The sequence below is a fragment of the Ambystoma mexicanum genome, chromosome 13 (genome assembly GCF_040938575.1).
Source record: "Ambystoma mexicanum isolate Mex_15411 chromosome 13, UKY_AmexF1_1, whole genome shotgun sequence".
Taxonomy (NCBI): domain Eukaryota; kingdom Metazoa; phylum Chordata; class Amphibia; order Caudata; family Ambystomatidae; genus Ambystoma; species Ambystoma mexicanum.
The window spans coordinates 679,755,829-680,332,544 of NC_090938.1; the positions used below are offsets into that span (position 1 = coordinate 679,755,829).

The 576,716-nt window shown below is 47.6% G+C and overlaps 1 protein-coding gene and 1 long non-coding RNA gene across 5 annotated transcripts; one reads left to right on the forward strand and one right to left on the reverse strand.

Annotated features, from left to right (window-relative positions):
* Positions 1–55,962: 55,962 nt before the first annotated feature.
* On the reverse strand, positions 55,963–367,397 carry STAC2 (SH3 and cysteine rich domain 2). Of its 4 annotated transcripts, none has more exons than XM_069634714.1 (12): positions 365,338–367,397; positions 254,666–254,764; positions 145,305–145,608; positions 139,224–139,321; positions 134,073–134,157; positions 133,532–133,644; positions 133,343–133,415; positions 107,750–107,793; positions 107,542–107,651; positions 100,664–100,715; positions 99,359–99,496; positions 55,963–61,467 (listed from the first exon to the last, which is right to left on the reverse strand). In XM_069634714.1, exons 1-12 carry the CDS (start codon positions 365,425–365,427, stop codon positions 61,366–61,368), a joined length of 1,308 nt encoding a protein of 435 aa, XP_069490815.1. In that variant the 5' UTR covers positions 365,428–367,397; the 3' UTR covers positions 55,963–61,365. The 4 variants fall into 4 exon arrangements, with proteins under 4 accessions (XP_069490815.1, XP_069490814.1, XP_069490816.1 ...); XM_069634713.1 differs by having other exon boundaries at positions 107,738–107,793; XM_069634715.1 differs by lacking the exon at positions 254,666–254,764 and having other exon boundaries at positions 107,738–107,793.
* On the forward strand, positions 352,595–425,330 carry LOC138521700 (uncharacterized). The gene is made up of 3 exons (XR_011283100.1): positions 352,595–352,718; positions 424,326–424,457; positions 424,621–425,330. It is a non-coding gene; the product is annotated as an uncharacterized lncRNA (long non-coding RNA).
* The last annotated feature ends 151,386 nt before the right edge of the window (positions 425,331–576,716 follow it).

Consider the following 576,716-nt stretch of genomic DNA (forward strand, 5'->3'; position numbering starts at 1 on the left):
ATGACTGCATTCAAACAAACCTCTGGGTGTTTTCAGCATCAGCAACTTCGTACCATTCAAACATTTGTTGGTGCGCTTGTCGGTATGCCCCTGGGTCCCTGCTGCTTTGGGCAGATTCACTGTCTGTTTCCATTCAGTCTCTCTGACTCTGCTCGCGCCTCTGCGGCATGGTTCATTCACCTGCTTTACACTTTGGAGTGTGCAGATGTTCTTCCACCATTCTGCGCGGCTCCGCAGCTACTCGCTGGCTTTCCTTTCTGGCTCAGACCTGAGAATGCGGTTTCGTCAAGTGTCCCAACATCCAGGAGCTCCTGAGTGGCGCCCAGCATCTCCTTAACCCTTCTTGCTCATACACAGCATTTCGCCTCCTGTACCGGGCGGTCTCCTCCATTCTGCCAGACCTGTCCATGTACCTTGCATTCGTGAGCTTCGGCACGGGGTTCAACATCTTCTCCTGCACTGCTCGATGCAATAGTGCGGTTGCCATCTTTAAATGTCCCGCGCACTGAAGACTTGCAAAAACAACTAGCCTGCACATTGTACTTCGAGCTCCTGTCCCTTTGCACAAACTCCCTCATCCTCCGCCTCGTCTCAGTACCTGAGTGGTTATGGGAGTTGGAGTCCATGGATGGTTTTGGACTTTTAACTCTTAGATGGTTTTTCTCAGAGATTTCACAAAAAGGCGCATAAGAAACAAAAGGTGTTGTGTGTTTGGGTCCAAGGTGGGGGCCTGACCAGAGTGACAATAGGCCATTAAGAACTGGGGTATTCGAGGGTCTTCCCCATGGGAAAAGGGAGGAATACCCCATCTTGTCCAATGAAGTCAAAACATCTCCCAGTTAGTTGCCTCCTCCCATGTGATCCTCCCTCATAGAACCACCCACAGGGTTAGGATCAGGTAGCGGCTGCCGTCCCCTGGCTAAATGGGAGGTCATCACCACCGGGGAATCTGTGACGACCCCATTGGATTCATCACAATTATCTGCAAAGGAAGTGCCAAAATGACAATGTTCTAATTAAGGTTTATACACTTGTACCAAGGGCAATACTGGCCTAAAGGCCAAGATATAGGTCAGAGGGCAACAAGGCCATTTAACAAGATTTAAAGGCCCATGATGCCCTTTGCAGCTCTACGTCCGGGTCTACAAAGTAATTATAACCCACTTTTGGTCAAATTAACATGGGTATTTACAGGCCTGTGCATAGTATATGGAATTAACCAATTCCCTCGTCTCACCTTTTGACCTAATAATTGCAGTTTTGCAGTTTGTGCAACTATTTAATCACTTAATAGGCGCGTTAGCGCCTTGTGCACTTGAGCGACCGGTTAGTGCCAGTATAAACAGTAAGCTAATCCCTCACTCTAGTTTCCTCACCTGCACTAGGCACTTGATGTCTACTCTGCTGCTTCTGCATTTCCTGTGTTCATTTTATTTGTAATCTTATTTGCGACCGCTTTATTTTAACATTTTAAATGTGTGCATTTGATTGTAATTGACACTGTAACACTGTTGATTGTTTCAGTTTGATCTACTAATTAGCTTTTCCTTTGTTTGCAGTCAGACTGGAGGGCCACCTATTGGCCCGAATGACATTGCGTTGGGAACTACAATCACCTGCAGTTTTGTAGTTTGTGCAATTATTTTTACCACTGAACAAGCGCATTAGCGCTTGCGCGTTTGAGTCTCTGGTTAGAGCCGGTTTGTGCAGGGAGTGTGCTGGGTGTGCCAGGAGCTCTGCTGCTATCAGGTTTGGGTAAGCATAGCACTATTGCTTATTCTGTTGTCAACAGACCTTGCATTACATTTAGCCATGCTTACTCGTTATCAGGTAAAGCATGCTGCTATACTTAGCAAATATCTGTCATTGGGACTTGATCAGCCTCCTATTGAACAGGAGCACCCTATTATAGTATCGCCCCCTAGTACTGGAGTTGTACAAACAGTTGCCCAGCTATTGCCTTGCCCTGTTTCCATTAAAGAGGGAGATAGCCAACCTATACCACTAGGAAGCCTGTCTCTCCTGGTCCCATTATCACTCTCCCCATTAAACCCACTATGACACCTATGGCTAAATATGGTCCTAAATACCCTATGCTATCCATCTCTCTTCTCAATACTCGCTCTGCCTGTTTACACAGCCCAGAAATAGCTGATTACATTGATGAGCACAAAGTTGATATCTTTGTAGTTACTGAAACTTGGCTGCAAGAAACAGCACAGATTTCAGCTGACAATTCCACCCCAGCAGGGTATAAACTGTTATGGGTAGACCACATTGAGAAAAAGAGGAGGTGGTGTAGCCTTCTGTGTCAAGGAGTCCCTCAACTGTCATGTGGTTCAGGCACGTTATATGGATGGTTCTGAGAATCTTATTCTTAAGCTGAAAGTTAATAGTAACATGTCTATTACTATGCTCTTAGTTTATAGACCGTCTCAGACTCTTCAGCTGTTTGAACAACAATCTTGTAAAACCCAACTCCCCGGTCATATTATTGGGCGATTTTAACCAGTGGGCTTCTGATCCCACTGATGCTATGGTGGGTTGATTGTTGTCGGCTTTCGAAGTCCTTGGGTTTTCCCAGCTGGTCATAACCCCTACGCATCTGGGTGGATGGACCTTACACTGGATTTTGACCCGTAACATTCATAATATCAATACTTATTCCCACCCCCTGTCCATGGTCGGATCATTTCTTTGTGAACTCTGAGTTCACATTGCCCGCTGCCCCGCTCAGGATGAACAGCAATCGCAGGAGCAAGGTAACTTGCCGGGATGTGAAAATATACTGGCCGAAGATTTCTCTGCTCTGGTGTCAGACAAACTCGAGACTAAGGGAATCTTTCACAATACTTCAGATTTAGAAGATCACATCACCAGCTCTATCAAGGCCTCCATCGATACGTTGGCCTCAGAAAAAGTAAAAACTGTGAAATTAGAAACCATCAGAAAATCCTGGTTTACTGACAATATACAAGCCAGGAACACTATAAGGGCCTTGGAACGTGAGTGGCGCAAGAATCCTAACATTCTCACCTTGAAAAAATATAAAGGTGGCGCTCATGTCTGTAATAAAGCTATTATTAAAGCCAAAGGAGATAACTATAATCTGTGTATCGACAAAGCCTCTCCTAATGAATGGTTCAACATACTTAAGGAATTTGAAAATAATACCTCACCTTTTCTGCCGATTCTTAAAGACTCCACTTTGTGTCAAAATATTCAAGAGGAATTCTGGGCTAAATCATCCAGCCACCAGGCTAATATTGTGAACCAATGTCTTCTTTTAGCTAACAGTATAAAAACACACACACCTAATACCAGCTTTAAACCCACTTTTCTGCCGTCTATTTCGACCTTCGACTTCTAAGATTGTTCGGAATCTGAGATCTGTGACATTATTAGGGGTCTTAATCTTGTGAGAAGCCCTGGATATTATCACTCCATGGATCACCAGGATGATTAACATGTCTTTCTCAGAAGGTATGGTGCCAGCTTCAATGATGAATGCATGGATTACTCCTTTACTGAAAAAAACCTCCTTGGACCCTGCTAATGGTAACAACTATCGGCCCATTACTAATGTTCGCTGTCTGACTAAAATTCTTGATACAGCTGCATACTTGCAATTACAAAAATGTGTAGAGGCTAATAATCTCTTGGGCACTCAGCAGTCTGGCTTCAGGGCTCAACACAGGACTGAAACCGCCCTATTGAACCCTAAGTCTAACGTTTCCGCAATCGCTGAAGGAGGCCATCCTGCATTACTTAGGTTGCTGGTCCTCTCTGCAGCTTTTGACTTGATCGACCATGATCTGTTACATGAGAGACTACTTAACATCTTGAACTGCTCAGAGGGGGCAGCTAACTGGATCACATCTTTCCTAGGTCAGAGAACATTGAGGGTGCCAGCTGCAAAGTTCCAAGCCCTTCCATTTCTTTCCTCCTGCTCTGTGCCACAGGGGTCATGCTTGTCTCCCATTTTGGTCTACATTTATATCAAACCACTTCTGGATCTTCTAGACGGCCTGGGTGTCCAGCATGCTAATTATGCTGATGACACACAGGTCCTTTTCGAATTGACTGGTATCTATGACAATGATACTAGTACTGTGAACAATCTCCACCAAGAAATCCAGAACTGGATGGCCTACAATTCCTTGGCCCTAAAAAACTGTCAAACTGAGCTGAAAATATTTGACTCAGGGCCGCGTCTTAAGAAAATTGATGCGAAATTCTCTCCACTTATCGTCATGCACAATATTATTCCTGTCTCCAAAAACCTTGGGTGTCACTCTTGACTCTGAGTTATCTATGACATGATGTTAATATCTCCAACATATGCTCCTCTTGTGGACTTGTTATCAAACTCCTCCATCAGATGCGTCCCTATCTTAACATTAAAAACTGCTTCATTCTTGCTACACTGCTAATCAATTCCCGCCTGGATTATTGTAACAGTCTACTTATTGGCACCTCTAAAGCTAATAGTAAGCATCTACAGACAACACAGAATGGCGCCGTTAGTTCGGTCTTTGGTCTCGCTAAGGGTGACCATGGGCCTCATTACGAGTCCGGCGGTAACCTGCCGGTTTTTCTGGCTCGGTTACCGCCGGACTCGTATTACCATTCCGCCTCCGTGATTCCTGGAATTACCGGGGCATTACAACCCCAGTAACCCGGGAATTCTGCAGGCAGAATTCGGTAAATCCCCATTCCCATTGAGTCCCATAGGACTCAATGGGAATAGGGACCTTGGAAACACCGGCACCATCTTGTGATGGTGCTGGTGTTTCCACGTCCGCCTGCATGTGGGCGGTGTTAAACCCGCCAGGTCAGACATGGCGGGAATGACACCTCCACCTGCAGGACTCGAGATCACCCGGTATGGAAACAACGGTGGCGGCGGGTTTACCGCCACCGCTATTTCCATACCGGGTGACTCATAATGAGGGCCCCATGTCTCCGACCTTAGAAGAAAACTTCACTGGCTGCCGGTCAAAGAGAGGGTTAGATATAAGACTCTGTCCCTTGTTTTAAAATGTTTACACTCAGTTGCACCTTGCTACTTGGAAAAAAGAATCTCTCATGTTAAGCCTTCGAGAACAATGCACTCCAGCTACTCATATCTCCTAACCCAACTTCGTTACCGCCTGGAGAAGTTTGGAGGTACTTGTTTCAAAGTCAGGGCCCCCTACAATGGAACTCCTTCCCCCTGCTTATTAAGTCGTCTCCTTCATTGACCGTTCTCAAGAAAGCAATCAAGACTCTTCTTTTTAATTCCCTGGATTAAACCCCTTTTATTTAGCTCCTTCATGTTTCACCACTTTGTTTGTCCTTTTGTGTGCGCGCTGAGGCCTATGGCCGTGTAGCGTTCTTCAAGAGCTAAAAATAAATAATATACATAAATAATTGATGTGCGTTTTTTACCTTCTTCCCATTTGACCTACTTACCTGAACATGAGGAGCTGGTGTTGCGGGGGTGTCCCCCGCATTCTTAACAATGTAGACAGGGGACAAAAATTGCTCAGGCCCCCGTTTTCAAGGAACGGTCAAAACGGGGGCCAGAGCAGTTTTATTACAGGCAGTCTGCCTGCGAACAAAACGTTTGCGGGCAGATAGTATACATCCTAGTATATGAAACCACCTGTGTGGGTACAGTGAATTGGCTGCACCTATCATTCGCATTGCTGCTAGTGGTCTTGCAATGCGACATGCAGGACAATATGCGGGCTATACAAGTCTGAGGACTACCCCAAATTTAAAACCCTCTGCATTGACCACAAGGCTTTCTGGGGCCTGGGTCCAAAATACCTTCAACTATCCCTCCATAAAAACCTCCCCTTTCGAGCCCTTCGCTCCTCCACCTCTAACTCCCTCAGGGTCCGTTGTGTTTCAAAGAAACGTGCTGGGGGTAGATCTCGGTCTTCAGCTGGTGCCTCCCTTTGGAACAGCCTCCCTGCCACCTTGACACTTGAAGAGAACCACCTCTGGTTCCGGAAGCACCTCAAGACCTCCCTCTTCACGTCTGCCTTTTCCACTCTTCTCTCGGCACCGTTCACCTGCCCACCCTCTGTCCTTTGGACACAGGCACCTGCTCACCCTGCCACCCTCCTGTACTGCCTCCTGGCCACCCCAGCACTGGGGTCTGTATCTGTACCCATACAGTCCTCCACCCACTTCTCTTCTGCACTCATCAGATACACCCTATCTGCTTAAACCAGCACTTGCCACTTGCTGGCTGCACTACCACCTTTAATTATTTATTTTTATTTATTTTTTCTGCTCTCTCCTCTGTTCTGCACTTTCCTCTTTCCCTTCCATGCACTTTACCCCTTTTCCCCTTCCATGCACTTGCGCGTTCCCAATGTCACTGGGCCTAGTAAGATCGTTGTTTTTGTCCTCCCCTGTTCCCCTCCCTTTGCCTGGTCGCGCTCTGAAACACTTGTGTACGAGCGCGATACAAATAAAATATTATTTCATTTCATTTCAAGTTGTATAGTCTAGAGATTGTCCACAGACAGGACTTCATAAACCAATGCAAGATCTTGCGGGCGCTCAGAGAAGCCTCTGCCTACCGCATGACTGCCAGTGGCCATCTTCTCTGTTGACATTTTAAAAACTATTTTAAATGGCCGCCATGAAAAGGGAGAACAGACTTCCTTTCCCATGCCATGGCGGTCGTTTTTTTTTCCGGTTGCAAAACACCAGAGCATCTCGCAACTGAAAAAACACACTATTGGTATCCCAGTCTGATGGGCTGGGGTACTAATACTGATAAGCTCCTTGCCGGGTGGGCATTACTGTGTCTGGTAATGTCCCAGGGCCTTCGTTAAGGGCCTGTAACTATGCGCCCCTGGGCACAATGCCTCCCAACCCCTTTCCAGTGGCTCAGGGCTTATTGCTTGATTATTGTTCTTTTCTCTCTGTATATCCATGTCGTGTGTCAATAACTGGCTCCACATTCCATAATGCTACATCACACCATTCATAACATCATGATTACTACAGTATTATCCTGGAAGGTGAAGGGCTTCTTGAGTCTGTGCAAACGGCCTAGAATTCTTCATTATCTACATAACTGATGAGAAGCCTCAGTTTTCCTTCAAGGAACATATGAACTGAGCGGTGGCCTGAAGATAGGCCGGCTCTAGGAGTGTTTGAGAAGGTGTCTTTCAAAGCCGGGGGCTGAATTGGACCCCTACAAGAGGTTTGTGTCAATTTCATAGCAATTATAATTTTTGTAATTGTTCTTTTATAACACGCTTCATACCGGAAACCAGTTTCTAAGCGGGACACTGGGATTCTAACCTGTGTTGCTCTGCGTTGTCTTGCTTCCTAGACAAACGCCTTGCCCCTGAGCTATCCTCCCGTACTCCTGTACTGCTTAAATCGTGGTGTGTGGACAGATATTACACTTCCCGCTTCTTTATTGTAGCACTTTGCATGCCTCTGCATCATACCTCTGGATTATAGAGAAGGAAGGGATATGCTTGGAGGGAGTAGTGGTCTTTTTATGAGGGAAAGAGTCATTTTGTTTTTTGGGTGAATAAACATCATTAAATCCAAAAACTGTAAAGCATCAGCTGGCCTCCTACGATCATGCATCGAAGGTAGCCTGCATTCGAGAAAATAAATGAAGCCGACACTCTGCTCAGACTAGAGAGGTGAACATCCTGAAAAACAATCTGGAAAGTGTCATGTCCACTAAAGACAAACAGCAACGATGGATTATCTAGCGTACGTCTCAGAAGCGAGAATGCTATAAGGACGATAGACTTGGCCCAGCCCTGGCAGAGAGCAATCCCATCACTTGGTTTTGTGATTAAACTTTCAGATCCATTATTTGTATCAGTGGGGTGTGGTAGGGACAAGCAGAAGTGCTTAAGATCCTTGCTCTAGCTGGGCTTCTACAACATAGTGTCCAGGGATTTGCCAACCGAGGTTCGACAGTAGGCCGCATTGACTTGTTCTTTAGCCCATCCTTGATAGCGTGATCCGAATTCCAAGGCTTGAGGGCGGTCAGAGGTTTCTCGGGGTAGTTGCCTTAATCACTTCCAAATGCAATACACTCAAGAGTTAAATAGGTTTATGTCCAAAACCAGAGCATTGTATATATTGAGTGCCAAAACGTTTGTTGAGAGAGTTAAGGGGATCAGATGTATCGCAACAAAACCCTTGAATTCATCTGGTGTGTGAAATGGGAAGCAAAGGCCATCATGACTCGGCGTCCCCCCATTGATGTCTCCATGATGGCATTTTATATGACATTGTGAATACCTTCAGTGATGTCTATATCCTCATGAGCTTTGCAAAAGAGGGTGGGTTAAGATGGCCATCCTTTCCCACACCAGCTAAATTTCGAAGTTTAAGGTTTTGTTGCGATAAATCTGATGACCTTAACTCTGTCTTAAATTAGGCTTTTTCACTGAATTTCAAGGCTTTTGTTATACTATAGCTTCTTCTGAGCCCACTATCCATGGCTGTGGCCACTTTCCATGTTACACCAATTATTTTAAAAGTTCACCCATTTCTATTGATCCACTAGCCATGGGCGATGGCCTCAGAGTCCACTGGCTATGGCTGTTTCCATTGTATTCCATTGGCCACGGCTGTGTCCATTGTACATGTTGCCCCAATTATTCCCAAAGACCCATTGCCCCCTCCCTAGTAAATGTGATCTGTGCAGGCATAAAATGCTGTCCCAGCACCCCCGAACCCCATCTTCCTATTGCCATGATAATTTCCCAGTAACCATTGCCAGCTATGCCAATTCCATCAGTAACATAAAGTTTGCCAATTTCTGTGGCAACATGAAAGTGCTTGAAAATGAAAAAGTCTTCCCCGTCCTCACTGGCACTCACCATGTGTACCCCTCCCCTTTTCTTGGTCCCCAAACTTTCCTCCATTGTGTTTTTCTACTCATGCCTTCTCCTATTAACACCTTTCACTCTTCATTGGTGTGATGCATTTTACTTTTCTGAGGCATCTTGTGGACATCTCGCGAGATTCTCCTGAGAAGCTGAAAAGGTGTACTGAGAGCGGTCTCCCTAGCCTATCCCCAAATCCTCCACTTCACATGTTGTACTCTTCCCGCTGCCCCACCTCTAGCATGATGTGAATACACCCCTTTTCCTCCTCCAAATTGCATTGTGAGCACCTTCCCTTTTATGGCTTCCCTTGGTGGTACCATGGGAATAGCTTACATTGAGCAAAAAAATAAAATCGTAGCTTTTAATTTCTGAAAAGCCTCTGAGACTCTTTGCCGCAAAGCACCATGGGAGATACATACATGTTTTTCAGGAGCAGGGGGCACCTCCTTCTCTGTCGAATATTTTAAAAACTACTGGATGGATTTACCCCAAATCCAGCAAAAGAAATATTTGCGACTCTTCGTTCCCAATTTGTTACTTATTTGGTCCAAATCCATCCAGTGGTTTTCACCATATTCAAACGGTATTAGCAATAGAATTTCAGGAAAAGTCTTTGTACACAGGTTACACCTCAACAATAGGGTGGTGGTGGCCGCCCTATAATATATATATATATATATATATATGCTGAATTTTCAGATGCCACTGCTTGGGGAAACTCCAGATGCTTATGGATTTTAAACTGTTCATGATGCACGATTAAATGCTATTTGCTAACTTTTCGGACACTGATTCCTGGTTTGAACACACCGTGGTGACGCTGAAAAGTCACCTCATTCTTTGTTGTTCAAGCAGCAGAATTATGACATATATATATATATATATTTTATTTGCATTAATGTATTGCTATAAAAAATATTTCTGAGTCAGTTCAAATGAAGTCTCTCTTCTAGTCAGGGAAAGAGCTTCCCTTGTCATAATCACGAATTAGAAATAACGACACAATATAAATAAAGACTTGTCCGTAGTATGTACAACTAAAGTCTGATATATAAACTCTCTGGCGTTCATTTATTTTATTTATTTATTGGGTATTTATAATGCGCCTATACAGCAAATGGTCTTTCATGGCGCAAGTTTAGATAAGGGTCAACAACAAATTGCCTTAAATTCCTGCATGAGAACCCCAATCACAGGCTGGTGCAGACCTGAAGTTCCACCCACTCATCCTGTAAAACTTATGTTTTAAATAGTGGGTTGGCAATATGCCTCTGGTACCGCACAGGCCTATGGTTCAGTACACACACCTCCAGGCAGGCAAAAGCATCTGCTGGTCAACAAATCACTTAGGAAGGCTCTACGTCTTCAAGGAACCTTCCCCTCGACCCTCAAGACCGGACAAATCCCCCCACTTCTCAAGAAACCAACACTGAACACTGACAACCTCAGCAACTACCTCCCCATCACCCATCCTAGGTAAGATCCTTGAGAGAGCAGTAGCTACAGAACTCCTCCAACACTTCGAAGCCAACAACTTCCTTCAGTCCTGATCCAGCATCAGACCCGGATGAAGCATAGAAATCACTACCATCAAGGTGATCAGCGAGGCCCTTAAAATCCTTGATGATGGCCATCCTTGCCTCCTGGTTCTACTTGACCTCTAAGCAGCATTTGACACAGTAGACCACCAGACACTCACTGACAATCTACAATCTACCTAACCGCATGGGGAGCAGTGAGATCATCCTCAGCTGGTTCAAATCGTACCTTGCTAATCAATACCAGTTTGTACAAATGATTCCCCCAGATCAGCAACTCTACCCATCACCTGTGAAGTCTCGCAAGGGTCCATCCTCTCCCCCATGATTGTCAATCTTTACATTGAACCACTTGGAACCCTCCTCGCTCAACACAACATCCACATTCACCAATACGCAGATGACACACAGTTGTACCTCAAGATATCCTTCATCGAAGAAATCCAGAGGCTAAAGGCCTGCCTCTCATTGATCCAGTTGTGAATGTCCAGTGCTACCGGAGGCTCAACCCCGCCAAGACTGAATTCCTACTGCTGGCCAACTACACCGAACACCTGGACATCCAGACCTCCCTCTCTGATATGCACCTCACAGGCTTCACACCACAGCTGGCCACCTGTGCTAAGTTGGTTGGGTTTGACATCAAAGGACAACTATCCTTCAAAGAGCACATAGCAAGGAAGACACAAATGGCTAGGCACCAACTTTCTCTCTTGCAGAAAATCAAGCCCTTCATCCCTGGAAAACAACTTCAGATCTGCTAGCCAAGCCTTGGTCCTCTCCCACCTGGATGGTGGCAATGCCCTTTTGTAACATCTTCTGTTGACTACCCTGACTCTCCTGAGATGTGTTCTGAATGCTGCAGCACGACTCCTCAAAGGACTCTGCAAATTCAACCACATCACCCGACCCTCAATGAACTGCATTGGCTCCTGCTGCAGGCCTGTAGATCTTTAAACCCTGCTGCAACATCTACAAAGTAATCACCCAGATGTCCCCAAGCTTCTTCACTGAGAAACTCAGCACCTCAATCTATCAGAATTGAGGACATGTGCAGACTTAAACTCAGTCGGTGCAGCAAGTAAAAAACAGAAGACAAGTGATTCTGTCTACCCCCTCAAGACTCTGGAACCACCTCCCCATCAACATCTGAGTTGCCCCCTCGCGTCTAAAATTCAGGAAGGAGCACAAGACCATCCTCTTCAAGGAATGGTTCGTCTATAACACCTAAGTCCTGTGATGAATCAGAAATGATTCCCCCAGAAAGCCTGTCCTGGGACCCTTTTCATGTGGCCAGGGAAGGCAGACGGTTCCTGATCCTGACCCTGGGGGTGGTGTTCTGCAGGAGGATCACATGGGGGGGGTCAGGTCAGGAGGAATGGGAAGCCCCATTTAATAACTTTACCAGAGACCCTACAATGTTAATGGCCTATTGTAAAGTTGTGACTGGAGAAGAAAAAGGTAATTTGAACATTGGGGACTTCAAATCCCACAATGCCCAAAGTACTGGGAACTGGAAGAGGAATTTGGAGGCACTAAACTGCAAGGTGCAGTCTAGTGATTCTAGTGACCCACACCTGAGAGGGACTGGTGAGTATAAAGAGCCCCCTCAGGTGCAGGCCATAAGGAGAAGCAGATGGTGGAGTAATTGTTGAGACTCCACGTTGAAGTTGCAGTAGAAGTTGAAGAGAAGCAGCGATGCCGGAGTCCCTGCCATTTGTGAAGCAGATGCCAGTTTTGCAAGGGTCTCTACCCATAATGACCCTGTATGCAGAGGTTGCGCAGCAGGAAGCGTTGTTCCAGAAAGTCTTCCCCATGGTTGGCTTGTATGCAGAAGTTGCACAGCGGGAAGTGTTACCCTGAAAAGCTTACCCCAAAGTAACTTGTGCTCCAGTGGTAGGCGAGCAAAGGAGTGCCAGTGGAGCGAGGAATGCTCCTCTCCAGGCCGGCGTGGGCTGTGGGAAGCAGAACGAAGCAGCTTACCGTGCAGTGGAAAGTGGAGGAAACAGAAGTGGCAATGGCAGCGGAGCGAGCAGACATGTATGCAGCACCTGCAGAGTTCACTAATATTGTGTGACCCCGGAACGCTCCGTAATCACCCGCTGGCCACTATTGGGAATATTGAATACCAAACTAATATAAAGAAACTAAGGTGGCAGACTAAGAATAACTTTGCATACCAATCTGTTACAAAGCAGCTTAAGTGGCAGAATACGAACCTTGGGACCAGACAAGAAGGATATAATTGTAATTATAAAGGTCAAGTAAATGCCAAAACCCAAAGAGGGCAATATTAAAAGAAGGTCACAAAAACTAACATTGCCAAAGTCAAGAGAGAGCAATATTAAAAGAAATTCACAAGAATCAACATTGCCAAAACCAAGAGTGGGAAAAGCTAAAGCAAGTTAATAAGAATTAATATTGCCAAGGTCAAGAGAGGGCAATTGAGAAGAAAGCCAATGGTAACCCCTATTGCCAAAAAGAGGAAGAGGCAATAGTTGATAAAGACCCAAACAAGCATTGTCTAGGCCAAAGAAGGACAAGTGTGATAAAAAGCCATTATCAGCATTTGGTTGATGTAAGAGTGAAGAAACGAGTGGCAGAAGAGCTGCCTCCTGATAGAAAGCATTCAGGAGGAGAAGAGTATAATCTGCATTGCATGTGGCAATCACAAGGGTGGAACAAACAGCACAAATGTGTTTCATGGTTTCCCAGAAGAAGTAGCCCATACTGATGTTGTGGATACTGATGTTGTTAGAAGTCCAAAGATTTAATAAGCTTTTTGAAGTGAACTTTAGCACACAAGTACTTCTAGGAGCTTTTAGTCCTGGCAGGCGAGTATACCAGGGCAAGGGACTTTGTAGTGGCAGCCCTGGCTATTAGTGGACCAGGAAGAAGTTGTTGAAGTACTGTGTTGTGGTTAAAGACTGTGAAGAAGAAGAAGTGGCAAGTCCAGTACAATATCTTTTGAACTATTGTGAAATCATCCTGACAAAACATTGCTGTGGCTATACATGAACTGTTGAAGTCTTTTTGTTTCCCAAGAAGAAGTTGTGTTGAACACTTTGCTACAAGTGGAGAGACACAGAGTTTTTCTTTCTTTTGTACTGTTGGAAAGTACAAGTGAGAGACTTTTGGCGCAAGAAGAACCTTATTACCAGAACTTTGCTGTAGAATAGAACTTTTCTATTTTGAACTGTTGATACAAATTCCTGCTTTGTATCTGGGGAAGGCACCATTACCCAGGTCACAAGGAGAACCCGCTATTAGGTTTATGTTGGACATAACTGTGATTTCTGTTATAGTTGAATTGCCATATATTCCCTTCATATGTTTGTTGTATGTATATGTGTGAGGGACATATTCCTTTTGTTACAGTGTATACTTTAGATTATTTTGAGAGGCAGGGAAAACCTCTTCAGGGTAGGGATAGTGAGGCGTTTATCAAACCCTTTTAATTAATAAAATGGCATCTTATGAAAAACCTTTACAAAGTTGTCCGCCTCGCATTTCTGACCCCTCGCAGTCCATACACTCCCCACCATATCCGAGACTGGGTGATCTGATCCCCACTTTTTCCTCCCCTGGGTGCTTGTAGATCCATTGCTGACCATTGCCTTCTCTCCCCATTGTTAGATCCCCACTCCCTTGTTTCTCAGTGGCCTGACCTTGCTCTTCCCCCTACGATTGAAGTTTGGTCCATGGTCAATTAATACCCTACTAATAAAAGTCTTCTTCTGCCCTTCAGAGCTCCCGGGAACTCTTAAGCAAACACTGTGAGGGTCAAGGGTACACAGCAAACAAAAGGACAAGGCTGACAGAGAGGCTCCATCCCCTGTCCCTATCATATCTAGGAGGAAGCTGGCAAAGCAATTCCAGTGAACAGGTTGCAGTGTGGGCAATGGGTGGGCAGCATTTGGAGTCGACTGGTAGCGAGGCAGTTACCCGAGGCGGTTACATCCAGGATGCTAGACCTTTTGCGGTGACCAGCTTCACCTTATGTATGCAGTTCTGTTATAGGGTTGGTAGGCTCAGGCCTCCCGCATCCACGAAGCCCTTAACTGGGGTCAACCCCGTTTCCAGCAGTTTAGCGAGCCACTACTATTGTGAGTTCAGATCATTGACATCTTGTGACAAGGTTCTTTTGTAATCCAACATGTTATGTTATATTACCGGGATTTATTTCAGCTAATGCTGCAATTTTCATGGTCTCCGGGCATTGTGGCGGATCTGAGTGAGGGGGGCGGGCTAGGTTAGTGGGGAAGGTCCGCTTCGCTGTTGTGTTCATGCATGAAGTTCTGAAGTACTTGTCTACTGTGTGGTGGTCTGTGTCAGGTCCATAGAGCAGTGGTCCCCAGATGCACAGCCCCACAACTCCCAGAATTCCCCAGCATTCACTATGCTGGATAGGGCTGATGGGAGCCACAAGCCAAAACATCCAGAGGGCTGCAGGTCGCCCACCACTGGCATAGAAGCATTTGTGTCCAGATGGAAGCCTTGTGTGCCCATGTGATGTGCACATACTTGCTGTCCTTAGTCCTTGGCCCTATTCCTTTACTTCCAAGTCTGCTTGTTTAGTGCAGGCATACACAGTCCCCACCGAGCATAACGGCAAGAGTACATGCGCAGTAACTGGGAATCTATCACACAAGCACCTCGTCAAGGTTAATGGCGAGCCAGCCAGAGAGAGCTTGCATCTCATTAGGCCACTTGCATTAGTATGTAAATGGTAGCGGCTGATAAAAGAAGCAGTCTTTGTAAATCCAGAATAGCTTTAGTTAAAAAAAAAAGATAAAAAGAAAAATGTATCATTTAAAGGTCTTCCGCATCAGGCAACGTATGTTTTGAGATCTTGGCGTGTTGCCACCATAATGACTGTAGGGTTTGCGCATAGTGGGGTGTTTTTTTATCAGAAAAGAAGGGATACATTTCTGCCCTTATGTTTTTTTTTTGTTTACCTCGTGCAGCATTCAGACAATTCTGCATGTGGTAAATACGGCATTATCGGGGGTTGGAAAAATCACAGACCCCATTATTTGACCACCCCTTCTAAATGTAATGTAACTGGGTCTTGTATAGAGTGACTTCTGCCACTTCGGCAGGCTCTTGGTGCTTGGCTTCTGCAAGGGAGGAGGGTAGCAGCGGTAAAGAGTAGTGGGAGGAGAGGGAGAGGCCAGGTGCAAATCTTGACGAGCTGATGAGTGTAGATTTTGAAGGAACCACTCTTGAGGTGCCGGTGCGATTTTAGGTCAGTTTGACCACTGGGGCTTGTCTTGCCGTATGCACACCCCAGTTGTTACGCTCTATTGTGTAGTAACGGGTTGCGCCCTACGAGAACGGGTAGATGTGGGGATTCTTTTCCACTCTCTGATTGGCCCTCTGTGATGCTGCTGGCTGTGGATTTTTCACTGGTCAACGTTTTTATCTAGATGTTTTGCCCATCTCTCTCTCTCTGCAGGCCCATGGCTCTCAGAAGTAATAAAAGGACTGGCGGCCCTATAATATCTAATGCAAGCCCTGCCTACTCACCATTTCTTTTTATTTGTGGCCACAAAGAGAACTACATTGCCATTGCAAATCGCAAATCAATAATTCGACAATATGCATTATGTGTTTTCTACATAATTTCAATATTACAGAGATTCTTTGTCATCAGAAATCATGTTGCACAAATATCCCCTGAACGGGCCCCATATGTCTTTTGGCCTACATGCCGCCGGTTGTGTCAGGTACATATTGTTCTTCTGTTTCGTTAACATATGTTAGTTCTCAAAGAAATTGTTCCATGCTGGGTGGACCCTTGTCTTTCCATTTCAGTAATGTGCACTTTTTGGCCACCGCACATGAGATACTGAACAGTCTTCCAATCTTCTCTGAGCACTTGCCAATATCACCAAACAAGTACTTCTGAGGAGTCAACTCCCGGGGGACCTGCGCTATCTCTTCCAGCATTGCAGCCACACTACTCCAAAATGCTGCCACCACCAGGCATTCCCAGTACATGTGGGGGGCTCCGGCTCGGGGTGCATTGCACTTAGGGCAGGCATCCAAGCTTTCTGCTGCAAATTTTGCTATTTTTGCCGGTGTGTAATGTAACCTATTTAGGATTTTAAATTGGATTAGCCGTAGCCCAGCGTTGAGAGAAATGTTCTTGGTAAGTGAACAGTACCTGGCCCATTTTCCGTCTTCTATGGGCTGTAGGTCCCTTTCCCATTTTTCTTTTATACGATTTACAGTGGGGGTGTGAGCCTGCACGGCCGCATACAGCCTGGAGATCCCTAGGCCTCCCTCAGAGGTTATCAACTGTATGCATGGGTGTGGGGGGGTTCCCTACTCACCATTTCTAAGTGGGCCTACTGCAAGCTCCAGACTTGTCACTGCAAGCCCTATCTGCTTCCACTGAGCTCCGTCACCACTCATCTCAGGTCTTTGCAGACGCACAGTCTGAGGAATAGTCCTGGTATGTTCCCGCAGGGTTACCTGTGTGAATAATCTGCATCTCCTTTCTTCGCACTGGTGCCTGCTTACAGCAGGTTTTATTGGTTCTATGTGAAAATACCTCATTTTAAAGGTCTCAAGAGAAAAAGCCTGATTTACAATGGCCGATTTTCTTTTGATCGTAAAAACAGCATTGTAAAGGTCTTTTTCTCATAAAATACGCTTAAAATATATATACACTTCTATATTTGGGGGGTTTCATTGTCCACCACCCCAGACTCACCTCCCCAAACCCTTGCAAACAAAAATACAACACACACACCGCAGCACACATGCACCCACGCACTTAACCGTTCTCCTCGTCCTGGGCTTCCGGCTCCTGACGTGCCTGTCAGCCCCTGCGCGCTTTCGTGTGTGGCAGGGGCGTGACAGTTCAATTTAGAAAGACTGCTCCCTAAAAATATCTTTTCACTTAAAACGGTTTTATTTCATCCCAATGGGACTTTCTCTGGCATAGGTGGTGCCATGGGCTCTTGCCTTCAGGCACAAAGCTTTCAAGGGATGAACAAATCCTCTTGAGCTATGTCATTCTTTGATCCTCAACATTACAAGTTTTATCATCAGATGACCCTCTGGGTGTCTGCGAAACCAACATTGTCAAAGCCCAGAGCTTGTTGTTGGGGGCCTGTACCTCCCTGAATCTGCATATAAGCATGAGGAATGGGTACTTGCTTATACAACAAAGGTATAGCTCTCCCTTCAGAGTCGGAGACCACATCACTTAAATCATGCCATGACCCTGAAGATGAGGGCTCTCGGTGGCTCCCACCCCATACCAGATTCAGGTTACTCATGGATCATGCTAGATTTCCTTGATAGGTTGGCCTCCACAGGGCTGCCGAGATCCCTCCGGGCCATGGTACAAAGTTAGAAATAGGACTTCACCACACCAGGCACTAAAATTCTATCCACTCACGGGCAGACAATAAGAAGTAACCCTTTAGATACATTTATGCATTTTTAATTTGAAAAAATATTTTTTTGAATAATGTAATTATTATTTCATCTATCTTATTTTGTTTTTATTTTTTTTAAACTTGTTTATTGGCAGAAGGTCAAGACAGGTACAGCACAGATAGCATGTAAGCAAGAAAACAACATAACAGCATCTATATGCATTGCATCACAGCTAAGATCAACTTCACATCTTAGAGGGAGTGAACATTGTGGAATAGTACGCATGGGTCGTACATCAAGATGAGTCCGGTTGGGCCGGTGAGGGGGCAGAGGTCCACTCGACCCCATCTTTGTTGTTCAGATAACTACACAATTCGGACCACACATTTATGGGGCGGGAAGGCATAGCCAAGGATCCGATGTACTCCGCCTCGCATGTTTGTACCCACGTGAGGGCCCTCAACCACATGCTGAGGGTGGGGGTGGGGGTGCGGCGCTTCCAGCATTGTAATATACATCTCTTGGCAACAATAGCACTTACATTCAAGAATTTTGACATTTTCCTTACATTTTCTCCTGTCCAAATACCAAACATCAAGGCTAATGGGTCCATCTCTACCGGGGAGCCAATCATCTCCGAGAGCGCCTCTGTCACCGCCACCCAAAACTTGTGCAGTGCAGCGCAGCACAGGACCAAAACATATGAACATGATCTGCCTCGTTTGATTTGCATTTCGGGCATGTATGTGTCGGTGTGAGCGTGAATTTTGCAACTCTGTACGGCATATAGTAGAGCCTATTGAGAAGTTTGTATTGTATGAAGCGAAACCTGGCACTCAGTGATACCTTGCGCGTATGTGCACACATTTTGCCCCACATTTCGTCAGTGATCTCTGTTTCGAGCTCCCTGGCCCATGCCTCCCGTGGTTCCGGGGAGATATTCTCTAGTTTGCCCATCTGTATTTTATACAGGAAGGATATTATGCCCCTACAGCCTGTGGAGTTTCCTATGTACTGGAGTTCAGGTGAGTCTGGAGGCTCCTCTTGGAAGGAGGGCCACATTGTCCGTACCGCTGCTCTCATCCTGTAGTACTGCAACAAGTCAAGCGCAGAGCTGGGGTGCCCGGGGCGCAATGTTCGGGGGGTAATAAATGAACAATCAGGATAAAGGTCAGTCAGGGCGCGATATCCCAGGCTTTCCCAACATTGGGAGAGGTGTTAATCATGTGTAGGGGTGAGGCCGGGAAATTGCCATAAGGGGAGCCACTTATAGTATGGGCGCTGGAGGGAAGGATATTGTTCCATGCCCTAATCGTGGTAGCCACCGGGTCCAATGGGGCATCCACACGAAATCCATAGTGTAATAGTAAGGTCATGATGTGGGTACCATCTATCTTATTTTTTTAAATAATTTTGAACATTCTATACTTTCTGTCATGTTTGAAATATTTTCATTTGAAAAATATTGTTTTACGTTTTTCCTGTTTATTTTAGATTTTGTGATCTATTTAATGTTCAGTAATTTTTGGGGGATGGACACTCCACTGAAGTACCTCCTCCAATTCCTCACCGCCCTCTGTAACTCTTGCTTTCCAATCCTTGAAGGGTTTCAGCTGCCATGTGGGTTCACTGCTGCTGGAGCTTTTCTATTCAATGTGTACCGAAACCAGTGCACCAGAGACCTGACAGAATGCCACCTTTGCATCTTCTTAAAAGTGGGCATGCGACAGACCCATATCTCAAAATACAGATTAAGTCCGATAAGGCCAGGGTAGTCGGGGCTGAGACCAGGACAGATAGCGTATCTACTCGGTCATGGCCTTAACCATAATTCGGGGAGTCATCATCTGAATGTGGCAAGGTGCACCGCAACCCGGGATCTACCCAGGGATCTGTGCCTTTGACTGCAAAGCTACAGGGAAAACTGGTTAATCTCTTTGCATGCAGGCACACAGGCGAAGTCTACAACGGCGTAGGAAGAATCCATGTAAATTAAGCCATTCCACTGCAATCTGAATGGCGATCCCGATCGCCGTGCATAAAGCGCATGGGACCTCCAGTGAGGTGTTCTCACACAGTGTTTACAAGAATGGGCAGATGCAGGGGAAAAGAATGGAAGTCAAACTTCATGAAAACCAGTGCGTTATCTCAAAACGCTTAACTTGAATGACTGCAGATAGGGTAATCTCCACACTGATCATCCGAGTACAACCGATCCACCCAGTACAATTTTTTGTCTGTGATCGACAGTGATCAAGAACACTAGCAGAGATTTAGCACAGGAATGTTTAATGTGGAAAAAACATTCGATCATGTCCATTGGGGTTTTGTTGTGGTGACAATGGAGAGAATGGCTCCATAGTATTATTGCTGCCATGTTAGTTTCAGGCCAAGCCATAAAGTGTATTTTGGAGACTGAGCTAGAACTGATTGGGGGTGTGCTAAATGCTGGAAGCACTGTTAGAACAAATGTGCACTGTGCAGGAAAATGCATTGATCCCTGGTTCAAAGACCTTGCAAAAAGCACTCACCTCGCAAGTAATGGCATGTAAGGTGTCTATGGGTTTTTGGCCACAGTCTTGTCACGGTGCAGCCCATGTCTGAATCACAAATGTTTGAGATGGGAGCTCATTCCCTCTTTTGCCATACCTGGCACAGGTAAGATGGGTGTTGATCATAAAACAAAAAGTGTCTAAACTTAAAGACACTCCCGTCCCCTGCACACCTTACAAGCTGAAATAAATCAGTCAAATTTCATAACATTTGCACTTTTATATATAGAAAGAATTGTCAATTTAGAACATAGGTAACAAAATATCTTCATAAAAGTACAGAAAAAAGCTATCAACTGACTTCCAATATGGCCAGCATGAAAAACAAATCAAACCAGACAAAGAAATAAGCTCCCAATTTTGAACTGCAGCTTCAAGCTCTACGCGTTTCGGGGACTATCCCCTTCTTCAGGAGCAAAAATATCTCACAGTGGGAATGTTGTCAAAGAAAATAGAGTCTCTGTCTGTGCATCTGTCTGTGCACGACGTACACATAACCAGGATCCCTGCGAATACTCCTGCCGTCCTCAACAAGTGAAATGTGATTGCCGAACTCTAAGGCAAATCAATAGCCAATCCCAGATCTGTTACGTGTAAATTGGAGAGGAGCCGTTGAATCTGAGGTGAAGAGGTGCGCTTCTGGAATTGCATTATACATATCTATAATCAGCAGGATGCTTTACATTGGATGCGGAGTACTGGAGTAAACGTAGTTTACGCCATGGTGGTAAAGTCACGGCCCAGGCGGTAACTTACCGCCTGGGTCGTAATGAGGTCCATAGACCTTATAGAAACTGATGACGAAGTAAAGAATCGAGTAACCTTTCATATGGGGAATAAAGATTACACCTGTGAAAAGCACTGAAGAAAATGCAAGTCGTTTTATAAATGTACAGATGTTGTAATGCAAGTGGACTAAGTAATCATGAAGGCTGGCTATACGTAGTGAATAGATTGCAGGCAGTGCCGCCATTATATAGGATATGGATATTCGATGTCGCAGCTTTAGCAAGCCAGGACTCGTGAAGAGAAAGGCTAAAGGTGTGGTGCAGCAGAAGAAAAACAGCTGACGATCGTGGAAGAATCGAGAAGGCTGTCTGGCCCAGGGTCAAGGGTTGCTGCAGCTGAGAACTGGTTATCTATCATGGAAAGATACAGAGAATGTGAGGAGCAAGGCGAGCCCCTGTTAAAGTGCAAAGAAAAGACATCATAAGTGGCAAGTTCTATTCATTTAATACAGTTAAATGTGAAAAGGGAGCTCAAATGCGGTCTCCTGTCACATGGGGTGGATGAAAATAGAAAATGGGCAAGCTGCATCGAGACTTGAAGATAAGCGCATGCTCACACTCCCTTCTATTCTGAGGAGCAGCGATACTTTGCAAGGCCAAGTTCACAGACAATTCAATTGGCAGAAGTCATGAGTGATGATGGATGATGGGCTAATTGGGTGGGAAGACATGGTCAAGTCCACCCACTGACACCTGGGGTACCAGCTTGTATGCTGCTAGCGAGTGGAATATTCCATAAGGGTACAAGCGTGACAACTAATTATAGAAGGCCACATAGCAAATAGTTCTACAGTTTGAGAGCCAATGAGACGTTGTGTATTTGATGACAATAAAGATGACCTGCCCTAGGGGTGGGCATAGCTGTCCACCTGACTATAGAGACCCAATCACAATCCAATCCCTCAGAGAAAGTATACCCAGATGTTCCCCTTAAGAAAACCACAATCCCAAGTAGGTTTTCTTAGGTTTCCATGTAGTATGATGTCACATATGACGAACTTTTGCTATTTAAGTATGTTTTTTATGAAATGCTTTGAGATTATGCTGTGCGACGTCCATTGATGTCCGTTCTACTCCCTGTTTTAGACAATTGAGATTAAAACAGACGTGTTTTGCCAACTTCCTGAGTCAGTACTTTTATTTGGTTTAAGAGTAAATTCTGCATCCCCATCCATCTAATAAAGCGCAATCTCAATTAAAGGGTCTTAAGGGTTCACAGCACATGTGTCCGACAGACAAGTCTAGAGTCTAGTGCCTGGCATGCAGATTGCCTTTATGCTGTAACTAGCAGGTGTGAAGGTGGGTCTTGTCCCCAACGGTTGTGATTTGGCTCAGTAGTATCTAGTCAAGCTCTGGCAATACTATTTCAGGCTAATACCATTAATATGAAAGCCAGGTTGAAGAGCCAGGCTAGCCCTCTAGCATCCAATCACTCGTTTCCGACTCTCCATTCATCAGAACATAATAGAACACACATGTACGTGTGGGAATCAGTTTCGTAGACTTGGAAATAATCTCAACTACCTTGATCCAGAATGTATGGATGAAAGGTGAGTTGCTAGCATGTGAATGATGGCATTGCTAGAAGGTGAGTTGCTAGCCTGTGGATGATGTCATTGCTAGAAGGTGAGTTGCTAGCATGTGGATGATGTCATTGCTAGAAGGTGAGTTGCTAGCCTGTAGATGATGTCATTGCTAGAAGGTGAGTTGCTAGCATGTGGATGATGTCATTGCTAGAAGGTGAGTTGCTAGCATGTGGATGATGTCATTGCTTGGTGAGTTGCTAGCATGTGAATGATGTCATTGCTAGAAGGTGAGTTGCTAGCCTGTGGATGATGCCATTGCTAGAAGGTGAGTTGCTAGCATGTGGATGATGTCATTGCTAGAAGGTGAGTTGCTAGCATGTGGATGATGTCATTGCTAGAAGGTGAGTTGCTAGCATGTGAATGATGTCATTGCTAGGTGAGTTGCTAGCATGTGAATGATGTCATTGCTAGAAGGTGAGTTGCTAGCATGTGGATGATGTCATTGCTTGGTGAGTTGCTAGCATGTGAATGATGTCATTGCTAGAAGGTGTGTTGCTAGCATGTGGATGATATCATTGCTAGAAGGTGAGTTGCTAGCCTGTGGATGATGTCATTGCTAGAAGGTGAGTTGCTAGCATGTGGATGATGTCATTGCTAGAAGGTGAGTTGCTAGCCTGTGGATGATGTCATTGCTAGAAGGTGAGTTGCTAGCATGTGGGTGATGTCATTGCTAGAAGGTGAGTTGCTAGCATATGGATGATGTCATTGCTTGGTGAGTTGCTAGCATGTGAATGATGTCATTGCTAGAAGGTGAGTTGCTAGCCTGTGGGTGATGTCATTTCTAGAAGGTGAGTTGCTAGCATGTGGATGATGTCATTGCTAGAAGGTGAGTTGCTAGCATGTGGATGATGTCATTGCTAGAAGGTGAGTTGCTAGCCTGTGAATTATGTCATTGCTAGGTGAGTTGCTAGCATGTGAATGATGTCATTGCTAGAAGGTGAGTTGCTAGCATGTGGATGATGTCATTGCTTGGTGAGTTGCTAGCATGTGAATGATGTCATTGCTAGAAGGTGAGTTGCTAGCCTGTGGATGATGTCATTGCTAGAAGGTGAGTTGCTAGCATGTGGATGATGTCATTGCTAGAAGGTGAGTTGCTAGCATGTGGATGATGTCATTGCTAGAAGGTGAGTTGCTAGCATGTGAATGATGTCATTGCTAGGTGAGTTGCTAGCATGTGAATGGTGTCATTGCTAGAAGGTGAGTTGCTAGCCTGTGGATGATGTCATTGCTAGAAGGTGAGTTGCTAGCATGTGGATGATGTCATTGCTAGAAGGTGAGTTGCTAGCATGTGGATGATGTCATTGCTAGAAGGTGAGTTGCTAGCATGTGAATGATGTCATTGCTAGATGAGTTGCTAGCATGTGAATGATGTCATTGCTAGAAGGTGAGTTGCTAGCATGTGGATGATGTCATTGCTTGGTGAGTTGCTAGCATGTGAATGATGTCATTGCTAGAAGGTGAGTTGCTAGCATGTGGATGAAGTCATTGCTAGAAGGTGAGTTGCTAGCATGTGAATGATGTCATTGCTAGGTGAGTTGCTAGCATGTGAATGATGTCATTGCTAGAAGGTGAGTTGCTAGCATGTGGATGATGTCATTGCTTGGTGAGTTGCTAGCATGTGAATGATGTCATTGCTAGAAGGTGAGTTGCTAGCATGTGGATGATATCATTGCTAGAAGGTGAGTTGCTAGCATGTGGATGATGTCATTGCTTGGTGAGTTGCTAGCATGTGAATGAAGTCATTGCTAGAAGGTGAGTTGCTAGCATGTGAATGATGTCATTGCTAGAAGGTGAGTTGCTAGCATGTGAATGATGTCATTGCTAGAAGGTGAGTTGCTAGCATGTGGATGATGTCATTGCTAGAAGGTGAGTTGCTAGCATGTGAATGATGTCATTGCTAGAAGGTGAGTTGCTAGCATGTGGATGATATCATTGCTAGAAGGTGAGTTGCTAGGATGTGGATGATGTCATTGCTTGGTGAGTTGCTAGCATGTGGATGATATCATTGCTAGAAGGTGAGTTGCTAGCATGTGGATAATGTCATTGCTAGAAGGTGAGTTGCTAGCATGTGGATGATGTCATTGCTAGAAGGTGAGTTGCTAGCATGTGAATGATGTCATTGCTAGAAGGTGAGTTGCTAGCATGTGAATGATGTCATTGCTAGAAGGTGAGTTGCTAGCATGTGAATGATGTCATTGCTAGAAGGTGAGTTGCTAGCATGTGAATGATGTCATTGCTAGAAGGTGAGTTGCTAGCATGTGAATGATGTCATTGCTAGAAGGTGAGTTGCTAGCATGTGAATGATGTCATTGCTAAAAGGTGAGTTGCTAGCCTGTGGATGATGTCATTGCTAGAAGGTGAGTTGCTAGCCTGTGGATGATGTCATTGCTAGAAGGTGAGTTGCTAGCCTGTGGATGATGTCATTGCTAGAAGGTGAGTTGCTAGCATGTGGATGATGTCATTGCTAGAAGGTGAGTTGCTAGCATGTGGATGATGTCATTGCTAGAAGGTGAGTTGCTAGCATGTGGATGATGTCATTGCTAGAAGGTGAGTTGCTAGCATGTGGATGATGTCATTGCTAGAAGGTGAGTTGCTAGCATGTGAATGATGTCATTGCTAGAAGGTGAGTTGCTAGCATGTGAATGATGTCATTGCTAGAAGGTGAGTTGCTAGCATGTGGATGATGTCATTGCTAGAAGGTGAGTTGCTAGCATGTGGATGATGTCATTGCTAGAAGGTGAGTTGCTAGCATGTGGATGATGTCATTGCTAGAAGGTGAGTTTCTAGCATGTGGATGATGTCATTGCTAGAAGGTGAGTTGCTAGCATGTGGATGATGTCATTGCTAGAAGGTGAGTTGCTAGCATGTGAATGATGTCATTGCTAGAAGGTGAGTTGCTAGCATGTGGATGATGTCATTGCTAGAAGGTGAGTTGCTAGCATGTGAATGATGTCATTGCTAGAAGGTGAGTTGCTAGCATGTGAATGATGTCATTGCTAGAAGGTGAGTTGCTAGCATGTGAATGATGTCATTGCTAGAAGGTGAGTTGCTAGCATGTGGATGATATGATTGCTAGAAGGTGAGTTGCTAGCATGTGAATGAAGTCATTGCTAGAAGGTGAGTTGCTAGCATGTGGATGATGTCATTGCTAGAAGGTGAGTTGCTAGCATGTGAATGATGCCATTGCTAGAAGGTGAGTTGCTAGCATGTGAATGATGCCATTGCTAGAAGGTGAGTTGCTAGCATGTGAATGATGTCATTGCTAGAAGGTGAGTTGCTAGCATGTGGATGATGTCATTGCTAGAAGGTGAGTTGCTAGCATGTGGATGATGTCATTGCTAGAAGGTGAGTTGCTAGCATGTGAATGATGTCATTGCTAGAAGGTGAGTTGCTAGCATGTGGATGATGTCATTGCTAGAAGGTGAGTTGCTAGCATGTGAATGATGTCATTGCTAGAAGGTGAGTTGCTAGCATGTGAATGATGTCATTGCTAGAAGGTGAGTTGCTAGCATGTGAATGATGTCATTGCTAGAAGGTGAGTTGCTAGCATGTGGATGATGTCATTGCTAGAAGGTGAGTTGCTAGCATGTGAATGATGTCATTGCTAGAAGGTGAGTTGCTAGCATGTGGATGATGTCATTGCTAGAAGGTGAGTTGCTAGCATGTGGATGATGTCATTGCTAGAAGGTGAGTTGCTAGCATGTGGATGATGTCATTGCTAGTTCGGTGTTTCAGGGATGCTGAGCATCCACGTTTACTCCAGCTTTGCAATATGGCCAGTGAATCATAATAACCCATAAAAGTTTTAAAATGCAGAATATGTTTTGTCTTTACTTATTAGCTTAGATAGTTTTTTCAGTAAGACCAGTATACAAACCTACTGACTTTGACCAATTCTCAGCCTTTTTTCCAAGATAGGCTGCCTTTGCCTTAATGGGCCATTACAGGGTAATTACATTGCTATATTCGTTGCATCAGTCACTTTGCTTAGAAGCATGTATGGATTATGCATAATAACACCCACAAATAAATGTCAAAAGTGATCACATATCAGGAAATATTTTAAAAATGTGTTTGGAAAATGTGCTTTGCGAGATCCCTCATATAACCCTCACTTGAGCGTTGATCACTATTTGGGCTCTTCCCATTAACTCAAGTGCATACTTGTATACTGCAGAACCCGGGTTCTGCGGTATGCATCTGTATTTACAAAGGGTTAAACATAAAGACAGAGAGCACCTTACAATGGCCCTCATTACAACACCGGCGCTAAACCATGGCGCTATTAGCACCATGGTTGGTGCCGGTGTTGTAACGGGTCCGCCATGGTTCAATGGGGAATTACCACCCCATTCCAAGGTTGGGGGGTGGTAATTCCCCATTGAACCATGGCCCTTCCCCATTCCCATTTTTTCGCCCCATAGGGCTCTATGGGAATGGGGAAGGCGCCAAGTACGGTACCGGAAATTGTGGTACCGTATTTAGCACCAAGGTCCCTACGCGGGTCCCTACTTTAACGGCTGGTCTAGACCAGCCGTTTAGGTCGGGTCCCGCAAAGGGACCTCGTAATAAGGCGCTAATGGGTTAACGGTGCTGCAGCCTTTTCCGGCGCCGTTAACCCATTAGCACCAGGGTCGTAATGAGGCTCAATGTCTGGCGATGTCCCATTCTGTGTGTTGAGAGTTTTATAATTAATCTTATATTTGTAGCTACGCTACAGTCTCAATCTTCTGCGTGTTCGACTTCAGCGTAATAATAGTGGACATTGTGAAGTGATAAGCCGTATTTCCTAAATGCAGTAATTCCAAATGAACCTCAACATCAAGAACTGTAACCAATGACAGATAGAGTTGGGTACAGTTGAGGAAGGGACCTGAAAGAAATGACATCACTACTTACAAATACATGCAAATTCAAATTTCAAAAGGCCGAATGATAATTTTGTCCATGTTACACCGCCAATCACTACTAACAAGGGATAGTTACTTCATTTCTTGAGTCTAGAAGTACTTTGCATCAAAAGTGCTTTGAATCTTAATGTGAACATGGTGCTTATGTCAATAGCGAGAGGCACCCCCAAATATTTCAGACTGGTGTGGCAGTAGGATGGCTTTTAAAACTCAGAGATAATTAGAATAATAATTTCAGCCATGGAAGCGTCCAGCCTGAGTAGCATCTACATTTTGATAAAAATGATAGTGATCTTAGGCTTAGCTAAATTGGCGTCATCAGTGACTCTATGCAATGTCATCAGTATACAGTAACACCCTTAATTACTTACCCCTTGTTTCCACTGGCCATGTATTTGGGCATTGTAATATTTTATATAGAAAGGGTTCTAGGTATAGGACGAACAGTAATGGAGACAGCAGACACACTTGTGAGCAGAGTGCCATTCACACAAACCCTGGCTGTAGGGTTTGAATAAAAGTAATTTACACGTTGGAGAAAGCACATGGCCAATCAGGTGACCGAGAATGCGGACAGAACCCACCAGTTAAAGCACTCACATTCTCTCAGCCATCTCTGCGTCCTCCCCGTTTATCCACCAGTTTCTTGCATTCAGCACCCCCAAACCTTTCCCTTCCCTTCCACCGAGTTCCATAAACCACGCCCCCATAGTCCAGTGAAAAGTCTGCTGCCCCACCCCACACTTATTATTATTATAATTGTTCTTTTATAACACTCTTACTACTGGGGACCAGTTTCTAAGCGTGAGCCCAGGATTCGAACCTGTGTTGCTATGCGTTGTCTTGCTTCCAAGAAGAACGCATTGCCCCTGAGCTATCCTCCCGGCCTACCTGGCTACTTTGTCTCTGTCTGCTGCTTCTAGAAGCACCATCAACATAATAAAGGGACTTAGCCTCTTTGATATTTCCAATGGAGCCCACTTATTTTTTATGGGAAATTGGGCACACATGTTCATCGTAGCTACAATTTCCTATTTAAAAAAAAAAACAACTATTAGCACCCTGAAAGAAAGCCCTAGGGTGCTAAACGTGATAAATCCTGTGTTCTGGGACAAAGAGAGCCTGTAATGGTGTTGAGCTCTTATGAAGCGATTGGGCTAGTGGGACATTACTGGACATGCCCGCCCCAAAATCTGGGGCTTAGCACTATATTTACTTTTTTACAATTTTCTCCCATACCAAATTCCCCCCAAAAGTCCCCTAAAAAGTCCCATGATACCCAGTCGAAAACCTTTTCAACTTCCAGGAAGATGATGGCCACATATTTTCTCCATTAGTGGCATGCAAACAGTGTGCCTACCACAATGCCATCCATAGTAAAGAATGTAATCCATTCGCTGTAATTGTAGTCTGAGGATTCGCTGCAACTATGTCCAGAATGAAAGCTGCTAACACCTGACAGCCCTATAGATTTTTGCTAATATGACATCACTATAGTTCCAGTGTGCTGAGTGAAAATATTTAAAATGAACCACCAATATTTAGTTGAATAAAGTATAGTACTATTTTCATGGAAAATTAATACAAGCTTAATACACAGCACCAACGGATCTACGTTAAAACATCGAATCCATCCCTGCGTATCGCATTTTCAACTATTTTTTAAAATCACATTTTAACATATTTTATTGAAATAAAATTGCGGGGGGAGCTCCATGCCGCCCCACCCCACATCCCCACACCTTAATTAATACCTCAACCCAACAACCCATCTATTTATTCAATGAAACGTGCTAAAATTAGATGGAACCCCCCCCCATGTTATGGGATTCGCAGTGGTTGCATTTTATGTTTTCAACCTATACCGCACCAACTAGAAGCCATTAGTCTAAAACCAATACATGAGACCTGTTACAAGCCAACACAAACTAATTGGTGCACGTGCAAGTGTTTCACCTCAACCAGTTTTGTCAAGGTCATTTCCCAACATGTATAAGTCCTTAACTTTTGATTACTCATATATAATTTTTGTTCTATAGATTTCCACAGGGGGGCGGGGGTGGAGGGGGAGAAAGAAGAAATAAGGAAGAAAGTTGAAGACAAACATAAAAAATATAATAACAAATATTAGCAAACCATTATCATTTGTAATCCTTCTAATAGATCCTCATACATTTTATAATTTTACCTTACCAGTTCTATGAGTTTTAAGATCATATGAGGTACTGTGAAATATTCTTTCCATTAATTGGTCGCCCTGTGAATCTTAAAGCAGTAGTGCGCTCAAAAATGTTATTGTCCCGAGCGTTCGGGCATGTGGTTTTAAGCAAACTGTGATCGATCGTAAAAACATTTCCTATGCACCTTAGCTTAGTTTTTCTGCACTTTTACACAAGCAAAATCAATGAGTGGGGCACGGCCATCTTGTGCTAATCTTATCCGTGGATCGATCTCCTAAGTTCAAGTGACCCTGCGGTACTAAATCATATCACCCGCCCCTGGTGCTGACATCACTAGACGTTTACGGCCCATTTCACAACGCGAATGCACGTCTCATGTCAACGTTCTCTGTGCGCCAGCTAATGATGTGTCTCCATGGAAATGGAAGGATGCCTCTTTCCTCAATAAGTATAAACAGACTGTTTCTCATCAGACAACATCAAAGTTGCTTTTTCAATTGTTTCACTATTTATTTTTTGTATAGCCAGTGACTCGTTTCTGCTGTGTTCAGCTATCTTCGTTGCACGGAGCCTCTGCAAACAAATACTTATACTAGCATTACTATTGATTTCAATTTTGTTGTGTACGGGCCAGAGTATTCCCAGGCAGAATTACTTGATAGAGAAAGATGCAGAAAGGATGGGGCATCGGACAACAGTTGGGAAGAGGAATTGCATGGAAGACGTTTCCACATGGTGTACCTGCAATCGGTGTGAGGTCATGCGAACGAGGAGAACTACTGCTGCCGAGAAAACTCTGGATTCTTGGCCTACATATCGGAGGAAGACCAACCGCCGCTATGCGTTATCGAGCTGCATGACTTCAGAGCAGCCTGCCTGACAAGGTCCATGTTGAGGATTATGATGGTGCTTATGCACGAACTTCGTGCAACAGGTCACCCTCACAATCCAAGTAACGAGTAAGTATACTCTAGGTGTGATGGCATTTTGACCACTGAGACAAATAATATTTCATGTTTGTCTCCTATATTGTCATAACCTTGATCTATCACTGGCAAATGAAAGTAGTCTGCCAAATGAATACTTTTCTCGCGATTTGGGGAAATCAGAGTGTTCATCTTATGTGTCTTTCACGTTGAACTAAAGAACCAAGATTACTCTGTGCCCCAAACGTTATGGATTGCATGGGTGTTCACTTTTGTCATGTGTCTACACTTCAAAGCCCAAGTTGATTGATCCATGAAGTAACATTTGTACGGGCAACTATGCCATAGGATACATGGAGAATTTTCAAGTAAGGTTTGTACACTCATCCGGTTCATTTAAATACAGTGTGTGTGTTTCTCTTCCACAGGTGGTACAGGCTGGTGGCCTACCGTTCATTTACATGGTGGCTTTATGGGAGGCTTTGATTCTGCATTCGATGAGTAATACCCGCCTGTGTCGTTGGAGCCATTTGCACCAAATTCCCCAGTGACTGCGGACAGTACAGGGGATTTTCCCACATTGTTCTGCAACCCGAAGTATACAATTTGTAGTATATTTGTGCCATCAACATCATCAACAAAATAAAATACAAAAGAGCTTTCATGAATAATTGTTTCAATTTTTCAGTGAATCAAGGACACGCTCACTTGTCTATGAGGGACATGAAAGAATGGTTGGTGCCCTTTTACACTCACCTCCTCTGCAACAATCCATCCCCCCTCCATTATAGAAGGCCAAGGTGCCAAACACCATGTACACTTCAAAAGGTACCTTCCGCACAGGGACCATTGTTCACATGACCTCCCCAGACCCAGTGTCTCCAGGCTCCCCTGAAGCAGACCGTGCCCCTGCAATCCACATAAGTGTGTCTCCCTTCAGCAGTGTTCCGACCCTTTTCTGCAAGCCTCTTGCCCATCCATCCCCCCTCCACTATCAATGGCAGTTTGCACCTGTGGCCTTGCATTCCCAAGAAAGCTGGAAGGTTGGGAAAGGCCAAGGTCCCAAACACCATGTACACTTCAAAGGTGTCTTCTGCAAAGGAGCCATTGTTCACATGGCCTCCCCCGACCAAGTGTCTCCAGGCTCCCCTCTAGCAGACCCCGCCAGAAACATGTCAATCATTCACATATACACCCACTTTTCAAATCCTTTATAAACCCCTTGATATTTATCCAGAGAACTTCTCTGAACACTGGAAGTCAACTCTTGATTGTGCTACCTGTTCTCCTGCTACCAACTCCCTTGCTTGCTGAATCTAATTGTTTGTTAGTCAAGGTAAGGGCAGGTCACCTATTAACTTCAGAACTTCACTATATTCATCTCTTTCTGATCTCAAAGGTTCTATCTATTTCGACCGTATGTACCCAGTAGTGTAATGTTCATTCATTTTGATGACTTTACCATTGTCTAATGTTTCAAGTGTTCTGATCTCGATATATAGCACATTTCATCAGTGTCCATTGTAATAGAATCACATCTTTTTCGGACCATGTCTATAAGGATGTTTCCTTTTGATGCATGAAAGTACATTCAACGACGAGTAACACGTTACGATTTGCATCATATCAATCAATTCTGTATGAAAGTTATCCCAGTGCATATTGGACTACGCTACACAGGTTTTGATTCTTTGACCAAAGCAAACATTGCATAGAAAGCTGTGATATTTCATCAATCTTGTGCATACAGTACAATTTTCTTGTACTTATTTATACTTTTTTTATACAGCTCTTATAGATTTTTCAGAGTGCCTGTTTGTATGATTTTGGGTTGCCGTTCTAGGAGCCATGTCAAAAGTCAGGGCACAATGCTGCATGCATTCCTGAACGATATTGATTTAATAAGAAGATGGGTTGCATATTGTGGTTTTGCGGTGGACGAGATTGAAAGTAGAGCCCAGTCTGTATTGGGAGACTTGAGGGCCAATCGATTCTGCCTCTGCAGCCTGCACTTTACCGCAGATATGTACGACCAATCGAAGTACACAAAAACACGTTGAGCCAGAATGTTTTTTAAATTGCTTCCAAATGCAATTCCAACTCTATTGATGCACACGCTGCCTCAGGTGAGTCCCGGATGATGAATTAGCTGTAGGCGGTGGGGTACTGAAAAGGTAACTTCATGAATGGATTGGTGCTTTCGGTGTAAATGTGTCATACTGAAGTTTGCATATTTACCAGATTGTATTACATTTTAACTATACCACATTTACTATACATCTGTCCCTGGGTTATGGAGCCTCAAATGAAGTAATTATGACAGTGGAAAACAATGCCATAGTGCCCTTTAAAAGAAGCATAAGGTTTTCGGAATCAGTTGCTTCACATGTAAATTTATTTAGGAGAGCATACTGGCCGAAGCACAGACCCTCGCAAGTGACGAAACCACTGACACGTCCAGTATACCAATGGTGAGCCCTACAGACATGCAGGAGTTTATATTCTCGACAGTTGGATCTTTCCACATATCTAATGGAAATGTAATTTTCCCTTTCACCACTTCATGACAATGCACTGAAAATGAAGGAGCAAGATTCTGCATCCATTTCTTTTCTGGAGTCATTAACAACAACAAGCGCCTATCAGGTAATTGTATTTCACTTTTCAATTAAAGAGAGAGCATTATGCTTGGAAATTCTAATAATAGGAAATCGTTTATGTATCCTGTCGGCTGTTTACACTAAGTGCCATTTTATGGGTTTCACTTTATTGTTTGTTTGTTTATTTTACTTGTAAAGCACACCTGACCTAGGGGTATCTGGGCGCTAGTGAGTAAGAAGACGATTGCATGTTACAGTTGTATACATAGTACATGTGATACATCATAAAGGCAAGAATACAGCTAATACATACTACAGGCCTGAATACAATCAGACACAAAGTATACATCTTACATAGTATAATGCAGGAATTCAGATAATACCTATTACAAGCGTGAGTTCAGACTAGAACACAAAGTAGCCATGGATGGGAGGGTCCCTTCGTACCTTCGCAGAGTAGTCAAGGATGCAAAAGTAAGAGACAGAGTAAGGTTAATGATTATTGAGTAGCCAAGTGATAACACTACTTCTGAATTTAGCAAATACTTGGATAGATTTGATATCGGGTGGGAGTGTGTTCCATAGTTGGGAGGCAATGACCGGGAAGCTGGAACCACCTGCTCATTTGAGGTTGTACCTGGGTACTGAGAGGCAGGAAGTATTGGTGGATCGAGTGGTGCGAGTAGAGGGTCTCAGTATGAATTTGTCAGTGAGATAGGATGGGGTTAGGTGGTTAAGCGCTTTGTAAGTGAGACAGAGGGTCTTCAAGTTGATCTTTTCTAGAATGGAGAGCCATTTGCAGTGTTTTCTGGTTGCTGAGATGTGCTATCTTCTGGGAATGTTTAGGGCAGCTCTGAGTGTGTTATTCTGTAATATCTGTAGTTTGTTGAGTATAGCCTTGTTAGCACCTAGGTAGAGACAATTACAGTACTCCAGTTTGGACTGAATGAGTGCTCTGCCTAATATAAGACAGCTGTTAGATGACAATAGAGGTATCCATGCCCTGATCGGCTTGCCTGTGTAGGCAGTGGCAGCGGCAGTCATGTTCACTTGTTTAGTTAGGTTGGAGTTGGCGTCGAAGTAAACACCTAAGGTTTTTACATCTTTGGCGATGGGAATGTTGTTCCCATCTACGCTAATGCTAGTGTAGTTAGGGCTGAGTTTGGTTAAGTTAGTAGGTGAGCCAAACAGTAGGATTTCAGTCTTATCATCATTCAGGCAGAGGCCGTGGATGGTCATCCATGCCTTCCATGCCTGAATGATGGTGTAGATTATGTTTATCCGGGATGCATCTGTGTCATAGTTACCTGATAGGGGTAGGAGTATCTGGGTGTCATCTGCATAATTAGTGTAGATGACACCCAGATGGTCCAGTTTATCAAACAATGGCTTTGTAAAGATATTATACAAAGTAGGGGAGACACAAGAGCCTTGGGGCATGCCGCAGGTAATGGGTATAGGGTCTGCTGCTGCTAAGGGTGAGAAGACACGCATGGTCCTGTTGTTGAGGAACGACTGAATCCAGGTGACGGCGGTACTTGAGAAATGAGCTGCAGTGGCGAGGTGATCACAGAGTACCTTGTGGTCTACCAGGTCGAACGGCGCCGACAAGTCTAGAAGTAGTATGATGGCCACTTTTCCTTTGTCTTTTAGTTCGTCAATCTGGCTTTTGAGGTCATCAAGGGCCGTTTCAATTCCATGTTGAGGTCTGAAGCCAGATTGTCGTGTTCCTAGTATGTTTGACTCTAGATAGTCTTGTATTCGCAAATATGCAACCCTGTCTAGGATTTTTAACAGGAAGCGGACCGTTGTGATTGATCTGTAATTTGTGAGTATTGATGGGACTAGCGTTTGCTTTTTGAGTACCCATGATTCCTTCAGGTTGCAAGGTACGGAGTTACTAGAGAATGAGGAGTTAATTAATTTGGTAATGAATGAAGCCAGGTCTCTGGTCGCATCTTTTATGATCTGCACTGGACAGCTGTCCCCCTGGCAGATTGATAGTTTCAGTGAAGCTATAATATTTTGTACCACTGGTACAGATACATTGGTGAATTTAAAGCCTGAAAGTTTATGAGGGAACGGAGTAGTTCAGCCTCGGACGGTTAGTTGATGCCGTTTGTTGGCAATTTTAGTCTGAAGGCCTGCGATTTTGTTGGAGAGAGCGTTTTGGATGCTAGTGCACCAGGGCTTTTCTTTTAGACAGGTGTCCTCAGGTGGGTTGGGATTTTCCAATTCTCTCAGAATGTTGAACAATTCTTTGGTGCTCGAACCTGCTTGGTTTATATCTATCATTTATATGTACCATTGTCTGCATCCCATTGTCTCTGTTCCATTTTGCTGTTTTCATCCGTACAAAACAAGTACTCTGTTACAGAGCGATTCTGGTACTTCGACTACAATTACATCGACCTTTGCAGCTGGTCGAGAGTATGAGGTATGCATACGTAAAGTTCCCTTGAATGATTGAAAGTAAATCCTACATAGGATACTATTAGTGACATTCATATAAACGTGCAGTGTTCCAAACTTTTATGATTTCAGTTCTAATGTTACACTTCCTCCCTACTGCAGAATACATTGAAAAATGTTTGAGGGCAACATTACAATCAGTATGTTTTGCATTTTCTATTCAAGGAATGTACACAAGGTGTGGAATTAGAAGTGGAGGCACATGGGTCAGGGGTGGTGGATCTGCTTGCTGGTGCGGTCGTTACAGAGAAGGCCACGGTTTCACAGAAAATTAAGAAAACAAGAGGAACTAACACAAATTTTTGTTTTGTAGAAGTGTTTTGGGCTGGTGTTTTCTTCATAACATGTTTTTGTATTTATAGTGCTATCTGCTGTATGTGTGCTATACATTTCAACACAAAAGAGAAAAATATTGCTGCTAAACAGTGATACCATGCATGCTCTAGTCATGTATTATTAGGGTATCAAATTCTGGGTCTGGACTCCTCCTAGTGCCAATCACATGGTTATGTATACAAGTGTTCATTGTCCAAAGAGAACACACACATCATGACACTTTGTAGAAGATTGGTAATTGGTTCTTATCTTTCTCTGTGGTTCAAAAGCAATAGTGTACATACAACTTGTACATGAAGTTAACTATAAGCTTGATGAATTCAGTGCATCTAGAAATGACCAATTAACTAACCGGCACTCCATTTCTACTGCAATTCCCAAATTAGTGAATAAATATTTGAAGTTAAAAAAGAAAAACTACATTTTTCTTAAATTTTAGAAAGGTAAGACCCTACCAAAGTATTAGGAAAGGAAGGTGTGGATTCAGAAGTGTCCATAGAGACCCAGTGTGCAGATAGACTCTGTGACTTCAAAGCTAGTCACGTGTAATGGAAAGGAAGAAAGATAGGCACTGGAATAAATAAATGATATACAGCCTTTGTGTAACTAATGTGTCAAATGATAAAATAGAGCTAATGCTCAACACTTATGCTCGTTTAACATGAATACTGCAATTTCCATATTGAACATCATCAATAGTTTACTTTCCAATTTTCCTGTGTGCCAATAAGGGGTTCCCAGTCACTGTGTTATTTTTCACACATTGGTTAATACTGAAAAGGTGTAGGGCTCAATTCTAAACAGTGATTGTACGGTTTTTAACTTCAAACCAGCAAATCCTATGCTCAAGGGTTTAAAATACGTTTTGGGGTCATCGGTCTGTATTGGTCTCAGACCAGTGGCCTGTTTCTCGGCTAAATGAAAAAGAAAAAAGAGAAAAAAAATGAAAAGGGGGGAAACTCCTATGTTGGAGTTTTTTTTCCTTCCTTGATAATTTGATTCAGCAAAACCAGGGGGGAGAGCCCTCATTGGGTCTGCCTACGCGTGCAGGGGGTGGACTTCAGACTGTGAAAGTACAGATGCTTTAATTATTCAAGTGACGAGAAAAGGGTTTGATAGTCCACATAAGCCAGTGGTTGTGTTCCAAGGCAGGGACCACTGGAATCCCCTTACTGTAGACCGCGTTTCGGTGGTTGATGTTATTCCAATATGGCCACCTTCATCAGGGCAGAGTTAAAGGACCCTAGGGGAAAGAAATATATGTTATGAATAAAATGATTAGACAGAAGTGGTGTGTGTGATAAGTACATGAAAACGCTAATGTTATTTGCATATTTTGGTTTCGGGCAATGGTGCAATTGAAAACAATGCAATTGAAGAAATGGGTTCACTACCCAGGAAGAAGACATGTTTTACCATAAGGTGAAGAGAACCCAAGCCTTCAAATATAAGGCTGCTGTTGCATGCTTATTCCCACGGTGCAGTCAAAGACCGAAAAAAACTGGTGCACCCGGCACTTGTGGTATCAATTAGGTGGGCTGTTCCATGATTCCCAATATGACGGGATTGCGAATAAACCCCTGAAAAACATCACACAAATGGGTATAATAAATAAGTGGTGCCCCTGCGTCATTGCTAAAAATGCAAATCGATTGCTATGACGATGACTATGTCTCAGGCGTATCCAAACTTAATTGTTGCCTACCGTGTCCATATTGCTTTTGGGATTATTTTTTATTATTTTATTCGCTGGATGGGAGGATATGTTGTTGCATTCACTGTTCCTTCCCTTTGTGCATTCGTATTTTCATTTGTTCTCTTGCCTCATACAGACATAGTGTATCTGTAGAGGAAATGGCAGAACAGATCTGAATAAAGCTTTTGTCCCGGATTCAGGCAGACTGCCCCGGCGTTGTTTTCTAAATTTATTTTTTTAAGGATCCCTGTGTGCCTGTGGTCATGATGTCTTCTTATCTTTGTACTTTTTTGTCTCCGAGTCAGCACAATCAGCGTGTCCCTCGGTGGTCGGAGACTCGCCGAGTTTACTGTAAGTTTCTGGGCCTCAGGGTATTAAGCATGTTATAAATAACTCATCATTTTATATACCAAGGGTATTTATTTAATGGGGGCAGTGCATTGGCTTTCAGGGACCCCCTGGGTATATCTGATTTGGCCCGTGGGGATGAAGGTTCATGAGGTGCCCGGGTCAGTTACTGATCTGTCGAGGTGGATCTGCAAGAGGGGATCACCCACAAGGCAGGTTGGCCAGGTTTGGGACATGGTGGGGTACCGCATCACTGCGAGGTCTGGTAGTTGTAAGGGCACTGAAGCAGGGGAGAGGGCCCGGGCTACCCATTGAGCTGCAGAAGGGAACAGGAAGGATATGAATACATGCTCAACTTGTTAGAGATTGGGCACTCGGGCCAATCAGTTACAAACCCCAGGGGCGCCAGGCGTATTAACATAGCGCATGGGTACAAATGAGATGGAGGAGATGTTTAGAGATTTATTGGGGCCTGGGCTGGAGCAGTTTAGCAGGAAAGAAAGGAAAGACGGAGCTAGAAAGGCACAGAAGCTCGCAATATGCTGGGAAAAGTGGTCTGCAAGGTGGCCATCTGGTGATGTCACAGGGGTTAGCAACACCATCCACTGGGTGTTGATCATTACCCGCCGGCCTCCAACCACTGTGTGTTTATTACAGAAGAGGTGCAGAAGCTAAAAGGATAGGATGGAAGGACTCAACCGGTTTGAAGAGGACCAAGCTTTTTTGAGCAAAGGACTGCACCTAGTGCACTGGGGTTGAATTATGGAAGGTCTTCACGGTTTGTAGGCATACATACTGGCCGGAACGGCTATTGGGAAGCAGAGATATTCACAGTGGTAAGCGCATTCTGCATGGGTGGCTATGCCCGGGGGGAAAAACTTTACCACATTACAATTGCAGTACTGGGTCACAGGTTTTCGCAGGATGCTGGTTACCCTGTAGAACTGCGGAGTAAGCGCTCGCTTTTGACATCGGTGCAGAACCTGCACACAGGTTCACATCCAGGCAGGGCCAAACACAGCCTTTCGGGAATAATGAGCAGTACCCAGAGGCAGGAGGGTTCCTAGCCCTGTAAAAAGGATGAATTATTATCTCACTTGGAGAGCAAGAGGGCACGAAGCAGCTCAGGGTCAACCGCCGGGACGGCTCGGTGAAACTTCTGGGTATTAAGCAGTTATAAGTAACCCAGCACAGCATATACCAGGATATTCAATTACCCTGCAGTAGATTAGGGTAGGGAGAGGGGCCGTACATGATAAGTAAACTGGAAAAGGGGAGCCTCTCTTTTAAAAAAATTCAGAAGGTGGTGCATACAGGACAAGTAAAAATTCGGCGGACAAAGGGGCAAGAATGCAGAGGTAAAATGCAAACAAAGGACGAAAAAACCGGCTTCACCCGTCAAGAACGGCACTCCCCAGTCAGTAACTCCTGCAAGGGCAGGCAGAGCAAGGTTAAGTTGGGGGGGAGCATTACTCTAATAAATGGGAGAAGAATTTCTATGGGTGGAGTATGTCAGGAAAAGTGACCACAGAGGGGGTAAACTAGGAGCCGGTGGTTTGAGTTCATGCAAGGAAAGGTGGTAGGGGCTGAAGGTTCCCCAGTCCAGGTACAACGTTGTCGTAAGTGAAGCACCTGGTTGAATATGCAATAGAGCTGCTGCATTGGTCAAGCAGGGGGCATAGAACATTTTACAAAAGTTGGGCGCAAAGTGCACTAAGCTCCTGGAGAGGTGTTTCGCAGAGCAGGCAGGGGCTGAGGTAGGGGCTGAAGGTTCCCCAGTCCAGGTACAACGTTGTCATAAGTGAAGCACCTGGTTGATTATGCAATAGAGCTGGTGCATTGGTCAAGCAGGGGGTATGGAACATTTTACAAAAATTGGGCGCAAAGTGCACTAAGCTCCTGGAGAGGTGTTTCGCAGAGCAGGCAGGGGCTGAGGTAGGGGCTGAAGGTTCCCCAGTCCAGGTACAACGTTGTCGTAAGTGAAGCACCTGGTTGAATATGCAATAGAGCTGGTGCATTGGTCAAGCAGGGGGCATAGAACATTTTACAAAAATTGGGCGCAAAGTGCACTAAGCTCCTGGAGAGGTGTTTCGCAGAGCAGGCAGGGGCTGAGGTAGGGGCTGAAGGTTCCCCAGTCCAGGTACAACGTTGTCGTAAGTGAAGCACCTGGTTGATTATGCAATAGAGCTGGTGCATTGGTCAAGCAGGGGGTATGGAACATTTTTACAAAAATTGGGCGCAAAGTGCACTAAGCTCCTGGAGAGGTGTTTCGCAGAGCAGGCAGGGGCTGAGGTAGGGGCTGAAGGTTCCCCAGAAGAGGCACAACATGGTCAAAGTGAAGCCCCTGGTTGAAGTTACAAAAGAGTGAGTGCACCGGCCAACAGGGGGCATGGTAAAGTTTACAAAAATGGGGCAAAATGTGCACTAAGCTCCTGGAGAGTTGTTTCACAGAGCGGGCATGGGCTGATTAACGTAAACTCCCCAGAGTACGAACTAGGGGAAGGCAGACAGTTGTCAGCATAGGGGTTGGAGCTCCTTGGTTGGAAGTAAGTACAAAACTCTTGGAAAGGTAAAATGAGGAAAGGGGGTAGCCACGGTGGATGGTAACCCACCTGTGGCGTGGCAGTGTTTGGACGACCAAGCACAAAAGACAGACTCCGAATGAGCCAGGAGAAAGCCGGAAGGGTTTTCGCTCTTTTCGGACCAGCGCCTCCTGGGAGCCTAAACGGCAGGTGAGTCTGGTGGTAACAATAAGGGCTCAGCTTCCCCCAAAGAAACGGCGCTCTGCCCACCCAAGAACACCTGCAAGGGCAGGCGTGGCACAGACCCGAAGGGTTGGGAGAGTTGTGCCTACGGAGGACTTTGTGGAAAGAAAGGGGGAAGCAGGTTGTTGGATATGGAGCAGTCGCTGCATCTTCAGAACTATTTTCACTAATGTGTACAGTGTTTTTTTATGATGTTGTGAAAATAAATCTGTGGTCTTTTTATGCCAAAAAGAAGACAAGTCTCATTCTGCACATTACTTGGGGGACAAAGAATGGGCATGTACAATGTTATTGGTGCAAAATGGACAGATCTTTCCTTTGTCTCCGGCGGGCGTCTATTGGCAGGGGCTGGAACTGCCTGCTGACGGGCGGCCGCCTGTTATATGGTGCATCGCCCGCCCCTTTCATTTGTTTGCCCTTCGCGGGCTTTTGCCTGACTTGCCGCGCTTTGGCGGGCACCCTCCCCCTTACCCAGAGAGGGGGTGGGGGAGGGAGGAGGAGGAGGACCTCACACAGGTTATTGGGGTGCCTCCTCCATTTACTTCATCCTTCCGTCATCACTTTTAGTAAGTTAACTACGTTGCCAGGCAATCATAGCCTGAGGCTTTGGCTCGAGGTGTTGCCAGGCAACATAGTCCCGTGCAGTTGCCGGCTGTCACGTGTCAGACCAATGTCTGACTTACCCAACCATTACGGTGGGTGTGGTTTCTTCCTGGCCTATCCGCTGATCGTATCTGGAGGGTGTGTGCAGGTACGTGCCTGCAAATGGCTCCTGTGTACGCGTTGTTAAGTACGCCGTGAAACGAGATGCTTTCTGAGTCCTGAACCCTTGAATCCACTCACTATGTGAGTGATCAGCATAAAGGATCATTTTCCTGTTTCTAAAGTGGTAAAATGTATGCTGCTTTGATGCAGTATTTGTTCTTAATTAGAGGTCCTTTTTTTTTTTTTTTGCCGACTCCATGTCCCAATGCTGCCATGTGCAATTCCAGAGTTTATTTTTACTGTGAACATAAATCAGAGTATGTGGAATCTCTGGGGCATGCGCCTGCGTATTGCATTCCTAGGGTGAAAAATCATGCACGTAAATAGTTTGTGCCTCACTCTGTGTCCCAATTGGAACATGTGCACTGTGCAGCCCTGACACGCATGGATCAGAGTAATGTGCAATGTAACTGCATGTTTCATTCCCAGGGTGAGAAATAATGCAAGTAAACAGTTTGTGCCTCACTGTGTGGCCAAATTAATGTATGTACACTGCGCAGCCCTGGGGGCATGCAAACGTATTTGGGACCTGTTCCTTCCCGAATATTGTGCCAAATGTGGCATTGAGTGAATATCTAATGTGTCCACACTTCAGTGTGTGTGGAGAAACAACCGCTAGATACCTCATAATTGCTGCCTGGTGGGATTAGTGCTCACCCTGGCTGGGTGGTCTCTTATGTGGAATTTTACAATCACCAAAGGGTAAACATTCTCATATGCTTAGTGGGATGTATTGCTCATTTAGACCTTTGTCCATACTGTGCAGTCTATGGATCCATTTGCTCTCTAATTTTAGTAGACGTTGTTGGGACCCTGTGCCTGCCTTAACCTTTTCCAGGATCCACCATACAAGGTCATCGGCTGTGTGTCGCAATTGTAAATAGTGCTCCACCAGAGGTGAGGATACACTTCTGCATCTAATTCTCGATCGATGTTCAGATTTGCGTGTATGGGCACTGTGCATAGTTTGGCCTACATATCACAACCCGCATGAACATTCAATGCAGTACACACTACTTGTGCTGATTTGCAATTAGTGAAGTGTTTAAGAAACCAGATCTTGGTTCCAAGCTTAAAACTCTGCATTTTTTTTATGTATTTGCAGGCCACACATGATCCACATGGAAAATGTCCTGTTATCGTTCTTAAGTTCCGTGGGCCTGCCCAAGGAGTTTCTCTACTGAATAGGGAATGCAACCGTTGTTGTCGAATGTTACGGGATCTTTTGAAAGCAAACCTAGGGCTCAATTCCTCAGGCAGATTTTGTTTGGCCAGAGGCCAATACTTGCAAATGCTGTTCTTCACTCCAAATGTGTGTGGTCCGTGTGTGATCACACATGTGAGTCTTGTCTCCTTATCCTTTTCCCTTGGTTGCTGGGTATCTAGGATTGTATCCCTGCACGTGAACCTGGCACGTTTTATGGAGGTCGTGATTAGCTTTTTGGAGTACCCTCTATTTCTCAGCCTGTCCTCTAATGCTGCTGTGTTTTTGTAATAATCTTCAAGCTGCGTGCAATTTCTATGTAAACGTAGAAATTGCCCATAGGGCAGGTTCTCCTTCATGTGTAAAGGATGGCCGCTTGAAAAATGTAGCAGGGTGTTCCGATCTGTAGTTTTCCTGAATAGATTACACATGAGTTTGCCATGAGAGTGGCTGATTTTAAGATCCAGGAAGTGTTTACTTTACCTACTAGATTCCATCGTGAACTGAATATCTGCATCACAGTTGTTTAACCATGTAACGAAATGTTCCAGTTCAACATCATTTCCCTCCCATATGAAAATGATGTTGTCTATGAATCGATGGCACCTTTTGATATTCAATTTCCACAGGTTGCATATATTGGAAATGTTTTCCTTCTCAAAAGAAGCCATATACAGGATTGCCATACTTGGTGCAAAGGTAGTGCCCATGGCAGTTCCTTTTGTCTGCAGATAAATTGATTGTTAAAAATGGAGAAATGAGTGCACAAAGCCAGTGTCATGAGTTCAATGGTAAATGCTGGAGGAACTCTGGATTTCCGTCAGATATTCATAGATGCAATCCAAGACTGCTAATTGGGGGATGCTGGTATAGAGTGCCTTAATGTACATTGTAACCAATATCTGGCAGGCAAGGTTGAAGTCCAAATTTTCTAAAACCTGTATGGTGTGTGTGGTATCACAGAGATAGGAATCTGTAGTTCCAATCATAGGTTTAAGAAATTCCTCTATAAACCTACATAGCGGCTCCAAAATTGACCCACATCCTGAAACAATCGTCTGCCCGGGGGATCAGTTGTGTCTTTATGCATTTTTGGTAGTGCATAGAGGCATGGTGTTCTGCCCTCTGAGGTGGTAAGGAAAGTTGACTCCTTGTCTGCTATCTACCCTCTTTGGAGTGCAAAAGCTACTATCTCTGAGAGTTCAGTTTCCAATTCTTTTGTGAGATCTTTTCAGAGGGGTGATAGCTCTCCATGTCATTTAAGAGTGACATCACCATAGTTTTATATTGTTCAGTTGACATAATGACAATGCCTCCCCCCTTATCTGCTGGCTTTATAATGATCTCTCGATTTTCCGCTAGTTGTTTCAAAGCCTCTTTTTCTGTCTTGGTGCAGTTGTGTCTAATGGTCACCTTTTTATTGGATAGTTTTTTTAAATCCTTCATAACACACTTTTCTAATGTCAAAACGTCACTAGGTATTTGATTATCTGACGGGCAAAAAAATGATTTGGGGTGCAGACCTATATCTTATATAGGTTCAGGTGTATCCCTCTCTGAAAAGAAAGTTCAAAGTCTCACAGTTCGCAGAAAACGTCTTACTTCTAGCTCTGCTTTGTACCAGTCCGTGCCTGCCGTGGGTACAAAGGAGAGTCCCTTGCTCAAGACTGAAATTTGTGCCGGTGTTAAATTGATTTTAGCTAAATTTATACATTTAGCATGTTTTTACAACACATCTCCCAGAGGCCCAGAATGAAAATAAGTATAAAGACACAGACAACAAATGAACCAAAGATGTTGCTTGCCAAACAGATTTTGCCATGGAGCAACTACTATTTGAGGCTCAGAGTGGTCCAGTCAATAAGCAGGCTTGTGATGCTTATGCCCAATGGCCTGAAACTGAATTGAATGTGACCGGCAAAGCCAGCAGAGTGTTCTTGGACCATTGCTACAATGTGAGAACTCGACAAGATGAAATTGAATATAATGAAGATGCATTGGAATTCCTGGAAGACCACTTGACACAATCTACACCCGCAAAAAAAGGTCCACCCTATAAACATTCGAAATTGATGGTTTCTCCAATTCATGTGCAAATAACACAAGCTGAACTAACAGAGACTGAAGCTTCAACGCAATTGACTGATGAACTTGCCAAAGATCTCAACTTCAGATTGGCTAGTTTGGGCGATTTGTCCACCACAGTTGAGTCACAAACCATATTCATGCAGTACGATTGGCTAATAAAGGAGCAAAAATACATTGTATTCGACAGCTGCCTGGTAGACATTATACTGATGCTGAAATGTATCCATACATTGAGGGGGAAAATATGCAGGCATCCATTGGTGCATGTGTCTCGTCTATTACAAGGCACTAACCTGAAAATCCAAGCCAGCTGTGTCAGCCTCCATCATACATTTTCATGGTCCGCCCAACCGATGCTGGGAAAAGTGCCAGCTGGAAATCTACTTTGTTCAGAAGCTTTACTTTTCAGTGGCTCGACTTTCACTAAGATGTCCATTTCCTGTCAATTTGCGGGAGTTAAGTTCCTTGCTAAAACCCAGTACTACAAATATCCAGGGAATTCTTATTCCCCACTATTAGTCAAACCCGGAAAATTGAACAGATGTCTATTGAAAGCACATTCCCTGGCAAACGGTATTGGCTAGCTGGCGACGCACAGTGTGACAGCCCCGGATTCTCATCAAAGTACTGCACATACCACTTTCAAGACATGGAAACTAAACAAATTGTGAGTTCAGAGATTGTGCAGGTGTCCCAATGTAAATCCTCAGTGGCCATGGAAAAACATGGTTTCATAAAATTCCTCGAACATCTTCAATCGAGGGGAATGCAAATAAACATCATAGCCACTGACGGACATGTTTCAATAACCAAGGCCATGCGAGAGCAGTTTCCAAACATTCATCATCAATTTGATTTATGGCACGTTGCCAAATAAGTGAGTAAATAAATCACAGCTGCTGGTAAAAAAAAGGGATCGCAAATTATTTTACAGTGGTGTCAATCTTTCAGCAACCATCTTTGGTGGAGCTCCAAAACTTGTGATGGGTCTGTGGAAATTCTACCTTGAAAAAATGGCACTCATTGATGCATCACTGTTCCAACGTTCACGCATGGACAGAAAACCAACATTTTCATGAATGTGCACACGGACCGTTATCAGGGGGGCATGAACGCAACAAGAAGTGGTTGGTGCCATGTTCACCTCCACACAAAGCTCTTGAGAAGATCGTGTATGACAAAACTCTTTCAAGAGCCATAAAGGGACTCACAGAATTCTGTCACACCAGAGTTTTGGAGGTGTTCCACAATATGTGCCTAAAGTACAGGCCCAAAAGGTTGCATTTCGGCATAGACGGTATGCAAGCCCGAACATTACTAGCCGTATTTAACGCATAATGAGAACTTGGGTAGAGAACAATCGAGAACTGCAGGAAACTTTGGGATGCTTCATTACACATTTGCCTTTGCAAAACAAAGCAAAAAATGGGTGGCAAAGCCAATATACCAGGAAATGGAATTCGATTTTGTGAAAGATCTCACTTTGACTGTGTTGGCCATGCATACTCATGGAATGGATTCTGATATTGTTCCTAGGACACATACAATGCCACAAAACATTGCAAACGAGCCCTGTCCACCTAAAGCTGAACTTGTTGAACAGTTGAATTCCCAGTATAGATGATTTGCAGCAGTCTTCTTAATGTGCTCACTATAACTTTTGGGATATGTTCCCCAATGTTTGTACATTGTACACCAACAATGGAATGCTATTAAAGTCTAATTTCAATGCTATAAAAGTATTAAGAAGTGGTTAATTATGCAGGTTTTATCTGGTTTATGATTGATTAATTTATATCTTTTGCATTCCCTTCATTTATATTACTGGTCCTCGAACGATAACATACATGTCTGTGGTTGCTAGGTGCCTGTAAATCAAATATCATATGATATCTATTTGCAAATTTTTAGCAAAACCTTGATAATGCTTACCTCAGATATTATTAAAAAAATTCTTTTAAAAAAGCAGCGTTCTGCGTGTCTCCTTGCAGTCGCTACTATCAAGTGTTATTTACAATGATTACATCATCCCCAATGGAAGGTGTGTTGTCTTTGCGTGGTCTCTAAACAAATGTTGCTGATGATATTAAATCATTCTCCAATGCCTCATGGTCAAATGGTTTTATTAAACAAATGTTCATGTTTATGTACCAAAATTATTATGAAGTACCACATGAAGAACCACATAATTCAAATAGTTCACTTTTACTTTTATGATGTACTCACTAGGCGTATGATAGCAACACCCAAAATCGAGGTATATCTTCAAGGTTAAAAATGAGCTGGTGATCCTCCATCCTATTTCTAGTTTGACGCATTTTACTTGATATTCAGTATACCCCTTAGGGAATTCAGTGTTTTGTATTCACGTCCCATTCAACCAATTTAAGATGGTTCATTAACCCATATGTACTTGTTTCAATTCTCAACTCGTTTTGCCCAAAATGTGCTATCTGTATTTGTTTCCATGTTGTACATAATATTTTTAAGGGGTTATTGATACCATTAATTAGTCAATATTAATATGCAATCCTTGAAATAGTGTACCATAACTTAATGAGCAAGAGCTTTCTAAAGTGACATGATATTTTATTGCATGTTACCTTTATCCAAGCATAGGTTTATCAATCTCTGAATGTTGTTGAGATTTTACAATATCTATACCAAGAAAACCATTTCCACCCTGATCACAGTATGCTACGTCCGTTTTGATATTACTGCATTAAGTGTGTGTTACTGCCGATATGCTTCTAGTTATTTAGTTATTTCATTAAAAATCCTACATCTCATGATCGCTGTTCAGTGCATAAATGCTACTGCTCCGTGCGCAAATAAGTTGTGCCCCCTGGTGTCTGAAAACCTTTTCTCAGTCACCCCATCATTGGTCCATTGGTATATGCTTGATTCCAATAAATTTGATTTAGAGAGAGAAGTGCCTGCTACCTTTTATGAAATATTTTCAAGGAACATGGGGTTGGTCACCCTGAGTTACCTGGGGGCAACCAGATGTGGACCTCTTGCTCACGTTGCTCAGAGAGGCAGAGCTTCACCTCACTGATGAGGCCCAACTAGGCTGAAACACGTGTATGGGGTTGCTGTTGGTACTCTTGTTCAGAGAGGAATTGCCATAGCATTTCGGTGCTGGACTGCCCATATGGGCGGGACAAAGACTGATATGCAAATGGATATTTCTCATCTGTGAAAGGTACAGTGAGCATAAAGCGTGTGCTGCAGCGTGTGCTGCAAACTCTCATCTCAGAACAGGTTATCATGCCATGTTCTTTCTGGAGAGGAGCGCCTGCTACCTTTTTTTGAAATACTGATATGCTGATCCAGGGCTAAGGCTTCCAACACCTCCGGCAGGGTATTCTTCCTTAGCCACAACAACATGTTTTGAATTCTAGCTCCCAACTCCTCTGGTGTCTCACCTGGGTTTAATTTAATCTCCCTAAATGTATTTTTGTAAAAGATTTCAGTTTGTCCCACCTTGAGTAACAAGCCATGTTTGATCTCATCGAAATGAAGTAAGTGACAGGGGTTGAGGGATTGATAGGATGACTGTAGATCTCCCTTCAACAGGGGTGCCAGATAGCAGGTTTTTAATTCATCCCCCCCAATGAAATAATTGTGCTTGATGATCAAAGTTTTGAAAGATCCCTATATGGTTGTAGGATCCCATGTGGGAGAATGGGTCTTTGCTGGACAGCTACCACCGTGGCAATACCATCTAGGAACCTGGCCTCTGCGTCCACCTGGTGGGTTGCAAGAGATTCCAGTAGTGCCTCTAGGGTACTCATAGTGTGGATTGGGAGAGGTCTCTGGGAGAGCTTTAGGTTTATTGATAAAGTAGATTTAATGAGATTCTTTAGGGGAAGTAAGCTTGAAGATGAAAATTTAGGGTTTTTTTTATTAAAAAATGTCCATTACAACAACCATAACGTCCAAAGAGATCCCATATCACCCTCACCCATCCCTCCCTTATTCGTGTATACAGGTTACTATATCGGGCCCCCTTTTTCTGTCCCATGGTAGACGGTAGGTGGCCATTTATGTTATGCATTTCCACTGTGGTTGGGCTGATTCTGCAATGACTCTCCTTGTATGTATGTACCACCCCTTGCTCCTCTCATCGCCCCCCCCCTCCCTTATCCATCGGTTAATCCTTCATGGCGGTTTTAGGTCGTTGGCTTTCGACAAGTCATTCAACAACTGGGTCCAGTATATTGTCACTCCCTCCCCTTCCGTCTCCATTTCTGCATCCCGCAGTACTTCCCGTTCCGACATCCCCCACCTACAGACATCCACCTGCCACATAGCAATTGTCGGACCTTGTGGGCTCTTCTACGCTATAGCTACCTGGTGTTTGGCCAGTAACAATAAAAATTGGATCATTCTGTTTCGCATTTTATGTTTTTCCCCCCTGTGAGAGTTCCCTAAATGCACATTCCCGGTCTCCATTCCAGCTTGGTCTCCAACAAGTCATTCACCCCCTTAATCACCTTATCCCAATATTCCATTATTACACCACACTCCCAAATTATATGCCAAAATCCCGCCGGGCCTCTGCCGCATCTGGGGCACTCCTCCGACAAATCTTTATTCATTGCCCGCAAGCTAACTGGGGTTACATATGTCCTGTGTATGATGTTGAACTGGACCTGCTGGAACCGGGCATTGTGTAAAACTTTCCGTGCCATTTCCCATATCTGTGCCCACTCCTTTTCTGATATCTGGTACCCCATATCCGCCTCCCATTTTTCTTTCACTTTCAATTCCTCTTCGGGTTCCCTTTCCCAGAGGGCTTTATAGATCTGTGAGACCCATGCTCTGCCCCCCATTTGGTCTAGCAGTACCTGCAACAATGGTCTCGTCCCCGGCTCCTCTGGGATTCCTTCCTAAATGTCCACCAGTCTTTTGACCACTGCCCCATACACCAGAAACAGGCCCTGTGGCAACCCAAACTTCACACACCATTCCTCACAGGGGAGCAGCCACCCTCCCTCAAATAGATCTCCCACCCTCTTTCTCTAAGCCTTTGTATCCCTGCCCTTCCGAAAGCTTGGCAGAGTTACTGATCTATGCCCCATGGAAGTTTACTCTCATATAGCCCCCCCGGACCCTCTCATGGCAACATATTTCTTCCACATATCCCTTATCGCCTCAAATACAATGGACCTCCCCTTATTACCCATCGGACACCACAACAGTACAACACCTCTCCGATGTGGTGGCAGGTCCCCTAGCAGCCCTTTCAGGTTCTCCCCCCGGGTTGGTCTGATAACAGCACCGACTGCAACTGCTCTGCCACAAAGTATTTCCCATAATCTGATAGGCCCAGTCCACCCTCCACCCTAGACCTCTGTAATACCGCTAGAGATACCCTCTTCCTCCCCGCATTCCACAGTAATTCCCTCACCTTGCTGTCCAGCATTTTGAAAAAAACTTTTTTCACCACACATGGTATATTAGAGAATAAGTAAAGTAATCGTGGTACAATCACCATTTTGCATAGTGCCACTCAACCCATCAGGGAGAGAGGCAAGTTCTTCCAGAATTCAACCGAGTCTCCCACTTTTGATAGCGCCCTCCCTGTGTTGTGGACGAACATCTCGTCCATTTCATGGACTATCTGTATGCCTAGATATTTAAACGACTCCTTCTCCCACTTTATCCCCAACCTCGGTAAGTCCTCTAGTTGACAATCCCGTAGCCCTCCCAATGGGAATAACACTGATTTGTCTGCGTTAATACGAAAGCCTGACATGACCCGGAAGTTCTTCAGAATTTCCAGCAACTCTGGGAGGTATACTCACAGATTTGTTACATACAGCCAGGCTTCCAGATAAGGTGGGTACCAGGCTTTTTTACGCATGAAAATCTTGCAAATACGACAGCTTTATTATTTTCCTTGGTACATTTACACACAGGTTTAGAGCAGAGGGCAGTACACCCTATCAGTTACCTGATAGAAACTAGGACGTTTCTTTAGATTTTTATCTACATGGATGTAATTGCAAGCCATCTCTGAAACAGAATGTATTTCTCTGAAGCCTTTCAAAAAAATATACTGCACACTGTGATAAAAGGAATGGTTTCTTTCCATTCAGCTTTAGAAGCACTGTGCATAATTTCCTACAATTTCAGGATTGTATAATTAATAAGATGGAAAACCAAGTTGCAATTGAGAAATATTTTGTAACAAATTATGTTTTTTTTTTCCAGTGAAAGCAAACTAGTATTGCACAATTGTATTTTTCAGAGTTCTGGTGCTGTGTGCATAATCATGAGGAGGCAGATAATTTTTACACTTATAATTTAGTTTACACTCTAATTATAAGTGTATAAAATGATGACTATGCACAGTGTAGTTTACATCCATTCTGCCTTGCAGTCAATCGGGTACATTACTATAAATGGTCAGTGGCAGCAGAGTCTTTGCTCAAGGGTGAGTGAATATCATTACACCAATCACAGGTGTTCTCGCCTCTCAAATCTTCAAGAATACAATTAAAACATCCAAAACCTGACTCACCAGGAAGTGCAAGCACTGTTCAAAAACAAATGAAAGTTACATTTGTAATTGAAATAGAAACTCAACAAAACCTGTCCCTGTGATAATCTAGATACGTATTTAACTTCATGTAGTGCTTCATAAATGATTTGTCCAACATCTAGGTACTGTGATTATCATACCTCATTGCTGCAATCTTTGTGTGATCTGTAGGTTGCAGCCTCGAATCCCGGCAAGTCCAACTCAGCCTTTCTTCCTTTAGAGGTCCATAAAGGAGTACCGACTTTGGATTGGTGATAATTGTGATAAATTTGTTCTATGTACAGCGATTAGCCAAAAGCGCTATATAAATAACCATTTGACCATTAGATTAGATGTAGAATTTAGCGTGGAGTCCTTGCCTCCCTGCACTGTTGGATAATAACATTGGCATACCATTAGGTAGTAATAGCTCCTGAAAATGAGGACTCATTAAACATCAAATGACAACTCTGCTATCGAACCTCAAAACACACAATAAAATTCATGTTTGTTTTACTATGTAATTGGCTAGGTTTTTGTGATTTCAACATTTAAATATATACAGAAGAGATCAAATGGCCAGACTTTAGAGAAATAATGAAAGGTGTATTCTGTCACAATGCAGAAAGCTGCTGTATGGTAATGATTTCCATACAGTTTGTGCATGCGTCGCTGGATGTCACATACATTTTACTCACTTGCAAAATCACATTTACTCTCAAAGTTTTAAAAACAGGGAGTAAAATACTCCGACCTCAAAATCTTATCTGGAGCACTGAATACAGCAGCAGGTCATCCGCATAGAGTGAAACTACGTGTCTCGGACCACCCACTTCAATCCATGGCTCCAGGGCCAGAGCAAACAGAATCAGGGAAGCTGAACACCCCTTGCGTGTCCCCCTAACTTAGGTGTTTTGAAGAAGAAAGTGTCCTCTTCAAACTTACAAGTGAACTCTTCAACTTCTAAGTGTCTACAAGACTCTGTATGAATGGTCTCCTTGGTTCCTAGGGAGCTTTCTTGAAAATCTGGGCACAAATCATCGGACAAGGTAGGAATTAGCACCAAAGCCCTAGAAATTGCCTGTGGGGACTTCTTTAAGTTTGGTTTTATCGCCAGGCACTCTAGTAGGGGAAGGTTCTTAGTCATTTTAACAAGATTCAACTTCTGGTTGAGACCGATCGAATAATCGGATAGACGAGCTCCATCAGCTAATGGCCTTCCTTTAAAAGGGAGTTTCTGCTGGAATATGGGGATTTTTAATTTTCCAATGAGTAATTGTTTCAGTGTATATATGGGTTCCATTGCGGATCCTTTTAATTGAATCTCTTCCCCTTGAGATCCCCTAACTATTATTAGCATTGGGGGTGGAGATGGGGGAGGGGGGAAAGAGTAGGAAAATAAACTGTAGCTGTGTCAGGGTTCACTACAAATTATCAAGTGGATCAGCATCCCACTCTGACACCATATGTAAGGGTGCAGAAGTACTAGTCTGTCACAATGGTGGCATACTTGTTAGCAAATACTTTGATTAAGAAAAACCAAGAAAAAAAACAGTTCTTGCCCCATCTATACGAGGGGTTGCCCTGACTCAACCAAAAATGCTCAGGACTCTGTCAGGATGTTTTTGGCAAATAAAATGCCCACCGTCCTGTGTCCAAACCTATTTCCGTCCCTTACACTAAAACGAACAAAAGAAATGTGCGCGTTTTCTTGATTCAAAAGGAGACCTCTCTCATTCTGGATTCTGATGTTAATGTTCAGTTCTTCATTTCAATATACGATGCACAACTTTCAAATACAGTTCTCAAATGTCTCGGGGGAGTCCTTTCCCCTTTGGTCCTTTCCTCCGCTCACAAACTTGCAATCTCAAGTCTGGTGCTCCACCCAGGCAGGCTTATTTATTGAACTTGGTATTCCAAAAAGTAGTTCTTCTATTTATTATGTTTAAGTATTCCTGAAATACGCTCTTGGTCAATTGACAACTTAGAAGCTTGTAATCAGGTAAATTACTAAATAACTATTGTATGGGAGCGCCATATGATTTCATTGAAATGTACATGAGTATGGATACAATATCATCTCTTTTATATTGTTACAGGTAAGCAAATGATACTTAAGATCCACAGGGCAACCAATAAATGGAAAGGTTATTTCACAGTACCTCAGGTGATCTTAAAATCCATAGAATTGGTAATGTACATTATATCATTAATGGGGATTTATTATGAGGATTACAAATAATGATGGTTTGCTAATATGTGTTATTCTTTTTTTATTTTTTATGTTTGTCTTCAACGTTCTTCGTTATTTCTCCCCCTGTGGAAATCTGTAGAACGTAAATTACATATGACTAATCAAAGTTAAGTTAAGGACGTATACATGTTGGGAAAATATTGATCAAACTTTTTAATTTCTAATTGGCCTTGAAAAAAAGCCTGTTGAGGTGAAACACGTGTAAGTGCACCAATTGGTTTGTGTTGGCTTGTAGCAGCTCTTATGTATTGGTTTTTGACTAATTGTTATAGTTGGTGCTATGTATTAAGCGTGCATTAATTTGCCATTAAAATAGTACTATAATTTATTCAACTAAATATTGGCGGATCATTTTAATTATTTTCTCTCAATGTCCTGGAACTAGAATGATGACACATCGGATTCTTTCTCCATTTCTGCTGCTTCTAGGAGCGCTAGAAGGGAGCTACCATGTCTGATGGTACTCTCACCAGCGATGAAGGCATGTTGTTGTGGTTCGACTGGTTGGGTAATTCCACTTTTAAGTCTCTTAGCGAGTCACTTAGAAAAGATTTTACAGTCCATCCTGAATAGGTAAATGGGTCGACATACAGTGATCTATCGGGTCTGTGTTGATCTTTATTGGAAAGTCAGAAGTAATCGCTATGTTGCAAGAAGGGACTCCTTGCGTGCAGCCATAACACCTTTGAACAAGGCCAGCATGCGATGCAATAGAAGACGCAAACTCCTTGTAGAATTCGGAGGGAACACCTCTCAGGCCAGCAGCTTTGTTGTTGGGAAGTGTTTTGATTGGTTCTACAATTTCCTTAGAGTATCGCTGCCGTTCATGGCATTAACTGATGTGTGTCCAGCCTGGCAAGCGGCATGGCCTATGTACATTTCTTCTGTGTACAGGTTGGAAGAAAGTATGTTGGGGTCATTTTAAAGTATGTGCACATTGCATGAAGGAGACCGCCAATTTAAGCACTTATGAGGGGGGATAGCTCAGGGGCAACGCGTCTGTCTTGGAAGCAAGACAACCCGATCCCGCGCTTAGAAACCAATCTCTGGTATTAAGCGCTTAGAATTAGAATTATGTGATGTTGGTCCCAGGCATGCATTTTTTAACATTTGCAAGGTAAAGTGTAACAGTGAAGAGTAAAACAAGGGAAATTCGCTTTTACTCTTCACTTTTATGCTCCATTTTGCAAGAAATAAGACAGCCTGCAAATTGCGCTTTGCAGGCAGCATTTAGCAAAGGGTTCCTATGAAATCCACCTGATCCTAAGCAAGGGCAAATGTGAGCCGTATTCCATAGGAATCTATTGGTTTTACGCCCGCATGAAAACCTCGCGCAAGCCTAAAACGCGGTGCCATTCGACGACAGAGGAGGAAAGCAAAGGGGAGATGCAAACTCCGCTCTGTGTCCCTCCTACTCCTAGCAAGGGCATGCAAATGAGTTGCAGTGCAAAATGAAAGCATACAAGCATTGCAAATCGCTTTCATGCTTTCATATTGCACTCTGCATGCTGATGTCCCATACCCACACACCGACCTGCCAAGCCGCCAACCCTCTCTGCTCACAACACCAGCACACCCAAGACTTGTAAGGACCATGCCACGCCGCCAACCAATCCAGCACCCCAACAAGGTGGCACCTCCAATACGAGCCCTCTCGTGACTGAAAACATGCTCTGCCAGCACCCAACCAACCCAGTGCCACAAGTTCACAGGCACACAAACTAACCTGCCCATCCCACCAAAGTGTTTGGAGGATAGCTCAGGGGCAACGTGCTCGCTTTGGAAGCAAGATGGCACGGAGCACCACAGGTTCGAACCCCTGGTCCGTGCTTAGAAACCTCTGGGTATGAAGCGCGTTATAAATAACCTATCATATCATATCAAAGACACATCACCAACCTAGATTCCCATGTCCGCACCACTAAACCACTCACCCACTTGAAAAGGGATATCCACACACCACTGAACAAATGAGCCTCGTACAAGCTCATTGCCCACACCACTTACATGCCCAGCCCTCCAAAAAGACATGCTCTCATCACTTACCTGCATAGCAACGAAAGGGATGCTCGACACACTTAGTCTACGAGCACCTGCACAGGGCTTTGCATCCATATTACCGAAAACGACCCAGGAAAGAGACACAGACGTAGATTGTGGGTACAAGTAGGTAAGGTTTATTCAGGAGGCTGGTGTCCCGCAGCCAGAACAACTTCATGCAAAACCTGGCACACAGGGCACCGGGCATTAACTATACAATACCACATACCTCCCGGAAGGCCATGTGCAATTATTGCTCATTTAAGAATTCCAAATACTAGTTTTCAGGCGGCCTTGTGGGGTCGCTTTTGCAGCACGTGAAAGACTAGCTGTCCGCAGCAGACAAACTAATGACACAAGGGGACATGTTGAGAATGGCAGGAAGGAAGACAGTCAGTAGCGGCCCTTAGGACCCAGGGAATATGGTGCTCCCAGCCAACCAATGAGCAGTCAGAGTTGCCTGCTGTGTCCCTTCCCCCATGTAAAGCAACCTGGCAATGAGTGTAGAGTTCCGGGAGCAAGTCCAACTGTGTACTGTACCTCAATTACCGCCCACCGATGAGTGTAGAGTGGGCAGAGGGATGCAGGGGTGCGCACAACCCCCAACGTACCTGTCGGCCTCAATGTTATGTGTGCATGCCTTGCCATGCCAACCACGCCTTTGAGTGCATTGGGCTGGCAGCGTGGGACAGGTATATGACACATGCTCCCCATATGTAGCTCTCCGCCACCCCAGAGTCATAGGGATGCGCCTCCCGCCCCACCACCACCACTTTGATCTGCTCTGTATAGAAGAGAACCACTCTGGAAGGGGCGCGGTGTTTGTCCGCTTCTGTGATGCATTCTACCCGCCAATGAGTACCAGCTGCTGGCAAAGTGGCAGAGGTGTGTGTCCTGCTCTGTGAGGCTGTCCATCCCACCAACAAGTGCCATGCCCTGGTAAAGGGGCAGCTGTGTTTGAGCCCACCCTCTTCCGTGAAGACCTCCCCATCCCACCAATGACACAATGTAATCTTTCCACTGCATTTCCTAATATTAAACTTTTTTGGTGGGCACTTCTAGGCAATTAGTGCTGACCCCAGGGTGGTAAAGTCTTTATTTTGTTGTGGACCGAGCAAACGGCTGGACTGCAAAGAGGGGAGACTCTTCACCTTACCCCGGAACCCCAATACACAGAGGGGCACGTCCACAGTAATCAGAGAGAAATCTCTGTTGTGCCCTAAGGAACCTGGGAGCTAGCTTGCGTGCCCACAAATCACTACAAAAGTGTGTCCTGACAGCTAGCTTTGCTGCACACAATGATAATATTCACATACCACAATGTTGTACTAGGGTTTGATAATATGTCTCGGGAGTATAGTGCAGCGGCAACGTGCTCACCTTGAAATCAAGACGACACGGAGCAACACAGGTTGGATCCCTGGGTCCGCGCTTAGAAACCCCTGGGTATTAGGTGCGTTATAAATATCCTATCATATCATACACTGGGTGGTGCAAATTAAGATTGTTGTGTTAAATTTCAGATCTGTGTTGTTTTGTTCCAGCTGTGCTAACGTGCATAGGGAGACTATGTTGCATGGTGGTAATGAATTGTGCTGGGTGACATGTTCCACATCACATGAGCATTTATTCTATTTCTATGGTTGAGTGCTTAGAAGCTGGAGGAATCGGGCATGAAGCGCTACACAAATCACTAATAATAATAATATGAAATGTACCACCTCCTAACATTGTATTTTATTGTATTGTAGTCGTCATTTATATAGCATCTTTTCCAATTCATACAGCCTCAAAGCACTTTGTGGTAGAAACGCCCTCAGGGACCAAAGTCCAGGTATGGGAAAGATGTTAGGGGAGGTTTAAGATGCGTGTGTGCATTTATCCAAGATTAGAATTTAGGAGGGCTGGCTAGGCTCCAGTAAGCAACCCAAGAGGACAGGCACGTGGGCGGGTGCTGAGGGCGGACAAGACAGGGCGCTAGTGCAGGGGAGTCGATATGTACACAGCTAGACCGACATTTTTCATAGGATGTCGCTGTATTCTAATGGCAGAGGTGTTGAGGCACGATACCGTAGATTTCATCGAATCCAATTTCACCGACTCGGAAATCACCAAACTTTTTTTTCTTCTTCGAATTGGTTAGGTACGTAGGTAAATTTAAAAACATAGATGGGGTGGGGTAACGGGATAGGATAAGGTAGGGGCAAGTGGGGGTCTCCCACTGCATAACGAAAAAAATCGAAGAAACATATTTTCGATGATTTCTCCTTTAGGTGAAGTGCATTCGGTGAAATCATAGATATCCGTTTATGCAAGCCTGGTGTTTCAGTGAAAAGCGGTCATGTGACCAACAAGACCGAATTTGTCATAGTTGTAGCTGCGCACATCTTTAATGTACTTTCTAAAAATGCCTTTCAGGAAGAAATATGCTTGAAGAAAACCTTTCTGAAAGACATCTTTCCCAAAAACACCTCCTTTCACTAAATTCATTATTATTATTTATTACGCGCAGCATTACGCGCAGCTCGAGCATAGGCCTCTGTGCGCACAATGACTTCATGACTTGAATTCAAAACCTTTGGCGAAACCTTTTGGCGAAGGAGGGGTTGAAGGCTCCCAGAGGCAGGAATAACAAAAGATATGAAAACTACACAGCATGAAATAGACCCCGCCCAAAACAAATACAGGAAGGGAGGCATATATTAAAGAGTGAAAAACAGAACTAAAACAAAATGTAATTATGCAAAAGAAATGATTCCAAAAGCACCACATTAAAAATAAAAGGAAATTATTCAGGAAGAAGGGATTTTGAAGTAAAAATCGAGAAAGACACTTTTTACAACATGAACGATCACACAGACTGTGTGGAATATCCTCCTTTGCATTTAAGCACCTCCTGCACAAAACAACACAGCCATGTATTTTAACACAAGCATAATAATGTGCACCAACCCATGTAGCTACTGTGATCCACCTTGCATGCGATCTGAGTGATAGCTCTGCCTTCTAAATCTTGAGCCTCTGTGCTTAGCAAACGTGAGGTCACAAGATCAAACCATAAGGTCCGCAGGGCCTTACAAGACAAAAGGGGGTCGGGGGTGGTCCTCTTGCCAAGAAAAGACTCGGGGGGGGGGGGGGCTAATTGGCTAATTCACAGAGCGTTTTTCAATGGGATTGCGCCACAATAAAAGTCTTCTGTGATCAGGCCCTCGGTGTCGGGATGGTGCTTGGCGATGCAGTGTGGGGGTGACATGCTCGAGTATACATGTGTGAAATGCTTATATTTTACAGTGCATGGGCTGCTACGAGCCCCGAAAAATAACTTATTGCTGCAAAGTGTTGGCTTTGGCTGCTCCTAATGCGTCATTTCCTGCTTCTCACCGCTAGGTGTCCTTTCAATAAATGAGAAATGCGCATGTTCAGTTTCAATTAAACAGCCACTTAAGATGGAGCTATGAAATTCAGTCCTCGTTTGCCAAATTCTGGAATTTAATTTATCATTGAACACCCACTTCACCCTTGCAATAGCGTCCCTATATCATTCAGCCCAGAATGCCCCCTCATTCTCAAAGTGCTAATACATGTTTAGGAAAAGCGGGTACTTTCCCCCATTATGAAAAGATTTGGCATCAATGTTAAGGTGCGGAAACTCGGCAAACAATTTGGGAGATTCCCGCCAGGTCTGGAGTCATGGCCAGGTTGTGAATGTTCCGTCCCGCAGTTGATGACGTCAACATTTTGGATTTGACAATGTCATTGCCAGTGGTGTTATGATGTCATCACTGGCGGACAGTACATTTTTGTCCCCCTGACTGAGGGGCAGTTTCACAATCCTTTCAAGCAAAAACAAAACCTCATTTTAAAAACTTACGTCGGGGAACGTGAGCAGAAAATGCAGCCTCGCCAAAAACGAATAACTTTTGTTCTGGAGACGGGCAAGTCAAGTGCTCCTGGAAGACAGGGTGTGTTTACAACTTCCGCATGTGCACGTAAGCACGTCGACGTCACGCTCCTGCGCGCTCATCCACGTGTGCAGAGACCATGCAAAACAAATAAGAAAGCAGCATGGCACAATCAACGGGGTTGCCTAGTGACGATTAAGACATGTACAGCACACAAGTGTTCCGATTGAAAAGTTAACCTGGCAGGGCACCCTATGATGTCATCAACCCGCGCCATAATGGGTTTTCAGTTGGTCAGAGGGTTATGCTTCTTTTATGCGGTAAAGGAATTTGCGGCATGCCACATGCCTGAATTTGACCTGCGACATCACGTTTCTCATGTCTTATTTTCTACAGGATAAAATATTGATTACCAAGAGTGCAGCATATGCAGAGGGCCACTGCCCTGAGAGGGTTTTCTGTGGCTGAACAGCCGGCGCCTCTGACATCTAGTAGAGACCCGTCGCCAACGCAGAGTGGTTTTGGAAGTGATCTGAATGTGTAATGCACAAAGATCCAGGGGCAAAGACATGACAGAGGCCTAATTCAACATATACAGCAACTGTGCCACCAGAGGGCTTCCTCGGGGAAGTTTGGGCATGTGCCAGTAAAAAAGGGAGTCACAGCACCAGTCCCACTGTATCACACATTACTGCGCCCCTTGCTGGAAAGCATAATTCCAATAAGAGAGGGTTGGGCAAGGGTCCAGTCCGACCGCTTCACACGCTAGGGCAACCTTTGCCATGGTAGATATCTTGATGCCAGTCCAACCTTGTAATACACTGAGGGAACTCGCTCTGTACTATATGAAGACGTCACACCTCTCTTGTCTTAGTCCGGATGGTGCCGGGAGGAATTAGCCAGCCTCTACTGCCGATACCAGACGCTTCTGCACACCAGGGAAGACCCCATTGGCCTGACTTTAAATGTTCTTGCTGTTGCTGGCCGAACCAAGTCCCTTGATCCCATAAACAGGGTGGAAGAGCTTGTCCGCACATGCAGCGGTTCTGTTGCCCAAGGATCAAAAGATGCTGTGTGTCCAGAGCAAGAACTAGCAGCTTTGTGCTGGTGGATGGAGGCCACTTCCACTTCCCCATCATGTGGTGTGGAGAGGACCAGCCCCTGAAGGAGACACCTTTCAAACGAGTTTCTGCTCCTCATAGCCCTTCTGCAGCATGGCTGAATGGGGGTCTTCCTCAGACTCCTGCGGTGCCACAGCGCAGATCCATTCTAACCCAGAGGTCCATGCCTCTCTATTTCCAACAGAGGTGACATCCCACTGACAAAAGCTGCCAACGAAGCATCAGCTTAGACTGGCACCATATCATGAGGGGGGAGCGCCAAATCTCACCAGCCCTCGCAATCGCCAATGTCCTCTTGGCCTCTCAACCTTTCCCCAAAGAACACTCCTGGCGCAGTGCAGAGTGCAGCTGGTGTTCCTAGCACAGGGTAGCAGGTCACAGATTATGTTGTGCAGGTAAAATTAAAACGACAGACTTCGGTCCCCTTTTGGCGCGTGAGGCGAGGGGACGAAAGGGGCGGTTCTTCATTTCCAATCGTTGTCTCAAGTTTCCCTTCAAATCTCGGTCAAGGCATCTGTGGGGACCAGGCCCTTCTTCTTACCGCTTGCCACCCTGATGAAGGTCTCCGTCTCTGCTTTGCTGACTCCCACGCAGATCTGAAAAAGAGAGAGAGTAAGCCAGTGAGTGAGAAAGCAGAAGACAGACAAAGGTCAAGAACATGGCCACCTACAATAATGACAACACAAACCAATGATTGACGCTGTCACCCAAGGAAGGCTCAGTCACAGGCTCAAAAATGCTAGTGTCGCCAAAGGTGTCGCTCGGCCAATTCCGAATGGCTCAGTTACTTATAAATGGCTCTGCTATCAGACGATGGCTCAGTCACTGAAGGGTTGCCCAGGGTCTAAACGAGGGCTCCTTCACTCAATGCAGTGAGGGCTCTGACTCGCATAGGTAGCCTTGGCAACGATGGCTGCGTTTGGCTCTGTCACACATGGATCCTCAGTTGCTCAATGATAGCTTGGTCAATGATGGGAGTTACTCAGCAATGAGTCACACAAGGAAGGTTCTGTTGCCTAAATATGGCTCAGTCAAGTGATGTGAGGGCCCAGACAAAAAGGAAAAGTTGGAAGAAAATTCTGTTCCTTTTACTGTACTTTTCCATTCTCTGTGTCCATGATAATTCCTAGATCAAAGAGTTTGTTTTCCCTCACCGGAAGCCCTGCTGCTCTTGCTTTGCATTAGAGCTGGGTTGTCCAACTCCAGGCCTCGAGGACCGGTAACTAGACGGGTTTTCAGGATATCCCTCATTAATATTCATGAGCAGACATTGAGTATCATTGTATGCAAATTTATCTCATGAATATTAAGTAGGGGTAGCCTGAAAATCCGACATGGATCCGGCCCTCGAGGCCTGGAGAGGCCTTCATCCCAGATGTATTTGGAAATGAGAATTAATTGTTTTTACATTTGTCACGAAATGAAACTCCAGTATGATTCCCTAATCTTTTTTTTTAACTTCACACGTCATCCTTGCAAAACACCACAAGTGTAGGCGAAAGCAGTGCTTCTCCCATAAGAGTTGTCTCACCCTGATCTGATGCGTTTCGGGTTTAAGTTTGACCAGGAGTGAACAGGAGAACATGCAAACAGCTGCGAAAGATGCCTGCAGCCAGTATATATATATATATTTTTTTTTTTGTATTTTTTTTCCTGTTCCGTGTTTTATTTCCAAATAAACCATTTTTTAACTACTGCTGTGATCACAGGACATCTTCACATTTGATGCAAATATGAGAGATCAATTACAAAGTCATTTAGTAGCACTGTCTTTGACAAAAAACAAGTCAATATTGATCATCAGTATTGGCCTGCAAAGGGTACTTTTGGCATTTGTTGATTTTGCACTAGTAAATAGCTTGCAAATACATCTGCAAAAACCAAAAGTCGTGCAACCTTCAACAACAAAAAGATCTGTTAAGTTTACCTCGGCGGTGAATAACGTACAGTTACCCAAGGTGGATAATGTCATCTATGTAGGCTTCCCTATTTTGAGAAAGCCAGTGAGATATTGCATTTGGGATTTTTTGCAAAATAAAGCCATGGCCTTGGCAGGTCAATTGAGCAAAATCACAAACAAATAGAGAACATTCTCTGTGGCCCCTTTGATACATGTGTATGAAGGCAGAATAATGCCTAAACCTCTATAAGTTGTGGAAATAATGCAATACTGGGTAGTTGAGTGAAATTGGAAGCCCTAATTTGGAGGCAGCATTTGGATTACCAAACTCTATGCCTATGGTCCTTACACGGTTTGAATTGGGCCTAAAATCATTATCTGAAAAAAGGAATTGGAAACTGCTCCTGTTGTTCCAGAAATTGGTTGTGCCGCCGGATACATCTATGTATGGGGGGTCTAACTGTTTTAATAAAGAGGGGAGCAATGATACAGTGAATCATCTTACAGTGTACTCTACAGAGCTGTTGCATGGTTCGGGTTTCTCTGAGAGTGACCTAAGTACTAGACCTGGCTGTGTGAACGCCGCCTTATATCAGGATGACCACGGGATAGGGAGGTTTTGCCATGGGCAATGACATCCAATCTCAATTCATCACATTTTTTTCAATACATTTTGGCCCTAATATACGTGGGCATAGGCAAATAACTAATGTGGGACTGTTCTGGGAGGGGTGCTGCGGGCGGGGGGTCTCCCTCCACATATATTTGCGGCAAAATCTACCACAACATTTTTGTTCTTGATTAAATCGAATTTGATGTAATATTTTCGACAAAATCACATAGAACCATTAACACCATGGAAGATTTGCATGAGTATAGCTCACTAGCTCATCTTTCTCGAGAACACAAAAGGGTTCCATGTGTTAAAATTGCAGCAAAAATGGCAGTTTACACAAAAAATTGTGGCAAAAAGGCAGTGGTTTTGCCGCCGCAATCCATGTAAAGGATGCGGGGGACACCCCTGCAGCCCCCAGACACATTATACCATTTATGGGGAGCAGGGGACACCCCCGCAACTCCTGCTCCCTTTAAATGGTATAATGGGGTACGTCTTTACCAGGTCAAACCACAGCATTTTTGCAGCGATTTTTTGTAAAGGCGACATTTTTGCTGTGATTTTATTACTGCATACCCACAAAAGTATGGGCTCTGCAGCACCTTGCTTCCCTAATGCCAAGGTGTGGAATATCTTATTACGGAGTCACTTTAATCTATTACCCTCCAGAGCACTGTTAGTTAAAAGAGGCCTGGTTTCCCCTGATCGTGGTTATTGTCGTCACTGTAAGAATATTACTGAAACAGAAACATGGAAACATCTGTTTTTATTTTGTCCAGCATTAATTTTCTTCTGCATGCTATGTTTTACACAATTTGTACACAATATTTAATATGTGGACAACAAATCTTTGTGGCAAAAGTTGCTGAGTCTTATGCCTGTGCCTTAGCAATTGTAGTATGGGGTTTTATTAAAAATGTGAACGCTCATAAGCTTTGGGGTAACAGGTAGGTTTGGCTTTCTCCTGTTTTTTCTTTTCATGATAATAATACTGACAAAATGTAGTAATATGACAGTATGCATAATTAAGTGTGAAATACATTAAGGAATTGGAGTTATGCTTGTTATGGTGATTAGTTGATGTATTGAGAAATAATGTATTCTCTCTGTATTTTAAGGAATTGTATACGTTTTTTTAAAATGTAATGCATTTAGTTTATCATAAACCTTTCGCATACTATCAAACATAATCATCATTACACATCTTAAAAGAATTCACATCTATTCATCGTTACACATCTTAAAACAATTCATATTATACAATTCCCATTACAGCACTAATTTAAAAGGAATACCTTTAATCTTATCCCCTTAATCTTTCAAAACCTTGTTTTAAAAAACTGTTATTAAGGAATGTATATTTTCCGTGTGGTTTAAATTGTACATTTTAATAGTGATTCTTGATACTGTATACATTCTGATTTTGTAAAGGTTGAATTCATTTAGCCAAATGCAATTAAAAAAAGAAAAATACAAACAATACTGCTAATAAAATAGCTAACTACATTGCAAAGCACCACACGTGTAGTCAGAAGCTGTGGTTCTCCCATAAGAGTTGTCTCACCCTTATCTGATGTGTTTAGTGTTTAAGTATGACTGGGAGCGAACAGGAGTGCATGCAAATAGTTGACTAACGCGCCTGCAGCCAATATATTGTTCATCAGAGGTAAATTGTCCTCAGTGCCCTTAAATGTCAAGCCCAAAATGATAAATAAATGTTTATTGCCATCCTTTACTCCACAAAATTGTTTTCTAATAAGAATGTAATGGAAATACCTTCCCAAAAGTCTCTAGTAGCAGCTCTTTACCTTTCCGACCACCCAAGAACAAGTACATAATGTGTGCCAATGAGTTGGATGTGGGGTGTAACCTAGTATTATCTCTGCTGGTCTCCAAACATTTCAGCTATTGGTCACTTGCTGCAGTAACAGCATAAGGAGGTACCCCCAATCCTCTCAAAAGTGTACAAAATAAAGAATGGTTGTATGCTGACAGACAGCCGCTATGACCATGGACATTAGTCCATTAAAAAAAGTCTCCTGGGACCTATAAACCAATCAAGAGTGGATTATTCTAATTCGCCAACACCGTATTTAAGAAGAATGATTGGGAACCAGTATATCTGATACAATTTGAACCAAAGGATGAACCACACAGGATTGAAATTTTCTTTTGCCTATTGGGGGAATCTTAGATCTATGCGACGAAAATAGATTTGAATTTGGTTTGGTGACCGCAGAGAATTGTGGTGACTCTCTAGTTATTAAGGAAGAGCACTCGGCAGACATTATCACCAGGGAAACCACTCAATGGAACAAGTTGCCTTGAGGACGACCATAGGCGAAACACGTGTCGGCTGTGTTCTTCGTATTAAAAACCTACAGTGCACACCTGAAACTTTTTTTGAAGACGCATCATTCAGAAAGACTTTTTTAATGGACTAATGTCCATGTTCATAGCGCTGTCTGTCAGCATACAACCATTCTTTATCTTATACACATAATTTATGCCTCCTGATGGGAGGGATTATCACAAGAGAAGGAATAATAAGCCATCGCCTCTTTTGCTTGTGGACGTTCTTTCTGTTTATAAGCAAACCAAGTTATACATAAGGTATTTTATGGTCTTAAACCAGCAAAGCAAAGTGATTTTACATTTGTAAGAGGAGGGCTCAAAAAAGAAGTATTTTTTCATGAATGCAACATTTTGGGAAATGTTGCACCCCTAGCTCTTTCACTCAAGGACAGCTCTGTTAGCCAAGTTTGGATCAGCCACTCAAGCATGGCTCTGTTATCCAATGATGGCTCAGACACCCAAGGAAGACTTTTCTCTTTATGCAGCAATGGCTCAGCCGATCAGGGACAGCTCTGTTTCCCACTGGTGGCTGAGTCGCTTAAGGACAGCTGTGTTACCCCTGGATGTCACAGTCACCCAGTTATAGGACTTTGTGTGTGTGGTGGAACTAGATTTCTCAACATAGGGTAATGGTCAATTAAATGCATGTTTTGTCCAGTCGCTCCCTCGCTAAAAAGAAGCAGTGCCCCTGGTTACACTTTAAACAAGGCGGTCAGCTTTGTTAATATTATAGGTTTGCAAAGGGAGTGCCCCTGATGTTAGAGATTCCATTGAATGATTCCAGAGGTCCCCTGTCTTGTTTGTGTGCCTTACAATGTTTGGATAGTGTCTTTAGTTCTTTTGTATACACCTCTTAGTAGCATTTTATTATGCAAAAAGGGTGCACAGTACTCGATATGCTTGGTGACCCCCAAACGTTTATTACTCAAGAATGGCACTGTAACTCAAAGATGATACATGTGAGAAACCTGAAGGTGTCTCCCTGACTAGTCCCTGGGGATTTGTTATCCAGGTGGCCAGGACACGGCCATCGCTGTTGGATCCAGTTCCTGGGGATGGACCAGGGCGGCAGGATCACCTGGATGGGGGGTCCACAGGGGGTGGAAGTGGGACACCGACGGGTGAGACGTGGTATCCCCCTTCTTATAACACCTTTTCTCTATCCTACCCCGTAGGATACTCAAACACTCTACCCCTCACCCCAAACCTTTTTCCGACACAAACACTTTTGCACACCACGAATGACGACGGACAAACACCAGAGACGTTTTCCTGACTTGTCCCACCACAAGGGTCAGGCAAAGTCAGGCAATTGACCAGAATCACACACACCTGATTGCCCTTTCCCTTCCTCACAGGGATAAAAGGTGGAGCACAAGAGCACAATATGAGCAAGGCACACCGCACGACATGAGAGCTAACTCAGCATGGCAGTTCAAGAGGAGGAGAAAAATGGCGCGAACGAGAGGGTGACAATGAGAGAAGCGACCTTGTCCTTTCCGAGCCAGGCCCGTGAAACCTCCATCGAAGGAATCCTAAGACCGCAAACAATAGCCAGCGTATGTTGCAGCAGATTTCAACGGTACACGCGGCCCTCCTCCGCTGATAACCAAGCTGGGGAGAGATGCTTGCCACTGTGGTACCGGCCCTGACTCCAGAGACAAGCAAAGCCAGGTGGTTCATCACAGCTGGTGAGTCGAGGGGAGAACCGATAAGAAACCGAACTGTGTTGAACAAAAGTAGCAAGCGGCTAATTGAAGAAAGTACAAAGAACGGTTGAGATGAAAGGGGAAAACTAGCTGTAGAGGAGCCAGGCACCACGTAGGTGCTCACTCGGGAAACTCTGGGCAATTACTCTATTATTGAACCTACAGTTATCAAAAGGACTTTTGAAAGGCGAGAAAGGGGTCAAAGTGTTCATACAGGGGTCTAGTAAAATTCTCTATACAGTTGAAAGACTTTGACCGGCAGATGTTCGTGACGCTAAGCGAAGTGAATTCTGCATCATAAGAACTGTTCAAGGAATTGTGTGAATGACAAATTTGGCAAGAGTTTACCCAACGGAAGGATGCCGATAAAGAGGGTGAAAAGCCAAAAGTCCAGATAAATAGTGTGTTGACAAGAGTGAACCCCGGCAGAGGCATGTCCACAGTGAACTGTTTAAAAAGACATTAAGATTTGTGAATGTCGCAGATGAGATTGTGTTGAAAGCCATAGTGAACCCAACAGAGGGAGGCAAACATTCGAGAAGGGTCTCTGCCCAGAAGAGGGGAATCCAGGGGTAAAAAGGCATCACCCAACGTGCAAACAGAAAGGAACTTTTGTTTATTATTTTGGAACACATCAGACCCTCAGAGGCAAGAGACTTTTTGAAGAAAAGAGACTTAACCACCAAAGGCCCTGATAGCTAAGAGCGAAACTGTTAGCTCATGCTGGGAAAGCTTGAGCGTATGCTGTGCTCCGGAATCCCACCTTGTTCCGTGCTCAAAACAAAGGGGGAAGGGAGACCCCGACTACCACATCCCGACTTATTATTTATGAACACTTCTTTCGTTCTTATGAACATTATCCCACACTCTTTTTTTGTATTTAGCGTAAGGATTGGCAATAGGTTTTTCTTAGTATAGGCCCTTTTATTTGACAAGACTCCACTAGGACTGCTTTATTATTATTTGATGGTTGTAGCTTGCTCCCATCTTGGTTTTAGGTTTAGATTAGGCATTTTTCCAACCCGCATATACAGTTTAACAAACACCCTTGAACTGTTATCATTTGTGTCTGTCTTTACTGTTGCCAGAATGAGTTCCTTACACACGTTAGTCCATATTTCCTCTGTTGCTTAATGATGGTTCTGCCACTCGACGTTGATTCAGCCACTTAAGCAAGGCTCATTCAAGGAGGGTTGTTTCCGTCGCTCAATGATGGTTCTGTCACTCAATGATGGTTAAGCCACCTAATGCAAGGCTCATTCAAAGAGTGCTGTTCCCGTCACTTAAAGATGGTTCTGCAACCCAACGATGATTCAGCCACCTAAGCAAGGCTCATTCAATGACGGTTCCTCCCGTCACTTAATGATGGTTCTGTCACTCAATGACGGTTAAGCCACCTTAGCAAGGTTCATTCAAAGAGGGATGTTCCTGTCCCTTAATGATGGTTCTGTCACTCAATAGAGGTTCAGCCATTTAAGCAAGGCTCATTCAAGGAGAGTTGTTCCGATCACTTAATGATGGTTCTTCCATTCAATGCCGGTCCAACCACTCGGCAAGGCTCATTCAGTGATGGCTGTCCCTGTCACTTAATGATGGTTCGGTCACTGAACAACAGCTCAGCTACTTAAGAAAGTCCCATTCAAAGAGGGTTGTACCCGTCACTCAATGATGGTTCTGTCACTCAGCAATGGTTCTGTCAGCTAAGCAAGGCTCATTCTAGGAGGGTTGTTCCCATTACGTAATCATGGCAATGTCATCCAACGACAGTTCAGTTGGGTTGTTCCCATCACTTTATGATGGTTCCACCTCTCAACAAAGGTTGACCTATCGAAGAAAGACTCATTCAGTGGTGGTTCCTTCCATCCCTTAATGATAGTTCTGCCACTCAACAATGGTTAAGCCACCTAAGGCACGGCTCATTCAAGGAGGGTTGTACCTGTCACTTAAAGATGGTTCTGTCACCTAAAGATGGTTCAGCCATATAAGCAAGCCTCATACAATGAAGGTTCCTCCCTTCACTTAATGATGGCTCGGTCACTCAATGTCGGTTAAAAAACCTTAGCAAGGCTCCTTGTTCCCGTCACTTAATGATGTTCTGTCACTCAGCGACAGTTCAACCATCTAAGCAAGGCTCATTCAAGAAGTATTGTTCCTATCACATAATGATGGTTCTGTCTCTCAGTGATGGTTCTGTCAACTAAGCAAGGCTTATTCAAGGAGAGTTTTTACTGCCACTTAATAATGGTTCTTCCATTCAACGACGGTCCAGCCACTCAGAAAGGATCATTAAATTAAGGTTGTTCATGTCTCTTAATGGTGGGTCTGTCCCTCAACAATAGTTTAGCCACCTAAGCAAGGCTCTTTCAAGGAGGCTTGTTCCTGTCTGTTAATGGTGGTTCTGCCACTCAATGACGGTTAATCCACCTAAGCAAGGCTCATTCTAGGAGGGTTGTTCCTGTTACTTAATGATGGTTCTGTCACTCAATGATGGTCCAGCCACCTAAGCAAGACTCGTTCATTGAGGGTTGCTCCTGTCTCTTAATGGTGGTTCTGTCACTCAACAGTGGTTCTGTCAGCTAAGCAAGGCTCATTCTTGGAGGGTTGTTCCTGTCTCTTAATGATGGTTCTGTCACGCACTGAACAATGGTAAATCCACCTAAGCAAGGCTCGTTAAATGTGGGTTGTTGCTGTCACTTAATGATGGTTTGGTCACTCAACAACAGTCCAGCCACCTAAGCAAGACTTATTCAAGGAGGGTTCCTCCTGTCTCTTAATGATGGTCCTGCCACTCAATGACGGTTAATCCACCTAAGCAACACTTAGTCTAGGAGGGTTGTTCCCGTTAATTAATGATGGTTCTGTCACTCAACGATGGCGCAGCCACCTAAGCAAGATTAATTCAAGGAGGGTTGCTCCTTTCTCTTAATGGTGGTTCTGCCACTCAACGACGGTCGGCCACCGAAGCAAGACTCATTCAAGGAAGGTTGCTTCTATCTCTTAATGGTGGTTCTACCACTGAACGACGGTCCAGCCACCTAAGCAAGGCTCATTCTGGGAGGGTTGTTCCCAGAACTTAATGATGCATCTGCCACCTAAGCAGACTCATTCACTGATGGTTGCTCCTGTCTCTTAATGATGGTTCTGTCACTCACTGAACAACGGTTAATCTACCAAGCAAGGCTCATTAAATGCGAGTTGTTGCTGTCACTTAATGATGGTTCGGTCACTCAACAATAGTTCAGCTACCCAAGCAAGACTCATTCAAGGAGGGTTGCTCCTGTCTCTTAATGGTGGTTCTGCCACTCAATGACAGATAGGTCACCTAAGCAAGACTCATTCAAGGAGGGCTGCTCCTGTCTCTTGATGATTGTTCTGCCACTCAATGATGGTCCAGCCACCTAAGCAAGGCTCATTCAAGTAGGGTTGCTCCTGTCTCTTAATGGTGGTTCTGTCACTCAACAGAGGTTCTGTCAGCTAAGCAAGGCTCATTCTGGAAGGGTTGTTCCTGTCTCTTAATGATGGTTCTGTCACTCACTGAACAACAGTAAATCCACCTAAACAAGGCTCGTTAAATGCGGGTTGTTGCTGTCACTTAATGATGGTTCGGTCACTCAACAACAGTTCAGCTACGTAAGCAAGACTTATTCAAGGAGGGTTGCTCATGTCTCTAAATGGTGGTTCTGCCACTCAATGACTGTTAATCCACCTAAGCAAGACTCATTCTAGGAGGGTTGTTCCCGTTACTTAATGATGGTTCTCTTACTCAACGATGGTCCAGCCACCTAAGAAAGACTCATTCACGGAGGGTTGCTCGTGTCTCTTAATGGTGGTTCTGCCAATGAACGACGGGTCAGTCACCCAAGCAAGACTCAATCAAGGAGGGTTGCTCCTTTCTCTTAATTATGGTTCTGCCACTCAATGACGGTCCAGCCACCTAAGCAAGACTCATTCATGGAGGATTGCTTCTTTCGCTTAATGGTGGTTCTGCCACTCAACGACGGTCCAGCCACCGAAGCAAGACTCATTCAAGGAAGGTTGCTTCTATCTCTTAATGGTGGTTCTACCACTGAACGACGGTCCAGCCACTAACCAAGACTCATTCATGGAGGGTTGCTCCTGTCTCTTAATGGTGTTTCTGTACCTCAATAGCGGTTCTGTAAGTTAAGCAAGGCTCATTCTGGGAGGGTTTTTCCCAGAACTTAATGATGGTTCTGTCACTCACTGAACAACGGTTAATCCACCAAGCAAGGCTCATAAATGCGAGTGTTGCTGTCACTTAATGATGGTTCGGACACTCAACAACAGTTCAGCTACCCAAGCAAGACTCATTCAAGGATGGTTGCTCCTGTCTCTTAATGGTGGTTCTGCCACTTAACAATGGTCCAGCCACCCAAGCAAGACTCATTCAAGGTGGGCTGCTCCTGTCTCTTAATGATTGACACTCAATGACGGGTAGGCCTCCTAATCAAAACTCATTGAACGAGGGCTGTTCCTGTCTCTTAATTGTGGTTTTGCCACTCAATGACGGGTAGGTCACCTAAGCAAGGCTCATTTAAGGAGGGTTGCTCCTGTCTCTTAATGGTGGTTCTGCCACTCAACAACGGTCCAGCCACCCAAGCAAGACTCATTCAAGGAGGGTTGCTCCTGTCTCTTAATGGTGGTTCTGCCACTCAACTACAGTCCAGCCAGCTAAGCAAGACTAATTCAAGGAGGGTTGCTCCTGTCTCTTAATTATGGTTCTGCCACTCAATGACGTTCCAGCCACCTAATCAAGACTTATTCAAGGAGGGCTGTTCCTGTCTCGTAATTGTGGTTTTGCCACTCAATGATGGGTAGGTCACCTAAGCAACGCTCATTTAAGGAGGGTTGCTCCTGTCTCTTAATGGTGGTGCTGCCACTCAACGACAGTCCAGCCACCCAAGCAATACTCATTCAAAGAGGGCTGCTCCTGTCTCTTAATGATTGTTCTGCCACTCAATGACGGCTAGGCCACCTAATCAAGACTCATTCAAGGAGGGCTGTTCCGGTCTCGTAATTGTGGTTTTGCCACTCAATAACAGGTAGGCCACCTAAGCAAGGCTCATTTAAGGAGGGTTGCTCCTGTCTCTTAATGGTGGTTCTGCCACTCAATGACTATCCAGCCACCTAAGCAAGACTAATTCAAGGAGGGTTGCTCCTGTCTCTTAATTATGGTTCTGCCACTCAATGACGGTCCAGCCACCTAAGCAAGATTCATTCATGGAGGGTTGCTCCTTTCTCTTAATGGTGTTTCTGCCACTCAACGACGGTCCAGCCACCGAAGCAAGACTCATTCAAGGAAGTTTGCTTCTATGTCTTAATAGTGGTTCTACCACTCAACGATAGTCCAGCCACCAAAGCAATACTCATTCAAAGAGGGCTGCTCCTGTATCTTAATGATTGTTCTGCCACTCAATGACGGCTAGGCCACCTAATCAAGACTCATTCAAGGAGGGCTGTTCCTGTCTCGTAATTGTGGTTTTGTAACTCAATGACAGGTAGGCCACCCAAGCAAGGCTCATTTAAAGAGGGTTGCCCCTGTCTCTTAATGGTGGTTCTGCCACTCAATGACTATCCAGCCACCTAAGCAAGACTAATTCAAGGAGGGTTGCTCCTGTCTCTTAATTATGGTCCTGCCACTCAATGACGGTCCAGCCACCTAAGCAAGATTCATTCATGGAGGGTTGCTCCTTTTTCTTAATGGTGGTTCTGCCACTCAACGACGGTCCAGCCACCGAAGCAAGACTCATTCAAGGAAGTTTGCTTCTATGTCTTAATGGCGGTTCTACCACTGAACGAGGGTCCAGCCACTAAGCAAGACTCATTCAAGGAGGGTTGCTCCTGTCTCTTAATGGTGGTTCTGCCACTCAACAATGGTCCAGCCACCCAAGCAAGACTCATTCAAGGAGGGTTGCTCCTGTCTCTTAATGGTGGTTCTGCCACTCAATGACTATCCAGCCACCTAAGCAAGATTCATTCATGGAGGGTTGCTCCTTTCTCTTAATGTTGTTTCTGCCACTCAACGACGGTCCAGCCACCGAAGCAAGACTCATTCAAGGAAGTTTGCTTCTATGTCTTAATAGTGGTTCTACCACTCAACGATAGTCCAGCCACCCAAGCAATACTCATTCAAAGAGGGCTGCTCCTGTATCTTAATGATTGTTCTGCCACTCAATGACGGCTAGGCCACCTAATCAAGACTCATTCAAGGAGGGCTGTTCCTGTCTCGTAATTGTGGTTTTGTAACTCAATGACAGGTAGGTCACCTAAGCAAGGCTCATTTAAAGAGGGTTGCCCCTGTCTCTTAATGGTGGTTCTGCCACTCAACGACGGTCCAGCCACCCAAGCAAGAATCATTCAAGGAGGGTTGCTCTTGTCTCTTAATGGCGGTTCTGCCACTCAATGACTATCCAGCCACCTAAGCAAGACTAATTCAAGGAGGGTTGCTCCTGTCTCTTAATTATGGTTCTACCACTCAATGACGGTCCAGCCACCTAAGCAAGATTCATTCATGGAGGGTTGCTCCTTTCTCTTAATGGTGGTTCTGCCACTCAACGACGGTCCAGCCACCGAAGCAAGACTCATTCAAGGAAGTTTGCTTCTATGTCTTAATGGTGGTTCTACCACTGAACGACGGTCCAGCCACTAAGCAAGACTCATTCAAGGACAGTTGCTCCTGTCTCTTAATGGTGGTTCTGCCACTCAACAATGGTCCAGCCACCCAAGCAAGACTCATTCAAGGAGGGTTGCTCCTGTCTCTTAATGGTGGTTCTGCCACTCAATGACTATCCAGCCACCTAAGCAAGACTAATTCAAAGAGGGCTGCTCCTGTCTCTTAATGATTGTTCTGCCACTCAATGACGGCTAGGCCACCTAATCAAGACTCATTCAAGGAGGGCTGTTCCTGTCTCGTAATTGTGGTTTTGCCACTCAATGACAGGTAGGTCACCTAAGCAAGGCTCATTTAAGGAGGGTTGCTCCTGTCTCTTAATGGTGGTTCTGCCACTCAATGACTATCCAGCCACCTAAGCAAGACTAATTCAAGGAGGGTTGCTCCTGTCTCTTAATTATGGTTCTGCCACTCAATGACGGCCCAGCCACCTAAGCAAGATTCATTCATGGAGGGTTGCTCCTTTCTCTTAATGGTGGTTCTGCCACTCAACGACGGTCCAGCCACCGAAGCAAGACTCATTCAAGGAAGTTTGCTTCTATGTCTTAATGGTGGTTCTACCACTCAACGATAGTCCAGCCACCCAAGCAATACTCATTCAAAGAGGGCTGCTCCTGTATCTTTTTTTGAAAATCAATTTTATTAAGTTTCCTTGGTGCATAACGAGGTTACATTCTTGCATTGCATTTATTAATGTGAGTTAACATAAAGAGAAAACCAGACGAAACACACCCCATGCCCCCCCCCTCCCTCTCCCTCCCCCCACCCCCCTTCAGTTCGCGCTTACATAGCCTTGATAAACACTTGCACAACGGGCTCTCTTAATGATGGAGGCGTCAATACAATATGCGTGTGGCACGCCAAAGTCATATGGGCCAAACGAGTTCAGTTCTCAGCCGGGTCCTTGGCCCATGGTCCCACATCCGTGGGGAGGAGGGGAATCCCTCAGCTCAGTCTTCAGGACCTAGACCACTCGGCCGTACTTATCAAAGAAGGGGAGCCAAATTTCCTCGATACTGGACTTAGACTCATCGAGCAGGTGTGTGAGGAACTCCATGTCGTAGATGGCCCTTACTTTGGTCACCCAGGTTTTTTCCCCTGGCATTCTCGGGTGTTTCCATTTCTGCGCTAGACAGCATCTAGCTGCTACCAGCATCACCTGGAGCATGTGATCATGAGTGTTACCCCGGTCCTCTTCGTTACTAATCCCGAAGAGGAAGAGCCACGGGCAGGATACTCGTTCTATCCCATCTACCCCTTTGATCCAGGTCCGCACCTTGTCCCAGTATTTCTGGACCACTGGGCATCCCCACCACATGTGGATATAGTCACCTCTCTCTGTCCTACATTTCCAACAGTGTGGGTCATATCCTGGACGCATTTTGGCTATTCTTTGCGGGGGGTAGTGCCATCTATGTAATATCTTGAGGGCCTGATGGCGATATTGGAGGGAGGATGTGGATCGATTGGCCCGTCTACACATCTCTGTCCATCTCTCGTCATCAATTTCCTCGCCCAGGTCCCTACCCCATTGTATGCGTGCTGGTGGCGGGTCTCGGGGGATGGAGAACAGAAAGAGCTTGTATAGGCGGGAGATTATCCCCTTGGAGCCCCTTGCGGTCAGAAGGAGTTTTTCAAAGTCTGTGAGTTCCCTCCTGAGGGTATCACCCCAAGATGGTTCCGTGAGGGCACCCTTAAGCTGAAGATATCGGAACGGGGAAAGCGTGCCTATTCCCAGGGCTTCCTCAAGGTCCTTCAAGGGGAGGAAGGAGCCCCCCACCCACAACTGGCCGGTCCTACTAAGGCCCGCCTCGAACCATGTCTGGTAGGCTGCTGGTTCCGCTATTTTGGCCAGGAAAGGAGGGGCCCAGATGCAGCTCAAGGGGGAGGGCCATGTCGTGAGCCATCTATAGTAACCTCCCTCTCTCCACAGGGACCACAGTACTCTTAGAATCGGGTGGTTCAAGACTGATCTGGGGATCGTTCTCCTTGGGACCCAGAGCCATTCCTCTAGTGTGACGGGCGCCAGGGGCCTATTGTCCATGGCTACCCACTGTTTTTTCGGTCCCGGTGAGAAGTGATCGACCAGGATCCTCAACTGGGAAGCCCTATAATACGTCTCGAGATCAGGGTAGCCCACCCCTCCATCTTCCTTGGTCCTAGTCAGAACCTCGTATGAAATCCTGTGTTTTTTGCCCTGCCAGAGGAATCTAAGGAGGATGCGTTTTGTCTCGTCAAAAAAGGCCTTGGGGACTTGGACCGGGAGCATTTGAAAGAGAAACAGAAATTTTGGGAGGATAACCATTTTTATAAGGTTAAGGCGTGCCATCCATGAGAGACCCGTTCCCGCCCACCTTTCTATGTCTCTCCTGATTGCTGACCAGAGGGGGGGGAAGTTGGCCCCATACAGGTCCTCAAGGTTACGTGTGATTTGGACTCCCAAGTAACGGAACCCCTCATCGCTCCGCTTGAAGGGGAGACCCTCCACAAAGGTCACCTCCGTGTCTGGCAGGTTCCCACCCATGAATGCGACCGATTTGTCCAAATTAACCTTATACCCCGATAGTTCTCCATATCTTGCGAGGCCCTGCAGAACCCGAGGGATTGTTTGGGACGGTCTGGTGACATAGAGCAGGGCGTCATCCGCAAAGAGGCAGATCTTGCAGTGCATATCCCCCATCTGTACACCACTGATGTCCGCATCATTGCGGATCGAGATTGCCCACGGTTCCATCACCAATGCGTAGATTAACGGAGACAGGGGGCATCCCTGCCTCGTGCCACGTTCAAGGGGGAATTCCCTAGACTCAATCCCGTTAGCCACCACTCTGGCCGAGGGGGAGGAGTAGAGCGCGGATATCCATCCCAACCACCTTGGACCCATCCCCACTGACAAGAGAACCTCCCTCATGAAAGCCCAGCTGACCCTGTCAAAGGCCTTCTCCGCGTCAAGAGCCAGTAGGAGAGCGCCTTCATTCCTGGCCTCGGTCGTGGCCAATACATGGAGGGTCTTCCTTAAATTATCGGAACCCTGTCTATTGAGGACGAATCCCGCCTGATCAGGATGTATCAGGCGTGGGAGGGAGTTTTCCAATCTGGAGGCCAGGATCCTAGCAAAGATCTTGGCATCTAAGTTGAGAAGTGAAATGGGTCTGTAAGACCCACAAGCTGCCCGGTCTTTACCAGGTTTAGGTATGACGGTGATGAGGGCCTGTAGGAAAGTCGGGGGGATCGTGTCGTTGCCTCTAATTTGGTTGAACAATTTGGTCAGGGGCTTCACTAAGGTGGACTGGGTCTGTTTATAGAAATCCGCTGTGTAGCCGTCAAGGCCAGGAGCCTTTCCGGCCTTCAGTCTCTTGATGGCTCCCTCCACCTCCTCTTCTGAAATTTCCCCCTCGAGGGCCTCCAAGTCCTGGTCGGTCAGTTTGGGGAGGGGGTGTTCTGCCAGGTAGGAGGCAATGTCCTCCCGAGATTCGCCCGCTTGCCTAGAATAGAGTTTGCTGTAGTACTCAGCAAAGCATTCCGTCACTTCATGCCGGTTCCCATGAACCCTGCCCTCTTCGTCGGTCAACCGGGTAATCCCTCTCTCCACTCTACACCCCCTCGACCTCTGAGCCAGCAGAGTGCCTACCCTGTCGCCCTGTTCGTAGTATCTCTGTTTGGTATATCGCATCCTCTTAACCACCTCCCCTATGAGAACCGTATGGAGCTCCTGTCTTTTGCCCTGCATCTCGTCCAATAGTGCCCTCCGGTCCACTCCCGGGACTCCCAGTCTGGCCCGCAAGATCTGCAGCTCCCCTCGGAGTCTGCTCTCGATCAGGCCCCTCTCTCTTTTACGCCTCGAGCCCTCCGCTATGAGGAGGCCTCTGAAGGTGGCCTTCCCCGCTTCCCATACCATGGACATGTCCGTCTCCCCCGTGTCATTTGTCTCGAAGTAGGCCAGCATTTCCTGCTTCATGAACTCACGGAATACTGGATCCCTAAGGAGCGTGTCGTTGCACCGCCATCGAGCCGATCTCGGGGCGATGGGCAGGGACCAGTTAGCTATAAGTAGTTCATGGTCCGACCACGTTATGGTCTCGACTTTTGGTTGGGTCATCGCCCCATCTCCCTCCTCTGAGGCCAACAGAAGGTCGATTCTGGTGTAGGTGCAGTGCGGGGGAGAAAAGAATGTGTAACCACCCTGGGCCGGGTACGCCTTGCGCCAAACATCTACCCAGTAGTGATCCTTCAAGAGGTTCTGCAAGGCCAGGTTATCCCTCGTGATCCCCTTGGGTACCCCACCTCTGGCGGACCACCAGTCCAGTTGGGGGTCGGCTATGAGATTAAAATCACTCCCGAGAATCATGGCCCCCTCGGCCCATTCATCCATGACACCAAAGATCCGTGTGAGGAACTCCACCTGGCCCGTGTTGGGCGCGTATACGGTGGCGAGAGTAACTCGCTGCCCCTCGCAAAGCCCCTTGACACCCAGAAATCGACCCCCAAACCCCCTCTTGGTTTCCACCCCCGTTAGTTGGAGAGCCCTTCCCAGGAGAATGCCCACCCCCTCCTTCTTCGAGGTCGGGTGTGAAGCCCAATAGTTGCTACCGATGTCTTTCCCCTTGATTCTGGATTCCCTCCCGCGCTTATAATGTGTTTCCTGTAGAAATAGGACCGTCAGGTGTTGTTTTCGGAACATGTTGCCCGTGAGGGATCTTTTATTTTGAGAGTTTAGACCCTTGACATTTAACGTGCCCACCTTCCCTTCAATCGTTGTCATCATACCGTGTGCGTATTCTGAACCCCTCGTGGTGATTGAATTTTAGTGCCCCTTGCCAAGCGTATTCTTGCGGTCTGAACTGAATTTCCCCCTGAGTCCCCCAAACTACCCCGTTATCCCCCCCATCCCCTCCCCCCTTGCAACTGACCCCCCTCCCCGTGTCTTCCCTCCCCCCTCCCCACCCTTGTACCTTGAGGCGTCCGTCCACTCTCCCCAACATGTGTTGGGGCCGGTCAACGAACCACCAAGGACTCCAACCCCAGCCCCGGGGTTTTCGTGTGTCTGGAGAGTCCCAGATCGCAAGTCCGATTCAGGTCGGCCCCTGCAGGCCTTCGGTGCACTTAACCGAGACAAAAACCAGAGACCCCGCCCGGGCCCTCAACCCACAACCAGAAACCCAAACGCGGGGCAACACAAATAAACAGTTAACTTTTTAACATAATGGTCTGCCGACCCAAGGTCCGGTGGGCCAAACGCGACACCGCCGCGGTGTCCGTTCAAGGCAGTTCGTGGGCCCGGGGCCTCCTGCGTCCGTACCCTGAATCGTCTCTCACCTCATGATTTTCTCTCCTTCCAATCGAACGTCATTTTCATGAGTCAGTGTGATTTTCCGGGTTCATCGACGGGTGTCTGGTTTTCCGAAACTTTCGGGCCCCCTTGACCTTAGATTTCCCACTGTGATTTCCTGGGCCGTCGGGACCCCTAGGGGGGTCCCGTGGTCCTCCCTCCTGGGCGCCCGAATGGCCCGCCTGGTCGTTCACCAGATCGTCCGTGGCTCTTCGTATGTCCTCCTCCGACACCAGGTGGTGTTTCTCACCTAGCCACTCAAACTCCAAATAGAAGGGGTGACCCCACCGATATCGGACTCCTTTTCCCTGCAACCATCTTGTGAGTGTGCCGCATTTCCTCCTCATTGACAGGGTTAGGGCCGAGAGGTCTTGGAAGATGGATACCTTTGAATCACCGTACTGTATGGTGCCAAGATGTCTCGCCTTTTCCAGGATTCTGATCTTGTCCCTGTAGTAGTGCAGCCGAACCAGAACCGAGCGTGGGCCTCTGCCTCCCCCCCCCGCTCGGTGCACCCTGTCGAAGTTGGTCGCCCCCACGTCTTCCGTTCCCAGGGCGATCCTCACGATATCGTGCACTTTGCCTTCAAGTCCTTGTACGGATTCGCCCTCAGATTCCATCAGGCCAAAGATTCGAAGGTTGTTCCTCCTCTCCCTATTTTCCATGTCGTCAACCTTGAACCGAAGCTCTTCCTCGCGCCTTTCCATGTCTCGGAGTCTCATGTCCATTTGGGTTTCGAGGAGTGTCGCCGAAAGTTGGTTATTCTCGACGCCCTCCACGCGGTCTTCTAGGGTGGCGACCTTGGTGGTGAGGTCGGCCAGTTTGGCCCCCATGTCTGTCCTCATACCTCGTATCTCCTCCAGAATCGTTTGGATGTTGTTCTGGATAGCCCCCAGATCCGGGGGTGGGACGGTGGGGCTACCGGCGGCCATGGTCCTTTCTTTGGGAACAAACTGATATTTCAGCAAGTTCTCTCTCCAGTTCATGAGGGGTTCGTGTCGGCCAGTTTACGACGGACGCCGCCTTTCTCCGGGTCAGGCCGGGCCTCGGGCACCAGAGGCGCCGGGCGTGCGTTCCCTGTGTGGGTGGACGGTTTTCTTCAAGTCGGAGGATGCCCAGGGGAGGAGGCGCCGCGGGCTCACCCTCTCGGGCCTATTCGTGGGCGGCGCGGCTCGTGCTGTCTCCTGCGCCACTCCGCGCCAGGTCGTGGGGGAGGGGCAGCCGATATCGCCTTGGTCCGTGTAACTCCGCACAGGAGCGTCGGATCGGAACCAAAGTTGGACCCAGGTGGGGGCCACAGGCTTCCACGTCTTTTGGGGGGGGTCGCGTAGTATATGGGACCCTCGTTTCGCCGATAAATCGTGATTCACCCGGGGCTGGGTGCGGAGCTCGACGTTCAGGCGTCCATCCTGCCCGCGCCCCCTGGTGGCCTCGCTCCTGTATCTTAATGATTGTTCTGCCACTCAATGACGGCTAGGCCACCTAATCAAGACTCATTCAAGGAGGGCTGTTCCTGTCTCGTAATTGTGGTTTTGTAACTCAATGACAGGTAGGTCACCTAAGCAAGGCTCATTTAAAGAGGGTTGCCCCTGTCTCTTAATGGTGGTTCTGCCACTCAACGACGATCCAGCCACCCAAGCAAGAATCATTCAAGGAGGGTTGCTCTTGTCTCTTAATGGTGGTTCTGCCACTCAATGACTATCCAGCCACCTAAGCAAGACTAATTCAAGGAGGGTTGCTCCTGTCTCTTAATTATGGTTCTGCCACTCAATGACGGTCCAGCCACCTAAGCAAGATTCATTCATGGAGGGTTGCTCCTTTCTCTTAATGGTGGTTCTGCCACTCAACGACGGTCCAGCCACCGAAGCAAGACTCATTCAAGGAAGTTTGCTTCTATGTCTTAATGGTGGATCTACCACTGACCGACGGTCCAGCCACTAAGCAAGACTCATTCAAGGACGGTTGCTACTGTCTCTTAATGGTGGTTCTGCCACTCAACAATGGTCCAGCCACCCAAGCAAGACTCATTCAAGGAGGGTTGCTCCTGTCTCTTAATGGTGGTTCTGCCACTCAATGACTATCCAGCCACCTAAGCAAGACTAATTCAAGGAGGGTTGCTCCTGTCTCTTAATTATGGTCCTGCCACTCAATGACGTTCCAGCCACCTAAGCAAGATTCATTCATGGAGGGTTGCTCCTTTCTCTTAATGGTGGTTCTGCCACTCAACGACGGTCCAGCCACCGAAGCAAGACTCATTCAAGGAAGTTTGCTTCTATGTCTTAATGGCGGTTCTACCACTGAACGAGGGTCCAGCCACTAAGCAAGACTCATTCAAGGAGGGTTGCTCCTGTCTCTTAATGGTGGTTCTGCCACTCAACAATGGTCCAGCCACCCAAGCAAGACTCATTCAAGGAGGGTTGTTCCTGTCTCTTAATGGTGGTTCTGCCACTCAACGACAGTCCAGCCACCTAAGCAAGACTCATTCAAGGAGGGTTGCTCCTGTCTCTTAATGGTGGTTCTGCTACTCAACGACAGTCCAGCCACCTAAGAAAGACTTATTCAAGAAGGGTTGCTCCTGTCTCTTAATGGTGGTTCTGCCACTCAACGACAGTCCAGCCACCCAAGCAAGACTCATTCAAGAAAGGCTGCTCCGTCTCTTAATGATTGTTCTGCCACTCAATGACGGGTTGGTCACCTAAGCAAGACTCATTCAAGGAGGGTTGCTCCTGTCTCTTAATGGTGGTTCTGCTACTCAACGACGGTCCAGCCACCTAAGCAAGGCTCATTTAAGGAGAGTTGATCCTGTCACTTAATGATGCTTTTGTCACTCCACCTAAGCAAGGCTCATTCCAGAGGGTGATCCCTGCTGGGGGAGATATAGATTTGGGAGCCCACACTCGGTGCTCTCCTGGAGGACGCCAAGGCCAGAAGGGCTCAGGACACGCGGCCACCTGATCTCTGTGTCTGGGCCCCCCCATCTGGCCTGAGCTGCCCTGGGCTGGTATTTGGGTGGAAGGCTCCTTTCATCCGGCTTAGGTGTTGCCTACGCAGATGGCATTAGTGAATATTTCCACCTACATGTTCCTCATCAGGTATTGTTATTTTAAGCCCAGTTGCACGTTATTTACATGTTCTGCCTGGCTTGTTCCTAGTATTAAAGACGACCGTATTGAAACGGCTTGGATGCTCGACCTGTTTGTTTGTTCACTATGAAGCTACCTTGACTCTTACACCAAGGCGAGCACCTGATGTGTGTGTGTGTGTGTGCCTATGAGTGCCCCCTAAGGCGCGTGCCATTGACGCGCACTACCCTCTATTTGCCTGGACAGGGAGCAGACACGAGACCCGTGGCGGCCAGAGGTGCAACCGAGGGTCTGCGAGGAGCGCTCTATCCCACACGAGGAAATTCCCTGCTCCCGTGTGTGTGTGTGCAGGGGCGCTGGCGTGTGTGTCTGTGTGGACCTGTCAGTTGTGGGTGTTGAGACTGTGTGTGTGTGCGCGTGTAGGTAGTGTGTGTTTGTGTTCACATGTAGGTAGTGTGGTGTTGTGTGAGTGTGTTTGTATCGTGTCAGTGTGTGTGTGTGGTGTGTGCACATTGGCGCGTGTGTCTGCATGGACATGTGGGCAATGTGTGTGTGTGTGTATGCTCGTGTAGGTAGAGCGTGTGCACTTGTGGGTAGTGTTAGCTATGTTTGTGTATGTGTGTTTTGTGTGTATGTGCCTTTTTCTTAGACAAACGCGTATATTCAAAATGTAAAAGTGCAGAAACATTTAGTTTGAGCTGATTCAGTTAACTTTCCCTAATATCCAAGGGCGCGTGGGGTGGGAATATTAAAAATATCAAACACACACGATTCAATTGCCAATCCGCATAAAGACACCTGTGTGTGGCACACAAAGAGGACAGGACGTGCCAGCACCCTGGCTGACTTCACCCAAGATGTACCGTGTCCTGTCTTCCTACACACACTGCACACACACACACACACACACACATACCCCTATAGTTCCACTCTGTCCCAAAATACACTCGCTGGAGCGGTGTGGGCCTGCACAATTCCTGCCTGACATTGCCCGTATCCAGGGATATTGGCCTGTGGCCATGAGTGACAGGGCTAAGAATAGAATAGCTCTCAGCGTGCCCGGGGCTTGTTGCAATGCAATCATGTTTTTAGGAATCAGAAACGCCTCTGCCACGTTCCAGAAGCTACCACACAACATTCCCCTGGAGGTGGAGGTTTCGGGATAGGTACATTTGGACAGTATAGCTTTGTGCAGTGAAGCAAACCTGAGGAAGTTCACAACCGGACACAGTCAGGTGGCGGATTGGACATTGAAAGCAGAGAAATGACAATGTTGCCAGAAGTTCACCTGGCTTGCGCTAGGCGGTAGTGCCAGATACTTCCTTATTGCAACAAGGATTTAGGGTTTGTATCGCTCGACAAGGGCAGACTAAACTGCACCTAGGAGTAGATTGTAGGTTTCCAGGTAACCTTATCAGCATCATTTAACTAGAAAAAATGAGAGTCAAATGTACGTAGAACATCCAGGAAGAAAATTCCAAAGACAGGGACCGGGCACAGAGAAGTCCTACTGCTCTCTGGCCAAGCTCCTCTAAAACCTAGAAATGTGGGCCATCTCACAGGCGCTGGCAAGCAAGCCTTCCAGGAGCTTCGTTGGCTCACCTTTAGTAGCGGGATCAAGCATCAAGGCTGATACTCTGACGACAGTGGTTGGATGGTGCCAGGTGCAGTGTAACATACAGGAGCTCATCGCCAAATAAAGCAATACCTCAGCATGAGAAACGACTCCATGTGTAAATATATAAATGCATATGCGCATATTACAGAGGGCCTTATGCATGAATTCTCTCTGTAGCGTAATTCATTTCCAAAAAGCAGTTCGAGTCCCAGCTAAAGTTTTGTATTTTATCGATTGACCATTTGGTGGTTACGTTTCAATTCCCTCATTTTCTCTGTTCTTCTTCCGTTGGAGGAAAATTTATAAAGTAGGCGGCATAGAGGCTTTGATGGTTTTAACACTGAAACACTATGTCATCAAGTTGCTTACATGGGTCGAAAAAATGACGATCTAAGTAGCCAAGTTGTATTTTGTTTGTATAGCAGACAACAGAGAGCCACCGCGTGTTTCGCATATCTTGCTTCCTCGGGGCTCGTTAACTATCGGAAATATTATCACACTATTGTGTCACAATTCTTTGCCCTTTCAATATACACCTTGTAGTGAAATCCTTTTAGGCTGTATAAATAACATGCAGCATGATTGCAGAAGGCTTGCTTGTGAAGATACAGCGGTCTGTACCATGCAGACTAAATGCGACTTTGTCGCGTACGGTTTGATAGTGAAAAACAGCACGGGCGCCCTGCCAGCTGCGCTGTAATTATTCCTCCATCAGAAAATGAATACATTGAAGCCTAACCGCAAAATTGGTAATCAATAAAATAAGAAACTATATGTAAGAGTTGAGTCCCTTTTTGAAAGCAATTACACTGCAACAAGAATCAGTGCCTGACACACAAGCAAACAATAATTTATAATTATGTCATAACAAGCCAGAAGCAGCCTGACTAATGAGCGAAGGAGCAACAAATTCTCAGCTCCTGTAAGAATCAGTCGTGCACGTGGCTCGTGGCGCGCAACAACGAACGTTGCATCGTCTTTACATCTTCATATTGATATAAATATATATACATATGTTTAGTTTAGTTTATTATTTACATGGCGCATCCTAACCCTGAGGTATCTGGCCGCTTTTACATTGATCATATGTTGCAGATACAGTACAGTAGATAGAAGGCGTATGAATATGAAGACCGGGGTATAAAGACGTCGGCCTAACAAGTGAATATATGCAGCACAAGGAATTATGAGGACCAGGTTACAAAAATGGTCATAGCAGTAGGCATCACAAAGATGCAGTTGCAGTCAACGAGGCAAACAAGAAGTTCTTGGTCTAGCTACGGGAGGAAGCAAACTAATGAGTAGCGAGCTAAGGTTGCTGGGTGAAGAGCAGGTCCTTCACTTTGGATCTAAATGACCAGAAGGCGGGTTCAGCTCTGATGTCTGTGGTGAGCGCGTTCCAGCACTTTGCAGCTAGCACCGGGAAGCTCGATCCACCTGCTGTTTTCAGGTTATACTTGGATATATTAAGGCGGTGTAGATAGGGTGCTTTTGTGGGACTGATGGAGCTATGACTTGAGAATTTATCAGTCAGGTATTGGGGTGCTGTCGAGGACAAGCATTTATGAGTGATGACGAGTGTGCGTAATTTGATTCTTTCACGTACTGGTAGCCATTGTTCCTCTCGCCTGATAGTGGAGATGTGATTAGCACGAGGAATGTTGAGGGCACGTCGCAGGGCGTTGGTCTGGAGAACTTGTAATCTATTCAAGTTATGATTGGTAGAGCCAAGAAATAACGTATTACAGTAATCCAGTTTGGACGGAATGAATGCCCTAGCGAGGGTGAGGTAGCTTTTAGTGGACAGATGAGTTTGTTAGTGTAGGCTGTCGTGGAGGCTGTAGAATTTATTTGCTTTTTGAGAGAGTGTGTGGAATCAAGGTAGACCCCAAGAGTTTTGACCTCTTTAACGACCTTAATGATATTACCGTCAATAGTGAATGATTGGTAGTGGGGGTCAAGTTTGTTAAGACGGGCTTGGGTGTCGACGAGCAGTAGTTCTGTCTTGTCATTTAAGCAGAGGCTGTGTGTGGCCATCCAGGCCTGTATTTCTAGGTAGATTTCATTTAGTTTTATAGTATCTTTTTCATAGCAACCAGTGAGGGTAATGAGGACCTGGGTGCCATCCGCATAGTTTGTGTATGTGACACGCAGGTCATCAAGACGATCAAAGAGGAGCTCAGTAAAGATATTATAAAGTGTAGGGGACACACAGGACCCTTGGGGGACTCCGCACTGGATAGGGACTGGGTCGGCTGGAGCCAAAGGTGCAAAGACCCTAGTTGTCCTGTTGGAGAGGAATGATTGGATCTAGTTAGTGGCATTCTGTGAAAATGCTGCAGCCATGGAGAGGTGTTTAGTCAAGATTTGATGGTCGACCAGGTCGAAGGCTGCAGATAAATCCAACAAGAGCAGTATGGCTAAATTGCCCTTGTCTTTAGCTACATCCATCTGGATTTTTAGGTCCAGGAGGGCTGTTTCCGTCCCAGGCCTGGGTCTAAAGCTGGATTGTTGCAGGACCAGAAGGTTGCTGTCTTGCAAATGTTGTTGAATTTGGAGATAGGCCACTCTATCTAGGATCTTCAGGAGAAATGGGACTGTCATAATGGTTGTTGGTTGTGGGTATGTTGAGGTCTAAGTTGGGTTTTTTGAGTAGAGGCATGACCCAAGCTTCTTTGAGGTTGTTGGTGACTGAGGAATTCTTGAAGGAGGAGTTAATCAAGGTGGAGATGAAGGGTGGCAATTCTTTAGCACTGTCCTTGATGACTGTCGTCAGGCAGGAGTCTCCCTGGAAGTTAGATGGTTTAAGGCGCGCAATTATGTTTGCCACTTCATCCTCTGTTACTGGTGAGAAGTGGAAAGGAGTGCAAGAGGGCGGGTGAGGGCTAGATGCGTTGCAATCGTATGCTTTAAGAGCAAGGCTATTCATTTTGGTTTCTATCTTGGCTTGAAGAAGTGCTATATTTTCATACCCACAATGCATTGCCCATCTGGCTCTGAACTGGAGGTGAACTTCCAGCGATAGCTACTGGGTGGTGCTGTGCTGCTTGCTGCTTAACTCACAAGGCTTAATCTACTTTAACATTTCAGGCAGAAGGATTTTTGTTTCAAGCCTTTTTAAACTAACCAAAAATGTGCTGGTGTATGATTATCTATCTATCTATCTATCTATCTATCTATCTATCTATCTATCTATCTATCTATCTATCTATCTATCTATCTATCTATCTATCTATCTATCTATCTATCCATCCATCCATCCATCCATCCATCTATCTATCTATCCATCTATCTATGTATGTGAATGGTTTCCAAACCAGACAAGAATAATGCTAAAGTGTTCGGACATTGGGGCTCATTACGAGTATGGCGGTGGGGTAAAAAAGTGGCAGTAACAGAGTTATTGCCAGCAGTAAATGCTCCAAATCACCAGCGGAGGATTCCATGAATGGAGATTAACACCAGCAACCGTAATCGGGCAGATTTGCTGCTGACACTTGTGTCAGTAAAGGTAACTGAGCACGGCGCTATTTCCCTGGGAAATACCGCCATATCTGTAATGAAGCTCATTATCCCATAGGAGCTTTCTTGTAGGAAACAGCCTTGAATCATCCTCGCCGGGATGCTGACGTAGGAAAGAGTAGGGCCCACTACATCCAATGTGGTTAGTACGAAATGACGAACGTTTCAAGGTCTGAGCATAGAAGGCCCATTGGGAGTAGGAGCAGAACCGGAGCCTGGTGTTCGGGTAGCTCATTGGCACCCGAGGGTGAGTGTTTTTACCCCGGGTGGGAGCGCTATACGCCTCAGACATGGATTTGGTACTTTGAAACTATTACGGTGGTGATTTGGCGCAGTTCAAAAGCATAGCATCATAACCTAATATAACATAACATATACTCTAAGTGGCAGGGAGGATATGCCCAACCCTCCCTTCGCGCCTCTACTGTATGTATGCAGGTTCCCATGTGGAGGGCTGGGCCAGAGGTAGTCTGCTTGGTGCGTGTGGATAAATAACAGACTGTAAATGTGCGGCGGGCGTGGGGTGGGTTATGCCAGCTGCCTCAGGTGTGCAGGAAGGTATTTTCTGTGCTATACCTTGGTGGTCTCATTGGGTAATTGGACCCCACTAACCATGTCAGTCTAATACAGATGTTGCCAAAACCATACCCTTGCACGGGCCTTTGCACTCCTTTGTCAAACGCACACACACCCATGCACACCGGGCCGCCCCTCGATTTCTCTTCGAGCATCAACCCTCCTCTTCTCGCTTTTCCCCTCTCTCCTACTTCCCCCTTCCATCGCATCCCTTCAAGTCACTGTTCCCGGACATCAATTTCAAAGCGGTTTGACGCCAATCATTAAGCGCTACACAAGAAACCTACATGGATAAGTGAATCCCCATGAGTTATGTGGAGAATGAAGGAAGGAAGCCTGTCTCGATACATTGTAACAAGTAGGGCTCTCAATGTAAGTGTTGCGCTGCTCAGGGAGTTATAAGACACCTTTGTGTAACACATATTGATTCCATAGTCCCAGCTGCTTCAAGCCTGTGTACTATAAACAACTCGATAGACTTATCTTTCCCGAGACATGAGGTCATTTGTTCACATGTGTCTGCACATAATCAAGTTAATCTGTTAGTCTCGGGAGGATAGCTCAAGGGCAACATGCTCGCCTTGGAAGCAAGACGACACAGAGCAACACAGGTTCGATCCCCGGGTCCGCACTTAGAAGCCTCTAGGTATGAAGCGCGTTATAAATAACCTATCATATCATATCAAAGCCAAAAGAGTTTGGGAACATCAGCATTGGACTATTCCAACAAAAAGAACTGCCCTTAGGCCTTGCCCTGAGGTCAGACGAGGGAGCCGATAATCCACAGACGAGGGAGCCGATAATCCACCGAGACGAGGGAGCCGATAATCCACCGACGAGGGAGCCGATAATCCACCGAGACGAGGGAGCCGATAATCCACCGAGACGAGGGAGCCGATAATCCACAGACGAGGGAGCGATAATCCACTGAGAGGAATGTTGAAATGAGTATGGCGTGGCCCCTACCAGGAATGATCACCCACACAAGGAGCGACATGTCTGCACACTGTGGTGGTGTTATGGATGATGTGTGCCCCGGCACAGTTTTTTACATGCATTGCTGTCTGCTCTCACAATGAGAGACAGACCTATGCACGTTGCGTTGACCTTTCTAGTGCCAATAGCTTTTTGAGAATGTAAATACATGTTTGTGCCGCGGGCTATTGCCGTCAGGACACGGTGTCAGTTTACCGCTATCCTGCGAGAATTTAAGGGTGCAGGGCATCAGATTGTTCCGCTTTCTAGCAAAAGCGCCTTGTAAGCCAATGAAGGGCCCTAATGCAGCTCCAGAGAAAGAATGATTAGCCATGGTTTGGGCTCTGTGGAAACTCTGGCCTCCCCTGGGAACATTTGAAACTGAATACAGATCCCTCAGATCGCTTATGGTCATGGGTCAGGCAACTAACAAACTCCTGATGTTGCTTGAATTCCCCTAGAGGTTTTATCTATCAGGTTCTAAAGGACATTATCAATGTACATGCCTATCTAAAGGCGTTTAGGATCGGAAGGTCTCTTCTTCATGTTTGAGAGATGACAGCCAATCACAGAGAGTGGAACTGCTGAGGGAAGGCTGCAGAGGCCAACAAGCCATTTGTGCATTGGCTGCTGCAAGGCACCCCAGCAAAGGTGGCACTTGAGCAATCAATAAACAAATAGCTTACTGGCTGCTACAGCCTTCTCCCGGCAGTATTGTGCTTGCCTTGTTTCTAATAGATAGGGTTTTTTCCATTGCTGTTTGGTTGATTTCTTGAGGAGATCAGAGCTGGCCAATCAGGACATATCACTCATCTCAATGTTTTCTTGATAACTTTCCAATATTCACCATTGAGGAACCCTGCAGTTTCCTACTCTAGAGAAAATCCTAAACCTAAGAAAGAACATAACTGGTTCATCCTAGAGCTATCGAGTTGCAGAAAATCAGGAAGACAACTGGAAAGGAAATAGTGCCAATCGTTTGCCCATAATGGCAATCTCACCTGCCAGATCCACACCAGAGGACACCAACTAGCCCTTCAGTGCAGAAAGCAAGAACATATCTCTCCTTCTTCTACTAATCCTTCATCTTCCTCTCCTCTTTCCGCAACTGATTTGGCTACTTATTTTACTTCAAAAATGTCCTTACTTCGTTCTTCTATTTATTTATTTATTTATTTATTTATTTATTTATGACCTTTTTGTAACACCCAGACCCTGGGGTATCACAGCATCTGTACAGTATATGCAGGAAAAAAATCAGACATTGGAAGCAGCCAATGGAGACAGGCGGGAAGTGGAAAAGGTGGGGGAAGGTAAAGAGAGTCATTATTCATAGTGATTGAAAAGCCAGGTATAGTCAGTTTCTTGAAGATGGAGTAGGATGTCCGTTTCTGATGCGTGGGGGTATCGAGTTGCAAAGTGCAGGGCAGTGACAAAATAACACCTCCCACTCTGGGCTTTTTAAATCTTGGGATAGCAAACACTGTACTATAAGAAGAGCAGAGAGCACGTGAGGGAAGTTTCAGGGAGATGCTCTTGTTTAAATAGTTGGGGGCCACACTGTAGATGCAACGATGCGCACGTGTCAAAGTTTTGAACTCGATGCAAGCTTTGATGCGTAGCCAGCGGTCTTCACATCTGGAGGCTGCAATGTGGTCAGAACAGCACAGCCACAGGGCTGCATGAAGAGCTTGGTTCCGGAGGGGTGCCCATGCGTAGGACGTTACAATAGTCAAGTTTGCAGATGATAATGGCTCTTGCAAGCATGAGGCTGTTGAATGGGGACAGGAATCGTCTGCTCAAGGATATACGTTTTGCCATGTAAGCTGTATATAATGGCAGGGTGTTGATGTGCTTTGTCATGTTAAGTTGAGCATCCAAGAAGACCACCGAGTTTTAACTTGTCTGATAAATGGGATGCAGTTGCCATCAATAGAGATAGCAGAGTACTCAGAGACCAGCTTGCTGAGGCAGGAAGGGAGCCCACAATTAGAAGTTCAGTTTTGTCATCATTCAAACAAACATTGTGAGGGGCCATCCAGTTTTGAATGGTCGAGTAAATCTTGTTAATGTGGTGTCTTCTGAGTGGTTGCCGGTGATGGGAATTAGTATTTGAGTATCACCAGCAAAGTTAGTGTACGTGATGTTAAGAGAGTCGAGGATGTCGAGGAGTTGCTTGCTATAGGTATTATAGAGGGTGGGAGGCAGGCAAGATGCTTCGGGGACAACCAATGGTGATGGGATGGGATCTGCAGCCGAAGTCCCAATGCACATTCTTGATGTGCGATCTCCAAGCAAGGATTTCATCCAGGCAATGGCATCAGGGGAAAAACGGAAGTGTGAACCCAGATGTTGGCCGAGAGTGTCATGGTCAACCAAGTCAAAACGAAAAGGTCCAGGAGGATGTCAAGGTTCCCTGCATCCCGAATGCTGTCCAACTGTATTTTAAGGTCAAGAAGGCAGTTTCGGTGCTGTGCTTTGGTCGGAACTCAAATTGTCTTGTGCCTAGACGCTGTTGGGATTCTAGAAAGTGTTGGACTTGAGAATAGGTGATACGGTCCAGAATTGAGAGATGGTTTTTTAAGGAGTGGAATAATACAAGCAGATTTAATGCAGTTGGGAACAGTGCAGGTCTTAACGGAGGCATTCACAAAGTCTATACTGATAGGTGAGACTGTGGGTGCACACAATTTTACAATGTGTGGCGGACAGGAGTCACCCTTGCAGATTGAAGGTTTCATGGCCAAGATGGTCTCCAGAACGTGCTCTTCAGGGACTTGGGAGAAGGAGAATGGAGAAATATCAGCAAGGTACTGGGTTTGGAGTAGGGAGTGGTGGCAGGGACTGGGGTTTTGGCAGTGAGTTGAGTTTTTTGGCATTCATTTTGTTGCAAAGTAGAACAATTGTGTTAGCAATGGCATCCTGGGTGGTGGTACACTATTATTTGCCAGTCTTGGTGACGTTGTTGGACCTGCTAGGGTTCTCTAGTTCTTGTAGAATGGAGAACAGTTCTTTAGAATCAGAGCTGGCATTTGCGATCCTGGTATTGTAATAGTTGGCCTTGTGGGAGAAGACCGCTTTTTGTAAGTCTTGTCAGCAGTAGTAAAGTTGCCATGATTGGCTTGGGAGGGATTTTCTTTTTTTTGTCAGTCTTCCATCGTACCTTATTTATCTTTGAATGATTCTAATTCTTCTCTTCCTGTATTATCTACGTTACACCCTCAGATTACTCTCTTCCCTCTTCCTTAATTCCTTTGGTTTATTCGGTCACTTCTACCTCATCTCACATCTCCTTCCAATTCTTCACTTCCATCTGCTTTAGTTCCTTCTCATTTTAACCATGCCTCTATACTTCCTATTTTGAAAAAACCTTCCCTCGATTCTTCCTTGCCCTCAAACATTTGTCCTATATCTCTTCTTCCTTTTCTTTCTAAGCTTCTAGAGTGTATTGTTTACCTCCAAGTCTCTTCCTTTATTAATACACATTCTCTGTTACCTTCTTTTCAGTCTGGCATTAGGCCCCATCGTCCACAGAAACTGCACTCTTATTTGTCACTAACTCATTTCTTTCTTCTCGATACTCTAAACTCTCTTCTTGCCCTGTTCTTCGTGATCTTCTGATATGGCCGATCACTCTATTATTCTTTCCTCTCTTTCATATTTGGGCTTTCGGGGTCAGTGCTAAATTGTTTTTTCTCCTTCCTCACAGGGCGTACCTTCACTGTCTCCTGGGCTAGTCATTCTTCTCCCACTCTTCTACATGGTGTTCCTCAGGATTTGATTCTCGGTCTTCTTCTTTTTTCTCTCTTTACCTCTCCTCTTGGTTCTATTATTTCATCTTTTGGTTTCTCCTACCATTTATGTGCTGATGATTCACAAATCTTTTTTATCTTATCCTTCTTTTACTGATTCTATTCCCTCTTCTTTGCCTGCCTGTCTTCTTTCTATCCAAGCCTGGATGTCTTCTCATTGTCTTCACCGTAATACCTCAAAACCTCAGTGTTCTGTTCTTTCCTGCAATGACTTCCTTCTCCCTCCTTTTTTTCCCCTCCTTCTTCTCTTCTTATTTCTGCTTCTGACTGTAATATTGGCGTTATTCTTGACCGTTCATTATCCTTTTCTTCTCATATCCCTTCTATTTCTCGCTCCTGTCAATATCAAGTTTTTAATATTCAGAAACCTTGTTGGTTTCTCACCTTTCCCTCTGCAAAACTTTTCATCAGTCTTCTCTCGCCTGTTTTATTGTTCTTCTCTTCTACTTGGTCTTCCTGCATGTTATCTTGCCCCACTTTGTTCTATTTATCATTTTTCATTTTGCTTTCTTTGTACCCTTGCCCATTGTGAATCTATTACTTCTGCTCTACAATCTTTGCAATGGCTTTCCTTTGAAAATCATTTGCTTTTTAATTTTCGCTGTACTGTTTTTAAGTGCCTCTATGGCCTTGCTCCTTCTTATCTTTCTTCTCTAGTCTCTTTTTACTCTCCTGCTCGTTCACTTCGTTCTGAATCTATCTTTCATCTAACTGTTCCTCGTGCCCCTTGTGCCTGCTTGTGGTACCGTTCTTTTGGCACCTAAGTACTGGAATTCTTTTCCTCCTTCACTTCGCTCTATTTCTTCCTTTTCTTCTTTTAAGACTCGTCTACAAATTCCTCTTCTTACTCATTGATCTGTGGCTTTTGATTGTTTGCTCATATGATTTGTACTGCCAGTTGTATTGTACAGTGTCTAGGCATCAAGCGCTATAGAAATCCAAGACAAAAAAATACAAATACAAATATTGCTCTTAAGCAATATTGAAAGTACATAACAAGAAGATAGAACTGTTCCGAATGTCCAAGGAATGCTCTAACCCTGCTTAAGGAAGCAATTTCTGAGGTTTTGTACGATCGGACCGAAAAAAAGATCTTACCGTACAAAACGACCGAAAAATGCTACCACCAAAGGTTCGAACACCAAAGGTTCGAACCTTTGGTGGTAGCTTTGCAGGTAAGTAAAAAAAAAAAGACTGCGGGGGCCGTCGCGGGGTGTCCCCCACAACACCCCGCTCACTATACTGTTTGGCATAGTGAGCGGGGTGTTGCGGGGGACACCCCCGCAGCACACCCGCAAATTCTTTTTTAAAAATAAATAAATACGGGGGCTGCAGGGATGTCCCCCACAACACCCCGCTCACTATACTTTAAAGTATAGTGAGCGAGGGTTGCGGGGGAAACCCCTGCAACCCCCGTAGTATGGAAGTGTGTTCCCATGAGAAAGGTGCAAACATTTGGTAGTTCGCACTTTTCTCATGCAAACATTCCATCCGTAGCAAATTCGGCCACGGTCGGATCACTTGGAATCATTTCTGACACGATTTCACAGAAAAACCTGAGAAAATAGCGTCCTGCTTTAGAGAAAATAATCACACTATGCAAAGGTTGGTTAATGTCCGTCCCCAGAAACAATAGCCACCATCCACCAAGTCTTTCCTGTATATCCTTCACACCAATATAGAAATGTCCCTCATCTAGTCGGTAAAGCTGTGGACAGTGGCTACATCTCTTTGCCACCCAGGCACTGATTCTATAATCAGATCAACTATTGAGATAGTAGCTCACGCTTTTACTGGCATCTCTAATGCTTTACTTCTCTCAGGGATAGTTTGTGGCCAACTTAAGCAAGCAAATATTAGCCCCACCCCCCCTTAAAACAGTCAAACTGGGACCCAACTGATCTCTCAAATCTACATCCAACCTGAATTTCCCCAACAGCCTGCAAAAATGGTCAGATGGCAATTGCAAAAATTACTGCGAAGCACGCAAGCTTCCACACGACAGACAATCAGGTTTTAGAGCACAGAGGTAACTCTACTGGATAGAAAGGAAGCCACCCACATCCGACTAGGCATTAACCAAAGAGGACTTCTGGTTCTCCTCATCCTGTCTGCTGTCTATTACACAGTGGACCGTCAGAGACTCCTCAAAAGGCCTGCGTGGCTCTTTCGAACCCTGTGGCACCACTCTGAAATCGAGAGAGTCTTTCCTACTAGGGCGTATCTACCATGTGAACCTGGAAAATCCATATCATCTTCCACGCTTATCATATGCAGGGTCCCACAGGGCTGCACATTATCTTCATGACTTTGCGAGGTGTGTATGCAACCACTGGCCCTTTTGTTGTAACCCTGTGCAGACTAATTTCATCTCTATGCAGATGACATGCATGTACTTTTTAAGGTACACAAACTCCAGTCATCAAATTACCAGATCCTGCAGTACCGGGCAAAGATACAGGACTGAATGGCCTCAAACACGCTCCGTCTCAATCCTGGAAAATGTGAAATAGTCACCCTGCGTCAAACACTAGATCCTCACTTTCCAGTGAAATGGCCACCCCTCTTAGGTTCCCCACCCAATGCGACCAACAACGTAAAGAATCTGGGGGTCCTCTTTGATTTGTCAATCTTAGTCTCCCCCAAAATCAATTCCCTGATCAAAACAGCCCACCTTCAACTCCACATCCTGAATAAACTCCTTCACGTCCTAGGTAGATACCACAAGGTGGAACTAACCCAAGAAGACATCCTAAGTAAGCCATGCTATTGCAACATCATTTACCGGGGAATGCCAAAAAAACGGTGAATCCATGCCCCCGTGTGTAGTGTGAAGCATCAAGGCTGGCGGAGGTGCATTAACCTACTGAGCTAACTGAGCTAATTATGCTGTGCTTTAGGCCAAGGCTTATTACACATACCCAGAGCTTAGTCGAAGAGTGTAACAAAATGCTGCTAAGCAGAGCTTCATAGATGGTTTGGTAACACTATAGCATAGTAGAACAAATCCTTCTCTGCTTGCAAGAGGTTAACTATAAAAAAAACATGTTTTTGCGCAAAGAGGGTTTTGCCGAGAAGCTTCTAGAAAGTCCAGTGCATCACACTGATTGACAGGAAGGCCCTTATAAGAAGCCCTTACCTGCTCTAGGGTGGGGAGACTCATCCCGGGCTGTTTAAGAGAGACGTGCACGCAAAAAACTGCACCCGGAAACCCGCCAGCACTGAAGGGCAGAGGCTCTTGGCTGACGCATCCCACCTTCGTGCAGTCTGCAGAGTGGGGATAGGCCAGTCCCAGGGGAGAGAGGCGCCAGGCGTGTGGGTGGCGTGGGTCCTAGATGTGACAAGATCATGCCAAAATCAACGATACCCAGGAGCGTAAGATGATATTGTATTTCACTTGCAACTAATTACTTGTATTGCTTAACAGATGCCTTCTACATTTTGCTAGTAGGAGAAGGTTCAGGTACTGCAGTATTGTGAGTACTTTTTAGAAGAATATGTTTTGTAAATGCTAAATAAAATATATATTTTTGCATATAATTGTTGTTATGTAATGTTGTTTGGAGTATCACAAATGAAAGTGGTTGAGTAAGAGAATCCATCGGTATCAGGCTGCAATTTGGGACCACAAGCCTTGTGTTTTGTTGTATTAAGGGTTGATCCCTTTGGTTTAAGGGGACGCTTATGGTTGAGACCCCTAAAATCTCTTTATGTTGAATTATATTGCTTAACTTGCACTTTATCCCATTTCTGGTGAAAACTACTGCATATATATGCATATATATATATATATATATATGTTTGGCTTATTACTAAGTAAATGCAAGTATAAAACAGTCGTGTGAGAGGGTTTCTTCCAGATTGCGTACATTGTGCCTTGCATAGTTATGAACCTGTAAGGGGGTCGTAGGGTGTAATAGTGCTATCAGGGCTGGTCCCGGGGGGGGGGGGGGCAAATACCCTTCACACACACGTGATCATGAACAGGGCTCATCTTGGGGTAGAGAAGTTCCGCTGTGAATCGTCAGCCCTCAAATGAACCAAAGACACTCACCTAAAAGTCTTGAGTCGGATCTAGAAGATTTTCTGGTGAAAGTGCCCGACTTCTTACGGAACCACATTCGGCACTACCAACCCCCACCCCCCCCCCCTTTTCTTACTCAGATCTGCGTCCACCAGAGGATTACAAGTCAAAGAAGACCAAATAATGGTAAAGACACTCTTCTGCCCAAGGTTCAAGTATCTGGAATAATCTCCCAATAGCTCCCAAAAACAAGTAAAACCTCAGAAAAATACAGCGCTTCAGGAAGGACCTCATCAATGCTATGCTCAATGTAGAATACCAGGGGAAATTACCCATTGTGACACAGACAGGTTCGCTCCTCTTGGATATCAACCCATCACTCCCAGGAAGAAGCTCTACGGCTCTCGGCTTTGAGCGAAGATTCCCACTTTCCCTCCTTTGCTTTTCTCTTCTGCTCCTTCTCGTTCCTGATTCTATCTCCTCGGTGTGCCGTGAAGCTAATGAATGTCTGCACAGCTTAAATAAATATAGATGAGTAACTAATGACCAGTCGGAAGATGGAAGGGGATAACAGGAGCAAATCTGGAGTCTGACGCGTGCAGTGAGGAGAGGAGACTTTGTGCTTTCATCCTAATCTGAATTGTGTGTCTGAGGAAGGGAAGAGGTCCAGTCTGAATTAGCTAATAGATACTGTTTCCTCTAGAGTTAGAGCCCCTAACCAGCCAGGAAGCCTCTCTGTTTTTCTCCAAAATGGTATGTGTCTCACTCAGCATGGCGCCCCAGGGCTTTGGGGGTAGCCTGGCAGCATGGGGTGTCCTGTCCGTGGTTAGGGCGCGAGGATTGGGTCCAGCATGGTGGCCCAGGATATCAAGGGCAGCTTGGCAGCATGCCACGCGGTATTTGCCACAATATTTCGGAGTAGCAGGGTCAGTGTTTCTAAATGGATCTTATTCCTGGTTGCATCGTTAGTGTTGATTGGTAATTGAGAGCAAACCATTCCAAAATGTCGGCCACTATCTAACTACTCTTCCCTCTTAGGTGTTAACAGTGACACCTTCCCGATCAAAGATGGCAGTGGCAATGTCCTTACTGCCTCATGGTACAGGTGAAGCGTGAAGATAGCCAGTGACAAAAAAAAGACGCACAAAATCTCCTTGCTGCTGCGGGCGCTCCCAATTTCCTCACCACTTGGTAATGGTCGAATTACGTCACGTCAAGATACTTTGAAAGCACCACAAGACATTTGGCAACTATTCCTGACACGGAAATTGAACTAGTGTGTCAGTATTGTTAATGAGTACATGTATATCTCATCTGCCAATAGTAATGCTTTGTGTGATCTTTGAAATAAAAATAGGTTTGGTTAGATACTTACCTGACCCCCACGGTGACTATATGTTCAAATCTCCATACAGTACCATCAAATACCTTGTGTTTTGCAAAGAGCACAGTTATGTAATCCTTGAGAAAATTAATAATATGAACCCTGTGCCAGTCACAAGAAACCTTTTTTCAAACTGAAAAGGTTCGGTCAGCCGCCGACCTTCAGAACTGTGTTGAACCAGATAGCTAGTAATTGTGTCTCTGCAGACGTGTTGGACCACAACTCCCATGATCCCTAACAGTAACTATGCTGATGGGAGTTGGCGAGTTATAGTCAAAAAAATCTGGGGAGCCTAAGGTTCCCAACCCCTGCACTGGGGTGTAGGTAAGCGGTCCAACATGGCAGAGTCTACCCAGAAGTGGCGACATGTAGCAGCCAGGCCACCTCTGAATCTGCTCCCCGGTAGCCTGGGGTGCTCTGAGCTGGTTCCCCTTTAGGCTGCTCTTCCGGTAGGCTGTGGCTACGCTGGCGGTCTCCCCTTGTTATCTTCCAGGTAGACCAGGCTGCTCTGCGCTGGTTCTCTGTTAGGCTGACCGGACACTGAATCTGCTCCCCCGGTAGCCTGCGGTGCTCTGAGCTGGTTCCCCTTTAGGCTGCTCTTCCGGTAGGCTGTGGCTACGCTGGCGGTCTCCCTTTGTTATCTTCCAGGTAGACCAGGCTGCCCTGCGCTGGTTCTCTGTTAGGCTGACCGGACGCTGAATCTGCTCCCCCGGTAGCCTGCAGTGCTCTGAGCTGGTTCCCCTTTAGGCTGCTCTTCCGGTAGGCTGTGGCTACGCTGGCGGTCTCCCCTTGTTATCTTCGAGGTAGACCAGGCTGCCCTGCGCTGGTTCTCTGTTAGGCTGACCGGACACTGATTCTGCTCTTGCAGTCCCATGGGGATGGGATGGTGGTCCTACCTGGTTCTCCTTCAGGCTGAGTTGGCCCTGCTCCTTGCTCCCCTGGTAGAGTCTCACGCACTTCCAGACCTTCTCTCCCGGGCGTACCCTCTGCACGAAGTTGGCAGGGAAGAAGCCCACTCTGTCGGCACACTTGCCCTGGGGAGACAAAGAGCACATTGTGTGTGAGGAAGGCCAGGGCAAGAACAGGGCACTGTTGGTTGAGCCCATCCTTCCCTTCTTCTCATGCCCATCCGCGTCATCCACCTTCTGTCTTGTGGTGTACCCTTCAATCATCCATCTTTTCCTGTTGCACCCCTCTGCGCCTGTCTGCTTCTCCCCCTTTTTTACTCCAACCCACTTTATCCTTCTAATTTGTGCTAAGGTCCCTCCCTCTCCTCTTTTCTCTCTGCCGCCTATCCTTTCCTTTTCACCAACCCCTCCCTTTTGACCCCTCTGACATCTCACCCATCTCTCTCATTTATCTCCATGTATTTTTAATCCAAGTAGTGCCCTTTTTCTCTTCCCCTTTCTTCCACCCTGCCCTCCCCTCTCTCATTGCCCCACCTCTCCTGCTTCTTCCTCTTCCTCAATTCTCCCTCCCCTCCCTGTACCCCTCTCTTGTCTTCTTTATCATTGTTCCTCTGAAACCCATGTCGCTCCCACACTCTCCTTCTTCTTCCCACCTCTTGTTTCTCTCCCGCTCCCTAGTCCTCTTTCCCCTCTCCCTCTTGCTCATGTTCTGTCTTCCATTCACCCCTTAGCCTGGCTTCATCCCTCTCCCACTCTCATCCCTTCTTCGCTATGTGTTATCTCCTCTCCCCCACATTACCCACCCCCTTCTATGCACCTGCTCCTCTTCTCTCCATTTTCTCTTTGACTTGCTCGCTTTTGCTCCATCCCTCCCCTGGCCTTCTTCCCCTCTGCTGCCATATTGCGCACCCCTCCTCTTCTCTTACCCCGCTCCTCTTCTCTCCATTTTCTTCTTTGAGCTTCTCCTTTTCACTGCCCTGCTACGCTTCCCCTCTTCCACCATATTCCCCTCTCTGCTCTTCTCTTGCCCTGCTCCTCTTCTCTCCATTTTCCTGTGACTTGCACCTTTCACTCGCCTCCTCCCGACATGCTTCCGCTCTCCGCATATTCTCCACATCAACATCTCCTCTTCCTCTGCTCATCTTCTCTCAGTTTTCCTCTTGGCCTGCTCCCTTTCTCTCCCCTCCTCCCCTGGCACCTCCTCCCCTTCCCCCCACAATCCCCCGTGTTAGATATGGTGGGTGATTTATGTTTCATGTTTGTTGGCAGAGGCAGTGGGCAGCCATCACTCACCTTCCACCAGTCCTCGTTGGAGTCATCCATCACCATAACCCTGTCTCCCGGCCTGAGAGGGAAACAGAAAACTCCATTAGGGGAGGTGAGAAGCACAATGGGTCAGACCATCCAGCCAGGAAGGGGGGGGGGGTTCTCTCCACACTCACAACAACCACAGACAGGACCACTAGCCCATTAGTAATGGCCCAAGCAAGGGACACAGGCAACGCCCCACTCACGAACCACTGTAAGAACTAAACAAACATTGTAAAATTGTGGGGGGAGGCATTTTTTATTTTTTACTTTTTTTGCTTAAAGCGCGACCCTAGCCAGCATTTGTACTGGTATCTTTTAACAGTAGCACATTACTGTAAGGTCTGTGAGTCGGTATGAGTGTTGATGTTGTGAAATTGGAGAATTGTGGGGGCATTCCGAGCCGACACCGGGATAGAGTGCGTGCATGACAAGAGAAGGATTGTTTGCGGGTCATCTCTTTGTGGACAGGTTGTGATTCAAGCCGGTTGGTCGATTTGCTGCACGATGAGCGTGTGCCACCAGTTATGTGGAGTTTAGCCGTCAGGTACACTGGTGTGCTACTTGTGACTGCTTTCTAGATGATACATGAACAGTATCCTGGCTTGGAATGGAAGCCAATGTAGTTTGCGTAGGACGGGGTTGATTCGGTCAAATTTCCATGCTCCCATAATGAAACGTACTGCAGCGTGGCAGACTACTTTTAGGAGAGCCAAGGGAACAGCTGAGAGCCCTGTCAGGAAAGCATTCCCCCCATCGATGGGCAAGACCTGACATACGCAATGTAAAGTGACGTCACAGGTTGTGAACATATCCTAAAGTGAAATATGCAAATTTCATTCAATTTCGCTTTCCTAATTGAATAAAATTCACAGGGAAATCAGTATTTGCCAAGAGAACAGAATTTCCTATAACATTACTAAGTTTAAAAGGTGTGCAGCTTTTATGTTTAAGAATGTAGCAAAGCATGCCCTGTGTAGCAGTATTTCAATAGGATTCATTGTGCAGCTGTATGGGGAGAGATTCGTGTGTTCTTGTGGCTAAGTGTCTCACAGTTGTGTGACTCCGAATGCTGCCCAGGACTGTTACTTGAGTTAGGGCCAGTAAAATATATATTTATTTAATACCTTGAAAACGCACAAGTGGGAAAAAGTGGGTGGATGCTACCTGCATTATTCCTCGACTTGTGCTGTAAACCACAGGCAGTTCTTCCCACCAAAGTCAAATGCAGGGCACCCAGAATCACAGGCAGGGCCCTTGAACCCCACCTGCTTAGGTCTCCCCCACAGAGCCACAGGCAGCCGCTTCAGAGCCAGAAGCACGTGTACCTCTCTGCTACCATAAGAGCCAGAGCCAGTGCTCCACCGTCCAGAGCCAAACCCCCACGAAACCATATGTGGTGCTCTCACATAGAGCCACACTCAGCACTTCACCACCAGTGCCACGGGTCTTGACCCCACTCACAAGGCCATCACACAAATGCCACACACACACACAGCCACAGGTGTGTGCAAAAAACACACCCGCAGGTGTGTGTGTCTTAAAGGAACCAAAGGTTGTACCCTCAACCGCAAGTTGCACACTCAAGGTGTGCTTGAGTGTAGATAGCGAGAATTGGGCACAGAGTTGTGTATAGGTGGTTTTGTCGCTGCAGAGTACGGGCAGGAGCGCGGGGCAGGGACGTCACCTACTCATGTTGGCGTTTGTGTGCGTGCAAGTGAGTGACTTCCCAGCTCGGGCATGAGTTGGCCATCATTAGAGTGGAACATAATACCACACAAACGAACCAAAGGCAAATGCAAAACTGTCTGCCCACCAGGGGCGGCGCATTCATAATGGACGATGAGGCATGGACCCACCCTTTTTGGAGAACCCCCCCATGCCAGCACAGTGTTAACACTAAGCACTCCCTGAGCTTCAACAAACAGCCGAGGAAGTGCTCCTTGGCTAGGTTGAACTGTCAAAGGGAAACACAGTGACAGTTCATACGCCAGCGTGCATACCCAATAGGCTATGCAAGGCTGGGAGCGTTTTGCTTTCTCTGCTTTGCATGGTGCATTAGAGATGCAGGCTGGGGTCCTGCAGCTCTGAATGTGCATAGGGGCGCTCCTGTGCCTCCCTGTACATTAAGAGTGGCTGGGCCGGGAGTCTGGAAACTCTCCCTGCTTCCAGTTTATGGCGTACAGGAGCCGAATAGCCATTGGGGGAACCTGTCCTCCTAATGCTGGCAGAGCGGATTCTGGACTGGGACTTCAGGTAAGAAACACAAATGTGTATGGGATTGTTTGCATGACACCTTGTAAATGAACCCCACAGGAAGCTCCCCAGTGCACTGCCTACTTTTGATGAAGGAACCAGCATCTACTCCACAGGAAGCTCTCCGGTGCATGGCTTACTTTAGGGAAGGACCCAGCAACCACTCTACAGGAAGCTCTCCAGTGCATGGCTTACATTAGGGGAAGGACCCAGCAGCCACTCAGGAGGAAGGTCTCCAGTACATGACTTACTTTAGGGGAAGGCACCAACATCCACTTCACATGATGGTCTCCAGTGCATGGCTTACTTTAGGGAAGGACCCTGCAGCCACTCTACAGGAAGGTCTCCAGTGTATGGCCTACATTAGGGGAAGGGCCCAGCAGCCACTCCAGAGGAAGGTCTCCAGTGCATGGCTTACTTTAGTGGAAGGACCCAGCAGCCACCCCAAAGGAAGCTCTCCAGTGCATGGCTTACATTAGGGGAAGGACCCCGCTGCCACTCGAGAGGAAGGTCTCCAGTGCATGGCCTACATTGGGGGAAGGACCCAGCAGCCACTCCACAGGAAGGTATGCAGTAAATGGCTTACTTTAGGGGAAGGCACCAACATCCACTTCACAGGATGGTCTCCAGTTCATGGCTTACTTTACGGGAAGGACCCAGCAGCTACTCCAGAGGAAGGTATCCGGTGCATGGCTTACTTTAGGGTAAGGACCCAGCAGCCACTTCATAGGAAGCTCTCCAGAGCATGGCTTACTTTAGGGGAAGGACCTAGCGGCCACTACACAGGAAGCTCTCCAGTGCATGGCCTACTCCAGGGAAAGGACCCAGCAGCCACTCCACAGAAGCTCTCCAGTGCATGGCTTACTTTAGGGGAAGGACCCAGCAGCCACTCCACAGGAAGGCCTCCAGTGCATGGCTTACTGCAGGGAAAGGACCGAGCAGTCGTTCCACAGGAAGGTCTCCAGTGCATGGCATACATCAGTGTAAGGAGCCAACAGCCACTGCACAGGAAGGTCTCCAGTGCATTGCTTACTGCAGTGGAAGGACGCTGTAGCCACTCCACAGGAAGGTGGCCAGTGCATGGCCTACTTTAGGGTAAGGAGCCAGCAGCCACTCCACAGGAAGGTCTCCAGTGCCTGGCTTACTTTAGGGAAAGGACCCAGCATCCACTCCACAGGAAGGCCTCCAGTGCATGGCTTACTGCAGGGAAAGGACCCAGCAGTCACTCCACAGGAAGGTGTCCAGTGCATGGCTTACTGCAGGGAAAGGACCCAGCAGCTACTCCACAGGAAGGTCTCCAGTGCATGGTTTACTGCATGGAAAGGACCCAGCAGCCACTCCCCAGGAAGCTCTCCAGTGCATGGCTTACTTTAGGGTAAGGACCCAGCAGCCAGTCCACAGGAAGCTCTCCAGTGCATGGCTTACTTTAGGGGAAGAACCCAGCAGCCACTCCACAGGAAGCTCTTCAATACATGGCTTACTTTAGGGGAAGGACCCAGCAGCCACTCCACAGAAGGTCTCCAGTGCATGGCTTACTGCAGGGAATGGACCCAGCAGCCACTCCACAGAAGGTCTCCAGTGCATGGCTTACTGCAGGGAAAGGACTCAGCAGCCACTCCACAGATGTTCTCCAGTGCATGGCTAACTGCAGGGAAAGGACCCAGCAGCCACTCCACAGAAGGTCTCCAGTGCATGGCCTACTAGAGGGGAAGAACCCAGCAGCCACTGCACAGGAAGGTCTCCAGTGCATGGCTTACTTCAGGGGAAGGACCAAGCAGCTACTCCACAGGAAGCTCTCCAGTGCCTGGCTTACTTTAGGGGAAGAGCCCAGCATTCACTCCACAGGAAGCTCTCCAGTGCATGTCTTACTTTAGAGAAAGGACCCAGCAGCCACTGTACAGGAAGCTCCCCAGTGCACGGCTTACTTTAGGGGAACGACCCAGCAGCCACTCCACAGGAAACTCTCCAGTGCATGGCCTACTTTAGGGGAAGGACCCATCAGCCACTCCACAGGAAGCTCTCCAGTGCATGGCTTACTTTAGGGGAAGAACCCAGCAGCCACTCCACAGGAAGCTCTCCAGTGCATGTCTTACTTTAGAGAAAGGACCCAGCAGCCACTGCACAGGAAGCTCCCAGGTGCACGGCTTACTTTAGGGGAAGGACCCAGCAGCCACTCCACAGGAAACTCGTCAGTGCATGGCTTACTTTAGGGAAAGGACCCAGCAGCCACTCCACAGGAAGCTCTCCAGTGCATGGCTTAATTTAGGGGAAGGACCCAGCAGCCACTCCACGGGAAGCTCTCCAGTGCACGGCTTACTTTATGGGAAGAACCCAGCAGCCACTCCACAGGAAGGTCTCCAGTGCATGGCTTACTGCAGGAAATGGACCCAGCAGCCACTTCACAGGAAGGTTTCCAGTACATGGCTTACTTTAGGGGAGGGACCCATCAGCCACTCTGCAGGAAGCTCTCCAGTGCATGGCTTACTTTAGGGGAAGGACCTAGTGACCACTACACAGGAAGCTCTCCAGTGCATGGCCTACTCCAGGGAAAGGACCCAGCAGCCACTCCACAGAAGCTCTCCAGTGCATGGCTTACTTTAGGGGAATGACCCAGCAGCCACTCCACAGGAAGGTCTCCAGTGCATGGCTTACTTTAGGGGAACGACCCAGCAGCCACTCCACAGGAAACTCTCCAGTGCATGGCGTACTTTAGGGGAAGGACCCAGCAGCCACTCCAAAGGAAGCTCTCCAGTGCATGGCTTACTTTAGGGGAAGAACCCAGCAGCCACTCCACAGGAAGCTCTCCAGTGCATGTCTTACTTTAGAGAAATGACCCAGCAGCCACTGCACAGGAAGCTCCCAGGTGCAGGGCTTACTTTAGGGGAAGGACCCAGCAGCCACTCCACAGGAAACTCTCCAGTGCATGGCTTACTTTAGGGGAAGGACCCAGCAGCCACTCCACAGGAAGCTCTCCAGTGCATGGCTTAATTTAGGGGAAGGACCCAGCAGCCACTCCACGGGAAGCTCTCCAGTGCATGACTTACTGCAGGGAATTGACCCAGCAGCCACTCCACAGAGGTTCCCGAGTGCATGGCTTACTTTAGGGGAAGGACCCAGCAGCCACTCCACAGGAAACACTCCAGTGCATAGCTTACTTTAGGGGAAGGACCCAGCAGCCACTCCAGAGGAAGGTCTCCAGTGCATGGCTTACTTTAGGGTAAGGACCCAGCAGCCACTCCACAGGAAGGTTTCCAGTACATGGCTTACTTTAGGGGAAGGACCTAGCGACCACTACACAGGAAGCTCTCCAGTGCATGGCCTACTCCAGGGAAAGGACCCAGCAGCCACTCCACAGAAGCTCTCCAGTGCAAGGCTTACTTTATGGGAAGGACCCAGCAGCCACTCCACAGGAAGGTCTCCAGTGCATGGCATACATCATTGTAAGGCGCCAACAGCCACTGCACAGGAATGTCTCCAGTGCATTGCTTACTGCAGGGGAAGGACGCAGTAGCCACTCCACAGGAAGGTCGCCAGTGCATGGCCTACTTTAGGGCAAGGAGCCAGCAGCCACTCCACAGGAAGGTCTCCAGTGCACAGCTTACTTTAGGGGAAGAATCCCGCAGCCACTCCACAGGAAGCTCTCCAGTGCATGGCTTACTTTAGGGAAAGGACCCAGCATCCACTCCACAGGAAGGCCTCCAGTGCATGGCTTACTGCAGGGAAAGGACCCAGCAGCCACTCCACAGGAAGGTCTCCAGTGCATGGCTTACTTTAGGGGACGGACCCAGCAGCCACTCCACAGGAAGCTCTCCAGTGCATGGCTTACTTTAGGGGAAGGACCCAGCAGCCACTCCACAGAAGGTCTCCAGTACATGGCTTACTGCAGGGAATGGACCCAGTAGCCACTCCACCGACGTTTTCCAGTGCATGGCTTACTGCAGGGAAAGGACCCAGCAGCCACTCCACAGAAGATATCCAGTGCACGGCCTACTAGAGGGGAAGAACCCAGCAGCCACTCCACATGAAGCTCTCCAGTGCATGGCTTACTTTAGGGGAAAAACCCAGCAGCCACTCCACAGGAAGCTCTTCAGTGCATGTCTTACTTTAGAGAAAGGACCCAGCAGCCACTGCACAGGAAGCTCTCCAGTGCACGGCTTACTTTAGGGGAAGGACCCAGCAGCCACTCCACAGGAAACTCTCCAGTGCATGGCTTACTATAGGGGAAGGACCCAGCAGCCACGGCACAGGAAGCTCTCCAGTGCACGGCTTACTTTAGGGGAATAACACAGCAGCCACTCCACAGAAAGGTCTCCATTGCATGGCTTACTGCAGGGAATGGACCCAGAATCCACTACACAGGAAGCTCTCCAGTGCATGGTTTACTGCATGGAAAGGACCCAGCAGCCACTCCACAGGAAGCTCTCCAGTGCACGGCTTACTTTAGGGGAAGGACCCTGCAGCCACTCCACAGGAAGCTCTCCATTGCATGGCTTACTTTAGGGGAAGGACCCAGCAGCCACTCCGCCGGAAGCTCTCCAGTGCATGGCTTACTTCAGATGAAGGACCCAGCACCTACTCCACAGGATGGTCTCCACGGCTTAACTTACTGTAGGGGAAGGTCATTGCTCTCCTGCGGCAGGAACTTGTAGAGGGCCACATAGCAGTACATGGGGGAGATCTCCTTTCTCGTAGCAGTCCTGGAGCCCGGCAGCGAGATCTGCAAGGAGAGATCTCACATGTTAGAACTTGCCAATATGAACCTTCACAAGAAAGTGTAAACTGCTCCAGAGCCCCCCACAGTACCTGCTCACTGACCTTCTCCTCTGTAACGGGGGCGTCGTTCTCCACAGGTGCAAAAACTGGACAAAAAGGGAGAGAGAGAAACGGTGAGACAGTGAGGAGCGGGAACAGCACGGATACTGGTTAACAACAAAGAAAGCTATAAAGTGAGGGGGGCAATAGAAAGAGCAAGAGATGGGGAGAACTAAACTGGGCCGAACAGTGAATAGATAGATGACGTGAGAGGGACTCAAATGGTGCGGGAATGATGGAAAGAGAAGAAGGACGAGGAGAACAATAGAGATGGTGGAAGAATGAAGAGAGAGATGTTGTGAGGAGGGAAATAATGAGGGAGGCGAGTATTGTAAAGGAAGAGGGGCGAGGGAGGAGAAGAACACAAAGAGGAATTTTGAAAAGACAGGCAGATGGAGACAGAACAATGGAACGAAAGGAGGAAAAGAAAGAGAGATTTGGGGGAAGACAGGTGAGGAGGGGTCAGGGAGAAGTGTATTCTTCTGAACCCAACCCATGACCCTAGCTCAGTGCTTGGGCGCTGTTAGGAAGTTCAATTCTGGGCCTTTGGCTAATGTTATTGAATCCAACTCTGAGCCCTGGGGTTCTGTTAATGGACATGTCTCTCAGCCCCAGGGGGAGATTGCAGGAGGGGGACGTGAGCCCTGCATTGGGTCTTTTGGTAGAATTCTAAGCCTGTGGGTGCTGCTAACGAGCGTTAATAAGAGAACGTGTGCGATGTTACATGGCAAATATCCGAGTTCCTCTGTGGTTATCCTGTCGCTGCCGCAATTCAAGCCCTTGGGGACGCCACTGCTGGGTAGAAAGGTTAGTCATTGTGTGATGTTACTTAGTTGGTGCATCAGTGCCTGGGTGATTTTACAGGACATATGTTTGATCCCTGTGGGTTCATTGGGTGATTTTACAGGGCATACCTTTGCTAATGTAGGATTCCTCAGGCGATGTTACATGTCATACCTACCTTTGACCTTTAGAATTCTTTGGGTTATGCCATCGGCCACAACTTTGACTCCCTTGGGATTCATTGGGTGATGTTGGAGGACATACATGCAATCCCACGGAGGACATACATGCGATCCCTCGCGATTCCTTGAGTTATGTTACATTTCCTAAATGTTATCCTACAAGGTTCCTCTGGTGATGTTTCAGGCCATTACTTTGATCTTTTTGGGATTCCTTGGGTGATGTTATAGAACATACATCTGAACCCTCAGGATTCCTGGAGTTCTATTACAGTTCATAACTTTGATCCTACAAAGTTCCTCGGATGATGATTCAGGCATTCATTTGATCCCTTATGATTGCCACAGTGATGCTACATACCATGACTTTGATCCCATAAGATTCCCTGATAATGTCACAGGTCCTAACTTTGATCCCCAAGGATTCCTAAAGTGATGTCAAAGGACATAACATTTGATCCCTTAGATTCACAGAGAGCTGTAAAATGACACTTTTGATCCCTTGTGATTCCTTGGATGATGACTTTGATCCCCGAGGATTCCTAAAGTGATGTCAAAGGACATACATTTGATCCCTTAGGATTCCTAGGGAGCTGTAAAAGGACACTTTTGATCCCTTGTGATCCCTTGGATGATGCAGACGATAAGCAGAAGAATGTGCCCTGGACTCTTAGCATGCAGTTTCGGGGAAGATATCTGAGCCCTTTAATTTCAGTTTCATGGACAAAATCTGAGTCCTTTGGTGCAGTTTCAGAGGAGAATCCTGAGTTCTTTGATTAGTTTCTGGGAACTATCGGGAGCTCGTGGATGCCATTTCGGGTGGAAGCCTGAGCTGTTAGGTGCAGTTTCAGGACAGAGTTCTGAGCTCTTCGGGCAGATTGGTAGGCAGAAATCTGGGTTGTTTGGTGCAGTCACTGAACATGAATTCCGGCACTAGCTGCTGTCACTGGACAGACATCAGAGGTCAGTGCTGGAAATGGAAAACATTTGCTCTGGGAACCCTCTCACCCTTGTGGGGGAGAGGACCGAGGGTCATGGCCCCCGGCCCAGTCACGGAACACAGTATCTCTTCATGGAACCCAAGCCTGGCGATTTGCATAAAAGAACATTTTGTGAACATGAAAATGGCCACATTTTTAAATCTGACACATGTCTGTGATGGCGATTTAGTAAGAAACCCTTTTGAGTGAGTAATAGAAGTTGGACTTTGCTCTTTTCATTGGTCACTACTCACCCTAACAAAAAGAAGTTGTGTAAACTGCAAGTCAGACATGCCAATTCGGGCAGCTTTTGTACAGAAAGTGATGCTTTGGTTCTTTCTGCGTTCAGTCTTGCGGGCCACGTCTTCTGAAGCATGGGCTGATTGTGAACAGATCTGGGAATTTCCTATACCTCGGGATGGAGCAAGGCTCTAGCAAGCCACACGTTGCCTGAGCTCCAGCCGTATTGATCTGGCCCATTTCCTACCCTCTAAGGGGTAAAAGTCTGGACTGCCAGCTTTGCTAAGAGGTCTCTGTTCTCTGATGAGCGACTGAGGGTGCAGTTTGCCCTCCGTTATTCTGACTTAAGAGCTAAGCTACACCTCACTGATGATGCCCACTGAGGCCGAAACATGTCTGAGGTTGCTTGCAGTCTTGCGCAGAAAGGATGTGCCCGAGCAGTTTGGGCTGGACTGCCCTGTTTTGGGTTGGGACCAGGTCTTTCCTATTCTTCTGTAATGGCTTGCCGGGCGAAGAACGATGGTCTGGAGGGTTGCCCAGAGCTGTGCCTTTGGTTATGATTGATTCAAAACCTTCCAGCCACCACCTTTTGGCTTTGCTTATGGTCTCACTTCAGTGCACCCCATATATTTGCAGCCGCTCACCAATGTAGACTATGTGGCTCCCCCTTTTCCAAGTCCCTGGACCATGAAATGCAGAATAGAAATCATGCATAATACTTTCACGCATGCGTGTACTCATATTTCACTGGTTTAGGAGATGTTGGAGTTTCTGACAGGTGGAGCAGATGCACGGAGCAAAATGTATGGGTCCGCCACCCCCATCTTCTCCGCCTGTCAAAAATAAATGCTTTTCCACCTGCATCTGATTGGCGGCAGAAAAGCATCACATTCCTACAGACCGGCACCAGTGGGGGTGGACGAACATGACTAATTTCTCTATTCAGGAAAATGTGCAGATTCCTAGCAAATTTTCCCCATTCTGCCAATTTCAACCGCAGTGCGGAATTGGCAGTTCGTGACCTTTTTCTGCCTCAAAATTTCACTTTTTGTAAACGACATTTTTTATGTGAAAGGGGTGTTCGCCCCTTTAAATGTAGGTTTTTGCCGACATTTCGGTTGTGTGTGTGTTTCGGACCACACAAAAAACGAAATTTAGTCAAAAAAGGCCATTTCCGCCACAAAAAACAGTGGGGAATCCCCCAGCCGGCTGAACGGAATTGCTGGCGATTTTTTTGCACATTCCGTTTCACCAAAAGAATTTTCGCCCACCCCTAAGCACCGCCTAAAATCTGGTGGATTCCATAGGAATCCATTGCATGGGCCCTTCACCGTGCACGCAGCGCAAGGAGGCATTTACACTTCTTTGCACACCAAAGTGCAAATAGTGAATGTAAACCTGGGTCCGCCAGGAATTGCGTTCATTCTAGTACGTAGGTGCACACAATGGTGGTCGCCACTGTGGGGTTCGAACGTTCTACAAAACAAGCCCCCGAGTGTTTAAAATGCACAAATGTGCCAAATTCCACAGCTTCATCACTGTGCCTACAAGGGGACAGCTGCTGTGTTCTCTCTAGATTAACCAATAGGATGTCTGCATCTACTGACCTAGCGCCTTGATGCCTCCTGGTTTTTGTTTGCGCTTTATAAATCCCATTGGATTACATACACTACACATGGGCTAAGCAAATCCTTGTGCAAGCATTCTCAACTATGTTATGAAGCACCACGATTATTCCGCTATTTATTGCGCGCAAACCTAGCTTTGGAAAGACCATCTGCCATTGGTCAATTCGGACCTGTCCAAAGTTGTCAACTATCAACACAAACAACCAGGAGAAATCCGGTTCCATTAGGGTCTACGTGCACCTAGCATAAAAGGCGATGTGGTCTAGGGGCTTCTTCAATGACCTTGGAACCTGGATACATGGGTTCTAACCATGGCATGGGCACTTCACCCAAGACCTGTGAGGTTCTGCACAAAATTGCTTTCATTTTGGGCCGGTGGTGCTTTATAAGAATTAAATAATAATAATAATTTTACTGTGGCTCAAATGGCAAAAATGAACAGAAAGGGTGTAATAAAATGTAATTAGTTAAAAAAAAACTGTGCAACAGTGTGCTGTCCTGTGGTTTCCCAATTACACATTTCACTCCCCAACATAGCCTGGCGTCAGGGGACAACGTGCTTGCCTTGGAAGCAGGAGGACACTGAGCAGCACAGGTTCGATCCCCGGGTCCGCGCTTAGAAACCTCTGGGTATTAAGCGCGATATAAATACCCAATCATATCATGTCAGTCCGGTTTCAACTGGACTTCACGCACCAGACAATTCTGTGTACAACCTATCAGGTTCCAGGCCCTCCTATTGCCATCACAGGGTGTGTCTTAGCTTCCCACTGGAGCTACCTCCGTGCCATATCACAGAAGCATTGAGAACACAATTGATCAACGTTGAGCAACTGAAAGCCACTAACGTGTTCCCCAAGCTGGACTTCATGGTCGAGTACCACCAGCTGGGCCTAGAGCCATTCTCTCGATACATTGCAACATTTGCCACCCATGTTGGATTTCACTCTAGCAAGGCCTTCTGGGTGTACTCGGCAGTGGAAGTCTCCCCTAGCAAGATCTGATCTCTGGACTGCTTAAAGGCCTTCAAGAGTTCGTAATGTCGGTAAAGAGATCCCGGTCTACACCGCTGGGGCCCACGCTACGACCATTGTTTCAAAGTCTCAGCGAAACTCGTTTTATGCTACAAGTGTCAGATTTTGCTCCATATTATCCGGTTGTTTGGCTTTCAGCTATCCTTCAACCAGAATTTTGCTGAAAAACGATGGTCTGGCGGGGTGCCAAGAGCTGTGCCCGTGGTTATGATTTATTCAAAACAATCCAGCCGTCAGCTTTTGGTTTTGCTTTAGTCATCCGAGTCGAAACATGTTTGGGGATGCTTCTGGTCTCGTGCAGAAGGGATATGACCTAGCAATTCAGACTGGACTGCCCCTTTTGGGGTGGGACCAAGCCTGATTTGCATATGGTCTTTCCCCTTCCCACAGGCTGAAAAACAAAGGCCTGTAAGATTGCCCAGAGCTGTGCCCGTGGTTATGATTTATTCAAAACCTTCCAGCCATCAACTTTTTGTTTTGGCTCATTATAGCAGAACACCTAGTATTTTAACACAGGTGGGTCACGCTTGACTACCCCATGCCCATGGAGAGCTGCGGCGATTCATGCACGCAAGGAGGAAAGCATTTTGTGGTGAATATGGTAATAAGCAGACTTCGGTGGAGGCCATCACTCAAATCCTGCGAGCATACAATGCAACCCCTCGTTGCATGACTGCACAAGCACCAGACGTCCTTGGTTTCGGTCGACGGACCCGCTTAAAGCTCCCTCATATGTCAGACTACAGAGAAGACAGGACTGTCAGCAAGAGGGATGAGCAGAGAGAACAGTCAGCGCGGCAGCGCAAGACGAACATCAGTCTAGGATCGCAGTATAAGGGGAAGGACCCTGTTATGCGATTCACGCTGCACCCAAGCGCATGCCCAACACCAGGCCCGGTCCTGGAATTTGCGGGGCCAAGTGCAGCAAATTAAGTGCGGGCCCCTTCATTTGCATTTGATAACATCACAGGAAGTGACATCACAGGAAGTGACATCACAAGATAATGACCACTACCTATGTAGGCAGCAGCGAAACATGGTAAAAAATAAATATATATAAATAAATAATCTGAGAGGAGAATTTCCAATAACTACCCTAGCAACGTATAAAAGGTGCCCACCTTTTAAGCCCAACAATTTATAATGAAATATTCCAAAGAATATGAAATCCAAACATGATACATGCACTTTGATGTGTTCTTGTGGTTAAGCGTCTGCATTGGAAACATGACAACCTGGTGTGAAATCCTACTAGGTGAACACTTGAGCAAGCAAACTTAATGCTAGTCTCAAAAACACAGAACCCGGGTTGCGTCTACCCATTGAAAAAGGTGGGCAGACGCTGTCCACCCACATGTATTGACTTTTGCCCTGAAAATCAGTGCAGGGCCAGAACCAGCAAACTATCCCCTCGAGTCTCCAGGATGACGACCTCTCTTGTCACATTCTTGGTAAATATCCATGGCTCACTTGCAGGCTTCATATATAATGTGAGGAAAATGTTCCATTCTACTTAATTGCTTTTTGGCTGGGTAAATATAAACATATGGAAATAGGGCAAATAGCTAAAACGATTTTGTGCAATATGTTTAATTCTGCTGTAGGAAGGCACAGATTGTAGGCAGCTAACTGCTGCTTTGCATGTGCTTTCAAAATAAAAATGCCCCTTTGCAGTTCTTAACACAACAATGGTCTCTTAAATAATAAATTGTACCCAATTTAAACTCTCTGCTTTAAGAAAGAAAGTGATCAGCAGTGCTTCTGAGGCCCCCCTGCGCCTATTGGGCCAAATAGGGGTCGGGGGGGGGGGGGTGTTTGTCTCTACAGAGTCGCAGCAGGATGTTGATAGATGACAAGTTGCCTCAAACGAGATACAAAGGAACAGGGAGCCAAACCTGAGAACAGCCGCTTTTGAAAGATATTCCGGCCAGCTTCATCATGCAGGCTGCAGTGTGTGCCGCCTGTGAGTTCAGGTACTCTGAGCACACGGCCCACGCTGCCGCCTGCAAGAGGGAGTCAACGGTCCCCTCAGTGCAGGGCCCTACCATGCGCGGGGCCAAGTGCAGCCGCACATGCAGCACACGCCTCGTACGTTTGAAATACAAATAAAGACCGGCACACCTAAACATGTATTCTTTTTCCATGTGTTTAATAAAAATTGAGGGTTGAAAAATACTCCTGCCACTCCCCCGCCTACCGCGCCCACATTTACTTTTCGGCCCACTATAGGCAGCATGTAGGGTACATTCGGCCCTTTGGCAAAATCAGTTGTGCACCCCTGGCTTACAGTATCTTAGCTCCTCCAAGGGCCTCTTGTTCGTCACCACGCATGCGCGGATGGCAGTGGCCCAGAAGTCTTATCCGCACTGAGCGGATGTTGGAACGGGAACTCAGGAAAGGCACCGGTTCCCATGACAACCCTGTTGAACTGACGCCGAAGGACGAAATACAGGACCCCAGCTGCATAATCAGATACAGCGGGGGTCCGCTCCAACAGATTCTCTGAGGGGGGCAAATAAGCCTGTAAACGTTCATACCCAGAATTAATCAAAGCAGTTGAGAGCTGTTTTAAGTGCGAGCGTGGCAGCGTACTGAGGCCCTGGGTGCCCTGACCTTAATTCATAGGAATCTAAGACGTCTCGTCGGGCAGTACTCGAGGAGTTATTGTTGGGTATAAATTTCATCAGCAATAGGCGACTTCGGGTTGCATTCCAGCTGGACTGCGAACACAGGATCTCACAACAACCGGGAACATACCTCTCAACTTACACGCTTTTGGCAGTTTTTCACCCGCCAACATGGGGTGTTGCTAGGTCTAGAAAAGATCAGGGGCTACGCTGATGTCGGGACTGGCGGGACTCAGGGCTAGCTAAGCCTTTTGGTTGTAGCACCTGAGCTTCTATCCTGGGCTAAAACCAAAAGATACGGGGCTATAGCCCCCTTAGCCCCCCCTCTAGCAAAGCCTCTGCCCGTCAAGCTACTGACCCTTCCATGTAAATGAAAGGGCTTTCACCCACCAAAAGCAAAATCGGGTGTTTTCACCCGCCATGGAGTGACAAAACGTTGAGAGCTATGCAGGAACAGCAATCAGGCCTTGCCGGGTTAGGTCATATTGGGTATAAGGTGGCAGCTGTGTGTCTAAAATGCTTCAGACTACTGTCGGAGCAGAGCGGCAGACCCTCGTATTGCACGCCGACAATGGCCCCAAGCTGTGCCTGCCACCCCTATGATGTTGGGATCAACAGGACCAGAGAGAAATTGAAGTTAAGTGGCTGCTACAATCAAAATGGCCGACACCTTCTTTATTTAATGCAAGCTCCAGTACTTCTGTAAAGTAACAGGGCAGACATGTGTCTATGCTATTATAAAAACGTGTCCCCGCTGCTTGCCTCCCATTTGTTCATAGCAGGTATTCCCTTTCCTTCTTTTCAATCCTCTTATCTTCCCCTGCTAACTAGTTCCTTCCACAGGCTGCCTTAATACCCCTGGCTGGGGCACAATACGCCATGCTACGGACAAGCCCAGATGCCCTAAAACCTCTACAGTAGTGATTTGGCACAGTAAAAAAAACAATGAACAGAACTAACAATGCACTCTTGCAGGATAGTCACAGAACTGCCATAACCCAGCCTTCCTCTAACTCGGAAGAAAATCCTGCCTCCTTTAACCCTGCCCAGAGGCTTTGCTAGGGGGGGGGGCTGACGGGGCTATAGCCCCGGGTCTTTTGTTTGTAGCCCCGCATAGAACCCGAGGGGCCAAAACCATAAGGCTAGCTAGCCCAGAGTCCCAACATTATCGTAGACCCAGATCCTTTCCGGACCAAGCAAAACCATTGCAGCCCTTCCATAAAGCCACCTTCCTCTTTCTCGAACACAAATCGTTCTCTCCTGTCCCCTGCCATTCTGCAGCCGTCTGCTCTTTTGTCTTCTGCTGTAAAAGTTTGTCAGGAATTGGCTGGGCGGTGGTTCCCATTTCTCTCTCTTTATTTATTTATTTATATATATAGCCCTTTAGGATGTCACCCCTCGGAACACCAAAGGACTAACTGAAAGATAGTCATGATAGGAAACTAACGACTGAATACACAGGCTGACGGAGACGGAAGTACTAGGACGCCTCATCAACAGCGCACGGACCCTGAACCATTCCAAGCCCTAATGGACCCCTGTCACAATAGATAGCAAGAGAATAGGTAGCACCAACCTCTGTTCCACACCCAAAGGAAAGGTTCAGACTTACCTATCGCTAGATATAACACTCACTAGGCTACAGCGGGGACAGTGCCGCACCATTACACACCACAGCGAGACGGCCTATAGGGAATTAGCAACCACCCCACCCACAGGGATACAGCTCAAGCAGAACCAGAAGTATCAGAATCCGGATACAGTATCAGAATACAGACCCCACTAACCCAGCCTTCAAATCTTTGCATACTCAACCCACATAAAACTCACACAACCATCTCTCTCCCAGAAATCCGCACACACTTTACCACACTGTATCAACAACACAAACAGCACCTACAGCACACGAGGTCTCGACCGATCCAATACTTGCACCAAAGCCCAGCACCCGGTGAATACCGAGCTGAAGCCGCCAACAGCACACCACCTCTCCCACTCTCCTACTCCCGCTCCACCCCACTAACCTTACCCGTCCTCCTTATTGTTTTCAGATCCACCAGAGCGCCTGCGGAACCAACTTTATTGGTGACGGTGTGCCTTATAATTACCTTTAACATAACATAACATAACATAACATAACATAACATAACATATATCTGTAAAGCGGCTTAACCCCCTAAGGTAAACGGGCGTTAGCAGCGTACACAGGAAAAACAACACAAGTTAAAACCAATAGGCAAGTACAACTAGATAAAACAAGGGAGAGAGGACATGGAAATAAAATCACATAAAATACAGACAGAAATAAAAAAAAACAATAAAACAACAGGGGCACACGCCATGGCAGCAGAAGCAGCACCAATCACTGAGACTATGTAAAAAAAGGTTTTCAATTGTTTCTTAAAAGCATCAATGGTGGTCTTAAGCCTCAGAGAAAGAGGCAGGCCATGCCACAATTTAGGGGCAAGGTAATCAAAGGAGCATTCTCCTGCTCGCTCCAAGTTGACGAGCGGAGCCTCAGAGAATGAGGCACGGCATTCCACAATTTAGGGGCAAGGTAATCAAAGGAGCATTCTTCTGCTCGCTCCAGGTTGACGTGCGGAGCCTCAGAGGATGAATCACTGCATTCCACAATTTAGGGGCAAGGTAATCAAAGAAGCATTCTTCTGCTCGCTCCAGGTTGACGTGCGGAGCCTCAGAGGACGAGTCACGGCATTCCACAATTTAGGGGCAAGGTAATCAAAGGAGCATTCTCCTGCTCGCTCCAAGTTGACGTGCGGAGCCTCAGAGAATGAGGCACGGCATTCCACAATTTAGGGGCAAGGTAATCAAAGGAGCATTCTTCTGCTCGCTCCAGGTTGACGTGCGGAGCCTCAGAGGATGAGTCACGGCATTCCACAATTTAGGGGCAAGGTAATCAAAGGAGCATTCTTCTGCTCGCTCCAGGTTGACGTGCGGAGCCTCAGAGGACGAGTCACGGCATTCCACAATTTAGGGGCAAGGTAATCAAAGGAGCATTCTTCTGCTCGCTCCAGGTTGACGTGCGGAGCCTCAGAGGACGAGTCACGGCATTCCACAATTTAGGGGCAAGGTAATCAAAGGAGCATCCTCCTGCTCGCTCCAAGTTGACGTGCGGTATCAATAGCAAGTTGCAATGGTTTGATCGGAGCACCCGCCCTTTCCGATACATATTCAGTCTTGGTTTCAGATAGGCGGGAGACTCGACAAACAGACAGTTCTGAACAATAGAGAGCCGCCTAAATTGTGTGCAATCCAGAGCCAATGGTGCGGCAGTTTCATGATTACCGCCTTTGAAGACCTGGCACTATCCGGACCGCATGATTTGGAATTGTTTTTAACTTGGAGTGGTTGCATTGTGCAATACCTGCCAAAAGGCTGCCACAATAGTCTATTCTTGCCCCAAGTGTGGCCCTGGCCAGTGAGGCACAGTTTTGGACAGAGATAAGTGGGCAGATCTTGCTCTAGGGTCTAAGACTTTAAGCAGATAGTCTATCCGAGATCCATGCAAGCCATGTACCCAGAAGGGTTTGAGAGGTTAAGAAGACTCCCGGTAGCCTCTGTTGAGTGTCGAATCCTACGTTCTGCAGGCAGTGGTAGGGGGGATGCGAAATACAATGAAAGATGGATTGCAGCTTGTCAAGTTAGTTTAGTGTCCAAGTATGAGATTAACTAAACTGTTTTATTACTGCAACTAGCTAGCAGAGTAAAAAGACGATCCCACCTGGGTTTAAATAATCCCGCTTTAGAAATTACATTTTTAGAAGGTTCATCAGGGCCCTCGAGCAGGGGTGTTGCTAGGTGTGGAAATGATCCTGGGCTACACTAATGTCAGGGCTGTCGGGACTCGGGGCTAGCTAGCCTTTTGGTTGTAGCCCCTGAGATTCTATCCAGGGCTACAACCAAAAGACCCGGGGCTATAGCCCCCCCTAAACCCGCCCCCCTAGCAACGCCTCTGCCCTTGAGCATCCTTCCTGGGATGCATGGATCCCTCTCCACCAATCGGCTCGAAGGAATGCTGCCAATGGGCTCAATAATTCAATGTTATGCTGCAGTTGCTTGTTTGGCAGACAGTGTGCCCGGCTGGTTTAGGAGCTAGGTTGGGACCAGGCAGGTGGGCTACCTTGCCCACCTATATGGACTGTACTTCCGGTACTATGATTGGAAAAGCGCTTCTCACACTGTAGTATAAGTGCCTGATTCTGAGCCTGGAAGAAAGGTACTGTCGAAACCAGGCATTCTACCCTCCAGTTTCCAGAAACACCATTCTTAGGTGGGTGGAAGAATTGGCGGGAAGTTGTCATCCTCCAAGAAAGGTTTAGCTTATACAGGAAAAACTTGTGAAAGAAGATGTTACCTACACCTCACAGCTGCTGTATTTTAACTCCTTTTTATGCAAAAGTAGGGCTCTGCAAGGAGAATGCTCTTGCAGTGTATGGTCAACACAGCAGTTGTCAGTTGCTACATTCGGCACAGGCATGGGTCGAGGCTTTTAAGTCACTAAGTCACATTCTTTCTTTCACAGAATGCGATACTTTTAACCAAAGTGTTGCTCCTCCACAGAACAACACTTTTCTTTTTGCACCTGGACTTCAGAATTCCCTTGCCTGTCCTGTACATCGCTTTCTTGAGGGTTTTGACATTCAGAAGGCCTGAGTTTGCAGTAATTGCTGTCCATGGTGCTGATTCTTCTGGGCTCAGTACCAGTGCTTCTCACAAGCCCGATTCACAGGCCAATACTCACAAAACCCTACTTCTGTGGTCAGCACCTCATGACTATATTCATCTGCAGGAGCTAAACCAGTCCCTGGATGTCTCAAACACTCTGGCGCCTGGTGATGCTTGGTTTAAGCTTCCTGTCAGAGGGATCTGCTGCGTGTTCTCATGCCAGACCCTGAAACCACTTTTTAGTCTAGTGTTGCACTTCTACAACAAGCGGTATTAGTTTATTTGACCTAAAACAATTGACCTAATGACTTTTTGATGGAATTCTGCATAGGTGATTTGGCCTTTGGGGCAATTTTGTTGTATATATTGCAAAATACCAACCCTGGAGAGCAGGGGTTGCGGGGGGTGTCCCTCGTGTTGGATATTTAGCAATTTCAGGGGTGCAGTGATGTCCCCCGCTTCCTTAAAACTGGAGGAGGGGGGCCAACAAAGAAAATGCATGTGTGTTTAAATTGGACCCCGAGCAGATAAATTGCGGTCAGTTTGCTGCGATCAACAAAAATGCGGTCAAACACACCGAAACCCTACAAGCCGGACACAACAGGCATTCTGGGCAAGCTTCTGGATGCCAACCTTAGTTGCTTGACTTCCAAAGCAACGCCAGCATTCGTCTCAATGCATTACAGGCAGGAACGGTGCCCGGCTGGGTGCAGGATACCAAGTAGATATTTGGTGCCACGCAGGATGACTGGAATCATGTTGTTCTTAGTAGCCTCCCCATCGGAGTCAGGATGAACACAGTTTGTTGGTTGCCCCCCTGCCCCCATCAATTCAGCACTAGCCTATCCTGGCCCTGGAAGTCATATTCTGGAAGAGAGAGATTTGCTACTGGCTTGAACCCAGGTGTGTTAAAAGTGCGAGTCTGGCTCAGCACAATATATATGGGCAAGCGGGCTTGTTTCAAATTCAAAAATAATAATTTAGAGTGCGGTGCATCTCTCTTGCAAGCAGCAAATGCGAGCCTTTAAAGTGGGTGTTAATGCATGGAGCGAGAAATGCAAGCAGGGGTTTGTTTCCCTGTGCAATGCATTGCCATCTACCTGTTGGGAGCTTGGTCTCTGGGTGCAGAGGAATGGCAGGATATAGAAGCAGGGCAGGCAATTTGGCTCTGCAACAGAAAGGCTGTCTCAGGTGTGCAGGAAGGGCATTGTGCTACATCTCTGCTCTCCATATGGAAACCTCTACTCTTTTCATCCTGATTAGCCCAATACAAATGTCTTTAACCCAACCCCATTCTGCGAGCCTCTTAGCCAGCTTGCTGGAGGCACTTGCACTCAGACATCAGTGGGACCACTTTGTCGTTGCAAGGCCCTGCTGGATTTTAGATTGCGGTGTTTTATTCCTTAGGGAGGACCTGAGGACTTACGAAATGCACAGGGCCTGCTCAGGGGTTTTCCTGACTCCTGGCTGCAAAGTTAAAGGTCGCTAGGCGGAGTTGTGCGGAGTTAAGGCACTCAGCGCAGTACTGTGGAGAGTGTTTCTTTGCTTTCTATCCAAAGTGAGAACGCGAGGAGGTGTTGGATACTTAAACCCTTTGGAACCGCGGAGCAGAGTTGTACAGAGTTGAGGCAGTCAGCGCAATCCGCACTGGCCGTCCTGGTTTTTCTGGTCATCCGGATCACGGGTGAGTCTGATTGATTGACTGAACTTGGTCCGCTCGCTTCTCCCCTCCTATTTGATTGTAGCCTGATTGCCCGCCCCTGGGGATTTCACAGGCGGCTCTCTGTGCTGCTCGCTTACAGTTGGCGAGTGTAATCCCACAATTAAGAGGGCGTATTTCTGCTTCAGCTCATGTAGGACCTAAGAAGTGGTAATACAATGATGCCAACCAATCACGCCCAGATTTCGGATGCCAAAATGTTAGCAGCTATGAATTTACCCCGGCCTCCCTCCCCTAGTGCGGGTGGTTTATTCCCAATGAAAGGAAGATCATCTGACCTTCTAGTGCCCATTGTTGGCCAGGAGACACAAAGATCCCAACTTCTTTCACGATTGTTTCAGCAGCAGGGTCACAGGCATCCTGTTCTATCGCTCCTCCCCTTGTGGATGACTTGGTAACTGTGGATACCCCCATACCTCTTGCTCTAGCACCTACTGATGTCGGGGGTGGTATTTTGGTCCGTGAGTCCCTGCCTCTTGCCCCCATCCCTCACATGGCTCCAATCGATCTGAGCCCAATGGAGACTCCCTCGGACTTGAATTTTGTGTCTTGTCTGATCGGGATCAGTACTATCCTCTTGGCTCGACTCTTCTGCATCATCATCGACTCCATGCCGCCTCCCTTAGCCCCTATAAGGCTCCCTGCAGCCTGGAGAAGAATTGAGGATCGTAGTGGGGACAGCCAAGATGAACCTTTGGCTAAAATCAACCAAGTAGTTTGCATTTTGGATTCTCTTCATGAAGGTTTTCAGCGGGAAACTAAATCTAATCCCATTCTCTTGGAATCTCTGCTGTTCAAATTCGACAATATAAACTTGCATCTTGCTGCTAAAGAATTTTCGTTCGAACATAAGAAAGCTCCGTCACAATTTTCAAATTCTATGCGGCCCGTTTCGTGTGATACGGTAATCGTCTCACAGGATCAGGCTAGCTCAGTGGAGCCTGAGCAGGGTTCTTGTGCCGGGCTAACTTTGCAATATGGTGACGCACACTTAGAAGTGGATAATCAACTCCTCGTTCCTGCTGACTTGCAATCCACCAATGCCAGTACCTCTTGCAACCAAAAAGCCCCCCGCCCCATAATATTGAACCATTTAGTCACATCAACGGAAACACAGTCCTTGCAAAGTCGGGGTTCCGCATCAAATGCAGAGGTTATCTGTGTAGATGATTTGATTAATCGAGGCGCATTCAATCAACCCTTGGTTACTGGTGTTTCTGTCCTCCTTAACCCACCCCTGAGACACAGGATCTGTGCTACACAAGCAAAGAAGCTCAAAAATTGACATCTCAATCAGTCTAATAAACAGACTTCACGCAAATTCTTGCGCTCACTCTTTGCCCAGCCTGCGGTGAAAGCCGCTTTGTTTAATGTCCCCAAAATCACATCATCCTCTGATTCATGCGTTATCAACTAACTACCCACGCCCTGTACCAGCAGTGCGTCTCGGGCTCACGAGGTATCCTTTCCGTTGCTGACACTGGATTGTTTGAATGGGGCTGTAACTCCTCCTGAAGCATTAAAAGCTATTTCCGTTCCTGGTGGCTCTTTGCTGAGTAGTGCCTCGGAAGGTAGCCCCGCTCCTATTTGTGTACCAAGACAAGGCTTGAGTTTCTCTCTTAACAACGGTGGTCTCCCTACGAGCCTGTCGTTGGGTCCACAACCACCGACCCACGGCAACGAGCCGAAGGTAGTTAGCATGGGGCATCAATCAAACCTACTTGATGCCTTATATGGCCCTTCACGGATAAGTACTCATGAGGGTGGCTTATTCGATCGTTTGCCCATTGGCCCAAGGGGTCCCCAGGTACTTGGCCACCAGAAGATTGGTCAGAGCTCTGAGGAATATGCATCGAGCCATCCCTTCGGAATTCTAATGGAAAGTCTTATTTTAGACACTGGATCTCTGTTGTTGAACCGAAAGAACATTCTTCGCCTTCTGAGTGAGATTCCAGCCTTGTCTGTCATTTCTTCTAAGGACTTGGAAAGTATTGATTTTATCGATCTTTATAGAATGGACCGATCAGTTATTTTTGTGAAGTCCAAAATTGTGTTTGACATTATCCTTAGGGACCATGAAAATCTCAGAGTGCTGGGTTTTGATTTGTTACCTTTTTACGGAAAAAAGGTTTGCAGGGGATGGTCCATTCGTGGATAGGAGGCGTGTGACCTCTGTTGATTCCATGGGATGTTGTGATGTTTTTGAGGAGGAAGATTTATCACTGAAATGGAAAATTAAAGTTTCAGAGGAAAGCAGGGATTGTCCTCGTTGCTGGGTGTGTCAAATTGAGAGCTCTCTACTACTTCCGGTATCAGGTAATAAAATCGTAGCAAAAATGTCGCTGGTAAAAAAAATTGTGGCAAAAATGCAGTGGTTTGACCCGGTAAAGGTGTACTCCATTATATCATTTAAGGGGAGCGGGGGTTGCAAGGGTTTTCCCCTGTCCCATTAAATGGTATAATGGGTACAGGGGTTACGGGGGTTGTCCCCCGTATCCTTTAAATGATTGTGGCGGCAAAACCAAGGCATTTTTGCAGTGATATTTTGTATACACTGCCATTTTTGCAGCAATTTTAAGACATGGAACCCTACTTCCTCCTTCTCCACTCCACATCAGCATAGTTTTCTTTCCTTTCTATCATTCAATACGCGTTGTCATCAGGACCACTTTAACAGTCCCGAGTTGGATCTTTGGCTGAGGAACTATACTGTCATTACCCTCCAAGAAACATGGCTCAAACTTCCCCCGCTCTGGACGGTTATGCTGTTTACTTCCAAGAGGCTCGGCAGGGGGACCTTGGGCATCCCTACAGTGGTCTTTTAACCATGGTGAGATTTTGTATTGAAATAAGGGAGGTTGATAACTATGACATCAGCTTTGGTACTATGGCCACACACGTCACAATCCGTGGAGAGAGCTATTTCCAACTGCTAATTCTCAATGTGTATTGGCATTCCAGTCTAATTCCACTGTCCGACGAATTAGATCTTATCATCCAGTTTGTGAACGAGTGGGTTAATAACTTCCCTGGTGGACATATTATACTTTTGGGTGACCTAAACTCGGATTGTATCCATTGCCACCCTTTGTGTGATGGTGAGGATTCGAGGGGTCATCAAAATCTCAAACTCATTAATGGGATTAAGTGGCTTGAAGGTCTAACCGGTCTGGGTCTGTCTCCTTTGAATGGGACTGTTGTTGGAGACATTGCACCCAACTCTACTTGGGTTAATGGGCTTGCTATCTCCATAATTTACCACATCTTTGTAGGCACCTGGGTACTGGAGAAATGTGCCTTGTTGAAAATTAATCCAACCGATTTTAGCGACCAATCCATGCTTATGGCTCATTTTGATGCTCTTGTGTTGCGTTCCAACTGACAACGTATTGAACAACGGTGGTAGTCGAGTCTTGTGGAACCCCGCCTTGGCTTCTTGAGTCAATGAAACGATTGGAAGCTTTACACCTTTCCGGTGGATCATTTTGAATGCTTTGAATGCTTTGTACACAAGCTTGTTGTGGCTAATTTATCTTGGAAGAACCAGAATGGGTCAAAATCTAAGAGGCAAACACATGCTCATAATGAAGAACTTGTTCTTAGGAAAAGAGAAACGAGAAGGGCTGTGAGACAGGTACAGAACAATATGACCCTTCCTTTAACTGAGACAGGTGTCCTGGTCAGAAAAGCCTGTAACTCCTATAGAAATTGGCTGCACGGAAGTCATGCCCTTGGGTGCCAAGCCGATGCTGAGGCCCCTCCCACTTCCTGGTCCTCCTCTCCCTTCCCGCCTCCCTGCCCGCCCACCCCCCCCTCTGATTGGCTGACTGGCTGGTTCCCTTCTGGGCTACTCAACGGCTGCTCCCCCCGCTCGCTTCTTTGTTCAGCGGAGCTGGAGAGAGCAGTCGCCGGTAGCCCGGAGGGAACTGCAGGCCAAGGGAAGCCCTGCCTGTGAGTGAATTTGTGAAATTATTTTTGTTAATTTGCTTCTTGCGCTCTGAGCGCGTTGTTGTGCCTGCACCCCCCTCCCACTTCCTGGTCCGCCTCTCCCTTCCCGCCTCCCTGCCCGTCCACACCCCCCTCCACTTTCTCTTCTCCCTCTGCCTATAACTACTCCCTCCTGGGCAGCCCCCTGCCCGGCAGCCCCCCTCGGCTAAGGGCCACTTAGGCAAAGGGCGGCTCCTATGGCTGCGGCTCCCATTGTGTCTGCAGGTGTCCGCAGGGGACGCCAGGCGCCATTCCACCGCTCCATCTTGTGAACTCCACCTGCTCGCCCGCCCCACCCCTCCCCCCCACCTGTTCACTCCTTCGCAGGGTGTCTATACTCTACACTTCATTGTGTTCTGAAATTGTGGTAAACTAGGGTTTTTTCTCCCCTTGCAGGATTCTCAAACTTAGGTGGCCTCTCCACTGGTACCTTACACGCATTACTGTGTTCTGAAATTGTGGTAAACTAGGGTTTTTCTCCCCTTGCAGGATTCTCAAACTTAGGTGGCCTCTCCACTGGTACCTTATATGCATCACTGTGTTCACTGTGTTCTTAAATTGTGGTTAACTAGGGCTGCCGCTCTCTTCCTGTCCTCTTGCGCTCATCCTGTCTCCCCCCCCACTCCCTCCTAGTCCATGGTGCTCTCTGTTTCTCCTATCTTTTCTAACTGCTTCTCCATTGACTATCCTGCTCTTCTCACTAAATCTGGTAGGAAAAAGTTTAAAAAGGACTTCCTGGTCTCCAACCCAGGCCTCTCTATCGCTGACACCTGCACTAATGCCTCCTCCAAGGAAACTCTCACTGACATCCTCTTTTTCGTGCCTTCACCTGACCTATGGACCCTTCACATGGTCTCTGTGCTCTCTCCTTTTTCCTCTTCTCCCATTAATGGTGGCACCCGTTGGGACGTCCTCTTGGCCTCCTTCCACTCCTCTAAGGCCATCATTAATGTCTATGCTAATAGGACTGTCTTGGTTCAGGGACCTCAGGCCAACCTTCACCTCTTTGATAGACGCTTCCCGCGCCTCATCAACTTCCTTTCCTCTCCTGCTGTCCCCCCTCCTCTGTCCTCTACTACCTTGCCTCTACCCTCCCTCGCTGCCCCCTCACATGCTCCTTCTTCACCTCCGCAGGGCGTACCCCTGATCTGTACCCCCCCCGGAAGTCCTTCAAAGATGGCAACCTTCTCCACATTGCTACTCTTAACTCTCGCTCTGCCGTCAAACATTCCTCTGATATCTGCCGCCTTCTTGAGGAACTGGACCTTGATGTCCTCGGTCTCACTGAGACATGGTTCACGGCCAGCTCCGTCACGAGCTTTGACACACTCCTACCTGACGGCTACAAGATCCTCTCCGTGCCCAGGCCCAACCGTGCTGGAGGGGGTGTGGCCCTTATCTTCCCTGAGTGGATTCCTGCCACTGTTACTCCCACGCAGACCTACTCCTCTTTTGAATGTCTTGTCTGCCGACTCTCTCTCTCTCCTAGCCATTCCCTTACCGTGGACACTATCTATCGGCCATCTGGTCAAATTTCCTCCTTCCTCTCCGAGTGGGCGGACCTCTCCTCCTCACTCCTGTCCTCAACCACTCAACTCCTCCTTCTTGGAGACTTCAACATCCACCTGGATGCCTCCTGTGGACCCTCTGGACTCTTTCGTGACCTCTGCGACTCTCTCTCACTCTCTATTCTCTCGTCTGGGCCGACCCATTCTGCAGGGCACACTCTCGATGCTCTGATCTCTCCTGACCTTCCCCTCTCTGTCCCTCTCTCCACTCCTCTCTCCTGGAGTGATCACTTTCTCCTCTCCTCCCACCTCACCCTCCCTACCCCACAGGCAAAGCCACCCTCATCACTGCCACCTTCCTTCTCGGTCATCCGACCCATGAAGCGCGTGTCAGTTGAGGCTTTCGCTGCCACCTTCTCGCCCCCTCCTCCCCCTTCGGCTGACTCCCACCCTGACACAGCCCTCTCTACTCTCCACTCTGCTATATCTGATACTCTTGATATCCTTGCCCCTGTCATGAGAATCCGCCTGAAGCCCAAAGCCAAATGTAACTCCTGGTATGACTCAGATCTTGTCACCCTTAAACGCAAGTGCAGGGTGGCAGAGAGGAAATGGCGTGCTTCATGTGCATTCTCTGACAAACTGGCCTGCCGCCTGCTCCAAAGGCAATACCGGCTCTCCGTTCTCACTAAGAAGAGAGCCCTTATCCAAGCCCGCATCTCTGCGGCATCTAATAATTCGGCTGAACTCTTTAAAATCTGCAAGGAGCTGGCCAGCCCTGCTGCAGTCTCTACCTCTCCTGTCCCCTCCCAGGCCCTCTGCACGCCAATGGCCTCTCACTTCATCTCAAAAACTCAGAACATCCTGTCCTCACTCTCCTCCAATCACCTCCCACCCCTCTATTCCCTGCTCTACCTCTGGCCCTTTTGCAGCCACACCTCCTCTCTCCTTCTCTGCCTTTCCCCTGTTTTCTGCTGACGAGGTTTCGAGACAAGTCCGATCTATGAAAGTCTCGTCAAAACAGGTCCACCCCTATTCCTCCAAAACTATCAAGGACCACATCGACTCCTTGGCTCCTGCCCTTGCTGACTCCTGCAATCACTCCTTCGCCTCTGGAGTCTTCCCATCCCCTCTCAAGCACTCCCTTGTGCACCCCCTTCTTAAGAAACCTTCTTCCGACCCCTCCTGCCCTGCTATCGCCCAATCTCTATCATTCCCTTCCTGGGCAAACTCCTGGAGAAACTGGCCATCTCCCAGCTTAATCTCCACGCTGAATCTGTTGGTAGTCTTCATGACCATCAGTCTGGCTTCAGAGCTGCCAGAAGCTCGGAAACTGCTCTCCTGAACATCCGTGAAGACCTGCTCTTGAATCTTGACTCTAACACCCCATGTGTTCTCATTTTTCTTGATCTCTCTTCTGCCTTTGACACCGTCAACCATACCATCCTGCTCAACCGTCTCCGTGATAACCTGGGTATCAGTGGTCAGGCTCTGGCGTGGCTGTCCTGTTTCCTCTCCAATCGACCCTCCCAGGTCCAACTGGGTCCTTTCCTCTCTGTCATCTTTTTCTCTACCTGTGGTGTCCCCCAGGGATCTAACCTCTCTCCTTGGCTGTTTAACCAGTATCTGGCACTCCTCGCCCACCGCATCGCCGCTCTCTGCCCCAACTTTCAGTGCTATGCGGATGATACCCAGCTCATTTTCAGGCTACCCTCGGCCTCTCCTTCCCTCATCTCTGACTGTCTTTCGGCTATCCAGGAATGGTGTGCCGCCAACGACCTCTGCCTTAATGCCAGTAAGACTGAGATTCTACTCATCAGCACACCCACTCCCTCCTTCCCTGCAGTTCTCTGGCCGGCCTCTCTTGGCCCTTTTCCTGCTCCTACCTGCAAGGCAAAAAACCTCGGGGTCATCTTCGACTCCACACTCTCCTTCTCCCCTCACATATCCGATGTCTCTAAGAAGTCACACTACCAGCTCCACCTCCTCCGAGGTATCCTTCCTTTCCTCTCCTTCCCCCAGAAGCTCACTGTCTCTAGAGCCCTGGTTCTCTCGAAGCTGGACTACTGTAACAGCCTCTATCTAATTCTGCCTGCCTCTACTCTCCGCCCTTTGCAACTCATCCAGAACAGGACTGCGAGACTTGTCCTTGGCCTCAAGCCCAGGGACCGTATCTCTCCAGGACTGAAATCACTACACTGGCTCCCAGTGACTGCGAGGATCAAGTTACTCTGCATTGTCCACAAGGCCTCCTGGGGCCTTGGGCCAAAATACCTTCAACTCTCTTCCTAAATATCTTCCTTCTCGACTCTTCCCTCATCCGCCTCCAACTCCCTCAGGGTCAGCCGCTTCTCCAAACAACGAGTTCGGGGCAGATCTCTCTCCGCTGCAGGGGCCGCCCTCTGGAACAGCCTTCCTGCCTCCCTGAAACTTGAGGAGAACCATCTCCGGTTCCGGAAGCACCTCAAAACCTTCCTCTTTGCCTCCGCTTTCTCTCCCCCTCTCCCCTGCTAAACTTCTGAACCTGCACTGAATCTGCAACTGGGCCACTCACCGATCCCGGTCCTTGGCCCAGCCACTCTCCCCTGCACTGCCTCCCTGGCTACCCCCTGCACTGCAGGACTGTGTCTGACTGTGTCTGTATCCCTACAGCCCCCCTTCCCAGCACTTGTCTGCACTTATCTCGCACTTGCCACTAGCTGGCCCTTGTTATTTATCCTGTATGCTATTAACCATGTACTGCACTCTCCACTCTCCACTTCCCCCTTGCACTTTCCCTTCCCCTCTACCCTTGCACTTGCGCGATCTGAATGACACCTGGCCTAGTAGGATCGTTGTCTGTCTCCCCTTGTCCCCCCCCGCCTCGTCGCGCCTTGAAACACTTGTGTATAGGCGCGTTACAAATGCCATATCATATCATGTTGACTGTCCTGAGTAACAAAAATTCACAGGCCTTTTGGATGCTTATTAATGACCTGTATTCTATGCAATCAGGTCAATTGGTAAATGCAGTTTCAGAGAAAGACTGGGTATCCCATTTTAAGTCACTCTATGCACAGTCTGATCAGACTGTGCTCAGTCAGTGCGAGTGAAGCCTCCGTCACTAGTGACAATGCATATAACATCGACATAAACTATGAGCTAGTTCTGAAGATAATTAATGGGAATAGTTCCTCATGGGCCCTTGGCCCGAACAAGCTTTCGAACTTCTTATTTAAATTTCACCCAGTAACTTGGGAGACTATTTTGACCATTTTGTTTACCAATATGGTCAACGCCGAACTTTTTCTATTGTCTTGGTCCCAGGCGCAAATCATCCCAATTTACAAAAGGGTGGTAGATCGGACCCCTGCAATTATTAACCGATTGCGATCCTTGATGCTGAGCGCAAGGGTTTTACCACCATCCTGTTTCAGCACTTGGAATCATGAGCATATAAATCTGGGCGTATTGAGAAATGGCAGACATGCTTCCGAAGAAATATGGGTACATCATTAAATGGTCTTATGGTTAACTGCATCCAACATTTTTCATGGAGAAAGAATAATGACTCTGTTTATCTTGCATCCATCAATCTTACAGCAGCCTTCGATGCCGTTGACCGCAGTTTATTGTGGTATAAATTGAATGTGTGAGTTATTCCTAATGGTCTATTCAGATTCATGACTGGCCTAAATGACAATTCTAGCATTCAAGTCCTTTTGAATAATTATGGTTTTTTGCACCGTTCGATCTCTACCTCTCCGGGGTCAGGCAGGTCTGCGTCCTGGCCCCCTGTTTGTTCAACTTGTACATGGATGATGTTGGCGAATATCTGAAACCTGAAGGTTTTATTTCTCCCAAGCTGCATAACATAAGACCGATATGGTTGGTTTACACCGACGATTTTCTTCTCTTTGACTGTACCTCCGTAGGCCAGCAGCGTTTACTCAATGGCTTTTCTAATTTTGTTGATACACACTCCCTAAAGATCAACTCTACGAAGTCAAAGTTTATGCAAATTACTAATCGGAAAAAGAAAGCTCCCTTTAGTTGCCGGATTCGGTCTGAGCCTGTTGATATGACTGACACCCTTCTTTATCTGGGCTTCTTTGTAACCTCAAAAATAAACCAAATGAAATTGCGGTCCTGGCTGAGAATTCGTGCCACTGCCATGGCAAATCAGCTGTGCAGGGTGGACTCGCACTTCAGTACATTTTCCATGTTGCCTTACATTCATTTTTACAAAGGGAAAATTGTACCATTGATCCTATATGGAATATAAATGTACAATCTTACTATCTTGGAGTACCTACGTGTACTTGATGCCCTGATTTGGAGGAAAGTCTTTCGTGTCCCTGTCTCCGTCCCTCTCCTCGCAATGCTATATGAACTGGGCAAAGTTTCCTTGAAAGCTAGAGCTCAGTGGAAGTGGCTTTTACTCCATAGGAACATGTTGTTGCCCAGCGAGGGATCTTTGTTTGTGGATCTGAAAGACATTTTGTTGGAAAATGGATGTGGAGTATTGCCAGATTTCGATGAGTTGTGTACAGCCTTAATTATTGAATGTGGTTGTACTACGAGTGAGGTGATGGGGAATCCAACCAAAGCAAAACATGCTTTCTATAAACCCGATTGGATACACACTGTTGGAGCTTTCCACCAGGGTGTTTCACTGTGTCACCTGCAGGAGAACCACAAGAGGTTGGGGACATTATCCCCCTTTCTGGTAATCTATCCTGGCACCAGTACTAGGCACTTATTTCTTAGGCTCCAATGGCACCTTGTGTTCACTAACAGAGTTTTAGTCCGATTTGGGCTGATGCAGGAAGAGTGGGCATCCTATAGGTTAGGTTCTGTCAGGATAAAGAGCAATACGAAGGCCTTAAGCATCTGTTGGTCTATTGCTCTGCGGTTCATGGATTAAGGTGGAATTTTTTTTAGAAGGTTCAATGGTTTGTTAGATCAGGGAGAAAATTAATTCATCTGGAAACATTGTCTAGCTGGATTTACTACTTCTGTTGTTGCGTTGGCCACTTGAGAATTGGATCTTGAATCAGTGTATCAAAATTAATCTCGATTCTTTTATGTTTTCATTTCCTTTTTTCCTTTACACCACTATTTTACACCACGTGTAACCATTATTTCTAATGTGACAGTTTATTTTAATGTTGACAGTTTTAAACGTTTTCTTTTTTTTAAGGTTATTTTTTTTATAACCATATAAACATTTTAATAAAAGTTAAAAAAGAAAGGTAGCTATGGACGAAAACTGTAAAGGTTCAAGGATTCTTCATAATACATGTACTGGTATCCTTCTGTGTGTTATTACATTGTTTATAACTCCATGTTGTTCGTTTTGGATCAAGTTGTTACTTATTTGGTTGTGTGCTTTGTATAGAGTGTCTTTGAGAGCATCCTGATCCCAACCCATCGTGGTGATCCGGGGTAATGTTCCGGGCAACCATCCTGTAAGGCTTGTCTAGTGACCTGACTCGATAATCAAGCTACTTATGTTTGTGCAGCTACTGGAGAAAGAGAATGCAGCCGGTGCCTTTATTCTGCAGCCCCCTGCATCTACGTACACCTTCAACTTAAAGGGCAATGCACCACTGGGCCTGACATTTGGCTGAAAACAAAAAAGAGGACAACATGATTACATTCTAGGGATCATAGAATCGGTCTTCTACCCCAAACTCCAATTAACCCTTTGTATTTGTATTTGGGGTTTTATATAGCGCCAGAGGCGTAGCCAGGATTGTCTAACAGGTGGGGCCTGAAGATAATGTAGTGGGGCCCACTGCAGTGACATTAACATCTGTAAATGCCTACACAGCACTACTTGCCCACTCAGCCCCTACCCTGTGTAGGCCTCTATATAGCGCAAACCTAGCCAGGAAGCAGTGCAGCGCTTTACATGTTGTTGGGGGTATCAAGGAGGGGGGTGACAATATGTGACAGGATGCTCTGGGCATGGTGGTGGGATGTGATGCGAGAATGCAATGAACCTAGGTGGCACCAAGGTATTGACTGAAGAATAAAGTCTTGGGTTCCTTCCTGAACTGCAAGAGCGTTGGCACGGTCCAGAGTTCCAGTGGCATGGTGTTCCAGTAGGCAGGGGCATCGCCCTGCTGTGTTACCTGCCGGAACACAGCCTGCGCTTCTCTGAACAGGCAGTCCATTTCTCAAGTCCCTGACCACACCCCCGCCCATCTCTTCCTCCGCAGCACCATTCATCCTCTTACCGTTATCGCTGTGGCACTCCTCTGAGCTTCTGAGGCTGCCCTCGGGATCCTCCACACCTTCATCCTTCTCACTCTGCAGCGGGAGGAAGTGGAAACAGGGGGCATGAGCAGAGTAGCCCCCGAAGAATAACTCCTCTACTTCCACCAACCTGTCCCATCCTCTGTCGCCTCCCCACCCCCCAGACCTACCAGGCTCCTGGTGGGTGATTCCGACACACTGCTGAAGCTCGAGCGATTCATGTATGCCAGGGAGGTGCCATAGCGGAGGGTCTCGTAAACTGGGTCCACCTTTCCACTAGAACCTGAAGGTCAGCAGAGAGAGAAAAGAGCACACGGTCAGTGCATGGCCACCCCTCACCCGAGACAGCTGCCTTCCAGAGGGACACACCTCACACTATCACAGGAGGAGGTCAGCGGGGGGCTCACCTGAGCCCACAATGAAAGATCACACTAGACAATCACCAGAGGAAGGGGGGATTCCCAGTGTGGGCTTCCTGGAACGAGAACATCTCACAGATGAGCCACAGCCCCCCACCCACCAGGAGAGAAACTAATGCACAGTCACAAGGACTTACCACAGCATCAAATAAGGGACTTCCCTCACCTGAGCCCCCGAGGGAGACAACCCACCGCCCAGTCACAGGGTGGGATTGGCTAGGGTGGTCATTGAACTGTGCAGCTTTACCCTCCACCTCCACACACTAGCTAAGAGGTAAGGGGGTGCACTCACCTGCTGCCGGGGGTGTCTCCTTTGGGCTGCCTTGGGGTTCATGGAGCAGGAGGGGTGAACTGAAATTACGCCGGAAGGAAGTGGACTGCAATTAAAAAAATGGAAATCAAGGGAAAAAAGAAATACGAGAGTTATTACATAAAAGCAAAAAAGGACTGTGGTCACCCTATATTCTGTCAATTGTACAACCTACAGACTTTATTTAGACTCAAGCTTTGTCTTTGCCCTCCGTTTATGCCCATGTGTATGCCCCTGTGTATGCCCATGTGTATGTCCCTATGCCCCTGTGTATGCCCCTGTGTATGCCCCTGTGTATGCCCCTGTGTATGCCCATGTGTATGCCCCTGTGTATGCCCCTGTGTATGCCCCTGTGTATGCCCATGTGTATGCCCCTGTGTATGCCCCTGTGTATGCCCATGTGTATGCCCCTATGCCCCTGTGTATGCCCCTGTGTATGCCCATGTGTATGCCCCTGTGTATGCCCCTGTGTATGCCCCTGTGTATGCCCATGTGTATGCCCCTGTGTATGCCCATGTGTATGCCCCTGTGTATGCCCATGTGTATGCCCATGTGTATGCCCCTGTGTATGCCCCTGTGTATGCCCATGTGTATGCCCCTGTGTATGCCCCTGTGTATGCCCATGTGTATGCCCCTGTGTATGCCCCTGTGTATGCCCCTGTGTATGCCCATGTGTATGCCCCTGTGTATGCCCCTGTGTATGCCCATGTGTATGCCCCTGTGTATGCCCCTGTGTATGCCCCTGTGTATGCCCATGTGTATGCCCCTGTGTATGCCCCTGTGTATGCCCCTGTGTATGCCGCACAACTGCTTGAAATGTCTTATTTCATTTTGCCTCTGTTTGGTATTCATGCCCCCATCACCTCTCAATAGTTATAGGTTTGTCTTTATTAAAGTGCTTTCAATGTTCCCTTCCCTTCTCCATTCTGGTCCACAACTCTGATGTAGCATTCATAACAGGACACAATGGCCCAAATGTGCCCTACATGACTGGGATGCATATGGCAGGTGTAGTCTTCAGGACTGTACACCATACCCGGCATGTGCTATTCGGAGCTGCACAGCAAATAGTCTCCAGATCTGAGCACCATACTCCAGATGGGGACTTCCTAGTTGGACATTATACTTCAAATGTGTCCTCCAGATGCTAGACGATGTTCTCCAGATGTAGTCTCCAGAACTGTGGACCATATCCTTGAAGTGGTTTCTAGAACTGACCACCATACCTAGTGGAGACTTCATAACTGGATGCCATACTTAGAAGTGGACTCCAGAGCTAGACAAAGTCCTCCAGATGTACTTACCGGTATTGACACTATAATCCAAATCTAGTCTCTAGAACTGAGCACCATACTCTTGATGTAGTCTCCAGAACTGAGCACCATACTCGAGATGCAGCCTCTAGAACAGAACACCATACTCTAGATGCAATCTCCAGAACTGAGTACCATACTCTAGATGTAGAAGTTACCAGAACTGAGCACCATACTCTAGATGCAGTCTCCGGAACTGAGCACCATAGTCTAGATGCAATCTCCAGAACTGTGCACCATACTCTAGATGTAGTCTCTAGAACTGAGCACCATACTCTAGATGTGGTCTCCATAACTGAGCACCATACTCGAGATGCAGCCTCTAGAACAGAACACCATACTCTAGATGCAATCTCCAGAACTGAGTACCATACTCTAGATGTAGAAGTCACCAGAACTGAGCACCATACTCTAGATGCAGTCTCCGGAACTGAGCACCATAGTCTAGATGCAATCTCCAGAACTGTGCACCATACTCTAGATGTAGTCTCTAGAACTGAGCACCATACTCTAGATGTGGTCTCCATAACTGAGCACCATACTACATATGGGAAATTCAAAACTGGACAACCTACTCCAGATGTGGCTTGCAGATCAGGAAAACGCACTCCAGATGTAGTCTCCAGATCGGAGAACTATATATATATATATATATATATATATATATATATATATATATATATATATATATATCTTACTAAGCACAGCTAGGCCATCAATAAAAGCCGACAGGCTCTGTGCAAGACTATTTGCATTACATTACTCCAGATGTCTCTAGAAGTGAACACCATACTCCAGAGGTACTCTCAAGACTTAGCACACAACTCCTGATGGGGGAATTCATAATTGGATACCATACCTGAGATGTAACCTCTAGAGCTGGACAATGGGCCTCATTAGGAGTTTGGAGGTAGCCATGCCGTTTTTAGCGGCATGGCTACCTCCAAACCGGGTACCGGGTCCCAAAAATAGGGAATTACCGGCCCATGCCGACTTTTGCGGGCCCGGTAATTCCCATTCTAGGGACCCGGTACATCCCCATTCCCATTTGAGTCCCCATAAAGCTCAATGGGAATTGGTAGGATGCTAACAACAGGCCCATTAATGACGGGGCCGTTGTTAGCATCCTGGACTGCTAGCGGGTCCCGCTCTACACGTCTGGTCTGGCCAGGCGTCCAGAGCAGGACCCGCTGCAGACCTCGTAATGTGGCGGCCCGGAATGAAAGGTGCCGGTCCCTTATCGGCACCATTCATTCCACGGCCGCCCTCGTAGTAATGAGGCCCAATGACTCTTTATGTAGTCTGCAGAATTGAGCACTATAATACAATCCGGGGCAGGTGTGTCAGCCAATCAAACAATGTCAAATACACAGTGTTCTCCTATTATGGGTGAAATCACGTAATCTAAGCTTGGTTCGGTGCTAGGTGTGTGCTTCTCACAACTGCCGTCCATCCACCCCCCGGGTTCCCACTCATCTGTTGTGTTTTTCCCCACCACTCCTTGGATCCATCTTCCATTTCTATGGGGGCCATCTTGGGTGAGTCCACCACCCGTTTTTTCAAACAAATATATTGCTATAAATCCCCCATCTGTATCAGTACCAATAGCAATAATCACCCAGCCTGCGGGCTTCACGGGCTGGCAAAAGCGCTGTGGCCCGGTGTTAGGAAGCCATTTCTGGGCCACTGGGCTGGGTACTACAGCCTAGATATAATCTCTAGATCTGGATAGGACACTCCAGATGTGGGCTGAATGCTTGTCTAGGAAATGCCAGTCTTAGAGGTACCCTCGGGTATGATTTGTCAAACTTGGTTCCCCTAAGGTCCCAGATGACCTTTGACTTCACAGTTGACACTGCCAAGTGCCGTCAAGATGTGAGAATGCTTCTAGAGAATTTCTGAACCTGAATTACTTACCTGCATCAACACATCTACTTACCTTGAACCTATATGTTCATAATACCTCTGTGTGCCCATTCTTTCAGCAACACTGTGTTACCCTCTATCCTTGGGTACCGGCTCCGCTCCTAAGAGTTGGCCTTGATCGCGTGACCGCAGCCCCCACTAGGAAAGCCATAGAATGCTGGTGGAAGGCCTGCTTGGCTAGATTTAGGATCCAGAAACACAGACTGGCAGATTGCACCTCTTGCCCCCCAGGCAAACACTGTACTCCATTCACCGGCACACACTGTATGCCGTCATGCTAAAAGACGTATTAGTACAGTGCTATCAGGTGGCAGCAATACGTCCTGGCGTGTAATGTTAGCCTAACAATTATGCAGCCAGTCCTTGACCCAGGCCATTTCTCAGGTAGCACTTTGAGGTGGCTTAGATAAACTATGGCTCTCCTGTTTAAAGCCATGTCAAAGACCTTGCTGAAGTCAAAGTAGACAACATCAATTACTCGTTATTGATCTAAGTCTTGAGTCGAACAGTTCAATACATCAATGTGATTGGTCTGCCAGGATGCTCCAATGGGCACTAGTGATCCAATGGCTTCCAGATAGATTAGAAATCTTGCTATCTGGAGTTTTTACATGAACATCTCTCTATATATGCCCTAATTTCCCTAGGAAAGCATTTGAGGCCCAACAGTGAGGGTCTTAACAAGGCCGGGCTGGCAGGTGTTTACAGGCCAGAGTCCTCTCCCTGCTGTGGGATTCCATCTGCTCTACTCGGTCCTCTGGCACCTCACCTGTCCCCACTGAGTGGTCAACGAAGCCCTGCTACGCCTGCAACCTCAGTGGGTGTTTCCCATGAAACTCCTCTTACTAGTCTGCCTTAGACTTGATAGTTGCGTCAGAGCTTTTTCTTCCATAGATGGGCGTCTACATGCCCCTCCCCCTCTCCTGCGCACTTTGTACACCTGTGCACCCACATGACTGTTTTGCATTGCGGACCCTTCAAACACGTGACCAGTAACTTGGCGTGGTCCCTCCCAGGCCTCCGTTCGGTTTTGTCCCTGCCCTTCCTTCAGTCCTACACTTCTCCCTGCATGAAGCCATCTGACAGTGTTTGGGCTCCCGCTTGCCTGACTGACCGCGCCTGTCTCAGCCTGTGCACTTTTTCAGACCGTCCTTTAAACGGTATCCGCAGAAATGACCTAATGAGAACATTTCGAAGGAGAAATGACCGGATTTATTTGGTCGAATTTTTACGAAATGTTGGTACATTTTAAAGTATAAATAGATGGGGGTGCGGTAAGAGTTTAACATAAGGTGGGCGAAGTGTTCGGGGGCTGCTGGGGGTCCCCCGCATTATTAAAAAAAAACCAAAACCCCCAATGTAATTTTGTTTTTTCAACCAAAAAAAATAGGTAATTTCTCCATTCAAAATGTTATTTTCGAATTTTCCACGGATATCCCTTTAAACATTATGAAGGAACGTTAAGTGCAGGTGGAAGGGAATACGGCGGATCTCCGTGTTCAGACCTCGATAACCCCAACCACACCCGCTTATCTGGATAATCACCGGCTATGTAAATAGCTCTCATTTACATTGCCTATATGCAAATGTGTGTTTTGTGTGGCTATGTTGAAAACATGGAGTGGATTTGGCTCTTGAGGACTGGACTTGGAGACTGCGGAGGGACAGAGGTTGGTCCACCATGAAACGCAAGAGTGGATCAGTGGAGAGCAATAGCAGAAGCTGCATTATTGGGTACAGCAGTGCGGGTTCCCCACACACAGAGCAGGCGCAGCAGCACGAGAGGAGTCCCTCACACGCCCTTACTAGGTACAGGCACACATGACGCATGGTCAGCTTGCTGAGGCTTGAGCCCGTGGCAGCACCGGCTGCGGCCACCACACTCCATGCTCACCGTCTTGCCCAGGCACTGCTGGTGGGACACCTCCTCTGAACACCACAGATGAACGCTGGTCTTGCACGTCTTGCATCTCAGGCCCTGCTTAGAATTTCCTGAAAGAGAAAGGGACAGCATGTTGTGAAAAGCAGGAGGATCATTATACCAGCCTATAATCCCAGTGAACTTCCCAGATGCTGGCGTGGAGGTGGATGCCACCAATGGCCCAGGGAAGGGCGGGCGAGGGATGTTGGCGCTCAGGGTACTTGGTATTGATATGATATGATAGGTTAGGTTATTCATAATGCGCTTAATAACCAGAGGTTTCTAAGCGCGGCCCCGGGGATCGAACCTGTGTTGCTCCGTGTCGTCTTGCTTCTAAGGCGAGCACGTTGTCCCTGAGCTATCCTCCCGAGACAGAGATTAGCAATCAGAACATTTTCCCATGCAGGGGAAATGTGCAGCAGTACTGCTGGCTGCATTGCCTCCATGCTTGCTGGCTGTACTGCCTCCATGTTTGCTGGCTGCACTGCTTCCATGCCGGCTGGCTGCACTGCCCCCCTGCTTTGCGGCTGCACTGCCTCTGTCCTCGCTGGCTGAACTGCCCCCGTGCTTGCTGGCTGCACTGCCGCCATGCTTGCTAGCTGCACTGCTCTCTGGCTGCACTGCCTCCATGATTGCTGGCTGCACTGCCCCACTGCTTTCTGGCTGCACTGCCTCCATGCTTGCTGACTGCACTGCTTCCATGCTTGCTGGCTGCACTGCCCCACTGATTGATGGCTGCACTGCATCCAGGCTTACTGGCTGCACTGCCCCCTGCTTGTTGTTTGCACTGACTCCATGCTTGCATGGCTGCACTGCTCCACTGCTTGCTGGCTGCACTGCTTCCATGCTTGCTGGCTGCACTGCCCCCCTGCTTTGCGGCTGCACTACCTCCATGCTTGCTGGCTGTACTGCCCCACTGATTGCTGGCTGCACTGCATCCAGGCTTACTGGCTGCACTGCCCCCCTGCTTGTTGGTTGCACTGACTCCATGCTTGCAAGGTCTGCACTGCCCCACTGCTTGCTGGCTGCACTGCCTCCATGCTTGCAACTAATGTGCATGTGAGTGGTCCCCCTTTTGTAATGGCACAGACAAGCTAGAAAGCGGACTAATGCAAGACTACCTGGAAGAATTTCCAGGGGTGAACCCTTCGTTCAAGCATCACATTGATGGGTTTCCCCAGTAAGTCCCACATAAGTGGGCGTGTGGCCAGATTTGGGTACCAAGCGGACCGTACGAAGGGACTCGAATTGCCCTTCACTGATGAGGCCCAGTAAAGGTGAAGCAAGTCTGCAGTTGCTTATGTTCTGGTGCAATGGGGCCACGGCCTGGTAGTTGGAGCTGGATGGCTGTTTTGGGGCAGGATCCAGGCTGATTTGCTTGTGGTTGGCACCTACTATATCTAATGCTAGTATTCTTTCCTGGTTAAAGGGGAAAGCCCTCGACTCAGAGGTGGCAACTTCTAAATCCTTCCCGTCATTGGCCTGGTATTCTGATCTGAACATGTTTGAGTTGGGTCCAGGCCCCAATACTAAAATAAACTCTCCAGCAGACAGAAGGCTGCTGATTCTGGCACGTTTAAATCTATTGCCTGTGTACAAAAGGATGAGCTGGATGAAGGGTTCTGGCCAATGGGGCTGTGAGACAGGGCTTCATGAGTCCAAAAGGATGAGCTGGATGAAGGGTTCTGGCAAATGTGTATGTGAGACAGGGCGCGATGAGTCCAAAAGGATGAGCTGGATGAAGGGTTCTGGCAAATGTGGCTGTGAGACAGGGCTCAATGAGTCCAAAAGGATGAGCTGGATGAAGGGTTCTGGCAAATGGGGCTGTGAGACAGGGCTTGATGAGTCCAAAAGGATGAGCTGGATGAAGGGTCCTGGCCAATGGGGCTGTGAGACAGGGCTTGATGAGTCCAAAAGGATGAGCTGGATGAAGGGTTCTGGCAAATGTGGCTGTGAGACAGGGCTAGGTGAGTCCAAAAGGATGAGCTAGAGGAAGGGTTCTGGCAAATGTGGCTGTGAGACAGGGCTAGATGGGAAGGGTTCTGGCCAATGTGGCTGTGAGACAGGGCTAGATGAGTCAAAAGGATGAGCTGGATGAAGGGTTCTGGCAAATGTCGCTGTGAGACAGGGCTAGATGAGTCAAAAGGATGAGCTGGATGAAGGGTTCTGGCAAATGTGTATGTGAGACAGGGTGCGATGAGTCCAAAAGGATGAGCTGGATGAAGGATTCTGGCAAATGTGGCTGTGAGACAGGGCTAGATGAGTCAAAAGGATGAGCTGGATGAAGGGTTCTGGCAAATGTGTATGTGAGACAGGGCTAGATGAGTCAAAAGGATGAGCTGGATGAAGGGTTCTGGCAAATGTCGCTGTGAGACAGGGCTAGATGAGTCAAAAGGATGAGCTGGATGAAGGGTTCTGGCAAATGTGTATGTGAGACAGGGCTCGATGAGTCCAAAAGGATGAGCTGGATGAAGGGTTCTGGCAAATGGGGCTGTGAGACAGGGCTTGATGAGTCCAAAAGGATGAGCTGGATGAAGGGTTCTGGCAAATGTGGCTATGAGACAGGGCTAGGTGAGTCCAAAAGGATGAGCTAGAGGAAGGGTTCTGGCAAATGTGGCTGTGAGACAGGGCTAGATGGGAAGGGTTCTGGCCAATGTGGCTGTGAGACAGGGCTAGATGAGTCAAAGGGATGAGCTGGATGAAGGGTTATGGCCAATGTGACTGTGAGACAGGGCTAGATGAGTCCCAAAGGATGAGCTGGATGAAGGGTTCTGGCTGTGAGACAGGGCTCGATGAGTCCAAAAGGATGCGCTGGATGAAGGGTTCTGGCAAATGTGGCTGTGAGACAGGGCTAGATGAGTCAAAAGGATGAGCTAGAGGAAGGGTTCTGGCCAATGTGGCTGTGAGACAGGGCTAGATGGGAAGGGTTCTGGCCAATGTGGCTGTGAGAGAGGGCTCGATGAGGATCTGGTTCACTGTCTTCTCATAGGTCCACATTATCAAGGTTTCAGGAAGGAATGGTCCAAGCCGCATTTTAGGATCACGCAGATTCGGGTTATTAAGGAAGCCATGTCTTTTGTCCTACATTCAGAGGATGCTTCTTTTCCGCCTGACCTGCTCGCATTTCTAAAAAGAGCTTTAGACCTGAGAATGCCTATTTTGGGCGAATAGATTTATGTTTTACCCACTTTGAAGTTCATCAGACTGTCTGTCTTAAACATCGATGTCTGGAGCTGGAAGATTTTAGATGGGCTCTTATGATGTTGTATTTATCGTGTTGATCTGATTATGTGTTTTTGTGTATTTCTGATGGAGGAATCCGAAATAACATCTGGATTGATTGATACTACAGTGGGACAGATGAGTTAAACAATCTTTGAATGAATGCAGAATTCCCCATGGTTAAAAAAAGCACTGACCCAAGAATTTACTCCATCGTTGTTAGCTACTAGCCTGCAATCAGCTGGGCACAGACCTCCCTGGGTTCACCAGTAGTCATCTAGAATCAGCTGGGGGCAGCTGGGTGGCATACCTCCCTGGGCGGCACTTGTGTGTACCAGTACCCACCTAGAATCAGCTGGGGGCAGTACTCACCCACAATCAGCTGGTGGCAGAGCTTGCAGGGGCAGAACCTGGGTTCACCAGTACTCACCTAGAATCAGCTGGGGGCAGTGCTCACCTAGAATCAGCTGGGGGCACTGCTCACCGAGAATCAGCTTGGGGCAGTACTCACCCACAATCAGCTGGTGGCAGAGCTTGCAGGGGCAGAACCTGTGTTCACCAGTAGTCACCTAGAATTGCTGGGGCAGTATTCACCCACAATCAGCTGGGCACAGACCTCCCTGGGTTCACCAGTAGTCATCTAGAATCAGCTGGGTGGCATACCTCCCTGGGCAGCACTTGTGTGTACCAGTACCCACCTAGAATCAGCTGGGGACAGTGTTCACCTAGAATCAGCTGGGGCAGTACTCACCCCCAATCAGCTGGTGGCATTGCTCACAGAATTAAGAATTCACCCGTCCTGATGAAGGCCTACTTAACCACAGCTCTTCACATCTAGCTGAATGGTCGAAACACAGTTGTGTTGACTTGTTTTTGTGTTGTCTTTCAACCCTTAATTGTAGCACATACATGTGCATCTAATCTGCTATTACATTATTCATGTCTCATGCGCCCTCATTAGGATGCATAGAGAATGTAATTACTCAAAGTGTTTTACCGAATATTATTGATTTGGATTGTGTTACCCATGTACTACACCATGTATAGTTTATGTTGTATATCCTATGTTTTAATACTCATGTGTATTATCACACCCACTGCAGAGAAATTAAATAAGAATTGCAGTTATTTTCAATCAAATCAAAGTTGACTTTATTGAAATTCAGGAGCTATAGGGTCCAATCTCTAGTTGGATTCATATTTCCTTGTTCAAATTGTGTTGATATATGGGCATTGCTCACAGGGGCAGAACCTGGGTTCCCCAGTAGTCACCTAGAATCAGCTGGGGGCTGAGATCACCTAGAATCAGCTGGGGGCAGTACTCACCTAGAATCAGCTGGGGGGGTACTCACCTAGGATCAGGTGGGGGCAGTACTCACCTAGGATTAGCTGGGGCAGTGCTCACCTAGAATCAGCTGAGGGCATTGCTCACAGGGGCAGAACCTGGGTTCCCCAGTAGTCACCTAGAATCAGCTGGGGGCTGAGATCACCTAGAATCAGCTGGGGGCAGTACTCACCTAGAATCAGCTGGGGGGTACTCACCTAGGATCAGGTGGGGGCAGTACTCACCTAGGATTAGCTAGGTCAGTGCTCACCTAGAATCAGCTGAGGGCATTGCTCACAGGGGCAGAACCTGGGTTCCCCAGTAGTCACCTAGAATCAGCTGGGGGCTGAGATCACCTAGAATCAGCTGGGGGCAGTACTCACCTAGAATCAGCTGGGGGGGTACTCACCTAGGATCAGGTGGGGGCAGTACTCACCTAGGATTAGCTGGGGCAGTGCTCACCTAGAATCAGCTGAGGGCAGAGCTTGCAGGGGCAGGACCTGGGTTCCCCAGTAGTCACCTAGAATCAGCTGGGGCAGTACTCACCTAGAATCAGCTGGGGGAAGTGCTCAGCTTGGATCAGCTGGGGGCAGTGCTCATCTAGAATCAGGTGGGGGCAGAGCTCTCAGGGGCAGCACCTGGGTTCCCCAGTAGTCACCTAGAATCAGCTGGGGCAGTACTCATCTAGAATCAGCTGGGGGAAGTGCTCACCTAGGATCAGCAGGGGGCAGTGCTCACCTAGAATCCGCTGGGGGAAGTGCTCACCTAAAATCAGCTGGGGCAATGCTCACCTAGAATCAGCTGGGGGCAGTGCTCACCAAGATCGTCCGGGGTGCAGTACTCACCATGATCAGCTGGTGGCAGAGCTCGCAGGGGCAGAACCTGGGTTTCCCACTAGTCATCTAAAATCAGCTGGGGGATGTGCTCACCTAGGATCAGCTGGGGGCAGTGCTCACCTAGAATCAGCTGGGGGCAGTACTCACCCACAATCAGCTGGTGGCAGTGCTCACCTTGGCTCAGCTGGGGGCAGTGCTCACCTAGAATCAGCTGGGGGCAGAGCTCGCAGGGGAAGAACCTGGGTTCCCCACTAGTCACCTAGAATCAGCTGGGTTATGTGCTCACCTAGGATCAGCTGGGGGCAGTGCTCACCTAGAATCAGCTGGGGGCAGTACTCACCCACGATCAGCTGGTGGCAGTGCTCACCTTGGATCAGCTGGGGGATGTGCTCACCTAGGATCAGCTGGGGGCCGTGCTCACCTAGAATCAGCTGGTGGCAGTACTCACCCACGATCAGCTGGTGGCAGAGCTCGCAGGGGCAGCACCTGGGTTCCCCAGTAGTCACCTAGAATCAGCTGGGGGATGTGCTCACTTAGGATCGGCTGGGGGCAGTGCTCACCTAGGATCAGCTGGGGGCAGTGCTCCCCCACGATCAGCTCGTAGCAGAGCTCGCAGGAGCAGCACCTGGGTTCACCAGTACTCGCCTAGAATCAGCTTGTGGCAGTACTCACCCACGATCAGCTGGTGGCAGAGCTCGCAGGGGCAGTGCTTCTTGAACATGTGCTCCTGGAAGCTGTGCGTCCTCATGGGCTTCAGGAGGGCCAGCGGTTTCCGAGAGGTGCTCGGGGAGTGCTCGGCGGGCGGCAGGGTCTCTGCAGGAGCTGGAGGTGGGGACGCAGGAGGGGGCGCCACTGGGGGGCTGAGCAGGACCTCGGAGGGCAACTTGAGGTCACTGTTGGAGCGCAGGAAGAAGTTCTCCACACTCTTACTCCGCAGGATGGTCTTGAGGGAGAGGGAGCGCTTGAACCGCTGGAGCTGAAAGAGAGAGAATTGAGAGGAGTTAGAGGGGTGCAACACCAAACTTGCATGGGAACAGAGGCCTGATCCCCAAAGCACTGTACTTTCTTCTGCGTGTTTGATCAAATAAAACTTCTAAAATTAATAAACAATACAGCGCCATCGGAGAAAGTTAAGCCTCTCAGCACTATACCATCCAATTGAGAACTTAAATAAAATATACTTATTCTAAAAAACACATATGAAGGTAAAGTGGGTACAAAATATACTTATAAACAAGGGTAGTTTGGCAGACTTGATGACACAAAAGTAGATACATTAATTCATGCAAATGTCGCAAAATGTTTTTAAGAAGACAATCTGTTCGCTTAGGGCTGCTGTCACTGGTGTAATGCAAGTGTCACAGGTGCTCGTGGGGTTTGGGAATCAGTTCCCCCAGTCCAACCCCAGTCCATGTGAAAGGACGTCTCTCCGTACGTTGGCAAATGTTGACTCGCTTTGCCAGCAGGCAACAGTTCCTCGATAGGAATGTTTTTTAATTCGCTATGGGCCTTGTGACTCATGTCCCAACATGCAACGTTTCTTTAGGCCGAGGGATGTCTCATTTTATTAGGGGAAACGTGGTTCAGTTTCCCAACATGCAAAGTTTCTTTAGGCAGAGCAGAGGATCTCTTAGTTCATCATGGAGAGAGGGTGACCAGATTTAAAAAGTAAAAAACCAGGTGAGGGCAACCAACATAAAAGTAGGACTAGCCCTTGAAAGTGGCTCTCAAGGCACTACACTTCAGTAGCGGTTGGAGGTGAAGTTGGTTTAAGTGTGACCAGTCGAATAAACACATTGTAATTAATTTATCACAAACACTATCTTAAGTTGTAAAATGCAGAATTTCTTCTGTGTGAGATTGTGCCTTCGTGCCTGCCAGCTATGAAGACCTACTACCAAAAACCGAATCACTGCAGTTTCCAATGGGAACATAATCTCGAGAGAGGGGGGTAGATCACCCAATTCTGGGACATAGGGTCAACCTAATTATGGAGCACGTGGCTCAGCTGTTCCACATGCAGCATCTTTTAGACAGAGAATGGCCCTCATTATGAGTGTGGTGGAAAGGCAACAACGGCGCTGGTAGTGCTACCGGCGCCGTTGTTACCTCTCCACCACACTACGAGTTCTGCTCGCGGGTGCCAGACTGCATGCCTGGTCTGACCAGGCGTGCAGACCAGCACCCGCGAGCAGAACTCATGATTGCACCGTCATTAACGGACCCTATGGGGCAGAATGGGGATCGGGAGCCTGGCCATAACGGCACCCGCGAATGGGCAATTACCGGGTCCGCCAAACTAATAAGTGCACGGCTACCGCCAGAGTTATAGTGTGGGCCAATGTCTCAGTGCATTATGGGAACCGTGGCTTAGTTTCCCAACATGCAAAGTTTCTTTAGACGAGCAACTTCTCGATTGGCGGTCGGACTGTATGAATGCATGGGGTTTATGAAGCACAAAACTAGCTGGCAAGGAACAGAGCGCTGTCGATGGGCCTTGCGCACGGGGGTTATGAGTAATGGCGCAGGAGTAGCAGAGGAGCTTGGATTCCTTGGGAGAAGGGGAGCAAGGAGCCCCCGAGGGGCGAGAATTTGGGCTGAGTGGAGCGATCAGCGATTGCCAGGATATTCTTTGAAGAGTGGGGTCTTCAGGCCCTGCCTGAAGTGTAGCATGAAGGGGGGCAGAGTGGGTGACTTGTTCTAGAGACAGGGTACGTAGCAGGAAAAGGGCTCTTCCTGCTTTCTCTCTCTTTGGCACTTCCTTGGGTCCAGCTAGGCCATGCTGTGGCTTCAGACGATGAGCTGTTATGCAGGGACTGTCCCGCTCCATTGGTCTGTTGCGCCAACTGCCCTGCTTCCGATCGAGAGCCGAATCAGCTTTAAGATATTGGGCGGTAAGGGGTTAACGGCACCAGTAAAGGTGCCAGAGCCGTTAAGCCCTTACCGCCCTATTACGACGTCTGCTCGCGGGACCCGCGAGCAGCCCAGCATGCTAACAACAGGCCCTTTATTAACGGGCCCGTTGTTAGCATGCTCCCCTTTCCCATTGAGCCCTATGGGGACTCGAATGGGAATGGGGATGTACCGAGTCCGGGTTACTTGAATGAGGAATTACCGGGCCCTCCAAGGTTGGAATGGCCCGGTAATTCCTCATTTAAGGATCCCGGACCCAGACCCGGTACCCAGTAAGAGGGTGGCCATGCCGCTAATAGCAGCATGGCTACCTCCTAACTCATAATGACCCCCATTGTGTATTTCTACACTGCGCCGTCCATGATACTGCTGCTGAATTCCTCCGTCCTAAACGTATTCTTTATAGGCCTGCTAGATCTCTTGGATCGTCCTCTCGGGATCTGCTGAGAGTCCCTCTATTCTGCAGGGACTGGGCCAGGGGGCGCTCTTTTTCAGTTCTGGCCCCTATTTTGTGGAATTCTCTGCCAGCGTCCCTTCGAGATATTGGTGACTATCTGCTATTTCGAAGAACTTTAAAAACGTATCTTTTCTTTTTCTAAATATGTGGGTTCTCTGATCAATTCCCTCACTTCTATCTGTGCCCTTTCAGCGCCTAGATGACTTCTGGCCATAGCTAGCCCTCTACAAATCCAACTACAATACAATACAAAACAATAGAGCTAGTCAGGGTCTCTCTGCCCCGGAAGAGTGGTGATGTGGCTCAGTTTCCCCCCATCCAGTGTTACCTTAGAGAATCTCTCAATTTGCTGTAAGACTTGCAATTCAGTTTCCCAACATACAGTATTACTTTTGTGCTATAGCTCAAAACTCTACCCGCCAAGGTGCTTAGGCCTGAGCTCCTCTGGCCGTAACTGTGAGCGTTACTCCTCGGAACACTGGTACTCCTTTCTTCTCGCTCGCCGCTGTTCTCTCTCCTTCCTCCTCAAGATGTTTGCAGGTCTACGGGCGTACCCATCCGGCCCACATCTGACTTCCACCTGCTCCTGGTGTCCCGTTCCTGCATCTTAGGAGAAGTTCTCAGGACTCTCTGACTCAGCTCTTGCGAGACAACTCTTCTTCTGCTGCTCCGCTTTAGGATACCGGGAGCTTTTGTTGGGTCTTCTTGATGCGGGTGGCATTACCGTTCGCCTCGATCTAGATGCAGCTGCTTCAGTATCCAACATATCCCAGCACTTCCGTCCGAAATCAAGAATCCTTGGTCTCTCATCCTCCCACCAGCAGGATCGGTTTGTTGGCGTCCGTCAGCGTTTCTCGGGATCCTGTCATTTTGCCAACATGGTGTGTTCCAGAACAGCCTTTGGGGTTCAGTCATCCGCTGGTTATACTCTTGAACAGTTCAAGTGTCCACCTGACACCAATTCACAAAGCCCTAAAATAAATTCTGAAATAGACACTACTCCAGAATCCAGTTCCAGATCTTGCAGAGCTCAATGGTGCATTGTGGTTCTTGCCTTTGTGAAATCTTGCAACATCAACATGTGCAAGGGCTGTGCTTGATTCGGGTTTCGTTCTATCATGACACTGCATGGCACAGGACTACTGGTACTTCTCAGCATGCTTCCTTGATAAAGTGCAGAATCAAACCCCCGTCCATAATCCGTTTCTGTCTTTGCGGCCTTGCCTTTCCTCAAACCATGCAACTGCCATGGTCAGCAGGGGGGGTCTTAAGTGTTTGCAGTTTGGTCAACGGCCAATTGCTTTCACCTGTGAGCAGCATGTCTTTAAATGTCCTCTAATTTGGCAGTTCACGGTTCCAGCAACTGCTGTCTCTCACAGAACTTTGTATCTCTGAACTAGATTTGGACTCTACTGGTTTGCTTGTTCGTCATTGTTTCCAGATTAAGAGCCCCACCTGCACCCATTTGTACCCTAAGGCCTGATTTGCAAACTCCTTGTTTTTCAGTTTAAAGCATAGCTCGCAGGGTTTGTCCCCAGCCTGAAGCATAGCTTGCAAGCTGTGTTCCAAGCTTGAAGCATTCACTTGGAAGCTCTGTACCCAACTTGAAGCATTGGCTTTCAGGCTCTGTTTCCAGCTTGAAACGTTGGCTTTCAAACTCCTGTTCCCAGCTTGAAACATGACCTGCAAGCTATGTTCCCAGATGGAAGCATTGACTTGCAAGCTCATTTCTCAGCTTGCAAAAATTGGTTTGAAAGCTCCCTGTACCCAGCTTGAAGCCTGGTTTGCAAGCTCTGTTCCCAGCCTGAAGCATAGCTTGCAAGCGGTGTTCTGAGCTTGAAGCATTCACTTGCAAGCTCCGTACCCAGCTTGAAGCTTTGGCTTTCAAGCTCTCTTCCCAGCTTCAAGCATTGGCTTGCAAGCTCTGTTCTCCGCTTGTAACGTTGGCTTGCAAGCTCCTGTTCCCAGCTTGAAGCATGACCTGCAAGCTCAGTTCCCAGCTTGCAAACATTGGTTTGGTTTGCAAGCTCCTTGTACCCAGCCGGAAGCTTGGCTTGCAAGCTCTGTTCCCAGCTTGAAACATTGGCATGCAAATTCCTTGCTCCCAGCTTGAAACATGGCTTGCAAGCTCTGTTCTCAGCTTGTAACGTTGGCTTGCAAGCTCCTGTTCCCAGCTTGACGCATGACCTGCAAGCTCAGTTCCCAGCTTGCAAACATTGGTTTGCAAGCTCCGTACCCAGCTTGAAGCATTGGCTTTCAAGCTCTGTTCCCAGCTTGAAACATTGGCATGCAAATTCCTTGCTCCCAGCTTGAAGCATGGCTTGCATGCTCTGTTCCCAGCTTCAAGCATTGGCTTGCAAGCTCCTTGTTCCCAGTCTGAAGATTGTGCTAGCAGATTCCTGATGTGGTGCTGATTTCTGTGTGTTTCCCATTCTCCCATGCCGCACAACTTTCATGTTCAGTTTGTAGGTAATGAAACATAATTCTCTGTACCCTGTTGATATTGGAAATACCCACGCTCGGTCTACAGGGACAGTAAGAGCATTCTGGATCCCCTTGGCTGTTACAAATCCCCCTGCTCCTTCAATCGTTGCTGTCAGTTTCATGTCATTCCATGTTTCTGTGTTAGTCCTAAAGTCTAGTATGAGAGTTCCCTTTTATTAGTGTTAATTACAGGGCGAGAGATAGCCCTTCTGTCTAAACCAGTTTCCTGTTTGTTCTTTTCATTCCTTCTCTGTATGAGCCTTCGTTTTTCCTGCATTTCCCATCTCGGACTGACATTCCATTGACTCAGTTACTGGCTGCAAGTCCCATCCCAGCATTTCCTTAGAACTCTGTCTAATATTCCCTTTCGCTCTTCCCCTACTTAATGAGACCTTCTCAATCCACATGTTCTTGTAATTTCTATCTGTTTCTTGGTGCTCCCTATTTTTTTTTACCAAGGGGGACATTGAGTAGGTACTTTTTAGCACCTTGCTCACACACTTAGCTCGCTTTCCCCTTAGAAATGCTGGGTATTTGTATTTTGTATTTGTATTTTATTGAATTTATAAAGTGCCTTTCGCCAAAGGCACTGAACAATAAAAAGAACCAAGAAACATTACAGTCAAAATGATGCAAATGAGCAAAAAAGTTATATCAGTAGAGAAAAACAGAGAACTTTAAGAGACTAAAGTCGAAAGTAGAGTTTGAGATTAGTCTGGAGAATGCGAAGAGATGAGGAGGAACGAAGTGAAAGAGGAAGAGCGTGCCAGTGTTTGGGAGCGAAAGGAGAAAACGAGTGGAAACGAGATGAGGCACAAGTGGGCTTAGGAACAGTCAGGAGAAGTAGAAGCTGAGATCACAAGGGGCGTAAGGGAGCATAAAACAAGATTAGAGGGGAAAGATAAGGAGGGCCCAGACCATGAGTGCATTTGAGGACAATTGAAAGAAAGTGATACAGAAGACGGGATTCAAAAGGAAGTAGTGAAATTGAAAGTAGTGGGGGATGTAATAGAGGCCCGAGGGAGTAGAGAAAAAAGAAGACGAACAGAGGAGTTATAGATAGAACAAAGAGGAAACAGATAACAGGCAGGAAGACCGAGCAATAAGGACGAACAGTAGTCGATACGGGAAAAGACAAGGGAAAAGAGAAGAAGTTTAGTAGCATGAAAAGAAAGATAGGCGCGAGCATGGCAAATGTTAAACAAAGCACATCGACAAGAGTGAGCAAAAGAGGAAATATGAAGGGAGAAGGAGAGGGAAGGATCAAAGATAACGCCCAGGTTGCGCACTGAGAGTGAAAATGAAATAGTGGATGGAGGAAAGGAAAGCGAGGGGGGGTGGAGTGGAAGAGATAGTAGAAGAGGGAAAGAACAGAACCTGATTTTTAGAGGGATGGAGATGTTGAAAATGAGAAAGCATCAAGTTCAGGAGAGCCAAAAGACAATTAGAGACACTGGAATGCAAGACAGAATCCAAGGAAGAGAAAGAGAGAAAGATCTGGGTGTCAGTGGAAAAGTGAAAAGAGAGATGGAAGGAAGAGATAAGAGCAGAGAGAGGAGCGGTAGAGAGAGAAGAATGAGACGCCATTGGGTCACTGGGTGAGAGCAACGACTGTAATCAATATGATTTGGTGATCTCTTGGTAAGCACAAGGTGGCCACATTCTTGCAGCCAGCAAACCATCATTTCTTCCATGGTGGTTTGTCTTGTGTGCTCTTCATCATTCCGCCTTCCATCTGTCCCATTGTCTGTTGCTAATGCTCGAATAAGTGTGCGTGTGTCTCTTTTTCCTGTGCCATTTACACTGCAGGTTGCAAATAAAAAAGAATGAGATTCAGTGCCCGAGGCAGCTTCCTGGTATTGCCTTGATCTCGAGCGAGGGCTGTTGCAGCCGATTCGCGAGTTGGAGCTACTGCTTCTTGTCTGCCTGGAGCTCTGACCTTTGGTTAACAGCTTCCAAGCAAAGGAGCACCTCTCCCTGACTGCTAAATGTGTGACCTTCAGCTCCGTTAATGCAGGGCTTCACTCTGCCTCCGCTGAGCCCCGTTCTGTCCTCCGTTTGTACGGTCCCTCGACCTCCGGGGGAACATAATGGTAACAGGAGTTTTGGCCGCAACAGATTCCATCAAACTAGAATTAATCACATTTTTTTCATTGGATCTTGCCGCACATTTATGTGGGGGGTGGGCTTAGGCCAATAATTAATGTAGGGCTCTTAAGGGGGATTCTGCAGGTGGGTCTCACACCGCATATATTTGCGGCAAAACCAACCAATAAAAAAAAGAATTTGATGGTTGGTACTTCGATAAAATCTTTTCGGCCAAATCACATGCCACCAACAGAATCTAATGTCTTATCCACCCTGTTATGGCATCAGGCTGGCGGCATAAGCAACTCTTTCTTTCTGAATGCTGTATCCTCCTATTGTGATGTCATAGCAGAGGGTTATCAAACTCATAATCAAGTCATGTCTGTGTCCTTATTCAAAGCGCGCTGAACTAGTCACTGGCTCTCATTATTAGTGAGCGCACCTCACGGTGCTGATATAGTTTACCTGTATTATCTACTCAGATATTTAATTAACAGAAGTTTGAAACGGGTCCTTTTACTGTGTTGCTTATATTGCACTCTTAGATTATTTGGCTTAGCCGTTTTTATTAACAAAGTCGTTCAAAATTGTGTCTTTTAAAAATTGTAGATATTATTGCACCTAAGAGCCCGTCTAGATTTCAATTTCAGACTGTGCCCAACTTTCCGAGCTAATTAGAACGTGCAGCTTTCTCACCGCACACGCTCCACCAGCAAGGAACTACAATTTCCAAGGGAAGTGTAGTTGTTGCCGGTACTTCTTTGCACAACAGGCGCGACAGCGCCGGCGCGACAACGTCAAGCCGGTCTGTGGCGGTCCGTAGCGTACGGGTGTACACAAAACACTCTGCCAAGAGCGATTTCACTGGATAAGCCACTGTTCGCATCTCCGAATTCTCTCTACAGTATAACACTGAAAACACGTTATAGAAGTACAACCTTTTCGGTCGCTAAACGCAGGGATATAAATAGAGATCACTATGTTCAAATATTATTCCCGGAATATATAAATGTCCTTTAGGGACTCACAGCAAGACACTCTGTCACTGCGTGCCTGGAACAAAATTACATTTCTAGAGATCTCTAATGCTCAACCTGTCATTACTGCAGATTCCACGACTGCAACCAAAATACCAATGGCCTTCATCAATTCCAGATCAGCCATTAAGAATGCTACCACCATAACTGATTTTATCAGACCACTGACTTAGATGTCCTTTTTACAACCAAGTCTTGGTTTACCTCTACTTGTACAACTTCCTTTCACCTTCTGGTGCCCGATAATCACCAGATTAAGTGGCCTAATAGGGAAAATGATAAAGGAGGTGGAGTTGCTACGCTGTATAAAAACACTTGAATAACAGAACTTCCATACACTAAACTGGGATACCACATCCCAGGCACTGTCCTCAACCTGTCTGTTTTCTCCCAATAACTCATGTCAATTACCTTTATGCTATAGACCCCCAGGTTCAGGCAGTCTCTCTTTAGACACCCTGGATGTTTATCTGGGGACAGAAGCACTTTGCCATTCAAAGTTAATTATCTTAGGTGATTTAAGCATATGGGACCTGAGGAAGCTGATTGCAGGTATTTGAGAGACATTCTTGAGTCTCATAATTGAGCATCTTATCTATGTTACCAACACATAGAAGTGGGTATTGTCTAGATCCCATATTGTCTAGAGGCCTAAGTCTATGTCAGAATGAGAATATGCCGGTTAATTGGTCAGACCATTTTTTGGTGCACGTTATCATTTCCACTAACCGACAGAAGTTAATCATAATCGCAGAACTACGTTGCTGATGACTGTATCTCGGACGATGAGTTAATGGGCAATATAACAACTGGATAAACTGACATTACCTGTGCAGCGTTATATACAAATCTGATTCTACAGCTGCAGGTCAACCGTGACACGACTGCCCCTTTGAAAAGGTTTAAAGTAGCGCCCAAGAAAAATAACCAGTGGTAGGATGGAAAACTGAAAATCCTAAAAGGATTATACCGGAAAGGTGAGAATAAATGGCTCAACACTAGAGCTGATATCGATCACGTTAAGGTCAAGCTTGCATAGAAGACATACAAGGAAGAGATCTTATTAGCTAAATCCCAAGGTCTTTAAAAAGAGATTGACCTTGCGGACATGGGGACATCTGCATGCTTGTCATGCTTGATTTTTCAGCAGCCTGCGATACAGTTGATCTCGGCATACTTAAATCCAGATTATCATCACTGGCACATGTATCTGATAAGGCCATTCAGTGGTTTACCTCATTTACCTAATTTCCGACCAAACCGCTTTCAGCAGGTAAAGGCAGGCTCATGCCGGTCTGAAGCTTTGCCAGTAAATTGTGGAGTTCCGCAGGGTTCATCCTTGTCGTCATTATTGTTCAATATGTATGTCCACCCACTACTCAACATCTTTGCCCAATTTGATCTGCGTTACCACTCATGTGCGATAGATATGCAGATATGTGTTCATTTAAAGCAACCATTGGAGGCAGTGAAGCAGATATTAAGATGTGCAGAAAAAATTCAATCTTCGATGCTGGACAAAAAACTACAATTAAACCCTTCTAAAACTGAGACTTTTGTTCTTGGTCCAAAAAAGAAACTGATTAATGTGTTAGAATTGGTTCCCTGTCCAACCCTGTTTGGAATGGCCACTAAATGCACATAGACAGTAAAAAATATGGGCTGCGTTTGGCAGTCCAGTATGAGTTGCAACCTATAGGTTAACCAAATTATCAAGGATTGTTACTTCCAGATGAAACTCCTAAAACCTCGACTCCTGCTAATTTCTGAAAAAGATCATCCAACTGTGGTAGGAGGTCTTACAAACACCAACATGGACTACTGTAATGCCCTTTTTGCCGGTATACCTACATTTATTTTGTATAATTTATTTATTTGTATGTGGTGCCGAAAGACCACAGGCATCGGGGTGCCAACAAAGACACAAAGGGACAACATGTATAGACAGGACTAGTAGGCAGGTAAGGATGCTTTTAAAAGAGGGATATTTAGTGGAAGAGTAGCGGTTTTAAAAGTAGTCGGAAGGTGTTGTATTTCTTCAGAGATCTCAGATCAGGGGGTAGCGAGTTCCAGATCCTCACAGCGACAGAGGGGAATGATCTTCCCTTCTGTTAACCAAATTGAATTTGGAATTTTCCACTAGTGCAAGAGTTGAGGAATGCACATTTCTCGTGGGCTTGTAGGGGGACACCATGCTTCCGATGTAGCCTGGTACTGAGCCGTATAAGGTTTCACGGATCAGTGATGTGGCCAAAAACTGTAGGCGAGCTGTAATCGGGAGCCAGTGGAGATCATGACAGCTTTGGGTAATGTGTTCTCTTCTGGATTTATTTTTGACAATGCGAACAGCATCATTTTGGACGACCTGCAGGTCGTATACATTTTTTCTTAGCGGCGCCAATCAAGAGGGAATTTCCATAGTCCAACCTAGGCATGATAATAGCCCGAGTTACTGAGCCACAGTTGGATTCTGCGAGAAAAGGTTGCAGATTTCGAAGTAGTTTCAGACAGTTTGAAGAGTTCTGGACTGTTTTGTTGACATGAGTCTCTGAGCTTACCAAGGAATCTATATGAAAACCCAGAGTTTTGGTCTCATTAGAGACTTGAATGCTATAGTTGTGGATGTCAAAAGTGCGGTATCTGGTGTTAAGTTTGAATCTATTTTTCTTTGAACCAGAAATCAGTAGCTCTGTCTTGTTCCCATTGAGGCACATCCAGTTAGTATTCATCCAGCATTCTATTCAATTGTAGCTGGTTTGCAGTTTAACAGAGTTAAGGTCACAATCACCCGTGAGCTCGAGCACCAATTGGGTGTCGTCAGCGTAGTTAAAAAAAAAACACTTTCAGCTCACCAAAAAGATTGCACGGAGGCTTGATGTAGAGATTGAAAGATAACAGGGAAATGCAGGCCCCCTGTGGGATGCAACAGTTAATCAGGGCAGGGGGTGAGGAAGAATTACCCCAGCTTACTCTGGAGACAGAAATGGCTGGAGACAGAAATGGCTGTAACCTAACGACAGTTGCTGGGCTGCATAATCCTGTATCTCTTAACGTAGAGAGAAGTCTATCGTGGTCCAAGAGGTTGAAAGCTGCCGATAGGTCTAATAAGACAAGCCTTCCAGTTTTTCCATGATGTTCAGCATGTAGGTTTGGAGATCCAAGAGGGCGATCTCAGTGCTATGGTGGGGATGGTATCCAGATTTTCTTGGGTGTAGAATAACTATTGTTTCTACGAAAAGCTGTAATTGAGTGGTGACACTCTTATCTCAGATTTTCAAGAGAAAGTTACAGTTAGTTATGGGCCTCGGGTTGTTAGGATATTTGGCATCTATGTCAGGTTTCTTACTCAGAGGTGTGATGGTAACCGTTTTTATGGCATCAGGGACCTGATTTCCTGATTTGTTCGAAGAGAAGAATTGACAAATCTAACAAGGAACGGAACAAAGATCTCTTTGTGCTCCATGATAAGGTTAGGTGGAAGTATGCTTTCAGTGCACTGCGATGGATGTAGTGTAGGTAGGGTATACATCCTGTCAGTGGATGTAATAGAAGCAAACCAGAACTCTACATGTCTCTCTGTAGGTGTAGTATTGCTGTTCAATGGTGTGAAACGCTGGTGTTTACCTAGCTCGTGGGGGATCTTAGAACAAGCCCTATCTACTTTTGCTTCAAAAGCTTGTTGTGTTATGAAACAGTCCTGGTCAGATGGGCATAAAGGTGTATCTGAGGTACCAGTTTTTGCTAAGTTATTTTTACTTTTATTAACAATTTATATATTTTACAACACTCAGCAAAAACAATATCCGGTCAAACATGTCTTAATATTCCCCCCACCCTCAAAAAAAAAAAAAAGAAATACCTAAAAGAGAGCATAGTTAGAGCTAGTACATGTCCAGGAATCTACCCCATATCTTCTCAAAAAAATCCAAGAGATTTCTTCCAACGATAAATCAATCTTTCCATGTCAATCAATTTTAACATTTCGTCCATCCAAACATTCACTTCTGGAGACAATCTCGATTTCCATCCTCTTAATATCAGCTTTTCTGCCACTAAGGCACCCCTAAATAACCATTTTCGTTGAGAAGTGCATAGATCATTCAATAATGTGTCATCACCAAGAATGAATGTAGTAAAATTGTAATCTAAGGTCAGCCCCAACATGTTGTTAAAAATAATGAAGAGTCTCCTCCAGAAATCACTCGCTCTCACGCATTCCCAGAGCATGTGTTCCAAGGTGTCCACTCTGTGAACACAGCACCAACAGTCACTCGTATCTGAGAGAACTCTCTTATGTAATCTCTCCGGCATCCAAAACACCCTATTCAGGATCTTAATCTGACGCGATCCCTCGCCCAGGCTTACAGAAGATAGGCAAACATTCTTACAAACAACCTCCCATCGTTCCAAAGTTATCTCACATGTCATTCTCCTTGTCCAATCTTCCTGGAGAGTTCTATTGTCCATTGATCTAGATACAACCCACTTATAATATTTACTCGCTAGCTCAGCTTCCATTTTGCCACTATCATTCAGGCTCCTGAAATCTGTACCCTCCTCAGACTCAATGTCCCCAATTGCCTTTTTAGGTTTTTTATAATCACGTTGTGAGCAATTCGTTATTTGCCACGTCATCTTCATCTGATTCAGACTCAGCCATCTTCCATTACGTCTCAGGTCCCCAAACCACTGTACCCCCCCCCCCCAGGCCTCCAGGAACCTTTCTGGCCAAAAAAGTGTTTTACCATTTTCCCTTATTTCAGGGTTGTACAATTGGATGAGTTATGATATGATATGATATGGCGTTTGTAACGCGTTTGTAACGTTGAGTCTCTTAAAAGTATTTTCCCCCAGTAGATTCACAAACTCCTTCGATGATCCAAAATTGCGTCTTGGGCTCAACTTTAGTTGTGTGTCCTAATATGGCTGTCAGGATAGCCAATAGGGCCAGAGGCCCTAATAGACATGCTTCAGTTTTAGACCAATCATCTGGCTCTTTTTCCAATAATGGCCCAAAGTATCTGCCCATGAATGCCAGATGAAAGGCATAAAAATTAGGAACCCCTAATCCACCTCTGTCCTGAAGTAATTGAAATGTCCATAGTTTCAACCTAGGAGGCTTGTCGTCCCATAAAAATCTCTGTATGAGAGCATCAACATCTTTCCAAAACGTCTTCCCAAAATGCAAAGGCAGCATGCTCAGTACATAGGTCATCTTTGGTGTCAAAATAATTTTAAGCGCGTTGACTTTACCCGATAAAGATATATTCAGCAGTTTCCATCTGTCCAGATCCTGCTTAAGCCCAACACCCAGAACCTTCATATTCTCCTGTACCATTCCTTCCAATTTATTGGCGATCCAGACACCCAAGCACTTAAGTTTCTCTGGGCACCATTTGAATCCCAGATTGGTAACTACTTGTTTATCAGTACACCTGGTTACTGGCATTGCCTCAGACTTTGCCCAGTTGATCTTATAGCCTGAGCATACATTACAATCAGATATAAGCCCCATAAGTATTGGGAGCAAATGTTCTAGATCTCTCAACACCAGCAATAGATCGTCTGCATAAAGCCATGATTTCTGACCAGCTCCACCATAGCCAATTCCCTGTATCCTTCCTTCTTCTCAAATTGCAGCTGCCAAAGGTTCCATTGCAATCACAAATAAAAGCAGGGACAATGGACAGCCCTGTCTAGTACCACATTCCAGCACAAAGCACTCAGATCCCATACCATTGTTTCCAACGTCTGCTGTTGGGCCAGAGTATAACAACTTTACCCAATTTACAAAGCATTCTCTAAGACCCATTCCTTTTCGTACATCATACAAGTAATTGCAATTCACCCAGTCAAAGGCTTTCTCAGCGTCTAATGAGAAGACTGTTGCATAATCGCACTCGTCTGTAGTCTGGGATAAGGTTTGTAAGAGTCTTCTCATGTTATTAGCAGCATGTCTACATTTGGCAAAGCCAGATTGGTTTTCATGAATCAATGTCGGTAACAACAGTTCCAGTCTTCTTGCGAGAGATTGACAGAATGTTATTGTCTGTATTCAATAGGCTGTTTGGGTTATAGTTTGAAGGTAATGTTAGGTCCTTATCTTTCTTTTTAATCAAATTAATAACATGACGGGCTGTTCGGTGTAACATTCCACCACACCGAGAAGTCACATATATGTCACGTATTAGTTCAAATACAGAGGCTGGCAAAATCTTACAGAATTCAACAGGTAGACCATCTGGTCCAGTCGATTTTCCAGAATTCAAAGATGCAACTGATTTCCACTTTTCATCAACAGTCAATAAATTGTTTCTCTCTTCCATCGTTAATTTCGGAATCTGCAGGTTAGCTTTAAAACTCCTTAAGTCACCATATACTTATATATTAGTCTCATTTGAGTATAGTTGCTCATAATAGTCCTTGAATACCTCATTAATCTCTTTTTAGGGTTTAAAGTAATGGACCCATCCAATTTAGTGATAGACGGAATAGCCCTGTCTGCCTCCTGACTTCGTAATCAATGGGCTAACCAACGGTCACATTTTTCACCATTTTCAAAATATGTGCACTTGATACGGAATAATGTTTGTTCCGCCTTCTCAGACATTTTTGTATTATAATCACTTTTTATGTGGCGTAGCTCCTTAACTTTCTTGTACTCAGATTACGTAACACTTCCTCCGTCAGGTCTTTGATCTTCTTATCACGGGCCAAAACCTCTGTTTCATGTTTCTTTTTCCGACCGCTCGATAAACTGATCAATGAGACGCTCATACAGCATCTGAAGGCTTCCCAGACTATTCTCGCATCTAGTTCTCCTGTGTGGTTTTCTTCAATGAAATGATTAGCTTCACTGATAATCTTCTCAACAAAGTCTTCTTCTTCCAGTAGTAATGTATTCATCTACCATAAATAAATCCCATTCATAGTAAAACATAATGCCAGACACATTTCTGCTGTTGCATAATCAGAACATTGTATATTCCAAATCACACCACCTGTGTAATTTTCAGCTGCTTTGCCTGACACTACTATCATGTCTAATCTAGAGTATGTATTGTGTCCGTTGGAAAATAAACTGTATTCTTTGGTCGATGGATGTTCCAGTCTCCAAGCCTCCACCAAATTATGTTCATCAATCGAGGCATGCAAGGACACAGAATGGTTATTCCAATCGAGTCACAGCACTTTTACTTTTGTTTATCAACGGATCTAGCACCTTGTTGAAATCTCCTCTGAGTATTGTATTTGAGGTATTCATATCTAGCAGTGTCTTGGCAAAGTATCTATAAAATGAACCATCATCCACCGTTGGTGCATGTATGTTACACAACGCCTCAACTTCGCCACGGATGTTCATTAACAATGCAATCATTCTGCCCTCCTTGTCCGAATAATGCTTCAGTACTTGAACGGAAGAATGTTTACGAATTAAAATCACTACTCCGCGTGACCTTCATATGATATGATATGACATGGCATTTATAATGTGCCTATACACAAATGTTTCAAGGCGCAAGATTATAGGACGAGCCAAATACACTACCCACTCATCCCTTCTTCAGTCTGTTTACCGCTTCTTGTAATAAATGTGTTTCCTGCAATAAACACATATCGCTTTAAGGTCATTCAAGTGGTTAATTGCTTGTTTCCTTTTCAATGGCCCTGTCAACGAAATACAAATTGGATGGGCAAAACAGTATATCTGAGGTACCCGTTTTTGCTAGGTTTTTTTATGATTTCAAAGAGCTTCTTTGGGTGGTTGTTGGCCTCCTCAGTTTGTTTGCTGAAGAAGTTGCCTTTTGCAGTGTAAATTGCAGTTTGAAATGTTTAAATACCAACTTCAGCGGCTTCAGGTTACACAGAACTCAGTGGTGTGATTGATTTTCTCATTATCAAAAAAAACACTAATCTCAGAGTTTCAAAAAGGTCTTCACTGGCTCCCAGTGCAGCAGCGAATACAGTTCAAGATTTTAGGTCTTGTTTTTAAGTGTATGCACGGCCTCTCTCCAATTAACCTGACATCTAGGATTGTAACTCGCCATCCCACTCACGCACTGCGATCTATGGGAAATGTTTGTTAGTAATTCCCCCCTACAGACCTGGCACAACAGACTTTTTTTCTTGGTAGGTCCTCGTGCCTGGGACTCCCTTCCACCACAGCTGTGGCAAATGAATTCTTTAACTGTCTTCAGGAAGCAATTGAAAACGTACCTGCCCAGTAATTCTCTGGGCCATCTGGTGCAGGTAATTCATGGCTGTCCTATTGAAATTTTATCTGCGCCCAGATGCCATCTGCTGCCAGGCACCCCTCTGGGGCTATGTGCGTTACGAATATAAAAATCGAATTCAAATCAAATCACGGGACAACCCAGCAATGGGATACATTTTCTTGCAAGAATGTCTTTCCATTCCTTTTTGGGTTGTTGTGGGGGAAGGGATGGGGAGCCTGGTGTTTTTTAGGTTGTGTAGAGTTCCCTCGTGCCTCCACTCTACACCCCCTGCAATGCTGGCCCATAAGTGAGAGCTGAGGGTCTGAAAAAGGGGTGCAGGGGAGCCATACACAATGTAAAATTGTAAATAGGTACCTTTCAACTACGGTGTTCGTTTCTCCTCAGCGTTCCGAGTGATATCACTGGAAACTCGAGCTTCGCTGTCGTTGTCCATCAGATGTCACTTGGAACCCCTTCATGGAACATATCCCCACTGTTGATAGCTACCCATATTTAATTCTATATATTGACAAGCCTCCATTTCTTCTTCCACCTGCCTGTTAAAGGTGGAGGGCGTAAATCAAGGCACCTGCCGGGTAACCGAGTTAATCAATGATCGCCTTGTTGGTGGAGGGCGTAAATCAAGGCACCTGCAGGGTAACCAAGTAAATCAATGATCGCCTTGTTGGTGGAGGGCGTAAATCAAGACACCTGCCTGGTAACCGAGTTAATCAATGATCGCCTTATTGGTGGAGGGCGTAAATCAAGACACCTGCCTGGTAACCGAGTTAATCAATGATCGCCTTGTTGGTGGAGGGCGTAAATCAAGGCACCTGCCGACTAACAGAGTTAATCAATGATTGCCTTGTTGAAGGAGTGCGTAAATCAAGGCACCTGCCGGGTAACCGAGTTAATCAATGATCGCCTTGTTGGTGGAGGGCTTAATCAAGGCACCTGCTGGGTAACCGAGTTAATAAGTGATCGCCTTGTTGGTGGAGGGCGTAAATCAAGGCACCTGCCTGATAAGCAAGTTAATCAATGATCGCCTTGTTAGTGGAGGGCGTAAATCAAGGCACCTGCTGGGTAACCAAGTTAATCAATGATCGCCTTGTTGGTGGAGGGCGTAATCAAGGCACCTGCCGGGTAACCGAGTTAATAAGTGATCGCGTTGTTATTGGAGGGTGTAAATCAAGGCACCTGCCTGGTAACCGAGTTAATCAATGGTCGCCTTGTTAGTGGAGGGCGTAAATCAAGGCACCTGCCAGGTAACCGAGTTAATCAATGATCGCCTTGTTGGTGGAGGGCGTAATCAAGGCACCTGCCGGGCAACCGAGTTAATCAATGATCACCAGGCAGTAGGGTATCCTTATCATGGTAGCTGGTGTGCAGAGGAATATTTAACAGGAGGGATAGCCCTAAAATGTGGAAGGATGTAGAGCTGTACTAAAGTGAAAACAAAGGTGTGCAGAGGAAGCCAATCAGGAGGGGTTAAGCTCTAGACAGGAAGATGCGAAGAGGAGACCCTCTCCCCGACGAAGTAATTGCACGGAGGTAACAAGTCTCCCCGCGCAGTGCACCTACCAGGCAAGTCTTTGCACCCATTCAAGGCTATGAAGTGGGTCAGGCCTTGGGGAAACAGGAGCCACGCACATGGGGGAAACAGGGGACCCACACACAGGATACCAGGGGGACCCACACCCTAAGCATGAAGATCTGCACCTAGAAATGTGACTGTTCATAAACAGGATACGAAGCTTGAAAACATTGAAACACATATTGGTAACCCGGGAATGTGTTTGTAAACAGAAGATCATGGCCGATAAATGCATAGATTCCGAGGACCACACCTTGGGACATTCTGGGAAGTCAGGGGGCGTTGCTCGGAGATGGCGCCCCCTGCCATACATCTGGTTATTACACCCAGAAATTAAGGAAATAGCACTTAGGGGTTGTGAAAGGACTGATGAGAGGATATCCAGAGACCCAATATCTAGTGCAGGTAGGAAGACCACAGCGAGCGAAGCACGGGCTCCATTCCCAGGAGAAACAGGGCACCAAGGACCGGAATCAGGGGGCCATGTCTAGAAACAGGCAGCCATGACTGCGAAGATCAGGAGAAGCCATGAAACCTATGGCACCTAGAAAGAGGAGGCCACACCCAGAGGAAACCGGAAACCTTCCTGTGTGCCCAGTCTCTTGCCTGCCACACCCCATATCACCTTGACAATCTCCTTGGCGGCCCCTGTGATTTGTCATTAAAACACACCCAGGGACCAAAACCCATGGTTAGTGCTAAAAGGCCACCCGTGGCCTCAAAGCAGAGCTCAAATGAAGGGTGGCTTTAAAGAAACGGCCATGAACTAAAACAGTGCATCCTCACTAGTTGGCGCTGCGCCACCACCTGTGAGCCAAAACTAAGGGCCCTAAGAAAATTAACAGAGGGGGTGCACACTCTCTAATTCATGTCATTTCAATTCTTTCCTACTATTTTAATGAATAGTTTGGGTGCAGACACCCTAGGCCCATCAGCTGCAATCCTCTATATGTTAATCAATGGTCCTACATTATGTTATGTTATTTGGCATTCATATAGCGCTCTATATATCATTGCTTTGACCTCAAAGCGCTGGCAGGTTGAATGCCCTCTGGGACCGTCAACATGTACAGGGATAGTGTCACACACTCGTTGGGACAGCTCCTGATTTGTCAAATCTTCATTTTTAAAAAAAATCTCTGCTTATATTAAAACAATTTTTTATAATAAATTAAAACAATGTTTGGTCAAAAGTTACCCTGAATCATTCAAATAAAGAATGATCAGTAACATCAATAATTTAATAGCATTCGAACAATAGAACACAGCAAGCAGCATTACTTCTAAAACATAACCCATCAATGGGGCTCTCAATTCATAAACTGATACAGTGAGTGCAGGGTGTAGATTCCTAAACATGTTTAAAGAATACAAACAACTTCATGTTCAACATCCTATGGAGGGGTTCCATGCTCAGAATCGTGTCTTAACTCGAAGTGTTTCGGTGCTGATAAAGCCTTCATCAGGAACATAGGAGCCTCAGTTTTATACCAAGCTTATTCCAAGGGAAATGTACATGAACTCCCACTAGTGGCCTCCTTCATCTCTGACATGACACCACCACATACCACGGGTTATTGTCTGAGAGGGCTGGGCAGTGTCTGAGTCTTCAGTACTGTGTCATATCTGGTCATGGCCTCTGACCATTGCTACTTCTGTACCCTGATATTGAGAGGGTCAGGTGGGGTACGGCACTGTTTGGGTTCCAAAAGAGCTAGGTTTTCATCCCTCCCGTATTACAGCCTAGGGCTGCAGCTGGTAGGCAGAACTGGCATGGCCCAGAACACCCAGCTGATAGGCACTACAGGGACAGAAATTAAGATTGGATAAGCAGGAGCTAAAATCAGCTCCTGGTTATCTGGCATTAACCAGTGACCAGGAGTAGTTACCACTGGAGAATGAAGAGCCCGTACATAGCGTTGTGCATATCTAACTTCCACATAAAATGCAAACATATCACCTTGTCCATTATTGATTACCCTTTAAGCTTTACATGTCCTATAGATTTGACCTCAAATGCATTTATAGATTGTCCCAAAAGTTAAATTCACATAGATGTGTTCATTTGGCATCAGTTGGGCTGGGCAACCAAAAGTATCTCCCAGCAGCTATTGGTGTCAAGCTAACCGGGCTCTTCTAGGCTACAAGCAGGCGCTACATAGCTCCCAGCTCCCGACTGCACTGTAGAGCGCAGATCTCAGGGCTGAAGGGTGTGGCAGGCCACGCAAAGGAAGGCTCATGGTGGCACCAAATTCAAAATGATGTAGCCAAAGGATACCAGCAGACGTTTTCTACCACATGCAATGCCACGTCTCTTTCCACGCACTCCAGCCTATACCAATACCTCTGCCACATGATGTGGCGCTAAAGCTCCACCTATGAACCAAAACTAAAAAGGAGATCCAGCCGGTGCAAACATTCCAATATGCCCGCAGTAAGCAGAAGACCATGACATGAACAGGCAAGTCCTAAAGCCCAGAACCAGTCAGCCTGCACCCCAAACCAGGGCATGCCCGCCTCAAGGAAAAAAGGGGATCCTGGTTCCCCATGCTATGACCCGGACGAGGGGAAGCGCAGTGCCCGTGCCCCGGAACCCCCTGGTCCAATTTCCGAGGGGACAGCGGATAACGACTTGAAGCAAAGGACTCCCAACCAGGGCTAGTGGGTTTCACCACTGGAGGAAATAGATACCCCTCAAGCGGGAAAGAAAGGAGCCATGCTCTTCGGAAACAGGGCATTCCATTCAGATTTTCAAAATAAAAAACGGGTTTGGCAACTAACATAAAAGTAGGACTAAAATTGGACAGTTGCTACATGTCTATTGTTCAGTAGCGGGAAATTGGGTCTGAGGGAGCGGAGGGGAGTTGGGGAACATTCCAGACTTTTCCCTGGTTATAAACTGTGCAGATGTGGCTGTAACTGTGCGCATGTTTGAGACAATGGAGCTTTTGCTCTGTTGGCTATTAAGGGCCTTGAAATGCAGCTGTTTAGCAGGCAGCCTCCGTGGCACAATCGGTGCATGTGGCTGTTACCTGAAATGTTGGGGCCGAATTCAGGGACTGTCCTGGTGAACTGGGATTTCTGGACACCCTAAAAGCACGGGGAGCAGGAGACTCACATTTGGAGGAAATGGGGTTCATGCCCGGCAAAGACCGGTGGTCTCCCTCAACAGGTGTAAACCAGGCACTAGAAATGACGTGCAATGTCGGAATGAGGAAGGATGGAGAGAGGCCACTCCTACTCCTAGGAAGTCACTGCACGTGCTTCTGTTCCCTGTGCCGCTACAGTGGAGGATGCTGCAGATCACGGTTCAGATGCAGAACTGTGTGTGGACCTCAGTCATGCGGCACAGGAGGTGCTGCAGGCCAGGACTGATGTGCATTGGCAGAGCTGTGTGTGTGGGGGTCCCGGTGCAGCGGTGCAAGGGGGGCTGGAGGTCGGGGCTGAGGTGCATTAGCAGAGCTGTGTGTGTGGGGGTCCCGGTGCAGCGGTGCAAGGGGGGCTGGAGGTCGGGACTGAGGTGCATTGGAGGAGGTGTGTGTGTGTGTGTGTGTCCTAGTGCAGAGGTGTAAGGGGTGCTGGAGGTCGGGACTGAGGTGCATTGGAGGAGGTGTGTGTGTGTGGGTGTCCTAGTGCAGAGGTGTAAGGGGTGCTGGAGGTCGAGACAGAGGTGCATTGGCAGAGCTGTGTGTGTGGGGGTCCCGGTGCAGCGATGCAAGGGGTGCTGGAGATCGGTACTGAGGTGCATTGGAGGAAGTGTGTGTGTGTGTGTGTGTGTGTGTGTCCTAGTGCAGAGGTGTAAGGGGTGCTGCAGGCCAGGACTGATGTGCATTGGCAGAGCTGTGTGTGTGGGGGTCCCGGTGCAAGGGGGGCTGGAGGTCGGGACTGAGGTGCATTGGAGGAGGTGTGTGTGTGTGTGTCCTAGTGCAGAGGTGTAAGGGGTGCTGGAGGTCGGGACTGAGGTGCATTGGCAGAGCTGTGTGTGTGGGGGTCCCGGTGCAGCGATGCAAGGGGTGCTGGAGATCGGTACTGAGGTGCATTGGAGGAAGTGTGTGTGTGTGTGTGTGTGTGTCCTAGTGCAGAGGTGTAAGGGGTGCTGCAGGCCAGGACTGATGTGCATTGGCAGAGCTGTGTGTGTGGGGGTCCCGGTGCAGCGGTGCAAGGGGGGCTGGAGGTCGGGACTGAGGTGCATTGGAGGAGGTGTGTGTGTGTGTGTGTGTGTCCTAGTGCAGAGGTGTAAGGGGTGCTGGAGGTCGGGACTGAGGTGCATTGGCAGAGCTGTGTGTGTGGGGGTCCCGGTGCAGCGATGCAAGGGGTGCTGGAGATCGGTACTGAGGTGCATTGGAGGAAGTGTGTGTGTGTGTGTGTGTGTGTGTGTGTCCTAGTGCAGAGGTGTAAGGGGTGCTGCAGGCCAGGACTGATGTGCATTGGCAGAGCTGTGTGTGTGGGGGTCCCGGTGCAGCGGTGCAAGGGGGGCTGGAGGTCGGGACTGAGGTGCATTGGAGGAGGTGTGTGTGTGTGGGTGTCCTAGTGCAGAGGTGTAAGGGGTGCTGGAGGTCGAGACAGAGGTGCATTGGCAGAGCTGTGTGTGTGGGGGTCCCGGTGCAGCGATGCAAGGGGTGCTGGAGATCGGTACTGAGGTGCATTGGAGGAAGTGTGTGTGTGTGTGTGTGTGTGTGTGTGTCCTAGTGCAGAGGTGTAATGGGTGCTGCAGGCCAGGACTGATGTGCATTGGCAGAGCTGTGTGTGTGGGGGTCCCGGTGCAGCGGAGCAAGGGGGGCTGGGGGTCGGGACTGAGGTGCATTGGAGGAGGTGTGTGTGTGTGTGTGTGTCCTAGTGCAGAGGTGTAAGGGGTGCTGGAGGTCGGGACAGAGGTGCATTGGCAGAGTTGTGTGTGTGGGGGTCCCGGTGCAGCGATGCAAGGGGTGCTGGAGATCGGTACTGAGGTGCATTGGAGGAAGTGTGTGTGTGTGTGTGTGTGTGTGTGTCCTAGTGCAGAGGTGTAAGGGGTGCTGCAGGCCAGGACTGATGTGCATTGGCAGAGCTGTGTGTGTTTTTGTCCCGGTGCAGCAGTGCAAGGGGTGCTGGAGATCGGGACTGAGGTGCATTGGAGGAGGTGTGTGTGTGTGTGTCCTAGTGCAGAGGTGCAAGGGGTGCTGGAGGTCGGGACTGAGGTGCATTGGCAGAGCTGTGTGTGTTTGTGTCCCGGTGCAGAGATGCAAGGGGTGCTGGAGATCGGTACTGAGGTGCATTGGAGGAAGTGTGTGTGTGTGTGTGTGTCCTAGTGCAGAGGTGCAAGGCGTGCTGGAGGTAGGGACTGAGGTGCATTGGCAGAGCTGTGTGTGTTTGTGTCCCAGTGCAGCAGTGCAAGGGGTGCTGGAGATCGGGACTGAGGTGCATTGGAGGAGGTGTGTGCGTGTGTGTGTGTGTCCTAGTGCAGAGGTGCAAGGGGTGCTGGAGGTCGGGACTGAGGTGCATTGGCAGAGCTGTGTGTGTTTGTGTCCTTGTGCAGCGGTGCAAGGGGTGCTGGAGATCGGGACTGAGGTGCATTGGAGGAGGTGTGTGCGTGTGTGTGTGTGTCCTAGTGCAGAGGTGCAAGGGGTGCTGGAGGTCGGGACTGAGGTGCATTGGCAGAGCTGTGTGTGTTTGTGTCCTGGTGCAGCGGTGCAAAGGGTGCCGGAGGCCGGTAGTGAGGTACATTGGCAGTGGTGTGTGTGTGTGTGTCTGAGAGTGCCAGTGCAGTGGTGCAAGGGGCACTGAGGTCGGGATTAAGGTGCATTGGCAGAGCTGTGTGCATGTGTGGAAACTGTGGATCCCAGTGCAGCGGTGCAAAGGGTGCTGCAGGTCGGGAGTCAAGTGCATTAACAGAGCTGTGTGTGTGGCTCCCAGCGCTGCAATGCAAAAGATGTAGGAGGACATGACTGATGTGCATTGACAGAGCCGTATCTATTTCCCACTGACGCAAAGGCAAAGCAATTCGGTTGCAGGTGGATGCACAGAGCTGTGTGTGGATCCCAGTCATGGAATATGTAATAAGGGCATCTGAAGACATGGAATCATGCACAGGTGCTCCTTACACCTGTGTGAGGTGTCTAGTCCTGCGTTTGGTGTGTTTCCGGAGCATCATCCGCCGTTCCGAAGGTGCAATGGGACTGTCTCTGTTCACCGACCTGGACTTACCTCTTCAGGGAGGTGGGTGTTAAGTTGTACCCAGCTTACAACAAAACATGTGCTGGAAATGAAACCCTTCTTAACTGCTGACATGGTTACTTGTATCCCCTCCGGGCAGCATTCCATCATTTTCAGCTTATATCTGCCATTACAGCAGGGCACTGACCCTACCTGAAAAAGCGCTAAACTCACTGACGAAGCGTAATGAGGCCGAAACATGCCGGTGCTTGCTTTTCATCTCGTGCAGACGGATTGTGACCTGCTGTAGCGGTTTGCCGACACAGCTCCCTTTCATCTGCACTTCGTGGGCCCCTTACTTTAACAGCAGAGACGAGGTACAAAAGGATGCAACAATCCCTTTGGCTATTAATGCAGAAAGATCCTTACAAACTGGGAGTCCAAATATTGAACACAATATTGCTGCAAGAAAGATGGCGGCCCCTCTCACGATGGAGTGCTGTAAATGCAAGATAACATATGTTATCAGGTACGACCTTTTCATATTTATTTCATCAGTAATTATTTTTATGGTCATGCAACTCCAAGATGGGAGGTCCCTTATTCCGTAGCAGCTGCACGCGGCGTATCATACGCCAACCTAGCCCTCGCTCTGTCTCTCTCCATCTCCTTCTCTGTCTCTCTTTCTCTCTCTCCACTCTCTCTCTATTTATCTTTCCATGTCTCACTCTATGCCTTTTCTCTGTGGGTGAGAGTCTTGCTGTCAGGTGTGCATTTGCTAGAGTGACCCCATCCATTTCTAGAGCAACCCCATCCATTTCTAGAGCAACCCCATCCATTTCTAGAGCGACCCCAGCCATTGCTAGAGCGACCCCGCTCATTGCTAGAGCGACCCTAGCCATTACTAGAGAGACCCCAGCCATTGCTAGAGCAACCCCGCTCATTGCTAGAGCGACCCCAGCCATTACTAGAGACACCCCAGCCATTGCTAGAGCGACCCCGCTCAATGCTAGAGCGACCCCAGCCATTGCTAGAGCGACCCCAGCCGTTGCTAGAACGACCCCGCTCATTACTAGAGCGACCCCAGCCATTACTAGAGCGACCCCAGCCATTACTAGAGAGACCCCAGCCATTGCTAGCGCAACCCCGCTTATTGCTAGAGCAACCCCAGCCATTGCTAGAGCGACCCCAGCCATTGCTAGAGCGACCCCGCTCATTGCTGGAGCGACCCCAGCCATTGCTACAGCGACCCCAGCCATAGCTAGAGCGACCCCAGCCATTGCTAGAGCAACCCTGCTCATTGCTAGAGCGACCCCAGCCATTGCTAGAGCGATCCCAGCCATTACTAGAGAGACCCCAGCCATTGCTAGAGCGACCCTGCTCATTGCTAGAGCGACCCCAGCCATTGCTAGAGCGACCCAGCTCATTGCTAGAGCGACCCCAGCCATTACTAGAGAGACCCCAGCCATTGCTAGAGCAACCCCGCTTATTGCTAGAGCAACCCCAGCCATTGCTAGAGCGATCCCAGCCATTGCTAGAGCGACCCCGCTCATTGCTGGAGCGACCCCAGCCATTGCTAGAGCGACCCCGCTCATTGCTGGAGCGACCCCAGCCATTGCTAGAGCGACCCCAGCCATAGCTAGAGCGACCCCAGCCATTGCTAGAGTAACCCTGCTCATTGCTAGAGCGACCCCAGCCATTGCTAGAGAGACCCCAGCCATTGCTAGAGCAACCCCGCTTATTGCTAGAGCAACCCCAGCCATTGCTAGAGCAACCCCAGCCATTGCTGGAGCGACCCCAGCCATTGCTAGAGCCATTGCTAAGAAGGAAGGACGCTTTGAGAGTGAAAATATTGTGTATTCTTGACAAAGAAACTACTACAAATCAAGGAAATTATTAAATTGTACTAACACTGTAAACCGGCTCTTTTTTTTAATTGTAAGAAGTTCATTTCTAATATTTATTTCCAGCGTATGCTGTCATCCAGTCCTGGATTCCAGCAGTAGTGCAATTGAGGAAAGAATGAAGAGTCATGAAGTGTTCCCTTATCGCATAATAACTTTGAACAGTCAGAGAAAGATCACTTGCAATTACTTTGAAAAGAAAAAAGGCTCTCTTCTATATAGGCAGCAGTTTCTACATGTTCTCAGGGAGCTTTTGCAGCACCCTATGGCACGCAATGGCAGTAGCCATTGTGACATCATAACCAGCCGGATTTTAGCTACGAGACGCTATATTTGAGGTTCACACCAGCTTCTCATCAATTAATATCATTGTCATAGCATGCCTTCTTTCCTATTGGCTCAAAGACGGTTCTTACCTGATAGTATGTGTATAGGGTGACCAGACGTCTGGGTTTTCCCGAGACAGTCCGGGGAAATCACCTGACGTTTGGGAGTTTTTTAACTTTATAAACCCTGTCCGGGGTTTCACCTACGGTCCCTTTTTTTGCTGGGACCTGATTTCGAATTCACGAAATCGAGTTCCGGCGCAACTCTTCCTGTGCGAATGGGGGCATGAAATGCTTTTCACGCCCCCATTTCTGCCCCCTTCCCCTTCCCGGTGCTCTCTGCCAATGAGAGAAGTGTGCCTGTTAGCATACCCCCTCCCCGCCCGGCACAACGGGCCAGCGAAATAGAAGTAGGACTAAAGTTGTGTGTGTATTTAATTTAGTCCTACGTCTATTTCCATGTCCTGTCCCGGGTTTTGTTTATTTAAATCTGGTCACCCTATATGGATAGGGTGACCAAACGTCTGGGTATTTTCCCCTTGGTCCCAGCGTCCCCCGAGTTTTTTTAGTATTAAAACCCTGTCCCTGTTTTTGCCAGGAATTGATAAATATTGAAATCGGGCCCATCGCTGCTCTCGCTGCTCACCCTCTTTCCTCCCCGTTCCTGCCTGGACTCTCTCCCCCAATAAGAGTGTTGTGCCTGCAATACACCCCCATACTTTGCATCGGAACAGACCCCAATCATTGGTCAAATTGTATGAAAAGAAGTAGTGGAACTATGTTCCTTTCACCTGCCGCCGGTCCCCACAAACCCCCCACTATGCCCCTCCCACACACAATACAAACCCCCAAATACATGTGCCTGCTGTTTAAGGGAACATTCAGTGCCGTGCACTGAAGTGCATGTGTCAACTTCTTCCTACACATATATTTTAAAACGAAAATATTTCGGAACGGTTTCTTTTTAAAATAAAAGTATAGGAAGAGTAAAACTGAATTAAAAAAAGTAGAGGAGCACTTCTCCCAACCGCTCCTGCCCACTTTGACCGCTGCCCCCACTATAAAAGTAGGACTAGTGTTTTTTTGGAGTCCTATGTGCGTTTTAGTCCATCTTTTGTGTTTTTCCGCTAAAACTGTAGTCCTACCTCTATTGACTGTCCCGGTTTTCTGATTTGGAAATCTGGTCACCCTATGTATGAGTGCATAGTTCACCTTCAGTCACAGCTTCTCCAGCCACCATCTTCCTGCACTGCTCTGCCTGGCCTCGCCTGGCCCCATAGCATCCCTGTGCCTCTGTTTGGGTGGCACAGAGCCTCCTCTCTCCCAGCAACAGACTAAACTGTCAACCCTGTCATTGCTCTGGGCCCTGCGACCTGGCTGCACCACATTCCTGCCTGAAACGCTGCCACCTTTGCCGCGCCGCCTCCATACTAGTCCTTCTTTTCTCTTGATGACTAACACCGCTCCAGGCTCAGCTCTCTGCGTCTATGATTACCCTGTTACACCTCAACATTTGATCATTTTCTCTTTTTAATTGCTGTATGCTTACAATTTCATTACTTTCAACATGAAACGCTTACATCAACAAGTCTCTTAACTCACTCATTCTTAATAGTTGATCAAGTTTGATGGATTGGTTCTTTCTTTGCCAATAGACCTTCTGCATTATTTATTTAATGCTGATGCACAGGTTGCATATTACATACTCATATGCACATTTCGGTTTCAACATCAGAAATGCCACCTGGTCTTTGTCACTTTTTCAAACCAATGGGGTTTCATTCACTTTTACACATATTTGAATAATTCTATCATGGTATGAGATGATGTGTCATTTATACAACAAGGGTTTCTAGGCGCGACCAGACAAGGAGGAGGAAACAGAGGGAGGACAAAACAACTATCTTACTAGGCCTGTGTCATTCAGATTGGGCAAGTGCAGGGAAGTGGAAGGGGAGAAGTGCCAGGGGGAGGGAGAAGTCCAGGTAACTCAAGAAGTGCAGCCAGCGGGTGGCTCATAAGTGCAGAGAGAAGGGACTCTAGGGTTGCAGATACAGACCACAAGTGCTAGGGGAGCCAGGAGGCTGTGCAAAGTGCAACTGGACATGCAGGAGCCTGGGCCCTCCACCCCCTCGTGATCTAAAGCCCACTAAAAACCCATCGAAAACATTGTTTCAATTGCAACCAGGTCAGCTTTCTGTGTCGCCTGCATTTCCTTCTTAGTACACTGCGACTCCCCTGCTCCAAGTTGCCCAATGTGGGGTACTAATAGCTATAACCCCTTATGGGGGGCGGTGTCAGCTGGAACCAGTGCAGGCACCACCTGGAGGCCCTCGCGTTTCTCGGGCTTTGTAAATTGGTTGTCAGGCTGTTACTGGCCATTAATGCCCCCTGCCTTGATGGTTATTGCTTAAATAAAATGCCTGCTTTTGCATACATTTAACATTGAAGCTCAGCACTTTAATAAGTGCCAAGGATGAGTATGCTCGTCCATTTTGCATAGACTTGCCTAATAGCCTGGAAGTTAAGGGGTTAAGACGGCTTTGGGCGACATATGATCAATAAAAGAACACATCATAAAGGAGCCATTCCGTGGCCCTAAGTCTCTAACGAGGAGAATGCCATCTGGGCAATCCAATTACCTGCTCAGAAAGCAGAGGTTTGCTGTCCTGGCAGACATGCCCGCCGCTGGCAGCCCCGGATCCTAATCCGGATTAGCGCTTTGTGCTTTCCCTTTTACCCAGTAATCCCCGCCGCAAGCCGACCAATGCTGGGGAAGTGGAGACCGGGTTCCTAAAGGCCGCCGGGGCCCATACGCAAGGACTGGATTTTTGGGCCAGCCCTCGGGTTGACCTTGAGTGAGTGAAGCCTCCACGCTGTCCTGACAGCAAGGGCGCTATTACGATACATTTGCACATGCGCAAACACTATTAGCAAATGAGCAAAGACATTGCATGCACAGTTCCATTTGCACTTGTGCAAATGCACTTGCTCTGTTTTTGCTGTAGCACTGCACTGACAATGAGCCGCCCGGAGACCTAAACGCTATTGGTTCACATCAGTGGCGTAGGCAAGGTGTGACACGCGGGGCAAGACCTAATAGCCCTGGGGCCCAGCCCGTGGTCCCAGTCACCGTTTTAGCTGTCTTCAGGGCATTTCCTGACAGCTGCTGAGGGTCCATTTATGTTGGGTGGGCCACAAATGCGTGAACTGCAAACGTTATGCAAAAACACCATCTGCATGCTTGTGTCAAAAATCGACAACACGCATTTCACTTTATCACACATGCTCTTCTATGGTATCTCAAACGCATTGGGCAAGATCTGAAATGGTCCCATGCCAGGTTTGAAATAATCATACGGGCTCGGCTTTGTTGGCCTGTATGTAAATTGCGCTACGAGAGTTGCGCTCCTCCGATAATCCTCAGCTGACTCGACCCCACTTTCGCCTCAAAGGATTTGGAGAAGCTACCTTTGACTACCATGCTCCGCGAGAATGGGATGTCTTACCTCCTGCGATTAAAGCATCTCAGTCCCTAGTAACATTTGAGAGAAGTACAAAAACGTTGCTCTTCAACTCTGCGGATTAAGGTCATCCTTCCCTAGTTCTGTTCTCTCTGCCTCTTTGTCGCTTTGTTCCTTTTCTTTCTTGCTGTGCTCTGAGGCCTTTGGGCGTGTAGCGCCCTACCCAAAAATGTAAATAAATAAATAAATAAATATGTATACATTTCACAGGGAGGACAAATGACGTAGGCCAACAATTCCAGGTCTTACAGAACGTGATTTGAGTGCCACGTTTCAGCACATTGTTATGAAACGGGAGTGCGAATTAAGTATTTGGGTGAGAAAAGTGGGTTGTGGTTTTCCTGCATTGCTCGCTTTAGAGTTTTCACGCATAGAAGTTATTTTGCCGCCTATTTACCTATCTCTGATATCCAGAGATAAGGTTGGTGAAATGAAGACAGAATGAACATAATATTTATGCCTAACAGCACCCTGGCTACCCTCCAGCCCATTCCTCCAATATTCTAGAACTGGGGTTACATTCGTACATTTCTTTATGTTTTATTTAGAAGACATGAAGGTGGACCCCTGAGCCCAAGATGACTCAGAACATGTTGAGTGATTAGTGTTAGACAATCTCTACATGGAACGTGGTTCTTCCTGTCAGCTATTCGAGTCAGGGGCTCCCAGTGGATCAAGTCAGTGTCGACCCAATCAAGTCAGTTCGACGAGGTCCTGTGTCGCAATGCGCTTCTGCAGCGGTGATCGGTTCGGCAGTGGCTGGAGTGCCGGCAAGCAACGGTCAAATCAGCGGCCCGATGTCTCGAAGCAGATGGACAATCAACGAGTATCAAAGGCAGCTGTGGGGGGTCCTGCAGGAGCTTGAAGTTAACTCTAAAACAGTAGAATCGGCCCGGAAGCGGTGCGAGGCAGGAAACAGAGCGCAGGCCGTTCCTTGAATTCTTGGTGGCTGGCGGATCCTGTCCAGGGTCTCAAGTGACACAGTGTGTCCTCTTTCTGCTCTTCTAATCCAGGAAGGTTTCCAGAGAGCACGTGCAGGGACTGTCGCCCCCAGTGAGAAAGATCCTGCTGACCAGTGTTCATGCAGCAGCAGGCCTGGGCCAAACAGCATTTCACCCCAAATGGTCCTCTTGGGATGGGTGTGGTGAGGGTCTTGCTTCCTCTTTTGGAGACTTTATATTCACCTTTATGGCAGAGGACTTTGGGTAGACTGTACCTCAATAAAGTTCCAGGTGAAGCCTCTTTTTCTGATGTCGAAAGATTATTCCTTTAAACTGGGTTTCATCCCCTTATAAAGTCAATTTGCCACAGTGGATTGGTCCATTTCAAGGCTTCTGTAAGGGACCAATCATGGCTGCTGTGACAAGAGTCTTTGCCTGATGTCTTCAGATCCAGTGTGCTTTGTCTGCAGGAAGTGGGGAGTGGGCACCAGAAATGTGAGCGGCCTAAACAATCCTAAAATGGTGGAGCCGTTCTCATGGCTGAAACTACTCTCCAGGCTACTTGTACTCCTCCTTCCTCCCTGTCTGCCCAGCATCAAAGGAATACTAGCATTTACAACCCTAGTGGGATCTCTCAATCGTCCTGTCAGGGCTTTGGAGCAGTGGTTGCCATCTAACCCCTTGGGGATATTTACTGTCCTCTGGAAAGATGACAAACCTTCCCAGAGACCCAGAGAGAACAAAAGGGAGTTTCTAGGGCTAGACCAAAGTGGTTTGTTTTGGGTGAAACCAGTCCCAGAAAGCTGATACACATAGGGTCCTGGCAGTGGAATGAGTCACTAGAAACCACACTGGCAATACCATGACACCAAAGAGTTTTGTCCTTAATAATTATATATGCCCCCATATTTGCATACGTACATAAAGGGAAACCAAGCTCTGTGGGTCAGAAAGGAACATACAAAAGTTAAGGTTTATATTTATTCTTTAATCTGCCACGAGGCCCTGTGGGTACAAAATCCTATGTACATTTGAATCAGGGTTGCCCACTGTTAAACGCAGCCCGGGCTGTTTGAGCTTTTTGGTTCCAGCAGGCTATTTGCACAAATGCACATGTTACTTTGTAACTGCAATGTTGCCAAACTACAAGGCGGTGACCGGGGGTGTCAGGGGACAGTCCCAGCAGAGATGCATGTGTGCACTATACTTTTCAGCAAAGTGCATTAGGAAAGTGAGGTCTGATTAGCAGATCTCGCTTTCTGAGATAGAGTTACCAGAGTCATTTTGTGTTAAAAATCAAAAACATCTTAGCCTAGTCCAACCCCACAGAAGGCATTTTTTTGGTTTGAATTATTTGTGTAGCGCAAAACCCAAGTAGGGTACCGAGCAAAATAAATTGCATCTGTGCGCAGGTGATATTGGCCGAGAAATTGCAGCGGGATGGATTCACATGAAGTAACACAGTTGAGATTAGGATAAAAGATACACTTTAAGGTTTCTCCTAAAGGCTAGTAAGGAGTTCATAGATCGAAGCTGGATTGCGAGATTGTCCCAAAGTTGAGGTCCAGCAACGGAAAAGCATTTATCTCCCATAGTGGCGCAACGAGAGCGGGGAGTAGTAAAAAGATGCAACTGGTTTGAGTGAAGAGGGCAGGGTGGTTGGTATAAGTGAATGTTATCTTTTAAATACTGTGGTGGGGAACCGTGGATGCACTTAAAAACAAAAAAAAGTTTCTTATAGTAATAGTGCATCAAATGAAAGATGCATCATTCATTCAATCGCCCCCATGTTGACACGAGTTTCGACCACATTTGGTCCTCTTCAAGACAGGGCTTCTTAGTAATGCAACTTAATTGCAATCTGAGTCTTCTTCACATTTCCTAAATCTTGGATAACGATCCCCCCTTCTCCTTAGATTTACCCCAGGTTACTGAAGGCCTAGTGTCCCGCCGGCGTTCTGGATGTTTTTAGCACCGGTGCTAAAAACATGCAGAATGCTGGTGTAGGAGGAGGGATCGTTATCCGAGATACAAGAAATTTGAAGAAGACTCAGATTTTAATTAAGTTGCATTGCTAAGAAGCCCTGTCCTGAAGAGGACCGAATGTGGTCGAAACATGTGTCGACATAGGAGCAATTGAACAAATAACACATCTTTAAGTTGATGCACAATTACTATAATCGATCCAATTAATTGAAACAAGGTAGACAGGCGCTATGCAGGGGTGACGAATTGTATAATGTCTTTGAATTAAGGTTTTGGGATACCTTAAAACATCCCTCAAAGCAACAGTCCAGGTTTATAAGTTACTAAACAGTAAGCGCAGAGTGACGTAACAACCCCACGCCAAATATTTATTTTATAAATGATACGATGACAAACCGGGAGCCAATGCAAAGATTGTCTAAGACTCGAAGGGAGGAGATGGTGGCAGCATTTTGAGCAATTTGGAGTTGATGGAGGCCCATATATAATGCATCTGCACAGTCAAGCCACACATTCACCAAAGTCCCAACCATTATTGCTTCAGACTCATAAGGGAGAAAAGGCGGAGCACCCCTCAGTATTCGGAGGCAGAAAAAAAGCTGACTTGGCCACTTCGTTAACTTGTGAGTTGAGCCCAAGCTCAGTGTCCCCGATGGTTCCCAGGTTTTTAACGTTCTTAGCAAATGTGGTTGGAAGGCCCTAAAAAGTTGAGGAGGCGTAGCTTGACGTGGCAAGTCATTTAATAAGTGTTTCGGCCCCATTTCTTCACAGACGTCCACTCTTAATGTCAGTGAAATCAATGCTGTTTTTGATCACAGTCCTTCATAGTGGCTACTGGACACGCATTCAGCACTTGCCCACATATTATAGGACTTGTCATGTTGCCCACATCGTTGTGTGGGCGGGCCTCCGTTGGGCCCCGAAGGACATGACGTCCCGGACGTGACGTCAGGGGAAGGGGAGGGACGAGGGCAGGTTTTGGCAGTTCCGCCGACGAGTTGAATAAAGAAGGTTTATAATATACCCCGGCTCCCGCGTGTCATTGCAGCGCAAGCAGGGCCTACTGTGGGGACGCTTCGTAGAGAAGCGGAACCCCAACACTGGCGACGAGCAGGCACGGACTCCCGCTGGTGCCGTGCCGAGATCTGCGGTCGAGCAGTACATCGCGTCGGCGCACCTCGGGCACGGCGGGCGACCCCACACGGCCTTGCCTCCCGCGTGACAAAGGCCCGGGATCAGCACACGGGCACCCCACGCTTATGGGAGTGCTGACTCTCTGTGGCCCCGCCTCCCGCCAGGGAACAAGGCCGCACGGAAATAAAAGGGTGAGGGGTGGAAGAAGATCCCCCACACGTGCAGAAGCGCTGCCAGAGCTGCCCAAGCCCAGTCACAGGTACCATAGTCCATGGGCACACGGGCTCATCACAGCAACGCAATCATGTCGGACACGGCGACCACACCAGCATCCTCCTCGGGAGGGGTAGGGTTGGCGGCGGCAGCGCCTGGAAATGCTGATACAGCACAAGACAACAGCCAGCATGCACTCCAGGAGGGAGGAGCATCCCAAGTCATGCACATGCCCAACCCTTTCGAGATTAGAGATACCTCTAATCTAGGGCCCAGATGGAACATATGGCTACGGGACTTCAAGTTCTACACAGGTGCAATAGGATTGACGGACGACACAAGATTGAAAAACACACTGTTCATGGCAGTGGGACCGGCGGTAAGAGACATTGCAGGGGAGCTGCTGAACGTAGAAACAGTCACATATGGGGAGCTACACGCCAAACTGTCTGAATATTTTGCGCCACATACAAACGTAGACTATGAACGCCACATGTTCCACACTACAAGACAGGAAAAAGGGGAGTCAATAGACAGTTTCGTGATGCGACTCTGCATCAAACTGAAACATTGTGAATTCCATAGATACTCCAATGAAAAGGCACTCAGGTCCCAAGTAATCGCCGGGTGCCTCTCGCAGCCTTTTCGCAAGCAGCTCCTACAAAAACAACGATCCCTAGAAGAAATCCTGGCGCTGGCCCGCATGGAAGCAGCGGTGGACTCGCAATTAGACAGCCTAGGAAAAGTGTCCATACATCAACACACTGAAAACACTGCGTCGATCAACAAACTGTATACCCACCCCAATCAAGGCAACAAACACCTCGAAGCCACATGTTATAAATGCGGTTACGAATACCCACATACAGGGGCATGCCCGGCTGTAGGTCAAAAGTGCGCCGCATGTGGGGGAATGGACCACTACAGGGCCAAGTGCAAAAACCCCCCAACCCACACACCTCCTAAACATTGCTACCAAGACAGGCGCCGGCCCACCCACCAGAGTCCACCCAGACCCGCAGTGGACAGCGAAAGAAGGCGCGCCAGAAAAGAAGACAGCGACCGCAGAAGCCGATACACGCGCGAAGGTAAACGCTCGTCAGAGGACACGAGACGATCACACAGACGGCGTTTCGTAAGGTACGTTGAGACCAGGTCCCCCACTAGCACTGACACCCCATCGTCAGAGGAGGATCAAAGGAGGAAAGGATACGTGTGGGCCCTACAGGACAACACTGCGGCCACCCAACACAGCCCCATATTGACACTTCAAGTGAATGACACTCCACTGAAATTTCTCGTAGAGACCGGAGCGACGGTCAACATTATCAGTGAAAGTGCATATCAGTCCCTGACCACACGGCCTAGAATTAGAAAGGCCACAGTAGACATATATCCCTATGGCTCCACGACACCCCTGCCATGCAAAGGCATGATCACAGCCTGGTGCACACATAAAGGGCACTCCGCAAAGGTCCAGCTATACATTCTGGACTCAGAAGCTAACAGCGGATGCATATTGAGCTTCCGGACAGCAGTAGACATGGGACTAGTACACATCTTATACCAGCTGATGGCCCACAAGTACTTTGCAAAACCGGACGCAATCGAACACTCATTCCCAAAGCTCTTCACTGGCCTAGGCAAACTGCGCAACAGAAAAGTACACCTCCACATTAATCCTCAGGTCAAACCAGTGGCCCAACACTATCGAGGCATTCCATTCAATATCCAGAGACAGGTGGAAGAAGAGTTGGACAAGCTCATCAAAATGAACGTCATAGAACCTGTGTCGGGCCCGAGGCCATGGATATCGCCCATCGTCTCCGTCCCCAAGAAGTCACCAGAAGGATCCATATGTTTATGTGTAGACATGCGCAGAGGCAACACAGCCATTGAAAGGGAAAGGCATCAGGCGCCCAGGATCACGGACATGATTCACCTCCTTCATGCGGCGAGAGTTTTCTCCAAGTTAGACCTTATGAAAGGATACCACCAAATTGAAATCGCACCAGATTCCTACTACATCACCACATTCGTCACTCATCTCAGCCTGTTTCAATATAAAAGACTCAGCTTCGGCATATCCTCGGCCGCCGAGATCTTTCAGGAGGAGATTCACAAGGTTATCAGACACGTCCCCAACTGTCTGAACTATTCGGACGACGTCCTGGTCTACGGTAAATCACAGGAAGAACATGACCTGGCACTACACAGGGTATGCCAAGCACTGGACGACGCAGGGCTAACCTTGAACAAATCCAAGTGTGAGTTCTCGAAAGGATCTCTGAGGTTTTTCGGGCACATCTTCTCGGATAAAGGCATGAGACCCGACCCAGAAAAAGTAGAGGCCCTCAACTCAGCCACAACCCCCGTGAACACCACAGACCTAAGGTCGTCTCTAGGACTGGCCAGCTACTGCTCCAGATACCTGAAAGACTACGCCACAGTCAGTAACCCCCTGTGCTTACTCACCCGGAAGGACACGCCATTCACATGGTCGAAAGAGTGTCAAACAGCGTTCGAGGCGATAAGGAAGGCCATCGCACAGGCAGAAGACATGGCGTATTTTGATGCCAGCCGTGACACCGAACTAATAGTGGATGCCAGCCCGGTGGGACTCGGCGCCATATTGACCCAGAAAGATCCCAGGGAGCCACACATCACACATGTGGTAGCATATGCCAGCCGGAGCCTGACGACCACGGAACAGGCATACTCACAGGCAGAAAAAGAGAGCCTCGCGGTCGTCTGGGCCTGCAAATATTTTCATCTCTTCCTGTTTGGCAAGGAATTCACCATCATCACGGACCACCAGGCACTGCTCACCATATACGGCAGCCCGAAGGCCAGGATGCCGCCGAGAATTGCCAGATGGGGCCTACGCCTACAGGATTACAGGTTCCAAATACAGCACCGGCCAGGGAAGGAAGAAAACCCAGCGGATTACCTCTCCCGGCATCCCAGGTCCACGACAACATCTCAACCGTCCATAGCGGACGCGTACATAAATTACATCATACATCACCTGCAACCACTCCCAGTAGGGTGGCAGGAACTATCGATACAATCAGAGGCAGACCCAGCGCTGCGAATTGCTCAACACTGCCTACAGATGGACAAGACGACCCTCATGAAACATCAGGCCAGAGGAGAATCGGACACTACGAGGGAAGACGTCAAGTGGCTGGACCAAGTCCGGGAAGAGCTGACCGTGGTAGAGGACAACATCATATTAAAGGGTTGCAAGGTCGTCATCCCGAGAACGCTGCGGGAGAGGATAGTGCACCTAGCGCATGAAGGACACCGAGGCGTAGTCGCCACAAAGCGTCTCCTTCGCCAGAAAGTCGGGTCCCTCAACTCGATCGCTTGGTAGAAACCATCGTGGGAAGTTGCCACGTGTGCACGCAAGTAGCACCCCCGCCACACCCAAACCCATTACAATCATCACCGCTGCCAAACAAAGTGTGGGAGGAGCTAGCAGTAGACCTATTCGGACCACTGAACAACGGGACACACGTGGTCGTACTTATGGACGAACATTCAAGATACCCGGACGCCCAGACAGTAGAAAGCAGCGCCACATCGAGTGTCATTCCGGCACTTGACAGGATGCTCTCTGCCTATGGCATCCCCAAGATCATAAAGTCCGACAACGGTCCTACGTTCATAAGTCAAGACTTCCAGCAATTCGCAAAGTACATGGGGTTTCAACATCGACGTATAACCCCCCGATGGCCGCAGGCCAACGGCATGGTCGAAAGGTTCATGGCCAACATAAAGAGGACCCTCCAAATCGCCCATGTGCAAAACAAGCCATTCGAACAGGCCCTCAATCAATTGCTACGAGAATACAGGCACACGCCCCACAGCACGACGGGAGTGTGCCCAGCAGACCTGCTGTTCCGAAGACCGATCACCATGAGACTACCCGAAGACCAGAGACCACAAGAACTGACGCCGCTAGAACAAGAAGCGAAAGCAAATGACACCGCGAGGAAAGCAAAGACGAAAGAGATCACGGACAGTAAAAGGAGAGCTCGCGAGAACGTAATGCAACCAGGAGACGAAGTATGGCTCAGGCAACCCAAGAATCGGAAAGAAGAAGCCACCTTTGCACCCACGCCCCTGGTCGTGATGCACAAGAAGGGCTCCATGGTCACAGTACAAAGGGACGACTGCTCAATGGTGACCAGGAACAGCTCGCACTTCAAACGAGTCAGACTGACTCAAGAAGGTCAATGGACATGGGACAGAGACAGTGATGAGGACAGACCACGCGAAGAAGTGTACCAAGGAGACAGGGAAGAGTCAGAAGGCGAGGCGCACCTCCCCACACTCGCCAGGGAAGGACCAACCCCGATTAAGGCAACACGACCGCAGAGGAGCCGCATGAAGCCAACGCGACTCATTGAGGAGATGGGGTAAGAGGGGAGCCCCTGAACTCGCATGTTAAAAAGGGGGGAGATGTCAGGTTGCCCACATCATTGTGTGGGCGGGCCTCCGTTGGGGCCCGAAGGACATGATGTCCCGGACGTGACGTCAGGGGAAGGGGAGGGACGAGGGCAGGTTTCGGCAGTTCCGCCGACGAGTTGAATAAAGAAGGTTTACAATATACCCCGGCTCCCGCGTGTCATTGCAGCGCAAGCAGGGCCTACCGTGGGGACGCTTCGTAGAGAAGCGGAACCCCAACAGGCCTCGGGCTAGATCAGTAGATTTAGCAACCCTGCAATATTTCGGAAGTGCTTTTTGGCACCAGGAAATAAATATTGTTCCAAAGACTACACGGGCTACCTGGCTACCAGGAAAGGGTTTGCAGTAAATGTTGGGGGTTACTGCCTTGATTGGATTGTTTTACTCCTCTGTTAGATTTCTGAGGAATGCTTAGGACTGATGGGGAACATTATTGTGTGTGTTTTTAGGGAAGACAGGAAGGTTGACCCCTGGAGATGAGCCCAAGATGATCGGAACATGGTGAATGATTGGGCCAGGCCATCTCTACATGCCACATGGTTCTTCTTGGCAAGGACTGAATTACTGACAAGTGAGAATGCAGAGGGTTTCATTCTCACACTTTAATTTTATTCAGAGATATATTTTCAACAAGGACCTTGCAGATCGTTTGAATTGTTCAAGGCTATCTGTTTAAAGCAGTGCTGAGTAACTGAAAAGCGATCGTGAACACTTTAAATGCGTGTTCTTATGTATTCGGATTTAAATGAGCAGACTTGGTAGTGAATGCTGTGAGGTTTCAGGACAGGGTGTGGACCACAGTAAAAGCGTGCTATATGTGTGAGGGGCCCTGCACTGCTGTGTTTGCGAAGCCTGCCCTGCTGAGGCACGTGCGTTGCCTTTCCTGCACTCGTGGAGCTTGCACTGTTGCCGTCCCTTGCTGTGCCTGTAATGTGTTTGAAGTTGGCACTGCGTGATATCCCCGCATTGTGTAGGTGAGGTAGCCTTGCACTTCTCTGCTTGTGCTGCACCTATTCTGCACTTGCAACGCTGCCACTAGCGCTGCCTGTGATATCCCTGCACTGTGTGGGTGAGGGAACCTTGCACTGATCTGCTTGTGTTGCATCTGTTCTGTCTTTGTGAAGCATGCACTGCAGCCTTGCACTGCTGCTGCCCGCGCTATACCGGTACTGTGTCTGTGAGCATTGCACTGCTGCTACTCGCGCTATACCTGCGCTGTGTCTGTTGGCATTGCACTGCTGCTGCTCGCGCTATGCCCGTACTGTGTCTGTGAGCATTGCACTGCTGCTGCGTGCTCTATACTGGTACTGTGTCTGTGAGCATTGCACTGCTGCTGCGTGCTCTATACCGGTACTGGGTCTGTGAGCATTGCACTGCTGCTGCCCGCGCTATGCACGTACTGTGTCTGTGAGCATTGCACTGCTGCTGCCCGCGCTATACCGGTACTGTGTCTGTGAGCATTGCACTGCTGCTACTCGCGCTATACCTGCGCTGTGTCTGTTGGCATTGCACTGCTGCTGCTCGCGCTATGCCCGTACTGTGTCTGTGAGCATTGCACTGCTGCTGCGTGCTCTATACTGGTACTGTGTCTGTGAGCATTGCACTGCTGCTGCGTGCTCTATACCGGTACTGTGTCTGTGAGCATTGCACTGCTGCTGTCCGCGCTATGCACGTACTGTGTCTGTGAGCATTGCACTGCTGCTGCTCGCGCTATACCTGCGCTGTGTCTGTGAGCATTGCACTGCTGCTGCTCGCGCTACACCTGCGCTGTGTCTGTTAGCATTGCACTGCTGCTGCTCGCGCTATGCCCTTACTGTGTCTGTGAGCATTGCACTGTTGCTGCTTGCGCTATACCTGCGCTGTGTCTGTTAGCATTGCACTGCTGCTGCTCGCGCTATGCCCGTACTGTGTCTGTGAGCATTGCACTGCTGCTGCGTGCTCTATACTGGTACTGTGCCTGTGAGCATTGCACTGCTGCTGCGTGCTCTATACCGGTACTGTGTCTGTGAGCATTGCACTGCTGCTGCTCGCGCTATGCCTGCGCTGTGTCTGTGAGCATTGCACTGCTGCTGCTCGCGCTATACCTGCGCTGTGTCTGTTAGCATTGCACTGCTGCTGCTCGCGCTATACCTGCGCTGTGTCTGTTAGCATTGCAGTGCTGCTGCTCGCTCTATGCCCATTGTGTGTCTGTGAGCATTGCACTACTGCTCTCCCTATACCGGTACTGTGTCTGTGCGCATTGCACTGCTGCTGATCACCCTATACCAGTACTGTGTCTGTGCGCATTGCACTGCTGCCAATCGCCCTATACCGGTACTGTGTCTGTGAGCATTGCACTGCTGCTGATTGCTCTATACCCGTACTGTGTCTGTGAGCATTGCACTGCTGCTGCTCGCTCTATACCCGTACTGTGAGCATTGCACTGCTGCTGCTCGCTCTATACTTGCACTTTTTCTGTGAGCATTGCACTGCTGCTGATCGCTCTATACCCATACTGTGTCTGTGAGCATTGCACTGCTGCTGCTTGCTCTATACTAACACTGTTTCTGTGAGCATTGCACTGCTGCTGCTCACTCTATGCCTGTAACCTGTGTCTGTGAGCATTGCACTACTACTGCTCGCTCTATACCAGTACTTTGTCTGTGAGCATTGCACTGCTCGCTCTATGCAGTACTGGGTCTGTGAGCACTGCACTGCTCGCTCTATGCAGTACTGTGTCTGTGAGCATTGCACTGCTGCTGCGTGCTCTATAGCAGTACTGTGTCTGTGAGCATTGCACTGCTGCTGCTTGCGCTATACCGGCTCTGTGTCTGTGAGCATTGCAGTGCTGCTGCTCTCTCTATGCCCATTGTGTGTCTGTGAGCATTGCACTGCTGCTCTCCCTATACCGGTACTGTGTCTGTGCGCATTGCACTGCTGCTGATCGCCCTATACTGGTACTGTGTCTGTGCGCATTGCACTGCTGCTGATCGCCCTATACCGGTACTGTGTCTGTGAGCATTGCACTGCTGCTGATTGCGCTATACCCGTACTGTGAGCATTGCACTGCTGCTGCTCGCTCTATACTCGCACTGTTTCTGTGAGCATTGCACTGCTGCTGATCGCTCTATACCCATCCTGTGCCTGTGAGCATTGCACTGCTGCTGCTTGCTCTATACTCGCACTGTTTCAGTGAGCATTGCACTGCTGCTGCTCACTCTATGCCTGTAACCTGTGTCTGTGAGCATTGCACTGCTGCTGCTCGCTCTATACCGGTACTTTGTCTGTGAGCATTGCACGGCTGCTGCTCGCTCTATACCCGTACGGTGTCTGTGAGCATTGCACTGCTGCCGCTTGCTCTATACTCACACTGTTTCTGTGAGCATTGCACTGCTGCTGATCGCTCTATACCCGTACTGTGTCTGTGAGCATTGCACTGCTGCTGCTTGCTCTATACTCGCACTGTTTCTGTGAGCATTGCACTGCTGCCGCTCACTCTATACCCGTACTGTGTCTGTGAGCATTGCACTGCTGCTGCTCGCTCTATGCTCATGGTGTGTCTGTGAGCATTGCACTGCTGCTGCTTGCTCTATGCCCATAGTATGTCTGTGAGCATTGCACTGCTGCTGCTCGCCCTATACCGGTACTGTGTCTGTTCTGTGAGCATTGCACTGCTGCTGCTCGCCCTATACCGGTACTGTGTCTGTGAGCATTGCACTACTGCTGCTCGTTCTATACCCGTACTGTATCTGTGAGCATTGCACTGCTGCTGCTCGCTCTATGCCTGTAGCCTGTGTCTGTGTGCATTGCACTGCTGCTGATCGCTCTATACCCATACTGTGTCTGTGAGCATTGCACTGCTGCTGCTCGCGCTATGCCCATAGTGTGTCTGTGAGCATTGCACTGCTGCTGCTTGCTCTATGCCCATAGTATGTCTGTCAGCATTGCACTGCTGCTGCTCGCCCTATACCCGTACTGTGTCTGTGAGCATTACACTGCTGCTGCTCACCCTATATCGGTACTGTGTCTGTGAGCATTACACTACTGCTGCTCGCTCTATACCCATACTGTGTCTGTGAGCATTGCACTGCTGCTGCTCGCTCTATACCCGTACTGTATCTGTGAGCATTGCACTGCTGCTACTCGCTCTATGCCTGTGTCTGTGAGCATTGCACTGCTGCTGTTCGCGCTATGCCCATTGTGTATCTGTGAGCATTGCACTGCTGCTGCTCGCTCTATGCCCATAGTATGTCTGTGTGCATTGCACTGCTACTGCTTATCCTATACCGGTACTGTGTCTGTGAGCATTGCGCTGCTGCTTCTCCCTCTATACCCGTACTGTGTCTGTGAGTATGGCACTGCTGCTGCTCGCTCTATACTTGTACTGTGTGTGTGAGCATTGCACTGCTGCTGCTCGCTCTATGCCTCTAGCCTGTGTCTGTGAGCATTGCACTGCTGCTGCTCGCTCTATGCCCATACTGTGTCTGTGAGCACTGCACTGCTGCTGCTCGCTCTATGCCCATACTGTGTCTATGAGCACTGCACTGCTCGCTCTATGCAGTACGGTGTCTGTGAGCATTGCACTGCTGCTGCTCACTCTATGCAGTACTGTGTGACCATTGCACTGCTCGGTCTATTTTTTTTTTATTTATTGTAAAGCTTCAGTTTTATACAAAATGATATTAAACTTTTGTTACAATTTCCATTCAGTCAATAATTCATTATGCCTATTAATTCTTCAGTTTTGTCATTTTTACTATGTGTCCGTTTGAATCGTTTTCACTGATTCTTCTTTCAGCAACATGTCCAGATAGTCTACTACCGCGCGGACTCATTTTACATTTTGGACCTCTAAAAGGTGTTTCCACCACCCTGCAGTATCGTTGTTCAAGGGAGAAAATGTTTCCAGAGGAATTTTACGCTGATTACATGTTTCAGTGCACTCTATTATTAAGTGTTTGCTTGTTTCAATGTCAAGGTTACAGAACCTGCAGGTGCTGTCTTGTGTTGTTTTATCTTTCCTTGCCATGTTTCTTTGGTGCTTAATGCATTCAGTTTCAATCCCAAAAATGGCATATGATGATGTTTTGAAGGACATCGTGTCAAGTATCCTGGTGGCACATTTAGTTTGTATTCACTGGACTCTATAGTTGCTAATGATTTCAGTTTGTCTCGTGTTTCCTTGTTGACAATCCAGCTCCACTGCTCAAACATTTTTTTTGCAATTTGAGGTGTTAGTTGCAGTCCCGAGTCTTTTATGGACGCTGCTGCTAGGATGTCCTTTAGTTTTATATAGTTGCTCGCTCTATGCAGTACTGTGCCTGTGAGCGTCATCTCACGTCCCTCCCCGTCACCCCCAGCAGGACACGCAGAGATAACATCCGGACTACATCCCTTCACCTGAGGCAGAGAGGCACCTAGCAGCAGCCGGCAGCAGCAGCGGCGGGCCCGCGCCCCTCCCCCGCAGGTGCTTCTTCACAGGGCCCCGAACCCACCGTCAGGATGAGCAGCGTTTCTCCGGCTGACACCAATTAAAGCCCCGGAGACAGATGCGCCGAGCGCGGGAGAGGGGATGAAAGGAAGCGCCGTCCTGTGAGTGGGAAGCAGCCGTGTCGGCGCATCCTTTGTGCCCAGGCGTCGAGTTGGGAACAGTCGGCGAAGGTGCCAGAGAGTGAGGACTCAAGGAGAGGAAGAAGAGACGAGGCGCACTGGCCTCTGGGAGGGAGAAACACCCGAAAGCCTGGCTGGGGAGTGCCGCACTCGCAGACTCAGGCTCGCAGCTCGAGGCTTACAGACACACAGGTGCACTGTTCCACTACGCGGCCACCGCCCGTCGGGTGAGGCCCAAAGAAAGGCTCACTGCCCTAAAACGTCACCAAAGCTTCACTGTCCCGACAGAGACAGAGACAGAGCTTCACTGCCCTACTACTCAGTGACCCGATTATTACAGACACGGCAGAGCTATCCTCCCACGGACAGACACACAGCCGCACCGCCCTACTACTGCTGGGCACACAAACGCACTGCCCTGCTACTGGAAGACACATACCCCCACTGCCCAATTACTGACAGGCACACAGCCTCACTGCCCTTCGTCTGACAGCCATACAGCCTCACTGCCCTTTGAGGGAAAGACCAACAGACACATGTCCCTGCTGCTTACACACACACACATAATCACCACCATATCACTAACAGACACACAGACTCAGTGACGCGATGCTCACAGACCCTGCTCCACTGCCCTAGAGCGAGCAGACACACAGCCTCACTGTCCCGATGCTCACAGACCCTACTCCACTGCCCTAGAGCGAGCAGACACACAGACTCACTGACCCGATGCTCACAGACCCTACTCCACTGCCCTAGAGTGAGCAGACACACAGACTCACTGACCCGATGCTCACAAACCCTGCTCCACTGCCCTAGAGCGAGCACCCGATGCTCACAGACCCTGCTCCACTGCCCTAGAGCAAGCAGACACAAACACTCGCTGAACCTATGCACACAGACCCTGCTCCACTGCCCTAGAGCGAGCAGACACTCAGACTCACTGACCCAATGCTCATAGACTCTGCCCCACTGCCCTAGATCTAGCAGACACACAGCCTCACTTGCTTGATGCTCACAGACCCTGCTCCACTGCCCTAGAGCGAGCAGACACAAACACTCGATGAACCTATGCACGCAGACCCTGCTCCACTGCCCTAGAGCAAGCAGACACAAACACTCGCTGAACCTATGCACACAGACCCTGCTCCACTGCCCTAGAGCAAGCAGACACAAACACTCGCTGAACCTATGCACACAGACTCTGCTCCACTGCCCTAGAGCGAGCAGACACGCAGACTCACTGACCCGATGCTCACAGACCCTGCTCCACTGCCCTAGAGCGAGCAGACACAGAGCCTCACTTGCCCGATGCTCACAGACCCTGCTCCACTGCCCTAGAGCGAGCATACACACATACTCACTGTCCCAATGCTCACAGACTCTGCTCCACTGCCCTAGAGCTAGCAGACACACAGACTCGCTGGCCCGATGCGCACAGACGCTGCTCCCCTGCCCTAGAGCGAGCAGACACACAGCCATGTCGGGTCGAAACATGTGTCCGCTGTATGGCACGTTTACACCAAGAATAATACAACAATGGCTGTGATATTTTCAAAAAACATGGCGCTCGCTGAATAGTGTCTATGCACGTGGACCATTATAATGAGATGTGATGTGATGTGAGCAGTTGCTTCCCCAGGAATCACATTTAGGAGGGGCACAGAGGCGGCCACAGACAAAAGTAGGTTGGCCCAGACAAAAGTAGGGTTTGGGGGGCCTATATAAGGGTAATGTGTGACGTCAGAAGCACTCCTGCAGAGAATCTTTTCTGCACACCAATTACCCACACCCCACTGCACCTGCCCTCCCATCAGAATGTAGGAACTAAACCATGAAGTCACTACATTCTGATTGGAGGGGCTGCTCTTGGCTGCAAGGGGAACTTAACAGCTCTTCATTGTTGTGCAGCAGCATTGATTGCGGCCCTGTGTGTGTGCTGTACTGGTGGGCACAGTGCTGAGAAATTAGCCCAGCTGAGGTGGGGGCAAAAAGGGGGGGCAGGATTTCAGAGGAGGGGCCGAGACCCCCCACCCCCAGCGACATCACTGGATGTGAGCCCTTATGAGCGCTCCATACATCACACGTTATTTACTCATGACGTTGTTTTGTTTCACACTGATAGAAACGTGTGTTTCATCATAACGATGAGACACTAGTTAATAAAGAAGGTCTTGAGGGAGGCCGACCTTATATCATGTTCCCACTGATCTCACTTTGAGAGCTCAGATTGTGTTGGAGACTTGGCTGTGCCCACTGACACCCTGGAAGGCAGAGAGCAGCTCAACACAATATAAGACACTCTGTAAGGGATAGCCCAGCCCTACTGTGACAAGACCACACAGACCAAGAAGAATCCTAACGCATGACTATACACTCAACCCGAGAAGATGGAGTAATGAGGCTCAAGCCTCGGTATCCAAAAATCACCGCTGATGGATACAAATCTATCAGCAACAAGAAGACAAGCGCAGTTGGGGGGAGGCAGCAAAACAGGGGCGAGGCAGCCAACTGCAGGCTCCCCAACATCTCTGTACAGTAGGTTGGATGATCCAGGCAGCGTCCACGGGCTTGCAGCTGCGGACAGTAAGTGGGCAGAGAGAGGCCTGACTGTTAGCCTATGTGTGTTCTTATCCCAGGAGTGTGTTTCGAGTTGTTCACACAGCGCATCTGGGTACCACAATCCCTATGTTGTAGTCACAATTGGCAAATTATCTCCTGAGGGTCTCGTTGGGGTCGCTCTGATGTGTAACAGCACATGCAGTTACACCCCGAACAAACAGTTTGGCTTACGGCAGGGAGTTGGGGCAGTCTGTGGCTTTGCGGTTTATTGATGTCTGTATGCGTCTGCCTTTCCTGCTGACGGCGGTGTCTGAACACATGCATTTCCTTTGGGAAGTGTGGGAGTTTAAATTTCATGGTTGAATGGAATCCATACAAATCACCATACAATGTCCTGCTCACTGGCGCCCCCAAGATCAATATCAAGCCTTCTGTGTAACAAAGAGCCATTACAGATTTGATGCGGCAGGTGGATAGCCCATGTGCAATGTGTCCCCATTGCAGTCATTTCTCTCATTGATGTCATTGTTTTCCTTTGGGTGGTGTTCCATTGCTCTCATTGATGTCAGTGTTTTCCTTTGGGTGGTGCTCTCTTGCTCTCATTTATGTCAATGTTTTCTTTTGGGTGGTGTTCCATTTGTGTTCCATTTGTAGAGGAGGTCCCGAATAAAGCCTGCACTCCAATCAGCCATTTTGAAGTTCCAGGAACATTCACACCAAGATATGTGATGTATGATGAGCAAATAAACCAGCAGAGAGCCGCGGTAGGGCTCTGCCCAGTGCCTATTAGATGAACAGCACCTATTGAAGTATCAGTACCAAGGAAATCATGGACAGTAAGGTATCCATTGAGAAAACCATACCAACAAATTAAATGAAATGAAGATTGCCTAAGTACAGTCCCGGAAGAAACCAAAAAAGCCTTAATAGAAGACGAATGGTGACGTCACAAGGGCCCGGACTGACTCGCAGATAGAAGAAGTGACAACCAGAGAATGATGCAAAGAGATGAAACGCCATGAATAAGGATATCGTGAGTAAAAGAACAATGTCAAAATGTAAGAAGTTTAAGCTGTAAGCAAAATGAAGATAGTCGACCAGCTTACACCTGTAAATACTCTTGGAACCGCAAGAAAGCTAAGAAAACAGTGCGGCTTGCTATGCTTAGTAGAAGAATAGTGCGGCAAGCGCCACTATACATAATCTACCTCAAACGAAGCACTTTATTATACGTTTATTTCTACTTTGCACAAAGAAACAGAATCAACCCAGGTTACTAAAGGCCACACGAGAAAGCTTCATATTTAGCAAAAACGAGAAGAGACGGCTGAAACGAAGCTCAGCTGAGACAACTCGTGCCAGGAAAGCCAAGGTCATACCAATGGAAGAGACGCACAGTAGCTACATCTAATTGAAACTAAGAACCAGTATATCCTGCCTCTGAAAGATCGAGATAAGAAACTGAAGGCAGGTGGTGGGTGGCATTCACTTTATAGTTGTTAGCGTCCTAACTTGAGTACTGGGGCCACAAGAACAAAAAGAGGTAACCTGCCGTAGGGCTTTACTCCAGTATGCTACACACTGTGACTCACTGCTATACAAGTGACCGACGCACGGCCTCACTGCGCTATGCAGAAACACACAGTCACTCATTTGCCCTCATACCGCCAGACGCAGTGACTTGCTGCCTTGATACTGCTAGATTAGATACATACACTGCCCTGATACTTTCAGAGAGTGAGTCACTGCCCTGATATTGTCAGAGAGAGTGAGTCACTGCCCTGATATTGTCAGAGAGAGTGAGTCACTGCCCTTATATTGTCAGAGAGAGTGGGTTACTGCCTTGATACTGAGACACATTTGGGTCACTGCAGTGATATTGTCAGAGTGTGCCCCTGCCCTGATACTGACAGACAGTGTTTCACTGCCCTGATACTGACAGACACAGTGCTTTACTGCCCCAATACTGAGACACACGGGGTCACTGCCCTGATACTTTCAGATAGTGTGCTCCTGCCCTGATACTGACGGACACATTGTTTCAATGTCCTGATACTGCCGGACACTGTGTTTCACTGCCTTGATACTGTCAGACACAGTGTTTCACTGCCCTGATATTGCCAGACACTGTGTTTCACTGCCCTGATACTGTCAGACACTGACTTTTACTGCCCTGACACTGAGACACAGTGGGTCACTGCCCTGATATTGTCAGAGAGAGTGCTCCTGCCCTGATACTGACAGACACAGTGTTTCACTGCCCTGATACTGTCAGGCAGAGTGGGTTACTGCCCTGATACTATCAGACACGTTATTTCACTGACCTGATACTGCCAGGTACAGTGGGTTACTGCCCTGATACTGAGACACAGTTGGTCTCTGCCCTGATATTGTCAAAGAGAGTGAGCCCCTGTCCTGATACTGACATATACAATGTTTCACTGCCCTGATACTGTCAGACACCGTGTTTCACTGCCCTGTGTTTCACTGCCCTGGTGCTGCCAGGTACAGTGAGTTACTGCCCTGATACTGTCAGACAAATTGTGAACTGCCCTGATACTGCCAGGTACAGTGTGTCACTGCCCTGATACAGTCAGATACAGTGGTTCACTGCCCTGATACTGTCAAAGCGATTTTGGAATTATCGGTAAGTGCACATCTATACATTATGCGGAAATACATCCTCCTCCTCCCCATGTGATGTAAACACTGACATCCTCCTCGTTGTGAATACACACACCCACACCAGAACACTGGCTCATTCTAATAATCATGGCACATGTACACCTGCCTCTTTCTACCACCTCAAGAGCGTGCATGCACAGAACTATGTGGCGAAGAATTAGCTGAATCCAACAGACCGTGTAATTTGCTTGAATTGATATATTACAAAGCATAAAGCAACAGGGATTGAGTAAAACAGCGTTCAATTCAATAGTGCCTAGCTCGATCATACCTGGACTGGCTACGGTTATTCTTGTTAACAGGAAGCTGCAATACCTACTTGCAGATCAGTTTTTACATCTGTTGGCTGTGGTGGCTCCCAGGGTTCTGCTTTGTCACCCATGCTTTTCAATAGCTACCTCTTATCGCTAATGCAACTTATTCACTCTTTTGACATTGTCAATGAAGCAGAAGCCACAGAACCACCCACCAGAACTTCCTTGGCCAATTTGTTTATATCGAAAACTGGATTGAGCCTAATAAACTTAAATAGAATGGAGCACAAATTAAGATACTGATTTGGGGAAATAGAGCTGAGGCTTGTCCTCAAGAAATCTGGCCGCCAGACAAGTCCTTCCCCTGTACCATTGGTTAACACCATGTGAGTTTTTACTGATGATTCTCTTTCTCTCACTCCAGAAATTGCTCAGGTTATAAAAACTGGCTTATTCGTTACCCGGTTCCTTCAAAGTATGATGTATTTTCCCCATCCTCTTCAGGCCACCTTGGCACACGTCTCCTCCTTATCGACTAGGCGTTGTCCAACTCCAGGCCTCAAGGGCCGGATCCGTGCCGGTTTATCAGGCTACCCTCCATTATTATTCATGAGATAAATTTCCATACAATGAGTCGAAATGTATGCACATTTTTCTTTATGAATATTAATGAGGGCTATCCTGAAAGCCTGCCCGGATCCCGGCCCTCAAGGTCTGGAGTTGGACAACCCTGACTGTCTCAAGCTATTCAACTGTCTCCTCTAATGCCTTCAGTGGCTGCAAAATACAGCAGCATGTCTTCTGTTGCCACTGAGGCACAGACACAACATCACCCAGGCCTTGCGGTCACATTATCAGCTACCTGGACGTCAGTGTATTGCATCTCACTTGTCACGAACAGAGCCCTGTGATCATTAGCTTCAAATCCCTACACTATGCTCTTCATTAGCTTCAAAACCTCTACACTAAGCTCTTGCTCACTCTGTTCACTCTTCTCAAGCCTCAATCCTAACCCCAGTTGCATGTAAACTAGAGAGAAATGGTGGCACAAGCCTTTTCTACCTTAGCCACTTCCCTATGGAATTCACTGCCCGTTGAACTTGGATCAACCAAAGACCATCTAGTTTCTAAAGGTAACTAAATCCACACCGTTTGAGACCTATGATAGGCCTCTCACAGTAGGATCCCTGTCTGTTGATGTTGTCTTGCTCACAGTAAGATCCCTGCCTGTTGACTTGCTCAGAGTAGGATCCCTGCCTGTTGGCTGGTGTCTTGCTCACAGTAGGATCCCTGTCTGTTGACTGTTGTCTTGCTCACAGTAGGATCCCTGTCTGTTGACTGTTGTCTTGCTCACAGTAGGATCCCTGCCTGTTGACTGTTGTCTTGCTCACATTAGTATCCGTGTCTGTTAACTGTTGTCTTGTTCACAGTAAGATCCCTGTCTGTTGACTGTAGTCCTGCTCACAGTAGGATCCCTGCCTGTTGACTGTTGTCTTGCTCACAGTAGGATCCCTGCCTGTTGACTGTTGTCTTGCTCACAGTAGGATCCCTGTCTGTTGACTGTTGTCTTGCTCACAGTAGGATCCCTGTCTGTTGACTGTTGTCTTGCTCATGTTAGAACTGATATAATATTGTTTCGTCCTCATCGTATATGTTGGCCTATGCCCAGTCGCTTTGCGAAGAAATCTGTATCACAAGGTCGTGACCTCAAGTGAATCAAGCCTCCATTTTAGGTTAGAACCGCCATTTTGGGGTTTTGTACAAAGTCACCCTGTAATCTAAAATGGCCGTCTCGTGTGCTCTTGTTCTTGCCTTAACCTCTTCAACCTCTGTAGGAGAGTTAATGTCCAACCTGCCTTCAGGCCACATGTTAGGGTCATGTAGACCTTGTCCTTTGTTGACCTTGGGAGCAGGGGATAACTTGAATCAGCAATGTTAAACTACACGTATACAAGAACAGTAATGCTATCCGAATATAATATGCAAAACATTTGTTTGATCTGTATTAAAACCATGTGTAAAGAGTGTAACGTTAAATCAAAGAATAATGGAGTGTGTTAGTAAATGTATTTAAAAGTAAACCGCATGCACGAGATACGTAAATTAGGAAAGTGAACCTGGCTCGACCCTAGCCCAATGTATTATTAACTTGTAAGAGGCTGGACATCATTTTTACAAATTGTATAAATACGTCGATGTCCAGCTAGGAAATTCTGCTCACTGCTCACATTGAACCCTGCTGGTGGTCTCTGTGATGTATTGACGGCCAAATAGCTATTTGTGTACTTTGTTGAATACTGTTCAGTTTTGTAATAAAGATTCTGGGAATCTTTACAAGCCCGTGTCGGTGTATTTTTCCTTTGCTTGGTGTAACAGCCGTAATATTGTATTTTTTCTGATTCCACACTCACAGTAGGATCCCTGTCTGTTGACAGGATCCCTGCCTGTTGACTGTTGTCTTACTCACAGTAAGATCCCTGTCTGTGCTCACAGTAGGATCCCTGCCTGTTGACTGTTGTCTTGCTCACAGTAGGATCCCTGCCTGTTGACTGTTGTCTTGCTCACAGTAGGATCCCTGTCTGTTGACTGTTGTCTTGCTCACAGCAGGATCCCTGACTGTTGACTGTTGTCTTGCTCACAGTAGGATCCCTGCCTGTTGACTGTTGTCTTGCTCACAGTAGGATCCCCGTCTGTTGACTGTTGTCCTGTTCACAGTAGGATCCCTGTCTGTTGACTGTTGTCCTGCTCACAGTAGGATCCCTGCCTGTTGACTGTTGTCTTGCTCACAGCAGGATCCCTGCCTGTTGACTGTTGTCTTGCTCACAGTAGGATCCCTATCTGTTGACTGTTGTCTTGCTCACAGTAGGATCCCTGTCTGTTGACTGTTGTCTTTCTCACAGTAGGATCCTTGCCTGTTGACAGGATCCCTGCCTGCTGACTGTTGTCTTACTCACAGTAAGATCCCTGTCTGTGCTCACAGTAGGATCCCTGCCTGTTGACTGTTGTCTTGCTCACAGTATGATCCCTGCCTGTTGCCTGTTGTCTTGCTCACAGTAGGATCCCTGTCTGTTGACTGTTGTCTTGCTCACAGTAGGATCCCTGTCTGTTGACAGGATCCCTGCCTGTTGACTGTTGTCTTACTCACAGTAAGATCCCTGTCTGTGCTCACAGTAGGATCCCTGCCTGTTGACTGTTGTCTTGCTCACAGTCGGATCCCTGTCTGTTGACTGTTGTCTTGCTCACAGTCGGATCCCTGTCTGTTGGCTGTTGTCTTGCTCACAGTAGGATCCCTGCCTGTTGACTTGCTCACAGTAGGATCCCTGCATGTTGGCTGGTGTCTTGCTCACAGTAGGATCCCTGCCTGTTGACTGTTGTCCTGCTCACAGTAGGATCCCTGTCTGTTGACTGTTGTCTTGCTCACAGTAGGATCCCTGCCTGTTGACTGTTGTCTTGCTCACAGTAGGATCCCTGTCTGTTGACTGTTGTCTTGCTCACAGTAGGATCCCTGCCTGTTGACTGTTGTCTTGCTCACAGTAGGATGCCTGTCTGTTGACTGCTGTCTTGCTCACAGTAGGATCCCTGCCTGTTGACTGTTGTCTTGCTCACAGTAGGATCCCTGTCTGTTGACTGTTGTCTTGTTCATAGTAAGATCCCTGCCTGTTGACTCGCTCACAGTAGGATCCCTGCCTGTTGACTGTTGGCTTCCTCACAGTAAGATCCCTGCCTGTGCTCACAGTAGGATCCCTGCCTGTTGACTGTTGTCTTGCTCACAGTATGATCCCTGTCTGTTGACTGTTGTCTTGCTCACAGTAGGATCCCTGTCTGTTGGCTGTTGTCCTGCTCACAGTAGGATCCCTGCCTGTTGACTGTTGTCTTGCTCAGAGTAGGATCCTTATCTGTTGACTGTTGTCTTGCTCACAGTAAAGATCAATGCCGGTTGATCTTTGTTTTGCTCACAATAATTGCCAGAGGTGCCCCCATTGACTCATTTGGGGACCCCAAGGCTCCCTACGTACATTCAGGTGTGCATAGGGATCTTATTAAACCCTGTATCAAATGTTGGATTCTGAGACAGGTGCCAATGTACACAGCATTACAGTCACCAATTTCCGAAAGCAATATGTGATTCTCACAAGATAACGTTTAAAAGCGGTCCTTATGTTTTCTTTAAAGCAACACTCAAGGGACCTTATTCACAGAGCATTTTCCAATGGGGTTTTGCCATTATAAAACACTTCTGTGAATTAGGCTCAAGGTCTTTCACTGTTAAAGGTAAGGCACACATGGTGCCATTTTACCAACATTTTGCATTGCGCAACTGCACTTTTGTATGGTGGTAGCACTAGAGAAAAAGTTGCCCTAGTGCAAAAATCTACTTTTTTACAATGCATTTTTGCACCAGGGAAATGTTTGCCCTAGGGTACTCCTAACATCTCGTTTACTTGGAAGCTGGAAGTCGAAAAGATTGAAACGGTATTAGAGTTGAAATACCTGGGAGTGATCTTGAGCAATAACCAAACTGAAACAAGTATGCCGCTCTATCTTTGGGAAAGAATAAAGAACCTAACATCCCAAGCTAAAATCCTTGAAAATAAATTCTGCCGGTATTCACTCAAACCGATTATACAATTTTATTGATCTAAAGTGATCCCATCAGTAACATGCGGGGCAGAGGCCTTCCTCAACATCCCGGGAACTTTATGGATAAAGCTGGAAAGTCATTTCTGGAGACAGATATTGAACCTTCCTCCTTCTACGCCGATGCCTTTAATAAGAAGGGAATTATGTATTCTGTCCCTACAAAGCATTGTATCAAGGAACGAACTGATGATATACAGAAAAGTGATTATTCCGGAGCGGTCTAACATCTTTGATATCATCCATAAAGAAGTTTTTACAACAAACTCTAAAACCTTAAAGAGCTGGCGCCAGAAAATAACATCTCAACTAGAAGAAATCGGATCCTCAGAAGAAGAGCTAATAACCAATCCCATGAAAGCAATAACAAGACTAGAAACTTTAGATTGGATAGAGACCCAGGACACAGCGGGATCATATAAATCAGCGGCGCATGTGATACCGATCAATAGAAAGCTGAATGAGATCAGACCCTATCTGAAAATCTTTCCAAACAGACAACACTGGCAAACATTCATGAGGGCTCGTCTCAACATTTTGCCAACTAATGAGATAAGATTTATCAGAGGAATATCATCGTCGAACAACTGCCGTTTCTGCCAGGATAAAGTGTTTAAAGAAACACTAAGACATCTACTCTTGAACTGCACAGGCTTGACCGAACTAAGAACCACACACATGTTGCATTTATTTGAAGGATTTTCCATCTACGAAGAAAAAGTATGGTGGAAACGCTTAATGAAGGGGGAACGCACAAAGGAAATAATCGCAGTGTCGCAATTTTTACAACATATTGACTTTGGAAAGCCCTAAACCAGAAAGAAGATTAATTTAAAATGAACTTAAAACGAACTAAATAAGGATGAATGGAGGAGCAGGACTAAGGAACGGACTCAAATAATTTGTAAAAGAAAATGTGTAAACATTTTTTAAATCAAATAAAACATTTTTTTTTTTAAAATACAGAATAATATAAGTTTGTCCTGGTGCAAAGATGCATTGAAAGATTGGTTTACTCTAGAGCAATGTTTGCACTAACACAGTACACAACTGAAATTGCAGTGTTGCATAGTTTCTGCAGCATGACTCCTGGTGTGTAATGCAAAATAAGCAAAAAAACAAAATGTTCAAAAGATCTGTGCCAGCTCCACTTTAACCTCTCAGGGCAAAGAGTGCCCTGTACCTTTCAACAAGTGGCCATCTAATCCCTTTCCTAATCAGAGGTCAAGAGGAAATGCACATACACTCTCATCTGCCCGGAATATACCTCAAGACTTGAGAGAGAGGAATTCCATATAGGTATAATTCACAGAGCATGTCTACACATTGGGACCAGAGCATGTGCACACCCATCCTGACCCAGACACCTGGACAGAACCCTGAGTGAGGAAAAACCCATTATCTGCAGCTGCTCTTTGCTCCCTAATGAAGTGACTGGTGCCACAGCCATTCTATCCTCACATCTCTGTATCTGTTTATATAGTTCAGTGTTAGAAACACTTTAATGTTAGGGTGCGTGTTGTGAAAAATGAAATCAACACCAAGCTTAGTGTCCATTTTGTATACAAGGATACAACCCTCTTACTGCAGACATTGCTGTTAAATATAAAGATCTGTGATGATTTCTATGTTCCCAAAATGCTTTTTCATTTTATGCAAAGCATCCGGGAACCCTCATTGACGCTATTGGCCCGTTTCCCTTTCCTATAGGTATATTTTAAAGATCACTTTTCATTATAACAAAGTGACACCGTGAAAACTGAAACATCATGGCTTTTGGACCTTAGAAAATACAAGAAATGTCTGTTTGCTCTTTCTTATTCTACCCACTAATAGACAAGACCTCACACCAACACATACTTACGACATCTTGTATGAGAGAAAGGGACAGTTAGAAATGTCTTTGTTCATTTGTCTCTCTGTTTTTTGATACGCCACTTTGATAAATATATACCAACCTAGGAGCAATTAATAGACTCTTAATGCCTGTCTATTGATACTGTGTCCTTTTGAAACATCTTATAATACATCACGGTTGCGGAGCATAACATTTGCTCTGCCCACTTCTTTTTCGTGTTAAAAATACTGCTTCGGTATAACCCACTTAGCTGTTTGTGAGCACTTGTACCCCCTGCAACCCTTCCTTGTTTTGGTCATATTGATATTTTATTTCGACCGCGCTCGTATACAAGTGTTTCATATTTTAAAAGAGTACAAAATGCATATACCAGACTGTCCACCATAGAGTGATAACCTTCTATCAGAAAATAATGAATATGGTTACTCAGTAAGACACTGGAAACGTTTTGTTATCAATCAATAGTGTACATTTTTATAATGTTTTATTTTATTGGCAAACAGTTTCAATTGAAACCTTTCAGCTATTCTACATGGTTTAAAAGACACAGTTTATAATGTTAGCACAATTAAATAATTTTCTTTTGTGTTTGTAGTAGCTTCTAATGTAGATGTTAAATGTAGTGGAAACCGGATTTTAAAAAAGGCGAGGTCATAAAAACACTGCTGGATACTGCAAAGCCCGAGGGAGGTGACAGCCTTAGGGTGCCAGCAAAGGCAGCCTGCAAAGTGTACGCTGTACAGCGCGCATTTAATGTACTGCATTAAGGAAGTATTTTGCTTCGTCATAAGGCTGCCAACCTGGGGGCCGCTGCTCGCTCCCGTGCCCCCTGAGGCGCGAGGCCCGTTTGAACCGAAACATTTGAAATGGCTTCCCTCGTGTTGCTGAAGTAGAGCAAGGTAAGGCTCCCCTGCCCTCGTGTGAAAGTTTCCATGACAGTGGCCTTCACCCGTCGCGGCGGGGGGGGGGGGGGATAATGAACGCAGACGGGTCGTCCAGGAAGATGACATTAACCTCTCAGCTCCCTGCACTTGACGTACGCCAGGTCCAGCTTGGCGGCAAGTCGCGCAGGCGCAGTCCTGCCTATTCCGCATTAGCGCGCGCTGCTGCAGAGCAAGAGCTCCCCCACCAGCCCCCCTGCTTCCCCTCGTGCCCGTGGAGTATCGAGCTTAAAGGACACAGAACAGCCCCCGCCTGCCTTTGAAATAAAGCAGCGCCTTCCGCTAATCCCGCCAAATAACTCCTGTCTGGCAGAGTGAACGCCCCGAGTCTAAGTCCTGGCAGCTCCGAGTCCCGGCGCGTGCCGCGCGTTCCAGGCTCCTCGCGCGCTTCCCCTTGTCACCGGGTGGCAGTTCTTTGAAGCTGCACAATTTGCATTTCGTTCGAAAGCAGCTCTTGCGGCGATAGCCCCCCCCCCCTCATTTCCCACTAAGAACATGTCTCTTCCCTCCATGGATTCTCAGAACTTCTACCGTGTGGCTTCTTGCAAGAGAGCCTCCCTGCTAGTCTCTGAAAGGGATGTGTGCGCATCACAACACGTGTCAGCAGGAGGCCTGGGAGAGCCAGGGAATTCGTGGGGAGAGGCGAGCCGGGGCCGACCCTGGGGGCCTGGCCTGGCTGCTCTAAGGCCCCCCCCCCCCCCACAGGAGCCCAGTCAGGGTAATGCAAAACAGGGGCGAGGCCTGTGCCAGCGGCTGGGGGTAAGGAAAGGGTTTGGGCGCGATACCGGACGCTAAAGAGGTTTGGGGCAACAAAAAGGACTTGGGCAAGAAAAGGGGCTGAAGGGGACTGAGAGCAAAAACAACTAGGGGCTAAAACGGATTGGGGCAACAAAGGTTCTAAAGGGTAAGAACAATTGCTAAAGGGGGAAGGGGCAGCTAAAAGGAGCTGGAGAAAGACAAAACGGGTTGAGGTCGAAAAAATGTCTAGGGAGGGGCAGGCACAGCGCCAGTGCTTTTTGAGGGGAGGGTGGGGGCAGGTCAGAATAGCAAGGGGATTGAGTGTCGTAGCAGCAGAAAGAGGTGGTATGCCGTGGCTGCCACCTACCTCATTGTGCTCCATTTCACTTACCTTGAAATCCGCCACCACGGTCCCTGCTTTGGGCAGGCACTGACCAGAGAAGAGGTTCCGGCCAGAGCCTTGGCTACGATCCGGGCCGAACCCCTCCGAGATCTCCCAGCTCTAGTCAGCAGCAGCCGGGACTGTAACAGATAACCTTAAGCATATATGCAGAGCTGCAAAGCCACCACCCCATAACCCCAGCACTCGCCAGAGACACGCTAATGGCCTGATCACTTAGGGTAATCTTCATTACTCCAAGTCCAAGTCTTCCTCGTCACAACCCTTATTCTACGATGTCAAGCATTCTGACCACCTGCCCCTCTCCCCTTCCCTTTCCCCACTCTCCCCCTCCTCCTTGTAAATTGTTCTACATATTGTTGTAATGACTTGTCTCATGTTTGTAAATATGCTTCTCTCACTTTTGTACCTGTTGTTATACTGTAAAGCGCTATATAAATTCAATAAACATAACATAAACATAAACAACCAAGGTTGGTTCCATGAGAAGCCATTAATTTCACACCTGCACGAAAATGTCAAGGCAATGACAAGATGCAGGAGGAAGGCACGGCGGAGAGCTGATCTCTGCTCTGTAACCTTGTAACTGCATGAAAATGTGGCGGCGTGGTAGATCAAGGCATAAACGCATTACGCCTTCCTTTCTTGCATTGACACCCTGATTTACCACTGCACCCCATTTAAAATGAAGTTGACACACGCAAGCACACACACATGAGCACTCTGCACACACTCTCACTCAATCTCCCCCACATATATTAAGGGGTTCATGCTTAACGAGGAGTAATGCAAATTCAATGCGTGAAAGTCATGCGTAAGGCTTTTTCACAGGCAATTTACATTACACCTCATTTTCAATCCTGTGCATGGTGGAGAAGGGGGGTGGATCGTAAATTACCTTTCCATCTCCCCTTTCTCTCTGCCATACAAATACTCCAGTATAACGCAACTGTAGCATCTATGTAACTTGCAATTCAGGGAAACACAATGCCTTTCTGTATCATTATGTTTAAACACCTACCTTGTACCTACCAATACCTATTTAACACTATTTAATCTTGTACTAAGTATATCCCCAGCTAATGGGTCTCGTGTAACTGGATTGTAGCGCCCCGATGCTTGAGGGCTTGTGTGCGCTGTGTAAATGTAAAAAATAAATAAATATTTACGCCAGCATGACATTTTCATTCTGGCGTAAATGCTGTGGATTTCAATGGAATTTGTCTGCATTTTACAGCAGTGAAAAGCAAGCGGAGTCCATAGGAATCGATTGCCAAAAATGCCCCCCATATGTAAATGGCAGAATGTGTTTACTCCGTTTGCACGGCAGAGTGCAAAAGGGTGGGATACAGGCAAATACCCACCACTTTACACTCTCCTTTTGCACTTCTATGTACACATTTTGAAAGTGTAAAGGTAACAGGTCTTGTAGAACTCGAAAATGTGCTCATAAGGCCCTCATTTTCCAAGTCCCAGGAGCATTTAACGATGATTGAAGATCATACGTAATACTTGTACGCGTGCTGTTACTCGTCTTTCACCGGTCTAGGAGATTTTGGAGTTTCTGACAGGCGGAGCAGAGCCACGGGCCAAAATGTATGCGTCTGCCACCCCTATCCTCTCCACCTGTCAGGAACAAATGCTTTTCCGCCTACACCTGATTGGCGGCTTTCATAGGAATACATTGTATGTGCCCTCCACCGTGCGCGCAGGGCAGGGAGACATTTACACTTTTTTTCCCTACAAAGTGCAAATAGTCATTGTATACCTGGGTCTGCCAGGAGGTGCGTTCATTCATTGCACTGGTAATGCAAACAACAACACATGCAGAGGGTACTGCGGTGCACCTAGGTGCACAAAATGGCCGTGCACACTGGGCAGTGTGCATATTATATAAAACGAGACCCTAGATACACATAGACACACCGACCCTGCCCCCCCTGCAAATAGTAAGTGCTCAAACCAACATATACCATTCTCCTAAAAACATTGTCACATGCACAGACGCTCCTGTGTCTCCCTTATTACGTTGTTAAGTGTGCACATGCGCGCACACGCACCTCTCTTTTTCCACTATTAAACACATACTCAGACTGTAAGACATACATGACATAGAGCTTGTGTGGGGGTTTTGGTGTTCATAGAACACCAAGGAGCTTTCCAAGCAGCCGCACTATGCACAACACACAGTATCCATTTATCAACAATACTGCTAACACATTTACAATGTCACTAGTTACTGGTTCTGCGACCCCACAGCACCACAGCACTCCCTTGTGCACCCTCTGCTCAAAAAGCCCTCTGCCGACCCATCCAATCCAGCAAACTACTGCCCTAACTCCATCACTCCTTTCCTGGGCAAACTCCTTGAGAAGTTGGCTATCTCTCAGCTGACCCTCCACACTGAATCTATTGGTTGCTACCATGACCACCAGTCTGGCTTTAGAGCGTCCAGAGGCACGGAAACTGCTCTTCTGAACACCCGTGAAGACCTGCTCTCAAACCTTGACACTAACACTCCTTCTGTCCTCATTCTCCTTGAGCTCTCCTCTGCCTTTGACACAGTCAATCACATCACCCTAGCCGCACGTCAGAGTGATACCCTGGGAATCACTGGTCAGGCTCTGGCGTGGCTAACCTCCTTTCTCTCCAACCGCCCATCCCAGGTGGAACTTGGAGCCTTTCTCTCGACTACAGCTCTCTCTACCTATGGAGTTACCCAGGGATCTAACCTTTCCCCATGGTTCTTCAAAGTCTACATGTGTGCCCCTGGCACGTATGATTGCCACTTTCACCTCCAACTTCCAGTGTTACGCTGATGACACACAACTATCTTTCAGGCTACCCTCGCTCATATCGGACTGTCTGTCCGCTATCCAGTCCTGGTGTGCTGCAAATGACCTCTGCCTCAACGCCAGTAAGACTGAGATTGTTCTCATTGGGACCCCTGCTCCTGCTTTCCCACTTTCACTCTGGCCAGCCTCCCTTGGCTGTGTGCCCGCACCCACCTGCAAGGCAAGAAACCTTGGGGCCATTTTTGACTCCAATCGCTCCTTCTCCTCTCACATTTCAGACATCTCTAAAAAGTCTCACTATCAGCCATACCTCCTCAGAGGTACTCTACCCTCACTCACCTTCCCTCAGTGGCTCACCCTCTCCAGAGCCTTGGTTCTCTCTAGGCTGGACTATTGCAACAGCCTCTTCCTCAACCTCCCTTCTTCAGCCTTGCGCCCTTTGCAACTCATCCAGAACAGAACCGCAAGATTTATCCTTGGGCTCAAGCCCAGAGACAGGATCTCTCCAGCACTGAAATCTCTTCACTCGCTCCCCGTGGCTGCAAGGATCAAGTTCAAGACCCTCTGCATTGTCCACAAGGCTTTCTGGAGCCTGGGACCTACCTACCTGCAATGCTGCTACCTAAATACTGTTCCTCACAAGCCCTCCGCTCATCTACCTCCAACCTTCTGCGAGTGAGCCAGTTCTCCAAGCAGAGATTTGGAGGGAGATCCTTATCCTCAGCAGGTGCCTCCCGCTGTAATAGCCTCCCTGCCACCCTCCGTCTTGAGCCTGATCTTCAGACCTTCCTCTTCTCCTCTTCCTTCTCTCTCTCTCTACCCAGCTCTCTGCCCTCTCCCTCTCCCCCTCCTTTTCTGTACAGCTTGCTGACGGGCCGCCTGGTGTACCTCAGAGTCTCACAGGTCCCTGGCACCCCGCCAGTCCTCTTTCGCACTTGCCTCAGGGCCCTACATCCCACCTCACTCACTGCACTCACTCACTGAGAAACATCCCTAGATCCCCCAACTACCTCTCCCAAAGGATCCACCCCGTCTCCTCTACGAGGCCAACCAGATCACCATCTACTAACATGCTCTCTGTGCAATTAGTAAAAAAAGCCAGAGCAGGCGGATCCAGCTTCCCATATCTCGCACCCACTCACTAGAACACCCTACCTCCCACAATCTGAGGTGAGGCCTCCCTCAGCGCCTTCCGCAAAACCATGAAAACCATCTTATTCACATAAGATGCCTCGCACCAGTTGAATACATCTCATATGTTCCTAATGCATAAACTGTATTGTAATGACTAACTGTACCAACCAAAACATCAGCACTCTGCCTTTTGGAATTCATAATGTACCACTGAAATCCTCTTTTCCTGTAACTAAGCTCTTGCAAGTAACAGCGCCTCAATGCCCATGGGCTACTTGCGCGCTATATAAATATAAATAAATACATAAAAGAGTGGCTCTCTCTACACTTACCCCAGCCTCCACCGACTGTGTGCACTTGCACCTCCACTCCCTGTTATCGTCTGTGCGTCTTCATGATCCGTACGCTCCGTGCCGAAGATTGTCTGTCTGTCCTCCCTTGTCTCCACCCCTTAATTGCACTGCTATAATCTGCAGGACTGCCCTCAGGCCTATTTGTAGTATCTCAAACTGTTAAATGTATCCTACGCACGTACTCTGCCTGTGAAGACGATTATCGCCTCAAGGGCTCTGAGTGACTGTTGCTTTTCCCTCCCACCCTCCTTGAGCGCTTTGAAACACTTGCCTGTGTCTAGGCGCTTTATAAATAAACAATACAATACTATTTAATGGGCACCAAATCCTCATATTCCGAATAAGTGTTGGACCAGTGTATGCAAACACAGCACTGGACTTTAATTCATACAAGACCTATCACAGTTACACAACAGATCTCATACAATCTATGACATCATGTAAACTTTGAGACATAGCAGCCAGTGCTCTACATTAAAAGATGTGTATAGCCACAGTGGGGTAGGTGCAATCAGCAGATGGCACGCTCCCACCCCATGGATACACAACCAGACCACAGGTCAGCAGTTGCGCGGCATGACTTTAACACGCAAGCTATCACGCACCTCCCACCTTCTTCAAACGACACAAGGCAGAGTCCAGCTGTCATGGCTTTGGGAGTAGGACCTGCATCCTATAGCGCAGGGGTCTGCAACCTTTGGCTCTTTGGACCACAATTCCCATGACATCTGGCTATTGACTATGCTGGTTAGGAATGATGGGAGTTGTAGTCCGAAACATCTGGGGAGCCAAAGTTTGCAGACCGCTGCTATATGATGGCAGACTCAATTGCCCGGTGTTCTAGGAGCCCTGCCAGGTGCTATAGAACCGCCTGGATCAGGCAGGAGATGCGGTGTTGTGCCAGAGGTGTGCCATGCTGATCGCCTTAGGGGAAACCAGTGCAGGGAAAGGTACAGCACTAGCCAAGGGCGGCTCACCTTATTGGATATCATGACACACATGTTCTGGTCGGTGCAGGGGGGTATCTCCCTGCGCGTGTATGGTGCTAGGGGTCTCTTCTCAGTGTTGCTTCCCGTTTCTCCTTCGGGAGTATTCCGGACAGCTGCTCATTAGTCAGTTCTGGTCTCGCAGGCTTCTCCTCCGCGAGCAGCACGTGTTCCTGATTGAAATGTAGTGCAGGCGGTTTCTCCCAAGAGAATATCGGTGACGCACTTTTCTCTGAGTGAATACTGCATTAGTGTAGACGGGTTCCCTTCACTAAATGTTAGAGCAGGCAGCTTCTGAGTAGTGAATGTTGATGCGGGTTCTTTTCTCCTCTGAATATGAGTGCAGGTGCGTTCTCCTTAGTGTAGAACGATGAAGACCTTTGCAGTGCAGTGTATCTGTGCAGTGTTTGCAGACACAGGGAGGATCCTCATGCAGTGTCTGTCGGCTTCTCCTTAGCACCCCGAGGTGTCCTGGCGGATGGATCCGAGGGACTGCTGGAAAGGAGGCACGAAGCGTTCTCTTTCTTTCCCTAAACACGTCTTCCTCCAGCCTGCCTGTCGCGATGAAAGGCGGAGCTCCGTTCGGGGAACACGAGCGCGGATGCTGAAGACTTCACCGTAAATGGTAAATTTCCGCACGTTTGTAGCAGGCGCATCGGGACATCGCCTCTGTGGCTTGCGCCTCTTTCACACTTCGGGGAGGCAGCGGCACTTTCCGCCTCCAGTTTCTCCCCTAAACGGCAGCGGCGTTCAACATTCCAGTGCCACGTTTTTTGGGGCGGTTGGAACTAGAATGTCTGCAGAGCTCGCCCCTGGCGACGGCTCCCCTTGGTTTCACGGGACGGCTGGCTGTCACTCATCCTGCGTGACGCCTGTCACTCATTCCAGAGAACAGCATTAGCTTTGCCCAGGGACCGGCCGCACGCAGGGAGGCCTGCCACTCATTCTGCAATGCGGCTGCCGGGACTCATCCGGGTCAGAGGTCACGCGGTCGTGCGCAACGCTCCAGCTCCTTGGAGCACGCAGAACGGCTGCCTGTTTTTGAGGCCGGGAGGCACCGCCAGACTAAGGGAGAGCGCCAGTGGCGCTGATAAACACAACTCTCGATAATTGGGATCGAGTCTCACACCTTGGAGCGTAGTCTCCCTTCAGGCCATCCATAGTGGCCCTATACACTTTAATGGAGTATCACACATTTAGGCTCATTCTGGACCAGTCTCAACGGCCCCACAGAGTTTAAAAGAGCCTCACACATTAGGACACAATCTAACGCCGCCAAGCACAAGAGCCTTATCGACTTTGAGCCAGCCACGCTATCGGCCGGTCTTGATGGCCCCATGGCCAGTATTAAAGCTGCACCTGTTCAGAATGAGTTTCAAATCCAGGCGGTCTCAACTGCCACATTGACTTCAACTGAGTCTTGCACCTTGGACATGTCCATGCTGTGGTCTTAGAGTTAAAACCATGCCTGAGCCTCCCTGTTTAGCCCGGTCGCACTCTCCCGCATCACCGGCAGGCTAACCAGACTCAAAGCGCTGTACTTTACGGATCATGGACTCTTCCCTATGGATAACATACTCCCAAGTTTCTCTGCCAAACCCAAGTAAAGAAGATCGGCACTCAGGAACAGGGTACTTCTGACCTGCAGCCATCCACACCACAGGTTTTGCCACTGTCCCACTTATGACCCCACCTCTTTTGTCTTAGCGCAGTGAGGCCACAAATAGTGGCAAAAGGGCGCTGTACAAGTCCACTTAGATTACGTTAAAATCAAAAAGGCTAAATCAGAGGCGTTGCTGGGGGAAAGGGTTAAGGGGGCTATCTCCCCTGGTCTTTTGGTTGTAGCCCCAGATAGAATCTCAGGAGCTACAACCAAAAGGCTAGCCAGCCCCCAGACCCAACAATTCCGACATTAGCCTAGCCCCGGGTCTTTTCCAGACCTAGCAACACCCCTGGGCTAAACAATGCAAAACGTTTGACTTGAAAGCCATGGGATTGGTGGGGTGCGTATGGAAGACGTCTGACCATCAGAACAATGTAGGTTCTGTCGTGTTCACTGATAGGTCGGGGGTCTCCATTCACAGAAAGAGGGAGCCGTGTTCATGCAGCCTTTACAGACACAGGGAGGATCCTCATGCAGTGTCTGCAGCAGAAGCAGGGCTGTTCATGCAGTGTCTGCAGCAGAGCGAGGGCTGTTCATGCAGTGTCTGCAGCAGAGCGAGGGCTGTTCATGCAGTGTCTGCAGCAGAGCCAGGGCTGTTCATGCAGTGTCTGCAGCAGAGGGAGGGCTGTTCATGCAGTGTCTGCAGCAAAGCGAGGGCTGTTCATGCAGTGTCTGCAGCAGAGCCAGGGCTGTTCATGCAGTGTCTGCAGCAGAGGGAGGGCTGTTCATGCAATGCTTGTAGACAGAGTTAGGGGGCAGAGGGAGTCAAGGTTATCTGTGCAGTGTTTGCAGACACAGGGAGGATCCTCATGCAGTGTCTGCAGCAGAGGGAGGGCTGTTCATGCAGTGTCTGCAGCAGAGGCAGGGCTGTTCATGCAGTGTCTGCAGCAGAGGGAAGGCTGTTCATGCAGTGTCTGCAGCAGAGGGAGGGCTGTTCATGCATTGTCTGCAGACAGAGTTAGGTGCAGATGGAGGCAAGGTTATCTGTGCAGTGTTTGCAGACACAGGGAGGATCCTCATGCAGTGTCTGCAGCAGAGGGAGGGCTGTTCATGCAGTGTCTGCAGCAGAGGGAGGGCTGTTCATGCATTGTCTGCAGACAGAGTTAGGTGCAGATGGAGGCAAGGTTATGTGTGCAGTGTTTGCAGACACAGGGAGGATTCTCATGCAGTCAGTGTCTGCAGCAGAGGGAGGGATATTCATGCAATGTCTGTAGACAGAGTTAGGGTGCAGATGGAGACAAGGTTATCTGTGCAGTGTTTACAGACACAGGGAGGATCCTCATGCAGTGTCTGCAGCAGAAGCAGGGCTGTTCATGCAGTGTCTGCAGCAGAGCCAGGGCTGTTCATGCAGTGTCTGCAGCAGAGCGAGGGCTGTTCATGCAATGCTTGTAGACAGAGTTAGGGTGCAGGGGGAGGCACGGTTATCTGTGCAGTGTTTGCAGACACAGGGAGGATTCTCATGCAGTGTCTGCAGCAGAAGCAGGGCTGTTCAGGCAGTGTCTGCAGCAGAGGGAGGGCTGTTCATGCAGTGTCTGCAGCAGAGGGAGGGCTGTTCATGCAATGCTTGTAGACAGAGTTAGGGTGCAAAGGGAGGCAAGGTTATCTGTGCAGTGTTTGCAGACACAGGGAGGATTCTCATGCAGTGTCTGCAGCAGAAGCAGGGCTGTTCATGCAGTGTCTGCAGCAGAGGGAAGGCTGTTCATGCAATGCTTGTAGAAAGAGTTAGGGTGCAGAGGGAGGCAAGGTTATCTGTGCAGTGTTTGCAGACACAGGGAGGATCCTCCTGCAGTGTCTGCAGCAGAGGGAGGGCTGTTCATGCAGTGTCTGCAGCAGAGGGAGGGCTGTTCATGCAATGCTTGTAGACAGAGTTAGGGTGCAGAGGGAGGCAAGGTTATCTGTGCAGTGTTTGCAGACACAGGGAGGATTCTCATGCAGTGTCTGCAGCAGAAGCAGGGCTGTTCATGCAGTGTCTGCAGCAGAGGGAAGGCTGTTCATGCAATGCTTGTAGACAGAGTTAGGGTGCAGAGGGAGGCAAGGTTATCTGTGCACTGTTTGCAGACACAGGAAGGATTCTCATACAGTGTCTGCAGCAGAGGGAGGGCTGTTCATGCAGTGTCTGCAGAAGAGGGAGGGCTGTTCGTGCATTGTCTGCAGACAGAGTTAGGTGCAGATGGAGGCAAGGTTATGTGTGCAGTGCTTGCAGACACAGGGAGGATTCTCATGCAGTCAGTGTCTGCAGCAGAGGGAGGGCTGTTCATGCAATGTCTGTAGACAGAGTTATGGTGCAGATGGAGACAAGGTTATCTGTGCAGTGTTTGCAGACACAGGGAGGATCCTCCTGCAGTGTCTGCAGCAGAAGCAGGGCTGTTCATGCAGTGTCTGCAGCAGAGGGAGGGCTGTTCATGCAATGCTTGTAGACAGAGTTAGGGTGCAGAGGGAGGCAAGGTTATCTGTGCAGTGTTTGCAGACACAGGGAGGATTCTCATGCAGTGTCTGCAGCAGAAGCAGGGCTGTTCATGCAGTGTCTGCAGCAGAGGGAAGGCTGTTCATGCAATGCTTGTAGACAGAGTTAGGGTGCAGAGGGAGGCAAGGTTATCTGTGCAGTGTTTGCAGACACAGGAAGGATTCTCATACAGTGTCTGCAGCAGAGGGAGGGCTGTTCATGCAGTGTCTGCAGCAGAGGGAGGGCTGTTCATGCATTGTCTGCAGACAGAGTTAGGTGCAGATGGAGGCAAGGTTATGTGTGCAGTGCTTGCAGACACAGGGAGGATTCTCATGCAGTCAGTGTCTGCAGCAGAGGGAGGGCTGTTCATGCAATGTCTGTAGACAGAGTTATGGTGCAGATGGAGACAAGGTTATCTGTGCAGTGTTTGCAGACACAGGGAGGATCCTCATGCAGTGTCTGCAGCAGAGGGAGGGCTGTTCATGCAGTGTCTGCAGCAGAGGGAGGGCTGTTCATGCATTGTCTGCAGACAGAGTTAGGTGCAGATGGAGGCAAGGTTATGTGTGCAGTGTTTGCAGACACAGGGAGGATTCTCATGCAGTCAGTGTCTGCAGCAGAGGGAGGGCTGTTCATGCAATGCTTGTAGACAGAGTTAGGGTGCAGATGGAGACAAGGTTATCTGTGCAGTGTTTGCAGACACAGGGAGGATCCTCATGCTGTGTCTGCAGCAGAGGGAGGGATGTTCATGCAATGCTTGTAGATAGAGGTAGGATGCAAAGGGAGGCAAGGTTATCTGTGCAGTGTTTGCAGACACAGGGAGGATTCCCATGCAGTGTCTGCAGCAGAGGGAGGGCTGTGCATGCAATGCTTGTAGACAGAGTTAGGGTGCAGACGAGGCAAGGTTATCTGTGCAGTGTTTGCAGACACAGGGAGGATTCTCATGCAGTGTCTGCAGCAGAGGGGGGCTGTGCATGCAGTGTCTGCAGCAGAGGGAGGGCTGTTCATGCAATGCTTGTAGACAGAGTTAGGGTGCAGGCGAGGCAAGGTTATCTGTGCAGTGTTTGCAGACACAGGGAGGATTCTCGTGCAGTGTCTACAGCAGAGGGAGGGCTGTTCATGCATTGTCTGCAGACAGAGTTAGGGTGCAGATGGAGGTAAGGTTATCTGTGCGGTGTTTGCAGACACAGGGAGGATTCTCATGCAGTGTCTGCAGCAGAGGGAGTGCTGTTCATGCAGTGTCTGCAGCAGAGGGAGGGCTGTTCATGCCTTGTCTGCAGACAGAGTTAGGGTGCCGACGAGGCAAGGTTATCTGTGCAGTGTTTGCAGACACAGGGAGGATTCTCATGCAGTGTCTGCAGCAGAGGGAGGGCTGTTCATGCAATGCTTGTAGACAGAGTTAGGTGCAGATGGAGGCAAGGTTATTTGTGCAGTGTTTCCAGACACAGGGAGGATTCTCACGCAGTGTCTTCAGCAGAGGGAGGGCTGTTCATGCATTGTCTGCAGACAGAGTTAGGGTGCAGACGAGGCAAGGTTATCTGTGCAGCGTTTGCAGACACAGGGAGGATTCTCATGCAGTGTCTGCAGCAGAGGGAGGGCTGTTCACACAATGCTTCTAGACAGAGTTAGGTGCAGATGGAGGCAAGGTTATCTGTGCAGTGTTTGCAGACACAGGGAGGATCATCATGCAGTGTCTGCAGCAGAGGGAGGGCTGTTCATGCAATGCTTGTAGACAGAGTTAGGGTGCAGAGGGAGGCAAGGTTATCTGTGCAGTGTTTGCAGACACAGGGAGGATTATCGTGCGGTGTCTGCAGCAGAGGGAGGGCTGTTCACACAATGCTTCTAGACAGAGTTAGGTGCAGATGGAGGCAAGGTTATCTGTGCAGTGTTTGCAGACACAGGGAGGATCATCATGCAGTGTCTGCAGCAGAGGGAGGGCTGTTCATGCAATGCTTGTAGACAGAGTTAGGGTGCAGAGGGAGGCAAGGTTATCTGTGCAGTGTTTGCAGACACAGGGAGGATTCACATGCAGTGTCTGCAGCAGAGGGAGGGCTGTTCGTGCATTGTCTGCAGACAGAGTTAGGGTGCAGGTGGAGGCAAGGTTATCTGTGCAGTGTTTGCAGACACAGGGAGGATCATCATGCAGTGTCTGCAGCAGAGGGAGGGCTGTTCATGAAATGCTTGTAGGCAGAGTTAGGGTGCAGAGGGAGGCAAGGTTATCTGTGCAGTGTTTGCAGACACAGGGAGGATTCTCATGCAGTGTCTGCATCAGAGGGAGGGCTGTTCATGCAATGCTTGTAGGCAGAGTTAGGGTGCAGAGGGAGGCAAGGTTATCTGTGAAGTGTTTGCAGACACAGGGAGGATCCTCCTGCAGTGTCTGCAGCAGAGGGAGGGCTGTTCATGCAATGCTTGTAGACCGAGTTAGGTGCAGACGGAGGCAAGGTTATGTGTGCAGTGTTTGCAGACACAGGGAGGATTATCGTGCGGTGTCTGCAGCAGAGGGAGGGCTGTTCACGGAATGCTTCTAGACAGAGTTAGGTGCAGATGGAGGCAAGGTTATCTGTGCAGTGTTTGCAGACACAGGGAGGATCATCGTGCAGTGTCTGCAGCAGAGGGAGGGCTGTTCATGCAATGCTTCTAGACAGAGTTAGGGTGCAGAGGGAGGCAAGGTTATCTGTGCAGTGTTTGCAGACACAGGGAGGATTCACATGCAGTGTCTGCAGCAGAGGGAGGGATGTTCATGCATTGTCTGCAGACATAGTTAAGGTGCAGGTGGAGGCAAGTTATCTGTGCAGTGTTTGCAGACACAGGGAGGATCATCATGCAGTGTCTGCAGCAGAGGGAGGGCTGTTCATGCATTGTCTGCAGACAGAGTTAGGGTGCAGGTGGAGGCAAGGTTATCTGTGCAGTGTTTGCAGACACAGGGAGGATCATCATGCAGTGTCTGCAGCAGAGGGAGGGCTGTTCATGCAATGCTTGTAGACAAAGTTAGGGTGCAGAGGGAGGCAAGGTTATCTGTGCAGTGTTTGCAGACACAGGGAGGATCATCATGCAGTGTCTGCAGCAGAGGGAGGGCTGTTCATGCATTGTCTGCAGACAGAGGTAGGGTGCAGAGGGAGGCAAGGTTATCTGTGCAGTGTTTGCAGACACAGGGAGGATTCTCGTGCAGTGTCTGCAGCAGAGGGAGGGCTGTTCATGCAATGCTTGTAGACAGAGTTAGGTGTAGATGGAGGCAAGGTTATCTGTGCAGTGTTTGCAGACACAGGGAGGATTATCGTGCAGTGTCTGCAGCGGAGGGAGGGCTGTTCATGCAATGCTTGTAGACAGAGTTAGGTGCAGATGGAGGCAAGGTTATCTGTGCAGTGTTTGCAGACACAGGGAGGATTATCATGCAGTCAGTGTCTGCAGCAGAGGGAGGGCTGTTCATGCAGTGTCTGCAGCAGAGGGAGGGCTGTTCATGCATTGTCTGCAGACAGAGTTAGGTGCAGATGGAGGCAAGGTTATGTGTGCAGTGCTTGCAGACACAGGGAGGATTCTCATGCAGTCAGTGTCTGCAGCAGAGGGAGGGCTGTTCATGCAATGTCTGTAGACAGAGTTATGGTGCAGATGGAGACAAGGTTATCTGTGCAGTGTTTGCAGACACAGGGAGGATCCTCATGCAGTGTCTGCAGCAGAGGGAGGGCTGTTCATGCAGTGTCTGCAGCAGAGGGAGGGCTGTTCATGCATTGTCTGCAGACAGAGTTAGGTGCAGATGGAGGCAAGGTTATGTGTGCAGTGTTTGCAGACACAGGGAGGATTCTCATGCAGTCAGTGTCTGCAGCAGAGGGAGGGCTGTTCATGCAATGCTTGTAGACAGAGTTAGGGTGCAGATGGAGACAAGGTTATCTGTGCAGTGTTTGCAGACACAGGGAGGATCCTCATGCTGTGTCTGCAGCAGAGGGAGGGATGTTCATGCAATGCTTGTAGATAGAGGTAGGATGCAAAGGGAGGCAAGGTTATCTGTGCAGTGTTTGCAGACACAGGGAGGATTCCCATGCAGTGTCTGCAGCAGAGGGAGGGCTGTGCATGCAATGCTTGTAGACAGAGTTAGGGTGCAGACGAGGCAAGGTTATCTGTGCAGTGTTTGCAGACACAGGGAGGATTCTCATGCAGTGTCTGCAGCAGAGGGGGGCTGTGCATGCAGTGTCTGCAGCAGAGGGAGGGCTGTTCATGCAATGCTTGTAGATAGAGGTAGGATGCAAAGGGAGGCAAGGTTATCTGTGCAGTGTTTGCAGACACAGGGAGGATTCCCATGCAGTGTCTGCAGCAGAGGGAGGGCTGTGCATGCAATGCTTGTAGACAGAGTTAGGGTGCAGGCGAGGCAAGGTTATCTGTGTAGTGTTTGCAGACACAGGGAGGATTCTCGTGCAGTGTCTACAGCAGAGGGAGGGCTGTTCATGCATTGTCTGCAGACAGAGTTAGGGTGCAGATGGAGGTAAGGTTATCTGTGCGGTGTTTGCAGACACAGGGAGGATTCTCATGCAGTGTCTGCAGCAGAGGGAGTGCTGTTCATGCAGTGTCTGCAGCAGAGGGAGGGCTGTTCATGCCTTGTCTGCAGACAGAGTTAGGGTGCAGACGAGGCAAGGTTATCTGTGCAGTGTTTGCAGACACAGGGAGGATTCTCATGCAGTGTCTGCAGCAGAGGGAGGGCTGTTCATGCAATGCTTGTAGACAGAGTTAGGTGCAGATGGAGGCAAGGTTATTTGTGCAGTGTTTCCAGACACAGGGAGGATTCTCACGCAGTGTCTTCAGCAGAGGGAGGGCTGTTCATGCAATGCTTGTAGACAGAGTTAGAGTGCAGAGGGAGGCAAGGTTATCTGTGCAGTGTTTGCAGACACAGGGAGAATCCTCATGCAGTGTCTGCAGCAGAGAGAGGGCTGTTCATGCATTGTCTGCAGACAGAGTTAGGGTGCAGACGAGGCAAGGTTATCTGTGCAGCGTTTGCAGACACAGGGAGGATTCTCATGCAGTGTCTGCAGCAGAGGGAGGGCTGTTCACACAATGCTTCTAGACAGAGTTAGGTGCAGATGGAGGCAAGGTTATCTGTGCAGTGTTTGCAGACACAGGGAGGATCATCATGCAGTGTCTGCAGCAGAGGGAGGGCTGTTCATGCAATGCTTGTAGACAGAGTTAGGGTGCAGAGGGAGGCAAGGTTATCTGTGCAGTGTTTGCAGACACAGGGAGGATTATCGTGCGGTGTCTGCAGCAGAGGGAGGGCTGTTCACACAATGCTTCTAGACAGAGTTAGGTGCAGATGGAGGCAAGGTTATCTGTGCAGTGTTTGCAGACACAGGGAGGATCATCATGCAGTGTCTGCAGCAGAGGGAGGGCTGTTCATGCAATGCTTGTAGACAGAGTTAGGGTGCAGAGGGAGGCAAGGTTATCTGTGCAGTGTTTGCAGACACAGGGAGGATTCACATGCAGTGTCTGCAGCAGAGGGAGGGCTGTTCGTGCATTGTCTGCAGACAGAGTTAGGGTGCAGGTGGAGGCAAGGTTATCTGTGCAGTGTTTGCAGACACAGGGAGGATCATCATGCAGTGTCTGCAGCAGAGGGAGGGCTGTTCATGAAATGCTTGTAGGCAGAGTTAGGGTGCAGAGGGAGGCAAGGTTATCTGTGCAGTGTTTGCAGACACAGGGAGGATTCTCATGCAGTGTCTGCATCAGAGGGAGGGCTGTTCATGCAATGCTTGTAGGCAGAGTTAGGGTGCAGAGGGAGGCAAGGTTATCTGTGAAGTGTTTGCAGACACAGGGAGGATCCTCCTGCAGTGTCTGCAGCAGAGGGAGGGCTGTTCATGCAATGCTTGTAGACCGAGTTAGGTGCAGACGGAGGCAAGGTTATGTGTGCAGTGTTTGCAGACACAGGGAGGATTATCGTGCGGTGTCTGCAGCAGAGGGAGGGCTGTTCACGGAATGCTTCTAGACAGAGTTAGGTGCAGATGGAGGCAAGGTTATCTGTGCAGTGTTTGCAGACACAGGGAGGATCATCGTGCAGTGTCTGCAGCAGAGGGAGGGCTGTTCATGCAATGCTTCTAGACAGAGTTAGGGTGCAGAGGGAGGCAAGGTTATCTGTGCAGTGTTTGCAGACACAGGGAGGATCATCATGCAGTGTCTGCAGCAGAGGGAGGGCTGTTCATGCATTGTCTGCAGACAGAGTTAGGGTGCAGGTGGAGGCAAGGTTATCTGTGCAGTGTTTGCAGACACAGGGAGGATCATCATGCAGTGTCTGCAGCAGAGGGAGGGCTGTTCATGCAATGCTTGTAGACAAAGTTAGGGTGCAGAGGGAGGCAAGGTTATCTGTGCAGTGTTTGCAGACACAGGGAGGATCATCATGCAGTGTCTGCAGCAGAGGGAGGGCTGTTCATGCATTGTCTGCAGACAGAGGTAGGGTGCAGAGGGAGGCAAGGTTATCTGTGCAGTGTTTGCAGACACAGGGAGGATTCTCGTGCAGTGTCTGCAGCAGAGGGAGGGCTGTTCATGCAATGCTTGTAGACAGAGTTAGGTGCAGATGGAGGCAAGGTTATCTGTGCAGTGTTTGCAGACACAGGGAGGATTATCGTGCAGTGTCTGCAGCGGAGGGAGGGCTGTTCATGCAATGCTTGTAGACAGAGTTAGGTGCAGATGGAGGCAAGGTTATCTGTGCAGTGTTTGCAGACACAGGGAGGATTATCATGCAGTGTCTGCAGCAGAGGGAGGGCTGTTCATGCAATGCTTGTAGACAGAGTTAGGGTGAAGATGGAGGCAAGGTTATCTGTGCAGTGTTTGCAGACACAGGGAGGATCATCATGCAGTGTCTGCAGCAGAGGGAGGGCTGTTCATGCATTGTCTGCAGACAGAGTTAGGGTGCAGAGGGAGGCAAGGTTATCTGTGCAGTGTTTGCAGACACAGGGAGGATCATCATGCAGTGTCTGCAGTAGAGGGAGGGCTGTTCATGCATTGTCTGCAGACAGAGTTAGGGTGCAGAGGGAGGCAAGGTTATCTGTAAAGTGTTTGCAGACACAGGGAGGATCCTCATGCAGTGTCTGCAGCAGAGGGAGGGCTGTTCATGCATTGCCTGCAGACAGAGTTAGGGTGCAGAGGGAGGCAAGGTTATCTGTGCAGTGTTTGCAGACACATGGATGATTATCGTGCAGTGTCTGCAGCAGAGGGAGGGCTGTTCATGCAATGCTTGTACACAGAGTTAGGTGCAGATGGAGGCAAGGTTATCTGTGCAGTGTTTGCAGACACAGGGAGGATTCACATGCAGTGTCTGCAGCATAGGGAGGGCTGTTCATGCAATGCTTGTAGATAGAGTTAGGATGCAAAGGGAGGCAAGGTTATCTGTGCAGTGTTTGCAGACACAGGGAGGATTCACATGCAGTGTCTGCAGCAGAGGGAGGGCTGTTCATGCAATGCTTGTAGATAGAGGTAGGATGCAAAGGGAGGCAAGGTTATCTGTGCAGTGTTTGCAGACACAGGGAGGATTCTCATGCTGTGTCTGCAGCAGAGGGAGGGCTGTTCATGCAATGCTTGTAGACAGAGTTAGGTGCAGATGGAGGCAAGGTTATGTGTGCAGTGTTTGCAGACACAGGGAGGATTCTCATGCAGTGTCTGCAGCAGAGGGAGTGCTGTTCATGCAGTGTCTGCAGCAGAGGGAGGACTGTTCCTGCAATGCTTGTAGACAGAGTTAGGGTGCAGGGGGAGGCAAGGTTATCTGTGCAGTGTTTGCAGACACAGGGAGGATCCTCATGCTGTGTCTGGAGCAGAGGGAGGGATGTTCATGCAATGCTTGTAGATAGAGGTAGGATGCAAAGGGAGGCAAGGTTATCTGTGCAGTGTTTGCAGACACAGGGAGGATTCCCATGCAGTGTCTGCAGCAGAGGGAGGGCTGTGCATGCAATGCTTGTAGACAGAGTTAGGGTGCAGACGAGGCAAGGTTATCTGTGCAGTGTTTGCAGACACAGGGAGGATTCTCATGCAGTGTCTGCAGCAGAGGGGGGCTGTGCATGCAGTGTCTGCAGCAGAGGGAGGGCTGTTCATGCAATGCTTGTAGACAGAGTTAGGGTGCAGGCGAGGCAAGGTTATCTGTGCAGTGTTTGCAGACACAGGGAGGATTCTCGTGCGGTGTCTACAGCAGAGGGAGGGCTGTTCATGCATTGTCTGCAGACAGAGTTAGGGTGCAGATGGAGGTAAGGTTATCTGTGCGGTGTTTGCAGACACAGGGAGGATTCTCATGCAGTGTCTGCAGCAGAGGGAGTGCTGTTCATGCAGTGTCTGCAGCAGAGGGAGGGCTGTTCATGCAATGCCTATGGACAGAGTTAGGGTGCAGATGGATGCAAGGTTATCTGTGCAGTGTTTGCAGACAGATGGTGGACAGTTTATATAGTCTACAAAGAAAAATGGAGGGTAGAATGTGCACTGTTTGCAAACAAAGGGAGAGTTCTTACAGTATCTGCAGACAGAATGGGCACTGTTTGCAAACAAAGGGAGAGTTGTTACAGTATCTGCAGACAGAAGGGACATTGTTTGTGGACAGATGACGGGTTGTTTACACAGTATCTGCAGACAGAATGTGCACTGTTTGCAAACAAAGGGAGAGTTGTTACAGTGTCTGCAGACAGAAGGGGCATTGTTTGTGGACAGATGACGGGTTGTTACACAGTGTCTGCAGACAGAGGGGCATTGATTGTGGACAGATGACGGGTTGTTACACAGTGTCTGCAGACAGAAGGGGCATTGTTTGTAGATAGAGGGTAGGTTGTTACACAGTGTCTGCAGACAGAAGGGACATTGTGGACAGATGACGGGTTGTTACACAATGTCTGCAGACAGAAGGGGCATTGTTTGTAGATAGAGGGTAGGTTGTTACACAGTGTCTGCAGACAGAGGGGACATTGTGGACAGATGACAGGTTGTTACACAGTGTCTGCAGACAGAAGGGGCATTGTTTGTAGACAGATGACTGGTTGTTACATAGTGTCTGCAGACAGAAGGGGCATTGATTGTAGACAGAGGGCGGGTTGTCATACAGTGTCTGCAGACAGAAGGATCATTGTTTGTAGACAAAGGGTCGGATGTTACAGTGTCTGCAGACAGGAGGAGTATTGTTTTTCTAGACAGAATGTGACTTATTACACAGTGTCTACACACAGAAGGATCATTGTTTGTAGACAAAGGAGCGAGTTGTTGCACAGTGTCTGTAGACAGCAGTATTGTTTGTGGACAGTGGGAGAGTTATTGCACAGTGTCTGCAGACAGAAGGGGCATTGTTTGTAGACAGCTACACTGATGGTGGCTGTTATCGTGTCGAGCTACCTCCCAATTTCTAATTAGTGCACAAGATATTTCACTGCCCTAATGTCAAAGGTGGGAGGGAGTGGGCATGGTTGAACTCTATGACCTGGCTTGAAAAGGTTGGACCAGTGAGACTCAACTCCATGTGCTCCTTAACTCCCAAATAAACTAGAAAAAAGTCCTATACAGAGTGAGGTGGTTGAGGTACCAATAGTATTCCAATCCCTTCATGAAAAGAAGTACACAACGAAGGAAATTCAATCAACAAAATGTGAAGTTGTTTTAAAGTCTTCAATACAGAATTGCTGACATTTGTTTCGACCTGTACCAGGTCTTCATCAAGGCTTAATGTTAAGTCTACACAATTTCTCTAATGACACCCATAATCACGACAAGAAAGTGGGCATAGGCCACAACATTCACAATTACAGGGGTCAGCATTTGCCAGACAAGAACATGAAAAATAAACAATATATAATGGACAATAAGCAAAACCTGAACCACATAAATGAACCAAAAGTAATTGTGCAAAAAGTCATAACGCAAGGAGAGGTAGACAAACCAACATACCAAGGGTAGACAGACAGAATTGTTACACAGTGCCGACAGACAGAAGATACATTGTTTGCAAACAGAGGGACAGTTGTGGCACAGTGTCTGCAAACAGAAGAGGCATTGCTTGCTGACAAGTGGCGAGTTGTTAAACTCCTGCAGACAGGAGTATGTTTATAGATATAGGTTGCTACACAGTGTCTGCAGACAGAAGAAGCATTGCTTGTAGACAGAGGGAGGGTTATTACATAGTGTCTGCAGACAGAAGGGGCATTGTTTGTAAACAGACGGAGAGTTGTTACATAGTGTCAGAAGGAGCATTGTTTGTAAACAGAGAGAGAGGTGTTACATAGTGTCTTCAAACAGAAGGAGCATTGTGTGTAGACAGACGGAGAGTTGTTGCACAGTGGCTTCAGACTGAAGGAAGGGTGATGACAGTGAGTTTGTGCACAGAAGCTTTGATTGTAGACAGGAGGGTTGTTTACTCTTTGTTTACAGACAGAGAGTTGTTACACAGTGTCTGCAGACTGAAGGAGCATTGTTTGTAGACAGAGAGGAAGTTGTTACATAGTGTCTGCAGACAGAAGGGGCATTGTTTGTAAACAGGGGGAGAGAAGTTACACAGTGTCTGCAGACAGAAGGAAGGGTTGAATGCAGTTATTTTGCAGACAGAAGGAGCTTTGTTTCTAGACAGAAGGAGGGTTGTTTACTCATTGGTTGCAGAGGGAGAGTTGTTTCACAGTGTCTGCAGACTGAAGGAACATTGTTTGTAGACAGAGGGAGACTTGTCACACAGTATCTACGGACAGAATGAGAATTGTATTCAGACAGAGGGAGAGTTCTTAAACAGTGCCTGCAGACTGAAGGAGCATTGTTTTAGCAAAGGGAAAGTTGCTGGTATTGAGTTTGCAAACAGAAGGAGCGTTGTTTAGTAAGTGTTTGTAGAGGGAGAGTTGTTCATGCAGTGTTTGCATACATTGAGGTTTTCATGTACAGTGCGAGAGAGAGGGAAGGCTGTTCAGGTCGTCTTTGCAGACTGAGGGAGGGGTTATTCATATGGTGCTTGTAGACATGGGGAAGGGTTGATGAAATGGGCTTTGCAGGCAAAATGAACATGTGATGTTTGCTTACAGGAGTTATTGTATATGGTATTGGTAGAGTGTGAGTTGTTGACATGTTGTAGGCAGACAGGCGGTTGGTCACAGTGTTTGCAGAGTGGTGGTTGCTGCTGTGAAGTTTGCAGACAGGCTAAAGGCTTCCAATATAAGACCCAATGCCCAATGATGTACATCGATGGAGGAAGGCTCTTTATATAAGATTAATTCCCAATGATGTTCATCGATGGAGAAAGGCTCTTTATATAAGATTAATGCCCAATGATGTACACCTATGGAGGAAGGCTCTTAATATAAGTCCTAATGCCCAAAGATGTACACCGACGGAGGAAGGCTCTTAATATAAGATTAATGCCCAATGATCTACATCGATGGAGGAAGGCTCTTAATAATAGCCCTAATGCCCAAAGATGTACACCGACGGAGGAAGGCTCTTAATATAAGTCCTAATGCCCAATGATGTACACCGATGGAGGAAGACTCCTAGTATAAGTCTTAATGGGTAATGATGTACCTCGATGGAGGAAGGCTCTTAATATAATATTAATGCCCAATGATGTACACCGATGGAGGAAGGCTCTTACTATAAGTCTTAATGGGCAATGATGTACACCGAAAGGAGGAAGGCTCTTAATAAAGTCCTAATGCCCAATGATGTACACCGATGGAGGAAGGCTCTTAATATAAAATGAATGCCCAATGATGCACACTGATGGAGGAAGGCTCTTAATAAATGTCTAATGCCCAATGATGTACACCGATGGGGGAAGGCTCTTAATATAATATTAATGCCCAATGCTGTACACCGATGGAGGAAGGCTCTTAATATAAGATTAATGCCCAACGATGTACACCGATGGAGGAAGGCTCTTAATAAAGTCCTAATGCCCAATGATGTACACCGATGGGGGAAGGCTCTTAATATAATATTAATGCCCAATACTGTACACCGATGGAGGAAGGCTCTTAATATAAGATTAATGCCTAATGATGTACACCGAAGAAGGAAGGCTCTTAATATAAGATTAATGCCCAATTATGTACACCGATGGAGGAAGGCTCTTAATATAAGATTAATGCCCAATCATCTACACCGCTGGAGGAAGGCTCTTAATATAAGATTAATGCCCAATGATCTACACCGATGGAGGAAGGCTCTTAACATAATATTTATACCCAATAATGAACATCGATTGAGGAAGGATTGTTAAGTCAGCGTTATAAACAGGGGGAGGTTCATTACGTTTGCAGACAGAAGGAACGATGCTCTTGTCATGTTTACAGAATGGGTGTGCATATGGTGTTTGCAGTGTAAGGGTTTTCGGACATAGAGTTGTTCACATTATATGAGGGCTGGCAATTCTACTTATGGTGGTCTCCCGAAGCCAGCCATTTACATCCAGTTTTCAGATGGTGGCAGGTTGTTCAGACAGTGTTTGCAGACAGAGGGATGTTTTCTCATGTGGTGTTTGCAGATTGAGGAGGGCTGTTCACAAGGTATATTCCGACTGGAAGCTGTGCATAGTGCTTGCAGACAGAGAAGGCTGTTCATAAGATCATTTTCAGAAACAGGGAGGCAGTGTTTGCAGGAAGGGTGAGGCCTGCACAGTGCCAAGCTGGCAGCACTTGAAGCTCACCTGACACAAGGGTTCTCGGAGACGAAGCAGAGGGCGAAAAACTGGGGCCGGTGCCAAGGGTGACCTCAACAGCTGCAACTCCTGTGCCTTATCTGCTCAGACCTCCACGCTGCTCACTGCCACCCTGGCGCAAAGTAACCAATCGCCGATACACTGCTGTACTGCAAAAATGACTATGCACTGACTTTGCACTGCAAAAATACACGTTGCACAGTTCCATGAATCAGGATTTGTGTCGGCAATGCAAAGTCACTTTGAACCGTGCAAAAAATTCCATGAATCAGGCCCTGAGACACATATGCCAATATCAGACACCAGGCAACCTAAAGAAACTATCAAACACCCAGAGGCTGATACGATCTGTCACAGTGACACCTGGGGACTGTATTAGACACTGAGACTCACATGCCGATATCAGACACCAGCAACCTAAAGTGACTATAAAACACCCAGAGGCCGATACGATCTGTCACAGTGACGCTTAGGGACTATATCAGACACTGAGACACACATGCCAATATCAGACACCAGGCAACCTAAAGAAACTATCAAACACCCAGAGGCCGATACAATCTGTCACACGCTTGGGGAGTATATCAGACACTGAGACATACATGCCAATATCAGGCACCAGGCAACCTAAAGAAACGTATCAAACACCCAGAGGCCGATACGATCTGTCACAGTGACGCCTGAGGACTATATCGGACACTGAGACACATATGCCAATATCAGACACCAGAAAACCTAAAGAAACAATCAAAAACCCAGAGGCTTATATGATCTGTCACAGTGACGCTTAGGGACTATATCAGACACTGAGACACACATGCCGATATCACACAACAGGCAACCTAAAGCGACTACCAAACACCCAGAGGCCGATACGATCGGTCAAAGTGACGCTTAGGGACTATATTAGACACTGAGACACACATGCCGATATCAGACACCAGGCAACCTAAAGAAACTATCAAACACCCAGAGGCTGATACAACCTGTCACACGCTTGGGGACTATATCAGACATTGAGACACACATGCTGATATCAGGCATCAGTGACGCTAAGGGACTATATTAGACACTGAGACATATATGCCACTATCAGACACCAGGCAACCTAAAGAAACTATTAAATACCCAGGGACCAAAAGATAGTATCTGAGAAAAATAATACTTGGGGACAGTTTTGGACAATGAGAAACATAAGCCAATATCAGAAACCCACCAAACTGTCAAACGCCCAGAGACTGTGTACACTGACCTTATCACATATAGCAAATCCTAGGGCCAATTGTAGACACCCCAAAATGAATAGAGCCTGTGAGGTGGAGAAGGATTGTCCAACATTAAGACCTGTAAGACTCGACTAAGACCTTTGATCACTATCACAGATGCATAGATTCAGGGACAAACACTGAGGGATATAGAGACACTAGCAGTCACCTGGATGCTTGCTGACACCATCAGAAGCCCTGAGACGTACAGGCAATGTCAGACACTTGGTCACATAGGGGAACTATCAGACATCTGAGATCTTTGGACACTTCCATCCGTTTGAAACCCTGGAATTCAGTCAGAAATCCAGAAATATGATGACTCTATGGGACACCCGGTTACCTAGGGACGCTATCAGAAACCCAAAGATACTCTATGGAACTTGGCGCAAACAATTTACAACCCTTCCATGGCATGGTGGGCTTCATGTCCTGGGCCGTCTGTGGAGCACCTGCGTATGCTTCAAGGAGATTTTGCCATGGCACAAAGATATAGGGCTCCTGCAAATTGCATGCAGGAACACAGGGAAATGATGGACAGGGCATCCAAAGAGATGTTGAGTAGGTCCTCTGTCTGCAGAGCACTGGCCTCTAATTGTAAAGAAGATTTCTCACCAGGTGGCAGAAATGGGCATTGACACTGGGAAATGAGATTTCTGACCAGGTGTGGAGGATTGCCCTGAGAACCACCATACCCAAGCAATCCAACAATCCATTGAAAGCAATACAAAATGTTCAGGGTCTTCTGGGCACCAATCAAGATGTTCAAAGTGGGGATTAAAGAGAATGGCCAATGCGGGTTCTGTGGGACCTGGAGGGTGGGGCTGCTACACATGTTCTGAAACTGCTGCGCGGTGGGATACTGAGGAGAGGATCGCACTGAATTTGGCGGTTCGATCACAATTTTTGACGTTTCACCCGCACTTGCCTCAATCAAGCCTCGAGGAGCAGCCCCTTGCACGGTGAAGAATAACAACGAGTTCCCTCGCCTTGTTCTAAATAATAGGCTCACTCCGCCTGAAATAATCCAAACAATTGGGGGTTGTGTTTAATTTGCTTAAAAGACTCATTTTGCCCTGAAGAAGGTGGCAGATTGAAACAGACGTCATCGAAACCGGTCGACCCTGTTTAAAGAGGATATCCTTGAATTAAGTCGGGATACCAACAGAATTGTTCTGTTTTGTTTGTTTATGTATGGAGTTTGACGCTGTGTTTTATGTCATTTTTGAATACGCACCAAGGTCATAGTTCATTTGAGCACACTGCAATGTGGGCGAATAAAAAAATATTACAAAATCTCTGTTGAAAAGCACTAATGATACTTGTCCAACTGCCTTGGTCCATCCAGTGGGAATATAAGGTGCTTTGAAACAGCACGTTGGTTGTTACTTAGATTGCGCTGAATGAGGTGTTTCTTGGCTTTGATAATGAAGTATTGTGTAGTGTAGTCTAGTGGAGGGAAATCTTTCTTTCTACTTTTCTTTTAGATAGGCAGCAGAACACTGTTGGTCTAAGGACAGAATATCCCTTTGTAGGGACAGTTGTGTGCTTCTGATTGCGTGAGTGCACTAGTTTAGTTACAGAGTAGGTACATCAGTACAGAATTATCATATCCCCAGGCATCCTATGTATGTAGATTGTGGTTGAGTTTGGTGCTGGAGAAGCAAATTCTAGACCAATAGTAATTTCCCCTGTGTGTTTCTTTGCGGGTGTTCAATTATACCTTGACCCCACCTGGTGGTCCCAGGGTCACCATATTTTTGCTGCAATTTCAATAACGAGGAGTTATTGAGGACTCGGGCCTGTCACTGGTGCAAAAAGGGTAACCCTGAGGGCATGGAAAGCGAGGACTTAACCAGAGGTGGACACATGGCTGATGGATCTAGCGAGGACTTAACCAGAGGTGTGCACATGGCTGACGGATCTAAGCAGGACTTAACCAGAGGTGGACAGATGGCTGACGGATCTAGCATGGGGTTATCCAGAGGTGGACACATGGCTGACGGTTCTATCGTGGACTTAACCAGAGGTGAGCACATGTCTGATGGATCTAGCGAGGACTTAACCAGAGGTGTGCACCTGACTGACAGATCTAGCAAGGACTTGACAAGAGGTGGACAGATGGCTGACGGATCTAGCATGGGCTTATCCAGAGGTGGACACATGGCTGATGGATCTGGCGAGGACTTAACCAGAGGTGAACACATAGCTGACAGATCTAGCCTGGACTTAACCAGAGGTAGACACATAGCTGACAGATCTAGCATGGACTTAACCAAAGGTGGACAAATGTCTGATGGATATAGCAAGGACTTAACCAGAGGTGTGCACATGGCTGACCGATCTAGTGAGGACTTAACCAGAGGTGGACAGATGGCTGACGGATCTAGCCTGGGCTTATCCAGAGGTGGACACATGGCTGATGGATATGGTGAGGACTTAACCAGCGGTGGACACATGGCTGACGGATTTAATATGGACTTAATCAGCAGTGGACACATGGCTGACAGATCTAGCAAGGACTTAACCAGAGGTGGAAACATGACTGATGGATCTAGCGTGGACTTAATCAGCAGTGGACACATGGCTGACAGATCTAGCATGGACTTAACCAGAGGTAAACACATGGCTGATGGATCTAGCATGGACTTAACTAGATGTGGACACATGGCTGACGGATCTAGCGTGGACTTAACCAGAGGTGGACACATGGCTGACGGATCCAGCATGGACTTAACCAGAGGTGAACAGATGGCTGGCGGATCTAGCGAGGATTTAACCAGAGGTGGACTCATGGCTGACAGATCTAGCGTAGACTTAACCAGAGGTGGACACATGGGTGACGGATCTAGCGAGGACTTAACCAGAGATGGACTCATGGCTGACAGATCTAGCATAGATTTAACCAGAGGTGGACACATGGGTGACGGATCTAGCGAGGACTTAACCAGAGGTGGACACATGACTTACGGATTTAGCGTGGACTTAACCACAGGTGGACACATGGCTGACGGATCTAGCATGGACTTAACCAGAGGTATACACATGGCTGACGGATCTAGCATGGACTTAACTAGATGTGGACAGATGGCTGACGGATCTAGCGTGGACTTAACCAGAGGTGGACACATGGCTGACGGATCTAGCATGGACTTAACCAGAGGTGAACAGATGGCTGGCAGATCTAGCATGGACTTAACCAGAGGTGGACACATGGCTGACGGATCTAGCGTGGACTTAACGAGAGGTGGACACATGACTGACGGATCTTGCATGGGTTTAACCAGAGGTGGACACATGGCTGACGGATCTAGCATGGACTTAACCAGAGATGGACACATGGCTGACGGATCTTGGTAAAGTGCCGAGCCTGGAGAAGAGGAGGACCAGGAAATACACAATGGGACCTGGTGGAATGTGGTGGAACTTTATGCTGGTTGAAAGACTGGACAAGTTAAAGATATAGCTTCTATGAAGTTCCAGTGACCACATTTCTTAACTATCACCCCCCCAGACTCCCTCCGACTCCTCTAGTAGTTTTTCCTAAGAATCTGTTCTTACCCAGACCCCCCATTATATTTGTGTTTCCACCGACATTAATGCTGCAGCCTCTATGCACTTTCGGGGAATCTCTTCTATAATCTTTGGCTGGGCAATGAATGGATTTTATCCTCGAAATCTGGCACTGAATACACATTATAAAAAAAGCAACCCAGAGATATGTGCACACTGTCAGACACCTGCACACCCATGGACACCAGCAGACACCAGGGAGACACAATCACTGCCGTAGACCTACAGGCAAAGGGAACTCATGCAGGACAGAGCACTCTTTGGGAGTCCTTCTTTCTTAAACATATTCAAGTTCCTTGGCCGTTGCTTCGGCTTTGTTCATGGCTGACCGCGTGCTCAGTATAGAGGTTTACATGTCACACAGCAAGACTACATGACCTGGAAACATATGAGTTGGCGAAGCTCGTGGGCGAAACGTGTCGTCTCACAAGGCCTTGGTCAGGTTTGGTGTCTACGATGTCCTGGATCAGCTTCAAAGCACTCAGCTGTATCTTGGGGCTCTATGTACAGCAGGCTCGGGACCTGCGTCTGGGCAGAGCCGTGCCAGCGCGTGCAACACTGCGCAGAGCAATCGCCAGTGGTTATGGTTAATTCAGCTGTGGGCCATGCATTACTCTTCAACAATGCCGCACTTCACTGATTCGCTTCACTGATGATGCCCTCACATAGGGTGATCAGATTTTAAAAAAATAAACAACCAGGGAAGGGCAACTAACATAAACGTAGGACTAACTCTTGAAAGTGCCTGTCAAGGCACCACACTTCAGTAGCGTTTGGAGGAGAAGGGGTTTTAAGTGTTACTGTTCAAAGAAACACATTATAATGAATGTATCACTACCACTATCTTAAGTTGTAAAACGCAGCATTTCTTCTGTGTGAGATTGTGCATTCCTGACTGCCAGCTATGAAGACCAACTACGAACAACTAGCACCACTGATGTTTCCAATGGGAACAGAATCTTGAGAAAGGGGGAGGGAGCTCCAAATACCGGGACAGTCCCGGCCAAACCGGGACGTCTCGTCATACCTACCTCACCTGACCGCGTAGCATGAGTTTCTCTGACACAGAAGGAACCGCTTCAGTCCCTTGCTGCTTTATGTGGGTGGGGCGCACGGGAGCGCCTGCATCTCTGCTCCTATTGGTGCTACAGTCTACAGATGTAGAGGGCGCGCGCGGGGTCTCAGGAGCCATGGGTTTGCATAATAAAGTTCGGGCGTCTCAATTATCATCCTGATAACCCACAAGTGATTTCCATGGCAAGAACCGGTCACGTGGACAGGTGCTAAGGGCAAGTATGTTCGTCCTGAATTCCCATAGGAAATCATTGTAGGCTCCGCCCACTCCCGCACTTAAATGGTTTTAAGACCCGCAATCTCACCAGAGTCCCTTCATGGAACATGCAGCCCCTTTCCTTATGGTGCATAGTTGAGCGAAGCACACTAATACACCCGGCGACAGCGGGGCCAGATTCACAAACAGCCGCGCAAAGGAAAGGAGAGCAGCGAATGCGCTCCTTTCATTTGCGCCACTTTCTGAAATGCTCCGACCACCTTATTCACAAAGGTCACCTGAGCATTTTTGGCGGGTGCTGGACACTGGCGAAAGATGCGCTGTCCAGCTCCTTCGCACTCCTAACACTGATATATGCCAAGCGCCCAGCATCCACCTGGCTACTGAGCGCATTTCACAGAGACAAGGGCCTGTCTCTGTGAAACAATCCCAACAAAAAATAATTCTATCCCCGTTTGGGGGCTGGAAATGGAAGTGTAAAAGTTGCTGCTGAACCCGCAGCTGTCCCACTTCAAAAACAAATCATGACATGGTCAGAAATGAGGCAGTCATGATTTGCACCTTTCGCGGCACCTGTTCAGAATAGGCGCAGGGGGAAGTCCTTAATTTCTGCACATTTGAAAGCACCTCTCGTTTGTGAATTCGGATGTGCTTTTAAATGTGCAGAACCACCCTCCTTATTTGCGCAAATGGGGGGAAAAGGCATCTGAAGGAGCGCATTTAAGATGCGCTCATTTAGATGCCTTTTGAGAAAGGTTGGAGAATCTCGCCTTGAGTGTAATGCTGACATGTGCGCAAATTGATCACAACTATTCTAGGGCTTTAAGTGGGCTGGGGCCTCCCATGGCCAGGTTCAGGCCCCAGCCTCATGGCAGGGCCTGAGCAGAATCCGCCCTGAGATGCTGAGATGCTGCTGGATCAGCAGTGGCAGGCATGAAGCTTCATAGCCTGCAGGCATCGAAAGACAAAATGGAGGGTGTTCCTTCCCCGTTGATTCGTGCAATGTCCGTACTGTGTGCAGATCATTTGGCTATGGTCCGTTGGGGACCCGCTGGGGAGTGTACCTCAAAATTTCCCATCCAAAAAGGGGTGAGATAGGGGCGTGTGATGACTCCCTTTTGTTCTCCTTATTTATAAGTGACATTGGAGTCAGCATAATAACCTGGAAGCCGACGCCCCAGTATTGCGTGGGGAAAAATGGGGCCTCCTCCTTCATACAGAGGGTTCAGCCCTGATTTCAAAGACGCCGCTAGGTTTCCAAAAACAATGAACTGCATTCTCGACTAGACGTGGGACAAGAGGCCTAATAATTCATATTTTGAAATCTAAAGCAATGATTTTTACCCTGAATAAACATTGCAAAGGTAAATCCTGCTCTTTTTTTAGAGTTAATGTTAAAATGGAGCAGGTGGGGCGGTTATGACTACCTTGGTTTACAAGTACGACAAAGCTCCAGTTGGAGTAATCAGATAGCAAAAGGTACGATCACACTGGCCAGGAGAGATATGCAGGTTTGATCACGCTGGCCAGGAGAGAGATGGCGGGTACGATCCCACTGGCCAAGAGAGATGTGGTGGGTACAGTCCGACTGGCCAGGAGAGATATGCGGGTATGATCACACTGGCCAGGAGAGATATGGTGGGTACGGGTGCACTGGCCAGGAGAGATATGGCCGGTACGAGTATGCTGGCCAGGAGAGATATGGCGGGTACGATCTCGCTGGCCAGGAGAGATATTGCGGGTATGATCCCACTGGCCAGGAGAGATATAGCGGGTATGATCATGCTGGCCAGGAGAGATATGGCGGGTGAGATCCCACTGGCCAGGAGAGATATGCGGGTATGATCACACTGGCCAGCAGAAATATGGCAGGTACGGTCACAGTGGCCAGGAGATATATGGCTGGTACGATGCCACTGTCCTGGAGAGATATGGCAGGTACAATCACACTGGCCAGGAGAAATATGGCAGGTACGATCACAGTGGCCAGGAGATTTATGGCGGGTACGATCACACTGGCCAGGAGAGATATGGCGGGTACGATCGTGCTGGCTAGGAGAGATATGGCGGGTACGATCACGCTGGCCAGGAGAGATACAAGGTCCGATCCCATTGGTCAGGAGAGAGATGGCGGGTATGATCACACTGGTCAGGGGAAATATGGCGGGTACGATCACACTGGCCAGGAGAGATATGGCGGGTATGATCACACTGCCCAGGAGAGATATGGCGGGTATGATCACACTGGCCAGGGGAAATATGGCGGGTACGATCACACTGCCCAGGAGGAATATGGCGGGTACGATCACACTGGCCAGGAAAAATATGGCGGGTACGATCACAATGGCCAGGAGAGATATGGTGGGTATGTTCACACTGGCCAGGAGAGATATGGTGGGTATGATCACACTGGCCAGGGGAAATATGGTGGGTACCATCACACTGGCCAGGAGAGATATGGCAGGTACGATCACACTGCCCATGAGAGATATGGCGGGTATAATCACACTGGCCAAGGGAAATATGGTGGGTACGATCACACTGGCCAGGAGAGATATGGCGGGTACGATCACACTGCCCAGGAGAGATATGGCGGGTATGATCACACTGGCCAGGGGAAATATGGCGGGTACAATCACACTGCCCAGGAGAAATATGGCGGGTACGATCACACTGGCCAGGAAAAATATGGCGGGTACGATCACACTGGCCAGGGGAGATATGGTGGGTATTATCACACTGGCCAGGAGAGATATGGCGGGTATGATCACACTGGCCAGGGGAAATATGGCAGGTTCGATCACACTGGCCAAGAGAGATATGGTGGGTACGATCACACTGCTCAGGAGAGATATGGCGGGTATGATCACACTGGCCAGGGGAAATATGGCGGGTACAATCACACTGCCCAGGAGAAATATGGCGGGTACGATCACACTGGCCGGGAAAAATATGGCGGGTACGATCACACTGGCCAGGGGAGATATGGTGGGTATTATCACACTGGCCAGGAGAGATATGGCGGGTATGATCACACTGGCCAGGAGAGATATGGTGGGTATGATCACACTGGCCAGGGGAAATAGGGCGGGTATGATCACACTGGCCAGGAGAGATATGGCGGGTACGATCACACTGCCCAGGAGAGATATGGCGGGTATGATCACACTGGCCAAGGGAAATATGGCGGGTACGATCACACTGGCCAGGAGAGATATGGCGGGTACGATCACACTGCCCAGGAGAGATATGGCGGGTATGATCACACTGGCCAGGAGAGATATGGCAGGTATGATCACACTGGCCAGGGGAAATATGGCAGGTACGATCACACTGGCCAGGAGAGATATGGCGGGTATGATCACACTGGCCAGGGGAAATATGGCAGGTACAATCACACTGCCCAGGAGAAATATGGCGGGTACGATCACACTGGCCAGGAAAAATATGGCGGGTACGATCACACTGGCCAGGAGAGATATGGCGGGTATTATCACACTGTCCAGGAGAGATATGGTGGGTACGATCACACTGGCCAGGAGAGATATGGCAGGTATGATCACACTGGCCAGGAGAGATATGGCGGGTATGATCACACTGACCAGGAGAGATATGGCGGGTACGATCACACTGGCCAGGAGAGATATGGCGGTGCTACGTCTTGCTGATCAGTACGGGGGGCTAAGCATAGCCCTGCTATGGAGATTGGTAGAATCCAGGCCGTGTCTGCAGCAATTTTTGGTGCTGAACTATGGGGGCATTGGATACACGCAGTTTGGTGATTGAGGAAATATAATCGAATATTTAAGCGACTTCTCAACCTCCCTGATAGCCCTCACCATCTTCCATTTAAAATGGAGTTGGGACGGGTTGGGATTGAGTTTATGATAAACCTGAGGCCACTGCTTTATTGGCTGGACATCTGGAACACTTATGAACGTGCAGTTTTTCGAGAGGGAATGTGTGATTTATTACCACAGAATGGGTTATTGAGTCTTCCATGGTTCCCATTTATTCAAAATACGGCTGTAAAATGGAATGGACCTTTTCTGTGGAGTAATTCTGCCCAACTGGGGCGTTATCTTAAATCTGTTGCGAGAAAAGCATATGAGGTGTGGTATTTCCGTGAATTATGTGAGCAGGCCGCAGGTAAAATCATTGCCATTCAATGTTTAGAGTTTCAAAGGGTTTTTTCTTTTGGACTGTATCTGGACATTGCATGTAAAAAGACAGAGAAGACTCTAATGATCAAATTCAGATACGGTGTTCTCCTGGTTCGTCCATCTACTTCTCGATGGAATAAAGACTGTCTGGACAGGTGTAAATATTGTATTACTGGGGTGGAAGGCGCAAGCTATGGTATGTGTGTATCTGCCCCTTTATTTATTGAGTGGAAAACTAAATCCATTGATGAGGCGTATGTACAGTCTGACTAAAACAACTCTGGAAGGAAAATACCTAATTGGCATAATGAGGTATATAAGGGCGGCTTGGGCATTTCAGCTGCTGACATTTTGTAAATGTTCTGCAAGGTTTTTCTTGTATTGTGGCGTTTAACCTATTTTAACCTTGGTATTTGTTTTGTACATGTCATATGACATTTGGTATGCTTTATGTTTGTAACATTTTATGGCATGTGTCGAAATAAAATGGAATTGAATTTTAAATGGCGCCCGCTGGGCCTATTAACACCTCATTACCACCCCAGAGGGCTGCTACAGGGAAAACCCTTTCCAGCTAAGAACGGATGTTTTCAAATAGTGCATTGCTTTTATGGACAGTATATTGAGAAATGTATGTTCCAGTTGCCTGGGAGGAGGTGGGCTGGATTATAGGAAATGTGGGTCGACGCTTCTTCTGTTTAGGGGGAGGGATCTGGGTCTGCAAGTTACCCGCAGAGCTCTGCAGCAAGCACAGCAACCCCTTAGTTGCACAGCAACCACACTAACACGCGATTGGAACCTGCAAAGGCTGATTTTGTTTATTTTGAATGTATTATGCTACTATTTTTTTTCTTCTGCTGTGTTTTTCGGGCACGCGCATCTACCCCTGTAGAAGAATGAGTACAGCCATTCCTACAGCCGTCACCACGCAACCGTGTGTGAGAGAAATGCGTAAACAACCTTTGTAGTTGAACAACAGGAAGTGAAGCAAAGCAGAAGATTCCATGGGAGTCCACTATTGTATGACGCACAAGAGCTGACATGCAACAATTCTATGACTAAAGAGCGCGCCTAGGAAGTTTAGCACATTGATAAAGGATATCAGAATAGAGTCTGCTGACGCCTCAAGAGGAATAGAATGCCCTGGTAGGGGCTGTTCTGGCCCTGAAGAAGGCGACACGCTGAAATATATAACGCCGAAACCGGTCGACCCTGGTGTTTTACTGTAATCTCCAAACCAAGGGAGATACTGGCAGATGGTTTTCTGTCTGCAATCTTAACAAAAGGCTGTGTATCTACTTGTGTGTTTTTACCCAATCCTCCCCTCTAGGTAGTTGTGTAAGGAGGAATAAAATAGTTGCCTTACCGCATCAGTTGAGGGTGTTTTTTAAGTGCTAGCGTTAGAGTGAAGGAAAGTGTTCTTCTGTCCTGTCCCCCTTTTAGATAGGTGCACATCAGCGAAACCCAAGGTGAGGCACCGATAGGCAGGTCCAGTTGCGTTCTTGTGCGAGGAATGTGTAGTTAGGGAGATACCCATCCTCTAGTGATGCCCCACTCGGTGTGTTGTGGTCTTCTTATATGTAACAAAGATGCCCGATCCTTGTTAGGCCCGCCGCCACAATATTGTTCCCCATCGTTAGGGCTGCCCCTTGATGTCTTGCCCTGCTTAGGCTCTGGGCTGGTCGCTCAAGACCAGAAGTCACAATTCCTGTCGTCAACCGCCAACCACCTTTTTACGTAAACATTTTCAGTCAAAAATGAAAATGATTTCCATATATGCAGAAAATATAATCGAAAATGTAACGAGCTATACGAGTTTAGCTGTCCAACCGTCCAGAGCCCTTTTCCGTGCCATGTCCCAGCACCTGCATGAGATTGCATGGGAGAAGTGTGAGCGGTTGAGTGAAGCGTAAGGTTCGCGGGTGCGAGAAAAGGTCGCAGGCTGGTGAGAAAGGTGAGGAACCTTAGAGTCGATGTCTAGAAAAGTTGCGAAGAAGACCTGCACCCCTAAAACTCAAGGCCTGCACCCGCTTCTTCTGAAACCCTGAACCCACCCAAACTGAAGGCCGCACCCAACAAACTGAAGGCCTGCACACACTCATACTGAAGGCCTGCCCCCCTAAAACTCAAGGCCTGCACCCACTCGTACTGAAGTCCTGCACTCACTAACAGTGAAGTCTTGACCTCACTCAAACTGAAGCCCTTCACCCGCTCCTACTGAAGCCCCGCACCCAACAAACTGAAGTCCCGCACACACTCATACTGAAGGCTTGCCCCCCAAATTTGAGGCCTGCACCCATCATACTGAAGACCTGCACTCATTCATACTAATAGTCTGCAGCCCTAACACTGAAGGCTTGCACTCACTAATAGTGAAGGTCAGCACTCACTCATACTGAAGGGCTGCTGTCACTCATTCTGAAGGTCTGCACTCACTCATTATGTGGGCATGAACCCACTCAAAACGAAGGCCTCCACTCACTTGTACTGAAGGCCTCCTCACACTCATTCCACGGCCTGCACCTGCTCATACTGAAGGCTTGCACTCACTCATTCCAGAGGCCCGTGCACACTCATACTTAAGACCGGTCCCCACTCATTTCAGAGGCCTGCACCCACTCATCCTGAAGGCCGGAAACCACTCATTCTGAAGGCCTACACCAAGTCATTATGGAGGCTTGCACTCACTCAATCTGAAGGCCTGCACACACTCATACTGAAGGCCTACACCCACTCATTCCAGAGAGGTCTGCACCCGCTCACAGTGAAGGCCGGCACCCACTCATTCTGAAGGCCTGTGCCGGCTCAATACTGAAGGCCTGGACCCACTGATTATGAAGGCTTGCACCCATTCATTCTGAGGGTCTGAACACAGTCCATATGTAGGCTTGAACCCACTCATAACGAAGGCCTCCACTCGCTGGTACTGAAGGCCTACACCCACTCATTCCAGAGAGGTCTGCACCCGCTCACAATGAAGGCCGGCACCCACTCATTCTGAAGGCCTGCACGGCTCATACTGCAGGCCTGGACCCACTCATTATAGAGGCCTGCACTCATTCAACCAGGCCACTCATTATAGAGGCCTGCACTCATTCAACCAGGACACTCATTATAGAGGCCTGCACTCATTCAACCAGGACACTCATTATGGAGGCCTGCACTCATTCAACCAGGCCACTCATTATAGAGGCCTGCATTCATTCAACCAGGCCACTCATTATGGAGGCCTGCACTCATTCAACCAGGCCACTCATTATGGAGGCCTGCACTCATTCAACCAGGCCACTCATCATGGAGGCCTGCACTCATTCAACCAGGCCACTCATTATGGAGGCCTGCACTCATTCAACCAGGCCACTCATCATGGAGGCCTGCACTCATTCAACCAGGCCACTCATTATGGAGGCCTGCACTCATTCAACCAGGCCACTCATCATGGAGGCCTGCACTCATTCAACCAGGCCACTCATTATGGAGGCCTGCACTCATTCAACCAGGCCACTCATTATGGAGGCCTGCACTCATTCAACCAGGCCACTCATTATGGAGGCCTGTACTCATTCAACCTGAAGGCTTTCACACACTTAGCAGGGACACTTACAATATACACCAAGAAATAGGATATACAACAGATGCAGCGATCAGTTACATACACAACGTATACACTAAGCAGTGACATGTACACTGAGTAGGGAGATGCATACAGAGTAGTGACGTGTGCACTGCCAAGGGAAGAATGCACTGAGCAGACAGGTATGCACCAAGGAGCGGGAAATGCACTGGGCAGACACATATCCCCGAAGTAGAAACTTGGGAATCACGCAGAGTCGTGTACAACGAAGAATGGCACATGCGCAGGGGAGAGTGGCGTGTACAGAGGGGGGGGGGGCACATACACCGACCAGGCCTGCACTCATACACTGAGCAGGGCATATCCACATAGGCGGGAGGAACACTCAGAGGAAGGACATATGCCTTTCCCAATACGTGTGCCCCCGCTCCACACTCAGTGCCTCGAGGCGGCCTGGCGGCAGTTTAAAGCGCTATAGCGCAGCAATCGGCATAACATTCCTGCAGTCGCCCCCTTCCTTCTCTCCCTCTGATTTCCCGCCTTCTCTCTCCTGCATCAGAGCTTTAAGACAGCCACAGCATACATCCTGCCGGCACTTGCAGCATTGCTTTCTCTATCAGAACTACCTTTCCCAGCATGCAAAGAACTGTTTAACCATGCAAGGGCTGGATAATGCTGCTCCTGCTGACTTGCAAGTAAGGCCAGGCTGCAGTGGCCTGTGGGAGTGACAGCTGGGAAAAGACAGCCCAGAAGTGGCCGGTGTCTCCCTGCATTCTCCTGATCCCAAAACTCTTTGGCTCCACTGAGGATTTGGGGCACCCTATGTTTTTGTTTGGGGGCAGCCCTTCATGTTTTCTGCCACTGGAAACTCGAGGGGGGCCTGGATGCAGATGCGGCTGCTAAGTGCTGCGCACGTGATATTTGCCTTTATGTATTTATTATTACATTTACACAGCGTTCTAAGCCCAGCGGCATCTAGGCGCTAGGAAGAGGCATTTCAGTAGGGAGTAAAGGTACAAAGGCGGGTGGAAAAGATGGCTTTTGAGTTCTTCTGGAAGCAGAAGTAGGAGGGGTCCGCGTGCAGGTGAAGTGGTAGATTATTCCAAAGGGGCAAGGCCAAAGGGAAGATTTACATTTGTGAAGTCTGATTTTAAACTACTTTCTTTCTGGGCACGCCTCACGCCTCACCCACAGAGAGAAATTATGTTTTAATAAAAAATGTAATGTAATTGGATTTTAGTGCAAGATCTACATTGGAGCCAGACATTGAGCTTAAGGTCCTTATTCATAGTGCCTTTTCCAATGGGGGTTTTGCCATTAATAAACGATTCTGTGAATGAATGTCTAATTAGCTTCCTGGAAGCCCTGAGCCTCAGAGCTGTCGCTTTGTCCAGGCAGGGATTTCCTAAGAAAAGTTATGATGAAGCGAAAAATTCCTCGAGTGTGGAGTTAGCAATCCAAGGAAATGTCTCGGGAGGATAGCTCAGGGGCAACATGCTCGTCTTGGAAGCAAGATGACACTGGGGAGCAACACAGGTTCAATCCCCGGGACCGTGCTTAGAAACCTCTGGGTATTAAGCGCTGAAAGCGTGTTCATTAAGGACACCTGTTCAAGCATGATCCCTTCCTCAGGGGGTACTACGGCTCGGACTGGCCCAATGGGCAATGAGGCAATGCCCGAATTGGAGACCCAACCGGCTAGGGTTGCCCAGTTTTTTTTTTTGGGCTAGTATTGTAGCCAGGGTGGGCCACTCTGGTTAGTTACTTCACTGTGAGCCACTTTTGTATTGGTGCCCGGGCCCCTTTTATGCCCCGCGAGGTGCCCGGACCCTGAATGATCTGTGTAAATCCCTTTCATGCTCCTAGGAGGTCTAGTGAAGACGGGGGGCTTTCTGCCACAAGGCTTCAGGCAGCCAGGCTTTCCTGGCCGAAGTGGGCAGGCTGGTAAATCTGGACATCACTAACGAGATTTCCCTTCGCTCTCTATGTAGTGAACGGTGGAGGGGCGGTGCTTACTGTCGGTCGTATTAGAGGCTTGAAAGCCCACGCCTCATTTGTAAGGATTAACTTTTGAAATGCTGATCTGTAGTCACTTTGAGAAAATCTGGGAACAACCACCCCCCCCTTCCCAGCCCCCAGTTTTCAAGAGTTCTTCCAAAGGCAGGGGTCTGCAACCTGCAGCTCTCTGGATATTTTGGACTACATCTCCGATGGTCCCTCATCATTGACTGTGGTGCTAGGACTGATGGTCGCTGTAGCCTAAAACATCCGGAGAGGCAAAGGTTACAGCCCCCCTGACTTATAGGAATCCTGTTTCCAGAACTGGAGGAGTGCAATCATTCCCTCTGGAAGAACTGAGGACCACTGGAAGCTTGTCTGCTGCAATACATGCAGAGCTTGTCGTCGAGAGATGAGCTTAAGCAGCTGGAGTTCTGGATCCGAGGGTTGATGTGTTGTTAAGTTACATTAATCGCTTCTGGAGAACCCCGTCTCAGAAGCTTCGGCCGAACTCGGCACCGTCTGGCTATCCAGCCCCCCTGACGCCCTTACCTGGGAGGATTAGACCACAACTCTCCGGAATTCACCTTTCAAACTTAATTGGCCTTGAAAAAGACTAAGGTTGAAACGCGCGTCGGCTGTGTTGTTTTTCACCATGTCAAAAAATTGTCATTCATTAATACAATGATGTTCTCTTTGATGCAAACCAACCAAGAAATAAATAACGTTTGTAATGACAAAACATTAGACGTGATCATTGATTTAACCAACTCGCACAAACTGTGACACTATGGACTAACATATCCAACCAGCGCCAAACGAATCCACGGATTGTCATCCCCACAATACATTAATCTTATATTGTGCATTTGTATCAATGCTGTGACTTAGGAACCAGCGGAAGCTTCAAGCACGCGCTTGGATCTGACCAGAGCGACAGGGCCTCTCTGTTGACCTGGGCATGGGTTTGTTGATTGCACATACTACTTTTCTTGAGAATTAGGGTCGGGGGATACCTTATATGCAGCATCCTTGACTCTGGGAGAGGGGGAGACAATGGGTGGGTGAAGCCTTGACTAGCCTGGTGCGAGGATCCCCAGCCGAGCCTCCTTCTGCATCCAGAAGCAAGTGTCTGCGAGGCCTGAAGGGGGAGGGTAGCTGGGATACCCCAGCCTATGCTGCAGGCAAAGAGCAGCAGCTCTCAGAAGGAGAGTCAGGGCTCCTGATTTCATCGGTCTCAAACCACCCAGGTGATCACCTTTAGGCCTAAAGTGCAGCGCTGTCCCTCAGACCCGAGGGTAGCCTTCAATAGCAGACGGCCGGTGCCTGGCTTCGCCCCAGCCTTTCCAACCTGTGTGGGTAGCCTTGCTCAAAGAGAACATTAGCTTGACACATTGATACGCCCCAGGTTATTTTGGATGACTTTTCTTCTCTTTTGCTTTCAACTGTTTTAGTATGACTTTTGCCATTATTCTTTTTCACAATTGAACTATTTTTGATGCAATTGACTTGTATCCACTTTTAGTAAAAACATGTTTGTCTGTTCTTTTCTATTCATTATCAACAGGAACAACATGACAAAGAAAATAAATTCCACAGCAAAATATTTCAACAAACCAATGCATATGGCAACCGAATCCACTCATTACGATTGCCCCTTGTACATACATCCAAGTGATGAAGAATAGCCAGTATGTTATCAGACGATTGATTGGCTATGTAATACAAATCATACACAACACATGTCCTCCTGCTCCTCTTTAATATTCCTCCTCTTTCTATGCACTAGTCATGCTTTTAATGAACATTACCTACGTTTACCACAAATAGTCCATGAGGGTGCTGCTTAAGGCAAAAGTCTTTTATTTAGCCCAACGCTCTCTGCCGATATTATATGCCTCAATTGGAAACGCCAACCCGGGACAGTGGGGCCTCGCTTATTCTCATTTCTTGAATTTCCATGTGTCATGATTTTTGTTGAAATTGTAAAATATTTTTACAATTGTATAAATGTATTTGTTTAGACCTAATTTCTTTAAATGTTTACTGCACTGGACTGTGATTGATGTATGCTTGCATCCCCCACACGTCTGGTCAAGGTAAGTCTTGGACTCAGCCTATGCTACCTTTGGTGAGCCATAACATTTTGGTCTGTCTCAGTTTTGAGACGTTACATAGAGTTTTATGAAAGCTCAGTGGAAGCCTTTAGTATTTTTTCCATCTGAGCCTCCGAGTTTGTTCCCCACTTGATGGTTTTTATCCATGAAATTCAATAGGCCTGATTCTCAAACGTTTTTCTGGCGCAAACTATCCTCCCCATTTGCACCAGAAAAGCTGTGCTCTATTCACACCAGAGATGCAAACATTCCGGGCACTGGTTCCCTTCCAGTGCTCAGCTACACAGAGTAAGGGGCAGAAGAAGAGGCGTAAACAGGGTAGGGCCCACCCAAACAGGGTAGGGCCCACCCAAAATCTGTAAATGCCCACTCAGTAGCACTGTGTGGAAATGTACAGATGTTAATGTTACTGCTATGGGCCCAACTACATTAGCTTCAGGCCCCACTTGTTAGACAGTCCTGGCTCCGCCTCCGGCCAGAAGCTAGCGTTTTTGTGGTTTTCCAAGTGCAATTCCCCAAAAATGAGATCCTACCACTGTTGATAGTATGTTTGGCTATCAACAGTTGTAGGAACTGCGGCTATCCCTCCTCCTTTCCAAACCCTCAGGCAGGGACAAGATTGCATTCCTTCTTTTTCAGCATTTCACAATGACAAGCCGTTTAAGGGCCCGTCACTGTGCAATGCTCTGCCAGCACCCCTGTGGCTTCTGGGAGCCAATTATATATTGCTGTCGACACTAAATTATGCAAGGGGGCTGGCCAGCGCATCATTTGCACTGGTACACACCGCTCTCAGAGATGTGCAGTCAGCCCTTGTGAATAAGGTGACCTGCGCATTTCTTAGAAATCACGCAAGTAAAGGAAGCGCATCCGGTGGGCTTTGCTCATTCTGAAGCGGGCCCAGCGTTTCTATTTAAATCTGTAGGTGCTCTGATTGGGAGTGCGGTGACGCCAGCGTGCGTCCGCAGGCTCCCGCGCGGTCTGCGCTATCTCTGGCCAAGCAGTTTATTTGCAGACATTAAGATCTGAATGATGAATGTGTGTCCACAGGAGGCTTGCGGAAAGCCTACGCAAGCACAGCGCTAGAATAGGCCGCTGAGCAGCGGGGGCGTGCCAGATCAGTGTGCACCGTGCAGGAATAGAGCCGCGAAGCCTCGCGTGATTCCCGAGAAGCAGAAGGGCATCTCATGACGTCACAGGGCGGTGTGCTGGCCAGCTCACCGCATTAATGGGCAGAGGATGAGTCAGTTCACCACATGGCCAGCTCATCAACTGATGGCCATGGGACCGAGTAGCTCATTACATGAGCAATGGGCAGATGGGAATCGACTCATCAAATGGTCACCCACTGGGGCTGGGCAGGTCATCATCACATGGGCACTAGGTCTGCACACAGTGCACAAAGCCGCAGATTACATGGCCCATGGGCGGAGGACTAGGCAGCTCATTACACAAACATTAGGTAGCTCATCTCTTAACTCAAGGGATGATGAATGGCCAGCTCATTAGATTAATGAAGCCTTGGACAGATCATTGCATTAATAGACAGGGGACTGGGCAGCTCATCACTTGGCCAATGTGCAAATGACTAGCAGCGCATACCTGACTGTTGGGTAGAGAACAGGATAGTTCATCGCATAACCCATACAGAAGGCCAGTCAGCTCATTACATTAACGGGAAGAGGAAAGGTTAGCTCATCAGAAGCTCCATGTGATTGAGACTGGGTCGTTCATTGCATTATCCACTGGCGTAGTAATCAGTAATCACACGAGTAAAGGACTGGACAACTTGTCTCATTATTGGACATAATCCATCACATGACAAGCTCAGTGGCTACAACCAAAAGGCTAGCTAGCCCCGAGTCTCGACAGTCCCAACATTAGAGTAGCCCCCAGGCTTTTCCAGAGCTAGTAACACCCCTGCACATGACCAACAGGCAGTGGACTAGACAGCTCATCAGAGGTGACGCGCACCGAAGAGCCTGAGACCTGGCAGTTCCCACCACTGCCTCTAAGAAGCTGTCGAGGCTGAGTAAAAGTGCCCAGCTCATATAGTCATACAGTCCAGTCGATATCTTCGACATCAGGCAGACAGAATCAATCAACTCTGAGTGTACAGATGAGCAGGTGGATGTAGAAATACGCTGGTGCAGCAGTGACACCCAGTGGCCTGTCACGATATGTCCTTGTCTGAGATCCTTAAGAGAGATGCTACATACTGGTGCAGCAGTGTCACCCAGTGGCCTGTCATGGTATGGCATTGGCTGTGATCCTTAAGCAAGGTGATACTGATGCAGCAGTGGCGCCCAGTGGCCTGTCATGGTATGGCATTGGCTGGGATCCTTTGGAGGTGTGATAGGTGGGAGACAATTGGGTAGCAGTGACATCTTGTGTCCGGTCAGAGTTGGTATTGACTGTGGTCCTGGCCGGAACAGACATATTCTGATGCAGCAGTGGCACCCAGTGGCTAATCAGGGTATGGCACTGGCATACATGCCAACATTCTTGAACACTTGGGTGGGAGGTTTTGCCCCAGAAAGCAGGAGAAAGGAATTTCCCCATAGGAATGCATTGTGGATTTAATTATTTTAAGCAGGAGTAAGTAAAACATAGCAATTCTTTTTAATCAAAAAATCGCGAATCTCCCGCCTAAATCACGAGGGTTGGCATGTATGCATTGGCTGAATCCTGGAGGGAGCTGACAGACACTCGTTCAGCAGTGACCTCTTGTGTCCAGAGTATGGCATTTGTTGTCATACTGAAGTAGCAGACAGAGTCTGGTGTAGCAGTGACACCCTGTGGCCAGTTAGGGTAGTGCCCTAGCTGAAGTCTCTTGGAAAGTAGACCAACAGTGGAGCAGCAGTGGCCAGTTAGAGTACAGTGTAGAATGGGATCCTGAATCATGAAGTATAAGGCTTGGCAGTCACTGTGTGATGTGTGCTTCAGATAATAAGGGGGAGGAGGAGAGGGGAGGGGGGACAATGAAACACTGCTGTTCCAAGGGGAAAGGAGTCACAAAGAGTGAAATGTTGGTTCCACAGACATCTGACAGCTACACCACAGGAAATTTTGGTAGTCAAAGTACAGTAGGTCTAGAGCAACTGCACTCTACTAGACCACTCCCAAAATGGCAGACGAGAACAAGATTTACGACAAACTTAAAAAGAGCTTCCTTGCAACGGGCAGCCATTACTTTGAGCCCATTCCATAGCTCAGCAGCAGCCACTGAAAAGGCCCAACTTCCAACCCAAGAGAGGCGCACCCGTGGAACTAGAATTCGGTAGGAGGTCAAAGACCTTAAGGGCCGATTGAGGACATAGGGACGGAATTTATCCCTTAGATAATCCAGACCAGAAGCATAAAAGGCATTGTGCACAATACATAGGGCTTTAAACTGGACCCTTCTTAGTACTGGCAGTCTGTGCAACTGACACAATACAATAGACATAGGAGTGCGGTTGGAGATACCAACCACAAGCCTCGCTGCAAAATTTTGCAAGACCTGCAGGCGATGGATTAAATACAGAGGTTGAGCCAAATACAGAGAGTTATAATAGTCAATTGTACTCAAAACCAGTGCTGCCACCACAGGTGCATGGAACTGAAGGGGAATGAAAGGTAGAACCCTCCGTAGGATCCTCAGTTTAAAGTGGCCAGACTTACAGACAGCTGCAACTTGCATATCCAGTGATAGGGAAGAGGAGATTTTCACCCTGAGATGTTCTACAACCAACGCGTGGCTGGGGCAAACCCCAAAAGAACTAGGCCAGAAAGAAGTGTAGAAGCAGAGTGGGGACCCACCACCAAGATATCAGTCTTGTCCCCATTCAGTCTAAGCCAGTTCTACCCCATCCACCTCCCGATGTCCTTCAGACAACTGCTCAGCTGAGAGGAAGGATCCGGGTTCACCCTGATTTGTGTATCATCAGCGTAGGAGAAGCACCTCAGGCCATGGGAGTGGATGAGCTTAACCAACGGCTGGATGTACACATTCAACAGAGTTGGAGACAGAGCCTAGCCCTGAGGGACTCCACAAGACAGAGAGACAGGAACTGAACAAAAGGATGGGAGAGAGAGGGTCTGAGCACGTCCTTCAAGAAAAGAGGAGAACCAAGAAAGCACCTGATCAGTGATGCCTGTTTCTGCAAGCCAGGCCAATAGGCTGGGATGATCGACCATGTCGAAAGCATCAAATAAATCTAACAATACCACTGATCCCCAGCCGCCCTGATCCGAGCCATGTCATTGACCAACGAGACCAGCACGCTTTCAGTACCCAGGCTTGAACGGAAACCGGATTGAAAGGGGCGGAAGAAAGAAGAGTTTTCCAGAAAAGAACCCAACAGAGGTGATACGAGAGATTACAAGAGTTTCATCAAAATACGAAGAGATGAAAGTTCAACCGACAGGATGGATCTAATTAGGGTTTCTTCAGTAGCGGTGTCACCAGAGCATGCTTCAGGTGAGCAGGAATAGTTCCTGATTGGCAGGAGTGATGAATTGCCTGGGTTAGGAGCGGAGTCCTTTAAAGTAGTTAAGGGGGAATGGGATCTAACACAGAAGCAGACATTAGCCCAAGAGTGGCTTTACTGATGTCTTCAACCGTAAACAGGGGGAACAGGGCCCACTGTTCCGTGAGGCGGGGTACCATGTCGGCGACAGGTGCCACACTTGTACCCAAAGCTAAAAGGGAGATGGCATCCCGAATGGTAGTGATTTTATGTACAAAATACTTAGAAAGAGAGTCACATAATTCATGGGATGATGTGACGTCCGTATTCACAGCTGTCAGGGAGAACAGCGATCACACCAGCACAAACAACTCCTTTATTTATTTATTTTCATTTTTAAAGCGCTCACACAGCCCTCGGGCATTGAGGCACTGTTACAGGAATTGTTTGTTTTTTAGTTGCGTAATTGTTTTTTTTTTTGACTTAGTTGCGTATTTATAATGTGCTCAAACACCTAGAGGTTTCTAAGTGCGGACCCTGGGATAGAACCTGTATTGCTTCCTGTCGTCTTGCTTCCAAGGCGTGCACGTTGCCGCTGAGCTATCCGCCCGGGACCGGGATGTTGGGAGAGGCACTAATTTCACGGGTTGTGGGGAGGCAAACTTATTTGTGTGGGGTCATCTAACTTCTTTATGCATTTTAATGAGACTCTTCTAGTGCAGCTTCAATGTTACAAGCAGTTAACTCTCTCCTTTAAGTGTGAAAGTACCCACTTATGAACTGTTGTGAGAATGAACGGTCTCCTGTTCCCTTTCTACCCTTCCAATCACTTCCCTGGCATGAAAGTACTAAACACACATCACAATTTCAATTGCCTAAAAAATGTGGCATTTGAATGCAGGTACTAACAGTGAAATGCTTTATGTATATTGCTTGTTGTTTTGTTGATTGTTTGTAAACATTTTAAAGGTTTGTATAAACCATATAAAATACATTTTTAAAAAAAAGAAATGCTTTACGTTAGTAACTGCTGGGCCCTTGTTAACAGCGAAACCCAGGTGCCGTTTAGCATCTGTGTCCTGTTATGTCTGACAACTGCTCTGAAGGTCAGCCAGTTTTAATCAACATAGCCCAACTATTCTGGGGGTGAGTGCTGCAGCCCAGTCAACTGAATATTGTTAAGCCCCTATTTGTGTTTAATGCCTTAATTACTTATTGGTAATCACCATTACTCCTAGCCCTGTTCTTCCTTGTCCCTGTAGACGTGTATGAGGCAGTACTTGTGTATGAGGCACTATGCCTCATACACAAACACTGTGATGAGGTAGAAGTACATGGATGTAATGCCTGACTTAGCTACCTGTATCTTCATTACTCCGTATCCCACTCTTCCTCATCCCAGTACTTACATATGAGGCAAGGAATCTCAAACGTAAGCTCTGGGACAAGGAAGAGGGACGTGAAGGTAATTCTGGGCCAAGGAGCTGATTTTGGAGGTTGGGGTAGGGCATGGGAGGGAGAGGGGATGTGTGGGCGGTGGGATTGTGCGATAAATCATAATGGTTGTCCATGTCCAGGCTAAGCAGGCATGAGATGTGGTATTAGTGGCTAGAGAGGCATTTTGGTGCAGCCAGGCTAGTTATGACTAAGTTTGGTAAGACTTTTTTCTAACTGCGCATTTCTGATAAAGCTGTCCTGCTAAGTGTAATTACCTGGCTAGATTGGCATTTAGGTGCTGCCAGTCTAGCCATTTCTTACTGCAGCATTGTATATTTTTTGAGCATCTGTTATAAAATGACATGATATAAGTCTATTATAACACGCCTGTACACAAGTGTTTCTTTCATTACACAAGCAATGGAGTGAAGATAGAGGGTGGACAAGACAAATGATCTTACTAGGCCTTGTGTCATTCAAATTGTGCAAGTGCGAGAATGAGAAATGCAAGGGGAAAGGGAGGGGAAAACAGGGCTGTAATGCTCTGAGTAAGTGCAGCCAGGACAGTGCAGCTCTGGGTAGTGCAAGGAGAACAAGGGACTGTTGGGTTACAGTTACAGGCCCTAAGTGCATGCTAGGCTGGAGGCAGTGCAAGGGTGACTGATCAAGAAAGAGCCTGGACTCAGTGAGATTCTGAGGGTAGGCAAGCAACCAGTCGGTACAGCAGACAGGTAGGTCAGGTAGGTCAGCAGGGGAGGGAGAGAGAGAAAGCAGAGGAGAAGAGAAACATTTTTAGCTGCTTCCGGAGCATCAGGTGGTCAGCTAAAGTTTCAGAGGGGCAGGGAGGCCATTCCAGAGGGAGGCATCTGCAGAGGAGAGAGATCTACCACCCCACTCTCTGCCTGAAGAAGTATCTAGCCCATAGAGAGTTGGAGGTAGCCGGGGGAAGGGCTCGAGAGAGAAAAAAGGTATTTTGGCAGGGAGCGCTGGATGTAGTGTGGGCCCGACCCCAGAAAGCCTTGTGGACAATGCAAAGGGTCTTGAACTTGATTCTTGCAACCACTGTGAGCCAGTGGAGAGATTTCACGGCTGTCGAGATATGATCCCTGGGCTTGTGGCCAAAGATAAGTCTTGCTGTCCTGTTCTGGATTAGTTGCAGAGGCCGGAGAGTAGAGGAAGGCAGCTTGAGACAAGAGGCTGTTGCAGTAGACCAGCCTAGAGAGAAACAGGGCTCTGGAGACAGTGAGCATCTTGGGGAAAGTGAGAAAGGGAAGAGTCCCTTTGAGGAGGAGCAGCTGGTAGGTAGTGGGACTTCATGACGACGTCCGAGATGCGAGGAGAGAAAGAGTCGAGTCGAAGATGACACAAAAGGTTTTTTTCCTTCACAGGAAGGCGAAGGAAGAGGGCCCAAGGTGGGTGGCCAGAGTGAGAGAGGGAAAGCAGGGGCATGGGTCCCAATGAGAAGGATCTCAATCTTAATGGCACTAAGGTAGATATCGTTGGAGGTGCACCATTCCTGAATCACGGATAGACAGTCAGGAATAGGCAAGAGATGAGAGGAGCCTGAAGAAAAGCTGAGTGCTATCCGCATAACACTGAATGTTAGAGGAGAAGGTAGAGATCAGGTGGGCCAAAGGGGCCAAGTAGAGGTTGAAAAACCAAGGTGAGAGGATAGAGCCCTGAGGAATGCCACAGGAAGAGAGAGAGGTGGCAGAGAGAAAGGGACCAAGTTGGATCTTGGAGGGGCAGTCCAAGAGGAAGGAGGTCAGCCACTCCAGGGCCTGATCCGTGATGCCCAGGTTCTCACGTAGTCAATTGATCAGGATGGCATGATTGACTGTGTCGAAAATAGAGGAAAGATCAAGGAGGATTAGGACAGAAGGAATGGTGGAATCAAGGTTAGAGAACAGATCTTCACGGGTGTTCAGGAGAGAGGTTTTCGTGCCTCTGGCAGCTCTGAAGCCAGACTGATGGTCATGGAGACATCCAACAGTAAGAGAGTAAGCTGGGAGATGACCAGATTTTTTCCAAGAGTTTGCCCAGGAAAGGGGTGATGGAGATTGGGCGATAGTTTGCTGGACAGGTAGGATCAGCAGACGGCTTTTTGAGGAGTGGGTACACAAGGGAGTGCTTAAGGGGAGAGGGGACCATTCCAGTGGTGAAAGAGTGATTACAGAAATCGGCCAAGGTGCCGCGAGGGTGTCAATATGGTCCCTGATGGTTCTGGAGGAGCAGGGCAGCATCTGTCTGGACGACACTTTCATGAATCAGACTTGTCTAGAAACCTTGTCAGTGTTGTCAGAGAGAAAGGGGAGAAAGGAGGAGGAGAGGTAGAGATGGTCAAAGGGGAGACGGGAGAGGGAGAGGAAGAGGAGATAGTGGACAGGATGTCCTGAGTTTTAGCAGAGAAGTGAGAGGCCAGAGCCATACAGAGGGCCTTGGAGGGAACAGGAGAGGTGGAGACCGCAACAGGATTTACCAGTTCCTTGCAGATTTGAAAGAGTTTGGCCATGTTGTTAGAGGCAGCAGAGACCCGGGATTCAATGTGTGCACTCTTCTTGATGAGTGTTATTGCTTCGATTGGCATTTTTGTGCAACCAGTCTAGGTATGTCTAACTGTGGCCTGGCATGCTTTACTGTAATGTTATATCGTGTCTACACTGGTCTACATTGTGCAGCAAGTGGGACATGTTTTCAATGTGGCATGGCATTTTTAATAGAAAAAGCATTAATGTTCCTGTGCACTGTTGGTGACTTCATGTATTGGATTGGTGTTACCCTACAAAACAATTGTAAATACACTGGCTTTTTAGCCACTTATTCTCATAAACTGTGCTGCATATTGCATTAAAACACATATGTATATCTTTCTCCTAGTACAGTGTGCGGCATACCCCTTCAGCAGCACGTTCATGCATATTGTGCAAGCGTGAGAATCTAGCCCTGCCCAGAGTGTAGTACGACCCGTGATTTGTTGCCGAGTTGGGGGGGCCCCCTCAGCATGGTCGCAGGGGGCCCCCACATTTTGTGTTACGCCACTGCTCATATCCTCATGAAGGGGTGACAAACATAGGATTCGGCTCCCTTACGGCCTTTAACCAGCTCATATCTTCATGAGGAGGTAACAAAGATGGCGTTTGACTGTCTTGGGCCTTTGAAGAGCCTATACACCCCCAGGAAACAGTAAACGAAGATAGTGTTCTGCTACCTCTGTGACTTCCATGCCTTGGGGCTTGCAATCATTTTGCATTTTCATGAGGAGAATATCAAAGAATGTATTCAGCTGCCTTGAGGCCTTTGAAAATCTCCTGATTAGTAGGAAAACAAAGATGGCTTCCAGCTGGCCTCGGGCTTCTACAGACTCCTAAACCATAGGTAAACAAGATAATGTGTATCGCATCTTTGTAACGAGTAACTAGGCAAAGATGGCGCCTGTCTGATCTTGGGTCTTCAAAGAACGCGTGTCCTGACAAGAAGCTTAATGCGGATGGCGACCACCTGTCCTGGGCCTTAAAAGCCCTCACATTCTGTAGAAAAAGCAAAAAAATGGGGCATCTGTCTTTCATGGGGCCCTAGAATAGTTTGTGCCCTTTGACGAGGTCCGGGAGATACCCTAGGAAAGGGGGTCTAGCTGCCTTGTAACATGTAGACGAGCTTGTGCTTTGATAACAATGTAGACATCAGCGTTCATAGGGTCTTAAAAGAGTTTGTAACCTGTTATGGTGATGAAGATGATAGTCAGATGCCTGAGGCATTCTGAGACCTCGTGCCCTTACGAGGCGTAAATAAATATTGCGTCCTCCTGCCTTGAGGTCTCCTAAGATCACGCGCAGTGTATGAAGTGTACCACAAAATGTAGTGGAACTGTAACCCTAGTGGTGGACAGAGTACGCAGGAAGGGAGCAACGTGCAACCAGGGACATCATTTCACCAAAATGCCAGGGGTAGCGTAAGTGACATCATACGACCCTTGACCTCTGATGACATCACAGGAAGTGGTGTCATTTGACCCCACCCGAAGTGACATCAAAGTAAGCGATGGAACACAGCCTTTCACCCCTTGACAAAACAGGAAGTGGCATCACATAGCATTGTTTCTAAGTACACTCTGAAAAATTGGGTTACAATATCACTATAAAGAGATATACATTTATACAAGAATGGATCACCATATGTATCATTAATATCAGCGCGTATAGGGCCATGTTACCAAATTACTGTGAATGCAAGCAGGCGTCCAAGGCCAAGCGATAATTATGTGTTATTATGTAGCACTTACGCTTAAGCGCTTCATGTAGGACAAATATACATACAATATCACCCAATGTGTGTTGTTTCTCATTTATCAACCTCAGCAGGATGAAAGGCTGAGTTGACCTTGCCGGGAGTCGAACATGCAACCTGCAGATCACACACACATTGCAGCAGTGAGCACTCAACGCACTGAGCTATCTTACCAGTTATAGCTATCAGGAAAACAGCCACTCCAAAGAGCCACATGCTGCTGGCCACTGCCCAGGAGCCTCAGTTTAATTTAAAAATAAAAAAAAGGTACATTTCTGGGGGGGGTAGGAAGGGAGACCACAGGGGTAGCAAGCAAGACCTCATGTGACGCAGATGCGACCCCTGGCAACTCCTAAATGACATCCTGCATGCAACATATTTCTCAAGGGTTGCAGCCATGCTGATTGACAGCCAGGTGAGTTGAAACAGATTTCAGTTTAACTGTAACAGCTATGATAGGTTATTTATAACACGCTTAATACCCAGAGGTTTCGAAGTGCGGACTTGAGGATCAAACCTGTGGTGCTCTGTGTCGTCTTTCTTCTAAGGCGAGCATGTTGCCCCTGAGCTATCCTCCCTATCAGGTGCCAAAGTGGAGAAGTGTGCTTTAACTTCACAAAGAACAGTTCTGGACTGGTGAAAATGTTTGCAAAAAGTAGTGGAACTGTTAACAGTAAAAAAAAAAGGTTGTCCACGAAATGTCAGAAGGGGAAAACAACGTACGTTATTTGAACAAAAATACCTTTCAGTTTTCTCTCGCGTGGACATTTCAGAGAACCCCCTCCTTCCCATCCCCTTACCTTCGGGCAGCTCAGTTCGCGGTGTACCGCCGCCTTCACCATCCCACTGTTACGCTGGTTCCCTTCTCTTACGTGCATGGGATCCGGTGCCGCAGGGTCCTTGGAAAAAAATAATTAACTTTTTTATGTTGGTTGGTGGGGACCCAGATGCGGTTATAGTGAACAAGGGTGGAGGGGACAATCCCCGCAACCCCTGCTCCCCTTGTTCACAGTAATTGCACCAAATGGTAAATATGTTCAAAATTTACAGCTGTATGTCATTTTCGTACATCCAAAATCCGAACATATCTACTATTCGTTTTTTAAATTTCTAACTATTCTGCGGATGCCAAAAATAAAAGTAGTGGATCGCTGCTCCCAACTGTTCCCTCTCACTTCGACCACTGATCACGCAACCTGATATGGTAACAAACAGAGATGATCAACATCGTCAGAAGAAACTGGAAAACACTCAAACTTGAAGATCTGCTCAGTTTAATGTAGGACACCAAACCAAAAACAAAAGAAGTGATGGAAGGAAAGTTTATAATTAATCTTAACCTCTGGCAGTGCTCTAGGCAACCCTTCATACCATCGTTTTATGACTGCCAAGCCATTACAAAAGGGGAAAGACCATATGCAAATCAGGCGTGTCCCACCCCAAAAGGGGCAATCCAGCCAAAACTGCTAGGTTACATCGCCTCTGCACGAGATCACAAGCATCCCCAAACACGTTTTGGCCTTGTTTGGACTGATCAGTGAGGAGTAGCTTGGGTCTCTATGCCCAGCAGGTACTGGACCCATGTCTGGGCATACCCGTCCCACTCAGGGTGACTACAGCAAAACAAAAGAAGTGATGGCTGGAAGATTTAGACTGAATCTTAACCTCTGGCATCCTCTCGGCAACCCTCCAGACCATAGTTCTCTACTTGCCAAGCCATTACAAAAGGGGAAAGGCCATAGGCAAATAAGGCTTGGTCCAACCCCAAAAGGGGCAGCCCATCCCGGACTGCTTGGTCACATCCCTTCTGCACGAGACCACAAGCATCCACAAACATGCTTCAGCCTTTTTGGAACTCATCAGTGAACCACGTCTGGGCATACCCGTCCCACTCGGGTGACTATAGCAAAACAAAAGAGGCCAAACATGTCTGGGGATGCTTGTGGTCTCGTGCAGAAGGGATGTGATCAAGCAGTTTGGGCTGGACCACCCGTTTGGGGTGGGACCAAGCCTGATTTGCATATGGTCTTTCCCGTTTCTCTAATGGCTTGGAAGGCTAAAGAACGATGGTTTGGAGGGTTGCCCAGAGCTGTGCCAGAGGTTATGATTAATTCAAAACCTTCCAGCCTAATTACATACACCTGCATTATCTTCAACTGCCACTATGCACTTGCTCGCACTCATGAAATTGATGAACTCATTAGCACACACTCCCCAGATATACTCTTCCTTGCAGAAACATGGCTCATACCCCACCACACACCTGTTATCCCTGACATGCCCCGCACTATTTCATCCACCACAGAGACCACCGACACAAAGAAGGTGGTGGCATTGCCATCATATATAAAGACATACTCGCGCTTAGTAGTCCCACACACACCCATACACCTCCTTTGAAGCACTCTCCTTGTTTCCCTCCATCACAGCCACGCCCCACATTTCTCCACCTCATTTATCGCCTTCCTACACACAATCCCACCCTCCACACCGACTGGACTGACTTCACTACTAGCAACCACACCTCCCCCTGCAACAATATCCACCTTGGCGACTTCAACCCTGGTAGTTCCCTTCCAGACAACATCTCCCATACTAAGGACTATCCTCTCTCCACTCACCCTTCACGGCCTCACACCACTCATCACCTATCCCACACACATTGCTGACAACACCGTGGACCTTTTGATCTCCGGCAAAATTCATGCCTCCATGGATAATCAAATCTGGGTATCGTGGTCTGACCACTTTCCTATCCCCGTCACGCTGTAGTGATATATTTATGGACAACCATTAACATAAGGAGTTTGTTGCCTCCCCGATCAAAAGTGCTGCAAAGAATATACCAATGATGTGGCTCACTCTAGCCCTGTCTGTGACTCAAATAGAGCCACGCAGATCCTACCACCTGTGCCACAGATAAGCCATGATCCAGGCCGGTGTTCAGAAAGGATATATATTTATTAAATAATAAGCCCAATTGCTATTTTAACAGAATCATAACTCACACCATATTCTCGGTGGCACAAACAAAGTTTAATGCAAAGAACTCTTTACTTTTTGGGAATAGACATTAATAAAAGATCTGAAATGACACCACGTGTGTGTTTTCACTTTTGGTTCTCATGTAATTAGATCACAGGCCACATAAACAGTTCCCAACCTTCTATCACACACAAAAATCCCAAAATGCCAACCATGATGCAGCACCTTAAAACATGAAGTGTTATGAAGTTAGGTATACATACAATGCAACAGCAACATCTTCCGTACTGGTAAAAACAATTTGACACACGCAGTGCTCTTTACTTATAATCTCCCTGCGCACATGTCAATGCTAGCAATGTGAAAGCACAACAGACTTTTATTGCACACTTTTGAGATTCATAGGAACCTTCGTCCTTCGCCCCTATGCAATGCAGAATCCCTCGCCGATCAGGAGTCACTTTCCTACTGTCAGTAAAGAGTATGCTTTTACATTGGGGACTTCACTTTATTAAATTTAGGCAAAACGCTTTTCTGCCCCAACACAAAGACCCAGACATTCAGTTACATTCAGCACCCCTCTGCCTAAAGGCAAGTTCTGAGGAATGGTGAACACTTAGGAATTTTATTTTTTAGAAATACACTCTTCCCTTTTAGGGAATGTTGGGGTTGACAATGAGAAATAGGAATACGCACTTACTTTAAATACCTATACCTTTGATTAGCACTAGGGAAGAGGTCGGACGGTTCGAACTCCCCTGAGTCTGTACACCCCGCATTCAGAGATTATATGGGAATTAATTCAAATATTATTTTGTAAAATGCTAAGGGTCTACTCAGTTTGCCGTACCCACTAATTAAGGGCAAGGCATTAACTCAAACAGATCCCCAGCACACTTGCTTCTGTTGGACACATTATTTACACAGAATGTCTCTGGGTTTGGTGCACAGGAAAGACATCCTCATTTCTGGACCCTCTCTTGGGGAAGCACAGGGATCTGGTCAGGCACTTCAGTCATGGATAGCCACCAGCATTCATCTCTCTATTTGGCTCGCCTTGCAAGATTCCAGTCTTTTGTCTCTGTTCCCTGGCCCCCCAATTCCAGTCTCCCAGGCAATGTTAGTTCTGCAGCAATATTTCAGTAGTTCCACCCTGATGATTTTAGGCAGCTCTCCTTCTCTTTCCATTGTACATCCACTTTATATATCTTTGACCACCCCACAAATATTGAAATTATAAGGTGCCAGTTTGTTGGCTCTAGATGTGGATTGGACACCGACGGTCCTCTCCTCCCACAAGGCCCAGCCCCCTCTCTGTGGATAGGCTCCTGTAGTTATTAATCTTACATCATGGGAGGCATCAACCCAACCACTGGAATTTACATTTCCAGGCATTTCAATGTTTCCCTCAAAAACTTAAATGTGGCAAAAATGTTAAATTTACAAATAAGCCTAACAATATATATGGTTGCATTTGTCTCATAATGCTGCATTTCATGAAATTACTCCAGTTTCTGCACGAGGTTGCAGGTTCAAACTGCAGTTTTTCCTGAATTACTCACAATTGTACATACTGTTAACTAAGCTCTATCTCCCGAAATGTCTGCCTTGTGACATTTTCTGGGCAGCCATAAATACATTTCAGGTTGTAGCTCTGTAGGTAGAATCCTGATAGGAGTTGAATCAATGGAAAGGACTTGTGATATGATATGGCATTTATAACAGGCCTATACACAAGTGTTTCAAGGCGCGACGAAGCAAGGGAGAGGAAACAGAGAGGAGACAGAGACAGCGATCCTACTAGGCCAGGTGACATTAAGATCACGCAAGTGCAGGGGAGGGGGGAAGAGTAAAAGTGCAGGGGGAAAGGGGGTGGGAGTCCAGGGGGAAAGGGGAGGGGGATACGCTTTCCAATTATACTTGCCCCATTTCTATAAGGGTCACGGTTCCAAAGTTAATGGACAAAGTATGATCTTCTATGTAACCCAATGGCACTGTATTAATTACATACATATTATCCCTTCAATTTTCACATTGTTTTGTTTCTTCAAACTGAACAGGGATCTGGCCACCAGCTTCCTGTGTTGACCCAAGTCCATTAGCATTCTTGCACAGTCAAAGGCTAATGGATGACCTGTTTGCTTATCTTGAAAAGCAGATCCTATAGCCCCATCCTCCATGCTCGTGGCAAATCCCTCAAATCCCTCGGGAAAAAGGTTCTGTGATCAGTATCTCTGAGCTGACCACAACTTGGATTTTATTTTCAAGAATGTGTTCAGTTCAACTCATCAAGGGCTGGCTCTCTGTTGATTCGGCTGTTTACTCTACCGCCAATAACTCCTCTGTCATGCATGAATAGAGTCTCCTCTCTGGCACTGAAACTTCAATGAGATTGTCTTTCAGATAGAGAGGCAGAGCAGACCCCTGGCATCCATTGGGGGCCTGTGGCTTTGAATCTTAATATAAATGTCAGCTCTAATGAACAGAAATCTGTACCGTTTCTTCAGACATGAGTCCTGCATAGATATTTGACCTTATCTTATATGCAGTTTTGTCCTGTGCGATGCCATCAATGCTCAGCTTTACATTATGATAATTGTATTTGCTTTATCCTGTCAAGGGAAATTCGGTTTTCATGTGCTCATTATTCTAAGCTGCGAAATGCATGTAATGAAAGGTACTTTCATGTCTTTGAATTTTGTGTGCAAGGCACACTTAATTTGTTAGTTTGCAGTGTGCTTTCAAATGACAAAAGCAGATTTCTGCATTTTAGGCCCTAGTCAGCCATGCAGCTTCCTTTTGTCTCTGGGGTTGGTTTGAACCCCACAACGCTCACACTACCACACAAAATCCCACCCCCTGCCACCAATACAACACCATCATCACACAGGCACTTGACAAAATTGCACCCTTCAATTTACAACACCCCTGCAAAATTGGCTGGAAAAATAACCCATGTCCCTCAACCAGGACACACCTCAGACACTGCTGCAACAAATATAAAACAGCCATATGCAATTCCAAAGCCATCCATTACTTCCAAGAACTCCAATCCACCACCTATCGTACCCAGAAACTTTTCAACATCCTCAAGTCCCTCTCTAAACCGCCTTCCACACCTTCCACACCCCCCATGCACTGTAGTATACAACTCCCTCAGGAACTACTTCAACTCCAAAATATACAATATCAACAGAGCCCTCCCCTGAGCTCTCACACTCCCAACCCTTCTCCCAAACATTCCAAGACATGGGACACCTTCGACCCCATCACCACTGACATCCTCATCACCCTCACCAAAACACAACCAGCACTCTTCCTAGAGGATGCATGCCCACCTCAAGCTGCATCCAATTGCATCACCACCCAAGCTCCCCACTAGCTCAACACCATCAACTCATGTCTCCCACATGGTACTATCCCCACTGCACTCAAAATGCGACAAATCTCACCCCTCCCCAAATAACCATCTCTCAACCCCACACTTCCTGAAAACTACAGCCCTATTACTATCCTACCATACCTCATCAGAATCATAGAAGGCTTTGTAACTACTCAACTACAACAACACATCATCACAAACAACCAACTCAACCCATTCCGATCTGGCTTTTGGCCCGCAGCTCTGAGACCGCTACTCTTCACATCCTTGATGACCTCCACAGCATCACAGATAAAGGACACACAGCACTACTCATACTCCTTGACCTCTCTGTGACCTTTGACACCATCGACCACACCATTCTATTAGACATCCTAGCCCACAGGAGGACTCTCTCTGTCACCGTACTCGTCTGGTTCACCTGCTTTCTCTCTGACAGGACAAGGTTTGTTGCCATGTGCCCTTATCAATCAGACCCCACGCCTGTCAATTATGGTGTCCTGCAAGGCTCCTTCCTATTGCCACTCCTCCTCAACGTATATGTTGAATCCTTTGTACAGATCCTTAGCAAACATAACATGCATTTCCACCAATATGCAAATGACACACAAATGTACTTCCAAATTTCCTCCCCTTCGCAACTCCACGCCCACAAAACCTGTCTCTCTACCATCACCAACTGGGTGGTCACCGACCTTCTCAAACTCAACCCTTCCAAAACAGAATTCCTCCACATCTGCCCCCATGGTGCAAATCCACCACACCCTGTGGATTCAAGATCTCACCACGGACAACCCACACATATCACCCTCTAAACCTGTTAAATCCCTTGGCTTCACCATCAACCCCCACCTTTCCTTCACACACCATATAGCCGCTGTCACCAAAACATGCAATACACAACTACCTACACCTGCTATAGAAAACCAGACACATCCTTCCTCCTGGTAACTTCCACACTGCAATCCAGGCACTAGTTCTCTCTAAGATGGACTATGGAAATGCTCGCCTCACTTGACGCCCTAAGAACACCTTTGTCCCCCTGCAAGCCATACAAAACACAGCAACCAGGCTCATCCTCCACCTACCCAAACATTCACACATCCCACCTGCTCTTGCCCAGCTCCACTGTCACCCCATACCCCAGCAAATTACCTTCAAAGGACTCTGCATTTTATTCAGAGCCATCCACATCCAAACTCCATCTTACCTTCATGACAAACTCAAACCCTGAACCCACACGAACACCAGGCAAGCCAGCCAACACTTTATAGACATTTCAATCTGCAAACTCAGGTGCACACAAAAACAAGCATTTGCCCACTGGGCACCAAGGTCATGGAACACCCTACCTCTCCACATATGCACTCCACCCTCCATCACCACTTTCAAAAAGAGTCTCAAAACCCATTTCCCCACACATAACCATACCCTCCTCCAATGCTATCACTTTTCTATCCTAAACTTCCTATCGTTTCCTGAAAACATTTTGTAACTTATTTTTTCAACTCCCACCTTTTCAATATTTGTACCAAGTAAGGTGCTCCAAGGCCCTCTGGGTAGGGCCTGCACTAAATAATAATTCAAATAAATAAATAAATAACCTGAACTGAGAACAAGACTAATACCCACTGTTTGTTTCACAAACTAGTGAGGGAAAGGAAATACCAATGCTGCTGCCCCCACCACTACAAGGAAATGCCACACCAGCCCCCCGCCTCTAAATAACTCACTCAGTATTGGGACTTTCACTACTGCGTCCCCACTCTATACCACACTGTAGCCACTCCATGATATGTGTGAGGAATTCGACCATCCGCGCTGCAGGTGTGCACTCACCTGGGCTTTTTAAAATATTTTTAAAGAAATTGAATGATGTGAGATCAACCTCGGAAAATGTGTGTGGCTAATCTGCACACATTTTCCTATGCTCACCGGACTACAAACACATAGTCACGTGTACTCTGAGGGGACACAGTCTACAGGTACAGTCCTCCTGTCATGTTCAGTTTGAACGTGACAACCAGGAGTACAAGAAAGCATCAAGAGGAGGAGGTCAACACCTTCCTCATGCCATGGCCAGCCTAATTAAATATCAAAGACTCCAGTGATCTTCCCTATTCTTTGTCTGCCTGCTGCTGGCAGCACATACTGATGAGAGTTAATTGAAGCAGGCCTGGGGGAGGCCTGGTCGCAGGACTGACAAAGGACAGGATGCCCAACACCGTTTTGACATGCATCTGTGTCAACTTAAAGTCAGCTCCTGCCCCTTAGTATAAAGTGCAGTGATTGTCATGTCTGGGACAACTGTTTACAGTGGTCAGCCCCGCAGGGGGACCCCATTCAAGAAGGCACAAGTATGTGATTTGATGGAGACCGAAAGTCTGTTCTCGCCATAACTTCAAGGTAGACCTGCACTTTGATCAGGAGCCACAGAGAGCTCAATTAACCAGAGAGACACTTTGATCCACAATAGACAGGAAGATAGGTGGGACTTAGTAGTACATGTTGTCACCCCTTTACCTTTCCTGTTGCAAAGCACTGTGGTTATGACCTCACGTATAACAGAGGATTGTTGGTGGGGACCCAGGATTGGTTTATTGAGGTAGGCTTAGCCTGCACCAATCACTGGGGACCATGTGGCTTCAGAAGAGGGCTGAGCCCCTCTCTTAGTAGATCATCCAATGACTTTGTAACAAGTAAGAAGAAGGACTAATTTACAACCTGGCTGAAGGTAAAGTCGGTCTTACAGCTTCCACCAGTTAAGGAAGGCCAGGATTTCCAAGAGGGAAGCAAGATCTCTCCCCAAAACAACTCCCAGGGAACAGAGGGAGATACCGACCTCAGAGGACCCATGCAGCAGCTCCAGAACCGGTACCCAGCCAGCACACAGCCTGCCCTGCTAGGTTCTGACAGCATGCTTCTTAGGTGGGAAGTGCCAGAGAGTCTCTGAATAAAGGACAAAACTGTTGCCTGCAAACACTCTCCTCAGCGTTGGGCCGTCCACCTTAAAGGATGACACAAGCCCAGCAAAGTAGCTAGGAGGAGTGCCACAACAAGCATCAACCAGCATCCATCTTTTAAAGACAGTCGAGCCCTCGGACCGCGACCGGCTGCACCACTGACTGTTGTCGCGCTGCCGTCACTGTAGCTGTCCGAGACATCTCGACCATAGTTCCAGATCCACCAACCAGCACAGAGACAACGATTCTTGACCCAAAGCCGCTGTGTTGGCCAGCCTGCAGCCGTCCGTCCAGCCACTCTTGCCGAACTGCCTGCCGCCTGATACCTGCAGCTATCTCCTGTCTTGAAGTCTGTCGCAGGAGCTGCACGGTGTCCTGGGACCGACCCAACCCTGTCGAGAATCAAGATCATCTCAAGCACCAGGTACATTATGGTTTTGTCCCCCAGGTCCTTTTCCAAACTCCCCTAGAAACATTTACAACCCCTTGCTTCCTTGGTGCTGAAACCAATTAACCTTGAACAGTTAAGACTGATTGCTTTACCGACTACCCTCCTGTCAGTATTCAGAGTGCATCCCTTTCCTTCATGAAACTGTCTGTCCTCTGTGTTCCTTTACAGGGTGGGTTGTATTTTGTTTTGTGCTAGAACTATCTGTTGTAATAATAATAAATTAGATATTTGTATACAACCTTTTATCCAACCTTGACTGGACAGTCCCTTTTATCAAACACTTGTGTATGAGCATGATACAAATAAATATAATTTCATATCATATGATTGGGTAATAATTGTATTTTTGCTGTGTTGCAACTAACCAACGATCCAGGGCCTTGCGGAAATAAGCCTGCTGTCCCGTCCACGTTACCAAAATTGGACAAGGAGGTTTATATTTTACTTGTGTTTCTAATCTGTTCGGATCCCTTCTGGTGCACTAGATATGTGGGGCTGATTGATGGTTTAGAAACCAATATTCATCCCTGGACCACTGGTGCCCCAGAAGTTGATTTGTCACAATGTGTATCAATCGACTTCCTCCCTAGATCACATGTGAGACTCCCCCTCAAAGTACCACACGCGACTCTGCACCAAGTGCTGACTGGAACCTGGAGATCCACAAAATACCGGCAAAGAAACTACAAGCACTCTTGCATATCCCGAAAAAAGCCTATTACTAACCCTACACACTAACTAACCTAAGCTCCACACTCAAACTCGACGCATGCAAATCAAACAAGCCACTCACCCAGCTTATCACTGCTCTCACCAGATGACAAAGAACAGACCACTACATTCCTACAGCCAACTTACATACCATAGCGCCCCTCCCACAACCAACGCATCCAAGCACTACGGGCACACAAGATCTTCTTAGTTGACATAAACACCTTCATACTCTTAACACAAAACACCCAGAAACTCACACGGAGCTCAGGGTACTTTTGGGTCTGCAAGCAGCAACACAAGAGCACAGTAATCTTGCATTTGTACACTCATCCCAACTAACCAAATCCCACCCACTATCTTTAAGAGCCACAGAGCCCCTGGAGTACATGCAGTGGTAGCGGTGTAGCGGTGTGCGGCATGCATCCTAATAACATAACATGTTTAGAAGCCAGCAGACCTTCGACAACCATGCGTACTGATGAGAAGGCAACACAATATGGAATCCAGAGACCTCTTAAGAGCTTGAGTCCTGGCATAGAAAGAAACAAAGATGGCGTCCACCTGCCTGGAGGCCGTCAAAGAGCGTGTTTCCTTAAAAGGAGGTAAACGAATATGGTCTCCACCTTCCTTGAGGCTTTCAAAGAACTAGGAACTAGTGTTCTGTTGAGGAGTTAAAACAAATATGTGTCCACCTGTCTTAAAGCCTCTGAAGAACTTGAGTCCTGACAGCGAGAAAAACAAAGATGGCGTCCACCTGCCTTGAGGCCTTCAAATAGCGTGTTTCTTTATAAGGATGTAAACAAATATGGCGTCCACCTGCCTTGATGCATTCAAAAAACATGTGTCCTTATAGGGCGGTAAACAAATATGGCATCCACCTTTGAAGTTGCTAATGAAAAGGCAAAGAAATATGGTGTCCAGCTGCCACAGGGCTGACCATGACGTGTGCCCAGATGAGGAGGTAAACAAAGATGGCTTCTGGGATCCTTGGGGGCCTTTGAGACGCTTATGCCCTAATGAGATTCGTCCTCTGGCCTCCCTGGACTCCGCTCTTCTCTAATGTTAGACAGGATTCATCCTTCTCCTCAGCACCAACTTCTGATATTCCCACAGAATGGCTGGGGCGCAATCAGTCAACCGCTAACAAGTTCGCGCTGTCCACAACTCTCCGGAGGATCAGCTTCCATTTCCCAAATTGATTGGTCTGCTTGGACGAAGGCCAAGGCCTCCTCTGAGCTCGCAGAGATTATCGCTTTCCCAGGATGAAGCGCAACGGTTAGACCTGGCTCGCGACTGAGTGGCGCAGCACATGCGCACCCTCTCTCTGCTGCTTCACTGGGACGGCTCCACTGCACAGCCCCGGGTGGTGGAGAAAGAGCATGGTTAGGGGGGTGCCAGGGAAGTTATAGCTCAAGCTGGAGTCAGGAGGTCTCGGGCAAGGTGATAACTAACATCATATTTGAGAGGACCAGACAATGGCGTGAAGTACTGTATAGAAAATCAACTTAACATAACATGAGCCCGCTATGTGTGAAACCCTCCGACGCAGGCATCTGCAATGTTTGCTTCTCCAGATGTTTTGAACAACATCTCCCATCAGCCCAAGCCAGCACAGTCAACAGTAAGAGATCATGGGAGTCCTAGTCCAAAACATCTGGAGAACCAGTGTTGGCAGACCACTGCTCTAAGGAGAAGAAATCAGAGCTAAGCAAAGTTGTCAGGAGTCGGGGACTGCTGTTGGCACCTTTATGGGCGGGACCAGACTGGTATGCACTGGTGTGGCACTGAAAGCTAAAAGCTTGCCTGAGTGGCATGCTGTGTATAGGCCAAGCTATTCTAGTTTTCATTTATTCTGAGAAGATGTCTCACGAATAACGCGGTGTTGTCTTACTCCCCCACAACTCCCTTATCCGCCTACTCCCTTTCCCTCTCGACTCCCAGAGCTTTGAAACAGCCTGCAAGCGGTGTAAAGCACAGTACAAGCATCCCAAAGTAGCAGGAGATTATGCTCGCTTCTTTCCTCTGCTACTCAGCATTATAAAGCGCTATGCAAGCACCTGACATTGCATAGCATAACGAGTCACTAACATCAATTTATTGTGAAAACAATAAATCGCGCAAAAGCTACACCATTATGAATGCTTTTTAAATGTGTCACCAAACATTGAGACTAAAATAGGATCATTTCCGGTGTGCAAGATCACTTCCAGGGTGCTGCAAATGCAAGTGACGAAAGACTTCGTTAAAATGAAAACATGTGCCCTCCTTGGCGTTGAATAGTGACGCTTAGGAGATTTTCGTCGCTTCACCCCAGTTTGTGACTTAGGTGTTCAAATGAATGACAAGATGTCGAATAGTAGTTTTTTTCTTGCAGGGTTAAAGGCACTATATGTTTTTTAGTTTGCTATAGCACACTACCCAATGCATCGGGAACAGCCTGCCTAGATTTTCAAAAGATTTTTATGAGTGCTCAAAAGGGTAACAATACTCTATCATTTATTAAAAGAGAATTCCAGAAATTGAAGTGACAGTACTATTGTGATGAAAGGACATTAAACTAAAGTGGGGGTCTTTGAACTGTGGGGCGGACCCCTTGAGGGGCTCAGACCAGACAATGCAGTAACAAACGTGAATGCTTTTAACAGAAATTATCACAAGTTCTACCATCTTTTGGGGGCCCCACCAACATTGTTTTTAGGGGGGCTCAAAATAAAAAAGCTTCGAGGGAAACATTCAACCATGCAACATGAAACACATTGATTGCAAAAATATGACATTTTGGTTGTTCTCATTTTGTGAATGTCTATGTGACTGATCTATAAAGAATAATATGTTCCATGCCTTGATAAAGCACCAACTGGTGTGAAACATGTGTCGCCAGAATGCAATATTTCATTCTCAAACAAGGAAGGTGGACTTTGGAATACACATGGCAATAAAAAAACAGGAACATCTGTCGAAATTGTATTTTCTGGACACTGCGGTACGACTAATTTCAAATAAAAAATTACAAAACATTGTTGGGGGTGTCACACAAGGAAGCGTAAACAATGCCATTTGCGAGCTTTTTTCCATCAATCACACTGCCTTAAATGATACCTTGAAAAAGAACTCCAAGTTTTGTACTTCGAGAAATCTAATCTTCTTGCTGTTTGATGCTCTTTGATGTGGGGGAGGGGAAAGATCCTCACACCCATGCCTGGTTCAAAGTTCATTTGTGGAGCCAAACTTTATTCCCCTCAGCTCAGGAGGCTTTGTCACACATACATGTAGGATGCACGTGCCTCTAAACCAGGGGCCTGAAGCCTTTGGCTGCGCAAATGTTGTGCACTATAACTACAACCAGTCCCAGCTAGTGTAGTCAGTCAATAAGGGCGAATCATGGGAGTTGTAGTCCAAAACCTCTGGAGGGCCACAGGTGTCATATTCCTGCATTAAACAGTGTAATATACCATGTATGTGCTTTATTCAGTTTGGAAAAAGCGATGGTTTCCTGTAATGTTGTGGTGAGTTTGTCAAGAAACAACTCGGTTTGTAGTCTGCATTATATCAAGGCTCAATGTTGCGATTGAAAATCGTGCAGCAACACAACTGGAGATGAAATGATACACACAATGTGTATGAGTGCAAACTAGGAACAAAACACTTCTAGGTGCTGGCAGTTTTAGCTGCGAGGAGTGATGAGTGCACAGAAAGGTAAAGGGTTTGCCCAGGATCACACAATTTGATCAAGTGGGGAAGCTGGGATCTATCTGAGTCTTCTAGTTCTGTAATCTAACCGCCCCAAGTTCTGAGCCTAACGGTCTTTTAAAGGTACCAGCTTTCCTAATACCTATTAGAGTCTGCTTCTGAAACTCTGCCACCCCACACCTCACAAATCTCCCCTCTTTTGCCCCCCCACCCCGATATCACGCCAAGACTTCTTCAGCATCAAACGATATGAATTGATCTGAGAATCATTCCCAGCTTCTGCAGTAATCGACTAGTATCGTACTTCTGCTTCCGCGCTCCCTGCGCAACGCTCCACTGCTTCTTGAAGCTATGTCTGCACTCTCCCAGAATGCCCTAAATAAAATAACTAAAAATAACAGTATATGAGTACACTGTGTTCAGTAGAGCTGACGGCAAAGCACGCAAATCACATGATAAACCCATCTAGCATTTTATAAGAAGTCTGTCTGGGAATGAGAGATCATGCGAGTCATTGTCCAAAATATCTGGAGGACCCGCATTTGCAGACCACTGCTCTAAGGCAAAGAAACTAAAGCTAAGCAATGCTGTCCAGGGTGGCTAGAGAGGGAGCTGTGCCTCACCCCAGGAGGTAGAGACAGGTGCCTGGAGTTGCTCGTGTCGCTCTTCCTAACAGGGGATTTGCTTGGCGTTTTGTACTGGAGTACCTTTACAGGTGCGACCAGAGTGATGTCGCCTTGGGAGGATAGCTCAGCGGCAACTTGCTCACCTTAGAAGCATGACGACACGAAGCAGCACAGGTTCGATCCCCAGGTCCGCGCTTAGAAAACTCTGGGTATCAAGCGCGTTATAAATAACCTCTCATATGTGATCAATTATAGTCTAACTCCGGTGTGACACAGAGCAAAACACATGAATGAGTTTTCAAACGGCCTGACAGTGTTATGTTATTGATTCACACTGCGCACAGCTACCACCCAGGGGCAGTCTCCCTGTGATGTTATGTTATTGATTCACACTGCGCACAGCTACCACCCAGGGGCAGTCTCCCTGTTATGTTATTGATTCACACTGCGTACAGCTACCACCCAGGGGCAGTCTCCCTGTTATGTTATTGATTCACACTGCGCACAGCTACCACCCAGGTGCAGTCTCCCTGTTATGTTATTGATTCACACTGCGCACAGCTACCACCCAGGGGCAGTCTCCCTGTTATGTTATGTTATGTTATGGATTCACACTGCGCACAGCTACCACCCAGGGGCAGTCTCCCTGTTATGTTATTGATTCACACTGCGCACAGCTACCACCCAGGGGCAGTCTCCCTGTTATGTTATGTTATTGATTCACACTGCGCACAGCTACCACCCAGGGGCAGTCTCCCTGTTATGTTATGTTATTGATTCACACTGCGCACAGCTACCACCCAGGGGCAGTATCCCTGTTATGTTATGTTATTGATTCACACTGGGGCAGTCTCCCTGTTATGTTATGTTATTGATTCACACTGCGCACAGCTACCACCCAGGGGCAGTCTCCCTGTTATGTTATGTTATGTTATTGATTCACACTGCGCACAGCTACCACCCAGGGGAAGTCTCCCTGTTATGTTATGTTATTGATTCACACTGCGCACAGCTACCACCCAGGGGCAGTCTCCCTGTTATGTTATGTTATTGATTCACACTGTGCACAGCTACCACCCAGGGGCAGTCTCCCTGTTATGTTATGTTATTGATTCACACTGCGCACAGCTACCACCCAGGGGCAGTCTCCCTGTTATGTTATGTTATTGATTCACACTGCGCACAGCTACCACCCAGGGGCAGTCTCCCTGTTATGTTATGTTATTGATTCACACTGCGCACAGCTTATGTTATTGATTCACACTGCGCACAGCTACCACCCAGGGGCAGTCTCCCTGTTGTGTTATGTTATGTTATTGATTCACACTGCGCACAGCTACCACCCAGGGGCAGTCTCCCTGTTGTGTTATGTTATGTTATTGATTCACACTGCGCACAGCTACCACCCAGGGGCAGTCTCCCTGTTATGTTATTGATTCACACTGCGCACAGCTACCACCCAGGGGCAGTCTCCCTGTTATGTTATGTTATTGATTCACACTGCGCACAGCTACCACCCAGGGGCAGTCTCGAGACGCTGGCGTGGCTCTGCAAGAGAGCAGGGAGAGGAAGGTTAGTGAGGATAGGTCCAGAACCAGGAGGAACTGGCGCCTGTGAGTGTTGTTTTGCATTTGGGAATCGGTGCGGGAGGTCCTGTACGTTGTAACCGTATGGGTAAGACTGTGTTTCGGTGTGGTGTGGCTAGCTCAAGGTCTGGGTGTAAAGCACAGAACGAGCAACCGAAGTAGCAAGATACTATGTTAGCGCCTTTTCTCTGCTCCTCAGCATGGCGCTATGCAAGCACCTGACAGGACATAACATGAGTCAATAACATTAATTATAAAAACAATCGATCATGCACAAACTAAACCATTAGGAATGTTTTTCGGTTGTGTCTTTTTCAAGGAAAAGGGGGCGGGGGCTGGGATGTAAGTGACATAGAAGGGGAGGAAGATGCAAAATCCGAAGTGTTGGTGTGTGCGTGCCAGAGGTCCCGGAGTCCCGAGTGTCTGTGTGGTTTGGGGAGTGGCACCGCGGTGGCATGTGTTTTATGCAGAGGGTAGCAGTCGAGATCCATTAGATGATGGCGCTGGATAGGGTTGGCCACTGGCGTGGGAGTTTGGGTGGCAGGAGAGGGTGTGACATGGGGTGTCCAGATTTTGAAAATAAGAAACCAGGCCAGGTCAAAAAACATAAAAGTAGGACTAGCACCCCAAGTGCATTCACACAACCCCTCACCCGACCTCTGTCACACCCCCTTCCATGCCAACCCCCTCCCCACCCCCCTTGGCACACCTCCCCATGTGATCATGCATTAAAAATACATATTTCCAGCACTTCTCGTATATATGAACTGGAGGGTTGTAAAGTGATATGCCTCTAAAGTGCTTCGGGGAGCTTTTGCTTTGTTTGTTGTTACAGGCTTTGCTCCCTCATGTGCTAACCAGTCTCAGTGGCACAATCAGTAGATGCATGTGGTTACAGACAGGCTGTGGGGGTTCGATGCTACCCTGGGGTGTCTAACAACGGTGGCGCTGGGGAAGCGTTTGTTATGTAAAAATGTCAGTTTAAGTTGTTGCATTTCTGCAGCGGCCCACCCTCCCTTCCCAAAACTGAGACATGGTTTTTTAATTTAAAAAAACTCTCAGGGGGGTATCAGGGCGGGGTCCTCATTCCGGGATGGTCCCGGCAAAACCGGGACGTCTGGTCACCCTAGTGTGGCAGGACTAGAAATGCGATCTCTGGCGGCATAATGTGGTATTATTGGGTGTGAAGCTGCTGTGTGCGCAGTAGTCGTGTGTGGTGTAAGGTGATAAACGATGTGGAGGTGGGTCAGTTAGTTGGGGGCAAGAGAGGCGATTCAGGATGAAAGTTTAATTGTCGAATGAACTGTTTGGGTTCCATCCTCTGTTGACCTGGCCTGGAGGGACTGTTTGGGTTCCGTCTGCTGTTGACTTGGCCTGGACGAACTATTTGGGTTCCGTCCGCTGTTGACCTGGCCTGGAGGAAAGGTTCAGTCCGCTGTTGACCTGGCCTGCAGGCACTGTTTGGGTTCCATCCGCTGTTGACCTGAGCTGGAAGAACTGTTTGGGTTCCATCCGCTGTTAACTTGGTCTGGAGGAACTGTTTGGGTTCCGTCTGCTGTTGACCTGGCCTGGAGGAACTTTTTGGGTTCCATCCACTGTTGGCCTGGCCTGGAGGAACTGTTTGGGTTCCGTCCGTTGTTGACCTGGCCTGGAGGAACTGTTTGGGTTCCGTCCACGGTTAATCTGGCCTGGAAGAAAGGTTCTGTCTGCTGTTGACTTGGTCTGGAGGAACTGTTTGGGTTCCATCCACTGTTGACCTGGCCTGGAGGAACTGTTTGGGTTCCGTCCCTTGTTGACCTGGCCTGGAGGAACTGTTTGGGTTCTGTCCACTGTTGATCTGGCCTGGAAGAAAGGTTCTGTCCGCTGTTGACCTGGTCTGGAGGAACTGTTTGAGTTCCATCCGCTGTTGATCTGGTCTGGAGGAACTGTTTGGGTTCCGTCCACGGTTAATCTGGCCTGGAAGAAAGGTTCTGTCTGCTGTTGACTTGGTCTGGAGGAACTGTTTGGGTTCCATCCACTGTTGACCTGGCCTGGAGGAACTGTTTGGGTTCTGTCCCTTGTTGACCTGGCCTGGAGGAACTGTTTGGGTTCTGTCCACTGTTGATCTGGCCTGGAAGAAAGGTTCTGTCCGCTGTTGACCTGGTCTGGAGGAACTGTTTGAGTTCCATCCGCTGTTGATCTGGTCTGTAGGAACTGTTTGGATTCTGTCTGCTGTTGACCTGGCCTGGAGGAACTGTTTGGGTTCCGTCCACGGTTAATCTGGCCTGGAAGAAAGGTTCTGTCTGCTGTTGACCTGGCCTGGAGGAACTGTTTGGGTTCTGACTGCTGTTGACCTGGCCTGGAGGAACTGTTTGGGTTCCGTCCACGGTTAATCTGGCCCGGAAGAAAGGTTCCGTCTGCTGTTGACCTGGCCTGGAGGAACTTTTTGGGTTCCATCCACTGTTGACCTGGCCTGGAGGAACTGTTTGGGTTCCGTCCCTTGTTGACCTGGCCTGGAGGAACTGTTTGGGTTCTGTCCACTGTTGACCTGGCCTGGAGGAACTGTGTGAGTGCCATTGCTGTTGACCTAGCCTGGAGGAACTGTTTGGGTTCCGTCCACTGTTGATCCGGCCTGGAAGAAAGTTTCTGTCCGCTGTTGACCTGGTCTGGAGGAACTGTTTGGGCTCCATCCGCTGTTGATCTGGTCTGGAGGAACTGTTTGGGTTCTGTCTGCTGTTGACCTGGCCTCGAAGAAGGGTTCTGTCCACTGTTGACCTGGCATGGAGGTACTGTTTGGGTTCCGTCTGCTGTTGACCTGGCCTGGAGGAACTGTTTGGGTTCCGTCCGCTGTTGACCTGGCCTGGAGGAACTGTTGGGGTTCTGTCTGCTGTTGACGTGGCCTGGAGCAACTGTTTGGGTTCCGTCTGCTGTTGACCAGGGCTGGAGTAACTGTTTGGGTTCCATCCACTGTTGACTTGGCCTAGATGAACTGTTTGGGTTCCGTCTGCTGTTGAACTGTCCTGGAGGAAAGGTTCTGTCTGCTGTTGACCTGGCCTGGAGGAACTGTTTGGGTTCCATCCGCTGTTGACCTGACCTGGAGGAACTGTTTGGACTCCATCTGCTGTTGATCTCTCCTGGAGGAACTGTTTGGGTTCCATCCGCTGCTTACCTGGCCTGGAAGTTTTGTCATGTTGTTGACCGTTTTAGGTTCCATTTTATGATGATTGTGTGCTGGCGTTAGAGCTCAATGGCTGATGGGCAAGAGCAGAGGACACTGGCTTGGCCACTTTGGATCTGCTATGTTTCTTGATGGAAGTGTTATAAGCATGCGCACACCTGCCGACGATGTCCCTGTTTAAGTGGACCGGCCCACTATCACTGCCACCAGGTTTCTGTATAAACAATCATATCAGCCATCTCTTGTAATGAAATGTGGTCTTGCATAGCGCAACTTCCGCCATTTTGTCTGGAAAACTGGAACAGCTGTACCCACCAAAGAGACCTTATGCCCAGTGCTTCATATTGAGGCAATACGTTCTCTCCAACAAAAACACACAACTATGATATGATAAGTCATTTATAACGAGCCTGTAGACAAGTGTTTCTAGGCGCGACAAGGGAGGGAGTACAAGACAAACGATCCTAATAGGCCTTGTGCCATTCAGATGGTGCAAGAGCGGGGGAAATCAAATACAATATAGACACCATGATTAGTGTGCCCAGAAGAAACTGCACCCGCCCTCCTGACCATATCGAGTTTACATTTATGCTATTGGCTGAAATTCAAGATGGCAGCAGCGAGTCACCCCCGCAGCAAAGAGAGGGGTCTGTGGGGGGAAAGCTAGTGCTACAGATTGATTTGGATTTTTCATGAACCAAGTGCTATAAAGGTCACTTTAATGCCAGAAGATGTATTGCCCGGTTCAACCGTCCCGGCTAGTATGTGTATTAATCCATCTTACACTTCGGGGCAGACCATGAGACCCTAATCTTCAAAGAACAGCTCACGACTTACTCATGGCTTCACTCCATCCCACTGCTCCCCCGCCCACATGCCCCCCTACCCTTCCTATCTCCTCTGCCACCCTGCCTCCCACGGGTGCCATCCTGGTACATCTAGTTAGAGCACCCTACTGCCTCCCAGCTAGGTTTGCCCTTTATAAATATATATATAATTTATAAAGGGCAAACAATCTAGGTGTGCAGCGCATCCTCAGCAAACCCCTGCACCCGACCCTGCTGAAGTGTGAGTGGCCGAAACTGAAAGATGTGAGGTTTCGAACCTTGCACAAAAACTCTTGCCTGTGATTGGATGCAAATTCCTGTTCAAATTGAACAAGAGAGCCACACTCTTGTTAATTTTGGTAAAACGTGGGGTTTCACGCTAAGTAACCCAGGGTAATCCAGACGTGGACCCCTTGCTCACTGTGCATTGGAGAGGCTCAGCTTCACCTCACTGAGGAGGCCCAATGAGGCCGAAACACGTGTCTGATGTCATGATGGTACTCCTGTTCAGGAGAGAATTGCCTGGCATTTCAGTAGTGGACTGCCCAACGGGGTGGGACCAGACTGATATGCAAATGAATGTTTCTCCCCTGGGAAGGGTGCAATGAGCTAAAACGTGGTTGTAGACCCTCCCGAACAGATGAAATTCCATGGCACAGGTTATTTGAACCATGCTCGTTTTCAGTAGTGGGGCTCCCACACTCTTGGTAATATTTACCGGCATTGCAAAGGCACCCAGTGATGCCTCCAGTCCACGTGACCTGTAGTGGAGTCAAGTCTTTCGGTTCACACTGCTCTACCATAAGGTGAGCTGAAGCGCGCTGCAAGGTGACTATGGACTCACCTCTGTGACCGCCAGTGGCCTCATGGATAGGATGCTGTGAGAGTTAGCCACTCCCCCACTCCAGCAACCCTAGACCGTTTCCTCATGCCATCAGTGAGCCGTGAATGAGACATCCAAGAACTCTCAATAGGGACTCCCATGGCCCCTCTAAAGGAGCCAGTGGCAAGACATCCATAAGCCCTCAATGAGACCTCTATGAACTTTCAATAAGGCAACTGTAGGACACCCATGAGACATCCACAAGTGCTCTTTGAGACAGGCGTGATCTCTCAGTGAGTTGCCCATGTGGCCTCAGTGAGACATCTATGAACTTCCAATCAAGCATCAATAAGAAACTCGTGAGATATCCACGAGTGCTATATGAGACAGGCGTGATCCGTCAGTGAGACATCTATGAACTTTCAATCAGGCACCAATCAGAAACTCATGAGATATCCACGAGTGCTATTTGAGACAGGCGTGATCTCTCAATGAGTTGCCCATGTGGCCTCAGTGAGACATCTATGAACGTTCAATATGTTACCAATAAGACATTCACGAGACATCAATATACACTCTATGAGACATGCATGATTCCTCAATAAGTTGTTGATGAGCCCACAAAGAGACATCTGTGCACTTTCAATAAGTTACCAATAAGACGTTAATGAGACATCCATATGCACTCTATGAGACATGCATAATCCCTCAATAAGTTGTTAATGAGACATCCTTTTGCATTTACAGATGTTATTGTTTTAGGTATGGTGGTTAAGCATAGCCCCCAATGCCCTGAACGAGACAGCACTGAGTCGTAATGAGACATCACTGTAACCTCAATAAGATATTTAAAAGGCCTCAATGAGACATCTCTGATCCATCACTTAGCTGTTAACGAAACACGAACACGGTTGTAATGAGACATCACTGTCCTCTCAACAGGACATCACGCAGCCCTCTGTACGGCATCACGGACATTTTCCTGAGCTCTCTATGAGACATCCATTTGACCTTAAGCAGGCATCGATTGGTCCTCAGTGAGACACCGGAGAACTAACAAAAAACTATAAATAAATGCGAAGCAATGAGTTCCCAACGAGACATCTGCCAGCCCCTCGGTGCGCTTCAAATGATCTCTAAGCCCTCAATGAGGCATTCGTGCTCCCTCAATGAGACAGCTCCAGGCTATAAATAGTGCTCAATGACACAGGCCCCCAGGAAACAGCCTAGGAAGATCAATTAACCCGCGACCGTTGAGATAACCGCGAGCCCCCAGGAGAATAGACAGGCCCCTAACGAGAACCCAAGGACAGCGAGTTCGGCAAATGTGGGGAGAGAGAGAGACGGAGAGAGATAGAGAGAGAGGGGGAGAGACAGAAGAGAGAGAGAGGGAGAGAGATAGAGAGAGAGGGAGAGACAGAGAGAGATAGAGAGAGAGGGGGAGAGACAGAAGAGAGAGAGAGGGAAAGAGATAGAGAGAGAGGGAGAGAGAGAGGGAGAGAGAGGAGAGTGGGAGAGAGAGGAAGGAGAGAGACAGAGAGAGAGACGGAGAGAGATAGCGATAGAGGGAGAGACAGAGAGGAGAGAGAGATAGCGAGAGAGGGAGGGACAGAGAGAAGAGAGAAAAAGGGAGGGAGAGAGAGAGAGAGAAAGACGGAGAGAGATAGAGAGAGAGGGAGGGACTGAGAGAGAGAGAGAGAGAGAGACAGAGAGACAGAGAGAGAGAGAGAGACAGACAGAGAGAGATAGAGGGAGAGACAGAGAGAGGAGAGGGAGAGACAGAGAGAGGAGAGTGAGATAGAGAGAGAGGAGGGCGAGAGAGGGAAAGAGAGAGGCAAAGACCGACAGAAGAGAGTGGAACAGACAGAGAGATAGACAGAGAGGAAAGGGGAGATAGTGAGAGAAAGACAGAGAGAGAGGGAGGGAGAGAGAGAGAGTTAGGAGGATGGAGGGAGAGACGGCGGGATAGAGAGAGAGGGAGGGACAGAGGGAGACAGAGGGGGGAGAGAGAGGGAGACATGGAGAAGAGGCAGGGAGAGAGAGACAGAGAGACAGATAGAAAGAGAAGACAGAGAGATAAAAAGAAACAGAGAGAGACAGGGAGAGAGGGGAAGAGAGAGAGATGCAGAGAGATAGAGGGAGAGACAGAGAGAAGAAAGTGAGAGACAGAGAGACAGAGCGAAAGAGAGAGAGGGGAGGGAGAGAGACTCGGACAAGAAGAGAAAGAGCGAGAGAGGAAGGGATGCGAGAGACAGAGAGACAGAGAGAGATTGTGAGAGAGAGAGCAAGAGAGAATGAGAGTGTGACAGAAAGAGATAGAAAGAAGCAGAGAGAGAAAGGGGGACGAGAGAGAGAGAATGAGACAGAGAGCGCGAGATGGAGAGAGATAGAGAGAGGGAGGAAGAACGAGAGAGAAAGTGACAGAGAGAGAGAGAGATGGAAAGAGAGACAGACACAAGAGGGGGAGAGGAGAGAGAGAGTGAAAGAGAGAGGTGGAGGGACAGAGAGGGAGAACGAGAGACAGAGAGAGATAGAGGGAGAAACAGAGAGAAGAGATAAAGAGAGAGAGAGAGAGAGAGAGAGAGACAGAGTGAGAGGGAGACGGAAAGAGAGAGAGTGGGAGAGAGAAAGTGAGAAGAGAGGGAGAGGGAGGAGAGAGAGGGAGAGATAGGGAGATAGAGTGAGAGACAGAGAGAGAGGAAGAGAGAGAGATGGAGAGAAAGTGTGAGAGACAGAGAGAGAGAATACGACAGAGAAAAAGAGAGAGAAAAAAGAGAGGGTGAGGGAACGCGAGAGAGACAGAGAGAGAGAGACGGAGTGAGATAGATCATAGATGAGAGACAGAAAGAGAAGAGAGACAGAGAAAGATAGGGAGGGACAGAAAGAGAATAGAGACAGAGGGCGAAAGAGAGAGACAGAATGAAAGATAGGGAGAGAGACAGAAGAGAGAGAGGGGGAAAAGGAGAGAGGGAGAGAGAGGGGAGGGAAAGTTGTTCCAGTGGTTAGCAATGTTTGTAGGCAGCGCGGTGGGTAATGGAGAGAGTCTTGAATTTGGTTCTCTCTACGATGATCGAAAGCCAGTAGCCAGACTCTTAGCTGCAGAGATGCGGGCGTGTTTACCCAGGTCCATCGCTGCCCGGGCATTGTTCTGTATGACTTGTAATTTGTTTACTTTTTTTTTGGAGGTGCCACAGAGCCATGAGTTACAATAGTCCAGCTTGGATCCGATCAGTGCTTGGGCGACAGTCAGGCGGTTTTCCATGGACAGGAACGCGGTGTACTCGCAATAATGAGCGTCGTGGTGTTGGCTGAGGTTGAGGCGATGTGGTTGACCTGCCGTGACATTTTGAGCGTGCCATCTTCATGTCTATATTCGTCTCCGACCCGTATATATGTACCTATTTACATGCTGATCTGTGTACTATGTGTATGAATATGTGTGTGTGTAAATGTAGGTTTCTTGTGTAGTGCTCAATACCACCACCACCAGGCAGCTTCAAAGCGCTATAGGAAAGAAGAGAAAAGAAGTGCCGGCGGGAAGGCTCGCCCTGCATCCACATTTGCTTGGAGCGTCCAAAGCCTGGTTAGGTGGAAGAAGTGTAGGGTGCATGCCAGATTCACCCGTGGCTTCTAGCAGGGCAAGGGCGGCAGGGTTCCAGGGAAGTCACTTTCAGGGTGCCCCTGCGAGGCTCTTGGGACTCTCCTTGCCCCGGGCGGCCTGGCCACGGCCGCAGAGCCCTATTCCACGAGTGGAGGCGCCACCGAGCCGCCACTGGATGGATGCAGAGGCGTTGCTAGGGGGGTGGGATGGGTTGACGGGGCTAAAACCCCGGGTTTTTGGTTGTAGCCCCAGATAGAATCTCAGGGGTTACAGCCAAAAAGGCAGCAAAGAGAGAGCAACGGAGCCTGGCACTTGAAACTGGAGGGCAGGACAGTGCTGCATGTTTTGCCATGGCAGGTCACCTGGGCATTTGCAAAGCACTGAAACACCACAGGGGCGTGGCATCATAGCATGGTGTGTCACCTGGCAGTGCTTTGCTGCACACACATGAGATGTAGAGCTGGCACACCATGCAAAAGTGTCAAAGCAATGATAGCCTGCAATAGCGGACCCAGAGGTAAAGACGGCCAGGGAACACGCGTGCTCGTTTGTACATATGGTCATGTATGTCCATGTGCATGGATGTATGCACAAGCGTGCCTGTAGGTGTTTGTCATGCCATAGGGTCATGCTTTTACTCTTATGCGCCCAAAGCACAGTGATTCCAGGAGCACTGGGGAGGCTCCTGATCTTTACCCTCTTGTCTTTTGGGAGCAATGAATCTCGTCTTGGGGTGCCCGGCCCCCATCCATGGATTGGTTTACTGACGCAGGAGAGCAAGGGAACTGCATAAGCACACACGAGAACCATCCAACCCCTACCCTACAGGAAGCTGGAGCCAGGGTTTTGGAAGTAAGTTTGGAATTGTTTTCATGACAGGTGGATGTGAGGAGCTTGAAGATTCATGAGTAGAACTGAGCCAGAGCCTGCTCAACACTGATGGCACATCGTGTGCTGTCCTCCCACCCGGCATCCTGCCTCTCCTCTCACACAACACAAAACCCAGAAGTGGCCTCCAGCCTCACTGCCGCCATGACGCAAAACCCATACCTTGTGACCTTCATCTTGATACCCACAAAACACAACCCAGAGTGTTGTGCCCTACCGAGGAACTGCCTTAACACCCCAAAATCCATACCTGATGAGCTGTCTCCCCACCGCAATTACCAAAATCCATACCTGTTGACCTGCCTCCACACCCCAACAACCGAAAATCCATACCTGATGTCCTGTCTCCCCACCCCAACAACCCAAAATCCATACCTGATGTTCTGTCTCCCCACCCCAACAACCCAGAATTCATACCTGGTGACCTGTCTCCCCACTGCTACTACCAAAAATGTATACCTGATGACCTGTCTCCCCACCTAAACATCCCAAAATCCATACCTGTTGACCTGCCTCCCCACCCCAACAACCCAAAACCCATACCTGATGAGCTGTCTCCCCACCCCAACACCCCAAAATCCATACCTGATGAGCTGTCTCCCCACCGCAACTACCAAAATTCATACCTGTTGACCTGCCTCCACACCCCAACAACCGAAAATCCATACCTGATGACTTGTCTCCCCACCGCAACAACCCAACATCGAGACATTGTGTTCTGCCTCACAACCCGGTGTGGTGTAATAAACACAGATCCTCCCCACTTTTTTGTTGGAGCACAAGGAGTTAGGGGGGGGGTCACATAGGCAGGAGAGTATACCAGATAACAGTGGGTGAAAACCGACTACTCTCCCTTCTGCACCAGCTTAAGGGAGTTGGTACGAGGTCATTGAGATAGGCCACTCAAGAAAAAATAATAAAATGAAGGCACGACAGCCTGGCAGAGTTCAGAAGCAGTGCAGATGATCTAGAACTTTGAGATGACCAAAAGAGAAGGTCTGTTTTCTCTTTCCATATTGAGTGACCAGCCTTATCTGAATTAAGACTTATCTGAATTAAGACAACAGTTTTCTATTCCAAACAGGATCAAGCTCGCCCATCCTAGAAATAGGCGCATTCTTTTTTCTATTTCTAGACCAGGCAGGTGCTTGACCCGGAAATAGAATACATTTTTTTAAATGTCCAGCCTCGGTTTGTGATTGGGGGCAAAAAAGGAAAAACTCAAGGTCCTGCAAGGAAGTGGCTCATTGTCTGCTTGAACCCTCAAAATTCATCAGCCGAATGACCCCAAAAGTTTGAAAGTTCGAAGGACCCCCAAGCACCGGAAATGTGATTGGAGGTTCTATGGAACTAATTCCTGCATGGCTTTCAGAGGAGAGGGTGATTGTGTGTTCGTGTTGACGCTTTATGGCGTCTACCAGTGTGTAGGGTAAGTAGTCGGGAAGTCTTGCAAGTAAGGGGGGGGGCTTGCCCCGGAATGAATCAGCCTCCAGTGGGCGGGTTTAACTGTGGCCTGGGTCCCAACAGCTCATTTTGGAGCCCTTTGGTTTGAAGGCACACGCCTCCGCGAGTAATGTGCAGTACACAAAATAAAAGTGTTGTTAAGAAAAATGATATGTTCGCAACATGGCAATCAAATGCTAATGAGATGGCAATATGTTAATGAGATGCTGATTACAGGCTTATGTGACACCAATTACATGCTGAGAGCCTACATTTGTTCTAATGAGCTGCAAATTATACTCCAGGAAGTGCTGACGCAAGACCCTAATATTAGATCAAAAACAGCTGTTCTTCAGTAACACACAGAACTCCAACCAGAGACTCTAGGCGCTTTATGATGTCTGCAATAAACTACGCTTCCCAACTGCAGCTGTACTTATGCTTTTACCCACTGAGTTATCTTTCAGACTAAGATATCGTGCGCCTTTAATACAACTTAAAACAAGAGTGGGGGTTGGCAGTGACCATAAAATGAGACCCGGCTTCTCTGTTGACCACATAATCGAGCTCTAGCTTGCAGCAGTGACCCCAAAATCAAGAGTGGTCTCCGCAGGGAGGCATGTCATGTAACTCAAAACCTATCTCCATCCCTGAGCAGTAATAGGAAGGGGACCCTAGAAACACAATCCCAAAACAAGACTACATCACATTAAGGAAAACTCATAATGCTACCCCAAAACCTGCAGTATCACTGGGGCATCATCCCACAGAGGAACCCAAAACATGTGCTGTCACTGAGGGGGGACCCCACAGAGGAACCCTAAAAATTTACTGTCACTGAGGGGTGTCCCCACAGAAGAACCCTAAAGATGTACTATCACTGAGAGGTGACCCCACAGAAGAACCATAAAGATGTTCTGACACTGAGGGGTAACCCCACAAAATAACCCTAAAGATGTACTGTCACTGAGGGGTGACCCCACAAAATAACCCTAAAGATGTACTGTCACTGAGGGGTGACCCCTCAGAAGAACCCTAAAGATGTACTATCACTGAGGGGTGACCCCACATAAGAACCCTAAAGATGTACTGTCACTGAGGGGTGACCCCTCAGAAGAACCCTAAAGATATACTGTCACTGAACGGAGACCCCACATAAGAACCCTAAAGATGAACTGTCACTGAGGGGAGAACCCACATAAGAGCCCTAAAGATGTACTGTCACTAAAGGGTGACCCCAAAAAAGAACCCAAACATGTACTGTCACTGAGGGCTGACCAAATAGGAGAACTCTAAACATGTATTGTCACTCAGTAGCAAACCCACAGAAAAACCCAAAATGTGCACTGTCAATGAGGAACAACCCACAGAGCCTTAAACATGCACTGTCATCGAGAGGTGATATCCAAAAGAAACCTAAACATGTACTGTCGCGGAGTGACAGCACAGAAGACCCAAAGCAAGTACTTTCACAGAGAGTGAACCCGCAGAGAACCAGAAAGCCTCTGCCATCACTGATTAGTTATTCACAGAAGCTCCTAAAGCATGAACTGTCACCGGGGAGCAAGCCCAAGGGGGAAGATTGAACATACACTCTCACTCCGGAGCGGGCCCACATAGAAACCTAAAACATGTACTGTCACAGAGTGTTCTCCACAGAGGAACCCAAGCCATGTAGTATCATTGAGGAGCAACCACACAGAAGAACCCTAAAAAAGACTGTCACTGAGAGAAACCCTGCAAAAAAAACCAAAACATCCACTATCAGGCAGTAGTTATGCATTGAGGCCCTTTAAGCATATACTGTCACCAGGGAGCAAATCAGCAGAAGAACACTGACCATGCCATGTCACTAAGGAGTGGCCCCACATTGAAACCCAAAACATGTAATTTCACAGAGTGACCCGCACCGAGGAACCCAAGCCATGTAGTATCATTGAGGAGCAACCACACAGAAGAACCCTAAAAAAGACTGTCACTGAGAGAAACCCTGCAAAGAAACCCAAAACATCCACTATCACGCAGTAGTTATGCATTGAGGCCCTTCCAGCATATACTGTCCCCGGGGAGCAAATCAGCGGAAGAACACGGACCATGCAAAGTCACTCGGGAGCAGTGCTGGAAATGGATAACGTTTACTGAGGGCCTACCCCCCCCGCCGCGCACGAAGGGGGAAGGGGGTGGATTGTCAGTGGAGTGGGCGGGACTGGGGCCGGATTCTCAGTGGTGTGGGCGGGACTGAGGGCGGAGCTAAGTTTCGAATGATGTGCATGCTCTGAATATAGGAGGCTGGCTGCCTTGCATAAAAACAAAGTGCATTTTGGGAGCATAAGAATGACCACCAATTTATGAAACATGTCTGTGTTAGTGATTCAAACGTTCGTTCCTTCTGAGCATGCAATGCACACTTGCTATGGTGCTCATTTCGTCTGTCAGAATAGTCACCCTGACAGTAAAATGTGTGCAAACCACAAGACAAATATGCAGCTTTGGACGGTTTCATTGTTTAAGTTTGGGATGTTGAGTAAAGGATGACTTTCAGATGCAGTCTGTGAAAACGTGCGCTACCCAGCAGTTGGGAGAGTCGCGGCAGTTATGGTTAGAGAGTTTCCTCGATGTGGCAAGACAATTCTTGTTTGGGCCTAATTCCTCCCCTGCTCAGGAGTGGTCCCACATAGAAAACATGTACGGTCAATGCAGACCCCACATAAGAACCCAAAACATGTCTCTCTGAGGGGTGACCCCCACAGACAATGAAACCCAAAACATCCACTGCTACGGAGGGGCAACTTCATAAAGGCCCCATAACATGGCCTGCTGAGTGAATTTCAAATGGAGCAGACTCAGGGGAGTGGCCCCAAAATGAAGCGCCAATAGTGAATCCAAACAGAGTAGCATCACTTAAGGATCACCCCATAATGGACCCTACACATGCCACCAAAGCATGGCCAACTAGAGGGGAACAATCCCACAGAAGATCCCAAAACATGCACCATCAATGAGCTGTGACCCCATAAAGTGAAGCGGACGATTAGCGGCCATCACTAGACGATGGGGTGGCTCGTAACATGGAGAAAATGGAAATCCTAGTTTGACGTAAACCAGCTCTATTTCCCAGCCTCTTAATTGGCAAAAACAATGCCATCCTCACATCACCCCCCTTCACTCCCAAGTTAAAAATCTGGATATCATTCTGGATGACGACCCTCTCGCTGCGTCATCAAATCCTAGCAGAGGATAAAGAAGCACTTGGGCACCTAACAGCATTAAGAACATGTCCTTTCTTTGCATTTCCTAGAAATGAACAGCAATCATGTCTCAAGATGACACTATGGAATCAGCCTGTACCCTGCTCCCTCCAGCTTACTTAATTGCTAGACTCCTGAGGTTCCAACACGCAACTGCTAGAACGCGTCTGCATCTAGAATAGGAGGAACGTATCTAGCGGGCCCTTCGTTCTCTACATGGGTGTCCTGAAGACAGGACAAACCCCTTTTCATACCTATCTCTTACATTCAAAACATACATGTAACTGGTCCAAGATTCCTGCTGGGGAATTGAAAAGACATAAACCCTCATGAGATCTCAGATCCTCTTCATTGGCGACGTTTGTGTTTCCCGCTATTCTAAAATTGAAATTCGGGGGGTCTGTCTTTTCCTTCCTAGACCCAAGCTCTGAAATTCACTCCCACATGATATCAGAGCCATCCCAACATACTAAGGATTTTAAAACGGCACTTAAACATATCCCCTCCCCCACTGAGGACAATTTGCCACTTGCATCCCGCTATATTTTCAGACAAGTGCTTCGGAGCCTGTCTAAGTAGCCCCATAGTTGTATTTCCTCCCTATCAAAATATTAAAACAGAGAATGAACGCTTTGCTCCTTCCGCAGCTACAAAGTGCAGCGTCTCTTCACCATTGCCCGGTATTAGCCTTGTGGTGCAATAAACAGGGGAAAGATGTGCCATCTCAAAGCGAGATCCAAAGACCATCGCTGTTGTCCGAAGCATAGACTTGACCAGATCTCTGCTGGGAAATTCCGTTTAAGACACCGGGATAAGACGTATGGTGGGAAACCTAGATTTTTCCCTTGCCTTAACCTTGCCTTTTGGTCATTACATGTAAATGCAGATCCGGCCTTCTGCCCCTGTACTTGCGAAATCTCATCCGTAAAAAGGTTAATAGCAGTTCCCTTCGGTCCAATAATCAAGATCTGCTGGTTACGCCTAGATGAAAAACGGACAAGGTTGAAAATGGAGCCCTCTTCGCTGCAGCCCTGAAGGCTTGGAACTTTCTCCCTTCCGAGCTACGCCGTCTTACCTCCCTGAGTTTTTTCAGAAAAAAGCTGCAAAAGTTTTTGTTTTCGTAACTTGATTAGACACGTCCTCTGCCTCCCTCCTATCTGACTAGTTCTGTATTCTGACCTCACCTACTTCTCATTCTCCCCTCTGTGTTTCTTGTTGTCAGCCTTGTTCATGCCCAAACACCTAAGAGTCCATGGCTGCGCTATATAAATATAATAAAGTAAGGTAAAAGTAAAACTAATACGCAGACTATCAAGCACTTTATGTACGTGGGATAAGCTCTTGTGAGGCACTAGAAATAGATTTGAATTTAGAATCTAATTTTCCGGCAAGATCTCTCCCTCTATGCTACTTAATACAAGTCGAAAACAAATGCTCGTGTCTAGATCTCTGGTTGTGCATGATCTACAAGGTTAGCCGTGTGTCATTGCATATCCCACCATACAATAAGAATTTTACAGCATATCATATCTTTCCTCTCTTTATCCAACTTGAGTCCCACTGTAAATAGTTCTCATTATCTTGTCTTTATTTTTAGTTCTTGATTATATTCTTATGCTCAAATACTACCGTGTGTAAACTTTGCTCAATGAACATGTCATAATTGGCATGAGAGCTTGTGGTTTACTTAACACAGAATCAACCCCATGGGAAAATTATTTGGGCATGTTTTCTGGTCAATTACGGGGGTACTAGTTCAGGATAATTTAAGTAGTTTACCACTGAAAGACTTTTCAATCTACAGAAATTCACTAATTCCTAGATCTAAGACGGGTTATAACGTACTGTTCAAGAGCCATTTTAATTAGTTTACCAATTTTCGATAGCTCATCACAAGGTTGTACGGTTGAAAGATTTTGTTTTGGTCACAAGATGATGAGGCATTCAACATTTCCATTTCAGTGCCTCCCTCCTGGACCACCCAGTGCTCACTAGCTTCCTTCTGTCAATATAAAAGGGTTCTGCAGATGAACACTACACATTGTGGTCGCTGGCCTGAAGCCTAAAACGTGGAAGCAGGTCTCAGGCTCTACTTACTTACCATGAAATTATACCATGAAATTAAAAGAGAATAGTCCATTTTGTTCTGAGATTGCTACGTCAAGCGCTTCCCTACATCCCTAAGGAGGATAATGCTTCTGTGGTAGGGGCACTAACCAGTGCCCATCTTGACTACTGTAACAGTCAACTCCTGGGCATCCCTTCCAAACAGCTCCAGCGGCTTCAGAGAGCTCAGAACGCGGATGTGAGACTGATTTTTAAATTACACAAATCTACTCATGTGTCTCCATACCGTAGGGAGCTACACTGGCTCTCAATTGTTGACCGCATTAAATTTAAGACAGCCTGCATTATCTTCAAATGCATAAATCGCATCGCTCCTCTGTATTTAAGAGAGCTAATTCAGCCATATCACCCAATGAAACAACTACGCTCCAGCGACAGTCATCTCTTGATCATCCCTCACTCAACGTATACATCTTGAGGTGATAGAAGATTTTCTGTCTTTGGTCTCAGGCTGTGGAACTCTTTACCGCTACTGCTTAGGACCATGAGTTCTCTCTTGCAATTTCGCCGAGCACTGAAAACCTTTCTCTTCAGGTAGATGGCCCCGTTTTTTTCGGGGACCCTATATTGATTTACATCATCTACCTCTGCTGATATCATCTGCGCCAACATACGATTTAGTCCGTTACGTGCGCTCTACAAATACAAAAAAATCAAATTAAAAAATCAGATAGTGCCTCAGGCCAGATACTGCCATTTACAGATCTAAAAGTCAGTCCAATCCGCCTCCTTCGTTAAGGAAGCAAACAATGTTGACCCTTGAGCGTTCCAGCTTTCCCATCTCCCCCTTACCTTCTATCCACTTGTCTACGATGCACTCTCCAAGGCATGCCCGACTCCTGGCGTCCACGCCTCTGTCAGTGGGATTGACAATACTGGATCATCCGTGCGAAACGGGGATGTTTTATTGTTCACTTTATCTGGTGTAGAAGCCTCCACACTTCCAGAGCAGGCCAGCGCTGACTGCCGCTAGTACCACCCGCCGATGAACTGGAATCCACCATTCCAGAAAATGCTCTGCTCTCCGAGCCGGCCTCGCCTCCGATCTACATTGCATATCACCCCTGATCAATGAATGGACACACTATCACACCTCCCCCACCCCAGTGTTTCTTGCCATTTGTCAGTCTGTACCCCACTTCCTCCTATCCTGTTCTGGCTCCTCTACTTCTTCCAAAGATGGCTCACCCCAGCGGTGGCGCAAGCTGCTACCTTTCAGAAAAACCTTGGTGCTGTAAAACTAAAAGGGGATAGCGCAGTACGAATACCACATAACATAACAAAGCAGCAATCCCTAATACATCATGTCCTCTCTTCGGTTCCACCACTGAAGCGCTGTGAGGCAGCCCATGGGTAGCCATGACACTCTAACATGTTATCTCCTTCACTGAGGGCCTCTGTCTTGGCAGAATGCGCCGTCTTTCTTTGTAATGTGGCCTATGCTTATTTAAGACAGGGAGGGTGAATCGCTTCCTATTTCCTCCAGACAGACACTCCTATATGCTGTCCTCTCATTGCCGGAATAGGCGGAGCGTGCAACCTTATTCGCTCTAGGGAAGCAGCTTTGCTACCTTAATGGTTTGGGCGGGATTCAGAAATGTTCCAGCGGCTTCGAAGACCGCTTGCTCTCACCAGCTCCTGGTCCCTGAGGGCCGTGCTTGCGATAGAGCCCGGCCTCCCTGCCTTTCCTTTTAGCTCTGTCCCCGGGGCTCTAATCAGAGCCTTGCCCTTTATCTAAGTGCGCGTAGCGGTAGAAATGGAACCGCAAGCTGTTCTTAACTGGTCCCTCTTGGTCATTTCCTGAACTTTCAGATAATGGGAAGAGTGCGCAAAGATTCTGTCAAGGTAGTCCAGAGGGGCTGTTCCCTCGTGAACCGAACCACTGACGGCATGTCAGCGCCCACCACCCCCAGTCCTATTTCTGTTGTGATGCCCAGGCATGTAACAAGGAAGTCACAGTCTGAGTGTTGCTTGCAGTAATAAGCCTGGAAGTGTTTTAGTGTGGGGGGAGCCATGCAGGGTGTGACAGGTGACAGTAATGACAGTAATGACGGTGGCATAATGAAGAGGCCAACCAAAAGGTAGGGTGTAAAAACTTTGGCCACAAGCTTTCTTGTACATAATCTATGGTGCAAAAGAAAACCAACCAACCATAATCAACCTTAATGAGAAACATAACACAAATATTTGGGGAACAGGGGAATCAGGTGAGTGGGGGACCTACTCCCACGTAGGGCCAACTCGAGGCTGATCCCTGCCACCCTTCATACAAAAAGCTTGTGACGTTTGGTAGACCCAGTGTGTGAGCTGTGTCTGGTGTATCTGGTGGGCCCAGCATGTGAGCTGTTTCTGGTGTATCTGGTGGACCCAGCGTGTGAGCTGTGTCTGGTGTATCTGGTGGACCCAGCGTGTGAGCTGTGTCTGGTGTATCCTCTTTGACTTTGCAGTTGACTTTCCCCTGCATTCTTCTTGTTTTTTTCAGGCAAACCCGAGAGGTCTATGCCTTTCATCCACTGTTGTGTGCCTTTCCATGCTTTGAGGCAAGTGTAGACCTTCTTATCGCTCTATGACCCACTTGTGATGTTGCCCCCTGAGGGACGTTATGAATTATTTATCCTCAGAGGTGGATTCTGGAGCTTGGCTTGCCTTCCACTTGTCTTCAGTTTTTGGGCATTGTCCTTCCCTTGTACCCTTTGTGGTGCGGTGTGTGAGCCTCTTCCACTGTGTTTAGGCATCCTTTTAGCTCACTCTGATCCACTTGTGATATGACCCCTATTGAGGCGCTATAAATCTTCATCCTCAGAGGTGGGTTCTTGATCTTCCATTATTTGCATCCAACATAATCCGGTTTTCGGGCATTGCCCTTCCCATGTCCTTTCGGGGAGGCATTCTGCCTTTATCACAATGCCAAGTGCCCTTCGTTTGCTTTTAAGGCACATGTCGGCATTCTGTTTGCTCTATGATCCACTTTGGATTTGGCTCCTTGCGAGCGGTAATCCTTATTTATCCTCCACAGTGGATTCTTGATCTGCTGCTTTCATAAGGCTTAATTCGATATTTTGGGGCATTCCTATTTTTGCTCTATGACCCACTTGTGATTGGCCCCTTGAGAGGCGCTATTGCTTTTTTATCCTGGTGGGTTCTGGAGATTTGGCTTGCCTCCAACAGGCTTTCAGTTTTGGGGTGTTTTGGGGCATATGTAGACATTCCTATAGCTCCTCTGACCCACTTGGGATATGGCCCTTTGAGAGGCGCTATTGCTTTTTTATCCTCAGAGGTGGGTTCTGGAGCTTTGGCTAGCCTCCAACAGGCTTTCAGTTTTAGGGATTGTCCTTTCGTTGTACCCCTTGTGGGAGGCGTTTTGCCTTTTCCCACTGTATGTAGGCATTTATTTTGCTCTCTGATCCACGCCATCCATCAAGGCGCTTCATATGGCCCCTTGTGAGGTGCTATTCATTTTTATCCTCAGACGTGGCTTCTCGAGCTTCGGCTCGCATCAAACTTGATTTGAGTATTTTGGGATTGCCTTTCCCATGCGCCCTGGAGAGGCATTTTGCCTTTCTCCCCTGTCGTGCCCCTTTATTCCTCGTTCTGAAGCATGTGTCAGTGTTCTTTATGCTCCATGATCCGCTTGGGATTTGGCCCCATGTGAGGAGTCATTGGTTCTTATCCCCAGTAGTGGATTCTTGGGCTCCGCCTTTCATCAACTTACTTCAAGTTTGGCAGCCTGTACTTTGTTTTTTGGTTATTTACTTGATCCTTGATTTGCTTTATGGGGTGTTTGCCATTAGGTTATCTTGTCAAAAGAGAAATTATATCGTGCCTCCTATTGCAATAAATATATGTATATTGGCCTACGCCAAGCTGCTCGAAAGTCGCTTGCGACAGAATCCGTGTTGCAAGGTCCTGACCTTAAATCAATGTAAGCCGCCATTTTAGGCCAATCCGCCATTTTAGGATTCGCTTTGTAAAAGTCACCTTGTGAGTTAAAATGGTGAACGATGTCATTCCAAAATACAACATGGCCGTCTTGACCTCTGTACATAGCTAATATGTAACTTGCCTGCAGGCCACCTGTTGAGGTCGTGAACTGAGACCTTGTCCTTCGTTGACTTGTGTGTAAGGGATTACTCGTGTAAAGAAACTAATCCACGAGTATACTATGAAAACAATGTATTCAAATACTGAGCATAGAACACTTGTTTTGCCACATTGTATTAAAGTTTAAGAAGACTAACATGGAAAATCCCAGATTACACAGTTGCTGTATAGGCTTGTTGATACATGTATTAAAAGCAAACCAGTTATATGCGGTTGTTCGAGACTTGGTATGAACCCTAGATCGGTGATGTATTAAGTGGAATATTAACCCGAAGTGGGGCTGGACATCGTGCTCACAAAGTGTATAAAAAGCCGATGCATTCTAATGTACAGCGTCTCTCACTGAACACTGAACCACGCTGGAGTTCGTTGTGTTGTACTGAGGGCCGATAGCTATCTGATTTTGCTCTGTTTTTGTAACTGGATTCAGCATAAAATAAAGTACTTCGTATGTTCCTTTGTAACCTGTGTTCGGTGTATTTCCTTTTGGGGTGCTCAGCCTCGATATTTTGATTATGTTTTCACAGTTGGCGCCCGAAATGGGACCCTCAAGATTGATGCCGGATTGTTGAAGGTTGACGCAGGCTATCGGACCGGAATCGGACGGTGTGACAAAAAGGGGCCCCACTGAATGAGATGCAACACCTCAGCAGCGCTGCATAACCCGATCCCTGGACGATTAGCTTGTGGTCTGAGACGGCATCTTGACAAGGGTCCACTTATCGAGGTGGGCAGATTTGCCAAAATCACCATACACGAGGTAAGATTAGTTAGGTAAGATTCTTTGAAATCCGATCGGACCTCGTTAGGTTTGTTCAGGTGAGTCGTGACCCGACTCTTAATTCAACCCTAAAAATTTGAATTTGGCGCATTGTATCTGCAGACACAATTATTGACCAGGTAACACCAATAATTTGATATGCCTGGGAAATTGTCTACCTGCTTCAGGGCATTGTTCTGCAGCGATAGACAATCTTTGGAATTTAGCCGTCCGGCACCACAGGAGGGGTCGCCGGCATGCACTATGTACTGTAAGCAGGCATTGGAAGTATAGTATTTAATGACATTTGGCACAGACAAACCAGATATGCCTCCGAACTTCAGTGGCCAATCAATGGTAGTTTTGAAATCCCTCGTATTGCGTATTTAGAGTCAATTCTATTAAATAAAAAGGCTAGACCTGCAGCATTTGATGTTTTTCAGAATTGGAAAAAAGAAGCGTTGCAACAACTTAAAAGTAGAGAAAAGCATGCGTGCCGTCATAAGACGAACGCCGAAAAAGCATTATTGTATGACCAAGATAAACATTCAGAATCAACTATGAATATGGATAGGGCTTTCTCACTTGGAATTCAAAAAATATATCCGGCCAAAGACCTCCATGCTTCCGATGAATTTATAGATAAATTGTTAAATGAACGAAGGCCTAGTGCCTCTGCACCACCTCCGTATGTTCCTCTTCCTGCTGCTTTGCCTCTCCCTCTTGTTATTCCTGCTCTGCCCGCTGTTGTTCCCATTGTTCCTGCTCCTCCTAATGTTCCCCTTACTCCAGCTCCTCCACCTCTTCTTATCACATCAGTTACAGTACCTCCATTGAATTTGCCTGCTCCCTCTCTTCCAAGTGGTCCTGAGCCGCTTGTAATCGATCGAGGTGCAGGGTCAAAGGTTGTCACTCGCAATACTGTACCACCGGAGAAGAAACGTGAGTTAATTGCATGGGCTAAGCATTGTATGGAGAAGGATGATCAAGCTAATGTTTTTGCCACACTTTGTAATATGGATAATTTTCCTGAGAACATTTTTTTATTGAAGGTTTAGGGATTCAGTTATGTATAATGTGGGGAAAATTAAATAATACAGATCTCCCGCAAGGGTTAAGGGATCTAAATGCTTTAGCGTTTTCTAGAGACACTGTGGAGAAAGTAAATGAGCATGTCGAGAGGTTATTTAGGTATAGAAAGGAGTTAGAAAAGTTGCAGAATGAGGATGACGAGGAGGAAAGTATGTATGTACAGAAACGGTTCCTTCCTTGTCGTAAATCGATATCTGAGGAAGCACGTATTTGTACGAAGGACGCACTTAGATGGATTTCGGATATGTCGATAACTCCAGTTGAAGTATATGACACATATAGTTAGTATACGCCAGAAATGCAGAGGAAAGTGATACAGGTAATGATAGAGTACCTACAGGATGATTGTGTAAAAAGAAAGATTAGTTGTCCCACAGAGTTATTGAGTATTTACAAGAGAGCTTTTTCACTTGACACTTCTTCGACTGCTTTAGCGCTCGATTTAGCTCTGTTGCTTAGTAAGCGTTCGGAGTCACCTACTTCTCAGTTGCCTATGGGAGAGGTTCCTCCGACATTTGTCCCGAAGGTTGAGATTGCGTCCAATGCTGCACTGGGTATAGTCGCTGTGAATATTCCCACACATTATGTATCACAGTTTGTTCACGTCCCGTTCTCAAGACAGGAAGTGAACACTATTAGGCAATCTATTCCTGATATTAGGAAAAATCCGACACAATTCTATAAAGAAATAGAGCCTGTCTTGCAATCCTCAGTGTTCACCTTAGGTGATATTGATTTGTTATTCCCTGTACTCCTGCCCGTAGATTTGTGGAAGCAAGTTAGAACTATAGATGACGTGCCATGGTTAGGAGATACATGGGAGAATATAACTAGACTCGATGGAGAAAGGCCAGCTGGTGAAAGACCGCCTCAGGTGATATTAACTTTGCCTGATAGAATCATTGCTAAATTGAAAACCATAATTCCAGAGAAAAGAATTATATGGGAAAAACATACGGCCTGTGTCCAAGGAAAGTCTGAGGGTGCTACCGAGTTCTTTAATCGGTTCGAATAGGTATTCTCGGATTTCAGTGGACAAGACCTAGGCACAGAGTCTGGGAAAAGGTTATTTGTGGACAAATTTGTGCGTGGATTGCTGCCTGACATCCAGTCACAAATTATGTCTTCTGAGAGCGCTTGGCAGGCGAAATCGCAATCAGAAGTACTGCACATGGCTCAATAATGAAAAAATAGAGTCGAAAAACGAAAAGGTGATTTGAAAACTAAAGTGCTATTGCAACAAATTGTTAGAGGCCCCAGAGGGGGTAGTTCTAAGATTAGAGGTCAGTATGTCCCACAAGGGAATGTGCCCTTGGGTCCTGTGAACATTAACCAGTGTGCCTATTGTCGTCAAGAGGGTCATTGGTGAGCACAATGCCCCGTCCTTCAACAAAAGTCAAATAATACATTCGGAAATATGGGTAGACGATCCAGAGGTCACCCGGGTGTAGAGGGCCCTGGTAGAGGTCAGTTTACACAGGATCCTCAGCAACCTTTCTCGCAGGATAATCAGACTTCGAGTGTGGACACCAGGAACATATTTGATCATCCTTCCACTGCATATTTATCTGAAGAGCTTCCTTTTGATGATATTCTGTTTCGTTAGGATTGCCCGAAGCAGGGTTTGGAACCTACAGCTATTCCCGTCAATCAGAAAGGTCCCTACGTTGAAATGATGGTGGGAAATAGGAAACATCAGTTTTTGATAGACACTGGAGCACAGAAATGTTCCATTGATCATTCACGGGTTCCAAACATTCCACTGTCAGGGAAAACCAATGTTTCTGTAGGGTTTTCTGGCACACCGGTTGTTTGTCCGGTTTCTTTGCCGGTACCTATTTCTTTGGGTCCCTTTACGGACCATTGTCCATTTCTGTTGACTTCGAATTATGGGGAGAACTTGCTGGGGTTGAATCTGTTAAAAGAATTAAATGCAGCGATTTATTGTTCTTCTGGTGGAGTACGCTTGACGATTTCATCACAGCAATTTTCTGTCTCACAATTTTTGACTAAACCTTTGCCGCCAGAATTCATTAATGTACCAGAGAGCTTGTGGGCTGTTGACGACAATGATGTTGGTGTTTTACAGATTGAACCTGTCAAGATTGTTTTGAAACATGGAATTGAGCTGCCACGCATTCCGCAGTATAAGATTTCAGTTGATGGTGAGCGAGCTTTGAAATTCCGTTTCATAATTGATTTACGTGCCATTAATAAAGTCATCGCTCCACAATTTCCAATTGTGCCTGATGTAACGACAATCCTAACCATGATTCCAGCTACAGCTACTTACTCTAGTGTGGTGGATCTAAAGAATGCTTTCTTTAGTATTCCTGTACACAAGGATAGCAGATATTTATTTGTGTTCACCTTAGGGGGACGCTCGTTCACATTTACTCGTGCACCTCAAGGGTACACAGAGAGTCCTAGCATTTATAGTAGGGCTTTGAAAGAACAACTTGATACCCTTGAATTGCCCTCTACCTGTACATTGCTTCAGTACGTTGATGACTTGCTTTTAGCTGCTGACTCTGAGAGTGCCTGTAAGGAGGGCACTGTGTTATTGCTTATCCATCTAGCTAAGCATGGTCACAAAGCTTCGCTTAAAAAATTTCAATATTGTTGCCAGGAGGTCACCTATTTAGGCTATCTCCTGTCAAAGGATGGAAGAAGATTGACACCTGAAAGAATAAAACACATTTCTGGCATGTCTGTCCCAAATACACAGAAGAAAGTTAGAGCCTTGATAGGTATGGTTTCTTACTGTAGGTTGTGGATCCCAAATTTTTCACTAGTGATCAAACCGATGTTGGCTTTGACGAAGAAGGGCATTTCTTCGCCATTGCCATGGAACACGGAACACCAGCAGTCGTTTGACTTGCTTAAGACTGCATTATGCTCGGCACCAGTTTTGGGCACACCAAACTATGAAAAGGCCTTTGTGTTGTTTGTGCATGAATGTGATGGATGTGCTTTGGCTGTATTAACGCAGGAACATGGAGGGAAGAATAGGCGGTTACTTTTCTTCCGCCCTTGATCCTGTAGCCTGCGCTTTGCCAAGATGTTTGCGAGCTGTTGCTGCTGCTGCTGCGTCTGTAAAATAGAGTGAGGGAATGGTCCTAGGCCATGATCTAACCCTGATGGTGCCTCACTCTGTAGATGTTCTACTGAACCAAACTCAAACGCAACACCTCATTTCTGCACGGTTGACAAGATATGAATTGATCTTGTTTGCTCCTCACATTCAAATTAAGAGGTGTTGTGTTCTTAATCCGGCTGAACTCCTACCTTTCCCGCAAGATACTACTTGCGGCGATGAAGAGCCACATGATTGTTTGTATATGACCGAACAAGAGACAAAGGGTAGAATTGATTTGAAAGACACTCCTTTGGATAATCCGCAAGGAGAGCTGTTCTGTGATGGCTCCTGCTTCAAACTTCCGGAAGGTACATCCACAGCTGCTTATGCGATCACTACATTAAGCACGGTTGTGGAAACTAAGAGAATCACGCATAATTCTGTGCAGGCCGCAGAGATTATAGCATTGACCCGAGCTTGTGAACTTTCCAAAGGGCTTGCAGTGAATATATATACTGATAGTCAGTATGCCTTTGGGGTGGTTCAGAACTTTGGGAGACTTTGGTCAGAAAGAGGGTTCCTAACTTCACATGGCACCAAAATCCAACATGGCTCCCTAATAGTACAACTACTCTCAGCGCTTGTGCTCCCTACTCAGTTAGCAGTTATGAAATGTGCAGCACATCGAAAGATTACAGATGATATAGGAAAAGGGAATGCTTTCGCTGATCAGATAGCTAGACAAACTGCTACCGATCTCCTTACGGAGATGTATGTTTCAAGGGAGACTGTAAATGCTTATGCAATGGATGAGGGTGTTGGGTCTGTACGGGATATCCAAGCTGATGCCACGTTAGAAGAATCCAAAAGGTGGGCTGAAGGCTTGGGGAAACTTGATGATGATGGGTGTTGGGTGGATATGGCGGAAGGGAAATGGCTACTCCCTGACGCGTATATAATGATGATGGTCATCATGGCCCATGGTCCTACGCATGTTTGTGCCCAGAAGATGACAAAAATGTTAGAGAAAGTTTGGGTGAATGACAAAATTTCGAAAATTGCCCAGCGCTATGTCCAGGATTGCATGATTTGCCTACAACACAATGTGGGAAAGGGGACAGTAACTCCAAGGGGAAGTTTTGGGCCACCCTCTGTCCCCTTCGAAGTGATCCACTTTGACTTCATTGAAATGGAACAATGTGATAAAAAAAAATATGTGCTGGTGGTTATCTGCGCTTTTAGTAAATGGGTTGAGGCTTTCCCTGTTAAAGATGCTACAGCCATGACTACTGCAAAAATCATGTTAAGGGAATACTACCTGCGGTTCGGGCTACCAAGAGTTATCTGGTCGGACAATGGTCCACATTTTGTCGCTGCTGTAATTCTGCAGATATGTACGGCATTACGAATTGACAAACGGTTCCATTCGGCCAGTCATGCTCAGAGCGCCGGACTATTAGAAAGACACAACAGTATCATTAAGAACAAGCTCGCTAAAACGTGTGCTGGCACCAAACTAAAATGGACGGACACCTTACCGATCGTGTTGTTATCCATGCGTACAACCCCTCAAACTAAGTCTGGGCTCTCTTCATTTGAGGTGGTAATGGGGAGACCTGCCAATATTTGGAACCTTCCTAAATGCAATTCATTGAGAAATGTTGAAAATGTATTACTTTCAGATTATTGCAGCCAGTTGACTAAAAACCTGTATTTGATTTATCACCAGGTACGAGAAGCTTTACCTGTGCAATACGAGGGCCAGGGCCACACTATACGGCCTGGAAGCTGGCTGCTCGTCAAAGTATTCAACCGCTCCTCTTGCCTTGCATCTCACTGGCGTGGGCCGTTCCAAGTCCTGTTGGTCACCCAGACAGCGGTGTGGGTCTGTGGGAGAAAGAACTGGATCCACGCGTCTCACGTCAAGAAACTTCCTCACCCTGTGCCACACGTTACAGAAGAAACAGAACCCCTCGCTGATACTGCAACCAACGATCCCAAAGCAGTAAGTAGCACTGAGAGTGTGTCAGAGAATATCTCTGAGCCCGTGAGGCTTGGGGAAGCTGCCATTTTGTCTCCACACTCTCCAAAAGTTTTGCATCCGGAAACTGCTATTTCAAATTCGGCATCTTCACTTGTTTCCGACACGTTGCTTCCAGCAGGAAGTGAAGACATATTGTTTCCGGATCAATCAGTACCGGGAAAAGTGAGGTACAATCTGCGTCCAAGAAAATAGACTTACGGCACGGTTTTGTTGTGCATCTGATAGACTTACGGCACAGTTTTGCTGTGCATCTGATAGACTTACGACACGGTTCGGCTGTGCATTTGAAGAAGAAAAGGATCATCGAGGGCTTGTTTTTGCCCAAATTTGAGAAAGGGGATTCTGTTGGCTAGGGTTGTGGAAGGACTAAGAAGTCGCTTGACCAGGAGGTCGCCAGCAACGAACATTGGGGTATCCGTTTGAAGACTACAATGCCTGCTAGTGCTACCGCTTGCATGGGACTTGTAAATAAGGGGGTGCCCAACCGGGACAATGGACAAAATGCCTGGTCCCCGAAAATGTATTGCTGTATTTTTATAATGATATTTGGGTTTTTTAATAGTCACTGCTTTGGGAATCCTGTTGTTTCTTTGTTGCTGTATTCAGTGTCTACCTAGTATGTGTTCAATGCTAGGGGGATGTTGCGCACAAGCGATAGGTTCGATAGGACATAAAGTGTATGCCCCAGATAAAACTTCCAAAGAATATGTGTTGAAAGAAATTTTAGCAAATTACCTAATGGCAATAGATATTTCCGACATTGATTCAGGATGCATGGATGATGATGCATGGAGTTATTTCGCAAGGAGATCCAAAGTTTTTATCACTTGGCATAGGCCAAAAATAGGGTTTGTCAAAAGAGAAATTATATTGTGCCTATTTCAATAAATATATGTATATTGGCCTATGCCAAGCTGCTCGAAAGTCGCTTGCGAAAGAATCCGTGTTGCAAGGTCCTGACCTTAAATGAATGTAAGCCGCCATTTTAGGCCAATCTGCCATTTTAGGATTCACTTTGTAAAAGTCACCTTGTGAGTTAAAATGGTGGACAATGTCATTCCAAAATACAACATGGCCGTCTTGACCTCTGTACATAGCTAATATGTAACTTGCCTGCAGGCCACCTGTTGAGGTCGTGAACTGAGACCTTGTCCTTCGTTGACTTGTGTGTAAGGGATTACTCGTGTAAAGAAACTAATCCACGAGTATACTATGTAAACAATGTATTCAAATGCTGAGCATAGAACACTTGTTTTGCCACATTGTATTAAAGTTTAAGAAGACTAACATGGAAAATCCCAGATTACACAGTTGCTGTATAGGCTTGTTGATACATGTATTAAAAGCGAACCAGTTATATGTGGTTGTTCGAGACTTGGCATGAACCCTAGATCGGTGATGTATTAAGTGGAATATTAACCCGAAGTGGGGCTGGACATCGTGCTCACAAAGTGTATAAAAAGCCGATGCATTCTAATGTACAGCGTCTCTCACTGAACACACTGAAACACGCTGGAGTTCATTGTGTTGTACTGAGGGCCAATAGCTATCTGATTTTGCTCTGTTTTTGTAACTGGATTCAGTATAAAATAAAGTACTTTGTATGTTCCTTTGTAACCCGTGTTCGGTGTATTTCCTTTTGGGGTGCTCAGCCTCGATATTTTGATTTTGTTTTCACAATCTGATGCCTTTTCTTCCTTGGTGTGTCATTCCCAGGCTTCAGCATTCATCCAAATTCCCCAAGTTTTGGCAACCTGCCCTTGTGATTTAGATACTTCTTCAGATTTATTGAGTTCTATGATAACTTCTTTAGTTTGCCTGTTCCTGTGACCCTATGCCTTTTAATGTGGTGCCTGTTCTATCTTGAGGGTTTTTCTATTTTACCATTAGTGCCTGTCCTATTTGATACCCGATTATACGTCCAATTTACCACTGTTTAGCGGGAGGCAGGGAGGGTTTTTGAATCGCTGTCTTGCAGCTCCAGTCACTGCCAGAACATGGGAACAGATGACTGGGAGCTAACTTGCCCGCCTTAGTTATAAGCCAAAACTGGCCTGAGGGCAAGGTAGCCCCCTTTGATGCATCAAAGGCCCCTTGTCTCTGCATCCGTCCGGTTGGAAGGGGGGCCTTTGATGTGGGGTGTCAGGGGCAGGGACTACCTGTTGTCACCTGCCCCTGTCACCTCCTCGCTGTTTTGGGCGCCCAGAGGTCTGGGTCCCTTTTGTGTTGGGGCCCAGTGGCCCACCCCCAACACCTGCATGGTAATTGGGCCAGCACCTGAAAGGTGCTGCCCACGTCCATTCCCACGACAAAGCCCACCTCCCAGTTTATGCCCCTGGGCCCTTCAGTTCCGGAGAGCCCATGTCTATGAGACGTACGGTGCCTCACAGGGGAGCTTGCTGCCCTTTCCCAGATTACACTGGGTGTGCACCAGATATCCTGACCTGGTCACTCAGTGACTTCCTGTTCTCCTGCCGCTATCCGGAACCACCTCTTCCTGTCATCATTTCCAGCAACATCAAATGCGATCTGGGCACCTCCCATTCCAGTCAAACCTGCACCATCCGGTCCTTATTTCCCTATGCACTTTGGGGCTTCCTGTTCTGCCACATGTGCCCTGTCTGAGCGATGCATACCCTTCTGCCTCAAGGTACTCTGGGATATCTTTCAGTCCTGCCATGCCACTGTACCCTACACCTTCCTGTCCTGCCCTTTTTTGTTTAATTCTCTGGTTCAACTGGGAAACATCTTGTCATGCCATCACAGAACACTACGAACTTCTTGTCTTAATGTTCCAATGCACTCTGGGACTTCCAGTCCTGAAAATCCAATGCACTCTGGGACATCCAGTCTTAACATCCAATGCACTCTGGGACTTCCAGTCTTAACATCCAATGCACTCTGGGACTTCCAGTCTTAACATCCAATGCACTCTGCCGCTCCACATCTTAACATTGCATGGCACTGCACTCTTCCGCTCTACATCTTTACATTGCATGGCACTCTGGGAATACCAGTCTAAACATTCCAATGCACACTTGGGCTTCCTGTCTTAACATTCCAGTGCCCTCCGTAACTTCCAGCATAAACATTCCAATGCATCCTGTGGCTTCCCAGCTTAACATTCCAATGCATCCTGGGACTTCCCAGCTTAACATTCCAATGCATCCTGGGACTTCCCAGCTTAACATTCCAAATCATTCTGGGACTTCCAGTCTGAACATTCCACTGGACCTTGGGATTTCCAGTCTAAACATTCCATTGCACTCTGGGACTTCCAATCTTAACATCCCAGTGCACTCTGGAGCTTCCTATCTTAACATCCCAGTGCACTCTGGGACTTCCTATTTTAACATCCCAGTGCACTCTCAAGCTTCCTATCTTAACATCCCAGTGCACTCTGGAGCTTCCTATTTTAACATTCCAGTGCACTCTCGAGCTTCCTTTTTAACATCCCAGTGAACTCTGGGACTTCCTATCTTAACATTCCAATGCACTCTGGGACTTCTCTTCGCAACACTCCAACGCACTTTGGGACTTCCCGTTTTAACAATACAATGCACTGTAGGACTTCCTGTATTAACATCCCAATGTACTCTCGAGCTTCTCGTCGTAACACTCCAATGCACTCTGGGACTTTTCGTCGTAACACTCCAATGCATTAGGGGACTTCTCGTCGTAACACTCCAATACACTCTGGGACTTCCCGTTTTAACAATACAATGCACTGTAGGACTTCCTGTGTTAACACCCCAATGCACTCTCGGGCTTCTCGTTTTAGCATTCCAATGCACCCTGGGACTTCCAGTCTTAACATCCCAATAGACACTGGGACTTCCTGTTTTAACATTCCAAGACATCCTGGGACTTACGGTCGTAACCTTCTAATACACTCTGGGACTTCCAGGCCTAACATTCCATTGCATTCTGGAACTTCCAGTCTAAACATTCCAATTGCACGCTAGAGCTTCCTGTTTTAACATTCCATTGCACTCTGGGACTTCCAGTCCTGAAAATCCAATGTACTCTGGCACATCCAGTCTTAACATCCAATGCACTCTGGGACATCCAGTCTTAACATCCAATGCACTCTGCCGCTCCACATCTTAACATTGCATGGTACTGCCCTCTGCCGCTCCACATCTTAACATTGCATGGCACTCTGGGAATACCAGTCTAAATATTCCAATGCACACTTGGGCTTCCTGTCTTAACATTCCAGTGCCCTCCGTAACTTCCAGTATAAACATTCCAATGCATCCTGTGACTTCCCAGCTTAACATTCCAAATCATTCTGGGACTTCCAGTCTGAACATTCCACTGCACCTTGGGACTTCCAGTCTGAACATTCCATGGCACTCTGTGACTTCCTATTTTAACATCCCAGTGCACTCTGGGACTTCCGATCTTAACATCCCAGTGCACTCTGGGACTTCCTATTTTAACATGCCATTTCCCTCTGGAGCTTCCTATCTTAACATCCCAGTGCACTCTGGAGCTTCCTATCTTAAGATCCCAGTGCACTCTGGAGCTTCCTATCTTAACACTCCAATGCACTCTGGGACTTCCTATCTTAACATCCCAGTGCACTCTGGGACTTCCTGTTTTAACATCCCAGTGCACACTGGGACTTCCTGTCTAAACATTCCAATGCACGCTAGGGCTTCCTGTATTAACATTCCATTGCACTCTGGGACTTCCTGTCTAAACATTCCAACGCACGCTATGGCTTCCTGTCTTAACATCCCAGTGCACTCTGGAGCTTCCTATCTTAACATCCCAGTGCACTCTGGAGCTTCCTATCTTAACACTCCAATGCACTCTGGGACTTCTCGTCGTAACACTCCAATACACTCTGGGACTTCCCGTTTTAACAATACAATGCACTGTAGGACTTCCTGTGTTAACATCCCAATGCACTCTCGGGCTTCTCGTTTTAGTGCTCCAAAGCACCCTGGGACTTCCAGTCTTAACATCCCAATAGACACTGGGACTTCCTGTTTAAACATTCTAAGTCATCCTGGGACTTACGGTCGTAACCTTCTAATACACTCTGGGACTTCCAGGCCTAACATTCCATTGCACTCTGGGACTTCCTGTCTAAACATTCCAATGCACGCTAGGGTTTCCTGTCTTAACATTCCATTGCACTCTGGGACTTCCCGTCTAAACATTCCAACGCACGCTATGGCTTCCTGTCTTAACATCCCAGTGCACTCTGGGACTTCCTGTCTTAACATCCCAGTGCACTCCGGGACTTCCAGTCTAAACATTCCAATGCACGCTTGGGCTTCCTGTCTTAACATTCCATTGCACTCTGGGACTTCCTGTCTAAACATCCCAATGCACGCTAGGGTTTCCTGTCTTAACATTCCATTTACTCTGGGACTTCCTGCCTTAACATCCCAATGCATTCTGGGACTTCTTTTCATCCCACCTCTATGTGATGTGGGACTTAACAGGTGTATTTGTAGGGCACAAGACCCCTCCCACCGGGCAATCAGGGTGCTATGCACAAATCGCAGCTGTTTTTTGTTACCCAACTCAGCAATCCCCATTTGTTGGAGCATGGAATGATGGAGGGCTAAGTGGCCTAGCCAGGTTTCAAGTCTGTGGCCATGAGGTCTTTCTTTTATCATCCCCACCATCTTATTGATGATGAATGATAAACATGTCCCAAGGCTTCAGTCTCCAAAATGACACCCTACACCTCACTGGTGAGCCCCAATTTATGTATTTATTTATTCTTTTATTACATTTATATAGCGCACAGACAGCCCGGGGGCATTGTGGCGTTGTTACTTGTAGGAAACTTAGTTACAGTAGGTACGGGTTCAGAGCATTAGACAGCATAGATATTATACATTTATGCATTGAAGGTCATTAGTAAGAAGACTATTTGCAGTAGTGACACATTCGAAGTATCCCTGGGGAAGGGGACGGTAGTCACGTCAGCAAGTAGGGTTTATCAGGCAATGTTTCACCCAATGAGGTTGAAACATGCATGCAGTTGGTTGTTGCATCCTTGAGAGCTGCAGGTTTTGGTTGGGGTGATAAAGCTGTGTATCAAATAGTGTCCCGCTATAATACAATGGCAGTTTTTCTCATATGCAACAAAAAGCCTCTTTTACAGCTCATTTGCATACCCATAATGCATTGCTGTGTGGCACTGACCTGGATGAGAGATTGCTGTGATGGCTACTAGTTGGTACTGTGTATATGTGTCTTTTTTAGTTGAAATGACCCGAAGTGTTGCATCTTTGAGAGCTTGCAGCCTTGGATTGATAAAGCTATGTATAAATGGCACTGTCCTATTAGACAATGACAATGTTCTCAAGTGGAGCAAAATAAGAAGCTCTGCTGCTAATGTGCATACCTTTAATGCATTGCTGTGTGCCTCTGATCTGGAGTTGTACTTCCAGTGATGGCTTCTAGGCGCTGCTGTGCATGTGTGGCTTCGGAGCTGAAATGGACGTTTCTAACATGAGATCAAACGCAGATCCTTGCAGTGAATGCACTTGTCTGCTGAGCAACAGACATGACTAGCCTGTCCAAACATTCTAACACACTTTGGGATTTTCTGTATTAACATTCAATTGCATTCAGACATTTCTTTTCATGTCATGCCAGCCCATTGCCCCGGGAACTTGCGCTCTTAAAATTCCAATGAACATTGGACTTCCCTAATTACATGCCAACGAATCCTGGAACTTTCATGCAATGCCAAACAAATGCAGTGTGTGACTATCTGCTTTAACATTCCCATTCACTGTTGGGCCTTTTTCTCAGGCCATCCTATTGCAATCGAGCACTTCCTGCCTTAACATTCCAATGCACTTTGGCACTTCCCATCTTTCCATTCTAATGGATCATGGGCAGTCTTTCCATGCTACCCTAATGTAGTGTGGGACTTCCTGCCTAACACTCCCATTCACTGTGGGGCCTGTTCTCAGGCCATCCTATTACAATCGAGGACTTCCTGTCTTAACATTCCAATGCACTTTGGGACTTCCCCTCCTTACATTCGAATGCACTCTGGGCAGTCTTTCTATGCTGCCCTAATGTAGTGTGGGACTTCCTGCCTAACACTCCCATTCACTGCGGGGCCTGTTCTCAGGCCATCCTATTGCAATCGAGGACTTCCTGTCTTAACATTCCAATTCGCTCCTGGGCTTCCTTTCTCAACATACCATTGCATTCTGAGGCTTCCTGTTATGTGATGCCAATCCCCAGGGGACTATTAGCCAGTCAGATAGCACAGCGAGCTAAGCGCTCGCCCCTGATATCTATGTGCAGCCCGCTTTTGCAGTTCGAATCTCGGCAGGGCCAACCCAGCCTTTCATCTTCTGAGGTTGATAAAATGAGTTCCACTCTGTGGGATAATAATATCTTCTGTTATTTCAGTGCTCTGAGATCTATGGGTGTGTAGCGCTATATAAGAAATACATCATTATTATTACTTCTTTTGTCAATCCCGTTCCCTGTGAGAACGTTTGTCTTCTTATTGAAATGTATTCAGAGATGGTCTGGTCCCTTATCCCAATAAATCATGGAATGCGTATCATTTCCCCTCTGTCGTGTTCTGCCTTCACAAATGAGTGCACTCTCGGACTCAGCATCCATAAACAGGATAAACTCTGAGAGAGCAGACTGGCTAGTAGCTGGGGTATCAGGTAATAATATCCCTATATATGAGGTCGCCGTATGTAATGTCTCTCGGAAAAGGTTGTGGTGACTTTAGATAGGTGACCATATATATAGGGACAGGGGGCGCGGGGGCTGCGGGGGTGTCCCCGTCTCCCCTTGAAAAAAAACTTCCATGTAATAATGTCCCCACAAAAAACAGCCAATTTTTCTGCCAATTTTTTGCATGGCGATATTTTTGAGGGGACATTATTACATGGAACCGTATCTGGTAGCTACGGTGCTTTGTTACGTTAATAAGCATTTCTATAGTGCACATCAGCCACAATGTTGCTTCGTATTGCTGCTGGCTTGTCTAGTGATTGCGGCTTCGAGCCTGGCTCTATGGATGGAAGGGAGGATTTGCTGCTGCATCAAATGAGAACCAGAGTTTGTCGGAACGGTGTTAGGTGCACGATTGAGTCGTTGGCTGATAGGTGCTAGGTAGAAGTTTCTCCTCTGTGGCACTAGCACAGGGGTCTGGAACCCATGGCTCTCCAGCAGGGGTGTTGCTAGCTCTGGAAAAGATTCGGGGCTAGGCTAATGTCGGGACTGTCTGTCTAGCTTTTTGGTTGTAGCCCCTGAGCTTCTATCAGGGGCTACAACCAAAGAACCCAGGACTATAGCCCCAACCAGCACCCTCAGACAGTGACGCCTCTGGACTACAGTCCCATCACCCTTAACCACCATAATGAATGGCAAAGAATATTGGAAGTTGTAGTACAAAACATCTGGAGAGTTACAGGTTGCAGACCCAGGTATCAAACTGTGTGGCTACCGATGTGGTCCTGTCCCGGTGCCTTGAGCTTGGAGCTGAGGCGATGTCCAAGACACCCCCAAGATGTAGTCCGACAGTGACTAGCGGTCATGCAGAAGTTGGTCATGCTTACAGGTAGATAAGGGTCTGTGGTAGCGGTGGATATTGTCTGCTCAGGTGACTATTGTTTAGTTGAGTTTTGCAATGACTGTGATGAAAGCCTAGAGTGCTGGCTGTTATCGTACTGCTACATACTTGCCAACCCTACAGATTTAGGCAGCAGGCTACTGCTTTTTAAGCAGTTCTACCGCCTACATATTTGGGTGACAGATCCTACTGCTTTTTACAGTGGCAGGTCATGTATGTGACTCTAAGGCAGGCTGCAGGACAAAGCATGCAACACATGAATTAGTCTGTCTGTACAATCCACTGACCTGACAGCTACTTGACTCTGTCCTGCGCTCTTGCCGGGACAACCCTTAGGTGAACCACCAATGAAGGCAAGTGGCAGGGCGTAACACCATCACACAGCATCCGCCTATTAGACTGAGTGGGGTATCAGTCTGCATGTCATTTAGTGTCAAGCTTGCACTGCAGGAATACATAGGTATGGCCCATGCTGCTGTTACAGAGCAGTGGTAAACGTTGCCTTCCAGCTCTTTCTGATTACCCTCTGTGAAGTTAGGTAATTGAATTTGGTGCTAACTTACCATTCAGAATTATACATTTTTAACATTTGAAAATCTTTCCATGTTGTGCTGTTTGATGGGTTGTCTATTTTAGAATGCTTCAATGGTACCAACAATGTATGTTTTGTATTTTTCTGTGATGTCATAGTTATTCAAATTATTATTATTGAAATATGAAAAATTCTACATCATTTTGGTCATAGAATGTTGGCAAGTATGCAGCTAAGCCTTCCTTTGGTCAACTGTTGATGAGTAAAGATCGATGGCAAATAAGGGGTGTCATAAAAGGGCAGACTGAAAATCGGACTCTTCCACAGGCAATTGGGCTTAAGACTTCCTTTAATAAAAGTGATCTGTTATCTAAGGTGACAGTGGGAGGAGCCCTGCACTGGAGTGATGCCAGACATGATCAGTGGATCATAAAAAGATATAATAAATACACTACAACTTAAATAAATAAATAATGCCAAGAAGCTGTGATTTGAGGTGAAACTGTACAGGTCAACGTGCCCCTTGTCTTCTGAGAGGTGTTCTTTTAGTTTTGCCTCCCCCCACCACCCTTGGCATCCTGGGACTTTAAGTAAGTTTTGCTTTTCCAAAATAAATGAGGGACTACAAGTCAGAGAATGCTACGAAGAAAAACAGAACAGGATGAGCATCTTTCGATTTTCCTGTAACATGTTGGCATGTATGTAAAAAGCGAAGCCCTTCTCAACAGGCCACGCGATGCCATTGACACTGGACGAATTCAAGAGTTGGACGGGATGAACCCGGCACAGAGCAGTACTATTTCCACATCTACCAAAGAGAAGAGAATAAACTCGTATGCCTCACGCTGCAAACATAGCCTTGCTTTCCTCTAATGTTAATGTTGAAGGATATTTGTACCGTGCACTATCACCACCAGAGTGGTCCCCCTGTAACATGTTGGCATGTATGTAAAAAGCGAAGCCCTTCTCAACAGGCCACGCGATGCCATTGACACTGGACGAATTCAAGAGTTGGACGGGATGAACCCGGCACAGAGCAGTACTATTTCCACATCTACCAAAGAGAAGAGAATAAACTCGTATGCCTCACGCTGCAAACATAGCCTTGCTTTCCTCTAATGTTAATGTTGAAGGATATTTGTACCGTGCACTATCACCACGAGAGTGGTCCCCTGGCGCTCCGGCGGATCTGAAAAGGAAAAGGGGGTGGGGGGTGAAGTTAGTGGAAACGAGCGGTATAAGTGCAAGAGAGCAGTGATGTGCTGTTGGCAGCTTCAGTTTGGTTAACACCGTTCACTGGGCTTGGGGTGCTTTACCAGTCGGTAGCCGTCATGTGCTGTTGTGCCAAGCTATGTGTGGTTTGTTTTGTTGTTGCGGTGTAGTGAAGTGTGTGCGGGTTGTTGTACTTCAGGGTTGTGGTTGTGTTTGGTTAGAGTTTGAGAGGTGTATGCAGAGGGGTGAGATTGTTAGTGGGTTGGTTATTGGCCTCGCCATCTAGAGGTACATTTCTAACCAAAATGTTCCCTGAAAACAGAGCTAAATCTCACGCTCCCTCTTTTGTAAACCCCCACACTTACTGCCCGTTGGGACCATGTATGCCACACTGACGACAGAGAACATAGCATCGCTGGTGTTTGTATGTGGTTTTTTTTGCTATTATCTCTTTCCGATGAATAGTCATGTTCCTGAAGTCTTTCTTCTATGTTTAATCTAGACGCTGTATGGCTTCCTGGTAAGCGAGCACTACCAAGACAGTCTATGCTAGTTCCATCCGTCCATGTGTTCCTGCCGTGGTCCAGTGGATTGTTGGTCGACCAGGGCCTTCGCTCTGGGTGGTCTCTTTCGTACAGCAGAGTTTGCACACTCAGAAGAAGCTTTATCCAGTTATGTTTTCTTTGCTCCCACTGCCCTCTGCAAACACACACATTATCGGCCTTACATGCAGGCATAATACATCACAGGATACAAATGTGGTTGGCTAAGAAGCCAGGAATGTAGTAAGTGGCTCAAGGTGACATGGGGCCAGCTGCGATCTTTGTTATGTTATGTGGTATTTGTATATGTCGCCTCTGCTATTTGGTGTTGGTGCTCTCGTTTGAACACTGAATCCAGAACTGTGGTGGGAAGTCAAGGTGAGACAGATGGGTGGGTGTGTGGAAGGTCCAAGCTAGAGGAGAGATACCTAGCAGCCCCCCCCCCCATTGCCTTCCAGTGCCGGGTTTGTGTGGAGTAGCTCCTGACAGGGAAGTACAACCCTAGTGGCCCTCCCCATCACTTTCCAGTCTGAGTTTGTGAGGGGTAGGTCCTGGCAGGTAAGTGCAATCCTAGTGCCCCTCCCCATCGCTTTCCTGTCTGGATTTGTGAGGGGTAGGTCCTGGCAGGGGAGTGCAATCCTAGAGCCCCTCCCCATCGCTTTCCGGTCTGGGTTTGTGAGGGGCAGGTCCTGGCAGGGAGTGGAAAACTAGAGGTCCTTCCCATCACTTTGCAGTCTGGGTTTGTGAGGGGTAGGTCCTGGCAGTGAGTGGAATCATAGAGGTCCTCCCCATTTGCGTTTGTATGGGGCAGGTCCTGGCAGGGGAGTGAACATCTTGAGGTCCTCCTCATCAGTTTTCAGTCTGGGTTTGTGAGGGGTAGGTCCTGGCAATGAGTGGAATCATAGAGGTCCTCCCCATTTGCGTTTGTATGGGGCAGGTCCTGGCAGGGGAGTGAACATCTTGAGGTCCTCCTCATCAGTTTTCAGTCTGGGCTTGTGAGGGGCTGGTCCTGACAGGGAGTGCAATCCTAGAGGGCCTTCCCATCACTTTTCAGTGTGGATTTGTGAGGAGTAGGTCCTGGCAGGGGCGTGGAAACACAGAAACTCTTTCTATCACTTTCCAGTCTGGGTACGTGAGGGGTAGGTCCTGGCAGATGAGTGCAATCCCAGAGGCCCTCCACATGACTTTCCAGTCTGGGTTCGTGAGGGGTAGGTCCTGGCAGGTGAGTGCAATCCCAGAGGCCCTCCACATGACTTTCCAGTCTGGGTTCGTGAGGGGTAGGTCCTGGCAGGTGAGTGCAATCCCAGAGGCCCTCCCCATGACTTTCCAGTCTGGATTTGTAAGGGGTAGGCCTGGCAGGGGAGTGGAATCCTAGAGACCTTCCCCATCACATTTCAGTCTGGTCCTGGCAGGGGTGGAATCCTAGAGGCCCTCCCCAACACTTTCCAGTGTGGATTTGTTGATGCGAAGTGTGCACACCTGTGTGATGCTTGTCTAGTTGTGTGTGGTATGGGCCCTGTGTGTTTTTGGGAGCCGGCTCTCCTTGCTGGAGTGTGATGCTGTGTCTGAGGGGATGGAGGGCATTCCTTGTGTCCAACAGTCAGGTCAGAGCCTGGGGCTAATATGTGGGACTACCAGATCTCGAATTGTACCAAAATGTCGCCATGATTGCTGCAGGGGTGTGCCCGGCTCCCCTTAGTCGGTGTAATGGGGGTAGGGTGTTTCAGGGTTGTCCCCCACGTCCGTTAGATAGAGAGTGGGGGACAAAGTTTAAGAAAAAAACAGAAGGGGAAAAAAGGACCCTGCAGCGGCAGCTCCGACCCACGTAAGTGGGTGGGAACTGATGCCACAGGGATTGAGGGGAGTTGGCGGCACACTTATGTGTGTGCCGCCGAGTGCCCCGCTGCCGAGAATGTAAGTGCGTTGGGGGCAGGGGGATTCAGGCAACAAGTACCCTATGTCATCTCTGCGCTGTAATGGAGGTCGACATTGCGGGCGGTGCAGTGATCACATAGATCCCCAGATCTGAGTAGTCACTGGGTTGAGAATCGCTAGCCGGAACCCCCCCCCCCCCTCGCTCGGTCTATATTAGATGGGTATGCTTTAGGCAGGGGGCATCAGAGACCTAAAGTCAACACATTTCTCCGTTCTTAGTATATAGAATTGGAAACTCATGTATAACCCTGCCCGCAATTTGCTGTGCCAAGTGGGGCATCCTGTGTCTCCCATTAGGCCATCGGGACTGGGCCAAACAGGCCTGAAACACCCCTCATGAACTCAAAATGAGTCCACAGAAACACATGCACACACAGTCACTGCCCAAAGACCTCTCCCCCTTTCATTCACTAGCCCCCCCGCCTCCCACTCATCGATACCCTAGTGTTGGGGCAGATCCTCAATCGTCAGAAGTTCCTTATTATTATCATTATTATTATTAGGGTATTTATTGAGCACTGACCGAGCTTCAGGACACAAAGGAGCACCTTAGAAATCCTAGGGGGAAGAGCACGGCGAGGGAAGCAGAGAAACAAGGGAGCTGGGAGCTAACATCGGGGGTGGGGCGGCGGGGACGTTTGGCAGCAACGGATCTACAAGCAACCAGGGGAGGAGACGGCGGGAGCAGATCACCCTGTGTCGGGTAGGGTGGGGAGTGGAGGGTGTGTGGACCTAGGTGTTGGGGAGGAGCCATTCCTTGAAACGTCTGGGATCCCGCCACACGAGCTGGCACCGGGACAATAGGTACCGCGTGACAGAAGAGGAAGGGCCGAGGTTTTATAAGGAATGGAGGCTGCCAGGATTGGAGTGCTTTAAAAAGCCTAATATTTAAGTCTTATATAGGGCCCCTGAGGACAACTTTGGCTAGAGTTTTGGACAGGAGAAAAAACGAGAAAGCCTGCCGTTCCTTCTTTGCCAGGACTCTTCTACTAAATTCGACCGCAATCCCACTTCTTGACCTCCACCGTTTCCCCCTCGCACCTGGCACCAGCCAATCTCCTGCAATGCCCTTACACATACCAAGCCAGCTCTGCGCATTTTCCTGGCGAGACGCCAATACCACTTGGTTCTACGAAGAAACAGACCGTGGCCTGGCGGCACTTTAGTATTTCATGTAAACCTGGAAGCAGTGGAGTGTGGAGAGCTAGCAACATGGGCTCCAGGAGTCCAGGCGCTTGCGGGCCCTGAGGGAGCATTTGGATCTCCCCGCTGCCCGTGATCACAGGGAAGGAAATGAAGATCAAAAGTGTCCTTATGGGCAGTGTCAGAACAGGAAAGCAGATCCAAAGTGTCTTTTTAGGCAGTGTCAGCACAGGAAGGTAGGTCAATGGTGTTCCTTTGGGCAGTGGCGGCACAGGAAGGCAGATCCATGGTGTACATTTGGGCAGTGTCAGAACAGGAAAGCAGATCCAGGTGTCTTTTTAGGCAGTGTCAGCACAGGAAGGTACGTCAATGGTGTTCCTTTGGGCAGTGGCTGCACAGGAAGGCAGATCCATAGATCCATGGTGTACATTTGGGCAGTGTCAGAGCAGGAAAGCAGATCCGAAGTGTCTTTTTAGGCAGTGTCAGCACAGGAAGGTACGTCAATGGTGTTCCTTTGGGCAGTGGCGGCACAGGAAGGCAGATCATGGTGTACATTTGGGCAGTGTCAGAACAGGTAATCAGATACGAAGTATCCTTTTGGGCAGTGTCAGCACAGAAACGTGGATCCATGGTTTCATTTTGAGCAGTGTCAGAACAGGAAGGCAGATCAATGGTGTCCTTTTGGGGAGTGTCCCAATGGCGTGTCCAGGGAGTGGCCTGGGGTGGCACGTGCTCCCCCTGGAATCTGATTACTCACCCCAGGTGCCACCCCATTATCCTAAACTGTGATCAGCGCGCGTGTGTGTGTGTGTGTGTGTGGCGTGCGCGCATGCTTGTACTTCACACCACCCCTGCATAAATCAGTGTCCCACTTGGGCCTCCCCAGTCAAAAGACTCTGGACACACCACTGGCGTCAGCACAGGTAGGCAAATCCATGGTGTTCTTTTGAAAAGTGCCAGCCAGGAAGGCAGTTCCACTGTGTTCTTTTGGGCAGCGCCAGCACAGGAAGCAGATCCATGTGTCCTTTTGGGCAGCGCCAGCACAAGTATTTTAGCGTGGGAGCCTCATTGCCTGCTTTTAAAGGAAACCACTTCCGGTAAAGCCCTGATACACTTATTTTGCTTGCCTCTCTAGTGGGCCAGTTCTGTCTGGAATCATCTGTTTTTACGAATGTAAATCACAGACTCAAACACACATTGCCAAAGCCAATAGTATTGTTTTTTTATGTAGTGGACTACTTCTTGGTGTTATGGACCCAATGCTATTGTGTTGGACATAACCCACATTGGGTAGCTTAAGTATAATACCCCTATGATTGCACAGTAAATATGGGCCCATTGAAGACCCCTGTCCTTCAGCACAGTAAGGACCTCCCCATAGGCAGTGCGGGTCTGCCCCACCAGCAGGCCGTTTGGTGAACCTCCAACAGGTAGCACAGGTATGTCTGATACCTGATCGGGGTGCGGTATGACTATTTCATACCTATGCCTTCTGGTGAGGAGACATGTAATAACTGCACTGCAGATATGCACACCATCAGCCAGTATAGGTTGGACCCCCGACAAGTCATGTTTCAAGTTTATTCGGATTCCTCCATTAACAATAAATGCATGAAATCAGAACACAGTTACACAATTATACAACATTTTCCAATCAAGTACACTTTACAATCATGATTCAAATCCAAATAAACCAACACATTCCTTAAAATGTAATTTTTTAAATCATGGTGTAAAACTTAATTCCACACCCGGATTTGTTTTAAATATTCTCTCCTTTGATGCTTGGTCTAAATATTTGATTAGGTCAAAAAGAAACTGTGGGACAGAACAATAAAAAATTTGCGCCGTTGCTTCCTTACAAGTTCTGATGTTGTGCAGTAAAAAGTGAGGTTTTAACCACCTCACCCTCTCCATCCTATAGGTTGGACAAATCAGAATAAAATGTGCAATTTCTTCATCCAAACGCATATCAGAGTGACATTTTGGCGAAGCTTTTAACCAAGTAGTTCTTTTGGCCAGCGATAACAAATATAGCCTTGTCATAATTAAGAATCTTCTCCTATCCGGAGAGTTAAGACTGTGAATTGGGTCAGAGGCCAAGAGGCTCCCCTTAAACTCTGCAGGCGAAGCTAGGGATTTGTCATAAATCACCAAGGTATCTTCTGAAAGGATACGGTAACCAAAAAGGATACAATTGGTAGGACTCTTCCGGATCCTTATTCACACGACTTGACAGTAGTGAAGTCAAATTAGACCTTCCAAATGATACCACTCTCTGACCGATGAAACAGGCAGAGAGAGGGATCACTGGAAAGGGCGTGGGAGCTTTATAGGAAGTCAGCCTAGGATAAATAAAGTATCATGGGAAACTGTCCCAAATCAACTAACTATAGAACAGCAGTAGCACTAATTAACAACACTGACCTGTGGGCTTAGAACTGAAGTCTCCACCACAGTCTCTGAAGAAATCCAGGAGTTGACACAACGAAAAGGAGGGGAAGGTTAGTAAGGGAGACTTATCCCGAACGGTACGAGGCTCACGCTAGATACCGGGTTGGTGCACCACAGGATAGCGTCCAAAGTACTGTGCACAATCACCTTCAAAAGAAATACTTCCTTTCCCATGTAGAAACAGAAATATGATGAAATGAGTACACCTGTTATCTCATCACAGGTGCCAGGGTTTCACTCCAAAGCAAAGAACAGTATGCGTGTGGAATTACACGTTTCAACAGAGTTCAAAAGTCCGCGTGCAGGTTTACACGCGACAGAGTTCACGCAGATGGGACAGCCGCTCTTGCAAGCGTGAGGAAAACGCCTGCGTGCAGGTTTACACGCGACAGAGTTCACGCAGCCGGGACAGCCGTTCTTGCACGCGTGAGGATTCACACACAACACAAGGACACGCAGCTAGGACTGCAGCGTGTAAAGAGTAGACCGCATGCGATACGCAAACAGAAGTGTACGCAGTCAGAGCAGCCATACCTGAAGAGTTCCAGAGTCCGCCTGTGTATTACCTGCGAACAAAGTACACGCAGCCCAGGACAGCCGCGCTTGGAAACAGCGTCCGCGTGGGATTTACATGCGACCAACTTCACGTAGTCAGGAAAGCAGCATGCAAAGAAATCAGGAACCCGCGTGTCAGAATACACGCGACTGAAGAGCATGCAGACATTGTGGCCAACTTGTGACTTCCACACAGCAGCTCCAGGAATTCTCGTGTGGAAGAAAAACACGCCGAAGAAGCCAAGGAAGTAACTGAAGAGAATGCGAGGACGCAGATCAAGAGTTTCATCTACCAAATGCCATATTGGTTCAATCAGAAGCAGCGAGCGACATATCCACGCTGCTTATGAACGTACTGCCATAACACACGTGACTAACCTGAATCACATGAATTTAACGACGTGAATAATGCAGACGTAGTTTTCCCAGCAGTGCATCAAACAATCTCCATTTAGAATAGAAGGGCCTAGCAGTTCTATGAGCATAACTCGTTCTGCGTGAAGATGCCGTTCCAGGTCCAGAGGTAATATGTCCAGCATGCATGACAGGATTGCATCATTTTTGACTCTTCGGCCAACGCTCTACCTCTAAACCAGATTTTAATTTCAGATTTAACTCAATCTGGATTGTCCAGCCCTTTTTTTGGCTTAAAACTGGTGCCAAAGCCTACTTCCTATTTTATGCCAATCCGGCTTGTGTAGTGCCGGGACACCCTCCATCACTGCAAATCCCAGCTGAACATTTGGATTTTTATGTCCCCAATTTTTGTTTAGTGAAATTCGCCAGATGTCTAACTTGTGCCCTGGACATGATGATCTGTATCCCCAGTTCTATTTTCAGTGCACTGCTCGGGCAACCCGGAGGAAGCCCCAGAATTTGGTGCCAATGGTTCGACTGGACTACCTCCAGAGGCTTACAGTAACTGTGTCCCCCCAGATCTCATTACCGTACAACATCTGAGTTGCCACCTTTCAGTTGAAGACCTCTATGCACTTATCAAGCCTACGGGCTCCGTATTTAAAATAAAGCCTTTGTAATCCCTGAAGGCTGGTTTTAGCCCTATCTGCCTGGAAACTGATGTGTTCCTTCCAGAGACCATTCTTTCAAGATGTTTGGCCCAGATAAATGTAAGAGTCCACCACTTCGATGGGGTCTCCTTTTATTTCCCATCTTAAAGATTTCTTCGTTTTTCCTAAAATCACAATCTTGGTTTTATCTCTATTTAACTTTCATTTGTGTGCTTCCAGAAAAAATCCACTGCAAGGTTTAGCCCTTGCATCAGACCTGTCCGAGTAAGCGCCAGGATGACTGTGTCGTCTGCACAGAGTAGGGCACTGTGTTCCTTATTAGCCAGCCCCGGCGTGCACACCCTACCATTATGTCTTCCAGGGTCAAAATCTGTCATAAAAAGTATAAAGAGAAGTAGCACAACGGGCAACCCTCTTCTACCCCCCATTGGTCTAAGTATTAATACCTACTCCTCCATATCTCACTGCCGTCCTAGTCTGGCCGTAGCATAATTGAACCAATCTTAATAAATTGGACGGGATCCCCAATGATATTCTTTTTTTCCAGAATGTTCCTCTATCGATTACATTAAGGGCCCTTTCTCAAGCTAGAAAGGCGGCATATGCAGCTCCGCTTCAGACTTTGCAATATTTGTCAACAATTATCGATAAAATAAAGCAGTGCTCTATTGTTGCAAACCCGCTCCTGAAGCCTGCGTGCAGGATATTATTTTCCAAGACCAAATCTTCTACTCTACTCAGGTTGCAATTTGCACAGGTTTAGGCCTAAATCTCTAGTAGCGAGATGGGACAACAACAATTGGGAACATCCATATTCCCTTAAAAATGTGATCTATGATCCCACCCTGCCACCTTGAAGGAATCTTCTCGGCCCCATCAATTGCCTCAATGAGTTTTACCAGGATGGGGACCCACCAATTACCCTGACCAGCAAACACCTCTGAGGAAAACCCATCTGGGCCAGCTGCTTTTCCTGATTTGAAATGAGCAATGGCCACAGAGACCTCTGTCTCCGTGAAGAAGATATTATTAACTGGAGGGACCGGTTGAAGATCAATCTGACTCTGTCAGGCCAATGATCTCCGTATCTGATGGCCATTAGGTAGCTTAGGACCGATAAAAGGAAGTATTGCCATGCACCCATTGGGCAGCATAGCTAATGATGACCCTTTGTAAGGCATTATAACTAGGCCAACCCCTAAGTTATAACGACCACCACCAGGCTTCCATTAGGCAGTATAGGTAATGCATTCCAATAGGCAGTATACGAAGGGACCCATTGGGTAGCGTACAAAGCAATCATCCAGATCCGACGGAGTCATGGCGACATCCTTGAGACGGACTAGCACCATTGGACAATGTAGCTAATGATAGCTTGCATATGGAACCATTGGGCAGTATAGGCAAGAACGGCTCTCATTCAGCAGCATAGGCACGATGCCAAAAGGCAATCGAGTATAGGTATGGCCACATAAGGCAGTAAAGTTGATATTGAACCCCATCAAGCAGTGTATATAGGACCGCCATTAGGCAACAGACATTTACAGTGATCCCCATGCGATCCATTCAGAAGTATAGGTAAAATGGACACCCATTGAGCCTGTTAGACAGAATAGGTAGAAATGCAGCGAGACCGCTGTATAGAGTCTCTATGCAGTGCAGGGGGAGGTAACCACGGGTGTCAGCATCAAGCTACTGGAAGCTTCCGCTTTGTTTCAGCTGAGTTAGGGAGAGAGACACAGCACCTTGCAGGCAGGTGAGGGAGCGGGATTTGCCTCTTGGTATGGTATAGGTCTTATGAAGCACAAACAATCACCTTAAAAAGGCATCCTGCCACTGAACAAGAAAAGAAACCACAATACCCAAAAAATAGGTCAAAACAGTCCTATCTTATTTTCCTGCTGTCCCGGCTTACCACACGAGAGCTGGAGAAGGGGGCAAGCAGAGGCTGGAGGAAGGTTCTGTGCTGTGTCCCCCTGATGGCATATGTCCTGCGTTACCCGACAGCAAGACCACTGTACAGCTTCACTGCGCATCACAGTCAGAGGAAGGAGCGGGAAATGTCTGCTACCCCTGCTCTCGACTACGGAGCTGGAAATACAGGCAACCGGAAAACACAGACAGTTCCTGCTCAGTGCTGGCCTTAGCGCCAGCAGCACCCCGGGCAATGAAAGTAAAATGTGGCACCCCCCGATGTGCCCTTGGTCATTGGCAAGGGAGGCACCACATTTTTTTAACTCCCCGCACCGGCGTAGGAGCAGGGAGTTAATCACTGAAATAAGGTGCCGATGTGAAAGCATCAGCACCCTATTCCAATAAAACCCGCCCCAATCCCACACCAGAGCAGGAAGATAATCACCTCGATAGGGTGCCGATGTGAAAGCATCATCACCCTATTTTCCCACGCTTGAAAGCCCAGTGCCAGCACTAGAGCGGGTGCATTTAATTTCACTAGGGCACCTGCTGAACCTTCTCCCACCACGCTAACTCAGGTGAGACCGTGAAAGACTCTCCTGAGCTGGCGTGTTAGAAAGCTAATTGCGCCCTGGGCAGTCGCCTAGGTGGCCCTGCCCTAAGGCCGGCCCTGTTCCCACTCATACTCCCTGCCTACATGTAGCCAGCTGTGTTATATACTAGAACTGATATGCAATGGCACTGTACATTGCGTGGAGGTGGGGGCGGGAAGTCGGAATGGTCCCACGGTCAGGCTGTTCCTCCAGGCCCACGTCCACTCCAACCACAATCAAAGCACACATACATTTGGACACTACAACTTGGCGTGGCTTAAAAACAGGCCGCAACCAGGGCTGGCTGAAGATGGGTCAGAGCAAGCTGGGGCCCATTTCAACATGGTGTTTGGCTGCCCCCGCCTTACAACTGGGAAAAACAGCCTGTGGCACCCGTTAGGTGCTTACATTATAATTAAATCAAAGAATAGTTGCAGATTATCACAGGAGCCAGCCGGCCGGCGGGGAGCTGATAATCTAAATGCCTGCTGAAAAGCTATTTATGTATCCTTGGCGGCAGAGTGCTGATGCTGGGGTAACCAGAGTGAAAATGCAACGAGGTGATAAGAGGAAGGTGACGGCCTGAGGGCGCCAGCAAAAGGCAGCCTTTAACATGCACGCAGCACACTTTTAATGGCCCGCATTAAAGGACTACATCCTGTGACATAAGGCTGCCAACATGGGGCAGCTACTGGGGAGGGGGCCAGTTTCCACTCAAAAGGTTGAAAGGCCCTGAAGCCGTCGCTGACTGCAACCAGACAGTTATTATTAAACATTAGAGGGTTAAATAAGATGGCGGGAGGAAAGCCTCCACTTTAAAAGCGTGCATCAAAAGATGGCAGCAACTAAATGTGAAAGGACCCCTTCCTTGCGCCACCACCAGACAGAACTTTGTTGTGCACGCTGCCTGAATATACTTGCTTGCATCAGCTCTAGTGTCTAGTGTCGCGTAATGAGGGGGGCACCCCCCCACGAATGTAAAGGGCACGAGCCCTTACGCTTGGGAGCTGCACATGGTGACAAAGAGGCCCCTGCCTGTCCCCGTCCCCATTTCCCCCCGTTGGGGCTACTCAGAGCCTGACACGCAGGGGACCCAAACAGCCGAGCTGCTAGCACCTAGTGCAGTGGTGTTCTGTCCCCTCTTTTACTCTAAAGGGGGAAGAGAACAATAGAAGAGGGGGAAACAGAGAGCCATGCACCTAGGTGTGCTGCAGATGCGGGACTCCCTGGTGCCTGGGGCATGAGACGGCCTCAGGGCGCTTTGCCCTATGAAGGCAGGACTGCTGGAGCAGCACTGCAGAAGAAACCCTCTGGCCTGAGTGTACTGGACTCTGCATTCATGGACTCAGCTTATGCTGGTTAGGTTGCGGTCGCTTCTAAGCAGTCTTGGCCTCCCGCCGCCCTCCACAACATGGGAAACCTATGGCGGGAGATGCAGGTTTTGAAGTGAACGATTCCAGTTTGGTAAAGCCCGCCAGGCCCACTTGGTCTGGAGCCGAAGCATCAGTAATGGACCAATAACGCTCGGTGATGCGGGGAGTACAAGCAACAGACGGAAGAGCTCCTCGATAATGAACGTAACAAATACGGTGTTTGCTCCTGCTTGGTTAGAAAGAGAAATGATTCATTAAGTCGGGGGTGGGGGCGGGGGGAGGCGTTTTAGATGTTTCTGGAATGAAGGGCCAGAATCGCGTTTCCTTTCACCCCCGCCGCAAAGTCAAACAATAAGGCAGAAAGAGGTAGATATAGGGCTGGTTCCATGTGTTAATATCCCCGCAAAAATATCGCCATACAAAAATATCGCCATACAAAAATAATGCCAAATTTTTGCGGCAATATTAAGGCATGGAACCTGCGGGGGACACCCCCGCAACCTGCACATTATTTTTAAAGGAGCGGGGCACACCCCTGCAAGCCCTGCTCCCAAAACCCCCAAAAAATGGACATGCAGAGAATTACAGGCTCTGGCTGACAGGCTCAACCCGCAGCAAGGATGATAACCCAAGACCAATGTTATTCCAGAAGCTTAGGCCTAAAAGACTAAGGCTTCGAAACTCCTACCTACACATAAGATGTGGGGTAAGGGGCCAGAAGATTTCCAATGGAGCAGGTATATGGCGTACACCATTAAACACAGAAAATACGGGTGGGCCAGAAAGTTTCAATAATGCAAACCTTAACCACATAAATTGCCTTAAAACTATGGGTCACGCATTTAAGCAGCAAGGATCTGTTAAAATTGTCCCAAACACAGGTGGGCCAGAACCAGGAAACTATCTGGTAACCTTCCCCACAGGAAACAGCCCAATAATAAGGGCCACAACATTTTGAAGAACAATTGGTTGGCGGACCCGTGGCCGAAGGCATGGCGCAAGGCATGGCGCAAGCACGGGTGACCGAGAGCCTAACGCTGCTGGAAATCTTCCCCACGTGGTCTGTTTTAAAGTTAAGGGTTGCAGAGCTGAGCAATAGGGAACTGGTAGCCTGGTCGGATAATATGGCGGTAGTTAGTAGAAGTAGGCACCGATGTAGGAGAATGCTTGGCTCCTAAAAGGTGAAATAAAATACCTGCTTAAGGCAATCGGGGCGAAAACAAAAAAGAAAAGGGATAGTCAGAGAATTGCAGTCTCTGGCGATAAGGCCCTACTTCGCCACCAGGGAAGATCCCTTCCAGAAACCTTGAGCTAAAAACTAAGGGTTAGAAAATCAAACTTACACATAAGGGTAGAGGCAAGAAGAATTTCAATGGGTCAGGCACATGGCGCAAGACAATAACAACTGCAAATGCGGCGGGACAGAAAATGTCAACACAAACCTGCCCCACAGAAATTGCTTTAAAGCTATGGATTGCAGTTAAACAGCAAAATACTGGAAAATGCCCCCACATGAAATGCCCTAAAATGAGGGGCCTCAACATTTTGAAGAAAAGTTGGCTTGCGGTCCTTGGCCAAAGGCATGCCTTAAAGCTGTGGGCTGCGGATTTGACCAACACAGATCTGGTTGTCTGGTCGGATAATATGGTGGGGGGGGGGCAGCATCATGAACCAAAGAACAGCATCGCAAGAGCAGAGAATGATGTCGCTGGCGCTTTATCTCGCTTACAGTGGGATACATTCCGGCGCCTCCGGCCAGACGCAAACCAGATGATGACGGAAGTGCCAAAAGAGGTTTGAGAGGTGCTGACAGAGAACTCACGAAAACAGCTGACGGTTACATGCCGAACGGCCGAGACCGCATAAGACATCTGCGTGCGACAAACGCACCTCAGAGCAAGGTGCCTACCGAGGCCCACTGCCTGTCAGACACCCGGAGGCCCCCACAAGGGTCTTGATGAAGTTGGCCAACAGCACATTGGCAGAAAAGACAGCCAAGCAATACAGTAAGTGCCCGGCTACAGCAAAGGAAATTACAAATGTCACAAGACTTAAATGAGATGGAGGTTAATAACGCTGTAATTCTGCACAAGTAGGGCCCTGAATTTCAGCAAGCACGGGAGTATAGTTGGTCTTCCGACCCGGACCTATTTCCACTGAGATGGAGCCCACCTGTCAGTAAAAGGGATGGAATTATTCCACACAGGGAATTTGAACAGGTTAGCAACAGGGGGATGCAAGGAGAGCAAAGGTCTTTTGGGGGAACTTGCGTGGCCGTGGAACCACTCAGGGGTGGCGGCATTGGCCTGGAAGGAAGCTGCCAGCATGCATAGGAGTGCCCACCAGACAACGTACGGGTCCCAAACACATGTACCTGGGGGCCTAACCTTGGGGGCATCCGGTGAACAAAGAAGGGCAACTTCCAGTTCCCGCCCAAGTGCCCAAAAGTACAGAACTATGATAACACTGCACACCTGTTCGTTGGGAAATAAACACAATACTCCTGTTTGGGTCATTAGTATTATGTTTAATAAATAGCCAAGCCTTTTTATTGCCAACACAAACAACAGTCTGCGTATTGTTTATGTATATAATGTATGATGCCCCATAAGGTTAGCGGTTCCACAGCTTATGGGCGGGGGTCCTAGTGCAAGCTGTTTGGTGACCCTCCATCTAGAGGCCAGTGTCTGGGGTGCTGAGCAGGTAAGGGAGGTAGAAGAGCTGCCCATAGGTTCCTGCTACACCTACTGCGTTAGACCTATAGAGCTATAGGAAGGGCAGTAGATGTGCTCTGCAGGTAGTTCCCTCTGCCTACACCACAGTGAGAGGCACTGCCAAAGAGGAGGTGGGGGGCAACTCTGGCAGAGGGCACACAGCATGAAGCGCCCTCACAGTAGCAGACTACTGACCGGGAACCTTACACTGTTTCCAGGATAGGAGGAGTGGGGAGGACCCAGGTGGTTGTTATGGGCATGCGTAGAAAAACAACCTGGGGAAACAAACAGTTGTTTCAGAGGTTGAGGCGAGGGGACCCCAACAGCACCGCTAGGGAATGGATAATGGATAGGAAAGAGGTAACACGATGGTGACTCCAGGATAAAATAATGACATGGATATCACAATGCCATGTGTGCCACCCAATACAATGCCATATTTTCCACCCAATGCCATGTGTACCACCCAACGTAATGCCATCTGTGCCACCCAATGCAATGTCATGTGTACCGCCCGATGCAATGCCATGTGTAGCCCAATGCAATGCCATGTGTGCCACCCAATGCGATGTGTACTGCCCAATGCAATGCCATGTGCACCGCCCAATGTAATGCCATGTGTACCACCCAATGCAATGCCATATGTGCTGCCCGATGCAATGCCATGTGTAGCCCAATGCAATGCCATATGTGCCACCCAATGCAATGCCATGTGTTCTGCCCAAGGCAATGCCATGTGGACGGCCAATGTAATGCCATGTGTGCCACCCAATGCAATGCCATGTGTACCACCCAATGCAATACCATGTGTACCACCCAATGCAATACCATGTGTACTGCCCAATGTAAAGCCATTTGTGCCACCCACTGCAATGGCGTGTGTACCGCCCAATGTAATGCCATGTGGACCGCCAAAGTAATCACATGTGTGCCACCCAATGCAATGCCATGTGTACCGCCCAATGCAATGCCATGTGGACCACCAATGTAATGTCATGTGTGCCACCCAATGCAATGCCATGTGTACCACCCAATGCTATGCCATGTGTACCACCCAATGTAATGCCATGTGTGCCACCCAATGCAATGCCATGTGTACTGCCCAATGTAGTGTTTATCAGAAAGGGCACCTGGTTGATACCTTGCTCTCCCCAGGTGGGTAGTCACGTATTAAAGAGCAAAATTAAGCAAGGTCCATTGACCAATGTAATGCCATGTGTGCCAATGTAAAGCCATGTGTACCACCCAATGCAATGCCATGTGGACCGCCAATGTAATGCCATTTGTGCCGTCCAATGCAATGCTATGTGTGCCGCCCAATGCAATGCCATGTCGGCTGAGGTGTACAAGAGGGCACTCGCGTGTGCATCTGTAGACATGGCATAGCTGGTTTGTGCCTGTGGTTCAGCCCGGCACACCACAATGCTTCTCGTGCCTGCTCAGGAACAGGCACCGACACACAGTGCACTGTTTGCTGTCATCTCTGTATTCGAGGGTTGTGCTGTGATCAGGGCTTCTAGTAAGCCACTGGCAGACAGTCTCAAACTGCCCATTAGCCTGGCAACCCGCAGTCCCCCACGAGAAAACACCATGGCGAACCTTTAAGTGAGTTATCTTCCTGTAGAGCTTGAGTGTGCACAGCACGCACAGGTGGTGCGTGTTAAAGACTGAGTGAGTAACATATGCTGTAGAAGAAATGTGTACAGTGAAGCCGTCTGCTGCTGAATCAATACAGCCCACACCTGCCCCACAAAGGCTCAGGCTGCACAGACACCTGCACATGACTCAAGGGTTGCAATCATTCGCTGTTTTACTAATGTATTATCACAAATGAACTAAGCAGGCATGCCAGTGTGCATTAGGGTTTCAGGCCTGTATCACTGTCACATACATGTGATATGTCAAAATGTGTGCCCCCTCTTATGATATGATAGGTTATTTATAATGCGCTTAATACCCAGAGTTTCTAAGCGCGGACCCGGGGATTGAACCTGGCACGGACCCGGGGATCGAACCTGTGGTGCTCCGTGTCGTCTTGCTTCCATTATGTTCCCATAATGCTTTCTGATTTTATGCAAATCAGCAAGTAACTTACATTGGTTCGATTAGTGCCCCTCCTCTTTATCATGTGTGATTTCAGGGTCAGCTGAAGATGCATAGGGGCTCAGTGTTTGCCCATTTCAAAATGTTGTCTGGGGGCCTCCTAAATTCCACTTCTGAGGCAGACGTGTGGTTCCTAAATTAAAATGTAGCTGTTTCCTAATTGAAATGCCAGTGGGATGTTTTCCCTGGGTTTATCATAGTGCATAACATGAACTTCATTGACATGCAAGCACATTACCTGCCCCCCCACCAAAGAGCTGAGACCAGGGTCAACATGTCAGTGATAAGTTAACGCGCTAAAGCGGACACGTGCAGACTTGAAATCTGCCGCTGCAAAAAGGAAAGGACCAGAAAACAAGCCTTCTCCGCCTATGCTCCAAGACTATGGAACCTCCGCCCCGTCAGCATCAGACTCGCCGCCACGCTCCTACAGTTCAGAAAAGAACTCAAGCCCCAGCACTTCGAGGAGTCTCTCCTCCTCAACACCTGTGCCATCACGTGACTCGTTAGACGCTGCACGCCTCTCTGCTCCCCGCCACCCTGTACAGCTGTCCCCATCATCTGTGTCCCTCTACATCCCACCCCCCCACTGTATGTCTGTTCTGTTGTTACCTCTGTAAAGCTCTCTGTTTCTTCTCGCAGCTAGGTCCGCACTCAATAAATATCAATAATAACAATCTAATAATAATAATAAAAAGAGGTCAGTCTTTGGCCAGCAAAAAGCACATTTAAAGTGACACAACCTTTAGAATGATAAGACTAGGGCCTCCCCAGGGAATATGTGCATAACAACAGCCCTTCCTCGCTGTTTCCTACTGGGCCAAATCCAGAAGAAATGGAGGCAGGGCGTTAACAGCGGCAAATTATCACGTGACAAGCATCCAGCATTAAATGAGCATTAAAGAAAAGCTATTAAGTACAATGAGCAAGTGTGATTTATTTACAGAATGAAAGTGATTTACTCGCTAATTGATTTGCTTGCATAATGAGAAAATGACGTCATTACTAGGAAACTGAACCAGGGGGCGCTTTATTTACAGTATGCAGGCAAGATGACCTGAGACAATGCTGAGTGACCCAAAAATACAGGCCCTTGCCTACTCCAGATGCCCCTCCTTTAGGCCCCTCCCAGCACACTTTGGCCACACCTTCTGTTCATCGATTTCATATCCCACTGAAAGCAGTGGCTGCCATGTCTCCCAGGCCCACTCATGAAGAACTGTTCAAGTGCACAGCATTGCTAGTTTTCATCTCTGGCTGAGGCCTGTGCACTGCAATGTCTCAAACACATATTGGCACACATGACTTGAGGTATTTTGGTCTGTGCCATGTGGGCCATGCCCACAGCAGTCAGAGGCTTCCGCACATGGTGCTTTGCCAGCCCAAGATCTTTTGGCCATTTCCACACCCTGATTTCATCCAGTGGGAAGCTAGATCCAGGGGTGGACTGGGGGAGGGGGGGATGGGGAGGCGGGCGGGTGGAAGAGCCCCTGAAAATAATGTTCAAAGTAACCCCATATTACACATTTTCAGCAAGCCCAATCTTTTTCCTATGAGAACATTTGGAAATGCCACACAAAAGAGGCACAGGGTGCAGCGGCCTACTGGGAAATCTCCAGAGTTCCCTATAGGCCAGTCCAGCCCTGGGTGCAATACTGATACTTGAGGAATGATTGCTATACAGAGAGCGGGCGCACTATAATTCATCGACATGTATCCATGAATGAGTGTATGAGACAGCCAGTGCCTAAGTGGGTAGCCGGCTGAGAGGTGGAGTGAATGGGTGAATCAGTGGATGGATGAGTGAGTGAGTGATTCGGTGAGTGGTTGCACTGGTGAATAACTGAGACCATGACTAAGTCCAAGAGAGTCTGTGTGAGTGAGTGACAACTGAGTGAGTGTGCTGGTGAGTGGAAGTGCATTAGCGAGTTAGTGGAACTAAGCCGGCATAAACCGGCCGAGCCGCACACATAATCTCATTTACAAGCACCACCTCCGCTAGAAGGCAGCTACCCCTAAGTCAAATCCCTTAGTGCACACACACTACTCACCACACACAACCTCAGCACACTCCTAGAATTACAATGCAGTTCCCCACCACGACAATATGGCCTGGCTGCACACATACAGAGCGCACCCAAGCACTACTTACTACCCTACTCTCTCCACTAACCTGGACTTCAACCACCCATGGAATTCAACCCACAGCGCTTTGAGATCAAATCAATGGTAAAAAAGGCACTATGCAAATGCTCAATCACATAACATAACTGAGTGAGCGTGTGAACAAGTGGGGCAGCGTGAAGCTGAATGAGTGTGTCAGCGAGTGAGTCACACCCGATGACGGAGTGACAAGTGAGTACTTTCCGCAACAGGCGCTTCCTAGCCCCGGTCCATGGAAGGGTTTACCTGCCTGGTGCTCTGGCCTGGACATTCTGACCGTATCACTGGTAACATGAGGACTGCTGCTGTGACCACCATTTTATTTGGATGTCTATGAACTGCCTGCAAACGTTTTGTTTGTGGCCAGACTGCCCGCCGTAAAAGTGCTGGGGCACCACCCGTTTTGACTGTTCATTGAAAACAGGGGCCCGAGCTATTTTTGTCCCCCGCACCCATTGTTAAGGATGCAGGCGACACCCCTGCAACCCCAGAGCCCGCAGACCCTGAACAAAATGAGCGGGGGACACCCCCGCAACCCCTGCCCCTCATGTTCAGGTAAGTAGGTCAAAAATGAAAACATTATTTAACAGAAAGAAAACGGAATGCCGAACGAAAAGAAGAGAATGGCACCAACACAGGAAGAGAACACTAAATGCTATGTTTTACAGGATTGGAGGTACGTTTTAAATTAGGTCAAAAGGGAAGAAGGTGAAACCGTACAGCTATAATTAGGTCAAAAATGAACGAGTAAAATGGGTAATACCTTTTATATGCATTGGCCACTGTGGGCAATAGGGGTGCGCGGCGGCTCGGATGGGCTTTGGAAAATGGCTGATTCCTGGAAGGCCAAAGCAGGGCGCACCAGTGGGCACGCCAATCCGTGTGCGGCCATCCGCAAACTAATAATGTAAATGGAGGCAGCTACCGCTGCGCGCCTTCACTTATTATTAATGTATTCAACGTCCTTATAAAAAGCGCGAACCTAATCTGAAGGGGCCGGGAGGAGTCGCTAATGTGCGGAAGGCATGTCCGCCGGCTAGGGGGAATACAAAGCGAAGACCTCAGAGAATGGGGGGAGGTCATACAGAAAAATAGGAAGAGACAAGGGGCCTAATTCACAGAAGCGTTTTTATAATGGCAAAACCCCATTGTAAAACACTCTGAATCAGGGCAAGGACTTGGAGAGCCCTTCACTGCCGGTGCTGGAGTCAGTTCCAGAGTTATGGGGCATCCACAGATAATGGCCGGCACAAGGTTTTAGACTTTTTGGTGAGAGTCATTTCGAAGTGTATGGCTTACTTGTGAAGAGAGGGCTACTGCTCTGCGGACAGGGCCAGCTCGTCCTTCCACTAGGAAGGGTGACGGCGAACGATCTAGTCAACTTCTGTCCCTTGCTGCAAGTGCACGTGCATGGGCTGGGCGCTCTTCCACGGTCGGCGCAGCTCTGCTCTGGGACACTTTCCCTCTCCCACTCTGTAGTATCAGTGATCATCTGCTGTTTCGGTGGGCGGTTAAAACCTTGTTTTCTGCCTAGTCTGCTGCTTTTCTTTATCCGCTGACTTTTTCATACTGTGCCATGATGCACTAGCTCCCAGAACCCCCCTTGTTTTGCATATTAAGTAGCTTTGGGTTTCACCCTAAGTTAACAGGGGAATCCAGACATGGACCCGTTGCTCGCTGTTCTTAGAGAGGCACAGCTCCACCTCACTGATGAGGCCCGACTAGGCCGAAACACGTGTCTGGGGTTGCTGTTGGTACTCTTGTTCAGAGGAGAATTGCCAAGCATTTCGGTGCTGGACTGCTCCTGTGCAGGACAAAGACTGATATGTGGGGATATTTCTTCTCTGTGAAAGGGACAATGAGCTAAAGACTTGGTTGAGACTCTCCCGGGAGCCATCCACCCAAGAACAGGTCAATGGTCCGTGTTTGTGCTGGTAGAGGAACTCCCAGAACCCCCCCTTGTTTTGCCTAGCTGGTGATGGTGCGCGCTCTATAAATACTCGTAACATAACATAACACTGACGGCAAAAGGAGCGCCAATGCATGCCCCCCCAGCCCCCTCCCTCCTGCCGAGTCTCCCTAAGTGGAGCGGGTACATTGAGCTGTGAACACCTCTACTCACTGCCCAACATACTTTGGCTGCACCCCCTCCCCCTGCATCCCTGAAAAGGCAGAATGAGGCCGAAAAGCATCAAGCTGCTCCTTGCCTGATGCAGCGGGGTCTTGGCCTAGCAGTTGGCGGTGGACTGAACCTGGTGCGGTGCGCTCGGCCTGATTTGCATAAGATGTGTAACCTTCTGTAATGGCACAGATGACTTATTTGTGATGAACAATACCGGCCAGAGGCAATCACAGTGATGAAGAGCCATTAGCTCAAGAGCTTCCATCCCTGCCATTTTAGTTTTGGCTGATAGGAGCGCCACCTAGTAATGCAAAAACATTGGTAGAGTGTGTAGAAAGAGTGATGGGATTGTGGAGGCAGAACAACTGGTTTCAGGTGTTCTTAGGATGGTGATTTCCTACTGGCAAGTGAGGAGAGATGTTTGCCTTCCCAGTGGTGCTTTGTGCAATTCTTCATTCTGGTTTGCATGTGTCGCTTTCATGTCTATGTTAGTTTGGACTCATAGCTGGTGCTTTAGCATCATACCTAGTGCTGGCTCTGAGGTGGCACTTTAACGCCACAATTAGGTTTGCCTCATAAGTGAGCTGTAGCACCACGTGTTTAAACTACAGTGTTTAGGCGCCAGGGGGGTTATATAGCGCCGCTGTTAGATTTGGCTCCGAGAGACCATATACTGGCACCACTAGATTTGGCTTATGAGTGGCACCAAATAGTGAGACCCCCTAGTTTTGGCTCGCAGGTGCTCCCTCTATCACCACTTTTAACGGTGGCTCATTGGTAGCAGTTTTCCTGCCACCACTTGATTCTGCCCACTAGTTGGGCAACATTGACTCATAGTTGGCCCTTTTAGAAGTAGCACCCTATTTATTTGTATTTGTAAAGCGCACTAGCAGCCCTTGGGCATCGAGGCGCTGTTGCAGGAGAGTGTCTCGGTTGCAGCAACATTTCATTGCTCTGGGTTACAGTGAGCACCCCAGTATAGTTAGACATCGGGGGTTACAGATAAAGTATCATACTTACACAGTGAGTGCTCCCCTCAGAGGGGCAAGCGTTATACAAACAGCCGGGTATTTATCGCTTTCCGGAAAGCTAGGAGTGATTCAATGCTTTTGAGGTGTGGAGGTAGGGGGTTCCGCCTAGTGAGACGACGTATTGATTTCATACAGGTTGACCTTTATTGTCACAAATAGTTCTGGATCATTACTGGGGATTTAGGTCCACAAGGAGTTTTGCCTCACAGGGGGTTCATTTGTTATAGATATAGTGTATGTGGCATACAACACACAATGCACACGGAAAGGCACCGGGCTGGGGAGCCCGGTGGCGGGACAGTGAGCGTGCAGGGGCACTGATCGCCTGTACCATCAGCCGAGCAGGCCACCTCACTGGTCTCTGCCTGGGGCCTGGTGGAAGGCCTGCACAGCACAGCTGAAGCTTTTCGCTTTAGCAGAGCCAAATCTGTTGGCTTTGCCAATGCTCGTTACTTATCATAGCGATTGGCCCAGACGTGGGGCCCGTGCTTGCTTTGCTTGGCCGCTCACCTCACTGACGAGACCCAATAAGGCAGAACATAGCCTAGGATGGATTTGCGCCTTGTGGCGTGGAGGCGTGGCCTGATTGTGCGGGCCAGACTGATCCTTCAGCACGTGGGTTTGGGACGATTTCAATGAGGTCGATACACTATGGAGAATCTGACGCCGTTACTGTTACTAGTCACATGTAAAGTGTGCATCTGCCAAGGGCAGAGCCAGGTGGTGCCATGGGCAGTCTTGCACTGTCCTGGGTATCCAGAGGACTGTACTTGTACATTGCATAACAAATGGCTTTTCTTAAATCCGCTGTGATGGATGCAAACTTAAGCAGTTGAATGGTTGGGCCACACAGGTATCAACTAGACGTTGCATGGCCAATTGCATAACATAGCAGCGGGATAGAAGTCTATCCCTTCGCCACGGTTCACCAGCACAGTAGTGCTTCAGGTTACTATGTCTGGTGGCAGGGTGGGTACCTGCCATAGAGGTCTATCCACTTGCTGGGGTCCACCAGCACTGTAGTACTGCAGATTACAATGTGTCTGGTGGCAGGGTGTGTGCCACCCATAGAGGTCTAGCCCTTTTCCGGGGTCCACCAGCACTGTCATGCTGCGGGTTACAAATTGTCTGGTGGCAGGGTTGGTGCATGCCATGGAGGTCTATCTTTACGCCGGGGTCCACCAACGCTGTAGTGCTGCCGGTTGCAATGTGTCTGGTGGCAGGGTGGGTGCCTTCCGTAGAGGTCTAGTCCATCACCACAGTCCACCAGCACTGCAGTCATGCATGATACAATGTGTCTGGTGGCAGGGTGGGTGGGTGCCTACCATAGAGGTTTAGTGTAGAGGACATCCCGAGCAAGGCCTGCACTCCAGTCGCCCATTTTGAAGTACCAGGAATGTTCACACCGCGATATGTGACATATGATAAGCAAATGAATCAGCAGAGAGCCGCAGTAGGGCTCTGCCGGGACCTATCAGAAGAACAATACCTATTGAAGTACCAATAACCAGACAACCATGGGCAGTAATGTATCCATTGAGAAAACCCTACCAGCAAATGAAACAAAATGAAGATTGCTTAAACACTGTCCTGGAAGAAACTCAAAGGCCTTAATGGAAGACGAAGGGTGACGTCACGAGGGCCTGGACTAATGCACCCATAGAAGTTATGACGGCCCAAGGATGACACAAAAAGACGAAACGCCATGAATAAGTACATCGTGAAATTAGAAGGAGAGACGATGTTGAAATATAAAGAAACTTAAGGCGTAAGCAGGATGAAGATATTCAAGCAGCTAACCCCTGTACATATGCTTGAAACCGCAAGAAGCTAAGAAAACAGCGCGGCTTGCTATGCTTAGTAGAAGATAAACCGCGGCAAGCGCCACTTATACATATTTACCTCAACGAAGCATGTTATGTAAGTGCAAATCCACTTTACACAAAAGCAGAATAGAGGCCAAACAGGACAGGATTCATATTCCAGCTAAAACGAGAAGAGACGGCTGAATCGAAACTCAGCAGAGGCAACGTGAGCCAGGAAGAGCCAAGGTCAGACCAATAGAAGGAGCGAATTGTAGCTTTGCGGAATCGAAACTTAAGAACAGAACAGCCTATCACAGGAAGGCCGAGATAAGGAGGCCCAGGCAGGTGGCAAGCCGAATAAGAATTAAATGCGCAAATAGAAGGAAACCTAGGCAGATTCCTGGTGTGCTAGCACGTGACCAGCCGAGCGAGAAGAGGCACAGTTTCACACCTACGCCTGGCTGTCACCCAGACAGACATATCATAACTTTTCCTGACAAGAAGATACAGTTTTGAGGCCGACCACAGCCAACTAATTGACACATAGCCACTAAAGTAATGATTGATGGAAGGGAGGCCGGATGAATCTTGGGGCATCCTGCACCTGGTTGACCATTCTGCGTGCTGCTAATTAAAGTGGCGATTTATGCATGGGGTTGATGCCAACCCAATCACAATGGACCAAATAATCTAGGGTCCTATAGGTAGTAAAACCAATGAGACATTGTACTTTTAGTGAAGTCTACCATAGTCATTTTTGAAGGAAGGGCTTAGACGCCCACCTGATAGTGTTTATACAATCCCCGCACTCCGTTACCATATACAGATATAGCACCTATATTCAAGTTACCTTTCTCCAACCAATAGAATTGCATGTTACCTTTTGAGTGTTACAAGTCAATGATGATGAGTTTTGGGTATAAATGTTACTGTTTGTATGAAGTTTTTGGGAGTTGAAGCAAGACGAGATGTCGCATCACTGTCGATTTCCATGTTTCCCCGTTTTCTGTACTTGTCATTAAACGGATTCCCTTTGCCAAACCTTATTGATTGGTGTTGGAGAAAGAAAACCTGCACCCCCATCCATCTCAAGGTGCAGCTATCTCGTCTTAAAGTACTGCGGAGCAAACCCTGACTCTATGGGCCGGCCGGGGGTCCCTCCAGTAAACTAGTCCTTCACCACGGTCCACCAGCACTGTAGTGCTGCAGGTTGCAATGTGTCTGGTGGCAGGGTGGGTGCCTGCCATAGAAGTCTACCCCTTCTCCGGGATCCTCCAGCACTGTAGCGTTGCGGGTTGCAATGTGTCTGGTGGCAGGGTGGGTACCTGCCATCGAGGTGTATCCCTCCGCCGGGGTCCACCAGCACTGTAGTTCTGCAGGTTGCAATGTGTCTGGTGGAAGGGTGGGTGCCTGCCATGGAGGTCTAGCTCTTCGTTGGGGTCCATCAGCACCGACGTTCTGCAGGTTACAATATGTCTGGTGGCAGGGTGGGTTCCTGCCATGGTGGTCTACGTCTATCTCTTTGCCGGGGTCCACCAGCACTGTAACGCTGCAGGATTAAATGTGTCTGGTGGCAGGGTGTGTGCCTGCCATAGAGGTCTTTCCCTTCGTCGAGGTCCTCCAGCACTGTAGCGCTGCAGGTTACAATGTGTCTGGTGACAGGGTGGGGGCTTGCCATAGAGGTCTAGCCCTTCGCCTGGGTCCGCCAGCACTGTAGTGCTGCGGGTTACAATGTGTCTCTTTTGGCAGGGTGGGTACCTGCCATAGAGGTCTAGCCCTTCGCCGGGGTCCACCAGCACTGCAGCGCTGCAGGTTACAATGTATCTGGTGACAGGGTGTGGGCTTGCCATAGAGGTCTAGCCCTCCGCCTGGGTCCGCCAGCACTGTAGTGCTGCGGGTTACAATGTGTCTCTTTTGGCAGGGTGGGTACCTGCCATAGAGGTCTTTCCCTTCGTCGGGGTCCACCAGCACTGCAGCACTGCAGGTTACAATGTGTCTGGTGGCAGGGTGGGGGCTTGCCATAGAGGTCTAGCCCTTCGCCTGGGTCCGCCAGCACTGTAGTGCTGGGGGTTACAATGTGTCTCTTTTGGCAGGGTGGGTACCTTCCATAGAGGTCTAGCCGTTCGCCGGGGTGCACCAGCACTGCAGCGCTGCAGGTTACAATGTGTCTGGTGGCAGAGTGGGGGCTTGCCATAGAGGTCTAGCCCTTCGCCTGGGTCCGCCAGCACTGTAGTGCTGCGGGTTACAATGTCTCTCTTTTGGCAGGGTGGGTACCTGCCATAGAGGTCTAGCCCTTCGCCGGGATCCACCAGCACTTTAGCGCTGCGGGTTACAATGTGTCTGGTGGCAGGGTGGGTGCCTGCCATAGAGGTCTAGCCCATTGCCGTGGTCCACCAGCACTGTAGTGCTGCGGGTTACAATGTGTCTAGTGGCAGGGTGGGTGCCTGCCATAGAGGTCTAGCCCATTGCCCTGGTCCACCAGCACTGTAGTGCTGCGGGTTGCAATGTGTCTGGTGGCAGGGTGGGTGCCTGCCATAGAGGTCTAGCCCATTGCTGTGGTCCACCAGCACTGTAGTGCTGCGGGTTACAATGTGTCTAGTGGCAGGGTGGGTGCCTGCCATAGAGGTCTAGCCCATTGCCCTGGTCCACCAGCACTTTAGCGCTGCGGGTTACAATGTGTCTGGTGGCAGGGTGTGTGCCTGCCATAGAGGTCTTTCCCTTCGTCGGGGTCCACCAGCACTGCAGCGCTGCAGGTTACAATGTGTCTGGTGACAGGGTGGGGGCTTGCCATAGAGGTCTAGCCCTTCGCCTGGGTCCGCCAGCACTGTAGTGCTGCGGGTTACAATGTGTCTCTTTTGGCAGGGTGGGTACCTGCCATAGAGGTCTAGCCCTTCGCCGGGGTCCACCAGCACTGCAGCGCTGCAGGTTACAATGTATCTGGTGACAGGGTGGGGGCTTGCCATAGAGGTCTAGCCCTTCGCCTGGGTCCGCCAGCACTGTAGTGCTGCGGGTTACAATGTGTCTCTTTTGGCAGGGTGGGTACCTGCCATAGAGGTCTTTCCCTTCGTCGGAGTCCACCAGCACTGCAGCGCTGCAGGTTACAATGTGTCTGGTGGCAGGGTGGGGGCTTGCCATAGAGGTCTAGCCCTTCGCCTGGGTCCGCTAGCACTGTAGTGCTGTGGGTTACAATGTGTCTCTTTTGGCAGGGTGGGTACCTTCCATAGAGGTCTAGCCTTTCGCCGGGGTGCACCAGCACTGCAGCGCTGCAGGTTACAATGTGTCTGGTGGCAGAGTGGGGGCTTGCCATAGAGGTCTAGCCCTTCGCCTGGGTCCGCCAGCACTGTAGTGCTGCGGGTTACAATGTCTCTCTTTTGGCAGGGTGGGTACCTGCCATAGAGGTCTAGCCCTTCGCCAGGGTCCACCAGCACTTTAGCGCTGCGGGTTACAATGTGTCTGGTGGCAGGGTGGGTGCCTGCCATAGAGGTCTAGCCCATTGCCGTGGTCCACCAGCACTGTAGTGCTGCGGGTTACAATGTGTCTAGTGGCAGGGTGGGTGCCTGCCATAGAGGTCTAGCCCATTGCCCTGGTCCACCAGCACTGTAGTGCTGCGGGTTGCAATGTGTCTGGTGGCAGGGTGGGTGCCTGCCATAGAGGTCTAGCCCATTGCCGTGGTCCACCAGCACTGTAAAGCTGCGGGTTACAATGTGTCTAGTGGCAGGGTGGGTGCCTGCCATAGAGGTCTAGCCCATTGCCCTGGTCCACCAGCACTTTAGCGCTGCGGGTTACAATGTGTCTGGTGGCAGGGTGGGTGCCTGCCATAGAGGTCTAGCCCATTGCCGTGGTCCACCAGCACTGTAGTGCTGCGGGTTACAATGTGTCTCTTTTGGCAGGATGGGTACCTGCCATAGAGGTCTAGCCCTTCGCCGGGGTCCACCAGCACTTTAGCGCTGCGGGTTACAATGTGTCTGGTGGCAGGGTGGGTGCCTGTCATAGAGGTCTAGCCCATTGCCGTGGTCCACCAGCACTGTAGTGCTGCGGTTTGCAATGTGTCTGGTGGCAGGGTGGGTGCCTGCCATAGAGGTCTAGCCCATTGCCGTGGTCCACCAGCACTGTAGTGCTGCAGGATAAAATGTGTCTGGTGGCAGGGTGGGTTCCTGCCATAGAGGTCTATCCAGGGCTGTACTGGGAACGCTTCACCAAGCGCTTTAGCATTGGTTCCTTTGTCTGTGTATTTGCAGGCGCTGTCTCTTTTGGCAGCAATAAGAGACCCTTATGGTGGTGCTGTCTCTGCCCTCACACAAGGCTTTCCCTGCAGCTGTAGCCTGACAGCCGTCACACTTCATCAGAGAAGTCCCCCGACAAGGATCAGACTTCAAACTCTAGTCTCACAAGTGGGGCACTGGCCGATTTTACAGCCACTTATCGGGTGCACATGCTGTCAAAAACCGGGACTGTCCCCCCAAAACCGGGACTTCTGGTTATCTTTAGAAATGATGCAATTTGTTGTAAGCTAAATGGAAGTAGGAGGTGTGACCTCGAAATGAGACTGATGTGATCACGTTTTTTGTCCCAGAATTAGTGGGGTGGAAAAGGGCCAATCAGAATGCTTCTGCCACCAATGACGTGCGACAATACAAGAGATTGGGCGACTGCCTTTCTTGCCGGAGAATGCGGTTCCAACAGGGCCCAAAATGGAGTGGAAGGAAAAGACTCGACAGGGGGCCCCAGAATCTGGATGGCCCCCCTCTGCGGGTCCCAGAGATGGGTGTCCCCCGCTGATGCAGTCACTTCAGTGCGGCACCGCAATTACAGAGTGTAATGATCATGTAGGCCCGGGCCACGGTTCAGAGGTGGGACTCGCCGAGTACTGTCGCTGTCATTGCGCGCGGGCCTAGCGTGCAATTACCCTGTCAGCACCCACTCACTTTCCTGGAATAGCCGAAAAGGCCGACCACTCACCACGGAAGTCTCACCGGGGAGATCTCCCGCAGCATGCCGGGGGAGGGCTGGCACCGGTGCTGCGCCGCCCGGCCTGCTTATCGCCGGAATGTTCCGGGAATAGCACTGCTCTGTAGGGGATATTTTAGGAGCAGGCTTACAGAGTTATACAGTGAGTATTCCATAGGGTGACAGAGACATGAGGGCTATAACACATAGTAACTGTGACTGTTGCATGTATTAACAGAGAGTTTTATCTGTAATGCATAGGTAGTCTGTGTAGCAACGCCGGGTATTCACTCTAGTAACAGTGGATATGCTGTGACAGTGCTGTGCATAGTAACAGTGAGTATTCCATAGGGTGATAGAGAAATGAGGGCTATGATGCATAGTAACTGTGACTGTTGCATGTATTAACAGAGAGTTTTATTTGTAATGAATAGGTAGTTTGTGTTGCAATGCCGGGTATTCTCTCTAGTAACAGTGTATATGTGTAGAGCAGCAATGTGTGCTCTATACAGTGACAGTGCATATGCTGTGACAGTGCTCTGCATAGTAACAGTGAGTATTCCATAGGGTGACAGAGACATGAGGGCTATAAGGCATAGTAACTGTGACTGTTGCATGTAGTAACAGTGAGTTGTATTTGTAGTGAATAGGTAGTCTGTGTAGCAACGCCGGGTATTCACTCTAGTAACAGTGGATATGTGTATAGTAGCAATGTGTGCTATATACAGTGAAAGTGCATATGCTGTGACAGTGCTGTGCATAGTAACAGTGAGTATTCCATAGGGTGACAGAGAAATGAGGGCTATAAGGCATAGTAACTGTGACTGTTACATGTAGTAACAGTGAGTTGTATTTGTAGTGAATAGGTAGTCTGTGTAGCAACGCCGCGTATTGACTCTAGTAACAGTGGATATGTGTATAGTAGCAAAGTGTGCTATATACAGTAACAGTGCATATGCTGTGACAGTGTCCTGCATAGTAACAGTGAGTATTCTGAAAAGTCATATTGGGTGCTGTGTATTATACAAGTGTTCATTCTCTAAAGCAACAGTGAGATTTCTTTAAAAGAGCATTGGGTTTCCTGTCCATTGCAAGCGGGTATTCTGTATAACAACAGGAACATTATGCATGCTCTTTAGTAAAAACCGATATTCTGTTTAGTAACAGTGAGTATTCCAGATAGTAACAGGGGGTATGATTGATCCTAGCAATAGTTATTTTGGTTAGTATGAGTGCATATTTCATACAGTAACATGGAGTACTTCATATAGGGACACTGGGTATTCTGTATATGGCAGGGTTCGAAGGTGCTGCGAGCTGTGTAGCTCCTGCTTCTAGCCTAAGAGAGCCTGGTCAGCTTGAAACCAAAAGCCACCAGGAGCTACTTTTGGCTCCTGGGGCCAACTGGTGGCTTACAAACATGCATATGTGGCATTAACTTGGAGTATTTGAGAATGTTAATACACAGGGATCAGGACACATCTACTGCACATTTGAATACAATGGATCATACATTATGGGCAAAATGTTAAAGTGGCATTTCCTGGTAGCTCCTGGTTCCCCTGAAGTAGCGCCTGTCTACAGGGCGATGCTCGGCACCCAGGAGCTGGCATTAGTGACACCTCATGGAATCTTAATTTTGAACACTGTAGGGACTATGCGCCTTCTGTATAGTAAAATGTTCTATTCAGAATGGGAGCAGTGTGTATGCCATGTAGCAACAATGAGCTTTCGTTAAAATAGCAATGGGTTTTCTGTATATTGACAGGGGGTATTCTGTGCAATAACTGTATTCTGCACAGGAGCCGCAATCATTCGCTGTAGGAACGGTTTGCGTTCTATTTAGTAACAGTGCATGGATATATTCTGCTTAGCTATGGGGAGTAGTCAATATACAGGAACATTTGGTTGTGCATACATTGGCAGAGGGATTTCTGCTTAAGAGGTGGTATTCTGTGCAGAAGCTTTCCGTATCCTCATACGCAACCATCAGTATTCTGTTTAGTAAAAGTGAGCATTCTGGATAGTAACCGTGGTTATTGTTTGTTGGAGCATTGGGTTTCTGTGCAGTGAGAGATGGTATTCTGTATAGAAGATGTGTGTATTCTTTATATTCAGACGTGGTATTCTGTGTAGAAGCCTTCTGTATCCTCATACGCAACCACCAGTATTCTGTTTAGTAAAAGTGAGCATTCTGGATAGTAACCGTCGTTATTGTTTGTTGGAGCATTGGGTTTCTGTGCAGTGAGAGATGGTATTCTGTATACAAGATATGTGTAGTCTTTATATTAAGACGTGGTATTCTGTGTAGAAGCCTTCTGTATCCTCATATGCAACCACCAGTATTCTGTTTAGTAAAAGTGAGCATTCTGGATAGTAACCGTCGTTATTGTTTGTTGGAGCATTGGGTTTCTGTGCAGTGAGAGATGGTATTCTGTATAGATGTATGTGTATTCTTTATATTAAGACGTGGTATTCTGTGTAGAAGCCTTCTGTATCCTCATACGCAACCACCAGTATTCTGTTTAGTAAAAGTGAGCATTCTGGATAGTAACCGTCGTTATTGTTTGTTGGAGCATTGGGTTTCTGTGCAGTGAGAGATGGTATTCTGTATACAAGATATGTGTAGTCTTTATATTAAGACGTGGTATTCTGTGTAGAAGCCTTCTGTATCCTCATACGCAACCACCGGTATTCTGTTTAGTAAAAGTGAGCATTCTGGATAGTAACCGTGGTTATTGTTTGTTGGAGCATTGGGTTTCTGTGCAGTGAGAGATGGTATTCTGTATAGATGATATGTGTATTCTTTATATTAAGACGTGCTATTCTGTGTAGAAGCCTTCTGTATCCTCATACGCAACCACCAGTATTCTGTTTAGTAAAAGTGAGCATTCTGGATAGTAACCGTCGTTATTGTTTGTTGGAGCATTGGGTTTCTGTGCAGTGAGAGATGGTATTCTGTATACAAGATATGTGTAGTCTTTATATTAAGACGTGGTATTCTGTGTAGAAGCCTTCTGTATCCTCATACGCAACCACCAGTATTCTGTTTAGTAAAAGTGAGCATTCTGGATAGTAACCGTGGTTATTGTTTGTTGGAGCATTGGGTTTCTGTGCAGTGAGAGATGGTATTCTGTATACAAGATATGTGTATTCTTTATATTAAGACGTGGTATTCTGTGTAGAAGCCTTCTGTATCCTCATACGCAACCACCAGTATTCTTTTTAGTAAAAGTGAGCATTCTGGATAGTAACCGTGGTTATTATTTATTGGAGCATTGGATTTCTGTGCGGCGAGAGATGCTATTCTGTATAGATGATATGTGTATTCTTTATATTAAGACGTGGTATTCTGTGTAGAAGCCTTCTGTATCCTCATACGCAACCACCAGTATTCTTTTTAGTAAAAGTGAGCATTCTGGATAGTAACCGTGGTTATTGTTTGTTGGAGCATTGGGTTTCTGTGCAGTGAGAGATGGTATTCTGTATACAAGATATGTGTATTCTTTATATTAGGACGTGGTATTCTGTGTAGAAGCCTTCTGTATCCTCATACGCAACCACCAGTATTCTATTTAGTAAAAGTGAGCATTCTGGATAGTAACCATGGTTATTGTTTGTTGGAGCATTGGGTTTCTGTGCAGTGAGAGATGGTATTCTGTATACAAGATATGTGTAGTCTTTATATTAAGACGTGGTATTCTGTGTAGAAGCCTTCTGTATCCTCATACGCAACCACCAGTATTCTGTTTAGTAAAAGTGAGCATTCTGGATGGTCACCGTGGTTATTGTTTGTTGGAGCATTGGGTTTCTGTGCAGTGAGAGATGGTATTCTGTATACAATATATGTGTAGTCTTTATATTAAGACGTGGTATTCTGTGTAGAAGCCTTCTGTATCCTCATACGCAACCACCAGTATTCTGTTTAGTAAAAGTGAGCATTCTGGATGGTAACCGTGGTTATTGTTTGTTGGAGCATTGGGTTTCTGTGCAGTGAGAGATGGTATTCTGTATACAAGATATGTGTAGTCTTTATATTAAGACGTGGTATTCTGTGTAAGAAGCCTTCTGTATCCTCATACGCAACCACCAGTATTCTGTTTAGTAAAAGTGAGCATTCTGGGTAGTAACCGTGGTTATTGTTTGTTGGAGCATTGGGTTTTTGTGCAGTGAGAGATGGCATTCTGTATAGATGTATGTGTATTCTTTATATTAAGACGTGGTATTCTGTGTAGAAGCCTTCTGTATCCTCATACGCAACCACCAGTATTCTTTTTAGTAAAAGTGAGCATTCTGGATAGTAACCGTGGTTATTGTTTGTTGGAGCATTGGGTTTCTGTGCAGTGAGAGATGGTATTCTGTATACAAGATATGTGTATTCTTTATATTAGGACGTGGTATTCTGTGTAGAAGCCTTCTGTATCCTCATACGCAACCACCAGTATTCTATTTAGTAAAAGTGAGCATTCTGGATAGTAACCATGGTTATTGTTTGTTGGAGCATTGGGTTTCTGTGCAGTGAGAGATGGTATTCTGTATACAAGATATGTGTAGTCTTTATATTAAGACGTGGTATTCTGTGTAGAAGCCTTCTGTATCCTCATACGCAACCACCAGTATTCTGTTTAGTAAAAGTGAGCATTCTGGATGGTCACCGTGGTTATTGTTTGTTGGAGCATTGGGTTTCTGTGCAGTGAGAGATGGTATTCTGTATACAAGATATGTGTAGTCTTTATATTAAGACGTGGTATTCTGTGTAGAAGCCTTCTGTATCCTCATACGCAACCACCAGTATTCTGTTTAGTAAAAGTGAGCATTCTGGATGGTAACCGTGGTTATTGTTTGTTGAAGCATTGGGTTTCTGTGCAGTGAGAGATGGTATTCTGTATACAAGATATGTGTAGTCTTTATATTAAGACGTGGTATTCTGTGTAAGAAGCCTTCTGTATCCTCATACGCAACCACCAGTATTCTGTTTAGTAAAAGTGAGCATTCTGGGTAGTAACCGTGGTTATTGTTTGTTGGAGCATTGGGTTTTTGTGCAGTGAGAGATGGCATTCTGTATAGATGTATGTGTATTCTTTATATTAAGACGTGGTATTCTGTGTAGAAGCCTTCTGTATCCTCATACGCAACCACCAGTATTCTGTTTAGGTAAAGTGAGCATTCTGGATAGTAACCGTGGTTATTGTTTGTTGGAGCTTTGGGTTTCTGTGAAGTGAGAGGAGGTATTCTCTATAGGAACTGTGTGTATCCTGTATAATGCACACATTGGACTCTGTTTAGAAGCCCTGTGTATTTTCCATAGTAACAAGTGTTTTTTTGTTTAGTAGCACACTTGCTAAAGTAATGAGCATTCTGACCAGAACACTGGGATTTGTTTAGTCTGGCCGAGGGCATCCCGCATAGGAGCTCTGTGCATTGCGTGTAGTAACATTTTGTATTCAGAATAGAAGCTTCCTGTATTCTCTGTAGCAACAACTTTATTCTCCGTAGCAACAACTTTATTCTCCGTAGCAACAACTGTATTCTCTGTAGCAACAACTTATGTTCTGATTAGTAAAAGTGCGCATTTTCCGGAACTGGTGCAAATCTGGTGGGGCATAGATCACCTTTGAGGTGCAAGTGAGGTTCACAAAGACATGCTACTGGGCACCTCAGGACAGCCCTCGGCATTCACAAATCTGAGAAGCTCACAGACATATCCAGATTTGCTCCATTTTAGCCTTTGTGAATCAGTTTTGAAGGTAGAAGGTGCAAATCTGAGAAGCTCAGGGCATCTCCAGATTTTCTCAATTTTTACCCTTAGTGAATCAGGTAGAAGGTGCAAATATGAGAAGCTCAGGGCATGTCCAGATTTGCTCCATTCTTAGCCTTAGTGAATCAGGTAAAAGGCATCAGGTGCAAATCTGAGAAGCTCACAGACATATCCAGATTTGCTCCATTTTAGCCTTTGTGAATCAGTTTTGAAGGTAGAAGGTGCAAATATGAGAAGCTCAGGGCATCTCCAGATTTTCTCAATTTTTACCCTTAGTGAATCAGGTAGAAGGTGCAAATATGAGAAGCTCAGGGCATCTCCAGATTTGCTCCATTCTTAGCCTTAGTGAATCAGGTAAAAGGCATCAGGTGCAAATCTGAGAAGCTCACAGACATATCCAGATTTGCTCCATTTTAGCCTTTGTGGATCAGTTTTGAAGGTAGAAGGTGCAAATATGAGAAGCTCAGTGCATCTCCAGATTTTCTCAATTTTTACCCTTAGTGAATCAGGTAGAAGGTGCAAATATGAGAAGCTCAGGGCATCTCCAGATTTGCTCCATTCTTAGCCTTAGTGAATCAGGTAAAAGGCATCAGGTGCAAATCTGAGAAGCTCACAGACATATCCAGATTTGCTCCATTTTAGCCTTTGTGGATCAATTTTGAAGGTAGAAGGTGCAAATATGAGAAGCTCAGGGCATCTACAGATTTTCTCAATTTTTACCCTTAGTGAATCAGGTAGAAGGTGCAAATCGGAGAAGCTCAGGGCATCTACAGATTTGCTCCATTCTTAGCCTTAGTGAATCAGGTAAAAGGCAGCAGGTGCAAATCTGAGATGCTCACGGGTGTCTTCCGATTTTTTTTGTATTTGTATTTTATTTTGATTTATAGAGCTTTACGCCAAAGCACTCAACAATAAGAAAATAAATGATCCGATTCAAATAGTAACATTACAGAAAAAACAAAATTTACAAAGTAAGCAAATGGGCCTTAAGGCCAGAATGAAGCAGAGGCTAAGAAGAGAGCGAACGGAGGGAAAGAGGAAGAGCGTTCCAGTGAAGACGAGCCAGAAGAGAGAAAGAACGGAAACGGGATTGGGCACCGGGAGGTCGAGGAACGGATAGAAGATATTGGGACTGTGAGCGAAGAGGTCGAGTGGGGGAATAACATGAAAGCACAGAGGACAGATAGGGAGGGGGCACGATTGTGGAGAGCTTTATAGATGAGACATAGAAAATTAAACTTGAGACGAGAGTGATAAGGTAACCATTGACGTGTGAACCGGGCGGGAGACATGGAGTCCCGAGGGGAAAGTGACAAAAAGGGGCCGGACGGAGGAATTCTAGATAGATTTTAAAGGGGTTAGGTGAGAGATAGGAATTCCAAAGAGGAGGGAAGAACAATAGAAAAGACGGGAGAAGATGAGGGAGGGAACGAGCAGCTTGATCGCATGGAAGGTGAGAAATGGGCGAGCTTTGCGACTATTAAACAAATGAACCCTGCATGAGCGAGAGAGGGATGAAATGTAAATAGTAATAGACAAGGAAGAGTCAAAGTAGACGCCAGGCAGAGGGAGAGATAGGGAGTGGGGAGGGAGGAAAAGAAACTGAGGGGGCAGCAGTTGAGAAGGAATAGTTGAAACTGTGAAGAAAAGGACCTTCGTTTTAGAGGGATTAAGACTGCGGCTGACAGCGGGGGTGAATGATAGGATGGATGAGTTTCAAGCAGAATGATGCGCCCTCTTGCTGAAATGGGGACTGGTGGAAGGTAGCCCGGGGGACTGATTAAGCAAGGGAGTGGAATAGAAGAGAGGGGAGGGGGAGACCCGATAGGGAGCCAACAATGGTAATAAACAGACACATGGTGAACTTTAGCCTCTGAGACATAGCTAAAAGGGACCTACACCACTGAACAAATGGGTATTGGTGGCGGGAGAGGGTTTTTGGGAGGGGGTTGGGATGGGGGAGGGAAGGTATGTGAGGGAGGTTGGAAGACGTAGACTTTTAACGCTAAATTGGGCTATAATTGTACCTTCAGCTTTGTTGAAAATGTGTTGTTCTCTTTATAACTGCTGATACAACCAAGTTTTTTTAAAAAAAAAGAAGAGTGAGGTAGTGATCAGACATCCATGACTGGGGAGCTGAAAGGCAGGAAGTTAAGGTAGCGTGAATAGAAGAGGGAAAAGGCAGAGAAGGACAGGAAAAGCTGGGTGTCATCGGCATGAAGATGTTGGGACAGACCAAAGGATGAAATTCGAGATGCAAGAGGGGAGGAAGAAAGAGAAAACAGAAGCGGGCCCAACACCTCGATGAAGGGGGTGGGTGGGAGAAGACTCGCCAGCCCAGGAAACGGAATGGGTGCGGTTGGAAAGGTTGAAAAAGAGATGATTTCCTGGGTAGGAAACCTGCGTCCCCTGCATACTATCTATGAGGCCAAAGCCTAAATGTGCATTTGGATTAGGAGGATGGTCTGCTGTGAGGGTGCCCCCCTAAAGGGGCTATCAACTAGGCCCACCTTCTTTTTACTGACTATTAAGCATATTATGCTTTAGACATTTCTAGTGTATACATCCAAAGTGAATCATTCCACACATTTCTTTTGACAATTTACGGATTTGTTAAAAGTACAAAATATTTATTATTATACAAATGATGTAAATGGCCCAACACGTTTCGAGTTTCTATCACTCTTCATCAGGGCATATATTCATTTTCATATACATTTCTATGAACAAAAAGAGAACATTTAGAGTATTTAGCAATGATCATCACATCAACATGTTCAATGTACAACTTGATTCTTGCTATTTCGCAACTAGATCCATATACATGCAGTATCCCATTTCATGGCAATTTATTGCATTTAACCAGACCTTGGTTGGAAAGGTAACACTGGAGCCAGCGTGAGACATCAGCAGTAAAGCCAAGGGAGGAGAGAGAGGAAAGGAGAAGAGAGTGGTCAACAGAATCAAAAGCAGCGGGCAAGTCACGAAGGCTCAACGTAGAAGAATGCTTTGCGTAGCGTATGGAAAGGAGAGAGTTACAGACAGAGTGAAGAGCAGTTTCTGTACAATGACAGGGACGAAAGCCAGGCTGAAAGCGGGGAAGAATGGAAGTAGTGCTAATAAAAGAAGAAAGCTGAGAATAGACGAGGCGCTTCAGAAGTTTAGAAAGAGAGAGGAGACGAGATTTAGGGCAGAAATTAGAAGGGAGAGAGGGATCCAGTGAGGGTTGTTTAAGAATTGGAAGAATAGTGGCGTGCTTAAATGAGACAGGAAAAGAAGTAGGAAGCGAGATATTAAAGAGAGCAGTAAGGTAAGACATTAGAGATGGGTAGATTTGGGGAATAAGAGAGGAAGGAATAGGCTCAGAGAGGGGGCAGAAGTCGGATGCGCTCTGGAGAGAGAGAGCGTTGGAAATAGGATGAAATGAGGTGAAAGAAGGAGAGTGAGGGGAAGAAGGAGGGGCAGATGCAGAAGAAGAGGGAGTCACTGCGGAGCGTAGGAGAGCAACTGCGGAAGAGAAATAGGAGGCCCGGTCAGTGGCTGAACGAGGAGGATCTATGGTAGGATCGGATGAGGGTGGAGAAAGAAGACAGGTTAGTGTTTGAAACAGGCGGCAAGGGTTGGAGGGATAAGAATGAAGAAGGTCCGAGTAATAAGACTGTTTGGCCGAAAGACGAGTGGAGAGCAGAAAAAGTAGATGAGTCCGCGTCAGAGTGAGATTTACGCCAGCAACGCTCGGTTCACCGAAAGCACGCCGTAGGGAGCGAAGCACGGCCATGAGCATGGTTGAGATGTGTACCAGTGCAACCCTTTGTGACTCAGACCCAGGGTCGATGCACTGCACACCTTTGCTCTGTGGTTTCCCTTTAGCACCTGTGGTGGGTTGGGAAAACCCTTGCTGCCATTTGTTGATGCGTTGGTTCAGACCGGGGTGCATTCACTGCACACCTTTGCTCTGTGGTGGGTTGGGAGAATCCTGTGCTGCCAATTGCTGGTATGTTGGGTCAGACCCGGGCATCATTCACTGCACACCTTTGAACTGTGGTGGGTTGGAGGAACCCTGTGCTGTTGCTTGCTGGTGTGTTGGGTCAGACCCGGGCTTCATTCACTGCACACCTTTGAACTGTGGTGGGTTGGAGGAACCCTGTGCTGTTGCTTGCTGGTGTGTTGGGAAAGAGCCGGGCTGCATTCACTGCACACCTTTGCTCTGTGGTTTCCTTTTAGCGCCTGTGGTGGGTTGGGAGAACCCTGTGCTGCTGCTTGTTGGTGTGTTGGGTCAAAACGGGATGCATTCACTGCACACCTTTGCTCTGTGGTTTCCTTTTAGCGCCTAAGGTGGGTTGGGAGAACCCTGTGCTGCTGCTTGTTGGTGTGTTGGGTCAGACCCGGGCTGTGTTCACTGCACACTTTTGCTCTGTGGTTTCCCTTTAGCACCTGTGGTGGGTTGGTAGTACCCTGTGCTGCTGCTTGTTGGTGTGTTGGGTCAAAACGGGGTGCATTCACTGCACACCTTTGCTCTGTGGTGGGTTGGGAGACCCATGTGCTGCCGCTTGCTGGTGTGTTGGGTCAGACCGGGGTGCATTCACAGCACACCTTTGTTCTGTGGTGGGTTGGAAGAACCCTGTGCTGCCGCTTGCTGGTGTGTTGGGTCAGACCGGGGTGCATTCACAGCACACCTTTGTTCTGTGGTGGGTTGGAAGAACCCTGTGCTGCCGCTTGCCGGTGTGTTGGGTTAGAACCGGCTGCATTCACTGCACACCTTTGCCCTGTGGTGGGTTGGGAGAACCCTGTGCTGCTGCTTGCTGGTGTGTTGGGTCAGACCAGGGTGCATTCACAGCACACCTTTGTTCTGTGGTGGGTTGGAAGAACCCTGTGCTGCCGCTTGCCGGTGTGTTGGGTTAGAACCGGCTGCATTCACTGCACACCTTTGCTCTGTGGTGGGTTGGGAGACCCATGTGCTGCCGCTTGCTGGTGTGTTGGGTCAGACCGGGGTGCATTCACTGCACACCTTTGTTCTGTGGTGGGTTGGAAGAACCCTGTGCTGCCGCTTGCCGGTGTGTTGGGTTAGAACCGGCTGCATTCACTGCACACCTTTGCCCTGTGGTGGGTTGGGAGAACCCTGTGCTGCTGCTTGCTGGTGTGTTGGGTCAGACCGGGGTGCATTCACAGCACACCTTTGTTCTGTGGTGGGTTGGAAGAACCCTGTGCTGCCGCTTGCCGGTGTGTTGGGTTAGAACCGGCTGCATTCACTGCACACCTTTGCCCTGTGGTGGGTTGGGAGAACCCTGTGCTGCTGCTTGCTGGTGTGTTGGGTCAGACCGGGGTGCGTTCGCTGCACACTTTGCTCTGTGATGGGGTGGGGTGCTGTGCTTTAGGCTGTGTGTGTCTGTCGTCCTGTGCACACTGATTGCTTTCCAGGATTCAGCGCTGGCTGTTTCCACTCCAGCAATACGGCTCCAATGGTTCTCTTTCTGGGGTGGTCCATCAATCAAGTGCCATATTGGCTAATGAATAGCTGCAGCTGTTGCAGCACTTAGAAGCCGGAGGAATCCAGCATGAAGCGCTATATAGTGCGCGTATCTTATCATTACTAGCTTGCCTTTGCTTTGCCCGTGATTGCGACGTTCTTCCAGCTCTGTGATGCCCACAGCTGGACGAGGGTCCCATCAGACTGGGTCACAGCTGGACAGGGGTCCCATCAGACTGGGTCACAGCTGGACGGGGGTCACATCAGGCTGGGCCCCAGCTGGACGGGGTCCCATCAGACTGGGTCACAGCTGGACGGGGTCACATCAGACTGGGTCACAGCTGGACAGGGGTCACATCAGGCTGGGTCACAGCTGGACGGGGTCCCATCAGACTGGGTCACAGCTGGACGGGGTCCCATCAGACTGGGTCACAGCTGGACGGGGGTCACATCAGACTGGGTCACAGCTGGACAGGGGTCACATCAGGCTGGGTCGCATCTGGACGGGGATCCCATCAGACTGGTCCATAGATCCTAGAGCCTGGCCTGGCAGGGGGTAGGCACGCCCCTGAGAAGACTCGAACTGACTGACCTCCCGGATGCCTCCAGCTGGACGGCAAAGAGGCCATAAACCAAGGTACTCACCCAATGGTAAAAGCCCCCACCGAGCTCCGCGAGCACACCCCGCTTGCACCCCCACCCCACCGTACAGCTACTGCTGGAGCTTCTCTGCGGACTTGCAGGTTGGCGCTATGTCAGGCCACACGGCAGAAAAATCAAATCGGAAATAGAGAATCGGGATCCAGCAATTTCCCCGTCACGCACATGAAGGCCACAAGTCACAACAGAGCGGAGCAGCGCGCGACAATAGCAGGTGTAGATGCCAGCAGAAACACAGGCACGCACAGCCAGACGCCGGTCCAGCAAATCAGTCTTGGCTCCCACACTGGAGTAACCCCAGCAGAGCCCCTCGCCTGTCTGCCAGGGTGGGGGTGGCCACAGTCACACACACAGACTTGCAGACTGTACATGGGCATGCAGACACACAGACGAGGGGGACCAGATTTCAAAAGCAAAACACTGCCACAGGGCAACTAACACACACGTGGGAGTAACTCTTGAAAATGGCTGTCAAGGCACTACACTTCAGCAGCGGTTGGAGGAGAAGGAGGTTTAAATGTTAATGTTCAAATAAACACATATAATAACTAATTTATCACAAACTAAGCCTATCTTAACTTGTAAAATGCAGCATTTCTTCTGTGCGAGATTGTGCATTCCTGCCTGCCACCTATTAGGACCTACTACAAAAAACCAGGACCACTGCAGTTTCCAATGGGAAAATAGTCTAGAGAAAGGGGGCAGAACACCCAATTCTGGGACAGTCCCACCCAAACCGGGACGTCTGGTCACCCTAACATAGACACGTGCAGACTGTACATGGAGCTTGCCACTTGCAGGGCATAAAAAGACTGCACACACAAAAAAGCACAGACACACTAAGACCGTGCAGAGTTGCAAGTGTGTACGTTCCAACATCACAGACAGCCATACAAAGAGACATATGTACCATATCATAACAGTCACCCATACAAAGACACGGGTATGCATGCTCTACAGTCACAGGCAGCCATGCAGACACACACGCGCACACATACCAAAATAAAGCCAGCCATGCAGACGTACACACACCAACCTCACAGACAGCCATGCAGAGAGACACACGTACCATAACATAACAGGCACCCGTGCAAAGATACTGGCATGCACGCTCTACAGCCACAGCCATACAGACGAACACATGCTCACACACCAAAAACGCAGACAGTCCTGGTATGCGCATTCTTTATTTATTTATTTCATTTGTTATACGACGCGCCCAGGACCCCGAGGTATCACAGTGCTAGATTACATATAGTAATGCATAGGTAGTTACAGTACAGTCGACAGTAGTTACAGAGGTAACCATGCAAATATGTTCAAAAGTGCGGTTTTTACTTGTTTGCGAAATATAAGGTATGAAGGTTTGTTCCTGATGGAGGGAGGAAGCGTGTTCCACAGTGTGGGCGTGATGACAGGGAAGCAGGAGCCCCCTGATCGTTTTCTGGTGAATCTAGGTGTCGTAAGTGAGATGGAGGAAGTTGAACGTAAGGTTCGCGGATTGGGTTTCTTGGAGATGCAGTGCGTGAGATAGGGGGTGCTGTGTTGTAGAGGCAGCAGTGGGTGGTGGAGAGTATTTTAAAGTCAATGGGCCTCATTACAAGTTTGCCGGTCCGGTACTAACCATGCCGGTAAGCTACCGGCACCGTTACTACCGGACCGGCAAACTACGAGTTCTACTCACGGGAGTCTTTCCACCCGCCAGGTCTGACCTGCTGGGCATACCGGCACCCACGAGCAGAGCATGTCGGATGCAGGGCTCAATGGGAATAGGGAATAATGATTACCGGCACCCGGCAATGGGGATGCACCAGGTCCGCCGTGGCTGGAATGCCCCAGTACATCCCGTTGCCGGGTGCAGGTAAAAAAATGACTTTGGCGGCAGCCTTGCCGGTAATTATCGGCACGGCTAGCGCCAACGTCGTAATGAGGCCCAATGCGTGCTTTGATGGGAAGCCAGTGGGCTTCGCGCTCTGATTTGGGAGATGTGCTCTGAGCATTTGAGGCCCCACACTGCTCTGGGGGCGTTGTTTTGTTTGAGTTGTAGTTTATTGAGGTTCCTGCTGGAGGTCCCTACTTTTATGGCATTGCAGTAGTCAAGGTTGCTACCGACCGTTGCTCTAGCAAGAGTGAGGTAGTTGCTAGGGGTGAGGAATCTTCTGGAGCGATTGAGGAGTTTGGTTGAGTATGCAGCGGAGGAGGGCAAAGTTTCACGTGTTTGTTCAGGTTGAGCGCTGCATCTAGGTAGACTCCTAGGGCCTGATTCATGGAAGTGTTTTATAATGGTGCAATCCCATAGGAAAACGTTCCATGAATCAGGCCCTTTGTGTTTTCACATGAGGGGAGACAGGGATGCTGTTTCCGTCGATGATGAAGGAGGAGTAGGCAGAATCAAGATGTTTGAGGTGGTGGGCGAATCCGACAATGAGTAGCTCGGTTTTATCATCATTGATAACTACAACTACACCTCTTTTCATATTGCCAACAACACCATCACAGTTCAAAAGAAAGTCAAGACCTTGGGAGTAGTTCTTGATGAGGTACTCTCCATGAAACCCCATATTTCTGGCATAAAATCTAGTTGTAGTGTTATAAACAAGAGAATCAGATATATTCAACCAGTCATATCGGAAGAGAACTGTGCTCTATTGTCCACTGCATTGATAAATTCAAGATTGGACTACTGTAACAGCCTCCTGGCGGGCACCACAGCCTCTAATATTCAATCCTTACAAGTGTCACATAACAATGCCGTGCGTAACATCTTCAATCAGTCACGTCGCACACACATCTCTACTTCTAGGAAAAGACTCCACTGGCTACCCTTTAAACACCGCATAACGCATAAAATGCTTACTACGACCCATAAATGCCTCCGTTTTAGCAGCACAACCTATCTGTCATCCCGTATAGGCATCAAACCCAACGTGAGGAACCTTCGTTCTTCTTTGGCGGTCACTCTCAATTATCCCAAATTCAGGACAGCCAAATTTGGAGGCACAACACTGGATGCTCAGGGTCCCCTTTTGTCGAACACACTTCCAGCAGGTATACGGCAGATCCAGAGTTGCACCGCGTTCAAACGTGCCGTCAAGACCCACTTATTCAACTTGGAATAATTTTCTGACCCATTTCTCCTTTTTCCACTTTTCTTGTTTGTCCTCGTCTTGTTTTTGTTTTATGTGCGTCCTGAGGCCCACGGGCATGTTGGCACGTTACAAAAATTAAAATAAATAAATAAATAAATAAATTGAGGCATAGGTGGTGGTTTGCCATTGATGCCTGAATAATAATAATAATAATAATTTGGCATTTATATAGCGCTACGAACCCTCAGGTATCTGAGCGCTGCTTATTATTACCCACGGTGTGTGGTGCTCATTTATCGACCTCGGAAGGATGAAAGGCTGAGTTTGGCCCTGCCGGGATTCGAACCTGCGTTAGCAGGCTCTGCACGGGTGTCAAAGCGAGCGCTCTACTCGCTGTGCCACTTGACCGGCTGAATAATGTGGTAGATGTGATTAATGTTTGCGCAGTCGTGGTCATGGGTGCCAGATAGTTTGAGGAGGATCTTGGTGTCGTCAGCAACATTTGTGTAAGGGATATTGAGGTTGTCAAGGCAAGGTCCTTAGTGTATGTGTTGTAGAACGTGGGTGGGACGCAGGATCCCTGTGGGTCACCATAGGGAAATGGGATGGGGTCTGCGGCTTCCGTGCTGGCGACGACCCTAGAGGTTCTGTTACTCGGGAAGGATTTTACCCATTTGGCTGCTTCTTGGGAAAAGATAAAGGAGGCGGTGAGGCGGTGGCAGAGGATATCGTGCTCTACGAGATCGAAGGCCGCCGAAAGGTCGAGTAGCATGAGAATGGCGAGGTCTCCCTTGTCGCGAATGAGGTCAAGTTGTATCTTGAGATCGAGGAGGCGCTCTATGGCACACACAAAGACAGTTGCACATATACACAGACGCGGCCACATGCTACTTGGAGCATGATGCATGCTTATGACACACACACACACACGCTAGCAACACAGGACACCATGGATCCTGCTGGTGTGCCCGTAGCCCTGCCAGCCGTTCAGTGCTGAATCTGGGTAGTCTCCAGCTTTACCGAACAATGCGATGGCTGCCCGCAGCCCGTAAGAAGGAACACGTGTCCCTGGAAGTCTCCAGCTCTGCCCTGGCGTTCTGTGTCTGCACACGAGCATAATGAACACATGCCAGCAGACAGTGGGGGAGGCACACACACAGCATATTAATAGACAGCCTGGGGAACACGCATGGGCAGGGCTGTGTTACTGCAGCTCTGCAGCCCTGGGCACGCTGCCTGGCCCCAGCCAGGAGATGTTTTACTGCAGCAATAAAGAGTCTAGGAGCCTGTGCCCGCCTGCCCTCGCGCGAGCCCCTCCCCCCTTCTGCCAGTGCGGGGTGAGCAGCCCACCCCCGCCCGCGTTCCTCCGGCCACGCATCAGCGCTGCCGCATGCGCCAATCTCCGCCGGAGACAGGAAGCCTTCCGCCGACCGTGCTGCAGAACCCTGGGGCGTGGACGCCAGAACCGGCAAGCTCCCAGAAGTGGCAGACGCTTGACTGGGCGCTATGGACACGTGACACTCGCAGCTCCCCCACAAGGTTTGCAATCCTCCATTAAAAAAAATCGTGCATAGCAGGGCATTTTGCTCTTTATAACCCCACCCGCATCTAGCGCAAGATGCGGACATTAGCGTGCGATTAATGCGCCTCGAACCACGTGTTTATAGGCTCATAATAAATAATCAATAAATCAACTGCCGGTCAGATATTCTGATCTCGACATCCTAATTACTCAACATTTCATCCTTAGGGGGTCATTAAAATGAAATGCGTACCTCTGAATTGGGCAATGGGAACATGTTATTAATGCGACATGGGTCAATTGCACCTGTGATACGCGCTGAATGAATGCTACATATTATTTTCAATATCAAGAGCCCTGTGGCCAGCTGATTTCTTTATGAACCAATCAATGCGGACCTTGGAGTGTGGGGGCAAAGGGGAGTGGGGGTGAAGTGGGGGGCAGCGCTGAGTCAGGACTGATATTCGCACTCGTTACACTGCACGCCTCAGGGCGGAAAACAGGGACGGCTAAGAACCGCCCGTCGGAGATGAGGCGGGGGTGGGTGTATTCCTGGCCTTACTATTATAAGTCTAGCAAACGGCCCTTTTTATTGTCGTATAGCAAGCAGCAAGCGCCCTGTAATGTGTGGCTACGCGAGGCAACGCGTAGCCATGAATCAGACTACGCGTGACGTCAGAGGGAGCGTGAACGAATCCCCCTGTGATCACAGCCTGCTGCGTGAATGTGCAGAAGCCTGCTTCTGGCGTCATCGTGCCCCCTCCCCGCCCCCACCTCCCTTCCCTAGTGTCGCCGCCTCGCCTGCTCCTTCACAGCTGTCTCAAGTGGCACCAGGGCGGCACGGGGCGCCAATCAAGCGACAGAACGGAGGGTAGCTGTGACGTCACGCGTAGCTTCTAATCATACCATAAAAAGGACGTTCCGAACCCAAGTATGCGGCACCTAGACAATGCATTTCTGAACTCCAAGTATGATATGATAGGTTTCGAAGCGCAGATCGGGGATCGAACGTGTGTTGTTCCGCGTCCTCTTGCTTCCAAGGCGAGCATGTTGCCCCTGAGCTATCCTCCCTAGTAGGCACGTCAGATGCGGCATGTTGGAACTCATCACAGACTGGTTGGCACAGATGGCTAAAAGCATCCGCTTGAGCACTTGGAAGCTAGACAGCCCTTTTCACATCACTAATATGTGGACTTTCTCTAACACACATGGCTTTAGGTGAGCCAGGTCACAGCCCCGACAGCTTCCAAGATCTGCCCTTGAGCCAGGGTGCTGCTGGGGATCACCATTCTCCCATGAGTAGCACCTGGCCAGATGAAGGGATAGTGAAATGAACACTCTTTGAAAGAAATATGTTCGGGAAAGTTGTCTGCATACTGAAACAGGGCGCCAGCACCTGTTGCCCGAAGGTTAGCTCGCGCCAAAAGTCTCTATATGACTCGTAGTTTGCCGTCACTTTACAGGTAGAGTGTTATCATAAATAGAATACGCAGACCGGCCAAGGTGCCTTATGTGCTAAGAAGGACGGCGTCTTGAATCAATGTCACAGATATGTCTATATAAAAATTCGTCTTCATTCTTATCTTCATAAATATGCTTAGATTGTATGCAAAGCAGCAAGTAGTTTGCATTGGTGCTATTCGTCCCTCCTCACCTTTCTCACTGGTGCTCTCCAGGGTGATCGCAGGGCCGGCTGAAGATGTTGGGATAAGTTAACACTGTGAGATCTGTTTTTGGCCAGTACAATCACATTTAAAGTGACACAGCCTTTTGTTGGAGAAGACTGGTGCCTCCTGAGGGAATATGTGCATACTATTAACCCTTCCTGGCAGGGGGTTCATACAAGACAGAGAGCACGGGAGCTGAAATGCTAAATGAGCATTTAAGAAGAGCTATTAAGCACACTGGGCCCGGCCCATTTATTTACAAAATGGAGGTGATTTACTCACTGATTGAATTGCTTATATCCCGAGTTAGAACGGGGTGTATTTACAGGCATCAGTCTGCTTAGGACTTGAAACAGGGGGAGTTTAGTTTGCAGTATACAGACTGTGTGCAAACAAGACCCCCGACACAAAGTACATGAGTACAGGGTTTCATGACATGATGTGTAGCTTGGGGCGGGTGGCCCTTGCCTAAATCACCTACCCTTCCCTTAGGCCACGCCCAGAATAAATTAGCCCTGCCCCTTTTCTATAACATCCCCCGCCCCTTGATTTCATATCCACAAGAACTGCTAACACCACACGGTCATTAACAGGAGGGGAAACTCCCCACCCTCTCCCCATGGAGCACTCTCCCTGAGATCCAAGAGGATGTGCTGTGGGGGGCTGGGGAGAGCTGAGAGCACCTCCACACTCCCGAGGTGCCCAAAGAACATTTTGCAGCCAGTAAATTGCTCGTCCTCAGCACTTAAGCGGTTAATGTGACCTTGTTTTTTTTTCCACTCTGGGATGAGGGGCCCCACGCAAATAAACATATGTATTTCAAATAATGCAAATAAAAGCAGCAACCTTACTAGGATATTACATTTGACTGGCTCTCGCGGCGGAAGTCTTCGTTTTGTAGGGAAGGGCCGCCTGTTGTGGGCAAGTCACGTTTTGACAATTTGCGATGGTTAAGTATCGCAGTAAATGAGTGCGTGTCTAAGGGCAGGGCATCAGAGTGCCTCTTCATTTCTGAGTGCTGCTATCAGAAGAAAAGAAAAGATCGCTCTTTCCCGCCGACAGTCAGGGCTCCGCCCACGCACCACCCTTTGAGGTTTAACTGGAAAAGAACCATGCAATGTCGTGCAGCTTCCAGCCAGTGGGACAAACCCATCTCTGGGAAACGGCTAACAAGATGCGGGGAGTTATTGGGTATCCGTTTTCGGTGCATCCCAGAAGGATTGCCTCTTGTATGGGGGTAACGGGGCGCAACGAAACCTACATTTTGGTGGGAGCTAACCCTTCAAATGTTGGGAGAGGCGCTAACTTCAGAAACAGTCATCAGTCATGGAGGCTCAAAGTTATTTGTGTGGGGGACAATTAACTTAACGCATTCTATACCCTCTATAGCTCCCCCCACACAATGGATTTGATTTCTTGATAGAAATGATGCCATGAACTCATATGGAATTGGCTCCAGCAGTCCGGGGTCTGTGCTCGGGATTCTGACACAATGTGCTCCTCTGGGGGCCGCAGGTTGGCGGGCACTTCCATCCGCACGCCTTGCGCCTTGGCCTCAGTTCCACACGGGTTAGGAAGCCGTCTCTGCTCTTTGAGTGGTTGACATGCTCAATACGCACATTCATTCTTTTGGCTAGAATTTTGCCCTTGGCTTGTTTGTTGACAATAATGCCCACTGCATGCTGGGTAACATTTAATATTCTTCCAGTCTTGCCATGGTAACATTTTGGATTGTGCCCAGGCCCTTGATGTCTACAATATCATCCTTCTTGTATATGGGCCTGTAGGTTCTTTGCACATCCCAATAGGTCATATCTAGTGCAACTTCAATGTTACAAGCAGTTAACTCTCTCTTTTAAGTCTGAAAGCACCCACTTAGGGACTGCTGCGAGAATAAGCGGTCTCCTGCCCCCTCTCTACCCTTCCAATCACTCCCCTGGCGTGCAAGTACTAACCCCACATCACCATTTCAATGGCCTGAACATGTATGCATATGGAGGCAGGAGCTAATAGCGAAATGTTTCACCTCAGTAATGGCAGGGACTTTGTACAGAGTGATGGCCGGGCGCTCTTTAACATCTGTGTCCTGTACTGCCGGCTCCGTAGGCCAGCCAGGTCGTGTCAACACAGCCCGACATTTCGGGAGTAGGGGGGCTGGGAGGGGTTGAAGCCCAGTAAGCTCATTGGTGTTGCGCCTCTGATGGGGGTGCTGTTAGGAAACGTTCATATTTTCTATCAGCCCACAATCCTTTATCTCTGTCTAGACCTCCTAATTTCTGCATCATTTTAAGCCCTTGGGTGCTCCCATTCCTCGGCTATAATGAATCGTGTGCCTGGGGTGCGCGTCTACACACTGAGGTGTCTGCGGAAGCCTGAACTATTGGTGGTATCACTTTCCAACAGCACGCCTTTTCTCGGGCTAGCGGGAATGAAAGGCGGAGTCAGTCTTACTGGGAGGTCACCTTGTGCCTCAGTCCACTGGATAGGCCTCAGCCTGCGGACCTACTGCACTATTTCTGGGACCAGACGTGTTTATCAATGGGTGGTTAAACTTTTACACAACATATTGGGGTGTGGATGGGTGAATGACCCTGCAGTGGAAGGAACCACGGACTTTGAACCTCAATTCTTTCGTGGCATGCTCCTTGTATGCACATTTCTGTAGGTGTGGGCGAGCCTAGCTGGGAAGCGACGGAGCACTCTGCGTAGAGGACGCGCCCAGGGGCTACCGCTAGGGGTAACAGAGGAGGAGCACTCTGCGTAGAGGACGCGCCCAGGGATTACCGCTAGGGCTAGCAGAGGAGGAGCACTCTGCGTAACAGAGGAGGAGCACTCTGCGTAGAGAACGTGCCCAGGGGTTACTGCTAGGGGTTACCGCTAGGGGTAGCCGAGGAGGAGCACTTTGCGTACAGGACGCGCCCAGGGGTTAACGCTAGGGGTAACAGAGGAGGAGCACTCTGCATAGAGGACGCACCCAGGGGTTACCGCTAGGGGTAACAGAGGAGGAGCACTCTGCGTAGAGGACGCGCCCAGGGGTTACCGCTAGGGCTAGAAGAGGAGGAGCACTCTGCGTAACAGAGGAGGAGCACTCTGCATAGAGAACGTGCCCAGGGGTTACTGCTAGGGGTTACCGCTAGGGGTAGCAGAGGAGGAGCACTTTGCGTAGAGGACGCGCCCAGGGGTTACCGCTAGGGGTAACAGAGGAGGAGCACTCTGCGTAGAGGACGCACCCAGGGGTTACCGCTAGGGGTAACAGAGGAGGAGCACTCTGCGTAGAGGACGCGCCCACGGGTTACCGCTAGGGGTAGCAGAGGAGGAGCACTCTGCGTAACAGAGGAGGAGCACTCTGCGTAGAGGACGTGCCCAGGGGTTACTGCTAGGGGTTACTGCTAGGGGTAGCAGAGGAGGAGCACTCTGCGTAGAGGATGCGCCCAGGGGTTACTACTAGGGGTAACAGAGGAGGAGCACTCTGCGTAGAGGACGCACCCAGGGGTTACCGCTAGGGGTAACAGAGGAGGAGCACTCTGCGTAGAGGACGCGCCCAGGGGTTACCGCTAGGGGTAGCAGAGGAGGAGCACTTTGCGTAGAGGACGCGCCCAGGGGTTACCGCTAGGGGTAACAGAGGAGGAGCACTCTGCGTAGAGGATGCACCCAGGGGTTACCGCTAGGGGTAACAGAGGAGGAGCACTCTGCGTAGAGGACGCGCCCACGGGTTACCGCTAGGGGTAGCAGAGGAGGAGCACTCTGCGTAGAGGACGCACCCAGGGGTTACCGCTAGGGGTAACAGAGGAGGAGCACTCTGTGTAGAGGACGCGCCCAGGGGTTACCGCTAGGGCTAGAAGAGGAGGAGCACTCTGTGTAACAGAGGAGGAGCACTCTGCATAGAGAACGTGCCCAGGGGTTACTGCTAGGGGTTACCGCTAGGGGTAGCAGAGGAGGAGCACTTTGCGTAGAGGACGCGCCCAGGGGTTACCGCTAGGGGTAACAGAGGAGGAGCACTCTGCGTAGAGGACGCACCCAGGGGTTACCGCTAGGGGTAACAGAGGAGGAGCACTCTGCGTAGAGGACGCGCCCACGGGTTACCGCTAGGGGTAGCAGAGGAGGAGCACTCTGCGTAACAGAGGAGGAGCACTCTGCGTAGAGGACGTGCCCAGGGGTTACTGCTAGGGGTTACTGCTAGGGGTAGCAGAGGAGGAGCACTCTGCGTAGAGGATGCGCCCAGGGGTTACTACTAGGGGTAACAGAGGAGGAGCACTCTGCGTAGAGGACGCGCCCAGGGGTTACCGCTAGGGGTAACAGAGGAGGAGCACTCTGCGTAGAGGACGCGCCCAGGGGTTACCGCTAGGGGTAGCAGAGGAGGAGCACTTTGCGTAGAGGACGCGCCCAGGGGTTACCGCTAGGGGTAACAGAGGAGGAGCACTCTGCGTAGAGGATGCACCCAGGGGTTACCGCTAGGGGTAACAGAGGAGGAGCACTCTGCGTAGAGGACGCGCCCACGGGTTACCGCTAGGGGTAGCAGAGGAGGAGCACTCTGCGTAGAGGACGCACCCAGGGGTTACCGCTAGGGGTAACAGAGGAGGAGCACTCTGTGTAGAGGACGCGCCCAGGGGTTACCGCTAGGGGTAGCAGAGGAGGAGCACTTTGCGTAGAGGACGCGCCCAGGGGTTACCGCTAGGGGTAACAGAGGAGGAGCACTCTGCGTAGAGGACGCACCCAGGGGTTACCGCTAGGGGTAACAGAGGAGGAGCACTCTGCGTAGAGGACGCGCCCACGGGTTACTGCTAGGGGTAGCAGAGGAGGAGCACTCTGCGTAACAGAGGAGGAGCACTCTGCGTAGAGGACGTTCCCAGGGGTTACTGCTAGGGGTTACCGCTAGGGGTAGCAGAGGAGGAGCACTCTGCGTAGAGGATGCGCCCAGGGGTTACCGCTAGGGGTAACAGAGGAGGAGCACTCTGTGAAGAGGACGCACCCAGGGGTTACCGCTAGGGGTAACAGAGGAGGAGTACTCTGCGTAGAGGACGCGCCCAGGGGTTACCGCTAGGGCTAGAAGAGGAGGAGCACTCTGCGTAACAGAGGAGGAGCACTCTGCATAGAGAACGTGCCCAGGGGTTACTGCTAGGGGTTACCGCTAGGGGTAGCAGAGGAGGAGCACTTTGCGTAGAGGACGCGCCCAGGGGTTACCGCTAGGGGTAACAGAGGAGGAGCACTCTGCGTAGAGGACGCACCCAGGGGTTACCGCTAGGGGTAACAGAGGAGGAGCACTCTGCATAGAGGACGCGCCCAGGGGTTACCGCTAGGGCTAGCAGAGGAGGAGCACTCTGCGTAACAGAGGAGGAGCACTCTGCGTAGAGGACGTGCCCAGGGGTTACTGCTAGGGGTTACCGCTAGGGGTAGCAGAGGAGGAGCACTCTGCGTAGAGGACGCGCCCACGGGTTACCGCTAGGGGTAGCAGAGGAGGAGCACTCTGCATAGAGGACGCGCCCAGGGGTTACCGCTAGGGCTAGCAGAGGAGGAGCACTCTGCGTAACAGAGGAGGAGCACTCTGCGTAGAGGACGTGCCCAGGGGTTACTGCTAGGGGTAGCAGAGGAGGAGCACTCTGCGTAGAGGATGCGCCCAGGGGTTACTACTAGGGGTAACAGAGGAGGAGCACTCTGCGTAGAGGACGCACCCAGGGGTTACCGCTAGGGGTAACAGAGGAGGAGCACTCTGTGTAGAGGACGCGCCCAGGGGTTACCGCTAGGGGTAGCAGAGGAGGAGCACTTTGCGTAGAGGACGCGCCCAGGGGTTACCGCTAGGGGTAACAGAGGAGGAGCACTCTGCGTAGAGGACGCACCCAGGGGTTATCGCTAGGGGTAACAGAGGAGGAGCACTCTGCGTAGAGGATGCGCCCACGGGTTACCGCTAGGGGTAGCAGAGGAGGAGCACTCTGCGTAACAGAGGAGGAGCACTCTGCGTAGAGGACGTGCCCAGGGGTTACTGCTAGGGGTTACCGCTAGGGGTAGCAGAGAAGGAGCACTCTGCGTAGAGGATGCGCCCAGGGGTTACCGCTAGGGGTAACAGAGGAGGAGCACTCTGTGTAGAGGACGCACCCAGGGGTTACCGCTAGGGGTAACAGAGGAGGAGTACTCTGCGTAGAGGACGCGCCCAGGGGTTACCGCTAGGGCTAGCAGAGGAGGAGCACTCTGCGTAACAGAGGAGGAGCACTCTGCGTAGAGAAAGTGCCCAGGGGTTACTGCTAGGGGTTACCGCTAGGGGTAGCAGAGGAGGAGCACTTTGTGTAGAGGACGCGCCCAGGGGTTACCGCTAGGGGTAACAGAGAAGGAGCACTCTGCGTAGAGGACGCACCCAGGGGTTACCGCTAGGGGTAACAGAGGAGGAGCACTCTGCATAGAGGACGCACCCACGGGTTACCGCTAGGGGTAGCAGAGGAGGAGCACTCTGCGTAGAGGACGCGCCCAGGGGTTACCGCTAGGGCTAGCAGAGGAGGAGCACTCTGCGTAACAGAGGAGGAGCACTCTGCGTAGAGGCCGTGCCCAGGGGTTACTGCTGGGGGTTACCGCTAGGGGTAGCAGAGGAGGAGCACTCTGCGTAGAGGATGCGCCCAGGGGTTACCGCTAGGGGTAACAGAGGAGGAGCACTATGCGTAGAGGACGCACCCAGGGGTTACCGCTAGGGGTAACAGAGGAGGAGCACTCTGTGTAGAGGATGCGCCCAGGGGTTACCGCAAGGGGTAGCAGAGGAGGAGCACTCTGCGTAGAGGACGTGCCCAGGGGTTACCGCTAGGGGTAGCAGAGGAGGAGCACTCTGTGTAGAGGATGCGCCCAGGGTTTACCGCTAGGGCTAGCAGAGGAGGAGCACTCTGCGTAGAGGACGCGCCCAGGGGTTACCGCTAGGGGTAGCAGAGGAGCCGGGAAGGGCAACGAGAGGTGGAGCTGGGGAGCACTGGTCAGGGAGAAGTGGGGTATAGTGCAGTGATTGCATTGGAACTGGAATGGGCGTGTCCCACACTCGTTTGTGTGATTGGTTTGTCTGATTTAAACAATTCGCTGAGCCAGTGCACAGCGCACAGACTGAGGGTGGCAATCCGAGGGGGAGGGAGGGGGTTTGAAAAACGCAGGCCGACAGGAGAACCTCTGAATTTTTAAATGCACGATGTGGGCTGCCCCTGTATCCTGCCCCCCCCCCACACCCCACCGCTGTACATCTGTTCCCTTGTTACCTCTGTAAGCGCTCCGTTATGTATCCGTATTATTGTACCTCTGTAAAGCGCTCTGTTATGTATTATGTATGTTTTGCTGTACATCTGTAAAGCGCTCCGCTATGTATCTGTATTGTTGTACCTCTGTAAAGCGCTCCGCTATGTATCTGTTTTGTTGTACCTCTGTATAGCGCTCCGTTATGTATCTGTATTGTTGTACCTCTGTAAAGCACTCCGTTGTATATCTGTATTCGTGTACACCTCTGTAAAGCACTCTGTTGTGTATCTGTATTGGTGTACACCTCTGTAAAGAGCTCGGTTATGTATCTCTTTTGTTGTATACCTCTGTAAAGCAGTCTGTTATGTATCTGTATCTTTGTACCTCTGTAAAGTGCTTGGTTATGTATCTGCATTGTTGTACCTCTGTAAAGCGCTACATTGCTTCTCAAAGCTAGGTCCGCGCTCATAAAATACCACCATTAGATTAATAGGAAATGGGAGCAGACGGGGACAAGAGATTCTTGGGGTTTGTTGAAAGAGAGTGTGATAGGGTGTTTGTGCCTGTGTGTGTATCCGCGCGTGCGCGCCTGCCAATTTGAGCATGTAAGTCCCGGGCCTTCGACGCACCTAGTGAAAGCATCACACTGCGGCCCCTCTAGTCTGCATATATATGCCTACTCTGATACACCCAGAGAACCCAAACAGCGCAGAGCCAGGAATAGTGGATTAGAGGTCACTGCAGACAACCTTGTGCTTAGCAATCGCAGCGAGGACCTCCCCGAGTCGTTATCGAGCATGTCCGCCGTTTCCACTTCAGGTCCATCGCTACGAAAACGGATCCTGACTTTTAGTGTGTGGCAGGGGAGTTGCTAGGTCTGGAAAAGACCCGGGGCTAAGCTTATGTCAGAACTTTTGGGACTGGGGGCTAGCTAGTCTTTTGGCTGTAGCTCCTGAGATTCTATCCGGGGCTACAACCAAAAGATCAGGGGCTATAGCCCCCTTAGCCCCCCCCTAGCAACGCCCCCGGTGTGTGGGAATCCCTGCGCGTTCCTCACAAGTAGTACAGCAATGCGTGCGTGTGTGGGTGTGTGAGAGAGAGACGTCCTTATTTCAGGACATGGCTCTGCTTGGCTGCCCTTAAGAGCACTGAGCAATTAACACCTGACCACTGCCCATGCACTCGCTATAGTATTGCGTTCCTGGACCGCGCACCCCGTGTGCATATGAGTATCCCTGCACCCAAACCCCCACCCCCCACCCCACTACCTCTGGAAGGAGAGGCCCTGGAGTTAAAGAAATCATGCCCATGTCCTCCTTATCTTTCGCCGAAGCTTTCCAGGAACCCCGAGCAGAGACCAGTACTTCATAAGGGCACGAAGATTCTGCCCACCCGAGCTTGCCGTGTACTCGGCTGCCCATCCTATCCTCTAGCCTCAACCAGTCCTATACTGCAGCCTCAGCCCTTCCTAGTCACTGGCAAAAGGCTTCTCTTCGCCGTTCCTGCAGCTGTGGCTCCGCTTCCAAGCCAAGGGTTGGTGCACTGAGCTTGCTGGGGCACTTTGGAATCCAGACTCTACCTTTTATCTTTCCTGCTCCCCATTTCATCATGAAGAACCCCCTGTAAGGCTTCAGCATCCTTCTGAAAGCAGAGTTATGGAGCTGTCACATTATCAGTTGAGGGATAGCAGGTGGGGGAATGAAATGTTGGCCTGCAGCGTTGTGCGAGAGGTGCGACCTCTGGGGGAAAACACCACCATTTTGGCCGCCGCCCGATTGCCTGTCAAACGCTGTGCATTGCTCTGACTGGCCACCGTTCCTGCTGGCCCTGGAGCATTGCACCTGAGCGAATTAGTATTGGAGTTGGGATGCTCCGTAAGAAGGAAGAGGAAGTGGGTGCCTGGCATCGAAACATCTGTTTCTATGTGCTAGGGTTGCCCGATGCTTTATGTTTTGTCCTGTGTGTTTTTGTCGCGCCCTGATGCCTGTCTGTTTTTCGGCGCGTAATAAATACATGTTGACTAACATTCTTACCTCGGGCAACCCTTGCATTAAGTTGGTGGTAATGAGTTGAGTCTCCAGAATGCCCCCCTTCGCTCATCTGCCTAGTCCCAGAGCCTTATAGCGCTCAGAGCATCACTTATCTATTTAAAAAGAGAGAGAACGCGCGATAGAGGCCTAGACATGGGTCTGACTGTGGTGGTGCAGGAAAGTGAAATAGGGCGTGTCTGCAGGAAGTCAGTGTCGGGAGCGCTGGGCGGACACCCGCTTGCTTTACCTCGTCATACGTTTTAGATGTGTCGCATCGCTTCTGCAGCTTTGTGATAACGTCCATGCATTTTTCATGCCTTGCTCTGCCATGTTATGACTTTTTACATGGGGGTTTCAGTTTATCTGTGCCCCCCTCCCCCCCTCAAGCTCCCAGTAAGGTCTCTGACTGCTCCAGGAACTGATATGTTTAAAGTCTACAGTCCAGCGCACAATACGCACGCCAGTTACGCCACCCGCACGTGGCCATTGAACACACCTCAGAGCAGACAGCAACCAACTTACGCAGCACCGCTCTGGTCAGTGCGTCCTAGCACCACGGACACGCAAGGCTCCCCTTCGGACGCAAATGCCTCCATGCACTCGACACAGGGCACCCAGAAACAGATCCGCGGGCAGAGCTCAGGCCACTTCCGGTCTGCATGAATGAACACAAAAGCAGAGCTATCTTGCATTTTCCCTTTCTCCCCCACTGACCCCCCCCCCCACATTTCTCTCTTTCAGATCCTCCAGAGCGACTAGAGGCCACGCAAATGGCAGTGGAGCCAGTTCCTTTCCACACAGCCAAAGTGCCAATTACATCATGGATTCCTGTCCGTCCGCCCCCCCCCCCCTTCTACGCAAAAAGTAAACCCCACCTTCAGATGTGTGGAAAACAAACCAGGAAGGGACTTAAGTAGCGCGGGAAGCCCCCAGCCCAGTTCAGCTTCCATCCTTGGCAGAATGGGGACTTAAGTAGCATGGGAAGCCCCCAGCCCAGTTAAGCTTCCATCCTTGTCAGAATGGGAACTTTAGTAGCGCTGGAAGCCCCCAACCCAGTTAAGCTTCCAAGCTTCCATCCTTGCCAGAATGGGGACTTAAGTAGCGCGGGAAGCCCCCAGCCCAGTTCAGCTTCCATCCTTGGCAGAATGGGGACTTAAGTAGCGTGGGAAGCCCCCAGCCCAGTTCAGCTTCCATCCTTGTCAGAATGGGAACTTTAGTAGCGCTGGAAGCCCCCAACCCAGTTAAGCTTCCAAGCTTCCATCCTTGCCAGAATGGGGACTTAAGTAGCGTGGGAAGCCCCCACCCCAATTAAGCTTTCACCCTTGCCAGAATGCAGGACTCAAATCGAGGGTACACGAGGGTGGTTTCAGGAGACGCCCCATTCAATTAGTACGTTAATGACCCCCCCCCCCTTTTTAAGACATGACCCCTGCCACAATGTTAAAAAGATGTGAAATGGAATGATTGCGCACAGTATTGGTTGCAGGTGTATTCTCCCGGGCAGAAATCTGGCATCAGTTGGGGGCAGGTGCCAGTTGTGGGGGGTAACTATGTATTGTATGGAATAAAGCCCCCCCCCCCGGCCCCCGAGATATGTAAACGCCGAGGCAGCTCGTCGTTCCGGGACCCTGTAGAGGAATTGCACCACTGTCTGTGACATACATTCTGAGTGCCAGGTATGCAGCACACGCACATGGTTCTGCGCGCGCGTGTCTAACATCATGCTATGAAGGCGGCCGTACCTTGGTCTGCGACAGCTGGCCCATCGTCCCGGGCGAGCGCTGCACGTCGGCGTCCTGCTGCTCCGGGTCCTTCTCCGTGATCTCCGTCATGGCTGCGGAGGCTGGGGGGCGGAGGGGGACCCCGAACGTCTGCTGCGGAGGGTAGCGAGAGTGGCCCGCCCTCCTCGCCTGATGCCTGCAATCCGGGATGTGGAAACTGAGCGCAACCTCAGCTTCTGGAGTGCGCAAATCACAATAATGTTCGCGTTGCGGGACGCTACCAGTCCGCTCCGTCTTCAGTACCAGGCGTGCACTGAGCTCTGGGGCGCAGTGCCTGCTCCTCTAGTCCGGGTATACACTGAGCTCTGGGGCGCAGTGCCTGTTTCTCCAGTAGCAGGTGCACAATGAGTAGTCAGGTAAGTGCGCGCTCAGTCCTGTGGTTGGTGGGCTGGGCGCAACTCCTCTCGCCCTGTGGTCGGAACTCTTGCCCAGTGGTGGGTGGGCTGGGCGCTACTCCTCTCGCCCTGAGGTGGGTGAGCTGGGCGCTACTCCTCTCGACCTGTGGTTGGTGGGTTGCCGCTGCTTCTCTCGCCCTGTGGTGGGTGGGATGGGCGCAACTCCTCTCGCCCTGTGGTAGGTGAACTCGGCGCTACTCCTCTCGCCCTGTGGTTTGTGGGTTGGGCGCTACTCTTCTCGCCCTGTGGTCGTCCTCTCGCCCTGTGGTTGGTGGGTTGCCGCTACTCCTCTCGCCCTGTGGTGGGTGGGCTAGGCGCTACACCTCTCGCCTTGTGGTCGGCGAGCTGGGCGCTACTCCTCTCGCCCTGTGGTGGGTGGGCTAGGCGCTACACCTCTCGCCTTGTGGTCGGCGAGCTGGGCGCTTCTCCTCTCGCCCTGTGGTTGGTGGGTTGGGCGCTACTCCTCTCGCCCTAGGGCTGGTGGGCTCCTCAGCCTCTGGTCAGTGAGGTGGTGCTTCTCCTCCCACCCCCTGGCAGGTGGGCTGGGTGCTACTTTTCTCGACCTATGTATGCCCTATGTGGTGCTCCGTGCCCTGAGATCGGTGGGCAGAGTGCCACTCCCCTCACCCTGCGGCAGGTGAGCTGGATGCCACTTCTCTCCCCCTGGGGCCGGCGGGCTGGGTCCGGCTCCTGGCACCTAGAAGAGCACTTCAGGTACTTGCCGGCCCTGAATTCGCGAGCGGTGCAGGGCACCCCCAGGCTGCTTCTGTGGCATGGAGGGATGGGTTGCTGTGTCCGGTATCCTGGCTGTGCCACTCCCTACCCCGTTGTATTCTACCTGGCCCACCCTCTCCTTCCTGATCCTGCCCCTCCCGGATGCTGCTGCTCCCTAGTCCCCTCTCTGCCCCTGGAAGCGTGATGCCCTGTCTCCTCCTGGTCCTCTCTCTGCCCCCCCAGAAGGATCCCTGCCCCTGAGGACTGCCCGTGGACCTGTGTCTGCCTCCGGAAGCGCGATGTCCAGTCTCCTGGTACTTTCCTCTGTCAGATGCTGCTTGCCCTTGGTCCTCTTCTCTCCCAGGTGTAACTGGTCCGATCTGCCCCTGGATGCAGATACCGTCTGGTCTCCTCTCTGCCCCCCAGAAGGATACCCCTCCCTGAGCCTGAAGCCTCTCCGTGGACCTGTGTCTGCCTCTGGAAGCGCGATGTCCAGTCTCCTGGCACTTTCCTCTGTCGGATGCTGCTTGGCTCGCCCTTGGTCCTCTCCCAGATGTAACTGGTCCGATCTGCCCCTGGATGCAGATACCGTCTAGTCCCCTCTCTGCCCCCCCCCCCAGAAGGATACCCCTCCCTGCCCCTGAGGACTGTCCGTGGACGTGTGTCTGCCCCCGGAAGCGCGATGTCCAGTCTCCTGGTACTTTCCTCTGTCAGATGCTGCTTGCCCTTGGTCCTCTCCTCTCCCAGGTGTAACTGGTCCGATCTGCCACTGGATGCAGATTCCGCCTGGTCCTCTCTCTGCCCCTGGTGCGCCTGGTCCTCTCTGCCCCACGGGAAGCTCGATTCCGTATCTCCTGGTCCTCTCCTCTCCCTGGTGCCGCCTCTGCCAGGCTCTGCCGCCCGCACATCAGTTGTAACTTTGATTTAGGAGTCTGCCTGGCCCCGCCCCTTGCACAGCCCTCCTCTGTCTCATATGCTACTGTAGTTGGGTCACGGGCAGGCCCGTGCCATTGGCTCTTGCAGGATAAGGGGCGGGGCGCGAGAGGGCTCTAACACCGTGAGAGCGAAATCACCGAAGCACCAGCAGCCAGCCCCTTGTCTCGCACAGCCCCTCTTTCTTTCTTCCTTCCTTCCTTCCTTCCTCCCTCCCTCCCTCCCTCCCTCCCTCCCTCCCTTCCTTCCTTCCTTCCTTCCTTCCTTCCTTCCTTCCTTCCTTCCTTCCTTCCTTCCTTCCTTCCTTCCTTCCTTCCTTCCTTCCTTCCTTCCTTCCTCTCTCTTACAGAGCGCGTTAGAACAGCACAGGGAGCGCCTCACACTAACCTAAAACCCTGCCAGGCGTAACCCCTTCGCCCACCCTGATGGGATTGGGAGGATTGGCGAGCACCACACTCGGACAGAGTTCTGAATGTTAGCATGTTAAACTTCATACAACCCACTAACGAAAAACTCAGCATTTCTGCAGACTTATATCACTCAAATATCTCACACAACCATCCCTCGCACAACAACCCACACACACTTCACAACACCGCAACAACACATAAGCCGCACCAACAGCACACAAGGACTGACATTGAACCGATACTGGCACCAAAGCTCAGCACCCGGTGTATACGAGTTGAAGCCGCCAACAGAGCACCACTCCTCTCACTATCCTACTCCCGCTTCACCTACTAACCCATCCCACCTTCTCATTTACAGATCCGCCAGAGCGCCTGGTGACCACCTCTGTTGGTGACGGTGCACGGTACAAATACCTTTAACATTTAACATTTTGTTCTTATATCATTTATTTGTTCTTTTCAAAACTCCTTCTGTCATTGTCTCTTGTGGCATTTTTCCTGTGTTTATTTCCAGTGTTTATTTTTTTCTTTCTATTTTTCTATCCATGTTCACTTGTGCTTTTATTTTAAGTGACCCCTTTTCTTTCTTTCTGGGATGAGAAATCGAGGGGGGCTCTAAAACATCACAGCATTTGTATTAGGGGGGTGGCCTAAATAGTGCTGGGCGGGGCCTAGCAAATACCCTCGAATTAAAAATAAAATCCCAAAAATACACGGTACAAGATCGCCTTTGATTTATATCCATGTACGCATTTTACAATCTGATGTTAGCTGCCTAAAAAACATATTTTCCTGATATTTTTCAGACAGCTTGACAAATAACACATATTACACACTATTCAGCACCCCGACATGAAGCACCATTCAGGCTTTATGCGGAAAGCAGTCTGTTGAACGAAACAAAAGAAATCCAGCGCCTACGAAATGGCACAGCACTGTGCTATTCGGTAGGTGCTCGATTGCTTTTGTTTTCTTCAATAGACTGCTTGCCACATAAAGCCTGTAACGGGCTATCAAGCAGTCTATTGAACGAAACAGCCAAAGTCCAGCCTCTACCAAATAGTACAGTGAATGGGACACTTGCTCCTAACGGGCAGGGCTTTAGTCTAAATCCTGGCAGTGGCGTGGGAAATGCAAAATTAAAGTACAAGTTGCTGTTGGGCTAGTGGGAGTGCAGGGAGCCCTGGCTCAACAAGCACAGGTTCCTGGCCAGACATGGTGGATTGCGCCCCTACCCTGGGAAATCAGACCGTAGTCTGCTGGACGGAGGAGTGTGAGAAGGGTAATGATAAGAGAGGGGAAAAGACTAAATAAGTGGAGCAACACAGGTCCGATCCCCGGCTCAGCACTTAGAAACCTCTGGGTATTAAGGGCGTTATAAATAACCAAGTATATAACTTGGAATGGCTGAGTCCAAGAGCTGAGCATGTTGTAGAGGAGGTCCCAAATGCAGCCCGCACTCCAACCGTCCATTTTGAAGTACCAGGAACGTTCACACCGAGATATGTGACGTATGATCAGCAAATAAACCAGCAGAGACCCGCAGTGGGGCTCTGTCCAGTACCTATCAGAAGAATGATTTCTATTGAAGTACCATGGACAGTAAGGTACCCATTGAGAAAGCCATATCAACAAATGAGACAAACCGAAGATCACCTGAGTACAGTCCCTGAAGCAACCAAAAAGGGCCTAATGGATGATGAATGGTGACATCACGAGAACCCGGACTGACTCACCTATAGGAGAAATGACGACCAGAGAATGACATTAAGAGACGAAACGCCTTGAACAAAGGATATTAGAGTGTGAAGGCGATGTCAAATTTATTTATTTATTTATTTATTCAGATTTATTTAAAGCGCACGTCAGCCCGGGGGCATCGTCGCGCTGTTACATGAAGACATACATAATCTGGTTACCGTGGAAGGAAGATGGTTACAAAGCAGTTTTCATTACAAGACACATTTCGTATCAGACACATTTCGTATCAGACGTATGCGAGCTGGTGTGGGTGAAGGAAGGATGGAGTTAGTTGAATAGAGTGGTTTTGAGAGATTTGCGAAAGGAATACAGAGAAGGTTCTGCTCTGAGTGAGTTAGGGAGGGCATTCCAGAGCTTAGGAGCTATGTGTGGGAAGCCAATGCCGCCGGCTTTGGCTCTTTTTACAGTGGGTACTCGGAGTTGGTTGGCGTGATGGCTTCTTCTGGGACTGATGGAAGAGTTCTTAGTTATAGTTTCAGATAGGTAGGGGGTGCTGTATGATTGATGCACTTGTGTGTGAGAGTGAGGATTTTAAAGTTGATTCTTTCCTTGACTGGGAGCCAGTGGACAAGTCTTCTGGCCTGTGAAATATGGTCAGTTTTGGGGATGTGTAGTGCAGTGCGGAGGGCATTGTTTTGCACTATTTGGAGCCTGCTTAGATTTTTTGACGATGTGCCTGCCAGGAGGGCGTTGCAGTAGTCCAATCTGGCTCCTATAGTAGCTCTGGCTATGGAGAGGCAGTTGGGCGTGGTGAGGTAGGGTTTTATGGCGTAAATGAGTTTGGTGGTCAGAGCAGAAGCTGAGGCGATGGCGCTGGTTTGTCTAGTCATTGAGAGTGTGGCGTCAATGTAGACTCCTAAGGTCTTGACGGCAGAGGAGACAGGTATGCTAATACTGTCGATGATCATGTGAGAATAATTGGGGCTGAGTTTGGTTAGTGTTTCTTTGGGGGCTAGGATGATGATTTCGGTTTTGTCTCCGTTTAGGCAGAGACCATTGATAGCCATCCAGGTTTGGATAGTCGAGAAGATTTTGAGGAGGGCTTCTGAGTCTAGGTCGTAGTCTCCGGAGAAGGGGAGGAGAACTTGCGTGTCATCTGCGTAGTTTCTGTACGCTATGTTGAGGGAGTCCAGTAAGTCAAAGAGGGGTTTGGTGAATAGGTTGTAAAGGGTCGGTGCAGTGCAGGACCCTTGTGGGACTCCACAATTTATAGTGGTGGGGGGGGGCGCTGTCCTGGTCAGAGTACACTTTCATGGCCCCACCTTCAAGGAAGGATGTGATCCAAGTGGTAGCCTTGTGAGAGAAGTGTGCAGCATTGAAGAGGTGAGATTTGAGAATGCTGTGGTCGACCAGGTCAAATGCTGCAGAGAGGTCGAGCAGAAGGAGGAGAGCAGGTTTGCCTGTGTCCATTATTTTGGTAATTTGATTTTTTAAATCTAGAAGGGCAGTTTCAGTCCCATGGCCTTTGCGGAAACCTGATTGTCTTTTGCCTAGGATGGTGTTGGTTTCCAGGTAGTGATGGATTTGATTGTGTGCGGCTTTGTCTAGGATTTTGAGAAGAAAGGGGACGGTGGTGATGGGGCGATAGTTGTTAGGGGAGGAAGGATCGAGAGAGGGTTTTTTCAGGAGCGGGCGGACCCAGGCTTCTTTTAGGCATTGTGGTACAGTTCCAGATGCGAAGGAGGCATTGATGAAAGCCGTAATGATGGGGGTGAGGGATTCTGAGCACTCTTTGATTAATGAGGGTGGGCAGATATCCCCTTTGCAGGTGGAAGGTTTGATTTTATTGAGGAGGTCCTTGACTTCCGTCTCTGAGACTTCTCTAAAATCAAAAAGGGGTGTTTGTGAGAGAGAGTTGTTGGTGGAAGGTGTGGGCGAGCAGGTGGGGGTGTTGAGAGCTTTGCGTTGTGAGGCTATTTTGTAAAGCTTCAGCTGTAAGCATGGCAAAGATATTTGACCAGTTTACACGTGTACATATGCTTGGAACCACAAGAAAGCTAAGAGAATCGTGCGGCTTGCTATGCTTAGAGGGATAGTGCGGCAAGCGCCATATACATATCTAACTCAAATAAAGCACTTTATATGAAGTATACTTCCACTTTGCACAAAAAGCAGAATCAACAAAAATGACTAAGGCCATTCCAGAAAGGTTTCACATTCAACGACATCAGGAGCTGAGCGGCAGAGGCAACACGTACCCAGGGAACCAAGGTCGTATGCATCAAAATGAACGAGCAGTAGCTACAATTAACTGAAATAAGGAGCAGAATATACTGCTCTGAAGGGGCAAGATTAGAAGGCGAAGGCAGGTGGTGTGTGAACATGAAATCAAATACACAAACTGTTGAGGAAAAGGAAAATCCACGGTGTCTGTATCACGTGACCAGCCGAACGAACAGAGCAAGACCACCACACCTAAGCATGGCTGTGAGCCAAGAGAAGATATCTAGGCAGAAGATGCAGTCTCAAGGCCAACCACAGCGAAATAATTGATACATAGCCACTAAAGTGATGATTGATTGGAGGAAGGCCGGGTGAGTTGAGGGCCACCCTGCACCTGGCTGACCATTTTGCGTGCTGCTAAGCAAAGTGAAAAAGTATGCATGGGGTTGGTGCCAACCCAATCACAGTGGACCAAGGAATCTAGGGTCCTAGAGTTAGTAGAACCAATCAGATGTCATACTTTTAGTGACGTCTGTATTAGTCATTTTTGAAGGAAGGGCTTAGATGCCCACCTGACAGTGTTTTCCCAATCCCCTCACTCCTTTACCATATACAGATATAGTACCTATAGTAAAGTTACCTTTTCTGAACCAATAGAATTGCATGTTAACTTTGGAGTGTTACACGTCAAGGATGATACGTTTTTAGTATAAATGTTAGGATTTTTATGAAGTTCATTGGAGTTGAAGCGAGAAGGAAGATCGCACCATTGCTGATATTCATGACTCCCCGTTTTTTGTACTTGTCATTAAATGGACTCCCTTTGCCAAACCGTTGAGTTGTCCTTATTGATTCAACCAGGTTGAAGTATAAATCTGCACCCCCCATCCATCTCACGGGTGCTGCTATCTTGTCTTAAAGTGCTTCTGGGCAAACCCCAACTCTAAGGGCCGGTAAGGGGTCCCGGAGCACAATGTCAACGGTGAAGTTTTTGGTAATGCAAGGGAGAGGGATGTGTATCAGTATTGGGAGTAAATACTGACATCCTGCGAAGCTAGAAGTATAGTTAAGTTATGCATGACTGAACCTATTTCACTGCCGGAAGATGGGGTTTGTCACTCCTTATTGCATCAGGCAAAAGGCGTGGCAGTGTGAGGTTAGTGGCAAGCATGCTGGTTATGCTCAGATAAAGTAGTCATGAACATCTCCCGACATCTCCAGCAACTATCCTGCAGTGACATCAGAGCAGGGTCAAGGGTCACTTGTGCATTCCTGACAGTGGATGGAACACAAAGTTCCAAAACGCAGTAAAAACGTGACCTCTGTTAACTTGAAAATTGATTCAACTGAGAAATTGTATAAAAATGTAATTTGAATCCTGAATTGATGGATAAATATAAGCACAAAGGACACATATGAGTTCATTAGTACAATAAAAAGCAGATAAACACATCCAATGAAACAAAGAAGTGTTAGAAAAAGCTCCAAAACAAAGTACCCAAAAGGGAACAGAAAACCATCTCATCGCCGATTTTTGAAGGGGTTGTAGATAGAGTAGCCCGGAGGAGTGGTCTAGGTCAGAAGATAGGTTCCACTATTTTGGATTCTGTTATGGGGTCCCTAAACCCCCTGCACTTCCCCACTTCCTGCAGACAAAGCACTCTGGGTATGCATGGGTCAATCCATAACAAAAAGCAGCTCGTGGGTATCAGGCATCACCCGTTAGGCAGGAGTTACGTCGGAAGCACCAGAAGCCAGTCCATAGCACACATCAAATCTAACGTGTGGGCAAGATGCAAAATCTAACCTTTTGTTCATTACATATTATACAATACACTTTAAATGCCCCTTAGGTGTGTCCTTTATTCTCATCTAAGCACATTCCCAAATCTACACAGATCACATAGCATAGCTATGTTTGTATGGAACAACTTGCCTGAGGAGTCAAAGGTTGCTCCTGGTAGCTGTTAAATTGAAACTAACCAGGCTTCCTTTGGAGACAACCATGAGCTAAATAGCTCCCAGCTCCTGGCAATTTGGAACCCTGGTATGACACCGTACAGCCTTCCCTTTTCCATGGTGGCAATCTTCGTAAAGTATTTTCCTTCATTCAAAAGGACCCGCAGCACCCCACTGAATGAAGGAAAATCCTTTTTTTTAAAGCGCCCCGGTTACCGCTTTGGCAACCCGGGGTGCTAATAGCCTAAGCTCCTGTTCCAAGGGCTGGCATGAGGGTTAACGCCCCAGAGCCCTCGTTATCCACCCTCGCTTCGCTCAGGCCGATAACCTGAGCTGCCAGGCCGTTAAATCCTGCTCCAGCCCTTGGAACGGGGGCTTAACGCCATATTAGCTGTGTCGATTGTTCGTTTTTAATAAAGTTCTTATTTTTCTAGAACCTTGGTTGGACATCCTTTTATTTTGTTACCGCAGTATTGTTATTGTTTGTTTGTCGCTGTATCAGACGACACCGCTCCTCAACAGTATAGCCTTCCCTCGACCCGCGTGACCAAAAGAAGCGAAGGAGGTGCACCGGTTGGGCTTTGCCTGTTTCACCTTTTCGATTGGTATCTCTGCTGGTTTAAAAGTAGTGTCGGGCGCGTAAGCGGTTTAACCAATGCTCATTTCTGTACACCTGCAGAGCAGTAGTTGTTTCGTCACAAAGTGATAGTGCTTTGTAAAGGTGGGCAGGAAAGCCCATACAGTGGCTTCACACATTTCAAACAAAGGGAACCCTCTTTGCAAGGGAGAAGTAGCTGCATGTAACTGGGTTGAGTGGGCCCGTAAACCCTCCCAAAGGTCCTTGTGAGCAAGCACATATCATGTTGTAATGCACAACACATTTCACAATGAGATGGTATGTTTGGAAATCCCTTTCCCTTCCTAAGGCCAGAGAACTAAACATCATGTAGGCCATTAACCCAATACTCTTTTGTTATAGAAATGGAGAGTTTGGAGGCCTCGCTTCTGTGCAAACAGTAGACTATTGCCTCGGTCGTTGAAAGATGAGGTTGCGGGAAGAAGTCTGGCAAAGAGATCTTTTGCTCTCAGTGGAATTTGAAAAGACTTAACAGGCATACATTCCCAAAAAATCAAGTGGAAGAACAGTGAGTGAATGGCTCGCATGCATTCTTGCTACCATATGACACATGCAGTCGGTCACTGTTATTAAGGCACTAAATCCACGCAGCTAAGAGTGACTTCCATTTTCTTTTAAAGTAAAAGCTCACACACAGATAACATCGGCCTCCTTCCATCACCACCACCAACCTTCTCCATGACTTCACAGTGACATGATGAGGCTGTGGGCCACAGACCCTCACAAGTTAACAGCATGTCACAGGACATTCCCAACACACCTCCCCTCCTTTAGTAAATCGGAAGAGACCAGCCATGAAGGCCCCACTTTTACAACTCTACCTGGACTCCATGCCTGTAATGTAATGCAGCATTTGTATAGCGCCTTTCACCATTAGTAGGGTCACAGAGTGCTGTAGGTTGAACGCCCTCAGGGTTAGTACCGGAGTCGCGGTATGGGAAGAAATTTGAGAAGGTGCGTGTATGCGTGTGTGCATATTTGGAAGTACGATGATGTGAGGGTTGGACAAGTCCGTGCAAGCCACACATGTCGAGCTAGCATGTGGATGGGTCGTGATGAGTGGTCTAGGGGACTATGCGAGACTGGGGGAGAGAAATGACATGTGCAGTTATTTATTGAATTTCTTTTCATTAACGTTAGCTGCATTCCTATGGCAGAGGTGTTGTGCGAAATGTCTTCAAGTGGTGTATGATGGCGGATGCGTGCGGGTCTGCAGCCGTGCCTTTGCCTAGTTTCCCTATGCATGGAGAGTGAGAGGTTAAATGCATTGGCTACATTCTAAACAGTGGCCCTGGATACATATGATGTCCTCTGTCTACACTTACCTCACCTCTCAATCTTCTCCAAGCAGCCCAGTACCACGTCCCATTTTCTTCCTTTTCACATCCTTCTTTTATTCTCCCCAAGTCAACCTCTTCTAAATCCAGGCTTTTAATGCCCTTCCTGCGCTCCAAATTGGCCTTCATTTTTTCACCTCCTCCATTTTCTCTCTTGCACCTTCAACATCTACCGACACTACCTTAGCGATCTCCAACAACAACGGACACAACCTGGAATGTTCCCTCCGACCTCTCATGAGCTTGAAAGGGATTGCTCCAGTGGTAGCATGCAGTGACAACCTTAAGGCTGTCGCCCTCTACATCAGGGTTGTCCAACTCCAGGCCTTGAGGGCCGGAAACCTGACAGGATATTCATGAGCAAAAATGTGCATTCTTTTAGAATAATTGAATGGAAATGTATCTCATGAATATTAATGACGGGTATCCAGAAAATCTGACATGGATCCCGCCATGGAGTAATACAAATATCTTAAAAAACAAGTGTACAGAAGCAAAACCAGTCACCACGTCCATGGTCACCTGTGGAATGTCTTAACCCACTAGTCCAAGCCCTGCAAAATCACTGTGCATTGCTGGCAGCAGAAACCTCAGAAATGGCCGCTGGAAAGCATGCTGCTCGCTAGAAATCACCAGAAAGTGCGCAGTGAAAAAGCTGAAAAATAGGCCACCATTCACTATTGCCTATGTCAGTGGTAACACAGGAGACCACTGCCAAACCCCACCATTTGGCTGCCCACAGAGAAAAATCATTGCAAAAGAAACAGAGCTGTTTGAAAAATCCGTTTTTATTTGGTGTCAAATTTGCAAAAATCATGGCTCACAAACCACCCAAAAAGATCCAACCTCCTTGTTGGGTGGTCAACATCATTCTACTGCAAGAATCTACATAAATATAAAGTCCACAGAAGCATGTGTTATTTGAACAAAGTCCACTTTTGAGGATTGCTTGCTGGAAGAAATCTGTCAAAAATGGGTGTAATACCGTTACTCACCTCTATCAGAAGCCGGCGATTTAAAACCATTTTGTGTAAAGTTTACATTGAGCTCAAACTATGCCAAAGAAAGACTTGCTATCAGAAGCTTAAGAGGTGGATACAATTCAAAACTATATTCTGAAAAGGCTTGAAGTAAGAAATTGTTTGATGTATTTGTGAAAAATGTGAGTTATATTTTAAGGCAAGACAATTTTTAGACATTGGGCCTCATTACGACCCTGGCGGTACGGAGTGAACGGCGCCGTAATAGGTGCTGGCACCGTTCACTCCGTACCGCCGCATTACGAGTTCCCCTCGCGGGACACGGTAAGCACGCCTGGGAAAACCAGGCATGCTTACCGGGTCCCGCGAGGGGAAGAGGGAGCAAACAACGGGCCATCTCGTAATGGCCTGTTGTTTGCTCCCTCTCCCATTCCCATTCAGCCCTATGGAGGCTGAAATGGGAATGGGGAAGGACCGTGTCCGGGTACTTGGAGGGAGGAATTACAGGGCCTTCCGAACTCGGAATGGCCCGGTAAATCCTCATTCCGAGGACCCAGACCCCAACGTGATTTTGGCGGCAGCCATGCAGCCAATAGCGGCATGGTTACCGCCAAACTCGTAATGAGGGCCATTGGGTTTAGGAGTTAAAGTTTCCCACACTGTGCATCAAACAAATTCCACACCTCCTGCCTGAACAAAGGAAACTTCCCCCTGCCCTTGGCTAAGAAATTGACAGGCTGTTGTGAGAAGGAACTAGGAGGGGCACCCTGGCCTGTTGCTCTGAGTGAAGACAAAGGAGGCCTTGGGCTGAATAGGAATACTGCTTCGGGTGTGACTACCAACAAACTGCTGGCAGGAAGAAAGACATGTGACTTCTGAGTCAGCCCAGCTCTGGAGGCGGACCAGACTGAAAATGTGGATTTAACATTGGATTAAATGTATGTTTAGAAAAATGCTTATAGCAATGTTTACTGAACTGACAAAAATATGAAACTTAGAGATTGTTAAAATGAAACATTCGCTCACAGTTTAAGACTAAGCTGGAATCTGTGCGATGTTCTGAGGCTGAACCCCGAAATTGTTTAATATTGTAGCTACTGTGTTTATGCTAGGAACGTGAAAAATTACAGAAATGTGCCCAGATGGGGTGTGTAGGCATGTATACAAATTGGTGCAGAATTGACCTTGAGAAGCCCAGCAAAAGCACAAAAAAGTTGTCATTTCTGAACTAAAGCTCTTAGGAAGATGAAAGTTGAACAGAAATGTACCTTAATTAATCTGTGATGTATATATGTAATGTTAACAAGTTGTGCATATTGTAAATATGTGTTTTATGAAAAATAAGATATACTGTACAGACACAAAGGGGAGGGTTTTTCCCTAAGCCATAAACATGACACAGGATGACACAGGATGACACACTGCTCCTTTCTCCAATCAGGGGACAGGGAATCCTATGACCTATCAGATCCTTAGAGGTTTGGGCATAGAGAATCAGCCTCCCCACCCACTTTGGAAATACATAGATAGGGACTGCTGAGGACAGGCAGAACACACACTTTTTCACTCATCAACCGATTTCTTGGCGAAGCACCCTGCAGGAAGATCCAGGCTCCAGAACTTAGAATCCAGAATCCAGACATAGATCCAAACTCTAGAACCAAACTCTAGAACCTTGAAGCCGAGAGCCTTAACCCAAAAGCTGAACCCTTTTCAGCAGGCCTCAGAATCTTTTGCAACCTGATTCTAACCCCTAAACTTCCACGGGGCCTAACCAAACCATTCAACAGCCTGGCTGAGCTGTTTTGCTATTCTAGCTAAGAACCCTGTGCTAGAACCCAGATCCAGACCCAGAGAGCAGAGCTGTATCCAGAGCCTGTCAGATCCAGTCCAAGAGTCCGCGCAGACTGTAGTGCCGTGCGGAGAGCAGAACCCAGTGCCTGATCCTGTCCGGTGGTGAGAGAATCCTAGCCAAACCCTTGACCAGATCTTTGACGGGGCCCACTCCATTCCAAAGCCATAGGAGTGAGCATCTAGTCTAGAACTGTCCATAGTCATCTCTTAGTTTAAAGTAATCCTATTCCATCCATTTTAACCTATCCAGAACTGCGTTATAGAATCTTGTGTCCATCCTGAATTCTTTTCATTGTATAGTCTGTGATAATTGTAGGGATAATCATCTATGTGCTGATATTTTTTCAAGTGTCTTGACGCACAACAATCAGAGCGGAAGGCGCCCTGTTTCTGGTGGTTGTCCCGTTGGGTATCTTGTAGTTTCATAGCCCTTAGTAAAAGTCCATATTGATTCCAAATCTTTAAAGCGCAATCTTTCATTTTGAAATCTTGATTCTGTTTCTGAAAAATCTACCTTCACATAAACCTCTGTAACTTTTGAACCACACGTCCTAGAACCAAAACCTAACTGTCATTTTGAAGATAAGATCCTAAGCTTTCTAACAAACCTAAAACGTAATTGCATTTCATGCACGCGGAAAGGTTGCCGCGAATTGCATTTTGGTTCAGTTTCACTGCATGTCAGAATAGCTGTTTCTTGTTTGCAACTGCTGAATTTCGTTTTCAATCTGATAAGCATTCATAAATCATTGCTAGTGTTGACCTGAACCAATCCAAAGTAACTCTCACTTATCCTGAATCTCTTTTAGTGAATTGAAGTCCTTTTTAGCATTTTTCCCATTCATTGCAAACCACATTTAAAAGTGATTGGCCTGTTTTAAAATCATATCTGTTCTCTCTAAGCTTGCTGGGGGAACTGGGATTGAACTGCATTATTGATTGTATTCCTGAAACCTGTATGGCCTCATTTCCATCTCTTCATCTTGCATAGTGGGGGGAGTGAGTAGTCACAGGGGAAAGAGTGATCATATTGTCTTTTGTGGAAATCATATCAAGTTTCATTTCTGTGCTGCATTCTTTCCTATTTTTGCATTTCCTTGAATCCATATAAAGTATTCTCTGCTACAGTATCCTTCCTATTCCTACGCCTAACTGATTAAAGAGATTGCTGATATTGTAATATTACCCATTGCTGATCATTGTTCATATTCATAAGTGTGCTATTCAGATATTATTCTATTCATAAAAGTGTGATATATATATTGTTCAATTCTTCAAATAAACCTTTTAATTTGCAAAACAAACCTACTTCTTGGCTCAGTGAGGTCGGGGAGATCCAAAGAGAGGGGCGTTATATAAGGGTTCATCATCCAGATTTAAAGAACTTTTGACATAAAAATATATAAATAAGGGTTTCCATTGGGCATCGCAGACTAGGCATTGATTTAGTTGGAATGCTGGATTGAAGTCACTTACACACCAGGTGACTGAACAACCTCTGCAGTCTTTGTACAATCTCTCAAAGCTAATTAATCAAACTTTATTACATAAACAAAATTGTGGTAAAATAAGGTGTCTGTCATCAGAGCAAAGTCTGTGAGAAAAAAGCATAAGATACAGAAAAGACATAAAATGTATGTTGGTAATCTTTCCTTATTTGTATATAGAAAATATAAAACACAAGCATTCATTATCAAAAGTACATCCCTGTATTGCTGAGTATGAAACATAAAATAAATCTCTATTTTTGAGTGAGACACATAAAAACATGAAGAATAACAAACGGCAACACAAGTCACAATATAACACCTAAACAGACACACCTTCAAAACAGGACAAATGCCACCACATAGCAGTGACAAATCAGAAAAATTGGATACTTGGACCACTTGTGAGCCAACTGAAGCTGTAAGTAATAATGGAAAAACAAACCAATAGAAAAATAAATAAAACACTGAAAAGCCCCTCCAAACAAAACAATGGAAAGAGGTAGCTAAGTGAGCCTACCAAGTCAAATTCCCAAGAAGAAGGCCAAATCCAAGCGCAGCAAGAAACAGGAGAGGTATTTATTGGGAAAAGGAATACATTTACAAAGCCAGTGTGCATGTATTTAATGCAGTGATGTCATCGCATGGTGACGGGATGATATCAACACATAAAAAAATGAAAACAAACCTTGCTTCGTGACAGGCGCATCGTACACATGGTGATATCACATAATTAACAAAAATAGAAGATAATGAAAATGTATATAAAATGCCCAGGCCAGATGTAGTAATTATAAATGAACTTAAACTGCATTCAAAAAGAAAAAGACCGGGCTAAGAAGGAAAAAACCAGCAGGAATAAGAAGGAGAAAACAAAGCAGAAGAATCTGTAAGGTGACAAAATAGTAGTGGAGAGGAATCAATAAGAAACAATTTAGAAAGAAATTAAATTGAAACATTTAAGTCCACAGGCAATTCAAGAAGCAACATATTTCTACTAACAATTGTCATTTTATCACAAAATCTTAGATCCGCCGGCACACTCCCTTTTTATTCAGAAATTCAGGGGAACCCAGCAAACGTGAATCCATATAGTGTGGAAAAAGCCCTGATAAATAAAGATTGGTTAGAAATCTGTTCATCAATTTCGAAATATACTTTGTATTCACATTTAGCGCTGGAGCACAAAGCCGTGGGCTTTGTGACTCCCTACTTGGTTACATTCCCAAAGTCATAGTGTTGCACCTACTTCATGAGATTTAAATTTCATTTATGACTTACTAAAGACCGTTGATGTATATGCAATCATTTACCCAAGGTCCTTGTGTTGTTTCTGTAATTCTTCATGGGAAGTAGAGCACCGTAAGCATCTTATTAGGAAGTGCCCCGCATTTTCCTCCATCCGCATCATACATTTTAAAGGATTCGTCCATAGCACAACATGTATTGAAACAGAAGTTCTCTGGCATCGATGACTGCTGGGAAACAAGATTTCCATAGTACTTGCTGAACTCAGATTTCTTGGGAAAATGAATTCTCCTATTGTGGTTTTAATAGTAAGAAGATCCTCTCTTTTATACTGTCATATTTGTATACTAGTAGTGATGTTAATTGCACTTATCCTTTTTGTAAAAGGTTTATTTCAAACCAAATATGCAGTAAAACAATTCTACTAATCAGTAACAAAATGCAAAGGCAATTCAAGCAACAACATGCTTATATCAATAAGTGTACGAAAAATGCTGTTCTTCAGAAGTAGAACAAACAACATAGAAATAAAGTAAACATTGAAACTCCTTAGGTATTGCATATCTCAATGTCCTCAAAAGTAGCATAATAAATTACAATTCTCCTTCATTCCACCGGGTGTGACAAAAGGAAATCTGTCAATCCAAAAAGTTTCTCGGCGGTCCAAATTGTAGCGTATGTCATTATGCAGTCCCCTAAATGATACAATTCCAGGAGTTTTGTAGCGTATGTCATTATGCGGTCGCCTAAATGATGCAAATTCCAGGATTTGAAACCAAATCTGTGAAATGTTATGTTGATGTTCATTGAAATGCCTTGCAATTGACTAATGGCTATTAGAAGTTCCAATAATGATTTCTTTGACAGTTGTATTGCCAGTGCCACCATTAAGCAGAAAGAACATTTTGTCATTTCTAATGAGCTGTCTAACTCTGCCTCTAATCCTGCATCTCCAAGACTCTGCAAGCAACTTAGCTTCTTTTCTGAAAGTGTTCAGTATGTTCTGGGTCTTTTCCGCCTTTCCCTATGCCACTCCACTCCCCATCTTGTGTGAATGAGCTTACATTTTTGATGTTTTTACCCTCATCACTTTGTCTGACATACTTGACCATCTCTTTTTATATCAATCTGGTTTGCATCTTGAAAGCTCGCCTGTGAAACTCTTGTCACGTATATCTGAAGTTATTTCTCCAGTTCCTCTTCATCTCTTGAATTCTTCTCTCTCTGTACAGTCCCAGATGTGTACCTTCCTCCTTCAAGACTGTTATCCTTTCCCCTCTTCTGAAATAATCTTCCCTTAATCCCTCTTTCCCTGCTAGGTACTGGCCGATCTTCCTTCTCCCCATCCCCACAAAGATGTGTGAGGCTCATGCCACAGACACTGTACAACAATTTGCTGAAGTTATCACTCTGCACCATCCTCTACAGGCTGGCTTTCCTTCTGGCTAGAGCTCGTAATCGTTTTTCGTAGCAGCAATTGAAACTTGTGCTTTAGGTCAGACATAAGTGGTATTGAGGGCTGATAATGCTTGATCTTTCAGCCACCTTCAATATCAAGAATCATCAGATTCTTCTTGGCCATCCTCTCTCTCTCATTGCATCCCTGGTAGAGCTGTTTGTTGGCTTTGTTCTTTTCTTTCTCACTGGAAGCAGGCTATCCTCTGTACACTTCCTAATTCTATCCATCCCCTATGGGATTCTCCTGGATTTATCTCTCCCGCCTCTTTTATTTATTCTTTAATAGCTCGGTTACCCGTCCTTGTCTGTTTCCAGATCGAGTGGTGTTTCATGTTCCCTGGAGGATGTTGCTCTTGTCCTCTTGTCAACAAGTCTTGCTTTAGTTTGCTCTGGCATCTCATTTGCCCTGGAGAAAGTTGCTCTTGTACTCTGGTCAGCAAGTCTTGCTTCAGTTTGCTCTGGTGTCTCATGTGCCCTGGAGGATGTTGCTCTTGGCGGCAAGTCTTGCTTCAGTTTGCTCAGGCATCTCATGTGCCCTGGAGGATGTTGCTCTGGTCCTCATGTCAGCAAGTCTTGCTTCAGTTTGCTCTGGTGTCTCATGTGCCCTGGAGGATGTTGCTCTGGTCCTCATGTCAGCAAGTCTTGCTTCAGTTTGCTCTGGTGTCTCATGTGCCCTGGAGGATATTGCTCTTGTCGGCAAGTCTTGCTTCAGTTTGCTCAGGCATCTCATGTGCCCTGGAGGATGTTGCTCTGGTCCTCATGTCAGCAAGTCTTGCTTCAGTTTGCTCTGGCTTCTCATGTGCCCTGGAGGATGTTGCTCTTGTGCTCTTGTCGGCAAGTCTTGCTTCAGTTTGCTCTGGCGTCTCGTGCTCTGGAGGATGTTGCTCTTGTCCTCTCGTTGGCAAGTCTTGCTTCAGTTTGCTCTGGTGTCTCATGTGCCCTGGAGGATGTTGCTCTTGTCCTCATGTCGGCAAGTCTTGCTTCAGTTTGCTCTGGTGTCTCATGTGCCTTCGAGGATGTTGCTCTTGTCAGCAAGTCTTGCTTCAGTTTGCTCTGGCGTCTCATGTGCCCTGGAGGATGTTTCTCTTGTCCTCTTGTCGGCAAGTCTTGCTTCAGTTTGCTCTGGTGTCTCATGTACCCTGTTGGATTTTGTACTTGTCCTCTTGTGGGCAAGTCTTGCTTCAGTTTGCTCTGGCGTCTCCTGTGCCCTGGAGGATGTTGCTCTTGTCCTCTGGTCGGCAAGTCTTGCTTCAGTTTGCTCTGGCATCTCATTTCCCCTGGAGAAAGTTGCTCTTGTCCTCTGGTCGGCAAGCCTTGCTTCAGTTTGCTCTGGTGTCTCTTGTGCCCTGGAGGATGTTTCTCTTGTCCTCTTGTCGGCAAGTCTTGCTTCAGTTTGCTCTGGCTTCTCATGTGCCCTGGAGGATGTTGCTCTTGTCCTCTTGTCGGCAAGTCTTGCTTCAGTTTGCTCTGGCATCTCATGTGCCCTGGAGGATGTTGCTCTTGTCCTCTGATCAGCAAGTTGTGCTGCTGTTTGTTGCTGTGTTTCAGAAGCTCTTGATATTGATTGTCGCTTTGCATCAGATGGAGCTTTTCTAAGTAATGTTCGTTTTTTGTACAGCATGTTTCAGTCACTCAATGGCTTCAGCACATTTGAGAAAATGTCCAAGAAAGATTGATTTATTGTGCTCTCTTCTCGTGAATGAATTTACGTAAACTGTAACCTTGTCATTTCCCATATTTGGAGTGGTATGATAAAAACGGTTTTTTAATTCCCATGCAAAATGATTTAATAAACACTTTTGAACTGTATACAGTAGTAATACACTTCAAAGGAATACCCAACACATCAAACATTTAGCTTCAGACACTTTTCCAAATTGTGCCTCCTGCTAGTACCTACTGTTGTGAATCGGGGAGAGCATCAGTAAATGAGGGTGTCTACGGAGTAAATTATTTACATCCAAACATAGACTACAATCTTGCACCAGTAAAAAGAGGATTCCATGCAAAATATGGTAGATGTGGATTCAACAGTGTGGATGTGTATAGCCAGACAAACATACTCACACACATAAATACATTCAGCTTTATATATTAGATGGCTGCTTCTGGAGGAAATTATTCACTCTTATGGTTTTGTTTTTTCATGTACGCCTACAACTCTCAGCTTTGATTTGCCTGGATGGTGACCTCCATTCTGTCTCTGGAATATTTTAACATTGTATGTCTAACATCTGTCATTTGATGACATCCAACAGTTTTAAACTCAACGTAATAAAACAGATGTGGTCATCCTTCATGGGTGACTGGGCTAGTCCTGTCCCTCTGGTGAAAATGTAGGGCTTATTTTCAATCAGGAGCTTCACTTTGCTCCTCTCTAAGCCTTGGAAAACAAATGTGGGCGAACACTGGTCCACCCACATTTTCATTGTAATCAGGTGATTCGGGTTTTGCCAAACCTTTAATAGATTCAGTTGACAGATTCAGGTTAAGCTTATGACAATTCAAGCTGATGAAATGTTGTAGTAAACATTGGTTTGAAGAGGACAGATCTTTTCCAGCCAGCACGTGTCCAAAGTGAAGCAAGTATTCAGTTAATGGAATAGATCAGAAGTTAAAATCTTTTCCTGCCTGCCAGCAACTCTTAAAGAAAGCAAAGTAGTTAAAAGTCTAGTGGCTTTCCGCTGAGAAACAATTGTAACCTTTAGAACAAATAACAATGCAAAATTCTCCAAAATGTAATGCAAATAAAAATGTACAGAGCATGCATTTTTTATTTGCACTCCTTTGAGAAATGTGCAGGTCACCTTATTCACAAAGGTGGACTACACATTTCCAAGGGGCTGTGCGCATAAATGATGCACTGGCTAGCGTCCTTGCATATAGTAGCATTGGGGGCATGTACACAAATCCACACACCCACAGCCCTGTTATTGAACATCTATGTTATGTGTATTTTGTACTAGGTACAGAGTTCATTACATTGCAATCCTACCTGACTAAAAGGCATTTCTTTAAGGAATGTCAGAGTCTGCATCATGAATGCTTCACATGTGGCTGACTCTGCTTCAGCCTTCCTGGCCATTCCGAGGTCATTCACCTGCACCTATGGACTCTCCCTATTATTAAATAAATAACTTCAGTAGCTCCCATGGAAGAAAAAAGCAGGATTAAACTCCTTGCACGACTGACCCTTTCCCATTCCTATAGGCTTTTTATAAATCCATGTCTGTTATGAATTTCCTATAGTGAAATATTATAAACCTGAATAATACACATAATATGTCGACCTCTGAATGATGAAAAGCAGACCCAGGCATGCCTGAAATGTGGTTGACTCTGACATGCAATCTTGCCATTCCCCACTTCAACCATACTAATTTGATCAACTTCAGAAGGATGAAAAGCTGAGTTCTTCTTACCCAGATTCAAACCTGGGACCTGCAAGCTACAGATATATCTCAGCAGTAGTTTCATTGATGCACTGAGATATCTTACTACAGATTGTAATGCCCTCTCCTACTTGGATACCATTCACAGGACTACATTTCCCCTTGCTCACCTCCATTCAGCCTCATCCAACCCCTCCACTTACCCCTACCCTTATCTCCCTTCCTGAAGCCTTTGATGTTATTTTGTATATGTTTGTTTCCACCAATCAGCTCGAACCTTCCCAAAAATCTCCCAAACTGCCCTGGCTCATAATGATTTTTGATTTTTGAGTTTTTGCATTTGTAACGCGCCCACGGCAGACTTAACCGTATTGAGGTGCAGATGGAAGATACAGTTGTAGATAAACGAAACAGAGGGGTCACTAGTTAATTTTATGTGTGCCTAGAGATTGTCAAACGACTGGGTGACTATTTAAACAGATAGGTTTTCAAGGCCTTCCGAAACTGAACAAGTGTCTGACATTCCCTGATCTTTTGCAGTATGTTGTTCCATAATTTGGGTCCAAAGACTGTAAATCTCCTGTCACCTCTAGTGACAAATACTGACCCAGACTAGTTAACAGTAATTGATCCCTTGATCTTAGGGTCCTTGTTGGCCTATAAAGACACATTTTGTTGCTTAGATATTACCGGGGCCAATCCCTTTAAACACTTAAAAATCGTACAGGCAACCTTAAATTTAATACGGACCTCAACCGTTAGCCAGTGGAGTGTCCTCCATAGGGGGAAACATGCTCACTTTCTTCAGACTACCAATCAGTCGAACTGCTGCATTTTGGGCCTTCGGAAGCCTATGTAGTTGATTGGCTGGAGCACCAATCAACACACTATTACAATAGTCTAGTTGGTTATTTGTCATGGCTCCAACCTCTAAAGGAGATTCATGTAGATTCGGCTGGAAGAAACATCTGTGGGAACCCACAAAACGACCCAAATATCACTATGAGTTTCATTGGAGCCTGCAAACCACTTTTGAGAATCTTCACACAGACATAGGCCTTTGATCAAAGAGGTTGTCTATTCCTTTTTTTTTCTTGACTGTGAATCCACTCCCAATCTTGTTGCGTCACGCTGGTCACGGCTGCCGTTCAATCTCACCTTGACGATTGCAGACTTATCTGACCACTCATATCTCTCCTGTTCTTTGCACTTGGCACCGGCTTCCTGTAAAGTTATAAATTTGATTTAAGGTTTTCTGATCTACATACTCTCTACAAATAGCCCTAACCTACAAGCAGTTCACCCGCACGCAAACTGCCGGCGCATGCATATTCGCAGAGAATCCCACATGAACCGCGGGCAAGTTGCAGCTGCCACAAATTGTGACTGTATCAACATCTTGAGACACAAAAAATGAGCAAGTCCCCGGCCGGGAATTTGCACATGGGAAAGAGAACAGTGTAAAAAAGTGGACTTACATGAATTCCACCAAGCGCGGTGTTAAAAAGAGGGGGAAGTGAAAAACTTTCAACAATTTCTTTTTTTTTTTAAAGGTGGACCTATTCCATCAGGATCTGACAAATTAGAACAGTGGCAAACTGCCACCACTGGGAAAATTAGCAAGAGATTGGTTCCTTTTTGTGAATCACTGGGTTGCAGGGGTGTTCTTCATGTGCACTGGTTGGCCATGGCAACCCTTTCACCACTCCTGCTTTATTTATTTATTTATAGCATTTGTGTAACGCCCAAACCCAGGGGGAAGACGGCATTTGTACAGCAGAAACAGTGAAGGAAGACATCAAATCAAAGCGCAATAGAGTGATGTTAGTCATATTTATCCAACAGCCAAATTATCACAAGTCTCTTTGCACATTCAGATTAGGAGTGATTCGAGGTCCATCCCCTTGACACTCACCAGTTGCAAATATGGCTGTTCACAGTATGCTCACACGTGGTGTAATCTGAGCTCATGCATGCGCAGTGTACAGGTACACAAAGCACACTTTTATAGTGCGCACAACTGCTTTTGCACTAGCAAACAGCTTTATGAGTCGGTCTTTAAAGGTCCAACTCACAAACCCTTTTTCCAGGAAAGTGAGGGGATGTGCCTACATAACCCCTTCGCATGCACAGAAAGAGGTAGGTGAACAGAATGGGCACATCTCTGATGTGCACCATTCACTACCCACCCATTCAACTCTTGACAATCCATAGCAAACCCAGGTGTAACAGCCTCTTGCCTTGAAATGCCCTCAAAGGGGGAAGGGACCGGTGCACTCATAGTACCTAGAATAGACAATTCTAGTGGCATGTTCCCAGGGCTCAACGAAAACCATACATGTAATCACCAATTCATCCAATACAAAGCCGGAAGACCTATCCTAGCCCTTAGACCCCACAATCCCACAACCCCACCTTTCATTGGATACAAAAAGAACAGAGAATTGCGTGCACAGCACTGCGCATCATAATGAGCATCATCAAAACCTAGGCAAACATTGTGCATCCCATCTAACCACAGGCATCAACAAACACTATCCCACCAAAAAGCATGAGATTTCCAATCAGCAACAATGAAGTCTTATGACCATTCAAAAGACTTGGTCATGGAGGTAGAAGTGTAGCAGTGGAAAAAATCTAAGGAATGGAACAGTCTTTCAGACAAAATCAACCTGGTGTGGAGATGGGCTTTTAATCATCTTAACACAAAACAGGCCCACCACCTAAGAAGCGAGTACACTGTTGTACATAAAGCAAATTTACTGTACAAATCTCTGGGGAGCGATTAGAGGGTGTTGCAGGACCAAACTAACCCAAGTCTCAACAATACAACATCAGTTGGTATCTTATATACCTTTTGCAACAATGTAAAACACTCCTAGATATGTTATTTACATTCCACTCCCCAAATATTATTGGGCAAAACCTCTTCAAAGAAATCCCATCTTTTCCCAATTCTTCCATTTTCATTAGCAAGTCTTATCTTGAGTATCATCATATCATATTCAAAAAACACCTCTTCTTGGGATTTGTCTGTCATAGGTCATGACGCCAGTACATGGTAAATCATGGGCATTGAAAACATAATTAATTGCTAGCAATGACTGGACTAAGGCCTTTAACTTTAAGTGTGATCGCACATGGTCCACTTATGTAAATAGAGGAAGGTCTGAATACATTATTTTCTTTGAGCTACTGATTGCGATCTCAATTCCCCAAACTCCTGGTACCTCTAAAAGACCTTCTTGTGTATGCAGTCACATACAGCCTCTGATGACCTGGAGGCCTCATGTTTATTACCACCAAACAAAATGGCTAACCCCCTCTAAAGATTCTTATACAAAGGGTGAGCTAACATCTGTTCACTTGCAGGACTATAAACCTTGTCCTGTTTATAAGCTAACCTTCTTACTAGATAACTTACTAGATTCTTGTTTGCATCAAGAATATCCTTGCTACTTACAATTCATGTGCAACAGCTAACCGTGGTGCAAAGCACCCCAGTGTGTGGATTGTGTTTGTGTTGTATCTTTTACATGTGTGACGATCTAATATGTGTACATTCTAAATGATTGTAACACTAAAAGTAATATATAATTAACTTACTTTGATTGATATGGATTTGCAACACTGCACCAGTTCGCCGTCACCCCCTGTCATCAGTATGGTGTGCACAACATGAATCCCTCTTAATAATGTGGACCCTCCTGGACCACCCTGACATTCCCGCCTTTAGTTAATACTTTAACTAACAAATCGTAATCGTCTTCTTGTGAAACATCTCTACAACCATCTCTCACCTCGGTGTTCATATGGGCATATTCCTCTGCTGAATCAACCCAACTTGTCCCCCCCACCATTTCCACAATCTACCTGCCGCTCCACACAAACATAACAATTTGGTGGAGGGAACAAAAACAGCTTCTGTTTGAGTACCCATATGGGAGAAAGTAGTGGTGGCTTTATCTTTGGACAGGGTGGAGGTCATCATGGCAGAAACAGTTGGTATCTGGGCAGAGCAACAACATAGGATTAGTTGGCAGAAACACAAAAGAATAAGTAAAAAGACATGAATAGGCATCAGAATCTTCACACCAATATTGAACCAAGGAGGTAGCCATGAAAATAAAGAGTCAATTCATGTGTCGTTGGTGATTGCAGCCTCAGTTCCCATGATCATTTTCAGTTTATGCAGGGCAGCAATAGTTTTGGTTAGTGTGCCATTTTTGGTGTCATTGGGATGCACAAATGTGCAGCAGGTATTTCCAATTTTGCTCTATACTCCACCCTCCATAGCTTTCAAGGGGTTGAGTATGTACTGGTTTTGCAAAGTTATAAGCTTCAGTGCCCGCAATTCTTCCTTAATGACACTAAACACTGACTCAGAAGTGTTCACGAATAGCAAAAAGTTCATAACTGGTCACCTGGATCCATTTGGCATTTGCCGCTGCTTAGGCGCCAGGTGCCAGAAGGGAGGTGAAAAAAGTCTCGGTTTGGCGAAACAGCTGACATCGATCAGGAATGTCTGCTAAGGCATGTGATGATGATGCTGAGATGTAGTGGGACCTTTTCCTTCATTGTAATTGTGAAGTATTTTTGCCATCAAACATAGTCTTCGATTTGTCTATATACATTGGTGAAGGAGATGCAAGGGGGACAGAGGAGGAAGGCGGCACAGATGTAATTTCATGCATTGGATGGACCAAAATAAGGTGCTCTTCAGGGATCACAAGGACAGGCACATGAAGGGTACAGAGACTGCACCACCTCACCAGGTTGGAGGCAACTGCCTGTATGCATTCTGTCTACATATCCAAATGTTGTTCAGAAGGGCAGCCATGCCTGCAGCCAAATCTGCAATGCGTTACTGCAGTTCCCATTTGTGCCAACGGGCACCATGCCATCACCCTTAAAACATAGAGAAAAATGGGTAAGGGTCTATATTTTAACAGGTTTTCTGGCTCTTTGAGCCATGTCAGATACTGCAAATGATTTCTCCATACTATCCCACACTCTTTGTTTATTTGTGCCACCCCTTCTTCTGACAATCGCCTCATTCCTCCAGCTCTGCAACTCTCCACCCCTTGGTCCCATCGATTTTTTAGAAAAAATAGCTCTTTTCAAGATCAATTGGACTTTTTGAGTGCACCTTATATTTTTGTTCTCTGCCCACTCGGCTATTGAACAATTATTGTCACTTGGGACAATTGATCTGTAATTGACTGCCCTCGAACCCTGCACATGAATAAGGGCATTAGACATAGTGCATCTGCTACCTCTATCTCAGTTGGGATAAACACCTAGGAATGCCAGAGGAATGGGGGATGAGAGAAATATAGCAATATCCTATGGATCTCTCGCTCGCCACCTTCCTCATATGGCAATACCATATGTCGTCAGCTGCAAAAACATGTGAATTCATTATGGGATTTAACTTATCATTATCATTATCGAAACCTTTCTTCTTCCTCTTAATATTTTCTCCTCAGACTACATAAGATTAGACAATTTTGAGTTATGTCCATTCGTACTGTTTGTCCTCTTCAGACATGATGACCCAAGGACCAAAAAACCAAAGAAACATTAATTGTTACACAATTTACAATCTTAAACATTCCTTTTCTTATCAAAAATTATTTAAACTCCAGATATCCATTCACACCCCCCTTTGCACGGAAATGAACGGTGAATCCTTAGGGTGTACTTAACTTCTATGCCTGCTCCTGTGCAGGTGGAGATCTGCTGGTAACCCTTTGCGTCTCTTTCAGGTGCATCCAACTCTTATTACCCTCCACCTTCACGGAAGTCAGAGTCCTGTAGACCACTCTGTGTGGCCCATGGAAACGCAGCTCTTTTCAGCGACGCACAAAGCTGCGAATGTAGAATGCGAATGTGATATGGATCATGCCTCCTCCTGTGCTTAGTATTCCTATACTTTATGGAGCATGCCTCCTCCTGTAGTTAGCATTCTTATACTTTATGGAGCATGCCTCCTCCTGTGCTTAGTATGCCTATACTTTATGGCGCATGCCTCCTCCTGTAGTTAGCATTCCTATACTTTATGGCGCATGCCTCCTCCTGTGCTTAGTATACCTATACTTTATGGAGCATGCCTCCTCCTGTGCTTAGCATTCCTATACTTTATGGTGCATGCCTCCTCCTGTAGTTAGCATTCCTATACTTTATGGAGCATGCCTCCTCCTGTGCTTAGTATGCCTATACTTTATGGCGCATGCCTCCTCCTGTAGTTAGCATTCCTATACTTTATGGCGCATGCCTCCTCCTGTGCTTAGTATGCCTATACTTTATGGAGCATGCCTCCTCCTGGGCTTACCATTCCTATACTTTATGGCGCATGCCTCCTCCTGTGCTTAGTATGCCTATACTTTATGGAGCATGCCTCCTCCTGTGCTTAGCATTCCTATACTTTATGGCACATGCCTCCTCCTGTAGTTAGCATTCCTATACTTTATGGAGCATGCCTCCACCTGTGCTTAGCATTCCTATACTTTATGGCACATGCCTCCTCTTGTGCTTAGTAATCCTACGCTATATGGGCCATGCCTCCCCAATGTTTATCATGCATGTGTTTTCTGGAACATAGCTCTTTTAGTGCTTAGCATTAATGTGTTTTAGGGAACATGCTTTGTCTGGTGCTTAGTGTGCATGTGCTCTATGGAACACACCTCAGTTAATGTTGTTTTGATGGTATTGGTCTGAGAGATCTTCTAGTTCAGTTCTACTTGTAGATGAAAATGTAACCTTTTTATGGTGTAGTATGTTGATGATAAAACATGTTTATTATGTTATTTCCAAAATATGTGGCTGTCATGTTTTCCAATGGCTCAGCTCATGGTTTGGCTCTAATGGCCATGACAGACTTCCGGCTCGGCCCTGGGTTGGCTGTCCCTCTACGCTTCTTGGCTGGTCCACCTCTATCACTGTCTGTGTAATAGGCATCTGGGCCATCACACAGCAAGCCCACGACATTTCCCTATCACCTACACAGATTGTAATGCACTTTTTCATTTGTAAATGTTTGTGTTAATTATTTGCGTACAATGCAATTTCTTTTTAGTAATAAAGTTACCTTTCTAGGCCAACTGAAAACCTCTGACCTTCACAACTCTTCCTCTTCAACCCATTGAACCAATAATTGTACTCCGTGGAGTCAATCATTCCCTTTCCACATTTCCTATATCCTCCCCAGCACTTTCAAGTTCCACGATGCTCACAAGTATTTCTGAAATGTTTGTCAGTAAAAATTGTGGATTTTCAGTTTTGTAAAGTCTTAGCTCGTGCAAACTATCAGGGGAGATGCATAAAGGTTTTGGGGCCATGGGACGTCCCTCTGTACACTTCAGGGATCGAAATTAAGATATGAGGAGCAGGAGCTAAAACCAGCTGGGTGCCGGGCATCAACCAGTCTGAAGGCAGGAGCTACCGCTGGGAAACCAGGAGTTAGTACACAGCACACTGCAAATCTAACTTCCACATGAGATGCCCACTTTGGGACTCATTACTAGTATGGTTGTACAGGAAAGAATTGCCGGTAACATCATGCTGTAGGTTATTCCTCCCACTTTCCGCTGAAAATCTGGAAAAGCAGTGGAGTTGCGGAGGCGGTAATTTCACTGGCGGTAATTTACCAAAAATGCCCTATGATGGCCAATGGACTCAAACAATGGGGATTTGCTCCGGCAATGACACTTGTAATCTGGCTGTAATTCCACCGGGCCAAGTATCTGTATGGTAATTCTGCGGGGCAGATTTACTGCCGGAATACCGCCCAACTCGTAATGAGCCCCAAACTCCCATTCTGTATTATCCATTATCTTTAAATGTGTACTAGATGTGTTCTAATTCTTCTTTGTTAACATTCTCGAATACAGAAAGTCAAGGTCACATAGGCATATTTGGATGGCAGCAGATGGCCTGGGGTACCAAAAGTAACTCTTTGTTGCTGTTGGTTTCAAGCTGACCTGGCTGCCCCGGCTGGAAGCAGAAGTGAAACAGCTCCCAACCATTTCAAAGGCTGCACTTAATTTATCCAAACAAATTGAGGGATTCCCACCAAACCAAGAAAGGTCCCTACCTTATTCCCATTCTTTCCACAGACAATAAAGCAAACTATGACCATATCTTTGGGCTGTGAATTTGAGCACACATTTTGCTTTTTTCCTTTTTGGTAAACCAATGCAAATTACCAAAAACTTATCTTTTTCACTGTTTCATAACTTTTGAATCGCCGGATGAATTTTCCCAAAACTTTCCAAATATCTGCAACTATTCTGTCAAACATTTAGGGAAATGTTCATGTAGGTTCATCAAGCAGTTAAAACGTTATAAGAAATAAGGCTTTCAGAAAGGTTCATGCAATGTACTATGGTATACACATATAACTAGCGCCACAGCATTTAGTCCGGTACTCCCCAATTTTTCCAGAACCATTTGCCGAACTACATCTTGCGGCAATTTTATATTTTTTTTAAAAATGTTGCCCTTTGTATTGAGATACTCACCAAATGAATTAAACAGTTGACAACCTTGTGTGCATTGGGACTCATCCATTTTTTTAAACAATTTTTTAACCACAAAAAAGATAGATGTGGGTTTGGGTTAGGGATATAGAAAACAGGGGCATAGGTGGGGGGGGTGGGTGGGTACTGCCTCCCCCTGGTTTTTGTGGTAAAAATAATCAGAAAAATGAATTTCAGCCAGAAAAAGTCGAGGAAACCTCATGCGCCCTCTAATCCTTGACAGCCGATGTTATAAACCCTCTAATCCTTGACAGCCGATGTTATACACCCTCTAATCCTTGATGGTCAATGTTATATGCCCTCTTATCCTTGATGCTCGATGTTATACGCCCTGTTATCTTTGATAGCTGATGTTATGCGCCCTTGAATCCTTGACAGCCTATGTAATATGCCCTCTAATCCTTGATGGTCAATGTTATACGCCCTCTAATCCTTGATGGTCAATGTTATACGCCCTCTAATCCTTGATGGTCAATGTTATACGCCCTCTAATCCTTGATGCTCGATGTTATACGCCCTCTAATCCTTGATGCTCGATGTTATACGCCCTGTTATCTTTGATAGCTGATGTTATGCGCCCTTAAATCCTTGACAGCCGATGTTATATGCCCACTAATCCTTGACAGCCAATTTTATATGCCCTCTAATCCTTCATAGTCGATGTTATATGCCCTCTTATCCTTGATAGCCGATGTTATGCGCCCTCAAGTCCTTGACAGCCCATTTTATACACCCTCTAATCATTGATAGCTAATGTTATATGCCCTCTAATCCTTGATAGCGGATGTTATACGCCCTCTAAACCTTGACAGCCAATGCTATATGCCCTCTAATCCTTGACAGCCGATGTTATACGCCTTCCAATCCTTCATAGTCGATGTTATAGACCCTCTTATCCTTGATAGCCGATGTTATGCGCCCTCAAATCCATGACAGCCGATGTTAAACGCCCACTAATCAGCGATAGCTGATGTTATATGCCCTCTAATCCTTGATTAGCCGATGTTATATGCCCACTAATCCCTGATAGCTAATGTTATATGCCCTCTTATCCTTGATAGCGGATGTTATACACCCTCTTATCCTTGACAGTCAATGTTATACGCCCTCTAATCCTTGACAGCGGATGTTATATGCCCTCTAATCCTTGATAACGGATGTTATATGCCCTCTAATCCTTGAGAGCCAATGTTATACGCCCTCTAGTCCTTGATAGCGGATGTTATATGTCCTCTAATCCTTGATAGTGGATGTCATACGCCCTCTAATTCTTGACAGCCAACGTTATACGCCCTCTAATCCTTCATAGACAATTTTATACGCCCTCTAATCCTTGACAGCAGATGTTATACGTCCTCTAATCCTTCATAGTCAATGGTATACGGCCTCTTATCCTTGATAGCTGATGGTATGCGCCCTCAAGTCCTTGACAGCCTATTTTATACGCCCTCTAATCATTGATAGCTGATGGCATATGACCTCTAATCCTTGATAGCCGATGTTATATGCCCAGAAATCCCTGATAGCTAATGTTATATGCCCTCTAATCCTTGATAGCGGATGTTATACACCCTCTACACCTTGACAGCCAATGCTATAAACCCTCTAATCCTTGACAGCCAATGTTATACGCCTTCTAATCCTTCATAGTCAATGTTATACACCCTCTTATCCTTGATAGCCGATGTTATGCGCCCTCAAATCCTTGACAGCCGATGTTAAACGCCCACTAATCAGCGATAGCTGATGTTATATGCCCTCTAATCCTTGATTAGCCGATGTTATACGCCCTCTAATCCTTGACAGCGGATGTTATATGCCCTGTAATCCTTGAGAGCCAATGTTATACGCCCTCTAGTCCTTGATAGCGGATGTTATATGCCCTCTAATCCTTGATAGTGGATGTAATACGCCCTCTAATTCTTGACAGACAATGTTATACGCCCTGTAATCCTTCATAGACAATTTTATACGCCCTCTAATCCTTGATAGCGGATGTTATACACCCTCAAATCCTTCAGAGCCAATGTTATACGCCCTCTAATCCTTGATAGCGGATGTTATATGCCCTCTAATCCTTGATAGTCGATGTTATACGCCCTCTAATCCTTGACAGCCGATGTTTGACACCTTCTAATCCTTCATAGTCGATGTTATACACCCTCTTATCCCTGATAGTCGAAGTTATGCATCCTCTAGTCCTTGACATTGACAGCCTGTTATACGCCCTCTAATCCTTGACAGCCTGTTATACGCCCTCTAATCCTTGATAGCCGATGTTATACACCCTCTACTTCTTGACAGCCGATGTTGTATGCCCACTTATCCTTCCTATTCAATGTTATACGTCCTTTTATCCTTGATAGCCGATGTTATGCGCCCTCAAGTCCTTGATGGCCTATGTTATACGCCCTTTAATCATTGATAGCCGATGTCATACGCCCTCTAATCCTTGACAGCCTACGTTATACGCCCTCTAATCATTGATAGACGATGTTATACACCCCCTAATCCTTGACAGCCGATGTTATACACCCTCTAATCCTTGATAGCCGATGTTATACACCCTCTAATCCTTGACAGCTGATGTTATACACCCTCCAATCCTTGATAGCCGATGTTATACACCCTCTAATCCTAGACAGCCGATGTTATATGCCCTCTAATCCTTGACAGCCGATGTTATATGCCTTCTAAACCTTGATAGCCGATGTTATGGGCTCCCTGGGCTGCAGAAGGGTCATAAAATTCTAAAATTTGAAGCATTTGTTTGTCTTGAAATTATATGATTAAATATTTTACATCACCATTATCTATGCTTTATTTTAAATTTATTCTTAACCGTTCTTATACGGGATACCAATAGTGTGCAGGGGACGGGCGGGCTCCTACCTTTGGACCCTCTTTTTTCGCAGTACGGATAGGTATTTGTGATCCTGTGCCAGGGTCACGTTTCCTCCCCCGCACCTTAAAAGATTACTTAAAATTATCTAAACTCACTTCTTAAAGATTTTGAATACGTTAGGTGTGGGAATCTACATTCCCCTCTACTGCAGAGGGGTCATAATCAGGATCAGTGATAACATTTGACCAGAGCGGGATGAAAGACCACCACTGCATCCGTGGCATGGAAGAACAGTGTGATCTGTTGTATCACATGCCGTTGCTACGTCTAGTAGTGTCTCCGTGTAGGATTTGCCTCGGTCTCCAGACAATATTCGCTGTTCTTGGATATTTAATCAGGTCATCTTGCCTCCTTGTCTAGGTTGGAGCCTGATTGGAAGTTACTTTCTTAGCACGGATGCGCAGCTGTGCCCATGCGCCTAAACACACTTGGGTAGACATGCTTAACCGTGACTTTCGGGCTTACCCTCATGCTAGGTTACAGGGCAACTGGCAGCTGACGCTTTCTGACATCTCGCTGGGCTGTCCTGCAGGATGTTATCTTCAGCTTCTCATGAGAAGCCGTTTGTCCTGGCCAGGGAGCTTCAGGAAGTACGGGGAACTTGCCCCCTGGGTAGGGGGGCGGCCATCTGAGGGTTCCAATTAGGTTTGAGGTGATCCATCTCATTCTCAAGCTTGTGATCGAGAGGACCCGGGGGATAACTCAAGCAACAAGTACTCCCCTAAGACATGGCGCACGGGGTCACCCCTTCATCCTTCTGGGGGGGGTCAATAAATTGAGGGCCATGAATTGGATAATGACAGCTCATATTACGGTGCTTAGAAGTGAGAAGAATCCCGCATGACGCGTGAAATAAACATCTGACTTTCTGGTCTGAGGAGTACCAGTGTTGCGCTTTGGTAGCAGAGGTGAGGTTGTTTGCTCAGCGGTAGCTCATCTGTGGGGTAAAAGTCCACCTCTGTGCTGTTCCCTTGTTGCAGAAATCCTAGTGGGTGTAACGCGCCTCACTGCGAGTTTGCCGGCAAATTGGTTGGAGATCTGCCGATTTAACGGCAAAATCGATTAGCGTTCCTGCCACTTGGTCACATGTTTTTTTGGCAGATTTACTGTGAGCGGTAATTCTGTGCGGTAAATTCGATGTAAATTCGATGTAAATTCGATGTTGTTGGCGGTAAAGTGGATGATTTCCCTCCAATTTTTCGATAGAGGTAATTATACACCTTCCCGCCAAAACTCGCAGTACGGCAGTGTGGTAATGTGGTGGTAATGGAATGGCTGCCGCTTACGGCCTTTCGAGCCATTCTTGGAATTTGGCTGAATGGTTGGTTTCTGTCTGGCCTCCCTCCCTCTGCCGGGTGGACCGCGATGTTCTCAGCCGGGCAGCGATGCTGTACCCGACCCGAGAGGGCTTTTGTTATTGTTCATTGAGCTCATGGCGGCACGTTGAGTTTGTTTCTCTTTGCTCAGATGGGCTAATATTAAACTGGCCTTTTTTGGGATCTTTGCCAACTAGAGGTCCCTTGCTGGGCCTGCTCAGCTGCCATTCCTTGGCTGGAGCGGTGGCGCTTTTTCAGAACTGCAGCCCCGTTTTTGTCTGGATCTGGGTTACTTTGTGTCGTTGTTGTCCCCCCAGGCATCAGCACTCCTGTATGGTCGAGCTGGCGTTATTATGCCATCAAGTGTTTTGGGGAAGAGTGTTTTGGGAGGCCACATTCGCCCAGAGGGCTGCTGATGGCGTGGAAGGCACACAGTGCGCCTGCGTGCAGGAATCTGAGAGCTGAGTTAAGGCCCCACCACGCTCCCCGCCCCTCGATTTTGGATGGACGTAGTGTGCGGCTGCAGTATGCGAGGCGTGCATAGGTTTCTGGGACTCTGCTTCTGCACCATCGAGGAAAACTCAGACTGTGTTTTGCCTGTTCTTTCTTTCTTTTGGAAAAGCATAATGGAATCTTTTCCAGACTGGCTTGCAAGGCTGACATTCTCAAGAAGCCGTTAGCGCACGTGATTGTTCTTTGGTCGGCTTTCCTAAGGGGAGGGGATGTCAGAATGTTGATTTAATTATGTATGGGGAGATCTCACCACCAAGCCACGCCAGAACCGCATGTCACAATTAGGCCAGGGGGAGTTTATCCTGCTTATGTTGTGTCTACTGCAGGGCTTTAAGTGGGCCGGGGCTAGCTGGGGCCGAGCCCCAGCAGGCTCAGAAATATCATTCTGAGGCGGGGCCCTGACGTGGCTCACTAATGTCCCCATAGTAGAAGCCCCGGGCGCTAGAGGACAAGACTTTTTTTCTAAAGCCCGAAGCTCTCACTCATGTGCGTTAGCCTCAGAAAAAAATATCCATAATGGCGCCACCATTATCGAAGAAAATTTGTCGCCACTGGAAGCCAAGGCCTTTTTTTATAAAGCCTGAAGCTCCCATTTATTAGGAACAAAGGCCTCAGCTTCCAGCGGCCTCACATTTTCAGCCCTAGTGGTTCTGCTATCCTTCACCAGACATGATGCCTGGCAAGGGGCAGCACCAGCATTAAGGCTGAAAAGGCGAGGCGCCGTCCCCTTCCAAGCAAGCCATTAGCAAATAAATCCAGAGATCAGCACCCTCTCCCCCAGGGGGCAGAGGGTGCTGATCTCTGGAAAGGGCTGCCTGGCAGGGGTGCCTGTTGCCCATTAAGCCGGGGCTTATCAAATGGTGTGGCCTAACGAGCCAGCAGGCGACCTCCTCGCCTGCGTTAGACCTTGCCCCCTTGTACAGCCTGGATCATTTTCCAGTGCCACTCAAGGCATTGGTTGCTTGCTTGTATAGTGCTTGCAGGTAGAGATGGGTGAGCCTGGTGAGACTCGGGCTGGCCTGGGCTCTAACGGGGGCTTCCAGTCCGATCCTCCTTTCGGGCCGGTACCCCCGGATGCCACGGGCCCCACCATGGCTGCCCGGTGCACAGCGCCAACAAAATGGGCATTTCCTTCCAATGTTCCTGCCCCGAATGGGCAAAATGGAAAGAAATTCCCATATATGAAAACACATAAACGCGGCCCTGATGGTGGCTAGCCAGGGCCGAGTTTCATTTTTTTCCTTTTTCTTAGGGAGCCAATGATTTCATAGGCTCAGCCAGTGGTGGGCTCCGAGAGCCAGGCCAGACCCCCGGGCTCGGCTCTGGCTCAGCCCTACCCATGAACTCCCTGGTTCCCCCAGCTCTACTTTCAGGCCATTTCAAAGTGCTGAGGCTGAAGAGAAGCTAGGGGACAGCATAATGTTATGTTGTGCCAGTTGCTCTGCATTTGTGTGATAGGCAGGCCGTCTACACATAGAAGCTTATTTTATAATGTATATATCAGTCGTGTATTAGGAGAACCACTATGGAGGGCGCTGCTGTCTTTCCCAGCTGGTGCCCCGGAAGTCCTTGCTCAGACTGCGCCTGACTACCAACCCTCGCGAGATACTTGGCTAAAGCGCATCTCCCACGACGCATGCGGTTAATCCTTTGACCCGTACGCCTAGGAAGTGGCCAGATAATAGGATCAGGGTAATTCTTTTGAATAGCCCCAGAGCTGCCTCTTCACCTCTCGTTTGACACCCCCTCTGGACTGGAGGACGTCCTGGCTTTCATAATCTAAGGCCGCCTGTGCTTTCCCTGCGCACTGACAGGTTAATCTAGTGCTATCTAGGCGCTTTTAATGGCTTGCTCGGGTAAATTGACTTTGTCTGAAATGTTTTTCGGGTCTCCTATTGGAGTTACAACGTTTGAATCTTCTAGCAGACGCTGCAATTCTTTTCTGAGATTACCGCTCTTGAAGTCTATCCAACAGGGAGGTGGGTGGGAGATGGAGGGGCCGGGAAACCTGTGTTCTCTCACATACACTAAGAAACATTGTTCTCAAGTGCCCCTTCCTTTTACATGATGTTATGATAATGGCGAGGGGGTCTGCTTATTTACTAGTGAGGGGGATGTGGGCCATGGCCTTTTATTGTCATTGTCCCGGAAGGATAGTCCAGCGGCAACGTGCTCGCCATGGAAGCACGACAACACGAAGCAACACAGGTTCGATTCCTGGGTCCGCGCTTAGAAACCTCTGGGTATTCAGCGACTTATAAATAACCTATCATATCATATCATTGTGGAATGGACAGTTGCCATGGCTGAAGGCCACGGGAGGTGGGCGCTGGAGAAGATATAGCATTAAAAAAAAACTTGAAATTCACTGGAAGCACTTGAGTTAAGACGCCGGTGAGATGATCCAATTCATCGCTATGAAACCCCATGCAATTCGGCTGATGTGGGAAGTGACAGCAATCATAACTTGGAGTCCTCCCCTAATGTATTCTATTCGTCATTTACTTAGCGGTCTTTCCCAGTTTGTATGGCTTCCATGCGCTTTGTATTTGTAACGCCCTCGGTGACCGGAGTCCATGTGTGTGAGGTTCTAAGAGTTTAAATTAAATGCTTGTGTGCATTTTTGCCAGGTTAGGATTCAGGTGGGCTGGCTAGGCTCCAGTAAGCAGCCCGGAGTTCAGGCATGTGGGTGGGTGCTGTTGGTGGTTTAGGATAGAGTGCTCGTACTGAAGATTTGATGTGTGCCCAGCTAAACCGAATTCTTTTGTTGTTTGTCGCTGCATACTAATGGCAGAAGTGTTGAAGTACGTCAGGAGTATCAGTGCGGATGACTATGTGTGCTGCATAGCCATAGCTGCATTCTAGAGGGCATGGATGAGTGGCCACGCCTGTGGCCTGTGTCCACCGACATGGTGTAAGGTATACGTACCGTAGGCTTAACTAGAGTTTGACTGCAGTGTTCTTTTTCCTGATCCACTGCAATTGGCTGGTCTCGCTATTCATGGTCTCCTTGGAATGAAAGTCTGAACAGTGGAAGAGGGGCCCAGAGGGATGAGGGAGTGGGGTGTGAGAGGAGAATGATAGTTTGTTACGGTGTGCCTCTATGAACGCTGCCAACATCCGTGGGCTATTGGTGAGTAGTAGTGTTGTTGTGTTTGAGGAGGATGATAGTTTGTTACGGTGTGCCTCTGTGAATGCTGCTGGCATCTGTGGGGTATTGGTGGGTAGGAGTGTTGTTGTGTTTGGGGAGGACGAGTTTGTCACAGTGTGTAGCTGAGAACACCGCCGGCATTCGTGGGGTATTGGTTGATAGAGGATTGTGTGTGGGTCAGCGTTTCTGTGCCTCTATTGACAGTGTAGAGTGAGGGAGGGTTTCAAGAGGACGGAAGGAAAAGCCAGGTTTTGAGGGCCTTTCTGAATGGCAGGTGGTTGCCAATATTGTGAATGTGCAGGAGTAGGGCTTACCAGATGATCGTTGCTTGGACGGAGAAAGAGGATCTGCCCAGTCTGGAGGAGTTGTAATGTGGGACCCTAGGAGAGATGCTGTGCCAGATCTGAGAGTTCTTGAGGGGTTGTAGCAAAAGACTTTGGGCCTCATTACGAGTTTGGAGATAGCCATGGTGCTATTAGTGCCATGGCTGCCCCCAAACTCGGGTCCGGGTTCTCAGAATGGGGATTTACCGGGTAATTCCAACCTTGGAGGACCCGGTAAGTCCCCATTCTGAAAACCATTCCCCATTCCCATTCGAGCCCCCATAGGGCTCAATGGGAATGGGGAAGGAGCTAATAACGGGCCCGCAAATAGCGGGCCCGTTATTAGCTCCCTGGTCCCTTAGCGGCTACCGCTAAGTGCGGCTGGTAAATCCAGCCGACCTTAGTGGGACCCGCTAAGGGACCTTGGAATGCAGCGGTAAGGGGTTAACGGCACCAGCATCCTTACCGCCCACTCGTAATGAAGCCCTTTGTCTTGAAGGAATTCTGGCAAAATCCCAGCCCAGTTTTGTGGAGGGCCAGTGGGTTATGCACATTGTTTTAAAGGTGGTGCGTCGACCAATAGGGAGCCAATGGAGGACTCTGATGTGTTCTCTGGGAGGTAGGTTAATGAGCAGGCGGGCCGCAGCATTTGGATTCCTTGTAGTTTCCTTAGCTGAAATGCTGGTGTACCTAGGTAAAGCCAGTTTGCATACTCTAAACTGGAGAGGGTGTCGGAGAAACTGTGAGGATAGGTGAAGTAAGGAAAAATATGCCTCAGGATGCGTAGGTGGAAGAAACAGGTTCTGGAAACAGAGTTGATGTGTTGGGAGAGGGATAAGTCTGTGTCCAGTGTGCATCCGAGGTTTTTCACTGAGGTGAAGGTTGCCGGTGGGGGGACCAAGCGATTGCAGCCAGGGAAGAGGTTGGGGGAGGAGCAATGTTTTCCTGTAGACTAGGATTTCAGTTTTCCCAGAATTGAAGAGGAGGTGGTTGGTCGTCATCCAGTAGTCAATATCCTAGAGGCATGATGACAGATCAGACAGTTGGGGCCTTGCTATTTTTGGATTTTAAGGATGATCTGAGTGTTGTCTGCATAGTTGTAGCAGGTGAGATTGTGCGAACCAATGAGTGCGGTGAGTGGGTTTAGATAGATGTTGAAGTGCAGGGGAGATGGGGATGCTCCGTGTGGGACCCCTTTTGTTACTGGTCGTGAGGTGGCGGTGAACGGGTGGAGAAGTATGATTTGTGAGTGATTACAGATGAAAGAGGAGATCCAAGAGGAGGCTGTGTCTTTGATTCCTAATGAGAGTAGCCTGTCTAGGAGGATGGTGTGATCTATGGTATCGAAGGAGGCAGAGAGGTCAAGAAGGATGAATACAGCACAGCCTTCTGCATCAGCTGTTCTTTTTAGGTCATCCCAGATGGACACTACAGAGGATTCTGTTCCGCAGAGCGCTCTGAAGCCAGATTGCACAGGGTCCAGGAGGTTGTTGGCTTCACTGAAAAGGCCAAGCTGCTTGTATGCTGTGCGGTCCATGAATTTGGGCATAAAGCGGATGTTGGAGATTGACCTGTAGTTCTGTGGGGGGGGGGTGAGTCGAGTGTAGGTTTTTTGAAGAAGAGTTTGGGGGTTTAATGTGGGAGTTTTTTTAAGGCTTCCAGGAAGGTTCCCGATGTTAGGGATTGGTTGAGGATTGAGTGTGCGATGCTGCCTGCCCAGGTTGAGGCTAGGATGTTTTTGAGGAGGGTGGGTGGGTATGCGTCCGCGAGGAAGCCTGATGGGCGGCTTTGTGCTAAGAGCGAGAGAAACTCCTGGTGTGAGATTGGAGATAAAGAGGTGACTGTTTGTATCAAAGGGGTGTTTTGATGGGGGTCAGGCTGTGGGCCGGTAGGGGGCGGGAGCATGTGTTCCAATTTGGAGATGATGGTTGAGTGTCTGTCGATAGCGACATTGTGCAAGTGTTCTGATAAGGGGTCATATGGGGATTGGGAGAGGGTTAGTGGGGGGGGTTAGAGCAGGCTGGGGAGTTGAATTCAGAAATTATTCTATGCAGTTCCTTGCTCGGGTTGCGAGTGTTTAAGATTCTGTTCCCATAGAATGCTTTCTTGGTTTTTCTGATTTCCAGTCTGTATGCTCTGGTTAGTCATGCTAGGGTGGTTTTGTTCCAGGCCGTAGGGATGGTTCTCCAGGTCTGTTCCAGATGGTGCTTGAGGGCTTTTAGTGATTTGAGGCTGGCGGTGTACAACCTCAGTGTGGATCCTGATCTCTGAGAGGTCCATTTTTTGGGGGTCAAGGGTGTAAGGGCATCCGAGAGCCACAGGTCAAAGGGTTTGATGGGGGTGGCCCTTACTGGAGGGATAGTGTTGGGAGAGAGGTGAGCAAGGAGTTAGCTAGATCTGGGTTGATAACGACTTTATTCCATAGTGAAGTGAGAGGTGTGGGGGCGGGGGGTGGGCATGCGTGACCTTTGGCACGTGCCATGGTGGTTAGTGGTACAGAGAAGAAGATTGCTTAGTGATCAGTCCATGATAGGTGGTGTGGGGACAGTGTGGATATGTTTACGGTGCTGAAGATCGCATCAAGGGTGTGACCTCAAGTGTGAGTGAGTTTGGAGATGCGTTGTGTCAGGTTGAAGGCTTCTAGCTTGTCTGTGGGAGAATGGGTCATAGGGTTTGAGGGTGAGTCAAACCAGATGTTGAAATACCCTAAGATGGTAAGTGTTGGATGGAGGTTGAGGTTGGTTGTCAAAGCATCGCAGCGTGTCTGCAAAGTTTTTATTGTAGCCAGGGGGTCTGTAGATGAGTAGGAAGCTGTGCGAGGTGGAGGGTGAAGGTTGGAGTTTTACCAGAATGGATTCGTAGTCTGTGGAGTTGGCTGAGGTGTCCTTAATTGTTAGTGGGAATTGGTGTTTGTGTAGTACAGCAAATCCTCCACCCCTTCATGATTTGTTCCAGACTGTAAGGTTGTAACCCGATGGGAAGGCCTCATGCGCAATGGGCTCATAATCGTCAGCAAACCAGGTCTCTGTGATGAAAAGGGCGTCTGGATTTTCTTCTGTGATGAAGTCAAAGATGTGAATGACCTGGCATTGATGAGGGTGCAAGAGAGTTGATGGGGTATGCTTGTAAATGATTGTCAGGTTGGTTTCGGAATGGCAGGAGGATCGGGAGTAGAGGGGAGGTGGCTGGGGTTGGCGGAAGGGTGTGACCAGAGCAGGGTGTTAGGGGAAAGGTGTTGGTCAGGGTGGGTAGGGGCAAAGGGGTGGATGGTGGAATGTGTTGGGAGGAGGTGCAGAGGATTGGAAGTGGGCCAGGGGAATGGGCAAAGAGGGGAATAGGGCTAGGACCTGGTTGGGAGCTGGGGCAGCGAGGTTTGGGCCCGATAGTGAGGTGGCAAGGTTTGGGGTCTGGGCTGCAGAATGGGAGATGCTAAGAAGGGCCTGAGGTGGCCTTGGTCTGGGCCTTTCCTTGATGTTCGGGTGGCCCATGGGTGTGGGTGAGAGGAGAGTGGGGGGCTTTGGGTGTTGGGGTTTGTCCAGGGCTGCTTGTGCTGCGCTAAGGGAAGGGAAGCGCAGGTTGGGGGGGTGCTATGTTGTTTGGGAGAGGTGCGAGCAGAGGGTGCAGGTGAGTAGCTAACAGGGTGGGTGGGGCGGGAAGGTGGTTTTACCTAGGTCGCTGGGCGGTCCAGGATGTTCCAGGGGTCAATGTTTTCTGCTCCCGCTCTCCATCTTGTGGCTCTTGATTGAGCAGAGCTACTTGGAGGGTGTAGCAGGTGGGAGGTGAAAGGCTGGGATGATGGGCTGTACATTGGAGATGTCTGAGTTAGGGTGTGGTGGGTCTCATCAGTCCTACTGGTGAGCCAGCGTGCAGCTCTGGTTTGGCCAGTGTGAGGCATGGTGGCTAACCTGTGGGAAGGGTACATCACATTATGTGGCTGAGTAGACGGGGCATGTCCAACTGGAGTTCAACACTAGATATGTACTTACCTGGTCTTAGGGCACCTGGCCAGGGCAGTACGAACAGGTTTTGGGACACCTGAATTGAAGGAGGGGGGAAGTGTTCCCTAAAGGGGGTACCACAGTAGACAGTAAAACGTAGTAGCACCTAGGTTTTGGACTCCTGGATAGTGCAAGAGAAACGCCTAAATGTGGGTTGCAACAGTAGATAGTAATTACAGTAGCATCTGGATTTGGGATACCTGCATAGTGGGAGAAATGCCTAAATGGGGATAGAAAAGTAGACAGTAAAATATAGTAGCACCTGGAATCTTTGATCCTTTTCAGTCCGGATGCCGTCCCGGTCGGAATACGGCCTCCAGTGTTACTCCTATGCTGAAGACAGCCAGATTATTCTGCGGCTTGACCATTCCCATCTTGATCCGGCGTCTCAGCTACGGGGTTGCCTGGAGGATGTGGGCAGGTGGATGACCTGCAGTTGGCTTAAATTGAATGGGGACACGACTGAGATCCTGGTGGTGTGCCCCATGCCTACACCCTCTCTGTGGACTTCTGCTTTTTGGCCTTCCTCTCTGGGGCTCTGTCCCTCTCCGGTCTCCATGGTGAAGTATCTGGGGCTGAAAATCTCTGCTTCGTTCTGCTTGGAGGCACAGGTGGCCTGTGTCTGCCAGTCAGGTCACTACAAATTGAGAATCTTGCATAGGGTGTTGAGATTGCTCCCTTTACAGTTTCATCCGCCAGTGGTGGCTGCACTGGCGCTCAGCATCTTGGATTATTGTAGCTCGCTATATCTAGCTCAGCCTACATATTGTTCCACCGTCTGCAAATATTGCAGAATGCGGCAGTCAGACTGGTGGTAGGTACTCTCTATCGCATGCCCATCTCTCCAGCTCTATGGAAGCTCCATTGGCTCCCTGTGGCTCAGAGAGTTCAATTTAAATCCATGTGTATTGTGTATCCGTTGATGGCCATGGGGCAGAATATTTGCAGAGTACGTTTCGTCATTACGTCCCCAATCGGCCGCTCCATTCCCTTGAGTCATGCACCATCTCTGTTCCTTGTGAACATCTCTCTCAAGTTGGGGGGGCGTGCTTTTTCTGTTGCTGCAGCCAGGTGTTGGAATTATCTCCCACCCGACCTTCGGGTGACGGCGGATCATTTAGTTTTCTGCCGATCTTTGAAGACGTTCTTGTTCGTCTATAGGCCAACCAAGGGTATGAGCTGTTGACTGGATTATGCATAGCGCCAAGTTGCCTTTGGGTGGACGTGCGCTTTATAAATTAATTTAACATAACAACCGACCTCGAAGCACTTTGAACCAAAAAACGCAAAGCCGAGGCTAAATGGAGAAAATCCCAATCAACCTCTGACAAATCTGCATTTGCTTCATAAGCTAAAAGGTACAAGTCATCCATCATCCAAGCCAAAGCCACCACTTACAATACAAGAATTGCTGAAGGTAGTTCCAACACCTGAGAACACTTTACCATTCTCAGAGAACTCGAGTCACTTTGCCACCCCCCCCCCACTCAAGTTCCCCAAAGACAATTCCTGGTGCACCGATGTCCAAAACACCCTCCTCAACAAAATCGCCATGCTCCACACTAAAATCCAACAGAAGCAAGCTGCTACCAACACCCATGACCTACTACTTCGCCAGACACCCCACCCCCACTGGCGTAAACAACACCCCTCTCATTTGCTTCACTAGTGTCATAGAAGTGGAGGTTAGATCCATCCTGAAAAGCCTTAAACCCTCTAGTTTTAAAGGTGATGCTTGCCCCGCCACTGTTGTAAAGGACTGTGTGGAGTCCTTAATCCCTTTCATCACTACTTTCATTAACTCCTCGTTCTCCACCTGCCACATCCTCACCAGCCTCAAAGAGGCATGGGTTCTCCTGCTTCTATAAAAACCTTTGCTGGAACCCACCACATCAACAAACTACCGACCTAACACAACTGTACCCTTCCTCTTAAAGATTTTAGATAGAGCAACCTATCTCCAAATCCAGAATCACGAGTGCAAACACATCCTGGACATCAGTCAGTCTGGATTCCGACCAGGTCATGGCACAGAATCAGCTTTGCTTGACCTAAAGAACCAGTTAGATGAGATCAAGTATGTAGGGAAACCGGCACTCCTGCCTCTCCTCAACCTCTCTGGTGCGTTTGACCTAGTTGACCACAAAATTCTAGTTCCACATCCGACCGCTGCGGCCAACTTTTCATCTGAAGCAGCCAAATGGATTGCCTCCTTCCTAAAAGACAGATCAATGAAAGTCTTCTCAGACAATGCCAGCACCCCCAAGCTCCAATCCCCTGTGGCGTCCCACAAGGTTCATGCGTCTCTCCCTCTCTATACAATATCTTCACAAAATCCCTCTTCAACCTCCTGTACTCAATCGTTTTCTCATACACCAACTATGCCGATTAAACTCAAATTCTCTTCCCACTTTCAGGCAACTACCATCAGAACTCCTCTAAGCTAAATGCTGCATACCAGACCGTCCAATCCTGGATGGCCGCCAACTCCCTCTGTCTGAATGACAAAAACACTGAACTCTTACTTGTTGGCCTCCCCTCGTTTAAAAAAAACTAGAATCACCAATACTCCTTCTCAATAGACGTAATAACCATCTGTAATAATCTGGCTTACAGAGCAGCTGTGTGTGTGTGATGTCATGAGCTGTGGAAGGTTGGTGTTGGAGTGTTCTACCGGGTGACAGTTAATGAGAGAGCAAACTGTGAGCTGAGAAGATGGGTGTGGGGGTGAGCCCAGTGTTTCCCTTGTAAACTTGTGTCATCTGTGTCCCCTACCATCCCCGTGTCTTGTTGATGGAGTACAGGACAAGGACAATAAAGACCCTAAGAACTTACCTTGAGTACTGGAGGTCTTCGTTACTACACCATCCAAGTCTCCCAATCAGTGAAGACACTGGGAGTCCATCTAGACGCCACCTTATCACTCGAACGACAAGTCAACGCCATCGCCTCTTCCACAGCACACACCATCAAACACATCAATGCGTGTAGGCCCTTTTTGTCTGTTGAGAGTTGCCTCACCATCGCCTGTGCTGTCATAGGTGCAAGGTTAGACTATTGTAACATACTTTTCAAAGTATTCCAAATAATGGGCTTGGCTCAGCCCTGAACACTCCCAAGAGTGATCACATCTCTGAGGCTAGGAGGAAGGTCCATTGCCTACCTATTCAGGAACTGTTTACATTCAAAGCAATGTTAACCACTCAGAAATGCCTATCCAACACTGCTCCCCCATACCTAGTTCAAAAGTTCTCTATATTTCAATGATCCAGACTGACCAGATCAGCCTAAATTCAGACTCACCAGGGTGGGCAGCTCCAGCTTTCTGGTGGCCACAGTCAAACTGTGGGACATGCTCCCCCCTTCCCTTAGAGCAGAGCAATCTTATTGGTCTTTCTGTAAACTGTGGAAAACATGGCTATTTAAGTAATGTATCTTCTTTGGTTCATGAACTCTTACTACACTGAACTCATCGATCACTCCCATGTAACACTTAATGCAACCTGAGCCTTGATACCCTTGGGTTTAGTGTGTGATACAAATGTAAAAATAAATAAATACATTTCATGGGTGACGTCTATGGGGATGACTCAGAGATAAGATTCTCATCACTTCCTACAACCGCCGAATGTCATGCATTTTGTTGTGATGAATAGAATCACCTTAACTCTGTCTAAGCTAACATTTGACCAGATACCGTGCCCGCCACCACAATAGAGGACTTACGTTGCCTAGCCCGGTGCGAGAGATGGTGCATTGTGACCCAGCCAGGTTGTCACCAGAGTCGTGCATCGGTGATAGCAAGAAGGGAACAGGCAGATTGGGGAGCCGTGGACAGGTGAGAAGAAGGTGGATGGGATATGATTGAGGAAGTGGAGTTGATGTACACTTTGATGTACAGCAAACAGGAAGATGAGTGGGACTTAGAAGTATATGTTGCCATCCTTCCCCTGTCTGATGCTGCTCTGATTCTGACCTGAAGCATCATTGAAAATTGTTGGTGGGGACCCAGGATTGGTTCATTAAGGTGCGCTTAGCCTGCACCAATCACTGGGGCCCATTTGGCTTTAAAAGAGGGCTGAGACCTTCACTGATCAGATCATCTGAAGACTTTGCAAGGAGTAAGCAGGAGGACTCATTTGCACCCAAGCTGAAGAGCCAGTCTACCTTACATCTTCTGCCAGTGAAGGAAGGCCAGGAGTTTCAAGAGGGAAGCAAGATCCCTCCCCTAAACATCACCCAGGAAACAGAGGGAGATACCGGACTCAGCGGACCCGTCCTGCATTTCCAGATGTGGTCCCCAGGGCATCAGGTAATCATTTCCCCATATATATGGTCGCCATATTTAATGTTGCTGGGAAAAGGTTCTGGCAACATTATATATGCTGACCATATATATATGGGGTCAAGGGGAACGGGGGTTGCACGGGTGTCCCCTGGTCCCCTTGAAACAAAAAGTGTTTGGGGGTTGCAGATTTGTCCCCCGCATGTTCAATGGAATAATGTCCCCGCAAAATACTACAATTTTTTGGTGACTTTATGCCAGGCAACATTTTTGCAGGGACATTATTACATGGAACCGTACCCACCCAGCACACAGCGTGTCCTGGTAGGTTCTGACAGCGAGCTTCCTAGGTGGGAAGTGCCGGAGAGTCTCTGGACAAAGGACAAGGCAGTTGCCTGCTAACACCCTCCTGAGCTTTGGGCCGTCCACCTTGAAAGGACACAAACCCTGCGAAGAAGCTGGGAGGTGTACCACTCAAGCATCATCCAGCATCCATCTTTTTAAGGACAATTTTGAGACAGTCGAGTCCTCGAACCGCATCCGGCTGCACCGCTGACTGTTGTCATGCCACAGTCACCATAGCCGTCTGAGACACCTTGACCAGAATTCCAGATCCGCCAACCAGCAGAGACAAGGATTCTTGGCCCTGAGCAGCCGCGCCAGACAGCCTGCAGACATCCGTCCAGCCTCGCTTGCTGAACTGCCGGCCCCTTGGTACCCGCAGCTGTCTCCCACCACTAACTCTGTCTCATGGGCTGCAAATCGCCCTAGAACTGCCTTGACGCCGTTGAGCACCAAGAACTTCTTCAGCACCAGGTACATTGTGGTTATGCCCTCCTGGTCATCCTTCGAAGGCCCCTAGAGACGGTTACAACTCTTTGGCCCTTTGGTGTTGAACCCAAATAACCTTGAACAGTAAGACTGATTTCTTTATCAACTTCCCTCCTGTCAGTATCCAGAGTGCATCCCTTTCCGTTGTGAAACTGTCCTCTGTTGTCCTTTACAGTGTGGGCTGTAATTGTAGTGTGCTAGAACTGTCTGTTGTAGTAATAATAAAGTAGATCTTTTTATACAACCTTGAGTGGACAGTCGCTTTTATCATTAGGTAATAATTGTATTTTCGCTGTGTTGCAACTAACCAACGATCCACGACCTTGCAGACATAAGCCTGCTGTTCCGTCCATGTTACCAAAATTGGACAAAGAGGTCTTATAATTTGCTTGTATTCCAATCTGTTTGGATCCCTTCTGGTGTACTAGAGGTGTGGGGTTGATTGATGGTTTAAAAACCGATATTCATCCCCGGACCACTGGTGCACTGGAAGTTGGTTCATCACAGTAGGTTAGCTAGGGATGTAAAGATGGGCCAGATACGGGACAGGAGAGAGGAAGGGGTCTTGAAAGATGGGGAATTAGAGATGGGGAGGAGAGAGGAAGAAGAGAAAAAGGGGCAGGGGACATAGGGAAGCAGATATGAGAAGGAAAGATGGCAGGAGAGAGGACGGGGACAGAGGAGATAGGGAAGTAGAGATGGATGGGGAGAAGAGGAGGCAGGATAGAAGTGGCAGGGGAAATAGGGAAGTAGGCATCAGGAGGAGTATAGTTCAGTCTTATTCAAAAGATTTCATACCTTAACAGTAAAAAAACTCATATTGCCTCAAGCTACCTCACTTGTCAATTTTTTAAAATAATAGGGTACTCTTGGATGGATAACATGTCCTTTCTGTTGTAGGTTGTCTAAAGATACCTTGTTCTAAACCGTCTGATAATCCAACACGTCTTTTTTGGGAAGAAGATATATTTAACCAAAGCCCATCTTAAAAAGCGAAAGGATAGCAGATTAAAAAATGGACGATCCTACTTGGGATGTGTGAGCCTAAAGGGTCTTACAAAAGGACCCTTTAGGCTCACCTCCTCTGTTTATATATGATGCGCGGGTGACGTCATAGGCCCCACATATCATATATAAACAGAGGCGCGACGGAGGCAGTCGGAATGCTCCGCTTCCTGACTGCTTCTCTGTTACTGCCGCCTACAGAAATAAGGTAATTTGGATCCCCACACGCTCTATTTACTATTTTTACTTTTGTCACCATGCACTATCTTTACTCCCTTAGGAGTGGGATCCTGACCTTTCATCAATTGAGACTAGGTTGTCTCCACTGTACTGATTATACCTGGGAGATTACCAGCTCCCAGCCCTGGCACCTACTTTCTCTTACTCAGACTTTGGAAGAAGGGTGAGTCCTTCTCTTTTGCTTCTTTTGTAAGACCCTTTAGGCTCACACATCCCAAGTAGGATCGCCCATTTTTTTATCTGCTATCCTTTCGCTTTTTAAGATGAGCTTCGGTTAAATATATCTTCTTCCCAAAAAAGATGTGTTCGATTATCAGACGGTTTAGAACAAGGTATCTTTAGAAAACCTACAACAGAAAGGACATGTTATCCATCCGAGAGTACCCTATGATTTAGAAAAATGAAACATTGTTTTGTTTAAATTAAGCTCTACCTGTAAAAGTGAGGTAGCTTGAGGCAATATGAGTTCTTTTACTGTTAAGGTATGAAATCTTTTGAATAAGACTGAACTATTTTCAATATATGTTTTTTGTAGATGCTTATGATGTTGAAACTGAAGCCCCTGATGAAGAGAGAATGTTATCTCGAAACGAGTTGGGCAACTAAAAAAAATGAATAAATCAGAGAAGACCATCTTTCTCTAAAGAAAACGACTCCTGGAATTTTTCCTTTTTTAAAAAAATGTCTACATATTTGAAATCTGAATCGTAAAGTGACATTTAATTGTATTTTTGACCGACTCTTGAAAAAAGTCTTTTCATTTAATCCATTTAGGCCATTGGCCTGATTGAAAGTGTGCAGGGGACGCAGTTATCCATAATTTGGATTTCTTTTGTTCTTAAACTGTTTACCTTCCACCCATTACTTTATTGGTTTTAGTTTGTCTCCCCATGTGAGAGAGGGTATGCCCAGACGTGGGTCCCATGCTCCCTGCGCTATAGGGAACCAAGCTGCACCTTACTGAAGATGCCCAACAAGGCCAACATATGTCAGGGGTTGCTTGTGTTTCAATGCAGAGGGGGCCTGGCCAAGCAGTTGCGGTAGGGCTGCTCCCATTGGTGGCAGTACCTGACTGATTTGCTTATGGCTGGACCCCTTTTGCAATGGGGCAGACAGGCTAAAAATCAGTGGTGTGGAAGGTGGCCCAGAGCAATGCCACTGGTTCAGATTAATTTGAAACCTTCCACCCATCACTTTATTGTTTTTTGTTTGTCTCCCTATGTGAGAGAGTATGCTCAGATATGGGTCCCTTGCTCGCTGCTCCATAGGGAACCAAGCTACATCTCACTGAGGAGCCCCAACAATGCCGAAACATGTCTGGGGTTGCTCGTGTTTCCGTGCAGATGGAACAAGGCCTAGCAGTTCTGGCGCAGACGGGCTAAAAAACAGTGGTGTGGAAGGTTGCCCAGAGCAATGCCACTGGTTCAGATTAATTCTAAACCTTCCACCCATCACTTTATTAGTTTTATGTGATGAAACAAGACAGGAGAGGTGTGGCAGGAGTAATGGAGGTAGGTAGATAAATGAGGCAGAGGGATGGGGCAGTGGTGAGATAAAGGAGAGATGAGATGAGAGAGATAACGCAGAAGTGGTGGAGGGATGTGGAGAGTTGAGGCAGGAAAGATTGAGACACAAGAAATTAAGGAGGCGACAGTGGCAGAAAGAATGCGGCTGGAGAGATGGGGAGCAATTGAAAGGGGTAGGCGAAAGGGTGAAAGAGAATATGGGGAAAGAGTGTTTAAGACAGTGGGTGAGAAAACAATTGAAAGGGGCAGGAGCAATGGATTGACTTTGTGGGTTGGAGTGCTATATTGGAGGGATGGGGTAGGTGTTGGATGTTGTCGGATATCACATTCCTGAAGGATGAAGAAAGCCTCTCAACCTTCTTTAGTCTACCAAACCTACCTCTCAAACTGAGAGACAGAGTTATAACACTCTCTGCCTCTGTCCTAGCTCTCGGCCACTGCTCGCTGTCATTTGCTTATGGAGACTGGATAGTGCAGTCTCAAATGCCCTGCCTATGTCAGCTCTCACTGAGCACCAGAGATCTGCAACCTTTGGCTCTCCAGTTCTCTTGAACTACAATTCCCATCAGGTCTAGCCAGCCTGTCAATGGTTAAATACCATGGGAGTCATTGTCCAAAACATCATGAGGAGCCACAGGTTGCAGTCCCCTGGTCCATGCTCTCGTACTGTCCTTTATACGGACGTGGCAGTGCGGGCAGATCATGGCCATCGTAAGGAATGTTGGGGTCTGGGGCCTTTGCCTCCCCTCCTCATCGAACCAAAGAAATGAAGGGATCAGAGTCTATGGTGGTGCCCTTTCAATGCAATCCCCACCAATAGCTTGGCATGCTGCCCTCTAGCAATCAGACTATGCATGGGGACCCCGTCCCAGCCCCCGTACCCTCTTTAGACTTGCTGAAATCAGAATAATAAACAAGTGGCATAAAGGGCAACCTCAGCCGTCCAAAACCAGGGTGTACAGCTCACTTTAAGAAGCATTGGCAAAGCCAACAGTTTTGACTTTGGTGTAGGAATGAGTTAGGCATTTGCCAGGCACTGCCATAATGGCACCACCTAGCTTGAAGATGGAAAAATATGGAAAATGGTATGAGTACCTATATAATGGCAATGCCTATCAGTTGCCTCTCTAATAGCTAAACACAAGCCAAAACTGTTGGCAATGCCAATGCTTGTTATTAGCAGACCTTCAATGCAAGGGCATGTGTACTACTTATAAATCATGTCGCCGAAGGAATGCTGGGTAGGATTTGTTTATTGCACCAGTAACACATTTACTACTGAAATGAACTCTCAGAAGGCTTTAAGAAAGAAAACTGGCAGGCCAAAGTTTGATGTTATTGCTTGACAAAACCTAGCTCAAAGAGATCCTAAGAGGGTGTGGTTTGGCTGGGGAGGGGCGGTAGTGGGTGCCAATGCCCATAGTGCTTAGTATAGACATGGGCAGTCAATGCGTGGGTAAATAACCAAACGACACCCATAGGCTGTGTTTGCCTCCTCACATCCCACCTCCCATCTGTCCGTACTCCAAAGCGATAGTTTCAGTTTATAGGTCGCGATTTAGCAGCACTTAGCAGCCAAAACAAAAAATAGCAGTCACAAGGAGGGTGTAGCTTTAGTTGCAGGACACCGATCAGTAGCCGCATGAAAAAGGTACACGCAGCCCAGCATAAGGAAAGGACTCATATTAGCAGAATGTAAAAGTGCTCAAGCATGCAGAATGAATGGAAGAAATGGGCATAAATTATAAGCTACTGGAAAGGAGCATATATCCTAACATAGTCTGAGATTAGAAGAGAGATGGGCCTCATTACAAGTCTGGCGGTCCAGAATTAAGGGTGCCGATAGCAATGTACCGGCACCCTTTCCGAACTGCCAGACTACGAGAATGCCTGCAGGGGCCGGTGCTCCTGGCAGGTCTGACCTGCCGGAAGCACCAGCCCCTGCAGGCATGGTTTTCACAGAAGCAACGGGAGGATACCTCATCTCGGGAGGATAGCTCAGGGGCAATGTGCTTGCCTTTGAAGTAAGATGACACAAAGCACCACAGGTTCGATCCCCGGTTCCATGCTTAGAATCCTCTGGCTATTAAGCGTGTTATAAATAACCTATCATATCATATCATAACGGCACCGTTTGCAATGGTGCTGGTGCGTCTGTCGATTCCTATGGGATGCTACAGGAATGGGGACTTACAATTCCCACCGCCGGAACTTGTAACATCCTGTGGCACCAGGATTTCAGGCAGCGGAAATATTGTTACGAGGTCCGCAGCAACCGGCCAGTAGCACCAGAGGGTTACTGCCGACCTCGCAATGAGGGGTTTTCAAATGATATTAGTCTGGGAAGATACAAATGACTTTATGGTGTGAAATATATTAAGGCCCCTATTAATATACATGAAGCAACACTTTAGCTAGTTAAATCACGAGTGAGACTTTTTAGAAGAGCATAACCTGAGAGCTAAATTAGTCTTAGGGGCTGACAATGCTAACATGTTTTAGAGAATGGCAATTTTGACAGGTTATGTAACTCAAGATTAAATGAGTTGCTCCGGATCACACAGGTTGGTTAAGAGGTGAAGCTGGGATTTGAGCCAAACTACAATTTCTGCAATTGACACATTGGGCCTCATTCCGACTCAGGCGTTAAGGGGTTTACTGCGCCCTAAACGGCACCGACCCTTAACGCCTGATTACAAGGTTCCCTTTGCGGGATGGCTGTTTAACGCCTGCTTTTTGCAGACGTTAAAAGCCATGCGGCAAAGGGACCTTGGCGAAAATTACGGCACCGTTATTTACGGTGCCGTAATTATCGCCTTTCCCCATTCCCATTATTCCCTATGGGGCCAAAATGGGAATGGGGAAGGGGCCATTGGTGAATGGGGAATTACCGCCCCACTCACCTTGGAATGGGGCGGTAATTCATCCATCCACCATGGCGGAATTGCAACCTTAGCGGCATGGACCATGGTGCTAATAGCACCATGGTCCTCCGCCAAGGTTGTAATGAGGCCCATTGTGCCCAGTTCTAATCATGGAGCTGTCAAATGGGAAATTATATCGTACCTCCTATTGCAATGAATATATGTATATTGGCCTACGCCAAGCTGCTTGTAAGCCACTTGTGTAGAAATCCGTGTTGCAAGGTCTTGACCTTAGAATCAATGGAAGCCACCATTTTAGGTCAATCCGCCATTTTAGGTTCGCTCTGTAAAGTCACCCTGTGAGTTAAAATGGTGGACGATGTCATTCCGAAATACAACATGGCCGTCTTGACCTCTGTGTGTAGCTAATATGTAACTTGCCTGCAGGCCACTTGTTGAGGTCGTGAACTGAGACCTTGTCCTTCGTTGACCTGTGTGTAAAGGATTACTCGCGTCAATGAAACTAATCCGCGGGCACATGTTAAGAACAATGTATTCAAATACTGAACTAAGAACACTTGTTTAACTACATTGTATTAATATTTGAGAAGACCTGTATGGGAAATCCCAAAATACACAGTTGCCGTGTGGGCTTGTTGACCTATGTATTAAAGGCAAACTAGTTACATGTGGATATGCGAACTCGGCATGAACCGTAGATCAGTAATGTATTAGAGGACTATTAACCCGAAGTAGGGTTGGACATCGTGTTCGCGAATGGTATAAAAGAGTAACTAATTCTAATGTATAGCGTCTCTCACTGAATACACTGAACCACGCTGGAGTTCGCTGTGTTGCACTGAGGGCTGATAGCTATCTGATTTTGCTTTGTTCTTTGTAAATGATTCAGTATAAATTAAAGATCTTTGTATGTTCCTTTGTAACCCGTGTTCGGTGTATTTCCTTTTGGGGTACTCAGCCTCGATATTTTGATTTTGTTTTCACAGAGCAAGGTGCAGGCATTTGTGAACGTTTGACTTTTATCAACTAATTTAATAGCCTGTTTTGTAGAACTGACTTGGAAAGTACACAAATGACATACCCCAACTTGACAATACTTTAAAACACAACTGTATAGAAGCATGTTTTGCAAAAGGAGAATGATTCTGGCTTAATTTTCTGGCTTAATTTTCTCCATCATCAAGGCAGGTATACAACTATCAATAGATTAATTCATATGATTCTCAAAGATTAATCTCGGTTTTCTATTGTATTTTAAACTTTAAATAAAATACACTCAACACACAGACTTGTTGACTATCGTTTATGATGTATTGTACAGCAATGCAACCCATTTCTTGTGATAAATTAGCACGCCTGAAAATAGTCTTGCCACAGCCCTGTAGGGTTTAGTCAGCTCTCCTGCCTTTGACCCCCTCACTCAAATGCCCTACATGAAAAGAAAGATCGGGCAAGGGGCTAAACGATGGCACCGGTATGTATGAAGGTAGCTCAGTACTATACAGTGAGATAAGATGACTTGCCCAGGATCACTGTATCTTCTGCTGGCAAAGCCAGGATATGAACCTCAATGTTTTGGTTCCACACTCTAAAATGGGACTACCTAATCAACTGTCCAGATTAGCACTGCATGCTCCTTATTGGGGTGGCTGCTAGTTTTTAAATCCCTCGTTTGGAGGAATCAAGCTCTAGTCCTGCATCATACTGTTGCATTGCTACTTTGTATAGCTCGCGCTCCCAGGTGAGGACCATTGTTTTGTAGCCCAGTCGATGTTACTGTCACAAACGTACATATTTGTGACTTTATCAAATTCAGACATAGGAAAGGCTGAGTCTGCTTTGCTGGAATTTGGCCCTGCGATCTGGCATACTAACACAAACATATGTAATGAGTGTTTACCACACTGCGCTATATTCTGAAAAATCACTTCCCTCAAAGTTATCAGAATGCATTTGAACTTTCAGGTTTGCACATGAGCGATATGTTCCTAAAGAGGGTGAAAATGCTACTGTTGTGCTATAGTGAACAGACAAACTGGGGCAGATTCTCAAAAATGAGTGCAAATGAATGAAGCTCAGAGGAGGCACATTTATTATTTGCATTCATTTCAGAAATGCGCAGGTCACCTTATTCTCAAACGTGACTTAAGCATTTCAGGGGTGGCTGAGCAGTAACGCAGCGATGTCTGCCGAGCCCCCTTAAATACATTAGTGTCAGCAGCGTTCTCCTGACACTAATGTATTATAGGCTCCCACCACCCATGTGGGTGCTTACAGCGTATTTCAGAGCGACTTGCCCTTAAAGACCCTGACACTGTGAAGTACAGCAAAACAAAATGATGTTCTATCCCTGTTTAAGGGATAGAGGTGCATGTAGGAGAGCAGTGGTTAACGCTGCTGCTCTCGCACTTCATAAAAACATACATGCATGGTTCAGAAATGAATCTGTCATGCATTAGGCCTTCTCCTGTGCCGGGCCCAAAAGGACGCAATGGAAGGTATTTCATTTTTGCACATTTGAAAGCTCATTTCATCTTATTTGTGCAAATGTGCTAAGGGAGTGGAAAGGGGCATCAGAATGTGCGCATCTAAGTGGCAAACATTGAGAGGCCCTTCGTGGATGGGTGGACCTATTTTGGCGCTAGTGATGAGATCTTATAGCGCATGTCATCACTTGCGCAAAAAAAGGTTTGAGAATAGGTCCCACTGTGTGTTCTACAGTGAAAACAGAAAACTTTACAGTGTTGATTGACCAGGACAGAATTGTATTTGCAATGTACTTATAGCCAAAGTCGGCTTTCAATATACAGCAAACATAACATACATTACAATTCATGAAACACCAATTGCATCAATATAAAATTCCTACAGATAGTTCACATAACATTTCCATGTTCACAATACAAAATGTTACATACCATTAACATCATTACCATTCAATAAAAGCTTCCATAAAGCTTTAGGTTCGTAAAAATTCATAGTATTATCATACGATTTCAAGTGCTTATTTCTAATATAATCAAGGCCAACACATGTAAACATTAGATGTTCTGTAGATTCAATAGCCGCCTACCCGCATAATCTACAAAGACGCTCCTGACAAGGTATCCACAATTTCGTGCCCTTAATCTCCAGTGAAGATACAATATTAAACTGTATTTTAAGATAGTGCCTTACTAGATTACTGTTTTGATAGGCATCGACATATTTGGGAAGCGTTCCACAATGTAACATATATTGAATAAGACTTCCACTGTTAAAGTTGTCACCAATTTCACCATATCAGATCCTCGACCATAATCCTCTATCGGGGAATGTAAATGCTTGCTTGGCTGATTGGTTTGTGGTCAGAGTAGGTAAGACGCCTGATGTAGCTGTCATGTATTGTAGGTTACCAACATCCTACCTAAACATCCAAGCCTTACACTCTCACTTCTCCCCAAAAAAGATTGGAAAACTTGCACTGTAATTGTATCATTGCCGGGTTTTTATCAAATTCACATAGCACATGGCCACTTTGTAAATTACCTCTAAAGGTGTGCTCGAAAGATCAAACTCCAGTCGTATAAATCCCAAGAACACTGTTTTGGGCAGTCTTAAGAAATGAAGCAAGATCTTGCCTTCTTATCTGCCCAGACTTCTGTGCCATAAAGCAGGCACAGTACCATGTTTTCTCTATAAAGGATTAGAACTGTCTTCAGGGAATAACCTCACTGTTTGTCAATAAATGTACCCAGCGCATAAGTTTGTCTCATACTTTTAGCATATGTATATTCCCAATGCATAGACCATCAATCAACAGGCCTAGGTATTTATAACATTTGACCTGCTCAATTGGCGGATAGTTAAGTTTCCATTCAAATGTATACACCACATTCCTCGCTAATGCAAACACCATGGTTTGTGTTTTATCAATGTTGTTATGCAGTCCGTTTTCAGATGCATAATTAAGCCATTAAGTCGCATTTGGAGTCTTTTTGGGGCATGATCCAATAATAAAAAATCATCCTTGTACCCCAACCATCCTATTTTTAGGGCCCCAAATTTGGCTGGGCATGCAGTTGCAATAGCTAAAGCTTTGCCTAACTCAGCAAGGTACAAATTAAAGAAGGTCAGGGCCAAAATACAGCCCTGCTTAACCCATCTCTTAGAAGATATCCATTAGGTAATTCGTCCTTGTCCATCTAGCCGAATTCTCACCCTGGTATTAGAGTATAACTGAATGATTATCAACAACAGGCCGTTGGGAATTTTCCATGGCACCAGTTTCTGCCACTGCAGTCGATGAAAGCAGTATACAAGCGACGTCTCTGCCGCCAGGCGTATTCCACAACCGACACCAGTGAAACCGAATTGTGAACCATGCCGGTTTGCCCCCGAAAGGCCGTATTGTTAGGCAGCAGAATTTTTCTAGCATTGATTCATTGTTTTCATGTAACCGCACTGTAGCGGACAGTTTGGCAGGTAGTTGTGAACAGCATTCAGGCAGCAGGTCTAGAGCTTCAGCAGGGCACCAAAAAACATCCTGGCATGTTTTGCAAAATATGTACACAGACTCCTCTGAATGAGACAGTCATGTGGGCACTCCCCACCAAGATGGGGGCACTGGCATATGCCCCTTTTGCGCTCCCATAGAGACGTCTCTGGGACAGATATCCTCTGTTTGGCACAGTTCTCAACCTCTGCTCTCCCGGTGTCCCTTTTGGGGGTGAGGGAGCGTAGGAACACAACCCTTCTGATATGAACTGTCAGCCTCTCCTCCCTCTCTCGCTGTCACTTATGTCAGATGGCACAGTGCAGTCACAAATCGCCTGCCTGTCACAGTTCTCAGCCTCTGCTCTCTCTGTTCCTTGCCGAGATGGGTAGAGGCGGCAGAGCCAGAGAATCGGAGATGGGTAGAGGCGGCAGAGCCAGAGAGTTAGAGATGGGTAGAGGCGGCAGAGCCAGAGAATCGGAGATGGGTAGAGGCGGCATAGCCAGAGAATTGGAGATGGGTAGAGGCGGCATAGCCAGAGAATTGGAGATGGGTGGAGGCGGCAGAGCCAGACAATCAGAGATGGGTGGAGGCGGCAGAGCCAGAGAATCAGAGATGAGTAGAGGTGGCAGAGCCAGAGAATCAGAGATGGGTAGAGGCGGCAGGGCCAGAGAATTCACGGGTAGAGCTGAGCTAAGGTCTCTGACTAGGCTCCAAGATACTCGAGCCAAGCAGGCAAAGGGTGCATACCTGCTCTCCTGTCTCCCCAGGCTCTGTACTAAGCCATGCTGGTACAGGTAGACCTATCATAAGCATCAAGAACTACTCTCAGTGGTTGCATGTGTTTTTAACGAGGTCGCTTTCCTCTGCTTCCGCTTTTCTTCTTCTTTTTAGCTTCTTTTTAGCTTTTTTCATCTTTTTTGTCTGTGGCTCACAGTACTTTACTGAGCTTCCATCATGCGCTTTCGAGACGCTTTAACATCAGGCTCGGATGCACATATAGCATGGCTAACATGTGCAGTGTTTCTGATAGTGTATATCCATCAAGGACAATGTTTGTGGCTGAACTGTATTGTCATTGACATGTTTCCGTATAATATGGGTATAGCTAACTGGTTCACACACCCCCCATGATTGTGGAAGTCTGTGTTTGTAAAGGCAACACTTGCATTTGTAAATGTGGATTGTGTACACATGCTTCATTTACTTGTATGTAAGATGTTCTCTAGGCTGGACAGTATAGACGTTTGTCTTAAAACGCCCACACGCACATTGTCGCCAGTGTCATCTCTCCTCATTGTATCTGCATTTTTCCAAAGAAAATTCTTGAATGGGAACAGCCCCTCCTGGCCTAGTTCAAAAAGCCTAGACCACCATCCCAAACATTTCCCAATGACAGTAGTTTGGAACTCACCCAGCTTAGTGTAATTCTGGACATTGGCTCGCGCCACATCCGGATAGAGCTGAGGGGAACATCAGGCTCGGATACACATAGAGCATGGCTAACCTGAACAGTGCTTTTGATGCCGGTGCCATATGTTTGACTTTTCGACCCGAGCCGTCTGCTCGAGGCCGGGCTTCTCACGTGGCAAGGGTCGTGCAACTTGGTTGCTTTTCGTTGTGCGCAGGCGCAGGGAGTGTAGTGGCTTATCAATAGGAACTTCACTTACTCTGTCCCATAGCCACTAACCCCCTGTGCATGCGCAGCGCCAGCCCTGTTCTATTGGCTGACGCACCCACTGCTCCTCAGCACAGGCGCACTTCTTCATATTCTAGCCTAGCGTCCTTGCCGGCTGGACGCATTTTCGCGGCAGCGAGCAGTTCTATAGGCAGCCAGATCCACGGCCCTATGCAAGTAAGTTGCTTTCCTCTAGGGGCCCATTCTGGCCAGCCTCTTTAATATACCGGTGGTCAATTTTTGGTCCGCTGGCAGCATGCTAAATATAGCGTTTCGTCTTCTTTTTAGACACACCTCTCAATAAAAGTGTTTTGGGCTCTTTGTTCGCCCCTCCAGACACACGGACCCCTCTATGCTCAAGTCCCACGCCTATCCGCCCCCAACTGAGCTGGTGTACCATAGGTATGTGGAATTTTTTGACACTATCAAATATCGATGCCCAGTGCACCTGCATTTTAGTGGTCCTGCAATAGTACTGTGCATACTTCTTTTGCCTGTTGTGCCCATCTTCACGGCATGCTACTGACACAGCCCTGTTTTGGACATTACAGGATACAAATAACTACTATCTTCAACACCTTAACAAGGGACATCATACACTGCGAGACTGGATCCCTTTCCACATGATCCAGTTCAAGCTTTGTCCTTCACTCCATTCTCTCCTTAGCCCGGATACTTCCAAGGTCAGTTGTTTTAATCCCTTCTTTTAGACCAGAATGCACCTTTATATGTGCATTCTATGGCCGCTCGTTTTAACTGTTACCTAGATTGCTCTAGCTACGGTTACACCCTCCCATGCTTGTATTTTATCTAAATTCCATCCCCTTTCTTTACACATTATTGCAGGCCTCCACCATCCTTCTGGCCCAGAAGAAGGCCGTTACCTCTAAGGCCGAAACGTCACTGTAGCAGGCTTCTGCCTGCCTCCAGTTAAACATCAGGGATTTTTTTCTGTTCCCGACGTTGACCAAGGATTGGCCACCATTACATTGATGTGCAAAGACCTCAACACAAAACATTAAAACTTGACTGGCTTAAATTAAACTGCATAAAGCCAGACTGAGCATTTTCTAAATTATGCCACCTTTTACGTTAAGTGTGGTTGTTTTGCTCTTTTGCTTATTTGTTGTTTTTTACTTCCCCTGACCCTAATGTCATGTAAATAACGGTGCCCACAAATACACAATACATTCTATTTGTTGTGAGTATTTTCATGATTGGGTCAATGAGTACATACTCTGATTGTACTAGATAATATTGTAGCTCTGTTAGTAAATTACAGGAGCAATGTCAATATGTAGACTCTTGTTGGAGAAAAAAAGTTATGCTTGATGTACTAGGAACTAATTCTTCTCTGCAGACAGGTTCATGCACAAGAGCTATCTTTTCAACCAAAATGTAAATGCTGACTATAGTTCTTAACATAGAACCTCTGTTTTTCTTTCACATGGACAATCCTAGTGTTTAAAATTGTCTATCATTGTGTCGCTTTATACACCATGGCAAAATGTAACATAATAAGTCTGCTTTGCCTAAAGATGTGAATATGTTTTTCTTTTTTATCACAGGTAAATAAACACATGTTCCCTGATTAATAAGGGCACATAAAGAATGATTTAATCTGCTTTGTTACTTATAGATAAATGCGAGTTCATGTTTCAGTGCTTGCAGGTTTGGAATAGGGTGATTACTTTTAAACACCACTACAGTTCCTTCGAAATACAACATTCTACATTTTAAGAATGGTTTAACTTTGAACGGCGGTAACCTCCCCCCTTGTTATACCGCTTTCCTCGTTTGCACATTAATCATGCAATTTTCCCTGTGGTCGTTTTGGTTGCTTTTCTTTTTTTTCAATAGGGGTTTCCCCCCATCCCTCCATCTAACCCACCATCTCACCCTGGCCCTAGCCCCATCCTTCCGCACATCTGACCTGATCAGTGTTAATGCTTTGGGGGCATCCATAAGGACCGGCTGAGCTGGGAAGGACATTTTCTGCGACAAGGGTCAAGGAGCTGGGCAGAACATGGGTCCTGGGTTTAGCTGAGCAGCAAAGCAGCAAAGCAAAAACGGTGGGGTGTTCCCTCTGCTCAAACTGCGATGACAGTGGATGGACATGTTCAGTTTCGGGAAATGACATTGGGCAGGACAGGGAAATCGAAAATGACCAAATGAGGACCAGCATTCTCCTGCATGGTACCAAGCTGTGGGTCACTGGCGTCGAAATCACCCTGAGGCCTGAAAGTCTCCTGGCACAAGATATTGGAATATTCCTTCAAAGGGCCGGGAAGATCTCATAAGAGGGTTGACCTATTTCCAGAATTGGGGGATTGGAATGGCTCTCCACTAAGAATCTGTCTGATGACAGCTTCCCAAACCCCAAGGAGAGAGATGATCTTGCCTTGCTAGAGTCCTGGCGTTTCCCTGCTTGTAGGCCAGAGACGATCTTGCCTTGCTAGAGCCCTGGCGTTTCCCTGCTTGTAGGCCAGAGACGATCTTGCCTTGCTAGAGCCCTGGCGTTTCCCTGCTTGCTGGCCAGAGACGATCTTGCCTTGCTAGAGTCCTGGCGTTTCCCTGCTTGCGGGCCAGAGACGATCTTGCCTGTGCTAGAGTCCTGGCGTTTCCCTGCTTGTAGGCCAGAGACGATCTTGCCTTGTTAGAGGCGTGGCGTTTCCCCACTTGCGGGCCTGAACAAAGCAATTGGAAGCTACCTTTCTTTTGTGCAAGGTCTACATTCTACTGAGGAGTAAGTAGCCAAGCTTTGGGTTCAGTCTCTCCCCAGCACAGGTAGAAAGAATCCCTGCTATGGGGTGGTCGCCCTATGAGAGATCCTGCCAGAAGCAAATAACATCTTCAGCCAGGAGGAAGCGTTGCAGGACTTGCCAGATCAAACAAGGAGTTCCAAGGAGACCTCACGCTCCTAGTTGCACAAACCTGTAACTGTGTTCACCTACACACGAGATTTAAAGATGTTGCCCAAGATACTTCTCTTAGTGGTTCCATGCTCAGTGGGCTTGATTAAGAGTAAGGCGGTGGAGGGAAAAATGGCAGTAAAATGGTGGTATTTCTGTTTCTTGGTAACAGTAACAGCGAATAAATAAGTGTAGGCCTGTGATAGCACAGGACAGTGGGTGCCCAACGCAAGTGCTGGGAGTGGGCGGAGGCTGAAGGCAATTGGGGGTGGGAGTCCAAGACCCAGGTGAACACATAAGGGCCCTGGTCACCAAGCTCAGTGACTGTGGGGATTGGCAAAGGAGGGAGAGGCGGAAGGAGGAAGTGAAAAGGAAAGTATTCAGAAGTTTCTGAAATTTCAGGAGATCCGGCTCAAGACGAAGAGGAAGGGGGAGGCTGTTCCATAGGACTGAGCCAGCCGGCATACATGTTATGATCCTGTCATCCTGGTAAATTCATCCCACTATGTCCCCCACCCTCCCTGGGAGAGAGGCAGGGCTGTCACATCCTTGCCTCCCACAGCTCTCTACCTCTGGCCCCTCTGTTCTCCAGAAGTAGAGAAACATAGACAGAGCTGTCACACAGGGTTGGAAGGATAGCTCTGGGGCAACGCGCTCGCCTTGGAAGCAAGACTATGTGTAGCAACGCAGGTTCAATCCCCGGGCTGCGGTTGGAAACCACTGGGTATTACGTGCGTTATAAATGACCAATTACTAATACACTCAGTATCACCCCATCAGTGCGCATCCAATCACTGCGCATTCCAAAATGTCGGGGGATGGGTTAAGTCAATAATAGATATGGGAGAGTATGGGGGGACTGCAGAGGTCTCCCCTGCATATATATGCAGTGAAATGAGGTAAAACAAGCAAAAAATAATTCTACATTTTGGGATGCGCAGTAAAAACTCCATGCATCTCTCTATAAATCTCTCCATCCGAAGCTCATCAAGGCTATCACATTACATGTGTCTCCTAGGATGTCACATCCCTGGTGCTGGCGTTTTCTTCGGGTATCCCACCGCTTGCACTTGCACTCTCCTAGCAGACGTGTTATCTGCACTTGAGCCTCTCTTGCCAAACGCTCTGTTAGAGTGAAGACCCCAGAGAATTGCCGAGTAGAGCTGAGCCAGAGCCATGGCTCTAGCTTGACTCTTAGATCCAAACAGGAGCCGAACTGGCAAGACGCCATATCCGGCTTCCTGCTTCCCCACAGCCAAGACCCCTCCCCCCCCCCCCAGGCGTGCTGCCTACCCTCCCAACTCCCCAGGGCACTAGAACCCAGCCTCCTCATCCCTGACTCCCAGCCCCCACACAAGATCGCTACCTAGTGTCCTGCCTCCCCAACCCACGAGCCTGCCACCTTACCTGGTGCCCTGCCAGCCCACCCGCAGCACAAGACGAGACTAGGTGTTCTGCCTCCCACAAATGTCCTACGTCAGACAAGACCCGTATGTGATTACCTGCCTCCCCCACGCCCCAACACCACAAGACCCCCACCTGGCACCATATCTCTACACCCCTGACCCCACCCACACCAGACCCCTTCATAGCATCCTATCTCTACACAACGGAACCCCACCCACACCAGACCCCTACCTGGCATCCTATCTCTTCATATCTGACCCCACCATACAAGACCCCTACCTGGCACCCAATCCCTACACCCCTGACCCCACCCACACCAGCCCACTACCTAGCACTCTCCCTGACCCCACCCACACCAGACCCCTACCTGGCATCCTATCTCTACACCCCTGACCCCACCCACACCAGCCCCCTACCTAGCACTCTCCCTGACCCCACCCACACCAGACCCCTACCTAGCACTCTCCCTGACCCCACCCACACCAGACCCCTACCTGGCATCCTATCTCAACACCCCTGACCCTATCTCAACACCTCTGACCCCAACCACACAAGTCCCCTCTCTGGCACCCTACCTCTACACATCTGACCCCGCACCCACACCAGGAACCCTGCCTTGCATCCTATCTCTACACCCCTCACACGACCGACACCAGACCCCTACCTAGCACTCTATCTCTACACCCTGATCCCACCCACACCAGACACCTACCTAGCACTCTATCTCCACACCCCTGACCTCACCCACACCAGACACCTACCTAACACTCTCCTTGACCCCACCCACACCAGACTCCTACCTGGCATCCTATCTCTACACCCCTGACCCTATCTCTACAACCCTGAACACACCCACACCAGACCCCTACCTGGCATCTTATCTCTAAACCTCTGACCCCACCCACACCAGACACCTACCTAGCACTCTATCTCTACACCCCTGACCCCATCCACACCAGACACCTACCTAACACTCTCCTTGACCCCACCCACACCAGACCCCTACCTAGCATCCTAACTCTACACCCCTGACCCCACCCACACCAGACACCTACCTAGCACTCTATCTCTACACCCCTGACCCCACCCACACCAGACCCCTACCTAGCACTCTAACCCTACACCCCTGACCCCACCCACACCAGACCCCTACCTGGCATCCTATCTCTACACCCTGACCCCACCCACACCAGACACCTAGCTGGCATCCTATCTCTACACCTCTGACCCCACCCACACCAGACCCCTACCTGGCATCCTATCTCTACACCCTGACCCTATTCCTACACCCCTGACCCCACCCACACCAGACCCCTACCTGGCATCCTATCTCTACACCCCTGACCCTATCTCTACACCCCTGACCCTACCCACACCAGACCCCTACCTGGCATCCTATCCCTACACCCCTGATCCCACCCACACCAGACACTTACCTGGCATCCTATCTCTACACCTCTGACCCCACCCACACCAGACCCCTACCTGGCATCCTATCTCTACACCCTGACCCTATTCCTACACCCCTGACCCCACCCACACCAGACCCCTAGCTGGCATCCTATCTCTACACCCCTGACCCTATCTCTAAACCCCTGACCCTACCCACACCAGACCCCTACCTGGCATCCTATCCCTACACCCCTGATCCCACCCACACCAGACACCTACCTGGCATCCTATCTCTACACCCTGACCCCACCCACCCCAGACACCTACCTGGCATCCTATCTCTACACCTCTGAACCCACCCACTCCAGACACCTACCTGGCATCCTATCTCTACACCTCTGAACCCACCCACTCCAGACACCTACCTGGCATCCTATCTCTACACCTCTGAACCCACCCACTCCAGACCCCTACCTGGCATCCTATCCCTACACCCCTGACCCCACCCACACCAGCCCCCTACCTGGCATCCTATCTCTACACCCCTGACCCCACCCACACCAGACACCTAGCTGGCATCCTATCTCTACACCTCTGACCCCACCCACACCAGACCCCTACCTGGCATCCTATCTCTACACCCTGACCCTATTCCTACACCCCTGACCCCACCCACACCAGACCCCTACCTGGCATCCTATCTCTACACCCCTGACCCTATCTCTACACCCCTGACCCTACCCACACCAGACCCCTACCTGGCATCGTATCCCTACACCCCTGATCCCACCCACACCAGACACCTAACTGGCATCCTATCTCTACACCTCTGACCCCACCCACACCAGACCCCTACCTGGCATCCTTTCTCTACACCCTGACCCTATTCCTACACCCCTGACCCCACCCACACCAGACCCCTACCTGGCATCCTATCTCTACACCCCTGACCCTATCTCTACACCCCTGACCCTACCCACACCAGACCCCTACCTGGCATCCTATCCCTACACCCCTGATCCCACCCACACCAGACACCTACCTGGCATCCTATCTCTACACCCTGACCCCACCCACCCCAGACACCTACCTGGCATCCTATCTCTACACCTCTGAACCCACCCACTCCAGACACCTACCTGGCATCCTATCTCTACACCTCTGAACCCACCCACTCCAGACACCTACCTGGCATCCTATCTCTACACCTCTGAACCCACCCACTCCAGACCCCTACCTGGCATCCTATCTCTACACCCCTGACCCTATACCTACACCCCTGACCCCACCCACACCAGACACCTACCTGGCACCCTATCTCTACACCCCTGACCCCACCCACACCAGACCCTACCTTGCACCCTATCTCTACACCCCTGACCCCACCCACACCAGACCCTACCTGGCACCCTAACTCTTCATGCCTGATCCCACCCACACCAGACACCTACCTGGCATCCTATCTCTACACCCTGACCCCACCCACCCCAGACACCTACCTGGCATCCTATCTCTACACCTCTGAACCCACCCACTCCAGACACCTACCTGGCATCCTATCTCTACACCTCTGAACCCACCCACCCACAGACCCCTACCTAGCATCCTATCTCTACACCCCTGACCCCACCCACACCAGACCCCTACCTAGCACTCTATCTCTACACCCCTGACCCTATCTCTAAACCCCTGACCCCACCCACACCAGACACCTACCTGGCACCCTATCTCTACACCCCTGACCCCACCCACACCAGACCCTACCTGGCACCCTATCTCTACACCCCTGACCCCACCCACACCAGACCCTACCTGGCACCCTAACTCTTCATGCCTGACCCCCAGGCTTTCTATTTTTACATTATTGACCCCACCCACGCCAGCCCCTATCTGGCACCCCAACTCTAAATCCCTGGCCCCACCGACACCAGACATCTACATGGCACCCTATCTCAACACCTCTGAACCCAACCACACAAGACCCCTCTCTCGCACCGTACCTCTACACATCTGACCCCCACCATACAAGACCCCTGCCTGGCATCCTATCTCTACACCCCTGACCTCACCCACACCAGGCCCCTGCCTGGCATCCTATCTCTACACCTCTGACCCCACCCACACCAGACCCCTACCTAGCATCCTATCTCTACACCTCTGACCCCACCCACATCAGACCCCTACCTAGCATCCTATCTCTACACCCCTCACACCACCCACATCAGACCCCTACCTAGCATCCTATCTCTACACCCCTCACACCACCCACACCAGACCCCTACCTGGCATCCTATCTCTACACCTCTGACCCCACCCACACCAGACCCCTACCTAGCATCCTATCTCTACACCCCTGAACCCACCCACACCAGACCCCTACCTGGCATCCTATCTCTACACCCCTGACCCCACCCACACCAGACACCTACCTAGCACTCTATCTCTACAGCCCTGAACCCACCCACACCAGACCCCTACCTAGCATCCTATCTCTACACCCCTGACCCCACCCACACCAGACCCCTACCTAGCACTCTATCTCTACACCCCTGACCCTATCTCTACACCCCTGACCCCACCCACACCAGACACCTACCTGGCACCCTATCTCTACACCCCTGACCCCACCCTCACCAGACCCTACCTGGCACCCTATCTCTACACCCCTGACCCCACCCAAACCAGACCCTACCTGGCACCCTAACTCTTCATGCCTGACCCCCAGGCTTTCTATTTTTACATTATTGACCCCACCCACGCCAGACCCCTATCTGGCACCCCAACTCTAAATCCCTGGCCCCACCGACACCAGACATTTACATGGCACCCTATCTCAACACCTCTGAACCCAACCACACAAGACCCCTCTCTCGCACCGTACCTCTACACATCTGACCCCCACCATACAAGACCCCTGCCTGGCATCCTATCTCTACACCCCTGACCTCACCCACACCAGGCCCCTGCCTGGCATCCTATCTCTACACCTCTGACCCCACCCACACCAGACCCCTACCTAGCATCCTATCTCTACACCTCTGACCCCACCCACATCAGACCCCTACCTAGCATCCTATCTCTACACCCCTCACACTACCCTCATCAGACCCCTACCTAGCATCCTATCTCTACACCCCTCACACCACCCACACCAGACCCCTACCTGGCATCCTATCTCTACACCTCTGACCCCACCCACACCAGACCCCTACCTAGCATCCTATCTCTACACCCCTGAACCCACCCACACCAGACCCCTACCTGGCATCCTATCTCTACACCCCTGACCCCACCCACACCAGACCCCTACCTAGCACTCTAACCCTACAACCCTGACCCCACCCACACCAGACACCTACCTAGCACTCTATCTCTATACCCCTGAACCCACCCACACCAGACCCCTACCTGGCATCCTATCTCTACACCCCTGACCCCACCCACACCAGACACCTACCTGGCATCCTATCTCTACACCTCTGACCCCACCCACACCAGACCCCTACCTGGCATCCTATCTCTACACCCTGACCCTATTCCTACACCCCTGACCCCACCCACACCAGACCCCTACCTGGCATCCTATCTCTACACCCCTGACCCTATCTCTACACCCCTGACCCTACCCACACCAGACCCCTACCTGGCATCCTATCCCTACACCCCTGATCCCACCCACACCAGACACCTACCTGGCATCCTATCTCTACACCCTGGCCCCACCCAACCCAGACACCTACCTGGCATCCTATCTCTACACCCCTGACCCCACCCACCCCAGACACCTACCTGGCATCCTATCTCTACACCTCTGAACCCACCCACTCCAGACCCCTACCTGGCATCCTATCTCTACACCCCTGACCCTATACCTACACCCCTGACCCCACCCACACCAGACCCCTACCTAGCATCCTATCTCTACACCCCTGACCCCACCCACACCAGACCCCTACCTAGCACTCTATCTCTACACCCCTGACCCTATCTCTACACCCCTGACCCCACCCACACCAGACACCTACCTGTCATCCTATCTCTACACCCCTGACCTTATCTCTACACCCCTGACCCCACCCACACCTGACCCCTATCCGGCACCCTATCGCTACACCCCTGATCCCACCCACACCAGACCCTTACCTGGCATCCTATCTCTACACCCCTGACCCCACCCACACCAAACACCTACCTGGCATCCTATCTCTACACCCCGACCCCACCAACACCACACCCCTACCTGGCATCCTATCTCTGTATATCTGAACCCCACCGTACAAGACTCCTACCTGGCACCCTATCTCTACACCCCTGACCCCACCCACACCAGACCCTACCTGGCACCCTATCTCTACACCCCTGACCCCACCCACACCAGACCCTACCTGGAACCCTAACTCTTCATGCCTGACCCCCAGGCTTTCTATTTTTACATTATTGACCCCACCCACGCCAGACCCCTATCTGGCACCCCAACTCTAAATCCCTGGCCCCACCGACACCAGACCTCTACATGGCACCCTATCTCAAAACCTCTGAACCCAACCACACAAGACCCCTCTCTCGCACCGTACCTCTACACATCTGACCCCCACCATACAAGACCCCTGCCTGGCATCCTATCTCTACACCCCTGACCTCACCCACACCAGGCCCCTGCCTGACATCCTATCTCTACACCTCTGACCCCACCCACACCAGACCCCTACCTAGCATCCTATCTCTACACCTCTGACCCCACCCACATCAGACCCCTACCTAGCATCCTATCTCTACACCCCTCACACCACCCACATCAGACCCCTACCTAGCATCCTATCTCTACACCCCTCACACCACCCACACCAGACCCCTACCTGGCATCCTATCTCTACACCTCTGACCCCACCCACACCAGACCCCTACCTAGCATCCTATCTCTACACCCCTGAACCCACCCACACCAGACCCCTACCTGGCATCCTATCTCTACACCCTGACCCTATCTCTACACCCCTGACCCCACCCACACCAGACCCCTACCTGGCATCCTATCTCTACACCCCTGACCCTATCTCTACACCCCTGACCCTACCCACACCAGACCCCTACCTGGCATCCTATCCCTACACCACTGATCCCACCCACATCAGACACCTACCTGGCATCCTATCTCTACACCCCTGACCCCACCCAGCCCAGACACCTACCTGGCATTCTATCTCTACACCCCTGACCCTATCTCTACACCTCTGACCCCAACCACACCAGACCCCTACCTGGCATCCTATCTCTACACCCCTGACCCCACCCACACCAGACACCTACCTAGCACTCTATCTCTACACCCCTGACCCCACCCACACCAGACACCTACCTGGCATCCTATCTCTACACCTCTGAACCCACCCACTCCAGACCCCTACCTGGCATCCTATCTCTACACCTCTGAACCCACCCACTGCAGACCCCTACCTGGCATCCTATCTCTACACCCCTGACCCTATACCTACACCCCTGACCCCACCCACACCAGACCCCTACCTAGCATCCTATCTCTACACCCCTGACCCCACCCACACCAGACCCCTACATAGCACTCTATCTCTACACCCCTGACCCTATCTCTACACCCCTGACCCCACCCACACCAGACACCTACCTGTCATCCTATCTCTACACCCCTGACCTTATCTCTACACACCTGACCCCTATCCGGCACCCTATCGCTACACCCCTGATCCCACCCACACCAGACCCTTACCTGGCATCCTATCTCTACACCCCTGACCCCACCCACACCAAACACCTACCTGGCATCCTATCTCTACACCCCGACCCCACCAACACCACACCCCTACCTGGCATCCTATCTCTGTATATCTGAACCCCACCGTACAAGACTCCTACCTGGCACCCTATCTCTACACCCCTGACCCCACCCACACCAGACCCTACCTGGCACCCTATCTCTACACCCCTGACCCCACCCACACCAGACCCTACCTGGCACCCTAACTCTTCATGCCTGACCCCCAGGCTTTCTATTTTTACATTATTGACCCCACCCACGCCAGACCCCTATCTGGCACCCCAACTCTAAATCCCTGGCCCCACCGACACCAGACCTCTACATGGCACCCTATCTCAAAACCTCTGAACCCAACCACACAAGACCCCTCTCTCGCACCGTACCTCTACACATCTGACCCCCACCATACAAGACCCCTGCCTGGCATCCTATCTCTACACCCCTGACCTCACCCACACCAGGCCCCTGCCTGACATCCTATCTCTACACCTCTGACCCCACCCACACCAGACCCCTACCTAGCATCCTATCTCTACACCTCTGACCCCACCCACATCAGACCCCTACCTAGCATCCTATCTCTACACCCCTCACACCACCCACATCAGACCCCTACCTAGCATCCTATCTCTACACCCCTCACACCACCCACACCAGACCCCTACCTGGCATCCTATCTCTACACCTCTGACCCCACCCACACCAGACCCCTACCTAGCATCCTATCTCTACACCCCTGAACCCACCCACACCAGACCCCTACCTGGCATCCTATCTCTACACCCCTGACCCCACCCACACCAAACACCTACCTGGCATCCTATCTCTACACCTCTGACCCCACCCACACCAGACCCCTACCTGGCATCCTATCTCTACACCCTGACCCTATCTCTACACCCCTGACCCCACCCACACCAGACCCCTACCTGGCATCCTATCTCTACACCCCTGACCCTATCTCTACACCCCTGACCCTACCCACACCAGACCCCTACCTGGCATCCTATCCCTACACCACTGATCCCACCCACATCAGACACCTACCTGGCATCCTATCTCTACACCCCTGACCCCACCCAGCCCAGACACCTACCTGGCATTATATCTCTACACCCCTGACCCTATCTCTACACCTCTGACCCCAACCACACCAGACCCCTACCTGGCATCCTATCTCTACACCCCTGACCCCACCCACACCAGACACCTACCTAGCACTCTATCTCTACACCCCTGACCCCACCCACACCAGACACCTACCTGGCATCCTATCTCTACACCTCTGAACCCACCCACTCCAGACCCCTACCTGGCATCCTATCTCTACACCCCTGACCCCACCCACACCAGACCCCTACCTGGCATCATATCTCTACACCCCTGACCCTATACCTACACCCCTGACCCCACCCACACCAGACCCTACCTGGCATCCTATCTCTACACCCCTGACCCCACCCACACCAGACCCCTACCTGGCATCCTATCTCTACACCCCTGACCCTATACCTACACCCCTGACCCCACCCACACCAGACCCCTACCTGGCATCCTATCTCTACACCCCTGACCCTATACCTACACCCCTGACCCCACCCACACCAGACCCTACCTGGCATCCTATCTCTACACCCCTGACCGCACCCACACCAGACACCTACCTGGCATCCTATCTCTACACCCCTGACCTTATCTCTACACCCCTGACCCCACCCACACCTGACCCCTACCCGGCACCCTATCGCTACACCCCTGATCCCACCCACACCAGACCCTTACCTGGCATCCTATCTCTACACCCCTGACCCCACACCAAACACCTACCTGGCATCCTATCTCTACACCCCGACCCCACCAACACCACACCACTACCTGGCATCCTATCTCTGTATATCTGAACCCCACCGTACAAGACTCCTACCTGGCACCCTATCTCTACACCCCTGACCCCACCCACACCAGACCCTACCTGGCACCATATCTCTACACCCCTGACCCCACCCACACCAGACCCTACCTGGCACCCTAACTCTTCATGCCTGACCCCCAGGCTTTCTCTTTTTACATTATTGACCCCACCCACGCCAGACCCTTATCTGGCACCCCAACTCTAAATCCCTGGCCCCACCGACACCAGACCTCTACATGGCACCCTATCTCAACACCTCTGACCCCAACCACACAAGACCCCTCTCTCGCACCGTACCTCTACACATCTGACCCCCACCATACAAGACCCCTGCCTGGCATCCTATCTCTACACCCCTGACCCCACCCACACCAGGCCCCTGCCTGGCATCCTATCTCTACACCTCTGACCCCACCCACACCAGACCCCTACCTAGCATCCTATCTCTACACCTCTGACCCCACCCACATCAGACCCCTACCTAGCATCCTATTTCTACACCCCTCACACCACCCACACCAGACCCCTACCTAGCATCCTATCTCTACACCCCTCACACCACCCACACCAGACCCCTACCTGGCATCCTATCTCTACACCTCTGACCCCACCCACACCAGACCCCTACCTAGCATCCTATCTCTACACCCCTCACACCACCCACACCAGACCCCTACCTGGCATCCTATCTCTACACCTCTGACCCCACCCACACCAGACCCCTACCTAGCATCCTATCTCTACACCCCTGACCCCACCCACACCAGACCCCGACCTGACATCTTATCTCTACACCCCTGACCCTATCTCTACAACCCTGACCCCACCCACACCAAGCCCCTGCCTGGCATCCTATCCCTACGCCCCTCACACCACCAACACCAGACTCCAACCTGGCATCCTATCTCTTCACATCTGACCCCCACCATACAAGACCCCGACCTTTCATCCTACCTCTTCACCCCTAACCTGCACCACACAATACACCTACCTAGCACTCTATCTCTACACCCCTGACCCCACCCACACCAGACACCTACCTGGCATCCTATCGCTACACCTCTGAACCCACCCACTCCAGACCCCTACCTGGCATCCTATCTCTACACCTCTGACCCCACCCACACCAGACCCCTACCTGGCATCCTATCTCTACACCCTGACCCTATCTCTACACCCCTGACCCCACCCACACCAGACCCCTACCTGGCATCCTATCTCTACACCCCTGACCCTATCTCTACACCCCTGACCCTACCCACACCAGACCCCTACCTGGCATCCTATCCCTACACCCCTGATCCCACCCACATCAGACACCTACCTGGCATCCTATCTCTACACCCCTGACCCCACCCAGCCCAGACACCTACCTGGCATTCTATCTCTACACCCCTGACCCTATCTCTACACCTCTGACCCCAACCACACCAGACCCCTACCTGGCATCCTATCTCTACACCCCTGACCCCACCCACACCAGACACCTACCTAGCACTCTATCTCTACACCCCTGACCCCACCCACACCAGACCCCTACCTGGCATCATATCTCTACACCCCTGACCCTATACCTACACCCCTGACCCCACCCACACCAGACCCTACCTGGCATCATATCTCTACACCCCTGACCCCACCCACACCAGACCCCTACCTGGCATCCTATCTCTACACCCCTGACCCTATACCTACACCCCTGACCCCACCCACACCAGACCCCTACCTGGCATCCTATCTCTACACCCCTGACCCTATACCTACACCCCTGACCCCACCCACACCAGACCCTACCTGGCATCCTATCTCTACACCCCTGACCGCACCCACACCAGACACCTACCTGGCATCCTATCTCTACACCCCTGACCTTATCTCTACACCCCTGACCCCACCCACACCTGACCCCTACCCGGCACCCTATCGCTACACCCCTGATCCCACCCACACCAGACCCTTACCTGGCATCCTATCTCTACACCCCTGACCCCACACCAAACACCTACCTGGCATCCTATCTCTACACCCCGACCCCACCAACACCACACCCCTACCTGGCTTCCTATCTCTGTATATCTGAACCCCACCGTACAAGACTCCTACCTGGCACCCTATCTCTACACCCCTGACCCCACCCACACCAGACCCTACCTGGCACCATATCTCTACACCCCTGACCCCACCCACACCAGACCCTACCTGGCACCCTAACTCTTCATGCCTGACCCCCAGGCTTTCTATTTTTACATTATTGACCCCACCCACGCCAGACCCTTATCTGGCACCCCAACTCTAAATCCCTGGCCCCACCGACACCAGACCTCTACATGGCACCCTATCTCAACACCTCTGACCCCAACCACACAAGACCCCTCTCTCGCACCGTACCTCTACACATCTGACCCACCCATACAAGACCCCTGCCTGGCATCCTATCTCTACACCCCTGCCCCCACCCACACCAGGCCCCTGCCTGGCATCCTATCTCTACACCTCTGACCCCACCCACACCAGACCCCTACCTAGCATCCTATCTCTACACCTCTGACCCCACCCACATCAGACCCCTACCTAGCATCCTATCTCTACACCCCTCACACCACCCACACCAGACCCCTACCTAGCATCCTATCTCTACACCCCTCACACCACCCACACCAGACCCCTACCTGGCATCCTATCTCTACACCTCTGACCCCACCCACACCAGACCCCTACCTAGCATCCTATCTCTACACCCCTCACACCACCCACACCAGACCCCTACCTGGCATCCTATCTCTACACCTCTGACCCCACCCACACCAGACCCCTACCTAGCATCCTATCTCTACACCCCTGACCCCACTCACACCAGACCCCGACCTGACATCTTATCTCTACACCCCTGACCCTATCTCTACACCCCTGACCCCACCCACACCAAGCCCCTGCCTGGCATCCTATCCCTACGCCCCTCACACCACCAACACCAGACTCCAACCTGGCATCCTATCTCTTCACATCTGACCCCCACCATACAAGACCCCGACCTTTCATCCTACCTCTTCACCCCTAACCTGCACCACACAATACACCTACCTAGCACTCTATCTCTACACCCCTGACCCCACCCACACCAGACACCTACCTGGCATCCTATCTCTACACCTCTGAACCCACCCACTCCAGACCCCTACCTGGCATCCTATCTCTACACCCCTGACCCCACCCACACCAGACCCCTACCTGGCATCCTATCTCCACACCCCTGACCCTATACCTACACCCCTGACCCCACCCACACCAGACCCTACCTGGCATCCTATCTCTACACCCCTGACCCCACTCACACCAGACCCCTACCTGGCATCCTATCTCTACACCCCTGACCCTATACCTACACCCCTGACCCCACCCACACCAGCCCCCTACCTGGCATCCTATCTCTACACCCCTGACCCTATACCTACACCCCTGACCCCACCCAGACCAGACCCTACCTGGCATCCTATCTCTACACCCCTGACCGCACCCACACCAGACACCTACCTGGCATCCTATCTCTACACCCCTGACCTTATCTCTACACCCCTGACCCCACCCACACCTGACCCCTACCCGGCACCATATCTCTACACCCCTGACCCCACCCACACCAGACCCTACCTGGCACCCTAACTCTTCATGCCTGACCCCCAGGCTTTCTCTTTTTACATTATTGACCCCACCCACGCCAGACCCTTATCTGGCACCCCAACTCTAAATCCCTGGCCCCACCGACACCAGACCTCTACATGGCACCCTATCTCAACACCTCTGACCCCAACCACACAAGACCCCTCTCTCGCACCGTACCTCTACACATCTGACCCCCACCATACAAGACCCCTGCCTGGCATCCTATCTCTACACCCCTGACCCCACCCACACCAGGCCCCTGCCTGGCATCCTATTTCTACACCTCTGACCCCACCCACACCAGACCCCTACCTAGCATCCTATCTCTACACCTCTGACCCCACCCACATCAGACCCCTACCTAGCATCCTATCTCTACACCCCTCACACCACCCACACCAGACCCCTACCTAGCATCCTATCTCTACACCCCTCACACCACCCACACCAGACCCCTACCTGGCATCCTATCTCTACACCTCTGACCCCACCCACACCAGACCCCTACCTAGCATCCTATCTCTACACCCCTCACACCACCCACACCAGACCCCTACCTGGCATCCTATCTCTACACCTCTGACCCCACCCACACCAGACCCCTACCTAGCATCCTATCTCTACACCCCTGACCCCACCCACACCAGACCCCGACCTGACATCTTATCTCTACACCCCTGACCCTATCTCTACAACCCTGACCCCACCCACACCAAGCCCCTGCCTGGCATCCTATCCCTACGCCCCTCACACCACCAACACCAGACTCCAACCTGGCATCCTATCTCTTCACATCTGACCCCCACCATACAAGACCCCGACCTTTCATCCTACCTCTTCACCCCTAACCTGCACCACACAATACACCTACCTAGCACTCTATCTCTACACCCCTGACCCCACCCACACCAGACACCTACCTGGCATCCTATCGCTACACCTCTGAACCCACCCACTCCAGACCCCTACCTGGCATCCTATCTCTACACCTCTGACCCCACCCACACCAGACCCCTACCTGGCATCCTATCTCTACACCCTGACCCTATCTCTACACCCCTGACCCCACCCACACCAGACCCTTACCTGGCATCCTATCTCTACACCCCTGACCCTATCTCTACACCCCTGACCCTACCCACACCAGACCCCTACCTGGCATCCTATCCCTACACCCCTGATCCCACCCACATCAGACACCTACCTGGCATCCTATCTCTACACCCCTGACCCCACCCAGCCCAGACACCTACCTGGCATTCTATCTCTACACCCCTGACCCTATCTCTACACCTCTGACCCCAACCACACCAGACCCCTACCTGGCATCCTATCTCTACACCCCTGACCCCACCCACACCAGACACCTACCTAGCACTCTATCTCTACACCCCTGACCCCACCCACACCAGACACCTACCTGGCATCCTATCTCTACACCTCTGAACCCAACCACTCCAGACCCCTACCTGGCATCCTATCTCTACACCCCTGACCCCACCCACACCAGACCCCTACCTGGCATCATATCTCTACACCCCTGACCCTATACCTACACCCCTGACCCCACCCACACCAGACCCTACCTGGCATCATATCTCTACACCCCTGACCCCACCCACACCAGACCCCTACCTGGCATCCTATCTCTACACCCCTGACCCTATACCTACACCCCTGACCCCACCCACACCAGACCCCTACCTGGCATCCTATCTCTACACCCCTGACCCTATACCTACACCCCTGACCCCACCCACACCAGACCCTACCTGGCATCCTATCTCTACACCCCTGACCGCACCCACACCAGACACCTACCTGGCATCCTATCTCTACACCCCTGACCTTATCTCTACACCCCTGACCCCACCCACACCTGACCCCTACCCGGCACCCTATCGCTACACCCCTGATCCCACCCACACCAGACCCTTACCTGGCATCCTATCTCTACACCCCTGACCCCACACCAAACACCTACCTGGCATCCTATCTCTACACCCCGACCCCACCAACACCACACCCCTACCTGGCTTCCTATCTCTGTATATCTGAACCCCACCGTACAAGACTCCTACCTGGCACCCTATCTCTACACCCCTGACCCCACCCACACCAGACCCTACCTGGCACCATATCTCTACACCCCTGACCCCACCCACACCAGACCCTACCTGGCACCCTAACTCTTCATGCCTGACCCCCAGGCTTTCTATTTTTACATTATTGACCCCACCCACGCCAGACCCTTATCTGGCACCCCAACTCTAAATCCCTGGCCCCACCGACACCAGACCTCTACATGGCACCCTATCTCAACACCTCTGACCCCAACCACACAAGACCCCTCTCTCGCACCGTACCTCTACACATCTGACCCCCACCATACAAGACCCCTGCCTGGCATCCTATCTCTACACCCCTGCCCCCACCCACACCAGGCCCCTGCCTGGCATCCTATCTCTACACCTCTGACCCCACCCACACCAGACCCCTACCTAGCATCCTATCTCTACACCTCTGACCCCACCCACATCAGACCCCTACCTAGCATCCTATCTCTACACCCCTCACACCACCCACACCAGACCCCTACCTAGCATCCTATCTCTACACCCCTCACACCACCCACACCAGACCCCTACCTGGCATCCTATCTCTACACCTCTGACCCCACCCACACCAGACCCCTACCTAGCATCCTATCTCTACACCCCTCACACCACCCACACCAGACCCCTACCTGGCATCCTATCTCTACACCTCTGACCCCACCCACACCAGACCCCTACCTAGCATCCTATCTCTACACCCCTGACCCCACTCACACCAGACCCCGACCTGACATCTTATCTCTACACCCCTGACCCTATCTCTACACCCCTGACCCCACCCACACCAAGCCCCTGCCTGGCATCCTATCCCTACGCCCCTCACACCACCAACACCAGACTCCAACCTGGCATCCTATCTCTTCACATCTGACCCCCACCATACAAGACCCCGACCTTTCATCCTACCTCTTCACCCCTAACCTGCACCACACAATACACCTACCTAGCACTCTATCTCTACACCCCTGACCCCACCCACACCAGACACCTACCTGGCATCCTATCTCTACACCTCTGAACCCACCCACTCCAGACCCCTACCTGGCATCCTATCTCTACACCCCTGACCCCACCCACACCAGACCCCTACCTGGCATCCTATCTCCACACCCCTGACCCTATACCTACACCCCTGACCCCACCCACACCAGACCCTACCTGGCATCCTATCTCTACACCCCTGACCCCACTCACACCAGACCCCTACCTGGCATCCTATCTCTACACCCCTGACCCTATACCTACACCCCTGACCCCACCCAGACCAGACCCTACCTGGCATCCTATCTCTACACCCCTGACCGCACCCACACCAGACACCTACCTGGCATCCTATCTCTACACCCCTGACCCTATACCTACACCCCTGACCCCACCCAGACCAGACCCTACCTGGCATCCTATCTCTACACCCCTGACCGCACCCACACCAGACACCTACCTGGCATCCTATCTCTACACCCCTGACCCTATACCTACACCCCTGACCCCACCCAGACCAGACCCTACCTGGCATCCTATCTCTACACCCCTGACCGCACCCACACCAGACACCTACCTGGCATCCTATCTCTACACCCCTGACCCTATACCTACACCCCTGACCCCACCCACACCAGCCCCCTACCTGGCATCCTATCTCTACACCCCTGACCCTATACCTACACCCCTGACCCCACCCAGACCAGACCCTACCTGGCATCCTATCTCTACACCCCTGACCGCACCCACACCAGACACCTACCTGGCATCCTATCTCTACACCCCTGACCTTATCTCTACACCCCTGACCCCACCCACACCTGACCCCTACCCGGCACCCTATCGCTACACCCCTGATCCCACCCACACCAGACCCTTACCTGGCATCCTATCTCTACACCCCTGACCCCACACCAAACACCTACCTGGCATCCTATCTCTACACCCCGACCCCACCAACACCACACCCCTACCTGGCATCCTATCTCTGTATATCTGAACCCCACCGTACAAGACTCCTACCTGGCACCCTATCTCTACACCCCTGACCCCACCCACACCAGACCCTACCTGGCACCATATCTCTACACCCCTGACCCCACCCACACCAGACCCTACCTGGCACCCTAACTCTTCATGCCTGACCCCCAGGCTTTCTATTTTTACATTATTGACCCCACCCACGCCAGACCCCTATCTGGCACCCCAACTCTAAATCCCTGGCCCCACCGACACCAGACCTCTACATGGCACCCTATCTCAACACCTCTGACCCCAACCACACAAGACCCCTCTCTCGCACCGTTCCTCTACACATCTGACCCCCACCATACAAGACCCCTGCCTGGCATCCTATCTCTACACCCCTGACCCCACCCACACCAGGCCCCTGCCTGGCATCCTATCTCTACACCTCTGACCCCACCCACACCAGACCCCTACCTAGCATCCTATCTCTACACCTCTGACCCCACCCACACCAGACCCCTACCTAGCATCCTATCTCTACACCCCTCACACCACCCACACCAGAGCCCTACCTGGCATCCTATCTCTACACCTCTGACCCCACCCACACCAGACCCCTACCTAGCATCCTATCTCTACACCCCTCACACCACCCACACCAGACCCCTACCTGGCATCCTATCTCTACACCTCTGACCCCACCCACACCAGACCCCGACCTGACATCTTATCTCTACACCCCTGACCCTATCTCTACACCCCTGACCCCACCCACACAAGACCCCTGCCTGGCATCCTATCTCTACACACCGGAAGCCCCCCCCACCCAGACTCCTAACCGGCGTCCTTTCTCTGTACTTCTGACCCCACTCACACCAGACCCCTACCTTGCACCTTGTCTCTACACCCCTGACCCCACCCACACCAGACCCCTACCTGGCATCCCATCACTACACATATGACCCCCACCCATAGAAGACCCCTATCTGCTTCCCAAATATTGCTTATTACGGAGAATGGGCGGAGCCGCGGGCTCTGGAGCTACACAATAGATTTCTCTTTAACAAGTTAGTGTTCAATGGGGGAGTAATGGATTTGGGGTAGCACCACATTGTTTCTGGGTGGCAGGGTTGTTCAAGCAGTGCCCAATTATTATGGGTACTAGCGCGGTGGTAGGGTTGTGGTGCAGAGAGTAACTGGGACTGGACACGGAGGGTGGGGGGTTGCAGCACAGAGAGTACAGATGAGGGTCCTGGGGTGGGTACACTCTTCGCCTCTGCTTCATAATCCAGTAGTCCTCCCTCACTTTAAAAAAAAAAACGCTTTTTCTTGCTTCTTTTACGTATTTACATTAACCGGGTGCAGTATTAACAGATTAATGTTCAACACCTAAATTGGTACGACACACTCTTACAACCTCCACAGTTGGAAAATAAATGTGTTATTTTAACGAAATGTGAGGTCTCATTGGGATAAAATACTCTCAGAAAAGACTAATAGCAATGGTCACTCCCAGGGATGATGGTCTCACTGAGAATAAGTTGGTTGGTGGATGAAGAAAGTTAAAGGACAATATTTCACAATATTCTTCCAGGACACCTTTTTTTAATCCATAGGGTCAAGTGGGAACAATCCTAACATTGTGTGTATTATAACCAGTCAAGAAAATGTTAAATATCTTGTCACCTATGGGCTTTTCGTAAAGAAAATGGATTGGAGATGCATTGTTGAAGGTATTAGCATAATTGACCTAAAAACATTTGACCTAAAACATTTGATCAAATGATGTTGACCTTTTTTTCAGTCAAATTTAATTAAGTATTTATGAGGGTGGGTAAAGGTATAGATCGGGTTGAGGGGAAGTGGGAGCAGCTGCGGGGGGTCTTTCCCCACATTTTAGACCAAAAAAAGGTCAAATAAATTCAATCAGATGTGATTAGGTCAAATGTGTTAGGTCAAATAGACCCAAACCTTGTTGAACAACAGGCTAAAATGGCTCTTGAAACCTTGAAAAGTCATAACCCACATGGGTGTTTCTATAGTAATGGTGGTGTTTGAAAATGACAAAGGACTACAAGGCAACCCATATCTCCCTTTAGCTCTAAAGACATAGAATAAGGAGTATGTTGACTTACGACCTGTTAGTAAGGGGACATGCATCCTAGAGGTAAAGCATGGAAACTGCTCTTCAAAACACCTGCGAAGACCAGCTCTCAAATCTTGACTCTAACTCTCCTTCTGTCCTCATTCTTCTTGACCTCTCTTCTGCTTTCGATATGGTGAGCCACATCATCCTGATCTCCTATCTCTGTGATACGCTGGGCATCACAGATCAGGCCCTGGCGTGGCTCGCCTCCTTTCTCACTGACTGTCTTCCCAGGTGGAACTTGGGTCCTTTCTCTCCTATAACACTCTCTCTACTTCTGGTGTCCCCCAGGGATCTAACCTATCCCCTGCTTCTTCAATGTCTACATGGCCCCCTTGGCCCACAGGATCTCTATCTTTACCTCTAACTTTCAGTGTTATGCAGATGACATGCAGTTCTCTTTCAGGCTTTCCTCGGCCTCCTCCGCCTCCTCGCTCATCCCTGACTGCCTGCAATCCCAGTCCTGGTTTGCTGCAAATGACCTCTGCCTCAATGCCAGTAAGACAGATATTGTCCGCAGTGGCACCTCTGCTCCCGCTTTCCCACTTTCACTCTGGCCGGTCTACCATGACCCTGTGCCCTCAACTGCTAATGAGGCTAAACATCTGGGGGTAATCTTAGACTCCACTCTCTCCTTCTCTTCTCATCTCTCTGACATCTCAAAAAAGTCTCACTACCAGCTGCACCTCCTCTGAGGTATTCTACCTTTTCTCACCTTCCCCCAGAGGCTCACCATCTCCAGAGCCCTGGTTCGCTCTAGGCTGGACTACTGCAACTCCTCAAGACCTTCCTCGTCTCTTCCTCCTTCTCTCTCCCTCTCCCCTGCTAACCTCATTTCCTTTCTCCTGCCTCCCTCCTCCTTCTCGCCACTAACTCTGTTCAGCTTCTTGCTGACTAGTCGCCTGGTTCCCCTCCAGAGCCTTACAGGTCCCCCCTCCCCCGCAAGTCTTGCACGTGCCTCCGGGCGTTCACACTATGTTGAGCATTACTGCACTTTCAGCTTACGCCCCAGGAGAGGGGTAGCCTCTTTTCACTTAACCCAGGGCCCTGCACACTTGTTCACCCCTCTCCGCCTTTCGTCACACATCCAGCTGTACACCTGCATGACCTGAATGCACTAGGACTAGTACGTTTGTTTTTCCTGCCCCCCGCCCCTTGTCTCCCCTCCATAGCTTGGGTGCGCCTGAATCACTTAATGCAATTGCGCTAGGAGAAATGCCGTCATGCCTAGTACGCTAGTTTTTTGTTAGATCATACTGAAACTTCAAGGCCTAAGACTGACTACTGTATCCCCTTGTTCCCTTCCTGCCTTGAAGCGCTTTGAAGCACTCCACTTGTGTATAAGCGCTGATAAATAAAGAATTACAATTAAAAAAAGTGGCAATGGACACCATTGTAAGCAGGCTCTAATAAACAGAGATGATGGACTAGACAATTGTAATAGTGATTGTCAGTATGGAAAACAACAAAGGACTAAATGATGATCAAAATTCCTCCTCAGTTCCAAGAAACACAGACGAAGGACCATGTAATTTCATTTTCATTTCAGTTGCATTTATAGGGGCACATAACTACAAAGTACTGAGCAGGATATACTGCATCTACGCGCAGGTGATATTGAAATTGGGACAGTTCTGAAGATGTTTGCTAGGATATGTGTAGTGACTATCCAGATTGTGAGAAAAGAAAAGTTTCCAATTGCTTATGAAAAACTGTGACAGATTCCAAGGAGCAGAGGGAGAGAGGGAGGTTGTTCTATGACCTTGGACCAAATACTGAGAAGTGGCGGTTGCCTGTTGTTGAACAACAGCTTTTGGGAACCACAAGCAGATGGGCGGTTGATGATCGGAGTGTTTCCGGGGGGCAGGTAGAGTTGAATTCTGTGGACAAGGTAGGGTGGGGCCAGTCTGTGAAGACATAGGATCTTGACTAGAATTTGTGAATGCAGAGGTAGCCAGTGAAGGTGTGGGCAAGGTGATTGAGGAATCCTTTGGTCATTTCAGCGTGAGACGAACCTCAGAGTTTTGAGCAATTTGGAGGCGGTGAATCAGACATTTGGGTAGGCCGGCATGAAGAACATTCACGTAGTCTATCTTATAGTGTACTAGTGTTCTGACTACAGAGGCATGGTCGACGTTTGGAAGGTAAGGGAGAACCCTCCTGAGCAGACGAATGCTGAAAAAGACTTGTTTGACACATTCATTAATTTGAATAGATAAGGTCAATTCAGAGTCCAATATGACCTCAAGAATTTTCACTTGTTTTTTGGCATGATTGAGATGCCAAACAACATCGGAGGCGGAGATTGTATAATTAAGTCACAAAGCCGATGTCTAGGGCCTGAATAAAACAGTTCTGTTTTTGATGGATTGACTTGAAGTTTATTTTTTGCTAGTCAGGATTTAATTTGATTGAGACAAAGCTATATTTGATTAAAGTTGTCTGTTGGACCCATAATCTAGATGTAGAGTTCTATATCATCTGCATAGGAGTAAAAGTGGACATTAAAACTGCAGAGGACAGCCATAAGAGGGTGTATGTAAATATGGAAAAGGATTGGGTAGAGCGAGGAATCCAGGAGGACACCACAGGTAATTTAGCCAGGGGGGGAAACCATGTTGACTCACAGTACGTCGGTACGTGGAGCATAGCTGCAATAGGGATCTATGATTCACAACATGGCATGAACAGCCAACACTACATTACTATTTTGCAATACAGTTAACTTGGATTCGATACAATCCAGCTGGCAGTGCCGGACGACTGTACCTAGGGCTCCCAGGGCCCACTGAGGCTTCTCATCAACAGGAATCACAAAGCGCGACCGAGCATCTAGGCTTTGAGACTTCACAGCCATCCCCGAACTTTTTTCCAACATGGAACATACACTAAGTTTCACGGAAGATCAGATAAGCGACACCATTCTCGGACCCACTCTGTTTAACATGCAGGGTGCAAACCAACTTATTGCAGCAGAGACGTCAGGGGATGAACTACTCAAACTTAGTTATCGAACTGAGGTGCACAGACACTTTCTGTGTTGTACCTACGAGTCAACCTAGTACCGATGGGTCTGCAAGTAAAGAATGAACCCGCTCTCTTTCTGGATGACCCCGAATACATGCTGGGATTCAGCAAAATCGCTGACCGATGGTTTGGTCCTCTGTGGGAATAGCTAACCCACCACAGAGCTGGTCACTTTAAGTAGCCCCGGCTCTTCAGCTAGCCCTGAACCATCTGACTAGCGTTTACTCCTTTTGAAACAAAGTGTATGAACATATCCCTGTGGTGAATAAATATAGGGGAAAATGTGCGCTTCTCGCACGTATGCATTTTTATGTGTCAGCACTGTTCTTTCTGCCTCTTGCTTTATACAGAAAAGTTTAAATATGATGTAATATTTTCCTTACAAACAAGTACTAACATACCTCTGATTCAAGCAGTACTGTTAAAAGCATTACAATATCTATTCTCCACCCATTAGCTGGAACTTGAATATGATATGTGTAAGCCCAGCAAAAGGACTGGACCTGCTAAATAAAAGCAGCTTTGTTTTGAGCATAAAACGAATGTCCCAAAGTGTGTATATGGACTAAAACCCAAAGTGAAACGACCCTACTATGGGGTACTTAGCTTACTGTTGAAGCACTAATGAATAATGTTAATTGACACAGTACAATAGACACTCAAAATTGGTTAATAGTGTCAGGAAACTGATATGTGGTTGGAGCCCCCCCTTTTGTTTTCCACGGTACGTCGATATGAACCATGGGGACTACATCGGATACCAATGTATAGTAATTTATATAGTATGTTTAATATGTATCGATGAATTGCAATTTATATAGTATGTTTTAATATGTATCAATGATGGACAAGGATATTGTTATGCTCAGTATACATGAAGTTGATATGACAGCGGAATGCAAGCGATAAATGCTATGAATAACCTAAGTGAACCCTAGGTGAAGTCTGAGATAATATGTTTTAATTTGTTTACCTCTAGTGTGATTAGTTCCTGAAGATGGTCCTCATAGGGACTGCTGAAACGTTTTCAGGGAGAGAGTGTCCTCGTCTGCCCTTTTTGTTTTTTATAATACATTTTTATTCGTTTTGAAAACAATAACATGATTGGGTTACATCTGATCAGTGAATGGCAAGTATGTACATTTGTGATTGAATATAATCCAGGAGAATAATCCCAATACGAGACAGCAAATTCAAAAACCAATACCCTCCTTATCTGTCTACCCCTTCCCATATCCCCCATATTTTTTTTTTGTATTGGCGGAACAGCCGTGAGCATTATACACTCTTCTCTATAGGGATATACACATGACGACCTCGGCTACCCACCTTGCAAATCGTTGCCCCCTTATGGCGACAATGATGCACTTTATCAGTCCGACAGTGGTGGATAAGAACGGTTTTTCATATATAGTGTATGAGGTTTCCCCCTATGTCCCGAGTAACAACAGTTTTGGGTCTTCTCGAATTTCAATGCTCAAGACCATGTTCAACCTTTCCAGACACTTTCTACAGAAACAGCGGATCTGGGTACATTCCCACAGCTCTCCCACATCTCAAGCAGTTAGCATGGTCAGTATGCCTCATTGGAATAACAAAGTGCAGAGATAATACACTCTATGAGGTATTTTAAGTTGTATGAGCCCGTAGCCTGGTCGAAATTCCAATTTCCCTCAGGAACATAAATGCTTCCTCCCATTCTTAAGGATCACGCTTACCCATATCCACTTCTCATCTCCTTTGCAGTTTGGACGAATCCCAAGTTCCGAAGGCAGATAGGACTTGGTACAGTGTAGATGTAACTTTTGCAGTGATATGATCTGGAAGGATGTTTGCCTCAAGAGGGGAGGCCTGTGTGATGTACTGAACATTCTGAATCTGTGTTCCTACAGCGTGAGGGAACTGCATATCGTGATAGTACTCTCTGGCCGGTAGCCTGAAAGTGTACTGTAGGTCCGTAAAGGACAGAGGACTGCCGTCTCTCGTTACGTCTGACACAGAATGAATATTGCAGGACTCCATACTGTTGACTTGCCTACCCTGTTAACTTTGGGCATAAGCTCATTATACCATAGAATGGAGGGGGCAAATTGATGCTAGCTCAACCTCTATGTGTTGATGTGCCTCCTCCAAAATGCGTAGGACATGTATAATCATTTCTGGCATCGCAGAACCCACCCATCCTCCATATATGAAGTGTTCGGCTTTGGTCTGTGGCAGCCGAGGGTCCCCATGTAGCCAATCGTTTACCATTGTCAATTGGCTTGCCCAATAGTACCGCTTGATGTTGGGTACGGCGATGCCCCCCTCTGACCTCACACAGAGCGTTGGAATGGGGCCAGCGCAGTATTTGGCTGTCTCCCGCCCCACAACAATTCTCTGAGGATGGTGTCAATTTTATTGAATTCTGGTTTGGGGATCGGGGGAGGGGAATTTGAAGTACATAAGTATATCTGGGTAGTGTTAGCATTTTGAACAGGGCTGCTTTCCCCTTCAAATTCAAAGGAAGGGCTTTCCAATGTACCATGTCCTGGCGGAATCTTTCAGTAACAGGATCTACATATTGAGGGAGAAACTCTTCAAGGTCCAAGCCTATCTGTATACATAAGTACTTAAAACTTCCGTCTGATATCTGATAAGGGAAACGCCTCCTCTCCACCCTGTATTGGAAAAAAGGACGACGTTTGCCAATTTACCCTGAATCCAAAGAATACCTCATAACTGTGTCATGTACGGGTCACTATCGGGAAAGATTGTACCGGGGCTCCCAACTATATTTATAAATTATCTGCGTATAAAGAGACTCTGTCTTCCCACCCATACGGCCATCGAAACCCCTGTCAATTTGGGTCCTCCTCAACTTTATTGCTAGCATCTCCATAGCCAGAGTGAACAGTAAGGGAGAGAGAGGGCATAATTGTCTGGTCTCACTCCCCACGGGAAAGACCCTCAATATTACCCCATTAACTCTTACTTCTGCAAGCGCTGTGTTGTAGAACAGGAGAACCCAACCAAGGAACCTTTCCCCAAAGCCCATGTCTATCATAATTCCCCACAATGGGGCCCATGTGACTGAATAAAAATCCTTTTCATAGTCTAATGACAAAAGGGCCAGTGGGTCCTGTAATACAGAGGCTTGGTGCAATGCCAAATGTAGTCTACGAATGTTCATATGCATGGATTTATCCAGCATACCCCCACGTTGGTCTGGGTGGACCAGAGAAGACATCTCCCTGAGCAGACAGTTGACGAGCATCCTGGCCAGGATCTTAGCTTACCCATAGATCAGGGAAATTGGTCTGTAGGAGGAGCAAAGCTCAGGCGGCTTGCGTATTTTAGAGAGGACCACGATGCATGCCTTGCAGAGGTCTGGAGGGAGAATCCCAATTTCTCTACCATGCTTGAATAGATTATGTAGGGGAGTACTAGTAAGGTCACTGAGCTTCTTCCAAGTCTCTATGGGGAACCCATTCAGACCCGGTGTCTTCCCCGACTGGAGTTGGGAGATAGCATTAGCCATCTCCTCCAGCCTTATCTCAGCCTCCAGACCTAGCTTTTGTGGACTGGACAAATGGGGAAGTGTAATGTTATGCGGGACATTTGATTCTGTAGAGGAATACTGGTCTATAGGGGCTCAGTAGAGTTCCTCATAATAATCCACAAATATCTCTGCAATGCCCGTATCGTCAGTAATCTTGCACCCTCATTGTCTGCTATTTCTCTAAACGTACCTGCATCCTTCATCTCTTTTTTCCAGCAAGGCAATCATTTTCCTGGCCTTATCCCCTGATTCATAAATTTGACTGCGCTTAGCCCAATGGGCCTGTCGCGCATTATCGAGAGACAAGTTCCGCAGCACCTCCTGTGCCGAAAGGAGAGCTTCCCATGACCCTTATCTGATGAAGTCCTCCTTGGCTGCAATCAAGACCATTTCTGCATTGCGTATCGGTTGAGTATGGGTGTTCGTCCTATCTGCAACCAATGAGATCATCTCCCCCCTGAGTACTGTTCTGTAAGACTCGCATAATGTGGTCGGATTGTCCACTGCCCCTTCGTTGGATGAAAAATATTCAGTCGTTGCTGCGGTTATCTTATCTGCAAAGTCAGGGAAACCAAGGTAATAGCTATGCTGGTTTGGACTCGTGCATATCTGTTCAAAGTTCCATGAGAAGGGGGGAATGGTCCGATATCCCTCTCGCTAAAAACGTAACCGAGACTAGTCTGTATGTGTCGTTGGGTAATGAAAAAGTAGTTGATTCTGGACATGGAGCTATGAGCCCCGTAGTGAAACGAGAAACCCATATCTAGCGAGTGCATCGTTTCCACGAGTCCGAGAGCCTCTGAAAAGGTGTGCGGCTTTGTAACCGTGTTCGGGTTCCTACCCCGGAGGTCGGTCCAGTCAAAGACTCAATCCATAACCTCATTGAAATCCCTGCCCAGGATCCATGAGTCTGCCTGGTGAATTGTGAACAATGTTTGTATACTTTCTAAGAGATCCAGCATCAAAGGTGGAGGGGCATAGACCGCAATTATGCCGGAGGTGGCGCCCCATAATTCCCATCGTACCAGCACAAAGCGCCCACGTGTGCTCCTCTGCACTTCGTTGAGAAGAGGTTTAAAGTCCGTTGACGGATACTAAATCTTATCATTGAAAACAACGTACTGTTGAAACGTACTTGAAAGAAATTGTGGAATAACAAATAACACGTTTTTTTTAATACAGAGTGCAGGGTTATGTTAGTCAATTTAGTTTTGATCTGACAAAATATTTGGCAAAAGATTGAGACTGCCCCCCAAGGGTTTTGACTCAAGGGAAGTCTATGGCACGCATGCCAACCCAACCCTCCTGATTAAGACAGGAGACCCCCAATTTTTCAATTAAAAATATTGCTAGGTGGAGCGGCAAAACCTTGTTAGTTGCAGGCGCTGGCAGGGAGTAGGTACTCCTGAATTGTCAGTAGATATTCACACTATAGTCTTGAGTTTTGTTTGTGCTTTCTTATTTATTAATTCAAGTGCAGTATGGCACGTGGGGCAGAGTGTGCCGCGGTGACAACACAGAAAAAACAGCCGACGCGCGTTTCAATCAAAGTCTTTCTCAAGGCTAAGGGGTTGTTATGGGGCTCACGTTGGAGCATCAGAAAGAGTCACCCTGGATAGGGAAGTGGCTCGTGGCTTGCTGGCCCATCTGCGGTTCAATTGCCGCCTGGCATCCGTTCGTTCCTGACCCCCTAAAAATATTGCTATTTTTCACTTTGTCCCACCTGCAAGCCTCGAGGAAAAGTATTTTCTCCTGCTTTCCGTGACAAAATCTCCCTCCCAGGTGCTTCCGAATGTTGGCATGTATGCAATGAGGCCGTTGAGGCTTGGCCTGTGCGAGGCAGGCATCCTTTTACACAGCTCCGAAAAATAAGCTGTGCAGTAAAACTCTAGGGCCTCATCATGAGTTGGGCGGTATCCCGGCGGTAATCCGCCGGGGCTATTAGCATTACCGCTAAACCTCTCGGCGCTATTAGTGCCACATCACGGGTTTGGCGGAATGTAAATTCCCCATTCCCCATTCCCCATTGGGCCCATTCGTGAATTCCCCATTCCCCATTGGGCCCAATGGGGAATTTTCGGCGCTACTACCATCGACGGTAATAGTGCACGGTAATAGCACCAAAAATCTGCAATTTCACAGTGGATTTAGCCCCAGCTCTGAGCTGGGTCTAAATCCTGCCAAACCTGTGATTTGGCGGACCCTTAACTGCAGCGGTAATAGCCTTACCGCCTCATTTAAGGATTACCGCCAAACTCGTGATGAGGCAGTGCGTGTAAAATATAATATCATCACCCTCACAGAGGATGCTATAATAGTTTGTGGAGGATAGGCTTTGTTGCCGCCACGCACTGCTTTTAGATTCTCTCTCGCAAGAGGCAGACTGGTACAATTCCACTCGACTCGCACCATCTGTCTCACTTGGGTTTCAAATGTTGGAGCACGTGATAGAAACACACGCTGCCATCAAGGGCTCCAGTGCCAACATATGGTGGTATTACATCAAACAATCCGCCCAGGTGAACACATCACAATAAGCAACGACTGTTTGACTACGGCGAAGACCTCACAAGCAATATTCACGCCAAGAGACTTTCCCAAAATGTCTGCCATCGCCGGCAAATTGTGTTGACAGCTAGAAAGCTTTGAGATGTTCTATATTCATAGCTTAACATATTTGTTTTGATGTGAGCAAATTATTCATGGCTGCGGATCTTAAACAGATTCCGTTCTCAGGAGGCGGCGCGTGGCTGCGAGGTTTGATGGCGGTGGTTTGTGGCTGGGGGGTTCTATGGAGGCGGTGCAGTGGAGTAATTTTGCTGAAAATGTTGGGGGGCATGACAGCTAAAGGAAAGGGGCCACTGCCAAATGAGGGGGACAAATGGTGTGCCACGAAAGTTGGGGGGACAAACACTTTTGCCCCCCCCTCAAATTACGCCCATGAGGCGGTGTGCGGCTGGGAGGTTCGATGCAAGCTTTAAGACTTGCCCTTGTGATTGCATGTGCGAGAATTGCTCACTGCACCTTATGTGCTCCAGCTGATGACTGGCAATGATATGTGAGTTGACAACATTTCAACGAGTAATCTAAAGAATACTTCATAAGCAAGATTTATGCAGAAGAATACACCCAGCTGTGCATTTTAGGGATATTATAAATAATGCCGTACATTTTATTTATTGGGTGCTGTGGTAAGTCAGACATAGAAGATGTCCTCGGGCTGTTGTGCGCTATATAAATACGAATAAAACAAACAGAAGACGAACAAGAGGACATGCTTGAAACAGTGTTCTTTATTTAAACGAAATAATGGGCCTCATTATGAGTATGCCGGTCCGGTAACACTGGTGCCGATAAGCCACCGGCACCTACATACTTCGAGTTCTGTGAGTGGGTGCCTTTCTGCCCGTGCCCGCCAAGTCTGACCTGCCGGAGCGCCGGCACGCTACCGTCCTCCCCATTCCCATTGAGACCTATGGGACTTGAATGAGAATGGGGAGTAATTTTTCCTGGCCCCTGGCCATGGGGAATTACCGGGACCGCCAGGGCTGTAATGCCACGGTAGTTCCAGATTGCCAGGCGCTGGAAAAAAAAACGACCCTGGCGGCAGCCGTGCCGTTTTTGCCGGCACGGCTACCACCAGGGTCGTAATGAGACCCATTAAGATGGTTCCCCCACTCTACAAAATAATAAAGGGATGCTCGTCACGACAACACACAAATAAATTCTGTCCTCAGTTAAAAACTATACTACCCTAACATCTGCCCTACCACTATGAAAGAGAAAAGATAACATAAGCTTTAGTTGGAATGGGGTTGTTTCTCCCATGAAGTGGATTATTGGTGGCTGGTTTTCTGACCCCCACCTAAAGAGTTCTCTTGGTCTTCTCTGGCTCTAGGCCTGTCCACGTAGTTCAAAGACAAAAGAAATAAATGTCTCTCAGTTTTCCTCTCAGCCAAAAGGCCTCGTGAGGCAGTTCAAACAATTCTATACCTAGCCTGTCTCCCTGGATGTACTCTCCTCTGTGGAAGTAACAGATCCTCCTTGCTTGGGTGGATTAGTATTCACAACACCACTCACACCAGCCTCAAGTTCTTTGCAACTTGGGGTAATTGCCTTGCCCATGCTTGCTTGAGTAGTGGGGCTTCTTGTCCCCTTGTGGAAATGTTAGTATCTTGGGTCCCGCCTGGGCTCCTCAGCTGTTCAGTTGTTGCTGTGGGTTGCGCCTTTAAGGCAAGGCCCACAGTGAAGAGATGTCACACGGGAAGTGACGTCCAGTGACAAGGGAAGTTGGGGGGAGGAGTTAGTTACTGTTAGGATTTGAAATAAAGCAGCCGTATTATACCCGCTGGCTCCTGTGTTCCTTTAAGGCCGTATTGGGGTAATTGCCTTGCCCATGCTTGCTTGAGTAGTGGGGCTTCTTGTCCCCTTGTGGAAATGTTAGTATCTTGGGTCCCACCTTGGCTCCTCAGCTCTTCAGACTCTCCTTGTAAATTGATACTCCCCCCTTGGGGTCTTTGGACTTTCAGCCCTGTGTGGGCCATGGGCTTTTGTAGCTCTGTTTTGCTGTTTGCCCTTTTCTCACTCTTTTATGGAGTTTGCAGATTATCAGCTAGTGTGGGCTAGCGGCTTTCTCAGCCTAACTGTATTTATCAGTTCCTTCACCCCCTCGTGGGATATGCAGATTCTCGGCCTGACACAGGTTAGGGGGTTTCTCGTCCAGACTGTGCTTGTCAACTTCACCCCTTGTGGGGTATGCATATTCTTAGCCCAGCATGGGCTCTGCTATGGCATCACCCCCCTCGACCAGCTCCATGTAGAAGGCTGTGTACCATCTTTCCAGCTGTGGTTCCTGAAGGGGAGTACGGTCTCTCTCACTCCTGACCTTGCTCAGGTCTGCGCGGTCGGGCTTCTCTTGTCGGTTTCTCCTGTCTGGGACGGACAGGGTTCTGGAATCGCTTAGACACAATGCCGCACTCTGCTTCTGGCTTGGCAATGCTTTCTTCTGCTTTGGCAGCTCTGAGCTCTCTGGGCTCCCCGCCTTCGACCAAGCAGCAGCGTTCCATGGGCATCCTAAACTCTCCCCAACCACGTCAACAGCGTGGTTCCATCTCCAGGCTCCTCCTAAGAGGAAGAGGCTGCCTCCTCTGTGCGACTGCACATGCCTGCGTTTCTCACTTTCCGTCTGGTTCTCACACCCTGTGTTTGAGTCCAGGGACATTTATGTCCCTCCCTGGAATGAAAGGGGGAGTCCTTTAGTTCTACTCTTCTCGAAATGGCAGCAACAAGTTTAAGTCATAAACCAAGCCATCCACTTTTAAAGGCTCCAGTACATTATGGCCCTGTTCAAACCCCATATAACCAACAAATACTTCTGACTCTGATGAAAAAGGAGGTGAAATAAAACCCTTACTTGGGGATTCCTTGTCCCCCTAAGGGGGGGTCACTCCCAGTGAGATCCTGCTTGACCTGTCCCCTAGGGAGGGTATTGTGGAGTACTCTCACCTCCCTAGTCCCAAAGGTGGTGGCTCCCGCTTGGGGAGAAGGGACAAATTCTGATTTAGACACTACATTCTGATTTAATGTACCAACAAATCCCCTCGCCCAACTGATCATCTCGACCTAGCACCCCGTGTCTACCATTGTAAACCACCCAACCACGGGATTGTTGCCTCTTTTCTGTTTCTTCCTATAGGACAGTGTTTCTCCACATCTTCAATAAACTCAAATACAGTGCAGTATCTGCAGCCCATGGCTGCAATAGGGCCTGGCTAGAATTGGCTACTTGCTAGCTCCCTAAGCGAAACCTAGAAATAAAGACACAGACAAACGGGTTGTAAATAGAAAACTTTATTAAATGTAATGCGTGTGTCGGTGTGAGTTAATGTTTGTGTGACTCATCCATGTAATACAATAAAGAGCAAGATGATACGTGTTGTTTACTTGCCTCCAACCCCCTCACACAGGAACTCTATAAGGTTTTCCAGCATCACTAGTCCTGAAAAAATGGACCGTCTGCTATAACTAATTTACACAAATGTCTGACAAGTTTATTATTCAAATAATTCAAACTGAATTTAAACACTACCCTCACCTAACACAGTGTACTAAACATTAAAAAACAAATATAAAACAAATATAAAACATCAGATAACTTATTTATACGACACAGAAGATATCACATAACACACAAAAAAATCTCAATGTGTCACTAAAACAACAAGCATCCCAACATGTTTCTGTTCTTAACTGCCCAGTTCAGGCGAACATTCTTCAGGGGATAAATTTAAAAGCATCCACTAATCTCTTCCACACCGTGTTGAAAGGGTAGATTCAGGCACCCAAGAGGGTAAAAGGAAAACAACCTCCAAGCCTGTAAAAATAAAGGAAAGGAGAAACCTAATGAGTTCCAAAGAGGGAAGGAAGTACTACAAAATGTAAAGGGAGGCATGGCACAGGGATTATGCCACACTCACAAGGGTCCCAAAGGGCACCCGCAGATTTACCTTTAAATGGTGAAACTTCAAAGCACGTCACAGGATGACAAATTTGCTGGTTTCCCTCCAAATGAGAAATCAATACTTCAACAAAGCGTCACAGTCCGCTAGAGTATCGCCACACCTAAGTAAGACAAAACCAATACACAGAGACCACATGCTCTGTTATATCCAGAAATCACACTGGCTTCAATACCACTGCACATAAAATCAAGGCTCCAAATAACAAAGTGAATTACCTCCACAAATGTAGGGATCAAGACTGCAGTTCACGATTCAGTAATGAACAAGTTGAAATGGAAACATCCATACCAGCAAGCAATAAAGTACAGAGTCAATATGGAAAGCAATGGGAACATTACAGTAAACACCATTTATCTGGCATTACCAAAACCCCAGCTAACAACATGCCGTCAACGTGCACTAGGGGGCAAACAGAAGGGGGTGCTTATATTTCACACACGTGAGGAGACCATGCATTATCTAATGTGTAAAGATAACTACTCAGCGTCCATGCTGTCCAACCTCCACAACGTAAAAGAAACGCGGAAAATGGATAGCCACACAACATGTGTAAAATAAGTGTAAAATAAAGTACCCCATCCACCAAAAAATGCAAAAGGTGTCCCGACATGGAGACAATATCATGCACAAAGTCACATTCAAAGGCGAAATGCTGGTAGCGTGCTCACCTATACACACGGAGGGGTTTATTCACTCCACTTGCAGCATTCACACATGGTAATGCCAGATAAATGGTGTTTACTGTTATGTTCCCATTGCTTTCCAGATTGACTCTGTACTTTATTGCTTGATAGTATGGATGTTTCCATTTCAACTTGTTCATTACTGAATCGTGAACTGCAGTCTTGATCCCTACATTTGTGGAGGTAATTCACTTTGTTATTTGGAGCCTTGATTTTATGTGCAGTGGTATTGAAGCCAGTGTGATTTCTGGATATAACAGAGCATGTGGTCTCTGTGTATTGGTTTTGTCTTACTTAGGTGTGGCGATACTCTAGCGGACTGTGACGCTTTGTTGAAGTATTGATTTCTCATTTGGAGGGAAACCAGCAAATTTGTGTCATCCTGTGACGTGCTTTGAAGTTTCACCATTTAAAGGTAAATCTGCGGGTGCCCTTTGGGACCCTTGTGAGTGTGGCATAATCCCTGTGCCATGCCTCCTTTTACATTTTGTAGTACTTCCTTCCCTCTTTGGAACTCATTAGGTTTCTCCTTTCCTTTATTTTTACAGGCTTGGAGGTTGTTTTCCTTTTACCCTCTTGGGTGCCTGAATCTACCCTTTCAACACGGTGTGGAAGAGATTAGTGGATGCTTTTAAATTTATCCCCTGAAGAATGTTCGCCTGAACTGGGCAGTTAAGTACAGAAACATGTTGGGATGCTTGTTGTTTTAGTGACACATTGAGATTTTTTTGTGTGTTATGTGATATCTTCTGTGTCGTATAAATAAGTTATCTGATGTTTTATATTTGTTTTATATTTGTTTTTAATGTTTAGTACACTGTGTTAGGTGAGGGTAGTGTTTAAATTCAGTTTGAATTATTTGAATAATAAACTTGTCAGACATTTGTGTAAATTAGTTATAGCAGACGGTCCATTTTTTCAGGACTAGTGATGCTGGAAAACCTTATAGAGTTCCTGTGTGAGGGGGTTGGAGGCAAGTAAACAACACGTATCATCTTGCTCTTTATTGTATTACATATATCTATATCCCCGTTGGTGGAGTAGGATGTCTTCATGTTAATAGGGATTCTTTATACCTATTTAAACATATTATTGTGTGACTCATCCATTCAGTCCGCCATGGGGCTGGATGGAATGTTGGGAAAAATAAATAAAACAAAAGCATATAACTCCCCTGCCAATGAATTGGCTGGGCAGAAAGAAGAGATTCTAGAAAGAGTTTGAAAGAGGAAAAAACGGTTAGCACAGAAAACTGTTAGAGAGAGAAAAGAGAAGAAGAAGAGAAAAGGAGGAGGAGACAAAAGAAACAGTTCCCTGGGATGGCTGTGGCCTCGACCAGCCCCCCTGGGCCTGAAGAAACTCTCAGATTTAGCCAGGCTGTGCCGTGTGAGACGGGCAGCCTGGCTAAATCTAGTATAGGCCAGGGCCACATGCCCGGAGCAGCATTGACACCCACAGGACTGTGGCAGCTGTCAGTCTACCCGGACAGGACCAATGATGAAAAACACCTCCCCGGGCCATGTGCATGGACTGCTGTGGAGGGGGGCAAGAAAGAAACTCCACCTTGTCCCGGTCACGTGGGCTGTGTGGCCCGAACGGGACAACATGGCTGTATCCTCTGTCAGTCTGACCTAGGGCCAGCTGTGATGGGCCCTATGGTGCAATTCCTCCTGGACTGCTGATGCCAGGTGGCCCAGTGGGTGAAGAAGGATGCGGGGGAAGCTCATCCCACTGTCGGCAGGCAGGGTGGTTAAGAAAGCCCTGGGGCCAGGTCAAGTGAAGCCCGAAGCTGCCAGAGAAGCCAAAGTGAACAGACGTGCAAGGCCACTACATCACCACAGCCCGGATGAAAACAAGGCCCAGAAGACCACTCTGCCATCAGGACCCCAGTGAAGAATATGTGTACCTCCCCCCTGCATCCCACCAACATAAAGGGGAGGGGGGTGGGGCTGCAAGGACTCCCCTGACATTGGTGATGGAAGTCAGCATTCCCATAGCAACAGGGACACCGCCTTCAGTTAAGATGGTGCCGCAGGGGGCGTGGTAGTGTGGATGGTCCCCCAAACTAAAGGGCCACCCCAAAGATGGAACAATGGTGGTAGGTGTGGGGGTCCTGTGGATGGTCCCTCAGGCTACGAGGCCACCCAAAAGATGAAGAATGGCATCAGGGTCATGGCAGTGTGAAGGGGTGTGCCCCCCTAGAAGGGGGCTTCCCAAAGACTATTACGTAGCATTGGTCATGCGCAGTGAGTTGGGTGGCCCCATGTTTGGGATGAGGCCACCCAGAAAAAAAGAAGATTTGTGCGACACAGCCCACAAGGGTGGAAAAGAACTGGGGTTAGAGCCCTACCATCATCAAGGAGCCGGCTCCATTCCCAACCACCAGGACAGCTCTATAAGGTACTGTGTATGGGGTGGCTGACAGCAGCAGTCTCCCCAATGAGACATGTCTGATATGCTGTATGTCATTGTTTGTGAGTGTGTATGTTTATGTATATATTTAAGTGTATAGTAAATGTTATGTTGGTTAAATGTTTTTCAGGAGGAATTTTGAGAGGGGGAAAGTTATGTAGGTGTAGGATTTTAGGATTAAGTGAAAGGGATTAGCGGGGATGTACCCTGGAGTAAGGGAAGTGGTGGCCTGCTTGTGGCTGCCTCAGGGATGGGACCACCCACGGAGGGCATCTTCTGGCCTCATGCATCATCGTGCAGTACCAGGTGTTAGGCAGGGGGTCTTTTGCGTCAATGCCACTAAATGGGTCTCCCTGTGACCCCTCCAAGGAAGGGTGGGCTGATGGAGCAGAACCCTATTTAGGAAAAAACTAACGCCAGGGGATATTGAAAGGACAATAAGAGTTAGCAGTAAGGATCTTAATTTTAAAAAAAAGCTTTACATGTTTTTGTAACTATAGAGGGGTCCCTGTTGGAATCCCTATAAAATCCACCTTGGTGTCTCTCTCTAATGAAGACATCAGCTAAGGACTCCGAGTGTAGCCCATCTCCTGTTTAACAGCATTTTTATTTTACAGGTGCAGCACCCCTCCCTATCCAGCTGGCCTGGGGGAGGGATATGAAGAAGAATCGGTCCTCCCTCTCTCTGGTAATAGACAGGTAAAATTGTCATTCAAGGGCATGTGTCCACCCTCTTGTCCAACATGGTAAAAGTTAGAAGCATTGTTCATTGATGCAGCCAGGCTGCCCTTATTATAGACAGGTACATTAGAAAATAGGTGACACTACACACATTTATTTAGGACAAACATGCTTATATTGCGCACAACATAATTAACACAGAAAATAGATTTCAGGTATAGAATAGAGGTCAGGCAAAGGCAGCCATTGCATTACAGAGGGCACAGGCCCCAAAGCCCCATGAATGTTTAGGAGTGTTGAGCAAACAGAAAGATATAGTGTTATGTGCCAAAAAGGAGTGCATTGAGCGGAAGCCACTATGCTGTAATTCTGCAGTTTAAATGGTAAGAATACACAGTTTCTAACAGTGGTGTTGAAAGGTTTTTTATAAATACAATTTGGCAGTGGGCTGAAGCAGATCAGCCATGTCGGGTAACCAATAGAAAGCAAGACAGTTTATCTAGGTCTTCGAAACAGTGTGCTAAGAAGTCTGAAGCAATGTGTCAGTTTCAAAACCGGTTTTCTAGTTTTAAAGTTGCGACATATGTCTTGTGGTTTAGCGAAATTTGCAAAATGTCTAATCATGATAATTAGGATAAATTCGGTCATTGCGACAGCAAATGAGCATGTGTTTCACAAAGTGTTTATGTTCAATGGAAGTTAAGTGATGTATTCGACCTTTAAGTAAATTGGCCTATCAAAAAAGAAGGTTCATATTAGCATAACATTATTGTGTAATGTTTGCCACACTATAAGTGTTGTCTATAATGTAAGAAAAACTGAGATATTCTTTTATCAGCCTGTAAGATGGGTGATTAAAACAGACACTCCTGTCTAGTTGTTATTTGTGTCTGTCTTTTGCACATCAGGGTTTCCTCCAGGAGAGGCTGGCTGTGAGGAGTTATGGCTAGGAACTGGCCTCTTTAACAGGTGTTTCACATGGGACTGTCTCTGGCACGGAGGAGAGATGCTGTGATCCGTGACCCAGGTTGGGACCAGAAATCAGGGGATACATAGCTGTAACCGGCATAACATATGCTGATCTAGCACCTCTCCTCTCCCTTGCACCTCTCAGTTCTCTCTCTCTCTCTCTCTCTCTCTCTCTCTCTCTCTCTGTCTTTCTGTCTCTCTCTGTCTCTATCCCACTCAGTTATTATTTTGGTATTTATTTGTAGCACTTTACAGAGTAAATGGAGAACATACAACTGTAACTAGGGGTAAAGCACAGCAGGTGGGGCCAAGTAATAAAGAGGGAAGGAGGGAAAATCCAGAGACGCAGGCAACAGTGGGATAGCACCAGGTAAAAGTCAGAGCAACTGGGGCGTAACTTTGATGAGGGTACAGTTGTATTGCGTGGACGAACAGGGGAAAACAGCAAGGGTGTTAAAAAAGAGGGAGTGAACTCTTGCACTGGCTGTGGGGAACAGGCAAGAAATAGGGGCCATTACAATAGGAGGGGGCCACAGATTGGCTTCAAAGGTGGAAGCAGGGGTTAAGTCCTATATGTAAAGACTCTATGTCTCTTCCCCTCTCTCTCTCTCTTTCTCTCTCTCTATCTCTGTGGGCAAGACTCACCTTGTCAAGTGCTTGTTTGCTAGAGCCAGCAGTGCCAGAGAGGGGCTGTTGGGTAGGGCAGGAGGGGATGGCAATGGCAGACGAGACTGGTGGCTCCCAGTAGAAGCCACTAGCGGCTAGTTTTGTGGCAGGTGGGGTAGGACTATGTGGACACTGAGTTGCCCCATCCGGGGGGACCCAGGGTCCTCTAATGTACAGTGGCGCGGTCAAGAAAGCCTCCCATGGAGTGGGTTGTCAGGCGAGTGGGGGTCCCTGTGCGGAGGGGCATGGGGGCGGGATCAGGAGGTGATTAGTGCCGGTGCCAAGTAGGGTGACTCCTGGGCTCACTCCGCAAGAGGAAATGACAGGGAGGAGAGGGGCCTCCCCGCCATGCACCGCCCTGGGGGCGGGAGATATGGTCACCTGGACCACCTGCCTTAGAGAAAAAGCAAGCCTTATTGTTGATGGAGATTGTTGATGCATTTTACATGTTGTGTTTCTTTATCTTGTTGTATGAGTCACATTTTGGGGGTGGAGTGTTGTTTCAGTTTGTGCAGTTGTTAATAAAAAAGTGTTTCGTTTTGAATCCATTTAAAGTGTCAAAGAGTGTTCTTCTGTCCCCTGCAAAGCCCACTTGAAATAGGGGGCCAATGTTTTTTTATTGGCAAAGGTAGGAGAGCATCAGCTCCCCGAGACGGGAACTGGCCAGGAATTTGGAGATATACGTTGCCATCACGTGGGTCCTGCGGGAATGTCACCATCAGACTAAGATCAAATGGTGTGTTCAAGGGCAGGTGAGAGGTTCACAGATACACTATAAGGGGGTGCTGGAGTTCTTACAGACCATTTAAGGAACCAGGCTGCAGGGTCTACAATTGTGTTTGTTATTTTCCATGTTTTGTTTTTAGTGTTTGTGCATACTGTAACAAATGCACGGGTTTAGAAAATGGCATAATCGTCTTTATTCTTGGCAAGAGAAGCTATTAACAAAAAAGGAAATTATAAATATGTAAGCTGTTCCTTTTTAACATTTTGCACTGTTCATTTTTAATAATCATTTTCATTATATACTATAGCCATTGTCCAAACGTTACACTTGCCTTAATGTGCAAAGCCAATAATTAAAACCTAGAAAACTATATAACTAATTTTCTGTTTGAAGGCTATCATTCCAAGATAGACAGTCTGATACGCTCTTAGTGTACTCTTTACAAACAATTATCGAAAACAGGAAGGAGATAAATAGCAGTAAAGGGGGTTCCTCTCTGCTATGTATGAAATCAAAGAGCATATCTGAAACATAAGATTGACCACAGATATTTAAATCTGACACCAATGGGCCTCTTTACGAGTTTGCCATCATTTCAGCGGAATCACCGTTAACGCCTCTTTGTCCCACGGATTTACTGCAGGATTACAAGTGTTGGTAGGGTGGTGTACCTACCCGTTTTTGGAGTCCATAGCACTCCATGGGAATTTCGGCAGAATTACGGATGGCGGTAGTTCCGCTGTGGTAATTCCACCGATATTTGGTGGTAAGGAGAACCTTTTAAATTTAACTTTTAGTTGGAGGTAACCTTACCTCCCTACCTCCAAACTAGCAGTTCGGCAGTGCAGTCATTTGTCAGTAACAGAATTATCTCTGCATTACTGCTGTTTTTTCCACACCACCATACTCGAGGTTTAATGTTTCACTGCACTCATCCTAACCTTAAAATGTTTGTAAACATGAACCATATACACCCATTTGGATAGCCTCAAGGTTAGGATGTAAAGATGACATGGCTGTGTCATCTTCTCAGCCTTTTGACTAAGATGAAGTGCAGAGTCTGTTCTTATTACATGGCTACTGCAAGCTCTGGTGATCATTTCTGCTACATGGATGGGCTACTTGTTGCTTAGAACCGTCCTTTTCTAAAACCTTACCCGGGTTACAGTCCCCTTCTCCGCTTTCTGAGGTGAGGCGGTATGCTTGGTTGCCTGCAACCATAATCTCCTTCTTAAAACCTGTGGAGAAAGAATTAAATACAGGTGCAGTTGGAGAGCAACTAAGGACAGAGGCGTAGCCTTGGCCCAGTAGGACCGCCCACAGATAAAGACCCTGTGCATGGAGCTACAAATGCCAGGAAGAGGAGGTTATGTACCACAGACCAGCAGGAAAAGGCAGACTGCTGAAAATCACAGCAGCCACGGTGCTACTTGAGGAAGCAGGGTAAACTCCCGGGAAACCAGTGGCAACCAACAGGGAGGCAAAGGTGCTGGGTGGGTGGCAGGTGGAGTTGGTATGACCCCTTCCTGGTCCTAAAAGCCATACACTCCAAACCAGCGAATGTCCAAAACCTCCAAACCACCAGGATGCAAGTGAAGGAGGTAGAAGGGAACCATGCCACGGTTGACAGGGACACGTTCTGGAACATGGTTGACACAGCATCAAGAATCCAACCTGGTGAGATCTTCAGCTTCCAGGACTATATGTTCTACAGTCTTTCTTCTGACCTTCACCCATGCCCTCCACTAAAAGTACTGAAGCAGTCTCCAAGCCAAGAAGGAAGAGTCCTACATTACCTTCGAAGCCATGATAGGGGCAAGGGAAAGGAGGATCATGGGGGGGATGACCAACCAACCTGCATGTCTCAGCCATAGGTTTCAGCGCCTTCATAGAGATATATGGTGCCATTTCAGTGGTTCTATGTGATTTGGAATAGTTTGTTTTGTTGAATTCCATTTTATTGATATTTCTTTTTCTTTTTCTTTTTTTTACAATTGGCTGCAAATATATGCGAGGGAGACCCCTGCACCCCCTCCCAAGAACTCCTCCTTACTTTATTATCACAATTACCCACCAAATTCATCTTAACAAGTTTGACGAATTCGATGAATTCTGCTGCAATGTAATCTCCCTATGCAGCACATCCTGGAGGGCCACCCTAGTACTGGAGCCAAGCACACATGGCAAAGATGGCCTGTGACACCCATCATCCATCCGCTACCTGGGAGCAGATGAACAAGAGAACAGGCAGTCGGGGCACCTTTCTCCTGCTGGAATTTCAACAGAAGGACGCAGAGGGGAGGCTTGCTCCCAGAAGGTCTTCAGGACCTGTAGTGGATTGGGCCACCAGGTAGATGACAGCAGCAGGAGAAAGATATACAACTTCTGTGGGATGGAAGGGTGCACATACTACCAATGCCTAGCTTCAAGCAGACCCTATGCTTGAGCTGCAGGTGCAACGGTTCACTGCCACCCTGAAAGACCTTAAGCTAGAAGCACATGAAAAGATGCTGGCCCTACTGGCCCTACTAAGAGAAAGCAGGGATGCAGCACACAGAAACAAGAGGCCAAACCTGGACCAGGATTACCCAGTCCCAGCAAGGAGTGAACAGGAGAAAAAACAGACCAGAGCAATGAAAGAGGAGAACTTAGAAAATCTGATGGAACCTCAGCTCAGCCCCTCCCCCAACACAGCGTGGAAAATGGAGTAACAGAGAACCATGGCTACAGTGTATGAGGGTAACAGAGAGGAGGAGTAGGGGCAGAGGCTGGATAAAGGTAACCCCCACCGTAGGACCAGCCATATCTACTTGCAAGGAAATTGGACCCAAAGGACCCAAATGTATGATGAGATTTGCAAACATCTCCCCACCATCGAAGAAGAAGAGATACTACACCAGTGAGAAGGTGGCAGGGAAGGACACAAAAACCCCAGAGACACTGGCAAGCCTCTTCAAGGAACTGGACACCTTCAGCAAAGTGACAATGGTGGAAAGCGCAGATCACACAGAAAAGCCCATCACAGAAGGGCCATAAGAGGAGATCACCCAGATGACGGAAGAACTTGTCAAGACCAAGAATGAGGAAGAAATGGAGAAAGTGGAGTGTGCAAGCTCCCAGTGCAGTATCACTCCGTTTCACCCAGTACAGCCCAGATAGACCTACAGACCATAGTTCAAAACACTAAGATGGCACCATCACCTTGAATCTCAGAAGCTTAAGGGAGAAGAACAGACAGACTAGCGCATTGAGCTTTTTGGCAACCCAAAGTTGCATTGTGTGCTTTGTCCAGGAATGTAGAATACAGTATGCCCAATCGTACAAACAACTTGAGAGATGGTGGGGGCTCAGCCCATTGCTTTTGTAGAGGAGCAGACAAATACGTCATTGTTAAGCTCGGCCTCCTCACCTCTGTCTTGTTGGAACGACAGTGAAAGAGTCGTATGTATGAAAGCAAGCATTGTCCTGATGCCGCATTGAGTGTACGACAGATTTTATGCGCTCAGACAGCCGTATCAAATGTACCTTCGTACTGAGACAATAGGCGAATGTCGACATACCGCAATGAACATTGAAGAACTGTAAAGAAAATCTAACAGCTGCAGTGTGATGTCTTGAGGTAAAGACACATGGACGCACTGAAACAATCTATGAATATTCAAAAGAATAAAAGATGTAACTGAAGAAACAAGAGAAACGTGTAATTAAGTATGAAGAACTCATGAGCATCAAAGAAACAAGTGAGAAAAGCCAAAGTAAATGTGTATATGCAGAAACACAAGGTAGAGGAGACATATAGAAGCTTGCTGCAACATAACCTTTAATGTGACCAAAGTGGCCATGGGAAAAAGATGGATGTCGGACACGTATTCAATCTAACCGAGCTACCTCTGAAAACAGACCAAAGCGGCAGGGATGGGAACCGCTGGAAAGAACAGCTTTGTGTGAAGGATGGAGAGGAGCCTCTTGGCTTGGGACCAAGGATGTTGATCAAGGAATAAATGCAAGGCACAAAGGGAGTCAAGAGGATAAGCCATGGCCATGACACATATTTCTCTTAGATTAAGCTAAGAAGAAAGCATCCGCAACTACCAAGTAATGGAAAATTAAAAATGCACAAAGCATATGTGAGATGGAGTGATTAAGTCTCCAGAGGCCAAGATGAGTAACAACACCAACACCAAATAGCAGTAAATAAGAGGTTGACATGGACACATTCTTGGTCTCCTCACACATGACTCAGAGGGTGAACGCAAGGGCCATTCATTAAGCTCTGGATGAAGATAAGGGTGTACCCACACTCCCTCAAAGGTCCTAGAGCAAAGAACAGGCTGCAAAGTCAACTACAAAGGAGAAACGTTGGCTAAGGGCCTGACTGATGAGAGATGATGAACTAAATGGAGCAAGTGGGTAGCAGTCTGACGTTGTTCTCTGCACCTCGGTTTCATTTTGCTTACAAGCTGCTAACGAGCTGAAAGTCCAATGTTGGGAGAGAATGCCAACCAATCATGTGGGTCCATGTATTACACTCCAAAATGGAGTAAAAAATTTGATGAGATACATCTACTGTGGGAAGGTAGAGGAAGGTGATCACAGGAAAAGAAAAGTGCATGAGTTTTGAGGTTATAAATATGTCAGTATAAAACTTTTATTGTGTATAAACTAAGAAACATAAAACAATAGTAATACAATTAACTAATTATCAGGCCTTAAGATAGGATACAAATTAAGAATAAATAATAAAGATAAAAATCAAAGGTTCTTGCAGTGGCAATAATAGAACAATATGCCGATGAGAATCGATAAAATAAAAATGAAGAAACAAAAAGAAAAATATCATAGAGATTCTAGAACTGGTTATAAATATTGGTCTTTTTATTATAAAGGGTGGCGATTGAAGGTGCTTGTCCAAATTCATTTTTGTGTTGTAAGTGTTTTAAGAACCTGGAAAGTATTGATGGTCGAAATCAACTTGTCATTATGAGAGATATACCTCTCTTACACCTATGTAGAACATTACCAGGATACACGGCTAAGATAAAACAGTATCATGAGGTGTGGCTTAAGGATACAGTGAATAAAGCACTAGTGCTGTGGCCTCAAGGAGGTTTGTGGTCAAAAATAGTATTGTGACATATGACAACATATTTCCATGCTACATACAAGGGGAAAAAATTGCAGAAAAGGTTAGCCATTTTAGAATTGTGCAAAATGTATCAGAACGGGAAGAAAGACCCAGCAGATAAGAAGTGGATGGTTAATCATCATAAGGAGGAGGACGTAACAACCTTGGCTCCTCTCCTCCCAAAACTAATAGCGTCACAGAAGAGAAACAGGGAATTTATCCCTTAAAGGAACTGAAGGCAGCGGCGGGGTATGTTAATCCAATATATGCACCTCCTGCTTTTAATAGTGAAGACAGTATGGAAGAAAGTAAGGTTAAGGAGGAAAAACATATAGTGACATGCAATGAATATAAGGAGCGTGATGAACGAAGGAGTAAACAGATAGAAATACAGATGAAGCAAGAGACGAAATGATGGGAAGGACAGGGTCAAGGGAGGGATAGTAGTGCAAAATGAATGGGTGGGAGGCCAGATATTACTTAAGTTAGATGGGAAGGGCATCAACAGCGTTAGAGAGAGGGATTAAAGAGAAGAACGGGAAGAGAAAGAGAAGGAACAAGAAAAAGCATACACAGAGGAGAAAGAGAGAGGAAACAAAGGAAAGAAAAAAGAAGGTATGACGAGCAAAAGAAAGAGAAAGAGAGAATAGAGGTGAAGAAACGTAGTGAAGAAGAAGCTCAAAGAATGAAAGAATGTAGGTCGCAAAGAAGGTGAGAGAGGAAGAGAATAGAGAAATTAAGAAAAGGAAACAGGAAATGAGAACGAGCAGGGAGCATAAGGACGATATAATTGACTATTTGGTTAACTCATGTATGGTGCCAATTGAAAAACGGGAATGGTGGGAAGAAGAGAGAGGGTCTCAGCAGCCCGGAGGGAGCTGCAGGGAATACCAAGAAAACAGACATGGGCTGATAATCACGGGGCAGAACACATAGGGAAAAGAATTTGAGATCTATATAGGCAAATGAGGGACAAGGATGGTTACAAAACTAAGGGAAATAATGAAGGGCCATTGCCGGAAGGAACAGGAAGCAGATTGGGGGATGCAGCAGCAGATGAACATAAGGCATTATCCTTAAGCAGGTTGGATCTTGATGATGAGGAAAGGGACGATAGTCATATGAGTTGGGGTATATATATGTCAGACAAAGAGAGGGACCATAATGACAGAGCACAAAAAGAAGGTGCATCCGGTTTTTCAATAGACCAAAGCATGGAAAAAGGGGTAAAATTATCAGATTTAGAAGACCCTAAAGAAAAAACACTGGAACCGGCAGCATATTCTGAACAACCGCCAGCCCGATCGTGCAGTGCAGGGCATACATCCCCGCAATAGGTGAGCTGATTAAGGTCACTGCCAGGCCGAAGACAGACAGGTGAAACTAGCCCCAACTCGAGAAAGAAGAGTGTAGCTGGGTATGATCATGGGCAAGGGTTTTCACAATTCCGATTATTAGAGAAAGGGGGAGGACGACCACAATATATTCTGTGGCCCCAAATGGATAAGATAAATTTAAAGTGCAAATTGCCTAGTTTGACGGCATGCACAGGAAAATTGATTTATGAGTTAGAATGAATGGCTGCAGGAATGACATTAACAGTGGGTTACATAAAAGGCCTATTGGCAGCCAGCCATTCTTTGGGAGAGAGCTGATGACATTTGGAAGCGAGCAGGGTATGTGGGTGTAGCAACACAAAACACGACACATGATGGAGCACCATTTAATAACCGTAGAGCAGATTTATGGAGAGCGCTTCAGTATTCTGAAATATCAAAAATGGGTGCAATTATGACTAGGAAAATGGGGGCATATGAGGACTCTGTTGCCTTTTTTCAAGAGATTCAAGAATACTGGAGGCTTGCGACTTGTTAACTGTGGGACAAAATGGTGGCATTATTTTACCACATTTTATGTCAGGGACTGCCTGCACCAGTGCAAAGGCAAATGAAGAAGCAGGTGGGAATGGAGGTAAAACCTTGGCCAGAGATACAATTGACCATTGTACATCATTTTTGATTGGTGCAAGAGAAGAACAAGAAAAAAGCTGAAGGTAGGAAGCAAGAGGAAGCAAAGATAGTCCATACAAAATTGGCAAAGTTTGCCATAGGAGTGTTATTGACAAGTGATGAAAGTATAGTAGCACAAGCGGTGCACCCAGTACAGGTAGGCAATGTGGGGTATCCTATGGATCAAGGCGGATATAACATTTGGCCATGAGGAAGGGGGAATGCATTCAGAGGAGGCCAAGGCAGATTTCAGAACTCCCAAGGAGGAAGAGGAGACTTTAATGGAGGATAGCTGCAGCAATGTTGGAATCGTGGGAGAATGGGGACATAGCCTGAATGTGTAGGAGCACAGGAGGAGGCATGGAACAAAACTGAAAGGCTCCTAGAGGGGGCATGGGCTACTTTCCACAGTATAACCCAGAACCACAAGAATATTATGCCCAAGATCCCCCACAGAATCAGACACATAGGCCGCAAATACAGCAAGTAAACAAAGCCCAGCACAAGTGCAGATGCCACAAGCGTAACTGCAGCAAGCGCCTATTCAAACCAAGCAAACACAGACTCAGCAAAGATCAGCACCACAACGGACCACAAATGCAGGAGCTCCACAGACATCTGCATCCAGGATAGGGAGTGTGACCGTGAGAGGAGGAAATCCTTTCTCAGATACTGGGATGAACTTATACCCACAATAGGACAGCCCACAGAATGACCTGATGTTTTAGTACTATCAGTGACACCAGACCCCCAAGAGGAATCAAGGGTCAGAGTGACGATAGGTTGTTTTTTGTAGATGCTGGAGCGACTTGTACCAATGTTCAAGAGGGTAAATACCCAATGTCTGGCATTGCCATGAATGCGCAGGGATGTTCTGGCCAACGAACTTAGTTCCTTTCACTGATGAGTTACCAATTTCTATAGAGGAACATGACGTATCTATGATACTGTTTCCCGACAAATGCCAGTTAACACATTAGGGCGGGACTTAATGAAAAAAATTAAACATGACGATATCTTTTAGGGACAAAGGTATTGCTTGTTCTACTCTAGGAATACATCTGATGAATATAAAAGAACTTATGTTAGCATTTGCAAAACATAAAGCATCTAGAGGCGTTCCTCTAGCTCCAGAAGCATTTTTGTATGGAGTAACTGTCCTGTTGACATGACTCCCCAGACTAGTGTGTAAAATATTGAGAATACCTGATGAATTTTTGTTCAGAGCCAGAAATACCTATGTATAGTGAAGATGAGAAGATAATTACTCTAGAGTAAGAAGCAGCAGTGGTCAGGGAGGACAGGGTGGTTGTTCACGTGACAGATGATGAAAGACAGCAGTAATAGCTCTCAGGGGAAGGATACAGATTGACAGATTTGACAGATGAGGAATTATTTAGAGACGATTATTCAGACGATGAATTGGTATTTTTCATAAGCCTTACCTAGTGGATTAAAGTAGAGAACAGAGACATCCCACAGGTGATGGGATTGGTGAGACAGAAACCGCCATACTTTAGGAGGATTTAGAAAGGGTACCAAGCATTTTGTGGACTAGTAGTCCTTATGAGGTAGGTCTACTGAAGGGGGTAGCAGCAGTCAAAATTAAGCTCAAGCCTGGAGCTATCTTGGTACTACCAAAAGAGTTTCCCATGTCTAGAGAAGCTGATGAGGGCATATTTGAAACCATTTCCGCTTTAATAAAGCAGCGAATATTGGTAGTGTCAGACTCTCCATGCAACACGGCCATGTATCCTGTGAATAAATTGAAAGGGGGGTCATGGAGATTTATTCAGGACCTCTGTCCTCTTAATAATATTGTTGAAGCAGAGTTTCCTCTGGTTTCCATACCCAGCTACAGCATTATGTAATATCCCACTAACAGCCAAGGGTTTTACTGTAATCGAATAAAAAAAATCAATTCTCCTCAATTCCCCTCCATAAGGACCCAAAGGATCTGACTTAATTTTCATATAGAAATATCTGCCTGAAACATACACGTTTGCCCCAGGGGTACTGCAAGTCCCCCTCGATCTTTAACAGAGTCCTCCAAATGGATCTGGGTAATGTGCAGCTTGAGAGTGCAATAATTCAATACGTGGATGACATTTTAGTGTGCAGTGAGACAGAAGAAAGATGCAGTCAAGACCCAGTTCAGCTCATGACCATATTAGCAGAGAAAGGATATAAAGTGGACAAGGAGAAATTACAATAATGTCAGGACGAGGTCCTATACATAGGACAGTCAATCTCTCAAGAGGGGAGAAAAGTGACATCCAAAAGAGCAGAGGCAATTCAGAAGACTCCCCAACCAAAAAACAAAAGAGAAATTCAACAGTTTTTAGGCCTATGTAATTATTGTAGGGCCTTGGTTTTTGATTACAGCACATATATTCGGTATATATCTATTTATTGATGGTTCTTCAAAAATTAACCAAACAACTGGCGAAAGGCATACTGGGACGGCAGTAGTGAAATTGAATCAGGAGGGTGATTCAAGGTGTGACAAGTGCGGGATTGCCTTTGCATTATTCAGCATAGGCTGCAGAGTTAGTGGTGCTTATCGCCGCACTCCATAGATGCAAGGATGAGGAAGTGACAGTGTACTCTGACTCCGCCAATGTGACGTCAACTGTACATGCAGGATTGTCACATTGGAAAAGGAGGGGTTTCCTCATTGCAGACAGGTCACCCATGCAACATGCGCTACTAAAGAGAAGAAGAGCCTGGCTACACCTGACTGATGCAAAGATGTACAAAGGAGAGACCCCAACCCCTCGAACACCCGTTGACTGCGAAGCAAGAGAAGAAATTGCATTGTGTGTCAGAGATTCACAGCAGGACACACTTTGAGAACAGTGAGAGGAGCAATCCCAAGGCATAATGGTCCTTTTCAGCATCTACATAGAGATTATGTGGATATATTGCAATTATGCAATGGCTATAGGTACATGCTCGTAGTAATATGTCCCTTTTCCAGATGGATTGAGGCAGGTCCATGCACACAGCCAATGCTGCAAGTTTCTTGTGCACAAAGTATTTCCAAGATGAGGTGTGTTCGCAGTCCTGCAGTCTGACAATGGACCGCATTTTGTAAAGGAATTGTCGGAACAGATAATTCTCCTATTAGGCATAACGCACAAGTTATGTAATGCCTATCACCCACAGGCGAATGGAATATGTGAACGATTAGACAGACTCCTTAACCCCTTAAGTGCCAGGCTATTATGCAAGTCTATTCAAAAAGTACAAGCATACTCGTACTTTGAGAGAATAGCTAAGATTAAAATGATGCTGAAGAAGGGGTGGCTACATTGTCTGCCCCTTGCTTTTTTTGCCCTGAGGAACCAGCCTGGTTCAGATCACCACCTGACTCCACGTGAGATTTGTAACTGGACTTCGAATGAGAATAACCCTTGCTCCTCCCACTCGAGTGAAAACTGACACCCACAATGTAGCGAAGGCTTTGGGTGATGAAACACATGATTATTTAACAAATATGACTGTTACTGTCTCTTTCATTTCTCAACAGATAAAACATCAGAGGGAAGGGTGGGAGAATATTGAAGAAGATAGCCAACCCAGCAATATTGACACTTTACTTAAGCAGCCTAGTTTGCACCCAGGGGACAAGGTGTTAGCACAAAGCTTTGTCGATACCTGGCATCAGTGCTCCAGATAATATTTTGAGGTTGGGGTATTTTACTCTGTATTTTTAAACTTTGAGAGTAAATGTGATTTTAAGAGAGTAAACATGACTTTTCTCCTTTGCAACAGAGCAACAGAGTAAATTGTATGTGACATCCAGCGACGTGTGCAAATACTGTATGAAAATCATTACCATACAGCAGCTTTCTGCATTGTGACAGAACGCACCTTTCATTATTTCTCTAAGGTCTGGCCATTCTATCTCTCAAGTATATATTTAAATGTTGAAAACATAAAAACCTAGCCAATTACATAGTAAAGCAAGCATAAATTGTATTGTGTATTTTGAGGTTCGAAAGCAGAATTGTCTTTTGATGATTAATGAAAGTCCTGGTTTCCTGGAGCTACTACTACCTAATGGTATGCCAATGGTATGATACAGCAGTGCAGAGAGGCAAGGGCTCGATGCTAAATTCTATATCTATTCTCAAGGTCAAATGGTTATTTATATAGCGCTTTTGGCAAAGTGTTATACATAGTACATATTTATTACAATTATCTCCAAACCAAAGTCGGTACTCCTTTATCGACCTTGAAAGGTTGAAAGGCTGAGTTGGCCTGGACGGGATTTGAACATGCAACCTACAGATCACTAACAGATCGCAGCAACGAGTGCTCAACAGGCTGACCTATCATATTGGTGAACGTCCTTCAGAGGTAGGTTAACTGAGTGTCGAATGAGGTACAATAATCACAGTGCCTAGATGTTGGACTAATCATGTATGAAGCGCTACATAAAGTTAAATACCTAGCTGGATTATCACAGGGACTGGTTTTGCTGAGTTTCTATTTCAATTACAAATGTAACTTTTATTTGATTGTTTTTGAACAGTGCTTGCACTTCTTGGAGAGTCAGGTTTTGGATGTTTTAATTTTAGTCTTGAAGATTTGAGGGGCTAGAACACCCGTGATTGGTGTACAACAATCGCTTACCCTTGAACAAAGACTATGCTGCCATTGACCATTTATAGTAATATACCCCATTGACTGCAAGGTTGAATGGATGTAAACTAGACCGTGCATAGTCATAATTTTACACACAGTTTTTATAATTAGAGTGTCAATTAAATTGTAAGTGTAAAAATGACCTGCCTCCTCATCATTATGCACACAGCACAGGAACTCTGAAGAATACAGTTGTGCAATACTGGTTTGCTTTCACTGGAAAAAAGCATAGTTTGTTACAAAATATGAATTCTCAATTGCAACTTAGTTTTCCTTCTTATTAATTTTAAAATCCTAAAATGCTAGGAAAATAGATATGCACAGTTTGCTCCATGAGCAGCAACACAGCAGAAGCTGAATGAAATTAACCATTCCTTTCATCACAGTGTGCAGTTTCTTTTTTTGAAATGTTTCAGAGAAATACATTCTGTTTTAGAGGCTTTTCTCCATGGCTTGCAATTACATCCATGTAGCTGCAAATCAAAAGAAGCCTTCTGGTTTCTGTCAAGTAACCTGACCTTTGCACTGTCCTCTGCTCTAAACTTATGTGTAAATGTACAAGGTAAAATAATAAAACATTCGTATTTACAAAATTTTCATGCGTAAAAAGCCCTGGTACGCAATTTATCTGGAGGCCTGCGTGGAATAAGCCCTGTTTTGAAGGACTGTAGTTAGTAAAAGAGGTCACACTCAGTGCCGTCAAACTATAGGGAAGAAGAGCCTGGCTACACCTGACTGATGTAAAGATCAACGAAGGAGAGACCCCAACTCCTCGAACACCCGTTGACTGTGAAGCAAGAGAAGACGTTTCATGCATACAGACCAAGCCAGTTACCAAGGGAAAGGATAAAGAATTCAAAGATTAAAGAAAACATTTTGGACCGAATAGACACTCACTAAATGTTTTAATGGGAAGTGAATGGACTTTCCACCATTCAAGAAACGTTTTGTCAATTAAAACTCAAAATAGACTATACGACAACCAGGAGAAATAACAATTACATAGCACACCCTACACTGTTTGAGATATTACAGTGATATCAGAACAAAGAGTCAACAACAAAGCAATACTATATCTGTATGTATCTTTTCATGAAGCCCAGAAATGTAACATTATGCACCTTTCTGAATGTACTTTACACCTATATTCATTAGTTTTTTCTGGCTTTAGTTTGACAACACGTGGATGTGACTACATTTTTTTGAGGATCCTAAAGACGGTCCTATTGTTCACAGAATTGTTGTTGCTATTTTAATCGAGTATTTGATACTGCAAAACATAAAATCTAAAAAATAAGTGAAAGTGAATAAACTGAATAAAAAATGTGAATTTTCCAGTATATAAAATGCACATTCACGAGGACACCAGCTACTCCACATGAGATTATGTGGCATTTGCGCAATATGGCATTGCTTCTTATATTTGCACTTTGTTTTATGATGTTTCTTTATTTGTGATTTACATATTTTGTCAGGTATTGATTTATAAATCAAGTGAAATACCTGAAAATGAGACATCCCTTTCTCTCCCTAACAAAGGGACGAGTAATATTTTCTCTGGTATATTTGAACAAATTGCTCAATCCAAAAGAGATGTTGGAGAAGATCATGAAAAAATAAATATGAATCTTGATCATTTGGCCCATTTAAAGAATAACATGTGGTATCAGCACATGAAGAAGGAGGGGGAGAGAACATCGGATGAAATCTGCTACGTATGCTCCCTCATCCCTTATGCCATTATTGCAGCCAGAACATTTATTGCAAAAGAAACACCTGCACACGATGCAAAGTGTCTCAGCCATCTAGCAGCATACACAACACAAGGACAATTTGAAGGAAGATGGGCAACCCTACGATGGTGCTCGAAGAACTCATTTACAGATCCAGAGCTTACATGCAGCTGCCTACAAACTGGGGAGGAATATGCTCTATTGTGATCATACATGTTCCTGCATTGTTGATTCCCCAAAGTGGCCTAAATATTGAAGATTTTCCAGAGAGGGATGCACAGCAGAGGAAGAGGAGGTTGTTTAGCCTCCAAAGAATGAAGAGAGAGAACTATTTCTCCGCTAAATCAGAAGGTGCTTTTGATGGAATTCCTGTAGAGCACAGATTATTTAGCCAGACAGCAGTGATATTTACGTCTATATTCATGCCAGGACTACAGACTCCAGTAAACCCCAAATGGTTACAGATCACCAGATGGGAGCTGCTACAAACGATCAATACGACAATAAAAGGATTTAACACAATCAGAGAAGAACTGAGCACAATCAGGCTGATGACCCTCCAGATCACATATGTTTTGGATCTAATCACAGCAAACGACGGAGGTGTTTGCATAAAAATCAGGCTTTCTTGCTGGCCATTCATACCTGCCCACAATGGAGAAAATAGAACCCTAACAGAGGCGATAACTATATTGATAACCCTGCATACGAAAATGGAAGAAGAAGCTGGCGAGGTAGATGAAGATGATTGGTTCTCATCCTTGCTCTCATTGGTTCTGAACTGGATGGCGAATGCCTTCAAACTACTTGGAGCAATACTAGTGTTGATATTGCTAGGATTCTGTCTTTTTAGGGTATTTATAGGACAATGCAAGAAAACTTCAATGCAAAGAAAGCAATTGGGATGAAGAAAATGATTTATGTGAAAGCTGGTCACATGCCACGGATTGGAGACACCACCCATGAAAACATAAAGAAAAGTTTGTTGGCACACCCAGGAATGAAGTTATACTACCCAAAGGATTGTAAGAACTTAACTGGACGTTGGGTATTAGGCCAGCCTACCAGTGAATGTTGTCACATGAGCTGGAGTGTGGATGAACATATAAAGAATGCAGTTGACCTGAGGGGGTGACAAAGCTGTGGATCCTGAAGAAGTCAAGATGGACAGAAGAGATGAAGAAGATTGAGGAAGAGGAGGTGGTCAAGGAATCTACAAGGGAGGGGGAATGTAGAGGAGCAGACAATTATGTCATTGTTAAGCTCCACCCTTCACCTCTGTCATGTTGGAACAACAGTGAAAGAGTCATACGTATGACACCAAGCATTGTCCCGATGCCGAATTGAGTGTACGAGAGACATTATGCACTCAGACAACCGTATCAAATGTACCCTCGTACTGAGACGATAAAGTGATGTCGACATACTGCAGTGAACATTGAAGAACTGTAAAGAAAATCTAACAGCTGCAGAGTGACATCTTGAAGTAAAGATACATGGACGCACTGAAACAATCTATGAATATTCAAAAGAATAAAAGATGTAACTGAAGCAACAAGAGAAACATGTAATTAAGTCTGAAGAACTCATGGGTATCAAAGAAACAAGTGAGAACAGGCAAAGTAAATGTATATATGTGGAAATGCAAGGTAGAGGAGACATATAGAATCTTGCTGTGATATAACCTATAATGTGACTAAAGCGGCCATGGGGAAAAAGATGGATTCGAACTTGCATTAAATCTAACCGAGCTACCTCATAAACAGATCAAGGGTGCAGAGATGGAGACGCTGGAAAAACATCCACAAGTACCAAGTATTGGACAATTAAAAATGCAGAAAGCATATGTGAGATGGAGTGATCTAAAGTCCAGAGGCCAAGAGGAGTAATAGCACCTAGTACAATTAAATCAAATAGAAGTAAATAAGAGGTTGAGATGGACAAATTTGTGGTCTCCACACACGTGACCCATAGGGTAAAAACAAGGGCCATTCATTAAGCTCCGGGTGAAGATAAGGGTGTACCTACACTCCCTTAAAGATCCCAGAGCAAAGAACAGGCTGCAATAGAGAAACTTTGGCTAAGGACCTGACCGATGAGAGATGATGAACTAATTGGAGCAGGTGGGTGATAGTCTGACATTCTCTGCACCTGGGTTTTGTTTTGCTTATGTGCTGCTAAGGAGCCGAAAGTCCAAGGTTGAGCGAGAATGCCAACCAATCATATGGGTCCATGTAGCAACCTGCTAAACAAAGTCGCACAGGCCGCTCTCGTACTGTATTCTGTTACAATAAGTATTACATGTATTTAGAGGTAGTTCAAGGCGTGCCTACTAGCTAACGGGCAGCCAATTTAGTTATTACTACTTATACATAGTCTAGGTACACATGTTCCCTTAACCAACCCCTCCTTTCAATAGTTGTTAAGTTTGCCGAGTAGGATGGCGTCATAGCTGATGCATATTGGAGTATAAAGACTTTGCGTCATTAAAATTGTTTGTGAGTGTGCGGACTACTGCTTGTGGTCCGCCAGATTGCCCTACTTTATTTTGAACTGACTATAAAGTAGTACTTTGCCATATTAATTGGGTCTGTCCGGTTATTTGTGTCTGGGGTCATTTAGTCTGGTAATTCTATTCTGGGCATAATAAACGCTTCAAGGTGCTATTGCACACTTTGGTCCGGAGGGAATAAAGAGCTTATATGCTGCCACTCATACTTAAAGAATCTAGAACTTGGTGACAAGTCAAAGCATTCTGGTGGGTGATTGATTGCACCACATGTTTCATAGTAGATGATTTACCTGATTTCAGGTTTTGTGGATATGCTCACCAAATAGAACAATATACATGTTTATATCAATTTATTGATGAATTAAGGTGTCATGGGAAATATTTTAGAACATATCACAACAAAATGTTTTATATTTCTAGACCAATAGTCAAATCTGATTGATTTGTTGTTAAACAAAATGAGTGGCCTCCTCTTTCTAGGAGCTTCATTAGGGCCAATTAAATATGCTCGCCATGCATAGAAGTAAAAATAAAGCAAAAGTAAAGAGTCAGCCAAAATGGAGGCTTGTAGACTTATTGACATACATAGTGAGGCCCCTGCCTTCTCCAGCCTTGTGGTTTACTGCCTTCGACCAATCGAAACAGAATCCATTCCCATCCTTTTACTATAGGGCCAGCATCAACAGCCTCAAACTCTGATTCATCATGGATAGCCACCGGCCCATGATGCATGCCATGCCTCCCCTGCTTACCATGCCTACCCTGCCTCACCCACTGTTCCTGCCCACCATGCCTACCCTGACTACTGTGTCTCACATGCTTATCCCACCTACCACACTTAACCCACCTACCCTGCCTAAAATGCTTACCCGACCTATCTCGCATAGCCTGCAGACCATTCCTGCCATGACTAGCCCATCTATTAGGCCTGCCTTCCTATACCTCCTACCCTGGATTCCATGTCTACCATGCTACCCGCCTCCTCACCTACCCTACCTACCTGCCTATCCCACCAACCCCACCTATTTTACCTAGCCTGCCTACCACACCTATCCAGCCCAACATGCATAGCCAGTCTATTTTGCCAATCTTGCCTACCCTGCCTAGTCTTCCTACCATGCCTACAATGCCTATCCCGTCAACTCCACCTACCGCACCTACCCTTCCTACCATGCCTACTCTGCCTATCCCACATACTCCGCTTATCCTGCCTATGCCTCCTCCTGCCTACTCGGCTATCAGACTGTGATTCTGAAGAGACACAGGGAACTTCTTGGACGACAACATGTATGATTGCTTTGCCATCTGACATGCCTACCATGCCTACCCTACCTTTCATCTCTACCATGCCTACTCCACCTACATGCCCATCCCACATACTCTGCCTATCCTGCCTACCCCTCCTACCGCAAGACAAAGGGAACTTATGGACCACATGTGCGGTTGCTTTGTTACAGGGTTACCGTGCTTATGCCATTAGGGCACATACCTGGCATTCTACCGTTGAGTGGTTTGCTTCTTATACTGCAGCATAAACAAGGTCCAGGCTCGAACTGGCATATGGGGCAATAGGGCAAGGCCCGAAATGACAGCCCATGATTCTAGTGTGGGGCCGTTTTTTGGCCAGAATGGGCCACTATTTAGCCAGAGTGGGCCAGCTTCATAAGTTACTACAATAGTTTTAACCAATGTTGCTAAGCAAATATTCTTCAAATGCAATATTTTAAATATTTACTTTATGTTCATTCTTTACATTTGTAAAGTGCACATAACCCTGGGGCAACTAGGCGCTGGTTACAGAACATAAAGCAGGTGGGGGAGAGAGAGAAGGGGCAAGGGGGATGAGAGAGTTCCGGTTAGTTGAAGAGCCAGGTTTTCACAAGCTTTCTGAAGGCCCAATATGAGGGTTCTGCCCAGATGGAGACTGGGAGGGAGTTCCAAAGCAGGGCGGCTGTAACACAGAAGCTTGAGCCTCCCGCTCCAGTGCGTTTGAATCTCGGGACCGTCAGGCAATGCCAATAAATATATTTTACAAATCATTTGCCCCCCCCCCAAATTTTGTGGCACACCATTCTGTCCCACTCACTTGGCAGAGGGCCCTTTCATTTAGAGGTCATTTCAGCGCCAGGGGACCACTCTGGTGGTGACAGTGCGTGGTATAAATATCCTTTAACATAACATAACGTAACATAACATGTCCCACCCAAAATTTTCAGCAAAGTTACTCCACTGCCAGGATGCAGCATTCCTGCCCACAGTGTACACATTGCATGGCCTGCAGCCATGCGTTGTGGTGGCCTGCAGCCATGCTTTGAGTTTGTGGTGGCCTGCAGCCATGCTTTGTGGTTGTGGTGTACCACCTGAGCAGAATATTTTCCCACAAATGCCACCAGGGCATGCATGACCTGAAGCCATGCGCTGTGGTTGCTGCACACATCCTGTCACCAGTTCTCCTGTCCTCTCACTGATGACAGCACACTCCCTTTTCTCCCTTTGCATCTCTGGACCCTGTGGTCTCTCCTCTGATCCCTTACTCATTTGACTCTGTCATTTTACCATGTATTGGCGTATCCACAGGGACTGCATCTGGGCCTTTCAACCATTTCAACTAAAAGGGGGCTCAGGCCTCTAGGTGGCCCCCAGCAACTTACCCAATGTTGGCAGTCAGCAGTTTTATGCAACGGCAATCTATGCTTTTCACTTCAGACTTTAAATGTGGACTTTGCACATTACAAGCTGCCCTGGTTGGCAGGCCTTCGGGGCATCGCCTTGTGCCTCTCGTACCCTTTTTCTCTACATTAGCCCCTTTTCTAATTAACAAAGAAGGACTAATCACGAGACGGCCAGCAAACAGGGAGCTTTAGTGCTTCAGATCCCTGTCGGCTGGCCGTCTTCTGGCCGTCTTCTGGTAATCGAAGGATATTAACCTCACAGGGATGTAATTGTGGTGTTGCCAGGGGTCGTAGCCATGATCATGTGTTCTCCCTTGCTATGCCTGTAAAAAACAATAAACAAAAAAAAAAAATGTTTTAAAAATAGAAGCTCCTGGAGCCGCCACAGCCCCTGCGGTGCGGGGTCTCTGCCGCACCAAGTCTGGGGCTGCCCCGGCAAAGCCTTCACCCATTAGGGTGAAGGCTGGGCTAGGGCTTGCAGCGTGGGAAGGAAGCGCTTAGTAGGGTTGGAGCTGACTGTGACATGTGGCACATGTCACCTGCCAAGTTCAGCTCCAGCACTTCTCCTCTGGCTTCCTCGCGGCTCATATACAGGAACCAGGAAGCTTTCCCAGCTTCCTGGTTCCTGTTTGTGGACAGCACAGAGGAGCCAAGGGTGGCCTGGGGTGACAGACCGAAGCTAGAAAAATAGGCAAGAAAGTTTTTTAAAAGGAAAAATGCGATGTGTATTTTGCATTTGTGAAGTACGTGTCAGATGTATGTATGTGCTATGGGTCAGTGAGTGGTGGGTGAATGAGTATGAATCTGATAGTGTGTTTGATTGTTCTGGATGGGTACGTGTATGTGTGGAGAATGCAGTGTGAGTGGACATGACATAAGGTGTATGGGTCAGTGAGTGGTGGGTGAATTTGTAGGAATGTGCGTTTTAATGTTCTGGGTGGGTGGGTGCGTTCCTGTGTGGAGAATGCAGTGAAAGTGGACATGAGAGGTTTATAGGTGAGTGAATGGTGGTTGAGTGAGTAGGAATCGGATGTGTGTGTGTATGTAAATGTCCTTGGTGGGTGGGTGCCAGTTTAATGCATGTGAGAGATGGTATATGGGTGAGTGACTGGTGGGTGAATGGGTATGAATGTGAGTGTGTGTGGGAATGTTCTGGGTGGGTGCAGGCCTGTGTGGTGACTGCAGTGTGATGTATGGGTGGGTGAAAGGGGATGTGTGTGTGTGTGTGTGTGTGTGTGTGTGTGTGTGTGTGTGTGTGTAAATTTCCTTTTCTTATATAGGAATACAGCATATGTTGGTGGAGCCAGCATGGAAATGTATGGCACAGCCAGCATGAACATGTTTTTTATACTGGCATATATTGAAGGAACCAGCATCACAATGCATTGGGGAATGTGCGTGTGCACTTTAGGTGACTTGCATCTATTGTTCTTCTTTTCATGAGTTACCCTACACCCTACAAAGCCGATTGCAAACTGTCTGGCCATCCACCCAAAGTTTCACAGAAAGTGTGCTGTATAATGCACAATTTTAACCCATTATTCAAAATATTTTCTCATTGGAGGGGGAACAATCCCCTTGACCGCCCTAAACGCGTGTTCGTTAGGTCGGGCCCTCTCACTATGCTCGGTCACAATTGCATATTTGTGGCAAATAACAATTCACCAGCCACCACTGGCAGGTGCTATATATTGGGACCAGGTACTGCCCCCTTCTTTATACGCTAGGTGAAACATTTAAGCTTTACTTAAAACATATATTTACTTCCTTCACTTGGAGTAGTGCAGGCCCCTGCAGCAGCATAATCATCATGGACATTGAGCACATGTTGTGGTCCGGGCCGACCCAGTGTGTGGCGTGCCCTATGCTTTGTTAAGGAGCTTGTGGGCGGGCCTGCGCATGGCTCACAGGAGGGCCCCCAAAACTAGATCAGGACCCTGTTCTGGTGCAACACTGTTCAAGAAAATGAGTATTGGACACAGAGTCTCAGAAGTGAGAGAGCCATGGTGTGACCCATGCCTCCCCACTCAAACTCCTTGGAAAGGGCTTTGTGGAAACTTCATTCACGGGCCGGTCCTGGACGGGTGGGGAACATTGAATAACACACCTCGCATATGGAGCTCTGAAAACCGTGGATGCATTTAGCCCCACTCTTGAGCGAAGTGCAGCCCCCTTGCTGTCCTCACAACCCACCCAGTTAAAAAAGATTGAAGGAGAGTCATGTATCAAAGCCTAGGACATTAGGTGTTATGTTAAGCTGTGGGGGACAAAAAGTGGTTGCTTGTCACATTATTTATAGATAAATGCACACGGAGACAGATGGCCTCAGCTTACACCCGCATAATAGGGTTCATCTATCGTAGTGGTAGCGGACTCATAGATACATTTATAACCAGGGAATTTTGTTGATACTAAATCCTGGACAATGATTTAATTTTCAGGCCTTGCTCATGCAGCGTTTTGCTCCTTGGTAAACAGACAGCGCATGCCTCCCAAGGCAGTGTTTTTAACTTGTTTAACACATCAATGCCACAGTACTTCTGTGTCCGTGGATCTATAGATGTTTCATGCACTAGCTGTAGCCTGCGTTTGAGATTTTGTTTACCCTGTTACAAGTACTGCATTATGCGTTTTTTACATATATTCTCCACGTCGAATCTGGATAATAACATTACCCAAATGTGTGATTGTGGACAAATGTTGCCTCCCTCTGTGCGCCAGTTCTTATATCTGGCTGAAATGAGAGCACCTGGAAACACGGGTGTTAGACGCATTTGAAGGTCACTTCCGGTGATGTCACTTTGTCGGGGGCAAATGACTGTCATTGGAGGTCAAGGGCCATGTGACGTCACTTCCTCTACCCCTGGCATTTTGCTGAAATGACGTCCCTGTCACCTCCTTGTCTATAATGGAGGCACTAACGCGTGGCTCAGACTTTGGTTCTACACTCTAAGTAATGGGGCCCCCAACTGTCGCACCGAAATAGACCCCCAGAGCCTCTTCAGCCAGCCCTGCATATCTGTTTATCTTCTACAGCCCTGGCAGTGGATACAAGATAGTGTGGCACGGCCCGCCATCAGTGTTCGTCCATCCATCACGCCACTTCTCTCCTGCGTCAATTGTATCAGCTTCCGGTCTGGCAATGAATCAAACGTAGCATATCCTGGGCACGGAATGTCTCCACAGGAAAAATCTTTCTCATCTTGCCGCTCTCTCGTTCTGCTCTTCTGAATAGCCTCTTACGTAAGCGTCAGAGTGCCGCTCCTTTTCAATTGTGTCCCTCATTATGGAGCTCGCTCCTCTGCTCTGCAGTTCACCAGCCATCTTTCATCCTTATTTTCTAGAGAAACAACTCTGTGGACTGTGTCGAGTCGCCTTTCTCTCTATCAAAGCACATTGTGGCTCTTTATATGAAGTGCAAATATGTCTTTTAATAACCATTCTGCTCTATGAACTTCTATGCATACCTAGCGACATGGAGCGCGCGAGAGAGAGGCGCGAGAGAGAGGGAGAGGGAAAAGAGAGAGAGAAGATAGAGAGCACGAGAACAAGTGAAAGAGAGAGTGTTTAACAGAAAGAGAGATAGCTTAAGATAGGGAGCACGAGCGAGAGACAGAGAGGAGAGAGTGTAGCACGAGAGAGAGCAAGACATGGAGAGAGAGAGAGAGAGAGAGAGCAAGAAGGAGAGAGAGAGTGATAGAAGCATGAAAGAGAGGGGGAAGGAGAAGAGGGAGAGAGGTAGAGCGAGAGGAGAGAATGCGAGAGAAGAAAGAGAGTGTGTGAGAGAGAGAGCACGACAGACAGAGAGTGAGAGAAAGAGAGCCAGAAGAGGGCAGGCTATCTTTCCTGCCCTTTTCCTCTCTCCTATACCACCTCTCTCTACCTTGCCTACTTTCCTAGCTCTCAGCCCCCCTTCCTCTCTCCTGCCCCCTTCCCCCCATCCCTCCCTCTCTATCTTCCCTGCCCCCTTCATTGATTCGTTGATTGATTGAGGTATTTATATGAGGTATTTATATAAACTTCATTGTATCTAGGCACGGGTGTAAAAACGAAGAACGAAGTACGAATCTCACTCAGCTTTTCAGGCTGTTACTCATGAATACTTATGAATAGCACTGAGGAGTATTTAAATAGATGGGTTTTCAGAGAACTGAACGAGAGATTCTTTTGTCTTGATCTCCCAAGGAAGGCTATTCCATTGTCGGGAGGATAGCTCAGGGGCAACACGCTCGCCATGGAAGCAAGACGACGTGGAGCAACACAGGTTCGATTCCCGGGTCTGTGCTTAGAAACCTCTGGGTATTACGCGTCTTATAAATAACCTATTATAGTTATAGTCTGGGTCCGTACACTGCAAATCTTCAGCCTCCTCTAGATACAAAAATGGACGTGTGGACGGACTATCAGAAGCAGTTTTCTGTTCGACGTAAGTCCCGGGTTGGATGATATAGACTCACCTTCTCTGGCAAGCATCATCGTGCCAGATTGTTGAGGCATTCGTACATTAGACACAGAGGGTCTGATTCATGGAAATGTTTTATAACGGCGCAATCCCATAGGTAAACATTCTATGAATCAGGCCCAGAATCTTGAAGATCATTCTCTCCTTCACAGTCAGCCAGTGTGGGGAGTGTCGCAGTGCTGAAATAGGTGGCGATTTGCTCACTCCGCGGCGGGAGTTGCTTGTGCGGGATACCGGATTGCAAGTTGTTACAATAATCTAGCAGGGTCCTTTTTGGGAACAAACGAAAGAGCTTGTCGAAGTAAACGCAGTGAGTAGAAGACAGACTGCACTTTTTCTCCTTCATCTCTTCTGACTCCTCTCCGCTCCATCTTCACTTCCCTCACTCTCTTGCCCCCTTCTTCTATCTGCCCCATCTCTGCTTCATTAACTGCCCTACCCTCTTCCGTGCTTCTGCCCCTCCTCCCCTCCATGCCTGCTTCTCTTCTGCACCTGCACTGGGAACCAAAAGAGGCCCTGGAAATGATTTTCAAAGTGGCCCCATTTTGCACATTTTCAGCAATCCCAACACTTTTCCTATGGGAGAATGTGGGACTACCACACATAAGAGGCCCAGGTTGCAGAGGCCTACCGGGAAATCTCCTGAGTTCCCTATAGGCCAGTCCATCCCTGTCTGCACCCCTATATCCTGCCCGTTCTTTGCCCTGGCCCCGGTTTGCTCTCATTGGACGTGCCCCCTCTGCTCCCAAAGTGGGCCCTTTGCTGATGAAGGATTACACTTTACAGTATTTTTCTTGCCTCGGAGCAAAGAGCGACTTAAATGAAGAGCTTTGTGTAATCGGCAGGCAGATCACAAATTCAGTCCAAGAAATGGTACATCCGAGCCCCCCAGGGAGAGGGGCATCTGCTCAGAGAGAGCGCGCGAGGGCTGTCTACAGACAGCAGGGGAGTAGGCTGAGGAAGAGACAGAGCGTGAAGAGGAAAGGGAGGGAGGGAGACACAGAGCATGCAAGGGGAGAGGAAAGAGTGGCGAGGGGTGCATAAAGCATGGATGAAAAGAGATTGCTAGAGAGGACATGGATGGAGAGCAGGGGTGGACTGGGAACCAAAAGTGGCCCTGGAAATTATTTGGAAAAGTGTCCCCATATTAGACATTTTCAGCGATGTCTAATATTCCTTTTCCTATGAGAACATTTGGAAATAAAATAGGTAACCACACAAAAGAAGCCGCAGGTGCAGAGGCCTACCGAGAAATCTCCAGAGTTCCCTATATGCCAGCCCACCACTGACGGAGAGGGGGGTATGGAGAGATTGTTACGGGAAGAAATAGCGAGAGCCTGGGCAAGGAGAGGCACAAGTAGAGACACCCTGGCCAGGGAGAGAGAGGTAGGAGATTGGGGGGCAGCGGGGTAGAGAGTGCATGGATAGGGAGAGGGAAGGGGAGGCAGATCTGCCTAGTCTCTGGTTTTATCCCAGAGGCCACTGGTGTAACAGGGTCCCCCCCAACCTCCATGGTGTGGGGCCACCGCCACCACAGGTCCTGGGAGGGTGCCCCCTTGGACTAAAAAACAAAACACATTTTTCTTTTTTGTTTAAGTCACTATGCCTTCATAAAGCAATTATTTCTGTTACAGCATAACAGAAATCATTTCATTATGAAGGCAGAGTGACTACAAAAAAGAAACTATTTCTTTTTGAAGTCTGAGAGCTCCCCCAACCCCATGACATGGAAGCCTCTAGGCTGGAGACCTCCATGTCATGGGATGTGGGGAGCTTTATAAATTCCAAAATAAATACTTTCTTTTTGAAGTCACTCTGCCTTCATAAAGAAATAATTTCCATCATGGTTTGGTCCTTAACAGAAATAATTTATTTATGAAGTCGGGGTGGCTCTCCTCAACCCCATGATGTGTGCGTGTGTGAGTGTATGGTGAAAGAGGGCACACTTGAATGTATGTGTGGCTGCCTGTGTGGGTGTATGGTGAAAGGGTGCGCAATTAAATGTATGGGTGGCTGGGTGTGTAAATCAAGTGTATGGTGAAAGGGTGCACACTTAAATGGATGGGTGGCTGCCTGGGTGAGTGTATGGTGAAAGGGTGCACACTTAAATGGATGGGTGGCTGCCTGGGTGAGTGTATGGTGAAAGGGTGCACACTTAAATGTATGCGTGGCTGCCTGGGTATGCCTGTATGATGAAAGGGTGCACACTTAAATGTATGGGTGGCTGCCAGGGTGTGACTTTATGGTGAAAGGTTACACATATATTGTGAATGGTGTGTGTGCTTGTCTTCAGGGGTGCAATGAAGCTTACATTTGAGGGGGTGGGGTGCTAACCACTCAAATTTTGGGGGAGGTGCTAACTTCACAGGCGGTGGGGGAAGGGCAAACCTATTTGTGTGGGGGCAGCTAACTTCATTATGCATTCTAATGAGACTATTCTAGTGCAGCTTCAATGTTACAAGCAGTTAACTCTCTCATTTAAGTCTGAAAACACCCACGTATCGACTGCTGTGAGAATAAGCAGTCTCTTGTCCCCTCTCCACCCTTCCAATCACTTCCCTGGTATGCAAGTACTAAACCCATATCAAGATTTCAATTGCCTAAAGAATTTTGCATTTGAATGCAGGTACTACCAGTGAAATGCTTTACGTTAATAATAATTGCTGGGCCTTTGTTAATAACATCTGTGTCCTGCTATGTCTGGCAAAGGCTCTGTAGGTCAGCCAGGTCAAGTCAACATAGGCCAACATTTAAGAAGGGGGTGTGGGGAGGAGGGCTGAAGCACAGCTCAATGGTGTTGCTCAATGGTGTTGCTCCACTACTTGTGTTAAATCCGTTGGTTACTTATTAGTAATCTTCATTACTCATAGCCATATTCTTCTTTGTCCCAGTACTTGTGTATGAGCACTGGGACAAGGAAATGGGACATGTAGGTAATTCTGGGCTGAGAAGCTGATTTTGGGGGCTGGGGCAGAGGGTGGGAGGGAGAGGGGGTATATGGGGTGGTATGGGGACTGTGCAATAAATCGTAATGGCCATCCATGTCCAGGCTAGACAGGCATGATATGTGATATTAGTGGCTAGAGAGGCATTTTGGTGCAGCCAGTCTAGTCATTTCTTAGTTAGGCTTGATTTTATTTTAACTGGGCATCTCTGATAAAGCAGTCCTGCTAAGTCTAATTACCTGGCTAGAGTGGCATTTGGGTTCTGCTAGTCTAGCCGTTTATTACTGCAGCATTGTATATTTTTCTGGGCATCTGTGATAAAATAACCATGATAAGTGTTATTGCTTTGACTGGCATTTTGGTGCAACCAGTCTAGGTATGTCTAAATGTGGCCTGGCATGCTTTACTGTAATAAGTTATTACGTGTCTAGACTGGTCTACATTGTGCAGCCAGTTGGACATGTTTTCATTGTGGCATGACATTTGTAATAGGAAATCATTATATTAATAAAGCATTCATGTTCCTATGCACTGTTGGTGACTTGCATGTATTGGATTTTTGGATTGGTGTTACCCTACAAAACCATTGCAAACGCTCTGGCCTTTTAGCCAATTTTTCTCAGAATGTGTGCTGTAAAATGCATTAAAAAACATATTTATGTCTTTCTCCTATTGCAGTGTGCGGTGTACCACTGCAGCAGCACGTTTGTGTGTTTTGCGCAAGCGTGGTAATCTAGGCTGGCCCAGAGAGTGGCGCGACCCATTATGTTTTGCCGAGTTGGGGGAGCCACCCCAGCATGGGTCGCAGCGGGGCCCCCACATTTTGTATTACGCCACTGCCAGAGGCTCAGGGTTTTTACGATTTTCTCCGGGTCACTGGGGAAGTGCGTGGAGTCTCCAGGATTTCTGGCAATCTGAGGAATCAGCTGGAGTCTCGATCTGACTGGCTACAAACAGACATGTAGTGGCCAATCACATGGAGGTGTGGGAGGAGACAAACCATTGAGCGTAAATCCCACTCAGATTGATGTCATTTGACATCAGTTTTCTTTTTTTTTTTTTTAAATTGGGGCGGACGTTCGTTGACATAATTCTCTGGGGTTTTAATTTACAAATGTAGGCAGGTCTGAGTAGAGGGAGTGTATAGGTAAAGGGGTTATGGAGTAAGCACTGATGGGACTATGAGGTGTGGAGAAGGCATGGGCAGATATGAAGAGAGAGAGAGCGAGAGAGAGAATGATGGACAGTATATCTAACACCCATAATGCAATATGGCAGTCATATCAGGGGTACAGAATCACCCAAAGACGACACTAAACAGACCACTAGAGCATTCAAAGACATGCCCATGCTAATCTGCAAACAAGTATTGGGGTCCCGAGGAATGGGCCCAACACTGATTTCTGGGCAGTACTGGGGAGCACCCATTACTGATGCATAGAGAGAAACAAGTAGCACATTTCAAGATGGAAATGCAATGCAATCAGAGACTCAGTCCCCCATAGAAATTAAAGGAACTGGGAATGATTCCAACTGCACCTATTCGCAGAAGAACGAAACTGAGAAACATCACCCACTGTGAAGCTGAGGCTCTAATACATGCAAAATGAAATGTTATAGGATTCTAAACATACATACTCCCATGCTGCCTAGCTGAGTGACAGAATGCCATCTGGTGAGGGTAAGATAGCCTGAGATTTTTATTTTAATAATAAAATGAGTCAGAAAGTTATGCTTCTGAAAGTGAGATTTGCTAATCAGACCACACTTTGATAATGCTTCATGCCAAAAAGCATAATGCACACATGTACCTTGCTGTGACTGTCTCCTGACATCCCCTGTAGCTGCCCTGCAGTGGCAGACGGGCAGATTCAAAGGTCACATGTGCATTCATGAACAGAGCTGCTGGAACACAACATTTCAACAGGCAGTGGTGCTTTTTTAATCATCTGCAAGGCTGGTTCAAAATATGATAATTGTGTACCCCAGCAGCCTGGTGGCAGTTATTAATATCTAAATATAAGCCATGCCTGTTTTTAACATTGTGGATACTAAGATTACAACGTTATACAGACACAGGCATTTGGTGCCATTTATTGTCAGCTTATTGAACAGTTACTCGTCATTACAGGGCCTGATGTGTATTAAGCTTTCTGGGCTGAGTGTACCCACAACACCTCTGTTGGGGTCCAGCCCACAAAGCCACCCCTTTGATTCCACTAAGGAGGTTTGGCGCCTTCCCCCAAGGGAACAGGAACTCTTCCTGAGAAGTACACTGGGAATCTGTGCTTCAAAGACAGTCCTGTAATTACAATGCTCATCTCAAAGCAGAGTGCTGATTACTGAAGATCTTTGGGTGTAGGCAGACGGAGGAGGGAGGCAGATTTAGAGTAGAACAGAGGAGATGGTCACGCCGCAGAAGTGTCTCAGCATTTTGGATTTTTGCTGGACTCCCAAACTTCCTGTTGCACCACCCCACTTCCTGCAGACAAGGTGCCCTGGGTATGACATCAGCAGGCAAAAGACACTTGTTTCAAGACCCTTAACAACAAGTTTTGCTGTGGAACAATCCGCCGTAGCATTTTACCTATAAACGGGGACCCCCCCCTAAGTTGATTCATTTTTTGAATGTGAATGAAGACTGATTCACTGGAACTCTGTTGGGGGTTCCAGACATGCGAAGACAGAGACCTCAGAGGAAGAGCAATGTTCTGCTTCCTAATCATGACAAGGGCCTATTAGGGATGGTCAGCTGGCTCTAAAAGTCCTACTGCAACTGAGAAACTAGTACCCATGACGATGCAAACTGCAGGTGACACAACCCTGACATGGGTGGGCTGGGAAGGGGGGCAATGGGGCAATTGCCACCCACTCTGTCTGAGCTACCGCTCCTTGTGCCAAAGCTCTGATATGTAAAAGAAATAATTGAAAAAGACAAAATCCTTCATAATCCAGGGTGCTCCAAAGGAACCGAGTGCTAAAAGGCCTGCTCGGCCTCTGTGTGTAGAGGTACCTCAGGCAGTCATCTTGATTTCAGCAGTGTGGAAGAAAATCTTAGAGCACAGGCGCATGTTCATAATGCCCAGCATCAATATACGCATCTAAATGACATAGGTGTATGACAATGTTGGCCCCACTGCGGCCCATACACCATTGGTCTGTTACAATCCTCAGCAGTTCATCATGACTCCTGCTTGCCACGGAAGCAAGGGTCCACACCCTACTACAATCTGTCCTCGGTTTCATTCTGTAAGAATGCTGCCTCTATGTGCTGCTGAATTTCATGATCGCTGGTGAGTTAATTACAATCACTGTTTAACGGCACCCTTGGATGCTATTCTATGGCGGTTATAGAAATGGCTCTTGGATTGTTTGTGGTACTCACTTTTGTGCACAGTTGGAAAAACACACACTATGAGCTTCATGATTCAGGTATTAATTATTAGTAGACTACAAACTAAGGGGGGCATTCATAGTTGGGATGATTTCTTGAAATTAAATACCACTCAAGCAAGTTTCTGCCGGTGGTATTTCTGAAACTCCACCCAATTCCAGAGGTAGTCCAGATATGCCACCTCCACCAGTGGCAACATTAATAGTGAAAGTAAACATTATTTATGTCCAATAGTGGCTCATGGCACTAATGTACTGTGTTATATGCAGAAAAGGGTCCATTCTGATCCGTCTACACATTTCATGTGTAAATTGGTGCTAGGAGGACATCAGCGATTTCCACCTTTTCATCCCTTAACATGACCCTTTATTAAAACTGTTTCCATTTTATAGGAGGGATGTTTCTACACTTCCCTTCTGTACAGTAAAAAAAAGGTTTTACAAAATTGAGGCCAATTTGATTTTTTATATCCAGCTGTTAGGTGAAGGTAGAAATAGGGAGATTTTTGGCAGTAGTCCACCACAGCAACGAGTGTTCCCATGGAATACCGCCAGTGGTATTTGATCAAACCCTGAATTAGGTGGATGGTAAAAACACCAGCATTTGTAAAATATCATTACTATTACCTTTACCACCCAATTCTGAATGACATTTTGTGATAATTTTTCATTGTCTGGTCCAGAACACAATTATGTGACCAAGAATCGGCACACGTACAAATCAGCATATTTGCATATATAGCTCTATAGTCTCTGTGAGGAATTCCACCATCCGCACGGGGAGTGTGCGCTCGCCTGGGCTTTTTTGATTTTTTGATAATGAAAATGAATGATGGGAGATCAACCTCCAAAAATGTATGAGGCCATTCTGCACACATTTTCTCTGGTCACCACACGAAACGCATAGACAGGTGTACTCCGGGAGGACACAGCCTACAGGCGCTGTCTTCCCCTGTCATGTTCAGCTGGAATGTGACAGCCATGGATACATCAAAGCATCTCAAGAAGGGGGAAGGCCCACCTTACTCCAGCCATGGGCAGCCACATTAAAATATCAAAGGCTCCATGGATCTGCTTTCGTATTGTTTAGTCCGGCTGGTGGCAATGCATACTAATGAGAGATAATTGAGGCAAGCCTGGAAGGGGCTTGGTTGCCGGACAGACAACAGAAAAGTGGGGTTAACACCACTTTGGTATGCAATGTGTCAACTTGAAGCTAGTTCTCACCCCTCTGTATGAAAGGCAGTAAAATGCATGTCTGGGTCCACTATTTACTGTAGGCAAACCCCTGCAGAGCGGATCCCTTTCAGAGAGGAGAATGTCATAGAGCGCACACTGAAATCATTTTACTACATTTGGTATGTGTGAGAGGTTCCCTGGGGCTGGGGCTCTAAGAAGATACAAACATAACTGAAAGATGTGTTGTCTACAAGTAATGACAGCAATGTTTATCATATATAATTGAGAATATGTGGGTGGGGGAGAGGTTGGTATTGAGTTTAGTTGTTCTGGAAGTTGAGGCTGCTACATTGTGGGTTTTGGCCACTGCACCATGGGCCATAAAACTGTATGTGCCCCGCAGGCCAAAGCTTTCCATCCCTCTCCTGCCTGCACATTGCTCCCCACAAACTTTTCAAGTTGGGCTAAGGCAGAGGAAAAGGTTCACGTTGGAGTTGAGCGCCTGGACTGGGTCTCTCAGAACCCACAAACAAACTAAGCAACATCTGGCTCTCCCTGCATCTCCAAACTGCCTTGGCACCAGTTTGGCCATGTTCAACGCCGTCCAAACTGCTACAAAGGAACCGCCACAGTCCTCTCCAACCTAACCACCTGCCGCCGAAGACCAGCCTTGACTTCGCCACACCTGAGGACACAGAGTGTTCCTATACCACTGACCCACCCACATCTGCCATGCCCAACGTCATTGTCAGGTAACAACCAAATACAGGGTCAGTTGCCAGGGTCTAGAAACTGAGAGAGGCTGACACGAGCAGAACTGCAAAGCAGAGCAAAGCAAGATCTGCTAACAACGTCACAACGTCAGATTCATTCAGAACCTTCCACCCATCACTTTTGTGCTTATTGCTGGAAAACGAGGACATCTTGCTCTTACACTGCCCCAAACATTAGACGACAAGGAAAAAATACTATGAATAACTCTCCTGGAAGATGAATGGTTTCACAAAGCTCAAAGATGATACAAAAAAATTAAACCCTGCTACAGGAGAATCCAGAAAAGTAGCAGAATGTCTGTAAGCATCCCACACCCTCAGAAACTCAAGATGGCGCATATAATACCGTGTATAATACGGCAGTTAATCTTCAAGATTTCGTAATACTCGTTTCTGCGTGAGGTATTGTAAGAAAGCATGATTGCATTGCCTCGTATTGGTAGGGAAAGCATACATGGGGCGAGAGAAGAGTAGGGTGAGCATGGGCGCGCAGAGGGGGGCATGGAGAGAGCATGGATGGGGAGAGGCAGGCAGTGACGCATTATCCATTTGGCCAAGTAGGCACCAGCCCATGAGCCCCACTCCATTTAAGGGCCCCACGACAACAGATGTAAGATAAAGAGGTGCAGAAAATTAAAAATGCATTTGGAGATCATTTGTGAGAGGGGGGGCGTGACATTTCACTGCCTAGTGGACTCCACAGGGTTTAATCCGGCACTGGAGGCAGGTATGGCGTGTTCATGTGTGTGAGAGAGAAGATTGACGAGAGCATGGATGGGAAGACGGAGGGATAGAGAGAGTCTGGATGCGAACAGTGATAAAGCGAGGAAGGAGAAAGCGAAAGGGGCTAGAGAAAGGATACGCATGCGTGTGTGTGCCTGAAGAGTGAGAAGGGATGAAAGAAGCGCTAGACAGGGAGAGGGAAGGGGAGAGAGATTCAGAAAAGGGTAAGGCAGAGAGTAGAGGAGAGAGAGAGAGAGAGTGTGTCTGCGTGTGTGCACGCGCGTGCGTGCACGCGCGTGCATAAGAGTGTTGCAGAAAAGAGAGAGCTACAGAATGATAGAGGACAAGAGAGACAGGCAAGGAGGAATGTGGAGAGAGAGAAGACAGGAAGAGAAAGAGAGAAAGATCTGCCATGCTGCCGAGAATTTCCCTACCCTGGTCCCCACTTCCTGGCACAGAGATAAAATGGCTGCCCTATTCTATGTCCTGTTCGAGAAGGACCCCAGGCAGTGGTGCAACACCATTGAACTGGCCGAGGTTCAGCCCCCCACCCCCACCCGCAATTGTGGGCTATGTTGACTCAACCTAGCTGACCTACGGAGCCGTGGCTGGACAGAAAGGAAGGGTAGGGGGAACATATCAGTTCATGCTCACAGCAGTCCTTAAGTGTGTGGTTTCAGGCACGAATGGGAGAGTTAACTGCTTGTAACATTGAAGCTGCACCAAAATAGTCTAATTAGAATACGTAAAGAAGTCAGATGCCGCCCACACAAATAAGTTTGCCCCTCCGCCACTGTCTCTGAGGTTAGCGCATCTCCCAACATTTGAACAATCCTAAAAAAAGTGGGGGGTGACTCATTAACATATGTAATGGCAAGTGACGTTAAAGTGAGACATGCGCATTTCATTCAGTTGCTTTTTCCCAATTGTAGAAATTGCACAGAACAAATAAGCATTTGTCTCTCGGAAGATTAATCGTGAACAGCCGGGGAAAAAAGATGAACATTTCCTATAATGCTGCTGGCAAAGTCTAAAAGGTATGCCCCTTTTAGACCTAAAGCACTGCATTCTAATATTCCCTGCAGAGGAAATAGCTAGTGGTGTTTCACAGGGAACATACCACCTGATGTGGTCTTGTGGGTAAAGGTGGCAATCTTAGTTCGAATCCCAGCCTCGGCACCATTTGGAACAGGAGAAACACACTGAACAAACTCAAGGGAGCAAACTATTTATTAAATGCCTCGAACACCCGGGAGACAGCGTCCGGCCTCTACAAAATGTGGGTGGATGCCATCCACTGCGGTGTTTCATTGACTTGAACCCTGAAAAGATATCAGGTTATCCATAGACTTCTGTCAAATTCCCAAGCCGCTCTCCCTTTGCTCACTCCACCCAAACTCCCTCTACTGGGCCCCACTAGACCACTATCCCCCTGGACAGAATCCTATTTCCCACCAATTCCCAAGCCGCTCTCCTTTTGCTCACTCCACCCAAACTCCCTCTACTGGGCCCCGCTAGACCACTATCCCCCTGGACAGAATCCTATTTCCCAGCCGTTCTCCCTTTGCTCACTCCACCCAAACTCCCGCTACTGGACCCCGCTAGACCACTATCCTTCTGGATAAAATCTTATTTCCTACCAATTCCCAAACCATTCTCCCTTTGCTCACTCCACCCACACTCCCTCTACTGGACCCCGCTAGACCACTATCCCCCTGGACAGAATCCTACTTACCACCAATTCCCAAGCCGCTCTCCCTTTGCTCACTCCACCCAAACTCCCTCTACTGGGCCCCGCTAGACCACTATCCCCCTGGACAGAATCCTATTTCCCACCAATTCCCAAGCCGTTCTCCCTTTGCTCACTCCACCCAAACTCCCTCTACTGGGTACCGCTAGACCACTATCCCCCTGGACAGAATCCTATTTCCCACCAATTCCCAAGCCGTTCTCCCTTTGCTCACTCCACCCAAACTCCCTCTACTGGACCCCGCTAGACCACTATCCCCCTGGACAGAATCCTATTTCCCACCAATTCCCAAGCCGTTCTCCCTTTGCTCACTCCACCCAAACTCCCTCTACTGGACCCCGCTAGACCACTATCCCCTGGACAGAATCCTACTTACCACCAATTCCCAAGCCGTTCTCCCTTTGCTCACTCCACCCAAACTCCCTCTACTGGGCCCGCTAGACCACTATCCCCCTGGACAGAATCTTATTTACCACCAATTCCCAAGCCGTTCTCCCTTTGCTCACTCCACCCAAACTCCCTCTACCGGACCCCGCTAGACCACTATCCTCCTGGACAGAATCCTTTTTCCCACCAATTCCCAAGCCATTCTCCCTTTGCTCACTCCACCCACACTCCCTCTACTGGGCCCTGCTAGACCTCTAACCCCCCTGGACAAAATCCTATTTCCCACCTGGATCTTGCGACAATAAAATGTCCATGTTCTCTTTCCGTCCCTTTTTAATCTCTTTTCTCGAAGAAAAGTAGTGCTGTTTCCGGGAGTGGCCCATGGCTTCCTCCCAGCCTGAGCCCCAATCAAATGCAGAGGCAGAAAGGTAAGGGGCAGAGGGGGGTTGATTGATCCGGAGCGGTGGAATAACAATTGAGACACTTCACCGGGGCTGGAGGCCAAGCCTTGATGTCAAGAAAAGCCTCTTTCAAAAACAGTAGAGGAAGGCGAGAAATGTAGACGAAGGACCAACCAACCTCGTAGCCCTCATCGTTCCCGCCACAACAACTGCTGGAAAACCGTACAGCCTCATTTTGAATATGTAGCAAATTATAACGGAAGTGCGAAAACCACAGGATCTCGTGCCTAATGCGCAATCATGCGGGGAATGATCGAAATCCCTCAGAAAGACACACACCCTGGTAGCCGAAGCAGTCGTGCTCTTCATGATAGATTCACCCCCCAGTGACAAAGCGGGCCCTTACACCCAACCACAAGCCTAGCACAGGGGCAACGTGCTTGCCTTGGAAGCAGGATGACACGGAGCTACACAGGGTCGATCCCTGGGTCTGCGCTTTGAAACCTCTGGGTATTAAGTGCATTATAAATAACCTATTATATCATATCATAAGGATGGAGAGTCCCTTCCAACCTGCCCACTTACCCATGCTACACTCAATGCTTGTGGGTGCAAGTCAGATGTTTGTTGTCTAACTCGGACCTTCGGCTTCATTAAGATGGAGCTTGCGATGGAGGAAAAGGCCAAACACGGATTATCATCCAAATTTGGAGAGAGACAAAGGGAAAAGAACTTATCGCATTCCTTCCTATGGGGCAGAGCAGAGCACCCCTTCCCAAGCTGAGAAAAGGAATTAAGACCAGCTTTAATTACGGAACATTCTAGAAGAGAGGTTGACAGGTGGTCATCAGGATATTCCTTCAGAGACCTGGTACTCGTTGACTACTACTTCTGCAGCCGGCAGAAACAACACCTGGCTTCCCCTGTTTGTAGTGATATCACCTGATGAGATTCCCAAGAACGGTCCCTCGCACCCATTCTCGTTACCATCTCTGGAGCCGCCAGGGCTTCATTTAAACCCTTTGGGGAAGCTCTTAACCCTAGAATAAGCAGAAAGATGCAGGAACCAGAAAGGCTTTCACCGATTACAGTGTGTGTAAAATAGGACTGCCAGATGTGGAGCCTCAGGAGTATTTGGGCTGCTTCTTTGAAATCCTTAAACTGGCTCCCATGCGTATGCTGGGGACACCCGGAGCCATATTCATCCGCCAGTCGTGAATCGCTTGGTGCACATGCTGCAGCCGAAAAGCCTGAGATCCTGCTCATGGCACCAGACTGTATGTATGTATGTAACTGTATTTCTTAAGCGTGAATAACAAGAACGCTTTAAGAGTTTTTCGAAAGAGCAGATGATCAGAGATCCATCACAAATGTTGAGGAAGGGAATTCCACAGTACCGGAGCCAGTACATAAAAGGAACGTCCCCCGGAAACTTGATCTGCGAAGACACGGAACTACCAATGCATTGGGGGAAGCCGATCATAGTCGTCACGAGGGGACACAGCAAACAAGCTCTTCTCCAAGAAAAACAGAGCTTGCGTCGTGGACAGCTCGGTGGGCAATACACCAAACCTTGAGCTTGATACGGCTTCTCATCGGAAGCCAATGAAGCTCAGTCAGCAGCATAGTTGAGCGGGAAAGCCTAGGAACATTCAGGGCTACATGTGCTGCAGGATTTTGGAAAATCTGGAATCTGTTGACTAAAAGTTCCAGTGGAACTAATCCCCTACCCTTCAACTGGCATAGTCCTCCGAGATTTCCCCCACACTGGTCCTGATGATGCACTATCTTCGCCTACACCTTGACAACTAACTTTCTTTTATTGAACAGGCAAAGTGAGACCAAAAATATGCAGCAACGCTTGCCTTCAGACTACTTCGCTTTGAAGATAGCACACCCCACGGGAGGCCATCCACTGGTGGCTGAGTAAGGAAAGAATGCCACGCAACACATCTGTATGGTCCACAAGGTTCATCCTCCATTTACAATGCTTTGAAGCTATCACACCTGCCCTGAATCCATACACTGATGACTGATTAAGAAAGTAACTACATTTAAGACCCTTTGCATAGCCCCTGAGGCTCATCTTTCATCTCCAGTACTATGTAGCTTGCACACCTGCCCTGGAGACCCTACACTGTCCAATTATTAATGAAAGAACTAAATGAAAAGCCCTCTCCACAGTCCTCAGTGCTCATTTTCAGTCTATGCCGCATTGTAGATCCCGCACTTGCATTGAAGGCCCTGCACTGGTAAACGAAGAAGAGAAGATTGAAATGTAGGGTTGGTGCACAGACCAAAAAGTCCTTCCAAGGTCTTCCAACCCGACCTGCCAGAAAGACGCCAGAGATCAGCCTCCCGTTGCCTGTTTACTATTGGCTGGGCCAACCAGACACACAGCAGCAGACCCCTCAACGTGAACGGCTTGAAGCTCTGGATCTCACTCGCGTGACACATAATTGGAAGAAGACTTCCTGTAGTTGTGGACAGGCCTGCAGACTCACCTCTTCAGCATTGCATATAGAGTAGATCAGCAATGACCATCGACCACCCACATCCCCGACCCATCTGTAGTTGCCAGCCCTCACTGCTAAGTCAACAGGTGGGTAATACACAAAATGGCTTCCATCACAAAATGGCCACCACTTAAGGAGAACATTCGTGTGCGAATAGCCTTGAAAAATATTTGATGCCGTTGTAATTTCACTGTAAACCTTTTTTACATAAAAGGCCCATTATTCCCTAAAAACCACAAAGCAGGGCAAGGGAGTGTGCTGTGCCAAATAGGTGAGACTTGTGAGCAAAAGTTGGATTTCCGTCGCTGAAAGGTAGCGCTCTGGGGAATGCTCCAAGCGCTGCAGCTTCCACTAAATGTGCCGTGCGTGACTTCACGCCACCCTTTAAATGAACGGGCTCCACAAAGTCCCCATGCACACCCGCACACCCTGTCTGCAACAAAAAAACTTTAAGGAAATCGAAAACTAATTTAACAAGCGTTTATTCCTTGAGAGAAGTTTTAATAGCAGGTGTTATGCAAAAAACAAATATGGGGACCAAAAATGCGTTTATACACTTGCTCTGCTTGAGGTAAAACTGTGTGACAGCAGGTGGGGATGTCACACTGGGGTGGTAATGGCCGCCATCACACAGCTGATTACCCTGCACTGTCAGCTCACAGCCATCAACGAAAATGACAACATAATTCGTATTCCCGGGAGAGCACGCGGGGCTGAAAACCTCTCGAGTCCCTGCACTGTTTACCGTCTCTGTAACGGGTGCTCCTCTCCCGTAACTCTGCATCTTCTCCCCCATCTACTCCTCCCAACCCGAGTATAGAGCATAGGTTGAGATTTTGGGTGGGCTTTGCCCGCTCAGGCCTTACCCTGTCTACTCCTATGGCCGCCACGAGCCCTGCCTACTGCAAATATGTTTAAAAGACACGCTGCTGTCGTGCGGCAGCGCTTACATAGCCCACCTGCCTGATTTCCTGCAGCGGCCGCCTGACTTCCTGTCCAACCCAGCCACTCATTGATTGACTTGGACAGAACAGGAGCATTTCCTGTTGAGACTGTGCAGCAGGCAGTATTTAAAGGTAAAAGAGCACAAAAAGATGGTTAGCAGAGCCTGCCACCTCAATGTGCTCCTCTGGTGCTGACTCCCCTTACCTGTCACATCAACATTCAAAAACACTGACGCCCCCCCAACACCATCATCCTCTTTTCCCTGTCTCAGCACCCCACCCCATCCCAAAAACACAAACATCTCTCAACTGCGCCATCCCTGCCACAGCTACCCCTACGCCAACCCCAAAAGTACCAGTGTTGCCCTCCTCCCCTGACAGGCCACCACCGCTTTTCCGTTGTTCTCTGCCCGAGTCCTGCCAGCCACTTTTCTCTTCCCTGTGCCACCATCCACAATTCCCCCCAACATCACCCTGAGTGGCGCAAGTTCCCTTTCTCCCCATTCGTCACGCAACCGTACACTAAGTACAAGCGATACTCTTCCCCCAAGTAGCATTACCCTCTTTTCTCACCCTCAATACTTTTGTTGTCCTCTGGTCCCTTTTGTTACCCGAGGTCCCTTTAGTCCCTATTCTTGCCCCCAATACCTTTAACCCCTTTTCTTGCCCCCAGCTCCTGACACAGGCCTCTTCCCCATTTTATATTGCCATATCCCCATCTCGGCTTGGGTTTGGCGCTAAGAGCCAGGCCAGACCCCCAGGCTTTGCCTTATCCAGGAATTCCTTGGGTCTACCCTTGCCCTGCCCCTCTAGACGCCATCCTGCTGCACTTCTCGGTCAATAGGTGCCTCCCACCCTCCCCATCTCATAACTGTGCCTCTTGCCCCCATGACCCTCACCTTTTCATGGCAGCAAATAATCCTGCAGCCTGATGCCCACACCGCGATCCCTGCCATCACCTGCCTAAACAAACCGCATTTCCCCAATAGGGTTCGAATATGGCGCATGCTAACAGCACCAAATTCTTAGAATCGTGTACGACTATGTCAGTTTTGAGGAATCCGGCATGGGGAAAGTGGGTAAACCCAAGTCACACATTCTGTGCCATACCAAAGCACATAACAACAATACTCTGCTTACCCTCCACTACTCTGCTGGTTCTCAATTCCAGGCTGACCCAGTGGCCAATGGTGACCATACCATGTGTAGTTCAAAAACAGAGTTAGGCTTGAGGGACATCCCCTCATGCACAAAAACAGGGGAGTCCAGAAATGTGACAAATTGCTGCTTTATTTCGTCCAAGCAGGGATACGCACACAGATTATACAGCTCCAAATGTCAATCTCAGCTCATTACAGGCAGGCAGTGAGTTTTTAAGCTGCTGTGACCTCACAACTAGAAGATGCATTCCTTGCTCTTAGGCGAAATGGGATTGGCTGAACAGTATAGGCATAATTACAGTCTATAGGGGACAGATACTTTGATTGGTCTGGCTAGATCTGGTAGCTCCACCTCTCACTACCCCCCAGGTGAGTGCAAGCCTAGTCAGTTTAGGAAATTTACCAGCATGTGAGCAAAAATGATGGGTAGGGAAGGTAAACTCAGAGCACCACCTGCTTCCCACTATTTTTTCGCCCCTGCAATTTCCCAGACCTTGAGCAAGGACACTCCATTCTCCATCTTCATGTTATGTTGCATTGTTTTTCATCTTCTTTCTTCAATTTGATGGGAGCAACCTTATCTGTCTGAATGGGCTTTCTTCCCCCGCTCCAGGTCATGTGTTCAGGGACCGTAAAAATGATTTTCTCTGCTGGCATTTATGAGTGATTTTGTTCTTTTTGTCCTTGCAGGTACTGTATCTTTTCAGCTGACTCAAGCCTACTCCCCCAGCGTCCTCGGTAGGGTTGGACATGCTGCCAAGCCTATTTTGCGTCTCTCAGAAAAGTTATCAGGTCTCAGCCCTGTGTTTTGAGCTTTCCCAATTCTTTTCAATGCAGCTGTGGTTTCCATTTTGCTTTCAGTTCATGTGTATTGATTTGCACCTGGATAATGTCTCTGTGGTTGTGTTAGCCATGTCACCTTTTCATGATTACTTTGGTGATGTCATCCAGGTATGGTCTGTGGGGGCTGCTTCAATGGGTGGCATCTGTCACATTGGGCGTATGCTGGAGGAGTTTGAGACCCCGCCCGTCAACAGTCCCCCCTCTGGTCCAGCCACCCAGTCTGGATCACAAACTCAAATCCCCTCCCCACATATGGGTGTCTTGTTTTTCACACCTTCGTCACCCCCCTCAGGTTGTTCCAGCTCCTTCTGGGTTCGTTTGTGTTCCATGTCATTTCCTCTTCTTCAGCTCAGGGCAGCCATTCATTTCTGTGTCTTTCTGGGGCACCATCAAGGCTGGTGTGCTTGATGGCATTACGGTACATTTTCTTTTTCATTTGGGTGGCACCTGCACGTGAGCTTCAGGCCCAGTGTTGGTCTGCAGATATTGTTCCCTATTCTCATGCCATACACCCTTGGAATGCGTCTGCAGCCTCTTTTCTCTCCACTCTTTACTTAATCTTAATTCTGGCAACATTATGTTGTTATTCCTGTTTGGCATTGCAGACAGAGGCTGCCTTGTTTTCTACCTGTGTAAGCAGCTCGAACTCCTTGCCACGTCTTTATGTATTCATCCTTTTCTCTCTGCGCCATCTCCACTGGAACTGCCAGGAGCACTTGTGCTATGCATCCCTGCCGCCTTCCACCCATTCTTCTCTTGCAAACCTGTGTCCATATACGGGTAGCTGGTCTTTCTTGCGACATTCAGGCAGTCCTCCCACTTCTGTTCTTTCACCCCTGGGTTACTGCAGCATCCCTTGTGCTGTACTTCCTTTGTTTGAGCCTTTCAATATGTGTTGTCAAGTCATCTGCGTTCGTGCAATCCTCTATCATTGTCCATGTTTTCATGTAATTGTTATCATGGGGTAAATTCTCCCGTGTCTTTCATGGTAGTGTAGCCTGCTTCCTCTGGAAGCACCATAGAACTCGTGTAGTTGTTTGTGGCCTGGGAAGAGGGAGAGTTCGCATGGCAGCCCCTCCCTGAAACCTCCCTCCTCACAATGGCTATGTGCTGGTACCATATATCATTAGTGCTGTAAGTCAAATTGGTCATGCAAGTACTCGCATATATATATATATATATATTTATTTTTCCTCTTTTAAAAGGTTGCAAATGTGTAGTCTCCCAGCTACCCAACGGGTGACCTTGGCCACCACAAGTAGGGGAGGCCACTTAAGTGATGCTCCAGCATTCCCAGTGGGACCCATCATTCCATTGTAATAAAAAACATGTTTCCCTCTTCTCCTTTTAACAGTTTCCACCCCCAAATTCACCCTTTCCTCTCACCAGAGTTCCTTTTGATGCTCCCACCCTTTGCTTGCGTACCATGTTTACTATGAGCTGCGCCATGTCTAAGAACCTTAAATCTTAATGCCACATAATAAGACAGTCACTGCACAGGGAGAGTGTTACTGGTAGAGGAAACCTAGTGGTTGGGAAGCACACAATCAGAGGGCTTTTCTTGAGTCCCAGTTCGTGACATCTGGGTATTAGGCTGGGTCCAACAGGCCCCTCTGGCGATAGGCCTTCTCCTTTATTATTTTGCTGGTCATGGGATCGTGTGCTAGGGTCATCCGCTGGGCTCTCGTTGTACCTGAACCACAGAGAAAACCAGGTGAGTTTCTAAAATGTATATACATTGGCCCTCATTACGACCCTGGCGGAAAGGGGTTTACGGCAGCGTAAACCATGGCGTACCTTTCCGCCCGACTACGAGTTCCCGTAGCGCCATGGTGATTTTTACGCCTGCTTTTTGCAGGCGGAAAAATCCATGGCGCTACGGGACTTGTCGTTAATTACGCCACCGTAATTTACGGTGGCGTAATTAACGCCTTCCCCACTCCCATTATACCCTATGGGGCAAAAATGGGAATGGGGAAGGGCAAATCGGGATTGGGGACTTACCGCCCCGCCAAGGTCGGAATGGGGCGGTAAGTCCGCCAACCCCCATGGCGGAGTTGGCAGCTTTGCGCCATGGACCATGGTGCAAATTGCACCATGGTTCTCCGCCAGGGTCGTAATGAGGCCCATTGTCTTTATTACATTCTATCATTGCCTAAACGCTTGCTACCAATTCCTTTTATTCTCCTATTTTCCCACCTCCTTCACATCTTCCAAGCCTACTAACCACTCCATTTCTATTCCATATGTAATTTATAATGTTGGTGCTCTCCTGTATTTCTCTGAAGCATTGACTGTCCCATTCTTCCTTTGTGACCGCATGAGAGATAGAGAAAAAACACAACAAAAGCCACAGTAACATAGACTTTTTCAAACACTTGCCACTTCTGTTCTTCTTCTCTTGGGACACCCTTGAGTTGAATAAAGCTGTCCTGTAAGAAACCAAATGGCGACAAAAGTCATCATAAAGTAATGGACACAAAACTACACCTCCTCTTTTTGATCAGCTCTCGCTTTTCCTGCGCGTGGTGCCTTGGCCTTGCTGCTGTGTGATTTCTTCATGCGACGAGCTTGCGATGTCTGTGCTGTTGGCGAATATGATGGCAATTTCTTTTTTCGCCCAAAATGTCCAAGATGCTTTCCTCGTCCCCTTAATGCTGAACTTGTCTTTAGGGTTTCTGTTTGTTGGCAGGCCTGCATGAGCTGTCTTTTCCGAGGCATTATTCCCCTTGTCCATCTTTCCTGCAGATTAATGCTGCTCCCTCCCTAAACTTTCTTGACACTGAGATAAGCGCAAGTGATGTGTTAGTGCATGCAAGACAAGTTTGAATTGCATCTCTTGTACATGCATGTCTGCTTCTATTCAATAAAAGGTTACACATCTCAAATAAACATTACATTTCCAATCAATAAAAAACAGTTACACATAAACATTACACTTCAAATAACCAGAGTCCTGTACATCTCATAAACAAAGGATACTTTTCTTCCTGCAGAGAGCCGTCTTCCCAGTGCCATGCTTCGTCTGTGCCTCTTGTCCTGTACAAAAAGATACTCTTGACTGAAACCCTTTCCTCATCTCCCTCTCCTTCTACCTGTTACTTACCTGCATCTCCTTCTCTTTGCCTAGATATCCGTGTAGCACCTCCCACACTCCTTTCACCTGCCCAGTACTTACCTGCCATCTCTATGTACCTCCTCTTCCCTTCTACACGTACCTATTTCTTCAAGTTTTGCTCCTTCTCTTTGCATTGCTGCCTTGCCTTAATGATGATGCACAAAATAATGTCATCTCTAGGTCCATTAGAACATTGACACTTCCATTAATAATATGCGCAATGTGTTACTTCCCTTGATACACTCATTCATTACTTGCTGGGCATTCCTATTTTACACAGTGTGCTTCCCTCTGTAGCCCTTCCTTCCTGGCCTTTATCTTGTGTGCAGTTAAACACCTTATTTCTTTTACTTGGTCGGCTATTATTCTCTTGTTGCAGTAATATCATCTGCCATGGTTGCCTCCTTTCCCTCTCAGCCACAAAAAAACATGACAAAAATCAAATCCTGCTAAAACACATCTTTGGTCCCTTTAGGCAATATAGTGTGCCCTCTCTTCCCTGTGCCTCCAACCTGGTTCCCTTCAATGTGTAACTATCGTGTCTGCTGCCAGCTCGCAGCATAATTCATTTTAATGTCAAATCATCCCCTTCTCTGAGTTGGTTCTTGTATTGAACACTCATTCCACTGGTATAAACTTGCCCCCAGATGTCTATTGCATTCGCCTGCCCCTTCATCAAAAGCGGTCTCTCTTTTCCGTCTCGCCCCCTCATCCTTAACTCACGTGAGTTCCGTCACTCACCTCCCCTCTCACCATCGCATCTCTGAAAGCTGCTCATAGCTATTTGTCCATTTCTCCTTCTCTGTGTCTGCCCTTCCCTTGAACAAAACTGTTGTTAGTATCGTGACAATATGCCTTTCATTTCTGCCGGTCATATTTGTTGTGTGTGTGTTCCCATCCTCCTGGCATGCTCTTGTGTCTTCCCTCGCTATAAAATGCTACCTTAAATGATGTAAATAAAATTCACCATGCTCCCCTGAATTGGGTCTCCCCTCAACGTGATCCACCCGCCCTTTTCTATGTGTGTGTATCTGCATTGCCTTGGTGCCTGCAATGGCCTTATTTGTCTGCGATGTGTGTTAATTTCATGGCGCATGCGCCAGACACTGTGATCTGGCGCCTACTGTTGATATGGACACTGTGATCTGGCACCTACTGTTGATATGGACACTGTGATCTGGCGCCTACCGTTCCTAAGGTTATGCACTGTACTATGAAGGCTGCGTGTCCCCCTCCCAAGTCTTGCCAATTTCCTCTTGTCTTTTGTGGTCTCTTCCTCCCACATGTCACTCCTGTGCACATGTAAAATATGTCCTTTTTATATCTGTGGCTATGTAATTCCCATCATTTCCCTTTCTGGGTCATCGCAGTCCTATCTTAACCCGTGCAAATTTCTGCCTTCTTATGTGTGTGTGTGGAAACCTTCCTTTGCCAGCCCATGATTGCGAAATACATCTTTCTCCATAAATCAGAAATCAGTAATCAGCACTCACCTTTGCTTAGCATGTCTGCCCCGTGTATACTTTAAAGTGTTCTACTCATTGCTAGTAACAAGTGCTTGCGAAAAAGCCAAATGTGTCTGCGCGGTGCCTGAAAAAATAATTCTCTTTCAAACCCTCTGACACAGTGCCAGCCTTAAAACAGCAAAGTTGCTCTGGCAGCCCAAATCAATTCTTTGTTAACCCAAACGATGTCTGCACATCCATTTACTCCATCGCACTTAACGCATTCTGCCTTCACTGTCCCTTCCTCATTACAAAAATTCCTCATGTTAAATTCCTTCTAATAAAATATCCACCCTTTTTGTTCGCACCAATCCATTCCCATTGTCAAAACAACATTCTTACCTATATATTTTATAAATGTTTTAATTCAAGTAACCAACCAAATAAGTCCTTACTCTCGGGTAGCATTAGAATGCTTTTGGTGCAATTAAGGCCCTAAATTAACATCCATATTTTCCATAACGTGCCCTGACCCTTGTTCAATTGCCGCTACCTACCAAAAGTTACTTTACTCCTTATATAAAAAAATGTTGGCTCCATATTCGCATATCATGTGTATTCGACCCACCCACTCCTATAGCGTCCTAGATACAAACAAAACTGATGTTCATCATTAAACGGGCAAAAACACACTGCAAAAAAGTAAATGTTTAAATCTTCATCACTAAAAGGTCACTCCACAGCCCTCTTCTTTTCTGCTTCCCAAATCACCTCTTACAAACCCCCTTGCTCTATCTCAGCCCTTTAAATCCCACGTTTGCCAAAAATTCTCCTCCACTTCACAAAGCCTGAATTCCCTGCGCTTTTCCCCAATGCAGAAAGTCACATTATTCTGGGTCCCCATGCAATGAAAGTTGACACAATGGGCCTCATTACACGGAAGGCGGTAAGGGTTAACGGTCACCGGTAAAGATACCGGTGACCGTTAACCCTTACCGCCTTACTACGAGGTCCCTTTGTGGGACCCGACCTTAACGGCTGGTGTAGACCAGCCGTTAAAGTTGGGACCCGCAAAGGGACCTTGGTGCTCATTACGGTACCGCAATTTGCGGTAAAGTAATTAGCTCCTTCCCCATTCCCATTATGCCCTATGGGGCAAAAATGGGAATGGGGAAGGGCCATGGAGAAAGGTGGAATTACCGCCCCGCCAACCTTGGAATGGGATGGTAATTCCCCTTTCCTCCATGGTGGTACTGGTATGGTACCGGCGGCAACCATGGTGCTAATAGCACCATGGTTTACCGCCTTCCGTGTAATGAGGCCCAATGTATTCCTTGGCTGGAATTCCTACGTCTGCTGGTTATTCGCATACTGCTGTCAGCCAAAAAACATTGCTTCTTTGAGTGCTTCTTCCATGCATTACACTTGAATTTGCCTAGCACAACGCTTAATACCATTCTCACTTTGCTTTTTTTAGGTCATGCTGCCCAAAACATGTGTTGAGAATTCAGCTGCGTGCACCATAGCTTTTCCTGCTATATAAGCCAGCTTTGCCTACTTGAGTTTTCTCCCCCTCCCTTCACTGCTGGCCCCTGTATAATCTTCCAAACTCTAATAAAACTATGTGGTTGTTGTCTGCCTCTCTAAAGACAGCGCAAGCTGAGCTGTCTATTTAGACGTGGAGAACAGAATATTGTTTATGCCGTTGCGGCAAAAGAGAACACTATCACCATTTTTCTGACCACACAACACACAACTTTATGCATTCCTCTCCACAAACACCGCTATTAAAATACACTCACTCACACACACAACAAATACAATAAATACACACCTATCACAAGTTACTTTCACTCTAACCTCCACCCTGGGCCAATCCATCTTTCTTCCACATGCTTCTCAGATCCCCTCCAATGATGTAAGATAATGTCACGTTTTTCTCATTTCATTTATGTTTTTGCAATACTTAAACCCCTCAATATGTGCTCCACCAAACCTGTGCTTCACTGTGGATCACAATACATTTCCCAAATACATTAATGTTAAACTGTTCTCCCCACATACCAATAAATCCTCCTCGCTCTCCACCGCCCTCTTGGTGTTATCTGCACCCAAGGGCCAATATACAATTCTTCCATTTTTTTTAAATGTGTTTTTTTTATTATTAGTAACACACAGCAAGTGGTATGCATTAGTCGACAAATGTGTAGCAATGTACATCCTAGGAATATGCATTTGACCATTTGCAATAGGGTATAACAACAATAAAGTAACAACAACAATACAACAAAAGAAAGAAATTACTCTCCGGGTATATTCACTAGGCTCTATTACAAGGTGATTAAAATATAGTAAGTACAATGATAGTGGTGTAGCATCTTGGGCAATGTAGAGTGGGGAATCGAGTGGGAGTAATAGTAGTTGGAGTCAAATTCAGGGGGGCATAGAACAGTCCCATTTATACATAGTAGACATATTGAGTTATTGGTGGGACGTTCACGGTGGCTTATCTTCGGATGGACGGACCATATTGAAGACAAGCATTTTCCAAGATTCATAGGTATCTGCAGGATACAATGCTTCCATGTGCTTTTTGGAGACAATTCAAGCGCCAATCAACCAAAATATACTCTGTCACCTTCTAAGCACGATTAGTCCTATTCAATAACCTCATTTGTGACGTCACAAACCCTACAGCAAAGCAAAAAAGAATAGTGAACAGCTTCCCCTTCAATACAAGTCTGCTTTAAACATTTCCCTGACACACTGACAAACTTAACAATACATACATTACAATCTGTGGCCACCTTCCTGTCTACCTAACAGGGAACCCCAATAATTATCCGCTAATTCTTGTGGTCCTCTTTTATCTACCGCGTTGCCTGTAGAGGTCTACCTCTGTGAGGAAAAAACAAATTGAAAACTAATTTAAGAAGCGTTTATTCCTTGAGAAGTTGTAATAGCAGGTGTTTTGCAAAAAAACCAATCTGGGTCTCCAAAAATTCCTTTATACACTTGCTCTGCTTGAGGTAAAACTGTGTGACAGCAGGTGGGGATGTCACACTGGCGTGTTAATGGCTCGCCATCACACAGCTGATTACCCCGCACTGTCAGCTCACAGCCATGGGCCAAAGCCATCAAAGAAAATGACAACATCATTTGTATTACCAGGAGAGCGCAGTGGGGGCTGAAAACCTCTCGTGCCCCTGCACTGTTTACCATTTCTGTAACGGGCCCCCCTCCTCACATACCCCTGCATCCTTTCCCCATCTACTCCTCCCAACCCGAGCATAGAGCTTGGGCAGCGCGGCGGGGATTGGGCTGGCCCGGTTCAAAGCGGGGGCGCATCCTCCTTTCAGGGAGCAAAACGTACCCCACCTACTGCCCCCGTTACAGGAAAGAAAATATGTTAAAAAAACACACTGCTGTTGTGTGGCAGCACATACATAGCGCGCCTGCCTGATTTCCTGTAGACCGCCTGACTTCCTGTCCCACCCCAGCCACTCATTCTTCGCCTTGTACAGAACAGGAGCATTTCCTCGTGCACTTTGTGCAGCGAACGGTATTTAAAGATAAGTGAGCACAAAAGGATGGTTAGCAGAGCCTGCCACCTCTTTGTGCTCCTCTGGTGCTCACTCCCCTTACCCCAAAACCTCAACATTTAAAAACACAGACGCTCTCCCTGCCCCCCCCCAAGCACAACCATCCTCTTTTCCCTGTCTCAGCACCCCTCCCCATCCCAAAAACACAAACACCGCCCAACTACCCATCCCTGCCACAGCTACCCCTACACCAACCCAAAGTACCAGCCTTGTCCTAATCCCCCGACAGGCCACCACATCTTTTCTGTTGTTCTCTGCCCGAGTCCTGCCAGTCACTTTTCTCTTCCCTGTGCCACCGTCCACAATTCCCCCCCACATTTCCCTGAGTGGCGCAAGTTCCCTTTCTCTCCCCTTCCCCATGCAACCATCCATTAAATACTTGCGACACTCCTCCCCCCAAAGTAGCATTACCCTATTTTCTCACCCTCGACACTTTGGTTTTCACCTGGCCCATTTTGTTGCCCTAGCTCCCTTTAGTCCCTTTTCTTGCCCCCACGCCTTTAACCCCTTTTGTTACCCCAACCCCTTTATTGCCCATTTCTTGCCCCAGCCCCTTTTCTTTCTCCACAGTCCCTGGTACAGGCCTCTATCCTGTTTTACTTTGCCATATCCCTGACTTGGCTCGGGTTTGGCCCTAAGAGCCAGGCCAGACCCCCAGGCCAGGCCTTATCTAAGAATTCCCTGGGTTTACCCTTGCCCCGCCCCTCTACATGCCATCCTGCTGCACTTCCCGGTCAATGAGTGCCCTCCACCTTCCCCATCTCATAACTGTGCCTCTTGCCCCCATGCCCCACACCTTTTTAGCCCTACCCCATTCGCCTTTTCATGGCAGCAAATAATCCTGCAGCCCGATGCCCACACTTAGATCCACGCTATCACCTGCCTAAACAAACCACATTTCCCCGATATGGTTCGAATATGCAGCAGGCTAACAGCACCAAATTCTTAGAATTGTGTACGACTACGTCGGTTTTGGTGAATCCGGCATCGGGGAAAGGGGGTAAACCCAAGTCACACATTATGTGCCATACCAAAGCACAGAACAGAACAATACTCTGCAGTTCCCAATACTAGGCTGACCCAGTTGCCAATGGTGACCATACCAAAGCAAATAATAGAACAATACTCTGCTGGTTTCAATACTAGGCTAACCCAGGGGGCAAAGGTGACCATACTATACCAAACCACATAATAGAACAATACTCTGCTGGTTTCAATACTAGGCTAACCCAGTGGGCAATGGTGACCATACTATACCAAACCACATAATAGAACAATACTCTTCTGGTTTCAATACTAGGCTAACCCAGGGGGCAAAGGTGACCATACTATACCAAACCACATAATAGAACAATACTCTGCTGGTTTCAATACTAGGCTAACCCAGTGGCCAATGGTGACCATACTATACCAAAGCACATAACAGAACAATACTCTGCGGTTCCCAATACGTGGCTGACCCACTTGCCAGAGGTGATCATACCATACCAAAGCACACAACAGAAGAATACTCTGCTTACCCTCCACTACTCTGTTGGTTCTCAAACCTAGGGTGACCCAGTGGCCAATGGTGAGCATAGCAAAGCACATAATAGAACAATACTCTGCTGGTTTCAATACTAGGCTAACCCAGTGGGCAATGGTGACCATACTATACCAAAGCACATAATAGAACAATACTCTGCTGGTTTCAATACTAGGCTAACCCAGTGGCCAATGGTGACCATACTATACCAAAGCACATAACAGAACAATACTCTGCGGTTCCCAATACGAGGCTGACCCACTTGCCAGAGGTGATCATACCATACCAAAGCACACAACAGAAGAATACTCTGCTTACCCTCCACTACTCTGTTGGTTCTCAAACCTAGGGTGACCCAGTGGCCAATGGTGATCATAGCAAAGCACATAATAGAACAATACTCTGCTGGTTTCAATACTAGGCTAACCTTGTGGGCAATGGTGACCATACTATACCAAAGCACATAATAGAACAATACTCTGCTGGTCTCAATACTAGGCTAACCTTGTGGGCAATGGTGACCATACTATACCAAAGCACATAATAGAACAATACTCTGCTGGTTTCAATACTAGGCTAACCTAGTGGGCAATGGTGACCATACTATACCAAAGCACATAATAGAACAATACTCTGCTGGTCTCAATACTGGGCTAACCTTGTGGGCAATGGTGACCATACTATACCAAAGCACATAATAGAACAATACTCTGCTGGTTTCAATACTAGGCTAACCTTGTGGGCAATGGTGACCATACTATACCAAAGCACATAATAGAACAATACTCTGCTGGTCTCAATACTAGGCTAACCTTGTGGGCAATGGTGACCATACTATACCAAAGCACATAATAGAACAATACTCTGCTGGTTTCAATACTAGGCTAACCTAGTGGGCAATGGTGACCATACTATACCAAACCACATAATAGAACAATACTCTGCTGGTTTCAATACTAGGCTAATCTAGTGGGCAATGGTGACCATACTATACCAAAGCACATAATAGAACAATACTCTGCTGGTTTCAATACTAGGCTAACCCAGTGGCCAATGGTGATGATCAATTTGTTTCTAAGAAAGCAGGAGAATCAGCACACTGTAGATATTCATGAAAATGTTGGCAAGATCAAAGGAACCAATGATACAGTCCAATCAGCGGGTACATTAAAAACACAGACTCGAAATCATCAAAGAGCAAGAGTTCTGAGAGAAAACCAGGGTTGGTTGAGAGAATTAAGGTACCACAGATAAAAAGCTTACGGCCCACTGCAGAGGCTAGCAACAAGAAAAAGTCTGAGGTAGTCCTCAAAGAAGTTGGACTTAAAGCCGATGATGGAAAGGCACGGGTGGTGGTGTTCACCTAATTAAGTCTTGGCTAGTCAGGCATGAGTTGGGTTCAATTTCTCAGGCTCTTAGCGCCGCCATTGATCTTTAATGTGTCTGTGATGTTACTAAGGGGACGCAGTCAGTGATGGACTTCCCCGCGGGACACAGGTGTATACCACGGAACGAGGCAGCCAGTGGGAGGGCTGAAGAATATATGTTAGATGGTCGAACATTTTGGACCCAACCACCAGACTGGCAGTGGGGTGGAGCACTGACCCTAATCGAGAGAGGTGGATTCAAACTGACCGAGACTTACAATCCACGACCAGAACAAGAGCCAGAGTTTGGGCTGCAGTATAAAGGTCAGAGGTTGGAATGCATGTCTGGGTGGAGTGACTAGAGCGTAGGTGAAAATTTGCATCCATACCCAGGGACTCAACAGAGGCAGTGATGTGAGGTGCAACGCACCTGTGGACGATTCCACTGCACGCGTGTGCACAGGAAAGGCAGGTGAAGGATTGGAGAGAAATAGGAAGTCTGGATAGCGGACGGCTATCAAACCCACAATCACTCAACGGCAGCACATCAATCTATCTATCTTCTATACATATATAAATATAAAATGGAAAATCTGTTAGTTTGTTCCTCATACAATTCTACACCATTACACCAATTTGCACCATATTTTGCACAGGACCACCCAGATGTCAATGGCTACATTACCTGGACACCCCATCCCGTTCCCTGGTTTTCAGCCCCTGCACACATGAGACGGTTGCCTCAAAGCAGAAAAACATCAAGGTGGTCGTAGAAGGACTGGACGGAGCTCATTTCAAGCATCTGGACGCGAGGAACAGAATTCCAAGGTCCCAATGGGAACTTAACAACCACATTTCATGGCCCTATGGTGCACCGTTTCCGAGATATTTGCCCTGCAGCGTGCAAAACATGAATGTGGTCAAAGAAGGACCGGACAAAGCTACTTGTAACCATCTTGACGCCAGGAACAAAACTTGAAATTCAAAAAACCATGCTTCAAGGTCCTTGGACGCATCAATTCCAAGATATCTGCACCACAATATGCTGCAGCGCACCAGGGTGAGGCGACAGGTGGGGAGAGCGCCCAGAAGGACCCATCATGCTGCAGCATGCCAATTCTCATCCCCCCACCACGTCTGCCCCGTGATTGTCAGCAATTTATGAGAGTGTTATCATGTCTGTCTACAGAGCCCTGGGAAGTACAGGCTCTTTCTGCCGGTTCTCTATGACATTCCACTCGCTGCAGCCGAATGTCATCCACGTATGGATGCGCCCCGGGATGGCCAACCCTTTAATTAGATCTCCCTATTGGTGCATGTACATATTAAATAGTAGGGGGGTGAGATCGACCCCTGGGGAACGTAGATCACCTTGGAGAAGGGCCAGGAGATCTAATTGGCCTTGCCTCCCCCAATCCTGACCATTTGTGAACTTCGAGTGGGACAGGAGAACACCTAACCCAGCACAAAGGCCAATGTTTAAAAGGGCCAAACTCTGAGGAGAGTTTCAATACCACTAGAGTCAGACCTCCCAGCCCTACATCCAGCATACAGCATAACTCACATAGCGCCTGGAGCAACCAGACCGAAACCCAGACTGGTAAAGGGTCAGGAGGTCTGGGCCCAAAAGGTGTTTCTTGATATGTGAGAGGTTGGTTTGCTGGCACGATTTATTTAGTGGGTCAGGTTCTCAAACTTTTATTTGATGCAAGTGATGACGTTCAAGCTCATCCCCTTCACTTTGGCCAAAAAATGCTGTGCCGAATTCACACATAGCCAGTGAATGTGGGTTTCTGCAATGCACACATTCTGGTGTCCTTTTCCACTCCTTCTGCAAAATCCTGCAAATCAGGGAGCGTTTAGGCACATTTTACAATTCATCGCAAATTCACAAACGGGATGCACTTTAAAATGCACCGAAAACACACACATTCCCCTGTGCATGCTGGGAACAAGTATAGATGGCTGTGCAATGCAGGAGACAACATTGTTGGCATTGTCGACATTGTCATGACTATGCAGAAGAGGGCTGCTCAGAAACCACTGCATTTTTACAGGGATGCACATGTAATATCAGACATGTCACAATGGCGGCCCTTTAAGGCCCTGTCTCTGTGAAATGCGCTGACGCTGGGAGCCTGTCAGGCATTGCTCCGGCCAGCAACACATGCAGAATTGCAGGCCAGCACATAATTATGTAACACAACAAAAGATGGCTTCTGCACTTCCGAAAATCGCATTTTCAACACTATTTTTAGATATGCTATTGTGTTTTGGGTTTTTAAATGCGCACACAGGACTCGGTAAATAACCAAGATATTGAACTGGATAAATGTTTGCAAATTTCTAGAAAAAAAATTTGTAAAAATTGCAATGCAATTAAATCAAATAATAAAACTAAAATGTGCATTAACATGCCCCGGTCTCAGCACTTGAAGAAGTCAGCTTGGTGGGTCCAGCGACCGCTGAGACGGGGCGAGCACCTGCATCGCAAGCAGGACCTATTTTACCGTGCCTACAGGCAGGTTTGCGCCAGGCGATCTGATGCCCATGCGCGGCTGCGGCACATTATTCGTGGGTTCTGCCAGTTAAAGACCATTCAGCTGCACAGTATGCGGCATCGAGGCGCAGCGAGCATCGCTTCTCACTTTCGGTCCTGGGTTTCATGGTCGTTAATGTCGAATTTAAATCCAGATGAGCATGTTCTGCAAATTCGCCCCAGGACGGATCAGTCTTGGCCTGAAGAGATTGCCTGCGAGTATCGGACAGAGTGATATTGCACTGAAGCAGGATATTTTGTCTCGGAATAATGCGCAAACTCATTACATTTTTCTATCTAGTAAGTTGTTTCATAGTGTACAAAAAATAGAGCAGTCAATCTTTCTCAATTGTTGAGGGTAAGACGCCTCTTTGCTTTCATAACAGCAACCTTACACTGGCTGCAATTGCCCTTAAGCAACAGTGCAAGGTTGCCCTCAGAGTTTCCAGCAGAAACACTCTGTGTTACGAACCTTCTGCTTGAGTAAATTGAAGGTTCTATGTCATTACATCGAAAACAATTCAAGGAATACGATTTCCTCAAATTTCCCTTTCTTCTTTGATTCAATTTGGCCGCACATATATGTGGGGGGGCGTGGCCTCTCCACCTCTTCCCCCTACCTTAGTTATCACGATTACCCACCCCACACACATATTTTTGGCCAAATACGATTACAAATATTGTCGCGTTCATATTCGACGAATGCTTCCACGATGTAACCTCCCTCTCCCAAATTAAAATCTGCATTGTACAATATAACTTTCCATCTCTTTCTAGATCCCATTCTATTTCCACTATCTCCTCTTTCTTTGGCATTGATTCGACTCTATTGCACCTCTCCTCGGTCGTCCTCCCTTATTTTGATCATGTGATTAGCGCCTTGCAGCTGTGTAAATGGCAGTGCTGTGCTTTATCATTTATAAAAACAACCATCTTCATCTCACCTCTTGAAGGCGTGTTGTCTCTCTTTGTATTACCAATTTATTCCATTGCATCCAAATCATGTGCCCTCCTCAGATTAAGACGCTTGTCTCAATCCTGCGTAAACCTCTTTATCTGGTTATTCTCCTGACTCCTCCCTTCATCCTCTTAAGACCAACCATCTTTTTCTTTCCTTTTCCGATACTTTTACCCTCCCTGTCCCTCTCCTCCATGGTTCTCGGCATCACGCCTGGCAGTGTTTCTCTTCGTGACCTGTGTTCTCTATATATTTCTTCTTTCTCCTCTTATCGCCTGCTTCTGTGCACTAAGGGCACCCCAAAGTGTGTCACTAAAGCTCTCTGTTCTGCTCCTGATCCTGTCTCTCATCTGTCCCTTTACTCTGTCACTTAAACCTCCACGCTCGACCCCTACCAATTCTCTTACGTCTGCCTTGCTCTTCTTCCTACAGCTCAGAGCAAAAGGGGAAACATATAAAATGTCCTTAGATCTCTTCGTTTTTGCCAATCCTCACTTATCCCATGTCCATGATGTACGTCTTAAGTGTTTATATTACTATAATCTCATACATTATCTTTCTCCCCATCCCCGAGTAGGTGGTAATATTGGTCCTCACTCCTTGTGCCACGGATCCAACACTCTCTTTTTCTCCTGCGCTTTTGAACTGACCGTCCTCGTCACTTCAAAAGTTGATCATCGTCAACTTCTTCCTTGCAATGACTCATCTCTGCTGCAATGCCAAGCCGTCCACTGTCTGTGATTCCTGTAATCTGTCCCTCACTCTAGAGCCATCGTGTTTAGATTTCTAATCTTTCCCTCTACTCTGGTCTTTTCCAGGATTCTTGTAAACATGCCTCTGTTCTTGCTATTCCTAAACAGTGGACTTGAGATTCTTCTTCCCCGGCAGGTTATCTGCCTGGTTCTGTGCATCTCTTCTTATGTTGCTAGGCTGTGCTATCTACTAGCCGCTTTCTGTCTTTCTGGACTCAAACGCTCTCCAGTCTGGATTCTGATCTCCTCGCCCCACAGAAGATGCTCTCTTCTCGGTTACTGACCTCCTTCATACTGATCCTTCTCGGCTTGGCGGACTTGTTTCACCCTGTGAACCCTGCCAATATCTGCTTTATGTTCTCCTCTCTTTGCATTTCCAGATCTGCTCAAGAATATTTCTCAACTGTTCTTTCTGATCTCACGTGTTCTATTTGTTGGGCGGGTTCATCCTCCTCCTCATTTCCCCCTTATTTCAGTGCCCTCCAGCTGCTGGTCTTGGTCCCCTCTTGGTGTCTATCTGTACCACTGCCTTAGTCTCCATCACTTCATCCTTCGATCATATTTCCCACATCAATGCCAACGTCTCTCAAATCTTTGGGGACATTTTCAGTTCAATGTGAGTTTCACAACAAACATAAAATAAATTGAAAGTGAAATTGACTCTCAAATCTCCTGTCCTTGGCACCTTGCATGACCAACTTCCTTCCAGTGATCCAGCTCTGGATGACCACTCACTACCTTTACGTAAACGTTAACTAGACTCACATTCTATTCTTTGCAGTGTCCTAACTGTATGTCTGTCCCATCCTTTGTCCATGCCCCCTTTCCATAAATTATGGTGGATCCATCGCTCACTTCCTGTTCCCATATTTCTATTTTAGACCGCACTTGTCGATACCCATTGTTCACTCTCGGCTTACAAAACTCTTATTTTCACTCTTATCTTCCTCTGGGCTGTTGTTCTACTTTGCTGGTTGGGCCTTAGCCTATTCCCTGACTCCTTTCCAAACAGTCGTTAATGCAGTCATTAGTTGCATACTCCCCACACTGCACTTTTCCCACCGTCGCCTCCTGGCGGCAAGACTCGGCACCATGGTGAGGCAGTCAGATTGGGTGAGCAAGTCCGGGGCTGCCGTGGGGGAGCAGCAGGGGCTCTCCCGGCGCTCTCCCTCCCAAACATGGCCCTGCTCCTTCCTTCCGGCTCCTGAGGATGATACAGCACTCCCAGCAAGCCCAGGGGGCACCAGGAGGGGGCCGGGGACAGGGGAGGACATTTGGTGGCTTTGCGGAGTGCGGCGACGGTGCTGCAGTGGGAACAACTGGCATTTAAGGCCTCCCATGGAGAATGGACGCATCGCCTCCTCCTCCTCGGGCATCCCACCATCACTCCAGTGCCCAGACCTGCTCACCACCACAGATACACCTGTAGGTTAGAAGATCCAAGACAGAACAAGAGGGGAGGGAGACCCGACCCACTCACTGCCACGGCCGTACATCTGTGGGTTAGAAGATCCAAAAGAGACCAGGGAGGGAGTAAGACCCGGATTTCGCTAGGGTTAGCGGGAGATGCACGATCCTGCCCAGTCCGGTCCATGATGAACTACTTAGCATTTTGGGGGGGGGTAGGGGCCATTTTTCATACACAGGGGCAGTCCCGGCATCTCTCGAATCCAGGCTAAGAGAGTGTTTCGCCAGGTCCTTGATGCAGCTGGTCTCAGTGGTATAGGTTTTGCTTCACACTCTTTCAGAATTGGGGCAGCTACCGCAGCAGAGGGATTGGATTTCGGCGACAGTCAGATAATGAAGTTAGGGAGGTGGAAATCTTATTAATTCAGACACTATGTATGGCCCCCCAGGTGTGTTACCGCGTTGTGATCGGGGCTAGGGGGTGAGGAGGTCTGGCTCAGGCTGAGGCCACAAGGCAAATGGGGTCTAGAAGTGTTGACTGGATTGTGATCAATGTTCTGGTTCTCATTGCGTGGTATGAAGCGTGAGCCATTTTTGCGTCAGAAGGGCCGTGCGGCTGGTGCAGGAACTGGGTCTGGGCGAGATTGGCTTCAAGTCTGACATATCGATTTGGTGGATTGGAATCAGAGGTCTGTAAGTACATCAGCTGAGGGCAGCAGCGGCCGGGGAGAGCAGCAGGTGACATGTGCCCGACCCGGGTGCAATGACTTGGTTTTCCTAGGTCAAAGACACTTCAGAGAGGGCTTGGTTACAGCAATTTCAAAGTTGGGCAGATTTTGCCCTGAGCTATCATTGCATGGGTGCAGATTATACCAATGAAAGTACGGTGTATGGGGATGAGAGCCCGGCCGCTGTTAATTTCAACCCACAAATTGAACAATGAAGTTGCCTTGTTGGCATCCAGCCACGGGCACTTTAGAGTAGTAGCCCATGGATTTTAGAGGGGCTCAGGCATGTTCCACCAGGATGGGGTTCACCTGTCAGAACAGGGGACGAGGATGTTCTTACAGAACGTTGTGGTATTCATCAGTGTTGCATGGGACGGGGCGTGCCCCAGACTGGTAGGTCCGGGTCCCTATTGGAGATGGTGGTGGTTTGATAAGACAGTGATTTCCCCCTATGCCAGGTCGGTGAGGTGGGCTGGGCTGGGACAGTGGAGGTCCAGGGTCTTGGGCCTCCTGGTATAGCGGTGGGGCGGGGTTGAAGGTATGCTTTCCTGCCAGACACCACGCGATTGCAGATTTATACAGACCACCTGCCAAATTGCACTATTGTGACACTGAGAGGTTTTTAATTTGGTTTGATGTGTCTATCCTCTTGCTAATTCGTGTTGTTCTGTTTTTGCATTTGTGTTAATAAATGTGGCCTTGTTACATACAAAACAGTCCCCTTCCTGCTTCCTCTGTCCCATGCGTAGCCCGTTCTCTTACCCGGCATCGTTTCCAGGCATGATTGCAATTCCGCCTTCTCTGCATTATCTTTAAATGTATTGATGGACTTGCTCCGCTGTATCTTGCCACGCTACTCTTGATATTCTTGCGTGCTCCGCTTCCATGGCACACCTAGCTCCCCTCACCCCCATTGTCCTCCTCCTGCTTCCGCTCCATTGCTCTCCTTGATGCCTTTTTCGAATGCTCTCTGTTAACTGGTAACCGGGCTCTCGCTCTCATGCAGCGGCGCTGCGACACCATTCATGCTTTGTAAATAAGGATTCGGGGAGCCGACGCGAACAGACAGGAGCACGCACTTTTTAGGTGGGATTTAACCCAGGAAACGTTGGCAGCCAAATGACCCAAGAACTAAGACCGTAACAAACATGAACAGAAGAAGCAATGGAATATGTGACAATGTAACACTTAATGCCCTGATTTGAAGAAGGCAGAGGACACGCCGAAACATGTGTCTCAAAAAGGGCCCTCCCAGGGGAGTTCTAGAATTACACAAATCAATAAAACCAGACAAGGGTTTTTTGCATGCCAGTGGCGGAGTTACTGTGTGAAAGTCATTTTTTGCATGACTACTACGGAGTTGGGGAACTGATTCTCCGCTACCTTTCAAGCGCACGCAACACAGAACACCTATCGAATTGAATGAGGGCGCGGGAAACTAAAGTTGATATCCATCCACCCCAAAAACCAAACACTTGTAAATAAAGAGGCCCACACTATCAATGTCGGTCTCAACTTAAAATGCTTTATTAACTAACTTTCCCTTTCCTCGCCCGTCACATCCTTTCCCTGGGTCCTGGCTCCATCCTAACCCCGCCTTCCTCATAATGATGTGGGTAGGATTGAAACTGAACGTGACAAACTTCCCCCTTTTTAAACACTTAGGGCCTCATCACGAGTTGGGCAGTATCCCGGTGGGATACCACTGGGGCCAATAGCGCTACCCCCAAACCCTCAGCGCTATTAGCACCGGATCACGGATTTGGTGGAGCGGTATTTCCCCATTCTCCATGGGCCCATTCAGGAATTCCTCATTGAATCGACAAATTCCTGGCACATTTACCCCCAGCTCAGAGCTGGGGGTAAATGCAGCCAAACCTGTGATTTTGAAGACCCTTAAATGGAGGTGTAATAGCATTATCGCCACATTTAAGGGTTACCGCCAAACTTGTGATGAGGCTGTTAGTCTGGTATTGACCCATCTCTTCAATGAATCTTGCAGGTTTAGTCTTTGCTCGCACAGGGCGGCTTGCCCTTGTCAGCTCGGGGCTGAGGAAAGGGGGCCTGTTTGATACCCACTCACCATCGTCATCTGCCACCTCACCTCCTGAGATTTCCTCCTCTCTCCAGTATGGGTCATCAGAATCTTCCCTGACCCATGTGTCCTTAACGTCCTCCTGTTCCTCCTCCGAGACTTCCCAATACGTTACTTTGCCTCGACATTCTTTGAAGTGTGTTGTGTGGCACATTTCTTGTGACTTCATGTCCTTTCTCATGCGCTGCCATAATCATAGTGCCTTTCACCTTCATGACTTTGAGAGGGCTAGGTGCGAAAAGTGAGTCTTCCTTCCTTCTCTGGGTCTGGCATACCAGTACTCTGTCACCTTCCTCAAAGCCATGCTCTCGAGCCCCTCTCTGCTCATCTGCTGCAACCTTCATTTTCTACTTCTCTTCGGTGCCCATTGTTTGGATCTCCTCGCCCTAAGGAATGGTGTTGCCCTCCGGGGGTCCTTGCGGCAGCCGTGTCCGTAGTCTACGGCCAATTTAGAGATCCGCATGGCATTTGTACGTGGTGCTGTGGGAGTGTGGCGGTAATCACGCAGGAGCGGGTACAGTGTCTGATCTAAAGGTTTTTGGGACAACTGTGCCATTTGCAGAGCCCTCTTGAGGTTCCCCATGAAGCGCTCAGCCATGCCGTTGGCTTGGGGCCAGAGAGGCGTAATTCTCTGGTGCTTGAAACATATGTATTGAGCAAAGAATTGGCAAAGTCCACGCTGGTAAATCGTGGCCTATTGTCAGACTTGATTGTCTGGGGGATACCGTAGGCCGTGAGTATGCGGTCCAGGCCTGGGGTGACTGTCATTGCTGCTGTGGATGACACTATTTGTACCGCTGGGTACCTTGAGTATTCATCGATAATGACTAGGGCATACGTGCCATCTCATAGGGGTCCAAAGAAGTTGACCGCTAACTAATCCCATACACCACCGGGGAACGGAGACATCAGCAGTGGGTTTGGGCGTGGGGTTGGAGCTATTGCACTGCATATGGCCCAATTCTTTAAGGTCTCCTCAACGTGTTTGTCTAATCCTGGGAACCAGATCTTTTGCCACAATAGCTTCTTCATCGAGACTACTCGTCGGTGTCCCCCATCGACCAGGTCAACTACTTGTTGGCGCAATAACTTGGCAGGACCATTCGTCAGCCCTTCATGACTATTTGATCCTCAGTGGAGGTGAGTTCATCCTGAACCAGCAACATTGCTTTGATGTCGCACTGCAAAGTCTCATCTAGGTGTTTGGCTATGCCCCTTGCATGTCACATTTTTCCTTGGCTGATGCACTGTGAGAGGATGGCCAGCACTGGGTTGTTTGCTGACTCTTGTTGAAACATCTTTCATGCTATTGGGAACAGTTTTAATTGGTGGATAATGTACTGTAAGTATGCATCAGCAATTGAGTGTGCCGGAAGTGAGGGTCCTGTGGGGTGGTGTGAAAGGTAGTCAGACGATTGTTGTCCTTGCCTGGTCTGTGACGGCTAGAGAATTTGTAATCCTGGAGACGGCGGTCCCCATCTTTCTATACGTGGTGGCATACAGGCTTGGGGGTTGCTGTAGATGGTGAGAAGGGCTTGGTGGTCTGTGACCACTGTAAATGCTTTACCGAACTGAAATAGATGGAAGTGCTTGCAAGCCCAGACAACCGCCAGGCTGGAAACCTGAACAGGAAAATTAAGGTGAAATTGCCTTTTCGAGGGGATTGTGTCCTCCGATGTATTCCACATCTTTGACAGTGATTACCACAGCTGTGCTGCTTCGGAAAACTTTATCGGCAAAGGCGTCCTGCGTCGATGATGTCAATACGCTCCCTCGAGGACCTCCTCCGACGGCCGACGTCACCGGATGTTATATATAGGATGCACAACGCCCATAGCCTCAGTTCTGTTTTTTCCACAAACGTGTTCGCTTTGGAATCTCAGCACGCCTTGGTCCTTCTGTTGAATCGGTTCTTCTATCGTTTGTGCGTGAAATATGTTTTCGTCTTCTGCTACCCCGAAGTCGGGCTTCAAGAAGTGTCGGGGCTGTGGTTCCATGATGTCTCTTACGGACCCGCAGGACGTTTGCCTCTGGTGCCTAGGCGAGAGCCACGCCACCGATAACTGCGATGAATGCTAGTCTTTGACGTTGAAGGCCTTGCAGGAGCGGAAGAAGAAGCTGTCGGTAGGTAGAGTTTCCAAATCCGCTGGACCTTCGACCGACGATTCGAGGGGCGACTCTCTGCATCGGCTTAAGTCCAGGGGGTCTCGCTCTAGGAGCGGGTCCCACCATTCCTTTGCCTCTTCGAGGCATTCACAGAAGCACCATCACCGGTCACCTTCCCCGTCCTCGTCAGAGGTCTCTGCCAGTCGGCGGGTGGCTTGTCCCACGAAACACTCGTCGCCGGCCGAATGGTATGAATTCCACCGGCAGATGATGGTGATTTTCGAATCGCAGGGCACCGCTCCGTCTGCGCCATCGAGAGAATACGGCAAGGAACGCACTAGAGCCACCGCTCACACGTCTTCGGGCTCGGCCGTCGGCGCGATCATCGGGAACCGCCACGGTCCCGATCATAAAAGGATGATCACCACTGTGCCTGCTCCAGGTGCCAGTCCTCGACGCCGTTGAGACCGTTGGAGCTGGTGAGGCCTTCAAAGAAGGCATCGACGCCATCAACGCCATGTCCATTAAGGGAGTTGCTCGATGCTCCGGCTCTGAGGAAGTCGTCGACGCCATCGGCGCTGAGGCCGTCGAAGGACACGCTCGGGGCTCCGGCCTCAAAGCCGTTGCCGAAGTCGTCGGCGCCTCGGTCGACGTCGACGCCACTCCCGTCGGCACCCTTGACGCATTTTGAGGAAAATTTGCCAGAGGTGCCCCGGAGAGCTGTGGAAGCTCCGACAAAGGCGCTCAGCAAGTCTCTGCGGCCTATATTTGACCCATACTCTGTTCCTCCTCCAAGGGTGGACTTGTTCCAACCCTTGGAGTACTATTCAGAGGTAGAGGAAGGTCTGATGAAGAGGGGGTTGTGCCTCCTGAGGTTCCTGATGTCCTGTTGTCTGGTCATAGCCAGTTGGAAGACCTTTGTCAATCTTTACATGACACAAGTGGTCTTGATACCTCCCCGGAGGTTGAGTTTGGCAGGCCTGAGCCTGGTACACATGCTGACTCCTCGTACAGGCACCTCATATCTGGAGTGGTCTGCTCCACCTGTGGATTTTCTGCAGGATGACCTGACAGATATCTTGGACCAAGGTCCACCCACTGACCCGGTGTTGCCATTTCATATGGCCTTACAGAGAAGGGTGGTGGCGGCTTGGACTGCTCCGGAGAGTCTCCCGGCAGTGAATAAGTTGTTGCCAAAAAAATACTGCCGAGTCAGTGGTGACCCCTGCTACTTGTCTACGCACCCTACTCCGGAGAGTTTGGTGGTGCAGGCCCCAGCAAAGCAGGCTGCATACCCTACAATCCCTCCTGATAGGGACGACAAACGCTTTGATGGTTGGGCGAAGAAGGTATTTTCTTCTGGGGGTATGGCTTTAAAGGCAGCCAACTCCGTTTGTGCCCTTGCAAGATTCACGCACATGCTGTGGAATTGTGTGTCGTTGGCAGCTGAACATATTCCCGAAGGGGAGGAACGGGATGGTTTTCTTGCTCTCGTTCAGGATGGCAAGGATGCCATGTGTGAAACCGTTCAGTCGGGTCTCGACGTGGCAGACTGTGTCAGCCGGTCCATGGCGGCGAGCACTGTGATGCGCAGGTTTACGTGGTTGCGGAAGTCGGGGTTTGCTCCCGATGTACCGTCCCAGCTTCTCAACATGCTCTTTGATGGTGTCCATCTTTTTGGCAGCAAGGCTGACGAGAGCCTTGAGAGGTTGCAGACCTCCAAAGCTGCAGCAAAGTCCTTGAGCACTGCAGTACTTCAACCTCTGCCTTTTCGTCCTAGGGGACAGCATTGGAGGGGAGGTTCCTTTCGATAGTACTCTTCCTTTGGTGGATCGAGGGGAGCTGCCAGTCAAAGGGGACAATGTAGCAGTACCAGAGGTGGAAAACAAGGTACTCGAGGTGCCAAAGCCGCTCAGGCAGTTGCCTCTTTGCCCTCAGGCACTGCCGCAGCCGCTTCCGCTCAGGCATGAGGCCATGTCCCATGGTTTGCCGGTTGGGGGAAGACTGGTGCAGCATCTTGTAGAATGGTGTGCCATTACTTCAGATGTGTGGGTTCTGGAGATCATAGCCCATGGCTACTGTCTTCCTTTCCGGCAGAGGCCTCACGACAATCCCCCGGGGAAGCTCTCTTTGAAGCGTCCGGATCTGCTCCTTGCGCAGGAAATCTTATCCCTGCTGGAGAAAGGTGCCATAGAACTGGTACCTGTAGCGGAGAGGAACAAGGGCTGCTATTCCCCATATTTTTTGATCCCGAAAAAAGACGGAGGATTGAGACCCATCATGGACTTGCGTGGTTTGAACAAGCTCCTCAGGAAGGACAAGTTCAAGATGGTTGCTCTTTCTCAAGTCCTCTAGGCCCTTCAACTTCAGGATTGGTTGGTGTCTCTCGACCTCAAGGATGCTTACTTTCATCTGCCGATTCATCCCAAGCACAGGAAGTTCCTGAGGTTCATGGTTGGCAACTCGCATTTTCAGTTTCGGGTCCTGCCGTTTGGATTGACCTCCGCCCCGAGGGTCTTCACCAAGCTGATGGTGGTGGTGGCAGCGCATCTCAGGAAAGGGGGGATTCATGTCTACCCCTACCTGGACGATTGGTTGATCAGGGCACGCTCTCACAAGCAAGTCCTGGATCTTCTGTACATCCCCGGCCACTCCCTTCACAAGTTGGGCTTCTCCCTCAACTTAAAGAAGTCTCATGTGACACCTACCCAGCGGCTCCAGTACATCGGAGCAGTGCTAGACACATCCCTGGGGCAGTGTTCGCCTCCCAGGTGAGGGCTCACCACATTCTGCTGATGGTGGACAAATTTCAATGTGCCCAGAGTCTCCCGGTGTTCAAGTTCTTGAGAGTACTCGGTCTCATGGCATCCTGCATTTTACTGCTGCCAGAGGCCAGGCTGTGGATGAGAGCCCTGCAGTGGGCAATCAATATGCAGTGGTCACAGTTCTCCGGCAGGATGTCGGATCCCGTTCAGATTCTGCCCTCAGTCGCCCAGGACCTTCTATGGAAGGCCATCAAATGAAATCTGTTCAGAGGGGCTCTGTATTTGCAACCATGGCCGGAGGTGACAATCGTGATGGACGCATCCCTCATGGGTTGGGGAGCTCATGCCAATGAGCTGACGGCCAGCGGTCGTTGGTCTCCGTCGGAGTCCAGACTCCACATCAATCTGTTAGAGCTATGGGCTGTCAGGCTAGCCCTGAAGGCTTTTCTGCCGTCTGTGCGGGGGAAGAATGTCCTGATTATGACAGACAATACAATGGCCTTGCACTACCTCAACACAAAAGGGGGGGCAGGGTCACTCCCACTGTGCAGGGAGGTGATGCAGCTCTGGTTCTGGGCCATCCAGTAGGAAATTTCTATCTCGGCAGTTCACCTGGCCGGAGACGAAAACACGGCGGCAGACGCTCTGAGCAGGCAGAGCAAGGTCTCTCACGAGTGGGAGCTGGCTCAGGAAGTTCTGTTGGAGATCTTCACCCTTTGGGGAACCCCACTAGTGGATCTCTTCGCCGCAAGTGTCATCCGGAAGTGCGAGAGATACTGCTCATGGGAATTTCCTCCAAGAGGAGCCTTAGGGAACGCGTTCGTAGTGGAGTGGTCCTTCCCACTGCTGTACGCGTTCCCTCCAGTCCCCATCATTCCACAGGTGTTGTAGAGGTTGCGGAGGTTCGGTTCACGGATGATAATCATTGCTCTGGCGTGGGCCAGGTACCCGGATCTTCTAGACATGTCCATCTGCCATCCACGGTGTCTTCTCTACCGAGACGATATACTCTCACAGGAAGGGGGTTGAGTTCTCCATCCAGAGGTCAAGTCTCTCAACCTTCATGCTTGGTATCTGAAAGGCTGAGATATAAGGATTGGGACCTCCCTGAAGACATGATGGAGGTGTTGCTTTCGGCCAGAAGCCCCGCAACGAAATCCCTGTACCGTTGCCATTGAAGGAAGTCCTGTGACTGGTGCAGGGTACAGAATGTGGATCCTTTCCAATGTTCCATTATTTTGGTTTTCTTTTTTGCCTTCCTTAGCCCACAAGGGCCTGCATGTGGGTACCATTAAGGGTTACCTGGCGGCGCTGTCCATATTTAAGCACTCGTCTGAGGAATGTTCTTATTTTAAAATCCCTTTGATATCTCAGTTTCTAAAAGGGCTAACTCATGTGTTTCCACCGTCGCCTTTCCAGGTGTCGGGATGGGATTTGAATTTGGTTTTAAAGTTCCTAATGGGAACTCTGTTTGAGCCCTTACATTCTTGTCCATTGAGACTATTGTCCTTTAAAACTATATTTTTAGTTGCGGTTACTTCCGCCCGCAGAGTGAGTGAGTTGCAGGAACTTTCCACCAAACCACCCTTCACTGTGTTCCATAAGGACAGGGTTGTCCTTAGGGTACAGCCTTCCATTCTTCCGAAGGTTGTGTCGGAATTCCATCTGAGCCAGAAGGTAATTCTTCCAGCATTCTATCCTCCTCCACATCTTGGTAAGGAAGAGGAGAGGCTCCATAGGTTGGACCCTTTGAGTTTCTATCTCTCACGGATGTCCCGGGTCAGAGTGGACAATCAGCTTTTTATTGGTTACGCTGGAAGGCGTTTAGGTCAGGCTGTTTCCAAGCAGACCTTGTCTAGATGGATCATTTTGACGATCTCTGAGTGTTATCGTTTGGTGGGAAAGGACCCTCCAGTAGGCTTACAGGCTCATTCTACTAGGGGTATGGCTGCCTCCACTGCACTGCAAAGGGGTGTTCTGATTCGCAATATTTGCAAAGCAGCCACATGGGCCTCTGTTCATACTTTTGTGAGACACTATTCCCTGGACTTGGACTCCGTCCCTGGGCAAGATTTGGCCTTTGGTAAGGCAGTCCTATATTTTGCAATTTGATTGGGCATTCTAAAATTCTAAAATATTTTCCCACCTCCTTACGTTGGTACTGCTTTGGGAGACTGTCAAAGATGTGGAATACGTCAGAGGACACAATCGCCTCAAAGAACAAGTTACTTTCTTACCTGGTAATGTTCTTTCGATGGGATGTTCCTCCGACGTATTCCACATCGTACCCTCTGACCTGCCCCTCTACAGAATTTCTTATGCGATTGCAGCTTCCATTTCCGCAAGGCTTTCTGTAGTAATACTGGCAGGAGATTGGTGCCACACGTTCTGTGGGAAAAAACTACAACTGAGGCTACGGGCATCGTGCGTCCTATATATAACAACCGGTGACGTCGGCCATCAGAGGAGGTCCTCGAGGGAGCGTATCGACGTCATCGATGCAGGACGCCTTCACCGAAAAAGTTTTCCGAAGCAGCACAGCTGTGTTAATCACTGTCAAAGATATGGAATACGTCGGAGGAACATCCCATCGAAAGAACGTTACCAGGTAAGAAAGTAACTTGTTCTTCTCTTCAATTTTCCACTATGTTAGTGAAACAATGTGAATTGCAGTGTCGAACTGGAAATCATATTCTACCCTCTAGATTGTGTATATATATATATATATTGGCCCAGGCCAAGTAGCTTTGCGAGGAAATCCGCGTCGCAAGGTCCTGACCTTAGATCTGCGTAAGCTGCCATTTTAGGTTCATCGCCATTTTAGATTCCCTCTCTAAAATCACCCTGTGTTCTAAGATGGTGGACAGTGTCAATCCGAATGTAACATGGCCGTCTTGACCTATGTGTACAAGTTAATATGTAAACTGCCTGCAGGCCAAATGTTAGGGTCATGTACTGAGACCTTGTCCTTCGTTGACCTGTGTATAAAGGATTACCTGCACCAACGAAGCTAATCTATGAACGTATATTATGCACAATAAGATATATGTGAAAGATCAATGTGAAATCCAAAGACACACTGCTGCTATTGTAACTTGTTTGCGAATCTGTTAAGGATAACCCCTAAATGTATAGATGCAAACTCTGCATGAACCCTAGATCCGTGATGTATTAACTTGTAGGTGGGCTGGACATCATGTTTTGGACTGTATAAAAGGTGCGACTATTCTGATGTGCAGTCCCACTCACTAGGCACACCGAACAGGGCTGGTTCTCACTGTGTCGTACTGGGGGGCCTGATAGCCATCTGTTGCCTTGTCCTTTGAAACTGTTCAGTATAGAATAAAGATCTCTGTTTCTTTCTTTGTAACCCACGTTTCCTTTTGGGGTACTCAGCCTCGATATTTTGTTTTTGCTTTCACAGCAGGTGGCATTTACCTTGGATTCCTATGGAATCCACCTTTTTTTTACCAGGTGGTAATTTCAGGCGGATTCCATAGGAATCCATATCGGTTCCATGTCTTTTCATCGAAATGTTTAATCAAAAAATGTTTCCATCGAATATTTTGTATCAATTTTTTTTTCATTGAATGCATTTTTTTGGGGGGGTCCCGCACCAGCCCCCCCATTCAGGACACTTAAAACCCCATCCAAACATTTTGTAAAAAAGATTAACCATTTACCCCACACAAAAATGCATTCGATGAACATTATTTTGTTAGAAAATATTTGATGGAAAATGTTTAGATGAACATTTTTTCAATGAAAAGACTGGATACCATACACAGCATTACCACCAGCATGAAAATACAAGCTGCCGGTAAGGCAGTCTCATTAATCAAGGGGGGCTGAAATGGTGAAAGCGACAGTGTGGCGAATTTGGCCTTTGAGAAGGATGAGTAGAGTCTAAAGCGCTACCTTAGCCCTCACACATCTACAAACCTAGAGTGATCCCAATAATACAGGTACAACAGGCACAATTAAGAGATATTCCTCCTTCGCCTTTTGTGATAAAGTGGGCAGAGGGAAGGCTATACTCCCAAGAGAGGTGAGAATGTGACACAGTAGCAACCCAAACAGTGATATATAACAGTCCAAAATAAAGTAATGTCCAATCAAGGTTCCTTAAATATATAATACCTCAACAGGAAACACTTCTAAAACCCACCCCTGCAAAATAAACACAGAATATGCAAGACAGCAAAATGCCACACTAATGAGACGAGGGAGAAAAGGCAGTAAAAACAAGAATGATCAAAAAGAATATGTTTCAGAGTTGCAAAAAGGGATTAATGAGAGTGGCCAGTTTCTAGGACGCAAGATGGCCCAGACGGCGGTTATCAGGCAATAATACCTTTTCCGTGTCTTGGCAGTTCAACAATGGCATACCAGGCTTCTTGTTGATATTCAGTGGTTCGATCCAGTTTGAAATGCAGCAGTAGAGGTGATCCAGTGGCAAGCAAATGTCGAGGTGGGGTTAAATGGAAGGATGCTGTGAATTGAAGTATTACTCAAGCGATGTGGATCATGGAGGTCACCAGGTTCGGGTTGGCATTAGGAGTTCAATGGCAGTGGAGCTGCTGACGGGATTTGCACATGAGTTATTTCGATGCAGAGGCTCAAAGGAGACGTTTCAGTGAGAACACCAAGGTCGGTTCGATTGTTGACTGGAGTGGCGATGAAGAGACGGATGGTTCAAACAGCAGTTTGCACGATGCAAGTGTTCAAGCAAAGGCATGAATCCCTTCATCTGGCGTGGCACAGTGGTGAACTGGTAGGAATAGGAGGAAACTGATGTTCAAATGTTGGTGAGTGACAAAGGCATCGCCAGAGTGCCCTATTGGTTCAAAACGGTGTCAAACAAGCTTGAATCATGGCTTGCAGTGGTCCAACTGCAAAAAGGGTCTCAGGGGCAAGGGTAGTCCTTTTCACAGGTTCACAAACATGGGGGAAGCTGGCACACACCTTCAGGGGCCCTTCAGCACATTGAGGTCCTGGGAAGCAGTGTGGCTGGCAGAGGTGTAGATCTTGCTCCAGCAGCCAGTCTAACCTATTGTCCCCGAGGGTGGTTAGGGGACAGAGCTTGATTTTGCCTTGGAACACCTGCTTCACCTAACAACTGGAGGACTTTGGAAAGGACTGCTCTCCCAAGAGGGTCCAACAAAATCTCCTTGAAGGTATGAAGTCCGGAGATGATTCAGAGGAGGAGAAAGAATGGGAGACCTCTTCTTTGAAAGGCAACATTCTGCAGGTGACTGGGCAAAAGCAAGCCTGCTTTCAGGGTCGAATCCCTGTCCTTGAAACAAGTGAGCTTTGCCTTCTGACGTAAAAGTGCTTTGTGCTACAGAAATTGGAGGAGGCAGGAAGAAAGATAGGGGCAAAGACAAACAAGATGGTGGACCCTTCCTCCAGCCGTAAGCAGCCCCCTTTGTCTACACTAACCTCACCATTCCTCCTTAATTGAATCAAAGGCCCTTTTGGTGCACATCACCCTGGTGTGCGGCACCTTTTGTGAATGGATGTGCCCTTTGATTCTATTCCCAGGACAGCTTCCTGTGGAGTAGCTTTCTCTCTTGGGGGAGGGTTACCTTGTAGAGGAGACCCCAAGCACGACCCGCACTCAAATCGCCCATTTTGAAGTACCAGGAACTTTCACGCCAAAATATGTGACGTATGATGAACAAATAAACCAGCAGAGAACCGCAGTGGGGCTCTGCCCAGTACCTATTGGACTGACACACCTATTGAAGTACCTGCACATAAGAAACCTTGAACAGTAAGGTACCCATTGAGGAAACCATATCGACAAGTGAGACAAACTGACGATTGCCAAAAAACAATGCCTACAGAAGCCAAGAAAGTCCTAAAGGGAGACGAAAGCTGACATCACAAGGACCCGGACTGACTCACATATAGAAGATATGACGACCTGCGAATGACGAAAAGAGATGATACACCATGGATAAGTGGCATCCTGAGTTTAAAGTAAAATGAGTAATGTCATATGTAAAAAACGTATACCATAAGCCTGATGAAGACACGCAGCCAGTTTACACATGTACATATGATTGGAACCGCAAGAAACCTGAGAAAACCGTGCAGCTTGCTTATCCTTAGTGGTAAAATAGATTACAGCAAGTACCACCTATACATATCTACCTCAAAAAAGAAAAATGTATTATAAGTATACTTCTACTTTGTACAAGAGCAGAATCAACCAAAGGTTATTAAAGGCCGCAGGAGAGGAGCCCCTCAACACGTGAATTCAAAGCTAAGGACAGAGAGAAACTCAGACGCATGCAACCCGTGCCAAGAAGCCAAGGTTATATCGGCTGAAATAGATGAACAGTAGATACAATTAATGAAGCAAAGAACAGAGTATCCTGTTCGAAGAAGTCAAGATAAGCAGCAGAAGGCAGGTGGTAGTAAAAAATTAAATCAAATACATGAATTGCATGGAGAATGAGACAATTTCACTGTTTTTGAATCACTCGACCAGCCAAGCGAGAAGAGATGGAGTTTTCACACCTACGTGTGGCATTGTGCCGTGCGCAGATATCTGAACATTTCCAGACAGAGATGCAGTCTCAAGGCCAGCCAACAAGAAATAATTGACACATGGCCATTGAGGTGATGATTGATAGTAGCAATCATTGCAGTAAGGCCGGGGGAGCAGACGAGCACCCTGCACCTGGCCGACTGTTCTGCACGCTGCTAAGCTAGTGGAAAAGTATGAGTGGGGTTGGTGCCGACCCAATCATAATGGACCAAGTAATCTAGGGTCCTATAGTAGTAGAACCTATGAGACGTCGTACTTTTAGTGACGTCCACAGTATCCATTTTGAAGTAAGAGTTTAGATGCCCCATCGGACACTGTTCATCAATCCCCTCACTCCGTTACCATATACAGATATAGCACCTATATTGAAGTTACCTTCCTATAACCAATAAAATTGCATACAACAGTTTAAGCTTTACACATCAGTGATGTTGAGTTTTTAGTATAAATTATGTGTTTTTTATGAAGTTTGTTGGAGTTGTCGAAGTGAGAAGAGATCAATCAACAGCTGATGTCCAAGAACTCACCGTTTTTTGTACTTGTTGTTAAACGGACTCCCTTTGCCAAACCATTGAGTTGTCATTATTGATTTGATGCTAGAGTACTAATCTGCCTCCCCATCCATCTCACCGGTGCTGCTGCCTCATCTTAAAGTGCTATTTGGCAACCCCCAGCTTTATGGGCTGGTTGGGGTCCTAGTGCACACTTGGTAGCAGAGAGAGGATGGTTTATCGATTAGATAAGATACGCATTGACCGTCGACATAAAGTAACTCTAGGTCCTCAGCAATATCTCAAATCCTTTTGCCATCCAGCTAAGTAGACCAAGAAGCTTCCCGTAGATAGTGGCTAGATAAAAAAGCAAAACCTGCAGGGTGAGGTCTGAAGGAACCTGTGTTTCACCCACAAACCCCTTCCCACTTCTACAAGCAGCCGATAGAGTGAGCAGCAGGAGAGGCAGTGATGAAAGCGGTGATCCCGAGGATCCAGAGAGGAAAACATGCAAACGGTGAGTGAACAAGACTGAATGCTTTGGGAAAAAGTTGCATGCCTTAGAACAAGTAAGGGAAGGTAACGGTGGGAGGTGGGAAATAAATAAAGTTAGAGAGAGAGTAGAATGTATATATATATATATATATAAGGGGAAGAAATAGTGACTCGAGGGTAACCTAGAAATACATAGAGGATACCAGGAGGATACCCAAGCATAGAGGAGGATACCAGGAGGATACCTGAGCAGAGAGAATATACGTCCAAATACCTACGCTTTGATATAGTGGTTAGAAGAAGCCTGCATTCAAAGTCCTGAATAAAATATCACAAAATAGGAGACCAAAGCGGTTAAAGATGCTTTGAAAGGGATGGGCTTACACTCCATGTCGGAGTAAATCAGAGGGGCAGAAATCTGTGTAGCTGGCTGGAGTCTGTCTAGTCTGTCTGTTTTTCCTTTTTCTTTTTCTCTCTGACGTCATAAAAAAATAAGGAATTTTTTGGGAGGAAGTAGCAGAAAAATTATGCGATTGATTAGCCAAGACATTGTATACTATGGATCGATGATTATTGTTTGAAAAAGAAATAATGAATTTTTGTGGGGAAAAAATGGGATTGGAGCTTGCGATGATTGGTGCTATCATGCATGCTGGACATATTACCTCTGGACCTGGAACAACATCTTCACACAGAACGAGTTATGCTCATAGAACTGCTAGACTGTTCTATTCTAAATGGAGATTGTTTGATGCACTGCCGGGAAAACGATGTCTGCATTATTCACGTCATTAAATTCACGTGATTCAGGTTAGTCACATGTTATGGCAGTACGTTCATAAGCAGCGTGGATACGTTGCTCACTGCTTCTGATTGAACCAATATGGCGTGTGGTAGCTGAAACCCTTGATCTGCGTCCTCGCATTCTCTTCCGTTACTTCCTTGGCTTCTTCGGCGTGTTTTCTTCCACACGTGAATTCCTGGAGCTGCTGTCTGGAAGTCACAGGTTGGCCGCACTGTCTGCATGCTCTTCAGTCTCGTGTATTCTGACACGCGGGTTCCTAATTTCTTCGCATGCTGCTTTCCTGACTACGTGAAATTTGGTTGCGTGTAAATCCCATGTGGACGCTGTTTCCAAGCGCAGCTGTCCTGGGCTGCGTGTACTTTGGTCGCATGTTAAATCTCACGTGGACGCTAGCGCGGCTGACCCGGCTGCCTGTACTTTGTTCATGGGTAATACACACGCGGACTCTGGAACTCTTCAGGTATGGCTGCTCTGACTGCGTGCACTTCTTTTTGCGTATCGCACGCGGTCTACTCTACTCTTTACACGCTGCAGTCCTAGTTGCATGGCCTTGTGTTGCTTGTGAATCCTCACGCTTGCAAGAGCGACTGTCCCGGCTGCGTGAACTCTGTCGCGTGTAAACCTGCACGCAGGCGTTTGAACTCTGTTGAAACGTGTAGTTCCACACGCATACAATTCTTTGCTTTGGAGTGAATCCCTGGCACCTGTTATGAGATAACAGGTGGACTCATTTCATCATATTTCTGCTCTACGTTGGAAAGGAAGTATTTCTTTTTGAAGGTGATTGTGCACAGTACTTTGAATGCTATCCTGTGGTGCACCAACCCGGTATCTAGGTGAGCCTCGTGCCGTTCTGCATAAGTCTCCCTTACTAACCTTCCCCTCCTTTTCGTTGTTTCAACTCCTGGATATCTTCAGAGACTTTGGTGGAGACTTCAGTTCTAAGCCTACAGATCAGTGTTGTTAATTAGTGCTACTGCTGTTCTATAGTTGATTTGGGACAGTTTCTCATGATACTTTATTTATCCTAGGCTGACTTCCTATAAAGCTCCCACGCCCTTTCCAGTGATCCCTCTTTCTGCCTGTTTCACCAGTCAGAGAGTGGTATCATTTGGAAGGTCTAATTTGACTTCACTACTATCAAGTCGTGTGCATAAGGATCCGGAAGAGCCCTACCAATTGTTTCCTTTTTGGTTACCGTATCCTTTTCATAAAATACCTTGGTGATTTATGACAGCATCAGAAGCCAAGGAGGGTACGGATCCTTTAACTGTCTTGACTCAGTTAATCACTGATTTGAGAAACGAAATGATTACGGCACAGGACATATTGTGGCATCGCATGGATGTTATGCAAGACGCCATTCATGCCAGTCCTCAGGGAACACAGGCTACAGTGGCCACTGCATCTGGATCTGGGACATTGGCACCACCACAAGAGACGCTTAAAGTAGTTATGCCAACACAGTTTCCTTTGGCTCCCCCGGAAAGGTTCACAGGTGATCCTAAAACCTATAGAACCTTTGTCAATCAGTGCTGACTCCATTTCCTGTGCAGGCCTAACTTGTTTCCCGATTTAACTACAAAAGCGGCATTCGTGCTTTCTCGTTTGGGGGTACAGCTGCTGCTTGGGCTAATCCTTTATTGGAATCAAACAGTCCCTTGCTGTACGATTGCGATGATCTTCTGGCTGCTATGAGTATGGTCTTTGATATGCACTACGTCACTCAAGCCACAGATCTGGATTTGCTAAGTCTACAACAAGGTACTCAAACTCTGTTGGCTTACATAGCCAGATTCAATCAATCAACAGCCGAAACCCAATGACCTGAAGACAAGAAAATGGCTGTTTTCTACAAGGGTCTTTCGGAAGAGCTAAAAGATGCCTTGTCTATGGTCCCTGTGGTTCCTACAGGGTTCACAGAATTTCTCAATTTGATTTTCCAAATTGATGCTCAAAGAAATGCTCACAAAGGAGAGAAAATACCTTTTTTGCAAACACCGGTTCGTACGGAGGCACCGGCAGCTTCCTCGAATGACCCTGAACCAATGCAGATAGGTGGCGTGAGAGGCCGGTTATCTAATGCAGAGAGAGAGAGAACCGAAGAAAAAACAATTTATGCATGTATTGCGGTTCATCTGAGCATTTACTGGTGGCATGGCCCAAGAAACCAGTTAAGCGTTCGGGAAACGCCAAAACTCGTCATTAGCAGGAGTCCCTGTGCCGAGTGTTACATCGGACTCCCATACCATTCCAGCATACGCACCTATATTTGTTGAGGTGACTTTACGTTTTGCTGACCAAGAATTAGTTTCCAGGGCTATGGTTGATTCCTGTTAGGCGATCCTCTGCACACGATCCACTGCACACCAGAACACTGCTTACATTTCCCCAACACCTCCCTCCAGGGTTCGAGGCTCATGTGATTTGGTTAACCCAAAGGACCGAAAGCTCCGTACCAGGTATGGTGTACGGGCTCGATTGCAACCTTTCCTGCACTGGCAGTTGCCATGGAGAACATACAGCAGAAGGGGCGGCGTTAAATCTCCACGCCGATCACGTGATCCAGAGTGGCGTTCTTCACGTGACCTTGGTGGACGTCACATGACCCAGAAACGTCACATGATCCAGAAACGCACAGTATATAAGGCTTGAGACACGGAACACTCATTGCTTCTCAGCTGTCTTCAGACCCTGTTGGGCATTACGTTTTGCTCTTCTGTTTACCTTGACCTCGGAACTCTATCTTGGACTCCTTCGGATACTCCTTTGTACCTTTGCTTGGAACTGTTAACCTGTTGCTGGATTTTTGGACACGACCCTGACTTGCCTTTGGATTATCCCTTGGTACCTTGTTGAACTCCTACGCCATTTCCATCTTGGGATTCAAGTCACGCCTTCAGTACTACAGGTGGTTTATCCTGCATCCACGCTATTCTGCGGTTCTACTGTTCTAGGGACCGCCTCATCTGAGTCTCGAACCTCCCTCCTAGGTTTCCTGGGTTTTCCTAACACCAGATAGGTAAGACTATTCAGATCCTTTGGTTAACGTGATATATTGTAATTGCCTGGTACTTAACCTCGTTCTTTTTGACAGCAGCATCGGTGTTCCAGAGGTTCCGTGGATCCGGGAAGTAACATCTCCCACCTGTGGCCCCAAAGGTCGCACAGTGGGTTTCTTTTAGTTCCCCTGTGCGTCACTTGAGGACAGAGGTTTCAACGTTCTACACGACACTCAAGTCAGAACAATTCCGGAGCCACAAAACATTACATTGATATCACGTATGCTAAGAAATGTTCTATACCCCTTGTAAACAAAAACAAACCTGAAACAGTTAATACTGTAGATGGGTCAGTCTTGATTTCAGGTATGGTAACCCAGGAGACTGTACCTATTCGTATGACTTTATCAAATGGTCATTCAGAGGAAATGATTTTCGATGTCATTGCGTCTCCTCAGTACAAACTATTGCTTGGTCTTGCCTGGTTGACTCTTCATAATCCAACCATTGACTGGGTTACGGGATTGATCCAATATCCTTCCGTTTATTGAAATGAACATTGCTTTACCAGTCAGGGGGTGTCAACCAAATTACATATTTTGGCCTCTTTGGAGGGAGGTTCCACTATCAGTGTGGTACATCAGATCGGTACACATATACCATGTGAATATACGGTATATGCTGATATTTTTGACAAAGGCCAGGCAGAACAGCTGCTTCCACATAGACAGTATGATTGTCCGATTGAACTAATTCCTGGGGCTAAAATCCCTACTGGTCGTGTCTACTCTTTAACTCCCAAAGAAGATGTTGTCCTGAAAGAATACATCGATAAAGCTCTTGATATGGGATTCATAGGGCCATCCCAATCGCCTGCTGCCTCCCCATTATTCTTTGTTCCAAAGAAAGAGGGAGATCTAAGGCCCTGCATTAATTACAGGGCTCTTAATGATATCACCATAAAGAACCAGTACCCTTTACCATTGATAAATCTTTTGTTAGATCAGCTAGGTACTTCCATGTACTTTTCTGAATTGGACTTACGAGGAGCATACAATCTGGTTCGCATTCGTGAGGGCGATGAATGGAAGATCGTTTTCAAGACGCGGTACGGCCTTTATGAATATCTGGTGATGCCTTTTGGCCTTTGTAACGCTCCCGCCACATTTCAGCTCTTCATGAACGACATCTTCAGAGACATGATGGACCAATTTGTGGTGATCTACTTGGATGACATATTGATATATTCATCATCTTTCCCAGAACATGTTAAACATGTGTCTGCTGTCCTACAAAGGCTCAGAGAGAACAAACTCTTTGTTAAAGCCGAGAAATGTGTCTTTCATACACAAGAAGTTGAATTCCTGGGTTACAACATTACCAATCATGGTGTTCGAATGAGCCGTTCCAAAGTGAAGGTCATATTGAATTGTCCCATTCCACATAATGTCAAGTCACTACAGTCATTCCTAGGTTTTGCAAATTTTTATCACTGATTTATTAGTTCCTTCTCCAAAACAGTGGCCACATTGACAGCTTTAACTAGTTCCAAAGTATCATTCTGTTGGAACCAGAATGCCCAAGCCTCTTTTGAGATGTTAAAGGAAGCATTTAACACTGCACCTGTACTTCAACATCCTGATCCTGATTGTCAGTTTATCGTTGAAGCGGATGCTTCCAGTGTCGCTATAGGAGCAGTACTTTCGCAAGTTTGTGCAGAAACCAAGGAGGAGCATCCAGACGTTTTTCTCTCGTAAGCTAACTTCATACGAACAGAACTATACCGTTACTGAGCGGGAATTGCTTGTGATCAAGGATGCTTTCCGAGAATGGCAACATCATCTTCTTGGGGCCAAACATCAGGTGTTGGTGTACTCTGATCATCAGAATCTTCAGGCATTCAAAACTATGAAATGTCTTACGTCTCGACAGGCCAGATGGCATGTGTTTTTTGCTCAATACAATTTCCAGATTACTTATCGCCCTGCCAGACAACATGTTAAATTGGATGCTTTATCCCACATCGGTGAGGAGTTGAAGGAAGAACCACCGGTGCAAAATACGTTGTTGGCAGACCATGTGATGTGTAGTTGTTCTGCACAACCTTCCCTAAAACGTGAATTACAGGAATGGGTGAAACAAAATCCCCGATTGGTTCAGGAACTGAATCTAGACATACACAACGGTTTGCCTTTCACACAAGGGGTGCTTTATCTACCAACAGTTACCACTCGGAACAAGGCTCTCAGTTGGGGACACGATTCCTTGATGGTAGCCCATCCTGGACAGAAGAAGACCCTAGAGCTGCTCAAAAGATGGTGTTGATGGCCTCAATAACACAAGATGTTATAGATTATGTTTCAACATGTTCTGTATGCATCCAATGCAAGAACACTCCTGGCAATCCAGTGGGTTTACTCCAATCCTTACCTGTTCCTCACAAACCATGGGAGATGATATCGATGGATTTCGTGGTAGAACTCCCAAGAAATAATGGTTACAATACCATATGGGTGGTGGTGGACTAATTTACAAAATTGTCTCTTTTTGTTCCCTGTATTGGGTTACCAACAGCTGCTGTCCTAGCTGACCTATTCATCCGGCATATATTCCGTTTTTTTGGTCTACCTTCAGTGATAATTACCGACAGGGGCTCTCAATTTGCGTCACGTTTTTGGAGAGCACTAAACTCGGCATTACTAATTGATGACAGGATGTCTAGTGCTTATCACCCCCAAACGGACGGACAGACTGAGAGGGTCAATAGCACTATGGAACAATACCTACAGTGTTTGTGTCTGCAGTTCCAGTCAGACTGGGTCAATGTCCTGCCGGCAGCAGAATTTGCCTACAATAATTCCTACCATAGTGCCATAGGTACTTCACCTTTCTATGCTCTGTATGGGCAACACCTCCGATCCATTCGTTTGGTAGCTGAAACCCTTGATCTGCGCCCTTGCATTCTCTTCAGTTACTTCCTTGGCTTCTTCGGCGTGTTTTCTTCCACACGCGAATTCCTGGAGCTGCTGTCTGGAATTCACAGGTTGGCCGCACTGTCTGCGTGCTCTTCATTCATGTGTATTCTGACCCGCGGGTTCCTGATTTCTTCTCATGCTGCTTTCCTGACTATGTGAAATTTGGTCACGTGTAAATCCCACGCTTACGCTGTTTCCAAGCGCGGCTGTCCTGGGCTGCGTGTACTTTGGTCACGTGTTAAATCTCACGCGGACGCTAGCGCGGCTGACCCGGCTGCATGTTCTTTGTTCGTGGGTAATACACACGCGGACTCTGGAACTCTTCAGGTACGGCTGCTCTGACTGCGTGCACTTCTGTTTGCGTATTCACGCGGTCTACTCTACTCTTTACACGCTGCGGTCCTAGTTGCGTTTCCTTGTGCTGCGTGCGAATCCTCACGCTTGCAAGAGCGGCTGTCCCGGCTGCGTGAACTCTGTCGCGTGTAAACCTGCACGCAGGCTTTTGAACTCTGTTGAAACATGTAGTTTCACACGCATGCAATTCTTTGCTTTGGAGTGAGTCCCTGGCACCTGTGATGAGATAACAGGTGGACTAATTTCATCATATTTCTGTTCTACATGGGAAAGGAAGTATTTCTTTTTGAAGGTGATTGTGCACAGTACTTTGAACGCTATCCTGTGGTGCACCAACACGGTATCTAGCGTGAGCCTCGTGCCGTTCGGGATAAGTCTCCCTTACTAACCTTCCCCTCCTTTTCGTTGTTTCAACTCCTGGATTTCTTCAGAGACTTTGATGGAGACTTCAGTTCTAAGCCTACAGGTCATTGTTGTTAATTAGTGCTATTGCTGTTCTATAGTTGATTTGGGACAGTTTCTCATGATACTTTATTTATACTAGGCTGACTTCCTATAAAGCTCCCACGCCCTTTGCAGTGATCCCTCTCTCTGCCTGTTTCACCAGTCAGAGAGTGGTATCATTTGGAAGGTCTAATTTGACTTCACTACTATCAAATCGAGTGAATAAGGATCCGGAAGAGCCCTACCAATTGTATCCTTTTTGGTTACCGTATCCTTTTCATAAGATACCTTGGTAATTTATGACAGGTGCTCGCTCATGTTGTTGATTTTGTTTAAGTAACGTAAAACGTAACCAAGTGTGTGAGGAGAAGAGAGATCATTTTAAGTATGGAAGATATTACACCGTTAATACACTTGTGCAAGCAGTTGCCAAAACATGCACCTAAGCTGAAAAAATACAGTGCAGAATGGGTTAAAGGAACGGCCAACAACTTTTTATGCCATGGCCCCAGGGCGGATCGCTGTCTAAAGCGGTCCTGCAACAGATGACAACACTGGCAAAAAGTTAGACAAACGCTTAGCGAGTTTAGAACTTTGGAAGATGCACCAAGAGGATAAGGAGGAGGAGCCACCCTTAAATTGGATATTTAACGTATGTACAGAAGGGGGTGAGACGCCTTCTGCTCCACCCGCCCCGTCCGAAACAAAAATCAAAGTCAGTAAAGAAGAAGGATTATACCCGCTGAGGGAACTCAAAGCAGCCACGGGATATAGCAACACGGCATATGAGTCACCTACGCAAAGACAGAGATAGAGATATCACCTCCAAAGTCCCGAGGGACAAGGAGAGACACGAAAAAGTGCAAGCAAGTACATCTCCAGATACCAATAGAGAGGGCAAAAGATGGAAAGGAGATGAGGATAAAACTGATGAGATAGCATTCACACAGAACGAATGGATGGGAGGTCAGATTCTATTGAAACCTGATGGTAAAGGCATTGAAGACGTGAGACAAAAGGGAGAGCTAGACGAGTTACGAAGAAAAGAGAAGGAAAAGGAAAAGGATTGAGAGACGAAAGGATCAGGAAAAAAGATAGGCAGAGACGAGAGTAGTTGTATCACGAGGAGCAAGAAAGGAAAAACGATCATAAGAGAGCAGCTAATGACCAGAGCAGGCAGGAACAGCAGAAAATAGAAGAAGAAGAACAAAAGATAAGGAAAAGGAGAATAAAAAGACAAAGGGATGAGGAAATACGAAGGGCAAATGAACATAGGGATGCAAAGAAACGGGAAGAAAATAGGGTCAGAGAGGAAGTGAGGAAGCGCATAGAATTCGATGACGACATAGAACGTAAACGAAGACAGAGGACATGCGATCTTGAATGTCTGGAAAGAGAGGTTAAAAAACCCGATCCAGTAGTAGATTGGGAAGACATAGAAGAGTTCTTTCCTGAGTATGATTCAGTACCAGGCAGGTCTAGTGCAAATATCGAGGATGACTTCGACACCAGAAGCATCAGACAAACGATTGATAGAATATATGATGAAATGGGGCTAGAACAGGTACCCCAAGGGAAAGGAGAGGACACGCGTCTTGAGAGTACTCAACTGTATGATACTGAGGATGCCTCTCGAAGTAGTACAAATAGAGAGCTGTCCCTAGATAGGTTGACACTAAATCAGAACGAGGAAGATGAGAGGAATTGCACGAGTTGGGCACAGACAATATCAGATGCAGAAAGAGAGGAATATGAGGAAAAGGAAGAGGAGAGGAGACGCGAAAAATGCTCCCCTGGAGGAAAAAGGATAAGATGATCAGATTCTAGCGAGTGTGCACCTAAGGCATCAGAGTCAGCCACACAATCAAACAGACACGAAGGAGTATTTTACGGTCAGAGGGGGGTGTCTCCACCACCCTATATGAGCCGACTAAGGACATTGCCCGGTAGAAGGTGATGCAGAAATATTGCCCCTGCAATGGATAGAAAAATGACGAGAGAGGAAAAGGAGTGCCACGTATTACAATTCCCGTTGCTCAAAAAAGGAGGAACGAGACCACAGTATATTCCATGGCCACACATGGACTGAGAAAACCTGAAAAATAAGCTTCCAATGTCAACCTTGGGAGCCGGAAAATGGATACATGAGCTAGAAAAAATGACGGGAGAGAACACGTTAGCTATAGGAGATATCACGGTTCTTTTAATCGCCAAACTCAGTGATCGAGCTGACGATTTGTGGACACGTGCAGGTTACCCTGGCGTGACTACAATTAATACTGAAGAAACAGAAAGGCTGGCTTTGGAAAGAGCTGGTCTGGCGGCGACTCCTCGTTAGGCCTATTGAGATGGATTGATTATTGTTAATTAGACACTGTTATCTAATTGTACTCTCTAGTTAGTCGCATCTTTCCTGAAAAGCGGGTATAGCCATAAACCGCTAAGGATTGCTTAGGTTTGGGGTTTCCCATGACTGCGCCAATTAGGAGATCACTCAATAGAACAGTTTGTTAAAGTGGCTAACAAGGGCGTTAATTAAAATGAAACTACTTCAACAAACTGCTCTATTGAGTGGTCTCCTCATTGGAGCAGTCTTAGGAAACCCCAAACCTATACAGTTAATACTGCACATGATGGAGCTCCGTATAACAATTGCAGAGCAGCGGTATTGAAAGCATTACTATTACTATACCCGGATACATCCGACATGGGAGCTATAATGACACAAAAAATGAAGGAGTCAGAGGATCCTTTGCTTTACATTCAGAATTTCCAAGACGCATGGGTGCTTGAAACTCGCAAATCTTGGGGGAAATCCATACCCATGTTTGACCATATATTATCCCAAGGGCTGACAGATTAGGTGCAGAAGCAGCTGAAGAACTTGGTAGGAATTGAGGCCAAGCCGTGGTCTGAAATACAATTGGCCATAGCTCACTATTGTAGATTGCGGCAGGAGAAGAATCGCAAAAAAGAGGCTGCATGAAAAGCCGAAGAGGCAAAATTAGTGCAGAATAAATTGTCAAAGTATGCCTTTGAAGGGTCAATGATAACTAGCAAAGACGAATCGAACATACAGCAGGTCAATAATCAACAGCAGGTTAATCAGGGCAGTAATGGGTTGTACTCCAGAGGGAGAGGCTTTCGATGAAGAGGATGGCAGAGTAATCAGGAAGGTTTTCAAAACAATCAGGGAGGTTTTCAAAACATGCAAAATGGCAATCACGTTATGTCAAATGGGCAAATAGGCAAATAATCAGACCACAGCCAATATGTTGGACGTGTGGGATGTCAAGGATGTCAAGGCATCTAGCATGCACATGCAGAAGTCAAGGCATGGTACAAAATGACCAAGGAACAAGAGTAGGGATGGGGAATGCACCTGTGTTTTTACAGCAAGGAGGAAATGGAGTTGAACAGACTCACACGGTGCAACAGCAGGCGCCAGGAGCACAGCAAAGCTTGCAACCTCAGAACTTGATAAGTTATCCACAAGGACAGTCTCAACATTCACCGATGCAACTGTCACAGACAACAAGTGCAGGACAGCAATTGAGCTCTGAAATGAGAGCTAGCACTGGTGATGGAGGCAGTCCATTCACACAGCATGGGACAAAGCTATATATGGATTAGGACAGCTCACTGGGAACCCTGATGTTTTCTATCCTATCAGTGACACCTAACCCTCACGTGGAACCAAGGGTAGATGTTGTTATAGGGGATAAAGAATATTCCTTCCTAGTAGACACAGGTGCAACACACTCGTGTATACGTGAAAGCAAGTTTCCCTTGTTCGGCGTTGCCATAAATACTCAGGGCTTCACAGGAGCAACAAGTCATGTTCTGTTTACAAATGAACTTCCAGTCTCTATAGGAGAATATGAGATGAATGTGCCACTGCTATATTCAAGACAAACCCCAGTAAATATCTTAGGACGAGACCTAATGACAAAGTTAAACATGACAATTTCATTCACGGGGAAGGGCATAGTATGTTCAACTCCTGAAATGCATTATTAAAACGTATGCAAGATGATTAGAGCATATGCAGGACAAACATCCATGAGAGCTATCCCATTGGAGCCAGAAATATACGCGTATGTAGTACGTGTGTTAATGACAGGGCTACCCGGCCTTGCAGGCAAAACCATGAGGACCCCCAATGAGTTACTATTCAGGCCAAGAATACCTATGCACGAGGAAAAAGGACAAATATTTCCCTTGGCAATACACACAGCCATAGTGCGAGGGAAACTTACACTGATCAATGGTTGGGATGATGAAGGCAGACAATGGTGCACAGTAATCGCCATTGAGGAAGGGTACAGATTGACTGACGTCACTGATGACGATCTGTTTGACGAACACACAGATGTTGAGGAAACAACAGTTGAGGTAAATCTCATTTTTTGGGTGAGGATGATCAAAAGAGAGGTACCTCAGAGAATGATGTTGGCACAGAACCGTCCTATATATTTTGATGACGACATGGCCCAGGTGCCTGTCTCAGTGTGGACCAAAGGCCCCTATGACGTATGCTTATTGAAAGGAGTCGGAGAAATGAGGATTAAATTGAAACCAGCAGCAATTTTACCAAAAGTGCAACAGTATCCCATGTCTAGAGAAGCAGATGAAGGGATTTTCAAGACAATTTCTGCTATGATGGAGCAGGGTATCTTAGTGACGTCGGAGTCGCCATGCAATACCGCCGTGCACCCTATCAAAAAATCAAAGGAAGGATCTTGGCATTTAATCCATGACCTAAGACCAATAAATGATATTGTAGAGGCCGAGTTTCCTCTAGTCCATAACCCGGCCACAATCCTATGTAATGAGGCACAATATTTCACGGTGATTGACTTGAAAAATGCATTTTTCTCAATCCCATTACACAAAGACTCACAAGATTTTACGTCATTTACATTCAGACAAATGCGTCTGAAAAGCACAAGGCTACCCCAGGGGTACTGTGAGTCTGCTTCAATTTTCAACAGAGTCCTGCAAATGGACTAATCAATATTGCATTTGAAATTGTTGTCTTGCAATATGTGGATGACATCTTAATTTGCAGCACAACAGAAGAAAGATGCAGGCACGATTCTATTCAACTACTGACTATATTGGGATATAAAGTTGACAAAGAAAAGTTACAATATTGTCAGCAAGAAGTACTGTACATAGGCCAGCTGATCTTGCATTAGGGGAAAAGGATTACCCCTAAAAGGCCTGAAGCCATACTGAAAACAGCCAAGCCACACACGATAAAACAGATGCAGAGTTTTCTAGGTCTTTGCAATTATGTCAGGGTATGCGTCTTTGACTACAGCTCATATACCAAGCCCTTGTTACAGGCCCTAAAGAAGGCACAGGTAACGGAAAAATTGAATGGTCTGAGACCACGGAAGAAGGGTTTACTGAACTCAAGAAAGCCATTTCAACAGCACCAGTTTTAGGGATTCCCAATTATGCAGAGGAATTCTACCTGTTCTCACACACAAATGGCAGCTTTATGACGGCAGTACTCACACAGAGAACCACATTAGGGTACAAACCCCAGGCATACTACAGTGGGAATTTGGAGCCAGTGATGAGAGGCCACTTCCCTTGTGAACAAAGCTTAGCTGCCGCAGCGTTTGCTATAGAGAAAGCTACAACCATTGTAATGGGATGCTCCATGACGTTGTTTATCGAGCACGCACTATTTGCCATTCTAGAGAAATCAAAGGGCACATTGACATCTCAGAGAGTTTCTGCTTACGAAGTGATCATATCAACTCCATCGATTAAAATAATTCTATATAAAATAGTGAACCCAGCTATGTTTATAGCAGAGCCAGTCACTGAAGGAGAGCTGATCCATGACTGTGCAAATTATGAGGAATTCTATGATGAGATCCCAAGAGTGAAAGAAAATGCATTAGCAGAAGGAGAAATTGTCTTCATTGACGGTTCTTTGAGAATCAATCAAAATGATGGGCAGAGGTACACAGGCACTGCTGTGGTGAAGCACACAACAAATGGAGAATTTTGAGTACTCGTTAGTGCATGATTACCATCTCACTACTCAGTACAAGCTGCAGAATTATTGCTGTTGATACTCGCCATCGAGAGTCACGCAGACCAGGAAGTGATGGTGTACAGTGACTCCGCCTATGTGACATCAACAGTGCACGCAGGCCTAGTGTGCTGGAAAAGGAGGGGCTACCTCCGAGTGGATGGCACACCAGTGCAGTACGCAGCCTTATTGGATAGGCTCATTAAGGCACTACAGCTCCCAGTGGGCATAGCGGTCGTGAAGTGGGCCACCCACACGAAAGGGTCAGATTTTATCTCACGAGGAAACCAAGCAGCAGAAACAGAGGCCAAGCGTATGGCATCCAAAGGTGAAACCATAATGGATGTGGAAATAACTGATGTAAATGAAAATATGATTGTTGCATGAAGTGAACCTGAGGGTTTTAGGTTTTAGTAACATGGGGCAAACGCAGTTAATGGAACTCCAAGAGGAAGCACCACAGGAGGAAAAGAACCTATGGAAGCGGCAAGGGTGTTCTTTAAATCTCTCCGAAAGCTTGTGGCGTCAAGACAGCACTGATAAACCAGTAATGCCTATTGCCCTGTTAAAACTAGCATTAGAACAATTGCATTTTCCAGAGCACATGTCAAATCTAGCAGCAAAAATCGCTGAAGGCTGCTTTATGTGGAACTTAGCAGAACACATTGTATTTTTTATGGTGAACTGCATAATCTGCCAACAGTTCACGGCTGGCCATACACTAAAAGTAATTAGAGTAGTCATCCCAAGGCCAAGTGGATCTTTTCAGCACTTGCATGTCGATTATGTCGATATGATTCAAGTATATAACGGGTACAGGTATCTAATTCTTGTGGTGGGTCCATTCTCTAGATGGATAGAAGCAGGTCCATATACACACACAGACTCTACCTGTGCAGCCAAATTTCTGGTGAAAGAAGTATTTCCCAGGTGGGTAGTATTTGAGGTCATGAGGTCAGATAATGGGCCTCACTTTGTTAATGCAGTCTTTAAATAGATTCGCTTGCTTCTTGTTATAAAGCACAAGTTCTCGTTGGTGTATCACCCACAAGGTAATGGAATATGCGAGAAGCTCAACGGCTTGTTAAAGGAAAGAATAGCCAAGTTGAAGCTTACTCTGAAGAAGGAATGATTGCACTGTCTTCCATTGTCACTGCATGCACTCAGAAACCAGCCTGGTTCTGACCATCATCTTACGCCGCACGGAATAGCAACAGGCAGAAGGATGCATACTCCACTGACACCCCGAGACCGAGCTAGATGTGATGCCCAGCCAACAGGAGAAATCTTAGGGTCTGAAATGCAAAATTACTTTAATTGCATGACATCTTGTCTTACTGTAATTTCAGGACAGCTGCAACGACGACAAAAAGGGTGCAGGGCAGCACAGAACACAGAAGGAGATACTACTGCAGTATAGAGTTTACGTGTACCATCAATCTTCCCTGGAGACACGGTCCTGGTGAAGAATCACACGAGAAAGAAGTGGGACGAGCCAAGGTTCAACTGACCTTTCACAGTGGAAGACGTCACTCCATCTGCAGTCAAGCTAAAAGGAAGAAGAGCTTGGATCTTTCTGGGTGACATCAAGCCATAAATCGCAGAAGGCACCATGCCTGAACCCCAACGCGTGGAGACTACAGATGATGGGGAAGAACCGCAGCACATGCAGACCAGATCCATGACGGGGAAGAAGGACGCATGACCAGCAAGGCAAAGACAAAGTACTTTTGTGCGAAGTTGTGGCTTAATTGTGGACATTTCCTCTGAGCAAAAAACAAGATAAGGACATAAAAACGGACACTCTGTGTATACTAGTTGCAGGGTGAAGAAGAGAATTGCATACATAAACCACAACATAGGTTATTAACTTTGAAGTATGGACTGAGGCACACTGAAGCTTTGATAAGAAAAGATTATTCCAAATTTTGTTCACGGACACACGAATTGGAAGAAAATACAGTATCCAGACTCGTTCCAAACAGGAGCAGTGTTTGGACTCATTTATGGTGTCCCACAGCAGCGACATCACTAAAGATGTTTTGAACTGTTTTGACCTAGTCTTGAGGTCATAAACGTCACTATTGGGAAGGCTCACTAGCATCACCGAGTTTCTTCAAGACCCTGAAAATGAAAGGTCAATAAGGAGACTGCTCACCATGATCGGTGAGCAGTTCCTCCTGCTTCTGGAATACAAAGAGGAAAAAACAAATGTACCAAGCAGAAGAAGAAGCGAATAGGCTTGTCAGCGTGCTATTCTTTCGTTTAATTGAAGACTGTACAGATCTTGTTGGGAGACGCACTGACGTCTTGACATTTCTTGGAAATTCAACAAACACAGAATGCTTGAATATAATCCTGAATGGAATCATAATTCAGGTTGCTCTTCACACCCATCGAGATCACAGAAGCTGCTCACAGTGAGTACCAAGGAGTTCCAGAATTCAGCAAGGGCGAGACAAATGTCCCTGTCACCAGAATATAGCAGATTGGCAAGCAATGTGTTTTTTCACCTAATTGAGGACTTTCCAGAACTTGTGGGGGGGCCCGCCGGTGTTGACGTCCTCACCTTCATCAGAGACCCAGCTAATTCTACACAGATGAGCATGCTCTTACATGGTATTGTAATGCAGGTTGAACTGTCTAATCACCATCAGAATTTACAGAGGAGACTGTGAAACTTTCCGCCGAAGGACAGATCGAGAAAGTGTTGCCAGAGACTTCACTCTTGTTTATATTATCAAGGACACAACATGTGTTCCGGAGTGAAACAGATAAGAGGAATAGACTGAGTCCTTGTGTATTTTGAACACGTACAGTGAAAAAGGACTTGCTCAATTTATTGCATTATTTGACATTTTTTGAATATAGAAACGGGAACTGTATCCAGAGACAATAGACAATCCATTACCCAGGCAAAAGAGGACAATTGTTCCAGTACCCACAACCGACAAGCAGAGACATCACAATCCAGAGATATTGTTGCATAGAATATATTGATGTTAGCGTTTTTCCTTTAGATGATAGAGATGGGAAACCAGAGCAGCAGCATCGTCGTCCCTCAGGAGGAGAGACAAACTTATTGTTCCAGAACTAAGTGCTGCCGTCTAACCTACAGGGGCATAATGTATTTATGCATTATATTCATCATTGTTTTATTATCACTGACAATTCAAACTGCATTTTTCATAGGTGTACAAAGTGTTCCGATTTCAGTGCACCCAACTAATGATATACGCATGACACCCACAAAAGCACCCAGACCCTTTATAGTTATCCCAGTTCCTAGAAGGTCCGACAAAGCAGTGAGTGAACTTGAAATGGATGTGATTAGTAATGACACACATGCAGTGACATGCAAGTTGAAAAGCCGGAGACAAGGTTGGCAGAGTAAGAATGGAAAAAGGTTCATTGTCATCTCCTTGCATGCTTCTCTTGATCCTCAAGGTTTTCATGTAATTTGCTATAACTACGTCCTTGAACACATCCGTATGGCTTCTTCTTGCTGGAGGATTCTCAGGTATCTCAATCCATGGTGCGGGCTTCTTCATCTGCACCAATTGAGTAGGCAAAAGTCTGGCAATTCTTTCCTTTTCTTCTTGCCTTTTGCTGTCTATGGCTATGGACGGCCATATTGATTCTTCTATCATCTGTGCTAGTGGGATTTTGACAACTACACACATGCAAACGGTGAGTGCATACACACCAGGTCTAGTGTCAATAACTGCAGAACCACAGGCCAAAGAATGGGAGAAGGTTGGGCAACCGACGATGAGAAGCTGCTATCCTACAAGGGAAACGAAAAGACAAATGGAGAAAGCTGAACTGTCAAAAAGACAAAAGGAGTTGGAGAAGAAACCAACTGAGACAGCAATGATAAGCACCCCTGATCCAGCACTGAAAAGGGCAAGTGCAAGCCCAGCCAAAATCTCATGTTCATGTCCTGTTCAGCCAGGCCTCATCAGTGTTCACGACAATCTTTATGCCACAAGTTCAAGTTGGAGCAAATACTAAATGATTGCAGATAACCAGAGGGGAGTTACTGCAAACCATCAACAAGACTATAAAGGGATTCAACGCAATCAAAGAAGAATTAAGGGCAATCCTACTAATGACTCTCTAGAACAGATATGTCCTTGACATGATCACAGCTAAGGATGGTGGCGTTTGTGCAAAAATTGGAAACTCATGTTGCACATTTACACCTTCTCATGACAAAGAAAATTGAACATTGACAGAGGCCATAGGTATGCTGACAAAACTACAAAATCAAATGATTGATGAAACTGATGAAGTGGACGATGACAGTTGGTTTGGAGCACTATTATCATGGGTTCCACAATGGATGGCAGATGCATTAATATTCCTAGGAGGCCTGCTAGTGATGAACTGCTCGAATTCTGTGTTATCAAGATAATAATCTCTCAGTGCCAGAAAACTGTGAAAAAGGCAATAGGGATGAAGATGAGGATTGATGTTGAACTAGGATGGAAACCCAAAGACCTGACTGATGAAGAAATAAGAAACTTTGTGAAAGCCAGCATTAATGCGTCAGAAAGAACCAAGTTTCGGTATCCTAAGAAACACAGAAACTATGTGGGAAGATGGATCTATTGCAGCCCAAATGGACAATGTCAACTAATGGCATGGAACAAGGACAAACATGTGAGAACAGCAGGAAACCTGAAGGGAATCATAAAAATATGGACCCCAAAGAGACATTTCTTCAGACCTTCATGTGTGGACCCAGAAGATGAAGTAAAAGTGGACCCAGAAAATGAAGTGAAAGGGAATACAGAGGACACAAGAAAGATGGATGCAAAAGAAGAAGTGAAAGTGGTTGATGAATCGCCCAGAGGAGGGAGTGTAGAGGAGGTCCCAAGCACGACCCGCACTCAAATTGCCCATTTTGAAGTACCAGGAATTTTCACGCCGAAATATGTGACGTATGATGAACAAATTAACCAGCAGAGAGCCGCAGTGGGGCTCTGCCCAGAACCTGTCAGACAGCATGTATTGAAGTACCTGCACATAAGTAACCATGGACAGTAAGGTACCCATTGAGGAAACCATATCGACAAGTGAGACAAACTGACAATTGCCAAAAAAACAATGCCTGCAGAAGCCAAGAAAGTCCTAAAGGAAGACGAATGGTGACCTCACAAGGATCCGGAATGACTCACATATAGAAGATATGACGACCTGCGAATGATGAAACGAGACGAAACACCATGGATAAGTAGCATCCTGAGTCGAAAGTGGAACAAGTGATGTCAAATGTAAAAAACATATACCATAAGCATGATGAAGACATGCAGCCACTTTACACATGTACATATGCTTGGAACAGCAAGAAAGATGAGAAAACCGTGCAGCTTTCTTATGCTTAATAGCAAGATAGATTGCAGCAAGCGCCACCTATACATATCTACCTCAAAAAAGAACAATTTATGTAAGTATACTTCCACTATGCACAAGAGCAGAATCAACCAAAGGTTATTAAAGGCCGTAGGAGAGGAGCCCCTCAACATGTGAATCGAAAGCTAAGGACAGAGAGAAACTCAGACGCATGCAACCCATGCCAAGAAGCCAAGGTCATATCGGCTGAAATAGACGAACAGTAGATACAATTAATGAAGCAAAGAACAGAGTATCCTGTTCAAAGAGGTCAAGATAAACAGCAGAAGGCAGGTGGTGGGCAAAAATTAAATCAAATAAATAAATTGCATGGAGAATGAGACGATTTCACAGTGTCTGAATCAGGTGACCAGCCAAGCGAGAAGAGATGGAGCTTTCACACCTACGCGTGGCCTTGTGCCGTGCACAGATATCTGAACTTTTCCAGACAGAGATGCAGTCTCAAGGCCAACCACAAAGAAATAATTGACACATGGCCATTGAGGTGATGATTGATAGTAGCAATAAATGGAGGAAGGCTGGGGGAGCAGACGAGCACCCTGCACCTGGCCGACTGTTCTGCACGCTGCTAAGCTAGTGGATAAGGATGAGTGGGTTTGGTGCCAACCCAATCATAATGGACCAAGTAATCTAGGGTCCTATAGTAGTAGAACCAATGAGACGTTGTACTTTTAGTGACATCCACAGTAGCCATTTTGAAGAAAGAGCTTAGATGCCCCACCTGACACTGTTTATCCAATCCCCTCACTCCGTTACCATATACAGATATAGCACCTATATTAAAGTTACCTTCCTATAACCAGTAGAATTGCATGCAACAGTTTAAGCATTACACGTCAGTGATGACGAGTTTTTAGTATAAATGATGTGTTTTTTATGAAATTTGTTGGAGTTGTTGAAGTGAGAAGGAAGATCAAGCAACAGCTGATGTTCAAGAACTCCCCGTTTTTTGTACTTGTCATTAAACTGACACCCTTTGCCAAACCATTGAGTTGTCATTATTGATTTGATGATAGAATACTAATCTGCCTCCCCATCCATCTCACGGGTGCTGCTGCCTCATCGTAAAGTGCTATTGGGCAACACCCAGCTTTATGGGCCATTTGGGGTCCTAGTGCACAACCTGATCTCACAAAGGAATACAGGAAAGCACACAAGAGTGCTACAGTCTTTCTGGGAGCAGCCAAGATAGCATGTCTGGGGGAAATACACATAGCCTTTCGCCAGCTCAGCTGGGCTCATAGGGCTGACACGTGTGATACCAATTTAATGCTCCGCCGTATCCTAACTCCATTATAGCTTATGTTTAAAGTTTAATGTGACACCAGGACAGTAGATTAATATATTATAGGGTTTTGGTACATGGGTGTGTGAGTTAAATGCGGCCCCTGCACTGTCGAGACTTGGCTGTCACTGCAGTTGTCAAACGAGCACTTGTGACCTCTAAACCCGCTCTGTGCCATGGGAGAGCAGGCGCTGCATATAAAGCTACTGATGCAGCAGGGCACAGGTACACATCATGCCTTTGGCATGGAGCGTATGAAAGGGGAATCTGATCAGCAGATTACCCTTTATGAGATAGAATTAAACGCATCATTTCATCAATCAATAAAAAAAAAGCCAGGGCTTCTACAGCGCGCCAGATGGCAATATCTGATAGGTTTAAATACCTTTACAGCCACGTTTAGAGATTCTGCTTCAGAACGAACATGACCCGCAAAGGCTTTTGTGGAGGAGATGGACATGTCATCCCTAGCTCCCACACCCTCATCTTCAACATATTGTAACAGCAGGAAAAGAGCCCTATGTAGGACACCAGCTATAGTCCCGATACTGCATCAAGTGTATGAGAGACGATATGCACTCAGAAAAAGTGGAAGGATTCTGCACACATCATTGGACGCGAAGGGCTACAAGTGAAATCGGACGATGGCAGAGTGACATCATGAAGCAAAGACACAAAGACGCACTGAAACAATAAGCAAATACTTAAAGAATGAAGATGTAACTGAAGTAACAAGAGAAACGTGTAATCTAATATGAAGAAATCATGTGCACCAAAGCATTTAGTGAGTAGAGACTAAGTGAATGTACAGACGCAGAAACACAAGGTAGCCGAGACATATAGAAGGTGGATGCAGAAGGAAACATAGCGTGACTAAGGCGGCCATGAGAAAAAGATGGACATCGGACTCATATTGAAACCAATCAAGTGACCTCAGAGACAGACCAGGGCTGCAGAGTCAGGAGATGCTGGCAAACCAGCTTTGAGTGAGGAATAAAGAGGTGTCTATTGGCCTGGGATCAAGGATGCCACATCAAGGAATAAATGCAAGGCGCAAAGGGAGTCAAGAGGATAAGCTATGTACGTAAGGCATATTTCTCTTAGATTAAGCGAAGAAGAAAACATCTGCATGTGCCAAATATTGCACAATCATGGATGCGAAAGCATATGCAAGGTGGAGTGATCAAGTCTTCAGAGGCCAAGAGGAGTAATAACATCCAGCACAATTAAATCAAATAAAGGTAGAGGTAGAAATTGACAAAATCGTGGTCTCCTCACACTTGATTCAGAAGTCGAAAAAAAGGGCTATTCATTAAGCTCTAGTCAAAGAGAATCGTGTACCTACACTCCCTTGAAAGTCCCAGAACAGAGAACAGTCTGCAAGGTCAACTATAAAGAAGAAGCCTTGGCTTGGGTCCTGACTGATGAGAGATGATGGACGAATTGGGCAAGTGGGTAGTAGTCTGACGTTGCGCGCTGCCCCTAAGTTTCGTCTTGCTTGCGTGCTGCGAACGAGCCGAAAGTCTAAGGTTGAGAGAGAATGCCAACCCATCAGAGGGTCTATGTAGCAACACGCTGTAGAATGTTGCATAGGCCAACACGCTGCTGTTATTCTGCCATAATCTGTATTGTATGTATTTAGAGGTGGTTCAAGGTGTCCCTACTAGATTAGGGGCATCCAGTGATATCACTAATACTTATATGATATATAGATATATATGGTAACTAGGTTTTACAGTTTGCCACGAAGGATGATGTCATAGATTACACATATCGAGGTATAAAGCCTCTCTATAATCTAAACCTAAGTGTGTAGACTACAGTTTGTTGTTCGCCCGATTACCCTACTTTATTTGAGCTGACAATAAAGTAGTACTTTGCCATATTCTTTGAGTCTGTCTGGCTTTTTTTTCGGTCAGAGATCATTATTGGTAATTCCATCGAGCACACGAGACGCTCCAAGGTGCAAGAGCACACTTTTAGCATTGGATTGGTGCAGTTCCCTGGACCCAAACCAGCAAATGGCAAACGCATGTACCATTTTGGGCAAAATATTGTAGCTTCTATATTAATAAAAACAAGTAAACTAGCAGCAAGTCAACCTGGCATAGAGGAAAAACAGTTCCTGGCATGTGGCTCGTTCTCATTAGAACGCATTACAGGGCACCATGGCTCGGCCCAGATAGGAGTATGGCACCCAGCACACCTAGACACCCCAGGCACTTTAACGCCTCCTACAAAGATTTACCGTTACTTTTATCCTAGACCCCTGATTATGAAGGGAGAGCCCACGTTTCCCACCATCCACGATTTTCCCCAACTTGTGGGAGCTCACTCAATCTCAAAAAGGAAATGTCTGGAACGTAGGGTTGTGCACAACACTGCTTGATGGCCGTGCTTCTAGGCACTACCAATCTTGCTGAGAAGGAAACAGGGGTGCAGACAGGTGAAAAAATGCCCATGTTGGCTTTAATGGGGGTAGAATTCTGCTGAACATCTTTTGTGCAATAAAAGGTGGGTATCTTTAATTCTACCCTCTACCAAAATGCTAAAAGTTCCTCCGTGCAGACTCTTCTGTTGTTCGTGGGTGGTAGGACTTGAATCTCTGGTCACTGTTGTGCTCAGTTGAAGGGTTAGTGCAGACTGTCTCCTTGGGGGGTGGGAGCGTCTCCCCTCTCCCCCAGGCTCTTATCAGGATGCCTCCACCAGGCTGCATAGCTGTCGCTTTATCCTCACTTGGAGGTTGTCGTCCGCCTTGGACTCATTTTCACGCTCTTAGGAAGCCTCCATAGACTTCTGTGGGTACACTGCTATTGACTTCAATAGGGTACTTGTCGCAAACCTCTGACTTCACCTGCCTGGGAGTCTCAGCAGGTGAAGTGGTATGCAAAGGTCGGGTGGTATACGCCCTATTGAAATTAACTGTGCTCTGCTCTTGTGCTGGCGCAGGACAGGGCGCTGATGCTTTTGCATCAGCACCCTATCGAGGTGATTACCTCCCTGCTCCAGCACGGTTTTGATTAGAATAGGATGCTGATGCTTTCGGGTGCGGGGTTGGGGAAGTAGGGGGGCACATTTTTCTGTCACTGCCTGGGGTGCTGCCACCACTGATCGCTTGCCTCAACCATCCTCCAGAAACAAGGACCGTGGAATTTTTATTCTGCTTGGTCCCAGAAGTTGAGAGCCAGTGATAACATTCCTGGCATCGCAGCTGGCAATGCCCCGGAGCGCGCGCTCTGCAGTCACAGGGCCTCTGGTGCATGTCAGGCCGTGCCAGGGGAGGGGGGCCTGCCAGAGGGGGCGAGGGGCAGAGGCATAGACAAGGTAGGGCCTGATCAGGCATTTCCCACCCAAAATCTGCAAATGCCCACTCAGCAGCGCTGTGTGGAAATGTACTGGTGTTAATGTCACTGCGGTGGGCCCAACTACATTAGCTTCAAGCCCCACCTGTTAGACAGTCCTGGCTCCGCCTCTGGCGAGGGGGCACATATGGTAGGAAAAAAGAGACAGGAAGCGAGCGAGTGGATGAGGGGAAGAGAAGGAGCGAGTGTAGGAAAAGAGGATGATAATGGACTAGAGAGAGAGAGTGAGAGGGGGAGGGGACAAAGGGAAAGAAAAGGGGGGCAGGAAGATGGTGCTGGAATGGGAGGGAGGGCAGGAGACCCGTAAGAGAGAGAGGGGGAAGAGAAGTCAGGGATGAGGGGAAGAGAGGAAGAGAGCCGGAGACAGGGGCAAAGGGGGATGAAGAGAAGAAAGAGGCGCAGAGTAGGAGAGTGGGGGAGAAAGCACGGGGAGACAGCAGAAGAAAACAGTGGGAGAAGGGGGGGCAATAAAGAGAGAGCCAGGGAAAGGAAGAGACACGGGCGATGGTTTGCATGTCAGCGCCAGTGCCTCTGCGGGACAGGGGATGCAGGCGGCAGCCCTTTCCTCTCTGGGAGAGCTCAGTGTAAGCCAGCAGCGCAGCAAAGGGTAAATCAGAGGATTCTGGGAACACATGTTAGTACCTGCAATTGGCCGCCATCACTTATGCTTGCATTAGGAAGTCAAACTTCTCAGCTGTTTCATCTACAGAATGATTAAAGTATGTTTGGCGTTAAAAAAGTACCAACCAACTTTACTTGCCACTTGTTTTAAATGTTCTTAATTTCATGAGAACCTAATGCACCCTTGTTTGCAACAAATATCATTTACAAAAGCTATTTTTGGGGCTCATTTAAAGAAATGTATATATGAAATGCTACCACCCGCGTGCCTGCGTTCCTCTCCATGCTATCTTGATTGCTTTTGGCCATGGGTGCAAATCGGGCACAGAACTGTGATCAGTCCCGGAACATGCCAGGGGCGTGTCCAGGGAGTGGCCTGGGGTGGCACGTGCTCCCCCTGGAATCTGATTGACCACCCCAGCTGCCACCCAATTATCTTAAACAATGATCATTATGTGTGTCTGTGCGCGCTCATACTTCACGCCACCCCTGCATAAGTCAGTGCCCCCACTCGGGCCTCGCCAGTCAAAAGAGTATGGGCACGCCACTTGAACAGGCGCGCAGCATTAGCGTGAATCCCTATGTTTGTAGGTGCAAGAAAATGTCAGAGTCCATAGGGGAGTCGGAGAGGGGGCCTGATTCAGAGCCCGTGCTAAATATAGTGTGAAGCCGACTTTCTTCCCACCAGTTTCCAACACCATCATTCCGAGATGGGTGGAAATATTGGAGAGCAGATGTTGTGCTTTCCAGCAGCAAAAGCTACTAAAATCTCTCGTTGTGGGGGAAACATGTGTTCCAGTCGCTGCGCAAGCATTTCTCTAAAGACTGCCACTTTTCTAATTCAAGAACGTTTTCTTAAACTTTCACTGAACTGGAAGAGTGGTGCTGCAGTCTGAGAAATGTTTTGCACCTAATGGGAGAAAGCGTGCGTGGAGTTTAAGGGCACCTCCCAGGATACTGGTAATGCGCGCCTCTTTTGGCTGGTGCAGGAAGGGCGAGCTGTCCTCTGAATACAGTCCTTGCCAGCCCCTTGGCGGTGAGGTGGTTGGCAAGGCTGTTGTCATTCTGTAAATCACACATTTGCGGGAGTGGCGGGCTTCGTTTATTGCTTCCACTCCCGTAACACATCGGAATGCGCGTCTTTGCACTTTTCCATTGTAACGCGCACCCCTGAGTCAGGCCCTGAGTTTCTTGCCACATGCACATCAAATGCGGACAGATACGCAGGCAGATTAGCAGCGTGGAGCTTCTGGGGAAGGCGGAAGCAGACTTTACGCCCCACGCCTGTCTAGGTACTACAAATGGCATTGATCATAATGGAGCAGAATTAAAAACCAGAGGTTGACATGAGGGAAATCCCCCATGGCCAAGAAACTGGGGATTCCAGAAATGTGACAAATGACTGCTTTTATTAATCCAAAGCAGGGATAAGCACACAGATTTCTGCAGCGTCCAAAGGCATTCTCACTCATTACAGGCTGGTAGTGAGGTTTTTATGTTGCTGTGACATCACAACCAAAAGTTACATTCCCGGACTTTAGACGAGATGGGATTGGGTGAACAGGATAGACATAATGACATCCTATAGGCGACAGATGATCTGAGTGTTCCGGCCAGATCGAGTAGCTCCAACCATTACCACCCCCAAGAGGCCAGTTTGAAACTTGTCAATTTAGGAAATTTGCCAGCATGTGAGCAGAAATGATGGGTGGGGAGAATGGCCTCAGAGCACCGCCTGTTTCCCACTAATGTTACCACCCCTCTAACTCCTCTGGCCCTGAGCAAGGTCCCTTCAGTCTCCAACTTCATGCTGTGTTACGTTTTTGCATCTTCTATCTTCAGTTTGATGGGAACAACAGTTTCTGTCTGCCTCAAAGGAATGGGCCTTGTTCCCCAGGTTCAGATCATACGTTTGGGGACCGTAATATTGATTTTCTCTGCTTGCATTTATGAGGAATTTCAGCCTTCTGCCCTTGCGTTTCATCTTTTCTGCTGACTCGAACACTCTCTCCCAGCGTCCTTGGCCAGGCTGGGCATAGTGACTGCACTGCCAGCTCTGCTTGGCCTTTCTCAGGGGAATCAGTGTTACACGCCTCCTCGTCTGTCTTAAGCCTTCCCAATTCATTTCAATGCAGCTGTGGTTTCCATTTTATTTCCATTGCTGTTCATGGTAATGGCTTTTAGGTGCCATCAAGCAGTTCATGTGTGTTCTTTTGCACCTGGCTAATGCCTTTGTGGGTGTGTTCAGCCATGACGCCTCTTCATGATTACTTTGGTGACGTCATCGGGTTATGGCCTGTGGGGCTGCTTCAGTGGGTGGCATCTGTCATCTTGGGGGTATGCTGGATTTTGTATTTTTTTGTATTTCTTTTATTTATAAAGCGCAGCCAGGCCTGGAGGCAAATGGGCGCAAAGGTTAGGTCTGGTTACAAGTAAGAGCAGTAAACAGGTGTTACATTGCAGTTACAGGAGGGTACAAACAGAGCAGTTAACAAAAGTTCCGTTGCAGTTACAGGTAGGAACAAACAAAATATAGCAGGTACATGCAAAGATACATTAAATTACAAAGTGAGCTGGCAGCAGTCCATCATGCTGGGATCGATAGGTTAGGCTGTTATGGAGTCCAAGTTGTGGAGCCAGAACTTCGTGTTGTGTTTGAACTGGTTAAATGAGGGTTCTGCTCGTAAAGGCGCGGGGATGGTGTTCCATAGTTTGGAGGCTTGTACGGGGAAGCTAACTCCACCCGAGTTATGAAGTTTGAATCTCGGTATGGTCATGGTGTTAGTTTGTGCTGCTCTAAGTGGTCTCGAAGAAGTGTGAGGTGTAAGTTGATTAGTGAGGTATGCTGGAGCAAGGTTAGCTCTGACTTTGTGTGCAAGGGCTAGCTTTTTAAGGGATATTCTATGCTTGACAGGGAGCCAGCGAAGATTGCGTCTGGTCTCAGATATGTGTGCCTTTTTAGGAATGTTGAGGGCAGCCCTGATGGCATTGTTTTGGACCACTTGTAGTTTATTGATATTTTTGTGACTAGTGCCCAAGTAAAGGGCATTACAGTAGTCTATTTTGGAAAGGACTAATGCTCTGGCGAGAGTAATGCAATTAGGTGCGGAAATGAATGGTCTGCATGCAGTGATCAGCTTACAGGTGTAGGCAGCTGATGATGCTACTGCATTGGTTTGTTTGGAAAAGGATAAGGTGGCAGCGATGTAAATACCAAGAGTTTTAGTGTTATTTGATATGGAGATGAGATTGCCATCTATGGTAAAGGCTTTGAATGAGGGATTAAGATTTTTGGGTTTGGCATTAGTGCCCAGGATGATCAACTCGGTTTTTTCGTCATTGAGACACAGGCCATGGTGTGCATCCATGCTTGTATAACAGAGTAGATTTAATTGAGGGTGGTGCTGTCAGTTTCGTAATCACCCGTGATAGGAACGAGTATCTGGGTGTCGTCCGCATAGTTGGTATACGTGACACCCAGATAGTCAAGGATATCGAAGATATTGTAAATTCATTATAAAGTGTCGGAGACACGCAAGAGCCTTGTGGGACTCTGCAAGGTACTGGTGAAGGCTCAGCAGAATCCGTGGGCGAGAAGACCCTCATGGTTCTGTTCGCCGGGAAGGAGCTAATCCAAGCCGAGGCTGCGTCTGAAAAGTGTGCTGCCGATTTCAGGTGGTGACAGAGTGTTTGATGGTTGACCAAGTCAAACGCTGCTGACAGGTCAAGCAGCAAGAGGAGTGCGAGTTTGCCATTGTCTTTCAGGTTTTGGATCTGGGTAGTAAGGGCGGGTATGAGGCCCCCTCACCAATAATTTACTAGTACAAATGTTATCTTCAACACAAATGAAAGGTGATGGCTGGAAGATTACCAATTAATCATAACCACTTGCAATGGGTGGTTCTTGCACCTTCTGGGCAGAGGCCCAAGTCACACCTTACTAATGACGCCAAATGGGGCTGAAACATGTCACCACTTTCCTTGACACATAACTTGCCCCTGCCCACACTGATGCTATGGCCAGAGGATGCCCGGCAGAAGCGCTATGAGCTATTGCGCATCAACCCACTCACAACACTCTTTTGTGCATCAGACCTCTCCCGGGTAGCCTCCTGACCACACTCGAAAATGATATCGGAAAGTTGCCCATCTGAAGTCGGCGAGGTCCTTCTGTACTCCTTTTGGATTTGAATACTCAACAGGTGAAGAAAACCTGGTCGCCTCTGGTTTTGAAATTGAGTCTTGGAACATCCAACAAGAAAGCTTTTAAAGGATTTTAAAGATCTGGTAGGGTGGTAAAGAGTAGGGTTTTTAGTCAGAGAAGAGCTAGGAAGGGCTCTGCAACCTTTCGTTTTCCATATATTTTGGACTACATCTCCCATCATCCCTGGCCGTTACATTCAATGATGAGGGTGCATGGGAATCGATGTCTAAGATATCTGAGAGCCACGGTTGAAAGACCCCCTAAACTAGGTAATACAGACACTTAAATACTAGGGGTAGATTTTAAACAAAATCCTCTTCCAGACTGGTAGCCTGAGCAGGGGACTGCAAAGGGGGAGACGAGCATGCTTTTCTTAGGCCACAAATAAGCCTTATTGCTGCCTTTGGGACGTGCTGTAAGTACTGGATCTGATAGGCGAGGAGTTCACACAGTCAAGGTTAGAGTTTATGTGGGATCCCGCCACCGCATGATGCAGATTGCTGTGCGGTATTTTGACAGTAAATCTGCCGAAATGCCCCCAAAGTCAGTTACCTTTACTGCCACATAGTTCCACGTGATTTGCAGCGGGATTACAAGGGGTGGTAAGGCAGTATGCATCCCCATTTTTGGAGTCCATAGGGAGTTTGGCTGCCTTAGCACTGTTTTTCCCACACGGCCGTACTCATAATGCGCCCACTGTGTTTTGACCGCGAGTGTACTGTGCAGAGTGTTAACGCAGCGGTACGCACTCATCCTGAAGGACACACTCTATAGCAGAATTGTCTGCCGGAACCCTGGTCCTTTGCCCCGCCCTCGCATTTCATGCCATTCAATATGTGGTCGTCTGCATGTGGACGATGTGCTCTCACTGTTTGGAGAGGGAGGACTCAGTCCCCACCCCCACCCATGCAAGCCGAGGGAGGAACAGGGTTGGATTGGACCCTCAGCCTTTTAGCCGTAATCGTCGCTGGGGAGTCGGGGCTGGTTTCTGCCCCTAACTGGGCCAGTTTTGAAAAAAAAATGTGAAAAAAACATTTAGAATTTTATTTTATTTTTTGACAAAAAAAATAACACCTGCAATGGCATAATTCATCAAGGCAGGGTAACACATGTTACCTTGCTTTGATGATTGATTTGCATGCATGATGTGTGCATCATAACATAGGATGCATGCATGATTCACATGCTGCTACAGCATGCAAAGTTGAGGGGCTGGGGCTGCCGGCGGCTGTCACCGTGCCGCCACTCCAGGGGCCATGGTGCCCCTGGAGTTGCTGTGCTGTTGTATTAGTGATAAATATGTATTAGTGATATTAGTGGTAAACAACCAATTTTAGAGTAGAATAAGCATCCATTTTGGACTATGTATTTTGCCTTTCTCAAGTTGCAGTAATAGCATGGGTTTTTTTTTCTGCCGTTGTCTCTGTTACAATCATCACAAGACATTCCATCTCGGTGTCCTCGGTCACTTGACAAAATCCTTGTGCCTAAAAGCTTCTGTACAGTGTAGAAATATTTGACCATAGCACATCAAGTGGCCATTGACTTCATTGTGCCACAATGAATGCTTGGGCCTCATTACAAGTTTGCCGGTACAGTAACAACGGTACCGGTAAGCTTGCCGGTACGGTTGTTACCGTACCGGCAAACTATGAGTTCTTCTCGCAAGTGCCTTTTTCCCGCCAGGTCTGACCTACTTCCCGGTGCATCCGACTTCCCCATTCCCACTGAGCCCTGTGGGGCTCAAATGGGAAACAATATTTTCTGGCGCCCGGGAATGGGCAATTACCGGGTCTGCCAGGGTTGTAATACCCTGGTAATTGCCCATTCCCGGGCGCTGGCTAAATTCGCAAGTTTGGCAGCAGCCTGCCGGTTTTACCGGCAAGGCTACCGCCGAACTTGTAATGAGGCCCAATGTGTCTATCTTTCCCATCTCCCTGGCATGCTGTTCAGGATATTTGTTTGCATGTATGAAGTAACGAGTGCTCAGAGTATGGGATGTCCTGTGAGTGCGGTGCTTTTCCTATTTTGCCAACCTCTGAAGCCTGAAAGTAGATGCATGGAGGCTTAACATGCGGCCAACTTTGCACCAGACCTGCAGATGAACTTAACTGGTCTGCTGTTAAATCTCAGTTACCAGTTTAATGGTATCCACTACAGAATAATTTCTCATTTTACTATAGCCGATATGATAGCTCAGTGGGTTGAGCGCTCGCTGCTGCGATGTGTGTGTGATCTGCAGGTTCGAATCCCAGCAAGGCCATCTCCGCCTTTCATCCTTCCTAGGTCGATAAATGAGTACCAACACAGGTTGGGTGATATTGTATGCATATTTGTTCTATAAAAAAGGGCTTAAGTGTAAGTGCTATACAATAACATATTATCATTCGACCTTGGACGTCTACTTGCATTCACAGTAATTTGACAATATGGATCTATACACACAGATATTAATGATACATATGATGATCCATTCTTGTATGAAATGTATATCACATTAGTGAAATCGTAACCGTATTAGTGTACTTAGGTACAATGCTATTTGATGCCACTTCCTGTTTTGTCAAGGGGTGAAAGGTCATGTTTCATCGCTTCCCGAGATGACACTTTGGGGTGGGGTCAAATGACATTACTTCCGGTGATGTCATCAGAGTTCAAGGGTCGTGAGGCGAGGGGTGGGCCACTTTTTTGAGGCGAGGGGTGGGCAATTCTTTTAGGGTGTTCGGGCCTATTTTTTGTCCCAGTCCGACCCTGGGGAGGAGGGTACATTTTACCCCCTGGAGCCAAGCTCATCAGCGGCTCATCTGCTGGGATGCAATTACTACGCGCGACACCACTCCTTGTTTTGAGACATGTGTGTTACTTGCACATCGGCAACTCGAAACCAGGACACCACACTGCCCCCCTCTGGCTGCTCAGCATGCAGCTGCACCCGAGAGAACAGAAGCTGCATGAAACAGGGAGCTGCTCGCAGCTGCCTATTGCGTTTCCATGCAAGGTAGGATTGGCCTCTCGGCCTTACTGGGGAGTAGGGGCCGGTTTCTGGCAATGCCTGGGCCGGTTTGGTAGAAAAGAAATGTGAAAAAATATATATATTTTGTTCAATTCTTTTTTTTTTTCAAAAAGCCTTCATCTTTCTTAGGTCGATAAATGAGTACCAACACAGGTTGGGTGATATTGTATGCATATTTGTTCTATAAAAAAGAGCTTAAGCGTAAGTGCTATACAGTAACATATTATCATTTGGCCCTGGACGTTTGTTGGATTCACAGTAATTGTGTGTACTTAGGAACAATGCTATTTGATGCCACTTCCTGTTTTGTCAAGGGGTGAAAGGTCGTGTTTCATTGCTTCCCGGGATGTCACTTTGGGGTGGGGTCAAATGACATCACTTACGGTGATGTCATCAGAGATCAAGGGTCGTGAGGCGAGGGGTGGCCCACTTTTTTGAGGCGAGGGGTGGGCCACTTTTTTTTGGGGGGACCGGGCCTATTTCTTGTCCCAGTCTGACCCTGTTTCCATGGCGTCTCTATCACACATTAAAAGGCAGCTGGTGACCATGTGGATATTGCGTACTACAAAGCCACGTGTGCCTTGACTCACATTCGGTAACCGTTCCTGAAACACTTGGCACACTTCAAATCTCAGTGTCAGGTAACTTCCAATCTGTACCCTCTATCTATGATATGGTATGAGTCCCTTCTCGCTGCTTCCAATCTGTATCCTCTATGCCATGGTATGAGTCCGCTCCTCGCTGCTTCCAATCTGTACCCTCTATGTTATGTTATGTTATGGGATGAGTCCCTTCTCACTGCTTCCAATCTGTACCCTCTATCTATGCTATGGTATGAGTCCCCTCCGCGCTGCTTCCAATCTGTACCCTCTATGTTATGTTATGGGATGATTCCCTTCTCGCTGCTTCCAATCTGTACCCTCTATCTATGCTATGGGTCCCCTCCTCCCTGCTTCCAATCTGTACCCTCTATGTCATGTTATGGGATGAGTCCCTTCTCGCTGCTTCCAATATGTACGCTCTATCTATGCTATGGTATGAGTCCTCTCCCCGCTGCTTCCAATCTGTATCTATGCTATGGTGTGAGTCCCTTCCTCGCTGCTTCCAATCTCTACCGTCTATCTATGCTATGCTGTGAGTCCCCTCCTCGCTGCTTCCAATCTGTACCCTCTATCTATGCTATGGTGTGAGTCCCTTCCTCGCTGCTTCCAATCTCTACCGTTTATCTATGCTATGCTGTGAGTCCCCTCCTCGCTGCTTCCAATCTGTACCCTCTATCTATACTATGGTGTGAGCCCCCTCCTTGCTGCTTCCAATCTGTATCCTCTATGCTATGGTATGAGTGCCCTCATTGTTGCTTGCAATCTGTATCCTCTATGCTATGGTATGAGTCCCTTCCTCGCTGCTTCCAGTGTGTATCCTCTATGCTATGATATGAGTTCCCTCCTCGCTGCCTCCAATCTGTATCCTCTATGCTATGGTATGAGATCCCTTTTCGCTGCTTCCAGTCTGTATCCTCTATGGTATGGTATGAGTTCCCTCCTCGCTGCTTCCAGTCTGTATCCTCTATGCTATGGTATGCATCCCCTCCTCGCTGCTTCCAGTCTGTATCCTCTATGCTATGGTATGAGTGCCCTCCTTGCTGCTTCCAGTCTGTATCCTCTATGCTATGGTATGAGATCCCTCCTCGCTGTGTCCAGTCTGTATCCTCTATGCTATGAGCGCCCTCGTTGTTGCTTCCTGTCTGTATCCTCTATGCTATGGTATGACTGCCCTCCTTGCTGCTTCCAGTCTATATCCCCTATGCTATGTTATGAGCGCCCTCGTTGTTGCTTCCAGTCTGTATCCTCTATGCTATGGTATGAGCGCCCTCGTTGTTGCTTCCAGTCTGTATCCTCTATGCTATGGTATGAGTTTCCTCCTCACTGCTTCCAGTCTGTATCCTCTATGCTATGGCATGAGTGCCCTCCTTGCTGCTTCCAGTCTGTATCCTCTACGCTATGGTATGAGATCCCTCCTCGCTGCGTCCAGTCTGTATCCTCTATGCTATGGTATGAGCGCCCTCGTTGTTGCTTCCAGTCTGTATCCTCTATGCTATGGTATGAGTTTCCTCCTCACTGCTTCCAGTCTGTATCCTCTATGCTATGGCATGAGTGCCCTCCTCACTGCGTCCAGTCTGTATCCTCTATGCTATGGCATGAGTGCCCTCCTCGCTGCGTCCAGTCTGTATCCTCTATGGTATGAGCGCCCTCGTTGTTGCTTCCAGTCTGTCGCCTGTATCCATGCTTGAGCACGTGTCCATTCTGTGAGGCTGCTGTTCAGACTTCTGAGTCTATATTTGTACCTTTGTCATACAGCTGGTGACCTGCACCCTGCATCTTTGCCCTACAGCCCCTGTGCCTTCCATGAGGCCTGTCCCTATGCTAGAACACAGGTACCCTCGCCATGCACTGCCAATGTTTCCCTCGCATTGCCACTCGTGTATTCTCCTCGTTCCAATATGCGTTGTAATCGTGACGGGTGTGATGACACGGAAACAGAGATTCGTGGGCCCCCTTTTGTTTTGGGCCAGGGGCCCATAGGTCTCTGTTGCCCGGGCCCCAAACTCCCTTAAGGACTGTCTACAGAGAACTCAATGTATCCATTGCCGGGTGTACATTATTCAGCTGAATGAAAATAACACCAAGCGAACATTATAAATGTATTTAGGCATTATGAGCAGGTGCGCAACCGACTGGGCTAACCGGTCTTCAGCCCACCGCCACCCTCCTCCCCACGAAATGTGAGTTGGGGGCGGGGCTTTCTTCAACATCACATCTGCTCGCACTTTCTATTTGTCCGCCAGAGGCGAGGGAAGCAAGCCCTTCCTGAAACTGGCAGCCTTCGAGTCTTACTGTGTTGGGGCAGAAACACAAACGCAGTAAAACTTTAAAGCTGCTATTTACAAGAAAGGCTCCAATCCCCTCTCTGCCTTAGAAAACTGAAATGCATACGTCAGCCCCCTTCCCACGAATGGGATTCAACATATAACAACTGTATGCGTTCTTTCACATCCCGGGGGAGGGGGCTGGAGTGCACGCTTGCCTTTTCGTTGGCAGAGACAGGAGGGAAGCCTTTTCTGAAACTAGCAGTGTTACAGGGTGTTGCATGTTATCTCAGTATGCAGGTATGCATGTGTGCAAGGAGCGGGTATATGTATTATGGAATGTGTTTGAATGAGTGTGTGTGTGATGTATTGGAGGCTGCGTGCACCTGAGAATGAGCGAGTGTACAGTGATTAGGTGCACGAGTGAATGGTATGGTTAAATGAGTGAGTGAATGTTGTGCAATTGTGTGTGCGTGCCTATGTTCAATGCTCGCCTGTGGAGCTGATTTTGGCGGGTGGGTGGCGGGGGACCTGGGTGAGGGGGGAAGCGGGATATGGAATTAAAATATGCAATTTAGTGGGCATCCATGATAAAATAAACACGATATGTGTTATTATAGGGCTAGAATGGTATTCTGGTGCAGCCAGTCTAGTTATTTATTACTGTGGCATGACTTTTCTTTTTAATTGTATTTTCTTGTTTTGTTGAATTTTTATTGAATTTTTATAGCACTTGACACCTAAGTGCTAAAGAGAGAACCAATGGTACAAAACACATAGGGCCTCATTAGGAGGCTGGAGGTAGTCATGGTGCTATCGGCGCTATTAGCGCCATGACTACCTCCAATACCGGTACCGTGTCTGGTCCCGTTCAATGGGGACTTACCGGTCTATTCCGACCTTTGCGGGACCGGTAAATCCCCATTGAAAAAGCCATTCCCCATTCTCATTTCAGCCCCCATAGGGCTCAATGGGAAGGGTGAAGGCGCTAATAACGGTACCGCAAAATACGGTACTGTTATTAGCTCTAAAGTCCCTTAACGGGTCCCTTCCATAACGCCCTGTAAAACCAGGCGTTAAGGAAGGGACCCGCTAAAGGACCTCGTAGTAGGGCGGTAAGGGATTACCGGCACCGGTGCCCTTACCAGTGCCGGTAATCCCTTACCGCCCACCTCGTAATGAGGCCCATTAGGAGATAAAACAAACCAACAGATCAACGAGAGAGAAAGTGGGTTTTTAGGCGGGACTTAAAGAGGGCAAAGGAGGATATGGAAGGCAGAAAGGAAAAGAGTTCCACTTCTTTCCACTTCTTTAGGGCAAGAAGAGCAAAAGAATGGAAGCGGGAGGTGGAACACAGGGCACGAGGTACAGCTAAGAGAAAAAGGGACTCAGATTGAAGTGGGCGTGCTGCTGAGCAGAAAGAGATTAATGACGAGACGGTGACATACAAGGCTGAGGGGGCCAAAGAGAAGGAATAAAGGCAAACAAAGCATAGAGAAGATCAAGTGAAACAGACAGAGTATCAGACAAAAGAGAAGAGGCAGAATCAGCAGAGAGAGAGAAGAATACATAGAAATGGAAGGGAGTTTTGAAATGACGGCTGGAGAAAAAGGGGAGAGATCAAAGAGTCGAAGATCTCAGCGATGAACAGTAGACGAAGATTAAGACGGAGGAGGGGAAGTAGGGAGAAAAAAATAAAGAAGGAAAGAAAGAAAGAAAGAAAGAAAGAAAGAAAGAAAGAAAGAAAGAAAGAAAGAAAGAAAGAAAGAAAGAAAGAAAGAAAGAAAGAAAGAAAGAAAGAAGAGAGTGATCAGAGAAATACATTGGGAGAGCAGGGACTGAAGCAGAAATAAAGATAGTGGAGAAAATAAGCTTGAGGGAGGATCCTGACACGTGGGAAGGTGGTGCAGGAAGTTGTAGAAATGAATAGGAAGGAGTGGGACAGTGGCATACATAGAAGAAAGGTGGAGATTGAAGTCACCTAGAAGGAACAGGTGTGCAGTTGAGGGCAGGAGAGGAGACAATCAAGGTCCTCACAAAAAGTGGAAACGGGTCGGGGGATGATAAATAACAATAAAAGCAAGAGAGGGGCAAGAGAAAGAGCAGTGGTGCTATTCAAAAAATGAGAAACTGGTGGAGTCCAACTGAGGGATGGAGAAGCAGCAGACACAGTAGAATACCAACACTGCCTCCACGTCCAGAGGGGTGGGTGGGTGGTGGGCAGAGGAAAGCATGCCAGGCATAGCAGTGTTAGACGGAGACAGCCATGTTTCTGTGAGACAGAGAAAATGAAAACGAGAGAAAAGGTCTAGAAAAGAGCGCGCTCTCTTGTTGAGGGAGCAAGAGTGCCAAAGAGCAACATTGAAGGTTTGGGAAAGATCCGTCAAAGGGGGGGTGGATAAGATCAGAGTTATTGCAGGGAGAGGAATAGTTGGTCTGGGACCACGATTGAGATGGTGGCATAAGGGAGTGTGAAAGGGAGAGGAGACAGGCGTAAACTGCTGAGGAGTGGTTATAAACACGCCAGGGATATAGTAACGCTGAGAAAATCCAGGTGGTGAAGAACACATTTTTCAAAAGAGCATTGGGACTTCCTCGATCGGCTGCACAGGAATTGCTTTGCAGGTTTTTTAGAGATCTGGTTGCCTGCAAGTCATTGGCTCAGAGTTTAGGGGAAGAGTAAAGCTGTTTTGACTCATGAGCTAATTAGATATCTGGTTTCCAGGGACCCCGATTTCAAGATCCCCTGGCTTAGGCATGTAAAGCCAAGCTGGTGTCAGAGGACGCTGCTCAATATTTCCATATGACAGATGTCGTGCCTTGTAATGTTTTGAAGTCTGTGAAAGTAAGTGTAGCCCAGCCTATCCTGGACAAAAGCGAGCCATCTGAGACCATGAGGCCTGCTAACAGGGAGCCTATGATCATTGCGGGCCCAGGTCTTCAGAAATATTTGCAAAGGGCTCCGAATCCTTCGCAGTGCATTGCTATTACCAGGGCACGTTTTAATTGTATTCATCTGAGAGCAGTGGTGGCGGCCCTTGTGGGGGCAGGGATTCCGACAGTATCGACCCGCTCTGTGTTACCTACTGTGGGCGGACTCAGTATGTGTGGCTCGGCGCTATTATCATTTTTAAAGACAGCGTTATCTGTTCGAAAAACTTGTATTGAAATCTGCCTGAAATTTTTTTTCTTGTAGTTCCAGAATGCTTTATGGTTTTAATGATGCTGGAATATTTTTTATATGTGTTGATTTGTTGTTTATTGTTGCTGTTTTTATGGGAACATTTTGTATTCCGCAAATAAACTTTTCTACTACTACTAAATACATCGATAATCGTACATAAAGCAAGGATCCCTGATGGCAGAGAGAGGGCCGCGGAGGCAAAGGTCCGGAAGAAGTGAGGGTGTAGACTGCTAGGGAGGAGGAAAAGGAGGAAAGCCGGGGAAGTAGAGAAGTGAAAAACAACATAGCAGGAGCAAAGTAGAGCTGCTGCCAGCAGCTGACCGAACAGTCTTTTCCAGGACTTTGCATGGGGCGTATCACTTCCGGAGGTGGTGGTCGGGTCAGCAGGGGGACGTGGTCAGGATCCAAGAGGTGGACGGAGGATGGTAGCAGTCCGCAGGGGAGACCAGCTACCCTGCGGCCGTGAAGCGCTGGAAGGCACAGGACGGTTCTTCCCTTTGTCAGCTGGTAAGACAGGCAGCACACAATCCAGTAGAAGGCTGGGCTAGGGCCACGGCCAGCACGGCCCTGCAACCCACGCAGTCTGGTAGAGACAGCACAGACTTTGTCAGGTCTTTGCGTGGGGCTTTGCCCCAGGCGGGATTATATCTCTTCCAGAGGTATCACTTTTACTGGTCTTCTATCATAAAGTAGGCATGTCGTGTTATT

Bases quoted from the DNA above. Each gene is read 5' to 3' on its own strand.
- STAC2 (XM_069634713.1), bottom strand. From the start codon at position 365,427: ATGACGGAGATCACGGAGAAGGACCCGGAGCAGCAGGACGCCGACGTG. The intron at 134,158-139,223 runs GTGAGCATGGAG...TTTTAATTGCAG, and splicing joins AGCAGTGCCTGGGCAAGACG to TCCACTTCCTTCCGGCGTAA. The intron at 133,416-133,531 runs GTAGGTCTGGGG...CTCCCGCTGCAG, and splicing joins AATCACCCACCAGGAGCCTG to AGTGAGAAGGATGAAGGTGT.